General features: G+C 40.4%; 20 protein-coding genes, 1 long non-coding RNA gene and 1 pseudogene across 36 annotated transcripts; 4 read left to right on the forward strand and 18 right to left on the reverse strand.

Moving 5' to 3' along the window:
• Positions 1-915: 915 nt before the first annotated feature.
• On the reverse strand, positions 916-51393 carry LOC115379491 (FERM, ARHGEF and pleckstrin domain-containing protein 1). 2 transcript variants are annotated; one of them, XM_030080205.1, is made up of 27 exons: positions 51152-51393; positions 47825-48024; positions 23029-23133; positions 22897-22939; positions 22587-22665; positions 21162-21259; positions 20564-20678; positions 19110-19257; positions 18775-18870; positions 18508-18671; positions 18288-18356; positions 18127-18202; positions 17665-17881; positions 11855-12030; positions 11092-11181; positions 9113-9246; positions 8029-8110; positions 7680-7917; positions 7447-7577; positions 6697-6765; positions 5982-6071; positions 5610-5692; positions 4829-4941; positions 4344-4507; positions 2747-2854; positions 2280-2431; positions 916-2185 (listed from the first exon to the last, which is right to left on the reverse strand). In XM_030080205.1, the coding sequence occupies exons 2-27, from the start codon at positions 47996-47998 to the stop codon at positions 2104-2106; spliced, it is 3096 nt and encodes a 1031-aa protein (XP_029936065.1). In that variant the 5' UTR covers positions 47999-48024; positions 51152-51393; the 3' UTR covers positions 916-2103. The 2 variants fall into 2 exon arrangements, with proteins under 2 accessions (XP_029936065.1, XP_029936064.1); XM_030080204.1 differs by having other exon boundaries at positions 11843-12030.
• A 12978-nt stretch (positions 51394-64371) lies between these two features.
• rap2aa (RAP2A, member of RAS oncogene family a) lies at positions 64372-77148 on the reverse strand. The gene is made up of 2 exons (XM_030081139.1): positions 76188-77148; positions 64372-66185 (listed from the first exon to the last, which is right to left on the reverse strand). Exons 1-2 carry the CDS (start codon positions 76499-76501, stop codon positions 65948-65950), a joined length of 552 nt encoding a protein of 183 aa, XP_029936999.1. The 5' UTR covers positions 76502-77148; the 3' UTR covers positions 64372-65947.
• A 764-nt stretch (positions 77149-77912) lies between these two features.
• On the reverse strand, positions 77913-103341 carry LOC115380023 (muscleblind-like protein 2a). 8 transcript variants are annotated; one of them, XM_030081046.1, is made up of 10 exons: positions 103076-103341; positions 94904-95679; positions 87341-87505; positions 87003-87218; positions 86632-86886; positions 84881-84934; positions 84347-84503; positions 83527-83562; positions 82692-82744; positions 81522-81651 (listed from the first exon to the last, which is right to left on the reverse strand). In XM_030081046.1, the coding sequence occupies exons 2-10, from the start codon at positions 95075-95077 to the stop codon at positions 81637-81639; spliced, it is 1125 nt and encodes a 374-aa protein (XP_029936906.1). In that variant the 5' UTR covers positions 95078-95679; positions 103076-103341; the 3' UTR covers positions 81522-81636. The 8 variants fall into 8 exon arrangements, with proteins under 8 accessions (XP_029936901.1, XP_029936902.1, XP_029936905.1 ...); XM_030081043.1 differs by having other exon boundaries at positions 82692-82786; XM_030081041.1 differs by lacking the exon at positions 82692-82744 and having other exon boundaries at positions 77913-81651; positions 103076-103340.
• Positions 103342-111762: 8421 nt separating this feature from the next.
• hs6st3b (heparan sulfate 6-O-sulfotransferase 3b) lies at positions 111763-164755 on the reverse strand. 2 transcript variants are annotated; one of them, XM_030080971.1, is made up of 3 exons: positions 164181-164755; positions 111890-112528; positions 111763-111820 (listed from the first exon to the last, which is right to left on the reverse strand). In XM_030080971.1, exons 1-3 carry the CDS (start codon positions 164723-164725, stop codon positions 111763-111765), a joined length of 1242 nt encoding a protein of 413 aa, XP_029936831.1. In that variant the 5' UTR covers positions 164726-164755. The 2 variants fall into 2 exon arrangements, with proteins under 2 accessions (XP_029936831.1, XP_029936830.1); XM_030080970.1 differs by having other exon boundaries at positions 111763-112528.
• A 2323-nt stretch (positions 164756-167078) lies between these two features.
• uggt2 (UDP-glucose glycoprotein glucosyltransferase 2) lies at positions 167079-210058 on the forward strand. Of its 2 annotated transcripts, none has more exons than XM_030080969.1 (40): positions 167079-167203; positions 167687-167849; positions 168517-168599; positions 168714-168844; positions 171751-171863; positions 172087-172264; positions 173522-173618; positions 173700-173772; positions 173957-174057; positions 174561-174660; positions 175247-175307; positions 175630-175721; positions 175892-176042; positions 182680-182799; positions 183235-183320; positions 183456-183591; positions 183873-184004; positions 184115-184279; positions 184800-184923; positions 185017-185115; positions 186023-186117; positions 186979-187185; positions 188563-188694; positions 189509-189639; positions 191440-191535; positions 191755-191857; positions 194112-194191; positions 196298-196487; positions 196610-196768; positions 197059-197144; positions 199562-199646; positions 199825-199907; positions 204025-204129; positions 204258-204342; positions 205263-205445; positions 205632-205792; positions 207058-207172; positions 207308-207424; positions 208513-208678; positions 208861-210058. In XM_030080969.1, exons 2-40 carry the CDS (start codon positions 167722-167724, stop codon positions 208881-208883), a joined length of 4572 nt encoding a protein of 1523 aa, XP_029936829.1. In that variant the 5' UTR covers positions 167079-167203; positions 167687-167721; the 3' UTR covers positions 208884-210058. The 2 variants fall into 2 exon arrangements, with proteins under 2 accessions (XP_029936829.1, XP_029936828.1); XM_030080968.1 differs by lacking the exon at positions 167079-167203 and adding an exon at positions 167212-167267.
• A 595-nt stretch (positions 210059-210653) lies between these two features.
• On the reverse strand, positions 210654-220581 carry dnajc3a (DnaJ (Hsp40) homolog, subfamily C, member 3a). Its single transcript, XM_030081615.1, has 12 exons — positions 220500-220581; positions 219911-220021; positions 219691-219815; positions 219248-219322; positions 217226-217378; positions 216918-217099; positions 216359-216478; positions 215945-216050; positions 215724-215844; positions 212938-213070; positions 212038-212186; positions 210654-211238 (listed from the first exon to the last, which is right to left on the reverse strand). Exons 1-12 carry the CDS (start codon positions 220579-220581, stop codon positions 211084-211086), a joined length of 1512 nt encoding a protein of 503 aa, XP_029937475.1. The 3' UTR covers positions 210654-211083.
• Positions 220582-222413: 1832 nt separating this feature from the next.
• On the reverse strand, positions 222414-223954 carry LOC115380219 (claudin-10-like; annotated as a pseudogene).
• An 833-nt stretch (positions 223955-224787) lies between these two features.
• Positions 224788-230146, reverse strand: LOC115380327 (claudin-10-like). The gene is made up of 5 exons (XM_030081458.1): positions 229895-230146; positions 226528-226689; positions 226346-226433; positions 226022-226129; positions 224788-225933 (listed from the first exon to the last, which is right to left on the reverse strand). Exons 1-5 carry the CDS (start codon positions 230124-230126, stop codon positions 225666-225668), a joined length of 858 nt encoding a protein of 285 aa, XP_029937318.1. The 5' UTR covers positions 230127-230146; the 3' UTR covers positions 224788-225665.
• A 10227-nt stretch (positions 230147-240373) lies between these two features.
• Positions 240374-241966, reverse strand: LOC115380329 (claudin-10-like). Its single transcript, XM_030081460.1, has 5 exons — positions 241747-241966; positions 241099-241260; positions 240930-241011; positions 240730-240834; positions 240374-240530 (listed from the first exon to the last, which is right to left on the reverse strand). Exons 1-5 carry the CDS (start codon positions 241964-241966, stop codon positions 240374-240376), a joined length of 726 nt encoding a protein of 241 aa, XP_029937320.1.
• A 10705-nt stretch (positions 241967-252671) lies between these two features.
• On the reverse strand, positions 252672-254236 carry LOC115380331 (claudin-10-like). The gene is made up of 5 exons (XM_030081461.1): positions 253917-254236; positions 253630-253791; positions 253424-253505; positions 253224-253331; positions 252672-253104 (listed from the first exon to the last, which is right to left on the reverse strand). Exons 1-5 carry the CDS (start codon positions 254146-254148, stop codon positions 252912-252914), a joined length of 777 nt encoding a protein of 258 aa, XP_029937321.1. The 5' UTR covers positions 254149-254236; the 3' UTR covers positions 252672-252911.
• Positions 254237-255172: 936 nt separating this feature from the next.
• On the reverse strand, positions 255173-258333 carry LOC115380328 (claudin-10-like). Its single transcript, XM_030081459.1, has 5 exons — positions 258001-258333; positions 256583-256744; positions 256401-256488; positions 256091-256198; positions 255173-256003 (listed from the first exon to the last, which is right to left on the reverse strand). The coding sequence occupies exons 1-5, from the start codon at positions 258230-258232 to the stop codon at positions 255808-255810; spliced, it is 786 nt and encodes a 261-aa protein (XP_029937319.1). The 5' UTR covers positions 258233-258333; the 3' UTR covers positions 255173-255807.
• Positions 258334-259595: 1262 nt separating this feature from the next.
• Positions 259596-266071, reverse strand: LOC115379915 (claudin-10-like). The gene is made up of 6 exons (XM_030080883.1): positions 265907-266071; positions 262780-262999; positions 260230-260391; positions 260061-260142; positions 259861-259965; positions 259596-259752 (listed from the first exon to the last, which is right to left on the reverse strand). Exons 1-6 carry the CDS (start codon positions 266069-266071, stop codon positions 259596-259598), a joined length of 891 nt encoding a protein of 296 aa, XP_029936743.1.
• Positions 266072-268292: 2221 nt separating this feature from the next.
• Positions 268293-305183, forward strand: LOC115379575 (multidrug resistance-associated protein 4-like). Of its 4 annotated transcripts, XM_030080291.1 has the most exons (32): positions 268293-268333; positions 268428-268542; positions 269288-269398; positions 269612-269732; positions 269849-270073; positions 271107-271196; positions 271316-271479; positions 271597-271722; positions 272713-272962; positions 273490-273597; positions 273744-273833; positions 274620-274811; positions 274991-275085; positions 275165-275251; positions 275361-275457; positions 275951-276172; positions 276742-276873; positions 277040-277077; positions 277370-277464; positions 277888-278034; positions 283968-284047; positions 290724-290874; positions 291684-291803; positions 291983-292093; positions 292249-292349; positions 293795-293986; positions 295613-295768; positions 298730-298819; positions 299279-299451; positions 300497-300602; positions 302493-302627; positions 304042-305183. In XM_030080291.1, exons 2-32 carry the CDS (start codon positions 268469-268471, stop codon positions 304117-304119), a joined length of 3957 nt encoding a protein of 1318 aa, XP_029936151.1. In that variant the 5' UTR covers positions 268293-268333; positions 268428-268468; the 3' UTR covers positions 304120-305183. The 4 variants fall into 4 exon arrangements, 3 of the variants coding, with proteins under 3 accessions (XP_029936151.1, XP_029936152.1, XP_029936153.1); XM_030080292.1 differs by lacking the exons at positions 302493-302627; positions 304042-305183 and having other exon boundaries at positions 268293-268542; positions 299279-299498; positions 300497-300582; XM_030080293.1 differs by lacking the exons at positions 298730-298819; positions 299279-299451; positions 300497-300602; positions 302493-302627; positions 304042-305183 and having other exon boundaries at positions 268293-268542; positions 293795-294068; positions 295613-295685.
• A 22768-nt stretch (positions 305184-327951) lies between these two features.
• Positions 327952-332796, forward strand: sox21b (SRY-box transcription factor 21b). 2 transcript variants are annotated; one of them, XM_030081478.1, is made up of 3 exons: positions 327952-328101; positions 330700-330737; positions 330898-332796. In XM_030081478.1, exon 3 carries the CDS (start codon positions 330915-330917, stop codon positions 331656-331658), a length of 744 nt encoding a protein of 247 aa, XP_029937338.1. In that variant the 5' UTR covers positions 327952-328101; positions 330700-330737; positions 330898-330914; the 3' UTR covers positions 331659-332796. The 2 variants fall into 2 exon arrangements, with proteins under 2 accessions (XP_029937338.1, XP_029937337.1); XM_030081477.1 differs by having other exon boundaries at positions 327953-328101; positions 330618-330737.
• Positions 332797-352244: 19448 nt separating this feature from the next.
• On the forward strand, positions 352245-356941 carry dct (dopachrome tautomerase). The gene is made up of 8 exons (XM_030081562.1): positions 352245-352747; positions 352943-353242; positions 353880-353980; positions 354717-354883; positions 355020-355199; positions 355394-355529; positions 355631-355832; positions 356495-356941. The coding sequence occupies exons 1-8, from the start codon at positions 352462-352464 to the stop codon at positions 356668-356670; spliced, it is 1548 nt and encodes a 515-aa protein (XP_029937422.1). The 5' UTR covers positions 352245-352461; the 3' UTR covers positions 356671-356941.
• A 2632-nt stretch (positions 356942-359573) lies between these two features.
• On the reverse strand, positions 359574-445905 carry LOC115379852 (glypican-6-like). Its single transcript, XM_030080782.1, has 10 exons — positions 445402-445905; positions 424605-424763; positions 409951-410342; positions 403038-403203; positions 388437-388567; positions 385617-385760; positions 384528-384557; positions 364690-364826; positions 361588-361763; positions 359574-360617 (listed from the first exon to the last, which is right to left on the reverse strand). The coding sequence occupies exons 1-10, from the start codon at positions 445550-445552 to the stop codon at positions 360412-360414; spliced, it is 1692 nt and encodes a 563-aa protein (XP_029936642.1). The 5' UTR covers positions 445553-445905; the 3' UTR covers positions 359574-360411.
• Positions 445906-448744: 2839 nt separating this feature from the next.
• On the reverse strand, positions 448745-454015 carry LOC115380356 (uncharacterized). Of its 2 annotated transcripts, XM_030081499.1 has the most exons (3): positions 449284-454015; positions 448995-449063; positions 448745-448846 (listed from the first exon to the last, which is right to left on the reverse strand). In XM_030081499.1, the coding sequence occupies exon 1, from the start codon at positions 453966-453968 to the stop codon at positions 450120-450122; it is 3849 nt and encodes a 1282-aa protein (XP_029937359.1). In that variant the 5' UTR covers positions 453969-454015; the 3' UTR covers positions 448745-448846; positions 448995-449063; positions 449284-450119. The 2 variants fall into 2 exon arrangements, with proteins under 2 accessions (XP_029937359.1, XP_029937358.1); XM_030081498.1 differs by having other exon boundaries at positions 448745-449063.
• Positions 454016-454822: 807 nt separating this feature from the next.
• LOC115380357 (uncharacterized) lies at positions 454823-457678 on the reverse strand. Its single transcript, XM_030081500.1, has 3 exons — positions 457508-457678; positions 457219-457287; positions 454823-457071 (listed from the first exon to the last, which is right to left on the reverse strand). Exon 3 carries the CDS (start codon positions 456227-456229, stop codon positions 454832-454834), a length of 1398 nt encoding a protein of 465 aa, XP_029937360.1. The 5' UTR covers positions 456230-457071; positions 457219-457287; positions 457508-457678; the 3' UTR covers positions 454823-454831.
• A 31527-nt stretch (positions 457679-489205) lies between these two features.
• Positions 489206-492264, reverse strand: LOC115380013 (uncharacterized). The gene is made up of 2 exons (XR_003930288.1): positions 492078-492264; positions 489206-490405 (listed from the first exon to the last, which is right to left on the reverse strand). It is a non-coding gene; the product is annotated as an uncharacterized LOC115380013 (long non-coding RNA).
• A 21187-nt stretch (positions 492265-513451) lies between these two features.
• On the reverse strand, positions 513452-520692 carry slitrk5b (SLIT and NTRK-like family, member 5b). Its single transcript, XM_030081626.1, has 2 exons — positions 520520-520692; positions 513452-520028 (listed from the first exon to the last, which is right to left on the reverse strand). Exon 2 carries the CDS (start codon positions 519974-519976, stop codon positions 517382-517384), a length of 2595 nt encoding a protein of 864 aa, XP_029937486.1. The 5' UTR covers positions 519977-520028; positions 520520-520692; the 3' UTR covers positions 513452-517381.
• Positions 520693-540870: 20178 nt separating this feature from the next.
• On the reverse strand, positions 540871-551055 carry LOC115379900 (protocadherin-17-like). Its single transcript, XM_030080863.1, has 4 exons — positions 548449-551055; positions 547180-547238; positions 546864-547033; positions 540871-541921 (listed from the first exon to the last, which is right to left on the reverse strand). The coding sequence occupies exons 1-4, from the start codon at positions 550915-550917 to the stop codon at positions 541344-541346; spliced, it is 3276 nt and encodes a 1091-aa protein (XP_029936723.1). The 5' UTR covers positions 550918-551055; the 3' UTR covers positions 540871-541343.
• Positions 551056-565886: 14831 nt separating this feature from the next.
• Positions 565887-569525, reverse strand: LOC115379931 (protocadherin 8). The gene is made up of 4 exons (XM_030080903.1): positions 567162-569525; positions 566952-567022; positions 566544-566677; positions 565887-566384 (listed from the first exon to the last, which is right to left on the reverse strand). Exons 1-4 carry the CDS (start codon positions 569523-569525, stop codon positions 566035-566037), a joined length of 2919 nt encoding a protein of 972 aa, XP_029936763.1. The 3' UTR covers positions 565887-566034.
• Positions 569526-576716: the final 7191 nt, after the last annotated feature.

A 576716-nucleotide genomic window follows, 5' to 3' on the forward strand; every position in this document is an offset into this window, starting at 1 on the left:
CATCTGTAGGTCACTAGTTCACTTTAGTTACACAATATAATGTTGTAATGAGGATATTATTTTCATATCCAGTCAGTTCTTTGGTATTGGGGGATAAACAGCAGTCAAGAGGACACTTTTTTTCAAGAATATACTGAAAGAAACAATATTTACTTCCACCCACAGAGATCTGCCCACATAAAGGGAGCAGGCTAGTTTAGTCAGGGATATAATTCCTGAGATGTAATGTAAATCACTACAATTAAATTATTATGTATTATGTTTCACACATATTCTTTTAAAACTGCATCTTTTACCCTTGTTAATATCCTATGAAAATATTTTTTTTTTTCTCTCTAGTGCAGCGTAAATATGACTAAGTTTTTGTAGTAACAAGTGAGAAAAGCAAACAAAACCTATATGGAGGTACCCATGCAAAGTTGGGATGTTACAGCTGGTTTTGTTAACTATGATGCCCAGTTTGGGATCATCTCTAGAATCAGGTTGGATATCAATAGATTCATATTTTAATTTTATAGTACTGTTTTGGAAACCTCTAATTTGGACAGCTGACCCGTTTACTGTTTCCTGGCATTCCCTGATGGAATTTGCTCCAGTCTCCCCTTTTCCCTAAAGAGAAAAAAGCAGGTTAAAAAATGAATTAATGAAATGATTTTTTGTAGAGGACACACACTGTGCACTGAGACCAAGGCACTGTGTTTGCATTAAGTCTTATGTGAGGTTGAATCAAACTCCCTGAGCGATGATGCCACCTGTAGGTCACAACTGTGAATGTACACCAGTCAAAACGGAAGAGCGGCCATGTGTGTGTGTGTGTTGTGCGTTTTCACTGTGTGCTGAGGTGATGCTTGGCAGGTTGAACACATCAACATGCGCATGTGCCGCAGGAACTGCATCAAAACACAAACACAAAGCTAATTTAAAGTGAGTTTTTTATTGCTTTCATTTCCAAAGAGCTCTCTGTTGTTGGGAAAACACAGCGACTCCACAGAGAACTGAGCTTTTCCATCTCAAATGCTACACTGCAAAACCCTGTTATATGCATATTTCCATTCATGTAGACCCATAAAAGATCTGTCTATATAAGGGAGGCAGCCTAGTCCTGTTGAGGGCAACGGCGCTTGGAACTGAAAGTTTATATTTTGCTGCACACATAATCTTTAAAGCTTTCCAATACAATTTCCTTCATAATACATAGATTATGAACATGTCTCACATTTTCTCATACGACTGAAGATGAACTTCAGACTTAATTAAAAAAAACAAACAAACTGAGAAGTTTCGATACAACAAAGATCAGTAAATAGGACTATTCACTTTACTTGAAATGGCATTAGTGGTGATGGTAGTTATACCCTGGCCACATTGTGATTAATCCTAGAGTTATGTAAATAATACAACAAAATAGTTCATTTTCATCAATGTTTTTTTTTTTTTTTGACAAGAACACATTGTGCTGAGTCAAGTGTGGAAAAGAAAGCTTTAACCTTTTAAAGGGTGGCCTGTTTTACATGACTTAATCTCATGGTATGAGATTCTTCTTATCACCAATGTAATAAAATAGCATTAGAAAGTCCAGGGAATTGATAAAAATCAGTTTGGCACTGAAGTTAGAGGATATTTCAAAGCAGCCATTTCCCAGAAAATGAACAAGTAGACAAAAAACCTTATGACAATGCAATGATAGTTTAACCATTTAAGAAAGAACGCTGAATATCTGTTATCAACATGTTTCTGCTGTAAAAACAACCAATGACAAAATGTTAAACCAGAAAGATAGGAAGTGGTTCAGACCATTAGAAAACAGTATAAAATGACATCCTAAAAAAGAGGTTTCAGAGTTGAGTAAAAATGCCAAAAAATGCAGTCTCTGATGCAGTCTAAACCAGCGGACATGTCACCATTAAAGCATTAAAAAGCACCAAATGTGCATGGACACTGCTCAATGTACAAATGTCCCAGATATGTGTAAAAAAGGAAACCAAGAGTCCGGGGGACAGAAGTGAGTGGCAGTTGGGGTTTAGACACCACCCGTGGAGACAAAGCCAGATCCCTGGGACAGTATGGTTAGGACAGGGGGATGTGGAGACAACGTGAGCCAACTCAGTGAGGATGGGACTCTTTCCGGTTCAGGATACGGCTGCGACTGGAAGAGACCGTGGCACTACGAATGACTTCCATCCACCTACAAGTAGGAAAAGAGCTTCAGTCAGTCCCTCGGCACAGCACCACACAGCTGTGAAGAAAAGATGAAACACGCAGATGAATGTCTGCCGTACCTTTCAAAAGTGTATTCACTCTCAGATCGGAAGTAGTAGACGTGGGACTTGAAATGCAGTTTGAAGACGTAGTCCTTGTGGATGTTTTCAGACTCAGAGGGGATGGTGACTGAATAACCCAACAGAGGAAGGCTCGCCAGCGGATAATCATCCTGAAGGGAACGCAGTAGAACTTGGTTAGGGAAGTTAAACATTTAATTTGTTTTGACGATGGCTTCTGGACATTTTTCTGGTGCAAGGCCTTTAATGGATTCAGCGGTGCCAAAAGTGAGAAGATAAAACTGCATGGGAAAGTGCATAAACCTCTAACATGACACACAGATCTGACATTCTACATGGAGATGCGATGCTTTTAAGTGCAGAAGAGGGTAAACACTGTCACTGGCACTGAGTGTGGAGAAGAACAAACATAGCGGAGGCTCTGGCATCTTTACTGGATAAAAGGCTCGAGCTGAGGTGATCCTCACCTGGTGAGTCTTGTAGAAAAACAGGCTGAAATTGGTGAAGACGACCCAGAGCTTCTGCCAGCCGTTGCTATTCTTGAACTTTCTTAGTAAGTTTCCTGACAGCTGATTCTACAGAAGCAAGAAAATGTTGTGAATCTTCAACTATAGAAATTCAGTTTTTTACAGAAAACGTGCAAGAAGAGCTAATGAAATAAAACTTCTGAACATTTATAATGTCAAATGCAAGGTCAATCCAACATCACTGAGCCTGGTACCATTACATTAATGTTTTATCTTAGGCAAATACATCTATAGTGCTAATGTTTACTTTCAGGGAGTAAACTGAAGCAAAATTTGGCAACTTTGCTCTGTTTGTATATTATGTTTAATGGTCATGCTGTTCCTACAGTAAACAAATTTAGCTCAGCAAATTCAGCTGTAAATCAAAAGTTTTATATAAAATCAACCAGTGTTGTATTGCTGATCTATGATGCACTGGAGCTAATAAGATTCCATAAAATTTTGTCTGTAAAGAACTTTGCATATTTGCTACTTTCAAAAGGTGCTATTTAAATAACTTATTTCATACACAGGGCCTCTCCTGTCTCCCTGCTCTTTTACCTCTAGACTCCTGCAGGATTCACTAAAGGAGAGGCTCTGAACACGGTACCAGCAGATTAGAGACAGAGGCACAGGTCCCTGGCCACTGGCGGGCCCCGACACAGGGGCCACATGCTCACTGACTGGACTAGGGTCCTCTACCACGGAGAACGCACAGACGCATGGGGAAAAGAGAGAAAAGACAGAGAAGGAAAAAAAGAGACAGGGAGGGAGGGAGGGAGGGAAAGACAGAAAGACAGAGACTGAGTAGGTGTAACACAGGCATGCAGTGGCAGGGATAAACACGAGGGCCGATGGTGTGTCCTGGCAAGGCTGTGAAGAGGACGTTGTTACCGCTACAGAGGAAGAGCAGAACTAGATCAGGGTGCAGCTGGGTTGTAGAGAGGCTACATCCCAAACAGGATCCGTTCTGTTAGTATGAGATGAGGACGTCTAGCACATCTACATACTGCTCTCTCTCTCGCTATTTATAGACGATTGGAGATTTCAAGTGCCAGGGGAGGAAAAGGAGGACAGAACCACACAGGAAAGCCACAGTTAGAGTTAGATAAGGATGTCACGCTGGCTACTACTATTAGCCAAAGGAGGGAGAGGTGGGAACAGTGCCCTCACCGAGCAGCTGATCATGCCTGTGGTAATAGTTTGGGTTAAATATAGAGAGAATAAGCAGCTTCAGTATATAGTAAATTAAGATAAATAAAAAGCTAATTCTCTCATACAGTATCCATACAATATTCTAAAATTTATTAGTTCACAATAGCAAAAATATGGTGAAGCGTGAGAAAAAAATGTCCTCAGGCAAAGAGAAAAAAAAGAAAGTGCAGAGATATAGTCTTTATCTATAAGCGTGGCTTGGAGGATACTGTTCCCATGGAGAGATTATAACAGTGAATTAATACCAGATATACAGCACACATTCATATACAGACAGAGAGAGAAAGAGCGAGGCAGGAAGGGAGGGGCAGGTCTGAGGTTGAGGCTGAGGTTTGGCTGGTACCTCCACGGCTATGCTAAAGTCCACCATGGACACACTGGTGTTCCTGTGCCAGCACACGTGCACCGTGGTGTTACCACGGTGAGGGGTGGGCTTCTCCAGGGAGGTGTGCGACGCTGTCATGTCGTCCTCAGACTCCGCCTCCACCGAGGAGTCCTCAGGGCATTCTGGGAAAGTCAGGAGGCTGTTACTACTAGACAGTGTCTAAGATGACGGGGGAGAAGGGTGTTAAAACACAGACCGAGTGAGATCAAGTAGAGGTTAACCACAATCCTGTGTATCTGGAATTTCAGGTACTGAAGTTACAAACAATACTTACAATCAAGAGGAAGAGTGGATTAGTTTGTTTCACACTCGCCCAAGATGTTTAATTACTGCACGTCAGCAGTAAATTAGCTTGAGATTTCAGGTGAGAGTGGTTTTTGACAGTGGCTGAGGGGCGCTGTCACTGGCTACTGAATTACTGCATTACGTATGAGCCAACTTACTGTTGTCAGTCAGATTGCTGGCCAGCAGGTCAGATGAAGGCCCGTTGCTGGTTTCTGCCATGTCTATTGCCATTTTTATGTCCTCCATCCACTTCTCCATCTCCGACAGAGAACTAAAGGGAGACACACATAACAGGATACGGGTGGTCAGTTTTTCCCATGAGCAAAACAAGCGCGAGTCACGACATGGTGCCCATGTGGCTACAAAGACTGTCCTGTGACTGGAATGTGACGTGTTTAATCCTGGTGACGGGCAATGCATGTCCAAGTGTCTTGTCAACATGTCATTAAGCATGACATGAAACCTCCACCTACCATTCTGTTTCAAGTTACACCAGCAGAATGGCAAAAAAAGTAAACACAAGCTTAAAGGTGTGAAAAATAATCCTTTTTTACGGCATTTTTTCAAAATTAATTTGCCTGGCGTGAGGACATTTTGATGTGGTTATTTTACAACGGACGAGTGTTAATAGTGAATATGCCTTTCAATTCAGACTTAATTCATTTTCCAAAGTGAATTTGGGTGCAGCAACTGGAAAGACCAATAAAGAAATGCACAAGACACAAAACCAACCAAAACAAGAAGCTAGAAACCACTCCTCCATTCTCATAAAAAGCCAGTTAAATGTGAGCAAAATAACATTTATAGCTAATAAATAACATTTGTTATTTTACCAAGATGTTGGTGTTGGAGAATGTATACTATGTTTAATGTATGCATGGCCTAGCAAACCATTCCACAACATCATCCACATAACTGGCTGTCCTCTACTGCTCTTACCTCGCTGCCACCACCACCGACTGCCGCTGTCCAACCAGGGTGAAGGCGTGAGGCACACCCCACTCATCTTCACTCTCTCTGATCTGAAAGAGCACAGAGACACAGAAAACACATCAGAGAGCAGTTGTATCTAGGACAGCAAGGACTGAAATAGACAGAAATGGAGGGAGGGAGGATAAAAAGAGAAGAGGGAGAGATGGAGATGTACAGTTGTATCCAAAATGGATTGGGGCGGGGGCGGTGTTGGGGGCAGATGTGGGCAGACGAGCTACAGTGCAGCTGTTACAGCGCAGTTCATTTACAGAGAGTAATGACAAGCTGGTGGCAGATGGGTGCAGTGCGGTGTGTGCGACTGAGACGGGCACCACTTACTGTCATGCCATGGAGCGGCAGCTGCCCGTGCACTTTGAACTGATTGGTTGCTGTCATCCCCCGGCTCGTGTACAAAATGACGTCGTTGAACTGTCACCAGAGACAGAAGGAGGGAGAAAGTGAGAGAGAAAACAGGGAAAATCTAAACTGATTGTCTTTGCCAGTGACTCTGTAGTCTGTTGACAGCGGGGTAAAAGTACGGAATCCAGCTCTGTTTGGGATTTGCCAGCTTTAATCAGACGTAAATAACATTCAGATTTAACAGAGTGGAATGTCATTGCTTCTCTGAAGACACATCCGTCTTATCCACGTTAAATGCCAGGCCTGACGTGACGCCAACATAACAAGCCTTACCGGATTGATTTGTACAAAGACAAGGAAATTCATAACCTAGAATGAGGAATTTGCAAACTTTTATGACCCAGGAACTCCAAATGGAATGAATAGTCGATAGGAATGAATCTTCAAGCTAGGGCTCCACCACACATATTTTCCAATTCCTAATTTCAAATTTAGACTTTCAACAGTATCAAATGTGCATACTGGCAAATCACAAGATTGTCAAACTTCCAGGCAAAATGTGCTTCTGCCAACACCACTGCAGCAATGTATAGTTGGAGAGAAGAATGAGAACATGATTATTTTTCTACTGAGATCATTAGACTAAATAATTAGATTAGTGTGATATGACCTAAGGTCAGAAATTGGGCGTTACCAGGAAAAACATTCGTTGCTGTAGGCCTTTTCCAGACAGTTTGCTGAGGCAGCCTAACCTGATGAACTCCTGAAGAAGGCAAAAAACATGATTTATTAGAAAGATAAGGGGAGTCAGTCAATGATGAAATTTAATGGTACAGAAAATATATCTGGAAAAAATAAGACATATAATAAAAAAAGATGCTGCATCTCTTAAAGGAACAGTGCAAAATACAAAAAAATGAGATATTTCCTCACTTATCACTAGTGCATTCTATTCATCCAGATGGTTTCTGTGTGATTTGGTGGCGTTTCCAGTCTGCCACAATTTTCCCTGTCCCCTGACACCCCAGTACAATGGGAGTGGATGGATATTCTTTTGTGGTGTTTCTATCTGCCCTTAATGAGTAGAAATTAGGCAGATACAGATACAAATACAGTTTGCTGGTATTCTTCAGCAGGAAATAGTTCCCAACAAAACTCTTCACACCCAAGGGCTATGGATTATGCCAAATATTTGTGTCATTGTTTTTGGAGAGAGTTGCTGCTGTTGAATTTTCCATGTGTAAATTTTTGTCAGTTTGAGCTCCACAAGCAAATAATCAGTCCCATTTTATTTGGATGAAGGGAGACAGTGAAGATTGTGTCAGAATGGAAACTTTGCCAAATCAATCAGAAAGTATGGATGGATTTATTGCACTAAGGGTAAGTGAGAAACAATCTTTTCTGTATTTTGGGCAAGCTTTTCCTTTCAAGCTAATGAACTCACCCGTCCAGGAATGACAAGATTGTCAACGCCAATCAAATCCTTCTTTAGCTCCAGAAGCTTCTGGAAGTTCTCCATCTTGATCATGCTTCCTTGGAGCTGTTCCACCACCTCAGACACATCCGCCAGAGCAGCTGCAGACCAGCCAGGGCAGAGACCATTAGACACCATACCACATTGCAGGCTGTTATGATACACTTCTTTGAACACTGGCATACAGTGAGTGAGCGCAGTACCTCTGCAGTCCCTGAAGTCCACGTGAGTAGGTGGGTAGTGTTTGCACAGACGCTCCAGGATTTGCTTGTAGTGCATGAGGCGGTGCAGGGGCCGCAGAATGAAAACATTGAGGGGAATGTAGCAAACCTTTTGCAGTTCAAAGTCCCTGCAGAGACCCTCCAGCCTACGAGATGCCCTGCATGCCTTCTCCAGCTCCACCAGGGCCTCTGACTGCTTATGGAGGTTTGTTGTAAGTGGCTAAGGACAGAATAAAGACAGGGCTGGTTGGCATCTGGCACATCTGTGGCTGTCAATGCAGTGCCAAGTGTATTATGCAATTTTAAATACAGTGGTTGGAAAGTCTCTCACCTTCAAGCCTTGGAGGTTCTTTAACAAAACATCTCCAATGCGCTGGTAGTCTCCTTTGATGTGAGCATTGGAACGCCCTTCCCTAAAAAACACCAACATCAGCAGTTGTTTTTATCTCTTGAGTTTATGGAGCTATTGAGCACAGTTAAGTAATCTACTAAGGAATACAAAAGCACTTAAAGCTCATTGATTATTCAAGGGAGCCTCAGCACTAACGCAAGAAAAATTCCAATGAAGTTGGACAGGAGTCATTTAACCTCAATGAAAAGATCCACCAGCAGGTGTCTCCCTTGAGCATGACTTGCCCCATTCAGATGCAAGAGTAATGGGGCTGCCATCACAGGATTCATTTGGAATATTAATGAGTTCTGTACAGCTTTTTACCAGTAACTTAAAAATCCCCTCTGAGAATATTAAGTATGAAAAATGATCTATTCTCCTCTGCCACTGACAGCTGTCAAATCCTGGTCAGCGTGGTGAAAGTGAGTGTCTGTCAGAATATTTGAATATGCAAAGCAAAAAAGGAAATACATGTAAAGGTAAATACTCTGCATACTCATATGAACGCGGTCTTTATCAGCACCACTGGCTGACTGTAATGTCACTTGCAGCTCTAATTTTAGGGCTCTCAAATATGACTAGCTGAGATAGGCTATGAAATAAAAATATGTCTGCAGCCAATGGCCTTAAATACTGATGGTCTGCCAGACTTTCTGCTTCACTGTCTGTGTGTCTGCATGTCTGTGTGTGTATGATTCTGTGTGTGTTAGATAAAGCATAACATCATTAAGAAGATCAGACAGCAGAAACCCACAGGCAAGAAAAGGCCGGCCTTGATGCAGCACGACTGTTGCCATGGAGACCGCAGATCCTCAGGTCATATAGGGGGGGTTGTGCTGCCCTCACAGACCGAGTGCCATTAAGACTCATTAAACAAGGGCCAGAACTGAAGATAAATCGGCCAGAACCCAAACAACACATCGCAGAGCGTGTTCTTGACCCGCAGGGACACTGGATCAAGCCCGGCTGTGATGTTAACTTGGCTGAAAAAATGACTGAGCTTCTTGCAGTGCTGGTGTCTCACCATAGTGCCAGTCTCTGCTCTACCTCCCTGAGGAAACCCGTGTGAAATTTGTACAGGGGCTCAAAGTTGGAGAAGATGGTGTTCTTCAGAGTCTCTGGAGTAGCCTCATCTTGTCCTACGGCGCCCTGGAAAGACTGAGACGACAAACACACACGCAAACCTCAGTTTTAAACTATTCGAACATGCAGAAATGCAGATTTTCTAGTTGAAAGAGAGCCCTGCAGTTTGGGGGATGTTAAAAAAAACATCCAACCTAACACATACTTGTTTTACACCTATAATCCTGAGCATGTCTAGATTTGTGAAATGAATAATGCTCAACCACAGCTAGAAATAGGGCACAAACAGAGTACAAATACTTCAATCCATGATGGAGCAAAGCTGGGAAATACTGACTTAATCAAATAACAGCTCGTTATAACAGTCTAACATTCAGAGAGCAGCATCATTTTACTGTAATGCAGCCTTTTAAACACTTATCACAGGATTACAATATCCAAAATCTCAGACAATATCTAGTCTCTTATCACAATATCAATATAATATCATTATACTGCCCAGCCCTCGTCCAGAGCCTCTCCACTTTTAAGTAAAAAAAAAAAAAAAAAAAGACAGTGTGACACTACCATCACCAAGAGTGATAGCAGAGGGATTTTCCAGAGATCCAGAGATCATTTCCTGGTCCAGAACTGATAGTGTGGCCATATAATAAAGCTCACTTGGATACAAAAGGTCAGGAAAACACTGTAAAAGTGGACAAACTGACTGGTAGTGGAACAGCTACAGCTATATCTCTTGATGGCATCAGGCATCTGGAGTCAAGCTTGGTTAAGAGTTGGTCATCCTGACAAATATTGATTGAAATGTTAAAGATCATAGGAATGCCATAGATCAATACTTGTTAGTGTAGATTTTCAAAGGGTGCCTCCAAAAGAGCTTTATCTCTGTTGCTGAACAGTCATGCCTAAGCCTTGTGATTTCTCTTAAAATCCTTTAATTGTCAGGGGGTAACTGGAAGAATCAATAGCCCATCATTCTCAACACTACCTTTGGGGATTGTTTCATTAAGAAGTACACTGATTGGACTGAAACAAAACATTGCATGTCATGTGTTTGAGCTCAGCAGATAGAAACCAGCTTTGTTCCACTGACGTGAGGGGGAAGGAAAGTGAGTTTTAGGAAAACTAGTGTTGCTGGAAGGGCTTGGGAAGAAGACCAGAGGGCAACAGCTGTTCTTCAGATGATTTCACCCCAAACAGCAGCAGCACCAGCCAGTGTATAGAAGGAGAGGGAGGGAGGGAGAGAGAGAGGCATACATGCACACAGCAAGGCCGAAAAAGGATGAGGCGACCAGCCAACCCAAATATTTATGAGATGTGTGAAAGCCTTCTCTGAACTGAACATTAGAAGATGAGAAAAGCTGCAGCCTTTAAAAGCCAGTGAAAAGAGGGGTGATGCATTTTCTCCACATGTGCGAGCTGTCTCCGACAACCACAGGGCTTTCACATTGCCTCATAAGAACATTCTCCTTGTTTGTAGTGGAACCAGCGGCCCACCCATTTAATATCCTGTTTTCTGTTGCATTTCCCCTGAGATTACGCCAAATAAAAAGGTGTCCATATGTTTGTGTGTGTACACACAGCCAGCGAAAGCTAAAGGAGCACGTTGAAATAGGAAGTCAGATGTAGTGGGAGGACAGTCAACTCGAGCCATGTATCTCTTCAAACACACACAATTTATCATTCACAGCCTTGAGTGAGACAGATAAATGCATTTCAGAGCATAAGTCTGGTGAATCTGAAAAAAAAAAATGAAATCACATCTGCCAATAAACCCTGTGTCACTGTCTGTGTGTTTTGGCGGACGCTCTGCAATGGAGCAGCTAACCGTAATAATCAATGTTTTCTCCCCAAAGGACAGCGCAGGAGAAAACAAACAACAGAGCAGCGTGTTGGCAGAGTGGATTTGGCTTGTCTTACCACAGTCACCACCTCCAGGTCCTTCAGGTAGGTCCTTTCCGTGGTCAGCAGCTCCTTGGCGATGAAGTAGGCCCGATCTGTCGGGAACCTCTGCAAGCAGCATACCAGTGAAGAAGACACTGAGCAAGAACAACCTCAGTTTCTTACTGTAACTCAGCATGGCAAAAATCACTGTCCATCAGGTAATTTAGTTACAAATTCAGGCTAAAATCTTGTTTTCTTTAAAACAATTGAAAAAAAAAATCTGTCAGTGGGATGACATAATCCCACCTGTTTTCAATGCAGTGTCACTTGTTTCAGGGATTTTTCTGGCAACAGGTATATGTCACAAGGCAGGAAAAGATTTTCCGCCCACCGATATCACCAAAATGGCACCTGTTTCAAGCTAAAGCTCATTTGTTTTAAGAAAAAACAAGATTTCAACACTTGAAATCAAACTTAATCACTTGTTACAATGGAGATTTTATTGCAGTGAATCCTCTGTCTTTTCAAGTATATTCAACTAGTGCTTGATCCCATCAGTTGTATTGCCTGTCAACTAACCTATTTCTTCTAGCAGATTTAGTAGAAAGTACACAGCTTCAGTCCCGGTGGAGAATTATTTAGGACAGGTAATCTAGGTCCTGTGCTATTTTAAGTGTGTGACAGTGGCTTTGAAGTACACGCTTGAAAAAAAAAAACTGATATAACAAAGCATCTCATCAGTGCGCTTTTCTGTATTTTTAAGGGGGGGCCTCACTGAGCCACAAACCTTCCTCCGAACCTCGTCTTCATCATCGGTGCGGATGCTGCTGGCATCGTTGAGCAGGGGGCTGGTGAGGGGCGAGGGCTGTCGGCCGTCCGGACTGTGACTGCAAAGCTCCAGTGACTTCTGGCCGTTCACCATGCCTTGGGAGTGGCCAGAGGACGCGGAGAGGTGAGGGCTGTTGGACACCACTCCTGCAGTGGGACATGCAGGAACCGCAGTGAAGAGGGGGAAAAGGCAAAGTTAGAATGAAGCAATTAAAGTGATAACACAACAGACTACCAGACCTGGGCCAAACAATGTGAATAATCTTAGCACCTACTTGAAGTGCTGTGTAATTAGAAATGTCAGAAGAGTTTAGACAGAGTCTGGTAAACTATCAATCACATTAAGTATTATGAATTCAAAAATGTTCTGATGAGTGGTAATTAAACTTTGTGGCACTCATTTCACTGTCTTACATGACAAACCCCACCCATCAGGTAACGAAGTGGGCTAAAGTAAACCATTAAAAGCAAATTTGACCCAGGTTTAGCATTCTCTTAAGCCACGCAAAAAAAAACAAAAAAACAAAAAAACAAATGCTAATGAGGTCTAGCAGGGGGATTTGCCTGCAGCTACTGAGAGTCAGTCGTGACTCACTCGACTGTCCAGACAGCTCTGGCACTCTGCTCTTGGTGCCACGTCTAGGTTTCCATCATTATAGGAGCTAAGACTCATACTGCAGGATGATCAGGAGGAATAGCTCACTTGGTGTCATCTACAGTGTACTAATGTTAACTAAGCTTACTTACTATGTTATAGCTGCTACATGCCCACTATTCTCTGCTGTCCTTTGGCATGGTGACATAAAGGCAACAGTGGTTGCACACACACACACACATGTACGCCAATACTGTACACCTCATGGTTGCGATTTGTTTAATACACCAGCACAACTTTGGTTAGGATTTGCTCTAAACACTACAGAGGAAAGGAGGGGAAACCACAACACAGGCACACAAACACATCTACAAGATAGCTACAAGTGAGTGTATACAAAAAACTATATACAGACATTCAGCAAACCAACCAACACTGCATCTACAACACTACAGGGAGGCTGACAAGGAAAGGTCTAGAATCTACAGTGATCACCAGACAACAATGTTGGGATCTCAAAAAGAAGATTCAGAAATCTCACGTGATAGAGGTCATCTTTATTGACACTAGTTTCACACAACTGTATACAAAGTTAAATGAGAAGAAATCTCCAAGAGGAGGTGTCAAAGCTCTGTGCGTGTCAAAAGGGACATTGTGAGTGAGCGGAGAAGAGACTGAATGAAAGAGGGGGACAAGTGCATTAAGACAGGTCTCTGAGTTAATGAATTACTGAATAATCTTCTAGGCCTCGTCTAACATTGATTATCACAAAGATCGTATTGAAATGAGGATTTCATCAACAACCCTGTGACACTTGTGTTATGATTGTGTTATTACTTTTCCAAAGAAATCAGCTGGTAATGAGGGAACATAGACATCATCCAGGAACACAAATCAGTCCTCTATTCAATTCAGTGATACATTCAGTTTTACACATATAAAAATGCGCTTTTGAATCAAACCATAGTTTATGCTAGCCTATTTTTAATATATGCTCTAATATCAACTTTCTGCATCGGCCACATGAGATGATGAAATTACAGTGAACTGACTGAGAGTGCTAAAGTTATAAACGTATGTGTAGTAAGGAGCCCAGGCAGAAGAGCATGATTACGTCATGGTTCAGCCCTGGGTTAGCGCAGCATGCACAGGAAACAAACCCTGAATGATAACAGTGATTGCAAACACACACAAGCCTCGCCTTTAGTCCAGGGAATTTGAGCCAGTAGAGTGCAGGGCTCTGCCACAGTCACAGCTGGAAGTTGCAGCCCTGTTTGTTCTAAGCCGCACCCCCTTTTGCCAATGCTGTTTTTTATTGGACACGCCCCTCTCAGCTAATAAGCAGGGAAAGTTGGTCAGTGGTGCATTGGCCCATGACAAATCTCCCCACTGGGCTTTATGATGTTATGAGGATGCATTTAGAAGATCAGAGTCTTGTTTTGTGCTCAGATGAAGAAAACTGGTGCATGTGTCAATGGGCCATGTTAGCTCTGAAAGTGCAAAGGCCACATTTCATGTTAGAATGTATTTTTTTTTAAGTTGTTTATGATTCCAAAACTATCTGTACTTTGGTGAGTAACTTAACTATATTAAAGCACTGAAGTTCAAACAGTGAGAATTGGGTCAGCAGCATTTTACACTGTCCCTGGCAGGGTGTTAGTGTCACTAAGGCTACCAACAGGCTAGGCAAGGTCCTGGAAAACAGCAGCCTTGACACATGACCAACCTGCCCGCCAAGTTTCATGGTATCACATGGATGTGTTTAGAAACTATGACTCAGTTTGTGCTTCCTCGCTGGCCCATGACTAACCTTCCCATCAAGTTTTGTGCAAACTCATCCAGTACTTTTTGAGTTTTCCTGCTGACAGGCTGAAGGGCGGACAGACAGACGGACAGGCGGGCAAAAACAGAACTCCCTGCCAAAATATTTCGTCCTTGGCAAACGCAATGATTTAAATGGATCAGAAATGAATGATCAAATCAAGAACTTGATTTACTCTGATCTGCCCTAAAAATATTTTGGCTAGGGGCGGCAGATTTTCACTCCAGATCTATAGGAGAGCTTTGTGCACGGCAGAAGGCTCCCTCACACTGCAGAGATCCAGTAACTCCCACTCGTAAACAAATCCTCTCTATTTCACAGTGTTGTTACACGTCAGTTCATTCAATGCATGTGATGCCGCCTTGATAATGTGCTCGCTGTGTAAACCATGTTCAAACATCAAATAATTTAGAAAATCTAGATTATTGTATTGTATTGTTAATTAAAATATCTGATGAAAACTGAATATTGAAATACACACATCATGCCAAATTGCCAGTAAAACCACAAAATCTCACTATGAATATGTGGTATGACGTCAGCGCTAAAAATGTCTGGGAGAGCTGCAGAAGCGGTGGACAGTGATGGATGAGCTGTGAGACTTGGCGCTTTGAGGTGTTGCCCTTAAACTGCCTTTCACACGTATAGTACACATGCACACACACACATAAAGCACATGCAAAACCCAGCTCCTACTTTCCTTCCTATTCCCAAGCTCCTGTCATCCTTAACCTGACACACTATCTCCTCCAGTCTGCCCCGTGTCCTCTACCTGTATTTAACTGTTAGCTGGATCACTGCAGTGAAGGGAACCCATATTATGGTAATCTCGCATTTTCCTCCTTACATAGTGAGTGACAGAACAGGTACAGGTTTACATGCAGTCAAAGCTGGGAAAAAAGAGACATGATCAGACACTTTCATGCTGACAGACCAGTGCTCATATCAGACAAAGAAAAAGAAACAGAAAGAACAGAATTGTGACATGAATATCATCACTTTCTTCGTCAAATAACACAATGCAGAACAAATTAACATGAGGATAAAGATGTGAAAGAACGTCAAAGAGCCAGAAAACAGAAATGAAAGTGCAGTGCCATTTTGTTAAAAATACTGCAAGCTTTGGAAAAGGGCAAACCAGTGAATTTTGTGTACATGCTCACGTTTGGAGTGCTTGGCTCAGCTGAGTACAACACCAAATTAATGCCAGAGATATTCAAACATGGGTCAGTGCAGAGGAGGATGTCAACAGCCATAAACTGATTTGGAGTGGCTGAGCTTCCACTGCAACAAACATTTTACTAAAACTAAATGAAAATTATAGTTAACCTCAGCTTGACCAGGCCACTGCTGACCTGTTATTAGATAATATTCACCAAAACATTATGAGATAACACTAAGTACTGCTATTATTTTTCTTGCCTGTCCCTCTCAACTTTGTAAGCAAAAAGCATTAGATTACTAGTTTCGCTGGGAGCAGGCTTACTGTAAACATCAACAATATGGAATATCAATTGATATTTGTAACACAGATTAGATACCACTCCAGTCCCCAGCTGAAACTACCTGATGCTGACCCTACTACTTTCATAAAAGACACAAGCCAAATACTGTACAAACAGTATTAACAAAGCAGAGACTATTTGATTATTCCCATAAATGCCTACATATATTTAAAAATCAGTGCCACAAATATACATTGACTCCACATAATCACCAGTCCCTTACGAAGAAAACTATAGGAAGACATAATGAAGGCATCTGAGGCTGAGCAACTGAACTTCAACAGCACTACAACGCATTGCTGTAGACTGCTTTAAAGTGCAAATCCAGTCAACTCAGAATAAGAAAATGTGCAAATGCGGTAACAAATTCCCTATTTATCATCCTCGGGTTTAAAACTGATTCAAACAGAGCACTAGTTATATCTAGTCATAGTTTTCATTTGAGTAGCTATACAATGTTAAATTGTAACATGGCACTAGTATATTTCTGCAGAGATGTTAATATCGTTCCTTGTAATGGACAAGAAAACCCTCAACTGACCCCTTTCTTTATGCCATCTGGCAAAGGGCAGCACATCCCAGTGGAAGACAGACATTCGGTTCGGACAATGCCACTTAGTAAACCATGGTATAGACCTGGGTAATCCCCTGATCCAATAATCTATAACCAATCGGACAATACTTCCAACACAACTTCCATTACACAACATTACAACTGGCCCACCTGTACCCTGTGGAAGCCTCTGGAGGCTATTTCTCTGGAGAGGGTATGAGGCCCTTTGTGCACTAACAGCTGAATATCTGTCCCCCATCCTCATCATTAAAGGCATGACATCCATCCTCATCTGCCTCCTCATCTAACTGGAGGCTGCCAAAGGAGAATTTGTTCCTCGGTAAGGGAGAAGAGGATTTTGCCTCCATGGGGCTACCATACTTCACAGGACTGCTCGTGTTGCCCCTGGTGTTTTCCACCTCGGACTCACTGGACTCTGAACCACTGGTGTTGGTGGCATCGTTCATCTGAACTGCTCCCACATGTGTGACACCAGCCTGCCCTAGGCGTTTCTGGCCTGGACTGGACTTGGCCTTGCCAGGTACTGAGAGGCCATTGGCCATCATTCGCCGCTCTAGAGCAGCCATGCGCTCAGCTCGGGGCAGAACAGGGCGTGAATCATGCGCTGGTTTTGATGGTCCCTGGTTTGGGATACAGGCATCAGTGTCTGAGCGTTTATGCACATTGTGCAGCTTCTGTGAGTTAGGAGAGCGGCTTGGGACAGGGGAGTAGCTGCCACAGTGGGTGGGTCCCTCATCACTGCGGGAACCCTGGAATGTACTAATGCCCCGGTTTCTGTCATCCAAGTGAGAGGGAGCTGAGCTGAGGCCGTTCTGCTCAGCGTGGCTGAGGGAACTTGTTTGATGAATGTTGCTCATGACAATTGTGGCCACAGTGCTCTTAGACCCTATACCATGGTGGACCGTGAGGGGGCTGCTGCTATGCCGTTCCCTACTATGGACGTTAATGTCCACCATAGTACTACGGACAGGACTTTGGTGACCACTTTGGTAGGACTGCTTAGCTGATTCACCCAACTCACTGCTCATATTGACTGTGTGTTTAGAAGGGGAAGGGGACTCTCTGCACCTCTTCCTACCAAGAAAGTGCTCCTGCTGGGACAGAAAAGGCCCGTTTACACTCCCAGTGCCAGACCCACGGCGTGGCATGGCCTGCTCCCTGTAGTTTTGATTAGTCTGCCACCTGCTAACTTGGCCCCTGACCACGTCATATTCACTATCTATGTCACTGCAGTCAATGAAGGGGATGGAGGAGCTGCTGCCCTTAGCAATCCAAGATGCTGGACCTGTACTCAGTTGTTCTGGGTGGGCTTGTCTGGCTGAGCCTCTTGCCTCCTCTGCCACAGGCCTGGCCCCAGGCCCCGGTCTATCCTCACGGCCATTTCTCTGGCTGGAAGGGCTGGCTCGTTTCCGTGCAGCCAAGGGATCTTCAGCACTCACCAACACAGACTCCTTCCAGTGACGTCGAGAAGGAGAGTCAACTCTATCCCCAGGAGCACAACTCTAAGGAAAAGAGACAGAGGGAGAATGTGAAGTAACTTAAAATGTACACTATACCCATTATGTGTTGAATCAATTATGAATGCTAACCAAGTACTGGCATTTTGAATGAACTCTGATATAATTATGGCTTTCTTTGTAAAAAATGAAGACATATAATGGCCATAATGTGGATGCAGCTTCAGAAAAGGCTTGTTTAACTGTGTGTGGCTCATGGTCTAAGTCTATTGAAAGACTGAGATACTGACTTCTGTTGGCACTTCATGGTGGCGTGGGGAAGGCAACGGAGACAGACGACTGTTGTGTTGGACCCGACTGTGTTTCCTACCAGAGAGAATGGCAGAGGTCAGAGCTCTACACTCCAAGTATGCTCAGCTAGAAATATGTCAAAGCTGAACGAACCCCTTACCTTTCAAATGGGATTTTCTTAAATTCAGACTCCCTTACATAATCAATCACCTGCTTCTGTGTGCGGCCACTGTGGAGACAAGCACAAGTGAGGTAACAAAGTGACATTTGAGTAGAGCTGTAGTACACTGTGGTTGTCAAGTGAGATGCAGAGATGGTTATCTGTCTCCTGTCCTGGGACAGAGAGATGCTTTATTGTGTTCCCTTAAGACTCTCTCTACCTGAATCTGAAGGAGGAGCCTCGTGTAAAGAGCACAGGCTTGGGCTTGGGCTTGGGTTCCTCAAAGAGGCGGAAGAAGGCGTGATATTCAACACAGATCTTCCAGAAGACTTTACAGCAGTCCCTACTGGCCATCAGGAACTCCAGTGTGTCCTGATATGAACTCTGGTGCACAAAAAGACAGAACACACAATACCAACCGCTGAAGAGCTCTGAATTTAACGGCCTTATTAAAATCTACACGCAATGGTCAAACTGCATGACTTACATTTACATCTGGCCTCAGCTTGATGAGGAAGCGTTTCCTTTTGAAGCTCAGTTTGCGCACCTTCGACCAGTTGAAGCCATTGATCTTTGTGTGTCCCTGCAAATGAAGAATATATTTAACCTTTAAAACTTAGACTAAAATAAAATATAATAACCACACTTTTCTATTACGAACTGAGGAATTCTAGGAATAACCAGACTTAAATGTGATTTATTTATGTATTTATGCATGTATGTATATATTTATTTAATCAATCAATCCATGGAGTTTTTTTCCCATGCCATCCATTCACGTATGTTCTACCAAGTGCTGACCTACAATCCAGGGTCACTCACCTGAAAGACCAGGACGCCGGTATGTGCCACAGCCAGACTAAGCCTGGTGCCTTCACGATCCTTGGCAGGGTGAAGACGAATCCCATACATTTCCAGCCTGCGTGCCACCTCTAGCAACTGATAGTCTGATTCTGCTGGTGTCTGACCACTAGCAACACACAACACAACGGTAACAAGTGAATCTACAATGAACTTACAATCTAAAAAAAGATCTGTGGGTATTGCAAGACAAGCACAAGCAGGGTGAATTACGACACAGCAGAATCGAAGGGATAATTGTACTTCCAGGTTTTTAGTTCCCTGACTTACCCAGTGCATAGTGTAGCACTGATTATACTTTCAGCAATCTGCTACAAATGTCTTAAATCCTGGCAAATAATCCTAATGTGTATTTAATTAATTGAGGTGAAAAACTGAGCACAAGCGGATCTGGGTTTCCCGTGTTTATCTGACACTGTTAAGGTTTTGGAGGGATGGGGGTGGGGTAGGGTGGCAAAGCTGCACACTAACTAACTTTCCTAATTCTTATCAGTGGCAAAGCCTTCCTGTTTCCTGTGTGCGGTACTTAATTAGAGATTTAGCTCTCAGCGTGGCAGCCAGCCAGAAGAACTGTGGTTACAGTTATCAACTGAAAAGCCTTGAAAAAAAAAGGGTAAGTCAGAGAGGGCAGTCACATCTAACGCAGCTCCTTTTATGTAGTGGCCACCCTGCTGCGTCACCATCTCTGCTATGGCCCTGTATGTAATGTAATGCAGAGGTGACAAGGGTTGGCAACGCTTTGGCACCTATTCAAACCTAAGCACTGATGAGGACAATTTGGAGAAGAATGGTGGAAGGCAATCTGGAAGGTTTTCACTGATGTGGTCCTAGCAGCACATCACTCACAAGCTGGGGATGAGGAAAAACACTGGGGAGAAGAGATTCAAGTTCAAGAGCCTACTCAATTACATAAACCTACGCATGAGACACAAGAAAGTAGACTCAGAAAATCTGAAGTTTAACCTGCTAACCCCTCTGACAACAGCTGTGTGATTCATTTGGCTGAGTTGAAGGAAGATTCCAGTCCTTTTTTGGGGAGCAATGCAGCCTTTTGTTGATAAAGCAGTAGACAATCCCACATTCACCAATGGGTAGAAGCAGTAAAACAGTTTCTCTGTAGGCTGTTTTGGCCTATATGATAAAGAATTCCAACAAGCACTCGGAGAAAGAGCCTATTCATTCAGATGCAAGTTTCCTGAATGTGTCACCTGCATTACAAAACATCCTCTCGGGACATGCATGTGGTCTGAAACTACTTTTTCCTATGCGGGGTGTAGAGCATAATTTATGTGTTCAGCTATGGTTTCAGTGACCTCAGCTCAGTGTTACAAAAATACCACTGGATCCAAGGAGTGGCTTATTTTAAGATTTGACAAGTAATCTCAAACTAAAATCAGTCCAGTCTCACAACTCACATATTCTTTGAGTGAAACTCCATGATTTTATCAATCAGGGCCATTTGATCTGGGATGTAGTTGTTATTGAGGAGGTGTGACCGGCACTGGCTCTCCTCAAAGTCCCCAATCTCAGCTAAACAGGGAAAAAGAAAAGAGGGCAGACTTTGTGTTATTGTCATGAAAGCAGTCAAAGCAAGGTTTTACCTGTTACACCTTAGGCTGATAATGATTTCCCTTTTGCATATCTATATATAGACATAAGGTTTCACTGATTGTCATCAGAGCCAGCCTTGTCTTTGATCACCATTTTGACAGATCCCTGTGGTAATAGATCATGGCTCACCAATGTCAGGCTGTGCAAGGGCTCACAGTATTTCCTGGCAAGGCACTACTGCGTGTGGTTGTTCTGAGGCAGTTCTGCCAGATTATGTTCAGAAATCCGACTGAAAGGTATCCATAGCAACACATAGATTCTCAATTTGCAATGCTGCGCGCCATGCTGTATGACAATGTTTGAGGATAAGCTCTGCGTGAAAAACGGTTTCAAGACGGTTATCTGCTCTGTTGACTCCTCTGGTCTGCTGGACTGCGTGAGGAAATGTCATGAGGAACTTACACTGGATAATATGGGAGACCATCAGGGCAGCACTGCTGTCATTACAGGTCAGACGTCCACAGGCCAGGTCCTGTTTTATCTGGAGGGCAAACAGGTACCTGGATAGAGCAGATCACACAGTGGCTCTGACAGGATTCAGCAGGATAGATATGGTAGCAGTTTCCAACACTGGAGCAAGATCAAATGAACCTCTTGGATCAGCTTAAAAACAACATGCACTGTGTAATTCAAATCAAAATCAAAGAGAACTGTGGTATTTAAGGTTTGGCTGGTCACAATTATAACCTAGGCTATTTTTATGCGACAAAAGACCTAGTTTACATCAGAAAAGCTTTGCATTTTTTGGCTCAACACTAAATAATTAAAAAAAAAAAAAAAAAAAAAAAAAAATATATATATATATATATATATATATGTGTGTGTGTGTATACACACACACACACACATAGATAGATAGATAGATAGATAGATAGATAGATAGATAGATAGATAGATAGATATTGAAGAATTGGTTTATGCCCTGTGCATATCACTATTACTTCTCCTGGTTGCCAGCTAGCACAGTAACCAATATAGTCCAAAATGTGTAAGTGATCTGTTGCAGAGTCTGTGATATTGTTTATTATAATTATTACGCCATGTAAGAGTCAAACTATGTGTTTCTCATCAAAGCGTCAGCAGGTCCTTAATACCCATCATGACAGGTACAGATTATATTCTTATGCAAGAAGTGTCTCTGTATTTATCCCTGTTACCAATCTGTCACAAAGCTGAACTGATGAAGCTTTGATGTGAATTGCATATTTGGCCCTCTTTATTATACGGCACAATATTTATGACAAAATGAAGAGAATATCTCAAGGCATTTTTTGTGCACAACATATTTCACACACTTAAAATAATTTATTGATCCTAATATGTTCTAAACTATATTAAAGCTATGAATACAAACGGGGACAATCAATTAAAATACAACACATGTTTTTACATAAGGGGGCACAATTACTGATATCAAGATACTTTGGGAATACTGAATAGCATCAGGGTGTATTTGGGAGGGGCACATTATTTTCTGTATGCCTATTATTGTACATACACTATGAATGTGAAAGCATGCTAGTCATGAGTCATTTCCACGGTAAGAAAACAGAAACCAGAAAATCATTAGCTATGTGGTAATCTCCAGAGGGCTAAATGAGAAACATGGCAGCCATGAAATGTGAATTGCATAGCTGAGGAGGGAATAAATCTTCAGGGAGGCTTGGAGCAAGGGTTTCATTTCTGCATTTGCAATCACTTCCAGTCACATCAGAAGTCATTACCATTTACATATACAAACTCTTCGTACTACACATACAGACAGGCCTAAATGATGTAAAGATAAAGGGAAATAACCATGTAGGAGGTGACCACCATGGATCTTACCTGGTCAGCTCCTCCAGCAGCTGAGCATGGTCTGGGGGAAAGAACTTTACCACAAACCTCAGGGTTGTATGCTTTGGTCCTGTGGATGATAGATGAGTACCACAGCCATATTGTGAGAGTGTAATAAAAGATTGTTTGGAAAACAAATCCAAAATACATCTTTAAGGGGATTTCATTCTCTTTACTTGATGGTTACCTTCGCTTCCATATAACCCCCTGATAGAGAAGATTGAGGCAGATCAGGCAGATTTTTTTTCCCAAAACAATAAGTACAAAGTGAAAGATGTCTTTCAATGTTAGCGTCACTTACGTCTGAGCTGCTTGATAATGGGCTTGATGAGATCCAACCAAACCTGTGGAAACAACAAAAAGCACATCATGAAACAAGTGCTGGGATTTATATCCCAGGCTCCATTTGACGTTGCTTTCCAGTGTCACTCACCATCATCTTGTGATGATCCTGAAACTCCAAGCCAAAGTAGTCACCCTCGATGAGGTTCATGTGGGAACACACCAGGTCAAACAGCACCTTGCCGGAGGCTCTTTGCTGTGAGCAAGAAAAAAAGAAAAAAGAAAAGCATGACTAATTAATTCTGGGAAAACTAACACAAGGGAATACCTTTATGACCATGTAACTATTTGTATTTTTACTCTTCACATTTCCTCAGTGATTCACTCCTGTGAGACATTGTGACATTTTCCAGTCTATTAATCAAATAAAGGACCACCACACATCAAGACACCCCAATGACAGGCTCTGAGAAACTCTGACACAAAAGATCAGCCACAAACAAAAGGGACCACTGCTTTTCAATTCTGTGGAGTCCTGACAGACTGCGCGGTTGTTGGTGTCACAGAATAGCTGGCATCTCCAGCTGTCTAAATTCTACTGCCATCCTCCCTCTTTCCATCCCGTCCCCTCAAAGGCTCAGTTGACTGCTAAAAGCCTCCATCCTCCCCGTTGTAGCTGAGGGGGGTTGGGCCGAGACTTTGATCTGTGTTTTCAGTGTCACTGCTGAAAAACTGGTGATGGACTAGAAGCCTTTGAGGCTAATACAGTATCAGGATAGGGTAAATGCACCCCTCACCCCTCCGAAGACACACACACACACATACACAAACATAGCACTTTGAAGATTGACTTAACCACCCATTTTCTGCCAAATGCTTCCAACACGAAAACACCAAGGAAACCACATCTTTAGAGAGAGAAATGTCCTCATTTAGGGTCAAATAAATGTCAGGGATTGCCAGGGAAACCCAGCTGAGGATGTCCAAAGAAGACATAAAGCTCTGTAGGGCACACAACTGGAGTCTTTCTGCCTGGCTGCCTTCTCGTGACTAGTTTGCACCAGAGCACAGCGTATCACAGCTATGTGAGTGTTTACAGTATCAGTTCCCTCTGGCGCGGATAATGATTCAAGACTGTTTCTGGGCATTTGTGTTCCACAACCTATTCTCCATCGTGCTTCATGTTGAAATTTAACTCTCACAGCTGGTTGCTATGGCGCAAGCGACCACTACAATTCCCTAAAATCAACTTCATTGTGTAACATCCTCTTTTCATCTCACAATGAAGAGTTAGAGACCATGTATGATATAAAGGGGAGTAGTGACACAATAAAAAACGTAAGCTCTGACAGCTTAGTGAAAGGGTTTACACTTTCACAACCAAATCCATAATCTTCCGCGAAATAAACCCTGCCAACCACCCCTTCCTGCTGCACTGCTGTCTCTCTCCAGGCAGCCTCATGCAGTGCGAAGGGCATTTTACCACCAAGGACCAGCTGTTTCCATATGGTGAGGAGCTGATGAGGAAGACCACAGGGAGAATGGAGGAAAGAGGCCACCAGCCAAAACACACTCTTCTCACACACTGCTGCCCAACAGTCAGACTGGTGTTTGCAGGAGCCTAACAAACCCTCCCCCCATAGGAATTCTATGTGAATATTTTCTGCACATATTTGGACAAATGTACTTGTCAGAAGCTCCAGGAGTAACAGCAGCGGGGAGAATTGAGTCGAATGTCTGAATGAAGGCTAAAAAGCGTTTTTGACTTAGTGGAGCGCTCGCGTATGCAATCTTATAAATCTGCTGTCAGTACAAAATGACCATGAGCTGCGCAGAGGCGGGCCAGGCTGCAGCTGATTAGAGCTGGGCAGTGCATGATTAAAAGCAGCAGTTGCAGACTGGAGTAATAGTGCTGCCATTTGACATTGCTGCGGCCGACACAATGAGAACCCTGTCATTAATGAAGCACATGAGTCAGAGTGATTGACTGCCGCCGGGACAACAACTCATACACTCTGTGCTCTAACATCCCATTGAGATGTACTACAGGCCCTTGACATATTAAGACAATTTGTGTCCTGACAACTTCTTCAGTCTCAGTGGTATTGTTAAATAGTATTGATCTGCAAACTACTACAGTATTATTACTACAGTACAATGCAGTGTACACAGACACATGAATATTAACATGAGAATGTATAGAGGTAAGTGCAAGACTGTGGCAACGTTGGTTACCAGGTATCCAATGGTTAGATACTTTCAAATTTTTATTATTGCAATAACAGTGTTAGAAACTGGGTTTCTCTGCCACTTTTTTATACGGTCTCACACCAACCAGCTATGACAACACTTGAGAGCCCTTTAACCCTTAAATCTACAAAAGTGCTGAGGGGAAGTTAAGGGACACTATCTTGACAATACTGAAAATCATAATTATTTTGGTCCTGATTATCATGAATTTTTTTTCAGCGAATTTTCATATCGTCCCATGTCTAGAGGAGACTGTCTTTTCACCCAGGCAGTACAGAATCACGCCACATACACACAATATCCCCAGATACTGCAGAATGGATGGCGTGTTTTCCCTATCAAAAAGGTTACACTGCTTACAAGGAAGCATCACGCTCAGCCGCTGACATTTCTCTCATGATCTACAATGCCAAGAAAATGTCACCAATCTCTCCTCTATCTAAGAAAGCACTGCAGATGGTTTACACAGCAGCAGCTAATTGCAGTGTCAGTCAGCCGGGCCTGAGTCAGCGGTCCAAGCTCGGGCCAGACACTCAGGATGGATCTGTCCGGGTTCATCATGTTTGAACATAGGCTCGCAGGACGGTAGACATGCTATCTCCGCTATACTGACCTCTACATGCTCTGGCTGACAGGAGAAGGGTAAATAAAGATGACAGCAATGTCTGCACACATGTATGCTTGGATTTCCACTTAGGGCAAGACCAGACTCCCTCCACCCCACCCCCCTCCTCATCCTCCTCCTCATTCTCACCTCTTGTTAGTAAACTCTTGTCAGCACAAAAACCTTTGAGAGGTCAGGTGTAAAAGCTTTGCATTCGCCCCCCTCCCCCAGGTTTACCCCCATAGGAAATGTTGGTATGGTCCACTTCATCCAAAGCGAGCCAGCCCAGTGCACACCAAACTTCTCCAAGGGGGGGAGGAGGAGGAGGAGGAGGAGGAGGAGGAGGAGGAGGAGGAGGGTGCAGGGTGGATGGTATGGGTGGTGAACAGACTGCCAATGCCTTCAGGCTCAAAATGAGGAGGGAGAACAAAGGGAATCATGCCTGGTTAGATTTGAGAGTCATGCTTATGGTGCACTGGAGGAGCACATGATGGTTTTGGAGTGGGGTGGGGGTGGGGGTGGGGGGGGGGTCAGCCATTGTTGGGTGGGATATCAGCAGGGATGTAACGATTCGATTCTGTCATTCCATGCTTCTTGTTTTTCCCTTGACTGACATGGAGCGGTCATCTTACAGTTGGAATTTTTTCTGCTGTGACATTTAGAAACAACACAGCAAGCAAACAGTGAGATGAAAGAGACAGTGTGGTTAAGAGAAGAAAATAAGCAAATGTAATTGGGGAACTGGGGACCCGGGGAACAGTCGACTTTCAACTTTCGACTTTTTGCTGTGCTTGCCTGATAGGAGCGTAAGGCTTAGCTCAGTAAAAACTCTTGATTTTTCAAATGATACTTGAACACAATCCTGAATTTGTAGACGTGTAGCTGTGTGTGAAAAACCGTGAGAATAAATTTGGATAATTTGAAGTGGCTTTGCTGATAACGCTGCTTAGGGCTGGGCTGAGATTACAGAACTGCTTACAGTAGCAGGCAGATATATTCCCACACAGAATCCTCCCGGTACTGCTATTGAAAACATATGTGAAGAGCACAACCCACTGCCAGTCACCAGCTCTGTTATGTGCCACGGCAGGGTTACAGAGCAATAAAGTACCAATTCAAAATGCCTTTAAGCACGTATGCTTGCATGTATGAGTTGAGTACATGTGGTGTGCATGTGCATGCTTGCATGAGCAGGTACATGTACACTGTAAGGGAAGGATAGGACAGAGGGGTCAGAGGCAGTAATACTTCATTGAGATTCAGGTCATGTGTTGCAGGAGCGCCCAGGGTGACTCGACTGCAGCGGCACGCTGACAAAGAGAGAGGGATCGGGGGAGGCAGGCCCTACTGATAATCCTGTCAAGTTACCATCTCTTTTACATTACCTGCACACTCTCACAACATGTATGTGCAACAGTATGAGTGTGCTCAGAATTAGCACAAACAGCTTTATTCTCATTTATCAAACAGATACCTGAAAGATTTACAGTTCTGGTGTTAGCTGCAGTGAAACAACATCCAAATGGAGCGTTAATGTTATTTCAAATATAATGACAGAGCGAAACATTTGGGCATTAAGTGATGAAAACTCCCCATTTTCCCTCCTTTGTTCTTTGTCAAACCCCTGAGCTGCAGAGGAAAAACATCAACATAAAAACTGTGGGGAAAGTGGTTATTGGGCTGCCACAGCTGTCAGAGTCATTCTGTCACAGTGGGCTAGCCTCAAGGCCCAGAGAGGACAACCATGAAAAGAACGTCCCCTGGATTCAATAGGGGATGAGCCTGAGATGGAGGTAGCGAGTCGTGATACCCTATTCCTCTGCTCTCACAATTTTTCCCCCCACTTTGCCTGCCTGAAACTCCAAGGGAGTCTGTCTGGGCATAGAAACATATTGATTTTGCATAAAGCATAATTAAGTGTCCTGTTGTGACCGTTGTGGTGCTGCATAGTTAACGGTGCAGTGCAAGGACGTCCCACTGTTAGCCCGAATGCCACAAATCACTGCACTGATTTAATGGCTGTGGGTTCATACAATTAGTAGAGTCAGTAAACAAGCTGCAGAAGAGGCTCTACGAGAGGATCATATTGAAAGACACCAAAAGATTGGAGGGAATGTGTCTCGCTGCACTTGCAAATAAGAACACATGGCATTATGTAAAACACAGAATGCATGCAAGATATCACCAAGTTCTTTCATGCCTGATTTAGAGAATCATAAAAATAAACTGAGGGCGAGAAGGGTTTCTAAGGCAGCTGGAATTACCAAAAAGATTGGCCCTCTTTTCCCTTCCTCTCCCTCAATCCCTTTTCAGAGCGCTTCAGAAATTCTGGACCCATGCTGGTTCATCTCAACTCCAAGCCCCTTCCCAGAGCCAGGGATTACTGTCACTCAGGGGGAGGTGGGGGATACGTTTCTCCAGAGAAACTCCACATTTAGTTTAGCTGGATGAGGGCAGACAGAGGCACTGAATAATGAATGCTAAACTGCTATTACCATATTGTTGCTATAGCCTTCAGGTAACAGTGGTAGACGATATGCACTGAGATGTTGTTACTGCTGTTATTGTTCTGGCAGTGCTTATGGCCATTATGAGATATGAACCAAAACATCACTTAGAGGCGATAATGTCTCATCACCGTGATTATCTCCTCTTAAAAGTTAATATCAAGCATTTTTTTTTTTTTCATATTCGTTCTCAGCCCCTCGGAGCATGCGTATTAAAAATAGTTCACAGCAAAATCAAGCTACAAAACCTGCATCCTTACAGCAGCAAGTAAATGGAAATACAGTTCATGTGTTTTTTTTGTGTGTGTAAAGATAGCTATTGCTGCACATGCAGAATTGTGAAACAGGGTAGGTTCTTTCATACAGCTTTGAGTACAGCACTATAACTGTGCAAGCAAAGGCAATCAATAGGTTAATTAAAAGATTAATTGAGTGTAACTCTCAGAAACAACTCCCACAAGGTCAGGCCAACAAGGAGATGAGCTTTTCATACATAAACTGAATACAAAACATGTCAAAGAGTTAAGTCTTAATGATTTAGATGGATTAAACAATCATTTGACTCCAACTGTGCCTTCCTTCACCTTCAGTTCTTAGTGCCTTGTTACAGAATGCACCACTGAGCTCAGGAAAAGTGATAACACTATCAAGTGGACTATATAAATATGACAGTATGACACTTATGACAGTATACCAGGAGAAGCGTGGTGTAATCACAAACGGCACTGGCAGATGTTGAGCCACACTAGCAGTTTGCCAAAAGACCCATCAGCACCTACGGATACACGAGGAGAAAATTTGTGGGAATGCCAATATGATAAATCAAAAAGAGACAGAAAAATCAAGACCAGGGACACATAGCCAAATCAAGGAGAAAAACAGCAAGGCCTCCATAATGGCACTTTGCAATTCATGACATCCGGTCCTTATCAGTGCGCCGCATAAACCGCAGCAGCTTCTTGGAGTAGGCCTATAGTAAAAATGGAAAAAGTTATGTTTGAACCAGAGACGACATTTGAATGCAAAAGACAAGAGAGAAATACGAGAAAGAGTAAGGATCATCAAAGGATAAGTTTGCCAATTTAAAACTGGCTGTATTAAAATGTTGATATCCATCATTTATAACTGCATATAGCACAACCTCACTACAGCTAGGGGTGAAGTTGTGCTACATACAGCTATAAATCATGGGTATCAATGGTGTAATATGGCCTGGAATGAAAAATAACAAATATATCCTTTATACATGTGTGTTTTGTATCCCCACTCTCCCTTCTCTATCCCCTATTACAGAGAGTCTTGTGTCCCAGTCCTGGGAAACAGACTGGGACACTGCTCTTCACACGTATCTCAGATATGCACTATACCTCATCTGAAACCTCTCATATATTCAATATAAATGTAAATAGCTCAGTTGTGCAATATAAATTCACTCTCTAAATACATGTACAGCTGCTATCAATGGTCATAACAAATGCTTTTGTAAGGCTGTGACATACCGTGTTGTACATATATACCTCCTTCTATCATCCTATTTTTATTATCCCTATTTCTTAATTTCATTTTTTTTCTATTTATTACTTTGGGTGATATATTTAAGTACGAGAGTCACATTCCTTGTAGACTATGCATAAGCACACTTGGCTCATGCATAGTTGATTCTGTTTCTTTAAGGAAAAGGAAGAAGGTCACCTAAACCAAGTAAAACCACTATTTCAACATTTCACTGCATTAATAAAATCAAATGCAGTATGGTACGACTGGGGCTATAACACAACATCAGCACTCTCTAGTATGTTTAAAGGCAGAAGAACAGCTGTTGAATTAACAGCTTGGGCACTGGTTCAGACATAGATCAGAGGCTGGCCAGGTACACTTTAGCACGCTTAAAACCGAAACAAATCCATTAGATACGTAACAGATGGGACACATTCTTCTGGAAAAATTAATATCCAAGGTATGTTAATTAAGTACAAGTAAATGTGCCATCTTGTCTGCAAAAACAGCAGCTTGCTAATATTAGAACGGACACACTGATTTTTGGTGAGTACGAGATCAAGAGAGAGAGAGAAAGAGAGAGAAAGGGAGAGAGAGAAAGAGCGAGAGAGAGAGAGAGAGAGAGAGAGAATGAGAGTGTGAGGTGTGAGACATAGAGCAAAGTAATATGATGGCATGTTAATAAGATAATGATGCATAAGGACTATTAGGAATATTCAGCGTCATTAATATGTAGAGCCTGGCTCAGCGGATTCACAAAGCCAAAGACAATATTAATCCTCACACATGCATATGGAACAAGCTCCCCGGAGGAATTAAGAGAAGTAACAGGTCTGGAACCAAAAAATACAGAGTCCACCTGTAATTTGACATCTACTTCAGTGCAACTGCTGAATGTATAATTTGATACTACTATGTGTGGAGGGAGGAGTGTAGATTGCAAGTCTCCTGTTTCCTGAGAAAAGCCTCGCCTTGACTGACGACAACACCCTGCTCATGATTTAGCACTGTGGGAGCCAGCTTCTGCTGTGGGAATATTGTGTGGCATAAACTCAGACTGACTCAAAGGCTGGGAGAGCCAACCACAGGGGTGGTTGATTGCCTCACCACCCCACACCAGACCACCACAGGCTTGTGGGTGGGACACTCTGTGGACAAGGTGGACTATAGGGTGTAAAAAGACGCAAGCTTGGGCGTTGTTTGAGATTCTCTCAAGGTTCCTCGAGGAATATGCTGGTTCTCCGGTTACTGTCCTGTGGCACGTTCATTTACCCATAATCCCCCCTGTAATAAATAATGACAGCCACAGATGCTGCTTTACTGGCGAGGCCAATCAATTTGCCTCCTTGAGATTAGCCCTAAACTACTTAGCCCTCAGCACAACAAATCCAGAGGCTCTCCGCAGTGCTGTGATGTAGTGTGTGTGTACTGTACTGGTGATAGCAGCTGTGACATGACGTCCCTACTAGTGTTGCCTCACCAAATACTTCTTCTCATAACACCTTTTAATGTATTAATAACAATCTTCAGTAAGAGTATCGCCCAGCTTCATCCAACTCACCAACAAGCTGCTGTATCTAAACTCACACACCCTACCATAACAACAGAACAGTTTCTGCTCACTGTGGATGACCTAATCATCATGATCAGACCTTTATTGATATGAGGGAATCACTTAAGAAGACTCCTCATTTATAATGATGTCATGTTACAACAACAACACAATAAAATTGTATAGGTCCTTATACAAGACAGTCAGCTATATATAAATGTGAAGCTATATTAATTAAGACACTTACAAAAGAATTGTCACAAAAAACAAAATAACACATACAAAGTATTATCATTTAACAATGAAAGACAATTATTCAACTGCTGGGTAAAAATATAGCCTAGATATGCTTGGGGGCCTAAAATCCATAGGTCATAATGACCATGTCAGCATGTCAAAGTATTTACTATGTAGCTGCAATTATCACATGACTGGATCACACCAAGCCTGTCAATGTGGGGAGACTGCTGGGATTTTCCGAGTCAGTATGTGATTGATAATAGAGCAAGCAGATGTAGAGACACGGTCTGCATTTCCTGTGGACAGGGGTTAAGGTCAACAGCCAAGAAATCACTTCCTGTCTGATAAAAACATCAGTGATGTGGTTGCTATATCCACCATGCAGTAAGATGCCCAATGAATATTAAGTATGTGTTAACTAGACCTTAAGAAACATCCGCTTAGAGACTCTGGTCACTCTGAGTGGGAAAGCAACAGGTTTGTATTAAACAGTCACTCCTCTGGGCTCCACACACAGCCACCTATTGATTCCCACTGTGCAGGCCAGGTCTCAGTTGCTATGTCAACAGACCTGCACTTTTTGTAAGTGTTACAACACTCAATAAAACCTCAGCAACATCAGGTATTTAGGTCAGATCTAACACTGTTTTAGGATGAATATAACAGATGCTGCTGATAAAAAAAATAAATAAAAATAAATTAATAAATAACACACACACACACACACACACACACACACACACACACAAATCAGGTTCTCATAGTGCAAAGACGTTTTACTGGATGTGATGTTGCAGTGTTTTTGCCTGTTTGGACTGATTGAATTCTAAAATGAAAGTGCTCACGATAAGGGCCGCCCCCTGAAACTCGATCACTCGAATCATCAGTCATAGACCTCCGCAGTTGACTCAGAAGGTTGAGTCAAAGAGTTGTGTTTTTGTTTATTTTTTTAAGGATAGTTACAATATTTCAACATTTCAATAAAACAAGACACATTATCTTTACAATGCACTGGGAATACACTGCAATAAGGAATGGAAAAAATATTGACTTTTTTAATACCCTTTTAGAACTTGTAGAGACGCAATTAAGTGGACTAATTAACTGGAGAAATGCAGAGGGTTCTGCTAATAATCAACATAAAAACATGTCACATACAAGTACACAACATCAAGACATACCTTTAGTACTGAACAAAAGCTGAAGCTGTTTAGTGAGCTGGTGTGGGAAAAATGAGGAACACTAACCAATGCTGCTGAAAGCAGCCAATTATACCATGCACCATCCAAGTGGATGGAGCAGAGGGGTGAAGAGCTGATTCGTCGTACTGAAAGGCCGACTTTGAGCCGACTCTGGAAGTTGTGAGTCGAGTATAGCCCTGCTGACACTGAAGTGCAACTGAACAGCTGCTCTTCAAGAGAGCTGCTTTCTCCTAATCAAATCCAAGCCTGGCAGTATTACAGCAATGTCGGGGAAGACATGGGTTTGGGTTTCAGGAAAATTCTAACATGAGGCACTAACATGAACAGTATGGCTGCACATGTCAAGCCATTCTGACACATGACATGGACTGCAGCATTTACACTGGCATTTGCTTTTGGTTGGGAGATGATTTTAATGTGATGCAATTTAAAACTCCAGCTTTGTACGTGAACTGCCCTGTGGCAGCAGCTTCAGCAGCCGACTTCCACAGCGTGACAAATGTGGATGCTGTCCTGAGGTGAATTCTCACATTTAAGGCTGTCGCTGGAAAACACAGGCGCACAAGCAGGCCAAAAAACAGATGCAGTAACCTCAGCGAAGGCTGGTGTTGCTCTATGTCTGCAGGCCACCGGGTCCAGCAGGAATTTAGGGCTTTGTGACTACAGAATACCAATTCCTCTGCTTTGGAAGAGCGAGCCAGACTGGTAACCATGGCAACATAAAAAGAGAGTGTGATTCCTAATCTCTGAGAATTTTCTTTTTTTATATAATGGAATCATCTTGAGCTGGAGGAAAGCATGTGGTTTAGGCAAAAATAGCCTGTACACAAACAGCAGTGATTATCTTCACACAAAATTGTGCCATTTGAGTAGCTGTACAGTGAAATGTGTGCTCTACTTTAAGTGGCAAAGCATTTAGCTCTCTTTCACCGTGTTATAATGTTGTAATTACTGTGACCATAACCATGGTTTTGAGATCTAAAATAGCTGGGGCTTCAACACCGCACCCAGTTCATACGGCTGACTTCTAAAGCACACCCAAGGCCATTTCCATGTGTCTGGGGGTTAGTATGACTTCAGCTGACTAGCCAGGATGTGACAAGTATGTCCAAGGGTTAGGGTTACACACATACACACACACACACATACACATGCACACACACACACATACAACTGGCCCTGGAGATGGTATGGAAGGGCTGAAAATAAAGCTTCTCTAAGACTGAAACATCCTATTCTGGCTATTTTGATGCCTTTGCCACTAATAGAGTGTTATCAAACAAAAAGGGCTGGGATATAATATGATATGCATATCATGATAACATGAAATAGCACAAGTGTTTTCCTGTTTTTTTTTTTTTTATTATTATTATTATTTTTATTTTGTAATTTCTGCTTTATTTGACAGTCACAGTAGAGAGAGACAAGAAAGGGGATGACATGCAGCAAATGGCCTGAGGTCGGATTTGAACCCTGGATGCTGAGATCAGGACTCTACCGGTGCACCCCTCTTCTCTGCATTATAGAAAAGGAAAGCCATTTTCTGAACATATTCAACCATTCTAGCTGTTCCCTTATTTGCTTGGTCACCATATCCACATTACTAATATTTGTGCAAAAATCTTAGGAATGCGCCAATATCATCACAATATCGATATCGTGGTATTTGTTCAGACATATCATGATATTTGACTTTGTTCATATTATCCATGTGGGCCTGACTTTTACTGTTGTTGTCATGCCGCCTCTCTGTCCTGTAACTCCCCACTGTCCAGTAAAGCAGAAATGCTATGAATATAATCATCGAGAAAAAACAGAAAATTAATCAGTAAGAAAAAAGGAAGATAACAGGGTCACCAAAGTCACTCAGCACTCAAACTCAGCATGAGCACTCCCACTCTACAAGTAACATTATTCTCATTTAAACCACATGGTTTGGATTTGAGTTTGTAGTTTAATTACCGCACTTACATCAGTGCAAGTCATTCAAATGTAATTTTACTAACTAAATATGGTATTAGGCTAAGTGATTCCATGTTCTCTCTGACCCTGATGAAAGAGGATCAACAGAGCATCAGTATGGATGATCTCCCAAACATCATTAATAATATGCAATTGCTTTTAATATAATACAGCAAGTGAAATCACAAGACTTATCCGGGTTCTTTAAACACTAACCTACAAAACAGGATTAGATGATCAATTTATTTTAAATGCGAGCACATGCACAATAGTCCTGCACATTATGCATGAGCAAATATTACATAGGCTGAAATGCAGTGTCTGATCAGCACTGATCACTTTGTCCTCCAAAAGAAAAGAGAATCATCCCACAGGATGTGTCATTCACTTTACACGATTAACATTCTTATTCAGCTTCTGTGGCAAAAAGGACACAAAACAGAAAGGGGTGGCTGTGACTTCCACCACAGCCTGCCAGAGCTGGTTATTTTGCTATCCCTGCCAGTGACAGATAAACCAAAAGCGTCTATTTTCTGCCGTTGAGAGAATCCAGAGAGACTCCAATGCCCGCAGCAGACCAGCCCCGCTGCTTCTCTGAAAGGAGACGTCCCCAGAGACAAATGCTTTGATATCAATTAGGGGGCATTCCCACATTGTCCCCATTGACAGAGTTTTGATTCTTTCAGCGGTGGACTTCCGTCGCATCACTTACCAGTGGAGACAGCAAGAGAAAAGCTCAACAGCAGGGATGCCCAGTCTAAAGCTCAATGCAGCCCAAACATACCTACGGAGAGTTCGGAGCACAGGGGGAAACAAAAAGCCTACTGAGGGAACCTGAGCAAACCCATGTGAACTTGGCTGTGCTGCTGCCCCAGGACAGATCAAATCTGGTTTACTGTTCTCCTTGGTTGCTTATGTAATAATTCCCATTTTAATTGGGAAGGGAGGCACTCCTGTCATGTCAATATCTTCCCAGCAGGCATAAAATACAGCTGACTCCGGTGCTCACCCTCTCTTTATGTTGTTCTCTCTTTCTCACTGTCTCTCTCTCCCTCATACACACACACAGACACACACACACAAAGTACTATTCCCTCCGTCTCTCTTCCTCTTTCTGTCTCTTTCTCCCGCACATCTCACCTTCATCGCTTCATTCATTCTCACTCTCCCTCCCACACATCTCCTCTCTGTACCCAAGAGGCCCCAAATTCAATTACTGGCAGAGAGCAGTGGGAGGCAGACTCAGAGGCCCAGGTAGAGTGGCAAGGAATTCTGCTGTGAAACGTTACGAAAAATCAGTGCATCATGGGAGCGTCATCATCGTATAGCCCAAAGCTAAGAGCTCTTAATTGTGAGGACAAGGCCGAGGTGAAACGTGACAAGGTGCTGGATTTTAATTACCCATGTAGACGATTAAGCACGACAGAAGATACTAAGAGGAGAACAGAGCAGAGGAGTTAGTGGTGCAGAGACCGAGCCCACAGTGCCCTTGTTCGTCATTACTTTGCCCAGTTTTTATGTTTAAATCATCCCTTACTCCTGGGCAGGGGTATGATGAGGATATTTCAGGAGATGAGAGCAGGAGCCCACTATCAAGCCATTTGGGTAAAAATACAGCACCACAGGATCAGGATTATCCCAGGATATCAAGCTGCTACTCGGCTTTGACATATTAATTAGCCCTCTGAATCTCAATGAGAAATTCATAATTCATTGAACAGGGGCGATGCTGCTGTAAAGTTGCTGTGCAGCTGAGGCGTACATGTTCCCATGAGGGGTTCAACCTTTATTTGAGACCAAGAGGACATCACAGGGAGTGTAGGCTAGCCAGGAGCAGCGCCACCGCCACACCCATTGCGTACTGTGATGTCTGCCTCGACTGCAGAGTGGGACGCGGCTCCATAGTTCAATCAGAGACTAATGAACAGATCAGAATTCAACCATCAAAGGGCAATGTTCAGTGGAATAGTGTATGTACACACTGGATGCACGGGCATGAACAAACAGAGGAGCCACATTCATGCATCTGCCATGAAACCCAACAAAGAGATTCCAGGTTATGTTTGCTGAGGTCTCATCCTTCCTTTGTGACTTGACACAGGCATATGGTGAGACGGCAGAGTCGAATGGCATTTCAGCGCAGTCTGAGCCAAACAAACACAAGAAGGGTCCACGAAGGCAACCATCTCTGTTACCATAGGAACAAGAAAGACATATTATAAAAAGCATCGCTTTTCCCAAAGCACCTGTGCACTGTATGGAAACCAATGCAGCAACAGAACGCATCGAACCAGTTCACTGCTTGACAACTTAAGTATCGCTATTCATCGGTATCTCTGGACTGTATCAGTTCGCCCTTTCAAGGAGCAGTGTGACGGTAATGCATTGTAAATGGGCTGCCCCGTGTCATGGGTTAACAAGCTATACAGTTTACAGTTTATTCCACAACCACAGCCTATTTTATAAGCATGCTTGTCTTTATGTGGTCTAGAATTTGGAGAGTTAACGCCATCAGTTGTGTTTTAGTGCTATTTTCAGTCCCATTATGCGTCTTTATTTTAATGGAACATGTATACAGAGGTGGTGAAAATGCTGGTGCTGCAACTGCGGCTTGAAAAAAAAAATGAAAGAAAGAAAGAAAAAGCCCTCGAGGCACTGAATAAATCTACACTTCCAACCACTTCATTAATCCACACAGCATCACAAAACCGACATGATGAAAAAATTTACCATTCAAACAATGGTCGACAGAAAAACAGAAAATCCCCAACCCTCTGCTTCCCAATCAGTTTTCCATCAGGATATCTGACGGGAGTAATGTGTAACAACTGATTCTGACAGGGAATCACATGTTTCTGCTCTGCACATTCCAATCAGGCAGACTGCGGAAATCTAATTTACAAACACTGTTAGGAAGAATATCTTTGCAATCTGGGACACAAAGCTGTAGACAAGAATTCCAGTTCAGTACATAGTTTAATCAAGGTTATTAAAATGCTTTGGTGTTTTAGTCATAATTGTATCTGTTATTTGATAGAGAGAGCTGTAATTTTCTCATGAAAATCTGCAGTGTTTTATGTTGACATGACTTCACTGAAAAGCAGAGGTGGACATCCAGTAAATGAGCCTGTTTTTTTGTGTATACATGCATGTTCCCTTCAGCCGCGACCATCTTTAGTATTCTTAGCCGTCAGCCACCAGATAATTCCACTGTTGCTCCTCTCCTGTGGCTCTCATCCTCCAAGACCCAATTACATTTCAGGGCGGGAGGGAAGGAGATGGCTGTACGTGGGAAAACAATCCCTCCCGCATCCCGCTGTGGGATTTCAATTTCATGCCATGAGAAAGGCAACCAAGGGTTCAGAGTTCATCTGAGGAAAGGATGAGAGTATTTTCCGGGCTTAAGATATTCTGCGCAACAGTGATGCAAAGCACACGAATGCCACCTTCACAGCAGTGAGCGCTTTTAATATTTTCCAGCTCCAGTATGTTTCTGTTTCATTCACCGATGGCGGATTAGAAAAAAAAGGTCTTCATCCTTGTTTGTGTGACAGCGCCGCATGCTTGAATACGGTGGCACGGTATTGGCACACAAATCTTCCGTTTATGTTTTCATGGTGACACTGAACATACGCCCCCTCCCCCCATGCCCTTGCCACACTACACACAATGCCATCTTTCAGGGAAACTGGGTCAATCAACACTGAAACCAGGGAGGGCTAATAATCCCTGAAAACTTATTGTCAGTCATATTTTCAGTCAAAGGATTTGAATGAAAAACAAGACGCACACACACACACACACACACATTCAGAGTATAGAGAGAAGCGGCCGTGCCTCCTGAATATGTTAGTCATAATTGGTGTGCAGCAGCGTATCCACATGCTAGCACACTACACTAACATTAAAGCTCTGCATGAACACACACACGCACGCACACACACACAGACACACACGCACACATGCGCACACACCTCCCCTCTTTGGAGGAAATGGCAGCAGATATCAGTGGAAGACAGAACTCTGCAGCACGGCAGCCAGCCCAGGCTCACTGAGACACTCCCCATGCACCTCCATGTGTAGCCATGGCAACCCACACATAGGCGAGCATGGTTTTGTGTGGCATCCCACCGACAAGCCCGTATAGTGACAAAATGCATGGGCATGCACGGCGTACGCAGGGAGAACACAACCCAAACTGGCAAACTGACACCTTAAGGAGAATATCGAGCTCTGAGGACACCGTAGTCATGTCAGGCTCAGTCGGTGGGGTGCTTCCTACAATAGCGGAAGGGATGATAAATGACAAATTCCTTCCCATGGCAGCGGGCCACGTAAGGATAAAGCTGCAGTTTTATTTTCTAAGAGAATATGACAACAGATTAATGGGGGCTGAAGAATCGCTATTAAGACAGCTGTTCAACTGCAATCCAGTTGTCCTGAAGTACAATCTGTCCTGTATAAGAAATGTTCCCATTTTAAGGACTCCCAAAAGAGAACAAAATGAAATATGTATGCTAAACAGGGAGCAATGACAAACATCACATGCCCAGGGTGTGAGCAATTCCCATCCTCCCTGCTAAATCAAGGCTTCTCTCTGATTTTTCTGTTAAGTCAGGCTGTAAACACTTTCCCAGTCAACATGGGAGATAAAAATCAGAGAGGCTCTATTTATCTGCACACTGTCTTCAACAATCCCTTCATTCACAACTCTCTGTAAAGACAAGCCTACCCTGAGGGAAGGAGGTTGCCATGGTCACCATCTCCTAGCATCTCTCCACCAGTTGGCTCATATCTCTTTTTCCCTTTTCAAAATCTGATTTATCACAATGGATACACGCTGCAGAAACTTAAAATTAACTATACTGCACATAATCTGCATCTGGAGGGCAACAGTTACAGCACAGTCTATTTTAACATAGCCTATCTCAATGTTACTGGCGCATGAGTCATATTAGAAAATGGGGAGAGACAGTAATGGGATGAGAAAACTCATTGACACGGTATAAAAGGTAGATAATAGGATTCGTGGCTATGGGCTACTTAGGTTTTGCCCAATTCTCCTGAATGCTTGAATGCTGCAACGGCCAATCAAACCCCATTTATATTCATACTCGGCCAATGACAGCTCATCATAAAAAACTGGTGCCAAATCATACTCTATGTCCAAATCGTTCACCCACCACCCTCTCTTCAACCCCCCCCTCCAGCACTGTGAGGCTGGGGAAGCAGACTGTGTCACCACCACAGCTCAGAGTTAAACAGGATTTAGCACACTGCTTCCAGGCTAGACTGTCTCCCCCCTTCTGAGCTCTGCTGTCTCTAACCACAGTCAGCATGTCACATTTTGAAAATACACAACATGAAACACGAGATACTGGGAACCTTTGGTGGTCTGTAATATGCACCAATAATATGCGTTTTCTTGAATTTTCAATTACAGCGACCTGCCTCGCTGTGCAGGGGGAAGGATGCCAAAGACATCTAGGGGAATTCCTGAGACGAAGAATATCTTCACATGCACACGGGCTGGAAGACTACAGCAATTTTGCCATGCCATACTAGTAGCCACTGTTTATGCCTATTAGCATTATAAAGGCATTACTTCTTGGCAATGCACAGGTGGTGACAGCTGAGACAGCAAAATAATAATACTAACAATGATGACAGTAACACTTGAGCCTGGCAAATGTTGGCTGACAAGTGGGTGATCCCCCTAATCACTGCACCACCCTCCTGCCTGAGTAATAGGTGACATAGCTAAGCTTGTGACAGGCGGACAAAAGTGAAACAGAAGAAGAAGAGGAAGAAGATGATGATGAAGAAGAAGGAGAAGAAGAAGAAGAAGAAGAAGAAGAAGAAGAAGAAGAAGAAGAAGAAGAAGAAGACGATGTTGATGATGAGGGCGAAGAAGATGAGGGCAAAGAAGAGGAAGAAGTTGATGACAGTGAAGAAGAAGACACAGAAGATGAAGCAGAGCAAGAGGAAAAAGAATAAGAAGAAAAAGGATGAAAAAGACAAAGAGGAGGAGGCAGAGGATGCATAGGAAGAAGAAGACATTGTAAGATGGAGAGGACAAAGAAGAGGAAGCAGAAGAGGAAGGACGAGGATTACCCAAAATCTAAGATTATGAGATTTACATTGGCAAATATGAGCAAGGGTCAAGGAATGTACCCCTATAGGATGATTTTCTCACACGTCCAAGACTCTCTGTGTATATTTTATTCTTCAGTCCTTCTACCCATTGCAGCAGTGCCGAATCAGCATCCTAACTCTTCATCATCATTGCTGGTCAGTCGGCCACTGGGTAACCAGACTGAAGCTGCTGAAGATGGAGCTGAGAGAAGGCCTTCACCATATTTCTACTCATTAAGTTGGGACCTCATTATCATTCAACTGACAACAAGGCACACTGGAGCTGCCTACCGTCCTAATTGCTTTCCTTCGCAGTGAATGGCTGACATGGCTGGAACGAATGAATGGTGCGGTGATGGTGAGTTCTCAGGACTTGTGTGAGAGTCTTGGCCTAAAAAAGCAGGTCCTTGCTTTTGTGACATAGCTCCCTTCCGTTTGTGTGTCCACGCTGCCCTGGTTTCTCTGTGTGCAGTTTTGGGTTGTAAACATCCTCATGTTATGGGAATGGGCAGAAAAGAAAATAATGGGCATTATAAACAGTGGCGAATATGCTTGAGCGCGCCGGCTGGCTTTCTTAATGATGCAAAATAGGTTGCATATGACTAATCACAGGCAAAAGGTAGCTTTGATCTTCACGCTGGTGGCTAATTCTGGGCGATTTCATCTCACTTTGAATGCATGCATCATGATCTGCAAATTTTAGAAATGGTAGCAATAAAGCCACGGATGCCATGGAAATAATGCATTGCAAATCACAAGGAGTGGGTCAGCTTCTCAGTTTGGAGGCGAATTACACCCAGTCATATGAACCTCTGTAAGCATCATCACTGGGACTGAATGAGTTTTATAAATTATAACAATATCTTTGACTGAGTACCTCAATATCGACATGGTGATGATATTGCAGAGAAGACTACTGGCACTTTCATGAGATATTTACACAACAGAATTTTGATAAATGATTATTAGTAATGTGGTTATGATGACCAAGCAGGTGGATGCAAATAACAGAACAACTATAACAATCTAATGAGTTCCGAAAAATGCATCTGGGAAGACAACACTTACACCATCACCAGATTACGATGTGGTGATATCCAAATTACGACGGTCCTTCAGAGTGAGTTATTAGTTTAAGTTTTTTCAAGCACCTAATGCATGTATAACAGCATTTACTGGTATGATTCAGCTGTTCAGGGTTTTTTTTTATAATTAGATCAGAGTATTATAGAGGATGATGATGGATTATCAGAGGATAATATCAATTGAGCGCAGACAAAGCTAGGGGTGGTACATGCAAAAACAACATGTAGGAAATACAATAAATCCTAATCTTTACTCGATGAACTGTAATCTGAACTCAGCGATCGAGCCATTGTTGTGGAGGCAAAGCTACTGCTAAAGGGGAGGATTGGGCGGCTGTTGGCAGGATTAACCCCCAGCTACAGCACTGAGGCCGCCTCCTTTGTATGTGATCAGTATGTTCAGAAAATATGGCTGAGGATATTACACTGAGTATGTTCTGGTGCTGATAATGTGCAGTGGTTTGTGGATTCATAGAAAGTACGCGAGAGTGTGTTTTGCTTGTGCTTGTGTATTAACTGAAACCAATTTGCGCTTGACGTAATCTGTAATTGGGCAAGGAGAGTAATACATCGTAGCCTAATGGGTCCATGGCAGGGAAAAATATATAAATAAATAAAAAAGGTTGCGATGTCTCCTATGGAACGTGAACAAAAATGCAAGCGTGTGCGTCTGTAATTAAATTCAGGGTTTTTCTCTGCAAATTCGTCTCACAGCGGCTGTACAGTGGCTCTAATGGACGGAGCATTTTCTGGAAAGGGCAGAAAACAGTCCTTGGTGGCTCATTTACAGTTATGGAGAAAGAGCAAAAGTAGTGGTGGAGCATGAGAGAGAGACAGATGAGAAGGAGAGAGAGCGAGGGAGAGATTGTGTCTGGATTTGTAATAGTGTGTGCCTGCGTTTCTAATGTCAGTATTACAGGGCAAGTGGAACGCCACACAGTATATTGTATTAAACCCAATCCCACTAGTAAGGTTTGTTTGACTGGGACTAATGGAGCTGGACGGTGTCCTTCATTCAGACAAATGAGCGTAGATTCCTTCCCTCCCCTCCGTCCGCATCCCATCCCCCACTCCAAATCCTTAAATACAAGCTGCGCTCACACTCACCACAGCCAACTTCTGCCAGTGGAGCTTTCAACAGCCATCAGCAAACATAAGCATCAAAACTTCAGCATAGAGACCGTCAAGACATGTTAGGCCAAGGACTAAAAGACAGTCCAAGAGCTTGTCTGGCTTTCATGCTGCTACTCAAGAATTGTGCAGACAGTCAACGTACAACAGTAGCTTTCAATTTTTTTCATTTTTTTTTTCCTTTTTTTTGCAAAAACATATTTAAGGGTAAAACCAAAACGGTGCTGTGTGATCCAAGCTGGCCAGTCTGGTATTGCACATGTTTGTACAACTGAAGACCATTGGGATCTACAGACGCATGTTCACAGCCAGTGTGCTAAGTAGGCCACAGCATGGTATGTGACCCACAAGATAGCTAGATGGCCCCTTTTTGTTTCTCTACCATCTGATACCCTGCCTGGCGAGGTGGAAACTTACCCCCCTGAACCACAGGAACAGGAACTGTAGCCTTTAGGATCAGTTACAGGGTGAGGTTAGAGGTTGCTTTTTTTCCTTCTAAAGTGAAATATAAAACCACTCTTTCCTTGAGTCACAATAAGCATAAATAAATCTCATTTTAACTGTTGCTCCATGAACAAAATGTTCCTGGAGTGAAATAAAAGATTAGCTAAGTGTTTGACAGAAGTGATTTCTAAGCTACACAATCATCCTCCCTTCATTGCTGCAGAGGTAAGATCAATCTTCAGTGGAAGCAAGCCAAGTAAACCTATCAGTCGTATCTGTGTTTTCTGCCTGCGAAGAATGAGCGGAACTGAAAAACAGAGTCATTATGGGATGAGTGGGAAAAGCGGCAGGTAGTTACTGATAAAATTAAGTGCCTTGTACTGGCGGCATCCAGCATCCACACATCATTGTACTAGGCAAAAATTCTGCTGAGGTATCTATGCCTCTGGAAAAAGAACAGCCAGTCTTAGTCAGGAGGATGCTTTTGGGACATAACACATCAGTCAGGATGGAAGTGGGTAGGAGGGGCATTGAGGACATCTAGATTTCCACTGGAAGTACTGATGATTGCTGTAGCATTAAACTTTAAAATGGTCCACTGGCTTTAGAGGCTTAAAGCACAAGATGTTGAAGAAGCTATGGCTATATTGCTCAAAAAGCAGAACTGCTGCAACACTTAACTAAACAGGAGACAAACTGAGTGGATTACTATTTTTGTATTGTATTTGTTCAAAGAATAAAAGGCCTTTTCACCCAGACTGTGAACCAATAATTTAAGGAAGTGTCCTCCTGAAGATACCCTTAGGCACAACTGTACAGATACCACTGGGATTTTTTATCCCAAGTGCTGACTCAACTTAAAAGACAGAGTATGTGTTAAATTGAGCATTGAGAAAAGCTTTTTATTACCATGGCCTTCAGCCCTGCCTCCCTGCAGCAATAACAAAAGCCAGACACAGCTCACTATCACCAAAGCTCAACTACATCACCATGACACTGTTAGGACTACAGGAATGTCAGCGTAGTGCGGAGGAACCAAGGCTGAATGTACACATCACCCCCCCCCTCGACAATATGTGTTCCAACACACATTAAGAAGCTGAACATAGTTATGTGACAGTGTTAATGACAGTGTTACTTTTTGTATATCTCCATGTGTTTGAACCTGAAATAAACCTGAATTCAGGTGGTAATGCAGACCACAGAGTAACTTGTTAGCTTGAAGAGGATGAATATGTAATATCTTTGTGTTAAAGCTGTTATTACCTGATATTATGAGCAAACAATATGTACTATATAGGCACCTTGCAAAAGAGGGTTTTTGATATTTGGGCAATATCAAAAACCCTCTTTTGCAAGGTGCTGCCATAAAGCAAAAAAAACTTTTTCTCAATTTTATAAAAAAAAAATAAAAATTAGAACTAGAAAATTCATATAACTAAAAATTTATATAAAATCCATGTTTTACTGTTTAGTTGTGGGAAGGGGTCTTTCACTTTAAATTTTTACATTGCTTGATGGTATCACATGACGAGGAAATCCTATTTGCACTCCTTTTTCCATTGACTCCTGACACTGAGACGGTCATGATCTGGGGGGTCCAAAAGTTAGGACTAATTGTTCAATATTTAAATAAAATTCCTTCAAGAAAAAAAAATGAAATTCTATCTATCGTAATTTAACTTTTAATTTTTATCATTAATATCAGTTTGGATGCAACAGATTTTTTGTAAAATGGTCAAATACATTTGTTGCTCTTTGGCAACTACTGTATATGTGAATATAGAAGTGAGGCAGGGAGAGAGAGAGAGAGATGCCCAGGTGAGCGGCAGGCTGGAGGTCAGGCTTGGAGGTCCAGGACGGCTGGAGGCTGGAGGTCAGTGGGGGATTTGGGGTTAGACCACCTTAAAAGAGTCATAGTTACTCCTGCTGTGTGCCCGCACTCTGAGCACCAGAGAGATATTCAGGCAGTATTTTCCCTTCTGACAAAAGAGAGGCTTTTCTAGAGCGTAGTCGGCAAGAGTTCAACCATGAGAAGAAGGGAGAAAGCTAGAGCAGTGCGTGCATATTTTCCCCTCTCCCAGTACATTGTAAATAACAACTGAAATTATATTAACTGTGTAAATATTGGGCTTAACATTTCACTAAGCTGGATTTGTTTAGTCTTGTTTTCAATAAAAGGCTGCCTTTAGAGAAAAATTACATTTTATGGTACTTTCAGTTGCACATTGTTGGTGTATGGCAACAATTTACCAACTACCCTCCTTAAAAAAAAAAAAAAAAAAAAAAAAATATATATATATATATATATATATATATATATATATATATATATATATATATATATATATAACGACGATGACAAGAAGAAGAAGAACACATCAAAATGTGTTATCATGTTTAAGTAATAATCCATGCAATACAAGATTAATATTGCAATATTGCCCCATCAAAATATTATAATATTCAGTATTACTTGCCAAAATATCACATATGGCTGCAAATACTGCAATATTCAATACAGTCAGATGTCGACCCAAGCTTCATTTTCACTCCTGAAGTTGGCTGAGCAAAACTCTGTCCCCAACTGCAAACTGGCAGTGAGCAACACTGAATTATCCAATTTATTTACTGAAAAGTCAGTATCAGCCAACTGATATATCGGTCTGACCTAATTGAGACAAAGCCAAGGGCGGACAGAGGAAAGTTTGGGATTAGCCTGCAGCCTTAACGAAGGTGTTGACTTCAAAGTCCCAGAAAAAAGAGAGCTCTGACGGAGCAAAACAGCTACTCATTAGTCACAGTGTGTCAAAACAAAAAAACAATCATTTTTACAACTCAAAGGACACAAAATAGCTATCAGGCACAATCAAAGTTAAATGCTGATTTGGAATGCACACTGTTAATCAAATGGGATCTCACTGTGAGAATCTCAAAATAGTTTTAAATATTAAGTGCAACACATGACAACACCAGAAACACTGGTAGTCGTGCACGGGAAGCCTCGCAGCATGCTCTGGGAACAAGATTTACCCAGAACGCACTGGGAAACAGCCAGCCGCTAACATCCACATTGCACTGCCCACTCATTAACCATCACAGGGGTCACTTTCTGGCAGCTTACTACTGATTTCAGCCCCATTCATCAACATAAAAAAGTTTTCCATGTCTGCTGTATCTATTTCTCTCTATCACCACTGTTCTCCTCTTTTCTCTATCAACTCATCTTTTTTGCCTGTCCCGGGCAGGAAGGATTGTGGTCGGAGAATGGTTGGTTCTTCTATTCTGAGAAAAATAACAGTCTTCCCTTTACTCCACCCTGTGTTTGCACCACTAAATCAAGATCAGAGAATATACCTTAGTGAAATACCACAAGTTTGGAGGAATGCTGGGTGAAACAAGTGTGAGGAGTGTCTCATCTCATTCTGCATGCCTAAACATCACAGCACTACCAAAACATTAAAAGGTAAAACATGCAAATATTTGTTTAGCCCTCACTGTGTCATCCATTACCGCTGTGTAACTGATATCTGAAAAAATATTTTACAGCCCCACGTGCACTTTTTACAACTTTTATTTTGCATCTCTATTCACATTAAAAAGGGCATTATAAGCAAATAATGTCAAATTCAGAATGACTCCTTCACTTTATCTACACGTTTACGTAATATCTGCAAATGGCTTGGACCAGAAATGTCCAAATATAGATCTCTGCATGGCTTTGATGAAACATTTAATCCTCCCAATCCAGAAATCATGAATGGAATTCATATGCCAGCACTGCCCATTCAAGGACATTAAAACACACTCTTTATCGTTCTCTTGCCTTTTTTTACAACGCTATCTAAGACAGCAGCAGCGCATCTCACATCTCCTCTGTGCATCAAAATGGGAAAGAACTGTGAAATGGAAAGAGCTTGCCACAAGGCTGTCAAGTTTTAAGATGTCACAGCGGAAGAACAAAGTTGTTCTAATACATGACTACAGAAGAATACTTCACAGTTTCCAGTGGATTTATTAATAGTAACAAGAGATTTGAGGCCATTTGAGGAAATGATATATAGTTAAAAATCACCACACTAGATGCTGACATGTGCTGGCAGAACCCTAACATTACTAGGGAAGATCACTCCAGTTTCATTCATGCATTCAGCACCTTAATGTTATTCAGTTGCCATGCCAACCTGTTACCAGGTTAACAAAAGACTGGTGCTGCAGTGATGAAGATGGAAAACCTTCCTCGGCTACCGCATCAGTGGGCAATAATGAAGAATCACATTCTGGCATTAGTATTCACATCGGGAATCAAGCCTGAGTGGGAAGGAATTAACAACTCACCGAGATGTCAAACAGCTCTTCCGTGTCATCCAGCATACGGACCCTGATGGTGACGTGGCGTCCCGGGGGCATGGCGGGGGGTCTGTGCCCGGGGTCCAGGGTGCTGATGCCCAGTGTCTCGGGGGCCCCGAGACGCTGGCCTGCTGCAGAGGCCATAGGCTCTGGTTCCGCCATGGTGCGCTGCTCTGCTACTGCCCAGCCTGTGCAGGAGGTAAGACATGTCAGGCCAGCAGACAGACAACCACACATGTATACACAGTCATGCTGTATGCATGCACCATTCACACACATGTATCTGTCTGCCAAACAACACAACTGAGGAGAAGGCTGTTCAACATTTATCAAAAATCGAGCTTAGAAGAAGGAAATCCACCCTGCCCCCCAAGCTGAGCATTGTTGGTAAGGGACAAGTACAGAAAATTCACCAAGGCCCAGAGGACAGGCTTCAGAACTTTCTGTGTCACAGAAAGAGTGTAATTGCAAATGAAGTATTTGCACTCTCAGCTAATGGCTGGTAATTGTAGCCTTTGGGAGAGCCAATTAAAGTAAAAAGAGATCCAAGCACGTTCTTGATTTCAAAGCGCAAATAAGGCGGCCTGAGTTTGACAAACACATCACAGGGCTAAAGTGTAAAATCAAAGTCAATAAAATGACAATTGATGTAGGAAGTCATAAAAGCTCAGCAGTAGGACCATAGACACATGCACATAAGCTTGGTTAGGTTTTAATTACTCTCAAGGGCATTGCATCCGATGTGAATGTGGACATTGATGGAACAGTGACTGGACAGTGCTGTGAACTGACAGAAAAATCAAAGAGCAACAAGGAAAAGACAGCCAGCGGTAGGTGAAAGAGGCAGTATAAAGGTTTCATTTATATCCACTTCTGAATATGAAAGTGAGAACATGAGCAAAGAGCATGTTTTACTGCCCTGTTGCTATTAAAGATCCAGTGCCCAGACACGTTTTGAGTAACATAGTGTAGACCTGGAATGCATAGAATTGTTGGTACCACTCATTAACGACCATAGAAACAATGTTGTGTCCCATCTGATGTTAAAATTTAAGATGTGGTGCAGAATCTGTAATGACTGGCAGCATGACTCAGGGTATATCAGTTTAAAAAGGGACAATCCCAGGTGGAGGACTATGTTTGGACTAGTTGTGGAGTCATTTCTTGTAGGTTGACACATGAGCAGGCCACTAACCACCCCCACCCCTTCTGCCGAGGCAGATCCCCTGAGGCCCTGCTGTCCTGCTTAATTCTCTGTTCATCACACATTCCAGCCGGCTGATGTCATCTCAAGACCGCACCAAGTGGTTCATCAGAGTGTGGAGGCCAGTGGGCAGTTGTTCAGACGCCACAGAGGTGAATGACTGCTGCCAAGTTCAAGCTGAAAGCTGAATAAGGTATTTCAAAAGAGTGGATAATTTAATCCAGCACAGTGCTGGTGTAAAATAGGCCAAGGACAATGGATATACCAAACAGAGCTGAGTGTATCTCTTCAACTCTACTGTATCTGTTTGATACTAACAGCCTGCCTGTTGCCTTAGAGCTAACCAAATAAATGTTCCATTAAGAAACCAGTCCACCACTGCATGCACTGAACACATTGCAGCTGGAATTAACTTGATGAACAAACTGGGATGTTACACAGCCAACCATGTTCAGAAAAGGCTCATTTTTATCATTTGCACCTGTCCATGCACTGTAATCACAAGGCTGCAGGCGTGAGATGCGGTCTGTGGACAGTTGGACTGGGAGAGCAGACTTCCATTCCCTTGAGCTGATGGAAACCAGAGCTAATGCTGTCACAGGGGGCGTGGATGGAAACATGCATGTCGTTCAACCCAAGCCCAGTCATTTATGACACTTGATCCTTAGACCATCATCGCCGGTCCCTGGCTTGATTATTGGCAAGTGTTTCAAGTCAAGTCTGTAAATTCATGGCTTCTGTGACCCATGCATGCAGTAACCCAACACTCTTCAAACAAAGGACCAGTGAAACAGAGGGCAATGAAAGCGTAGACAGTGATTATTTCAGTCAACACCCTGCCCTGCCCCCAGGCTCATGAATCAACCAGTCATGAGCCTCAGTCTATATGCTCCTCTAAAAAAAAGTGACCTGGGCTCCAGTAAAACATGCAAAACAGTGACCATCAACTTGCACAAATGGCACCTTGTTCCTGTGGGGAGAACGTGACATAAGGCCAGCAGCATACTAGATCAGGATACAATGCCAGGGGGACATTTACAGACCCCTGAGCGTTTCTCAGAGTGAATTACCCTGCCTTTGAACTTGTTTGCTTGAAATTCCCCACAAGTGTGCAACATGGGGCTATGACTGCTGGCTGTGCCGGCTGGTGGAGCCTCAGTGGCTGTAACAGTGGTTCCTCTGTATGCAGGGGCAAACAGGGGCCCCTCAGTGCAGTCCAACACTGCACAGCTGGATTCCTTTACTGACAGCTGAATGGCTGCAGGACAGGCTGGTTCAGCTAACTGTCCACCTGAGGCAAGCCCAGAAATAAAAGGAGCTCAGTTTTCCTCTATGTTCAGCAACATTATTCTCCAGACATTGATACATGGGTGTGGCTCACGTTGCGTGAATCAGTATGCAAAAGTTCCCAATGAAATGTATAGCAGCATTGCACCTTTGCAGCAAGCCTAACAAAATGTTGTATGAATCAGTTAAAATGACTCGTGCCGTCACCGCAACTGCACAGCGATTTAAGCCTCGTCCCTACAGCTTATAATTATAATAATATTGATAATAAATTCATAAAATGCAAGGCTGCTGAGGTGATTCCTTCCACCTAGACTTTCTTCACACCGATGTGGTCATGTTTGTATCATTAATGCAATGTAGGTTAATAGAGCAGGCTGCTGTAATCCTCAGGAAGTTTAGTGGATGTGACATAAATGCACCGCCCGGACTCACCTGACCAGCTGCTGGCAACAAAGTAGCAGCTCTAAAACGCTACAGTGACACGCATTATACGACATTTGGAAATGTCATGCAAAGCAGAGACCACTGGAACTACACGAAACACCAGCGACTGCAATGTCTGCACACATCCATACAGCTAAGGTATGCCTGTGGCCAGCGACCCTTCTGCAATACAACCCACACTTGGAGACAGATGGGACATTTACTGACTGCAAATGAAGCTTTACGCATGGTGTGATAGTTATTTCCCCCCTCTAAGAAATCCACGAGATCACCAAAAACCAAGGCGGGCACACTCCCACGACTTAACCCTAATCTCCTCAAACAAGTTGATCACTTCCCTTAAAAGCACAAGAGCACTTGGGCTGCAGGATTCTTACCCCTTCTTTAGAAATGCGGGCTTATCCACGTATGTGTTTCCCAGTTGAATGAAGCTATTACATCCACCTACGGTCGTAGTAAAAACCTGGTTGACTTCAGATGCTGGCCGTACCGGTGCGCAGGCTTTTCGTGGTCGCCATGGCGGACGACTGAGTGAGTGAGTGAGCCGGAGGGAGACGGGATTACACTGAAACCAAGCGGCGGATCCACTCCCGGTGCTTTACTCAGACAATGAAGGAGGTGCAGCACCTTCAGCTTCTGCAGAGCCGGGCAACTGAATAGCAACAGCTCCATCTAGCGGTGGCACCTGCATCTGCAAAATGACATTGGAAAAAACTTCAATAGACATCTTGAATGGACAAAAATGCATGTACGATTCCTACGATGGCCCTATTGTGCTTCCTATGGTCTTATTCCTTTGTATGGTAATATTCCTATTGTGACTTATGAGATTTGATTTTGCGTTGTATCCATTAAATTTATTATAGGTCTTTTGGTGAAGATATCCTACTATGAGGCTGCACTGATTGACAGAGTGGCATCACACAAACTTGATTTCTTCTCTATCCCTCAGGTTTCTTGCTCTCTTTTCTACCAGTAGTTATCAACAAGAAGGCTGTTGTCAAATTTCAGTATTCAGGGACTGCATACTCTTCATACACATCAGCTCAAGTTAATTAGTCTAGAACTGTTAAGAGTGCCTGTAGTATGATGAGAGATGTGCAAGATTCAAATACTGCCTTTTTTTTCTCAGTCAGTGCCTGAGGGAGGAATCTAAATAATTATGACAAGTAAATGCATAGAGGGAATAGAGTCTTTCAGGCCAATATGTAGGCACTTGGAAATAAACAGAAACATACTTTCAAATACTTTCTGGATTTTCTTTCTTTTTTTTTTTTTTTGCAATGTTGCATGAAGATAATGGAATGGCACATCACATACTGATGCAGATGTTGCATGTCTTCTTTGTGCTGAGGAGGGGACAGGACACATGATGTTGGTGGGGGGTGAGAGGCCCATGCTGAAGAAATGGCATACTCTGATAGCCCCGCATATCAACCCACCACATCATCAACACACCATTCCGCTTGCTATTTTACTTTATTACCATATTAGTAGAGATATTCCACCTAGAAGAATGGTGAAAAGGTAATGTGCTTTAAAGGACTGGTAAATAATGCAATACTTTATTGATCTGCATAGGAAAACTGTTTTGCTTTCCCCCTTCACAGGAAGGTCAGAGGTCAGGGTCAGCTACAGAGCAGCAGCTGTGGAGCTGGTAAGGACGGTCTCTGCTGTATTTATTAATAAGATCCACTGACTTTGGCTTGTTTTACATCCACTGGTTCAGCGCTTTTCATTCAATATGTGTGATACGAGAGATGAAATGTAGTCAGGGTAGTCCAGTGACACATACTTGATGTAGTTTGGTACTGCACTTTGTCCAAGGTCCACTGGAGGGCACCTCGGTTCGCCATGGAGTATGAGTGACAACAGCATCAGAATAAGCCTACAAACTGAAACTTAAGTACTCCAACCTCAGGATTAAAACTAAAAAAACACATGGTGACATCAGTGATTTACATACTGTAATTAAAAGCCCCCAAACTTCATCTCATGTGGAACAATAGCACTGTCTAAACCTCCCACAGATGAATGGCACTTCCATTCAGTTTAAGCTGTAGTCTTGTCAACAGGCAAAGAAAGCCAGTGACATTTACCTGGCATGACCACACCACTTGCCCACAAGAAAAACACTCTATGTTGTGTTTTGTCCAAGGAGTGACTTTGTTCCACTCTGTAATGGCCAACAAGATCTGTGATGCTAATCAACTTGTGGATTCTTCCACAGCTGAATCACGGATCTTGGAAAAATTAATGGAAAAACCTTAGCTTTGGCCTTAATACTATTAAATGTTTGAAAACTGATACTTTGCACTATGTACCCGCAGGATCCCATTAGCAGGCTAATCAATCAATCTATAAATAGCCTCTTTTCTATAATGTATAAGGTTATGGCTATAGAGGATATTTCCTCCCTATTACAAGCCATGCAATGCTCCATTTTCCCTCGTGCTGTTTTGTTATTCAGGGGCTCTCTGCTCCTTTTCATGGAGAGTGGCCTGGGGCTTTGGCTGGGACCAGTGCCTCCACAATCGCCCACTCCTCCATGTAGCTGAGTCTAGGGACAGGGATAAAAGACACACAGTGTGGTGGAGGGCTGGAACTGGGCTTTATTTCATGTCTTTATTTCATGTCTGCTGTTCGCCCACCTTCTCACTGGCAGGAAGAGAAGTCTCCTACGCCTAGTGATGTGGGACTGAGATGTAGAAATCACACTCTGTGTCTTGGCAGCTTCAGAGGGCCTCTGGAGGCATTTACTTGGAACTAAGGCAAAGATGAACATTTCAGCAACAGCATGAAAAAGAGTGAGGAAGCTACAACAAGAAAGAGAAAATATCCAAGAGACAATGCTGTTGTGGATTAGTTATGTAAGCAATCATGATATTTTGCACGGCAGTCTTACCCCATAGTGATCTTTTATCCAGTTATGTAATTGTAAATGAAAACATCAGTAAACTCTGCACTCCCAGTCACTGATCACTGTAGCTTGACCGACCACCAACAGTTTTATAACAATATTAATTTGAAGTTCTTGAAACAACTCAATTTCCATGCAACTTTCTGTATATCGAACTCATACAGCTTATGTGCATATTACACAGGGCTGCAGCTAATGTTTATTTCACAGTCAATTCTATTATTATGATTATTATGATTATGATTGTTATTGTTGTTGTTGTTATCATTATCATTGTTATTGTTATTATTATTATTATTTGTCAATCATTTCATCTCATAAAGAGCAAAAAAATGATGACAAATGTTATTAAAGTTGTCAGAACCCAAAAGTGATGTCTTTACATAGTTTAATTTGTCTGAAATTATTAATCAGTTATCAGAATTTGAATCGATTCATTCTTGGTCAGATGACCAATCAATTGACTAATCATTTGAGCACTAATATATGTAATATTTACAATAAATGTTCTGCAATTGTATCATAAAGATTAATTTCAGCATCAAAACCTTAGTGTTTAAGTGAAAGAAAGGAAAAAAAAAAAGGTGTGTGGGTGGGTGTACCCTTTACACATGCCTGTGCTATTAGCCCTCTTGTGGTCATGTACAGTCTATGGGAAGTGGCACTAACATTAGTAACTAGCAGTGTTAGTAACACAGGGGTCACCCATGGTAAAATGTATGCAGCGCTGTGGATAAAAATGTCCAGCACATAGCATTGTGTAATCACATACCTCAGTGAACAGCTGTCCTGTCAAATGAAGGATCTGTATTCACCCGCACTCCCTTTGTTAAACCAATACACACTGTCACAACACATTAACTTCCTCTGTTAATATAACAATATACCTTAGGAATCATGTGGGTGATGCCATAAATATATATATCCATTATTTTACATAATCAGTTATTTTGCATAAATAAGCATCTGAATACACTCAGCACTATTACATTATTAACTTACACCACCTGCCTTCACCTATCCACTGTCATTAATTATATTCTTCACACATCTTCTACATCAGCAGGTGCTCTCTGATAGACTAATTCAGTGGATAATTATTATTTAATTACAACATATGGTCTCAAGTTGTGCATTCCAGTGAGGTTGCAATCATTTCTTATTGAAAGACATCCCACAACAAAACAAAGATTTGAAAGCACACAGACTTCAGAGATCAATCAGTTACAAAACCTTGATACACAAATGGAGATGTTCACTCTAACTTGGTTTGATGCAATGATAAATCGTGTAATGATTGTCGCATGTCAGCATGCTAGTGAAGGAATGGAAACTCCTCAGTAATTTAAGAAACAGGGTTAATCTGAGAAAAAGTACTTTTTAAAAAAAAAAAAAAAAAAAAAAATTGGACTTTATTGACATTTTCAGGATGTCATGTCATTCTGCCTAATTAATTCCAAGACCATTTGTATAAAGGCAATCCTGTGCTGTACAGCGAGCCCACGGGGTAGTCTGTTTGTTCAGCTGCTCCTGCCGCAGAAGCTGTATGACAACAGACTGGAGAACAAACAGGAAATCACACACAACAGGGATCTTCTATTAGAGGCTCCCAATTATGTCTGCAGATAGGATTTACTGTTTAAGCACTTGATTTTATGAGGCCATCTCGGCTCTTCAAATGCATGGATTTCTACACATCTCCAACCTGGTTGTGTGGTGCACCATTCAGGTGAAGACTGATGTTATCCAGTGACTATACATCATCTATGGATACATCAACATTTTTACAGAATGTCACAATAGTCTAGTCAACATGTGTACTTGACAGGCATCTGAAACACATCTTGAAAACCTTTCGCACAGTGCTAATCCCATAGAGTGTACTGAACGTTCACCTTAAAAATGAGTGTGAAAATGGAAATGAGATTCCATTTCTATTTTTGTCTTTGCAGCATGGGTTGCATCTCTTGCCCTGTCACCATTTCCCTCCATCTTTGAATAACAGGTCATTAGAGCTGGAGCTAGACTTTTGCATTGCTCCAGCCCCCGCTGTTCCAGTCACTCAGTCTGCAGTGAGTCTGGCCCCACACCTCCACACACAGTTGCTCGGCACACTAACTCCAGTCTAATTGCCTGTGTCGCTAGGTTTAGCTCACTAAAAATTATTCCGCCCATTCGGTTTGAATCCCATTTGCAAATCCTCCAGTTGCTCATATTTTATCATCAGTGCTGCTTTGATAAAGCCGGGGAGGGGGTGTGGGGGTGGGGAAGGGTCCCAGATCACTGGCTGTATGACAGTGTTTTTTAATTGATGTGCATTAAAGAGAGAATCGACCAAAATCAATAACTTTATGCAGCTTGTATATGTACTCATTTTTGTGTCTGTTGAATCACTGCCATGATTTTTACAGAAGTGCAGCACTGCCATTTGCATAGACGCTCAACTCTGATATGAGGGTGCACTCTTTGATCATTCCTACAGCTCCCATAAGGCATCATGCCAGCTCTTGATTGTTTCCAAAAGGAGGGAGGCAAAGTGAATCTTGGGATTTGAAGACCTTGAATGAACCTGAGACATCTACTGACTTGGCAGCCAAAAATACAACACACCAGTATGTTAGAAAATTAAGTGAATTCAGTTTTCTAAAATGTAACACCAAAGTAATTCACTTAAAACAAACAAACAAACAAACAAAAAAAAAAAAACACACATTTTAAGCCTATTAAGTTCATTATTTAGTTGGTTATTTGCGCATAAAAAAGACAAGGATAGATCATAAAAGTTAAAACATTGTGCAGGAGAGGCTAGAAGCCAACATTGGCTTGAAGGATACCTCCCTTACGTAGATATTAATAATACTACACTATGAAGGGAGGGGGAAGGGAAGAAAAACAAATATCAAACACATACTCCATGGCAGGGTAGAGAGATCAATTAAAACCACTTGTAACATAAAAAATTATACATCTCAACAATCATTAAGAGCCTTAATTTTTTGCTTATTAGTATAATTTTCATATGCCTCTTGAATGATGATAAGGTACATATTAGCTGTAGTGGTGAGGTTAACTTGTTCCAAAGACATGGTCCTCTATATTTCTGTGTCCACTGGTTGATATCTGGGAGGTGGAGGTCCTTATAATGTCTGATGGGATATCTGTGCATGTCTGAAGAAAACTTGAAAAATGTATGTATAAAAAAGAAGAAATCATGAGCTAAGTGTATATATTTATACATAAATAAAAAAGTCTGGCACGTATTGCCATCATAAACTGATAAAAAGGTTGTATTTACTTAGGAGACGAGCTGATGAGTCACATTTAATTGCAAAGCTAATCAATCTTAAGAATTCATTTTGAATTATGAAAATTTGGTATTTGGATTAATTATGAAGTTGCTATTAAAACATACTGTATAATTTAATGTTAAAAAAGCAACAATATGCATTAACATTTCACATATACATATACACACATATCAGTGAGGCAGGACAACACAATGGATGGACAGGAAGAGCCTGTAAATCACATTTATATGTTCATGATCTGTGTCTGACTTTCACATAATAGCTAATGGGATAAATACTAGAATCTGATTTTGGATTCCTGAGTAAATTCAACAGATGCGAGGATAATGTCTGTTGAGAGACAATTTATGTCTTGCAAGCATTCCAAAATAGATACTTGACGGTGTCTGGCAACACGACTAAGTCAAACATCCCTGGAATGCGCGAGTGGGGAGAGAGGTGGGGAATTGTTACAGCTGATCAAGCAGAGGGCGGGAATCTGTTTTGTAAAGGGAGGCCATTCAAAGCTCAGGAATGGGGAGGTTTTTTCCCCCGTAGAGCTGAACACTGTGGAGCTCCTGCCGAGCCCTCCACCTCCACAAGACGAGGGAATCAGCAGGGGGTCCCTCCTCACATGCTGCATTAAAAAAAAAAAAAGAAAGAAAAAGAAAAGAAAGAAAAGAAAACAAGTGTTGCCAAAGACAAGCTTCTCCTCCCACCACTGCTGTCGATGGATGACACTCATTTCATCATTACCCCATTTCTGTTTAAATGGGTTTGGTTGGAAATGTTGCCCTCCAGATACCATGGGGGATTTTGTCTGACTCCAATTTACCACCCATTCCTTTGTACGGTCTTTTACTGTCACATCATACACTAAAATGTGACGCCATGCTGTACTTATTAAGAATGATGCCCGGCCATAGTGGGAGCACTTTTGGAGGAAATTAGTCATAAAGTAACCTGGTTTGCAGAAACCTGCGAGGTTCAGTGCAGCTGGATTTGCCCTCTGCCTGGGACTTTTCCTTTATACTAGGGGGCCATGACTCAAATGTGGGCTGTGACACCCTACTGATCCATCATGAAATCATGTTAAGTTGTTTTAAAGATGCCCTTTTTATCAACTATATTTACACGCAAGTCAGATGAAAACAGGGTACAGTGGAAATCTTGAGTCAAAAAGTGCTGCCTTGCCTATTTCCTATTTTCACATTCCTACGAATATATGCAGTCAGAGTTTGTTGTGAATTTTGGAGACAACCAGTTTCAACTGTTATATAAATCCATGGCCTTGGTATTCCAGCTCATGATGTGAGAGGACAACATAATACAGACAAATGGTAGGGATATAGCTTAGGCCTTGGAGCCTGTGAGACAGATTTCATCAGTTTTGTTTTTTTGTTTTTTGTTTTCCAAGTACAAAACAGATACATGCAACTGCCTGCCTGTTATGGCTCCACCACTGAAAGGGATTCTTGTAAAATGTATTCTAAGCTATCAGAAGAGGAAAAATCTGTCCACTGGTTGACTGAGAAAAGCCTGTTTTGTGTTATAATATTCCTAGATTTCACAAAATGCAGGATAGATGCAGGAAGACAGCTGCCACTGTATCCTCGGCCCAGAATGATGATGCTGGGACTTAAATGTTCTCTTAGCTGATTTTTGTTTGAGGACTTAAATCAACAAGATCAATTTTGATTTAAATCTATGGTCCAAGTACTGAAGGAATGGCTCATTTCTAGTGCTCTGTATTACTAATGTGTATCACTGCACAATGTTCACGCAATCATGAAAAGAAGGAAATAAAGCACACTAAGAGCCACACAAAACTGTGGATAAGAAGCTCTGATTATTAGACAGATTTGCCACCAAACATTTCGAAAACATGCCATCTAGGTGTACACTTCCCTTGAAATTCCTTGAAATTGCTGTGCATAGATGGATCAGTTCTATTTTCAAGCCTCTGTGTGACCGGCTTGAAAATCCCCCACATTTTTTAATGTGTGTCTCTGATAATGGCAACATGGATTATGATAGGAACACATGTTTCAATGGAGGAATGTTTCCCTGTTGTTTGCCGAGATCATCCCTCACACACACACATACACACTCCACTGTTACAGCTGCAAATTAGACTGTGAAATTGACAACTCATGTGTCGCCATCTGGTTGCCATGACACCTAGTTATTAGGGCCTTGACAGTCCTGGTTTGGCCTGTGCGTGCTCTCTCTCCCCCCACACGTCAACATTGTTTCCAATATGAAAGGCGTGAAGCACCTCAGGGGGGGTTGGGAGTGTGGGCTGATCGAGGTGGGGGTGCTCAGCGGTGATGGCAGTGACTTCCACCTGAGGTACAGTGTAAGGAGTAACCTTTCTAATCTTTCACACATTCAAGCTGTGAACCTAATCCCAATGTTCAGTCACGAGAGTGGATCCACTGCAATTCAGAAAGCTGGGAGAACCCCTGTATTTTAACCCAGTTCCTGGATTACAGCTGGTGGTGGCTAAGCCCCCTTGGTGTTAGCCATGCACTCTTGAAATGGGAATATATTAAAGGAATAGTTCACCTCAAATAAAAAAAAAGAAGATATTTTCCCTCTTATTCCTAATGCAGTCAACCCATTTGTATAGTCTCTGTGTGATTTGGCAAGGTTTCCAGTCTCATGGACAGACATGGACCGACTCGCTTCACCCCAAATAACGGATGCATTTGTGGAACTCAAAAATGAATAATAACAACAACAACAACAACAACAATAATAATAATAATAATAATAATAATAATAATGATGATAATAATAATAATAAAAACTACACAAAACTCAACAGCAACAGTATTTTTTGAAAAAAAAAAAAAAAAAAAAGGAATCGGGAATGTTGGGAACTATTTCCTGCTGAAGAACACCAGCAAATGACATCTATTAGCCCTCAAAAAGAACAAATTCACAGTGGATGGATACAGTTCGCAAGGGTTCTTTGGCAGGAAATAAACACGTATACAGCTGCACTGTATTACGATGCCAGGAAACAGAATGGAAACTACACCAAATCACACAGAAACTATCTAGATGGACAGATTGCACAAAGGTTATGTGGTAAAATATCTTCTTTTTTCTTTTTCTTTTTATCTTTTTGGTGAACTGTTCCTTGAAACAATATGTGGTTCTTTGCTTAGGGCGCAACCTAAAAAGAACATTTTTCCAATAAATCTGCATCAACTTATCCTGTTAATGTCCACGGTTCCTCTGGGCTGGAAATCTGTTAGGTACAAAAGCCTCATTTTCAAACACATATTTCAGCCCTTGTCTGGGCTAAGACTTCAGGACCACATTGAGACTTTAATGCTCCACTGATCAGTGCAAGGATTAATTCAACTTAAAGGCTCCTTTGTGCGGTCTGTACATTGGAATCTCCTTCATCTCTCCAGCTCCTGGGAGGGCGGGGGGATGTTCCTCTTCTCCTTGGGATGACAGCCTCATGAACTTCGGCTTCCTGCTGAACAAGTCCACAGGAGAGACGTTGCCTTTATTTATTTTTTTTTTACAGGCTGCTGTTACCCCAGCGACGGGGCTGCTGACTGGTTGGGTTGGAGGGTGGAGAGCTGGGGGTGGGTGGCGTGACTCATGCAGTTCTCCTCTTCATCTTGACATTTGACATACTGATGTGGAGGATCTCAGCTGGAACAAACACGGCACACGGTGTCACAGCTGCGACGCTTGTGCCTCCCAGTCGCCAGCCTACGGCACTGAGAACAGGTAACCATGAGTCAGCTCCTATTTAATTCATACACCTACGCTCGCAAGCTCAGGGGGGGTTGTTTTCAAGCAGGTTTTTTTTTATTTTTTTGTTTCAAGCCTGTTCTCAACAGAGAATTTAACCTCTCGTCTAGCTACTTGGCATTCTTTGAAAGTCATTCTTGTGGTGAAAGGGCTTGTGGGAAGGGCAACTTCAGTGCACAGTGACCTTTCAAAACTTGCAAGGAGTGTACAGTATGAAAGGCTAATAGAGCTGTAATGAAATAATATGTATAATATTAAAGTCAAAACATTGCGATTAAAGGCAGAATTTTGAGAACAGATGTGATCTTTTAAAATTAAATTCAAAGTAACAGTTTGAAAGCATGTCCATTTTTTTTTTAAATCAAAGTCAACATAAATTTGACATTTCAAGATTAAACCTAAATGTTTGAAATGATAGCTCTATGGCTTCTATCACAGGCTTGATGAAGTTGTACTTTAGAGCTGGCTTCAATAACAAAGAAATTGTTTCTCTTTTAGCCCACAAGCACAGAATCATAACAAGTATGCACATTTTAAATTCAGTCTCAAAAATTTTGACATTGCCCTCGACAAACACTGCCTTTTTTTCCCATAGCACTGTCATGCACCAGTCGAAGAAGAAAGCTGCACGGAAACCACAAGGACAACCGCTGTAAAGCACTTGATAATCCATCCTCATTAGCCCTCGTGTACTTGCCAAACATACCGGCTATATGCTACCATAAACACAAATGGTGCGGCTGAATAGTGAGCGACGCCAGAGGGCTGTCTCCTAATGAACCCCACTGAGACCTCGGCATCAGGTTCATCAGGCCTCTACCCTGTCTCATCTGTCTGGATAAAGTACCTCGGCGAGCTCGACGGCACAAACAGACTGCACGGGGAAAGCACGGCCTGTCTTCACCGCCTCACAGACACAAGAGCAGTCACATCAGGTGGCTGAAGGTGGATGTTGACAAGTGTCTCAGAGGAGATGCTCGCCAACACCTCCCTCCATCCATTAGCCGGTGATTCCCCCCAGTAGAGCGCCTCCACTTCAACTCTGCATCAGTGATTCAAAAACAATCTCTAAAATTAGCCAGAAGGCAAACCAAGGAGAAATGAGGGCCAATACATAAGGGAGCCCGCCTTTTTTTTTATCATCTCTTCAAGGCGTTTCCATCTTCCTATTCAATTTTTGGTTCCTTACCCTCTCCGACATGAGGGATTAATTCTTAATCAAAGTTGCCCCAAACTGAGGGACTTATCAAACATGAATTATGTAGGAAATAATTTTAGCTTTTCATGGCACAAACCAGCAGCGTTCTTTGCATATTTCACCAACACACCCAAATAGCATGAGCATCCTTTCAATGCTGACTGCTGAATGTAAATCAAAGCTTGAAATCCATTAACCAACTTCAAACAAGAGGACCTCTATGCAATATTCCAGGTCACATTATCAGTATCCTTATTCATGATTCCATTATGTTAAATAAACAAAGTAATCGCCGTTAATTTGCTGAGGAAGCTTTCTATCACCTTTCTGCTTAACAAGAACATGAATGTCATTATCATGGCTGTCGCTGTAAACATTGTACAGATATTCATCATCAGGCCCATTACAACATACATTCAAAAGCATGGTGCACCATTAACCATGACTGTGTCAGACATTCTGAATGGGAATTATAACAAGCCTTCAGATATTAGATGACTAGGCTTTGATTTGTTTTTCACTGCATGCTATTCCCCTGACTTCCTCGTGTACAGTCTGATGAAGTGTGGAGATTTAAAAGACAACGTCGCATCTATTTTGACTTCTTATCAACAGTCATGATCATATATTTCCATCACAAATATCAGTGGCATATGTCTGTACAGAATATGCTTTTGTAGGTTAGAAGTCAAGGCTGTCTTACCTCAGTTCATTCCCATTTATGTTCAAAAAATGTGAAACACTGCTCCATGAAACGTAAAAGTTGCTACACACAGAGAATTCCATCTGAGGAAACTTTAGCAAACGAGTATAGCCGGTAAAATTTCTGTTTTATTCTTTTTCATTAATTTAAAATTTGAATATTAAAGGAGTACTCAAATGTTGTGGGCAAAATACCCTTTTAACCTTACAGCAACTCCAAAGCAGTCTTATTTACACACTGTATCGTGTGTTTGTGATTTTAAAAAAAATGAGTCACTTAAGGAGAAGTTAGATGGTGAAACGCCGACCACATTTATCCTTCCGTCTATCGCAGTGATCCTCACACCGCTGAAGGTACACGAAGACCCAGCACAAATTAACTTCTCCTAAAATGACTCATTGTTTTTTTTTTTTTTTTTTTTTTTTATTTCCAGGATTTCAAACATGATACTTTGTGTAAATAAGGGAGCTTCAGAATTGCTGTAAGGTTTATTTATTTCACTTTGACAGAGCCAGGCTAATGACTCCCATAGACTTCAAGTCTTTATGCTAAGTTAACACAAAATGTTACCAATGAGAATCAAACCACAGGACGTACAGAGGTGAAAATGGTATCCAACATCTTGTCTCAGTCTGAGAAAGTCAGAAAAAGGGTATTTTGCCCAAAACGTTGTAATATTCCTTTAATATCAAATGAGTTCCTGATTCAAAACTTAAAGAGGTTTTTGGTTCCATTTCCTTCATTTCTTCAATTACAAGCACTCCCTTTGTTTCTAAAGGTGTAATTTTCAGTCTGTCGTTGACCTGCTTGTCTTGTCTTCCAATGGACTTGCGGGAATTTGGGCAAAATGACATGCTGGCCAAGTATTCATAAAATGAAACTACTCATGCCTAACAACTTTCAAGTTTCTCTAAGCAGTTTTTCACATTTTTTTCAACAGATGAACATTTAGCCTTGACTTTTATGCTACCAAAGCATATTCTGTACACACTTAAAACAGATACTATCGGGAGTGCTGATGAGAAGTTAAAATAGGAGTGCTATGGTCCTTTAAGGCTCTGCAATCCAATCAATAGTCACACAACTGGGAATTTACACGCCCACTGGCAGCATCGAGTAGCTTCATTAGGCCAAATGAACCAGTGCCTCCATCACTAAAAAAGATATGGCGTGTTTAACTCCAATCAAGGAAAACTGTTGTCTTAAAAACTGACGAGACATTTTAGTGGAGTCTGTAGACACGGCCGCTCCTGATTTGTTTTGATCGAGACGTTGCCCTTCGAATAAACACACATTGATTATAAACAGCTGAAAATGCAGGCTGGAAAATAAGTCGAAAAGTGATGTTATTGTCTTGCATTAAGCCTGGCAACTGGTAAACAGATGTGCCCATAGTCAAGCAGTTTTGAAGCTCTCCTAATAGCTATTATTAAGAAACATCAACACAAATCCCAAGGCCAGCTTGCAACAACAATCATCAAACTGTGCACCATTCAGTTAGGGGCAATCAAGGAGTGATTCATATTCAAACAAAACAAAAGATTCATCTGTTATTTGGAATTACAAGTGGGGAAAAAAACGCTTTAGAAAAGACGCATTGTCCTCTTAAAATAACTCTCCCAGAGCAATTGTGAGGCGAGCCTGCCTTTGAGTGTGTCAGCCCATTCACTTCACAGAATAACGCTGTCATTTAAACTTGGTAGTCTCAGTCGAGTGTTAAACGCACTTTTATTGTTTAGGTGTCAAATGAAACAGTGTCACCATTGAGGGAGGGAATAAAGAGTCAATGGTCACATAAAAAAATATAAAATCAACAATGAAAATGGCAACACGGGGAAAGTCTGGTTCCCGTGGCAACATAGATGTACAGTTGAGACAGTGTCCAGATCCAGATGTGTATGTGTTTGGTTTGCACATTTCCACAGCCTATATTAATCTCAAACAATAAAAGTCCTTTTTTTTACTAGCCATGCATACAGTTGACAATTCCACATGTGTTGAGTCAGTGTCTTCATAGGAGCTGGCACTTTCAATACAAAATATTTACACTACCATTAATTATTCTTGTTATCATCGCCATCATCGTTACTATTTGTTACTATGAATTTGAATACTCTGAATACATAAAGAATGGGAATGGGATGTTGAAAATCTTAGCACCCCATTTCATTTCAATACCGGAGGAGAAAAGAAATGTAAAGTATAACAAATGTTTTGCGTCTTCACTTTAAATGTCACCCATTCCTGAAAAGAGGACAGTTTTGAGAGATCGTCTGTAGAGATATTCAAACACTGAGAGATGGACTCCATGTTCCATTAGGATGAAGCAGTTACTTATATTACTATACAGCAATCTGCTGTCGGAGCCTTTCAGAAAGGAAAACAAAACATCACACGATATGTGAAAGACTCTGCTACGCTTACTATTAGATCTCCAAAACGAGAAAATAGGAAAGAGATGACTGCACCAATGTTTCAAGAAAGACACTGACTTCTCCACCATTTTCTTTCAATTGCTCTAAACAACCGGGAAAGGAAAAAAAAAAGAAAGAAAGAAAGAAAGAAAGAAAATGGAGGTGCTTTCAAGTCACCTCTTTGGTTCTGCCTGTAATGAGTACAAAAACTTCCTGCTGACCACTAGACAAAAAACATAAGCTGAGAGAAACCTTGTACACAAATCAGTTACTCATCAACGTTTAACACAAGTGGATCCCGGGGATCTGCTTTTGGGTTTTGTGTACAGTAGCTATTTTCAACTCAGTCATGGTAACAGAAAATGCATCTAGATGTGCTGTGTGAAATGGAATAATACAAACAAAATGAAAAAAAAAAAAAATTACTAAAGCAGACAGTAGAACAACCTAAACAGTAAAAATCCTGTTCAGTAATTCTGTGCTGACGATGAGTCAAGATTTTTTTTTCCTTTTTCACACCCAAAAGATAAAACCAAACCAAAACGACAAAAACAAGAGTAACATAAGGCGAGTGCACGTTCCTTGTTGTTGTTTGTCAATTTCTCTTGCGGCAAATTCCTGGCATTCCTCATTCAAAATCTATTCATTATTGACATGTCATTATTATTAATTATTTCATGACTGATTTTATGCTCCAAAGAGTTAAAATCCAACACGTTCAACCATGAGTCTGTTAATCTTTCAATTAATTGTTGTGTGTATGTCTGAGTGCGTGTGCGTGTGTGTCTATGTGTATATTTCTCTGTTGCAAGTCGGAGTTAACTTCCTCTAAGTAGACTTCTTGTCTGGCCTGTTCCTGTAGGCCCTGGGGCTATTGTATATTGCAAGAGGAGCAGCAGGGGTCATCCTTGTCTGGCTGGGCAGCGTAGTCCATCTGCCGAACGATCTCAGCGAACAGTTCGTCTACCATGGTTTTGCTCTTGGCCGAGGTCTCCATGAAAGGGCAGCCCCACTCCTCGGCCAGGGCCTGTCCCTCGCTGGACGACACCTCCCTCTCGCTCTCCAGGTCGACCTTGTTCCCCACCAGGATCACTGGAACCTTCTCATACCTGAGATCAGACGCAAAGACACACACAGATATCAGCGACAGACACACGCATGGAACTCAGAGATACAAACTGCGTAGAGGATTGTCAATTACCTTTCCGGGATTTAGTGTTGATGCATGCTTAATGCTACAAGAGGTATCAACTGCACCGCAGTATAAAAGCTTATTTGTCATTTCACACCAAGATCCTATCATCACAACTTGCAAACTAGATGTGTCACGAGAAGAGTATTTTGGGACTTAACTCCAAAACCAATACCAACAAACAAATTGAAACTTAATGTTTGAAATATTTAAAGGCAGACCATGCAGTTTCAAAGGGGAGTGCACCCCGCTTTGTTATGATGTGGTTAACAATGATGAATGCCACTCAGTTCCCAAAAGAACAGAACTTAGAAATACTTCAGGACGACTCTTTTACCCTACCATAACCCAAAATATGAGCATTTTGCTTCACTGTGCATGTTTTGGTGTACACTTACCATTGAAACATAATTATCCAGACTGATACCTTCAGTAAAAGTGTTACATGAAGTCTGTGAATAATTAGTCTTGGCATGAGCCTGAGGGATTTTATCCTTCCTCAGCTTTATCCTTAACATTAGTAAACAAAGTGGTGCGCCCTCCCATTTTGAAACTGCATAGTCGGCCTTTACACATATAGGTTACACTGGAATAAGAGCACTGATTTACAAGTGTAGCATTGGCCTGCAGCCTTCAAGTAGAGAAAACAGCACCTCAACAAAATGCTAATTTAAAATTAGAGAAACTGTATGAAATGTATGAAACCTTTTCACCGGTTCAGTATTGTTTCCAAAGCCTATGACACTGTTCCTGGAGCTCAATCTTGGCCATGTTCGAGGGGTGACACTAAAATCTCAGAGCCAGGAACGTTAAGGAGGAGTGCTGTCGGTCAGGAACTGATGTGACCATAATTCTGTAAGCATTCGCTATCGTTCAATGGCTACAACACAACACAGCCGTTATATGCAGCCAGTTACAGAGTGAGGAATCAAGCACTTGTTGAAATGACTGAAAACACTAGTATCCAAATTGTTTTCAAATGAAGGTATTGACATGTTACCCAAGTACTGATTGTTGTAACATCTCCGGTAAAAAACATGAATTTAGTTCTGTACATTCTCTTCAGCGGGTTACACTGAAATACAGCCATCTGAAAAACCTGATGGACCTGTGATGGTGCAGCAGCCTGGAAACAACAGACCACCCTGGACATTTTACCAATCAGCTGCAGATTTAAAAGTGATAGTTCAGCTTGGCCTGTTAAATTGATAGTTGTGTTTGGTCTGCTAAATTGATAGTTCAGCTTGGTCTGATAAATCCGTCCCTGTCGCAAGAACCGGAGCTTCACCGGGAACAGGAAATACATAGGCGGGATTCTTAAGGATCACTTCAATAGATAGACAGACTACTACTCAGACTCTAATTCACCTCTAAGGACAACTGAGAGTCCAGTCTACCTGACCTGCACGTCGTTAGACTGTGGGAGGGAAACCAGAGCACTGAAAACCTACGAGAGAACATGAAAACTCCTTGCTGTGAGGCAACAGTGCCACTGAGCCACCATGGCCTCCTTCACCCCACATGTGCCGGGGTATATTCACACGACACAGTACCAAGTGTACTGCTTGACCCAGCAGTAAAGAGGAAATCAGCAATATAGCCCCAGCCCCCTGAGGGCAGGAAGTAGCCATAATCCTTTGAGCTTTGAACTTCCTGCCATGCTGTTTGAGCAATGAATGCCACTGTGGAACTGGACTCCTTACTGGAGAGCCAGAACAGGCGGGCAGTAACATTAAATAGGCTACTATACTTATTAAGAAGGTCGGGTCCTGCGCAGTTCCACCAGCACATCAGTGTCACACTTGGAAAATCGGTGTGCCTCCAAGGCATTTGGCGCCGATATTTTCAACACATCAAAAGAAATCACAAAGATCAAAAACATCACAGAAATATCTGATCTAATGTATTCACATCATTTGGTGAAAAGGCAGATTGCTGTTTCTTTCATCCTTATCTGCAGGTGAGGCTGGCATGAGAGCTCACCCTGTCTCTTGCACACATCGTTTGAACCAGTGACATCATCACCCTGAACCCTGGCCTGACATGTCTTTGCTCCTGCCACTGAGCAACATAGACAGATCACACAAAAGTCATGCTCTCAGACGCCCTTCAGTTTTATTAGTGTTCAAATGTTGCCCTCGCTCCATGAAATATTCATCCCCCTAAATTATTTATGTTTATTTGACGGGGGAAAAAAAAAAAAACACACCCTCATCCTTGATTGCTATGGTAACAGGTATACAAGGAAATGACTAATGCTGGAGAGATGGAGAGAATGCAGAATAAGCAACTGTAATACTTTCCTAAGTCGTGGAGCCTGAGCGTCTTTCAGAGGCCAGGGGCTGCAGGTTTCACCATTAAATAAGCTTAAACTTGCTGAGAATAAGGAGCTGACTTTGATCTACTCATGAATACATTATCCAGAGTGAACTTTATTCTCAGCTATCCTGTTCCCATGATCTGCTCACCAGCCGAGAAGAACTACTGGGATTTAAGGGACCATTTCAGAGGTCTGTGTGCGTGTGTGACTGCGAGTGTGACAGTGTTCTACTAGCTCAGAGGCAACTTGCGTGAGAAACTACAGCCTATGCTTCTCAACATTGACATTCAGAGTACAGTACCTAGATCTCATTCACTGCATTCCTAACTTCAAAAAAAAAAAAAAAAAAAAAAAAAAAAAAATTCAAGGCCATGATTTCAGTTCAGTATTTTGGACCACATCTCCGTGGCAGCAGCCAGTCTTTGCTTACAAGCTTATATTCCGTTCCCTTTCCTGCTTTAAATGAAAAACCCTAATCACAGTTGTGGATGTGCAGATTGAAAGGCAAAACTCCTCCTTTTGTGGCTGTGCCCATTTAGGAGAAGCCAGAGGGGGCACAGCGTTTAGGTGGGGTTATGGTGGTCAAGATCTGGGCGTCTCTTTTCCAAACAAGGCTGCGGCTGGGCTCAAATCTTCCAGTGAAAATCTCACATGGAGGCATGAGGCAGACTTACTATCTGCTGTATCACATGATACCTCATGCCAGTTCCCATTTCTGCCTCTCCTGCCCCAAATGTGACTTGGTTATAAAAAGGCATTTTCCAGAGAAACCACAATACACTAAGGCAAGTGCTTTAGCTCTATGAATATATTCTACATGGTATGCAAGCTCCAAAACTGAGAAAAAAAAAGCCAATTATTACTGTTCTGCCCAGAGTGTTGCTTTTCTGTAAGACCCAGAGGGAGCTTCAATGGAATTACATTTCTGATCCACTAATGACCATATAAACAGCCAATTATCATGTAGAGCTAGGCAATATATTGATATTATATCAATATCGTGTGATGAGGCTAGATATCATGTGGGATTTTGCATATCATAATATTTTATTAAGGCACAGGCATTGTCTTTTCTTGGTTTTATAGGCTGCACTGCAGTAAAGGAATTTAATTGTAGTCATTTTCTGAACTTACCAGACTGTTCTAGCTATTTTATTATTTGCCTCTACCTGCCTGGTCATCATACCCACATCACTAATGATCATTTATGTGTAAATAAGCCCTAACAATCATCCCTACCATATTGTCACAATATTAAGGTATTTATGTGGTCAAAGATATAACAATAGATGATTTTATCCACTCCCAGTCACAGCTACACGCATGTCATACCTCAGAAATCAAATCAAAAGAAACAGGCGATAATCATGATATATGTCTTTAAGAATGGGAAGGATTTGAAAGAGGCAGCCCAATAAAACCAGATCATACTCCCTTCTGTTTTTCTTTGTGCAGAAACGGTGGTTCTTGCATTAGCTGTGCTGCTAACTCACGCCTTATCGCAAGAGGAAGGCAGCTCAAGGAAAAAAGAACTTGTCATCTGGTAGCAAAGGAGAGGGTCTATAAATAGCCATAATAACAGAGGGGGGAAACCTGCAATCCCAGGAGGTGTGAGAGGGTGGCTGCCACGGATACCAAGGCTCCCAGGGCAGCAGCATGGGGGCCACTGACCACGCTACGACTGGGCCAGTGGATGATGCAAGGAGGCAAGGCTGTGCCATCACACAGAACTAATAGTGGGGTTGAGGGGGGCTACATCCATAATTATGGCCGGGCGATACAACAATATTATTTCAATACTGTGATATGAGACTATAGGAATTTAGGATATCATAAGGTGCTATGTGCATGAGTGTTGTCCTTTCCAGGTTTTAAAGGCTGCATCACAGTAAAAGAAGGCAATTTTCTGAAAAGATTCGGCTATTCTAACTGTTTTATCATTTGCCTCTACCTGCTTGGACGTCATATCCACATTACTAATTATTAGGCTATTTATCGAAAATCTCTTGTGCGCAAATATCTTATGGAACCACAAATAGTTTTCTCTAATATCATCACAATGTCGATATCGAGGTATTCGCACAAAGATATTATAGTGATACTTGATTTTTTTCCACATCGTCCAGCCCTGCCTATGATGTGGTTCAGGCACCCATGTTAACTGCATCACAAAGGATTTTAGGGAAAGTAAGCATCAACACTGAAGGCAGACCTAGTGCAAACAACATGGCATGTTTTAGCCTACAGCTCGTGAGTCTGACTATGCATGTACTAGGAGCACTCTGCCTGCAAACGCCCATTCCAGCTCTCCCAGACACACCTTATCTATAATGCATGATGCATCAACTGATATAGGCCTTGCTGACAGAGGGCGGGACCCGGTGGTCCAAGAGTTTCTGGATTCATCTTGCTCAAGCCTAAGTGGGGAAGGATGAGGCCAGGCCTGGTGCTCGGTCTCCTCCCCACGGCCCTTTTTGAGGAGGGTCTACAGCTGAGTCAGTGGAGAGAATCAGCTGAGTCAGAGAGGGGTAATAAGCTCCTCTACTACAGCACAGTGTCAGGCCAGGGCAGATTTCATCAAGGATGGATTTTCTGGAAAGCCTTTTGAAAACAGGCCACGGCAGCGAGCGTGGCTCCTGAGCGCAGAAAGGATGCGAAGCCCAACGGGATTGGGCCAAAGAGAATTCTGTTTTTCAGGAGAATGAGTAAGCGAGAAAGAAAAAAGAAAAAGACAACAGCTGGGATAATACTTGATGCTCCCTGAAAAGGTCTCTCTTGGATTCTCTCTATACTGTCAAGGTAGTGAAAATGAATTCTCTCCTTCACCTTTCCTTCAAAGTTCTCGATGCTATTTGCAGATGATGGAGATACTGTCCAAAAAATATCCGAGTAGAGAGGATACATGAGTAGTGTGCTTGACAGACAGTATAGGCTAGTCTCTCCCGGATCCAATGTGTTACAGCCATAATACAGTACACTAGTGGCTCCCTGGGGGTAATTATGCTTTCAGAGACAAATTCCTCATCTTACAAAGTACAAGACCAAAAATCTGAAATGCAAAGTGACACTGTATCTGAAATTAGATTACCATGGCAAAGAGGTAAAAGGAAAAGGAGAGGAATAAGTTTTTAGCCTAATTCATAAGTTTTGTAAACAGAACTAAATAGCCCAAGTGACACATTCAGGTTCATCCTGTCTCCCCTGAGCTCTGAAACATATTCACTGCACTGAGAATATTGTGTGATCACTACCACTATCAACACTACCGTTATGGAGAACATAACTCTCCATAGGGGGCTTAGGAATCACAAATATATGACATTTCACTTTATTATAAATATTCAATGGATGACAACCTAGTTTAGTTTATTTATTTATTTTTTTATTCATTTTATTAGATTTTTTTATGGGCCAATCAAACTTTTTCCTGGGCATACATGGAAACCCGTTCTTTCGGGGATTTTTATGAGCAGATTTTATACTCATTTATGACTTAGTAAACAACAAAAGAGCTATAAATGAGATGGACAGCTTGTTGCCTAGTGGTTTTCATAATTACTTGCTGTTTTTTCTCCCTCATTATTATCCATGGCAACAGCTTAAAAGTCTTCTTCAATTTGTGACGGGCTTTTCTACTAAGAGTTCAGTGGCATAATGTCACTATCTGGCTAGGACTATTTAACCACAATGCCCATTGTGCCATTATTATCCTTACACCTTCAATTCTCACTTGGAGCATCAGGACGGGCTTCATGACACAGAACCATGCATGATGATAATAATTAATAATAACCACTTCTTTCGCAGCATCAGTGGGACTCATAAAGGCCCAAAGCATCACTGAAACAACGATACGCAAGCATGAACTCTGTAAATTATGAATTGGCTATGCTTTTAAGTGTTTTTCCCCCTTGGATGCTCAATATACCACTTGATTTTCAAAGCCATGTCAACTAAATGAAGAAATCAGCTCTGAACTCTGGCCCTGTTCTTTATCCCAGCTTTCACAACAAATTAGAATATAGATGAAAAGGATCTTTTTGGAGGAACCAGGACACTGCTGCTTCTCCATTCAGCAGTCAGGATCCTTTTACCCAGTTGGCACATGAACAAGACCTGTAATGGTAACTGGTGACTGGTGAGCCTAAACAACAGACAGTCCAGTGGGGTTTGAAGGAAAGAGGGCTTCACCTGGTGGCCCATTTCTCTACCTGTTCTTTCTTGGCTGTCCTCGTCCTATGGCGAAGCTATTTGGATGCATTGTCACGTATCGGGCCACTGATCAGAATGCGTCTCTTGTGTACAGTTAACTGTTGCTGAAGTGAGGAGTGATGAGGTCCCCAGTGGGCAGGGGCAGGCCAGGGTGTAATCATCTGCACCCATGGCCTCTGTGCTAATGCCTGCCTGTGCCACTAGCAGCAGGCACTGATAGATGCTGACAGGGTTCAGAGTGAGAGCGACACACAGCAGCGTCTCTGACCTGAGCGGGTGGCGATGTGGCCAAGCCGGGGCACCGGTGTTTTGGCAGCGAGGAGCTGTGGAGAGGCTAAAGACGCTCTGACAACGGTATGACCTACAACACAGTCCTGGCTGCTTTTTTTGACTCATATATGACCGAAATCAGAGGCACTTTGTCTCTGCTGGAGAAACAGATACATTCCAAGTTCTGCAAGCGACTTAGCACTTGAGAAATAATGTGTTAAAATCCACCCTTGGATACTCCTATCCTATACTATCATCTTTTCTAATGCTCAGTACATTCCAGGATTTATTCTGTAATTTTCATTTTTCTTGCACCCATTTTTCCTCAATTTCTCGATTTCCTACATTTCCCAGAATGCCTTTCAACATCTCCTGGTGAACATGCCTGAACTTATTTCACTCCAGCTGTAGCTACGTTTTACATGCAGCTGGAGACCGCAACAGTGTACCGGAATAACAAGCATGCCTCTATTGATAACAGGCCATCCAAAATGCGTTTAGGAATATGTGTTTGAAAGTCAGCCAAGCCAGCTCCTTATGAAAAACAAGCAGCAACTGACAAAGGAAATGGATAAACAACTGTGGCATTTAGACTACTACTTCCATGGGTGTTTGCTTGTGGTTCTTTGTAAATGGTGGGGGCATGTGGGGACGTCACCATATCCATTTACTTCAACCTCTCAGCAACAACAACAACAAAAAGCCCAGTCACCTCATATGACTGCTGCCAACAGAAGCTTAGAATAACATAAAATTCTATTTGTAGCATTTTGACAACAATGCTGCAAGCATACAGCTGTAGTGTTTAGACCTAGGCTACTGTATGTGGGAGCATGCATATTGTGAGGCAAGGTTTTCCTGATCTTGAACATATTTTTTATACAGAATGGTCTTTGTTGCTAGGCTAGTGGCAAGTGAGGTCAACTGTGCTTTACACTAACGGATGCTCTGGTCTGTTGATACCAAGTCCTTTAATTCGTGTTTTTTCCTACAACCATTTACTGTAGCAAACATAAATTCTCTGTCTAACCCAAGAAAATAGGATTCTTGTACTGTACATTCAAAACAAACTCTGGAGAAGAATAGCTTATTGATCACAGCTATTATCAAAAATGAATAAGACTATGAATGCCATGCCTTATTAAAAGTAGCCTACTTCCATTATTATAAACACAAACATTTAGAGTATTATCTCTCTAAGAAGGCTATGTGAGTCCATGAAGCTCCAGAAGTTGATAGGGGACTCTGAGGTGAAGTATTGTAGGAGTCTGGTGTGTTCTGGGGAGATTTTTTGTTGTTTTTGTGCTCCAGAAAATAAACGTATCCTCTGTGACTATAGGGAATAACACCAGACTCTGTGTTAAGGGTGGAATCACACATAACAGCTTGCCCGCACCTGGTGTGTGGGTGCACATAAATACATGTACACACACACACACACACACACACACACACACACACACACACACAATAGTAGACTTGGATTCTCACATACATTTCCCCATCCTTACTCATGTGGGGGAAACACATGCTGACCTCATTCTTTCAGGCAGAGCCATAGATTTATGTGAATGTTTATAAAGCCCATTTGAACAATGCTAAAATCAATTACTGACAAACACTTTGGGTAACCAAGAAAAAAATAGCTAAATAAATAAATAAAGGCCTTTAAACTTCTTATATGAAGCGGTTTCATTTTCAGGTGAGCACATAATGGAAATTAGCCACAGCTGCTAACAGTAATAGGTTGATAACACTAGAATATTACAGGACTGTATTGCCTTTATGCTGAGCCATTATGCAGGTAATGTGCAATCTAAAATAATCAGCTACACTGATAACCAGCATAAGCCCTGTTTTTTGAAGTGATGCAGTTACTCTGCTGTAAATGTGCTTCTTCGCTGAGAGCTTTCTCAGAGGGGAGTCTCGTCTCTCTGGAACGCATTAGACTCCGTACATTCACTGTGGCACATTCACTGACACCTAGAATGAGTGATGAACCCACACTGTCACAGCCCAGTGCATGCTGCCTCTCCACTACACATCACGAATTCTCCAGGATCCCCCAAAACATAAGAGCCGGGCTGACGCACACAGTAGAGACAGTCACCCATAATTTAAGCATCAGCACTGTTGTCTATTTAGGCTGTCAGTCCAAAACGGTTGATTAACGTCATCATCACCTCATGTCATCTCTCCCTGTGTTTCTCTCATCAGTGTATGTGTGTGTAGGCTTGGGAATACCAATAACACGGCGGGACAATCAAGCAGCCTCAGTTAACCTCTACCATGTATCAATCAGCAGCCCCCAGTGGTGACCTCATATCTGGATCATCTCTCTAACAGCGCCCAGACATCACACACTGTCACACTTGACTCCTGCTCGGACCGTGCCGCTCTTCCCAAACAGCTTGTGCTTGTTAATTAAAAACATGGCTTCTCCTCTGCAGAAACCGGCCTCACGGCACTGTGCTTTTCCTCCCCACATATTTAGCAGCTCCAAACCCCTACACTGCTCTAGTTGTGTTTTTGAGGGCTGTCGCCGTGAAGCGGGCCTCTGCGGAGCCCCTGTTGCACTGTTTCTTGGGTATTCCCGGTTGTGTGTTTCACAGGGGTTGCAGCATCCAGCACAGTGGACAGTCCATGCAAGAGACAGAAGTATTGAAGATTACAGGCAACATATACTATCTCTACAGGAAAGACTGGTCCATGATAGACTGGCGTTATACACTTATGACACATTACTATTAGAAAATGGCAATACTAACTGCTTACATTAAAGTATACAGCAGAGGCACACTTAGAGATCAGCTACTGATAAACTTTAGAGGTGCTGGGACTGCAGTACCAGGGCATTTTTGGCTTACCCAGGAGTTCAAACAATATGGGTGAGCCCAGGTACACCAAAATAGAACAGACATGTGCTGTTGTACTGTAGTCTGTCCAGAAGGTGCACACACCATCTCCACTGAAGCAGTTTTTAGACTAGGCCTAGGCCCATCCTCAAACTACAGGGCCTGTAGGCCAGCCTATGTGAGATCTAACATAACATACATCCATACTGAGCCACTGAACAATGTGGGCATTATTCTTGTGCTTTTGCATCATCTTACCAACCTTTTCACTCTTATGATCTGGTCCCTCATCGGTTTTATGTCTTGGAAGCTTTGCTGGTTGACAAGGCTGTAGACCAGTATGAATCCTTGACCGTTTTTGATGTAAAGGTCCCGCATGGAAGCGAACTGCTCGGTACCGGCAGTGTCAAGGATCTCCAAAACCGAGGGTGAGGAGTCTACCTCGATCTCCTTGCGGTAAAAATCCTCTATGGTAGGGTCGTACTTCTCAATGAACGTCCCGGTGACAAACTGCACAGTGAGGGCGGATTTCCCGACCCCTCCGCTGCCCAGGACCACCACTTTATACTCGCGCATTGCTCCCTTGCTAGTGGATTAAATGAAGAGATTGCCGAAAGGTATCAATCTCCGCGCGTCATTGAAACGAACTAAAATATCTCCGCACGAATTACATTCACCATTCGTGTCCCATTTTGAACGGGTGTCAATAATACAATCTTGCTCGCCGCTGCTCAGCTATGGCAGAGCACAAAGACTCGGTGCCCTAAGATGGATTTCATTGTAGAAATTCCCCCACGCAGGCCAGACATTGATAACTATACGTGCATCCGAGGAGTGCGATTTTCCACAATGTGCACAAGGAGGAATAAAATATCGCCCGATGTGGTGGACCGTGCGGGTTTTCATCTGCTTAGCTCACCCTTCTATGCATCATAAAAAAACAAACTTGCTCCATCGAAGACATTGGAAAAAATGCTGGGCTAACCCTAGAATGGATTGCAGGCGCAAACGTGCAGTCTGGAGGCTGCCTAAGAAAAACAAAATAAACTACTACTATTGCGACACTTCAGAAAACAACTTGCGTCTCTTTGTTTCTTTTTCACCATCTCTGGCATGTCTTCGTTCCTTATTCGCTCACCAATACAATCCTAGCCGCCATACTCTCGGGTGGAGACCCACAGCCGCTGCGTAACCAGCCAGTCCCCACTCGGCTCCCGTACCAAGGAAAAAAGCCAGCGGATCCTCCCTCGCTGGAGAGATGTGCGAGCGGCCCAATGGCAGCCTCCGCTCGCCCTCAGCCTCACTGACGACTGTGTGAATGCCACACGGAGGGAGCCAGTGAAATTCAGTGGTTACATTTCCGTTCATGTGTTAAAATTCCCATCATTCGGTTGCCCCAGTGACATCCAAGAGGCGCTCATCCAATCACAGCGGCAGCTTGAGGATGTGTATCCAAGAGGAGGAAAGTGCGCCGGATGCTGTTGCTATGGCAACGCTGCAGCTAGTTGCTGCTGTCCAAATTTGTGAGTGCTGTACAAAAGCTGCTTAGACTTCCAAGCTTGAGACAGAGACATGCAGCATCATCTATTGATTTATACCGATATAGGCCGCAGCTGCTGGCCGTTTGACACACTGTTCAATTTCACTTTATGTCGTGAACACATGTGGTGAAAGTCCCCAGCAGGCTAATGACTGAAGAAATCTCATAAAATCAAACTTATGGTGCAGTTTTATAAATATTTTCTTGTATAAGCCAGAGGCAAATTCACTCAAGCCTACCAACCAAAATGACTGTAGCTGATGTTCATCAATAATTGCCATGCAAAACTGTCAACATGAACTAACTGTGAATGAGCTTGAATGAGTTAGATGTGTCCTTTGAACAGCAGAATATAAAAAGTCATACTTTTTCAAGTTTTATAGTGATCCCAGCATGAAAAATAATGTAAATGCGGTGCAGAATCAGACACAGAGCTCAAAACATGCGATTTGTTTGTCTTTTATTTTATTTTTTTTTCCAACATTAGATTTTACACAATTTTGGATTTACTGGAACAAAACTATTCACATAAAAGAACATATAATTATGCACAAATAAAATATTTTAAATCGTCACATAACAGATTTAAAGTGAATAAAATTTTATATTTAGGCCCAGTCTATGACGCTGCAGATGGAACCACATGGCACTGGCACAGCAGCTTCTGCAGAGCTTTTAGTAATAACCATTCATAATGGCACTCTAGCCAGTCCTGTCATTGTCAAGCTTTTCTCTGGAAAATGTTTGCGTTTGTTTTACAATCTATCATTTTTGGCCTCGAACTGAAAACTTTTGTAGTCATAATTTCACAGAGCAGTTCGGTGAAATCTATGTGACTTACCACACATATGAATTTAATAATTAATGAACACATACTAACTTAAGAACAATAGACCGAAGGTAAGGCAACGTTCACAAAAGAACTTGTCTGCTCAGTTTTCTAACTGCTCAGAAAGTGCTTAAGAATAATGTTTCCATCAGACAGTAGGAGCAAACATTCTGACTGTCCATACCTCTTTTGACTGGGCGACCTAAAATCTCAAATGACTTTCATGTGCAGACATATCCTGTATGACATTCAAGCATTTTGCCGAAAAAATAAAAAATGAAATCAACATTCAGATACAAAACCATTAGTTTCACTGTGAAATGTGCCTTTTGTTTGCAGTTTAAATAGATTTGGGCAAAATCGTCTGATACATATAAGACCTAGAATTTGAAAGGAATTATGTTCTGGGAACAAAGTGCAATTCTAAACAGCTACTGGACCGTCAAAACTTTTGGACTTCTTGACTTTTGTCTCTAAGAGTCCGGGGGTTCATGACAGCAGACGGGGGTCTCTAATGGTGGAATATATTTGTTGCTGTGAAATGTTAACATGCAGATGAAACCATGTATGAAACACAAAATTAATAGTCCAAAAAAGTCAAAAAAGTTTTTACGTATTGGAAAACCTACAGTATTTCACCATGGTATAAGTAAGTCAAACCTCTGGTGGTACAATCTAATCTTTTACGGTGAAGAGGGAAAATAATTACATCTACAAAAATACAGCTTTTATCATTGCAACTTCAGGTTGCCACAGCAACAAATCAAAACAGTTATACCACACTATCATGAAAAGTCTTTTTTTTTCTTCTTTTGTAAAATGTGACCTATACAATACACTTTTGTACATAAAAGCAATTCTACGGCCTTGCTCATATAAAGGTTTGCTGTCCTGTACAGGTGACAAGGCAGTGACAGGGATGAAACGTTTAAGCTTAACATTGCTCCAATGTTCAATCCCTGAACACAGACGGCTTTTCATAGGCTAATGCAACAGGTCAAGGCCCTTTTAGGAACCTCCAGCAGAGCTAAAGTCAGTTTAATAAATTACATTCATCTTAAAATAGAACAAAAAACATTTTTAAAAGTGTTCTTAGCTAATGTTAAACTAATAAAGTATGTGAGTATATTTCTTATATTCCATCCGACAAGGTGTAAAAAGTTTCACAATGAAAATACACAACACATGGTGAAGGGAAAAAAAAAAAACAAAACACAAAAAATGGATTTGAAAACAAGCACAAGGTATCTTGGTGGATTGTCTGAGTAAATCACACAGGCAAACTTTTTTTTTATACAATCTCATTTCAGTCACTTGAAAATACTGGAGACATTAAAAAGAAAGGTTTAGTATCTGAACATACTGTATCCAAAATAAAGAACTAAATGGTATACAAAAGATGACAAACAAAATAAAACAAATTTAAGTATTTTTCATATTAATTCCATTTAGATTTTACCAGACAAAATGTCCACTCTGTCCTGTGCTAGTTTCAAACAGCAGACTAGAGTGCCAACAGTTAAACATATTGACATATATGAAGGACTTTGAATTGCATAATGTGAATACAATCATACCACACCTAAACTTCACCAAAACATCTACTTTCTATCATTCTACTTGACAAGTTTCAAACAAAGCGTGTTTTACTGTGCATTATACATATTAAGAAACTCTTGAATAGAAGCAAGCATCCTTCCACTCCCCTTATTTCAGATCACTGTCCTGGAAATTACTTAATAATCGTAAAAGTGAAACAAAACAATATTGTATAATAAATCCTCCATTTAGTACATAAAAACTTGAGTGTTGATGAAAATTAATCTATTACAGGTGTACATAGAGTAGTAATCCACTGATTTAACACTGAGCAATGTGTTCATCTCTTTCCAGAGGTGACTGAACTAGAGAGTGGACTGAAGGAATTGCACTGTTGATAGTTGAGTAATTTCCACACAAAGTCTTTTAAAGATGGTTGGTGTCATTGTATGCACAATTCTTTAGGCACTTCTAACATTCAAACAAAATGGTATTGATACTTTGTTACTTTAAGACTAATAGTTCACAAACAACTCAAACCTTTTTAACTAGGATCACCAGAACTTTAGTATGAATATCGTCAGTAATTACATACACTTTCATTGAGTATACTTCTATGGCTGTGCAGGCTCTTCCCAAAAATGTCGTCTGTTTAGTCTCCAGAACAACACGTCGTAGGGCCACTGCCAGAGGTGTGGACTGCTTTAGGATGCAACAACAAGCCAATCACCACCCTGACCAATGATCCAACTGCTCATTGGATTGGATTTTCTCTCAGCAAAACAAATATGCAAAGCAAAGGCACACCAGGAGGTGGAGCACTGATTCCGTTCTCTGGGGATTACAGGCCCTGTTCTCAGTGACATTTTCAAGGAAGTTCTGTGAGCCTGACTGAACTGCTGGGTGAAAACTTGACAATGTGGAGTTAAGTGCTTTTTTTTACAAGTTGGTTCGAAACAAAATTAAATCTGGCACGAAATAAATAATTACTGTGAGAAATACATTTTTCGTTAGTTTACATGAAACATTCAAGAGGGGAAAACAATAAGTCCTTATGCGATATAGTGTTTAAATCTGAACTCCAATAAGTGCCCCTTTTACACCTGGTATTAACTTGCATCTTGTATCCAGACTGTATCTACATCTGGTGTACCTGCATAACATTTATGCCTGAAATTAAAATGTATCTAAGATGTAGACACTTAACATCCAATTTCTCTTTGTTTTGCCAAACTGAGATTGTCATGCATGTCACTTCCTCTTGTAATATTTAAGTCATATTAAGGTGTCTTGCTTGTTCCCCATCCACGAGTGTCTATACAATCCATTTTTGACAAAAATTTTATTATCTGAGTTGCCAGCTTCCTGTTTGGTTTGTGTGTGTGTTTACAAGTTGGATTTGTGCACTTAAGTTTAGTTCCATGTGCTCCTACATGTGGATCGGAGACACAATACAGTTACACTTTGCCATTAATGTGGTTTGGACGACTGGATCTTCACTTAGACTTTATGCATTTTTGTGCAATCCCATTCTAATCCGATCACCCAGGACACCAGGTGTAAACGGGGTCTTTGTGTATACTGTACATACAATAATCCTCTGTGACAAATATCTAACAGAAGCAATTCAGTTATATAATTTCTTATCACAGATCAAAGTTATGTCTACGACTTTTACTCAGTGATCTTCTTATCAGCATGCAGCTTGTTGTAGATTGTGTGTGGCGCTCATGTGGTATTTACAGAGTGGCTGTTTAGGGCCTTTAACAGCAGCAACATGGCACTGACTTCCTTTTCGGGTGGTTACTTGAGGATGATCTGTTTCAGAAGCAGAAGACATGTCACTCAGTGATTGCATACAATGGAAATATACCTTCTAGTACACTGTGGTCCAAATACACTTTTGTTTCTTTACAAAAGGTCACTGAGAGGTCATTGAGTACTCAGTGAGAATCATCATCATCATTACCATGAATATAAAGATATGAAATAGGTCAAATTAAATAAAACAAAGATTACTGAGGAGTTAAAACATCAAATCAGTATGGTCTGGAAAACAAATTATGTAAAAAGGCATTCATTAGTGTGAATATATGTATATAGAACAATAAACCTTTGAGTTAAGAAAAGAAAGATTTGACTTTATCAAGGATAAACTGATTAACATTCACTCCCCAACCTCCTCCACCCATCATCTCCATCAAATGACTGTCTGGTCAAGGCAGTTGAGATTATATTAAAAAAAAAAAAAAAAAAAAAAAAAATCCCACAAATCTGCACACTCTACAGTCATAGTCAGTTATATTCAAGCACAACACACACTGACATGGACATTTATACCCTGATAATATCACTACTCCTGGAATATTTCTCGCAATGAATTGTTATGCAGGAGGAATTAAATCACAATCAGGGCAAAGTAGTTACACAGGCAGTATTACTAATTTTACTAAGGCTGTTACTTCTACTGTCTACTACCCCATTTATGACAGGTGCTTAAGCTACTATTATGTTTTATCTTTTCCCTCCTCATTTAAGAGAGCATTTGGGCCTCCATGTTGATTTAAAGAAGATTATTTGACATTGACCAAAGCAAAAACATGCAAAAATGGAACTTATGCAACACAACTACTTGCAGATGAGAGATCTCTAAATAAGTGCTGCCTGTCATAAAAGTGAGATGGGTGAGATGCAGCCTATTAGTTCCAATAAAGGTCTAGAATAATGTAGATGAAGCTCAACGATAGACAGTACAAGTGGGGTAAAGATATGCTGACAAAGTGACATTGTCGATTAAATAAGAAGCACTTATTTAGAGTTCAAGGATTTATGAAAGAAAGCTTTAAAAAGGAGCAAACCTGATTGGCTGGTGCTGTTGCTGCGTAGGGGACACTTGTGGCGGGAGTAGTTGCTGCAGAGACAGTAGCAGGCGTAGCACTGTACATCATGGGGACTTTTTCAGGAAGGGAACCATGAAAGCAATGAAAAGGTAGGTGGAGCATTATGGTAACCATAGCAACATTTTTTCTGTCTCTCTCTTGCCGGGCAAATACAAAATGACATTAGCAGCAAGCCATCATTGGGTTAGACCAGCAGATGGCATGCGATCACACAGCAAAGCAAGACAGCAGGGGGAAACATAATAGAGGAGGGCTGATAAAAGACAGGCTTAGGAAATTTGCCCATGATTTGACATCCCGAAAGAGAAAGATTTGTTTAGTGATGTTATTAAAAACTCAAAGAAGAGAGAAAGGAAATCATTTAAATGTATCAGAAAGCATTGAATTAAATCTATGGGATGCTGATCAAATTTCCTAATCCATAATGCGTGGCAAAGAAGTGTGAACAAAATCCACTAAAAGGGCTCAAATGGGTGTACTGTGCTTTCTATCTGGACTGAGCTCTAAGAAAAGATATATAAATATATTACAAGTCATTGATAAAGTCACGAGTGGTTCAATGATGCAGAGAAAAGACCAAAAATATGAGATACAGAAAAACATTCTCTCAGGTCATGTTAATATAGTTGACTCTCATGTGTGTTTCTGAGTGGTGGATTCAGAATGGTGTTTATCCCATCTGTGCAGGAATAACAAAAATATCTTTTACATCAACAGTAAGAATGTTCCACCCATGTTCTCCATTTATTCCAAGACATACTGTGCTAGAAAAAAAAATAAGCAAGGGACCTACCAACGCTGGTAGCGGGAGTCATGCACAAGACTGACCCTGTGTGATTATGCAATGGAAAGTGGAAAATGTAAGTTAGGTTCAGAATGCTTTTTAAGCATGATTTACACATATCAACGTAGTTAATGCAGTGTGCACCCTGATAGAAAAACCACAGATCATTAGTTCAGTGAGTCATGAGCATCCACAGAATAAAAAGCCCCATAGTGTAAGACAGTGCAGTGATGTTTTCAGAGGGATATGTATTCTTAGTAAGTAGTACATAATCACTGACTGGAAAAGGGTAGAAGTGAGAGGCAGTGAGGCCGAGCACCATCTTACAGAATAAAAGACAGGATAAGTTTGTATGTTTGCAATTATTAATAAAAGCGACAGTAAGTGCTGAAAGAAAGAGTTAAGCTGGCAATTTAATGGATGACATCCATCTACAAGAAAAATATCAGCACCCTAACTGTCAAAAACTCTTCTCTTTATGATTAAAATTGTTCTGTTTGGGATCCAAGCAAATGTCCTTCAATATATTAGGCTTCTCTATAAGGCAGTGACATTCTGCTGATAATACAGACAGCTGCCAGACTATCAAGTTCTTAAATCAGGCAGACTGCATTTGCAGTGCATATCATTAATAATATCAACCCCACTAAATAAAACACTGTATCACCTCATATTTCTCTCTATATGTGGCTGTGAGTAATATGAAAAACATCTTATTGCCCACCAGAAAAAGAAGACAGATAAAAATGACTAAATAAACAAAATGGCAAGATAAACCATCATGAACAAGGTGTGTGAAATAGCAAATTCGGCTCTGAGGCTCCCTTACCTGTGGGAAAGAATGCCGCTGTGGGCTGCTGGAGCTGTGCATTGGCTAGAGCCTGCTGGTAGTGCAAAAAACTGGGGTTGAGGATAGAGCTGGCCCCATTGCTCTTCTCAAGAGCTTGTCTCTTTGGTAGGGGTTGCAGGACACTGTGGGGAAAGGCCTGAAAGTGATAAAAGGAGAAGTGAGACAATCAAAATCCCACAAAATTCTCCACTCTGTGTTCGGCTATGAGGTGCACACTCTTAAAAATGATTCAACTGTACAGACATGACTACACAATAAAGGTTACTGCTACCACAAGATGAAAAAAAAAGTCAAGGAAAGTTTTATGATAAAAATATGAATGCAATAATGCTTCAACCAAAGGCATTTTAAAATATCCCTAGGCATTTAAAACATAAAATAATGGTGCATGATTCTGTACACAGATACAGTACATATGAGACTTTAAGAGGTTGTAAACCAAAACTGACAAAAATCAACAAAAGTTATTATACTAAAATTAATGGCTACATGCAAAGCAAAAGGTGAAAATACCAGGTCTACAGTTGCCTCGAGGGGTCGCTTCATTGCTTTGGCAGTCGACTGAGTCTTTTAATAGCAGGCAGCGAGCACATGATGGCAGTGGGCCAATGGGATTCAAGCGTATTAACATACAGGTAACAGCAAGCAGAGGTGCGTCATGGGGGACAGCATTGCATTGTGGATAGGTGAGAAGGAAAAACAAAAAAATAATCTGAATGTAGTATACCACATAAAAAACAATATGCATGCACAGTAAACAAAATAATTGATTCAAGGACAAACAAATTAACTACAGTGTACCTCCTGTATTAGTAGGTCAACATATACAATTAATCACTAGCTTTGTCAAGTAAGATTTAGGGCAGTACAGTAAAATGTATGTCACTTTTGTTGTAGACGATCACTTAACACAACATTAGTTGATCAGTGGTTGTTAAGCATAATCAGAAAGTACCGAGATCAGTGCTACCAAAGACGCAATTAATTCAGTAAAATATAACCAGATAATATAGCTTTTGAGACGAGGATAACAGTGTAATGTACAGAAATCGCTGAAGAACTTTATCATTAACTTGAAGTTAAGTTAAAAATCTTTGAGTTTACATAATGACATGGTTTTATGACAGCTATAGCAAAAAATCTGACATAATATGAGCAGAGAGAATTTATTTATCTTCTATAAAGCAAAGAATGCGGAGCTCTCTTTACTGTAAGAGTAATTAATATGAAACCTATAACACCTTTTAGTGTAAACACCATCAGTATAATCAGGATGTTCCAACTCAAGGTATATTATAACATAATACATAAAGCTTTTTATGAGCCCAAAATACAACTTAAAAGACATGCAAAACAATAAGAAACATGTTATGTACATGAAGGGAGTCATCAACCACAAATGAAATACATGAACGGCAATGTAAACATAATCTATGGAGGGCATGCAAGGCATCCATAAACATTTTACTCATGGCTTCAGTATCTGATCAGAGCAATGTTAAAATAGTTCAAATTTACATTATATGGAAGGTGAGGGGCCTAAGTAAGAAATTATTTATGATTAATAACAAACATTCAGCTTGGAGGCAAGAGACCACAACAAGAAAATACCTTCCTTTATTTTGGAAAGGGCAATCTACATATATTTTAGAAAGAATGGGGAGCAGAGGAAGAAAGCCAAAGTAATTTTTTCAATAATCAAGGTGGACAGTATGTTATTTATTAATACGCTAACATTAGAAATTATCGCGCTTTACCAGGCAGGCAGTTATCAAATAGGTGAGGCTGGATAGCCAACACCACAGATTTTCATACTGTAGCAGGGCATAAAATTGCTTAACAAGCCACTTTTTAGATGATTGCATATAGTGCTAGTCTATTAAGTGTCTGGTATAACTTTAAGGACAGACCAAATTTACAAATGTCAATGTGCCTCTTAAACTTACAGCTATAAATGATTCAGCAAGGCTTACGCTTTTATGAGTTTATGAACTAAGTATAATCTAACTGCTAAAGTAAGATTTTATGTTTTATTATACATTAAGTACTTAAATTGGGGGCAGAGGCGATGCCGCTGCAGCGGATATTACTTTATAAATTATACTGTTATCTGAAATTCAACAAAGGAGTGCTCCAAATTCAATGATATCATGGCGAACACAGCACTTTGCTGAGTAATAAATCTGAAGGGGTAGCATAGGTAATGTGTTTTCTTACAAGCTGAAATAGTTTGCAGCAGTGTGAAGGGTATGGGGCTGTCTTACCATGGCTGCAGCTGCTGCCTGGGCTGCCACGGCTGTCTGGTTGACCTGCTGTTGACTGGCTTTGATTTTGGCCTGTAAGTGTGCAGGCGGGTGGAAATACTTGCACTTCTCCCTGGAGCAGCGGCTCTTGATGTAATCCATGCAAACAGTGACAGTGTTATCACTGGTATCAATCATTGGGCTGTCGCTTGGATGAGCAAAGCGGCAATCTGTCTCCCCTCTTGCACAGTTTCCCCGCTGAAACTCACGGCACACCTGGGAGGAAGGATTACAAGGACAGTGAGAGAAATACAGCTTTTAGGACATGGCCGGGAGATATACATTCTAATGTCATTTTTATGTCAAATGACTCCCTGTTGTGCTTGGAATACCTCCAGTTTGTCTGAGCGCTGCAGCTTCTGTGAAGGGGAAGAAGAAGAGGAGGAGGAGCTCTGGACCGTGACGGGTGGGCTTGCTGGGACGATGACTGGGGTGCTAGGGAGCATCTCTGTGGGAACGAGGCCCATTCCATGGCTCAAGGGTGTGATGTAAGGAGCATAACCAAGACCAGCATTTGTGCCAAGTCCCTGGGTTACAGGAAATGTTGGCTAGGAGGGGAGAGGTTATAGTCTGTGAGTCAAGCGAAGCCCCACAATTTCAAACAACAAAGAGAGGGATGGGATTCTGAATGTTGCGAGAAATTCCTCCCTCGTGACAATGAGCAACTTACCACAGGCTGCATACTGGGTCCAGGGATCATGAACTGCATCTGCTGGGCCAGCATTGCAGCTGCTGTCTTCTGCTGGATGAGATTGTTGCGCCCATTTATCTCTAACTGGGTTTTTAAGTGCGAAGGTGGATGAAGATACTTACAGTTTTCTCTTGAGCATCGGCCCTGCATTCAAAGACAAAGAAACCATAGAAACACTCAGGTTGTATGCTTGTGATTCTCATATTCATCCAAACCCCAACATCACCATGGAATTTCACAGCTTTTCTTCAACTTGAAATTGTGGAGAGACTTTTAAAAGACCTTACCACCTCCAACAATAATTAAGTCTTTAGGACATAATTATCAAGCAAGAATTTGCTTTATTTCCTCTAAGCTCCCATTCAGTATTGCAATCTTTTCATCAGAATTACTTGTCAATAATAGGATTGCGACACAGTCATCAGGGCAGTGCCATTTTATAAAATTTTGACAAAATAAAGGCTCAACATAGATGAGTCCGCCTCTGAAACACTGCTTACAAAGATTTTTTGTTCATGTATCAAAATCCCAGGAGATAGTCAGCATTTAAAAAGAAAGCACAAAAGCATATTCTGTTTAAGTTCGACCAAGTTCCACAAAATAGCTTCAAAGAACACCAATAAATTTTGATGGGCTGTTTCTAATTAGACACTTTAGACACTTAATGCTGAAAGCACTCCAGTCACCCAGATCTGACTTAAAACTGACATCACAACTCTCTTTGGTCACATCAGAGTTCATCACAAGGATAGTGGTGATACTCTCTGACATTATCAACTAAGCTATTCGTCAACTTTGGCCATCAAATTAGGGACACACTCTGGTGGTGACAAGATGAGCTATGCACTTTGAAAAGCTCCTTGAGATCTCATGAAAGTATTACATAAAATCCAACTGCCTGCTTATTGTTGACGACAGACATCCTGTAAGGTGGACAGACAGTGAGAAAAGACAGTGAGATGGTAAAACCATCACAGGACAAGAAGCAATGATGACATATGATGACATATGATGACACGTGGTTCATGTTTAGGAAGCCTGAGTGGTAAAAGATACTAGGGTCTCTACTTTGCTAACACTGGTTATTAGACATTATAATTTAAAAATGATAATAACCCACCAATGATGTGGTCTTATTTTGCTTTTTGCATTCACGCTGGCATCACTGGCCATACTGCTGATAACATGATAAGCAAATTGTGTCAGCTCAAATATACTGGTATATTTTTAGCACTGTCCCTTTGTTAAGTAGACAAAAATATTACTATGAATTACACAGAGGGAGTTTGATTGTTCAAGTGTGCTTGAATGTCTGGTTGTCTGGTTGTCAGGTCAATCAAAAGACTTGGAAAACATCAAATTGTAATCAACACTATTGCGAGCATGATGGGCTTATTGAGCAGCATGATGAAAGTCATGAAAGTCTGAGATGAAAGTCAGTTAGAAGTCTGTTCATAATGCAAGATATGACTTTAAAACAGCTGCGAGAGGTGTTCTGAAAAAGCTGACAAGTAAAAAAAAGTCCCTGAGCTTGCTGAAAAAGGGAATCTCTTGACACAAACAGCCCTTTTGTTAATGAATAGTCCATGCCTATTCATAACAATCCAGACATCTGTCTAGCACTAACTTTTTACATCACCTGAGATGGGCCAGATATTGGTGATCTGCTTGATATTTGAATTGTTTTGTTCTGATACATTAGTAACAAGTTCTTCAAAGTAACAGGCTATTATTGTCTGCTACCAGACTTTGAAATGAGCCTAATGCTGTCATTTCTGTCAATCAAGCAACTATATTAGCCTAATCAGAGATTAGTCTCCTCTGTCTTACATATTCAAATAAGTAAATCCTTCAATCAACTGAAGATAGAATTAGTTTCACCTCATTTGCATTTCCCCCTGGAGATTTATATAATTTTTTTTCATGCAATGCCCATGTGGGTTTAACTATCAACTATGTTTTTATTAAAGAATGACGCTATCTTTGAGATGCTATGAGGTATCAAATTTATAAACAGATTAATAAACAGATGTAAATAAATCTAAAACCTCAAAAATCCATAGGCTGATCACACTAAGCAGTTGATTTTGTATGGACTATAAATGCTGTTATATATTTATAATTGTTACTTCCCTTTTGGGCTGATTATCATAATTTTGATAGAGTCAGAACCCAGTTGTAAAATGAACCATTCCGGAATATTCAATCAGTGTTGTCTGACAGACTGCATGCAAGGGACGGATGGATGAACAAATGAAATCAACAAACTAAGAACTATCCATTTTCTGATTTCATCAAGAGATACAAACATAAGCACAGCCTGCCACAATCTTGCTACATGTGTGCCATGTGAAAATGCTTGCTACTCCAGCAATGGATGTCACAGTGTAGAACAAGTACAGAAAGTCTAGGTGATGAGGTAAACATTGGACTTCTGGGCCCACAGTGCAATCATCTGGCTTTGGAACACCTGAATTGTGCTGCAATATGATGTTTGGAGTAATTTCATGGTATTTTTTTAAGCAGTAAAAGCATTCTCCATTCACTCCTGTTGTTTTAGGAAAGGCTGCTACAGAGCTGCACCAGCTAACTCAGTGTCCATCATGCTCACAAATTTCACCACTGTTTCAAGTGACCTGAGTAGATAATTACCAAATTAGCAAAAACTGTCAGGCTATTCATATGAATCGTAATTTCAGCTCATATTCAGTAAGATGGAATAATAAAGGCTGATGAGACAATAAGTGCTGCATCTAGATTCCACTGGAAAAGTGTGATGCGCTACCTGCACACTTAATACAGAACTCAAAGGAACAATCAATTGTTTCTCATAGCACTTCCCCTCTATTGCTGATGTGTTTCTTTATCACATGCATTCAAGGATAAGAAAGCACTGTCTTCAGAAATATTTCAGCTCATGATCATAGGTTGAAATATTTATGCTGTCAAGGATCAATTTTAAACACATGGTGCATTACAAGAATCAGTCTTCATCTTACATTGTGAGAGTAAACAGCAATCTTTAACATTACTGCATGCTGATACTAAAATGGGATTTCCCCCTCCAGATACAAGCCTAAATGCTGGAGGTATACACAAACATACAGTATAACCTGATATAGTTCTACAGACGCCCCGGTCTGATATCACTGATTTATTCATAGCACTGTCCATAAATCTTACTGGATGGCATTTACAGTTTTACAGCAGAAACATTTGACAAACCCTGGTATAATAGCATGCTGTGGTGATCACCCCACCCACACACTGAATGTTAAACACCATTCCACAAAAAAAGGACAGCCCTAAAGCTGGGGAGCATCCAGAGCACAAAGTATTGTATTCATATTGCATTTACTCCTAATGCTATGTATGCAGGTTAAATGGATTAAAACTGTTTGAGGACAGTGCTGTTAATCTCTGCACCAAACAATACTGTAAGCCTTTTAGCTTATGCTCAGTGTTGATAATATTTTCTTTGCTCGTCACATTTCATTCAAGTGGCCGTTCTTGTGCGTGTTAACTTTGTCACTGAAAAATGAAACAGTCAAATGTAGTATGTGAGAATGACTGGTTTCTTACACAGAACTAGGGCTACAACTAATTATTATTTTCACTGTCAATTCATCTAATGATTGCAGTTTCAATGAATATATTATTCTTTTAGTCTGTGAAGTGTAAAAAATAACTCACACAATTGTTCATCGGAAGTTACCAAGGCCTGACATTCTGTTTTACAATCACTTCTTTTGTCTGACAAGCACAAGTGACTTAAAAAATGAATCAAAATTAAAAAGGATAAATTTTAATATGAAATAAAATTGAAAAAATAAGCTAATCTGAGTGACCTTAAAAACGTGGTATTCGTCAAATGTTTGTCTGTTACTTAGTAAATGACAACCAAATTATAATCAATTATTTTTTTGTCAATCAGATAATCATTTAATCAACTCATCATTTCAGCACTAAATAGAATACAAAGATGGGCACAGCTCTGAATATTGGTATTGGCCAAATAGAGACTTTATTACCCTAAAGGTGCTGCAGATGCTTTAGTCAAATTACACAAAGCAGTCAGTAGTAGACTCACATCAAGCTACTTCACACTTTGGAAATGGAGGAAATGAGCCACTCACTGTTTAATAAAGGGTACTTTCACTGAAGAGTACTTTAATGACTTCTCACATAGTGAGAAAGAACATACATATAATGGTGAATGAAAGCATATTTAATACGTTCTGATTAAATGACGACATATGGCCTAATCTAAATTACCAGTTGCGGTGGTTCGCAATACTTGAGAGCTACCTATACGTGCCAGTCTTCTCCTTCAGCCATGGTGGCATTCACTGGTCATGCCAATTAGTTAGTTTGTCTTCCATTTATTTTCCCAGATGCACTGGGAGTACAGTATCAGTGTGAACTGAAGGCAATTTCTGAAGGGAATCTAATAGTGTTTGGGATTTTGTCTTTATTTTTCAAAATTTGAAATAGCCCTCATAATATGTTGAGAGGGTTAACCATTTGCAGTTACTTCCTCTGTGGTAACTGCTTCTCTAAACTAGCAGTAATCAGATAGGAGACAGAAAGGGAGTGCAACAGTCATTACTTATTTGCAGTATTCAAATTAGCTGTTGCTCATTAGTTTAAGACTAGAATGAGAGGCTTTAATATCTGAGAAAATGACATACAAGGCCTGCCACCACTGAAGTTACCAGCAAATCTGTGGGAAACACTGAGCTGACTCGCTTGATTCTCTGTTGTTTCAGAGGCTTCATGTGACCCCCGTTAACCATGGGAAGCAGCTCCTGTCAGACGTATCTGCAACATGGTGTGATAAAGAGGGACAGGATCCACTTGTGTTGCCCGTCTTCACCAATTTGACAGAGGTCACGAGATACTGGCAACAATACCAAAGCATGTGCAAAAAATTAAGATGGCTTAAATATGTTAAGTGAGTAATTGGTGAATCAGCAGAGGACTACGACAGCCATTCTGGTGGTCTGTGCGAGCTGTTCACAAGCTTTAACATGGCAATTAAATGACATTGCTGCACTAAGCAGAATTGCCGGCTAGAAGACCTATGAAAACACTGACTTACTGCACTTGGTGTAATCTGAACAAGTGAAACTCAAGTGTGTTCTCATTTGAGCTTAAGAAAGAAAAAATTGGGAATCTAGGTCTATTTTGCTTACAAAAAATGAAACCTGAGGGTTAGTACCAGCACCAGTTGACGTTATGCCAGCAGCTATGTCGGTAAAGGACACCATTGAAAAACTCCTTAGACAACAAGCTATTCATGAGAAACAGTTGTGACATCATCACATGACTGCAACAATCACAAATTTGGCGACTGGCTTCTTCTATTCAGTCGTCACAACAGCCTAGAAATCTTGCTTCAAAATTCAAAATTAGAAAAACACATTCACTTTATGTTACAGAGCTAGTCTCGACAGAGAACCAGCAAATAAGTTGAATAATGCACCTCGATGTTAATTGGTGATATTCAGCTAATCAAAGCTCTATCCTTGGTGAGAATTCAGCCTGTGCCAAAGTGAAAACTGTGCTCTTCCATTACAAAGTTTGTTATTTACATGTCAAAATATGATTTTCAAACACTGATGATCTGCAATATTTTTGAAATTATGTGATTTTTTTAAAACTACTAAGTAGATACTTGAGTAGCACTCTGATCAATCTAAAGTAAAGTGAAGCTCAACTCTCCAGTCCAACTCTCCAGTGATACGCAGGCATCTTAACTCCCAACATCTGTAATGAAACTAGCTGTGGTTATACCCCCTGTAATGGATTACATGATGTTGTACAGCCACAGGAGAGAAGTGTCTGAAAGTAGTGTTGAGAGGGCAAACTCTAAATGCTCTACTAAATGGTAAATGCCCACATTCTGCAGCTTTGAGAGGTGCTGATTGTCCAGTGCAATAAACTCAACAATCCTCTCAGTTCGCTATCTTTAGGATAAATTATCTTATGCTAGTAGACATGGCTGCTATATGACCAGCTACTTTCAAACCATGTGGCATGGCTGCAAGAGGTGGATGCTTGTTGACAACAAATACTTCTTTCTGTTAATTTGCACAATTGGATTGGAGGGAGGAAATTCAATAAATAATTGGCTCTGAGACTGCTTAAACAACCTGCGGCTGATGCTAATTTATCAAACTTTGCCAGAATCAGGTCCATCTCTGATCCTGAATATCACAATAGTGTGTCCCTATTTTGAAATCTCAATAATGCATTTATCTGCAAGAAATTAAGAGTGTAATCAAACACTGCATTGCAGGTTTGATCAACTCACAGCTACAGTCTAAAAATTACAAGAGAAACTGTGACATAACAATCCTGACAATATTGAGTGAATTTTACCATGTGTGGGTGCGTTGAGCCTGTGAGCATTTTAATCCTGTTTGTTGAGGGCATTAGTGTTGCTAACCACAATATTTGAAAAACAGTCAGGAAAGGACTCTCATTGGAAAAATAATGAATAGCCTCTAATAGTTGCCATTTACAAAATCTTCATCCACTATTCCTTCAACACTTCACTAAAGAGAAATCTTAATATATTTACTCTGAAAACCCTATCTTGTTTTTAACTCCTCCCTGGGCATGCAGTCGCTTGGTGGGATGACTTCAGCCACACTGGACATAACAATATAATAAACATGGTAGATAGATCTAAACCCATCCGGGAGAGCCTATAGAGGAGGCCCTTAGCTGAAGCTCTTTCGCATGACACTTTTGAGGATTAATGACTGATGGGAGCAGCAATTCAGCCATTAGCCCACATTAATTGCTTTACATGTCCACTACAACCTATTGTACAGTAATAACAATGCATCAATAGATAAATTCAGACACAAATAGAAACTAAACACGTTTAAGGTTGAATAATGATGTAGGTGCAGATTAAATACTAAGGTAGTTCATTTGTGTCGATGCTTTTTATAGCCCAAGTTATAGAGGAGGCCCTTTGGCCAGGCAAGCAGAATCTAAATTGCCTAGTGAGGAAATAAGATGATGATTCAACATGAGAATAATCCAGGGGCAAGGCTGTATTGTGTGGTGATAGCGGTGAAAGCCTGAGTCTGGATTAACCCAGCCCTGGCCTCATACAGGACCAGAGAGCTATCATGAGAATAAATTGGATATAATCCAATTAGAAAACAAGCAGTTGTCTACTAGCCTACAATAGGTAAATGGGTGTAAAACCTAAGGGGGCTTTTCTCCTCGTTTTTTTTTTGTTTGTTTGTTTTGTTTTGCTTTGTTTTGTTTTTTGTTTTTTGTTTTTTTTGGCAAACAGCATTACCTTTTGATTCAATTACATGCAGAAACTGTAAAATAAAGGTTGCAAGTCTAAAATGTTAAAAGACTGAAAACCAATCAACAGTATTAGAAGAGATGGGTGGGAAATTAAGTTTAAATAAATCAAGTTCCTGTGTAATATAGACAAAATGCAATTTTTATGTACTGAGTCAAGGGTCATTAAGATGTTGATGAGAAATCAGTGTGCATAATATTCATTACCTTCAGTGAGTCGAAGCAGGCAATAACTCTCCCATTTTCAACCTGGCAGCTCTTTGGTGGATGGGCAAATTTGCATTCCTCATTACTACGCGAACAAGTTCCTCGCTGAAACTGTCGACAAACTTCCAGAGTTAGCCATTTTGTGTCTCTGATGGAGGAAATGTTCAAAGCCATCTCCAAAGGTTTAAATCTTTAGTTACAATTTAAAACCTCAAGTCAACTTGTTGACTAATGGCTTATATACCTAAAAAAGAAAAAGAAAAAAGAAAAAAAAAAGGTGATCAAAACTTTTGGCTGTGTGTCAAAAGTTCTCTGTTAAAACAACCTGACGAGTCCTCCATCAGCTGGAGCAAAGAGATTCGATGGCTGGATGATCACCTACAAATCGCCCCTTAATCAGGAACAACAGCTGACCCAGCAAACAGTGAGGCCTTTGATTTGTGACACATTCAAGGGTGTGCACCTCTCCTGACAGCACCCATAAATATCAGACCAATAGGGGAGTTTCATGAAGACCTGTTGCATCAGACATATTTTTTTTCTCAGACCATTATCATTTGGGCAGATCTTCTTTCTTCTGTGTGATCTTCTAGATCTCTGTTTTAGTATTATTTAGGTGCTGAAGTTGTGCAAAGTGAAATGGAGGCAGAAGACATGCAGCTGAGGTATCCAATGTCGGTGCTTGAGTCTGGCGTTCAGGGGAGTGTAGGCTAGCCATGAACACGGACCAGTTTCAAGTCGGGGATGTCTTCTCAAAGGCACTTTCTGTTGGTGATCTGAAAGACATATAAACATATTTATATTAGCTGCCTATCAGGCTTCTTGAAATTGGAGAATATACAACATCCTATTAAGGCATATCAATATTCAGTCAGGCAGTAGTCTTCACTAGGCATATTAGCAAGGCCATTATTGAAAAAAAAAATCTACTGAGGTTTCTTTGTGTATCATTTACTGGAAAGATGTTTCGTCGCAGAGGTGTAGCAACCCAAAGAGTCCAAATTCACAGTTAAACTCATTAACCCATTTCACGTGCTGGTACCCTCTACCACACATCGTGACTTTAATCTTGGGGCTGTATCTACGAGATGCAGTCTTGGATATGGCCTGACAGTTACCCTCCACTAATCACGATAATCACTATCCTCTAGTGGGATCTCATCTAATTTCTTCTACTCTCTAGAGGCTGTCAGTCATCTGTTCTTAAGCAGTTTATGGCAGGTATTAGACAAGGCTAGGCTACACCAAATGTCACCTTGTGTAATTAGTCAAACTATATTCAGTCATTTTCGGACTCTCACGGGATAAATTCAATCCCTACAGGAATACAAATACTAACCATAATAAAAGTTGTAATAGTTTATGAGAGCTGCCAGTGTGTCCTTCAAATTGTGAATGCTTCCAACACCAGTGGTTAGCTCGCATCAAATTAACTAGATAATAAGACTTGACAAGCAAAACTAGCCAAGCAAAGCTAAAGAGTTTGTGTCACGCATCCTGGTAGTTTGGTGGTTTAAGGTATGTATTGCACCACGTAAACATGTCCTGGATTTGAATATGGCTGTGGACTTCTGTTGCATGTCAACACTCTCCTTTCTGTCTCTCTAAACCTTGATATGTCCAATAAAGACAATGCTTTATCATAATTGTTTGTCAACAACACAATTAAAGCTGTGTTTAATTTTGCCGTAGTGCCACAACCTGTATTACAACAAAAACAAGGAAGTGTGTGACACAAAACAGACTCCAAGCCACTGCTGAAACACAAATACTGCGCTATTAGAGAATGGCAACTATTCAGGGCTTTTCCTGGATACACAACTCCAAGGCAACTTCCTGGAGTAGCCTAATGATCACTGTCCATGCCACTTTGACAAAAGTAGGCACAGTGCTGACCAAGTAAAAGTGAAAAAGAAAAAAGCAACACTATAGATGCAGCAAAGCAAGCCTTTCATGGAAGGAGACTATAAATTGATGAATCCATATAATTATGATGATGTCATTTATTTCAATATAGAGTTTCATGCAATCTACTGTAATGCTATAAAATTAATAGCTAAAGGGGAGGAATTTCAAACTCTGTATGTGATTAAGTAGACACACAAAATATTACATGCATTCAAATATGGATGGAAACATGGATGTTATTTGGATATTGTCCTTCCAACATATAATTCAATTAGACAGGATAAGCAGTCAATATGGTGAATCTGCTTCATTCATGGAAGAAAATTTAGCATAACCCAAACAACTATGAATGTTTAGTGTTTGAAACAAAGCAATATTAAAATAATGACTTTAGAAATGTACCTCCTGATAAAATAAGAGACGGGACTGGTCTTACAGAGATATGGTGCGGTGATTTTAATGCTCATAAGTATCAAAAGTAAATGGTAAATGATCTCCTGTGTGTTAAATGATGGAGGAGCTACAAGAGTAAATGCTGTCTGAAGCATGACCTTGTGCACAGACATCACACTGGTTAGTGCAAATGTAGCTAATTAATTGGCTGTGTTCACAATGGTTGTGTTGTGCTCCACCAGCATTGTATCACATAGGAATACATAAGTTTCTGCATACCATACACAAGAGTCAGTTCTGACTAAAGAGTAACACTGGAATAAGCCAGGCATCTTAACCAGGTTTCTTCTAATCACAGTTTGAGCGTACACCGGTTATTCTAACCAAGTCACGACGTTTTAAAGTGTTGACCCTAAATCAGGTTACTTAAGTAGAGACAGAACTGACCATATGGATAAATGTAGTTTGTGAAGTGTCAATAGAAGCTGCTAATTTACTGTCACAACAGGATGTTAACATGAAAATTAGTGGTAACCTTATTGGTACCCAAGGACATCAAGGCCCTGCTCACTATCTGGACAAAGGATGTCCATCGTCAAATCGATGGTGTTTGCCAAAATGAGGATGTTATGCGATATACAGTGAGAGAACTGGCAGTGGTGGGGATCCAACGCACAACAGGACAGGTCTGTGAAAAAGGCTGGAGGCAGATTCAATCGGTGAGTTCTTTAGCATTCATTTACTTTGCTAGCAAAACAGCAAAAGTACATCAACTGAATATATCTCAGCCTATTTGTGTTATGGATTGCTTGAAGATGTTAACCGTAATTCCAGTATGGCTATTTCAAGTTAATAGGGGTCTTACAAGTCTGGTTATGGTATCTGCAGTGTATTGTATGTTGTTATTGTTATAACATGGGTGGGATGTGTGATGTTTACAGCAAGGCGGCATGTGATGGGTGGGTTATAGCATAGGACTGTGGGGCTATCAGCATGACAGTGGAAACACAAATGGTTTTTGTTTGCATTTTGAGGCTTCGGGCCATTTGCAGTGGCATGACAGTAGAAAGCTGGCAAATTATCTACATTAAATAAAAATTTATAGGCTAATATCAAAGTGAAAGTATTTGTATATCTATATATAAGGAAACAGGAGAATGATAATTTAACAAATTACTATTAATTTAGACATTTTTTTCAGATATATTTACTGGTATTAACATGTAAATAGATCTGATACTGTATGTCAACAATAATTAATATAGGATAATGACACTGGAATGTACTATACTGCAGGTGTACTCAGTGCAGTGAAGTGAAATTTGCCACTTAATAAAGTGTTATGATCACTGAGGCTGATGTTCACAGACCTACAGGCAAACAGCTTTCGGGTATATCAGATCTTATGTACCAAACAGCCTTACATCAGTTCTTAACATCATCTCTGACTTGACAACGCAGCCAGCCAACACCACAGGACAAATCAGAATGACATAATCTGACTGATTAATGTCTCAACTGTTTCAGCCTATAGTTTATGAAAATGTTATTCCTATGTGCAACAGGGCTGGGTTATATTTATCTCCACACTTCCTTTCAGGCAGAGAGGTCCATTAACACAAAATCATAAACATTTGCAGGAGGTGGATCATAACAGCGAGGGATACTTTAATATGCCTAAACAGTGAACACGCAATAATGTGAGGGGCTCATATCTATTTTAGAGAGAGATAATAATGAGGCATCTATTTTAGGCTAAATATGAGATTAAACAGTAGCCTAGTTTAATCACTGAGCATTTAATGGCCTAGAATGGACAATCCAGGGCTCCACAGTAAGAGGAGGGGAGGAATATTTGAAGTATCTGTGTAAATAATTGCAAATGCCAAACTCTAGTACACAAAGTACACAAGTCTGCTGACATCTGTGTGTTACTAGTAGTAGCTGAAACATTTTTTTACAGCATACCTGCCTAAATGGACTTTGAGATAATAATAATAATCATAATTTTTTTAAAAAAGGATACATTAAGGTTAACAGTGCCACATACAGTAATTACAACATTTCTAGGTACAATGATGTGTTGTTAGTTCACTGACTCTGTGTGAGATCATGAGTTTCCTGAAAAAATTGTGTCTCAGAATTCCTCTGTATTGAAAGCTACTGTATGTGATTTACTATGAGTCACTATCAGGACAAAAAAATAACCTAGATATGAATATGTCTCCCCTGTCTGACCTGCAGCTTTCATGGTTGGCTCTTGATGAAATGAATTTGAATGCCAGTGATACAAGATCCCATTGCCGACCTGTAATGCTGTTTATATTTTTGGCTACGACCTAATAAGCAACTGGTTTGGACTAATCTTACAGTTCCATTCCAGCTCATCAAATAAAATGAAGACGCTTGAAATATCATATGTCAAAGTATAGACAATGACACATTTGCCTTGGTGAAAAACGGGTAGAGGAGAACATTTATTTTTATGGGCTTGAAACTTCTCAAACATTTTTTTCTCGACAATTATTATAGCATGACGTCTTTGAGAAAGCAGCTGGATTTCAAGTTGGACTTAATTCTGTCGGGTTTATTTTCTTGAGCATAAACACCATCTTTCAAAACTTGTTGACTGTAATGACTGCACTAGTTTATTGATGCCAAAGAAATCCCTGAGCATGCAGCAACCAAGTCATAAATTTACTGAGTAAGTCACAATGAGCATTTAATGTACTAATATTCTTAAATGGAAATGCAACCCTATAAGAACTGACAAACTGCATTCTAGACACTTCGATCAATATGCAGTACATGAAGCTCAAATCGATTAAACCATAATTACAGTAGGCCTATGTGATCTCACCAAGGTAAACTTTCTGGAATAATTGCATTAATAATGCATGGCAGGATGACTCAGAGTATTTTAGCTTTTACACCCAAATAACTTCCATTTCATGGTGGTAGTGTCTTAAACCCTCTTCTTGTTGCTTATGATGCTGTGCAAAACAGTAAGCAGCATTCTTCTATAGTAGCCTAAAGCATTTAAGTGGAAAACACTAATTTAAGCCTGGTTTTATCTGCTAACACTGAATGCATACAAATACCAGTTTAATGACATTTGTGGTATGCTGTATTTATAACTGCTTGTAATTTTGTTGGCTAATACCTACTAAAAAGTATACAAATATACTAACATAGTCTTATCAGCGGCATATCTTTCACTATAATCATTTGTGACTGTTGTTGCTTCTGTGGCCTATTTCCTGTAACAGTGTTTCTCTCTATTGGCTGTAATGAGATGAACACCTGGCACCTCAAAATGTTGCAATGAGCTATGTTGACTCCTGGCCCACCATAGAGAATAGAAGAAAAGCAATACAAAACATATGCAAACACAGTGGGGGTGGGGGTTGGATACAGGACACACAGACCCGTATACTTAGTGTCGAAATGTACAGGAAGTTGCTGAGCAGGCATACAGCAAAAGGAGGTTAACTCCCCAAGCTGAATACATTTACACGAGAGGTGAACACTTTATCAGCTGGAAGCAGTCAGCAGTGGCTACCAGTTTACAATGCTTCAGAGGAAATTAAATTTAGAATCACCTCTGCTGTTAACCCAATTCCACGACTGTAGCCCCCTCTCAGTCTTACCGCATGGTATTCCACAGCATAATGCAGCAAATTCCTTTAGGCGCAAATCAGGAAACAGAGCAAGAGAACTCACCTCTCACTTCATGCAGTGCTGGGGACCGTCTGTCTCTAACCTCAGCCTCTGAGTCTAGGTTAGTGGTACAACTTTTGAGCTGTAACCATCTGAAGTCACGAGAACTGCTACCATTGCCTTTTCTGTCCTGTGGACTCTGTGCCTATACAAAGACTTTCTTTCCACGACAGTGTAGGAAAAAGACTGTCTGCCTAACTCTCTAGCTGAAACATTTCCAGCCACCCCCTTCCTGCCTGTCTGCCCGCCTCCAGGAAGGCCCTCCCAGTCAGGAGCTGGCCAATAGCAAATCAGAAGCTGGTGTACTGTGTGAAATCTGGCTGCACAGCTTGGAGTAAGATGCTGCTGGCTGCTTGTAGATATGTCCAAATTGTACCTTCACCAAGTCTTATTTGTTTATTTATTTATTTATTTATTTATTTAGTGAATCAAAACAGTACTACTTGGACAACATAAATATTAAACGATGGTCTAATACTAGATCCTTCAGAATTAATTACTGCAATGATTTACAAGGATAAACCTAAGAATTTAGCTTCTACAACATTACAGAGACTTTCTCCTCTACTGTATGTCTGTATATACAGTAAGGTTTTCCATTGGGTTATGCTTTTTTTTCTCCCTGAGAGTTAGAGCGCAACTCTACTTCTTAAGGGCCCTTTTTTTCCTTTGTTAGTGCTTGAAAACTTCTTGAAAAAAATGTGTCCATATAGTTCTATGGTTTTTTGCAACAGGTTTTGGGCAAATGTACTTCCTTATTAAATCAAATTCTTTACTTTTAAATACTTTCAAGATCCACACACCTGCAGAATAACACTGAGCTATAATTTCACTTTGCCTTTATGCAGAGATTTTCCAAATTTTTCAAGAGAGACAGATTTATGCAGAGATGCATACAGCATTATCTCCCCTGCATGCTGCTTCTGATGTGCAACCTCTCATATCAAAAGGGATTTCATGGGCAATCAAGCCCAATAACTCCCAAGTTGGACCACATACAGGCACAAGGCAGATAAATAGGGTAATCATGTAAAATGGGAACAAGTTTATTTTAGCTAAGTCTATTTTATCTTTAAAATGTGCCCTTATGGCTATACATAGTGATTGGAGATTTAAGTGTTTGGTGTGAACAAAGTTAAATTCAACCCCTGCCAATGTAACATTGTCATTATTACTACTACAGGCCTATCTAAAATCATTATTTCAGAGTACGGAAGTCAGTAGTACAGTATAAATGCAATACTACTGAACCACCTTTCTAAATGCAACCCACTAAAACAGTCTAGCCTCATGAGTCTGTCTCTGATCAGTTTTTCTATATTATCAAGAAAGTGCAAATAAAAAAAGAGGCTACAGTGTAGGTCCTCATGTTACATTATTTGTTTCAACTGGAATCTATGCATAATGTATGTTATTACATTACTATTACGTGCTGTAGCATTCAGTGGACAATATAGGCGTCCACATATTCTCACTGGTGTAGATGCTAGGTTGCAATTCGGACAGGATAGAAACTGGCATATGGTTACAATTAATCTGTTTAAATTCTGCACACTCCCTGATTAAGGAGGCTTGTCGTTCAAATTTCGGGGGGAGAGGAAACAATGATTTCACCTGGTGACATAACGTAATGCACGTCTCGGCACAGCTCGTTGATACAGGAACGTATGCGCGTACGTACTAGCTCAACTAGCAACCACTGCACAAACAGTCACAAAACACTCTGGCTAACTGTGAATTAATTGCTACTCCACGAAACAATGCAGCTGTCCTATTGTGCATAGAGCTAAGTAAAAGTCAATGTTTAAACCAGGGTGGAGGAAACAAAATAGCCCGAGTGAGGTCGCCAGACAGATAACGTTAAGTGTTAGGGAAACTGTCAACACACCTAACACTATCATTAGCTTGATACGGTAACTAACTAGTCATCATTGCATCTCACATATTGCATAACTAGCTAGTTACTTCGATGGGTTTTCAATGGTTTACGCTGTAGTTATCACTCTTAACTGGGCTACTCTAGCTAGTTAGATCAAACTTATCCAGCTAAAGACAGTTAAACCGCTGTCATACTCTCTAACATTGCACGGAGGATGACATTAGCTAACGTTAGCCAGGTTGCTAGCAGTTTATAACACCTGCTTTGCTTACCTCATCATCACGGAGAGCCGCTCCCCAGAGCAGGCTACGGCTACAGCAGTCATGCACCAGCCAGGTCAGACTGCACGGCAGCACCATTGAACTAGGAAAACAAGATGTCAAATCTAGCCCAAATGATTGTCCAGCAGCCTGTTTAATTCATGTCTAGTCGTGCCCGCAATATCACTTCTTGTTATTTATCTCTCAGATGACACGTCAGCGTGCCCGGCCCAGTTCTTCATTACTTTGTAGCACTGCACAGATTTAAGCAACAAGCTTTTGACAGCTTACTGTACGACCGTAAGTCTAATATGATGAAGGGGTTCCCCCGCGGTGCGCTTGGAAAACAAGACAATAACAATGCTTAAATATATAATATTTAAACAATATACCATTAAATAATTTACAGCAACGAAGCAAAACCTGCATTAAATAGCACTGAAAGTTTCATTTTTGGGTAATGATGGCTTTTTATAACGCATATTCTCATACACCCCCCTACGAGCGCAAAGTGGTACGACCCACACGAATGCCAGGAGGCTCTGGAAGGGCAAGGGTTTGCTTGTTACCAAGGGAACAGCAGTGACACCATGAGCGCTTTTTCTGCGTTAGTTTAATGAGCAGCTGTTTGTTACACACACTAACATCTAAATTAAATTCATATGAAATTCAAAATTTACAAAGTTAGTAACAGCTCATTTTTGTTACATTGCATTACTAAATACAGATTATATTGCCTATTATAATTATTGCCTTTGTGAGGTAGAGTGGTATGTCAGGGCTTGCTAATTACACTTCTTTTTTGTCTGATTCCCTCCATTGTTCTGTGTTTTGTTGTCTTTGCTTTTTTTTGTACAGATTGTTTGCCTGCTGATGATCAAGATGCTGATGTGATAATAGGAGTCTATATTGCCTGTATGATGAGAATAAAAAATACATGTGCTCTCATGGGTCTTCTCAAGGTCATGTAAGATGGATGCTAAACCAGATAAGCTGAGAGAGGGTGAGAGAAAGAGAGAGAGAGAGAGAGAGAGAGAGAGAGAGAGAGAGAGAGAGAGAGAGAGAGAGAGAGATCAGGGGGTGAGATTTGCTAATATTGCACAGCAACTTCATTAAGCATATTTGAGGGTGATCACAAAAAAATACACATATATGTCAAGACTTATTAGTGTTCTAGCTCCTTTAGGTTGCAGACAGTGGCTCTAGGCTTCACCTCTCTATCAGTCTCACCGACAGTGACACTGTGCCTTTTCTGCATTGTGCCAAGACTTTACAAAGTGCACAATAGCCCTATGCCAATATGGAGCATGTGCAGCTAACTTCAAGGTTATATCCTTGTCATTTATCTGGTGCCAGATTTGGGATTAGGCCGGTATTTATGGAGACAACACATTGTTTCCAGTAGATTTAACACGGTATGTGTGGAATGGTGGAATGATGGAAGCGTACAGCCAAACACATCAGAAAAACAGATCAGCAGACTGGAATTTCAGACTGCTGGTTGGCAAGCCTGCCTGCTGGTCATGCTCCACCCAAGTGGCCACATCATGGCACAGCAGCGTCTATGTGCCGAAGGTGGTATGATGCAAGAGTGCAATTACTGCCAAATGCCTGTGCTGGACTGTTTGTCAGGGGACGGTATGAACATCACATGATATGGCAGTAACAACTAGGTTTTGTTAGTTACTTGTCATTCTGAATAGAAATCTAATCTAAACAATGCCCTATTTGGAAATATCAGTGACTTTATCCAAAAAATAATTTGACCTTGTGCAAAAAAATCATGAAATGAAACATTTTATCACTTTATTGTCTAGTTATTTCTTCCAGTGGTGTTTTGTTCACCACTAGTGTTGTAACTTGTATACTATTTGGTAGGTGCACACACATAGCCAACATAGATGTACATTTATATACATGTACACACACAAACAAACCAGTTATGATTAATTCATAAATCTTCCCCTTTGTGTGACTGCAGGCTTCCAGGTACAATGATGGCAAGGAGGATTTATCTGATCTGTCACACTGACAAGAGCATCAAGAGCCATGCTGAAAGGTCACCATATTGCTCTCTCTGAGGGAAATGTCACTGTCAAACTGAGTCACAGAAGAACAGACAGAATCCAGCAATCCATGACCTTACAGGAGAATACCTGTGTTTTCTACTTTTTCAATCTTTATGTCACTGTACCTCCACGAAGATGTATTCTAACACCAACCGTTGTCACATTTTGTGGCTTTGGCTGCTTTTAAATTCTGTTAATGAGAGGTCACACGGCCTTTAGGTACATGAACTGTGCTAATACTGTCCCACCTGTCCTAATCCCATATTGGTGCGCCATGCTTACGTCCTATACATTACATCCCCTTGCTGAAGTCTTTTGCTTTTTGTACTCGTGCATTCCACTTGCATACCCATAAAAACTGCCCTTTATCCTACACAGATTCCCTCAACAAAACATAAATCTAAAGTTAATCTGATTATTTTAAGGGCATCCATAACTGTGAACTTTGTCTGTTTTCAGTGAACACTAATCTCTGTGAAATTAACCTTTCTTCAGTCACTTGCTTTTCTCTTTTTCAATTTCTCAGCTTTAATTATCAGAAACATGCATGCAGCAGCTCTTACAAGAGTTGCTTATTTAATTCCACAGCCTTTCTTCTGTGGTTCATGTGCATTTGGAGTGACAGTAATTATAGAGAGCAGTGCTGGTTACCCCATCTAGTGGTGAAAATTTTAGATTGAAGTAAAGCAAATTTGATTTATGGTCATTTAGAGTAATGAGAAAACTTAATAAAGTTGGAGATACTGGCCAATTACTCTTTTAATTTTAGTTTCATATAAAGGTCATAAGGAAAATGATGGAAGTCTTATGTGCTTATGGGAATTAACAGCCGATGAGTTGAGGAAAGAAGTGGCAATTCTGTTTCAAGGCCTGTAGATGTCAGTGTCCTCTATATTTTCATGGCTTTCACAAAATCAGCTGCTCCACAAAAAGGGGAGAGAGTAATGATTCAGGAACCTCAAAGTGGGCTGTTTGTCTTATGCTGCAAGCTGTACTACATCCTGCGTTCACTGAGTGTGCACAATGGGTGAAATAGGTGCCCTGCATGCTAATTTGAGGATCTATATGCTTATATTCTCTGCTGAGCCCTTGTTGTGCTTTCTTTGATTCTTTGATCTGGTCCTCCACACACTGGCAACACCAGGCCCAACAGCAGAAGGACCACATGAAAGCCTGAGCTTCAATACAACCAACTGTGCTACAATATCATGCTGCGTGATTTCAAAAACACACCAAGGACTTTTATTTTGGTTGAAAATAACCTCTTTTTTATTGTCACATGCAGCCTACTTTTTTGCCTTGAGGCACTTTTGCCTTATCAGAGATATGCGCTCACAAGCACTGCTGACATTATCTGTGTGTTTTACTTGGTAGAGTTAATATTAAATTTATTCAAAGATACATCATTGAAGGCAAGGATTTTACTATCGTCAAACTGAGTTCACTTGTGAAATTGTTGTTGTTGTTGTTGTTGTTGTTGTAGAAGTAGTAGCAGCAGTATGGCTAAATTAAACAGATGGCTAGGATTGGTTTTATTTTTCCACATTTAAAATATGAAAATATGAGTGCAAAAAATTAACCTATTTATAATGACAATTGAGATAAAAATTTCAAGATCCATGTCTGTTCCCTCTACACTTTTTTTTTTTTCAGTTAAAAAAAAAAAAAAGAGCCTACCCATCAATCTTCACTGCTGGTGGCACTCAGAATCACTTGAAGTTTTCGAGCAACTTCTTTTCAAGCCAGGCTCTTAAGTATGACTTGGCATAAAAGGAAAAAAAAAAAATCTTTTTCAAGTTGTTGCACATGGTCGGCTGTTAAATGACTAGGGTTATCCATACTGTTGAAACTGATAATAATCACAGGCACGTGAATGGGGCATGTGTGGCATGAGTATACTGTACCAGTGAACTCCGTCCAGCTTCACTGAGGCACCTGAAGCAGACCGTGGGTTGACAGGGAATATTATTGTTTCACTAGTTCACAGTCAATCAGTGATCTTGGCGAACAATATGAGCGTGTGGGTGTCTTATGTTTCATTTTCTTTTCCGTGACTCACTCTGTGAAAAACCAAACTTTGTCTTATTGATATGAGTATATCACAACATGGATGTAATGTATCTCCAGATATTGTTTTTACCTGGTAAATATTATTCAGATCTAATATCTCATTCGTGTCTAAGGTAGCTCAGTGATATTATAATCAAGAGTGGTATTTCAGCTATATGATGAAAAAACGTTTGCTCATTGCACTTACTTGAGTTGAAGTCGGGATGAGAGATAAATTGAAATGTCATGACAATTTCCTAATGTAAACAGTGGGTCTGCTTGTCTTGGAAATGGCCACAGTGACATTATAAAAGTAGCAGGCACCTCTGTACCTTGTTACTTCTGAATACCGGTGAATGGGAAGAGACAAGTGATTACGCTGTCTGTGATTGTGTAGCCGGCTATTTCTGGGTCTGAACATTCTACATTATTCTTTCCTGACCTTTAGCAAGATGGAAAAGTGTCTGAAAAACATTCTCTCAATTTGTCCTCTATCCTTAGTCTGTGCTAGAGGACTGCTCTGCAATTTCTCCTTAGAAGAGTTAATGCTCACCAAAATATACTGACTGATGTATTTAGTAATTAAATCACTTTGTGCATGCATCACACATGGGCTAAAATTTGTAGGCACATATCAATCTGTCTATTGATCGAGTTCATCTTGTCAAGTATATTTTGTCATTAGAGCTAAAAACGGACTTTTTAAACACACATGTTCAAAGGCAAATATTTTTCTAAAGCATTTTCTAACATCCCTTGAGCAGCCAATGGCTTTGAAGTGATTTTGAAACATTTGTAGATGTTTGAATATGTTTTGTTTTGTTTTGTTTTGTTTTTAATAATTACCCTGGACAGAGTATGTCTTATAACCAATTATCAGTGGTTATGGAAAGAATATGTGGGATTTAAGGGAAAGGACTAGCTGCAGTTACTTTCCACTACCTTTTAAATTAAAAATGGTCCATTGAAAAAAATACCCAAACCATATCAAGATATTTTGATATGCGTAGGATGCAAAACCAGGCTGATAGGGTTGAGTTAATTGAGGACCATTCAGACTCAAGTGATCAAAAAAAGTGGAATAAACATGTAAGTGAGTCAGGCATTGTGACAAACATGTATACTCAACCATAAAATTACTTCTTCCATTTTAGCACCGCAGTTCTAAAAGTCCTGCCTGAGCAATAATCAACAACACACACCATGATATCATGGCCATTCAATGCATTTATTTCTGATATTTTAAGTAGAATTCACTCATTTTTGCAGATCTGACAAGAAAATGGCAGATTAAATATTACACGCCAAAAGGCTTTAAGACTGTTCATTTCATCACAATACTTTTGACAGGAACATACAAATTCTTACACTAAGAAAGCTCTCTTTCACCATCACGTGGATGCTGGCAATACTCTTATTTTCCATCAGGCAAAGCCATTCTTTTGCAACAATTAAAAATATAGAAATAAACAAACAAATACAGTTCAATCAGCTCCTCAGAGATGTGCACTTTTATTTAGTGGCAGTTCAAGTTTATTAAAATCATTCTTCCACAAAGTGGCATGTCACACATTTCTGGGGATGGCAGTACAATTTAGAGTGACGACTGCGTGTTGGCCTCTGTTTTCCTTACTCACTTTACACCACTGTCTGATAGTTTGCAGTTTTCTAACTTCAAAAGTTTGTGGAACTTGTTTTAGGATGTAGCAAATAATGACAAAGTCACAGGAATACTAAAACTCATTTTCTGCTGTATACTTTTTTATTTATCATTTTTCAGCACAGGCAGGTCAGCCCACTTGAGTATTTGCTCTATTCAGATAGGGAATGAGCAGAAAAGGCTGACATAGATGGATCATAGTACAGAAAGTGCCACTTTGAAATGAATGCTGGCCTCTGCAAGAGCCTCACACGAGTCTTAACAGTTGATCACATCACAAATTTAAAAATGAGCATTCTGTCTACAATGTTGATGATGCTGGGGCGATGAATCTTCATAAATGATTTGCAAAATTAATCAAAGTTGCAGGCAAGCTGTGCTAAATTTACAATGATAATAACACAGACATACACATGCGCACACACACACACACACACACACACACACACACACACACACACACACACACACACACACACACACACACAATTCCAGTTTATAACACATTCCTAACACTTGAAGGAGTGTTTCATTAAAACCATGAGGCTAATCTTTATGTCATGTGTCACTGAGGGTCCGTGTGATACTTATACATTTTGTGACACAGCAGTGAAGCAGTGTGTCAATTTATTTAATGAAATTTCTCAAGTAAAAGGCCCTCTGGCAATTTCCATTTTTAAGAGAAAATCAGCCTGGTGGTTAGCCAGAGAAATTAGAGTTGTGCTGGTAACTGACAGCTAATCAACCGATTGCTATGGTAGCAGTAGCCAACTGGTTGAACTTAATATTTGCACTGGAAACCAAAAGAAGCACACTGGATGGCAATTAATTAACAAGGGATGTGCACAGCATTGTCACAAGGGCTTGCACCAAGGCATGCTTTTGAGTCAAACTGGAAATTGCCAGAAAGGATTTTTATCAAAATTTGTCCTACATCAAATTTCCTCACTACAAATCAGCATGCCATTCCACATAAAGGGAGTGAGTGCTACATGAACACGTAAAATCACATACTGGTTGAATCAGGATTTAGTTATGTTGGTGGTAGCTGTTTTGAAACTCTTGATCAGGTGTTATAAATGAGTTTTAAACTTAAAACCTCCCTCCTATATACACATACATACACAACACATGTCTATACGTGCACCCATACAGTTACTAAAAGCTCAAACAATTGAGCCTGCAATAATAAAGCAACTGCATTTATCCTGTTGGATTAATCATTCAAGACAAAAACATGATTGACTGTATTTAACATAACAAAACAGTGCCATTAGAGGTATTTTATCAGTAACTGCAATCAGAGTACAAACATAAGAAATTATTGTTAGCGTAGCAGCAGCAGTATGACTTCAATGCTGACATTTACTGAGCATTTAATTTGATAAGCAGACATTTTGAATGAGCATGAGATAAGAGGCATAAGAGCATCATGGTCGTTGAGGTCTATTTGAAAAAAACAAAAAACAAAAAACAACCTGATTCGTTTTTTTCATGTATTGCCACACAGATTGGATTTAAGTGAACAGAAACGATCAGGCAAAAGAGATGATGGACGTGTTTTAGTTCGCGACTTTTTGCTTTGAGGCTGGTCTTTGTAGAGTGGCAGTCTGCTGGCATTAGAGCTCCCTCACTGCCCACAGTGCAGTTGCCGTGGGCTCTACAAACATGTAAAAGCAGCCAGTGTGATGGGGAGGGGCACGAGAGCCGAATGCTGATCACCTCATTCACAGTCAAACCACACTGACATTTCATCACCTGTAGTATTTACCAGCTTTTTATCTCTGCAGCCCACTACTTCAAAAATTAATCAGTCAAAAAGAAAAAATTTCTTTTTTTTCCATCATGGAGTACTTGAGTACTTCTTTCCATTTGTCATGTAAAACTTAATGTCTCACCAAAGGTTCAGGGCATGGACAGGAATGAAATATAGGTCATTTTTCTTCAGAAGGTAATCCCCTCTTTGTGACTTTATGATTGACTTTCTATACCAGGGTACACAGATAGCAGCTGAGGAGGAATTGTGGGATTTCAAAATGTACTGTAGGCTGAAGTCTGAACATTGTCTGGAGGATATTTTGTCTTTGGGAGGGAGAGGTGTTACATCCTGCAAAGTATTGCACTCAAGAAAATAATGTATTGCACTGTAAGCAAAATATCAGAATCAGAGATATACTGCATTTGATATGATTTTGTCAAAAAAGAACAGGTACTGCATTTCCACACAAAACATGGTCTTCAGAGAGGGTTTCATTGGCAAAAAAGGAGGAAAGAAATATTTCTTGTTTATTTACTTTGGCTTTTATCTTTTGTAAGTCACTCTCCATTCCCCAATTGTAAATATAATGTGGACATGTGACATGCAACAATAAGTTCTTTTATATATTTTCCAAGTGGAATCATTTTTCTGCCAGTTGCAACAAAAACAATGACTGACATTCACTGATTTGCAAGTGAACTTCAAAATAAATTTAAAAAAAGAAAAGAACATCGCTCAATAGACAGCTCCTTCTGATTGTTTCTCCTCTCAGCTTATTTTACTGTCTTTAAATAGTTATCACAATCAGCGTGAATATAAATAACCAAGGCAAAAGAGAGAACATAACATAAACAACCATTAGAAAAGAATCAGTAAAACCATCCATTTAAAGATTTAAGACACCAAAGGGCACTCCAAGGCAGAGCTGCTGTGAGACTCACAGACTTGGCAGTTTCATGACCATAAAGTAACTAGCAGAGCACTCGGATCACACTGAAGCTGAGAAACAGATAGATGCAGTAGATAGATTAATACAGTAGTGAGACAAAAAGAGAGAGAGATCTAATATGAGAGAGAGTCAAAGTGCATAATGAGATTGTTCTGCGAGGAATCCGCATTAGCTCCTCTCTCTCTTGCTCTCTCTCTTTGCAGGAGCATGGCCTCACCAACGGGCCACTTGGCTTGTGTAGTCCTCCGTGGTGGCGGGAAACTCACCGTCGCTCCCTTTCCCCAACCCTCCCCCCTTCCCACTTCTATTTCCATCCCCTCTGCGTTTGGGCAGCCAGGACCTGCCCTGCTCTCTTTGCTCCCGGAGCCAGCGCCTCTCCTCACGCCTCCTCAAGCGCACCTCCTGGTGCTCCTGCTGGCGGGTGAACTGGAAACGCTGGAGGAACAGGTCCTTCGCATATTCATACAGCTGCATATCCAGAAAATTGAGCTCCTCAATGCGTTTGCGCACGGGCTCGCTCAGGTCCACGTTGGCGGCGCGCGTGCTGTTGATCTGCGTGAAAGCGGAGATGAAGCGTAGGCTGAACGTCCGCTCAAACAGGTACTGCGTCTTTCGCTGGTATTCAGTCAGGCCGTAGAAGGCCATGTTCTTCAAGTTGCTCATGGCACTGCTCAGCAGGATGTGGTTGCGCTCGCTCTCGTTCATAGATGACAGGTTGTAGCAGCCCACCAGGCTGAGATCTGCTAGCATGCGGACTTGCCGGTTGTTGGCCAGGTTGGATGGGCAGTTCATGAAGTCAGTCAGGGTGACACCGGACCAGTCATCCCCAGTGTAGCAGGTGGGTAGCTCGTCCTGGGTGGGCGAGCGTCCATCACACATATGGAGGGAGGTCTTCCATGTGGCTCCACGCTGTACATGCTTCCACTCACTGAGGTAGCGGGAGACTGGGTCGCGCAGCATGGTGATGTAGTAGAAGTTCCTGCAGCCAAAACAAACACAGTCAGAGAGCTGTGAGCACATCAACATCACAGAGGGCTACCCTGCATTGTGCTGACAGATGGTGACTTCTCTGACTATGTATCAAACTTCAAGGTTGAATGCTAATTGGCAAACTGAAAGTTTCACTAATGAGATTATCAGAGTTTTCTCTCTATTGCCCTTGAATATTAAGTCCTTGCATCAGAGAGATATGTGATCAAAGGAAATGCAACTAAAAGTTGCACTTTGTATCATTTCATATTTTCCCATACCTGCCAGCACTGAAAATAACTGAGATTTATGACAGATTGATTAAACCATGGACAGAAATCTAGCAAAGTTGGCTCACCAAATGTGAAGCCTCTCAATGTTGAAGAAAAACGAGGTTTCAGTTTTGTGGCTTACTTTTTTGCAATTTGAACTGAGTACTCAGCCCATCATTTGTTTACCAATCACAGCATGACTTTTTAGAGGAGAAAATGTATTCCACTGGCATTTTGGTGGTGAGGAGCTGGTAAATGAGTGCTATCCTTTTTTATACACACCACTGCCTCTCCTCCAGAGAGTGACTATCTCCTCAATCCTTGTATGCCTAAGGACAGGCACTGAACATGGAAGACAAACGAGGAAGCTTTACTTCAATTCATCAGTTTTCTGCAGTGCCAACATAAGGACATTCAAAGGAGAGAGCACTGCCGAGGCTCATTGGTTGAGGAAGGAAAGCAGCCAGCTTCTGCCCCGAAACACACAGAAGTATTATTGATAATCAATGTGAAAACAGAACGCCTTTATGGAGGCCGAACTGACTATTCATAATTTATCAGTCATCAGAAACATCTACCTCACACTGACAAAGCATGTCAGCTTTACGTTGGTCAGATTGAGCCGTCAGTGTTTTGTTGACTGAGCTCGGGATTGACATTCGATTTACAAAGTGACATTTTGAAAGTTAGATCTGTCCTTCATGCCAAGGTTGAGGACCTCCAAGGAGATCTTTCATCCTGCTGAACCACAGGTATGTCAAAGCGTGCTTCAATGGAGAGCAGAGATGGGACAGGTGTTGGCTGGGCAAACCTCTCCTAAGATGATGTCCTTTGAGTGCCACGTGAATATTTAATGATACGACCCCAGAGAACAGTCTGGGCGGATAAAGTGGAGCGCGCCGCTGAGATTTCACACTGACTCCAAAGCTGCTCCACGCTTCAGTTCTCTCAACACAACAAACATCCACACAGTCTCACACCCAGGAATGGAAATAGGAAGGTTGCACATACAGTATGTGCACAAACAATCTTTCAGTCTCTAGTGCTTATTATTCAGTGTTTGCTAGTCCTTCAGGGTTGGATCCAAAAAGGACACTGAGCTGAAAAGTGTATGTTTTAAACTGTACATACGGAATATTCTGTATAAACTTCATTCTGGCTATTTTTTTTAGTCTGGGGAGATTACACTGCTCATTCTGTTCTTCATATTGTCCTTTTAACAACTATATGTTCCATTTTTGTCCTTTCCTGTCCCATTAAATCAGTCCTAAGTTCTTCAAAGATAAAAACAATGAGATTACATCATGGTCAGGGTCAGAGTGTGAGTCTGCTACAACTCACCACCCATGATGAGTCTGAAAATATTATTCAGTGGTTTTTGAACAGGACTGTCAGCTACAATATAGCTAGGAAATTACTTTTTTTTTATATATATATATATATTATTATTTTTTTGGCATTTCTGCTTTATTGATAGTGACAGTAGAATGAGACAGGAGAAGCAGGGGAGAGAGATGGGATGACAGTGAAGCAGTAAAGGGCCCAAGCTGTATTCAAACTCAGGTAACTACTCAGCTTTGATACATGATACATGTTCTACCAGGTGAGCCACCGGGGCAACCCTCAAAATTACTATCATTAGGATATAAATAAAAATTACATAATTGTGTTTTGGGAGTGCCAAGTCAGGTCATCTCAGACTCATGACTCACTGTCAAATTTCAAGAATCACATTTTCTCCCTGCCACAAGAACCACGCAAAGTAAATGTGATGCTGTGTGGAAACTGTAGATGGGATTAAATTGCAAAGAGTGGGCATGTTGTCGTCTCAAATGTGTGCCTCTAGTTACAAAACGCAATTCACTGTGATTTTGTATGATATTCTTCAAATCAAGTGGAATAGCAGATGAAGCTCATGAGAATCAAACAGTCAACACGATTTCAATCACACTGAAAGAGCACAGTGATAAAGAGGGGTGCAGAGGCTGGATTGGTGGATGGGTGTAAACACTTGCCTTAAACCTGAGGTTTACGCAGGTTAATTTCCCAAATCATGGAAACTGCTTGTTAGTTATGTTTTCTTTTGTTTCTGCCTAACCTTAGCCAAAACTGCGGTTGCCTAACCTAAGACAAACATCATCCCAACTTTAATCTTTTTTTTTTGTGCCTAACCTTAGCCATAACTGTAACCTTGACCTTGGCTGTCTTAGTCACCTAACCTTAACCATAACCTGGCGGCTAACTTCGGCTGTAACCTTAACCTGAGATGTTTTAGCGATATAATATACGACGGGCCATGTGTAGACATATGAACTGAATGCATTGGTGTAGTATCAATCAAGGATGTACAACTTTTTTGCGAGATATACAAATATACAGATCTATAAATACAGATCTGTTTCAGATTTGGGGGTTCAATTATGGAATGGGTTCAGTGATAAGTTGAAATTATGAAGGTCATTGATGGGGAAATTTGCTGTGTGTAATGGATCATTGTGAACAGGTATGATAATATTTTGTTGTATATTCACATTCAGTGTTAAGTGCCGTTCCATACAATGTATGACTGAAAATAAACTATTCATTCTTTCATTCATTCATATTTTGTTCTAAACTCAGACTTAAGAAAGCAGTCCAATCCAGTTAACGTACACGCAAAGAGCAGAAGAATAAAGGTCTTGAGTTTATTTGGGGATTATTTGTCCTTAAAATGACATAGGAATACCCCCTCTGACTATGAGTCAGACAAGAAGCTGTGATTAGAGCCCTAGTGGCAGCAGCTGCATCCTGGCACTTACTCCAGGAGTGGGCTGGCTGCAGACACATCCTCATTAGAGTGTCTCTGGGACATAAACACATGCAGCAAGTGTTGTCTGAGCGCACTCAACAGCCCAAAGGTCAGCTGTGTGCACCATCAGTGTCACAACGCATCAGCGTCAACGAGTCTGCAGAACTGTCTCAGAGAGCCCTTCCCTGAGTGATACAGATGGACTTCTAAAGGGGTGAGGGGGCCTAACAAGTTACCACTACCTCTAGTCTGCTTTATAATCAATATAATACCCCAAAATATATCACACTCAGCAAACATTATATTTATAACAGTTATTTTTTGTAAAGAAAACACATTTTGAAAATCAAAGCATTACTGTGGTAAGCAATTTAAATTTGAATTTAAATAAAAAATCATGTTAATAATGTAGATGCTTGAATAGCGACACTTTAACATCTTTTAGCCAAGTGTTACCAACCCAGTTTCAAGTGTTTAAGTCGAGAATCCTGCAGAACTCGAGTTGATCATGAATCAGTAATAATGGGAGGTATATTGCATCTCACTCAGCTCCAGAATACTCATCTCTAAAGCAGCAGCACCAGCAGCATGACTCCACTAGAGCATAGACTAAACAAGCCTCATTAAAAGGAGATGAAGAGGGACGGAAAAGTATGGATCAGAATGGAAACTAAAGCAAGGAATGGTAAGTGGACAGAGGAAACAACCAATGCTGACAGGCATACTGAAACTTGGCCAAGGTTGGAAGCTTCATTTTAACAGATGTTGTTGATGGATATGGAAAAAGATATATAAACACTTTTAAAATGCTGCATGCATTGGCATATGATTGATTGACATTTGTTAAAAAAGAAAAGTTGAACATGTATAGAAACAATCCAAGACTATGATACAATTTGATGCTCACATGTTATCAACCATTTGAATTGCAATTAAGCTGACAAGCACTACTGGTTAATGTAGGTGCGGCATATGTTTCATGGCGCTCATGTATTGCCTCATAATGACAACACTGCACACTGGCATTAGCAACCTCTCACTGTGAAATTTAGTTTTGCAACAATTTTAAACTCAGCGCTCTAATAGAACAATGACGGATCATGTCGACTATGAAGGACAAAAAAGGCCTGCTCCCCGTTAAGAGTGACAGTGGACCGGCCCCTAAACCCGTAATTTCCGCATACAGCAGGGACACAGCGGAGCAGACGGTACCGCTGTTCATCCTTGGCTAATGTCAGCACAACAGCCAACTGGCTTTTAATTGCCCATAATTAGCCTCAATGACATGATTTCAGCCCGCTGCCCTTCCGTGATTGCATGCTGCTAAAAAAAAGACATTGTACTTTAAGCCTCAGCACACGGCATTTGGAAGTGGAGGAACTGAATTCACTTGTCAAGACGCTGAAGTGTGGGAGGTGGATATCGTCGCAGGTGCTTGAGGGTGGGCAAGACAACAGGGAGAAGGAAAACAATAACTATCTCCCTGAGCTGAGTAGAACTTTGTTGAGAGCAAAGGGTAACACAGTAAATGGTAAATAACTAAAGACAGACCATGCCCCTGTATGGCAGTAAGACTGAGTGATGTTATTAGGATGTACGGTGCTGGCGATGGTGGCTGTGGGGAGAGGGCTGTCCCATTTGAAGCAAATACTTCAGATTTTTTTCCGAAGAGGAATCACTTCATCTGCTTGGTTACTGTCCAGCAAAGTCTCCCGAGAACTTCACTTGGGAAAAATAGCCTTGATCTCTCTGTTCCTTAGTTCACCACTGTCCAAAAGAATTAAGCAAAGAATAGTGGCGGTTGTTGTTTGAAGATGATTTTTTTTTTTTTTTTTAAGATTTTTGGACAGTCATAAGAGAGAGGAAGGATTGGGGGACGATATATATGATAATCTTAGACAACTGAGTCACCAGGACAATTGTAATTTTAATATTTTTTAATAATCATAATCTCTCTTGATATTCTGAATCTAATTAAAGCCACTCATCTATGACTTGCTGAATTCTCATATCCAGGGTCTAGAACGTGCTTTGAGACCATTCCGTCAAGGACTCAGAATTTCACTTTTCCCTGTACAGGAAGACCCATTGCAAGGGTCAGACATTTCATGTGTTAAAGAAAAAAAACTGTGAAAGAAACTTTGGGCAATTTATGTTACATTTCTAGGCCCATTTTACAAGTGGTGTATTTTTTTTTTTTTTTTTTTATTCTAGTGGATAACTGGCCGCATTGGACCAAAAATGATGCCAAGATATTTACAGCACATCTACAGTGGAGTTTGACAGCAGACCATTTTCAGCCATCTAAACCATCAATGGCAAACATCAAGTTTTGATGTGAGCCCCTCGAAAAGAGCTTCTTTCTATGCCGCCATTTTCTACTGAAGTTCAACAACTGCACAGAGAAAAAATTCCAAAATCCATAGACCATGTGGAGGCAACACCAATTTCTCCATAAGTCATGTGGCAATTTGAGTAAGAGGTGAATTTCACTTTTGATTGACTGGAAAAAATTGTCAGTCTCTTGCTGTTATCACTATTGCTATTGCTCTGTCCACCTAAAAGTAAGAACCCCCAGCTGAAAGCAACAAGTCCCTATCCATTCTCTGCACATCGTTGAAAGTTGTTTGGCGAAATGAAGGAAACCACTGATGTAGACGAGGCAGGATGAAGGATGATAAAGTGGCTAGACCAAAAAAAGGAAATTACTACATACAATCAGAAAATAACTACTGAAATACACTGAGAGAACATTCCTGATCCTTTAGAGAATAGCTGTGCACAGAATGTGAAGCCACAGTGGCCAAAACAAATTTGGATTCTCAGTGTTACTCAAATTAAAGATACTGGAACAGGACAGTGGGTGAAATCCATTTGTCTCTGATTGCCTTCGTTATTCATTAAGCACAATTGCCCATTGTCCTCTAATGATGCCAGCTACATAACTAAACTACAACACTCAATAATACCGCCCAAGAGGCAAATACAACAAACATAGTGTTGAATGTTTCTAACAACAGTCTTGTCATGCTATAGTGCAGAGGGGACGCAATGAAAAGTGTTATACCTGGGGAAAAGCTATTCCTGTAATTTCTGCACCTCACTTGACTCCTGCCCTTTTCGCCACTCTGCTTCTCTTCCATGTCCTACAGACATCAGTGTTCCCAGAGGATCCACAACCTTTTCTTAAAGGTTGTTGGATTAATCACGCTGCTGATTTCACTTGTCAATCCCCCTCTATATCTCTCATGTTTATGTCTATGTCGTGCGTTGCTCCTCTCCATTGCCCTACACTTAATGCATCACATAGAAACAACCACTGGTTCTCCCTCTTCTCCTACTGATGTAGGAGAAAGTTAGTAATAATAAAGGTTGATGAAAGAGAAATGTTGACTCAGGTTAACAGTTCAATTCTGTCAAGACAAAGAAATTTTGTCAAATACAGGACTTCTTCTTCAAGATCTGAAAGAGATAATGATAACCATTGCAAGCACCCCCAGAATAAATCAAGACAATATGCTGAACATCGGAGACAGTATATTATAAAGTAAAATTTGTGAGTACAGAGATGCAATTACGGTTTCTATTCTTTTAATGTATTAAATCATTGATCCAAACCAATGATATGGCTAAGGAATCCCAGCAGGCAGCATCTTGTTGTGCTCTCCCACAAGCCTCAGACATGATCTGAGCAGTGCATCTGAGCAGAGATCATGTCGAGCCTCAGCAGTCAACAGCAGGACATTATGGGGATATGGGTACGCCAGTGGTGCTGCCTTCGGCTAAACTACCTCAGCTCTCTGAGAGATGGCCTGAGTGCTCCTCCTTAACCCACAAACATCACTTCATTCACATTCCAAGCACTCGGTAGCAAGCGCCAAAACACACAGGTCACTGTTGGTGGATGCATAATACAACAGTGCATGGTGACGAGCATTGCTCATGCACCTGAATTGTAATAAATGATTGTAAATTTAATTACTGGAGTAATTAGGGATATTATGATGCCAGGATTTTGCAAGCTCATATCAATACTGGTGAAATTCCATGACACCATGGCAAAAACAGAAATCCTGTTCATCATACACTCTTTTCTTTAAAACATTTGCATAACCAATAACAAGTAAACAAAAACCTTAAGAGTTTCAAGAATTTATAGCCTACGTTGCCTATATTATATATTAGTTATATTTCAATAAGGGCACAAGTGTAAGCTGAAAACACCCCAGCAAAATCAAGTAATTATCCTCCACGATCAAAGACCCTGGATTTGGCTCCGTCCATGGCCTGTTATGGATGAAAATAGTTGGAGAGATTGATTTTGATGCTGGGATTTTGAATATAAGCCTAATTGTCCCTGAACACTACTGGGTCAAATCTGATGAACCTCTGGTGAATGATGTGTTTTTACATGTCCAAAAAAGAAGTGGGCCGAGTGGACCACAACAGCACCATCAACAGGCCAAAAGGTTCCTGACATTCTAGCATCAATGTCTCAGACCCCGCTGGCCAAATTTTGACACACCTTGGGGGAGATGATGTAACTTTATGTTGAGGTCTGCCTTCTACAAAATAAAACTGAATGCCCCATCATAGTGCCACCTACATGTCCACAGGGCAATAAGCTTCATGCATAATATCTTAGACACTGCTAGGTCAAATTTGCTGAACCTTTAGGGAATGATGTTGATAGTGAGTATCCACAAAATTAAACTGCTTGTCCCACCACGGCACCATCCACAGGCTAAGATGTCCCAAGGGTTCCAGCAGCAATACAAAATCACAAGTTAAGGCAAAAAAATGTAGTTTTTTTTTTTTTTTTTTTTTTTTTTTTATACAAAAATGAAGGATGGATTACTTGGATTATTTTGTCTCTGACGTCCAGTTTGAAAATGTAGTGAAGCTGCATACTTTCAGAGACAAGGTAAACAACTATCTTGAAAGAACTTTATCTGTCACTGCAGTGCCGATTGCAGTGGCAGAGACACTTGCGCCACAGAAATTTGAATACGTTTCTCTGCAGAATGTGACGTTTCAGCGATGCTTTAAGTGAAGCTGAAGAGAGGGGCAGATGAAATTGGAGGGGAAGAGCGCTGGTTTTATGCTATCGACGGAGGAGCTATATTTGGGGCCGGAATTTGATAACAAAGACAGAAAAGAGGTGAAATCAGCAAAATGGCCGGAACTAGCGACTTGGTATTGGTTGAAAAAGTTTCCATGAAGCACAGGTTAGTGTCAGGATTGTTAACAGGCTCTGAAATCACCCACTGCTGGTTTAAAATAAGAACACTGACCCGCAGACTGATATCTACTGTTGGTATCATCTTCAAAATTTTGATATTGACATATGGTACCTAAGTGTTGATTATTGTGGTAACACTGCAGTACACTGTTGTGTGAAGTTTGGCTATGAATAGGAGGGGGCTTTAAACTTGTAAAATATGGCGCAGAGGACAAATAGAGTCGCATTCACATCTCAATCTCATTAGCGGGTGAGATGAGTCCTGAGGGAGGAATCTGTTCGCCAGCATGTGTGACAGCGCAATGCCACAACTCGCAATATGAGTCCACCTGTATGACGGCATGACACAAAAACACACTAGTTATACTTTCTCTAAGCAAAGACTGAAAACTCTGCTACAGTGCCTCTTGCCCTGCCAGGATCATCTCCCCGAAGATTGTCTGGCAGGAATCCAAGGTATAATTTCACTATCAATGTGGCCCTGTAGCCTGGGGTGAAGCACTATAAATACTACTCTCCTGCTCCTATACCAGCGATGCAGTAGGACCCACTTCTAATAAATTATCCTCTACTCTGAATGCAGGAGGGACATTCCTTTCTGAAATACTAGGACATTATGCTCGAGAGTCAACATCACAGCTTGAAGTGGAGATGAATAATTGCACAGCACTTACATTTACATTCATCCAAATCTATGTTTCCATATTTTTAACTAGTTCTCATACAGTTAAATTAAATAACCCTAGAAAATGTATGCAAATGGTGTATGCCCACATTTGATCTTGTCTTTAAAGCTCTTATCAACACCCACTGGCACTGTGTCCTTCATCCCATGGGGGAGAGCAGCGAGCTGCAGGAATAGCCAGACCAAAGAAAACAATCACATCACAGCTTTTGGAAGAAGTTTCAATTTACAGTCTCCTGAGAAAGAAAGAAATAACCTTCGAAGAAATGTGTTGCCCACCAGAAACTGCAATCCTTTATTTTTTTTTTTTATCAGTTTAAGCCTACAGTATTGCCAAGGACAAATGTTGTCAGACTTTGCTGCCTGTTTTTTTTTTTTTTTTTTTTTTCTTTTTTTTAAGTGGGTGAATGTATAACAAATGCCACCACTAGGGGCTCACCTTTTGGAAACTTCACAGAGCAGACACTTGGCTCATGTCCTGTGATTGCCCAAATGCAGTTTGTTTTGTGCAACCTTTTACCTGAGATAAAACTGAAACTGGTGAAAATCTCGAATCCAGATCGTCATGAAGATCTAATCAACTCATTCTTGGGCCAAAGGCTATCTGTTCACCAGATTTTATCCAAGTAAATTTGTTATTATCTTGCTAAAAAAAAGAAAAGAGAGAGAAAAAAAACAGGAGTAAAAATATAACCTCCATTCAACTTTGTTGGCAGAGGCAGCAAGATACCAGATTGCCAGAAACAGCCACTAAGTGAGAAAGTTTTTAGATGGAAGGAATATGATTCATTTATAGCTTACAACTGTAGGAGTGGCCAAGTGCGATCAGACCAATGGTGTTTTCCGGTTTCAGTACTGATGAAACTGTTAAGACGTGCTCCAGAAGAGAGAGGTGATTTGGGGATATTTGCTCTTGGAAAATCTATTGCAAATATGTGTGAAGATTTTTAAAGACGATGTTTTCACATTTTACCCGCACCAAAGGAATCACAAGGTGTGTTTGACAGTGTGTTGAAGTGTTTCTTTATCAAAAGGGTAAAGCAGCATAAATGTTGGCACAGCTTGACAGCTTCCCTGCGGCACTGTTTTGTTTAAGGATCTCTGATAAGCATCATGTTTGTGACACGTATGTCACTGGTGCATAAATCTGCAAATCCTCTATTACATTTTCAATATTTTTCCAAGAGAGAATGCTGCTTGGCTCTGTCACATGGTCATCAGTGAGAATCCTAATGCTATAGCCCGTGGCCCACACTGTGCTAAGGAACATTTAGCTGTCTACTTGACATTCATAGTCTGCAAGGCTTTCATTTGCACAAAAATCACTGTGTATGAAGGCAATTTAGCTCTCTCATTAAAAAGACATAAATGCCCCAGAACTTAATGGCATCTCACAGTAAAAGAGTGAGCCTTCAGAGTTTTGAGATTACATCTTAAGATTGTCACACATATAAAACTCGAAGGGCTGTTATTGGCTCAGTGTTGCCTTTTCATCACAATTTAGAAGGAAATGGCCAACATTAAAAGTGTGCAGTTGTCCGACTATTCACCTGTGAAACTCTGCAACACCCAGGCAGGTGTCATATATTTGGCAAAAGCCCATATTTTGCAACAATTGCTTTTAATGGTTTCATGACTACATTGGCTATGCTTGTCACAGCATGCATATTATTTATGTGTTGTAGTCAAATGATCTCCACTCCTGTTGCCTCTGCCAAGATATGAAGGACAAACAACACCAGGCTAAGAGAGAGAACCACCAACAGTGGGTGTCAGCTTACTACCACACACCAGTATTTTGCCTTTTGTTATCTGTCTCACAGTGTGCAAGAGTCATTAACTAAATATGCCTCATATTATGTTTCATCTTGATTAGTTAACCATTTACCATTTCCTATGTTACAATCGTGTTATATGTTTAACCTTGTGAAAAAAGGTCTGACTGCACTGTACCATACACCATGTGCAAAGATGCTTAAAGAGAAATGACTTTTCTAAGTAATGACTTCCTCCATCCCTGCGGTCTTTAATTTCAGCAGCCATGAAAAGTGACATTGATATTACCAGCGGTAAGGTTATTGAGACTGATGAGAACTCTTTTATCAGTCCACTTTATGAACTGTAACATTATGTATCCGCCGTTCTCAAAACAAGGCAATAAAGACAATCACAATATGCTGTGATAAAAGGAGGACACAAATGTTGCATGCTTCCAACATCAATACTGTAAACTCATTGTCCATGGAGTTGTTCAGGAGCTTTAGAGTGGAATTTAGAGTGGAGCTCGAGGCTAAATCCTCTCTTCACCATCTCTCTGGTGGGGAGATGCCCTTGGTCTGTGAGAGTGAGGACGTTATTCAACATGCAAGGTCTCTGTGGTGCATCTGTATATCTCAGTGCTGTCCCTCTCCTCTCAGACAAGATGAGAATGAGACTGGAGACATGCATTATTTGTAACTGATATCGTTCCTTAATGGCGTCTGCGCTCCCCTTGGCAGCCCATAATGGACCGTTTTTGAGGTTCTCGGCATCTTGTTCGGCTTTTTGATGGTGACGGAATGGGGACAGTGGGTGTCACCTGGGAAGAAACAAGAAGAACGATGGGACCTTTCATTTACTTGTCAGGAAGCTGGCATTGCCAGCACTTGACATGGTGTGCATACAGAAAGTGCTTGTACTAGCAGTGGCAGATAACAAGGAGAAAAACTGCCCTTCAGAGGAGAGACATTTCATTCTTTCTTCCCAAGAAACAGGGGCTGAATGAAAAATGCCATGTGTCTAAAAGGGGAGGAATAAATATGTTGATGACAGTATAAAATAAGTGTGAGCGGTACTGACACCAGTGATTGTGTAAGATCCTTGAACATTTGTCCTTATTTAACCTCCTTTTCCTACTACTTTGGATCTCCATGAGGCAGGGATAACTAACCAGAAGCTCACAGAACAGCCTACCTGGGCTGGGACACAAGAAACCACTTAGCGGTTAGAGGCAATGGTAAGCAGAGCCATGTACTAGTTGAACACACTGAGTGTCTAGTGATGTCTCAGCCCGCTGTGTTTTTTAACAGAGTAAAATGTCTTTACAGTGAAATAAGCACATATTTTTCAGATATGAAATACACCTCGAGCCAAGTTACAGGCTTCTGTATCTTTATGCTCTGTGCGACACTCATGCCTCCTACAGCCTGACACAAAGGGGCCTGAATCACAGAAAATAACCTTGCAGCACTGAGCAGCAGCATATAAGAAGAGTAGGGGGAAAAATCTTTACCAGAGGCAATACCTAAATTACAAGCTTGTATGTTTAGGGAAGGATGTCTGCACCTCTAGAGGAATCAACTAAGGATGGGGCTTAGAATCCCCAACCAAATCTGAATGGTTGTGCATCTTTAATGAGGTCTGTTGTCTCATTCCAGCTCCTGGGACAACACCTGCTTGACCTCCTCTGTTTGTCAAGCAGAGGAGAACAAAGCTTTAAGTGGAAGCGAGGCACTGTTAACATTCGGGAACAGCAATTAAGATGTAATACCTTACTGCCAAATAAAATAATATCGAGTATACACATGCAACTCTTTATAAATAGGGATATCTAAGCTGGAAATTAAACGCAGTATAGTGTCTACAGAGGAAATTAATAGACAGATATAAATACCTTCAATTGGACAGACTAGGCAGAGATGAATAGTGTAGGTGGGACAGGAAATCTGGATGTCACTTTGCATTGGTAAGCAGCTCCCTGCTGCTCTGATTGATCTCCTGTAATTTGACACCAATTAAATATTCTAATGTGACAACACAACTTCAATTACCATGATAGTGAAAATCCTGCTGTCTAATTATGCTCTCCTTTTCATTTCTCCTTTTCAGAGGTCTCTCCAAGAGACAGGGGAGGAGGAGACAAGGCGTGCACTTGTGAGGTCTCTGAATTAATAATAATGCCAGAAGAGACGCAAGTACACAGGCAAGCAGGGGGAAACCACAGTGCATGTCACATCATATAAAGCAGAGCCGAGGACGCCAGGAACTTTACATGCTGCCACAGGAGCCTTACATCTCTGTGTAACTTTAAGTGACACAACTTCATCATTTCATCCTCCCCACTCGTAACCGTGCTCCTTCAGTGTCATCATTATAAATATGCAATTTCATCATCACCGTGTCCACCACCATCATCATCATCATTATGATCATCCTCAGGATTGCTGGTGTACAATGAATGCTCAGGTGGTAATCTCACTTGATGTGGTGAGTGAAGAAGGGAAGGACTAGGAAATTATTTATGATATCTGGAACCATATACTGGCACTGACTTGCAAATACTATCCTGCAAAGACATTACTGTTACTGTCTTCTGTTATATTGCTGTGGCTGACTAAAAAAATAATAAAAAAAAAACAACAACAAAAAAACAAATAATAATAATAAAAAAAATCTAGTGAAAACCAGTGATGCTGCAGACATCACTGGATTTGTATGTACATATTACAGCATTTTTGGACATTTCCCGCCCTTAAATTGATGGCCTGTGGTTTTAACACAAATGCAGACAGTATATGACAGTTTAACCGGCTGCTAAATGTTTGCTTTATTGAAAACATTTGCATTATTGTAAACAATGGATAAAACCCCGATTGTTGATATTTAAAATACAGAGAGGGAGTTATTAAACACAGCCTATGCCTACTTTATTCCCTAGATTAAGAAATATTGAACAGGCACTTGGAAGCATCGGATGAATCGACAGGCTGGTATGCTTCAGTCAAGGGTCTCCTTCCACCAAGATATAATCTCCCATAACCAACACTCAAATGACCTCTCAGACATCGCCCTGGGATAAAGGCAGAGCAGGGATCGAAGCCATTGTGGCCGTCTAAACATGAGCATTAACTGAAGTAGCTGACTGGGACTGCAGATAAAATTCACTTTGCCTCTGTATTTCTACATTAGTATTGTCTGTTTTATCTGATGATGACTTCCACAATCTAAAGCGCTCTGATTACTGCATGTGCCCATTAGACCATGCCAAGTTATAATGAATACATTTAATCAAGAGCAATGCTGCTGACATTGATCTTATGAACACTTGATTTCACAGTAAGAGCCTGGATGGTCCTGCAGCATTATACTGTATCTGATTTTCTCTGGCCATCACTTTTTGACCTTTGTAAGTGGGACACTGCAGCATAACTGATAATTTTTTTATTTTTTATGTAAGCCTCACTAATAATATAATGCACATTATCACGATCAACAAAACTTATTCTTTCAATAACTAGATCTATGTAGTTGTTACAAATTATACAGTGTGCGTAATTACAATGCATAAAACTTACAATTTCCTTTAATGCGCACTTCTAATGGACTGACTTCTCTTCCAGTTTAGCTGTGGGCAATGTGGAGCTCATTGAAGGAAAATTGATGTGGCACATTTCCCAGCGCTGAGAGGACCAACACTGACTTGGCTCTACTCTTGCTTGACTCCCCAGTGTTATCCCACAATGAACATTTGCATATCCTTGGAGTTATTAAATCGGGCCTTTATATAAATGCTGTCTTTCAGTGTTTGCACTTAGATGAGATGAGGTTTCCTCAGAAAGAAAGAAAAAATACAGCCGGGTAAGGGTTGAAGTTTTATAATGAAATGAGTGTCTCCTAAATTTTAGCTGGGGCTGAGAGAGAGCCATGTTCTGTATATGAGGACCAATTCTCTAACTTTCTGCAGCTCATTTTTAGTCTCTGGCTGGCACAGAAGATCAAGCCAGTACTGGAAGGGCTTTAACCATGGCTAATCCCTGCCCTGCTGAGAGTCTGCGGAAATGGAGGTGTGTGTGTGTGTGTGTGTGTGTGTGTGTGTGTTTATGCTAGCGCGAGAAAAGGGTGTGTGGGTGTTTATGCAAGAGTAGGAAAAAGACAGGGCCAGAGACAGGGGGATGGTGAGCGAATGAGGGAGAACAAAAAATAGATAATGAGGAGACGGAGGGCGCACATTTATAGTAACTACTGCAATACTGAAATACAGATTCTACCCGTCATTCAAAATACATAAAAATGCATATGCTTTGCCAAATTACTACATTTAAAAAGCTGTACAGCATAATTTGAAGTTATTATGAAATACTGCATCGATATATAGGCAGACAGACAGAGTACGAAGTGTAATGGAAGCGACACAATTAAAAAGAAAGGGCAAGGCTGGGTGAAGATGCACACAGACTGATTCTGTAACATCTTCCTCGCTTAAAGAAAGGAAACCTCAGAATGCAAACCACAAAAGATAAAAATGCTGTGTCTCACTGGCATTCTCTCTCTCTCTCCTTCTTGCAGTATTCACTGTCGTAGGCCACTAACTTCTCTGCAAGGGACAGACAGTGGCCGTGACAGTGTACAAGCCCTTATGTAAAGCCCTCACAGACTAAACAAACTCTGTGCTGTCCCTCTCTCTCGGCGGTACAGTAGCAAAATAAAAATAGCTTCTAATAAGATCACTCTCAGATTCAAACATTATTGTATTCTTTGGGATACAAAAATTGGCTGTGCTGTCTGTATCATAGCCTTTAGCCATGACTTCCTCTGGTTCTCCCTGTCTTGTTCTTTCTCCAGTCCTTTTCAGCTCGCTTCACTGTCAGAGCTAAGTGGAGCAAGAGACCCCTTTTTCGCGCTTCCTCTGCTCCACATCGATACGACCACTTATTAGGCTAATGAGCATTGACTTAAACGAGATAGTGGGGTTATTACAGCCACCACCTTCTCCGTCCTGCGCCCACCACCTAAAGTAAATCACCACTACATTTCTGCTATTCTAACACGGACTTTCAGGCTTTTTGCCTCATGCTTTTACCACTAATATGATAACTGCAGGGTAAATTATTCATGAGTGATCACTGCTCCCATGTTAAAGGAAATATAGCGGCAATCAAAGAATGTCTGTTTCTGCCAGACATCTTAGTACATGCCCACCTATGAGGAAAGATCAAAGCCCACTGATGTGAGTGCAGTCGCTGCATACAATATAAGTCACCATCTCAAAGCCTTGAATTTTCGAAACATAAAAACAGTGAAACAGTCACGAAGAGGGGTGTAGCAAGGAATTATGGGCCCTGTGCTTAGGCGGGGAGTCTGGGCCCCCCCTCCACTTTAATATAGTCCCCAGGCCACCTTTACTCCATCTATGATAAACATCTATGTCTACCCATCCACAACTCAAACGCACCTCCACACATTTTGCTTACTGCACAATCAATGGACACATGCCTATTAAAATCATGGTTTATAAGCACAACCCTGATAACACAAATTGTCCTAACCAGTAATTCAAAATCTGTCTAGGCAGGACAATTTTATTTCAGTCTGCACAGGACAAACCTAGCCATTTTTCATTATCAAATCCCAGAGGTTTCAAAAATAAGTTGAAATAGTATGGTAATATTAATTGGATAGTCCCAAAAAGAAATTAAAAAGTTTAGCTGAAAAAAAAAGCACAATGGTATTTCATAAGGCCTGGTTAGTAAGAAGGGCACCGTGCCCAGCTGCCCTCTGAGTTCTTCCTGGCATCGGGTGAGCTGGGTGTGCAAGCTGAGACTCCCATGCTGTGCCAAGAAGCAGCCTGAGGCTTGTATTTACAGGCAGAGAATTCCTCTTCAGCCCGTCAGATCAGTGGGTTAATCAAACAACAGACAGATATTTGGACCTGGAATACAGCGGGATGAATTATTCAGAACAGTGACAGACTTCCTGGTGAACAGTTGGCAGTGAAGAGGATCAAGGTGATGGCAGTGTGTGTGTCTGTGTGTGCGTGTTGCGTATATGCGTCTACATGTTTGTGGGTTTCATCTGAATGGGGATGGGAGGTGAAATATGCTCAATTTGATCCCTGTCTGCATTTTTTTAAGTGATTTTATCTTGATGCTCAATTTACTCAAGGAGCCCCTTGAGTTATCAGTAGATTGGATTCTAGTAGTTGCTGGTGTGATTGCCTGGAATAGATATGAGGAGCACTTGCAAAGGCAGGGAACATCTTGTGATCTTGGAATTATAAGGTTCTGTTTGGGTCTATTTGAGGACATTTCTGAAATATTGAACATCAAAGGTTTGAAATACTATGTGGAAAAAAGCTGTCATGTTGGCTGTGTTATTTTTTTAAAGGTGCAATTGGTAGAATTTGAAAGTAGTTGACTTTAGCAACCCCTTGAGTGCCTTTATGGTAGTGTCTCATGTCACTGTCTCCTCTGCAGAGAGAGGGGTCAAATATGAAATACAAAAAAAACAAAAAAAAAACAAAAACAGAAAAGGTTACTTACAAAATGATTGAAGTACCTGGAATTCACCCGAGTAAGGAGGCGAGGTTGTGTTTTTCCACACCACAAAATGTGAGCCAAATCAATCAAATGATGCTCCGTCACCTCACACTGACTGATGCTTGCACGCTCACTCTTACATCACTAAATCTTACAACTGTCACACATACTAAACTGACAAAACAACAAACATCTTGTTCATATTTGTTCGTTACAATTACATCAAGCCAACAAAGCAGCTTTGTGCAACAGATGTGGAATTTATTCAGCACAAATTCTCTGTCTCTCTCACTTTGCTTGCCAGGTGTTGTAATCTTGCAAACTGTCTTGTAAGCGAGCAACACAGGTTTAGTTGACAGGTGAAATTTCTTAATGTCTGGTCAATGCTAACAAGCGGGCTTGTCTGATACCAAGAACATCGAGCCAGCTGGCATAGCAATTTCGTAGAGTGGATCAATTTTTTTTTTTTTTACTAACATCTGAATCCCAATCAGAATCAGATCAGAAATACACGAGGAGAAACTGGGTGGATGATGTGGTTACCATGCTTATCCCAGGCCTGTCCTAACTTCAGCGACAGCAACAGTTGATGCTTCAGGCTTGAGTGCTATGGGATTGGACGGCATCTTTACATGTCTGTGTATTTGATCACTGAGCACAACTAGTGAGGCAGTCCTCTTGGTGTGCTTTTTGCTTTAAACAATCAGTGTGTAGGATTTAGCTGCATCTAATGGTTACAAGGCAACAAAACAGCAGTATCCCCCAACTCTCCCCTTTCTAAAACGCGTCCCATGAGTCTATGGAGCCTTACTGAGTCCCAGCTACAGTAAATCATGGCATCGCAATCTGAGGCGACACCGACAAGTGACTAGTTAGTTAGAACTTATACGATTTATAAGCTTTCATCACAAAGAACATTAGAGTTAGTTGTGGCAATACAATTCCCTTACATATCCCCATATGGATATAACGGTGGCAAATTGGTGTTTAAGCACCTACATGTTAAATTACGCTCTTTGTAGCTATTAGAGTTTTTTGAACATCAATATGGGATTTTCTTTTTTTTTTTTTTGTAGTGACAAATTCAAAATATCAAGAGTTTTTTTTTTTTTTTTTTTTTTATCAAAGAAACATCAACTTTTAATCTCAGTAAGGTCCCCGTGGTATTATTGTTACTAAGAGATAAAATGCAGTCATTGTAATATTTTGTGCTCCAATAAATAAAAATCATACACAGTAAGAGCAAAAAACAAAGAAGAATTACTGTGACTCGTTACCTGCCTGGGAGAAAACACACATTTTCTGAGTGTTGCTCAGAAACCTGTTGGCCACCATCAGTGATTTCCAAGGCTCAATTGTCTAATAATTGGATTCCACACTTTAAATTTTTTTATTGTTTCGGATGGGGGTCGCTGTTCTCATCCTCCTGTTAATAACTGTCAATCCTTTTCATGTCAAAATATCACTCCACATTCATTCTTTTCTTTGTTTTAGCAGCTGTCCTTTTTATCTAATGTCTTTACATATTTATTCAAATGTGAGAGGTTTAAGGACCAATGTGGAATGTAAGGCTATTTTTTTTCCCTATATTGCAGGCATTTTGATTTTTATTTTATCCAACATTTTCCTCAGTTGTGCCTCTGAAGATCACAGTGGGAACGTGATTTACAGTTGCCTCACACGTCAGAGTACTCTGGTGGTGTTTGTATTTTAAAGAGCCATTTCCATGGTAAAGTTTTATGCTCTGATTGTACAGAGAGGGCCATTATATATTTCTGGTCATCAAATATACAAACTCAAAATCTCTTATAGTGATTGTTTAGGGATATAAGAGAATAATGCTTATATACATAGGTCGGAGAAAAAGACTAATTCACTGGTTATCTAGATTTCCAGATTCTTAGGTAATTTTAGGCAGAGATTTTAATGTTGTGCTGAACAATCACATTAACTGATACATGGAAGGATACACTTTTTTTTGTTGCAAAAATCATGCAAATGAAAAGTCAGGCACCTACTGATTACTGTCTTATCTCCAAAGAAATGGAAAACGCTTGAACAGACCTTATACCATCACCTTTATCTGATCATAAATCTATCCATATTACTGTCTAATTATGCTCACTTCAGATCTGCATACTGGAAACTTAACAGTACCATACTTAAGCATAAGGCTGTTAAATCCAAAACTATAAAACTGACTGATTGTTACTGGCACAAAGCTCACTTTGAAAATTCCTATTATAATAATTGGGAAATATGAGTTCTTGAAATACCTTAGGAAATACAGCAGTGATTTCGCAAAAAAGAAAAAGAGCAGATGAAAACAATGTTATGTGCAAGATTTTGTTTTCAGCGTCTAAACCAGTAGATGCTCTTACAGGGAGAGAAAAGACAGAACTTACTGAGCAGCAGCAAAGGTTGGGTGACATTTATAAACACAAAGCTGAAACAGCCTCTGTTAGATCTTGCAGAAGATGCAGTGCTTGAAGAAGGAGAGCAGAACGACGCTTATTTCTTTAAACTAGAGAAACAATAGTTTAAACACAGTTAAAAACGACTAAGAGTTGATGGCTGTGTTACGAATGCCCAGAAGAAAATAGCAAAGTATTGTACAAGTTTTTACAGTGAGCTGTATTCCTCCCAGTTTTGCCAACAAGCAGCTCTTCACTTTTTATACTCCTAAAGTGTCAAACAGCTAAGTGAGACAGATTCTGCTCTTTGTGACAGCCCTGTTTCACTGAGGGATATTTCTGATGCTATAAATCAATTAAAAATTAAAAAGCACCTGGTACAGACAGCCTCACTGCTGAATTTTAAGGTTTTTTTTCCTGTTAATTTAATTTAATTTAATTTCTTTCTTGAAAGACGTATTCATGGAAAATATTGACAGAGGTTCACTTCAGGGGTTAATTACACTGATCCCAAAACCTAAAAAAAAAAAAGAAAATGATGTCCAACATCTCCATTAAATAATACATGAGTACATGATTTTTTGCTGTAGTTCTATCCAAAAAATTAAAATCTGTTCTAGATACAATTACTGATGAAAGCCAATCTGTTTTTATGCAGAATAATTATATTTCTAACAATGTAGGATTTGACTGTATATTAGAATACTCAGATTTGGTTCAAGATCTAGAAGAAAAAAAGCTGAGTTTATTGTGTTTTTCAAGGAAATGGAGCAATATACACATTAATGTATACTCATTATTTGATTTAGTATTTTTTATTTATTCATGTATTGCGGAGCGGTTGTATTACTCACTTTTTAATGCTGTATTATGGTGTATATTTGTACCTCTAATTATGTTGTTATGTTGCAATGCTATATGCTATATTGTGATGCTGATTCTCTGTTTGCAATACAGCAAAACAAAATACTCTTCTTCTTTTGGTATTCAAGCAATTCCATTAGTTTGCTACCAATCCCTGCATTAGCACCACCCACATCCATCAGACACTTGCAAAAGATGTACTCATTCCTCACAGAGTGTGCATTGGGTTGGTTTGTCCCGTCTGAGCCACTGTAGAAACATGGCGAAGCAAGATGGCAGGCCACCTGAAACCGGGGCCTGCACTTACGTATATTAAAATACTTATTCTAACTTGATGAAAACACTATGATTCTTCACTTGTTTTTTTTATACACTAATAAAAACCATGCTCACAAATATTATATCTCATTTCTGTCTTTGAGTCAATTAAACTCCTACACAGTGTTCCCTTAAGTCACTCGTGCACATTTTGTGTGAAACTGTACCGTGGGACTAGCCTGGGAACTGGACGAATCTGCGGGCTCGTGTCATTTGGTCTGGCCGCTCTCCCGCTCAGATTTCCAGCCGACCCGGGTGGCTGCAATCACAACCTAATATGGGGCGGGTTTGATAAAATGACTCACACTGAGGCTCAACAGATGCTCTGTGCTACATCACGTTTTGCTGCTCTGATTGGTTGCAGATCCATCCTATTGCATCCCTGTTAATGTAATATGGGGCAGGTTGGATGCAACGACTGATAGAGGAGCGTCATCGAGGCTCAACAGTCACTCAGTATTATGTCACACTTTGCTCTGATTGGTTGGATGTCTTTCCAATTGCGCCCAGAGGCATTTAAGTCTGCGACTGCTGATAATGATCAAATGATAGAGGTTCTAGACTAATTCATATATGCAAATTGGTCTTGCGATGCCAGGCTAAAATCCCACTGCCATGTGCGACTTTACGTTTCCTAGTACAGTGATTTCTATTTGACTTATATTCATTCTTTCCTTAATTTTAGCCATAGCCAACCTATGCCTTATCCTAACCTAAAACCAAACCTTAACCAAGTAAGCCAAAATGACCACCCAAAATGTACAAAAAAAAAAAAAAAAAAAAAAAAAAAAAGTCAATTTCTGTGATAGGAAATACAAATTAGCATCCGGGACAGTGTAAAGAGGTTTACTCAACATTTCAGCCCTGTGCTCTGAACCATGCAACACCCCTGGGTAATTATCAGCTTTGGCACCAATCAGCCCCTGTGCGCACCTGCTAATTTGTAACCCACCCAGGTGCAATGATACAGCACATGCTCAACATTTTAGGCAGGAGATCCTAGCTCCAGTGTAAATTTAACTTGTGCAAAATGATAAATCACCAATAAGCCACCATCGTTTGGATTGGACTCTGACTTAAGTTCATACTGTTACAACGAGAGGCTGCCAGGGCAGAGAGGAGGAGAAAACACTGTGTTTTAGTCTGGTTGGAAGATTGTGACACCAGTTAACCCAGAGATGAAACACACAGTGCAGTGTGAGACTTCTGCTATCACAGTATCACTTGTTTTTTTTAGTGGGTTGTCCAGGGTAAAAAATAAAACTGTGCAACACACCATGAATGTAAAGTCAATGTAAAGCAACATTCAATTTTGATAAATAGTCAAATAAAACCTTATAATTCCAAGCTTATGATTTCTTGAAGCCTGAATACCCCTCACAGCGTATTCTGTACGTGTCTTTGAAGTAATCAAACTGATCAAATTACTTTCATCATCATAAAAAACTGGATAAAAAAACAAAACAAAACAAAACAAACAAACAGAACAGCAAAATCCCACAGAGTGCAATCCTCGGTGTGATCGCAACACTCAAAGGCTACTGGATCACTGCAATATGCAAACAGCTGAATAAAAGGAAATGCCAAAAGGATCCCAAGTGGAAACAACTGTCAGTTATCTAATGAAATATTCAGTAGCTTTATTTCACAAATTGAGCGCAGTGAGGTCCAGGCCGAGTACAAGTTCCTCAATTCAATTGGCCTTTCGCTATTGGTGGAATAATCATCATGTCAGCATTATTCACCGAGCAAAACAACAACTTAACCGATGCAAAGAAAATTATTATACCGACCATGGGAGTATTCCTCTGGTAGAAATTTGTTAATTAAAAAGCAGTGCAAGTTAAGGCAGAGAACGGTGATGTTGTCTGGGAGACACCGGGTTTGTCAGTGTGGTTCTGCCACATTAGGCAATTATTTATACAGGCTTTGGTGCAATGTCAGACTGATGGCTGGGCAGACTCGCAGCTACCTTTTGCTCCACTGCCTCCATCAGCCTAAACCCACTCTGCTTCACTGGGCCATAACTCAGTCCACAGCCCACCTTACTGTCAATCCGCTACCACTGACAGGCAGACTGCTCCACTTATTAAGCCCTAATGCTCCACTTATTTTCCCTATTCACCTGGGCAACATGTAGTACAGAAATACTGTTTCTTTCTTAGGAATCAATGTATTCAAATAACTCTAAATAGCACTGATTAATGGAAGATATACATTTATGCATGCATCCCAACACTAGCACACACACACACACACACACACACACAGCTTCTATCACCTTGGCAGAGCAAAAAGTATATCAATATGCAAATATAAGGAGATAAGTATTTGTCATAAATGCTCTCTTGCTTGTTCTGGTAATTTCACAGTGGGTTTATAAATGCAGCACATCTCTTGTGGCTGTCTAAAATCTCAGTGAATGAGAAAAATAGTTAGACCTACAACATTTTTAATGGGAATAATCCACTTCAGTGCTGCTTGTTAGGTTATAGTTGGAAGAGTACATCATTAGAAATGAAAAAAAAAAAAAAAAGATTTTCAGACTGCACTCAAACATAACAGTATGAGCTACCCAGTAGCAGTGATTTGGGGAGATACACTGCCTTTGTGCTGCATGTTAATGTTTCCGCATTTGGATGGTTTGACTGTTTGTGCTATTATATATATATATATATATATATATATATATATATATATATATGAATAAACATGCTCAAAATGATCAATGTCACTAACTGCTATGCATTTCCGTTTAATGTCATAATGTAGAAATGTGTTTTGAATGTTAAGGAATATGACAGATAGAGAATTCTTGTGGGTAAACTCCAAGTATTCATTTTGCGGCTATCATAACCACTGTTATACTCCATTGTCTCTGCTGCGCAGGCTGACAACTCAAGATGATATTATCATGGTCAAATTAACCAAGCCACATCTCTCTGTTTTGTAAATGGAATTCTATCGATTTTCAGAAAATGTAGCAGGACCATAAATGACCCCTCTCAGTCTGATCTACACCTCATACGTTTTTCAAGACCATGCAATCGAGAAAAGAAGACCTTAAAATCAATACATGCCCAAGACAATTTTCATTCATTATCATCAAGATCCCAGGCGTTAATAAGAGTCAGTTCCAGGAAAATGCCTTCATCAGCAGATACAAGAGGAGCATCGTGTAGCCATGCTCGCCCAAATGCCCATAATTAACACATCTTAAACTCTTTTCAAATAAAAGAAATAAGAGTAGAAAAAAGTAATTATAGGCCTGGAGCAATTAAGCCCAGTCTGTGCTATAAATGTTGTCACAGATGCGGGATTCCAGCATCTTCGTGTCACTCCATAAGTCATAGATTTAAAATGCAAATATGTAATTTCTATTCCAATAGATTTATGTGAATGACAAACATAAGGGGAATGAATTAAAACTTTTACATTTGCATGATTAAATGCAGATGAAATGATGAGATCATGAGGTGTGTGCATATATGTATGTGTGTGTCCGTGTGTGTGTGTGTGTGTGTTTATATGTGTGTGCATGTATATAAAAGTGATACACAATCTAAAGCCTTCTGTTTAGAATTTGACAACCAAGACAGGTTTTAATGACCACCATTCATCTTGTGTCTACAGCCAGTCATTTTTAAGTAAGGGAGAAGTCCCATAAATTATTCCGCAATGCATCTCTTTTCTTTTTCTCCCTCTGTAGCTGTGCCGCTGAGTGCAGGAGTTACAGTAAGTGAGTGCTACATCTGCATTTGGAGCATAGTTACTTAATCAAGCTAATGATCAATACTGAGAGCACTTCATTGTGTAGAAAATGGATATGGATCGATCGACATGTATCTCCTCTTCTTTGGGTTGGCTCGCTGCTGTCACAACAACAAAAGCAAAGGCAAGGTCTTCTAAATGACCTCTGGGCCCTGCAGTTTTGTCAAGGCTGTCAGCACAGGTGGGATGCACGGGGGCACGGCCACAACATGGTCAAATGCCCTGGGAGCTGAATACATATCCAACTCCTCCGTCTTTGAGAATACCCACACGGTGGAACGGCGAGGCTGGGGCATGCTGTACTTTTGAACATGCGTCACAATGGGAGCACTAACAGAAGCTATTAATGGTATCGCAATACATATGAGACAGCCAAGAAAGGAGCTTTTCATGATATGGGTCCAATATAGACTGCTACTGTGTATTCGTTCTATGTCATGAATACAAAAAATGGGAAAAATGGGAAGCAAAATTGGGAGATTAGAGTTTTATTTGTGCAAACATTGATTCATTCAGGTGTGGCAGCGCTGCTCTATAGAGGCAGCAGTGATCTCAGTGGTCAAACAGAGTTAAACCTCAAGGACACAGACAAAGAATGGAGTACCATATGTTGCCAAGGTCATATAGTTCCTGAATGTATTTTTTTTTTTTTTTCCCAAAATGAAAACACCTTTTTGCTCGCCCAAACATAAACAGAATAATGCCCCAAATGTCCATGTCCTCTGGCATATGAAGAAAATTGCACATGGCATATTAACAAAAATGCAGTTCTAGTTCATGTCCAGAAAACAATTTCTGAAATGGTATTTGCTTACAATATATAACACATCTATGTTCATATAACAGAGCACCTTTGGAAGCAGCATGTCAATAAACACATCGAAAATATTAGAACATATTATGCCTTTTTTTTAAATGTAACAGAGGTATGGACATATTTTTCTTTTAACATTGAGTGAACATAGAAATGAAAGAATTTGGGTCTGATTTAAATTTGGAGAAAAAAATGAAGGAAACACAAAGAACCAGTTTTTCAGATAAAGCAACACTTATAACTAAAACTAGTTATACTAGATAACCTTACAAAGTAATGAATGCTGTGGTTATGAAGGAATATGAGTGGTCATTGTCCTTATATATTTATTATTTATTCATGTATTAATCTAGGTGTCGTCCAGAATTCATTTTTTTTCCAATCAAACTAACTTGTGAGTTGTTCTTCAGCTCCACCCACTGACATTCAACTCAACAAGATTACTTCCACTTCCATAACAGCTCTAACTCCAAGAAATGTTGTTGCACCTACAGGTCCAATCTGCAAGAAACAACATAAGGATCATGAGCTCCGTAGCATACATGTGTATGTGATGTCGAAATGTCATTAAACGCCTTTCAAGTGTGTCAGCTACATATTTTAAAGTTGCAGCAAAACTTAGAGACATATCTCCTTTTTTAACTTCCATCAATTCACCTCCAATGACTTGTCAGCACGTATGGCAAATGAGACTGCGACAGTGACCTTGGAAAGATGTCACAGGTAATGAGTCCAATAAGCCTTTAAAGACCTGTTTGTGGCTGCGTTATTGATGTTGCAGATATAACTGTGCTATGCCGTTGGTTAACAAGAGATGTGATTTATTTGTCTCAGCACATCTCCGTTACAGAGCTGAATTTAAAAGCAGGAAGCAGAAGCCTGAACCCAGATTGAGACAAATAACTACTGTTTCAATTATTTAGGCTCATCATGGCAGAATGAAGATCGTTCTCTCTTCCAAGTGCTTCACAATGAGACTGACAAGCCAGGGCGACCGACAGAATTCATATTTGATGGCTCTGTAAATAAAGTTTTCACTTCCAGCTTTACCTTAAATCACTCTCAAAGATATTCCCCCTGTGCTCTCGGCGATGGAATACATAATACCAGAACAAACAACCTCATTATAGGTGGATCCCTTTACCCAGCAGTTTGCTCTTCAGGATACTTCATGGAACTCCTTTTTCTCTTCTTAGGCATGCAGAAGCTAGTTAATTAACTCCCTCTAGGCTGGCTAGAGGCAGAGAGGCTGACCACTGACAGAGTTGCTGGTTTAATCCACAGCATCAACCAGAGGGACTCTTCCAGCTGTGAGTTTCTTGACTGGAAAGTGGCGAGAATTACATCCACAGAGGCTATAATACATGCCAGGTGCAGGTGCATTGCAATGTGGATGACCCTGTGCCGCGACCTCTCTGTTGAAATGTATATTTTTAGAGGGCTGGGTGTGACTGCATCAAAGAGGGGAATGCCAAAAAGACCCATTTTAGTTATGTTCTCTTGAGGCTAAAACTGTGGATTTTTAGTTTTTTAGTCAAAAAATATTAAAGAAACACAAGAACAATACGAGGCCTACAACTCAATGCACAATAAGAAATGTTATCATAAATGACAACCGATGTGATTTGTTTTTTTTGTACTCGAGGTCAGTCACAGCTGAGTTTGGGCCTATTATTCAGCTTTACAAATGAGAGGTTGACATATTCGGTGTGCCTCTTTGTACAAGTTGACTCCACAGCACTGGAGTTAAGGGAATGATGAGACCCCAGTAATAGCTTTGACTTATTACTGTGTTCATCTCTCTTTTCACCTCAGCCCACCCTGCCATCCAGCATCTGGGCTCCTCAGCCATTTATTACTGGTGCTGTGTACCACTGCAATCTCGGGGAGCACTTGAGGTCCCTGCCAGCCATGGCTCAGTGCTAGGATGACAAGGCTTCCTCGTGTACCTGAGCATCCAGCTAATCCATCTCCTTGTGCCTCATCTTCTCCTCAGCCTGCATGCAGCTCAAGAGCCAAATGTTCAGTCCTATTAGAGCAGTCCTCCGAGGACCTGATGCAAAGTGAGACAAATTCACATGAATCCTTGTCTAATCTATGTGCTGCACATTGTATCTCACCTTATGTTTCCTGGAGAGAGTAATTGTCGCAATATTCCTGCGAATGTGTGAAATTCTTTATTTTAACATTGTACCTCCCTCGGTTCTGTGTGTTTTTTCTTTTCAGCCTCAAAAGTCATTTCAGTGTGTGTTTTGAATCGCAGCTCGTAGAACGGGACCCAAAGAGGGCTGTAGTGAAGGATGAAATGATGTACAGTAATGTATCACTGATTTCCTCTGTGCAGCATTGTGCAGATGGAAACAGATCCAATATGGAATGATGTAGCGTTCAGATAAAAAGTCAAAAAATGAGCAGCCCCATTTCACAATGATGTTCCCCAGGCAATGTTCAGGAAGAGCAATGGAGGCTTTTGCAATGGCAGAGGAGAGAGAGAGCCAGTTGCACTGAGAGAGCTGTGTCCTTGAGTGAGGCAGGGTCACCGCCCTCCATCCCTAATTACCACAGTGAGGCCATGCTGCTCACTTTGGCACTTCTCTCTGGAAAACGCTGAGATCTCAACACGAACACTGACACATTCGCAAGGCAAAAAATACCACCACTATCAGAATAGACTAGGAAACAAATTACACAAACAGTAGGACTGTTTCCTCATACATTCTCTGCATATGATTCATTCATTAAATTTTAGCGGCATTGGATTTTGCATCCAGTTCTTCTATGTTAATTCAGCTACAATGTGCACTGTCTCCAATGGCCAGCTCTTGCCTCATCGCTCCATAATAAGGTAAGAAAGCACAAGCAAGTCTGTCCTACTAGAATAGCAGTATGTCAGAATGTAAAGCTACTTTGGTCGGACGTGCACCCAGCAGCTTTAAACGGACTACAGACAACAATGGGATGAGTGGCATCGCAGGCTGGATAGCTCTGATCCAGTCATTCCCTGTGTCTGTCCCTGCCCTGGCCAAGTTGAACAGCTTTCCCAAAGCTCCACTTTGCCACGTATTAGGCTTTAATGCGACTCCTGTGTCTATTGATTTGTCAGCCATGAATTTCCAGTCCTGCTTTGATGTCATTGTGGTGTCACTGTATGGAAGATTCCAGATAAAATTATAGAGGGTTTTAGCTTATAAGCTTGTTATTTCAGGGGATTATTCGGCCGCAGTTGAATTATCATTTTTATTCTTTTTTTGGCCATAAACTGGATTATGTGTCGCTGTTCTACAGCAGCGATATCAAATACCCATCGCTGATATGCTATTACGGCCATGAACCCCCTCCTCTGCTGAAGAAACCAGTGCTGATTGGGTCGGGGAGAGCTCTGTGTAGAGGATTTCACCGGCTTGGCCTACAAGCTCTGCAGCACAGTACACTAAAAACAGGGCCTCAGAGCCAGGGATCTGGGCAAAATAAAACAAAATCACCAAATGTAATACAAAGAGATCATTATGCATTATAGCTTTAGCCGGTGCTTTTTGCCCAAATAACTGTGGAATATTCTCTGTTGTCGAATTCTGCTGCTCTGTGTGTTCAGTGTCTCTGAGCTCTGGCACAGCTATTCTTTGCTTATTGTCCGAGGTAACCCACATGTCCTGTTGTTTTTGTTTCTCTGTTTATGATAGAGGAAAAAAAAAATGTTTCTCTTGACCCACAGGGACCCTATTATGGCTATCTAGGAGGCAGCATAACTCCACCTTGCCTGTGCTCGACAGACCTGGATACAGTCCACTGGTCCCTCTACTTGAGAGCCCAAAATGTTCTGCTGGGGAACAGAGTAAGCCATGGTGCAGAGCCCAAAAATACAGTACAAAGAAAAAAGCAGATTAATGACTAGGATAATCACAAAGTGGAGATATTCTCGCAACTGGAACGATCAAATACACAGAATTGCTTTGGACAGCACAAATAATTTCTGAATCAACAATACCTACCGAACTTTCAAAGAGAGTATGGCAGCTCAGATTCTGCTTTGAACCCTCCAAACCTCAGCCAGGGCTGCAAGCAGCATCTGGGCTTCAGCTATTCATCCCTGCCCTTATCTGATTTGGGAGCTGCAATTCACCTTGACATTAAAACTCCTCTGAGCTAGAAAAAATAAGATTAAACATCAGCCAAAGCCAAGTGAAAATTGCTGGATTATTTTTTGGCAACATACAACAGATTTCACATGCAAGATAGGCAGTGGTGTTAGAGGGAGCAAATCTTGCTCTTTACATTTAATAATTCTGATGCTACAGATTAGTTGTAATTGGTGATTAATATATAAAAAAATACATGGTCAGTTTTCACTATGCATTACAAAGGTTCTCAATGGACTCTTGCAGAAAATTTGGTTTCAATAGAGGATGTATAGAAGAAAGAGTTAAATGGGTGTTAGTGTTTTGGTGCTCAGCATTGCGTAAAAATGCTACAGTGAGTTGAATGAGTGCCTCATATGAGCTTGAATCCCCTGCAGGTGGTATGCAAGTCTGTTAAAGAACACTGGATTGAAATCACATTTTGAATGAATTCATATGTATATTGTTTTTTTTTCTGTACTTGTGCTTATGTAAATAAAACCAGTTCTACTGTAATTTGAATTAATTAAATCTTAGCAAGAAAGAAGAAGCAGAGGCAAAAAGAAATGTAATGGAGAAAGTCGACTGAAAACAGTGATGAAAAGAAAAAATAATTTCTTTGGGCCAGTGGTTGGTTAATTTCAAAAAACGTGTTCCTGCTGTCACCTACAAAAATACTTTTCAGAGTAATTTCATTTCATTTCACTTTGCACAATCATAGCATTATCAGCAAACTGAAAACTGTCTATAGGTAAGAGCTTTTGAAAGTCTACAAGCACGTAACAGTCTCACAGGTGTGCTTTCACATCATCTCTGGACAGGAAACTCTATTTAGATGTTCTTAACTCTACAGTTAAAAAAATGATATAATGGCTCTAATCATTCCAGTGCAGTTCTTCACAGAGTAAAAACCTTTCATACAAACAAAGTGCTATGGTGACAACAAAGGAGGATAAAATGTTTCCCGACTCATTCAGTCCTCTTTTTCAGTGCTGCACAATTTCTAAAGGCTGTACCAGAAACTAATTGTAATGAAATGGAGCCAACAGTGGCACATACTAGAAAAACTATGTTTTTCTATCGATCTCTTTTCCTGGAAAATAATAATGCAGCTTACAGTACATACAACATATACAACAATTTAAAGCAAGATACAGGTATTTACATGTTTAAATATTTTGTATATGCGTATATTCCATGCACATGTCTTTCAAATGTCACCTATCACATAAGTATAAGGACAGGACAGGTGAAACAGTGAAATATGAACCATATGAAAGGCAACTGTGCATATGAAGCAATATATTCTGCAAGGTGCAGCTAAATGGTGTGTGGCTGTGGAACTGGCAGCTACAGGGCACTGAGGAGTTGTCTGATCCAGCCTCCTCGCCTCGCCTCGCCTCTCCTCTCCTCTCCAATACACCCCCCACTTACGCATACTGTAGCACATAAATACATAATCTATATGAAAGGACATGCACAGTGACGTACACACAAGCATATATACAACCAGCACCACATAAAGCCGAGGATATTCGTCACATAACTGCATTTCGGGCATCTGCTGTCATGTTCCGTTCCATCTCCATCTGCGCACTTTCACATGTGAAGTTAAGTAAGACTAGTGGCTGTGTGACAGGTGCATGAACCCACTATTTCCCTGCTCATTTTGGTCTTTGTCACCTCATCACCCAAATATAACCAGCAGCACGACAGCCTGCGTTGGCTGACGCCGACAGTCACGACATCATCATGCCCCGCCCTAGCACTGACCTCAAATTTCATTACCCTTCGCCCTTGCTGTAACAAAATTTGGTCTCCATCTTGCGCTCCAGACTGTGTGAGGGGTATTCGGTGAAAATATGAGACTGTCGAAATGACCTTTCCCCGGGCCTCTTAGGAGCAGTTCTAATTGGCAGCTTTTATTGTTATCGACTGAGACAAACAAAAATGTTCTCATGTGCACTATTTCAGTAAAAAAAAAAAAAAAAAAAGAATCTGAAAACTTCCTGGTTAAAGATGAAATGTAATACTGTATGTTGCTTTTTATTGATCCAGGTAATGTCTCACAGATAAAAATCCTCATGTTGCTTTATTTTACTACTTTGCCTCAAAATGATACAAGATCAATACAAAAAGGGGGGAGGGGAGGCTGGGGGGCCGTGCTTCATAGACATAATGCATATTGCTATAATCGATCTCATCATGCAACACTATAAGAAAGGTCGTACCTCACAAACTGCTGGACTTCTCCTAAACCGTTCAATCAATAGTGACATTTCACCCAATGAAATAGAGTGGGGAGATGCTGGGCTGCTATGCTGTTGCTAATTAGCCAAGCATTTAGCCTTTGGCTGGACACCACAACAAAACACTCCTGCACCTGCCTACACACATAAACACACATGAAAACATACACTCTCACAAGGATGCACACCCTCCCACCCACACACAAATTCAAAGCACGCATAATCACAAACACAGACTTAGAGTTCCCTTCTGTTTTTCTGAGCTGCACACTCGGTTTACTTCAAAGAAAGACTGAGAGACCAACTATGTGCCAGAGAGTAGCTCTCTCTCTCTCTCGGCTAATACCTGAAACCATTTCTGTTCCAACCTCACACTTTCTGGTGAGATATTGTATTATATGCTTTGCTGCATCGTCTCATGTTAGGTCATGTTGCGTGCATAATCTTGATTATGGTTTGTGCATCCTCCACTAGACGGCTGCTGTTAACTCTGTTTTTCCTGCCCATCACACCAGATGGACCCACAGATGGACACAGCGACATTCTATTAGTCCATCGGCACAGTCGGCAGCCAGCACGTCATGCTGCAGTCTATCATATCTCCCGGTCCAAATCCCCAAATTAGACTTTTATTTGCCTGTAAATCACAGATTCATCGTCATCGCACATATGACAAACAATAAAAATGAAAGAGGCAGAGTGCGTCGCAGTGCTCAGCAGACGTCTGATACTTCCAGCACAGTGCACAACAGCAGCCCAATGCATCCTGCTGTTTTGAGGGCTATGCTTCAGATGCTTGTTAGTGTAGTGGAGCTGTGGAGGATGTCGGCAGCTCTGACAGGGTCAGGCGAATCTCTCGCACAGTTCTCGGCGTTTCGCGTGATGCCTGTGTCAGATCATCCCGCTGCCTCATGCTCTGCTGTGGACAGCGTGTGTCCACCGAGAACAGTGGGAGAGATAGCAGTCAGGTTCTCTGACCATCATTATCAGACAAATGTAGCCACAGCGCAGTCTTGCGTTGCGGAGCTTGAGCTGCGTTTGTCTGCTGCTCTTGAGCGTTTAGCGTTTATCGGGCCGGGGCATCTCTGAAGAGCAGGGCCGTGCAGCTTCCCTGATCCTCCGGGGAGGTTGAGTGAAGGAGCACTGCTGTGTCCCCGGATGTTCACCTGATAACATCCTTGATTCATCTGCTTCATGTTATCCTGCTGTATTATAGCCCATCTCCTGTAGCAGCCTGGTGGGAGACAGCAGCCAGGCCCAGAGCTGACAGGCCCACAGCTCCTTCGGCTTTAGTTGCAGCCGGATAAGCTCACATTACAGGATGAGCTTCACAGAGCATCTCAGACATGTAACCTAAACTACTCTACTGGCAAAAAGAAGATACCATGGATTGCCATGGGTTGATGCAGTTGCATGCCAATTCAGCCCTCCATCATGGTTCTGGTGCTATTGTTTGTGCAAGCAATAAAGACACTGCTGTATGTAAATCCTGGTTGTTTTCTGTTTGAGCTTTCTCTCGGTGTAACAAAAAAGATAGCAATAACTCCTCGTGGCCTATATGAGGTGTTAGTAAGCCAGAGTCAGATATCAAATATTTCAGAATGAATTCCCTCTGAATAGCTGAAAAGACAACTGCTGCTGCTGAAAATCCCCCACAGTCTTGCTATTATCAGAGGCCAGAGAGTAACAGCTCTGTCTGACAGATGAGTGGAGCTTTGACTGCTTTAGCTGGCTCACAGACACAAAGTTTCATTGACAATCTGAGAAGGAACGACTTGCTCAATGAACAAAGGGATCAGCAGCGCTGACAAGCTGATCACGGGGCCGCTGGGAGAAGAAATAAGAGAGCGGGAGACACAGGGAGAGAAGGAGAGAGAGAGTGACATGTCTATAAAGTGTCTATGGTGCTCACTTGTTTCTGCTCCTGTTGCTGTTGCTCTTCTGATGAGGATGCCAATGAAACTTCATCGGTATTCTCATAAGAAGAAATGTAGGACTTGCCTTCTTTGGAGTGACAGAGGAACACTGATATTCTGGTTTCATCCGTCTCCCATGAGGAAAGCCCTCCTCTCTGTCATACTGCTGTCTCAATAACGTTGCTCATGTCGCTGCCACAGAAGCCTCCTTTTGTTCACGAGAAGCACAAACTACTTGAGTATGAAGTATGTGGAGTCACAACAATTCAAGATTGCTGAATAAACAGTAAGACCGATTGATATAATACTGTGGAGGGAGCACATAATAATCTTTGTTGCTGGTCTCGTGGCACTGCGCAGTAGGAAATACAAGCTGGATATGGCTTTGTGGTTGTCCCTTCCAGACACCATAAGCCAGGATTGAAGGCCTACCACTCTAATCATCTTCCTCCTCCATATTCCTCCATTGTTCATCTCTCCTGTGACTGATGGAGCCAGGGTGTTTTTTTTTTTTTTTTTTTTTTTCTGAGGTTGTCTTAACCTCAGTTGCTAGCCCAAGTAAAGCTATGAAATACACTCACACTTCATTTACTCTACTGTGGCTGTGCTTTTATGGCTCCCAGGGGGTAGTGAAAAGTTGTTTTTTGCAGGTCAGCAGAAACTTCCCTGCTTTTCACTACTCTGTATGCCTTTAATCTATAGGTACCAGGGCTATATCAGCAATTGTCAAAGTACTATATTCACCACAGATCTGTCTGTAGCAAAGACTTTTTTTTAATCAAATCTTCTTGAGAATATTCAAAAACGCAATTGTAACTTTGGGCCTGTGACTCGAAAGTGATTATAAAGAAAAACTGAGGTAGTCAAATTGTCTGGCTCTTAGCGTTACAGAACCAATAAATGGACTGAGAGCTATACTAAAACTTTAAATGTGTGGAGCATACAGCTCCACTCCATAATAATTTCAGAGCTCACTATAAAAAAAACACTAAAGAGGTTTACACAGCCCAGCACAGCTGACACAAGCAGCTGTGTTTCCATGTACTGTATGTTCTCATTGTGAACTGTATAATAGTAAGACAAAGTGAACTAATGCAGTCAATGTCCTGCATCACTGTTGAAACACAGCTGGCTTGGATGCATACTGCAGCTATCAACCTATTCTAATCATGGGTATTTATATGCTAAACCAATCTGTGACAGAGAATGAAAAGAAAATGAAAGGCTGTAATATCTCTATAGTGATTCTGCAACAGCTCTGAGACCAGCTTGCAAGCTCTGCCAAAACACCCGAGCCATGCTGCAGGCGCAATATGCCACGAAGAAGCAGAGCCAAATTGTTTGTCTAAAGTGTTTTCAGTGAGAAAAATTGAGGTTAACAGTAAAAAGGCTGTTATATTTTGACCTCCATTCAATAGAAGACCAAGGTTTTGCCAATTAAGTGGCCTTGGCATATGAGGATTTGAAGACAATATCCTTACACTTTCCTCCCTCTGGCATTTCACACTAAACTAATGTTTCAAAACACATTGATCTGGCCTAACAGGGGAGGCTTTACAGTACCTGCTTCCCAATTACTCGCATAGGCTTATTCTCTGACACAGACTCACGGAAAACATACCGGATTGGCCGCTAGTCATGACAGAAAAGCTTAGTGGAGGTAAATTTGCGGGCAGGATGGGAGGGTTGCCAGCTCCCAGCCAACATAGCTGCACTGCACTCGGAGAAGCAGATTTACCGTCTGCTCTCTTCCACAGGCCTCTCTCTGTTTGTCTTGTCTCCAGTGGCTGACTGAAGACCTTGCTCGCCCAACAAAAACACTGTCAGAGATAGCTCAGCCAGGCATGAAATTGATTTTGTATTAACAAACAAGGGGATCTGTTTCTCCCATACTGTTAATCAAATCATTTCGAGGAATGAGGGGAAGATGAGAGTAAAATCATTAACTTCCAACGGTAAATCACGTTCACTGCCAACCTGTTGTCCCATTAACCCTGAAACCTGTTCAATAGCTAATTAAGGCAATTACTTCAGGCATGACACGCCAGTTAATCATGAATGACTGGCCCATTTATAGTGGTGGCTTCATTACCATTGGCAGCCCTCACTGATGGCCCCCCTCGTTTTCCACACACACACAGGGAAAATACTGAAGGTAAACTTGACTGTAGCTGCGCCTCCCATCCTCTCTCTCTCTTTACAGGGCTGTTACTGGAACGAATGTAGGCATCAAAGAAAAGTGCACACAGCAAGTGCATGGTAACGCTAATTGTAAGAAGCATGCCAGAAGTAAACTACTTTGGCATATGCCCTCGCAGAACAGATGACTCTTTTAATGGCAAGCATACAGAAATTACGCCCTTGCCAAAGTGAGGAAAAGACCTGCTATATACATTGACCCTGGTTTCACACTTCCATGCATTAAATGTGGCCATGTGTTAACACTGTGAGGAAAAGGGCAGACAATCTGGGGACCAGCGCTTTGCCTTGGTCCTCTCTCTCTTTGATGCTGTCCATGGTGCTGAACACGGCTCCAGTCTCTCCAACAGTGTGCTCAGTGTGCTCTGACACCTACCTTGTCAGCAGTTCCCGTGTCGTCCGACTTGAGGGACTGACTCTGACATACAGCGGTGCTGAGGGAGCCCCTTGTAGTGAACTGTCCTGAGTGAGAGTATTGATTTTCCTGTTTGTCTCTTCTGACTGCGGCAAGACGGCAGCTAGCAGAGATCGCTCCCTCAGCCCTGTGGCTTGTTCCTCTCAGCTCCCCCGTCTGTCCTCCCTGTTCCCATAATGGCCAGCTATAGCCTGCTTCTATATGTGCCAGGGCCTCTGATGTTCAGCACAGCTGCAGAGCACTCAAGCTGGGCAGAGGCCGCTCATCCTCACAGAGTTAAATGTCACTCTCTTCCCTCCACTGCACATCAATAACTGGCACTGGCGCTGCAGGACACCTCTCTCAGTCATTCCATTTCCATTTGCACCCATGAATACAAATGTCTGGATGACCTGCCACTCTGTCAAGATGAGGGGAATTTCATCCTGCCGCTGTCCCACTGAACTGAAGCCTGCAAATGTGGGGTGACATTAAAAAGCTGCAACGTATATTTCCCCACAGCTCGCTGACATCTACTGAAGGCTAAGGGGGGAAACAAAAAGCTCACCTCAATGCAGACTGCTGGGACAGCTTTGACTTTGATCTACTTTCATTAGACAACAGTGGCAGACAGGTTTATTGCTGTGATTGCAAGTGTTGTGCGTTAATTAAAAACAGCAGTGGTTACCCTCCCTTAGACGTTGTTTGTCTTCTTAACATGAAAAAGCGCAGCCATTCATCAAAGCTGTGTATAAACAGGCGTCTGTTTGTGTTAGCTTATCAAGCATCAGTGCAAAAGGTCCTGGGGGAGCCTGTTTCTGTGCCTGTGCTTTTAAACAATTAGACCAAATATGCAGAGCTATGTGCAGAGGGGAGGGGAATCAGGCATAGCACCTTACCGCTGTGCATTTTGCTGCAAATGTCAAACAGATTTACCCTGGGCTCGCATTCCCTATGGATAAAACATTTTTTGCTGCTGAGGCTGCTGAAGCAACAGGCCAGTCACACATGGCCATATAGTAGGTATCTTTGTTTAGGACAGACTGAAATCTTAAACAAAATGAAATGTAATGCAGTATAGCACATGTAACAATGGCACTAAATGCAGTAAAATTAGGTTTGGGGTGATAAACAACTATATTGACCAATATCAGCTTTAAAAAGCAATATTGGTATTTGAAGAGTGTTTAAACTGTCAATATTTGGCTGATTGTAATATTTGGCATTTTTGTGACCTTTTTTGTTGGAGTGCATCATTAATACAACTGTCAAATTAGCAAAAGAACAAAACTAACAAGATGACACTCAAATATTTTCGGACACACTTGTCTCGTATTCAGACATTATGGGTGATACAATACTGGATGTTGGTATCGGCCTCACAAAAAGATAAAACAACATATCCCTAAGTAAAATTCTTTTTGAAAAATAATAAGCCTGCTGTTTGGGGAAACTACAAAAGCAATTTAACAAATAGCTGGCGCCACAAATTAAAAGCAACAACAAAGAATGTGCCTTTTTATTGGTCCATCCAACAGGAACCAACAGCCCCACTACTGATATCATCACCTCCCTGCACAACCATCTGATTAGGGATGAAGCTGTAAATCAACATCAAACTCTTCACTCCTCAGAGAAAAAAAAAAAAAAAAAAAAAAAAAAAAAAACAGGATATTGTGCCGCTTGCTCCTGGAATTGGATCTGTTTGTCATACTGTTCAAGCTGTATTTGCTAAAATATACCATAAAGTTTTGTACGTTTATTGAGAACACGAGTAAACAACATCCAGCATACGATAAAATAAAACTTAATTGATCCCTGTGGAGAAATTGGGTGAGTACGAACATTTCTCACAATTAAAAGCTTAGCATCTCTCACATAACTAGCTGAGCAGCATTAAGCAGCCTTTAACTCAGCTTTCACTGCAGGACAAAGGAAGTGTCCTACTGCGTGGAGGCACATTATTTCGCAGCCTGAAAACATCACCCCCCACTGGGAAAACCATTACCATGGTTCATATCTGATGTTAGTGGGTGTGGAGTGCAGCCTGTACAGGAGGCTCCTGGGGGCCAATACTGATGAAGAATGTGATGTCGGACTAGGGGGACCATTTGAAAACCCCAGGTAGGAAAATGCATACAGCCTGGTATAATGACTCTTTGGTTAATTAATTCATACCTGTTAAAGAGCCATGAACATGAGTGAGCTAAAGACAGTGTAACTCATTCACTGTCATGAATTTCTTTTTGTCCCACAACCTTGCTAAATCGTCTGATCTACACACACACACACACACACACACACACACACACACACACACACACACACACAATTCAATACATCTCAACATTCATGAAATGTAATCTTGTTATCAATCTGGCTCTGTTATGGATATGAATTACAGTCCAGTAGGCCTGGGTGATATAGACAAAAACAAATATCACAATATTTTTGACCAAATACCTCAATAGTGATATTGTGATGGCATTGTTGGGATGACTACTGGTACTGGCAATATATTTGCAGCTAGATACAAATATTAGAACTGTGTGTTAAGTTCAGAAAGTTGCATCTCTTTATTACAATACAGCCTTTTAAAAGGCAACACTAATGCCATATTATTATATTCCAGTATCTAAAATTCCAGCTATTGCCCAGTGCTACAGTCCAGTACAATTTGGCATATGTAAAAACTAGTTTGAGTCATTAGGTGAGAATAAAACACCACTAGGATCTACCCCAAACCTCTCATCTCCTTTCTTGACTTCCTCTCACAGTTTTTCTTAGGAGCGTCCCCCTCTTATAGAATAAATGGATGTGGTAGGACTCAACAATGCTGCTTTTTGTGGACCTGGATGGATTGTATGTAAGCTGGGAGATTGGGTTCAGTGTTCCCTGTGGACTGAAGCCTTTGGTGTTCGGTGATAAATGCCTCCTGTGTGGTAATACAGCGTGATTAACGGACACAGCCCAAAGCCTGATCCCTCCTTTCCCTCCTCGCTGCACCTGAATCAATCATCTACATGGAAAGGCCACAGTCTAGTGCTGGAACAGCCGCTTACAGCTTAGCTCTCTCCTTCCTCAGTTTAGGAAAGCAGAGCTGGCTATAGGACTGACTTTGAAACACAGTAAATACAGTATAAGTAGATCACGCACCACACATCTGTTTGCTTTGGCTGGTGTATATTCTCTCACTCCTACAGCAGGCACACATGTAAAAACACAATGCCTGTAACCCACACAGTGACAAATACAAAACACATAGGTTGAGCTGGATGTTGCAGCTATTGTGCTGAGGTAAAGGACCGCTGGTGTCTAGTGGCATGAATTAAGTAACACAGCCAAATCTAATTTACACAGCAACTGGATAAGGCTTGTTAATTTCACTCCAGGCTGTGAGAGCCGAGGAAAAAAAGAAAAAAAAGAAACACAGAAGAAATTGAACAACCAATAATCAAGAGAAAAGGACACAACAATATCACACATCACTACAAGACATCCCAGTAGAGATCTAACCACTTGGAAAACTGCGTGCATATCTTTTCTTTGGTTTTACTTTTGTTTCTCTGTGTCTTGATATGCAGCATTTTGCAGAGCAAGGATTTTCTCATTAAGAATGGTAACTACAGAGAGGGCTCAGAGGGCTAAGAACCTAAAATTCAAATATTTTGTTCCCAGTATTATGCATATTGTGCATTTTGCATGCATATTTTGAGACTTGTACTTGAGTAATAAAAAATAGCCAAACAAACGCAGTTCTCCTTCACTACTCTTGCACCACAATTATTGGAACAAAGCCCTCCGCTTCCCAAACAAACAAATGATAGCATCACACTAAAATCCATACAGCATATGCACTCTTGCAATGCACAGGTATTTCAGTAAAGTCAAATTCAAAGGGGTAAGCTGCAGCATTGCTCCTCATTGGTCACCTTATATGATCAGATTAGATATTATAGTCATCAATAAAAGGCAGCAGCAGCAATTTTACAAATCATATCATTGGAGGGGAGATTATGGACGTGTAATAAGCAGTCAAATCAATCGCTGAGTATTTCGGTGCAAGTCGATAGTGGACCCAGGTGAGGCCCATTAGTCATGTTGGCACCCCACATTGAGCTCCCAGGCCTGAGACAACCCTCCCAACTTCCCTGCACATTGGTGCCGAAAGCCCTCCACACCCCTTTTTGGCTTTTTCACAATATACTGGGTTTTACATTTATGTGACCTTATACTGGTATTGTCCTGCTGTTTCTTGAGACCTGAATCAATGTGAATTAATGTCATATGGCAAACGCATAATCTGCGATTTGTTGGCACTGAGAGCTCCTCGGTGACAATTCATATGTATTACTAAAAGGAAGCACTCCAAGACACTTAATAACATTCCTCTGTTACTTATTATCATTCTGAGGTGTGTCTAGCATTACAAGTGAAGCAAATGAATCCACCATTAGGACAATTTCCTTTTTACCAGCCTTGAAGAGAAAGTAAACAAATCACGCCTGAAATCCCAAACATAAGAGGGGAAGGCAGCACAGAATGATGAATGAAGCAAAGTCCACGATCCGTTGCAGAACAGGGACTGATGAGAACTAACTGATCCCTGGATTTGTAAGTGGGATTTGAAGCTCTATTTGCAGCCCCTCGTCTGATGCCTCAGGAGGACTAGCTTACATTGAGGGACATTGGATTCCTATGATGAGGTTGATGTGCTGTATCACAACACGTGCTGGGACATAATGCTATTTGTTCCACACCACCACTCTGTGATGCCGCAAGATGTTACCCTACTCTCCAGTGCCATAGTGTTGTTAGGACAGATTTTCAATCCATACTTATTATACTGTGGACTGGGACCCAATTTATACTGCAATATAGGTGGGTGTGCACAGAAATTGATCTACAGGGGAGTATTCTTTCCCGCTGGGAAATAAAACAATGTCTGGTCAGTATAGCACGGGACATGCCACATTATATCAAACATATTCTGCTTTCCCATACATTCATCAACCATGCACTGGATGTTAAAGAGCTGCATGATAAAGTAGTTTCAAAGGAGGGATAGTCTGCTAGAAAGACAAGAATTCTTCAGTTCCAATTAGTTATTGTTATATTATGTTAAATGCTCTATTTTTTATGTTGTGTATTAATACAAATGTGCCTATCCTTTCATGCTGTGCTTACTGCTTATCACATATCTGAGAAGATCTTGCAAATGAAATCAGGAACAAGCACCTATTTATAAATGCAGGAGTTTAAGAAGCAATCTGGGCTGCAATCTGTTCAGTGAGATCATTCAAACCTCTATCACAGCAAGTCTTGTTGAGGCTGCAGCACTGGGGATTTGCTGGAGACACCAGCAATCGGGATTTAATTGATTGATCATGTTTTATTGATTACAATTTCGTGGCATGTGTAAATGCAAGGATTGATGTGAGTGAGCCTATCTTAGAAGCACACCTCAGAGCCCCCTCTCCAAGCGGTGGGCCAATATCCAGTGCAGAGCTCAATCTTTCCTCATCTCAGCGCAGCACAAGCCAGCATGACCCACAGCAACATCAAAAGGTTGAGAGCCCTCTCCTGGCAGAGGGAGCCAGGGTGGCACAGTCTTGTAGGGGAAGATTAGGCCGTGTGAAGGTGACTCTACCTGTGCTTACATTTTAAGTGTGCCAGGTGCTCAGTCAACCACTGAATCCAAATTGGAGAGCGGTGTGAGGCAGCCAGCCCCCGCTAGCCTCCCCATAGCATAACTTACCTGTCACCAGCGCGCCCCAGATAAGGACAGATGACCTTTCTCCAGGTTGTTATAATAAATCAACTCTTGCAGCGGATATTCCTGGCACAGACCTTTCGTCAGGCCTTGCAGGTATCAATTGAGAAATAACATAGCCAAGCATCTGCGCTGGCATTTTCCATGTCACTGCTTGATATGTCAATCTGTCAAGTAAGTAAGCAAGCAGGAGCAGCACAAACACACGCACACACACACACACACACACACACACAAGCACAAACATCCCAGTAAGATAATTACCCGGTGCAACAATAGGGAGGCTGACTCTGTCTGCCTTGTTTGGATAAGTAGTTTTTCTCTTTCCCGTCCCATCTACATATTTGGTCTTTATTAAAATTATGAGCAATGACAATACAAGATTACCATTCCCAGAGAGCTGTCAAATTATATAAACTGATTTTTGTAGCCTATATTTTAAACATTTCAACAAGCTTCATATTAAAAAGAAATGGGGTAGTGGGAAATGGCAGCTTTCTACATCTGTGCACCATTTATGCAAAGAGAGAACACAAAGTGAGCTATAATTAAAGAGTAATGCACAAATTTTAGTGGGTTACTGTATACTGAGTTTTGCCTTTGTAAATTTGGTGACACTTTAACTTTAACTGGGTAAAAGAGCTAAAGCCAAATACTTGGTTTTGCAAGACAGCAAAAAAGCCGGGCTTCAGCATCCCAGCTGTGTAAAGCCGACAAGCCAGGATCTTCAAAGCAATAATAGTGAACTTGCTGATCGGGCAACTCCTCATTAGCACACACTAAAGAATTTATGGTAAAAAATCTTCAAGTTTTACACAATCGCTTTTTTTATGGACCATTTATAGCACAGAAGTATAATGTTCTTTTCTCAATTAGAGGGAAAACAGTGCCAAAGTTAATTGCCCCTCTGATAATAGGAGTATTTGAGCAGCTCAGCCACCAAGCAGGCCTCTTGGGGACATTCAACACAGAATCTCTGACTCACTGCACTGGCTGACTCATTCCCATCACACTGATGACTACATTTAACTAGATCAGTATGAGCTGCTTTGTTCCCATTCCCTTTACTTGAGTCTAGGGAGTGATCTCATTCTGATCAAAAGCTGACTGGGATGTAGGAGTTCAGCTGCATGACAGCATGTCTGGGATCTAAGAGTTCACGATGGCATGCAGTTCAAAATTAGAACTAAGGGAAGCATCATATGTGATGACATATATCAAATTAAGCACAGAAAACACCCCTCTGCCTCTCGCCGGATGAATTTCAAAGGCAAAATCTTTGTAATGTCACTGCTTTCAGAAGGGGAAATAATTGTAAGGTTGCCTCTTATTGCACATAAAAATAGATCAAAATAAAACAATTAATGGGTGCTACATTCCTAAAACAAAGCCCTGTCTGATCATAGGAGGTTCCAAAAGTCTATCCAAGCCTTACAAAATTAGTTCCCAACAACTGTTAGTGAAGCATGAGGTCCTGGGCCAGCCGCTTGACCAAGAGCCACCCTTTAATCTTGCTATAAGAGCTGAATCAGGCGATTGGAGATTCATATTTGCCGGACCAGCAAGTATTTGACAGCAGTGTCAGAGGAGCCGCATGCCTGATCTGGCAGGCTGCACGGCTTTCATTACCTAGAGTGGTTTTTAGAGAAAGACTCTGCACTCCATACTGGATCTTAAAAGTATCTGAGCAAATAGGGCAATGTCAAATATGCAGAACAACTCATACACACGCAGAGATTTTCATTTTCCCCCAATGCTAATATTGTTACCCCCTACCAGTGTGCAGCTATTTATTTAATGTGCATCGAAAAATAATGTATGAGGTCACCTCAGGCCACACTATTTGGTGCACCATGTATCAAGCAGCAGATTTCCACATACAACTGGGACACTAATCCCCTCTCCAATAGAAAAGACATCACATGGCAAAAAATAATAATCTTCCTCAAAGTGAATAGATTAAAAACTTTTGAGAACTGGGTACACACTGGCAGATATTATACATCTTTACTAAGATAAGCACTACATGATAAAATAAGTATTATAAAAAAAAGATCCTAGTCAACAGGAAAAAATGCTTCACTTGAAGCATGTCTTAAATTTTGCTATCAGCAACACATGGGGTATATTGGTATGAAGTTAACGTTATGTCGTGTGACATTATCTAAATATAACGACTGTCATCTTTTTTTGTAGCTCTTCTCAAAGAGCATATTTTACTGCTTAGTCTCACTTCAATCACATTTAATCACCTCCTCGACTCTGTTTTATTTTATGTTTTATTTTCTTTGTGCTTGACTTCTGCTGTTGCACTCTCTGTCTAGGTAACACTTAATTATCAAACCAACTGGATTACTGCTCAGGCCTGCCAGCAATGACGACTTGAATTAATGACACATGAAAAGCAATCTCCACGCCCTGAAAGTCCAAGGCCTGCAAGGGCACGCTCAGCACCACACGTAATAAACATCCCATAATCGTGATGAGCACTTGCCTCCTACGCCTGCTGATGCGACCAGAACCGTAAATCTGTACAACTTTCCTCCTCCAGGTTCATCTGTGTCTGTAGGGCACCCATTACCCTGCCGTTTCACTGTGCTGGATTAGACTCAGTGTGGTGCTCCAGCAGTTTCTCTGCTTTGACAAAGCAGGGGGCTCTAAAATATACAATTCAATCCAACAGAACAATTAATCCATTAACTATTATTGGTGTATTTAAAAAAAGATTTCCAATTTGTGCACTTCTCTCACGCATTATTTCCCAATATTTTCACAGAGACCCCATGTAACAGTACACTGGAAACAACAATAATTTGAGGTTCATGAAAGCAATGTTAAATTGACAAAGTGCCCTGCTAATGAGGTGTTATGAAAGGCAGAATCTAGAGACATGGTAGAAAAATGTAAAATGCAACCGCTATCTGCATTCAAGTTCATTTGGGTCAGGTTAGTAATACCTACCTCCCACATGCCTATTCAGGGAGATACCTAACAATGGCATATAGATGTCAGGCACAGGTAGCAGATACAGCGAGACATGCATGGCTCAGTGATCGCAGCTGTAAGTGGTAACGGCCACACAGTTATTGCAGCCCTCTCTGCATCAGTTATAATGAATAAAATATGATGCGGGGTATTATTCAGCCAGGAGTAGGGCATGTTATCTGTGTGCCATGTAAGTAATAATGGGCTATTACTGCTGTTGCAGGTTTCCTGCTACCCTGATTGTTCTAGAAAATGAAGAGGATATGAAACTATTATTTCCAGAATAGTTAGGAAAAACAAAAAAACAGAAAAAATGAGGCAACAGTGCTGCAGTGCTGCAGAATCTGCAGAGATACACCCAGCATAACATGTTTATACAACTGGGTACTTTTCAGCCAAGCAATCCAACTGGTCAAATATGCATCACAGGCATTTATTTTTATTTTTTTATGTATCCTTTGGTTAGCCAGGAGGGTCCCATTGAAATATAGGAGTTCTTCTTCCAGGGAGTCCTGGCATTGTACTAAGTAATCCTAGCCATCCTTTATTATGAGTTGCTATTCCAACTCGGAGCTGGTCAGAGATCACTTTTGTTTTTCAGGTGTTTTTTTATTCGCCTGCATGTACACTATTTTAGGAAAACTTCTCAGACACTCCACCTGCCTTGGTAACCATTGTGTAAACGCCATAATACCCTTGAGGGCATTGTCAGCTAAGCCTAACACCTAGCTCTATCATGTTGTATCCATAATCACGGCAGAAAACACCCTCTCGAGTGTTATTGCTAATTGAGCACTACCTCTCCACGTCTGTGTGTTTCATCAAAGAGGAGCAAAGGAGAGCACCCATACGGTACTCCCGTTTTGGCTCTGGTCTCTTTGTACTTCTGAACTGCACATTCATTATGCATAAGTAACAAGAAAGCTGCTAATGAAGATTTTATAATTGATAAAAACTGCGACATCAGCATACTGCATGCATAACACGATCACATCAGGCCACAATTAAAAGGGGGGGGAGAACAGGTTTCCAGCTGATGAAAAAAATGCAGAGACTTCCAAAAATCTAACACTTTTAAGAACTGATTATTTCCCAAAAATCTAAGTGTAGCCTTTCTTTATTTATTTCACTGGATTTATTGTCTACATTTCAATTTGTTTGGGGTCGTGATACAAGAAAGGATTTCATGTAAGCGTAAATTATTTGTACCTGCAGACAGAACAGATTGAGGTTTCTGAACACACACACACACACACACACACACACACACACACACACACACACACAGTACAAGCACATGAATGGTTAACTCCGGGTATTAATAGCCCTGTGTTGGTAATGACATCACTCTTGTTTTCATTTTGAAAAACTCTTTAAATTTCTTACACCACATATGAGCTATAGCAAGGTGTGTTTTTGAACAGGGCCATAGGCACAGAAAGAGAGACGTTTGAAGCCTGTTTGCAGTTATTAACAGCAAGACTTTTAAGAAGGGAAAAAGTTTGAATGTCCGTAACGAATACAGATTCTTGAGGAATGGCAGCTGTGGCTGGCTGCAGACTATTCATGAACTCATCAAAGATATGCATAGTAAATGTTCTACCAAAGTGATATATTGCTCTAAGTAGAGATTAGTGTGAGGACGAAGACAGATATGGACAAAGGCCAAGTCAATTCTCTCCTAATTCCACTGCTGGCTGTTAAATGTCACCAAAAATACCACATGTAGAAGTTTTATAGGCAAGACAAATAATTGGTTCAGGCTGACAAATTTTAGCTTGTCAAGCCTCGATGGACACACAGAGATGCTGACGGTGTCAATAACCCGATCATATTATTCATCAAGCAGGATGACTATGATTAAGACAGCACGTATTTGTATATCAAAGAGATATCCAATTCCACCTTCATGTTCTCCTGTTTGACAGTCATCTGTGAAAACTAGGCTTTAATTTGTTGTTTCACCAAGTTTGCAGAAGAACCGTGAATAATTAAAATGATGCCAGTTGTAAGATGGAATAAATCAGAGGCTCAGGTAACTGGGAATCAGCGGTTACTTGTCTCTCTCTTCCCCTCCAGCTATTAACTTTAAATGCACTGCGCTCAAACACTCTGGGATCTTGGGGATGGCGTGTGAAAATCCTCACCCCTGTTGGAGAAGCAGTTTCTCACTCTGCTCTGTGATTGATAACATGCATACAAGGGTGTTTTTGTATCGGGGTTGAGTGAACTTGGAGGATACTGTTATGTGTGGCAGTGCTTCACTGGGGTTTGCCTTTTCCTGAAAAGTTTGCAAGATTATGGCTAAAATTGTAATTATGATAACTTCATGCACACACATACACATGAATTATAATAATTAGATGTGAGGATTTGAGGGACAAAATCTACATCTAATATCAACGTTGCACTATTTTCAACTGCAGTGGTCATTTAAAATGAAATTACACATTTACATGTTTCCTATAATATATGTATTGATGCAGTTTAGTATATGATGTAGTATGTATGATTTGTATATAATGCATTAAGATACTGTATATAGTTGATGGGGTACGGTATATATATATATATATATATATATATATATACACACACACACACACACACACTATGGTGGTTTGTAAAGCCCTTTGAGGCATGTTTATGAGAAGGGACTATTTGGCTATTTGAACTTGGGAGCACCACTGTCTCATTCACAAAGCGTACTATATGTTTACTATACGTACTATATGTTTCACTGTAAGAAATCCATGCTGTATGTTTGATAGCAACATCTCTTCAACTCAGACCTGCAGCCTTGGCAATAATGACAGAGTGAAGCAGAAAGTGCATTTTGTCTCTCAATGACAGAAGACCTGACTCCACCAGGATGAAATCAGATGATAAAACACAAAAGTGGAAAAACTTCAAAAACTCATTCTGATTTCTGTGGAAAGCTGCGTTAAAGATCTTTATGATAACGATTTAAGACCTTTTACAACATATGGAAAACACTTCAAAAGAAACAGCTTGGTATCAGCCATTGCCCTGTGCAGCAGGAGGGGGAAAAAATGAAATAGAAAAAAAACATAAATCACCTTCTTGTTCTGTGACCCAATGTCACACAGAATATAACTATAAGAGACACTCAAAAAGCTTCTGTGGAGCTAATGCTACATTCATACTCATGTACGGTAAAGAAAGCAGCATTTCTAGCACTATATAAGCCTCTGAAAGGAAGGCATTCCTCTCAATAAACCACACTCATTCAGAGATATAACAATACCAAACAGAAATAGAGATATGACTACAGACATAAATCAAGGCCCATTATCTCCTTGCGTGACTGAAGCTGGTATGTTGCTCTGAAAATTGCGCCTCTGCACTGGTAAATCATCCATCCTCTAACCACTCTCATATTAACATGCTGCTCTTCACACACCAACTTAAGAGGACAGCACTGAGAGGCATGTTTCTCCCCAAAGCCCCTGAAGACAGCAGGCCTGCCTGCTCCACTTCTCCCCTGACTGGCAGCCCACTCCAGAGGAGCCACGCCGCAGGACACACACACTGATCCAGTCTGACACGCCTGACCTTTCCTGGGCCGCACGGCTGGCTCAACCTGAAAAGGCCATGCAATGCCATGCGGGCGGTGCCACCGCCGCCCCATGTCAGCCCTCCTGCTGCCATCTAAAGAGCTGGCAGGGTGAATGGCCGGGACAGTGGACAGACAGCCACTCAGTCTTACAGGTTCTCAACCACAAAACAAGGGCATGCCATCGAAATTTGGCAGTGATATACTATCAGTATTCCCTTTTGCACCCTTTAGTGGGGCAAAAATTCACCAGTTGAATGCAGGATAACTTAATTTCATTTTTTTAATTGGTGAATTACTGCAGTGTGATGTTACATGTTTACATCAATTACCATGAATCCATTCCTTTATTACCTTTGTTATTTATTTATTTTAAAAAAGCTCACTACATACCATCTTACCCTCGAAGTGATTTTAGTTAAGGTACAGAGCACATATAAAATAATTCTCAAGGTGAAATTTGCATAATACAATACGTCATCCCATTTGCAAAATGTGCAGCGTGCAGTGGTGGCTGGTGACTGAAGAGGTCTAACATGATGTGTCTCCCTAACAGTCTTGGTAGAGGCGGTGGCAGAATAATCTTAAATAGATGCTGGGGCCACTTAAGAACAAGGGACGAGAGGACTGTAAGTGCAGAATAGATGCTGCAGCTGTGAAATGAAGAGCTGTCGCATCCAGTGAGCACTTTCCTGGGTAAAGGAAACACTTGGCACTGCAGAAATAAATCATGTGCTCATGTCCTTGTAGTTTAGTGTACAATTGTATTTTTCAAAGTGGAGAGGCAAATTTTCTCCCTTAAAATATCACAGTTAAAGAAATCCAGGGTGTGCTAAAACACTTCATTTAGTGCGTCTGCTAAATTGCTTTGCCCAGAAGATGTGTATGTGTGCCTTTTCAGGCTTATCTGAATATATGTCCGTATGACAAACATGAATAGGGTTGAATATGCCATTTTAATCAGCCACCTAAACCGTCATGACATCCTAAGAGCAAATTACTCCAGCGACACTGACTGCACCAAATAAAACACACAAGTCCATTCTGCTGAGAGAAAGCAAATACTAACGCTCATGCAGTTATTAAGTTCATTAGAATGGCCAACTTAAGGAGTTGTTCTGTTTCCCTGGTACATTATCAAGAGCACCTGCTTTTCTCCTGTATCGAGTTGAACACAAAAGGTGAAAGAAGTAATGCATTTCAAATTAACTGATATTGCTTACTTTTCCTCAGATGGCTTGTAACAACTAACAACATCTTGGGAATAATTTGACCCTATGAAGATGAAACGTCCTGGGATAAGATGACTTGAAATGCGACAAATTAGTGTAGATTGCACTGGGCACTAAGAACAGTCATAAGACTAGTCATATGACCAAGAATATTAGAGCAAGAATACGAATATGAATAAGAATTATCATAAAAATAAAAATAAGTTTAAGAAAAAAACAAGAATAAGAATTGAAATAAGAAGAATAGTTACTGTTCAAATATTTTTCGTCCCTGTAATTATAAGGGAAAACCGAAGATCAAGCTACTTGTACTGTTTATGCCATGATGAAAATGAGAACACCCTTTAAACTATGATGTCAATAATAAAGCACTGTATCTACTACTAATGACCACAGGGAGCTGCCACATCATACCAGTCATCCGCACCACTACACAAAGACCAGGTATGCATGGACATGTGTGCATGTGTGTGCGTGTGTGTGTGTGTGTGTGTGTGTGTGTGTGTGTGTGTGTGTGTGTGTGTGTGTGAGAGGGTGGCTTGAGCAGGATACAGCCCAACTTTGAATGTCTTAGTGGACAGAGATGGATGTCCTCATCCATAGGGATGAAAAGCCACTGAGGAAAATCAATCCCTGCTTCTAGCCATTTACCATATCCTTATGGATTTGAAAAGCATTTGTCTTGCGGTTTGATTAAATTCCCTTTCAGTTTTGAATATGAGCATTTGGAGCTTTTGTCCAGCGACGGTGAAATTACCACACAGTATCATAACATTTGGACAGTCGGGTCACATGCAACATTGTTTCTGCTGTGAAAAGGCAGTGCTGTAAATGGATCCAGAACAATTGGTTAAATGGCACGGGAAAATAACAGCAGTGGCACAGGCGGGCAGGTGCAGGTTCATTGTGAAGGGTTGGGCATGAAAACAAAACAATAAGAGGAGACAATTTAAACATCTGAAAGTTCAGCAAAGTGAAAGATATGAAAGGCAGATCCTGTTGATCGACAGAATATGAAAGGAGGGAAATTTTAATTTGTAATTGACTAGATTTTTGGTTATAATTGCTCATAATCAATTTGCCCAGATTTTTTTTCAATGCCATGTCATAGTAGGTTACAGCAATTAGCATGCAGTGCATACTACCCCAATCCCACCCCATCTCTCTCTCTATTTCTCTCTCTCTCTCTCTCACACACACACTCTCTCTCACACACACACACACACACACACACACACACACACATACAAACATACATACACAGACCTCCCACAATTCCTGGGTGACTGATTGCTGAGTGATTGATTGCCAGCAGTTGCCTTTTTACAATCAGCGTGTCTGTAGTTAGGTTTTTACACCTTGGACACCTTCTCTGACGGTCTAATCTTTGACTGCACAGGCAGTCATACTAATGAGCTGTGCAATACTTTATGTAGCAGCATTGCTTGTGTAACCCCCACCCCCAACCACCCACCCTCCATTGTGCATGCCCTGTGAAGCACCCATCAAGTAAAGTGTCCACCCCATGACAGAGGTGAGGCAACACAAAACGCTCACTGTTCAACTTCAAGATTACCTGAACTGTATGCAAATTTGTAGGAGAGGGCAAATTTACTGTTTGACTGTAAATATTAGCCACTGGGGACCTTGATGGTTGCCCTGTTGGTAAAACATGCTTACACACACACACACACACACACACACACACACACACACACACACACACACACACACAGGGTGAGAGAGACTGAGGCTTGTACCTTCTGTTCTTCTGCGCCTCTTTCTTGTCCATAATGACAGGGACACAGTTCGTTAGCTCGGTCCAGTCTGCATGCAGCCCGCAGCTCCAGCCGGTGGAGAAGCGGGAGAAGAGCCAGGACTCCTCTTTCCCCGGTCGGTGACATGTGCATTTCTTCTGCCCGGGCTTGCAGTCGCACGGCTGCTCCAAGCGAATATTCCTCACCAAGTGCCTCCCGAAAGTGGTTCCCCCAGTCTTCTGGATGTGCAAAAATACTATCACGTCGTCTCCCTTGATGTTGAACTCCACGTGCCTCTCAAGGTCTCTTTCGGTGAAGTTGAATTTTGACGGTAGTTTCGGAGGGCTGTCTTCCTCCAGGTCCTGATCTCTGTAAAAATCGTCGCTGTCCTGATACGGGGTGGAAAGTAGACTTACCCCCCTTAATTTCTCCCCAGTCTTAAAGTGGCATGAATTGCTGCCAGCGGGACATATGTACTGGTAACCTATCATAACAAAAAGAACAGCTAAAATAGGAACCAAGATGAGCTTGCTGGATCTATCATCCATTATATCAAAGCAGTGTCTTCATTCCATTACTGTGAATAACAATGGTGACCCACGGGTTCTGTAGGAGTCATTCCTTTAGGCTTCAGATGGGCTTAGGTGTCTGTGGATTTTCAAAGTGCCACATGTTGATCAAGATAATGTGAAGCTTTACCTTCTAAAGAGACACAGTCTGGACTAAACTGAGAGCCTACCTTTCGATCTGCAAACAATGCACGCCGTCTGCACTGTGCTGGAAGTCTTGTCCAAAATCAAGAGTCATGGCATACAGTATGCTGGCAGTCCAACTTCTGAGGCGGTTGCAGAGCTGCATCCGTACTGACGTCTCCCATGCTCGGATGTCAAGTTGAAATGAGGCAGTCGATTGTTCTGTTATTTATTTATTTTCTAAAATCTCCTTCTCTCCTCCTGATCCCGATCTAAAACGCGGTCTGTTTCATTTCGGTGGCATACTTGTTTCAGCAGAAATGTTGAAAAGTCGCCCGGCTCGGACTACGGGGCTGGATCCTGCTGAAGCATCCTACAACACCGCGGTTTGACACACTGACTGTGCTGAGCCAGTGTATTTGACAGGATACTGCATCCAAGCCGGCAAAGGCGTTTATGCTCTCTCGTCGTTGTTGGGCTGGCGAAGCTCTACATCCCATTTCCTCCATCCCATAATCTTGTTTCACATAGTGCACAGCCAGGAGCGCAGTAAACTGAGACAAGTGAACACATCTAATCACACATGAACACCAAATCCACTAGAACTTTGAAGTGCATTCCGAACATTACGGGCACACGCGCGCGTTCGTGCGCACGGTGCGGGAGCGCGTGTGTGTGACCTTTGATGAGTTAAGTGGTAGCACCAACCATCTGTTCATAGCCCACAGTTGTCAGCAAAGGCCACATAGTCTAATAGTCTTAATTGAAGCATAAGCCGGCAATGAAAGATGAGGAGAGCCCAATAAAAACAGCACATCTTCAGCTCCATGGTCCGATCCACGAGTCTCAGAGAGCCAGTGGTTAAACTCACATAGTCGACCCGTGGGCGTCGACTATTAAACCGTGAAATGCATAAAATATTTGGCGCAACGCCTGGCTGACATGCCAGAGGCTGGCTTGAAACTTACCTTTTGTGTGTTTGTGTGTATGTCCAAGTGTTTGTTATCTCGCTTTGAGTATGGAGAGGAAAAAAATATACATAGCCTACAGTAGGCCTGTGATGTTTAATCGTATAACTTATAATTAATTTTCTAATAATTGCATGCAAAACTAATTATTGTGGATTTGGTATTTTTACACGCTATTTTACATTTCTGTATCATTTTGTGGAAAACATGCGCTAAACATGACATATATTGGCCTAAAGGGGGCGCTGTAGTAAATGTAGGCTATTTGCGGTAAACCTGTGAACTAGGGGGTGGAATTTAAAAAAAAATCAGTGCTTCACCGTTCACATGATTATATAGCATTTTCAAGTAATTTGCATAATTTGCAAAAACCTAAATCTGCAAATTAGTTTCTGCATTCTTGTGATTACAAGCTGAACCTTGACAATAATGGTAATCATCATCATCATCATCATCATCACTCTGGTTTTCAGCTATATCTCATGAATGCTTTGTTCATCCAACTGCAAAATAAACAACAACAACAACAACAACAACAACAACAACAACAAAAATACTTTTTAGATACATGCATACATAGCACTTATTACATGTAAGTCTATGGCTCATGTAGTTTTAGTATGGAAGCATCCCATTCTAAAATGCGGCCTAAGGTTTAATGAATATGGAGATCTCAAACCCCCATACTCATACTATGTAAAGAAGTGCCTTTATTTATTTACTCACATACTTATTTATTTATTTGCTGTCTGAGTGTATTTGTTTGTCTGCTTTAGTTTCTCACACTACGGAATTGTAATGGGTGTATTTTCTATAGGCTTCACTTGTGCCGCACAATCAGTTGCCCTTCAGGGACAAATACCATTATTATTAACACCACCACCACCAATAATAATATTTTCATTAGTTGTCCCTTTAAGTGAGTGCATTTGTATGTGAATCCATATAAGAAGACTCTTCGGCTACAGCTGCACATTAGTTCATGCTAAATCATTTATTCATAAAGTATTCTATTCTATTCCAGACTAGTCTATTCAGACTAGCCGTGGTCCGACACAGCCTTTCCTCCACATCCTCCTGCCGTGTCTCACACTGCACGCTGCACTGTTTGGTGGGAAACTCTTTGAGCGTGCGGGCTCAGTCTCTTAGCTGTCTACCGCAGTGCCAGACAAAATTGCCATTTTAAGATCGCCTTTTATTTCTTTCTCGCCTCTTTCACCCTGTGTCCTGGGGATGTAATAGCATGTCGTGTACGTAAAAACAAACGACAAATGCAAAGCCCTATTTTCCATGTCGCTTTTCTCTCACAAACGAAGGAAGGTCCGCGTTAGCCACCACAATACACGGCAATTTGATAGCCGTACGGGTAGGTTAAGTTGTACAAAAAAAGATCTGAAGCCCTTTGTATGGAAGCGGTCAACATTACCGTGGTGAGGGAAATAGAGCCGGTAACAATGTAACCTGTGGCGGTGTAGTCCCGCTCTGCTTCGATACATGTGTTTAGCAGACTTGTCTTTGATGCTGCGTTGAGAAAGTCACGCTGCTGCACCGTTTTCATTCACAGCAGTGCAGCTGACTTTGGCTTAACTTCTGCCTGCTGTCTGCCTCAGCTGCTTGTTTGTAGTCATAATATGTTAGCTAACCCACTAAAACAAATACTACTACTACTACTTGACATACTTTTTGTAATACAACGTGAGCCGCAGCATAAGAGCCGCTCGGTTCTCTGTTTGTGCGGGATTCAGACTACAATATACAGTGTTGTGGGCTGGGGTGAACAACTACGTGGCACTAGCCCCTCTTAAAGTGTGTAGCTGTCACTGATGTCCTGCTGTTTGCTCCACGTCAGGTTTACGTTACGCTGTGGTTGTCTCGGCGCTGTAGATGATGAGGACCTTTGTGCTGCTCTTGCTCTTGCTGTTCAACATCCATCACGTCCTGTCCGCATCCAAAGGCGTCTCTGCAAGTCTAAAGGCCAAGTGGAGCATGACGCCTTTCCTCCTAGAGACAAGGTACCCTCACCCTCTCTGCTACCTCTGTCTGTACAACACACAGCCCAGTGCCAACATAATTGGCACCTAAACCACATAGCCACAGCTACATCACTCTGATTGTTTAGATCTTTTTTGTTTGTTTGTTTGTTTTGTTAGTCATCTGTCTCTCACACTGTGGAGGCTCTGGAAAAATGGAGAGGTAGAAAAGCAGGACATCCAGCTGTGCTGTCATTCAACACCATCAATTACAACACTGTTAATTATCTTTCCATAATATTTGCTATTTACTGTGTAATGTTATGTGGTGCTGCCTATATCTATGCCCAGTGCCTGCATTAAGATGTGCTCTATTATTGCTTACAAGCAGTCACATGTGCCATATGCAGTATACATGGACAAGTTTTTATTTTATATTTTTGTCCTGACAAATAAAATGTATCAAATTGAAAGATATTTTATTGTATGACACACATCATATAATACTAAGCACAGATGGAAACTGAAACTATGAAACCCAGATGGTTGTAAGCATAAATAAGACGAATATGTGGTCATAGCGCTCATCTCATCTGCTAAGTTAGAAAAGAGTTACCAGTTAATGACTAATTTGTGTAATGTGATTTTACAGCATTCTGTTGTTTCTATATTTTCCTTACTTTTTACAATTTCTATTTCTCCTGCGTAGTGAGTTTATTGGAGAAGATGGGAATGACAAGTTCTGGCAGTTTGTGGACACTGTGAAAGAGCTCACTGTATACAAGAGTGGAGGTATGTTTGTTTTCAGAGCCATTCACTTAGGTCATAGCTGACTCTAAATCACCTTGCACAACAAATTTTGCACTGCTAAAACACCATAATATTATCCTTGTTGATATCTCACAGAGTCTGTGCGTTCATACTACAACCTGATTCTGAAGAAGGCTGCGCAGTTCCTCTCAGATCTTCAGCTCAGTCTTCTCAAATTTGCACTGTCCTTGCGAGCCTACTCACCGGCTGTCTTTGCATCACAGCAGGTATGTATGGCGCCCCCTATTATACCACAGTCACTTCCAGTCTCTCATTTTGACAGGCTCAGAGGCATTCTGATGGGTGCCAGTGTCTCTCGGTAACGGCACTCTGGTCACATTTGTGTGCATGTATACGCTGCCTTGTTTACGTTTGATCCCTGATGCAAAACAACAGTTGACCACAGTAACACACACAGCAACAGTTCCCAAGGCTAAGAGTAGTAGCAATAAATTACATTGATTCAGTAAGTCGATAGCTTATGAAAAAAACAACCTTTTGATATAGCAGTTGAAAATGAATTTAAAATTGATGGCCAGCCTCCCACTTAAATGTAGCCCAAACAGACAGTTTATTGAAGTCACTGACGAGGATCTAGATGCTCTCTGTAGGGAGGGGAAAGAGGCTAATGCCTTAAAGCAGACGTCCAGGGTGGCAAAAACATTCACCAGCTGGGTAGTCAAATGAATGTATTGGTCTTAGAATAAAATGCTCCTCAGTATTTAATGCCTTTGCTCAAGGATAAAGCCTTTTTTCTTTTATTTGAAGACAGAGTGCCTTGGTATACCCTTGTCCTTGGTTGCTTCCACTTTTCATGTCTTTTACCACAAAGGCAAGACTTGGAAAAAAAAAAATGTTTTTCTAATTGTTCATCTACCTGCCCTAACAAAGAGAACCTGTCAGTGTATCAGAGCCAAGCAGTCTTATTGATTTTCAAAATGTATCAGTCTTACCACAAGCATCTTTTGTTTGATGCTGCTTATAACCTCTTCATGCACACAACCTTGGGAATGTTGTCAGTGTTCCTACTCTATCTAGAAAATTATGAGCAAGTATGGGAAATAATTTTGATCTTTTCCAGGTCTTCAGCATAAATCAGACATTGCAATATTAAGCCATACAAGTAGTTTAATTTAATTTTGTTGACATTTGGAGCAGACAGATGAATATGTTTTCCACTGTGTGTGTGTGTGTGTGCGTGTGTGTGTGTGTGTGTGTGTGTGTGTGTGTGTGCGCGTGTGTGCGCGTGTGTGCGCGTGTGTGTGCGTGTGTGTGCGTGTGTGTGTGTGTGCGTGCGTATGTGTGTGTTCGTGTGCGTGTGCGTGTGTGTGTGTGTGTGTGTGTGTATGTGTGTCTGTGTCTGTGTGTGTGTGGGTGGGGATGGGGGTGGGGGGGCGCAGAGTTGGTCAAACACCTGTCCATATCATGGCGCACAGGTCAACTGTGGTACTTACTGCTCATGGGTAAATGAAAGTTTTCTGAGAAATGGCTTAACTGTCCAAAATATAAAACATGGTTGGCGAAAGACTCAAAAACAGAGACAATAGCATGGTGCAAAGTGTGTATGAAATCATGTGACATCTGTAACATGGGTGAGGCAGCCATCACTGGTCATATGGAAGTATGGTTGATCTTGTGAACACATCGCCAGCACCCGGTGTCTCATCCTGTTTTGCCAAACCCACCAATGCGAGGACAACAAGTTGATGAAGCCACCACCAGTCTGACAAAAAAAAAAAAATCCACTGAGATGTCTGGAAGTGTAGGTCTGGAAATGTCTGGAGTCTTGAAATGGAAAATGTATTGGAACCTCTATTATGAAATTCAGATTCAGATCCACCGCCTATAGGAAGCTCTTCACACTGTTCTTTGTGTTCTGGGATGAATCTATTGTCATCTTACCAACATCATTTAAAGTACATGTGTTTACAATCTGTGTTCATTGCAGTGGATGCTGCAGACACAGAATGACGCCGGTTAAGAGCTGACTTTCACACACAGTGTTTCACACCTCTGAGGTGCAATGTATTGCATGGTCAAATCACTTGGGCGGAGCCCTCTCCAGTTCACTGTGAAAGTGAAGTGGTTTCAGTTTCACACACAAATTGTGTTGTTTCTCATAAACAGAGACAACACATTTTGAATATTGAGAAGAAATCAATCTGAAATTGGAGATTAGGTTCATTTAAAAGAGGCAAAATGGCATTTTGAGAGCTTCTTGCTTCCTTAATTTGATGTATTTGCTGTTGAAACATGAGGTTGGAGTGGGGCTTAACAAATGTGTAAACCTGTAGGTGATGAGTCAAGGAGGGAAAGCAGAGATTTTCAATTGGAAGGAGATGGGAGACTTGTGGATGTTAACATTGACAACAGTGTAACGGCCGGCTGGACTGCATGCACCCGTTTGGGCCAATCATATCAGTCCTTTATATGTATATCGAATTCCTCTGTGGGCAGCGAATTCAGACTCAGCTCTGCTCTCTCGCAAAAGAATGTCTTTTTTTCTAAACAGGCTCATCATGGCTCTCTGAAATGATCATGTAATGATGAACATGTTTTGCATGAGCGGTAACAAGGTAAATTTATTATGTCAAAAACCATTTTCTTAAAAAAAGCTGTTTGTTGAGCAGACGTCGTTACATATTTTCAGTCAGTGATTGTTGTCTCCCCTGGGGAAGTTCTCTGGAGAAAGGCAGTTTTATTTTATGTGAGGGATGTGATTCTTAAAAAATGTGATGCTTTTATTGGGTGAAATTTGCATCCATGCCCACTAGTTCCTCACAGTGTCACCATTGGTGATGCACTTTTACAGGAAGAAGGAGTAATGGGATTTTGATTTGAAAATACAAAAAAAAATTTAAATTTGGTATATTCTTTAGAAGAGGTGAATTTGCTAACAAGTTGAAAAGTCAACTTATCATTTCATTGTGACTTTAGGGCATAATATTGCTCTTTGCAATGATACCGTATACCATTTGTTGGAGCTTTTATTGAAATGGCTGCACATTGCTGTCATTGTGTACTTTTTAATCTGGGTAACCCTGGGAGAACAGAAACACCTGACCCTGTCTATGTTAGTGCAGTGCTCTGGCCAGTGCACTAAGAGCATTTCTCTCCTTGCTGCTCTTAACAGATTGCCAGTGATGAACCACCGCCTCAGGCTTGCCCTGCTTTTGTCTCTGTCCATGGTCAACATGGCTGCAGTACCAAGGACATCAAGAAACTCCTGAAGGCAGCTGCAGGCAGGTAACCCAAAATTGCACTGCAATCTCCTATGAAGCTAAACTGAATCAGTAAAACAAAACCAAATGAAAATTATAACAACTAATTCTGTTGCTGTTTCCATTTAATTAATTGACCATATTGGCAGTTCTTATAATTGCTTTTTGCTTCCGATGGACATATGATGTTGTTAAAGCAAACAGTTTTTTTTAAAAAAATATTTAACAACCTCTCTAAATCTTTTCAGGCCAAAACCCTATTTATACAAGAACGATCACAGATATCCAGGTCTGAATAAGACTGATGTACCAATTGTGATCCTCTATGCTGAGATTGGAACCAAAAAGTTCACCTCCTTTCATAAGGTGCTTTCTGAGAAAGCTGAAGAGGGCACACTTATATATGTACTGCGTCATTTTGTAGCGGTGAGTAGCAAAGCTTTACAGCCTCCTTAAAGTGAAGGTCCTCTGAACAAACACTCTTTTATGAATGACATGGTTTGGTCCACCTGTCAATAAATGAGGTCTCTCCTACTTCAGTTCTCCTGTGCTTAGGCCTTGTTTTTCATGTAGAAGCACACTATTTAGATTTAAGTAGCACTTGAGTCTCCTGCTTGTATACTGGTGCTGAACAAGGGACGCATTTTTTCTCAGTGCATTTCCGTTCCCGACCCTTAGCTCCCTTTGTGTCTTATGGTCTTTCCGTTTATCAGGGGTTTGTAAACAAGCTATCATAATAGAGCTAGTGTGTGCATATTTGGATATGGTAGTATAAATCATTACTTGAGTTTAAAGTTGAAAGAATTAAATGAAAAATGTGCACCATTGTATCACCTCATCTTCTTTTGGATGCTAGAAGTGTTATCTTTCTCAGCTGCAATGTTGGCAAAAGCAGAGGTCATCAGAATGGTGGACCAGAGGGATTGCATTAGCAGCCATTGTTCAAGAAAAGAAAAAAAAGATTCCTGAAGAGAATTCAGCATCTGACTGAGAAACAGATGCATTGACTCAGTTTGCAGAGCTAACAGGCTCTTTTCAGAGATGTTCCATGAAGAAAAGCAGAGCGTAGGTGTGAAAGGCTTCTGATCGTGTCTGTGAAACACCAAGGCAGTGCTTTGAATCCACGGGACATTAGTGTCAAGGTTGAATGTCAGCAAATATGCTGCCACTTGTTGCTATCCACATGCTTTTCCTCCCACTGGCATTACGTTTTGAAAGTTTTAATTTTTTTTTAGGCTTTGCTGACTGTTGATGTTAGTTACATTTAAGGTTATTTAATTTCCAGGATGTGATGATAATATTGTCTTACTGATATGAACTTGTTGCTGTGAAAATTTGTAGTGGAACATTGCGTTGTTACTAGAAACAAAACAACAAAACAAGCGCCTGTTAGATAGTAGCCATAACAATCTGTGAACTGCTTCACCTTTTCAGATGATACAATGTGGAAATTCTCAAGCATTATTTTTCACTAAATATGAAATATCCCTTCTGGTAAACAGATAACTTAAATATCACAAGGGGGCATAAAAATAATGAAAACATAGATTGACAGCATCTTCCATGGGATGGCTATAAAATGTAGTGTTTGTTATTATTGCAAATCATTTGGAAATGATGTAGCGGAAAAAAAAAATGCTCAAGTTACCTTTAAAATCACTGTTTTGTTAATTACTCCTGTAGAATCCAAAGCCTCAGAAGATGCTTTTATCTGGATACGGTGTTGAGCTGGCTATAAAAAGCACTGAATACAAAGCTGTGGATGACACCAAAGTGAAAGGTCAGTTGGTGGTTGATAGTCCATTCTGTACTGTATATCTGCTATGTGCAAGATATTAAAACACCACGCTTTACTCTGCAGATTCAAAGATTGCTGTGAATGCTGAGGATGATGATAATGATGAAGTCCAAGGATTCCTGTTCGGAACATTAAAGTAAGTTGCTAAACTGTAAAGTGTTTTTGTAAAGATTTTTTCTGCAACTTTTACCTTTTGTCATTACTGTTGTCACGGGAGGCTTACTGTGCTCTCTCTGCACTTTGTGTGACTTGATTAAAAACATGTCGGACTTGTCACTGCAAAGAGCTATATCTCCTCTTTTCCTTTTTCCTTTCTTGAGGAAATCTCACCCTGAACTCCAGGAGCAGCTTGGGGAACTCCGCAAACATCTGCTGGAGAGCACCAATGACTTGGCCCCTCTTAAAGTGTGGGAACTGCAAGGTACTGATCTCTAATTTAAGAGTGTGTCCTTTACTGGACAGAATTACTCTTTGTAATTTACAACAAAACTGTAAATCAATATTCAATCAATCAACACAGCACCTGGCTGTAAGAACAATGAGGAAAAAAACTCTCTGCCTTAGTGTGACCGAGTGACATAAAATCAAACAAAACCAAACTTTAGCATCACTGAATGAAATGCAAACCTGAATTTTGTTTTTGGTTTGAGCTCAGCAAAGCAGTAATGTAACCAAAGATAAAGATGCTTTGCTGTTATAATGCTTTAGATGCTGTCAGCCTTGTATGGCTACTTTGAATATGACGTGGAGTGCAAATGAATAGATTTAAGACCTCTACTAGCAATTAATCATGTAACAGCCGGTAATCACAAAGTCAAGTTCATGTTTTTGATTTTGATTTCCGTGTATGGATTTATTTTTGTCTAGACGCGTTGTCCATTTGTAGATCTATAAATGTTAATGATTTCATTACTTTCTCAACAGATCTTAGTTTCCAGGCCGCTGCGAGAATCATGAGCATGCCAAAGTATGATGGTCTGAAGCTCCTGCGAGACCTCAGTCAGAACTTTCCAAGCAAAGCCAGGTAAGCAAGTCAAGATACAAAGAATGAAAAAATCATTTGATTCTAAGTTTGTGTCTGACTGGCTACTACGTTTGGCCCTAAAAGCTTCAACTAGGCATACTAAAATGCATTAACCACTCAGATGCAAAGGAAGTATGAAACACCAAAAAATCAACCTTTCTGGAACATTGTTCATTCTGAGGTGAACAATAAGTCCAGGCACAATACCTGCTCCCATCCAAGCATACCTGAAAGGCACCATTTACAAACCCATTTGTCTGAGTGTACGTATTATATTTCTAGATCAAAATAAGTAATTTATTTTCCACCCATAAGGTGATGGCATTTATTTTTCTACTATTATTAGGTCCCGATAAATACATCCAATAGTTCATAGATTTAATCAGCTCTTTTTAATGTTTGCTTGTTTTGGGCCCAGACATCGTATAAGAACACCCAAACGTGCTGAGTAAGAGTTGGAGTGTTTACTGCACACATACCATCTTGAGGGCCCACAGATTTTTGGAGATTAAAACCTGGGTTTTACTGCTGGCTGGGGATGTGGAAAAAGCTGATGGTGACTGTACATGTTTTACTGTTCCCACAGATCACTGACAAGAGTGGCCGTAAAGCAGGAAATGAGAAAAGAAATTGAGGAGAACCAAAAGGTGTGATATCGTAAGCGGCATCCCATAAGATAGAGCAGGAAGTCGTCCACTTCTTGCACTGTTTGATAGCATCTCCAGCTATTGCATGAGTATCATTTAATAGAACATGTTTCTAATCTGTGTCTGAAATAAATTATAACATAACCACATCAATCATGACATTTTATTCTTGCTTTTCTGCTTTAGTGTCTGTATGCTGTATATCTTTTCTGCTTTCTGCTGCAGTCTCTTCATATCTTATTGTAAGATCAGAAACCAGGGATGGACTCAGTCTTGTGGGGGTTTTGGCATTGGACTAACTGCCCTGAGTTTGTTCTTTCAGCGACTCAGTGAGACCATAGGAGTTCACCCGGGAGACGGAGCGCTCTTCATCAACGGGCTGCACATTGATCTGGACATTCACAACCCTTTCAGGTAGGATCCCAGCAGGAGGGAACAGCAGTCTGCCTTCTCTCTCCATAAGAAGCCTCAGCGCTGGCCATGGCTCAATGATCCTCTTGAAACATGATCAGAGTTCCCAGCAGCACATAGCCACTGCCCCTGCTTGTGTGGATGAAAACTAACTTGTAATTTTGCTTTGACAGCATTTTGGACATTATCAGAGGAGAAGCCAGGGTCTTGGAGGGTCTTCACAACCTCGGCATAAAAGGAGAACATCAGGGCACGCTGCTGAGGCTGCCTGTGAACCATGTGGAAGACAGCTATGCTTTAGATATCAGAAATCCAGCTATAATGGTGAGAGACTGTGCCAAGTTCTGCCCAGCAGAATGGATGCTTTATTCTCCTGGCCCAGATCAGCATTGCAGGTGTTTTGTTTTGAGTACTCACACCGGGGTGTAGATTAGTGGATCAGTCATCAGGCTATTGCAACAGTCCTGAGTCTGCCAGAAACCTCAATTACAAACTGGGAAGTTAGCCAAGGAAAGCTATCAAATTAAAAACTTGCAAACTTTCATTTTGCACCCCCCCGGCCATTTTAATATTCAGGATACTCAGGGAAAAAAATGCCAAACAAATGAAAGCGATATATTAAGTCTGGAGTGTAATACACATTCAACAAAGTGTGCCAGCTGTCATTCAAACCTGTGTCCTCCCTTCTAGAGAGTGCGTGAATGTGAGAGAGAGAGAGAGAGAGAGAGAGAGAGAGAGAGAGAGAGAGAGAGAGAGAGAGAGAGAGGAGAGAGAGAGAGAGAGAGAGAGAGAGAGAGAGAGAGAGAGAGAGAGAGAGAGGAGAGAGAGAGAGAGAGAGAGAGAGAGAGAGAGAGAGAGGAGAGAGAGAGAGAGAGAGAGAGAGAGAGAGAGAGAATGATTAGTGTGCGAGAGATACACACTTTTATATCCGACGGAAGTTTGAGAGCTCCTGACAGAAAGGGCAGTGTTAGTGCCGTTTAGTCAGCAATGGATCATTTACTCTGACTTTGGCTCTATGTCTTTCAAAGCTGAATCTCACAGCTTTCTCTGATGTTAAAGAGCAGTGCTATATGGTGCTCATCATAACTAGGGTATACTAGGGTTTTTAAAACAATTATTTATTGGAGTGAGTATCCATATAACTAAGTCCAGATGACCTGATTCAATTTCCTTTAGTAGAATATGGTAGTCTCCTCTGTCTGATTCATTTATCCTTTATCTGACTGAGGTTTGTGCAAGTTAGAATCTATGGGCCCGACCATGGCTCTGAAATATCAGCAGCCTGTGGTGCTGAAGTAATAGACAGATTTGTATTTGCACCTTTTTCTCAGACCCACCTTTCTGTCAGTTTTTCTTGGATTTGTAATAATCTCTAAACTACACACTATAAATAGTCAGTTCTATGCTATATTGTAGCCTATATACACTGTAGAGTAGTGTTACCTTCATGATCAAAGTGACTATGTGTAGTCGCAGAAGAGCAAGAGGATCATAGAGACACACTGCTGCCTGTAGTATTCCTATAATAATAATTTAATATTTCTATGATCATTCAGTAGCATCTGTGTTGCTGAAAATACACCCCGGTCCAAGCCATCTCTATAACAAAATATTTTAGGGGAGATATGACTACAGATATAGGGTGCTGTCTTGCGTCAGAGTCCCTAAACCCGTTATTTGGGGATTTAGCATTGTGTAAGAGGCGTTCCCCCACAAAAGTTGCTATCTTGCACACCTGCCGTTATCCCTAAAACACTTGCGCTACCCGTTATATTATGCATAGGCGTGGTTTTGGCGTTACGCCAGTTAAACCAATCAGTGTCCCAGGTGCCATTGCCTTTCAAAGGCAGGCTGCACTATCCCAGATCTGCAAACCGAAACCCGTGATGGAGAGAGGGAAGTTGCGATTTAGTACTATCTCTTCCATTTTCTCAGGGGTTCAACTGAGGCTAAAGCAAGGTGGCTTTTTGTAGGCGAGTTAATTGGGGAGGTGGAGCCACATGTGCACGTCCACGTGTCCAAGTGGACGCGCATTGAAGCTGCGCCCAAATGGGAGAGCGGGTGGTTCTGCGGACCCGCTATCCGCTTTCCCTAACGTGTGTGGTCAAAATAGCAATTGTAGGGAAAGTGCATAAACACGCCCACGGGCACACCTCCAGGCGCAAATAACGGAGTCGGCATAATGTATAGCGGGTAGTGTGGGCGCAAGATACCGTTTAGGGATAGTGGAAGCTCCTAAATGCGTAATTTCATGGGTAGTGGGTAGTGGCAACGGGTAGTGCAGTGTGAAAGATACAGCCCATAGTTTTTACTAGATGTTTGGTGTAACCTGGGAGTGGCGCAGGTAATGTGACTCAGGGTATTAACCTGCACTGACCGCATTGTACTCGGCTGCTAGTTACTTAATTTCAGGTAAAGTTTACAGTTAAAATGGTGTGTGTATGGTATGTGTTTTGAAAAATAAGCATTATTAAAATGCTTAATGTTGACATGCAGTAGGAGAATAGGCCTTCGGAAATATGTATATTTAGTCCAATAGCAGCTCTATTGAGACGAAATTGTAATCGCAATTAAAATATCAAGAATTAGGCTGGGCCTGTATGATAATCCCGCAGTCCTAATATAAAGTAGCCATACAGAAGCAGGCTGTGGCTGATGCAGGTCTCACATGTAGAGGAGCACAACAGCAGACAGGGGAGAAGGAGAAACTGCGGCTGCAGCTCGAGGCATTTTCTGACCAATTTCTGAGGCCTGGTCAGAAATTAACAGAGCTTGGAGCAAAAGTGCCCTTGAAAGCTCATAAACTTTTTTTTCCCTCAACATTTATGGTTAATGTGTCCTGCAACAATGTCCTTTGGGACGTGTACATGGGTGTGTGTGTTGGTTGGTGGTGTGGGAGCATTAGATTCTCCCACTGGGCAACCCCCCACCCCCGCCCCCGCTGAAAAATAACAAATCACCAACTGATTGTTAGTTAACATCCATTCAAGGTCATTCAGAGAATCATTAATGTAGTCAAAGGATTTGATTTGTATAGATGAACCAAAAGAGTATACAATCAAAACATAAGTATTTATACCTAACTAAAACAAAGCACAATAAATGGAAGTAAAATGGGGAAAATCAGAATGGAAAACAAGAGGGGTAATTAAATAAAACTGGTAATAAATTGTGTAGAAATGAACAGTTTATACATATTCAGTAAGTCAGTAATCCCCATAGCTCCCTAGAACTTAAGCAACGCCATGAATTATACTCATTATTTTCCCATCGATACAATTGTTGAATACCCTTATTGCAGACTGTATCTGACATCTGCACATCCAATATTCCTTGTAACGAAAAGGGGCGGTGTGAGGTATTTATACATATAGTGTTGCCCTATTTAATTTATCAGAGGTGCAGTTCACTACTTCTGTTTAAGAGCAGAGGCTACATTTATCATCTCATATATTCAAGTTATGCCTATGAATTATGCACAGAAAAATATTCTGCATACAGTATAAATATTATATATTATGTTTTATATATAAAAATATTAAATATTATGTATGAGTTGATGGGCAGGATTTTTTCACTGATGAATATATGTTGCACCAAAATAAAGCCGAGTTCTATGTTATATTAAGATTAGATACATTTCTAACCAAGTGCCCTGTAACAGGAAGCAGTTTGTTATTTACGTGACGCTAATCTGTTATACAACAAAGAAACTATTCCTGCTGGGTTTGCAGATAACATTATGGAAATCAGTGGGTGAGAACGTGGATCAGAGTTCCACTCCTATAAGCGTTAAGAGTAGAGTGTAGGTGGAGCCAGAGGAACCAAGAGGAGACAGGTGAAAACAAGACATTTAAATTTTGAAAAGAGCATGGACCCTGTGCATTATGGATGTCAACCAGTACATTAATGCCTTGTTGTTTCCAAATGAGAAAAGTGCACCAAGCTATCCCCTAGTTTAAAAAAAAAAAAAAAATGTTGTACCAGATAGGTGCAACTTGAAAACTTTTTAGGAGAAACAGTTTTAGGAGAACTTAATAATAAATAATAGTATGCCATGCAGATAAGGAGTTGGCCAAAAGCTTTTATATTAATGCTGTGAATGGTCACTGAGAAGATTAGGTCTTGGATCCTAGGAATATAAATGCACTTACAAGTTTTGTCCAGAGAGTAACTGAGGACAACAGCTGCAACATCTGTATATCCTGATTGACCATAACTGAAAGGCCCAATTACAGAGCTCAAAGTAAGGTAAAAATATGTGTCCAAGGTTACTTGAGAATTTATGTGAATAATGTGAATACAGCAATATGTGGGTGTTTTATAGCACAGAGGAATTTAATACAAACTTTATCCATATAAAAAAAGAATGAGGAGAGAAGTAACATAAGTTCATTCAAGGCAGTAGATCAATTTTTATAACTGAAGCACAACCATGCAGGATATTATGTATTGGTAACTAGCTGGAAAGATCCCTTTGGATTTTGCTCAAGGATAAGTTATAATTCTCTCTGACAATCAATGAAAGACCTGCTCTTTAACCACTGAGCAAGAGACAGCATCATCCACGATGATTTAAGTATTTGGCAGGGAGTCGAGTTAGGATGAGTGGTTAGGAGGCATGATGATGGATTTAGACCAGTTTATCTTGCAGCCATAAAATAAGCCAAAGTTGTTAATTGTAGTCTGAATATAGGATAGAGAGGTAAAGATGTCAGACCTAAAAAGTAGGATGTTATCAGCATATAGAGAAATGAAATGGTCTGTTTCTTTTATAGTTATTTAGAAGCTTTTTGGATATTGTCCAGAAGCCTGCAATAAAGGTTTCAAAGAGAGGGCTTAGAGTCTGGGAGAGAGAAGACAGCCCTATCTGGGAGACTCTTGCAGTCCAAATTTTAGATTTATTGGATGACTGGTTTGCACCCATGTGGTGGGATCATTATACACAGTTTTCAGCATACAGCACTTACTAAGGAAGGGATGAAACAAAAACACTTGATCACTGCCCTCGCAGTACGATCAAATGCTTTTTCTGCATCTAGAGAGAAGACTACACCTGGCTGTGATTGAAATATAGGGATGGTATTTGTATGCAACAGTCAGCATTTTTTGCCATTTGCCAATTGGCCTTTTATGAAACCCACTTGTCATTCATATGATGCCAGATATGATTCAAGCCTCTTGTAAACTACTATAACAAAAGGTTTTACATCTCAGTACAGATTGAGACAAGATGATGACTAGAACATTTGTTTTTTTTATCCCCACAGAAGGTGTTAATTTTAACTGGATGATTCAGAGAATTTTACTAATCAGTCACATTTGTTCCCAAATAATCTGTATCAAATCCAGAGGAAACCTATCTAAATATGGAGATTTTTTTTTTTTATGTTGAGTCTGGTGCATCTTTTAGCCTTTTTAGTGTTATCAGTGCATTTAAACCATAAGCCTGACAAACGGATAAAAAAAGTCAGCAGCTGACTCATTTATTTAGGACCCTGACATGTAAAGTTTAGAATGAAAGGAGGTAAAAGTGCTGTTGATTTGGGATGTAAATGTGCATGCCTCACCTTGATCTTTTCTAATCAAATCTGTGAAAGAAAGCTGCTTGGACTGTTTTAGACTGAAAGCCAAAAGCCTTTTTTTATAATACCTCTGCTGTGTTTTCTGATGAAAAACTTCAGCTTTAGAGTTACCTTGTGTTGTCCAATTTTATTCTATTAAGGTCTCTAACTTTGTTTCAGAAAATTGAACAAGGATTCAAGGTTACTGATATCTTGCTCAAGAGATGCCAATTTGCATTTCCTCTCCCTTTTGAGAAAAGGGGAGATGAGAAAGATGTGAAAGTTGCCAGGGCATTTCTCTCAACCACACTGTTAACACCGATATGCAACAGTATATTGCATGCTGTATTCACATGCATGGAATGACTCAGCTGTTGGCTGTACTCTAGTCTTATTTGAAGTACATGCACATTTGATGCCCTTCAACTGAATATCCCAGTGTCCATGAATAAATCAATTACTAGCATAGTTCTTGTAGGTTACTTCTAATACCTAGGAAAGAAATGATAGCCCTGTTAATAACTGACCCTTACTGCTCTGTGCTATCTTCTTGGTGCTGCTGACAAATAACCTGATGTTACAGGCAATTATGCTTTTCACTGCAATGAATCACAGGTGTCAAGAACTCCAGGCTATAGTTGCTGCTGGAGATGCACTTACTCCGAGAAATTTACTAATGCCAGCACGGAACACCCAACAATTGTGGATGAAAGTGTGTAGTCAGGACTGTTGGAAGAGGTTGGTTTTACTTGAAGTCCTGGATTTATAATGAAGATGAAAACAAAAGCAAAATGACTAAGATGTCTACAGGTCCCAGAAACTGTTAAATGCTATGCTTAATCAGTGCCTCATAATTGGAGAGAACTTAATGGAGAATGGAAGTTAACAGTATTTATGGAACCCTTAAGTGTTTTTTTTTTTTTTTTTTTAATTTTCCATATGTTTTAACTATGCAATATATTCAAAATACAAGAATCAGCAATCTAGTGGTCTCACCACATAGAAGTTTGCTGGAGTGTAAGGACAGAATGTCAGAGCCATGTCCAAAGTATTGGTATTGTGAACTATATGCTGTATATTATGATTCTCAGTGAGAGGACCCTTAAGTCTACCTGAAATTGTTTTAATTGTGTCTTACACTAGGTTTGCTGATGGGTTTAGTGATTACGCAGACAGTCTTTCAACATGAGGACCTCGGTTCATGCCCCTGTGTCAGCAAGCATTCATGCCACTTGAAGTGACCTTGAGCAAGACACTGAATCCCACCTATTCTGTGGTTCTATTTCTAACCCTGTATGCTGACCTTACAGTGAGGAGAGCAAAGGAAAAGGACATTTTCTAATGAGGACAGAGGACTGCAATTTTCTCAAGGTCTCTTGTTGCCTTGTGTTTTCCAGTGGGTGAATGACATAGAGAATGACCTGCTGTACCGCAGCTGGCCAACAGGTGTACAGGAGCTTCTCAGAGCCACCTTTCCTGGGGTCATCCGGCAGATTCGACGCAATTTTTTCAACTTGGTAAGTCCTGGGATTGAGAGAAAAAGTGAGGAAAAGTTGTTTTAAAGAAAATTTGTTTTGGGGTGAAAGGGAGCCATTTTTGTCGGTCTTAAAGTTCATTTGACTGTAGTGAAATTATTTGACTTACTTTACTGAACCTTTCTAAACATTTTGGACACTTCTCACTCTGCCACCAGACTTTGGATTAAAAGTTTTTATGTGGTGTGCCTCATGAGGAAAATTCAGATAGTTTCAGGCAGTCAGGCACTCAGTTCACCCACAGAAAAGCATACTAATTTAACTTTTGGATGCTTAAGCATTTCCTGAGACTGTCTAAACTGTCTGGCACTCACTATATTGTTCTACCTGATAAACTCCACCTGGAACCTGTGTAGGATAGTAAGTATTTGTAAATGCTATTTGAGCCAGGTTCATTGGCTGCCTCTTTTTTGTTAGGTGCTGTTCCTAGACCCAGTACAAGAAGACAGCATTGAGCTGGTGAAACTTGCCGAGCTTTTCTACAAGCACAAGATTCCTCTGAGGTTGGTACTGCACTGGTCACTCAAACAGTTGTACACCTCTTTGTATGGCCCACCCCACGTAGTTATATTCTTTACAAGATAGTGATTCTCATTTTACCTGCAAATTGAATACTTGTGTTTTCCTTCCTCCTGTAGAATTGGATTTGTGTTTGTTGTCAACACTGAAGATGAGATTGATGGCTTCTCTGATGCCGGGGTGGCATTTTACCGCCTGTTGAATTACATTGCTGACGAGTACGATTTATCCCAGGCTCTGATGTCTATGGTCTCAGTAAGTATATCATGCATGTAAATCTGATTGTTTTAGAAAGCACTTCTCACAGAATAATTTCAGAATATCCTTGCCATCTCATACATGCTAGAAGTTCAGAAGTGATTTGTTTTATTGTGCCTTGTGTTGACGCACGTCGAAGACATTATTGGACTAGACGAGTGAGAAGGATTTTGCCTCGGGCATCAGCTCTTTAAAACAGGGGTGGAGGCTATCCACTGTGGCAGAGATCTAAAAGAGAATGATGGTCACATCTAATCTATCTTTTCAACCTCTTGCAGATGTACAACAAAGTAGACGTAGGGGAGACGCTGTCTGTTGATACGGTGTCTGCTTACCTGAAGAGAAAATTCCCTAAAGCCAGTGCTGAAAGGATTCTCGGAATAGATTCTGAGTATGATGACAAAAGAAAGGTAAGAAAATAAAGTAATTTTCTATTTTCCCTTTAGGAATATTTACTTCAAATGAATAGATTCACAGAAAGCAGGCAACCAGTGACCCAGTCTGTATTTGTTTGCTCCAGGCTGGTGCCCAGTTCTACAGGAAGACTGGCCTGGGTGCCCTTCCTCTGGCTTTGTTCAATGGAGTCCCTCTCAGCCCAGAAGAGATGGATCCTGATGAGCTAGAAACCATAATCCTGCAGCGCATCATGGACACCACCAACGTTTTTCAGAGAGCTGTTTTTATGGTACGATATGCCAGCTTCTGATCTGCGCTATGCAGTAAAAAATCTTCTTACGAGTGACATAGCTAGATAAACAGAGTAAAGAAACATGTTAAATACTGTTTCTCTAAAGATTCATCCAGGGCCATAGTGTACATAATTATCTATGGCTATACCACTGCTATACAGTACAGATTAGATTATAGTTCAGATGTCTGAGAAGGAGTAGAGAAACACACAGCAGCGACAATATTAGATTAGATGATCGGATAAAATTTTAATGATCATTATGGGGAAACTGGGCTATTGGAGCAGCAGGATATAGGGTATAGATGAGCACAGAGCAAAGACTAAAAGAGTACTGAGGATAATACTGCAAATAATTTAAACAAGATGCTGCATATTAATAAATTAATATGCAGCATCTTCTCAGCCAGAGTTACTGGTTAGCAGATATTTGCAGTTTCCAGATTTACAGCATACATGCAAGATTTGCAGGAATGTACATGAATACTCAGTGTGTTCACCCCTGTTTCACTCCTAGGGTCAGCTGACTGAGGGAACAGATGTTGTAGACTATTTAATGGACCAACCTAATGTGGTTCCCAGGATAAACCCTCTAATTCTAAGCACTGACCGAAAATACCTGGACTTCACTTCTTCTCCAGGTGACTCATGGCCCCTTGTCCTAAAATTTCCAATACTGATGTCTTAATGTGTGCTTTATTTTAAACTTTGTTTTTTGTATATATAATTTACAGTTGTAGATGACTGGGAGGACACAACTATGTTTTCCTACCTGGACTCCAGGGACAAGACTGCTGTGATGGCTAAGAGAATGAAGTACTTCACAAAAAACGGTTAGCGGTCGCTTATCATTTCATGCCTTGTTTTCCCAATTGAGGCCGTTGCAGATTGATTGCCACCCTCCTAATGTCAGCACTGCAGCGACTGTGGTTGAATGTGTTTGAACAAGAGTGTAAATAACTTGTTCCAGCATTTGTACCTCAGCTTAAGTAGAACAACCATGGTGTATTTGCTTGCGGAACATCCGTAAAGTGAGCACTATCTAAACATAAATGAATCCTATACTGCTTTGTTGAAGTGGATCTGTGAAGGTGTGAAATTGCGCTTCTGTAAGGGAGATGGGGTGTGCTTCCAGCAAGATAATTACTGGCTTTGCTGATTGGCTTTAGGCCAACAGTCTATGGTCATCAGAGCCAGCATTTCACTGCCCAAGCCTGGACTGTAGGGGTCTTAGTAAGACTGAGGAGGCTGACGGCCTTCCACCCAGCTGTATTGACTACCTGACTGACTACCTGACTGGCTTACTGACTAATTGGCGGAATAAAGCCATGACAGGTGGCACAATTTTTCACTAACATACTGAGTTTTACACCTGGACAGCTCTCTCTCTCTCTCTTTCTGTCTTTCTGTCTTTCCCTTCAAATACACACACACACACACACACACATTGTCTGAAACTATTGTCTGAAACACCTTCTCAGTGCCATCTCACTGTCAGTTTATGGTCAGGGTACAGACCCCTCTTGAGGATTAGCAACTCTGAAAGCAAGCTAAGCATCAGACTGAGATTGAGAGTGAAAATTGTTTAAAACCCCTTGGACCACCACCAGTGCTTTCATCAGTTATCAAGGCCTTGCATGACAATCAAACTCAATGTCATCACACTGATTAAAGTTGTAGCTTCAACTGATACACTGTGTACTACGTATTTGTTGTGCTATAATTGTTGCTTTACTTTAGATGAAGATGGGATGACTGCTGTGACCATATGGATAGTTGGAGATTTTGAGAAGGATTCAGGAAGAAGGCTGTTGCTTAGTGCTTTAAAACATTGGGTGAGTCACCGCCACTCTTTCTCTGCTCCAATTTTCATCCTTATCAACTGCATTATTGAACACACCTCAGATTTTGTAAGGGAAGAGTTTGCATGTCAGCATGTGCACATTCACATACATTCATTTGGGTTATTGTTTGTGTTATTATGTATAAGATGTGTAAGTTCCGATATCTGCTTAATTTACAACTTGTGGATTGACATTCAGTGTAAATGAAGCCTTTTATGTAGTCTATGCATTTCTTGCTGCTGGACTTTAATTATAGGTTGCCACAGCGAGTCTGAGAGGGAATAGAAATGTTGAATTCATCAGGGACGTATTTCACCTTGGCCTGTCTTTCCCACTAATGCTGCAGTTGTTATTCCCAGGGAAACAGCCATAAATAAAGTAGAGTTATATGTTGTGAATCTATGCCTCATATACCTGCAGATGAGACCACGAGAGTTGAGAGGGCTACAGATATTCAGGACATTTATGAGTAAATTCATCGACTCTCTGAATATGTCTTGTGTCCTGTCTGCTCTTACACAGAACATCTGTACATGTCACTAAAACTAAATATTCAGTGTTGACATGCTACAGATGAATTAGGAATAATAGAGCAGCAGGCTTTTTCTATTTGTCAGGAGGTAAGATTCCTCCCTGTTAGAGTAAATACAATAGAGGAAACTTTGACTGGTAACATTAGGGCAATTAACAGCCTCCTGTCCCAATTCTATTTCTCAGTGACACCTGCAGTCTGTGGAAGTACAAGATTGTGTCAATTATATCAGTGCTCTGTGTGTGTGTGTGTGTGTGTGTGTGTGTGTGTGTGTGTGTGTGTGTGTGTGTGTGTGTGTGTGTGTGCACGCGGACATGCAGAAAGCCAGCCCCGGAGTGCGTGTGGGGGTGATAGCTAACCCCACCGGTAAGCCCAGCGAGGATAACACTGTGCTGTACAGAGCCATCTGGGCTTCCCTCCTCACCCAGAAAAATAAGGCTGCGGCTGACTTTTTGCAAAAACTCCTGAAAGAGGAGAGCGTGCAGCTCCTCAAACAAGGAACCAAGATGAAGGACTTATTGTTGCAGGTAAGGGATGGAAAGACATTTTTTTTTATTCTGTAAGTTAAATGTGATTCCCCGAGTTATATTTGCATTTGTTCTGTATTTGAGACATAGTATAGCCTTTAGATTCTGTCATGCATTTCTTGAACATGCTATTAACCACTTGCAAAGGCTTGTCTGATTCTGTTTGCTTGATTTAAGTGCACAGACAGGGAAAGTAGTGATTGATGACATCTTCTCATTCCACTTTTGAAAATCACCTAGCAGAATACATTTACAGCATGCCTGATGCTCCACAGCCTGTGGATGCCAAGGCAAGCAGCCTACTCAACTGTCAGTTCCACTTGATCTGTCAGAGGGGCCAGCACAAGGTGGGCTCCACGTGCTGAATCTTTAAAATAAAAAAAATGTTGGTGGATACCTGGTCCCCAGGGAGGATCTGATGAATAGCCAAGCCCCTGCTCACTGTTCATGGTTGTGTGATTCACTTGTGTCCAGCGAAGCCTGACCATCACTCTCCTGCTCTCAGCAGACTACGGTCACTGGTATTCTCCTCTACACATGCTTGAATGTCCAAGCTGTAGTGTGTGGTAGCCATTCATACAGCAGTGTGTATGTATATTTAAAAAAAAAAAAAATCCCAGGGACTGATGAGCAAACAAGCTGTCAGGAGCGCCCAATCTCTCCCTTCATTAGTGACAGGAAATAGCCAATGATCCACCTGGCATCGGTGATATAACACAGGTTGTGTCTGGGACTAACCGCGACAAACCGGCCTTCAATTATTCCTCTCTTAAACAGTGGGGAGAAATTGGGCTGGAAATAGCAATGGAATGATTCGTAGGAGGTGGCTGTGTGAGTTGGGACACAGAGTCAAGGGATATGAGTTTATTATTGGCTGCCAGACAGACTTGCTGACTGAGTTGTGCTGACATTATTGGTATTTCACCTGTTCTCCTGAGGAGAGAAATGTTGGAGAAACTAATAACCTGACTACACAAACCCTCCCACTCCCTGGCCTGATTTGTTATAGACAAAACTGGCCAATGGTTAATTAAGAGTTTGTTAGATTAATTACAAATTGATTAATCTCATTTTCACACATATGCATTTTTGACAGCTTGGTCCTCTGGCTGAAATATTTTTGTCTGAGAACTGCAGTGATTGCTTTGATGCAGGGCTTCAATGATTTTATGAATAACCAAGTAATTTTTTGCCTCACATACATCATACTTTATGTCAATGCGTCGCTCACATTTTGTTCTGGACAGGCTGGAATGGGAGAGGTGTCCTTGAGCTTGTCTATTGGATCATATATCACACAGTCTTCAGACATGCCTGAGCCGACAGTACAGTCAATATATCCAACATCCTAAACAAACATTTGTTGTTCCGCTGCAGGGCATGGACGAAGACGCCTTTGAAAAGAAGTACAACACGCTAGAGGTGGATTTTATCCACAGTCAGCAGCTGTTCTGTCGAGATGTCCTGAAACTGAGTCGTGGACAGAGGGCAGTGGTCAGCAACGGCAGGGTGAGTGGACTTTAGCTCTCCTCTTATGTAGCAGCTCAGCCAACAGTCACTTCAACATAATCATCTGTGGATTATTGCATAAATAACTGGGAACAGACTGCATTATGGTGTCAAAGAGGTAAAGCAGTTGTTAAATGTTCTGGTATTGTTTGGTACAGTAGAGTAACACAATATATTCCTCTAAGCTTCTGCACTTATGAAGATTTTGCTTCTAGCATTTTCAGAGCGCTGCCTTAGAACTGTCAAGTCAGCATGACATCTATTTCTCAAAGGTGACAGGTGTCACAAATTACACTGTCTGCTTGCATGTGTGTGTGTGTGTGTGAGCATGCATGTGTGTTAATGTGATAACATCTCTTATGCATACTCTGTGTGTTTTGTGTGTGTGTGCACGCGTGTAGATGCGTGCATGTGCAGGAGTTTGTTAACCTTTTTTTTATACATGCTTTGGGCATATGTGTGTGTGAGCTGAGTGTGTGCACTGAGTGTGTGTGCATGCATATTAATGTGCAGAGCTGATGACTGATGTCTCAGCAGCAGTGATGCTGACAGCCACAGATGAAGAGGCCAGCCCCTGAGATGGCAGTAACAATTAATATCATTTTACATTCCTGTTCTGCAGTGGCAGGGAGTGCTCTGCTCCCAAAATAGAAGGGGGGAAAAGAGGTAGCATCGCTGAAAACTGTGACTTTAAGTGGATGATTGCACTACATTCACAATGGGTTTAACACCTTCTTCATATGTAGTAAATAATACATGTCGAGAAAATACTTGTAAACTTCTTATTCTGATGACATTATCTGCTCCATGTTAGATCCTTGGGCCATTTGAGGAGCAGGAAGAATTCATTGTGGAGGATTTCCATTTGTTGGAGAAGATTGCACTGAGCACCTCGGCAGAGAAAGTCAAAGCCAAAGTTAAACAGATGGGGATGAAGGCAAAGCAGTATGTTTTATTTTTCTTCTGCTTAGGTGCTGAAACAGATTGTCTGTCTCTTCTTGCTTCCTTTTGACGTCTCTGATGGACATTTGAGAGGTTCATCATTAGAGTGTAGTTACAATAGATGTTATTGTGTGAAATGCACACAACCTTTTAACTCTCTCATAAAATCCAGAGCCCCTCTAACATGACCTATACACAAACAGTATTGTTTTTCCTTCTCTCTCTCTCTCTCTCTCTCTCTCTCTCTCTCTCTCTCTCTCTCTCTCTATATATATATATATATATATATATATATATATATATATATATATATATACACACACTATATTACCAAAAGTATTCGCTCACCCATTCAAATGATCAGAATCAGGTGTCCTAATCACTTGGCCTGGCCACAGGTGTATAAAATCAAGCACTCAGGCATGCAGACTGTGAAACAAGACATTTGTGAAAGAATGGGCCGCTCTCAGGAGCTCGGTGAATTCCAGCGTGGAACTGTCATAGGATGCCACCTGTGCAACAAATCCAGTCGTGAAATTTCCTCGCTCCTAAATATTCCACAGTCAACTGTCAGCTCTATTATAACAAAATGGAAGCGTTTGGGAACAACAGCAACTCAGCCACGAAGTGGTAGGCCACGTAAAGTGACGGAGAGGGGTCAGCGGATGCTGAAGCGCATAGTGCAAAGAGGTCGCCGACTTTCTGCACAGTCAATTGCTACAGAGCTACAAACTTCATGTGACCTTCAGATTAGCCCAAGTACAGTACGCAGAGAGCTTCATGGAATGGGTTTCCGTGGCCGAGCAGCTGCAGCCAAGCCACACATCACCAAGTGCAATGCAAAGCGTCGGATGCAATGGTGTAAAGCACGCCGCCACTGGCCTCTAGAGCAGTGGAGACGCGTTCTCTGGAGTGATGAATCACGCTTTTCCATCTGGCAATCTGATGGACGAGTCTGGGTTTGGAGGTTGCCAGGAGAACGGTACATTTCAGACTGCATTGTGCCGACTGTGAAATTTGGTGGAGGAGGAATTATGGTGTGGGCTTGTTTTTCAGGAGCTGGGCTTGGCCCCTTAGTTCCAGTGAAAGGAACTTTGAATGCTTCAGGATACCAAAACATTTTGGACAATTCCATGCTCCCAACCTTGTGGGAACAGTTTGGAGCGGGCCCCTTCCTCTTCCAACATGACTGTGCACCAGTGCACAAAGCAAGGTCCATAAAGACATGGATGACAGAGTCTGGTGTGGATGAACTTGACTGGCCTGCACAGAGTCCTGACCTGAACCCGATAGAACACCTTTGGGATGAATTAGAGCGGAGACTGAGAGCCAGGCCTTCTCGACCAACATCAGTGTGTGACCTCACCAATGCGCTTTTGGAAGAATGGTCAAAAATTCCTATAAACACTCTCCTCAACCTTGTGGACAGTCTTCCCAGAAGAGTTGAAGCTGTAATAGCTGCAAAAGGTGGACCGACATCATATTGAACTCTATGGGTTAGGAATGGGATGGCACTTCAGTTCATAGTATGAGTAAAGGCAGGTGAGCGAATACTTTTGGTAATATAGTGTATCTCCTTCTCTCTACAAAAAAAACATCAATATAAATGCTATATCAAAACTGAGTGCTTGGTACTGAAGGAGATGACCATTTCCCCAGATTGAAGGTTGCTCTCTCACTGATTTATAAAGCCACCTCCTGCAACAGCTTGAGATCACATTGTGTGGGCTCTCTCTGACAACCCCCCTAACAAGTATCATTAATAAGTGATGGACTGACCCTGCTGCACCCCTTTGCCCCCAGAGCCAGTAACTTAGTCATGAAGGTTGATGCCCTCCTCACTGCAGCCCCCAAAGGAGAGGCCAGGAGGGATGTCCACTTTATCAAAGACAGCCACAGGTGGGCAATGGCGTTTCATTGTTTACTATCCTATTCACTCTGCAGTCTCACTGGGTAGTTTTCACTCTCCCTTTGTTGTAATGGATCTGAAAATTGCTATGTCCATCATCTGAAGCAGTGCGGAGAGCGAATCTTTTGATTTGCAGTTCTGCTGAATAAGGGCTGTATAACCCTGGGTTGCTGAAACTACTATGCTTGGTGTGCTGTTCTGCTCCTCAGCGTGCTCCATTTCTCCCCACGTGAAAACGAGGTGTTCTATGATGTGGTGGCCATAGTTGATCCCCTCACAAGGGAGGCGCAGAAGATGTCATCTCTGCTGATTGTAAGCCATGTTCTTTTCAACTCTGTTCTCCATTGATTTGTCAGTCCAGCAAGGACACTGTAAAATCGCTTTCGCTGAAAGGAAGGTTACACAAAGCACAAAGCCCAGGAAGGCAAAAGTTCAAATATAAGGTTTCTTTCTTTCATGTCCACACATTGATGTGGTGACCCAATGTCTCCTGTTCATGCTCATGTACATTTATTTGGAAAAGTACCTTCCTCACCTTGCTAGCTGTTTTAGATTAGTCTGTAAAATTGGCTGGAAAAAAAAAATAATTCTGCACTTTGATATGTGAGGAAAGGTTGTACAGTCTTTATGGGCTAAAATGAGGTATGTTATATGTATATTGATTGTTGGACTAGATAGGATTATTTAGAATCATTTTCCTGTCTTGAAGGATGGTGTTTCGCTGACAAGCCCGCTGGCTCTCTGAACAATTGCTGCAGCTTGCTGGAGGCTAGCTGTGCAGATGAAACTCTTATTTGACTGAAGTGAATACAAAAAGATGACTCACCTTTCTTCACAGACAACCAGTCAAATATCCATCTTCAGTTCCTATTTTTTGTAAATATTTTGTAGTAGAGTGCTGTAGGTCTGCACGATGTCGCTTCAGCATCGACATCACAATTTTTTTTGACACTTGATACAAAAGGAAAAACTCAGAAGGTTCTCATTTTGTTTGTAAACATGCACGAGACACGGCTACTGTTTAAGATAATGTCGCCCTGATGCGAGAGGCAGGCGTTCAATTACGTGAGGTGGCTTTTGGTTGTCTGTACTTGGGTTAGGGTTATTGCCAGGATGCAGTTTGTTGTTTGAAACAGGAGATCACATGTAAGTAACACAACTGTGACATATAAGTCCATTTGTAAAATTTGTTAAGAAACATAGGTTGTTTTTCCAAAATACCTCACCACCTGCTCATAAGTTGTGCACATAAAACTGGAAGAGGAGGAGTCCAAGCTTATTTATTGTTTTGTTAGAAGAGGATGGCCTTTTTAAGGACCCAAATGATAAAAATCCTAATTTTTAATTGTATACCTGTTCATGAATAACACACTTCACGGATCTGGTGAAAGAGAAAAAAGGATAATGCAACATCAGTTTTTTTCCCATATTATGCAGCCCTAGTGTACTGTAGTATGTAGTAGAGATCATAACATTGTTATATCCACATTAGCACTTGTTGTTGTAGCCTCTTAAGGCAGCTCCAAGTATAGACATTACCACCGATATTGGCTTTTTGTAGGGCCGTCCCCTGTAGGTCAGTGACTCAAATCATCCGTCGGACATCCCTCAGTTGACTTCAGATTCTTTAAGTCGAGAAGTCATTTTTTTCAATGTGCATCATCATAATAGGATAAAACAGATACAAGCTTGCAAAAATGTTCAGGAATAACATGCCACAACATGTTACAACATTCGCTGGTGGTTAACTGATGAGAGGCTGAAACCTGAGGTGGGGTGGTTGATAAACTAGGCTTAAATAATTTAATTTGATATATTTTTCCCTGTTTAGATTTATTTATTAGTTTTTATGTTCAAAGAGAGATAAAGAAGTAGGCCTATCATGCTGAAAAAGAGATGTCAGTTATTTCACACCGGGCAATGCTGTGAATTTATTTTAAACTGTTCATTTTGTTTATTCATTTTCATATTGTTTTTAATGTTTAAAGTGAAATTTAAAAATAGCCTATAAGAGCTTGGGCTAGCTTTAAACAGAAATGAACAGAAACGTGTGCTGCCTGTTTCATTAGTCCAACAAATCCATATGGTCACCTGACATTATATGTCGGCAATTCAAGTAGGCCGCAGTTCAAATCTTGCATCATATGCAGCTGTCTTTTATTGATATTTAAATGTCCAAAAATATGTTCCCTTAAATCTGTGTTAGTGTGGTTGAAGTTTTCACTGAAACTCGTGGCAGTGGATTTTCTGATTGCCAGATCAGAATCTGTATGAAAAAAAAAGAACAAATAGTTGAATCTTTGTATTGAACAGCCAAATCCAATTTGACTGACCAAATTCTGAGTCACGTGCAGCTCTAGCTTGTTGCTCTTTATTGACCACTACTCTGTGACATTGTGGTTATGTATAAACAAGTATAATTAGCCCTCTAAATTTCAGCACAGTTTAGGACAGTATAGTTCAGTGAAAGGCTCATGTAAATCCTGTACTGTAGCAGCCTCTCTGCAGGGCTGGCTCTATTTTGCATTTAACACTAACTGGATTTCTCCTCCTGTGCCTCCTGCAGGTGCTCAGTCAAGTGGTCAATCTGAAACTGCAGGTGTTTATGAATTGCAGGGCCAAGCTGTCCGAGATGCCCCTCAAGAGGTAAGCTCCAGCTCCAACAGTAATTAAACTTCGCGTTCAGCTTGTATGTGTGTCCTCTGACCACCTCAGACGTAACATCCCTCCCTCCCTTCCACCCTCTGTAAGATTATACCGCACAGATGCAATCTGCTTAATAACACCACCTTATTGCTTTGGGCCTCCCCTTGCATCTCTGGGCAAATTGCTTACAGTGTGCACTGTTAAGGTTCAAACCATGCAGTAAAAAATAAATAAGTAAATAAATAAATAACTACAAAAATAAAAGAGAGGTTTAAATCGTTCATTACCTTTTGGAAGGACCACTGGGTGAATTTTAGTCACTATGTAATTTGAGAACATTTTAGTTTTTTTCCACCTTTGTAATAGAAAAAGATTGTCCGTAATTAATTTTGTCCCACTGTGGATACACTCATCTGCACAGGTAGTATCCTGAAATGGTCCAGCTGTATTTTTTCCCAATGAAGGCCAAGTGGCAAACAATTTTCCACTATTACATCAAGGGCCAGCAAGTAATATATGACCTTTGTTAACCTTAATCAGCAATGATGAGATATATCACGAAACATTTTTATTTATTTATTTATTTGTAGCTCAGCAAAAGAGCCTTATTAGCTTTTGTAGATGAAATATCTTGCAACACTGGTTTCTCGCTTTTAGCACTGCACTCCATCACTGACCAACTGAACGTGTGAGCAGGTGGGGGGAGGAGACTGGGAGTCCTTTGAAATAACAGTGGATGAGAGTGGAAAATAAATATGTGTATATGTGTGTGTGTGTGTGTGTGTGTGTGTGTGTGTGTGGATATACATAGATATAGATACAGATGGTCATTTTGTGCTGCATGGCCTTAAAGATAATGTGTATTGCCCCTTTAAAATACATGAAGTGAAGGCACTACATTGTGGATTGGAAAAAAAAAAAAATGACCATAGAGGTTTGCCTGCATTTTTATGGATCTCAACTTTAAAAATTCTAATCATGAGATGATAAATCTGAGGGCCATCTAATTAAAAGCAGCAGATGAGTTGCGTTAACACATGTTCACTCCTCCCCAGCTTCTTCTCCCCTGTAGAGTCACGTGTTTGGCAAATCCCACGGCTCACACCTGGAGATGCGCTACTGCTGTCAGCGGGCGCAAATAAATCCTGCTCTCTGATTGGGATAATTTCATTTATTGGTATACTTCACAGAAGTTAGGAAAAGTGGTGCGATGTTAAGAGAGACCAGCCGACTGCTCATCTTCTCTTAGTTTTCTCTCTGTGGAGAATTGGTCACCCCACAAATTGGGACCAATCCAATAAAGAATGTGTTTCCTCTGGTGACTGGGTTGTGCCTCAGTAATTTAATCCTTTACCCCCCCCTCCCCTCAACTTTATATGCTGTGGTAGCAGCTCTCTTCTCACCCTGGAGTCAACAGCCCCTCTCTTAACTGCTCTGTTCTGCTCCACAGGAAGACAGGCTGCTGTGGCTGAAATTAACTTTTGAAAAATCTTCCTGTTTAAAAATGTGATGATGTACCTCTGAGGATAGGAAGATGGCATTCTAAGTAAAAGGAAATGGTGTTGGTAATGTTGATCATCTGGCACGTTATCCCCACTCATTATGGCTCCTCAATGTCAGAGGGCATACGGAAGAAAAGCAATTAGCATAAAGATTAGCCTGGAGCTAGCCACTGCGACAGCTCTGAGTAATAATGGGGAACGGGGAGCATTTCTGGTGCACAGGCTACTGCAGATATTTCTGTTATTGGCTGAGCAGAAACACTGGCAGTAATGGTATTAGATTCCTCACTTTGAAGAGATTGTATATCCCCAGCTGTCACAACAGAACCCATCTCTCCTGTCCTAGAAAGGAGACTATTGCACAGCGTGTCATCATTTTAGCACTTGCCGATGACTAGAGTGCTTTTGTTGGACGGAATTGCTGCCTCAGTAGGGTGGCATAAAGTCCTGAAAGATTCCAGCATTTGAGGACTATCTGTTCTCTAGCCTCTGCAAAATAAATCCTATAGTACTGCCTTAATCCATATTGTGCAGTATTATTTCATTTTGCAGTTAATGGACTATTTTATGAATGTACATTATCTCTCTCTGTCTCTCTGTGCAGCTTCTATCGCTTTGTCTTGGAGTCTGATGTGACTTTCCTGGCCAATGATTCGGTGTCTCTGGGGCCAATGGCTCGCTTTATGGAGCTCCCCGAGTCTCCCCTCCTTACACTGAACATGATCACCCCAGAGAGCTGGATGGTGGAGGCTGTGCGCAGCCCCTATGACTTGGATAACATCCACCTGCAGGAGGTATTGAAAACTACTGTTCAGTCATTACTACTTAGGATTCTTGCTATTCTTCCCTTACATAAGGTAGACTTGTTCTCGAGCAGTCTTCTCCCATTGCTTTGTGTCCTGTGGTTTCACTCCAGGTGAGCGGAGTGGTGACAGCGGAATACGAGCTGGAGCACCTGTTGTTGGAGGGCCACTGCTTTGACCTCTCGACCGGCCAGCCCCCCCGAGGCCTGCAGTTTACCTTGGGCATGAGTCAGGACCCCCTCATGCATGACACCATCGTCATGGCTAACCTGGTCAGCAGCCCTCTGTGCTCAATAGACTTTTCTTACAACGTGCTAGATAACTGACATCCATAACATGGTAAACGTGACATAACATGGTTAACGTGAGGGAATTCATTTTCTGAGTAGTGGCTGTTTGCTAGGATTTAGGAAACAAGGATTGTGTTCCTAAGCATTCAGTGTGTGTGTGTGTGTGTGTGTGTGTGTGTGTGTGTGTGTGTGTGTGTGTGTGTGTGTGTGTGTGTGTGTGTGTGTGTGTGTGTGTGTGTGTGTGTGTGTTTTTTTTTTTTTGACCGGAACAGGGTTACTTCCAGTTGAAGGCCAATCCTGGTGCCTGGATCCTGAAATTACGTAAAGGGAGGTCAGAAGATATCTATCAGATTCTTGCGTGAGTATTTTGCAATGTCTGATTTTTTCTAAATGCCCATTTTAGGATTGTTGTCTTTCCATGTTAATTAACTCATGTTTTTTTTCTCATCGTGTTCCTGAAATGTATGACTCAATTTGAGAAAAAAAAAAAAGTTAGGTAACAATGCTGATTAGGTAGCTCCGTCAGTAGCTCAGCATCAGGGTCGTTTCTGCTACCTCTCCATTTCATACTGGTAGGTATGAAACTCATCACTATGGTAACACGGAGAGCTGCTGACACTGTAGCAGCTCAAGGTTTTGATGAGTGCAGGGAGTTGTGCTCTGCACAGACCAGGAGAGAGACAGAGGTACAGAGACAGGGGTAGGAGGAAAAGGTGCTATTACAGAGAAGACAGAGTGGAAGGATGATTCAGCTGGTCACCTGCCATGCCATCCGCCCCAAACTGAGGGATATCAGTAGCACAATATCTGTGTTAGCTGGTAGGCTGGCTTAGGTGTCAAAGGCTGTATATACTAGTCAGGGTGCGTTGGCGTTCTCTAATTTTCCTGGACAAATGAAAACATTTTTCTGTAGTTTTCTCTATAGTTGGCTGCATGCATTTTCTGTAAAATGCAAATTTTCCTGCCTTGGATGGATACTGCCTGGATATTGTCTGTTTTTGTATGTTACTGAGCAGGGAACCTTCATTATAAAATAGCGATAATGGTTCAAATCTAAATTGTGTTTGTGAGCCTGTATAGGCAGCTACATTCAGTACAATGTTGTGGATGTCCCTCCAATCACAGATATTGGCCTCTCTGGCCATCCTCACACAAGATTTAGGACACATACAGCCTTGGGTTCCTCTGGAATCATATCAGACAACCAAGATTTATTCCCCAATCCTCCAGGTGAAGCTAAGAGGTGATGTCATTTTTCACCTTGGCAGTGTCATTATTCTTGCGGTTAGCGGCACTCTGCTCTGGTTAGGTGGCCGATCAGAGCCGAGTGGGAGTGTCTGTGCTCTCTGGTCCCACAGCCTGTGTTCCCCTCCTGCACCCTGGACTGCCAATGCGCCTTGCCCCTGACAACGATGAATGAGACGGCCAGTTCTCCTCTCCTCAGAGCAGGGATACAAATTGATCTCTGGTGCTTTCTAACCACAGCCCTAAAGGCTTATGCACACGGGTGATAGCAGAGGGGGCAAAACACAAGCAGCAACTGCGCATGGGGGGAAAATGCACTTTGTGCCCAATGAAGAGGGGCATTCATCATTGTGATAAGGTTAATTTTCTGCCTTTAGTAAGCACTGGGGTCATGATGGCTTGCTGTGCATGAATGCCTATTGCTCATCTCTGGCTAAAGTTTACTCTGTGGTGTGTCACCGTAAGACCCCAGGTATCCTGCGCGCCAACACTCATCCTTCACTGGGTAGATCAGGCCTAAAACAATTACAGCAAAAAGCCAGTGTGATGTAGTCGATACTGTACAGACTCTCTCATTAAATGTACCAGTAGATACAGCATGGCTGGGAAGTAGTAATGGATAAAATGATGGGAGGGTGATGCCCAGTAATGATGAAGGGTAATGAATATGGTCGGAGTGTGACCCTGGCAGCTATCCCAGAATCCACTTTTGAGTGCGTCCTGCTCCGTCTCTGTCAGTGGTCTTGCTGCTAGCTGCTGTTTTCTTTTTCATGAGGGCAACCCGCACTGTATCTCCTCTTCTTTACATACTGTCCCCATGACTAAATGGCATTTGAAATGGCAATTTTGGTCAGTGTCACAGAAAATAATTATTTCACTTACATGGTGGACTAAAGTGATTAAGTCAGATTAAAGTCAGCTTGATTTGTTGTAGTTAAGAAAATTTAACTATATATTGAGGAGGATTGTGGAAATAAAAAATGAACATGCACATTGTTTTTTGCTGGAATTACTGCATCAAGAAAAACCCATCCTTTTTTTATTTTTGCCTCCTACCCATTTTGTAGATGTCGTTTATATATAAATGAAATTGTGGCACATCCTCTTTTATGCAGTAACAAGAAAAGATGTGTTTGGTTCAGTAAAGTATTCAGAGGAATTCTTAAAGTGCTTTTTTACACTCGCTGCACAGACTTAGTTCTGAATAAGATACAATAAATTGTGTATAGTATAAAGTATATAAATATGGTCAAATTACTGTCTTGACTGGGAAACTGTAGATGCATGTAGTAGACTCAGTGTAGTCAAAGAAGTCAAACAATGAATAGCGTCAGGGTTTGGGGGTTGAATTGGAATTGTGTGTTTTAAGGCAATGAGACAGTGTTGACTTTTGATAAATTTAAGCTTTCAGGCTTTACAGTCTAAAAACGTGGCTTGACCCATCCTAGACTAACTGTGGATTCAATGTTCCCCTCTGTGAGAAAAATGATTTTTTTTTTTTTTTTTTGCCATTTTTATTCACTTTTTCAGGCATGATGGGACAGATTCTCCTGCAGACGCTGGTGATGTCGTAGTTGTGCTTAACAGTTTTCACAGTAAGATCATCAAAGTCAGAGTGAGTATTTTTTTAAAGATAAGTTTCTTCATTGTATAGATCTTGTTCACACTAAAATGTTTTGCACCTTCTTTCTTATGATAAGCGTGGGTCACAAATTGAGCAGGGTTTTTCATAGTTTGCCCAGTGTAAAATGAGTTGGAAAATCACTTTTTTTATGTCTCCTTTCTCATTATAGGTACAAAAAAAAGCAGACAAAATCAATGAAGATCTTTTAAGTGAAGCGACTGAAAGCAAAGGCCTGTGGGACTCCATAGCAAGGTGTGTATTCCATCTGTGCATACAGCTGAAAGTTGGTTCCTTTTACTTGCTCTGAGGCCCTCACTCAATCGATTGGCAGTAACCACTGTGAGCACATTGATTGGTGGGTGTGCTGATCTGCCTTCTATTGTCAATTATACATTGCGGTTTCAGGAGAGCTCATTCTTCCCCCGGATCCAGACTGCAATATTATGCTGTAAGATCTAGTCTTGCAAAAAATATGTGCTTCTGTAGGTATGTGTGTATGTGTGTGTGCATTTGTATGCATTTCCCCAGCACATCCTAACTGTGTGATCTGTCTCCTCACTTAACGCTTGCTGTGTGAAGTGTTTGGAGCACTTTTGAGAAAAGGTAGGCAGTGTTGTTGCAACCCATTTAACACCTAAAACTTCTTTATCATATTCATTAGCATGCAGTGTTTATTGGTTGCTGTTCTAATCTGGCCACTTTTATAAATCAACATGTTTTCCTTGATCTGATTATTTTATGACTCTGATATTTTTATACCGTCGAACCATGCAAAATATGTAATTTTGTTATTATTGCGATTTTACCCTTTTTTTCTCCATTTAAGTAGGAAAAATAATTAAAAAAAAACTAGATAACACCTAATATGCAATTAATATGTAGAAGTTTATATATACCCATATATCTGTATAAAGTACTGTACATATACATATACATGTGTGCATGAATTTGTATATACATACAGCTGATAGACATACTTAACATACATTCATGCATACATAGACATTTAAGTTGAAGCATACTCTTAAAAATGATTGGCTTTAAAGTAAAGATGTGTTTATATTCATTACTTAATTTGTAAACTCAGAAGTCATTATAAAGGACAAGGTTGAAGGCACTTATTGATTTAACACCTGCGAGGAATTAGCTGGGTAGATCCACGCCTCAGTAAGCATGAGCAAGTCAAATACCAAGCTCAGACAACATAAAATTGGCCCAACTTTTCTACATTTCTCCCATCGCAGACAGTTGTGCTGTGTTGGACATAAAAATGGAGTTTGTCAACAACTGACCGTTTTCACTCCATGTAGCGTGACATAGTGGAAGAGAGCAGATTTGACATAGGTGACGCTGTACAACGGCTGAATGTTAAAACCTAGCCGTGTCTGTCTGAATGTCTCCTCTCGTCTGTCTCAAGAGCTTTATCTCTACAGCACTAATGAGCATGAGCTAAGATGCTTTTTCTGTCTTTCTTTTTCTTTCTTTCTTTCTTACTCTCTTTCTCTGTTCTTCTATTTTTGCGCTTGCACCTTTGAGTTTCACACCGTGCCTTTTTGTAAACAAATGTGATTACTTTTGGCAAGAATTTTTCCTTTGACTCTTTACTGGCATGAAGCTGAAACACTTAGGTCACAGTCAAGTTATGTGTCAACTCATTTTGCATCATCTTTGCTTCCAAAATATCTATTTTCTTCTAGGATAGAACAATATTTTTTTTCTGAAATAGTCACTCTCAGATAGAAAAAAAAATAATAATAATTCTTTACATTTTTTTGACGTAAGCTATATTTTGTAAAGATTTTCCATTTTTTACCAAAATGTTAGTGGTTACTTCACTTCAGAGCTGCTAACTATCAATGGCTTGCATGCTTGGATATATAGATTTCCAATTTAGGGCTGTCGGGCCAATGGAAACTCAAATAATCAGCCACGACTATCCAACCTATGTCTTTTTATCATATTGACGCTGACTCTGTAATGCTATGTCTATATTGGATTTCCATTCATTTCCATATTCCAACTTTCATACTTTGCTTTCCACTCGTTTACATTGTAGCACACACAGATAGGCAGCTGCTGTCAGTTTCACCAGTTCCCCTATATAAATGTTTCCCCTACTGATCTGTTCTTATTTTGTTCTTGATGTCTCATTGTTCTCCCACGGCAGAAGGAAGTTATTATGAGGGGAAATGTGCTGATAAATGACAAGTAATCTAACGTGTAGCCTGAGAACTTCCTTGTAGAATCACTGGGCACTTGTGGTTTGAGATAATAAGATCACAGCTGTGTGATCTCCATTCATGATGAAGCAGCTTGGTCGGCTAGTTTCATTCCTTTCTAATCGTGAGAAATGTTTCTCTGCTAAAGCAATGTATGGGTTTTTGTAATGGGTTTCTCCTATTTACACGATTTTACTGACATGTCTCATCATAGAATGAGCAACCAGTATGTGTAAAATGACATGCTGCGGGTACTTTTAGGTTTGATGTTTTGTTTTGTTTTTTTTCCGTGAGTGTCCATTGGCCATATAGGAATGTTGTGAAGAGTGGCAAAATCAGGCAAGGAACATAATGACACAATTTTTGGTCGTAATTCATTGGTATGCCTGAACAAAATGTGAATTTAAGATCCGATTCAAAGTGACTGGAGTTCAGATCTGCGCAGACCCAAGACTCAAGGCAAAAGTCTCGATATGTTTCTCTTTGCATGATCCTCATACAGTAGCAAGAGGATGAAGCTGCTGAAGCCAGAGTGAGAGGAAAGGCAGAGTTTGGTCCAGCTCTGGAGATAGCGCTGGCTGCTGCTCAGGCTTCAGCCAGAGCTCTGTGGATCCTTCCAGAGGTCTGGATTATTTGGGACAAGTCAGCCAAAATGAGCTCTCACCTGACTTGCTAAAGCTGCTTATCTGGGGGTCCCGCTGTAGCACTGGAGGCCCTTCATAATGGCTGGCTTAGCCGTGGCAGGCAATAGGCATCTCCCTAGACCACAGCAGCACGTGGTGTCCTGAAAAGCCAGCTCAGTCAACCAGACAGAGCAGTGCTTTGGTTTGAGACAGAGATACCGTGGATTTCAGGGCGAGAGATGCACTACAGGTATTGAAAAGGACAGAGAACAAAGGACAAGAAAGGTAAAAAGTGTTGCTTCCTGGACAGGGATAGGGCATTGAGTTTATTTAGTATGGGAGAGACTAAGTGACCAGTTGTACTGTTGTGTGTGTGTGTGTGTGTGTGTGTGTGTGTGTGTGTGTGTGTGTGTGTGTGTGTGTGTGTGTGTGTGTGTGTGTGTGTGTGTGTGTGTGTGTGTGTCAAAGAGAGAGAGAGATGGAGCTAGGGATAGAGGACATGGAGAGGCAAACAGCGTGTTCCCTCCTCTCCCTGTGCACCTCCCTCTCACTCAGTAGTCTTTTCCTGGAGCCTCGGGGCCCAGGCTGCGGTCGTGATTGAGTGTGGAAGAGACACTCTCCCCTCATCAGCAGTCTGTTAAAGACAAGGACACACAGTTTGACTGCAGACAGCCCTGCCCTCCAGCACAAGTCCTGATTTCTGTCCACCAAATGTGCCTTGCATCATGATCCATTGCTTTTAACAGCAGTTAGGGTATGTTGGTGTGTTCGAAAGTTTGGGAAATGTCCTTCGGATTTTGCTGTTATCCGACTTTAAATCTATGTGGTATCTCAGCATAAATCCGTTTTATTGGAGGGATGGCACAAAGACATTGTTAACTTGCGTTGTGAAATGTCTTGATTCAAATAGTAAAATGTTGCACAAAATTGAATCAGCAAAGTAATGGACTGAACAGGATCTAGAAGTGTCTTTTCTCTTTGTATTTTACACAAGTTGCAATCAAATCCCTTGCCATAATGCTCTCATATTAAACTTGCCAATGCGTCTGATCTGTTAGCTATTTGATAAAAAAAAAAAAAAACGAATTCATCCCTTTAGATTCTTTTGCTTATATTGTCAGCTCTCTATTAGCTATGTGGTGAGGTAGGGATAAGACGCTTTTTGAATGTTGCAGCTGCCTTCGCTGTGTCTGCGCTCTAATGAGTTGATTACTTCAGCTCTCTGGAGGAAGGCCAGCAGGAGAACAGCACTTTCTGCTGTAAAATGCACAATCTTGGTCTGCCAGAGCATTGTCATTCTCTTTGTAATTCTTTCATTTTAAAAAGCACCTCATTTTCCTGCAAAAATAATGCATGGTTTGTTTGTTTGAAAATGTTTTCTGTGTCAGCTGTTAAATCCAGTGTTTTTGCTCCTGGCTCTGCAAAAGCATGGTAACTACTGGCTCCGTTGTGATTCGCTGTTGCTAAATGAAAAGTATGCATCAATCAGAAAGGCAGCAGGCTTATGTATTATGTGGTGCTTTACAGCATCACAGGTGGAGGCTCCAGGTCAGATGATGGAGAGAAGAAGAAAGAGGATGTTCTGAACATCTTTTCTGTGGCTTCGGGCCATCTATATGAGCGCTTTCTGAGGTGGGTCACTTTACACGCACACACACAAGCACACACTTATTTCCAGGCTCCACACACCACTTTCCTTTTTAGCCCTGTTCCTCTGAGACTCACCCTTCACTCTTTCTATCTCTGTCTCTCTGTTCCAGAATAATGATGCTGTCTGTCCTTCGGCATACCAAAACCCCTGTCAAGTTCTGGTTTCTCAAGAATTACCTCTCCCCCTCCTTCAAGGTAGCTTCCTTGCTTCATGACTCCATGCAAACTTTCTGCCTCCCTGCCTGGTTGCAGTAACTTTATCTCAGTTCCTCAGTGACCCCTGGGAGGCCCCGATTTGTTTGTACTGAGCAAAGAAAGGATCTGTGGGTTGGCTCCTCCTTTGTGATGGTCTGTGTTTCATCTCCTGGTTTTTCCTATAGGGATAAATCTATATGCAATGCCTTCTGTGACCCATCTTGAATCGCAAAAATAGCAATAACAGTCTGGGTTGCAGTTCAAATTTTTTGTATTCATGACATATACAGTATTAGGGGATACATATTTATTCATGCACTGTGTTCTTCAAATGATTCATGTATATTAAGTGGACGCTAGACACGTTTATGGAAGGTTTCCCCAATCAGTTTTGTAACTGTTGAATGAAAAGTTGTTGGGTCAAGCCAGGCTTTTGCAAAAAATTGAGACTGGGTTTATTTCACCTCTGGTGATGTTTTTTTTTTTTTTTTTTTATCCATTGTTAGGAGAATGTTCTTATAGAATCAAAAAGGAGTTTGTGTACACAAGTCCATCAGAGTGGTCTTTCATTCAAGTTTCTTCAATTACAGTACAGGGTACAAAGCACAAATGTTTCGGCCAAGCCTTCATCAGTGTGCAGTCTGTACTGATTGCACACTGATTGCACATTTTCAGCGTAAGCCTTTATCAGTGTGCAGTCATTGCAGCAGTGCAGATTGCACACTGATGAGAGCTTGGGCTGAAATGTTAGTGCTTTGTATCCTGTGCTGTACTTGAAGAAACCTGGTTTAAAATAACATTTTGATGGACTTGGGTGTGTGAACTCCTTTTTTTGATTCTGTGGGACTTTTAAGTTACGTGTATGCACTCCACCATTTTAGTATCTTTGGCTGACCACAATGATTTTTGTTTTTCTGCAGGAGACCATCCCTCGCATGGCAGAGGCCTATGGCTTCCAGTATGAACTGGTGCAGTACAAGTGGCCCCGCTGGCTCCACCAGCAGAGTGAGAAACAGCGCATTATCTGGGGCTACAAGATCCTCTTTCTGGATGTCCTCTTTCCCTTGGCTGTGGACAAGATCATTTTTGTAGATGCTGACCAGGTAATTGTTCACTTGAACTGCTGCAGGGGAGAGCTGTGTATGAGTGTGATGCTGAGGGGGAGAGAGACTTTTATATCAGTCCCAGTGCTGGAGTGCAGATTGGTTGATTTATCCTTGCCATCTCAGGTGAGTATTGAAGAGTGCTGAAGTGTTGGCACTTCAAAGTGTCCTTCGTCCCCTTCATAGATAGTACGGGCTGATCTGAAGGAGCTGAGGGATTTGAACCTGGAGGGCGCCCCTTATGGTTACACTCCATTTTGCGATAGTCGCAGAGAGATGGAGGGATACCGCTTCTGGAAGACCGGCTACTGGGCCTCACATCTGGGACACAGGAAGTACCACATCAGGTACACATCAATGCATAACTGTGAAATGGCTTATAGCAGCATAGACTGTTCTGTATGCCCAGCAAGGACTTCTGACATTTTACTTACACCAGCACAAATAGCTATTGTGCATCCAGGATTATTTTTTACATTTACAAATGTACAACAGTATAATCTTCTTCCCTCACCTCTCAATCCTACTGTAGTTATTTTTTCACAGAAAATGAAGGTTACCAGGTTTTTCTCTCAAGGTGCTTGGCAGAATAAATCCATATATTTCAAAATATTAACATTCGAAACATTCTGCTGCTGACAGCCAGTGATTTCTTTTAGGCTATTCACACTGTTTATTCAGCTGGAGACAGTCATGACTTATTCTCTGTACTTCACATAGTAGAATGAAAGGAGCTGTGAATAAAGAAAAGTCGAAAGAGACTACACTGCTTACGGGGTAGATACCCATTGGAAAAAAATCTTTTCATGTACCTCAGCAATTGTGAAAATAGATCTATACCTGTTTCCTGTTCATCATTACATGTTTCTGGCTTGGATCCAATGAATTATCTAGAGGAATTATTCATTATTCTACGTGGAACCTCTGTTTCAAGTTCTTCCCAATCCCATATACTGTACAACAGAGGAAGAAGAGAAACGCGGAGGCTTATTGTAGTGTCACCTAATTCTGTCGTTACACCTGATATCGCGTACAACCATGGTGCAAATTAAATTGGAAAAAGACTAAGTGTGAAACAAAAAGGGCAGGGACTTCTTGCTGAGTGTGTGGCTCTTTAGATGCGGCTTAATCAGCTGCCAGCCAGTAGCGCCGCTGAGCAGAGGAGGCTGCCCAGCTAGCAGAGCTTTCCTCCGGAGCAGTAGCTGAGCAGGAGGGGGAAAAGAAGTGCCATCAGGAAGCCACAATGATTTTATTGGAGGCCAGTGTGCAGCCTAGCTCCACAGGGCTGGAGAGAAGCAGCAAGGGTGAGAGATGATCCGCACCATTGAGCTCTGGGAAAACATGGCAGTGAATATCCTCTTGCATGGCTCAGACCTAATAAGTGATGTAAAGTTTCTATATATTGTACCTTTGGGTGTATTAATTTTCTACACTATACATGCTGTTTTGTTAGTGTGCCTGGGGCTTTTGTCTTGATTAAGCCATTCTAACAAGGGGATTCCTGTGGATTTCCCCCTTCAGGAAGTGGTTTCAGCATTTTCTCACACCTGCTTTCTCTTCTTGTGCCCCCCCCCCCCCTTCTCTCTCTTACTTGCCCCATATTTCAAACCAGTGCGCTGTATGTAGTCGATTTAAAGAAGTTCCGTAAGATTGCAGCGGGAGACAGATTACGTGGGCAATACCAAGCGTTGAGCCAAGACCCCAACAGTCTGTCTAACCTGGACCAGGTAACTCAAAGAAAACTTAATTGTGTGGTCTCATGTAGTTTGCTCAAAGTTTCTTAATTTCCTTTATCACCCATTTCTCACCTGCTATTGTATTGGGCTATGCCTGCATATCATTTTGTTCTGTGATCTTTGTAGGACCTTCCTAACAATATGATCCACCAAGTGGCCATCAAGTCTCTGCCTCAGGACTGGCTGTGGTGTGAGACGTGGTGTGACGACACCTCTAAAGCCACAGCAAAGACCATAGACCTGGTGAGACCCCCAGCATTTACATCTGACTCTGATACCAGTCTTTCCCCAAGCATGCAGGTTTTACAGGTTTTTATGTGCTAAAAATAAAGTGGGTGATGACGTTTACACCAGAAGCCCCTGTTTGCATATTTCACCCCCAGATTAACATGTCACAATCCTCCAACCTGACTGAAACGCAGTACGTCGAGAGTTGTAGCCCAGCGTTGTCACATCACAGTGACACTGAACGTAAATCCAATCCAAAAGCAATTTAGCAATCAAGGCAAGTTATTAGCGATTTATCATAGTACATAGGTTAAAGTTAGACTGAGGTTAGAGCTTTGCACCCTAAAATGTAGAGCATGTCCAGCATCATTGTGCCTATGCAGGTTGCAAATTAGCAGAAAACCTGTTAATACCTCCACTAATTGGAGGCAAAGCCAATAATTACCTGGTACTGTTTTTTTTGTTTTTTTTTCCCCAGGTCAATTCAAAAAGGGTAATAGTATTAAATAATAATTAGTAACTTGGGAAGCTACTGTAAATGATATCATGGCATACATGGAAATAGATTTTAAAAATATTTTTATATGTAACAGAAAATATTCCTCTGTTCCTTCATTCCTTCGCAGTCAAATACAGAAGTCCCATATATATTTTCACCTTGAATCCCTCGTTTGCTCAGGTTGAACCTTCATGCTGATAAGAGAAATCATTTTTGTAGAGGACAACTTCAAGTGCAGCTTTAGTGGTTTCTGTGAACTGTAGCTGCTGTAGCACTGAAAAAACCCTCAGCCACTGCTGTCCATGAGTCACTCAGAATTTGGGACAGAACAGGGGAGTGATCCTGCAGTGTCTTAAACTAATTTAGAGAATTATTGGACAGGCTCCACTGGACTGAGATAGGAACAATTTTCTCATAGTGGTATGGGACACCACTCGGCAATCCAGACACACGAGACACAGACTAATGTCGTTTTAACAGAATAGGAAATCAAATCAGGTTTAAATGTCTGCCACAGACAGTGCTGGGAGTGATGATGCAGCTTGTTGGGAGGAAGTCACACTGGTGGCTTGAGTGATGCGTTGCGTCTGCTTATCTGCTACAGTGCAATAACCCAAAGACCAAGGAGCCCAAGCTAACGGCAGCGGCAAGGATTGTGCCTGAATGGGTTGAGTACGACAACGAGATCAAACGGCTACTGGCACGAGTCCAGGAGCCGGAAAACACAGCAACGCAAAGACAGACTCCTGCTCCCTCACAGCAAAAACAAGGTTAACAAAAAATACTCGTGTCTCAAAAAAATGTTTTTCATATGGCAGAGAAGTCCAATTACTTGTCAGTGCAGTATGATTGACCTTTTTCTTGGCCAGATTTGTGCCTTGGACACTCTCTGACCACCCACTCATTGTCCAACTTAATTTCTTTCTAACGTTTCTTCTTGTTTGCACTCCAGACAACCAGCGGGATGAACTCTAGTATCTGACAGCATCATGCCGGAGAGCAAAGAGGCAGCCTTTTGCACCCCGTCCTCCTGTGAAGCTTGACGATGTACATTTCCAACAAAACTTAGCCATGGAGTGTTACATCTGCAATCTGGGAAAGATAGAAGGATAAAGAGAAATATTTTTCAGAAGCTGTCATGCTGTATCTTTTTCTATGGTTTCTATAAAATGTGTTTTACAAATCACTACATGACACAGCTGCTCACTGTTCAGTTATGGTATGCCATCAACACTATAGTCAGAACTTGGTTAGTATGTGGTTAATTGGATTATGAAGTAAATGCAGGGAAATTGCTGAATCTAGTATTAAGTATTAAGACAAATGGGACAGATTGCACTGATATTGTATGCAAAGAAGACACCTGCCAAAGAATTTTAATCATGCAGGTTTAAACTAATTTATAACCCCAATGCTTTGTACTATTATTATTTTTTAAAGCTAGAGGTCACATTTGCAAAAAAGCTTATAAATTAAGTATTAAGTCATTACTGTTGACGCCAAGGGTGCAACAGCATCTTCGACTGAAATGCCTGAACCAAAAAGTGATTTGGGGCTATTTACCTAAATTTAATGTCAGTTTTTGCTGCAGAGTTGTCGCATTGGAGCAGTATTTCTTACTGGACGTGATGTATAGACACAGTCAAGCCTGGAAAAGTGCTATACTAATTGACTAAATGCCTCCTTGCCAAGTCATGTGATGCTCTTTTAGACATAATGTTATGTTGGCTGATGACGCCAACCTTTATTATCGCCAAGTCGTGGATCAAAGAATCCTCATTTGCACACTAAAGGTCATGGTTATAGTTAGAACACAGGATTTTAAGTTATTACAGTATGTTTACATCTTCTGTGTACAGTGTCTATGTCAGTATGTGTTCAATTTTTAGCCAGAATTTTTCAATACCTAAATTACACAGTGAAACAATATTTTTTGTCTCAGGAACAAAATAGATGTTGCTGCTCGACTGAAACCAACAGTACTTTTGTTTCTGTCTTAACAGTCAGTAGGAAATGGGTGCAGGATTTCTGCTGTCATGGCACCTATCTTTCACTCCGGTGTGTCAAATGGAAATGTTTACATTACTGTAATTGTCATTGCAGGTGTGAAAAATTAAATCTATCTTTGTTACAAAACCCAGTCAGTATAAAAGCTGTTCCTGTATTTCTTCTGGATGTGTGATTTATGCTGTGAAAGGCACAAGTCATAAATTGACTTTTTTTTTTTTTTGTCATTTTCCCCTCATCATGAACAACGTGCCAAGTGTTTTCCTCCAAAGATACTGCTGCACACTGGCTTACAACAAAGACCATTTAGGTTTACAGAACATGGGAGAAATCACACTCATATGGAGTAATATTAACTGCTTACCACTTCTCACGAAAACAACTAACTCTTAAATTACCTAAACTATGCACTCTGGACAGACTTATCACTCAATTCAGAAAACATCACTTCGGATTTTTTTTTTTTTTTTTTTTTTTTTTTTGAAGGTATAGGAAAATAGGAGAAAATAGGGAGAGGTGAGAACGATGCAAAAGTAGTGAGTGTCATCTTTCAAACTTAGATGTCAGTCTTCATTTATAGTTTCATCATTTTAATACTTATTTTAGTCTTGAAGTTATTTTTAGCTTACGCAATTAGGTTTTGATATGCTTGAACTATATACTATAATTGTTCAAAAAAAGTGGAGGTACTCCATAATTTTCCATGTGTAGTAATACTCCAAAAGGCAAACTCCTCAGTTAAAATTAACAAGCATAAATAGTTATTTATTTACAGTTCAGAAAAACTCCATTCATATAAAAATAATGCCGTACTTATGTACACTTTAATCTTAGGAATGGATGTGAATTTCAGAGTCTACCTTACATCGGCAGGGCGTTAAGTGCCACTTAGGAATTAACCCTTTAGTCTCTTGATTGGAATCTCTACAGAAAAGAGCTGCTTCAAACATGGCAGATATTTGTTAGCATAGCAACAGACTTTTCCCAAACGGAATCCAAAGTTGTATCATTTAACAACAGGATGCATGTTGAGTTGGAGTAATGTCCTCCAACACACTGTCGTGAGTCTCTACAGGTATTTATTTGGCATCATTCAGGCCAGTGTTTTCCCTTTAAATAGGGAGGAAAATAGAAAACTCAGCTCCAGCTGTACTGGATACGAGCGTCCTCAGTTGAAACCGAATTTAAAATTGAAGCTTCCAGAGCCGAAGGGGTTGAATCCCTGGAAGCCGTGGAAGCCTCCATGGAAGGGATGGTGGTGACCTCCCTGCTGGCTCTCTGGGTCCAGGGGGTCTTCCCCGTGGTCAAACTTTGTTCTCATCTCTAGAAACACAAAAAAGGTCCACACGTTAGTATCTAACTACACAACAAAATCTATTACTTCTGTAAAGTATCAGAAATAGAAACATACAATTATAGGGCCAGAGGCAACATTATTAAAGTTGAAGCTCAAAAAAGGAAACCCTACAGATAACTGTACTAACCATTAGGCCCGAACAATATAGAAATAAAGAAATGAATCATATTGCAAATGCAATACAATTAATGATTTTAGAAGGAATGATATTTTTTGCATCATAAAACACAAAGAAAAACCTAAAATAATGAGCTGATTTTGCTGAGTTCTGTACCAAACAAACATCATGTTTTCTTACATCTGTAGAATACAATTTGTAGGCCACAGCATCTGTGTGGCACCACGATGATTGATCTACAGTGGTATTCTGTCACACATTTTACCTCTCCCAAAAAGTGCTTCTCCTGCAGTTTAGATTTTGCTCTTGCTGTTTGCTCTGATTTTGATAATATTTTCATAAATTGTTGAGCCCCACTTAACATGTAGAAGCCTATCAGCGTCAGAACAGTGATGTCAAGGTCAAATGTGTGTGAACAGAAAAATGCATATTAATTGAAGTTTCAATTAACATGGTGGTGGGAGAAAACTAACGTCCTATCTGAAATGTGTAATGAGAGCTCGGTGGCGTCCCGTTATGGATAATGGCTCAGTTTACTGTGGCTCGGACAAGGCTGGTGACTACTGAGCAGCTCAGAACAGCTCCTCAGAGGCCTGACATTCTCTGGGTGAGCGGCGGCGCTCTGACAAGACGACCGGGCTTTTTACCTGGGTCAGTGAGAACCTCTTTAGCCTGAGCAATGTCTATGAACTTCTTCTCAGCCTTTTTCTTCTCCTCTGGGTCCTTGAAGTTGTCCGGGTGCCACTGCTGTGCCAGTTTCCTGTAGGCCTTGATAATCTCCTTCTTCTGGGCAGTTCTGTTGCAGGGAGTAAATCATCAAGAGTACATCAGTGTATTTCTGGAAAATGTGAGAAAGACTTGTCATGACTAATGAGTGGTTCAGTTACTTAAAAAACATTCCTTCTTGGCTGAGAAAAGTTCAAAAGGCATAAACAGTCTGGTTTTCACTGCAGTTGGGCATTCCGTAGAAATGTGGCCCAGTGTGGTATGAAAACTGAAAACTGCTTAAATCCATCATCTAAAGCAAAGATGTTCTTTCATTGTGGTACATTCTTTAAAGAGCTCATATATTAAGAAAGGGCCAAATGTCATATGTTGAAAAACAACAACAACAACAACAACAACAACAACAACAACAACAACAACAATAACAAAGTAGCAGGAATAATTAGTAGGAATAATTTTTGCATCTTAATTTTCATTTTCACAGGGAGAAATTTATGAACATTTATGATAATGTGATTTTTGCTGGTGTCTACCAAACAAACCCAGGACATCTATGTATCACTACAATACTTCATTTATAATGCAATTTTTTTCATGTTACGTTCATGCCGAAAAACAAAAAACAAAAAACAAAAAAATAAATAAATAAATAAAAATCACAGCCACTATGATTTGGGTATTACACTGCAATATTATACTGCAATTGTGATCATCTTTCAGCTGATTGTTCAGACCCATTTACTAAATAGCATGACCTTCCCTGTCTGGATTATACTTAAAATAAAATTCCAAATGCCAAATGAAATGGGGTGGGCGCTCACCTCTTCACGCCCAGGATCTTGTAGTAGTCCCTTTTCTGCGACTGCTTGAGAAGCCGCTGAGCTCTCTCCAGGCCCTCTTTGATCTGACGGTCATTCTCACTGTGCTGACTGGCCGTCTCATAGTCCTTAATAGCTGAGGAAAAAAAAAGAAAGAATGGAGAACGTGATCAATATTGCTTTATATTTGCAGAAACATACGGTGCAGCAGTGTCGTGTAGTGAGGCAAAGAACAATTTTCCTTCAACTGCGAAATCCACATTCAAGCTCTCATTTCACCAAGCATCCAGCCAACTTACTGCAAGTGTCTTTGAGCAAGGCACTTAACCCCTACCAGCTACAGTGGTTCAGTTTGACGCTGCACTTCCCCTTTCATATGGAGAGGGGCAAGCAAAAAGAGGATCTCTGCATAGATATCAGTCAGGTTTGAGGTTATTAATACCAAAATCACTGGCGTTGTTCACTTTTTCACACCTCTGCCGCTTTAACAAACATTATGACCCAGAAACCCTTGCTTGACTAACAAGTGTTCTTTGCAGTGACAGGTGGTAATCGCTCACATCACATGAAATGACTGCATAATCTGTAGTGTAGTCATGTAGCAAACCACTTTATTCATTTAGTAAGCCCCATCACCTTCAGTTTGTGGTGCGGCAGCTCCAGGCTGCGTTTGTGTGTGTGTGTGTGTTTGTGGTGCTTTGAGGCTTGTTTACCCTGTGAGGTGTACTGAGGTGTGTATGTGTGTGTTTGCGTGTGATGAGTGTGTGTACTGAGTGCGAGGCCCATGGGTTCTGACAGTTTAAAAGCCCACGTGAGGGCTGACGCTCCCACCTGCCGGTGTGTTCATGCCTAAGCAGATAAAGTGTGTTAATGACAGTCTAAACCTCCTCTGCCCAGCCAACATGCCCTGTGGTTGCAGAGCTGATGGAGAGCATCTTGGTGTGGGGTTTTATTACACAGGGGCTGGCTCGCCTGGGGTAACCATGTGATGTTTTGTTTTTTCTTCATTTTTTCCTTTCATCTTCTCAACAACAGAAGCTAAAACCGTATCGTCTAAATCTTTTATATATTCATTTATTTATTCGCATTAGCAAACAGATTTATGTGTAAAATGGTACGCTACAGGCTAACAATATACACACACAATGATAACACCCTGACTGATCTAGTAATTAGACATGGAGCTTCAATATGGCTCCATTTTCCTTTTGTAATGGAAATTGCAGAAGTGTTTTAAGTTTTAATGCACTGAACAAACAGAGGGAAAATCAAATGTAAATAAATGAATGCTACAGGAGTAAATGACACAGTCTAGCTGTCCAGAGTTTTACACGGCTAGTGATGAGAGATTATCTATTTTTTCCCCTCTTTTTATAAGAACATCGTTATGACATTATGCTGGCACCCTGTGCATAAACACACTGATGAGGAATGGATGGCTTCCATTAAATTTCAACCAGGTTTGACAGATAAACATAAAGTGTAGGCAGGGATTTCAACCAAAATATCCATTGGTTGTTTGCACAAAACGGTGACAGAAAACCAGGTGACGGGCAAGCATGATGATGATGATGTAGGAAAGAGACCTTGGACTAAATGACAGATTTTAACAGTCTTGGAGATTTCACCATCTCCTATCACTGGACTTTCTGCGAACTGACAAGACAGGGGGGACCTTTGTTTAAAGCTAATCCCTCCTTTGCCAGCAAAGGCATTATAGAGATAGTGAAAGCTGTATGTGTGTGTGTGTGTGTGTGTGTGTGTGTGTGTGTGTGTGTGTGTGTGTGTGTGTCTTTTGGCACTGCCACCTAAGAATGGCTTTGGGCTTGATAAATGAGAAACAGTGCATAATTCCAGCCTGCGAAGCACAGCAGTTGTAGATCTCTGAGCTCACACTTAGGTCTAATGATAGCAGATCATGTAGGAGTGTTAACAGACATATATACATTTTACTGGTATCACATTTTCATGCAAAACACATGGGACACATGTGCAATAACCAAATTAGATATAGAGACCCTATCTATATAGGTGCATTTCTAATTTTTTAAACTAAATTTCAGTTCCATTGAAACAAAATCTGGTGAGGTACAAAAAGACTGTAAAATTAGATTTGGATTGATTAGATATGATCATGCCTCTTTCATATGCCTGCGTGTTTCCTACACTAAGAGCAGATGCTTTGATGCTGAAACAACACACTCTACATTCATCTCACTTCAAAACAACCAAAGCAACTGTTTGACTGCATCTCACATAAGCTGTAATCCATTTATTTTGCTGAAAACCATGTACAAAGTTTGACACAAGGATCCCATGGGCCACACTCTGCAATGACACGATTAAGCTAGGGGTCTCATTTGTATTAAAACATAAATATACGTTTTGCAAATGAAACACAATGACTTTGTTCTCCTACTTAATTTAACTTAACTAAAATAAAGTGGGAAAACACTGTTCTGAGACAGGCATGGAACTAACGTCAAACATGTTAATAAATTCATCCATCTGGAAGCAACGTTCAGGGTACAACTGTTAAATGAAACCCCAAAGAGCATTTGTTTTAATTTACACATACATAATAAACACATCAACTACAACACACTTCACACCTGTATTGTTAACACACCTACAACACAAAAGGTGCAGCACTAATGGATTTTCTTACATCAAATGAACAGGCTTCCCTTGGAGAATGGGACTCTGACACTAGAGGAGTGCATGAAGTTGAAAAGGAAACAATATAACAGATCTGAAGTGCATACAACGGCATCTGACAAGACTCTTACCTTCCTCGTACTGCTCTTCTTGGACATAGGCCTCGGCTCTGTCTTTCAGCGCATTGACATTCTCTGGGTCTGACTGGAGGACTTCACTACACACTGAGACAGCTCTGCTAGCCTGCTGGCTCTGTCATCACACACACATCAAACACCCTCAGTACCCTTGAATGAAATTAATAGAACCAGACCAGTCGACACAAACCCAGTAGTTGAAAACGTAGCCTTACCTGTGCCAGTGCATGGCAGATGCGCTCCTTGGCATGGAGGGAGTAATGGTGCACGTTGGGCTCAGTCTTCATCACCGCCTCATACTTGCTCACAGCGTCCTCATACCTAAGGAAAGCAAGAGACACATAACATTGTTTCAGCACTGCTGTGACACTGGGTATGCCACTCCTGCACCATCTCTGTTTAACACTTGTGAATATGATATGAAGTGATGTGTGCCAAAAGTTGTGATGCCTGCTTATAAACTCTGCAGGTGAGGGTGCCTGTGGGTAAATGGGCAGTCAAGACTAAGCAGCAGCTGATGCAATTTCTGGTGTTCAGTGTTCAGGGTATATTACAGGGATATACATTTGCACTGAATAAATACACACAGACACACACACACACACACACACACACACACACCCACACACCTCTTCTCTTGGATGAGCTCCTCGGCAGACTGGATCTGTTTGTTGAGCTTCTTCACCTGCTTGTAATGGCTGTAGCACTGCTTGTGATCAGGATCCAGCTTCAGGCACTCACGCACCTCACTGCACATCAGAGGTAAGGAGGAAAAAAAAAAAGATAAGGGTGATTAAAAACAGTCCCACGTTTTTCCCATGACATAAAACAGTGTACCATATATGACATGGTGCCCACACATACATCAGACATGAACAATTGCTATAAACATGAATGCATCAATATGACTTTTTCGCTGCTGGACACTCAAATGTGCAAATTTCATCCTTTACATTAACAACAACACAACTTCAAACCACAAAATACTGAAAGAGCTACTCTCTATGTCAGGGAAAAGTATAAAATGTGCTGTGTTTCTTGTCATGTTACACGAGATTCTAGGAAAATTATTTTAGGAACTGGAACATTTTCACATAGGGACACGCTATATTTGTCTGGCACTTAGCACATTGTCCACCACCATTATTAAGACATCTTTAAACACAGCAGCCTGCAAGCATGTCTTACTTTAGTGACATCTCATGGTCTCCCAGGTTATAGTAGATGGTGCTAAGTTTGTAGAAGGCCTTGGTGTTGTCACTCTTCAACTTGGAGGCAGCTTTAAGGTCGCTAATAGCTTTCCCCATCTCTCCCATCTGAATGAAACACTCTGCTCGCAGCTCCCGAGAGGCCACATCCCAAACACAAGTCTGGAACAGGAAGACATTTACTAATAGTCTCTGCATCCTTATTATGATATGCAGCAGAGATGGCATTTACAAAGTGGTCACCCTTGCCAGGAATACTAGGCAATATTGACGAAGTATGTTGCTTACTTCAATGATGGTGTCAAACTGGGCAGCAGCTGTCATGTAATCCTTGCTGCTGAAGCTGCTGTGTGCCTGAGCCAGCAGCCGCTGTATTTCATCTGACTTGGTGAGCTGACTCTGGGCCTCCTTCTGTTCTTTGTCGCTGGGGTTGGACTTGAGCTGAAACACAGTGAGGCCAGGCATTACATCAAGTACGTCCAGCGGTGATCAAAGCAGTTTTGCCACAAACTGAATTAAGTGGAGAAATATATCTATCAGGTGAGGAAAGGAGTGGAGTGGGGGGGTGAGAGCACGGAAGAAAGAGGAGGAGCTAGAGAAAAAGGGAACATGAAGGAATGCAGACGGTAGATCAGAGACACACAACTTGCAAAGGAATTTCAACTCTCATCACTACCAACTCCCACCCATATAGTCAAGCTCTTATATTTCAAAAGATACTTGTGCCAACTTTGACTCTTAAAAGCATTGCCAATCACAGCAGCGCTTACTTACCATTCCCTAAACCCATTACACTATAATCATCCTCATCATAGAGGTCATCATCTTCACGAGAGCAATCTCAGCTAATGGCATATCCTTTACAAATAGACCTGGCTATCCCGTAAGTGTTTCCTGCTAGCTCAGCCTTGGGAAGAGAGTAATGCATAAATGTGATGCATTACACCCTGCCAACGTTCTGGACTGCTGAAACAGCAGGATAGCATGCACCTCTAACCAGACCTATTGACATCATACCAGCAAAATATGGAACACATAAAACTGCACGAGTAAAGATGACTATTGGCCCCTACTGGAAATCTCAGTTCTTGCCCCCTTTCGAAGCAGGAGGCATGATAGTTGATTTCAGTTATAAAACTTTCTATAGCTTTGCTCTCAGAAATTGATTTTTTTTAAACATGTATTTAAAGAAAACTCACAAATAATACTGCTTAGTAGCCAGACATTTTTGTACTAGTTTAGCCACCTGAAGCTTTACATTGCAACACAATGGCTGTGCATCAATCTAGACATAATGATGTTATCAAAAGCTGGTGAGTTCTCTGTATATTCATTAAAAGACAATGAAAGGGCAAGGACAAACTGTCAAGACAGGTCTCAGAAGCTGCAGGCCTGCCATATGCTGTTTGCAGAATGTCACAATATCTGATGATCACATCCAATAATCATGCGCAAGAGTAATTACTGAGTCATTTTCCCCCACATGATAACCTCACCCAGAACAGAGCAGCTTTCAGTGGAATTTCAGAACTGAAAATAGATCTGCAACAAGGGCATTTATGTTATGACACCTTGGGGTAAATGGTATTTCTAATGGAAAACGTATTAGTGAGTTTTAACCTTTATCCTGAACGAGCAAATGGAAATGATCCCTTAAGGCCCAAATGAAAACTGGCTGCCAACTAAATTATCATCAACCATCTTGTAATTTGATTTAATAAATACACGCAGGGATTTTCCTGTGCTTTTTTTAAGCACTTATGTGGCGACTGAAGTGTTCTACTCACACTGCTGTTTACCTGTTAGTCAGTGCTCGATTTCAAAGATTTTTTTTTGTTTGAGTTTATTCAAGAACAAGTTCAAGTTCATGTGAGCTCTTCACTTTGATCTTCTCAATCAAACAAGACTCCTCCATGTTGTCTACTTCATCAACTAGGTAGGTCTGAAATCCTTTGCAGACCTACCCAGACTGACCTAATGCATCGATGTGCATTGTGAAAAAGCACACTTATCATTGTAAGACCTCTTCCAATTTATAAGATGATTCATAAATGCAAGGTTTATGACTGTCTGGGTTAACAGCCATATTGGTGAATTTTAGTCTGTTTCGAGAAGAAAACAGTAAAATAAAGTCCAGTTCTCCTGCATCACTGGAAACTGAAAAGCATTACATCTCACGACTATACCAGGTTATAGATCAACACTGACACCTTCTGGTGAAGTTCACCTCCACAATAAAGTGAGAATTACTTCTACTCAGTGATACTGCCATAAAGCCACAGAGTTCATCTTGGATACAACTATACTTACCACCTTCTTAAAGTCACTCTCTGCTTCATCCAGCTTCCCCTGCTTTAACAGGAGATTTCCTCTCTGAAGCCTTGCCTATTGAAAGAGGAAGTGAGAATTTGCTTTGTTGAAAGCTGTAAAAATAATTGAGACTTGGTCAACACAGCTGGCATAACTGACAAATTTCCCAATGTACAAAGTCATGTCTGTGCCTGGGCTATCTTCTGGCTTGAGCTGCAACAACTTGGGATATAAAATGCAAACATATCCTGCAGCAAGTTCTTCTCATTATGCATGCACACCAGTGTTTCTATCACTATAGCCCAGACCCGTATTGCATGTTTCTGGCAGGTTCCTACACAACAGAGTGCACAAATGATGCTGAAATGAAGGGTGAATTTCTCACATTTTGGCTCCAGGGCTGATAAGTTTTAACACCAAGTGATGTGCACAATAAAACTCACGGATGTGAAGTCTGGTTTGAGTTCGATGACTCTGCTCAGATCTGGCAGTGCAGACTTTGACTTCCCCATGGCTAGGTAAACAGTAGCTCTCCTGTAGTAGGCCATGTAGTTCTTTGGATCTCCATCTGGCCACCAACAAATAAAACCATTGCCACAAGCACTTTCAGATACACTGTCTGGGTTATGCGTTTTAAACAGCTGGTTTAATTCTGCAACTTACCCACAGCAGCATGGAAGTGAGAGAGGGCATCAGCTAGCTGGCCAGCAGCAAGGAGTTTCTTCCCCATTTCCAGGTGACTCTCCACACTGCCTTCCCTGCCACATTTTACTCCTGAGAGGAATCACAACACTGTCACACTTCACAGTAGGCAGTTCAAGTATTGCACATACATAAAATGTTAGCGAGCATGACAGACATGATACGAAACCAGGTGACATTTACATATTCAAAGCTGCAGCCTTCCCATCTCGCCATACTGCCCGACACTAAGTGGAACAGCTGTTTGACACTGAGCTATACATTTCTGTCAAAGTCACTGCACACACAGCAAAACAGGGCCAGCAACATATAAAGTTAGCTTGCTAATAAGCTACATTAGCTGGTTAGCAGCTAGCTGCTAAGCTGAGCACCGTCCCACAAACTTCTGCTTGAATTCAAAGCTAGCTAACCCTAACCTGTATGGTTTCCGCAGCCCTGCCCGAGTTAGAAATACTGTTACACTTAGTGTATCACGTCTGTCCGTCTACTGAAGGAATACCAAAGCTCAATATCAATGTTATCTTAACTGAAACAGAATAGTCAGTCTTACCTTCATATTTCAGGTCAAACAAAACAAGAACGAATGGCATGCAGGACAAGACTTTGCGTGCTACATGGCTGATGGAAACCATGGTTAGAGCAAAGTCTGGGTCAAATAACTTCTGAGGGTTTCTTCTTACAAACTCTGGACACTGTTATTGTAACTTCGCCTTAGTGTCTGACAGTCCCATGTGGTGACAGCTGCTCAGAGTAGGGATCACATCTCATTTTGTCCCAGTCAGAGCGCAGCGAGCCACTCAGCTCCGCCGGTCGTGGGTGGCTGTGATTGGCCAGACTGTAGGGAAACCCCGCCCACCTGGATTGGCTCAACAGAGAGGAGCCACGGCAGCACAAAGTCAGCATGTGTGTGTGTGTGTGTGTGTGTGTGTGTGTGTGTGTGTGTGTGTGTGTGTGTGTGTGTGTGTGTTGTTGGAAGACAGCAGGAAAGCTGTTCACTGAGCCTATTTAGTCATACTTTCTTTTTCTACACAAATTGTCTTGTCCTGCATAGGTTTTGTTTAACACCTTACATGTTCACTAAAAAGCAAGCCTGCCCACTGTTATGACAGGTATTAATGTACTGCTGTCACAAAATATTTATAGAAACACCCTCAACTTTACCGTATAATTTAAGTCCTATTCTCGTGTTGTATTTTATTCTGCAATGTACTTTTTCACCATTTTTTCCCCCAGCTGGCCTATTTATTATATCATTTCTAATGTTATTTGTGGGTAGCAGTGGTGTATTCTTTTCCTTTTAGTTACAGTACATGTTCCTTTTTATGTTCTATTCTCTGTAGCCTCTAAGTAAGCACTAATTAAGTCAGATTGTATTTATTTATTTAGGGGTGTTGGGGTTCCCATATCTTCTCATGAAAGAGCAGTGGCTTCCAAGCTGGGCTGCAGTGACCACCAAGGTTCCCTAAGGACTTTTATTTCACCTTTACTTCAGTATGTTCAGACTGTGCACTTTCAGAGAATCGTTGAATGAAACAAGTGAATGAACAAAACCCAAATATCTGCACTGCTCCCCAATGCCAGCATGTATAAGAATGTCTCTTTATAATCATATGCACAGAGACAGTTATATAAGTATGCACCAAGTTGTGCAACACAAATCTTCCCAGACATACCGTTCTATTAAAGGGCCATGTTATACAAAATTTTGGGAACCCTTACATCAGACCACATATCAACATTTATTTAAATTTGGTCCATGAAACCCCAGTGACAGTGTTTTTCTTGTGAGATATGACTGGTACTGCTGGTGGGAAGTATCTGTGGGTGCAGCGAAATATGTGACCAAAATAGAAATGCTTGTACATTCTCTCACTGTCCTAATTTCTAGGTAAATATCAGGGGAAATAAGCTGTTCTTCACTCTTACTCCTGGTGGCCACTACTGTAAAATGTACTGTTAATTTACAGCGATATCACCACAAAAAAACACTGTTTTGGCTGGCAAGCACAGATGATGAAGACACATGGCCTCCAGCAGTTTTGATGTCATTACTATGACTTGAGATTTGGATGTTGTACTGTGAAGATCATTTGGCAACACCTCAAACATTCAGCAATCCATAACATAATTTTGTTTTATTTCAAATGCTGAAAACACGCATTTATTCATAGAGTAAACAGAGTTAAATTTGAATTTTCATAGCTGAAATGCATCTTTCTGTTAGGATTTTGGACATATTCATCTACAGACATGTCTAATAGACACAATCAACAAAACATATTGGCAATATTATTAGCAATTCTGTGTTTTATTGTGAATGACGCATCTAACTGTACATGCAGTAAAAGAAAACTTATTCAGATGTACAGTTAATTAATTCCTTTAAAATTCTTTTGAAATATTGTATCCAAACGTATATAAATGTAACATGGTAATAAGTTATTTTCCAGCTCTGGAATGTTGGTCACACATAAATAGTAGATGTCTTGCTGCTCCTGCTGATGCCAGACACACTGCTGGCTCTGCTTTCACTGCTGCTCCAGGATTTTCTGCTCTCATCACTCTGTGTGCAAGCTGAAGACATGTTGAGCTCTTTGGCTGGAACAGCGGTGTAGGGATCAGGAAACTGGTAGCCAGGGAGCCCCTTTTTCTTTAAAAAAAAAATACATACGGTGTGTTTTTGCATCATTCTGTGGAAATATAGTAATAATAATAAAAACTGGGATAATCTTGCAGAATTGAAAAACGATCACAATATTACCTTGACTGACAGCCTTCCTTCCCTGCAAAGCTACTGCAAATAAGACCTCCAACAACAAGGTGGAGCCTCCCCAGCCAGTAAACACACCAACACCTATTTCAAACCTGGCAATATAGAAACAGTACAGACATTTGTTGTATTTTTATCAGAGAAGCACACTATAATGCACGCACTATCGGTGCGGTGTGGCTCAGGAGGTAGAGTGGTCATCTTGTAATCAGAGGGTTCCCAGTTTGATCCCCGGCTCCTCCAGAGTATGTCAAACTATCCTTGAGATACTGAACCCCTCACTGCTCCTGATGGACAGCTAGACACCTTGCATGGTAGCCTCTGCCACCAGTATGGGTGAATGTGAGGCAAACATTGTAAAGCGCTTTAAGTGATCAGTAGTCCATTTACCATTTCACTATCCATGATACTTCTTACGTACTTTTGAGCTTTGAAATTTGGGTCTTGAAATTCCGCTCTTATTTTGTTTCCATAATAGGAAAAGGCATTTATGGAGCACATCCCTAAAAAAATGGGTTAACATTTATCAAAGAATAAACTGAGTGAATATTTCAATGTGTGTGTGTGTGTGTGTGTGTGTGTGTGTGTGTGTGTGTGTGTGTGTCTGTGTGTCTGTGTGTGTGTATGTGTGTGTGTGTGTGTGTGTGTGTGTGTGTGTGTGTGTGTGTGTGTGTGTGCGCGTGTGTGTGTGTGTGTTCATAGTGAAAAGCTTCACCTGAGATAAGGTAATTCATACCTCCTGCAAAGGTACTCTTGCATTTGCGATCTCTGATCCTCCAATCTTAGTGCACTTCATTCCCACTAAGACAAGAATGGATCTGAAGAAGCCCAGAATAATGGAGGTGATGATGAGAGCACGGCACATGTGGATGTCCCCTGTCCAACAGCAACAAAACAAAACAATAACAAAAAGTTATCCACAATATGTAGACAAAAATACTTGTTTTGTAGACATATTTTGGCAGGTTGCTTTTGTTTCGCGATGATGTAGATTTTCACTTGCAATTCAATGCGAGCATTGATGGGATTCCCTTGCAGTCAGACACTCCTGTTGAATCAGATATGCAATCCTTCCACAGGTTGGAGAAGTAGTTTGAAGCGGTCAGAACTATGCTGTCTACCTCAGACCAGGTCCAGATCTCTGTGGGCATGGTGGAGCAGACCAGGATCCATCCACACACAGAGACCACAAAGCAGCCGATCTCCATGTACATCACCACAGTCCTGTAATTCATGTTTGTTCTGGATTGTTGAACCGCTGCACCAAAAAAAGGCCAAAACCAAGCAATGGCACAAGTGCCACCAATGCTTCCTTCTCAAGCCTTAACTGTGGAAACCTGTGAGAGAAAGATGGCATCCAGCGCTGTCCACCCACAGCCCAACCTCACACACTGCAGGACACACACCCAGATGAACTCAGACACGTGTTCACATAGGGCAACAGACACAATGTGGTTTTTGTACACCATCATGTCATTTTGCTTTGACTGTTTGTTCTTTGAAGATCACTCTCAATATGTTTGTTATTGGCATCATACCAAGGAGCCCACCAGCATGAGCTGAGTTTCATTTTACATTGAACTCTTGATTCGTCAGTGACGAGTCAGTGATGTGTTAAAACAAATGAGGTGTTAAAACACACAGAATAAAGCAACCAAAAGCTTGAGAAAACTAAGTGGAGTCTTGTCTTTATCATGAGTGGTAAAAGATTTATAACTAGTGGCACTTTTAATCTGTCACTAGCAACAACATTGCTTTTAATCCTTGGTGAGTGGTGACAGACTGAACAGTAGTAAACATGTAGTTTTATGGATTAAGCATAGATTAAAGAGGCATTATGTAAAATTGCTGATTGTTGAAATAAGTGAGGATGTTTAGACAGAACTGACAAAAAATGTGGAATTATTATTTAATTATGGTACAGACTCTAAATCAACAATGCAATTTTGCATAGTGCTTTTAATGCAAAAACGCTGATGATTAGAGTGTTGTCATAAAGTCATCATTTCCCTTATACATTATATGAAAGGAATTCAGTCATCACGACAGGCATTGTATATAAACGTATTATTTACTGTGTGTTTATTCACAGGTATCCCAGCCACAGTCTTTAAAGATGATACATGTTCATGATAAACCTTAATTACTGAGCAGACAAAGTCACCATGCTGTAAGTAAAGAGAGAGAGAGAGAGAGAGAGAGAGAGAGAGAGAGAGAGAGAGAGAGCTTAAAGCACCATATCAGTGATTTTGAATGTTTAGCCCATTTACCACAATTTACCTGCTTTTTACATCACAACAAACCATTTTGCAGATGGAGGGGTTGCTAAAGGTTTCACAGCATTTCATCAAAATCCCTTGGTTTTCACATGTAAATTTTTGGTTGTGAGACGCAACTTATAATGTTCTTTTTCCTGAGCTAACAAAGTTACCATTTATAAACCATGCAACTGATAATTCACTGTGTAGAGTATATGTTTCCCCATGAACTCAGCCCAATTTCAAGACATCCAAACAACAGTGCTGCTGCTTTTAGGAAGACTACCATGGATGACTTTATTACGGTGATGGCAGCGTCTCTGAAAGTTAATTTCCATATTGTAGTGAGATAAAGGGAAACCAATGTCTTGATAAAAGATAGGAAAATAATTTTAGAGTTATAAAATACAACTCTCCGCCCAATGAGCGCTGGGATAGGCTTCAGCAACCCCCCGCGACCCTTGTGAGGTTAAGCGGTTTAGAAGATGAATGAATGAATGAATGAATGAAAATACAACTCCTCTCTTTGCAAAAAGGCTAGCAGAAATGTGAAGTATATACAGTTTGTAGATATTATGCTAAAAATCACTGGTAAGGTCCTTTAAAGTATGGAAAAAGGTAATGGCCTCATTTACATCACACCCTCATCCCAGCTAAACTGACCATTGGTTATCCACATTTATAATCACTACACAAATGCATCTCTTTGTGACATTTTCTCTGGTGTCGTCTGCGAGAGCTTTGAGATTTTGGAGCTGCTGGATCGTCCTGAACCTTTGTAAGATCCGTACTGTCTGGATGGTCTGTAGTATCCTGTGTACTGGGTTCTGCCTCCGGAGCGAGGGACCATGTAAGATCCGTACTGTCTGGACGGTCTGTAGTATCCTGTGTACTGGGTTCTGCCTCCAGAGCGAGGGACCATGTATGTTCGTCCTCCATAAGTGTATATCACTATACTGTAAGATGAAAACATTGAAAGTTAATATTGCAATTTGACCTTCACAGCCCCCCCAAAGTCACCAGGTAAAGAGGGACTATTATGACCTTTCAGGGAAGATTACTTTGTAGACTGTCACAGCGTAAAGTACAGCTCCCAAAAGGATGAAAAAACTTCCCACCAGTCCAAGGAATATGGGGGTTCCAATGTCATACCTGAAATTATATCAGGATGAAGAAAAGTCAGCACAATTCAGTCCTGATTTATATATATATATATATATATATATATATATATATATATATATATATATATATATTCTTGATATAAGGTGCAGTATTAGCTCCATATTTATACAACTTTATTGAAAGAACTCTACAGTGGAGTAAAGCTATTTTGCCAAAATAGTACAGATAAGAAAAACATGGCACCATAAGGCTCCTGGTTGTAAACTGGCAGCAAAAGTTGTCCTGGCGATCCTGTTGATGTATAAGCAGTAGGCAGCAATATCTGACACACCTGTGGGAAGACATTTTGGGGATACGGTCACACACTGAGGACAAAACATTTCTTTCATTTGTAGAATCTTGTACTATATGTGTTGTACACTCACCACCAACAAAATGAAACACCGCTCCAGCAAGCAGTACTTTGTCCTTGGTTTTATCCGTTCCACCTATATAAGTGCATTCCATCCCAATAAAGCAAAGCACTGCAGCAAAGAATCCAAGAGTCAAGCCACACATCAGAAGGCCCCGCACTCCCTGGACATAAGCTGTAACGAACAGAAAAAAAGTAGACTTACTATCATGTTAACAAGGGATGGAATGATTACCAGTTTTACTATGAACTGTGATCAAAAGTCCATCAATTCAGGACACTGTTTCATGTTTTAATTATGACAGTAACTGTTTTTGATTAGCAGGTTTTTAAAAAGACACAGTTTTTGCAGTACACACTGTCTAGCATCATCCAAAGTCAGTTTTCCTGTTGTGTTGCACTTGGATGCACAATGCACACTTGATTTATTTAGATATGGTTGCCTCCGGTTGGGGAGGCAGTGGCATGTAGGGGACGTCTCCCTGCTACCCTCCGCAGCTGCATTTACTAGGCTGTTGACCCCCAACCACTATCTTTCCTCTGGAGTCACAGTATCTCATTTTCTTGGCCTCCTCTCCCAGCTCCTTCATGGCTTTACACAGGTTTGACCCCACCACTCCTGCACCGTGGGGCAGTTGGACTGCTGTTTTGCCACCAAAGACCCAGCATCCAACCTCCACAGGGTAAACCCAAGTTTTCCAGCCAGCCTCTTAGCACTCCGCTGCCAGTTTGGAGAACTTGAGGTGCTTCTTTTCATGGACTGCTGTCATGTGGTCTTCCCAGGGGATGGTAAGCTTGATGAGAAGGGCCCTTTTCTCCCCTGCAGACCACATGACAATGTCTGGCTGGAGAGTAGTTGTATCTTTTTTGGGAAGACTGTTTCCTAAGGCTTCCTAAGGTCTGCCAACATCTGCCACTCTTTGCCAGATGTGGATATGCTGTTCCTCTCCTGTACAGTACACTGAGGCGTGCTACCAGGCTTTATGAAATGCAGGCTTTGTTGCTGTCGGTGTATGGTTTTCCACTACCCTACAGCTCTTAAGGACCTTGTCCAGCTTAGCCAGGACATGATTATGGTGCCACCTCAAGTGTCCCTGGGTCAGTGCCACATTGCACGCTGATAGGATGTGCTGGAGGCTTGCCTTGATGTTGTCACACAGGGAACAGCTTACCTCGTCCCTGAACCACTGGGTTAGATTCTGGGGGCATGGGAGGATGTCTTAGGTCGCCCTTAATAGGTAGCTGAGGTTGGATTGTGGTGTTTTCCAGATGCCTGCCCAGGTGATGTGGCTGTTCACAATACTGTCCCATCACGTCTAGGCTCCTTGGCTGCCCTGGGATATTGCCTTTATGTGGAAGCGCTCCTGCTCCAGCCTGATGACTTCATCTACCATCATGGACCTCATGGCTGCTTCTTGGTGACTGACCCCATCATCTCTCATTGCAGCAGACTGGAGATGGCATGATCTACTTCAGCTCGCGCCTTCCATTTGTGGCCTGTGCAGATGAGTGTGATAGGGAGCTCCAGCATGTTCTGACCAAGGAGGCCTGTGTCCAAAAAGCAGCAGGGAAAACCCAGCCACTTTTGAATGTAGCTGTTGGGAGGTTATGATTTTCAAAACAAAAGACAGAGTTCTGATGTAAATGTGTATTAGGAATTATTTAATATCCCAGCACATTAGAATAATACTGTGATAATACTGAAATTATCATGATTTTGAATTTTTATATTGTCCTCTCTGTAATGCTGATATGTGGCAACAAATGACCGAGAAAGTATTACCGTAAATTGAACAAATTATGTTTCTAAATCAGTAGGTGAATTCACCACTTTAACACACACAAATAAGTATCCCTACACCACACTGCCTGTTCCATACACCTTTTTTTGACCACCTCATTTCTGTTTCATTTAGTCACCATGCACATACATACAGTAAAGAGATAAATGACAGGACACATAATATTTTTGTTCATACATGATACCTATAGCTTTATTAATATTCAACATTATACAGTTTCGTTAGCGCACACATTTTAGTTAGACTTGTAAATGTCAAAATGTTAAAACATTTGTTCTGTTTAGTTATTCTGTTGTCTTTTGAGTTACCTTTAAGTTGTTTGTGTGTGGTCCAGGCAGGAAAAGAGGAGCAGGTGTGTGCAGCTGCATTAAATCCTCCTGATGGAGTGATTAGGAGGCACCATCCAGGGGAGGGGAATCCCTTGTTTCTAGTTTGATTTGCATTTATTTCTTTAATATTAAGTTGATTTCCATTATATAGTATAATTTGTTACTAATTATTTTCTGTATTATTTTCATAAGAACCTGAACCTTTGTTTAATGTACTTTTGTTTAGTTAGTTTGTCTTTGTCTACCCTCCTTTGTGTTTAATGGTCTGATCAGCCAGTATTTAAGTTCCACTTGTGTATCTTTTGTGAGGTCAGTTTCTCTTTTGTTCAGTTCAGGTTAAGTTGCCATTCTGTTGAGTTCAGTTCAGTTCAGTTCAGTTCTGTTTAGTTGACCTCATTTTAGGGCCCAGAACGTTTTGTTAAGTATCTTTGCTTTTTTGTTTTATTAAATTAGTTATGGATTTTTCTGTTGCATTTGGCTAAATAATGCTTTTTCTTTTTTCTGAACTAACTTGCGAGTCCTTGTGCCTGCCTGTTTGGTCCCTAACAGCTAGTGTAATTGTGAATTCAGACATACGGTATTGGTGGTGGATACTTTGATTCAAATGTCTTTATGGTAAACATATGAACACACACTCAGAATGTTGCTCCAGTCTGAACTCGCCACCTAACCCTGGTTGCCCATCCCTCTTCTTACTGAGCTTCAGGACCACAGAACTTTCTATTGCATATCTATTAATAATAATAGCTTTGTTTGCATGGTGCTTATCTAAACAATGTTACAAAGTGTTTCACAAGATAGAAGTAAAATGGACAAAATAAAACACTTAAAATGAAACACAGCAGGAAACTATGAATGTTTAACAACCCAAGAACCACAAACTGAGTGCATAGAAAAATACAAAAAAACCCAAAAACCAAACAAAACAAACAAACAAACAAAAAAACAAACAAACAAACCAAACAAAGGAAAAGTACACATAAAATAATAACTGGAATGATGGGTTTTGGTTAGGTAAGGTAAAAAAGAAAGGTCTGACAAAAATGCAATTTGAAATAATAGAGGATAAATGAAACAAAGACACATGACATTTTATTTTATCCTTGATCACAAAGATAAAATAGAAGAAATATCTAGCAGTGGGGGGCTAAAACAGCATAAGGCAAAGGCCTCAGAATAAAAATGTTATGGAGAATATGAGTAACAGAGACATCATTCTTAAGGCATGTGTATGCTACAGAGCACTTACCAGTGACAGACCAGAGGACTGGGTAGTCTCTGCAGTTAGTCACTGCTGTGGAGTCGGTGAAGCAGTCCTTCCACAGGTTGGACCAGTACCAGGCCACCTTGATGATGAAGGAGCCTCCTTGCCCACCTATTTGGGTGATCCTCCAATAGTCCATGGCCATGGTGCACAGCACAAACAGCCATCCCAGCGTCGAGATCAAGAAGCCAAACACTTGGATCAGACGTTTCCTCATTTCTGAAAACAGTAAGCCAAGACAGAGGAGGGCTCCTAATGATGCTCCTGCTGAGTCATGGGGTAGACTAGGACAGCCTCACACTTTCCGTGCACCCAGTGGCAAGCAGAATGACAATGGCTCTTGTTTCATTTCAGTGGGTGATGAAAGGTCTTCAGGACAGGATGACATGGTGTGTTTGTGCCATGTGCCATTAGTGTTGATGTGGGCGGTGTGTGGCTGTAGAAGATGTTTACTGTAAACTCTCAGGAGTGTGGCTCGCACTTGATATATTCTAGACCACTTCTTGCTGCCTTTTGCTAGGAAAGGTTCACATCAGATTTACATCCATTGTACATGGGTACATGGTTTACTGTTGCCTTCTCCTCGACCTGCAAGAATACACTCTGTCCTTTCCCCACCCCCCTGAATATTAACAGGGAAATGATATCATCTGTGCAACAAATAATAACATAAAAAACAGAGTCTGCCAGAAACTAAAACTTGACAATTTATTTCTACTCACAAGCGGTGCAAGCATTTATAAAAGGCACTCAAGTCCCATAATTACTCATAATAATTTCCCACAGTACTTAGTGAGAAATAGACAATGGGCTAGTACACAGTGTAGCCCTGTTTGGCCCTCCTAGAGTTTGCATATTGCAAATCATAGTTAATGATTATAGTTAGGTCCATAAATATTAGGACAGTGACACAATATTTATAATTTTACTCTTGCACACCACAACAATGGATTTGAAATGGAGTAATCAAGATGTGATTGAAGTGCAGACTTTCAGCTTTAATTTAAGGGGTTGCACAAAAATATGGCATTAACCGTTAAGGAATTACAGCCAGTTTTGTCACCCCATTTTCAGAGGCTCAACAGTAATTGGACATTTGTTTAAAAAGCAGTTTCATGGCCAGGTGTGGCCTTTTCCCTCATTATTCCATGACAAATTGAAAAAAATAAAAAGTCTGGAGTTCATCCAAGTGTTTGCATTTGCATTTGGTAGTTGTTCATCGGAACCCTCAACATGCGATCCAAAGAGGTGTCTGTGCAGGTGAAGGAGACTATCATTAGACTCAAAAAGCAAATAAAAACTATTAGACAGATAGCAACAATTTTAGGAGTAGTCAAATCAACAGTTTGATAAATCCTGAAAACGAAGGAATGCACTGGTATGCTCAGCAACACCAAAAGGCCCATAAGACCATGGACATCTCAAGTGGATGACCGAAGAATTCTTTCCCTAGTGAAGAAAAATCCATTCACAAAATCTAGGGAAGTTAAAAACACTCTTGAGGAGGTAGGCACATCATATCCAAATCTACAGTTAAGAGATGTTTACAAGAAAATAAATACAGTGGGTATACAGCAAGGTGCAAACCACTGGTGTCACTCAAGAACAGGAAGGCCAGATTAGACTTTGCAAAAAAACATCTAAACAAGCCTGCCCAATTCTGGAATATGTTTCTTTGGACAGATGAAACAAAGATTAACTTGTACCAGAATGATGGGAAGAGAAAAGGATGGAGAATGAAAGGAGCAGCTCATGACCCAAAGCAGAGCACATCATCTGTCCAGCATGGTGGAGGCAGTGTTATGGCATGAATGGCTGCCAGTGGAACTAGGTCACAAGTGTTTATTGATGTTGTGACAGGTGGTGGAAGTAGCAGGATGAATTCTGGTGTTTATAGGGGTATAATATCTGCTCTGATTCAGTTGAATGCCACTATAGTGATAGGACAGAGCTACTGCAAAAGCAACCCAAGAGGTACTGAAAGCAAAGAAGTGGAATATTTTTCAATGGCCAAGTCAATCCCCAGACCTCAACCCAACTGAGCATACTTCTCACTTTCTGAAGACCAAACTGAAGGCAGAAAGACCCATAGACAAACAGCAACTGAAGGCAGCTGTAGTAAAGTTTCGACAGATCATTTAAGGGGAGGAAACTCACAATTTGGTGATGTTGTCCATGGGTTCCAGACTTCAGGCAGTCATAGACTGCAAAGGATTTTCCTCCTAATTTACAGTTTAACAGCATCAATAGGTGGCTTACAGATGAAGGAACAAAAATAAAACAAATGTCACACTTCATTACTGTACGTAACAACATAAATGTAGAAAATAATAATAAAAATAAATTGGAAAGATTGTGTAGCAAATTTATTAAACATTAATAAAGAACATTGTTGTTTGTCTATAACAATGACACTATCATTACATAATGTCCAATATACAGTAATATCTAGTACTGTGTAATATAAAGATGGAAGATGGCTGGCACATTTGGAAAAACATAATATCCCAAGATCAGACAGTGAGAATTTTTGGGTTTTCTTCTTCAGGGTGGGGTAAGGGTTATGATTACACTGCAACTGTATTTTCATTTTCATTGTAGTAACATTCCAATAAAAATAATTGTCAAAAAATGGGATACCTCTGATCATTTCCATCTCTATAGGGGCAATAGACAGGGATGCCTGGCTAGCCCCGCCCTTTTCATTCTCACCAATAGCGGCAACCCTAATATAGGTGGCTTCAAGGTTGGCAGAGACATGCACAAGATATCTCTTTTTGTTGATGACATTATCCTATATCTAACTAATCCTGAAAGCTCCCTTTCTCATCTCCATAATACAGTCATACAGATCTTTTTCTGGGTATAAGACAAAAGTGAATTCTACCACTGTCTATATTTGATTATAATAGTGTCAAACACAAATTTCCTTTTAAGTGGTCACCTTTGGGCTTCATATACTTGGGTATATTTGTTGATAACAACCTTAACATCTTTACAAACTCAATTTAGTTTATTGCAGAAAATGGGGGAGTATTTGAGAGAACGGATAGATATGCCATTCACCATACTGGATAGAATGAATGCCCTGTCTAGATTCTTGTATATGCTTCAGTCACTTCTTATCTATAATCCATCACTATTTCCCCCCCTGATTCCTCTCCCCTAAAATCCATCTATGGAGAAATAGATTGCTACCAATGATCTGTCAGAATAGTAACTTCACCTTATGGTCTTGGAAAGGCAATAGCCACCTAGAGCACTGCTGTGAGGAAGGAATCTTTATGTCCTTTGAACAGTTTAAACAGAAATACTTCTTGGCAAATAGAGATTTCTTCAGCTATCTGCAACTATGTGACTTTATTAGAATCAATCACCAAAGCTAGTGGAATTTGCCTACCATGACATCTATGGAACAATTGTGCCATGGATACCAACTACTATTTAAAACTATCTCTAGAGTGTATGAAGTGCTTTTGTCTAGTTTATTAATGCCTGATCTGGACAGGTCCAGACTTACATGGGAGAAAGCCCTGGGAAAAAATCTGGATGGGGAACTATGGAGTGACTTCTGCAGAGATGGTGTTACCTCTACTGTAAACTCTAGACATAGACTGATGCAATTAAGCTTCCTGTACCTGCTCTATATCACTCCATACAAACTGTACACATGTTTGGTTACATTATTTTGTTGTGGATGGTGTCTATTTGATTGTAATCTTGATTTGTTTATTGTTTGCTGCCTTGTTAACTTTGTACCATTATTTGTTGGTTATATCTTGTGTGTTATTGTGTTTGGTTTTGAAAAAAGCAAACTAAAATATTCAAACAAAAAATCTTAACCTTGGAATAAACATGTAAAATTGTTTGAAGTACAACTTTGACAAACATTATGGAGGACAAAAAAAGACAAAACAATAAATAAATAAATACACATATAAATATATACATGCATAAATAATTAAATTAATAAATATTTCTACATGTATTTATTTATTTATTTGTCTTTATTCGTGCATTTATTTGAGTCAATATCAGTATGGAGTGCCATTGAGACTTCCCAATGTCACACAAAAAAAGATGAGATTTTCCACTGAACTCCATATCCATTGTATAAAGTAGACCTTAAGCTGTTAGAAATGCATGTTGGTCAAGCTCCTGCACCTTTTATAAATTGACTGCAAGCATAGAAAGTACAAGCGAATTGCAAAATGTGTCCACCCTGTCATGGGACACTTTCTAAATAGAGTAAATATGTTCTAATCATATTGATTACAAAATGTACATTTTCAGAAAGGTATTTGGTCCCTTGTTCAGGAATATATTTTAGTTTCTGGAAAACATCTCTCAAAAATACAGAAATTATCGAAAAATATATTTGTATATGTAAAATCTGTGAAAGTTGTACTTTCTTTTCTGAATAAACTCTATAAATAAAGGTATCTGGTCAAACTTTGAAATAATACTGTTTGGCCCTAATCTCTTCAGAGCAAAATCACACAAAAGGTTTTGATAACTTGTGAAAATAATAATTTATTCACATAAAACATGAACATGACGGGGTGGACAATGACATGACGGGGTGGACCTTGGCATGACAGGGTGGACAATAGTGAAGTGCCTCATATATATTTAAAGGAAACAATGTTATGGTTTTGTCAACAAATGTTTTTTGTCAAAACATGACTTTTTTCACCTACTGTATTTTGAATTGTGCACAGGTAGGCTACATCTGGAAATGACTCTCAACAACAGCAAAAATAAATAAATAAAACCTTCAACTAGATGAAAAAACAAGATTGATATAAGCAAAACAAAAACCCTTGGTCCCTAAATGTAGGCCTACCACAAAAAGTATAAACATAGGTATCCTTTCAAATGGTTTCTTTCTCTGCATATGTTCTGTCCTCCACTTGACTTCTGGAACACTGAAAAACTTATAAAACTGTTATAAAACTAGACTTGATGACGGGGTGGACAATGACAGGGAGGACATTTCTGGCTGAAGTTTGCATTTAATGAGCACATGTTGGGCCATTAGCTAGCAACATGTATCAGTTAGGAAGGTGACTGTGTATACTTTAACAAACATATTTTGAATTTCTGAAAAGCATTTATATAGATTCATATTTTGCAATGACAGGGTGGACACATTAAGATTGAACACATTCAAGTTCAATCATAAAATGATGAAAATGTCAAAATATAAATGTTGATATGTACTCTCTCTGCAGGAGCTATTCTTCACTCCATTTGTAAAAGACAAAGCAGTGGTGGTGATGTCACTGATTACAGCAGGTGGTTTCTTATAGTGGCAGTAACCACCTAATGACGGGGTGGACAGCAAATCCAGGGACACATGCAAAACGTTTATTATTATTATGACATTACACCATAAATGATCCAATTGACTCATCTTATTCAAGTACTTGATGAGAGCAACAAGAGCATGTAAAAGGTTTGTACATTGTATATCATTTATCTACTTATTTCACTCAGTGAAGTTAGTAGAGAGAAGTTTGGGACATGGCAAAATCACATGCATCTAATCATAGAAAATTTTTTTAAATATGAAAAACACCCTTTTAAAGATGTATCTCTGTACCAATGTGTGTTTAAATGTTTAGCCATTTATAATAAACCCTCAGAGTTTTGTTATTTTGCAAATTTTTCATGAAAAGTGAGTGATTTCTGCCCGGGACACCAAATGGTACCCTATATTGATATTGACTCATTTATTTATTTGTGTATTTCTACATTTATTTATTTATATATATATTTATTTCTACGTTAATTAATTAATTAATTTATTTCTACATTTATTTATTTATTTATGTATTTATATATTTATTTTTACATTTATTTATTTAGATTTTTATTTATTTATACATTTATTCATTTATTTATTCCTTCATTTATTTCTACATTTATTTATTTATTCCTACATTTATTTCTGTATTTCTACATTTCCACATTTATTTATTTCTGTATTTCTGTGTTGTATGTTAATGAGGTGGGCGGTTCTTACATTACTCTTAAGCATGATTGGTCAACTGAGCGAATCAGACAGAAGCACGATTCATGCATGGAGGAACGCGAAACTGGAGGTAGTAGGTGGGTGCATGATTTACCACATCATTCGCCAGTGACCATATATCACTGACGATGGCTCTCAAAATGCTTTCCATTGCATATTACACAGTAGCTAGTAGGGCATTAACGTAAAGGTCAACCCGTCAAAAGTCAAAGAAACACACACACACACACACACACACACACACCCGGTCGGCGCTTCACTACAGCCTCTTCACCACCCGGTCGCCTGGCCGGCGCTCCACTACAGCCTCCACTACAGCCTCCTCTTTTCCGGAAGACCAGACACCTATACGCGTACTGCTGCCTCCGCGGCTGAGTGTCGCATTACATAAGAGAGTGGAATACGCCGAAACACGGGGGCATGCCAAGTGACATGTAACCGGATTATTCCAGTTGCTGCGGCACAGTTACCTTAACCGGAATATTGACCCGAACCAGAATATGGTGTGCATGTAAACGTAGTCATTGATTGAAAAGTCGACGTGAAAAAGTCTGGCGTCGTTAATGTCCTAGTAGCTAGCTAGTCCACTACTATCCACTACTACTGCCAGTCCAGGCAGTTGTAGTGGATAGGATCACACGCACAAACCAGTCGTGCTTAAGAGTAATGTAAGAACCGCTCACCTCATTAACATACGACACAGACATACAGAAATAAATAAATGTGGAAATGTAGAAATACAGAAATAAATGTAGGAATAAATAAATAAATGTAGAAATAAAAGAAGGAATAAATAAATGAGTAAATGTAGAAATAAATAAAAGTATAAATAAATAAATGTAAAAATAAATATATAAATACATAAATAAATAAATAAATATATAAATAAATAAATGTAGAAATACACAAATAAATAAATGCATGAATAAAAACAGAAATAAATAAATAAATACATGTCAATACATGTTTATTAATTTAATTATTTATGCATTTATATATTTATATGCATATTTATTTATTTATTTATTTATTGTTTTGTCATTTTTTGTCCTCCATAAAACATGTCTTCAGGAGTCATCATTATCTTTTGATAGAAAGTGTTTTCTGTCAGCATCCCTCACACATACATATTCTTATCAAAGTACAGCATTGTGGAGGAGCTGCTGTACTCTGAAGAAGGTCTCTGGTTTAGAGACTTTGCTTGGCCTCTTGGGTAGGAAGAGATATGAGAATGGGAGGTAGCACCCTTGTAGATATAGCCCGCCTGATCATGACTGCAAGGAAACACAATAAAAAAAATTATCTTCACAAATCAAGGGCCTACATGAATCCAGAAAACTGATACATACTTTTCAATGCTCTATACAAGTACTGAAGAATTCTTTCCCTAGTGAAGAAAAACCCATTCACAATGTCTTCTGGAATATGTTTCTTTGGACAGATGAAACAAAGATTAACTTGTACCAGAATGATGGGAAGAGAAAAGGATGGAGAATGAAAGGAGCAGCTCATGACCCAAAGCAGAGCACATCATCTGTCCAGCATGGTGGAGGCAGTGTTATGGCATGAATGGCTGCCAGTGGAACTAGGTCGCTAGTGTTTACTGATGTTGTGACAGGTGATGGAGGTAGCAGGATGAATTCTGGTGTTTATAGGGGTATAAAATCTGCTCTGATTCAGCTGAATGCCACTATAGTGATAGGACAGAGCTTCACAGTGCAGATGGACAATGACTTAAAACATACTGCAAAAGCAACCCAAGAGGTACTGAAAGCAAAGAAGTGGAATATTCTTCAATGGCCAAGTCAATCCCCAGACCTCAACTGAGCATACTTCTCACTTTCTGAAGACCAAACTGAAGGCAGAAAGACCCATAGACAAACAGCAACTGAAGGTAGCTGCATTAAAGTTTCGACAGATCATTTAAGGGGAGGAAACTCACAATTTGGTGATGTTGTCCATGGGTTCCAGACTTCAGGCAGTCATAGACTGCAAAGGATTTTCCTCCTAATTTACAGTTTAACAGCATCAGTAGGTGGCTTACAGATGAAGGAACAAAAATAAAACAAATGTCACACTTCATTACTGTACATAACAACATAAATGTAGAAAATAATAATAAAAATAAATTGGAAAGATTGTGTAGCAAATTTATTAAACATTAATAAAGAACATTGTTGTTTGTCTATAACAATGACACAATCATTACATAATGTCCAATATACAGTAATATCTAGTACTGTGTAATATAAAGATGGAAGACGACTGGCACATTTGTAAAAACATACCGTAATATCCCAAGATCAGACAGTAAACTGTATCATGCACCCCTTAAATCTTAACCTTGAGTACCAACTTAAGACTTTTACAGAGAATTAGTTGATCTAAAATTGAAATACTATGAATACATACTAAGCAGAGAGAGCAATTACAAGGTCAAAATGATATTACGAACTCAAAGAGAAAGCGCATTAAGTGTTGCAATGGCAAATTAAAGCTGAAGAAAGCAAGCGAACAATTATACTTAATCCTACCAAAATTAATGATACCTTTGAAAAATAGCATATAGACCTTTATACCAATCAACGGGGGATCTATGGGACCTCACCAAAATAACTTTTGATGTGGTTGAATGGCCATATCTATTTTGTGTTTTGGATAAATTTGGTTTTGGCGCTGTCCTTACTGATTTGATAAAATCACTTTATAAATCTCCCAAAACTAGGATTATTATTAATGGGATACCTCTAATCATTTCCATCTCTATAGGGGCAATAGACAGGGATGCCCGGCTAGCCCTGCCTTTTTCATTCTCACCATTGAACCAATAGCGGCAACCCTAATATAGGTGGCTTCAAGGTTGGCAGAGACATGCACAAGATATCTCTTTTTGTTGATGACATTATCCCATATTTAACTAATCCTGAAAGCTCCCTTTCTCATCTCCATAATATATTAAAGTCATACAGATCTTGGATCCTGGGTATAAGACAAAAGTGAATTCTACCACTGTCTATATTTGATTATAATAGTGTCAAACACAAATTTCCTTTTAAGTAGTCACCTTTGGGCTTCAAATACTTGGGCATTTTTGTTGATAACAACCTTAACATCTTTGCAAACTCAATTTAGTTTATTGCAGAAAATGGGGGAGGATTTGAGAGAATGGATAGATTTGCCATTCACCATACTGGATAGAATGAATGCCCTGTCTAGATTCTTGTATATGCTTCAGTCACTTCTTATCTATAATCCATCACTATTTCCCCCCCTGATTCCTCTCCCCTAAAATCCATCTATGGAGAAATAGATTGCTACCAATGATCTGTCAGAATAGTAACTTCACCTTATGGTCTTGGAAAGGCAATAGCCACCTAGAGCACTGCTGTGAGGAAGGAATCTTTATGTCCTTTGAACAGTTTAAACAGAAATACTTCTTGGCAAATAGAGATTTCTTCAGCTATCTGCAACTATGTGACTTTATTAGAATCAATCACCAAAGCCAGTGGAATTTGCCTACCATGACACCTATGGAACAATTGTGCCATGGATACCAACTACTACTTAAAACTATCTCTAGAGTGTATGAAGTGCTTTTGTCTAGTTTATTAATACCTGATCTGGACAGGTCCAGACTTACATGGGAGAAAGCCCTGGAAAAAAATCTGGATGGGGAACTATGGAGTGACTTATGCAGAGATGGTGTTACCTCTACTGTAAACTCTAGACATAGACTGATGCAAACTTCCTGTACCTGTTCTATATCACTCCATACAAACTGAACAAATGCAACTCAGTCACCCCTTTGTTTTAGATGTGGCTTAGATGAGGGAACACTCTACATTTCACTTGGCAATGCCTTAAAATTTCAGGGGCTTTGGCAAGGGCTTTGTCACCCTATCCAGTATTCATTGTGTTAACTTTTTATTGGAGCTTGAGATTTGTTTACTGAGTAATTTTCCTGACACCTATGTTAAAAAATAATGATGCTATAAAGCTTACAAAAAAAAATTTCTGGCCATTTCTAAAAAATGTATTGCTTTAAAATGGAAGTCAGATTCCCCCTGCCAATTGGAATGTGGTTCTCTGAAATCAATAACTGTATACCCCTTGAGAAAATGACCTACTCAAAAATAAAAGTAAAATATTTTGCAACATTTTTGAAATGTTGCCCTGTGTTGCTCAATGATTTGTTTGGTTACATTATTTTGTTGTGGATGGTGTCTATTTGATTGTAATCTTGATTTGTTTATTGCTGCCTTGTTAACTTTGTACCATTATTTGTCGGTTATATATATATTGTGTGTTATTGTGTTTGGTTTTGAAAAAAAAAAACCAAACAAACTAAAATATAGTACAGCTTTGACAAACATGTCTTCAGGAGTCATTGTTATCTTTTGATAGGAAGTGTTTTCTGTCAGCATCCCTCACACATACATATTCTTATCAAAGTACAGCACTGTGGAGGAGCTGCTGTACTCTGATGGAGGCCTCTGGTTTAGAGACTTTGCTTGCCCTCTTGGGTAGGAAGAGATATGAGAATGGGAGGTAGCACCCTTGTAGATATAGCCCGCCTGATCATGACTGCAAGGAAACACAATAAAAAAATAATCTTCACAAATCAAGGGCTTACATGAATCCAGAAAACTGATACATACTTTTCAATGCTCTATACAAGTACATGGTAGATCTACATGCCAGACAGAAATAGCATTGTGGCAACACAGATATTGCTTAACTATAGTTGCAGTAGGAGGTTTGCTTTGTGATGACTCATACAAACCTTTTGGTACAAGAACCAGCAATGGAGAAGCAGAACAAACCACCTCCAAGAATACAGAGGATTGATCCTCCCCAGCCGATAAACAGAGCAGCTCCCAGCTCATACCTGGAGACACAAAATGAGACAATGAAACATTACATAACCCGCTGAGTCATGTTAAGATATGCTGGCAGACTATGTAGGTCAAATATGTGTCTCACTTCTGTTCCACAAACATGGGGTCGAAAAACTCTGTCGTTATCCGGTGTGCATAGATGGAGCATGAAGAGAGTGAGCAGAGGCCTGAGTGGAATAAGAAAAAAGAACGTAACGTTAGAATGACAGAAAAATGCTGTTTCACTGATGATTCTAGCTCACCTTTGTACTTACCACTGAGAATGAAATTCACACCAGCAAAGCAGGCTATCCTGGCTTTGTTTACAACAGTTCCTCCAATTTTAGTGCATTTCATTCCTACAAGGGCAAATAAGGCACCAAAGAAACCCAAACATACAGCTGCAATCATCAATCCCCTGCAAGCCTGGATGTACCCTGCAAGAACAAAATATAGAGATCAACTTACTTACTTGATCAGTGATTTTGCACAGATTTTCTATGATTTTGCATTTCCTGTACTCTCCTATTTTTACATCCTAGTGACTTGTATAAGATCAGTGACAATGCAAGTGACAAATAAGTACAAATAAGTGCAAGTACACAAAAGTACAGTAATCTATCTATCTATCTATCTATATATATATACATACATACACACACATACACATCTATATGTATACTTTTATGATTTTTTGCATAATGCAAAAAATCATGACGCTTGCACGATGAGTAGCTGATTTGCACAATAGCCATGTGCTCTAGAATTATGACACACATAATAACATAATAACAGCCAAAAATCAGCATGGTTGAAAAAATGCTTACTTTCAGCCTGTTAGCAAAGCTAATAAAACATGGCAGATTAGATTTAGGTACACTGAAATGGTAGGAAAGCATTACTGAAAAGAAAAAAAAACTGACCATCCAGTGCCAGCATCGAGGGAAACTCTTTGCAGCTGGATAGTCCTGTTGAATCAGTGATACAGTCCTTCCACAAGTTGGACCATAACATGGCTGTGGTGAGGACTGTTCCATCGAGGGTCAACACCTTCCAGTAATCCAATGGTAAGGTGGAAGATTCTAGCATCCAACCCATAGTGGTCAAAGTGAAGGCAAAGATCTCTGTAACCATGCCATTCATTGTTATGTGCCAGGCAGGGCCGAAGTGCTTGTTGTGTGTTTTTCTTTCCCTCTTGCTTTTCTTTCTCTTCTCCCTTTTCCCCTCCAGGTGCCAAGGACATGATTGGTTTCCACCTGTGACGTCCTGTCATGTGGCTCACTGGCTCCCTTGACTTTGAACTGGCCAATCATCCTTCGAAGCCCTCAAGAAAAGGAGCATGTCTAAAAGTTTGGTCTTTTTGACCTGAGAAGGACAGGCAGGTGGCAGAGAACCCGAAGGATTTTGAGACATTTGGTGAATTCACAACAACTGTATCATGAATGTAGAAATCATGGTAGAAAACTTAGAATCTCCAACAAGGCCTCAAATAATAGGACTACAATTAATCTGTCAAGAAATAGCACAGAACAAAATAATGAATGGAAAGTAATCACGGAGCTGAACAAAGATGCTGGCATTAGATGGTCAATCCAATAAGAATCACAAAGGCAACTGAGAAAGAGATTGGGAAAGCTAAGTTAGTGAAGATAAGGTTGTTGAAACTAAAAGACTGGCCAGCAAGAAAGGGAAAACAGAGAGCCTCTCGATCTTACTCCATATTGAGAACATTGTTCTGAGGAAAGTCTTGTTGGGCATGTTCAGTTATCCAGTGAGAGAATATATTCTGCCACCACTTAGATGTTACAAGTCTCAGCAGATGGGCCATGTAGCAGGACAATGCAAAGTAAAAGAAAAGTGTGCACGGTGTGGAAGCAATCGTGCATACAGTAAATACAGAGGTAAATAAAGAAGGATTAAACAAGGAAGTAACAGAAAAAATGAAAGGTTATATGAGGCACACACAAGAGGAAAGAGAATCATCTGCAGTAAGGAGAATAAACACTGTGCAAGAGTCATGTTCTCATATGTGTAAAGTAAAGGAGGGGCCTTTACTTGTTGATCAAGTTAACTTTGTTATATTTTTCTGCAATAGCTTATATTGCTCTCTAACAAGAAGATAGAAGTGAAAGGATTGATACAATTGTTGGAGCAGCAAGAAACTATCAAGGCATCTCAAGCACAGAGGGAGAAACAATATATGAGATGTTCATCCACTAAACTGTAATGATATCCTTTAAAGTAGTGAGAAACATCATAACGGTAATCCACATTATTCAGTGGAATAATGTGGACTAACCCTAATCCTATCTTGCGTCACCCGCTACCCGTTGCCACTACCTGCTACCCGTGAATTGCGCATTTAGCAGCTTCCGCTATCCCTAAACGGTATCTTGTGCCCACACTACCCGCTATACATTATGCCAACTCCATTATTTGCGCCTGGAGGTGTGTCCATGGGCGTGTTTCATGCGCTTTCCCTACAGTTGCTATCTTGAGCACACACTTTAGGGAAATTGGATAGCGGGTCCTCAGGACCACCTGCTATCCCATTTGGGCATTTACAAGAGCGCACCCAGGCGGCTTCAATGGGCGTTCACTTGGACACATGTGGATGTGCACATGCAGCTCCACCTCCTGAATAAAAAGCCACCTTGCTTTAGCCTCAGTTGAACCCCTGAGAAAATGGCAGAGATAGTACTAAATTGCGACCTTCCTCTCTCCATCACGGGTTTCAGTTTGCGGATTTAGGATAGCACAGCCTCCTCTTAAAGGCAATGGCATGTGGCACACTGATTGGTTTAATTGGCGTAACGCCCAAACCACGCCTATGCATAATATAGGGGGTAGCGCAGGTGTTTTACGGATAACGGCAGGTGCGCAAGATAGCAACTTTTGCGGGGGAACACCTCTTACGCAATGCTAAATCCCATGGGTTAAGGAATACTGAGCAGAAGTAAGAGAGAATTTAAATACACAGGGTAATGTAGATGAATGCATCAATTCTAATAAGTAAAATAAATGGATAAGTGGTAAAAGAGAAGTTGTACCTTGGTGGAATGATGAATGTAGTAAGTCCATAAAAGCACGAAACCAGGCTTTTAAAATGGTACGAAAGAACTTAAATCAAGAAAATGACATTAATTATCAAAGAAAAAGAGTTAAAGTCAATAAAAGTGGCTAAATCAACAAAGAGAAATGCATGGAGGCAGTTTTGTTTAAGCAAAGGAAGGGAAATCCAGTTGAAAGCATAGCGGTATGTTAAAGAAAATGATTGGGAAAAGAACATCTGCATGTATTCCTGTCTACTTGGTGGTGAGTAAATAACGATAACTGATGAAGAAAAGGCTAATTTACTTGGCAAAATGTTTGCAAGTGTGCACAGTGGAAACCATCTTGAGGATGGACATAGATAGTGGAAAAAAGAGATATGAGAAAAGTACAAGAAAATCCTGACGTGAACAGGATCAGAGAAAGATTGATTTTTGTCTGGATTTACAATTTACAATTTCAGAGCTGAAAAGGGTACTGGCTTGTGTCAAGACTATCTCTCCACCCTACATATTTCATACCGTGGCTATGTAAGCACCACACATGCTTGGCCTCTCCAGTTCCTTGAGCTTTTATCATTTCACTGTTTTGTGCCTCCTCGTCACCAAGTTTTCATTAGCCAAATGCAAATAACCCTGGAAATTACATAAATGGGGAAAAAAAGATCAGTTACATACATAGATAGATAGATAGATAGATTTTTATTTAAGTGTCCTGCATACAATAATGCCCAGCCCCCATAGGCTTATAAGACACTCCCTGATACAAATGAGCCTGGTAGATAACACACCTCGGGCTCTAGTTTCGCAGACCAGGCGAGGCGGGGGCGTAGCGCAGATGCGCTTCGCCAACTGGGTGTGGCCAGGCGGATTTTCCAAGTTTGGCACGCCATGCTCGGTGGCGCAAGGACTCCACCGTCCCTCCTACCGGCGCAAGGGAGGAGAGAAGGCGTGGAGTGGGTTTGACACAGCCGATTCACATGTAACCAATCAAATGAGCCCCTGTCCTCGCCTTTAAAATGCGCTGCGCGAAGGCTTAATGAAAGTTTACACAACTGACGTGGAGGTCTATTGCCGCAGGCGGAGCGGAGCCCAGGAGACAGGCGCGGAGCGGAGACCGGCGAGCAGTGCGGACACGTCACCAAAACCTCACAGGCAGGCTTCCGGATTGTCAGGCACATTAACGATGCAATAAATACCAACAAAAACACTATTCAATGCTACGATCACAATCAGCACATACATATATCTCCATATCAACTGTCCCGTCACATGCTGATGTCAGATCAAAGGAGATTGGCACCGTTTGTGCTGATTGTGAGGTTTTGGTGATGTGCGCCAGCCAGCCAAACTTCCACTGCGCCAGCTCCGCTCCGCCTTGCGCGGAAAGTAGACGTGGTTTCAGATGGCGAGCTTTTGGCGCACCTCGGCGAAGCCTTTTGGCACGAAACTGTCACTGCGCCAAGTTGAATCTGTTGACACCTCCCCCCGCTGCGCCGCCACTCCCATCTCCGCGCAAGTCCGTCTGCGAAACTTGGACACTGTTCGCCTCTCCCGCTTCGCCGGTCGAAACTAGCTCTGCGCGGGGTTTGCCTCACTGCGCCACCCCGCGCTGCGCCGGGAAACTAGAGCCCCTCCTCTGTCCACTGCTGGGGGTTCCTTGTTAGAAGCTGAATATATGGATTGTGATTACTGCCATATATTCCCCTCAGTTCACAAATAGTGTGTGAGAAAATGTCAAGATCAGGGCTGCTAATTCAAATGAGTCAATATGGTATCAGAGAAAAGATGTATAGCTGGATATTAGATTTTCTATAGATTTTCTCTTGGGAATTTAGAATAGAAAATGGAATTCCTCAAGGAAGTGTAATTGGCCCTATCCTTTTCAATATTATGATAAATGATATATTTAGTGATATGAATACATATATTAGTGCTTCATTATATGCATATGATGGGGCAATATATAAAAGAGTGAGAAATTTTGTAAATTTTGTGATTAAAAATCTTTAGAGTGCTTTGAAAATTGGTCATAATTGGGGTTTTAAGATTTCAGTTGCTAAATCATGTCATATGTTGTATACATGAAAGAAAACACCAACTAACATCAGCCTATCTCTGTATGATCAGCCTTTAGAGAGAGTGCATGAATTGCAAGAAAAGGTCACAGCAAGGCTCTGGTACTGTTCTTCTCAATCTTTGGTCTGCCAAAACTGGTTCAAACTGATCAAGGCACCAATATCAAGGCAAAGCTGTTTGACCCAGGTACTTAAAACACTAGATATTTGTCATGTAACTTGTAGCTCCTACCATGCGGAAAGCCAGGGACCACTAGAAAGTTTTCATCAGACCATGAGGTTCATGTTATGCAAACACTGCCATGATTCACAGAAGAATTGGGATTACTGCATCCCACTTGTGTTCCATGGAGTGCCCCCCTCTTTGAATCTCCTAGATACAAAGTCTGATGGAAGCACAAGGTGTGCTGTACTGACTTTTGTTGAGTAGATGCTGGTACTGTCCCAAATTCACATCCATTACTCCTTGTTGATGACTGTATTTATGAAATTGGTCCTGCAAAATGTCAGTAAACTCAACATGTTTACTGACATTTTGGCGAACTCCAGTACACTGCCACCCCCTTTGGTATGTGTAATGGTCCCACTACTTTTCACAGGCTAGTAAATAAAGTATTGGGTGATGTTTCAAACTGTAAAGCCTATCTGGATGACATAGTTGTGTACCGTATTTCACCAATTAATCGCCCGGCCGCAAATAGCCGCCGGGTTCTTATAATCGCCTGGGGTCTGCACGCATTTTGCGTATTAAACGCCCACCCGAATAACCGCCGGGGCGATTATTTGCATTATATGTAGGTAACCCAAAATAAGGCTATTCACCTTATTTTTGCAGAAGTAAACAGTTAGCCGCACAATAACAGTGCGGCACTTCCGTTTTCTGTCAAAATAAGAGCGCTAGGGAGCGTTAGAACAAAAGGGTGTACCGTAATATTAAATCGACCGACTGAAAATATGTTGGACAGTAGCTGTCATCACGATAATGACCTGGTGCAAAAATAAATAAAGGCCTGCAGCGAATAGCCGCCTGGTTCTTTTAAACGCCCGGGGTCCAAGTCGATTTTGCATATTAAACGCCCGGGCGATTAATTGGTGAAATACGGTATTCTAATAACTGGGCTTGTGACATGTCTACACTGAGAGAAGTTTTTAAATGCCTGTTGGATGCATCCCTCACACTCAGTCTTGCCTAATGTAAATTTGGAAAAGAAACTGCTCTAGCTTGGTCAGCAGGTTGGGTGGGGACAGGTGTGACCTGCAGATGCAAGGATCAAGCCATTGCTGCATTTCCTATACCAGGTGCCTGGAGGGAACTGCGCCGTTTCCTTGGGATGGCTGGATACTATCACCAGTTCTGCAAAAAAAAAAAAAAAAAAAAAAATTATCTCTGTGGCAGAGCTGCTCTTCAATCCTGTCTGCCCCAGATTTCTCCAAGCCTTTTAAGCTTGAAGTTGATGCTAGTGCAGCTGAGGCTGGGGCTATTCTTCTGCAAGAAGACAACCAGGGCATCGATCAACCTGTGAGTTACTTTTTGTGCAAGTTTAACAAACATCAGCCTTAGGGATTCCACCATTTTACTTTAGATCAAGTGTTAAACCTATTAAGGTCTTAACTAATCATAATCCTTGTGTTCCTCTTCAGAACATCCAAAACCAGCGTCTAATGAATTGATCTCTGCTCGTTCAAGACTCCCTTGCCTTTGAACTGGCCAATCATCCTTTGGAGCCTTCAATGAAGGGAGCACGCCCCAGGAGTTCAGCCTTTTAAGTTTTCTCTGCTCTTAGCCTGCCTGAGCTACTGTGCAATGCGCAAACTCATAGTAAAAGAAAAAAGGTATGTGGTCAGAGGTTGGGGATGATAGGTGAGTTGGGGGTACCCTATACATTTTTACAATCACACAGTAAAACAATGTCTAGACACACTTGGATTAGTGGCTGGTGCCTCTCTGAATGTTTTGGAGAAGATCTTTTTTCAGATAAGCTAGTCAGGTCTTTGCTTTGTAATTTTGTTTTCAGAGTTAGTTTAGTCAGATCTGGTTTTCTTGCGTTGATTTCCTTTTATGTGGCACAATCATTCAGTTCCATCCTCTCCCACTTTGTGAGAACCTTTTGATTTATTTGCTAATAGAGCAACGAGCTGTAAATAAATTATTTTCATTTTCACTTTGACTCTTTTTAAGATTGTTGGTTGTTGTGTTATTTTCTCCATTTCCCTCCCTAAATTCAAAAGGGGACGTAATACTCATGTTGTACAGACAACTCCTCAACACTGCTGTTTAAGTTGGTGGAGAATTCAGGATTGATGTAAGGTTCCCATGCCCTGGAAAAGGCAGCCTGGCTCCACACTGGGGGAGTTAAATGGGCAAACAGGGATTAATAGTTAATGTGTTGTGGGCTGTTATAATCTGTGGGGAGGGGTTTGGCATCATACACATGTGATTCCAGACAACTCAGATGGGATGTTAGTTAAGGGAGTTAAGGGAACAAACGTCTTCATCACCGAGCACGTCACAAAACAAAACGCCGACACAGCCGGGAAACCACGCTACTTCAAGAAAGTACCTGGACTACAAACTGTAAAATATTCATCCCATATATGGAGGAACTGGACAAATATCAGTGACCGAAATAGATAAATAAACTAAAGACACCATTAGTTATTGCTTCAATTGCCATACTAAACCAACCAACCTACTTGAGTGTGAGAGGAATATTATATATATATTTTTTTCATACAAATTCCTCATAATTCATTTGTTTTCCTCTCAGGATGTAGTTATAAATCCAATCATGTAAATAGGATGCAGTGGAGTGCTTTGAGATTGTCAGCTCCATCTAATGGTGACATCACATCCCATCTGACTGTGTAAACAGATTTATGTCCCCACAACATTAGCAATACCAGGTACACACACACACACACACACACACACACACACACACACACACACACACACACACACACACACGTTTTTGATTAACCGAAAATAACTCAATACAGACAATTAACAGCATGTCACTGAAAACTGTATGCTGTCTCAGTGATGAGAAGGAACTAATTTTGTGCCACATGGATGAGAAAGGTATGAATACAAAATTGTTTTCATGATGTCACAGAATTTAAAAAAACAAAACAAACAAACAAACAAACAAACAAACAAACAAACAAACAAAAAAAAACATATAGAAAGCGCATCTGTGTTAGGGAACTCGTTAGAGTTAGAGCCCCATCTGGTGGTGTTACATAAGCATGACTAGTCATTGTCTTGATGTCACCCATAGACATAGAAAGAGGCCGTCGGACGTCAGCCTACTGGGATTCCACCGTGAGGCGTCCACTCTACCGAGTGTGAAACCTAAAGGAAAAATTTCGATACCAATACATAGACCCTGTTCCCACCTGGTGTTAAAATGCATCTCCAAATGAAAGCATCAAGCCACTGCACCCACCGCATCACCTCACCCAAAGACACAGCACACTGCAAAGTAAAAACAACCGCATTTTATCATCCATGATTTGAACACCTTTGCTAAATTACCTTGATGCGCCTCTTAAGTTAAACGTTTTTCGAGGATTGGAGATTTTGTCTGCTTGGGGATATTTGAGGGGGAAAAAACCTTAGTAACTATGATGAATTATTCAAATTGCAACATGCATCATGCTGGTGTGACATCTACAAGTGTGTTGTCACAATTGTATTGTTATTTATTTTATTTTGTGCATTTTCTTTGAGAGAGGCCAGATTTAAATTTGTTTTACAAAATGTATCAGTCAAAATGACAGTAAAGATAGATATTCAGTTACACCAGCAGATGGAGCACAACGCGCAGGTGAGCACTGGTATTACGTCTTGGTTATATGGACCGCGAGGCCTCCGTTCTTCATACAGACCACAGCCTGCATGACGAACAGACATAACGTCTCCTGTCTGTATTCTTCCTGTCCAAAACAGGTTAGTAACATGTGCTGAAGCATCACAATGTACTTTGAAGGACTCATAAGCCTTTCTCCTCTCAGTTTTGCTAAATACTGATACACGAAGTAACATTAATATAGTATTTTGTTTATGTTGAAAAGTCGAGTATAATGGAAAGTGACCGGTTTTCCAAAATGGCGGCCTCCTTTTTTTTTTTTTTTTTTTTTATTTCCGGTGAAAAATGGGATGTACCTTATATCTGTGCTTTTACATAAATGGTTGGCATAGGGTTGTGCACAATATAGTTAAGGTTTATTATTGAAGGAAAGTGAATATTATGTGTGTGTGTGTGTGTGTGTGTGTGTGTGTGAGCGACTAAGTTTAATGCTTAGCTGTATTTTTGTTAGCTGTTCAGATAAAATAGTATTTTCTTACTTGCACTAAAGCGTTCGATACGCAGTGAGACTGTGGAAACTTAATCAAAAAGGGATTGAATATTGTATTATTTGTGTAATTTTGAAGTGAATATAAGCTTGTAAAGCAGTATTCATAGACTTTATAGTGCTCTAGCAAGATACATATAGATGTATTTAAAAACTTTATTTTTGGAGAAATGTGGAAACAGACCAATGTAAACAGTAACAGTTGATCCTATATTTTATTGCAACAGTGGAATTTACTGATTTAAAAATTATTGTCATTATTGCAATTTTGTTTGAAATTAAGAAAAAGAATGAAAAGACAAAACGGAAATGATATGATTCTGTTTAATAAATATACAGACCACAGCCTGCATGACGAACAGACATAATGTCTCCTGTCTGTATTCTTCCTGTCCAAAACAGGACACATCTTCTGTTAACAGGTATCTCTTGCGAGGCCTGTAACACTGGCACTGAAGCTGACATTACAAAGGGAATGCTAAACTAAACTACACTACCACTAATCTCTCACCACAACCAGCACATTAATCACAGAAAATATGGCATTATTAAGCAGAGTGTATTTGCTGAGTTTCACAGCAGTGGTGTCACCAGTGTGCCCTGGTTGTGCTTCAGCATCCACTCTATTAAATTTCCATTCATCAAATGGTTCAGTTTTCATTTTTGCAGATGTAGGATTTTTTTTAGTTTATTGGATCAACATTTTAATTTTAATAGCTTTATTTCCTAGCAATTATAATTTTGATTTTGGCCATATGGCTACCATCTTGAAAGTGGTCATATTCAGTTGTGAGGCAGAAGGAAGCTTCTGGCCAATTCCAAAGTTCCACATTTGAATTCTGTGTCATAAAAAATGACAGATTTGACACCAAGATCACCCATATCAGACAGTCATTCAAGTGACGGCTGCCATCTTGAAAAATGGTGGCCATTTTGAATATTTAATGACAATTGTCAATTATCCAAAAGACATTTACCAAGTACTATGTTTGGTAAATAAGTCTGAAATATCCTATTATATCCATCACTCATAAGAAAACAGTCATTATTGGTGGCCATTTTGTAAAATGGCTGCCATGGGCGCCATGTTGAAAATTCATGATGCCTCCATATCTAATTATTTTTGGTATGCCTTTGGCTATATGTGTACCAAATTTCATGCTTTTATCACAAACTGAGCGATCATTTTGGTTATCCGCCGTACTATCATCCATATCTAACCAGTCTGAAAAAATGGTGGCCTTTTGAATTTACAATGAAAATGTTAAATTATCCAAAGAACACGTTACCAAGTGCATATTGTGAATTAATTCAACAAATCTTGTCTGCAATATCATATTATAACAATAACTCTTTAGAAAACAGTTGTTGCTGGCGGCCATTTTGAAAAATGGCTGCCATGGGCGCCATGTTGAAAATTCATGATGCCTCCATATCCAGATCTTTTGGGAATGCCTTTGGCTATAAGTGTACCAAATTTCACGCTTTTATCACAAACTGAACGATTCCTTCATATTATGGAGCTAAGCAGCTGCACTAAGAGGCTGGTCACAACTCCCCTCCCTGGCTGTCTGATGCCTCACACACCTGCTCTTTTTCATGAAAGAGCAGTGGCTTCCAAGCTGGGCTGCAGTGACCACCAGGGTTCCCGAAGGATTTTTATTTCACCTTTACTTCACGATGTTTATCTGTGTATGTGCACTTTCAGATAATTCACTATAATCATATGCACAGAGACAGTTATATAAGTATGCACCAAGTTGTGCAACACAAATCTTCCCAGACATACCATTCTATTAAAGGGCCATGGTACACAAAATTTTGGAAACCCTTACATCAGACCACATATCAACATTTGTTTAAATTTTGGTCCATGAAACCCCATGACAGTGTTTGTCTTGTTAGATACGACTGGTACTGCTGGTGGGAAGAATCTGTGGGTGCAGTGAAATATGTGACCAAAATAGAAATGCTTATACATTCTCTCGTTGTCCTAATTTCTAGGTAAATAACAGGGGAAATAAGATGTTCTTCACTCTTACTCCTGGTGGCCACTACTGTAAAATGTGCTGTTTACAAAGATATCACCATAAAAATCACTTTTTTTTTTTGGCTGATTCAAGCACAGATGATGAAGACACATGGTGTCCAGCAGTTTTGATGTCATTACTATGACTTGAGATTTGGATGTTGTACTATGAAAATCATTTCTCAATGCCTCAAACATTCAATCTCAGCAGTCCATAGCATAATTTTGTTTTATTTCAGATGCCGAAAACATGCATTCATTCATAGAGTAAACATAGAGTTAAATTTGTATTTGCATAGCTGAAATGCATCTTTGTGTTAGCATTTGGACATATTCATCTACAGAAAAATCTGATAGACACAGTGAACAACCAATATTGGCATTATTATCAGCAAGTTGGTGTTTTATTGTGAATGACTCATCTATCTGTACATTACGTATGTCTTAAAATAAAACTTATTCAGATGTACAATTACTTAATTCCTCAAAAATTCTTTAGAAATCTTGCCATCCAAACATATATAAATGACAGTAACATGGTAATAAGTTATTTTCCAGCTTTGGAATGTTGGTCACACATAAATAGTAGATGTCTTGCTGCTCCTGCTGATGCCAGACACACTGCTGGCTCTGCTTTCACTGCTGCTCCAGGATTTTCTGCTCTCATCACTCTGTGTGCGAGCTGAAGACATGTTGAGCTCTTTGGCTGGAACAGCGGTGTAGGGATCAGGGAACCGGTAGACAGGGAGCCCCTTTTTCTTTGAGCTGTGAGGTTTAATTCAAAAAATACATACGGCATGTTTTTGAATCATTCTGTGGCAATATAGTAATAATAATAAAAACTGGGATAATCTTGCAGAATCAAAAAACGATCACAACATTACCTTGACTGGCAGCCTTCCTTCCCTGCAAAGCTACTGCAAATAAGACCTCCAACAACAAGTAGGGTGGAGCCTCCCCAGCCAATAAACACACCAACACCTATTTCAAACCTGACAATATAGGAACAGTACAGACATTTGTTGTATTTTGACCACAGAAGCACACTATAAAGCATGCGCTATACATGACACTTCTAACGTACTTTTGAGCTTTGAAATTTGGGTCTTGAAATTCCGCTCTTATTTTGTTTCCATAATAGGAAAAGGCAATCATGGAGCACATCCCTAAAAAAAAAAAAAAAAAAAAGGGTTCACATTTATCAAAGAATAAACTGAGTGAGTATTTCAATGTGTGTGTGTGTGTGTGTGTGTGTGTGTGTGTGTGTGTGTTCATAGTGAAAAGCTTCACCTGAGATAAGGTAATTCATCCCTCCTGCAAAAGTTACTCTTGCATTTGCAATCTCTGATCCTCCAATCTTAGTGCACTTCATTCCCACTAAGACAAGAATGGATCCGAAGAAGCCCAGAATAATGGAGGTGATGATGAGAGCGCGACACATGTGGATGTCCCCTGTCCAACAGCAACAAAAACAAAACAATAAAAAGTTATCCATAATATGTAGACAGCAATACTTGTTTTGTAGACATATTTTGGCAGGTTGCTTTTGTTTCGCGATGATGTAGATTTTCACTTACAATTCAGTGCAAGCATTGATGGGATTCCCTTGCAGTCAGATACTCCTGTTGAATCAGATATGCAATCCTTCCACAGGTTGGAGAAGTAGTTTGAAGTGGTCAGAACTATGCTGTCTACCTCAGACCAGGTCCAGATCTCTGTGGGCATGGTGGAGCAGACCAGGATCCATCCACACACAGAGACCACAAAGCAGCCGATCTCCATGTACATCACCACAGTCCTGTAATTCATGTTTGCCTGATTGCTGAACCGCTGCACCGAAAAAAGGCTAAAACCAAGCAATGGCACAAGTGCCACCAATGCTTCCTTCTCGAGCCTTAACTGTGGAAACCTGTGAGAGAAAGATGGCATCCAGCGCTGTCCACCCACAGCCCAACCTCACACACTGCAGGACACACACCCAGATGAACTCAGACACGTGCACACATAGGGCAACAGACACAATGTGGTTTGTGTACACCATCATGCCATTTTGCTTTGGATTAACTGTTCGTTTGTTCTGTGAAGGTCACTTTCAACACGTTTGTTATTGGTATCATACCAAGGAGCCTACCACCATGAGGTGAGTTTCATTTTACATTTAACTCTTGATTTGTCAGTGACGAGTCAGTGATGTGTTAAAACAAATGAGGTGTTAAAACACAGAATTTATTTCACTGACCATAACATTGCTTTTAATACTTGATCAGTGGTGACAGATTGAAGAGTAGTAAGCATTTACTTTTAAGGATTAAGCATAGATTAAAAAGGCACTATGTAAAATTGCTGACTGTTGAAATAAGTGAGGATGTTTAGACTCAACTAAAAGAAAAAAAAAAAAAAGTGGAATTATCATTTAATTATGGTACAGACTGCATAGCTCTGATCATCAGCCAGACACACTGACAACTTATTTGACTATTCCACAGTGTTTATCAGCTGACTCTATATTCAATAATACAATTTTGCATAGTGCCTTTAATGCAGAAACGCTGATGATTAGAGTGTTGTCATGAAGTCATCATTACCACTCTACATTATATGAAAGGAATTCAGTCATCATGACAGGCATTGTATATAAAAGTATTATTTACTGTGTTTATTCACAGGTATTCCAGCCACAGTGTTTAAAAACAATACATGTTCATGATAAACCACAATTACTGAGCAGACAGTCACTATGCTGTAAGTAAACAAAATATATATGCAACAAATGACCCTCTAGGCAAGGCAAAAATGGAAAGAATATGGAAACATGAAATAATTTACAGTCATACATGAGGTGCGTTGAGGAGACAGCTTAAAGGGCCATAATGGTGATGCTGAATGTTTGGCCCATTTACCCCAATTTACCTGCATTCTACATCACAACAAACCATTTTAAAAATCATGGGGTTTCAAGAGGTTTCACAGCATATCATTAAAATCCCTTAATTTTCACATGTACATTTTTGGTTGAGACACCCAACTTATAAAGTTCTTTTTCCTTAGCTAATAAAGTCACCATTTATAAACCATGCAACTGATAATTCACTGTGTAAAATAAATCTTTCCACATGAACTTGGCCAATTTCAAGGCATCCAAACTCAACAGTACTGCTGCTTTTAGGAAAACTACCATGGATGACTTTATTATGGTGATGGCAGCGTCTCTGAAAGTTAATTTCCATATCGTAGTGAGATAAAGGGAAACCAATGTCTTGATAAAAGATAGGAAAATAATCTTGGAGTTCTAAAATACAACTCCTCTCTTTGCAAAAAGATTAGCAGAAACGTGAAGTATATACAGTTTGTAGATATTATGCTAAAAATCACTGGTAAGGTCCTTTATGAACAAAAGTAATATGGCCTCATTTAAATCAGACCCTCATCCCAGCTAGGCTGACCATTGGTTATCCACATTTATAATCACTACACAAATGCATCTCTTTGTGACATTTTCTCTGGTGTCGTCTGCGAGAGCTTTGAGATTTTGGAGCTGCTGGATCGTCCTGAGCCCATGTAATATCCGTACTGTCTGGACGGTCTGTAGTATCCTGTGTACTGGGTTCTGCCTCCGGAGCGAGGGACCATGTATGTTCGTCCTCCATAGGTGTATATCACTCTACTGTAAGACAAAAACAATGCAAGTTAATATTGTAGTTTGACCTCCACAGCCCCCCTAATGCAAAAGGTGAAGATAGATTATTATCACCTTTCAGGGAGGATTGCTTTGTAGACGGTTACAGCGTAAAGTACGGCTCCCAAAAGGATGAAAAAACATCCCACTAATCCAAGGAATATGGGGGTTCCTATGTCATACCTGAAATTAGATCAAGACAAAGAAAAGTCAATACAATTTAGTCCGGATGTATTCTACATAAAAGTAAGGTGCAGTTTTGGCTCTTTATACTATATTGATAGAACTTATACTTTATTGATAGAACTCTATAGTGAAGTAAAGTTCTGGTATTTTTCCATCGTAGTAATGCAGATTAGACATGACAAAAGGAAACATCCTGTACCGTAAGACTCCTGGTTGTAAACTGGCAGCAAAACTTGTCCTGGCGATCCTGTTGATGTATAAGCAGTAGGCAGCGATGTCTGACACACCTGTGGGAAGACGTTTCAGGGATACGGTCACACGCTGAGGACAAAACATTTCTTTCAGTTGCATAATCTTGTATTGCATGTGTTTTGTACTCACCACCAACAAAATGAAACACTGCTCCAGCAAACAGTACTTTGTCCTTGGTTTTATCCGCTCCACCTATATAAGTGCATTCCATCCCGATAAAGCAAAGCACTGCAGCAAAGAATCCAAGAGTCAAGCCACACATCAGCAGGCCTCGCACTCCCTGGACATAAGCTGTAAGAAACAGAAATAAAGTAGACTTACTATCATGTTAACAAGGGATGGAATGATGTTTACCAGTTTTACTATAAACTGTGATCAAAAATTCACTGATTCATGACACTGTTTCATATTTTAATTATGACAGTAACCGTTTTTGATTAGCAGGTTTTTAAAAAGACACAGTTTTTTCAGTACACACTGTCTAGCATTGTCCAAAGTCAATCTTCCTGTTGTGTTGCACTTATATGCACAATTCACACTTGATTTATTTATATATGGTTGTGTATTGTGTTGGTCTTTTGTGTGCAATGCACATCTAATAGGTTTATATATGATTGTTATTTTAAATCTGACCTAGGGAACTTATGCTTGCGTTTTGTGTTTCATACATTAATATATGGCATTGGTGTCTATTAGGAATTATTTAACATCTCACAACATTTAAATAATACTGTGATAATACTGAAAATAGTGATAAATCTGGTCATAATTATCATGATTTTTAATTTTTACATTGTCCTGTCTGTAATGTTAACTGAGCTGATATGTGGTAACAAGTGACCAAGAAAGGATTAAATTGTAGAAATTATGTTTTAAATCAGTAGGTGAATTTATCACCACTTTGACAGACATGCCAGTGTAATTGTGAATTCAGACATATGGTATTGGTGATGGACACTTTAATTCAGGTGTCTTTATGGTAAACATATGAACACAAACTGAGAGTGTTGCTCCAGTCTGAACTTGCCACCTAACCCTGGTGGCTCATCCCTCTTCTTACTCAGCTGCAGGACCACAGAACGTTCTATTGCATATCTATTAATAATAATAACTTTGTTTCACAAGATATAAGTAAAATGGACAAAATAAAACACTTAAAATGAAACACAGCAGGAAACTATGAATGTTTAACAACCCAAGAACCACAAACTGATTGCATAGAAAAATACAAAAAACAGACAAACCCAACAAAGGAAAAGTACACATAAAATAATACCTGGGATGATGGGTTGGGGTTTGGTAAGGTAAAATCAAATCAGGTCATAGAAAGGTCTGACAAAAATACAATATGAAATAATAGAGGATAAATCAAACAAAGACACATGACATTTTATTTTATCCTTGATGACAGGGATAAAATAGAAGAAATATCTAGCAGTGGGGGGCTAAAACAGCATGAGGCAAAGGCCTCAACATAAAAATGTTATGGAGAATATGAGTAACAGAGACATCATTCTTAAGGCATGTGTATGCTACAGAGCACTTACCAGTGACAGACCAGAGGACTGGGTAGTCTCTGCAGTTAGTCACCGCTGTGGAGTCGGTGAAGCAGTCCTTCCACAGGTTGGACCAGTACCAGGCCACCTTGATGATGAAGGAGCCTCCTTGCCCACCTATTTGGGTGATCCTCCAATAGTCCATGGCCATGGTGCACAGCACAAACAGCCATCCCAGCGTCGAGATCAAGAAGCCAAACACTTGGATCAGACGTTTCCTCATTTCTGAAAACAGTAAGCCAAGACAGAGGAGGCCTCCTAATGATGCTCCTGCTGAGTCATGGGGTAGACCAGAACAATCTCACACTTTCCGTGCACCCAGTGGCAAGCAGAATGACAACGGCTCTTGTTTCATTTCAGTGGGTGATGAAAGGTCTTCAGGACAGGATGACATGGTGTGTTTGTGCCATGTGCCATTAGTGTTGATGTGGGCGGTGTGTGGCTGTGAAAGATGTTTACTGTAAACTCTCAGGAGTGTGGCTCGCACTTGAGATATTCTACACCACTTCTTGCTGCCTTTTGCTAGGAAAGGTTCACATCAGATTTACATCCATGGTAAATGCATTTAATATACTGTATAATAAACCGCATTGCTTCAGTGACTTGAAATAATTTTCGACCCCTACATCATATCATATTACTGGGGTGAAATCCCTGAAAAGTTAAACGAGGCACACTGTGAATCACCACAAGAGAATACAAAACAACTGGAAACTGTTGCCTTCTCCTCGACCTGCAAGAATACACTCTGTCCTTTCCCCACCCCCATGAATATTAACAGGGAAATGACATCACCTGTACATCAAATAATGACGCACAAAGCAGAACCTGCTGCATATTGAAACTTGTCATTTTATTTCTATTCACAAACTGTGCAAGCATTTATAAAACACACCCAGGTCCCATAATTACACATAATAATTTCCCACAGTACTTAGTGAGAAATACACAATGAGATAGTACACAGTGTAGCCCCAGTTGGCCCTCCCAGAGTTTGCATATTACAAAATCATAGTTAATGATTATGTCATGGAAAACAAGCTCATCCGTGTTAGACATGGTTTTAAATGCTGACATTACAGATTAACAGCATCAGTGGGTGGCTTACAGATGAAGCCAGAAAGATAAAGTAAATGTCTTATTCAGTAGTACACACTTTTTTACGGTACACAACAACATAAATGTAGAAAATAATAATAGAAAAAAAATGAAAAGATTTTGTACCAAATTTATTGAACATTAATAAAGAACATTGTTGCTTGTCTGTAAGAATGACATAATCGTTACATAATGTTCAATATACAATAATATCTAGGACTGTGAAATATAAATATGGAAGACAGTTGTCACATTTGGAGAAATATAATATCCCAAGATCAGACAGTAAACTGTATCATGCGCCTTTCAAATGTTAACCTCGGAACAAACATGTAAAATTGTTTGAAGTGTTACTGCTGGTGAGCCTCCACAAGCCAACATCAGTAAATCCTATTGATGTTGTTCATTTCACACCGTACAACTTTGACAAACATGTCTTCAGGAGTCATCGTAATCTTTTGATAGAAAGTGTTTTCTGTCAGCATCCCTCACACATATACATTTTTATCAAAGTGCTGCATTCTGGAGGAGCTGCTGTACTCTGGAGGAGGCCTCTGGTTTACAGACTTTGCTTGCCCTCTTGGGTAGGAAGAGATATGAGAATGGGAGGTAGCACCCTTGTAGATATAGCCCGCCTGACTATGACTGCAAGGAAACACAATAAAAAAAATAATCTTCACAAAACAAGGACCTACATAAATCCAGAAAACTGATACACAAGGTGAGGTTTTCTTTGTGATCACTCATACAAACCTTTTGGTACAAGAACCAGCAATGGAGAAGCAGAACAAACCACCTCCAAGAATACAGAGGATTGATCCTCCCCAGCCGATAAACAGAGCAGCTCCCAGCTCATACCTGGAGTCACAGAATGAGACAATGAAACATTACATAGCCCACTGAGTCATTGTAAGGCCTACTGGCTGGCTCTATAGGTCAAATATGTGTCTCACTTCTGTGCGATAAACATGGGGTCGAAAAACTCTGTCGTTATCTGGTGAGCATAGAGGGAGCATGCAGAGAGTGAGCAGAGGCCTGAGTGGAATAAGAAAAAAGAATGTAATGTTAGAATGACAGAAAAATGCTGTTTCACTGATGATTCTAGCTCACCTTTGTACTTACCACTAAGAATGAAATTCACACCAGCAAAGCAGGCTATCCTGGCTTTGTTTACATCAGTTCCTCCAATTTTAGTGCATTTCATTCCTACAAGGGCAAATATGGCACCAAAGAAACCCAGACAGATGGCTGCAATCATCAATCCCCTGCAAGCCTGGATGTACCCTGCAAGAACAAAATATGGAGATCAACTTACAGTCAGGTAGACTTGTTATGTTCAGTGATTTTTGCACTGATTCTCTGTGATTTTGCATTTCCTGTACTCTCCCATTTTCACATCCTGGTGACTCATACAAGGTCAGTGACTATGCGGGTGACAAATTTACACCCAAATTCTGAAGGACAATTTGTCAGCAGTAACTATAATTGTTTTTAAGTTCCTTGTGGTATAGCGGTGACAGCACTGACGTGACACTGATGTGATTTAGAGGCAAATATTACCTTGGTGGTTAACTCCAGAAACTAGTCAACCATGGTAGAAACAGCCTGCGGCTCCCAGTAAATCTCATTTATAGCCACCATGTCCTGAGAACCACAGCTAAACATTGACATATTTGGAGGTAAATGAGTTGTTTCTGACTTGCATTTTGCCTCAGGCGTCAAGATATCTATTAGCTTTAGAAGGTACTGAGCACCAATGAGCATCAACCTGAATTCTTTGACAAAACTTGCATGCATACGTGGGGTCAAAAATGACCCTGGAGGTGTTTTTTTTTGCAATATCTTAGTCATTTTAAATTTTTATCATTTAATCTTCCATGTATTCCTTAAATAGGTTGTCTTTGACATGAGGCCATTTGGATTTGTATCTAACTGTTATATTTTTTAAGTAATTGCATTTTTTTTTATATCAATACCCCACTCTTCCATACGTGGGGTCAAAAATGACCCCAAGCATTTTCTATGGAATTTCAAGGGTTAACCCTAGGAACCTTTGATTTTTATCAACTGTGAATGTCAGGTATACATTTAGTGTTGATGCACACATCTAATGCCATCAGTCTCACCACCCTGAAGGTTATTTTTACACAGCAACATACATGTAAGTATTATCAGCATTTTTATACCTCAGAATATATATATGATGACTGGAAGGTAACCCACACCTACCAACCTACATCACTGAAGCTATGGGAAGGTGTAGAATGACAAAAGCTGCAATCCAGACACAGGAGAGAAGTAGACAGGGCCAGCAGAAGAGACAGAGGTGTAAGATGTGTCCAAGAAACAAAGATCGCAAAGCCAGCTATAGTGTTGGAAATGCAGTGACCGTATGTGCAGCGCTCATAGCCACAAGCAAGTAGTTTGTAACAGCTGCTCACAGTGAGAAGAGAGAATCCCAGTGGACGTGCATAGACAGACGGACACACAAACAATGAATGTTGACGTTTTGATAGCTGCATTGATAGCAATATTTTGATCAAATGGAAGAAGGTGATAAATCAGGGCTACTCAACTTAAGATGGCTCAGGGGCCACTCAGCAAAATTCAGCTCCAAGGGCCGCAAGCTAAAAACGTCTGTCCTGTTTTGGACGTTTAAAAAATAATTTTGTCACAGCCTACATGACTAGTCTAAAAATGAATGAAACATACAGAAAACAGCTACATTTCCATCCAAGGCCAAACCTCACTGAATAAAAGATTGTCATGCAATGATTAATGATGAAATGATCAGGTTACAACAAAATGAGGCTTTATTCACAAAATGATTAGATAGAATCATAATATTTTTATTATATGATAGTGGCGGGCCACATAAAAATGACGTACAGGCTGCATGTGGCCCCTGGGCCATGGGTTGAGTAGCCCTGTGATTAATGAACATGTAAAACATGAAATTATTCTTGTGTTGACCAAAATAGAATAAGAATCATTATTTTAAAACCAAAATGAAGAAATATTGCATTAAACACATTGTTTCTAATAGGGATAATTTTTGGATGTTTACTTTTTTTGACCTATTTAAAATATGTTTTTTGATAAAATGTTTATTAAAAGTGATAAATGGACATGTCAAACATGAAATAATTCTTTTGTTGACTAAAACACAATAAAAATCATCATCTTTAACCAAAATGAAAGACATTTCTGAAGTTTACAGTGTAAAACCCATTCATTTCAATTGGGGTAATTTTTGACCCCACTCATGGAAGAGTGTAGGGTTTGGTGAGCCATGCATCTAAGGGTTAAGGACGAGGGCATTGTGGATGAACCAGTATTAACTGTATTTTATGTCTTTTGGAGACTGGAGATGTAAATTAGCTATTATAACGTCTCTGAGTTTTATATATTTGTACATGATCAGCGATGATATACCGGTAAATGCAATAAAATTTGATATATGTTCAAATCACCAAGATAACCGTTGCATGATGAGTAGCTGATTTAGAGTTATGACACATTCAACATAAAAACAGCCAAAAATCAGCATGGTCAAACAAACGCTTACTCTCAGCCTGTTAGAACAGCTAATAAAACAAGGCAGACTAGATTTTGGGTACACTGAAATAGTACAACAGTTGCCAAGCATTATTGGAAAGAAAAAGAGCTGACCATCCAACGCCAGCATTGAGGGGAAGTCTTTGCAGTTGGATACTCCCGTTGAATCACTGGCACAGGCCTTCCATAAGTTGGACCATATCATGGTTGTGGTGATGACTGTTCCGTCGAGGGATGACACCTTCCAGTAATCCAGCGGCAAGATGCAAGATTCTAGCACCCAACCCATAGTGGTCAAAGTGAAAGCAAGGATCTCTGTAACCATGCTACTCATGTTGCACGGACAGCTCCTCAACCCTGCTCTTTAAGTTGGTGGAGAATTCAGAATTGATGAATGGTTCCCCCGGACAGAAAGCTTTGTGGAAAAGGCAGCCTGACTCCACACTGGGGGAGTTAAATGGGTAAACTGGGATTAATAGTTAATGTGTTGTGGGCTGTTATAATCTGTGGGGAGGGGTTTGGCCTCAAAAACAACACAGGGAATCAGTGGTCTATGTACTGTAGCTTCCTCCACACTTTCACCTCATACACGTCACTGAGACTCAGTATGATAGGTGGTGAGCAAGGCGCTGGGCAGGGGGGATCCAAAGGTCTGGAGGTAGATGTGTCACAGTGACGTCACTTATGACGTTTCATGTAATAAGAAGCAACTGCATGTACAATATGTGTGTATGTGTATGTGTAAGTGTCTGTGCTTGTTATTTTATTTGATTTTGTTAGTTTATTTGTCAGAGACAATGAAAAAAAATATTTTAACAAATTACAGTAACATGATGCAAATGTGTTGCCTACAGGTTTTCTAGCCTAGGCTAATTTGTGTCTCCTGTCTCTGGTTAGGCTTTTCTTTTCAAAAATGGTCATAACATCATCATTACCAAAATTACATGTTAAATTGAGCGCATAAAAAAATAGTGACATTCTAATACATGTGACATTATCATACAGAAATTACAGAAGTACATAAATGTATATATGTGTGTGTGTTTTTATACATGCATTTGTGCTCTGAGTTTTATGTGTGAAATCAGACAACTCAGATGGGAGGAAACACACACACACACACACACACACAAAGGGAGCATGTGTGTTTAGAAGAAGATAACTTCCTCCCAAAAAGTTGTCACCTATGATTAACACGTTCCAAGAGTGTGTATGCATGTGTGTGTGTGTGTGTGTGTGTGAGCGAACAACTTTTTGAGGAGCCTAAAATAGCTCAGTAGAGATAACTTATTAACAGCATGTCACTGAAAACTGTGCGATGTCTCAGTGATGAAGAGGAACTAATTTGTGCCACATGGCTGAGGAAGGTATGAATACAAAATCGTTTTCATGATGTCACAGAATTTAAAAAAAAGAAAAAAAAAAGAAGAAGAAAAAAAAAAAAACACATAGGAAACACACCCATGTTAGGAAATTCATTGAATCATTATAAACTGAGTTAGAGCCCCATCTGGTGGTGATACATAAACATGACTAGTCGTTGCCTTGACATCACCATTAGATGGAGCTGACAATCTCAAAGCACTCCATTGCATCCTATTTACAGAAAAGGATTCATAACAACAGCCTAAGTGGAAAACAAATTAATTAAGCAAGAGGAATTTATAGGAAAATATAATATTCCTGTCACACTCAATTAGGTTGGTTGATTTGGTGTGGTTGTTAAAGCAATAACTTATGGTATTATGTCTTAATCCCAAAGCAAGAACCTTGATAACAATGTTCTTGTTGTTTATGGTATCTCCACTCTGGATAAATAGTATCATAACTAATTTGTTAGAAATTATAACAGGGCAAATTGCTCCAGCAAACACACACATACCTTCTGGAACAGAAAAACAACAACAACAACAACAACAACAACAACAACAACAAAACCCGCAGCACAACATAAGATTGTTCACTGTCAATAAACCCCCCCTCTCCAACTATAAACATGTTTTTCAGTGAGTGTGTATTGGAAACTATAGAATATGTTTTTTTTTTTTTTTTTTTTTTAAGAATATATTAATGTAGCACTGGTTTGAACTGATGTGTAAAAAGGACCTATTTCATTATTTCGGCAATAATAATAAAAAATTCATTAAAATCTGTATATCTGATATGTTGCAGTATAAGCCATAATTAAAATATCACCACACTATGCAGATCCCAGTGGAACAGCTGACATACAGGTTGCATCAAGGGTTTAACAACATTTTCTTTTTTGATTTAACTGTGTAATAAATTGGATAAGATTTTCTCACTCTCTTATTATTGCACCCACCCTTTACAAATGTTAACTGGTGATGTTCTCCTTTATACATCTGTGACTCAGACACACTCAGTTTGATTATTTCCTTCTAAGGATTACACATTTGCCACAGCTAACACATACACCATCACCTCGAACACAAACCAATATCATCAAATGTTCAGACATTTCTTTCTAGGGTAATGCCGTATTTCCAGTTTCCACAGGTTTGAACAATATTGAATGATATTGTCAAATGATATTGTATGTTATCAAGCAATGCAGTCACTTTCATCTGTATTCATGCATAGATGATGCAAGAAAAAAAAACATGAATTCTTGACAAGTAATTATAAAACTCTTCTGTATCTGATAAAAATAAAGAAAGCCTGCGAGAGAACATCATAAAGTATTGTTAAGCAACACTGGTAAATAATCCAGTCCTGAACTAAATTTAAGTTATTTTCTACATCATGTCGTTGGTATAATCAATTATAACAGATATAAGATAATGATAGCTAAGTGATGATAACATGAAAGCAAGTCTAATTTGAAAGGTTTTGCTACTTGAAACACTCAAAATAAGAGACTGGAAAAGATAATAACAAATTAGGATTTTTTTTATTTAAAGGAAAGCAGATAACCTGTTGATATGCTGACAAAATGATAACACGCTGCCAGGCTGTGTGCTCTATGTTGTAGAGTTATTAATAATGAACATCAAATAAAGACTCTTTTTCAAAATACCCGTAGATATGTTCAGTTTTAAAATGAAATCCTAACATCCTGGTCGCTCAGGTTTTTACCCTGACCCTGAGCCTGGATGTAAACAAAGTTTCTGAGGGCCTACCACCAGTGTGTCAGCATGCCATGTTTGTCTCTGTTTCGTCTCGACTTACCTTCTAGCTTGAGGATGGTATGATGTGGCCTGCAGTGCAAGGCTCCAATAGCATTCCCAGCACAGTTGTTCCACAGACCCTGCAGCACCCATGTTGCTGTGATGACTGAAGATGCCCTGCTGGTGGCCCTCCACTCGTTGGACACCGTGGCACCGATGGTGGCACCGAGGCCGGCAAGGCCGCCGAGGAGAGCCACAATCTGCACGCCTGACATTTGGTGGTTCAAAATCTATATGTATACTGTCTTTCAGCTGATTCAAGAAAATGACAAAAAAATCAAGTCGCCTCAGGCAAGCAAATTACACTGCAGACATGTGTTTCACTGAGATGATTTACATAAAGGACATCTTGCCTTGTTCTCTTTAGTGGGAATGGGTGGACAGCGGGGGCTGAAAGTAAAATAGTAAAGGAAGCCTGCACTGACGGTTAGTCATTAAATTACAGGAAGCTCCTTTTGAAAGGGCCCCTTCAGCTTATTTTGTCTTTTTTGTGCTCCAGTTTTGGTCTGGGAGTAAGGTCAAGTATCACATTAACATGAAAAATAATAAAGGTGTAATCAGTAAACCTAAAAGACTATGAGCAATGTGGCAAAGTCCAGTTGCTGGTTTAACTATTTCTGCACACAATATTTAGCAAGTAGTAAAGCCAAATGTTGTTCATCATGGTCTTTGTTCTGTAGATGTAGCCATGTTTGAATTTATCAATTAAATAGTGCCAGTAATGATCAGAAATTTAACCTTTAAATTAAACCTTTTACATTAAATTAAACCTTTAAATTTACAGTTTAACTTAAAAAAAAAAAAAAAAAATCTGATGAAATTCACAATATGGCACAAAATATTTAATTTTAGATCTTGCTCATGAACCACTGTAAGAGGTAAATTGAATATGGAAGAGAATAGGGATTTGACTTCATACTTTATGTGATAAAGTATTAATTTGCCAAATGTGCAAATCTACATCTGCAATCCCACTGAAAAGCTGAATGTACTACTGATGAAAGATATTTGATAAAACTCCCGCATATATTTGAATAACCTTTAAAAAATCACATAAACTGAAGCAAGATGCTGTTCATAATTGGGCGGGCCAAAGGATAAGACTGTATCCCAAAGAGTCACATGTAAAAAGGTCAAGGACCCCACTAAATATGAGATGGTTCATCCCAAAGGGCCACCATTTAATATAATTTTGAAAGATTTGGAGATTATTTGGTACAGAACAAATGTTTCTGCGCTGTAAGGTATCACTCGAGAGGGCAAGACACCAGTCATTCCTAAACCACTGCCTCGTTGCCACTGTCCACTCTATCTTTGGGGGAACACCCTTCCAAGAACCCCACTTAGGAAACCACTGGCTTATAGTGCACGGCGCACTTGAACTTTTCACCAAATATTTGCCTTCATCTGCTCTGAAATCTGCCCTCTCTTCTTGTGTACATGGGCCTTTCAGAGTGTTCAAGGGGGTCGCCAGTAAATATGAATTAATTCAGTGTATAATGACAGAATGCATCAGGAAGGATGGCTATTTTGTTCACTGGATGTGATGTTACCTCACCTCCCCATATAAGAAAAAATTATTTATGTTCACTACTGTACTGGTGCCTTTCTGTGGTTTTCAATGTGGGGTCCTTGAGGGGCTTCCAGCAAAAAGAGGAATAATTTGAACTGAATTCACTAGAAACTGTAAACATTCCTGGTTCCTGGAGGTACCGAGGTCAAAATGGAAACTCAGAGGGGACAGAGCTTTTTCAATTGCCGCTCCGAAACTGTGGAACGAGCTACCCCTCCGCATCAGACAGGCCTCCACACTGTCCATTTTTGAAAAAAACCCATTTCTATTCCTTGGCTTTCAACCCCGCATGAGACTCCGCTTCTGTTTTAGTGTTTTGTTTTATTTATTGTTTTTATTTGTTTGTGTTTGTTTTAATTTACTTTTAATTGTTTTATTCTCTTTATTAAATTGTTTTATTGTTTTATATTGTTTTAAAAACAATAAAAACAATAAACAATTATTCTAATATTTATTTTCCTGTTATTGCCTATTTTTGTACAGCACTTTGTTCCAGCTGTGGTTGTTTTAAAGGGCTTTATAAATAAAGTTGAGTTGAGTTGAGTTGAGTTGAGTAATAAGTTTAACATGTTATTTTAGTCTTTCAGTATTGAAGTAGGCCTATGACACCTTAGACAATTTAATACTTAAACAAAATATATTTTCCTGGCAAACCTCTAGGACAATATGACTTCAGATAGGGATTAAGAAAGTCAAACTGATTGTCTGGAATTGGAATATGAAAAAGTTTGAGGACCCCCTGTCAGACAGATATGCCTGTGTGAGGGGTCGTTGAGATGAGGTTTGGGCAGTGATGGAGGGTCCTGCCAGCCAATCCGCAGGCTGAGGGCGGGACCACGCGGCACTCATCTGACAGCCGAGCCGGCTGCGGGCGCCCCATGTGGTAATCCTCTCGTGCATGTCGGTAGGTGTGATACTGACAGACTTGGTAGTTTACCGCAAATGTTCAGATAGCGTTGCCTTCTCTTAGTCTTTATCGATATCCCTGTGCCACATAGCCCGCAGAGGTCGTTTCCAGGTTGTTTTCAGTGTGAGGGGCATGGAAGGTCTGCGGAGGGAGGCGAGGGATAATCCGTCGGCTACAGCTAATCTCCTCTCCAAGATTTTCTTCTGGTAAGGAAAGCAGCCCGCAGTGACAGACAGCCGTGTTTGACATTAAATGAATGGAAAAGTTCTCCTGTGTGACAGTTAGTGGCCATTCATGACAGGATGCCTGAATGTGGTAGCAGGTAGCCGCTGAGCATCCTTGGAGAAATCCCACTGTCTTGACTCGGAGGAGAGAGCAAGACACAGCTAAGACCCCCTGGAGCAAACTGTTTTGATGTTGTTTCCATATATTTGCAAATTACACATATTTGCGAACAGGCTTAACGGTTTTTAATTGGACAATTTACAAGTTGCCTTGACAAAATATTAGACAATGTAGCCTGTCATTCTGTACACTTAAGACCTGCCATCTGGCTGTAATAAAAAATAACAAAACAAAACTCTATATCCTCCAGTCTGGGCTATAAACTGGATTATTTCATTTAATTTGAATAGCTGTGGCATCTCGTAATGCATGCAAAATAACCACTGAAAGCAAAGTGAACCATTGCTTTTCTGCTTCTCTATGAAATGAAGTAGGAGGCTAGGAGCCACACAGTGCTATCCTCAAACAGTGTCTCTGGTTCAAATTTCCCTCCTGAAGCTACATAGAAAGCTTGACGCCTTAGTCGCCTGTACATTATCTTTGTAAACCTTTGTAAATTACTCTTGAACTACAAACAGCAAGACCTAAATATCATGTCTTATTGTAATAATTTTCTTTACAGACCTAAACATCTAAACGACTGAAAACACTTTTCCTTATTTCTAGCTGGCTGAATCCCTTGTTCAGAATTGGCTACAAGAGGACGTTAGAGGAAGATGACATGTATAAAGTTTTGCCAGAGGATGGGTCTAAAAGGCTCGGGCAGGAACTACAGTGGTAGGAGAAATGAATGCTTAATGTCTTTCTTCATTAGCTGATTTTTCATCAGCATTTCAGTGACTTTATTTATTGCCTGCCTTTCCTGTCTCTTTTTAATGGTTTTGATGGTTTCTTGTGACTCACCATTATTTTATGATTGAGAGTGATATTGCTTACTGTAATTTAATGTAATACGCCCCCTTTCTTTTCACTTCTGCATCCTTTTCAAAGGTATTGGGACCGGGAGGTTCAGAGGGCAGCCAAAGATGTGCGCACACCCAAACTCACCAAAGCTCTTATTCAGTGCTACTGGAGGTCGTACTCACTCTTTGGAATATTCACTGTTATCGAGGTAAGGTGCAGTGTCACAAGTAAACCACACAGCTTCTAGAGAGCAAACCTGTATTCATCCTCCTGTTTTGTTTTAAAGCAGCACATCCACATGTGATTTGTCCCATTTTCCATCAGGAAACCATCAAAGTCATTCAGCCACTGCTGCTTGGGAAACTGATAGAGTTCTTTGAGAGTTATGACCCCAACAACAAGGCGGCAGTCTATGAGGCCTATGGCTATGCTGCAGGCATTTCTCTGTCCACCACCTTCCTGGCTGTGCTTCACCATCTCTATTTCTACCACGTCCAGAGAGCAGGCATGAAGATTCGAGTGGCCATGTGTCACATGATCTATCAGAAGGTCAGTCATCATGAGTTATTTTTATCTGTATAAAATCATCTGCTTTGCATTCTCACTTTCTTGTGTTACACAATTTTGCAAATGTGATGATTTACATGTGCGAGGTTAACATGATTTAAAGGAATAGTTCACAAAATAAAAATATCAGCAATCCCTCATGTCAGTCAAAACACTGTTTGTGTTCTGTGGGCATACAAACCAAAAGAACTAAAGTGACCTGATCCTTTTTCTTTAAAGTTACAAAAGGGTAAAAGTAACCTAAAAAAAAAAAAAACTGTTGTGCAGCACAATCAAGTGTTGTGAAACCAAATGAGTGTGCTTTGGGTCCAAAAGTCCGTGATTTACAGCATTAGCCTATTTCCTGGATTTTCTGCACATATGGAGCTCTGGTCGCCCACAGGCATGTGGTGGGAAAGGTTTGCTGATTTCATGTGCTACTTGTAAGCTCCTGCTTCTGAGTTGTACAGTCATAAATACAAGTTGTTATGTATTCAACTACTTTTCAGTCAGAAATAACATGACTGGTTAAAACGTAGCTTGCAGTGTTGACTGTATTCAAAACTGAGTGTTACGTTTGCACCCACAGTACACTTGCGTGACTTCAGAAAGCTTGCGTTATCGTACATAGACTGCTCAGTGACTCCAAACAGCTTTTATGGTCTTTTTTTTGTTGACATTTTTGGAACGCTATAGAACCAGGACCTGGCCACATCTTTCTGCTCCACTTTCCACAATGTCTGGCAATGGATCTATGAGCCTTCTAAGTCCGTCGGTTTTGGATGAAAAACCAAGACACTCATTTTTTTCTTTACAATCTATTTTACTACGATTGACACTTAGCTATGTTCTCAGGTTTGTCCATATAGACATTGTTTATTTGGTTTGCTATTCATCCATGCTAGTTGGCAGCTTTACTATGAAGTCCAGCAACTGGAATACCAAATAGTATTTTGACTGATATGAGTATTGGTAGATGATGACCAAATTTTAAATTCTGGATGAACTATTCCTTTAACATCTTTGCTCTGCAAAGGCTCTCTGTCTTAACAGCACAGCATTGGCCAAAACTACCACAGGACAAATTGTGAACCTCTTATCCAATGATGTCAACAGATTTGATGAGGTAATAACCAGAAAAGTAGCAATTTCTATTTTTAATGTATGTTTCATATGGGATTTGCTCATTACATGATACTGGTTGCACCTCAGCAACACACTGCACCTCTTATCACTTTCTTACAGGTAACCTTATATTTGCACTTTTTGTGGGTTGGTCCTCTACAAGCAGCAGCTGTGATATTATTGTTGCTGTATGTGATTGGCCCATCATGCCTTGCGGGCATGACTGTCCTTGTCATCCTGATGGCAGTCCAGACCATGTTTGGACGCTTGTTCTCCTCTCTCAGGTGTGTGGCCATACACCAAATTTATCAAACAGGGGTGAAAGCTGTTTTACTTTTATAAAATATCTGCGTCTCGTGTTGTATTGGTACTTTTATTATAAATTTTCTCCACCATTTTAGGGCCCAAACAGCAGCTTTAACAGACGACAGAATACGCACCATGAATGAAGTCATCTCTGGAATCCGCATTATAAAGATGTATGGATGGGAGAGGCCTTTCTCTGCAATGGTGGATGAGGTCAGAAGGTAGATCACGTTTCGTGTTGATTCAGCAATTCCTCTTCATATCTACTTAATAACAGCTCTGGTGAGTTTGTATAGCAATCATGATAATGGATTGTTCTTATCTAATTAAGTTGCAGTAATAGAACATGCTGTAACTGATGACAGCATTCATGTATATGACGTGAACACACTGCACGTTGCAACACACTGTCTATTCATTAATTCACAAAAATGACAATTTCTTATGTACATACAACTACTTTCTCTTGCATCATTACCTTAGTCCCTCACTTTGCAGGAAGTGCTGTGCAGGAAAAATGGTTGTGCATGGAGTCTGCAGTTTGTCTCTATCTACATTTACATTGCCCATTAAGTCTGGTCTGGAGACTTCATCGGTAAAATTTCACTTATGAATGGGCTCTGGCACTGTTAGCCGGCTTTTACTCCATATATTTGCAGGTACTATCAGTTGTAAAGCGTTACATTCAATTCAGCCTATGTTTCAATTCTAATCTGCTGTAAGCGAAAGGCCACACTCTGCATGGTAATGTCAAGAGAGTGGTGCTGTGTTTAACAAGTGTGTCATACAATAAATGAATGGGAAAGAATTCTGCAGGGAGTATGAAACTAACACAAGAAGTATGAAAACCTTAGGCATTATATTAAATTGATACCCTGTTAAATAGATATTCCTTTCATCTAGTTAATCATCACAAAAATGGTTACATTTTAATTAAGGTTAAATGATATCATGATCATTGACTTGCCTCAGTGTGATATACTTTTTCCACTTGAGAAAGTACTGCTGCTGTATTCTGTATTACAATTGCATTATAAATCACAAAACAAAAACTGTTTTTTTTTGTGTTGGCCTTCCACTGAACTGACACTGTATAAACCTGTTTATGTTATAATGGCAGTGGTAGCATAATTGATATTGAGGATCTGGCAAAATAGTATGTTTCCTACACACTCTGGTATTTTCTATCAACATATTCCATTATTGTGCAGGAAGGAGATTTCTAAAATCATGAAGAGCTCTTACCTGCGTGCGCTGAACATGGCATCATTCTTTGTGGCCAGCAAGATCATCATCTTCATCACCCTGTGCATCTACGCCCTGACAGGGAACAGGCTGTCGGTTAGCAGAGTGTTTGTGGCTGTCTCCCTCTATGGGGCAGTCAGACTCACCATCGCCCTCTTCTTTCCCTCTGCCATAGAGAAGGTCTCTGAGGCTCTCATCAGCATTCGCAGGATTAAAGTAAGCCAGCCTTGTAGGAAAAAATGTGTGAAGGAAAAAATGTGTCAGCCTTGTGTTCATTTCACAGACGCTGTCTATTGCTTTTGAGACAGTGTGATAGGACTAGCCCTACTTGATTATGACAAAAATCATGATTAGGATTATTTTGATCAGTACTGAGGTCACAGTTATTTAACATGATTACTCATTGATTGGAAACATCATGCATCTATTAAAGTTAAAAACAAAAACTTGTCTTTTTAACAGTGATTTTCTTTGAATTTTAAATATAAATGTGCCACAGCCTGGCTGAGAGTGAGTTTGAGCTTTTAGGGAGGAGTGAAAGTGCACCACTGCAAAGCAAAGAGGTGTGCTGAATTTACAACACAAGACAAAACAGGAGCACCATTGCAAAACTGAATGCAGCGTAATAATCATTTTATCTCGATTATGTTGTTTTCAAAATTGTCCAAAGTCAAAATTGTAATTGAAAATCAAATTGGATTCATTGTCTAGCCCTACAGTGTGACTGTGATTCTTCCTCTCAGAATTTTCTTCTTCTGGATGAAGTTGCGCCTCAACATCTGGGGCTTCCTGTGGCAGAAAAGAAGGAGTGTATGGTGAAGATTCAGGACTTAATTTGCTACTGGGATAAGGTGAGGATTATTATAGGCAGCATATACTTGCCCCTCCACTTTATCTTAAGTGTAGATGAAGGCCATTTCAACATGAATGAGCACTAAGTTTAATTTCTTTGTGAAAGTATGTTTACTTATTTACTCACTCTTTATTTTGCTTACAGATGCTAGATGCTCCTACTCTGCAGAACGTATCTTTCACAGTGAGGTCAGAGCAGCTCCTGGCAGTCATCGGACCTGTTGGAGCTGGGAAGGTCAGATGTAATGTCGATGGTACATTAAGAAACTCAATATATGACAGCAGGGCTTGGTGATATGGACTAAATCACATATAGCGATATCTTTGACTCAATATGTCAATATTGTGATGATACTGTAGGGATGACCATACTTTGCTTAGTTATTTGTTAGATTTGATTTGTGCTAAACAGTCATAAGTAATGTGAATATGATGACCAAGCAGGTGGGGGCAAATAACAAATTATCATCAACAATCTTATAATTTCACAAATTACATCACTTTACTGTAGCATGGCCTTTAAAACCAGGAAAAGTCAACACTTACACCCTATCATGATATTACAACATTCAAAATCTCATACAGTGCCCAGCCTGATATCACGATATTGATGTAAAATCGAGATATCACCCAGCCCTAGATTACAGTGATGGATAGTTAATATTGGCAGATTCTGTTAGACACAATATTTACCACATGTTATACTATGGTGTGACATGGATTCCATGCTGTCATTGTCCTGTAGGAATTTACCCCCTGATCAGTGCTTGTATGTTGCAAACTTGACCTCAAAAAGGTATTCAAGGGTCAACCCTCCCATTCTCTTCCCTTCCTTTAGTCTTTCAAGTCAGTCATGGTATAATTTCACATATGGCATGATAGCGTTGTTCTTGTTAGCAGGTAGCTGAGTCACTCTGAACTGAAATGCCAGTAAAGACAGTTTCCTTCATATGTTTGTGACAAACAACAACAGACTAAGTTGTTTCTTGAAGTTTAAATTTTTGTTATTTGTGTTGATCAGTCCTCTCTCCTGAGCACCATCCTCGGAGAGCTGAGCCAGGAAAAGGGTGTAGTCAAAGTCAAAGGAGAGCTGACCTACACCTCCCAGCAGCCCTGGATTTTACCTGGTACGATCCGAAGCAACATCCTTTTTGGCAAAGAGTTCAACCCACAGAAGTATGATAGAGTTCTGAGAGCCTGCGCCCTCAAGAGAGTGAGAATCACATCGAGTCATATGTTCTTAATTATTGCATGCCTTGCCACACTTATTTTAACTAGGTAGTCTAAGCAACGTTTTTGCATGTCCAGCTGGTAGCGTACATGAAGGTAGTGTTTGCTGTGTGAATGTGAATGACTCCCCGTGGTAAGTGTTGGCAGTGGGACCCTGTTTAGGACATGGACCTCCTGCCAGATGGCGACTTGGCGGTGATCGGGGACAGAGGCGCCAACCTCAGTGGAGGACAGAAGGCAAGGGTCAGCTTAGCCAGGTGTGCAGAATACCTGTACAGTAATGCATGTTTTCTTTGGTGCCAGTCACAGTCACCTCAGTGTGTTTGTGTTTTTTAGGGCAGTGTATCAGGACGCAGACATATACCTGTTGGATGACCCACTCAGTGCCGTGGACGCTGAGGTTGGCAGGCACCTTTTTGAAGAGTATGTTTTGTTACTTTAAATTAACACATCGCTATTACTTTTCTTTCTTGTTAACATTATGTGAACAACTTGCCATCTCTAGAAACTCAAATCAATGTCTATTCCTCAGGTGCATTTGTGGACTATTGAAGGAGAAACCTCGCATCCTGGTTACTCATCAGCTACAGTATCTGAAGGCTGCAGATCAAATTGTTGTCTTAAAGGAGGTATTTGTCTGCTTACTTGTGTGTTTGTGTGTGTGTTTTAAAGTGTCTTTTCCTGGTTTTAAAGGCTGTATTACAAAGAAGGTATGCAGATTTAGTTTTTCTATTATTTCCTTCGACCTGCTTGGTCATTATGTCCATATTACTAATGATTACTTATCAATGCATCAATGCTTGTGTTTAAATATCTATAAAACCACCGATAGTCATTCTTGTAATATCACAATATCAATATCAAGGTATTTGGTCGAAGGTATCGTGATATTTGATTTTGTCAGTGTCACTCAGCTTTAGTTAGTGGCAGTTGGCAATGGTGAGTTTTGGTTGCTTGACTATATTGTCAAGGAATGATGTTGAATAAACACTTAACTAAGATAATTTATGCACTTTGTCTGAAGAGATGGGAAGTTGACACATATAACTAAGGAATTTTGATGACGTGTGTGTGTGTGTGCATGTGTCTGTTCGTGTAGTTATGTCTCTCTCTCATCATCAGGGTCAGATGGTGGCGTTGGGAACCTACAGTGAGTTGCAGAGCTCGGGCGTGGACTTCACCTCCCTGCTGAAGGAGGAGGAGGAGCAGGAGGAGGAGAGGCCTGTCACAACTCCCCTCCCTGGCTGTCTGACTCTCTCCTCCCGTGCCTGCTCTGAGGGCTCCATGCGGTCCCTGTCCTCCTCTCGCTACTCTGTAATGGACGGAGCAAAGCAGCATCCTGTGGTAGGCATATTCCAAAAATTCAAGCAAACAAAATCTGCCCTGGTTAGATCCAACTTGCTCTTTTCTGTAGTGCACACCTTTGTATGAGATCCTTAGTTTCCTCGTCTCACACACTGAATAATCTTCATTACTAAAAAAAAAAAAAAAAAAAAAAAACAACACACGGTAAAAACCTGAAGTCAAAATCCCAGTGTGCAAAATACTATAGCAACTGAAAGAAATATTTTATTTGTATTTTTTGCTCTATTTTTGACTGATGTAATGCTGTTCCACAAAAACTAGTAACCGTTTTTTTGGGAGTGTATGGGGATCCGGGAAGCACTAATACTGAATAAATACATTTCTTTCAATAACATAAATATTCCTCAGTGGTTCCAAACTTTTGAATTGTAGTGTAAAGCTATCATCGTTTACTTACTTGATGGAAGTGTAATTGCAGGAAAGAGGCATGTTGTGCATTTAGCCAGTCACCAGAGGGCAGCAGGTACTCACATCTTCCCCGCTGCTCATCTGTAAACCATCTGAAGCCTTACTGGGCGGTTTGCATGGACTGTGGTGTATATCTGCAGGCAGAGCAGCCCATGGAGGAGGAAAGCCGCTCAGAGGGGAAGATTGGCCTGTGCCTGTATGTGCAATACTTCAGAGCAGGAGCTAACTTCCTGGTCCTCTTGATCCTCATACTCCTCAATATCATAGCTCATGTGAGTTCATTTTCTCCTCCACACCTTTATGCTGTATTTGGTCTAGACAAACCTGAAAAAAAAATGACCTGTCACTTTTAGAAGAAAAAAACAACAATGCACATTATCTTCTGTGACACGCTAACAATTAAAATGCTATAATACGTTCTCTTTGTTTTTTATTTAGATTGCATATGTTCTACAGGACTGGTGGCTTGCTTACTGGTGAGATTTTATTTTTACACACTGTGAAATTTAACATTTTTTTTGTAGGCTAAAACTAATTTTCCCAGAATGGACTTGATTGATAGTATTTATGGAAGAAGACTGAGAAGACTGAACCCAACTGATGATGTTTTTGTTGGCGCTATCTGTTGCTTGTTGAAACTGTCCTTGTGCCTCAGTTTAGGGACGATCACATTTTGTATTGCACCTCCATCTTGCAGCTTTCTTTATTTGATGGCTGTTGTGTTTATTTGTCCTTGTGGCTTTTGATTCCTTTGTGGCTGACTTGCAGGGCCTCTGAACAAGAGCACATCAATGCGACACAGCGCCTCAATGGCAGCTTCCCCCAGCAGCTGGACCTTGACCTGTACCTAGGTGTTTACGCAGGTGAAGCTCATTGAGTGCACACCGTTTTTTTTTGTGTAACGTTGAGACTCTGAATACGCCAGGCATTCACTGAACACATCCACAGTTCTTTGGCTGTATCCCAAGGCCTTCAAGGCCCAGTGTCTGTACGTGGGCCTCAGCTGTACAGGGAGATAGAGGTGCTTTTCTTGTTCTCTGCTGTTGGATTGCTCTGATTGTCTTCCCGTGACTCCTAACCTTTTCACTCTTCCAGCATCTGTATTCACAGTGATAGATCAATGTTAAAGAAAAATTAACCATTGAGTGAGCAATTGAAGTAGAATATATCTGTTCTTGTATTTCTTTTATATGTTTAACAATGGGACCTTAAGTGCACAGCTGACCTTCTTGGAACAGACGTACGGAAAGCATTGTGGGCTGCTGATGGATGTGTATCTTTGTCAGGTTTAACAGCCGCCTCGATAGTGTTTGGCTTCCTGCGCAGCTTGGTCTTCTTTAATGTCCTGGTGAGTTCAGCCCAGACGCTGCACAACAGCATGTTTAACGCCATCCTCCGGACGCCGGTGCGCTTCTTCGATATCAATCCTATCGGTAAGAGCCCCACCTCCACGTCCAGCTCTCATGGAAAAAGTTTATCCTTTATAAATCCGCAACTTATTTTCAAGCTGATGCCAGGAGTGATCACGCTATGAAATATTCAATTTCAAATATCTATTTTTTAGATTCAGTGGGAGTTGCCGGTGTAGGTACTGTTGTAACATCTCACCACTAGAGAGCAGACTGTTACTTACCTATGTCAGGTTTTGTCCCACTTCACATACATCATTACGCCTGTCCCTGAAACTCTACAGTTTTCCATTGTACTCCAAGAAGGTAGAATATAGTGAATACTTAAAAATGTTCAAAAGTTAATTTTTTTTTGGTAGCAAATTATTTTTCCAAATCAGAGATTTCATTGCAGTATTTAATAAGCATAATAAGACAACATGTTATTTTAAGTGTTTATTTTATTGTTCTGTAAATATAATTGTGATATAATCAATGTGAGCTAATTATTATGAGCTAATATATTTTAATGGCTGTAACTCTGAACCTTTTTATAAGGCGTGTGCTGTTTGTTTGCCACCACTACAGAGTTTATGGGTTGAAAAGCAGACTGTGTATGAACTGGCATGCTTCAAACCGCTCCTGGGAATTAGAGTCTGTGTACCCAAGAGGCCAATTCAGTCAAAAACCCATGAGAAATTACTTAATATTTAGCCTTAATGTCTTTGAAAATGAGTGAAGACAGCGCTATCTATTTACCGTCAGCCAGAACAAAAAAAGCAAACAGTGATATTGAATGAATACTGTTTGAATTAGATCTTGGACAGTGTTGTGTTTGGACTACAGAGCTGGGTAAATACAGGCATATTTGTCTTGTGAGCTGTATCAGAAATCTTTGATTATTTCATTAGCTTTGTAGGCCGTAGCTGTTGGGTCAATGGAGTGGGCAGATGGACATGATCTTAAAAGTGAGCAAACACTACAAATAAGTCTGCCTTCACTGAGGCAGAGCTGGCCGCTTATCTCCAGGAGTGTTTCACAATACTGTTTTCTTTTTTCTTTTTTTTTTTTTAAGACACCAGTTAAATACAGTACATATTTCAAAATCTATTTCAATTTGTTTTATTGTTTAGATAAAAAAAAATAAAAATATACCCCATATTCTTTTCTCTGTTATTCTGTGGTATAATTTTTTATTAGGTGAGTTGATGTCAGTGCCATCTGTCATTCATACCCAAAGTCAACTGTCAAGTGGCCCACTTTGAGAACTTTAATTTTTCTAGAGCATTGTTCACCTGTCAGCGGATAATTACTCAGCCTAATCTCTTCATAGTGACATGCATGTACAACACAATCAGCTCGGGTGGGAATTCTCAACAAGAAGGAAACTTGTTTCTGTATAATGAGTCATAATAAGCTGCTAACACAAGTCTAAATATGATTAGAGGGTGTTCAGTAGCTTGTGGTTTCTACTGGCATTAGAGGTGGGTGTACCGACAAAGCTTTCTTTTGCAAAGCTGTGTTTGGAGCAAACACCACAGGTCTTAATCTCCATGTTTTGTTTTTATCGCTGCTCTTGTGTTGCGTATTGGCCTACCTGATGGCTTATCTGGGTGTGCCGGCCTTGGTAATCTACACACAGGAGGAGAACAAACACTTTGAATAATGTAATAATCTGTTTAATAGCGCAGTAAAGGAGAGGCTTAACAGACACTGCTATCTGATTGCTGTTGTGCTGCTATCAGTAACCATTGTATGACCAGTCCAGTCATTACAGTTTGGCCTTAAGGCTGGCAAACAGTGCTGTGTGTCTGACTGGATTTATAGACAACTGTCTAAAAGACTGCGTCTTTGTGCTTTGTCCAGTCAACACTAGATTAAGTGTGAACATGACCTTTTTAAAAAAAAGAAGAAGGAAAAAAAGAAAGTAAAATATAGATAAAAAGTTCTGTCTTATTTTCATTGTTTTGAAAGGTTTTCACTTAGCTTCTCCCACTCTGTATTTTTCATCACTTGAATGAAACCTAACAGAATAGACCAGAACAAAGACAGCTGTTATCAGCACTGATGCTGTCAGTTCTGGTGTTTTCCATTATTCCTATATTGCTTTCTTTCTTATTGTTTTGCCTTGCTCTTCGAGATTTTTCTTTCACTGTACAATAAGTGCTATTTCTGTGAGTTGTTACCATAAGTATGAGTGATGCATTTGTAATTGTGCGTCTGTGTGTTGTAAAGGATTTGACAACTGTTTACAAGTGTAAGTGATAGGTGTGCTGCTGCTGAACAGGCCTTATGTTTGATAGCTGTTGGCTCCTGTCTTTCTCCAAGTTAAAGGTTACCATTTCAAGCGTCACTGCACAAAGGTCTTATTTGTTATTCTTTGAATGTGGTTTATAACAATGGAGCACCACAGTGGTGAATTATGATTGACGGTGAGGTATTGTAGCTCTCCTGTATCAGACTTTGAATGCCTTTGCGCAATTTGAAAGTAAAACTTGTGTCTGTGTTATCTTTTATACTGTGTAAAGGTAGTTGACTTCAGTTAGTGATTTTGGTGATTACAGACGTGCATTTTGGAATAATAGTTTTACGCTACCTAGATGATGTTGATAGCAACGTGGACTGTTTTTTCATCCTCCATCATATTAATTTATATAACTCATTATGTTCAAGTTGCTCAATTTCAGGAATATGAACGGTCTTATTACAACTGTTCATCCTAATGTGATCCAGTTAGAGCAGCACAGACAGCATTGGATGTGTTGAGCTGATGTTGATCCCTGTAATTTAGTGTCATTGAGTGGGCTAATCCCCTCAGAGACTGCAGGCCAGGGCTTCAGCTCATCAGCACAGTCAAGAAGTGGAGTCCCAGTCAACACACACACACACATGCATGCACAAATGCAGGCACACACACAGATGCAAATGCGCAAACACACATACACCTCTAACTTTGCTCTTTCACGCCAGCATAGTGGGCCATCTCAGTGCTGGGTGTCACTCAGGTGCTGTTGACGCAGGGAACATTAGATCGTCTGTAGTCAGTGATGTCAGATTCTAATTGTGTCTACAGAGGCAATGTTTTCAATGTCTATATTTCAGCTCTGGGATGCAAGAGTGTTAAGAGCGAAGTGGTGGAAGTAATGCAGAGAGGATGATGATATCGAAGTGTGTAAATTGAATGTGGAGATGGAGCCGTGTGTGTGTGTGCAGTATGGCTGATAGGGCTCCCCCTCGCTCTGCACTTCCACTATTTAATTGCATGAAAGGGAAGGAGAGGAGATTGCAGGAGCCTGGCGGTGTGAGCGGAGAGAATGGATTTAGAATGTATTAGTATTGGCAGCAAGGCGCCAGCGGTGGGAGGCTGCCCCAGGCCCCTGGGCCCTTCATGGAAGTGCAGGTGAGCTGTGCCACCTCCAGCCTTGGCAGCCCCCTCCCCAATATTCCTCCATTATCGCTCCTGCCTCACTGAAAGGCCCCACCAACTGTAGTAGGGCCCACACATGGAGTGGCTCAGAGTCGTCCCCTTATCTTGATGTTTACAGGGAACAGCGATTTGCCACACGCCCTGTTCCAGCCGGACCCCACTGTTCCACTTCTTTAACTGTGATTGGGGGCCCTGCTCACCTAATATCTCCACCTAAGGGGCCACCTTGGTTGGGAGGGCTTGATATTTCCTCAGCCTGAAAAAGTGGTGCAAATCACCCCTGGAGTCTTAAACCATGAGAAATTGTTTGATACTAATGCAGCTGATATCCTGAAACGTCTATACCCCTCTCTACACAATAGGTGATATTGTTGACAACCACCCGTAGTGATTGAAGCCATTGTCCCACGCCGATCTTACCTCATAGGCATTTCCATGCAGTGAATGTCTTTGTGTAACTGCATCACTGTAATGTATCCCCTCTATAGTCTGCAAAAGAAGGAGAAGGGTCTTTACTTCATCCCTGCTGAAACTCTGTTAACTGAGCTGCTTGTCAAACAGCTGATAGTTGACTGATGTTCTCTGTTCTAACACCCTCTAACCATGGTATGATGTAACCACGAGAAACCTAGCCTTTTCTTGTTGGCATTGTTTGCCAGATACGCATGAATTTGGGTCATCTATGGCTTAGACAGTAAAATTACATAAAATATTATTGGATCTTCCATAAACACAGTTTGACAAGTCCTCCCCCCTTCTGCCCCCCCACCCCCCGGTCTCCAGACTAAAGCAGGGAGATTCTAGTGACAATAACACCAGTATAGTAGCAGCACTACCCCCTTGCTTGAACCCTCCCCTCAGGATGTCTGCATGCTAAAGGGGCACTCACACTGTGAATAAGATTAGTCTGCCTCCAAGTGTACAACATGCTTACGCCACTTGACTTTGAATCAGTACTGATTTGGAGCATTGCTGGGTTGTTGCGGGGAATAATGCTCTGGCTGGGTTTATGCAATGGCTGTTATGGGGAACCCGGCCTCGTCTGCATGCATGTTTTTAGGCGGGAGCGGCATTTTGGATAAAGCTGTAAGCTGCTTACGGCCGTGGAGAGAGGTGATTACAGAGCCCACCTCCGTAGGACTCACTGGGAGCCGGGAAGGCAACTTTTAGGTCAGCGCTGCCCGACTCCACCACGCCTCCAGAGTACCATAGTGCCACTTTCTGCCAGCGTACCGCCCAGCCATTCCTTCTTGCAGTTCCTCTCCAAGGCCCATCCTGTTTCCTGGCCTATGCTGGGGGCCTAGATAAACTCATCTGCATGCTTGTACAGTCAGTTTCACTGCATCGGGGTTGAACCCTAAATGTGCGAGCGCTGCTTTGTTTTCATGCTCCTTAGACAGATAGAATTGTTTGCTTAGTGAAGTGTCACAATGAGAGATAGTGGGTTGTTTAAGTATGAAACATTAAGACACCACTACAGACGGCATTTAGATAGAAAGAACATAGCAGACTACACATCCACAGCTTGGGTCTTTTAACTTGAGCTCAGCTCTGGTAGCAGTGATGTTGGCACTGTTCTCTGATGGGTTTTTGTCTGTCGCTGAGAGTCTGAAGCCTTCCTTCAGGCCTAGAGATAGAGAAAGCTTTTCTGTCTTGCCTGCCTTAAGGTGCTGTGGTGTGAGGATTGGCTATCACTGACCCTGCAGTAAACAGTGTGTGAAAGCAGCTGGAGTGTAATCTTGTGTGCTGTGGGATCAGAATAGGGGAGCAAAGTTTCTAAAGGAGCAACAATAAAAGGCGGCTAGAGCACCTGCAGAGTCTCGGCCCAAATAATGAGCACCTGAGCAGATTGGAGGCAACTCAATTAACGTCACTGACACTGCCAGTCAGGATAGAAAGGCAGGTACGCGGCTTCTGTTGCCCCTTTGTTCACAAACAAAAGGTTCCCTCATGTATTCAGCCTAGAGTAGGGCAGTCTTTATGAAATGCAAGACAAATAATGATTCATTGTTTACTCTAGATAGGCCTCTCTGTTTTTCCATCTGATATCGCACTCAGCATATAGGCTTTGTGCTATTAATACAGAGGAGACATGGGTAACTGTTACTCAATAGTCCAGTGGGCCTCTACAGGGAAATAAAAATATCTTGTGTCATCTGGGGGCAGATTAGCTAATGGATAAACATATCTGACATATTGACTTAGTTTTATTCTTACAAACTCAAGTTAGGGCTATTTTAGGTGAGATTTGAGTGAAGATTTGCATGAATACAAATTATGAATTAGATGTGGCACAGTGTTTTTTCCTTTTTTCAATTATTTGCTTCTTTTACATGGAAAAAAAAAATACACCACATCACTACATTACACTGTTTTTCACTTTTTTCCCTATGTGGACAAATCTCTCACTTAATGACATTAAAACCAAAATAATAAAAAAAAAATAATCTGCTTCAGAGGTTGTGATCATTCCTCCATACACAGATCTAATGTAATCCAATCCAATCTAACCAGTTATCCTCAGTTTTCTCTCTGTTGTGTTGTTCCCTAGGAAGAATCCTCAACAGGTTTTCTAAGGACATTGGTCACCTGGACTCACTGCTCCCATGGACGTTTGTGGACTTTATCCAGGTGAGTCTCACCTCGGCAGGTTTGGTCGCTGCCGCTGCAGCATGGGGAGGCCATTTCATGCCTGGCTAAGCCTGCTTTGTGGTCCGGGTCCCCTAATCTGGAAACAATTACTGTAGGATTACCCGCCAGCGCGGCCCAGCGCCTGCACAGATTTAATAAAAGTGTCTGCACATAGGTTGAGGGCGTGGCTCCCACAGTGTGGCACAACAGAAGCGGCATCTCCAGAGAATGTGTACAGAGACTAAGCAAGTGATTGGGAGAGAGAAAGGTACCAAAGAGGAAATAATGGCCACAGGACGATGGGTCCGATGTAGAGGGAAGCAGTGGGGGAGCAGGAAGAGGATGACAAGGATGATCTGTTGAGTGGCAAAGAGAAGAAGTGTGAGCAGCAGGCATGCAATGCAGTGGAGAGAGGTGCTGTAAGCATGGTGGAGGGGGAAGGGGACAGGTCAGTTGAAACAGCTCCAGAGCGGGACTTGCCCCTTGCAGCACCATTCACCTAATACTCCAGCATATTAAAGGCCCGGTCGCCAAGGGCCACCCTGATGCACAGCCAGGTTAGGTTACCAAATGCCACCATGCCACTGCGATGGCCATATCCCACGAAAGCCTGCGGAGATGAGCCAGCTCATGCACCTAGCACCACAAAGAAGGGAATGTTCGCTGCACAATTCGAGGTAGAGGAGCAGGCGTGGCTCCTTGGTTTGGGCTAAAGAATAGAACAAAGGCGCGCTGAAAACGAATCCCCCCTCCACAATGCCTGAGTGATGTTTGTGGCAGATACCCATCTCACAGGAGACAAAAGCCATCTTAAATGCTGAAAGCACAAAAGATCATACCCACAAAAGCTTTTTGTCTGCTATAGTTCCCCACATTTTGATAATAAGGTGAATAATGGCCAGAGTAAAATAATAACGTTGTGGAAGGCCCGTAAGTCCAACTGAAAACCAGTGAAAGCAGACTAGGTCATGACAGAAAACAGGCTTGAGTCCTACATACATGATACTCAGTGCACTGTATACAAGGCCTGCCCATTCCACTATGTTTCAATTATTACCAGCTGTTGACTGATATAAAATAATGTTTTAAGTATATTAGCGGGTGTTGCTGTGTAACAGTGAAAAAGAACGTGCAGGTAACTAGAGCAGTTCTCCAACAAACTGTGCCAAAATAAGACTGGACGTATTATGTGCGCGTCAATTATGCTGGTCTTTTGCTGCAAAAGAATATGGAAGGTGATTGTGAGGGAGGACAAAGGTGGCATCATCTGGACAAAGTACTTTTGTTTGTGCTTCTTTCTGCTCTTGTTTGCAGGTGTCTTTCATGGAGCAGTCTTTAATGCTTTCAGGAAGGACGATTTTCACTCTTTTTATCAAAGTATTAGCTGGACAGAAAAGCTGCTGATCCTTACCATTGTTGCTCATTCGCGGAGGGACATTTCCCCATAGTCATTGTTTAAATGGTTGTCAGGGGGGAATAAAGTGAAACTTCATAAACAATGCCCTAACTGGTTTATCTCTCTCTGTGGGGAGAGGCCGCTTCTGTGTGGGGATTTGCATCAGAGCCAAGCCCTCTATGGTGGAGTAAGCACTTCACAGCTCCTCAGCACTCCCCCCCATGCCCGTCTAACAAGGGGATTCCCTCAAGCTGGGGGAACCTGGGTACATCGTAGAGCCCTACTTTTTCCACAGGTCTCATTTAGTAGTAATTTAGTATATTGAAAAAAAGTGCTCTTTCTCTTCCCTCTTTATGGTTGGGGGACAAAGACAGAAATGTCAATTAAAAACACCTCAGGCTTTGGGGACGGTCGGCTTTTGTGTGGACTTGACCTTTAAATCCTGGGTTGCCTCTATTTTCACAGAGGGGGCAGAGGAGGAGGGCAAGACAAAAAGGGGTGAGCGCTGAGGCCTTTCAGCAGAGGATTTCTTGTGAAAGCTCTTGACCAAGTCACACCACTAACTGTGGGGTCCGCAGCTACATTCATTGGTCTTCTTAACCATCCATTCAAATTGAGTTTGTCAGCATGATTATGCTCAGATACCAGCTACAGCTGTACAATGACTAGTATCTTAACATTTTAGTGATTGTATCAGGGTCTAGTTTGAGGACCCAAATTAATCTGACTGTGACTTTCATTTGAGTGGGACTTTTCCTGGTCTCACCAATGTTAGTGGCTTTTAGGTATCCACAAATGTTGGCTCTGTGTCATCATAAATTATAGCAGTAAACCCTACGGTTGTCTGGAGAGGGAGGAGAGGGTGTGTGTGCGCACGTCCATGTGTGTGTATGTGAATAATATTACTACTGCAGACACAAACCCAGCACAGAAGCACTGAAGACACGCACACAGAGCAAAGATGGCTATTGTTTAAAAACACTGGCGGGTGGATCGTTGTGTGAGTCTCTATATTGTGGCGCATTGTGTGTCAGGCCTCTTCTGTGGCTTTGTGGGATATGAGAACTGCTGACGTAACTGTGAGCGCTGTAGGATGGGATTTCACTGGCTTTCTCTGGTTCTTTACCAAGCTGGTGACAGAGGAATGGAAGAATGCACTGGCTCCAGGCATTACACATACCAGGTTAGCCCGAGAAACACAGGAGATGGAGCAGTATGGAAATATATATGCCATAAATCCCCACTGACCATTGTTATATGACAATGCCATTGTCTTTTTGCACAAGGTGGAAAAACACAAGTGACACAGAAAGATGAGAGGGTGAAAGACGAACTAGGTTTTATTTACCTGTTTGCCGTGGTTTGCCAAAACAGTGTCAAATTAATTTAAAAAAAAAAAAAAAAATCAATATACTAAAATAGCCAAAATACTCAGTGTGTGTTTAATGAGTGTGTCTTCATGGTCAGTGTGACTGGTAACTCTCAGCAGTACCGCACATGGTCATTTGATGGCGAGCATTGGCCAGCAAAAGCCTCCAGTGAATGTATGTGTGGTCTCCCATGATGCTGTGGTCTCACCTGACTCAGCCATACACACAGGCTCTTGGTTTCTTTCTTCCTGGGAAGTCACATAACATAACATGGCCTAACTCTAATCTAGAGTCCCCCAACATGGCAATAAGATGATGATAAAGGACTTTGTGCTTCATGTGGGTGACGTTTGTATTTGTGAGCTGTTGTTTTTTTTTTTTACCCACTGTATGAAAATGATTTGTGTTTATAAGAGACACAGAGAGAGAAAAAGCGGATGATTCATGCATCTATGTGAGGGCATGCAGAGTGTTAGGCAGTTGCAGTTTGCTGGACACAAGTGATTTATAGGAGAGGGAGAGAGACTGCATTTCAAAGCCTTTCTCTTATTTCCAAAATGGGGGTGGAAATCAGCAGCTTGACTGAGCCCAAATAAGTGACTTCTTTTACCTTTTCACAGCACACAAAGGCCTAATCCTGGGACTACTTGAGCCACCAATGTAGACAGCGACTGAGACCACCACAGTATGTGTCAGACCCTCCTCACCACACACAAAACACATTGACTGCAGCTTTATGAAGTGAAAATGGCCCAGAAAGGGAAAATGTGAAGGAGGTGTCCACAGTCATTTCTTCCAAAGAAAGGCCACAGCATCTGGGCATTTAATGCTAAAATAAAGCCGAAAAGCAGAGCAGAATGGATTGGGTCACTCCTATTGTTCCAAAGCCCAAGTGGAACGGCCCTGTTTTGTTTCAGTACCACTGACCCCTACAACTTATTGTGCTCCTCTGTCAGAGAAAGTGTGGAGTGAAAAAATTCCAGTGACGACAGAGGGCTCCTTTGGTGGAATTTTCTTTACCCTGTCCTCCCTTCATTTCCCGTTTTGTTTGCGCTTTTTTCCCAGTGGCAGCCTCTCTCAGAAATATTGCACACTGTCAGTAAATAAAGGGAGGATGAAAAAGGGGTTGTAAAGAAGCGTACTGATTCCTTGTGTCTGGAGGGATGTTTAATTAAAGGGAAGTGTTTATTTTCCGCTGTGGAACAACAGTTGCTATCTGCACTGAACACAAATATAGCAATTAACTTCAATTTTCTACATTTATTTGGACATCAAAGACCTGATAGAATCATTTGGAAAATAAAGCAATTAGGGTCAGCAGAGATCTGAATGGTCTTTGGACACAGCAGTGTGCCCAGTTTGCTTGAATGGCTGAATCGCATGCGTGCAGTAGCTTTCTTTTCTTGCTAAAGAGCAATTAGTGGTAATTCTTTATTTAAACTGTTTGTATACAAAAGCTTTTATCCACTTTTATGTGCAGTGGGCTGTGGCTTGGGGAGTTTTCTGTTCCTGTGTGGTTTCATATGAGATATGGATGTGGTCTGAGGGGTGGTGCAGGGGTGAGGTGTGGGGCTGCGCGGGGGGGATAGATCACTACTTATCAGAGTCATCTGTGTGTAGTGTGGGTGGGGGCCACGGTGTTCTCCGATGCTGACATGATAAGCGCCAGACCACGCAAATGGATCACATCAAACAGGGCTTTGGCGACACAGGGCCCTGGGGAGCAGGAGGAGGCACAACTCCTATCTAATGGTTCCTGTTCCTCCTCCATCCCCTCAGATGACCCCACTGTCAGATATGCCAGCCTGACCCGGCCCTCCGTATAACCCTGACTGAAAAATTCCCAATTGGGAACAAAATTAACCAATTAACATATGTCAAAGAGCAATGTCACTACATCACCATGTCACCAGTAAGCAACAGAGGATTGAAAGACGTGCAGTTTATATAAAAATACATTTGTTCAGTTAATATTTGAGCCCCACTAGGGAAGGTTGGATAGCACGTAGGAGTAATAGCCCCTGTGCCACCATCTCACTTTGCAGTCTGGTAGCCTTCCATCAAGGCTAAGATTGAAACTTATGTACTGTGAAATTCTTAGGATCAGTTGTGCTCAGTAGCTTCCACTCACTGCTTGATTGTGTGGGCTCCACTGCAGCGATGGTTAGACTAGTAATACCCTCTTATCTAAACTGTAAATGGAATTGAGTGGCTTTTCATCATAAAACTACATTGAAAGTGATCATGCTTAAATGTGCACTTAAGCGGCTGATAACATCCGTAATTAAGGTGCTAAATTAAATTTTCATCTCTCTGGGCTAGTCTGAGACCATTGAAGGTAACAGTATGATCCTAATCTCACCCTCTTAGGAGTCATCTCTTAGGTTGTCTCTAATTTCAGGGTGTGAGCTTTCAATTTTATCATCTATCAATCGAATATGAAATATGTAACACAGTATACCTTGCAGTTTAAAAAATGGTCTCGTACATACATATGTCTGTGTTATCAGATGGGCAGTTAAAAATACTAAACTAAATCAAGTGATTTTTGTTTCATATATAGCTGGACAACCACCCACTCATTCTCATATTGTTTTAATTACATCCCAGCAGATAATTACAATGGCATTTGATATTGTCTAGTGAAACATAACCACTTAAAATTTTGATTTATTCTATCAGTAATAATGTGATACTTTTTCAGATACCTTTGCACCCAGAGGAAAGCAATATCCTAAAAAAATCTCCTCATCGCATTTTCTTCTTGCAGACATAGATAGGAATTATTAAAATCCGTATGAGAGTTTGACCATGTTCTCATACTCTCAAAATTGCCAAAGGTCGATTTAAGTGACGACATTTTAGACTCAGCTGGCAAACAAAAAACATGTAATAAGCACGTCATTTAATGGTTGAGTCAACGTGGTTCTCATTGGCCTGGCTCACGGATCAATTTTGTGCTTTTTTTTTCATTTGAGTTTTCACTTAAATCGACCCTTGGCAAACACACAGCTGTAATTTTTCTCTCATTCCGTAATATCCACTCATTCTACTGTAAGTCTGTGTCGGGTCATTAAGGAGAAACTTCTTGGAAATCTGTGGTATGTACTTGATGTTCTTATGCTTTTCTGCCTTTAAGTTTGCATCTGTTTTGATTACTGTAAAAAACCTTGAATTGCACTCACTGTATGAAATGTGCTATACACTGTAAATGCTTGCTTTTTGCTAAGGGAAGGGTGCTTAAGGAGAAATATACCAATGCTAATCCTAAATGCTTTATTTCTCTAGAGATTAAGAGGAGGTTATGTTATACAACAGATCTTTCCTGTGAGTGTTTTGGTGCTGTCAGACTCACTGCTTCCAATCCTGTTTAGGCATCAGGTTGCATGTGGCCAGTGGTCTAGATGTGTCAGGTAGCCATTAACACGGGTGATGAGTCACTGTGTTGTTGAGGGCTGTGTGGTTTGCGTGCGATGTATCAGACACCCACAGTGTGGTTCCCAGAGCCCTCTGCCAGTCACTGTGACCATGCCTGTTGGCTGCCTGCTCTGCCAGGGAGGCTTATAGGCCAGAAGTGTTGAAGGGAAAGCCCATGGGAGCCAGGGATACGAGCCGCAGTGGCCAAGTGGTAAATTCTCACCTGCTACTAAGTGAGAATTAGCACTGTGATCGTTTTCCTTTCACACTGTGAGTCACACAACCTCTGTCCCACAACCTGCTGTTACCTTTCTGTATGGCAGTGATGATCTCGCGCAAATACAACTGAAAGAGTTTCTCATGTCCGGCTTTAAAAAATAGGTCTGACTGCCCCGCTGGTCGACCACACAGGAGCAGCGGGGCTTTTGACTCAGCTGCTCATTGGTTGATGTTGTCCTCGCATCGCTCCCTCTTTTTTGTCCTTGCGTCTCAGGTGTTCCTTCAAGTCGTTGGAGTGATTGCAGTATCAGCCGCTGTCATCCCCTGGATCCTTATTCCTGTTGTCCCTCTGCTTGTTGTGTTCCTGTTCCTACGATGCTATTTCCTGCAGACCTCCAGGGACATCAAGCGCCTAGAGTCTACAAGTAGGTTTTTTCAGGGACATGTCCATTTGTGGTAGGAGACAAAGGCAGACCACAGGAATGCTAATAGACCATTGAATAAAGCCATAGTCATTAGCATAAAGGCTAAAGGTGGTGGTGGCCCATGGCTTGGCCACACGCAGTTTCCTCAAGTGAAGGGAGTTCATGACATCACATACAATGGGAAAAATGCCAAGTGGGCATGACTAGGCCATTGCAGGCCTTAGTTCATCTATTTTATTCTGGGCTGAGAGCCCAAATGCACATTGTACAGCAGGCTCCATCATCTCAAGAACAAAAGTTCCATTAAATGGCTCCTAGGAAACATTCAGGTTTTGTCTTTGGTTTTGTAAACCGAACAAATCCAAAGAAAAGATTTCTCAATAGCAGCCCTTGCATTAATTGAAATTGTTTGGCATCAGGGGCATATTAAATGTTGATGTGTATGTGTACGTATGATGTGTCATTCATAGGAACTTGGCAATGTATCATCAGATCTCCAAATCACACCTTATGATGCATTAGACAGTAGGTGGAGCACCGTCTAACACCGCAAATGTGAGAAATAGAGGTTCTTTGAAACAGAGAATATTTAGTTGGTTGGAAATATCCTGGGATGAGTCATCATAAAAATAGGAAGCATGAAAGTGAACAGCTTTCCAAAACCCTGTGGGAAGTTTTATTTGTATATGGAATAATAATCAAATCACAAAGGAGAACTGAACTCTTTTGAGTTGAACACCTTGATCCAAATGTAAATTGTTGTTTGTATGAATCTACACAAATTGATCTGGCCTGTATGTTTTTTATAGCTCGGAGTCCTGTCTTCTCCCACCTTTCTTCCTCCCTCCAAGGCTTGTGGACCATCCGTGCCTTCAGAGTTCAGCAGAGGTTCCAACAAATATTTGATGCAAATCAAGATCTCCACACAGGTTAGAAGAATTTTGATTTGTGCCAAAAGTGTCAAAGATTCAGGGTCTTGACTTTGACAAGTCGATTCACAGGAGTGCTGCTTTGGATGTGTCTTTTTAGCAACTGCTGTGGCCGGGCTGTTGTCGCTGTCAAGGAAACATTCCTATCTAAGTTGTCTGGTTGTGTTGTTTGTCCACAGCGGCCTGGTTTTTATTCCTGACAACTTCTCGCTGGTTTGCTGTACGTCTTGATGGAATCTGCTCAGTATTTGTCACCATTATTGCCTTCGGCTGCCTTTACCTGAGGGATGGTACTGCATGGGCTTATGATACGCCACACTAATTCTACTCTACTATACTCTACACTTGTGCAATACATTATTGATCTATGACATCCATTCTTGAAGCTGTGAAAATAAACCAATTAATGTGTGAATGTATGTTTATTTGTTTCCTAATATCACAGGCCTGGAGTCGGGTGCGGTGGGTCTTGCTCTGTCTTATGCGATGACACTCACAGGCATGTTCCAGTGGGGTGTCAGACAGAGTGCAGAGGTGGAGAACATGGTGAGAGTGAACACATATTTCCATGGATTTATCAGACATATCAGTTAGTAATTTTTGTGGGTAATTATTGGTATTGCTGGAACTTAATATGCAGTTTAGATTTGGTTCGACATCACTTTCCCATTTCAGATTTCTTCTCTGAAAATGTCTCAAAGAGTGATTCAGGATTGAATTCCCTATTTTTGGCAAGCAAACTGTGAGTTCAGTTTGGCCATGTAATGCCAGGAGATATGATCAGACATGTGAAATGGGTAAAACATGCCAATGAATATGTATTGTATTCCCAGTTCAAGCACTATCACTCCCAGAGGGAATACACAACATCACCATGTCACATATTTCAAAGAGAACCTCTTTTCATACATATTTTTTGCTCAGGAGCTGTGCTTAATTTTAACATGAATGATTTGAGTTAAAAAATGAAGGAAATGAAATTTGTACTAAGGCTACTGCTGACCAATGTCTTGTCCAAAAACCTGGATGACTCCTTTTAATTTGACTAAACAACATATCTGAAACCACTGCATAGCCTCTTGATAAGAATGGGATCCTTAAAAGGGAAGTCTGGATTTTTTGTGATCTATTTTTATTCTCTCTTTTTTCACTGAAGTTGATGCTTTGCCTTGTACTGGACAGGCAGCCCCTGGGCCACACTTCAATCAGCTCCAAAAGGACTGTGTGATACATTTAAGGACACCATGGAATTTGGAAACCTGTTACCTCTGGACAAGAACAATTATTTGAACTGTCTTCAAATGGAAATAGGTCCATTTGAACACCCATTCAAATGAAATTCAAATGGATTGTCTTCCCTCGCTGTATGTCAACTATCCATGTCAAGAAACAAAAAAGGTTTCCCAATTCCCAATTTGTCTCATGCAGCAACTTCAGTAGAGAACATTGGTCCAGCAAACAGCACAGGATTTAGTGATATGACGTAGCAGCTCTGATTCACCGCTACACACTGCCGTGGCATCCTGTTGGCCTGAGGTAGTGCTTTTGGAGCTGAATGACGTTTGACCCTATTTGCATCCACACTGTGTAGTCTGCCTGCACAGTGTGAGGTAAAATACTGACTTTTGTCAAAATTTTATCCACTGATTGACAAAATCATAGGTGAGTCATCATTGGTGAGTATTAAATAAGAATAGATGTCAGAAATTCCAAACTATTCCTTTAAGTGTGAACCGGATACAGTGGTACTCTGCACCCCAATCTAACCTTAATCATATATAGAAAGGCCCAGGTAGCCTAGCTAGAGAGGATTTGGCATTCATTTATTCATTTTGGAAATATTGTAATAACATGAGTAGGGGTAACACTGCTTACATAGTAAGATACTCAAGTAAGGGTAAGAGAAAACAGGATATTTTAGGTATTTTTAAGATGTGTTGTATATTGCAACATTGTAGCATTTGTAGCATCTGTCATCTTAAATTTTGCAGATGACTTCAGTGGAGAGAGTGGTTGAGTACACCGAGCTGGACAGTGAAGCACCTTGGGAGACGGACAAAGAACCTCCGTGTGATTGGCCCAAACATGGTTCCATCACCTTTGACCGAGTCAGCTTCTCTTACAGCGCTGCTGGGCCTCTGGTCCTGACGAACCTGTCTGCTGTCTTCACATCCAGAGAGAAGGTTCTCCTCCTTATTCCCAGTTATCCATGCTTACTGGTGTGCACAGCCCATGACTTTGGTTGATATGCAGCTTGTGTAGAAGGTGTGAAGCTGTTCTTTCTTATGTGGCATTATTTCCAAATCAATTATTAAAGGGACACCATATTGTGCTGCTGAATCTCCAGGACTATACCATTTGTGATTCATGGAATACATATCATGTAATTAAGACTGTTCAAGTGGATCCATTTGTTCCCATTTGCATTTTGAGTTACCTGACGGTGACAACTGTTTATTCACTGTAAGAGAGAGGAGAAGCAGAGGGAGAGGTGAGAGGAAAGAGAGAGGCAGGCAGAGGGAGATGGATGAGGATGATTGAAATTGTGTTTAATGCAGGGGGTGTATTTTGCATGGCTACGGTTGGCCAGGGCGGCTGATTTCACAATGGATGGGTTGATAAGTGGAGAGGCCCCGGCTCTGACAGCCCATGGGAGGGTTCTCCGCTGCATGCCATGGGGGTGAAAGGCTTTGTGCATCCTGACAGTCCCCCTGAGACCCTTTTCACAGGGAGACCTGCACCTACCACTTGCAAGGTCGTTCTTACTCCATCCCTCATCACAATCACATCCATAATCATATAAAAACACACCCACCTCAGTACCACAGACCTACACTTAGCGCAGAGTGAGGTGTCTTGGTAGGAACGCATCACTTAACCCAAAGACTTTCCAAACCAAAATCAGCAATGCTCCCTGCTCGTGCTTTTAGATAAACAGCGATTGTACAATATGGTTTCCTAATCGAATATAGTTACTTCTTTGTATTTTTTGTCTGCATTGAGGGCATTTGATTAGTTTTAATGCAACAACTGCAGCTGTGCCAGAGAGGACAGTTGGGGGTCTCAGCTGGACTGGGAACTGTGTCCATTCATTGAAATGCACTTTTTATGATAACCCATTTCAGGGGATTTGATATACAAAGGTCGCAGTGTGTACACTAGAAAAAACTGGACAAAACATAGTGGGGAAACAGAAGGAAGGAAAGAATTAGCAGTGTTTGGGTCAGTCAATGACATCAGAGAGTAAAAATGAAAATAAAAAGTGGGTTAGCCTCTGTTTATGTATTTGAAATTTCACCTTGATTATAATTATTTATGTTGTGTTTCACAATGACATAATGTTTCCATAAAATATAGCAGAATTTAATTCCAAATTCTTAAGTCTTGAGTCATCAGCATGTCCAAAATTCCCAAACAAAATAATACACTTCAAATATGACCAGCATTGTATTAAGGCAGGTTCACCTGATGGAGCTTTTCTTGCTAAACATTTATGTCTGCGACCTCTGATGAAGTTTGAAACACATCAAATAAATGTTAAACAAATGCTGACCTTCTGTCAAGCATATTTTCCACTATAATTTCAAGTCTTGGGGCTGCGGCTGTGCAAAACTGGATACATTTTACATGCTTTAGAATAGATATTTAGTTGTAGAATCATATCCATCAATATCTATGTGTTTTATTTACATTCTGTGTTCTGGATAAAAGCTTTAAAGGGCATTTTTTAATTTTCTTTTTCATGATTGTGTCATAACTGGTGGAATTTGGTAAAGCACATAAAAATATATCTTGTCTCTTTACCATAGGTTGGCATTGTTGGACGCACTGGTGCTGGTAAAAGCTCCCTCATCTCTGCCTTGTTCCGGTTGGCAGAGCCTGAAGGACGAATAACCATTGATGGTTTTCTGACCTCGGAGATTGGTCTGCACACCCTGCGTCAGAAAATGTCTATCATTCCACAGGTATCCTTTTAGAATAACCATTTACGGCTTCTGTGTCTTAACATTAAAATGGTATGCAGTAACCAAAGGCTACAACTTGATGGAATGAGAAAAAAAAAAAAAAAAAAAAAAAAAAACTCCAAAAGTCTTAGATATTGAAGATGAGGTGTTACTGTAGACTTTCAGGATGATTGTATGCTATACTCTTAATACTGCGATGCACTACTTGTCTTTACAAAACTGGTTGACTTCTGCTTTGACATCTTCTGTAAGGTTCTGTATTTCTGCCATTCCCAATCATGCTGCACAGTCACCGTCAGATGAACGCTGGTAACAGAAACCTTCACGCTTTGGCCTTCTTTTTTATACGCCTGTCTTTTTAAAAGCTAAAACGAGTGAGGAGAATTACAGTCGTCACTCAGGGGATTTCTGAAAGTGAGACAAACGGATGCCTTGAGACAGTTTAACTTTATTTCCGCTTGTTGAAACTGATACGGCATTAAGAAAATGCCAGCCTGCGGGTGAGTGTCAGCAGAGTGGAGGGAGGGGAGAAGACTCCCACGGCCTGTACTGTGAAGAGAGCAGTTCCCCATCCCTGACAGAGGATTAGCCCTCTACCCCCCAAACATGGGAAAGCTGCTTAGGAGAAGTCTCCCCCATCCTCACAGTTAGAGTCCCCTTGTACACCGTCACTTAGCCCAAGACTCAAACATTTCGTTGGGTGCAGCCAAGATGCCCAAAAACAGTTTCATTAATGCTTTTCTATGGATTTGATAGGTTTCTGGCATTGCTACGACTTCAGATAAAGTTTTACTCTTATTCCAAACTAGTTTTGAGATGGGTGTGATGTATGTTTGATGTGATTTTGTTTACTCTTTCTGCTAGGGGGGGATAGCTACATGAAGTGGCAGGTTAGGAGTTAGTACAACTTCAACTGGAAAAGCATCTGTACACACTGGATTGTGTTTGGATGATATGAAGTATTACCAATATTATGAAGAGAAGATTTTTTTCCCCGTACTATGCTCTTAGTTTTAAAAACTTGTCGAAAGAGAGCGGTCTCTATTGAATTCACATTTATACATCCGGACGCCCTTTTTTATTCTCAGAGATACAGTGATATTTCAGCAAATGGGAAATATCTCAATATAAAATGCTTGTTGCCTTACCTTGTGATGTGGAATCTTCAGATTCTGATATGTATTCTGTACATTGCCAGTGAGGAGCTTGATTATTTTCCTCCCACAGATTTGATTATGATAAACTTTTATTAGTATGTGGCATTAAAAAAGGATCAATTTCAGATTCTATTGAATTCTCAGGAATGACTTAGTAAAAATGAATTCCGTGGCAAACAGAGGGCTTAGAATTGTTGGAGCACATAATCGGTCTATGGAAAGCTGTGCTTGAAAGCAGTTTTTCCAACCTAACATTGAATCCTCAATTAAAGTGTGTCACAAAACTAGTTTGAATTGGGACTTCAGCAGGCTTAATGACAAGGTGGTCTTCTGGTGACAGAGGGAAAAGCTCATTGGAAGTAAAGAGGTGGAAAATTTTCTAAGGCGCTGGAAACGGGGATGAAGTCTGAAAGCTTAATATTTTTCCTGTTAAAATCGGTTGGAAATTGAACAGTTAGTCCTGAGTTTTCGGACTTAAAGGTCTGTTGAGACATGATTTTGTGTTTGAGGTGTGTGTGTGTGCCCTCTGTATGTGTATATCCACATGATTGCACTCTATTGCTGCTGCTGCATATGCTCTGTCCTGCAGGAAAGCAGCAATCAAGGCATGGAGGTCTGTTCTTATAGATCAGTATTGCTTTAACATAAACACATAATGCCCAGCCTTTTACAACCATTGTGTACTTAACTCACACTCCTGGTCTAATCTTGCAGTTGCCAGGTGAACATTTCCTATCTTGATTTGAGGTCAGATTAATATCTTGAGTAAGCTTGATTTATCACAATGCCGTGTCTGTGCCGAGGATACAATTGATCCCTGACAGTTGCGGATGTGGACAGTTGCTTGCTGCTCTGCTTTATCTCCCTCTTCCCATTCACACTCATTAATGTTTTTTCAAATGGTCATCATGCCCATTTAAGTGTCATAAATTCAGTATTATGTTCCAGAAGAAAGCCCTGCTGTATTTGCTCACTGATAAAACAATGAGGAAATGATACTATGAAAACCGTATCTGCAGTTGTATTGTACCACGAGGGGTGAGACTGTCTGTTTATGACCACCTAGGAGAGTCCCAGTAAGCGTTCAGTAAATCACTTCAACATTGCAAGAGGATTTATGAATAAGTATCTGACCTGACACAAAGAGATGTAGCCCTGCTTCTGTTTATCAGGTTTACCGCAAACAGAGCGGCATGCTGGAACAGTGCCTGTGGACTGGCAGACAGTTCCCACTGCACTGTAATAAAGAGCTTTATTTACTCTCTTAAAGATGGCTGTGTGGCTGAACCTTGATACAGGTGTGTGGCTCACCATAAATACATATCTTGGGAATCTTAGCTGCCTGAGATCTGAGACTATCCTTTCATGAAAGAAGTCAACTGATGTGATAGCTGCTCTTCACAGATGCTTGTGTGTTTAAAGCTGTGACTTTTGGCTATTAAAACAAAGATTATTTTAATGCAAACACATATGTGCTTTGTGTGGTAACAATGGGCAGATGGCACTTTTTGTGTTGCATTATATATTCACATACCAAGTTCAGACAACCTCTGCTCAGTTATTCCCAACCAACACCGGAGCACAAGCTCTGGTTTTCCATGTAAAAAGATCAACTTATTGAAGCATAGTGGGCCAGGGCGTTGAATAGGGCTCCTGAGTGTAGCAAGCTCTTTGTGAACATCTTTCCCTCACACATAGCCTAGCGGCGCTCTATAAAGCCTGTCTTAACCCTTTCATACATATTCCCCCTTGTCATTATCTTAACTGGCCACGGCCTTCTCTTTCTATATCCATCTATCCCCAGGACCCAGTTCTCTTCACGGGCACCATGAGGAAGAATCTGGACCCTTTCAGCCAGCACACAGACGAGGACCTGTGGAATGCACTCCAAGAGGTACTCCAGCGTGGCTCTGAATGATTCCCCCTCGCCGGCCCAGGGGGGGATCCCTCTGTCCCCCTGCACAATGCTGCCATTCAGCCTCCCTGCTCGCCACAAGTCATGGGGGGAAATCCCATTAGGGCCGTGGGGCCCAGCTCAATGTGCGGCTTGTAACTGGGAACCATTGAAAGTGCTGGGGGAGATGTGTTTGGGCAGTCAGGCCAACCGGGATGAAGGCTCCCCCCACAGTGAAGGGCTCCAGCTCCTGGTCCTGTCTCTGAATGGGTTTGGTGGCCTGGATTAAAGCTAGAGGCTGGCCACAAGAGAGCACTGGCCAAGGTCATCAGTGGACCTGGCCCTGCATTGTGCCAGGCGGTTAATGGGTGTGTTTGGATGGCTCTTTAAAGACATCCCCATAGGAAGCCTTTATGCAGGAGTAATGAAGGGTTGGGGCTCTGCTCTCCCTCTCTGCAGGTGCAGCTGAAGGCCGTGGTGGAGGAGCTGCCCAATAAGTTGGAGACGGTGCTGGCTGAGTCGGGCTCTAACTTCAGTGTGGGCCAAAGGCAACTGGTGTGTCTAGCCAGGGCCATCCTCCGGAAAAACCGGATCCTTATCATCGATGAGGCCACAGCCAACGTGGACCCGAGGTCAGGGGACACTTTCATCCATTGATAATGTTCCATGTCCATGTTGGGTCAGTTCATTACATGTGTAACATGTTGCCTGTAAACCTGTTTAATCCAAATGGGATTGTTTGCTCTGATGCTAACCACTAATATTTCTGTATGAAAATCATTTCACATTGGTCTAATACTAATTAGGACAAAATTAAATATCACTTAATTAAATAAAATTAAATATCTTCAGCTGAATATTCTGGCAATATTGTAGGATGATTGTTACTGCTTTCATAAAATGTTTACCCTGGAGATTTTTAATAAACAATCATTAGATATGAATACCAAGCAGGTAGAGTCAAATAACAGAACAGCTAGAGCAGTGTAATAATTTCAGAAAATTGCATTCCTTTTCTGTGATGCAGCCTTTAAAAAAGGCTTTATTAAGATATCAGAAATCCAAAATCATCACTATAACAATGTAATACAGATACATAATCTAGTCCTAATATCGGTATTATGATGCACAATTGCTTTTCTGGGCAATGTAGTGCAGTTCAAACAGAAATTAATCTTTAATCAGACAAATCTGTGAAGAACAGAGCAAGCGTTGGTAACATTAGATGGAAGAATGTCACACCCGTCAGTCACAGGAAAATATAACGAGATGCAACACAGTACTTGATGGTAAATTTAAGATTATGTAAAAGGATTACATTTAGCTGTTGACTTATATGAGCATCCCTACTGTACTGTAAACAGCCACTAAGTTTCAAAAATGAATACACTTGCAGTAGGCATTTGAATAGTTTTTCAGAGTATTGACAAACACAACACCAGTTATAACAATCTGTAGAATCAAACCAGATAGGATGCACTACAAAAAAGTATAAAGTGAATGCATCTCTGTGAAGTAAAGGTCTCCTGGTACCTTCTGCTGTATAAATGTCTCTACAGCTGCACATACCTTGCTGAAGATTGGTCATTGTTTTGTGTCAAGTAAAATCCCTGCCCAAGGGTCTATAGGAAGAGAGTTTTGTTTCTGCTGAGGTGTTGTGTTCCCTCGCTCCCTTAGAACTGACAGCCTCATCCAGCACACGATCCGGGACAAGTTTAAAGAGTGCACAGTCCTCACCATTGCTCACAGGCTCAACACTATCATTGACTGTGACAGAATACTGGTAAGTAAGGGCACAGTGGATTTCCATTGTTTTTCAAGCACCCCAATCAGTAGCTTATTATGAATAAACTTTAAAGTAGACTCATACTTATAGAGAATAAGATCACAGAAAAGCAGAGGAGAGACCAGTGCAAAAACAAATAACCAGTTTCTGGAGCAATTCAGTCCTGGCAGCCATAACATGGTACATGGCCTAACACAGACCATGTAGCAGAAGACTGATTTCCCATCATCGATAATAAATTGATCTTTGACATTTTGTCCTAAACAGAGCCAAAGTAATATGTTGGCTGGCCTATATTATTGGCCAATATCAGCTTATCACATATGTAACAGTATCTGTTGGCCATTACATAAAAACAAGACAGTGCATAAGTGTCATCATTAATATTTTTATTTTTTATTTTTTTATTTTTAGTTTAGTTTCCAAATCTTTGTTTCCAAATCTTTGTATATAGTGTTGACAAAGCAGCAAATCATAACTGAGCAGATTGTGTTGAGAGGATAGGACAAGCTAAGATAGGACATTTAGTGTTGAGTTCTAAAATATCAAGCCTCCAGTGCATATGAGTACAACTTTTTGATTACCAAATTTGAGGATTCCATGCAGCAATTGTGTTGTTATGTATGTAAAAATGTATTGGCCAATATATCTCTATTGAAGTTTTTTTTTTAATGCCAAATATCGGTATTGGCCCATCAAATCAAGCCTGGCTCTAGTACTGAATACACGATACACTGTAAAATAGCCTGTGCAAGGTGCCTGTCTTGTATTCAGGCTACTGTATAACACTGAACATCTGAACCATACCTGTGGTTCAGAGCTGGCAAACGCATCTTTCATTGTGAAAGCCTGACTCCGCAACGTTTCTGGAGTTTTAATTCACTGCTCCTATTCTGCTGCAGCTGGGCTGATTCCTCCCTCACAGCGCTTCCTCTCGTTCTGTCTGTACCCCAGCCTGAGCCCCATGCCACTTGATCTTTGGCCTCTTCCTGCTACTGCCTGCAGAGGTGCCAATTAGTGCCATTTGTGGCAGCATTTGTTTGCCGTCTATGAGGACAGGGCATGACCTGGTGGTTGGGCGGTCACCGAGAGGACAGAGGAGAAAAGCCAAGTATCACACAGCAGGGACCGTTTCACACCTACACTTGTGTTAAATGCCCCCAGATTGTTACGCTGTCCAGGAGAACTGAGTCGGGACCCACCTGAATTGCCTCATCCAAATCTTGAGCTGTACCATATTTTGGCACTGAATGCTTTGAAACTGAATATCTGAATATCCTGCTACTAAACTGTCGATTATGACAGCAGCTGCAGAATTCTTCTGTTCAAGCTCACCACTCACCAAAATTGGGCTTAAGTTGTTACAAAGCACTCCTCACCATTGTAAGGAGATTTTTCTTGTTTAAATTTGTCTGTAATATAATTGTAGACTTTTCCGAAGTCCTTGAATTGGTACTTTGCTTTGTGTGGTTTACATGGAATGTGATGACAGAGAAATTATGGTAATTTTCTAGAGAGTGGAGAAGGTATGATTGTTGGATTTGACAGAGGGCCACCCTTGAGCCGCTCAAATGCCTGGATAAATGCACGGATAAATGACTGATCTTCAGTCTGTCAGTGTCAGCGCAGTAGACTTTCACACTCCACAACATGCTATGCTCATTGTCCATGGCACTGTCGAGCAGAAACAGTCACCCATGTTTGCTGTTGGCATGAGTCACATAAAATGGAGGGTTCAGAGGTGCAGAGAACTACTGTTTCCCCTTTCACCTTGCACTGTCTGCCTGCATCGCTCAGCAGTGAAACCGCTGAAATGTTAGTTTTCAAGAAGTAAAGTATACAGGTGGTGGCACACACACGCCCAGCTTTGAGTGTGTGTGATTGCAGGTTCTGGATGCTGGCAGGATCCAAGAGTATGATGAGCCATATGTGCTGCTCCAGAACCAGGATGGACTCTTCTACCAGATGGTCCAACAGACAGGCAGAGCTGAGGCCGCCTCCCTGCTCCACACAGCCAAACAGGTGACCACACCTTCCTTTGTCCCGGGACTGTGCTGTCACTGAATGTAGTCCAGCCTTGGCACACTAATCTCTGACTCTGCCTTTAACTATAGACCTTATTGCTCACCTCCAAAATATACAGTTGAGCAACATAAAATGTGCATAACCCTGACAATGCAAAGACGCTTGATTACCATTTTAATTTAAAGTGCCTACTTGGAGCATTGCGACACCATAACATTAATTTCAAGAGAGAAATTGCCCCTTTGTAGATTTACATCCTCTGATCTTATCAAAGAAGCTCTCCATATAATCTTTTTTTTCCAAAATGTAATTTTGAGATCATTTTAGAGATGATTCTAGAAAAGCAGCTTTCTTTGCACTATATCTATTTTGAAATATTGGGTTTAACTTCATCGTGATTTGGGATAAACTTTCTATGGGGATTACTGTAATAGAGAATGTCCATATTTTTTCCCTGTGAAATTCATTTGTGATGTATTTCCCCTTCAGACACTGAGCAGATAAGAGCCGGCTATTCATTGTTCAATTTCATTTTATGTGCATCTGTCTGGGACTACAGATACCGTATTGCAACTTCAAACAGGTCTTTGTGAAATAAGAAAAAGTAGGCATCATTTCATTTTCTCTCTGTCCCTCGCACAAATTTATCAGCAAAACTGTATCTTCTCAGCCAGAGAGTGAAATGAGTAAAATACTGATTTCAAAGACTCAGCACACTGTGGTATTATTTAGTATCGTCTTACCCTGCACACTGGCGGATTGGTAGTGACATTGTTCAAGCCCTTACGTTTCCTTTCTTTATTGTAGGGTGCTCTCCTTAGATCAGATTACTGCAACATCCATAACTGTCTTGCACCACTTATTAAATACAGAGATGGTCCACAGGCTGAGTGTGAAGTTTCTATAGTTGTCAGTCAAGGTTTAAATACATCAAATAATCTGATACCAACCTCCAGCTTCTTTGTCCTCGCTGAATGAAAAGCCCAGAGTAGGCAGTATATCTGATGTCGGGGCCAGACTGTTTTCACTTGTTTTCCTCCTCTTTCATGAACTTTGTGCTCTTGAAATTGTTGGTTTGTCATCGCCTCTTTGTATGAGGGAAAACAAGCATTCTATGGACATTTTGAACAAACATTGATATCTTCCGAGGCAATTTACAAATTGCTCAGGTTAGGAGCCAGTGTTAGAGAAAATGAAGCCTCTAGATAATTTTAGTGATTATCTCAGATACATTTTCCCCTGAATTTCACAGTTGTTTCAAGACTAAATAAGCCACTTTTGCATGCTCCAGCGGGTGACAAATCCTTCCACCCAGCTCGGGATCTGTCATAAATCAGACCTTAGCAGATCTTAGCTCAGATTAGACTGTGTGTTTGTATTCTGTGACACCGCTTCCCTGATACCCTTCCAGGTTTACATGAACAAAAGCCGAGTGGCAGACGTGCAGCGTGCCAAGGACAGCTGTGTCATCTTCGAAACGTCACTTTGACAGTGTGGAGAGCTGCTGTGACCCTTGTGCATGCCACCACTGACCAAATCCCTTACCATCAAAGGTGACCAAACACACTCGGTCTTTTATAGTAAAATGTCTTTTAGACTCCCAGTAGACACACTGTAGTAGTATGTGCTACCCTTGATTGGCACAGCCCTTTGGTTTGTAACAGAAAAGAGGCAAGTGTCTGAGGCAGGTTGTGCTTTTATTGGCAGCGTATTACTGTATGGCTGTTTATTGATTACACTCCGCTATGTTTATGTATGTGTGTTCTGGCCTCCTGGGTAGCTTTAATCCTGCACTGGCGCTGGAAAGAGTTGAGATATTGGATGTGTTTATCCTGGTGCAATAAATTATTGGTGACTTAAATTATTCCAGTCAAGACAAACATTACTTTGTAGCGCTGAGAATCTCTTTGAGGTATCTGGAGTATGCTTGAAGAAAACAAGAACCTGAGAGGCAACAACAATGTTTTCAATAATTATTGTGCCTTAATCAGAGTATCGATCCTTTATAAATGCACTGTAATAACTGATTGGTCTTCTTGCACTTTGACCACAATGTTTATATTGCTACCTCGGTTCTTAGTCAGGAAATGACATTAGCAAAGGTCAAATGTGAAGCGTCTTGCTCTTGCAGTTATATTAACACCAAAGAGCAAGTGGTAGACTCTGTCGATTTAATGTCGCTGAAGAGATTTTTTAATTTGGAAAAAAAATGAATGTATTATATCTTTTATTCTGTTATTCTGTTCATACAGAACAATTGGCTCCCATGCTTTTGAAACCCTATTACTTTTTTTTATTATGGCAACAAAAATAGGAAATTTACCACCGCCTTCATGCAGCAGAATGAAAATGTGTAGCTTTCTAATTTACACAGTCATTCAGTGTTTATTCTCTGTATCTTCAGTGTTTGGTTTTATCCCAGTGCTTGAGTTTATTAAAGCTGCAGTAGTGACTATTATCTAGTATTTCAGTGTTTCAGACTGTCTTTTAGTTATTAATGAGCCATGCAAACCATTTGAATGTAATTCCTCGAATAAAACGATATTACTTGAATATTTTACTGATGTCTTCATTTTGCTGATACAGCACTGTCTGCTCTTATTACTCTGAATCACTAACCACTTCCCTCTGCTGTTGCTCATATCCAGTTATTTAAATGCTGTGTTTTGCCTCAGGTCAGCGGTTACAACTGGTCCTAACCATGATACTACAAATTGGTAAGTGGTAAAGGGAAAAAAACCCAGTGACTACTATGTGGCGTCAAGTGATTTTTAAAATTCTGCTTCATGGCTTTTGGTATTTACTCTTCATTATTTTAATGTTTGAGAAGCACAATGTGAAAATTAAGTCCTAATTAAAATATAATGTTGTCATCACCAGCTCAATTAGAAGAAGAGCTGCTTAACTCCCCTTCACACCGACAACAATCAGAGCCAATGATCCCACATTCAGAGATGGCTGTCAGTAAACACTTAGCCTGGTATAAATGGCAGTATTTAACTAGAGCCCAGATTTGGGTCGTGAACTGGGGGCCATCAGTTGCTTTTAAAGCTGAGTGATTTACACAATTCATTAAAGCCAGTGAATCTTCAGCCAGCGTCATATTAAATGGTTACTTACTCTCAAATAGCCCCTTGGGAGTTGAATTGTTGGGTTGCGAATAGATTAAAGTTTACATTGAAAAGAGAAATTGAATTCAGAGGTAATCAATAGCATAATGGGCCAGTGAGAGGAGCCTGCTGCCTGAAATGAAATTACCATATTTTTAATCTTAATTTTCCACTCTGTTTATCTGACAGTGTGGATGTGCAATCCAAACAGATAATGAGAGAGTGGGATATTGACAGTGGGGTCCTCTGGAGTGCTTGTTTCAGTGATTAAACGCTGTGATCTGTGATTACTTTGTGTCGGGTGTCAGGCTGGCGGCCAGGGCCCGGGGAGACGCAGGCACATAGCAGCTGGAGCATCATGGGTCTCCGAGGTGCTAATACACCTGACACAGCATTGACAGCATTCTAAACCCTATCAGGGACTGCACCACACGGCAGCCGCCACAATAGCAATACTCAGAGCACTATCTACATCAGAGTCAGCATATATCCTCTCTGCTCTCCCCTCGATAACAGCCAACACAAGAATGGCAACAACAAAGTTTGCACAATAAGTATTATTAACCTGATACCTTCCTACGCCTCTCATAATAGGGCCATTTTAAAACATATCTGAATAGGTGTGCAAATAGCAATGCCGTCAACATAGTGCTGATGTAGCTTTAATAAATAGATGTCTGAGCGACAGAAAGAGAAACCTGGCCGGCCACACAATGAAGTTTAATCCCAAAGAAATAAAATACAAAATAAGAGTCAGCACAATGACGAGGCAATGAATGAAATGATGGATGAATTCAAACTGTGGCAGTTAGCCTGTCCACACTTTAAGAGACAAGTGATACGTCGGCTGATCTGAGGACGCGATACATTTTCTATTCAGTTAAAGGTGTATTATTGTCAGTTGAGAGAAGCATAATGTAACAAGTATCTCTAACAACTGAAAGTGCTGGAAATTGTTAAAAGTTGTTTTGTTATGTTGTAATAAAGAAGTAGTTCCATGGCCATTTTGGGCTGAAGAGACAATGCTGTTTTATTTTTTATTTTTTATTTCTTTTTTAAACTTTTGTCACACAAGCATTTTCTTTTGTGATGGATACCGCTGTTTGACAAATGGAAACAAATTGCATGGTGCAGGCATCTGAATGGCAGGGAGTTGGGGAGTGTCAGACTCGGTGCTGAAAGACGATGGAGCAAGAGCCTCAAGTTTTTGTGGGCAACTCAAACCTGACTGATCCCAGCATAAAGTACTTGTTGAAGAGAAGGAGAAAAGGAGAACAGGATTTCGACAGGCTGCAGTGAAATTAGGAGAATTGACTATGGCGGCTTTGTTCCTGGCTGGTGACATGGGGTGGGGGAGATGGGGAGGCTCGAGCGATTCCCCAGAGACGGTGCGCTCAGCCTTTCTAAAGTGACTGCAAACTGAATATCTGACAAGTTCTCAAGGCCTGACATGACTCTGTGTTGCGCTATGAAAAACAAGCAACAGATATCACCTTTTAAGATATATGTGGTGACACCGGTTGTAGTGTGATAGAAAATGGCTTTTTATCTTGTTAAAAATAGAGGTTTTTCCGCCTCAATTCGGAATATGTTGATGCTCTATTTTCTGGATTGTCGCAACAACCTAGTTAGACCTAGTTTCTCCTGTGACAGACTTTGTGCAAGTATAAAATGAGAACTACCAAATGTTGATTTCAAACTTCCCACAAGACTTAGAGGTATAAGTAGCAATCTCTCTGGATCTTGTATTTCTCATCTCAAACGAGCAGCAACACTGACTGCCAGTTGTTCCTCCCAGTGTAGACACGTGAGATTTTATTAGCCACACTGCGTCACGGTGCCTCAGCAGTTTAGTGACCACCCCAAACTGACCTGACAGACTGGACTGCTAATACTGCAAACAGTAATTACAGGTCACGGGTGTAATTGATGATTATGCCTCATAAGCTCTCGGGCTATGGCATGTTTTTAACTATGTGGAGTGTGAGTAATATTCCACCTTCAGTGTACAGTTTGCTCAAATTCATCAACAAAGCCTTGCAACTTAATTTCAGCTTTTGTATTTATTCATTTATTTATTTATTTTACAGGAAAAATGCACAAAGCAATGGCCAATCTATCTATATTTTTTTCATCAAAGTTATAAAGCATCCTATTTTCTTATTCAGTGACCAAAAAGAAGAAAATATAAAAGCACTATGGGAAAACAAATTGTCTTAGGGAAGCCTGGAGTTTTACCTGTCCCTGCAGCTTTGAACCGGCTAATGTGGCCCTTTGAAAGGCCACCAAAGGAAACCCCTTTGCATGGTTTAGCCCTAAATCCCGGGCATGCTCTGTCACCTTAGAAAAATGCAGTTTGATTCTTCAACTGCGAGAGAAAGAAGCAAAGTGGAGAGCTAGACAATAGCGAAGGGCTTATCTCATCAGTAAATAAGGCTTATTGCTTAAGGCTGTAAAAGGCAATGCTTATTGGTGATGTCATCCCTTTGTGGAAGATTGATGAAGCTTGAGGCAGGGGCCATAGTGTGTGTGAGTGTGTGTATGTGTGTGTGTGTGTGTGTGTGCATGAGGAGGGACTTGTGCAGCAAGCTCAAGAGTTTTTAACTTTTGCCTGTAGAGGTTGATATAATTTAAAATGTATGACATATATTTTAACAGTTGCTGCACTAAAATTGTAGTCTTTGGTGGTAAACTAACCCAAATGCACTTCAAAGTTCCATCTGGCCAGGGGGCTTTTATCCTTGGCTATGAGAGCGGTTGATGTTCTGTGCATGTAAACGTGAAGCTTTGGGTAAAGGTGGGGACAGCTTGTGTCCCCCATTATTGTCTGGTTGCATTTGCGTGAGTCCAAGGGCCCACTGTGTCTTTTAGGGTTACTTTCTCATCATTTTTCCTAATGTAGAGACCCACAGGGTTGGTGGCAAGCTCACAATGCGGCCGTTGTATGGTTACTGTCAGCTCTCTCAAATAAGGCTTCCTGTTCATTAGACTTCTTTTCACCTCCGCACAATGTGCCGGCTTTGCAGCAATAGTGAGTCGACGCCCATCTCTTCAATGCCATGTGAATAGTTCTAAATAGTGTTTATGCAAGCCATTGTTGCCTATTGTGTGCCCAGTCTTAATGCACAGTGATTTGCCTGCTTTTGTAGCCTGGGATACATTATTTTGCCTATGTGGCTTCAGATGCATGCCTGGCCTTTCAGCTAGTAAACAGTCTAAAAGTTAACTCCCCATGGACAATACTGGAGATGCCTGATAAAGTGGCACAGAGTATAACTAACTGGCCCATTTCATGTTGCTCTATAATTACTCAAATGGCTTCCTTTCCTCAGTATATGACTGTTTCAACCTTTGCAGCCACATTGTTTTATGCCTCTTTTCAGGGAAGAACTCTCGCTTGTCTCTTTTAACTTTGACAAAAGCAATCAAGTGTATTTTTTTTTTTTTTTTAGCCCAAAGGAAATGTAGTCACACGAATGGCAACCTTAATTAAAATAAAGTTAGGAGAAGAGAGAGTTAAACTAAACTTCAGAGTTGATTGGAAGTCATTTTCTGTGAAGATCATTGTAATTTTTTTCACTAAACATACAGTAAACTCTATGCTGTTGCTTTCAGGGATTAGATTGACACTATCTGTGGCACATCTGCTGAAGAATGTTTATTCCGTGGGAAGATGTATTTAAACCCTGTGTCTTTATTCTTCAAACCGTCAGTGTGAAAATGAAAGGGTAATACAGATAGACAGCCAGGTGGATAATCTGACGCACATCACCGTCAAAGAATAAAAACTTTTTAAATCTTTAAGATAATGTCAGAATGATCTGTCTTGTAATGGAAATTTTATGTCTCATGACTTCCATCAGTTTCCTTAATATGGATTTCTGTTTTTATACTCTATGCTTGTTGTCATAACTTCATTGAATAAGTTGATTAGTACAAAGATAAAAAGTAAAACTTTTGCATTTTCCGCTGTTCATATTAATCTTGCTTTGTGTTAGTATTACTTTTTCTGTTAGTGCTGCCCTGTTGTTGGTTGTTTGACACAATAAACTATAATATGTAGTTCCTGTTCTCAGCCAACTTTTGCTCAACTGTTCAGTTAACTAAAGGTTGTTGCCTTGACACTTTGGAGATATTATTTCTAAAGCTGAGTCAATTTTGATTTTAGCACTAGGCGTGTGCGTGTTCCTCTACAGAAAGTTGGCAGCAGTTGAAATGTTTTCAATAAAGAAAAAAAAAAGTTTGAAAAATGAGAGAGCAGGACTGGGCAGCATATCATAGTCTTTATCTGTTTGTAACATTGTTCCAGAGAGCATATACATCACCTTGAGAGTGTAACTGATAGGCCTAACCATTCACTCCTGGATAGATGCACAAAAGCAGAAGATATCTGCGGCACAGATTACATTATACTCAGTTCAAAAGCGTTCACAGTCAAGAATGCAGAACTCGACTATGCTAAAGAAAAAGATGCTTTTAATGCTGGCCAATGATTACAGGTGAGAGATGTAACTGATAGGCGTCCCATTATTGTTCGGAGATTTGGTGTGTTTGACCCCCTACAGCATTCTGCTGCCAAGGGAATTTACAACAAGCCTGGGACCCCGAGGAAAGGAATGTTGTGATTGCTCTCGCTGACACTGATACAACAATGTCATGTTACACAACTATATCGCCGGTTCCTAACTGAAGGTGTGCTGTCGGTGCAGCGGAGCAGCGTCTCACTGCAGGAGCACTTAGCAGAGCCTCAGCAGCAGGGATTTCATTAACCTGTCAGAGTGAGACTGGATGTTGTTTTGTTTTTGATTGCCACATCCCCTTATGCCCATGGTGTTGCTATTTCATTTGACCTCCATTAGCCCACCAGGTGTGTTTCAGATTTTATTTAATGAACTGTAGTCATATGGTAATTCATTGCCTGCAACAATACTCCTTGAAGCACAGGGTTTTTTTTTTTTTTTTTTTTTAACCAAAGTAGTGGTGTTGACTTGCATTGCTCCTGGCTGATATTTTCATTAAGGGTCTTCTTATCAAATAATGAAATAAAGAATCTGTTTCTTGCCCAATGCTATTACCTCCCACAAATCAAAAGGTTTCCACTGTAATGTCTTGCCTCCCATGCCAGTTAATTAGCTAGCATTGCACTACATACTAATGCTACTTTCATGAGAATAATCTGAGACAATGAACCTGTCTCTTTTGTGTCCTTCTGCAAACCCTCTTAATTAATATCAGCAAATATAAACCAAAGTTAATTGAAATTTGAACGTCACATCTTCATAGTTTACAATAATACAGTCACTAGTGTTTTGTTGCTGTTGCTGAATTGCTGTAATAGCTGGTATCATATCTCTATTTAGCATTTCATTGATCACGCTCAAGGATGCAGCAGAAATATAAAAGGAAGAAATGTCTTAACTATGAGTAAACAGAGGAGGCAATATATGCAACCCCAACATTGATTTGGGCCAAGGTATTAATATTCACACTCCTCCAGATAATCACAGCAAGGTTTACATGATTTGTTCTCATTGATTAAGTGACATTTCCCCAGCTTCTCACACCATGGTTATTAATATAGTTTGCATTGATATTATTTCTGCATTAACAACAATTTCACCAACTGAGAGAGATTACAGGACTGAGGCAAAAGAGCAGAGTCTCTGTGGCAGATAGTTTTAATCAGAGCCCCCTCTGATACAAAATCTTTACAACCTTAATCAATCTTTATGGACAAGCTTTTCAGCCCGTATGCAAGTTTGAATAGCATAGTTTTAAAGAGGCTGTGCCCTGCTGTCAGATATTTGATAAGAGTTGCAAATTGCAAATCAGCCCAGGAATATGAATTATGTTTCACATCTCGACTGGTCACACTGCTCATTTGATGTACAATCTAAGATTCGGTTGGTTTACGTGCATTCTGTGCATTTTGTACCTAGTATCGTCTAATGTAATAGGGCCAACAATTCCCAACTAAGCGTGGGACTGTAGTAAGACCCACAACAAAGCATCTTCTGGCGCACTAGTATTCCGGCAGGATTTTTTTGTTATCATACTTCTTTTGTCATATTGGCCCATGAACAGAAATAGCTAAACAAAATAAATAAATAGATAAACAGTGGGTTGTCTTTATAGCCTTTATGCAGTAATATTTCTGAGCCAAGAACATTTCTAAAGTTAACATTATTTATGTTCCGGTAGCGTTGGTCACAGTCTGTCATACATTATTTGCATCTGCATGTCCGATTAACAATTATGACATATTCCTAAGATCAGGCTCCTAGCACTCTAACCACCCACCATGGCAATTAACTGTCTACTAAGCTAACAAGCGTAACACACATGCCTGATGCAAGCCAGTAGAATATCAAGCTATTCTCCCGCATGTATCCCCATTTACCCTGTAGTGCCACTGTCAACACGGGATCTGTGATGAACTTGCTGCTCCGGACTCCTGATCTTCTTTCTTGCCACTTCCTGATGTGATTCACTCTCACAAGCACGCAGGTACGGGGTTTAACACAGTACAAGTGGCTTTTGAAACCCACAAGCGATAAAGAGAACAGCTCTCAATGTGGGGGACTGGTGAGATTTTGCTTGTCAGGAAGAAGAGTGGCTTCAGACGTAGTGAGTGGGACCACAGCCTTTCTTAGTGTCTTAAGCACTATTATTTGTGTAGTGAATTTCACAAGGTTATCAGCAGTGATAGCCTCCGCTTTGTAAATCTGACATGTTCATGAAATCGCAGTGACCTTCACTCTGCTCAGGCTTGTTATCACAGCCTAGGCAAGAATATGGCAGGGAAAAACAACTTGAAAATGCCTGAACACCTGCAACGACAGATCCACAGATACTGGCTAGGATAAAGCTACGCATAGAAATACTGTACATACATTCTCTCATTCTTAATGTGAGCCAGTGTTGAGGGCAACTGGATTTAATAGAGGACAAAGAGGCCACTGTTAGAGTTTACACTGTATTTCATCACAGTGGTTTTGTTACCCCTGAGCAGAGAGAGGATTAAATAATTCAAGTACAAATCCATATTATAGGATTGTTCAGGTAACAGGTGCCCTGCCATCTTTGACTTTGCTGGAAATATAGATCCATTGGAAATATGCCAAGTGAGATTTTGTTTGATTATTGCTATGGGTTAAAGGGGGGGTTTATCCAAAATGGCATCTAAAAGTCGAGGGGTTTTGTGGTAAATCCAGACAGTTTTTGCAGGACGATTGCCAACAAACTAAACTATCTGTTCTACTTATTTCTAAAAAAGCATTGATCATTGGGGCATAGCCAATATGGAGGTTAATCCATTCTAGTGTCTATACTATGGGCTGCTTATGGAAGCACATTTGCTTAGGGCAGTCATGCAAATTATTACTTACTGCCCTGTAAGCTGATAACACAATTAGATACCCATTAAAGTCGAACAATGTATATAGAATGAGAAAAGATTGCAAGTGATACCTGAAGGGATGCCTAAGTCGTATGGCACTAAAATATGCCTCATGCTTGCAAACTTCAAAAGTGGAGAGATGTTTATCCTTGGGATTGGAAGATGCATAATAGTAATCTCATATGCACAGAGGCAGCTGCCAGGTGGAGGATAGCACACTGCATGTTTATGAATAGAAATCATTACAGGGACTGGGGAGCATACCGGCATGGACCAGTGACACAGAACTTTTTTATCATCTACCCACTGCACACTACAGCACTTAAAAGTTCATGTACCTAAATGCTTAGTATGGCATAGTTTAGCGGTGGTCATTTTGCATGGTATGTGATTGGTAAATAGCACTTTTGTCTCAGCTCTGTTGAATAGACACAGGTGTTAAGAAGCATTTGTTAAAGTTCCTCTAACTTTAAGTCCTGACCTGAATGTGGACTGGAGGGGTGAACAATAAGTCTGTTAATACGATCCTGCCACCTGAGGGGCCTGTGAAATCAGTGCACTGAAAAACATGCCAGCTCTAACAGCAGCACCACAACTCCACTGGGCCTCTACCTGCACCAGTCTCCACTCCTATCAGATGAGCCACTTTAATTAACGTGCCAAACTCCTCTCTGAGGGGGGACGCAAATGTTCAGCAGCTTTTAAGAGGTGCTGTTTGTGGTGTGTTAGACAAGAGAGGAAGTGCTTCAGGCATGTTTGGGAACCCTGGCAAAATACTAACTTTGACTTGCCTGTTGTTGTCTTTGAGCCCCCTTTCCCTTTCTGCTCTGCTGGCTTGGTGATAGTTAGGGATTCATCTTAAAGCCTCGCCTTTGTCCGACAGACCGTGGAGTCAGCAGTTATTCTTCAACTGACGACTTACAATGCTTGGCGGTGAAAGTGATGAAGCTGAAACACAAAGGCAAATTAAGGCTACAAAAACACTCACCATTGTCCCATTGTTGAGGGTCACAAATCGTCAAGTAAAAGCAACACAGCGTGGTTGAAATGTATTCGCCTCCATCCCTTTCCCCCTCCCTCCCTGCCCCTCTCTTTATATTCATTAGATTCATTATAGGCCACAAAGGATTGCCAACAAAACAGCTTGTGATTTTAGTTGAATTCATCCCCCTCTGAGGCCTGCAGGGAAATTAAAGTAGGTGACTATCACTGGAGGGGGAGCAGGCTTGACACATCTGAAGCTTTCAGTGATGCTAATAGCCAAGCGTATCCAAAATACACAGGAGCTGACCCCAAACAGATTGTGGGGGTTTAAAATCATTAGTTTGCAAATGAAGCAAAAAGTACATTGGTTCTATGGTAGAGTCAGCCCACTCTGAACCTTTGATTAGTGTTTGTCAACTCCCCTTTCTCTTCATACTCCTCCGCCCACTTGCAATCCAGAAATTAATAAAGGAGACATAGCGGCACTTTGGAAGGAAACGCTTGCATCTCCAGCACCTGTTAAACAAATGCACTTAAGGCAGGAATCAAATTGCAGGCAGGTTTAAATTGGTGTAAAATCTTCATTTAGATGATGTCCCCAGGGCCTGCTTATTACTTGAGATTTATATAGCATTAGTTCTGCCTCGCAAATGTGGTGCACCATTCCACCTCAGTGAAATATGAAGAGGTTTGATAAAAAGCTACAACAGATTCTCTCATTAAAAAAACCTAAACCTTTTAAAGATTCATTAATTGAACTTGTGGCATGCAGCTCTGACATGCACAGAGTTCTGTGCTTGTGCCCTTGAGCGCTGTATGCTATACAGTGTGTAAGATGTTGCTGTGGCTCATCTGGATAGGTTACTGAGAAGAAGTGCGCTGACAACAAACTAGACTCTCTGCAATACTGAATACATCTTATGAGCAGCACATTTTCATTTCGCAGCAAGGGCTGCTCCGAGAATAGGCTGTGTGTATGCAACACTGTCAGGTTCTTTGCACCTGTTGTTTTTTAGTCAATTTTAAGTTGCTTAAGCCAGAATACTTCCAATAAAATGTCATGTTGCCAGGAGTGGCACAAATCAGGGTGCAGGCTGTAACACCACAGGAAAACACCACAAAGGCATTCCAGTTGTAGGAGTCCCCCTATTGAGTGTGTGTGTTTCAGTCACCAATCTGTTTTGTTCTCAATCCTTTTCAATTTGTTTACATTTGGCCCCTGCTGGAGAGGGACAGTCTATTGATTTATTGTCCCCGCTTCCTGAGAGTGGCGTTAAGAGCGCACAAGGCCCCCCGTCTTCAGGCCCTGCTCTCGCATTGTGTCGCCTGGTTGCCGGCCTCTGTTACAGAGATAGGCCAGGGAAAGGCCCTGCCCAAGCATCACAAGGACCTCACAAGAAAGAAGCCCGAGCCGCATGGAGGCCTGAGAGACAGCACCGCAGCACAATGTAGCCTCATCTGAATAGGAGACTCCATGGGACCTCTGCCTCCCACAGAATGCGTTTTCCTTGATGGCAGATTCATTTGTGCCTGTTACAATGTGAATGGAATCGGTCTGGATTATTTTTGGGATGCTAATTTTATTATGATAATTATAATAAAATAATATTATATCAAAAATGTGTTTTTATGCAATCACATAGTATCTCTATATTTGTTCTTAATTGTACACACACACACACATTTATAGATATATACACACACACAGACGCACACATGCACATGTGTATATCTATATATACACACACATAAAATGCTGTTAATGCTATTTTGTTTCCTCCGTCAGGGTGATTTGTATTCATGTTCGGTGACGTCTCCTTTAGCAGATTGATATTTCCTCTGAAAAGCATCTGTCTGAAATTCTAAAGAACAATTTATGTGAGTGAAAAGAATCATTTCAGATGAAAGTTAAAATGCTATTGTAAAATGGCCTTTTCACTCCTCTCGCTTGAAGATAAACAATTTCCCATGAATATATGGCTTGGCCCCCTATCTCTCACAAAAATCAGAATGTGTCCCATACTGAGCCTATTGTAGTCTATTAAAAGAAATCCTTCCCTGTGGCAACCATTTTGCAGGTTTCAAGTAGATAAATGCCTTCCAAGAGGGATAAGAATGCATTTCTACAAAACTGCATTAAAGAGTAATGTTTGTCAACTACTCTGATAAAAACTTCAGTCACAATTCTTTTTAGAGGCGGCAAATGCATTGGCAATGTGCAAAGCTGATTGGTCTGGGGAGGCTGCCTACAGGTTAGCAGGCCTCATTTCCAATCTCTGACAGCAATATGTGTCGCTGTGCGCTTCATCCCGATTGCTCATGTTGAACACAAACCATGGTCACTCTATATATGGAAATCTCTGTCTTCAGGGCGAAAAAAAATTAAAAAGGTGAGATTGGCACTTTAACCTCCATGCCCCCCTGAAAATATGTTTTAGTCTGATACATTATACTATTGCGAATTATTTATCAAGAAGATACAAGCTTGATATTTCAAAAAAATAATGAGATGTTGAGGTGGCAGCTGGAATGTTCTGGTCCAGCGAGCAGCATCTATGAATCGGGGGAAATGAAGTAAATATGGCGGGCTAAGACACACCATGCGTAGAATGCGAAAGAGTGGAGTGCACTGTTTAGGTGGCACTGGCCAAAAACTTTCCTTAGAATCAAATATCAAATATTTGTGGCCCTAGTTTAATCTGTTTCTGAGAATAATTGCACCAAATATGATTTTGTAATCCCACAACAATTCCCTATTATATTAATTCACCTAAAAGAAAGGTTTAAACATTGTCAGTGCGGCAGTATTTCATCATGCCTAAAGTGCATTTGTGCTTTTGAGCACAATGCGCTAAAATCATAAGTCACTAGAAATGAAATTTTATCGTTTCAGTTCTCAGACAAGCAGCCATGAAAAATGTAACTTATTTGTTTTAATCCAAACAACTCAAAACCATGATCAGAGTCCAACACAGAGGCTGGAGTCTTTCAGAGGAAAACAAAACTGTTGTGCTACCTTCAGCTGAAAGAGCCCACCTGTCAGCATGCTGCACACAAGGAACAAGTCATCCAGTTGTTGAAGTCATACAAAGCAAATGAAGAGAAGAAATCCATTCACACACTCTTTGAATTCAGCTGAAGTGTGTCTCTCCTCAGATGACTGTTATTTGAAAGAACAAAACCGAGAAAGGCTGTGTATTAATTCAGTTCAGACCCTGTCAGGTATTGCTTTCACTGCAGCACTGTTGCAAATGCTGCTTCATATTAGTCCCTCGTAATACCTTGATGAGCACATTGCAATCAAGGTAAACCATGACCATGTTTGATTTACGTGAGACAATATGTAACATGTTTTCATGGAAACCTCAACACCTACAGAATGTCATTTAAAACTAGGACATGTTTTTAGTGGGAGGATTATACTCTAAAATATCTTAGGAATGCTTCCATTCTTTCTGCTATGGGATATAAATAAAATGCACATGTTACGTATGTTGTTGCAAAAATGAAATGTCAAACTGTGTATATTTGTATTTGCATTTTGTGTAATAGTCCCATTCTTGGTGTAATAATAATAATAATAACAATATTAATAATGATAATAATAATAATAATAATAATAATGAACAAGTGTCCTTATAACCATATATCAAAAAACACCAGGCAAGTATCTGCGGTGTTTCAACTTGTTGACTTAAAAAAAAAATAAATAAATAAAAAATAAAAAATCAAATGACAAGGAAAGAAATTGGTTTATTTCAGAGCCTTTACCCTCCTGGTTCCAAACTGCTTTCTTTGTTTTGATTTATTTCATCCTCTCAGAACATCCCGTTGCTTTTCAGGGCCCCCTTTGTTCTTGGTGAAGGGGTCTTTTATTTGGGAGAAATCTCCCATCTCAGACCAGCGCTTTGCCTTGATGCAGATCTTCATTAATCTCCGGGGCCGCTGTGGGCTCTATGGCAGCCTGCCGTTTTGATGGGAATTGAATTTGATACCGTATTGTGGCTTGTATGGAAGCTAACAATGGCCCGTGTTCCTTCCTGTGTCTGTGCACAATCAGAGAGACCCAATTAAATAATTTGGTACAATAAAGGGGAACAAAAGGATACCCAGGCTTAAAGTGAGGGCTCCAACATTTGCATTCTACCTATTTCTGTATCATGTTAATTAATTCGCTTTGAAACCACTGGGGAAGGCACAATGGAAAACAGTGCAGCTCATTTCAAAGTATGTCAGAGGATGCTTTATATTCAGGTGACATGCTAAATCAACATTTTACAATAGATTATTCAATTTTTTTCTCTGGAGCACCAGAAACAGTTAAAAAGTGAATTTGCTTCATTCAAATACTGCTTCCTTTTTTTCCTAGTGAGTTTTCACATATGCAAAGTAAACTTTGTACAGGGAGGCCATTTTAGTCAAACCTAAGAAATATGAATTACAACAGTTATTTGATGCCAAATCATTTTTTCCAGTATGGTGATAATAATGAATAATGTGAAAGATTCATATCCGGTTGGAGTAAATAATCACATATTTGAATTGCATAAATTCACACACTGTTTCATTGCTATCTAAAGTGACTCATGATAACCTGACCTCCCTTAATTAACAAAATGTGAATTGTGTGATATACAACTGCTTTGTTGATGTTAATATGTCATATCCAATGAAGGGTAAATGAATTGTCCATGAGTGGCCCATGATAAGCGGTGATGGGACCCATATGGAGCTGTCAGTGGACCGCTGGTGGGCTCTCCTGGTCCAGCCGCTGTAATTGAAAGAAATGAGCCATGGAGCTGACACATTAGCAGTCTCCCTAGAGATGGAGTGTACAACACACACACATGCACACATGCGCACATCCTTACTTCTCTACGCATCATCTATGTGCCTAGTGTACAAGCTTTATCTCACTGAAACTATAACCCAGGCAGTGTCAGTCTGGCTGGCATTGGACAGCGCCCTACTGTAAGTGAGACAGGGTGTAAGATTGGGTAGGTCTCCGTCTGGGTTAAGGGGATAATGAGAAACTGCCCTGCAGTGAGTTAATCAGCTCATCGCTCTCCCCAGCACTGCCATTTATTTGCTGTTTATTCCCCAGCCTAGGGCCCCCAGGGGGAGGCCTGTCTGTGAGGCAGCACCTGCAGCTTCCCCGACGCTTGATTTAGTGCTGTAAATGCTGCTTGTGGGCCAGATTACACTGGACAGTGATCAAACCTTATTTGCACTCTGATTAGACAAACTGCTCCCTGCACTGACCAGGCTGAAGCAATTCTCCTTCAGTAATTTTATCCTGCTGCCCTGCTTAAAAATGATTAACATGGCCTGGATGAATGTGGCAGCCATTCCCTGCATAGCCCTGGTTCTGAAACCGATATCTGTGCTCCTGCTCAGTCTGGTGTGCTCAATTGTAACTGTTATGGTCATAACTATTGATAAATACATAATATACCTGCAAACTTTATGGGAGTTACTTCTTCTATATTTTAGCAAATAATACAAAATCATGCTATAGATTTGATATTCCTACAATAGACAGAAAAAACGACTCTGATCTAGAATTATCAGTTTGTTTCAGTGATGTTAAAGAGAGGCAGGGCTCTTACTGTGGATGTATGCTTGTGTTAGGGCACCCTGCTTGTGTGGCTTGCTGATTCAGCAAAACAGCTGCCCCTTTCACATGCCAAAAGCTGAGACCAACATTTGCAGTCTTTCATGGTTTGATCCTTTTTTTATTCTTATGTCACTCAGGCAGGTCTACTTTTTATAATAGCCTATTTTTAAATGTTTGATCAGCTACATATTTTTTCATTATTATTTGATCATATATTTAATTAAAGAAAAAAAACTGGAGTACTGGTGCATACAGTTGCAGAGAGGCTGCTATGTGCAGATTGTGTCAGTTTGCATTGCTATTATACATATGCACATTCATAAACATGCATATATATACAAATGTGCCACATACAAATGCATACACACATGTATACACACGCACACACACACACACATACACACACCCGTGTAAGGGCAAACAATATATACTGTAACCTTCATATGTATTGTGCTCAATGGAGGAAGGTTCCATGTTGCATTCAGAGCAGAAAGCACTCCAGCAACTTTATTGTACAGAAGATTTCAGCTACACAAAGCCTGCTCTTTCCACAAAACGATCAAGGTCAAGGTCAAGTCCAAATTTATTGATAGAGCGCTTTAAAATCTAGCCAGGTTTGTGCCCAAGTGCTTCACTACAAACAGAATTGAGCAAAAGATTATCACAAAACATAACTTCTGAAATATATTCATGTATAGTGCACATATACACTTATACACTTGTGTAAATACATCCATGCATATAAATATAGAATGCATATCATTTCATGAATCACTACAGGGGTAAGCAAGGGAGAAAAGTAGATCTTTAGGAAGCTCTTCCAGAGTCTTGGTGCTTCTACTGAGAAGGCTTTGTCTCCAAAAAGTTTTTGACGAGATCATGGGATGGTTAGCAGCCCTTGCCCTGTAGGTGTGAGGAGTCCAGCTGTAGTGTAAGGGGACAGACGTTCAACCAACAGCATAAGGAATTCAATACCATACGGGAAGCGTACGTTTGCATACGAGTCTGGCCGCAGCATTCTGTTCTAAACAGTAAATAAAGGCCTGCTTGATACCAAAACAGAGGGACTTGAAGTAATCGAGTCTTGAGGATATTGGAGCATGAATAACTATTTTAGGCCATCTTAAATATTTACACAATGCACCTGGGAGTGAATAGGTATATCGTGCACTGGCAAGGTCTATTTTCTTTCACCTGTCTCCATGCAGACAGTAGCGAATATTAACGAAGCCGTTTTCTGATCTGGTCCCTTTACCTTGATCCTTTCCCAGAATACCATTCTGCAGAGTCTTTCCATCATTTCTCTAGCATTTACTGTATTACCATAACCCTGATGCAAGGCCCATTTAGAATTGTGCCTGAAAGACCGGCAAGTGTATTAAATCAAAGGGGCATTATTGTGAGGAAAATGTATGAACAGTTGAAGAGAATGGAGGGCAATGCTCATAATGGAATCTGAAAGCTTTCATTTTTGTTCTCCTTGTCTCTCCTTCCTTCTCTAAACAACCTTCCCTTTTCCAGCTATCAGTGCAAAGTTCTTAGAGAGAAAATGAAGTGCATTCATGCTTCCTGAAAGGGGCTTTTAAGGTTGAGTACAGCTCAGACAAAAGGGAAGGTGGGCTAGCACTGGCCTGAGAATGACTCGATGTTTATAACCTCGCCATGCAGAATTGAAGAACGCTGAGGAATGGATGAATACAAATGAATGGAACCGGCTATAGAGCACATCCAAACCACAATGCTGGGAGACTTATTGGTATTCATCGACAGTTTTTGTGGTGGTTGCTAAAGTGATGTGATGTATTGCAGGTTTTGTGAAATGTTTTCAGATTATTAAATACACGCTTTCAACGATAGAAAATATTGCTGTTGAATTTCAGTTAGCAAACTGACACTGGCAAAACCGATGCTGATTTTTCCTTTTTTTGGATGAAATTGTTCTTTAGAATAGTATTATTGTATTTTTATTGATTCAGAGTGCTGAAAAGATATGCATCTATAAGATGAATGTACGTTTACGATAAGATACAAAGAGCATTTTTCTTAGCTGTCAGGCCCCCTCCCATTGCTCCCGGCCCCCTTCTCTCTTCATTTTGCTAACTGGTGCTCAAAGCTTCTCCGCTGACCAAGCATCAGCTTCCCCGCGCTGATAAATGGGCTTCTTTGAATTGATGGCAGGCTGGAGGAAAAAGAGATAATCCTAGATAATGTGGACACAGTTTTCATTTCTTGTCACCCAATTAAACTGCAATTATCCCAAGTGCAGGAGAGGAGAAAAGTGGAAAGAATGGCTAAAGAATGGGAGAGTGAGGCTCCCTGGGACACTCTCTACCAGACACATTAGCCCAGATTTGCTCCATTCTGATAAAAGAGACCCATTCCTTGCACTTGGCAGTGCACAGCAAGTGGCAGACCAGCTGCAACCTGGGGTTTAGAATAGAATGCCTGTACAATGTTTGTGCCATGCCTCAAAGTGGCTGGGAAGAAAAAGATCAAAATGTATACAGGTTGTCTGCCTACTAAAGCAGTGTGGCATTTGTATGGCACTCTGTGTGTCTTTAGAAGGACTGTGGACATCGAGGTTTTATCCCTTAACAGTCCCTATAGATTTTTTTTGTTTGTTTTATGATGCTAATGTCCAAGACACATTGTTGGGAGGAACAAAAGTGTGTATTTTGTGAAACCTTTGTCATCACTACGTACAAGTGACTGACCAATGTAAGAACCCTGGAGCAGGCTACACAGGGGTCCGAAAACCTTCAAACAATTTTTTTTTAGCATACTGAAATCTGCTTTGACCCAAAGCTTGTGTGCACCTACTGTTCCTTAAAAGAATTGACCATTGCTTTAAAAAGGGACGCTTCCTCCGTCAATTGTTAGGCTCTAGATGAATCTGGACTGTGTGAAACCCTCCGCTGGCACAAAATCTAAGCAGTAAATGAATGTCTTTTGTAATTACTGTTCCTTGTAGTAATTATCACAAGGGACAATTTATGCATTAACTTATTGATTTGACTTGACCCTTGGCAGAGCTTAATTTGGACAGAGAAGACACTTTTGCCTTGTGCTGTCAGATGCAAATAGCCCTTGGGGGTCTGCTGGGGCTCTGCACTCCAAGCGTGTCATGGCCGTCTTTAGCCAAGGACGTCCCATGGGATGATGATCTGACTCTCCGAGGGTCCTGGCCTTTGGTATAGCCAGCTATTTAGGGTGTAGCTCTGCACGGGTATCAACTTTTGCCGAACATAAAAGCTGTGCTGATGAAAACCAAGAGGAGCGTTCATAATAGTCCTTCGTTAATCTTGACGCACCCGATTAGCGCTTTGAAGTCTTTGATTTGTAAAAGCCCCTGTTCCTTGCTTTACTACCCCTCCCCTTGCAGGCTCTTTAGATAAACATAGGAAATAAACAGATTATTTAAATCATTAGGCAAACATTATCTTAACACACAAACACAGACTGCCTCCTTTGGAATGCTGATAAGTGTAACCCCTCTGCAGTGGCATCTAATGATGTTGTTGTGTGCGCTGTGTGCACAGTATCAGTGTCATGGCAGTAATGTATTGCTGATTATGGAGAGGGGAGAATACTTTGTCAAAATATGATCAATATTTGCCGTAAGTGCCTCAGGTGCTCTGCATGAGTAATGGGCTGATTAAGCAACATGAGAGAGGCTGGTGTGAATGCAGCCTCTCCTCTGCTGTGTCCATCAAATAATGAGATCACCTGAGACAGCCACTGTCACTGCCCCCCCCAAACAGGACGTGCTGACAGGACACTTGCCCTCCCATTGATCACATTGTCATTCAAGCCTATGCTTAGGATAACCTCTCACACACAGATGCACAATTGAAACACACATTCCCACACACAGAGAAACACACAGATACAAACTGTGAAATGGAGCCCAAGTATCACTTCGTCTTTTCCCATGTTATGTGTCTGGTATGATGAACTCTTAGTCCGGGTGCCAGAGTGGCCAAATGTTTTGTCCCTCAGGCATGTCAGACATCATTGCCATAAAGGGTTTACCTAGAGAGATGTGACATTCAGCTGCAACAATGAGCCATCTGCAAGAACTCTGTTATTTCACCCTTTTGAAAAGTGGGAGTTTTTTTTTTTCTCTCTCAATGACATGGTTATTATCTTGGTCACTTAATCTCCTCAAATAAGATTGATTTCCCCTTTCAAGCAGTGTTAGAGTGCTTCTGTCAGAAGGCATCCAGGCCATGGGAACCATAGAGTTCCAATGCATCCTCACAATTTTCCCATTTGATAGAGGTCACAGTCGCTCAGGCTGTTTCTTTGACATACTGATGAGTAGACGTACAAAAGCTCTTTCATTGTTACAAGTGACAGAGAAGAGCACGGGTGCAACCACAATACATGACAGGAGGAGATGTTGGGCTGTGCATGTGTGATATAAATGTAAACATGCACTTTAAATTGCCCAGTGAATGCTGCGTCTTGCTGGGCATGTGGATAGTAATAACCAAAGCGGCAAGACTCTGTGATGGCATTTTTCAGACCTCCAAGATTTATAAGAAGTCCCTCTGCGCACTTTTTCTTGCACTCTATTTATCCCTCTATATATTTTGATTTTAACTACAGCAATAAATAAGCAACTAACATAAGCAAGAGGCTAAAATGCATGTGAAAGCCTGTTCTTAAAGTGTTTATTAACATTTTATTTATTGTGTAAAAAAAAAAAAAAAAAATACTGAATCAAGCGACTGTGTGTTAAAGATTTTTAAGACTTTGATGACGTTTTCTTATGCTGGCAACTGTTTTGCCAGCATAAAAAACCACTACACTCAGCACTACAGACTTAATACAGTGATCGGCTTTGTGCTTTCTTTTTGTTCAATTTGGTCATTTGGTCCCTCACAAAATTCCTTCTGCTAGCCTGGAATGTTTACTGTACAGTGATTTTGAGAAGATAAACGGCGATTATTAATACCTGACTAATGAATGCTTTAATATTTAATTTTGAGCTGGTCACATTTGAGAGCTCGCTCACTGAAAAGGTTTTGAGTTTGAATAGAGGCTGTCACCTCTTACAGAATTTCACTTCTGCTCATTTGATCCGGATCAGCACAAATTCATTGGTTTAATTCATCATTTCCCACTGTTAGCATCAGGGGAACTTGTAATGAAAGTCAAAGGTTGCCAGCAAACGAGAAGCACTACACTGTCAACTTTTACACAAAGGTACAAGCGTTCTCTGGCACTGTCTTTGAACATCTATGAAATGTTAAAGATGAACAAGGCACCCACTGTTTTTTTCTTTTGCTTTCTTTCTTCTTCTCTGAAGGACGATGGCACACTATGAAGGCCCAAATAGGATGTCGCTGTGCTGCCACAGGTTCAAGGAGATTGGATCACTTTTTGTTTGCTGAGCGGCCTTAATTCAGCCTCCACATAAAGAGAGAGAGAGACTCGGAGAGGACTGAGAGAGAGCAGTCTTTGTGGGGTTGAAGGAAAGGGGTGGATAAAAATTGCCTGGGTGCATCAGTTTTCTCTGATCCCAACTGGAACCATAAATGTATCTGAGAGATGAGCTATCTGTGGCGGGCTGCGCCACAAGCAGGCCTTTTCTTCCCTCTGTCCGTATGATGAGTTAGCAGGACCTGCAGTGATAAAGCTGATAGAGGGGCTGCTATCAGGTGGCAGTCTGGGTAATTACAACTCTCTATTTGGGGCTTTGCAGTGATGCTGTGCCGATAAGGGGAATATAATGAGGAAAAAGGGCCAGCGATAATGTATCCGCTAAATGGTTGAAAATAGTCTATCATGGGAAAAGTCATCTCAGTGCCTGGAGGGAAACAAGTATCTTTGGATTTAAACCACCGGGCGCAGTGACAGAGAATATGTGGAAGGTTTAAGCTAAACATATGCCCCGCGGGTGGTGGCAGGAATCAGGGTTCAAAAATCTGACTTTTTGACAAAGGGTAGGGAAGGCCGTTTTTTTCTAATGATCTAGGAAGTTGGTCTGACTGCCGTTGTTATTTTGTTTGCCCCTCGAGGTGTGGTGATATTTCTCAGTGGGAGATTACATATAATACTTTGACAAGCCGTGGTTTAAAGACGAAGGTCTTATCAACCTTGCGGACTCCACATCCTTCTGTATAGCCATTCTCCTTCCATAATGTGCTTTCAAAGTTTGTTGTATCTGCCAATTCAGGTCCTCGAAGATTGAACTGACAATCACTCCCCTTTCCCCCCTCTCTGCCATCATGCACACATGCATGCATGCACGCACACACATTCAAAGATATCGTACACACACACACACACACACACACACACACACACACACACACACACACACTCCTCAGGGCCATTTGCTTGTTCCAGTCCCCAGTCTTTAATACACGCTGCAATGTGTTCTATCTTGTATGGCTGTTTTATTGTGAACCAGAGATTCCCTCACTAGGGATCATGACCACTATCAATAGTATTTTCACTAATGTGATTAAGTTAATACTGTGCTCTATGAGAGGATTATTTCTGAATTCCTCTTGATATGCGTAATATTTAGGTTGTGGTTGAGTAAATATTTTGGTTCTTCACCAAAATAATTCCCACTGAGACAAAGACACGAAAGTCTGCCCTAAGGAGCAATAAAGACTGTATAATTAGAATGATTAAAGAACTGCACAACTAATTTGGCACTTATTGAATATATTTTGAGAACACAACATTCAAAATAGGTCACATATTTAAACCACAACAAAATATTAACTTTATTCACATTAATTATGTATTTATTCAGACATTCTATGTGACTCATTTGAAGTGATGCTGAAGTCGGCATTGTTTATTTACCAATCCGATCATTATGTTGCTTTGCACTTAAGCATATTTTCTACGTATTGTAAAAACTATAAGGAAACATCATTAGACAAAATGACTTCTAATCTAAATGCAGCCTTCTTTAAATAGTAATCAATTGGATTCCTCACAACACTAAACTGTTTGTCATTAGCACTTTATCAAAGGCTCACTTAAGATAAGATTCTGTTGCTAATGGTGTGTGATAGTGACAAATTGAGTTTCAATACTGTCTGGCTCTCCAGATCATGCAGAGAACATTTGTCCCCATGGATATTTAATATATTTGATTTACTAATGAATGTATTTACAATTGTGAGATTTTGTGTCTTTGTATGAACAAAAAATGTTTTTTTTATCCTACTTTCTTTCTGATATCATAGGACACTTTTTTCTAATCTTAAACAATTGCAATTTATTTCAAGCAACGATTAAAAAAACTAGGCCACATGATCCAAACAGTTAACTGAAATCGAATTATGTTTCAAACAATGCTGGAAGCCAATTTATAGCTCTCCCTCCTCAGCTTCAGTATAATAATATCAATCATGCTCATAAATCGGTTTGATCAAAAATTAATGGATTATTGTGCAGATGTGCGCTGCTTATTTATAAGTCCTTAATCTGAAAATCAGCTGTAAAAAGTGGAGCAACTGGCATGGGCATATAAGGATTAATGAAAGTCACAAAAGCAGAGAGGAATATGAGATGAGTACCTTGACTGTGAGGTTTTTCACTGCCTCTATCTAGGCCCGGCCCTGGTGCGGCTCAGTTGAAAAGGGATGGGAAGCTCCACAAGGGGAGGAGGGCAGTGCTGTGATCAGACAAGCAGAAAGAACCACATCAGGTACACAATCAGGACCCCTCCCTCTCCTTTTCTTCAAACCTCCCAGATAATGAGCAAACTTTCATGTTGCAGTAAATACTCTCCACTCTGTAGGGTTTGAAGTGGCTGACAGAAGATGCTGTTGTTTACCCCACACTCACTTTTTTCCCTGTCAAAGAAAAGACATCTGATAGTGAGAGGTCAACTTGTGTTCTCTTGAAATCGGTGTCTTTTATGTACAAGATTTGATATTCCCTCCCAGTCCCAGTTGTGGAGAATGACAGTAAACATTGTAATTACCTTTGAAAGGAAAGAGGAGGTAAAGTACACAACCTACAATATTCTTTACAGATGAGGGCTTTTTAGGCGAACTGGGATTATCCAGGGATCCTCATCAACTGCCTCTTTGTAATTTGTTGTGCCTTCTCCTAGAGTTAGTGGAGTGTTGAGTAGAATAACCAGTTGGCGCTATCTTAAAGATTCTTGCACCTCCAGGGGCTTCCATTTCAGAGTGATGGCTTTAGCACTTTAGAGTGAACTGTGTGCGATCTCTCTGGGTAGGAAAATGTCCCCATGGGCTTGTTGTGCTGCTGTCTGCCTTCTATTTGCATGATATTTTTCTATTCAGTCTTATCATCAGTGTGCTGTGAGGTGGGAGTGCTGGCTCCGTCTCAGAGGCTGGACCCAGGCTTTATCGGCAGGTAATTCTCCCACTCTCACTAACTCATCTTGAATTATTTAAGTGTTATTTCTAGGACCTGGGGAGAGGTAAACAGATGAAAAGGGGAGAAAAAAACCACTGGTGTCATTGATGTTGATTTATCAGATCTTAATTTAATGACATGTGTTTTCTCAATCTGCAAAATATTCTGTTGTTTTCATTAAATAGATGCAATGAATTGCTGACATGCTGGTGATTTAAATAAAGCATGCATGGAGATGGTTACCTGTGCTCCCGCTAATAGTTGCTTAACTTGGCCTATATACTCATCACCTGGACACTTAAAATGCACGTCATAGCATCAGAGGTCATGCTTAACAGGACAGTGTGGAACAGTAATTCTCTGTAATGTCAGGCGAGCCTAAAACAAAGAATAGCAGGGAGAAATGGAAATTATGAAATCTCATGACAGGCCAGGGACGTGAAAAGCATGGCTGTGTGCGCTCAGTGGACTGAACAACTATACTATCAACTCCCGATAAGAACTTTCCTCTGTAACTTATTCATATAATTCATAGCAATTTTTCCCCGTTTGTGTCATGAGAGGCAGATGCTCCTGCAGAGTGAGTGGAGCGCTTCATTGCAGGAATGTTATCGAGGTGAATGACAAGCCGACAAAAGGGGCGCACAGTGTTGAGAGATGCGGCGACTCAGTTTAGGCAGCAGGTTGTCTCTCATCTGGTCCTTTTGGCACGGATCATCTCCACCTTGTCATCAGGTTTCCCGCTTGAGACAAAAGAGCGATCCTTCCAGTCATCTTTTCTTCTCTACAATAAGACAATATTAATCTGGCTCCTTTGCCATAATAACCGAAATTAAAAAAAAAAAAAAAAAAAAAAAAATCTCAGGCTGAAAACACAGCAATCAACAGAGCGCTGTCTCCTCTAAATTGCGCATCACCATTGGGATAGGTCAGCGTCATCACTGAACTTTTCCCCTCTCCACAATCTGTCAATACACGATTTATATGTTTCATTAGCAAAATTCATTAACACTCTTAATTTTAACGACCAAGAATAAATTTAATAATGATAATAATAATTATTATAATGGCGATGACAACAACGACAATAATAATAATAATAATAATAATAATAATAATAATAATAATAACAGTAATCCCAGGGAACTCATTTTAATCACTTTATATTATATACTGTGCAGAGGTATGGGCAACTAAATCGTGAAAAAAAGAAAGAACAAAAGTATAGTGTATTGAATTTGACATCCATTTATATCCCAATTTAAACGCTACAACTATAGGCTAATTCCTCACTGACAATATTGTTTGATACAGCCCTTTTCACCGTTTATTTTTTTCCCAATATATATATGTAATTATGTACAACGGGGAAGGTGCGGGAACAAACCACTTAAACATACAATTTACTCAACAAGTCCTTTAGATAACTGTAATTGCTTAGTTGAATATTCGACAACCTAATTTCAGTTGTCGATTCGCTGCCCTTGGGAAAGTCCTTTGAAGTGAAAGTGAAAAGGGGATTTCAGGAAAATAATTAATTTCTCCAAGCGCGATTAGAAACACTTCAGCCCTCCTCAACATTTAGGCGTATTTATGACAAATGCACAATATCAGAAAATTAAAGAAGACATTCTTTACCTTCCTGTCGTCTGCACTAGTTTGCAATGCCAGTGCCACCCATGGGGAAGGGAGGAGGCAGACAGAAGACACTGATGAAGATGAAAGATGTGTGGAGAAGGAGTGTGGAGTGGCGCTGACAGATCTAAGATGTTTTGATTGGCAATTAAGTAAATTAAAAATTGCTAAATATAGGGACGCGAAAGAGAGACAAAGAGAGAAAAGGATGATTAGTCATCTAATTATAAACGTTTTACGTAAGAGGGACCACGCGCTTTTCACGTCCAGCATATCTAATATACGGGCTCATATTGGTCTGTCTGTGTTAAATGCAAGTTTACACCCTGCTTTGACGATATGCACCTGTCGATTACACAAACTTTCACCAAAATTGTCATACTCAACCTGTTCCTCATAAACAGGCCCATGTGCTGCCATCCCCAGTTATTTGAGGTGCGACGGCAGTTAGAGACGTTAATGACTTCTGTTAGACAAAACCACTGTCTTTTTGTGCCATAGGCCTACTTAGTGATAATAACCAAGCTAATCATTATGAAAAAAAATATGATTCAGAGTGTGAAACTAATGAGTGTAGTCACTGAGACGACTGCTCAGAGTTAAACCACTCTAGTATCAGAGATGGAGATTTATTATATGGGATGCGGTTCCCCCTGGATCTCAGGGTGGGATTAAACGAGCGCTCGGTCGTCTGCGTGTCCAACCCCAATGCGCATGCGTCAGCGGCACTTTCACTACCTGCCACACAATCCTGTATTTCACATGGGGCAACCGGGAGTTGTCATCCACTTGCGTAAATGCTGTTGCTGAGTGGTGGTTAACAGTCTCAGGCGACAGGAGAAAAACAAGACCGCCTTTTTCTCTGCTCTTTGCTAAAGGCATATCACTGATGGATGCCATCATGAATCAGAAAACATAAGTTCTGCTCTCATAAGGACGCTGCCACTTGTATTTTTCCAGAAGATAATCAACGGTGGGATGAAGAATTGAAGTCTTAAGTAAGTAGCCTGATCCTTAAATCAAATTGTTGTGAATCTTTCATGATTGTGGTGTCACTGAGCTGAATAGTTAAACTTTATGTAAGAGTGTTGAATGCATTTCTACACTGATCCTGCAAGTTATTTATACCTCATTGGCTGTGCTATACATTTTTTTCAGCAAAACTTTGTGCCAACATGTCTAAACCAATGGATCACGTTAAACGTCCAATGAATGCTTTCATGGTTTGGTCCAGAGCCCAGCGAAGAAAAATGGCTCAGGAGAACCCGAAAATGCACAATTCCGAGATCAGCAAGAGATTGGGAGCGGAGTGGAAACTTCTCACCGAGTCAGAGAAAAGGCCATTCATCGACGAGGCTAAACGGCTGAGAGCAATGCACATGAAGGAACACCCAGACTATAAATACAGACCGAGGCGGAAGCCTAAGACTCTGATGAAAAAAGACAAGTTTTCTTTCCCTGTGCCCTACAATCTTGGGGAACACGACGCACTCAAAGTTAACGGGCTTTCCAGTGGAGCACTTTCCGAGTCCCTAATTGGGAACCCTGATAAGGCTGCAGCGGCTGCAGCGGCCGCAGCGGCGAGGGTATTCTTCAACCCGTCCATGTCCACGAACCCCTATTCATTTTTCGACCTGGGATCCAAGATGACAGAGCTTTCTCCACCTTCGTTTCCGTACGCGTCTCCACTGGGGTACCCAGGAGGCGCGACGGCTTTCTCCGGGACTGGCAGTGTCGGTGGTGGGACGCACACCCACACTCACTCACATCCCTCCCCGGGAAACCCAGGCTACATGATCCCTTGTAACTGTACGGCCTGGCCCTCAGCAGGACTTCAGCCACCCTTAGCCTACATCCTGCTCCCTGGGATGGGAAAGCCTCAACTTGAACCATACCCTGCATATGCTGCGGCATTATGATAGGCCCATTTTGGACTCCAGAGAAATTGAAATGTGAAAACAAACAAACAGAAAAAAAATATCCATGCAAGAGTTTTATTATGCATGCACAAACTTGTACATGTGATGAAGTGCTCGTCGTCTCAGATATCACATGTGTATGTATATTGATTAATGCCTTTATCTAAGGTAATGCTTATTTAGAGAACTCTCTAATCTATTATTATCCAGCCATCACCTCTCAGAACACTGAGGAAACGAACTGAAGGATGGCAGAAATGCACAAATTTGAGAGGAAAGGGTAGCCTATCAGACCATTTTGCCCTTGTCAATGTGAATACTCAGTTGCAAGGTACCCTATTTGATTTCTATCTTTTGCAAGTTGCACCTGCTCGACTAACCTGTTGGAATCAAGGGTAGCCTAGATAATAGTGTTCAGCAGTGAATAAATACAGCCATATCAGTCACAGGATCATAACCATGCATTTTCTCTCAGATAAGTTGTTGTAGGCTAATGGATCACTGGTTATAATTCATGGGTTGATCAAGGAGGATGTCATAGCCCATTACCCTCTTGAATGACTGTAAATGTGTACAGATAAATGACTCTAGTTAATTTGCCATTATAGGCTAGTGTTTGAGATAGGGCCTGGAACTTACGTATTTCTCTAGAAATCCGGTGTATATTTTGAGTTTTTAAACCGTTTTATAGATGTCTGTAATATTTATTGTTTAGTGGAATCATTATGGTGACCCGGACAATTTTAAGAGATGACAAACCTAGTTCTGTAATATTTGCACACAAAACGTATAGGCTGTAATTTATTTGAAGGTGATATTCAATTTCAGTGCATTGCAACTCTCGGTTTTGATTCACGAGTCGGTCCCCTCCACCCACCCACCCATCCCTCAAACAATAGCAAAGTTCCTACAGATACAGGTGGCCGAAGTTTATTATAGGAGTTTATTATAGGAGGCTTTCTTGACACCCCAACCCCCTTCCCCCCGTATCATGTGCAAGAGAAAAAGCGTTTTTAACTAACTCTTATGGAATTTGTATGTTTTGTGTTTTCTTTAACCACCGTTATGTACTTCAGACTATTGCTACTCTGTTCACTTGTTGAGCAAAAGGACTACAATAAAGCGAATGCGGATTAAACGGAAGGGAATCGCGCTGTAGTTCTTGATGAGATGAACAAGATTGTTATCTTTTCTTTTCCTGGTCGTGGTCAGTCCAGGTGAAGTGTAAGGTATCCTCCAAAGGCCGCTTTTGTCTGCGCTTTGAATGGCATTACCGGGGAAATCTAAATCAACCCATTGTAATCAAGAGCCAAAACCTTATTTATCACAATTTTAATCGTGAATAGGAAGGAAGATAAAACTGAGTGGGTCTCTTTCGAGCTTTCTTTTCCCATGAAAAAGAGCTGCTTTTAGGCTGCAGAACAAGCATGTCTTTGAGGCTTTAAAACATAACCTGAGCTGAGGAACCGTTTCCAAGTCCTGAGGAAAACAAATTACATTTAATATAAATTAAATTGGACACCCTCTTAAAGGCTTTAAAGAACATGCTGATCACCTGTCCTGGGGCGTGCGCGCCCGTGTGTGCGCGCGCGCGATGTGCGTTACGATGCACAGAATTTCCATTCATATTATAACGTGTAATAATGCATAGGATATGTTATTTAAGGAAACTGCCCCTCCTAGATTACATTAAGAGATTAATTCATAAGGATCAGAGCGATTATGCAAAACTAATTTGGACAGTCCAGGGATAATTATCTCCGTCACGGTTAATTAAACCCTTTCACTACTATGGATTCTCTATTGTAACACCCCGATCACTTCTCTCCACGGAACTCTCTGCTTTGCCCCGAAAATAACGCGCAAGTGACCTTGTGTTTTGTGCAGTGTGGAGGAAAAGGAAACATAACATTTACCTTGTCACAACTTGCCACGTTTGCACATGTGCGACACAGTCAAAGCTAAATTTCGTTTCGAAATATCTGACAGCAGAATGGTTTGGTTCTCTTTGGCTCTCAGGCCCACAGCGTTTGATTTTTCCTCCTTTTTTCTTTTATTTTTTAATTTATTTATTTATTTTGCTTTCTTCTTCTTTTTTTTATTTAGGGGTGCGTCATGAACTGAAAATGCACATTCACACGTGAAGGATTTTTAATTTAAAAAAAAAAAAAAGTCTAAATGTCCTGAGATTGATTTTTTTTTCCTTTTCTTTTTTTTATGATTTCAAGGTATCATGAAAGAGCAGCCAGTGCTTGTCTGATCGAAACACATGAAAGGTCGTCAAGTTGGTAAAAGAACTTGCATTACCAGTTCACTGGCCATTTCCCTCTCTTTCTTCGGCCTTTTATTATATTTTTACTTCAGGAAAAAGGGAAGAAAGCTGAAAGAACTTTTCTTCCTACTCTGGGAGCGTTTAGACGGTCGAGGAGGTTTTGTCTGGGAACAAAACGTGGGTTGGGAGGTTTTGTGAGAGTGTTGTTTGTTGAAGTGGAGCTCAGCAAAAGCGGCTGCTTTCCCTCATTGTGATGAAAGCAATCAGTGGTATTTGGAAAACTGTTAGCATTGTGCACTTCTTCTGTGTCCATTGTGGAGGATTTCTTTTCACAAGGTTTTTTTTCAGCCGATCCAGCTGGCCGGAGTGAATAGCACTGCAATGTGTACACGCTTTGTCCCTCCAAGCCCTTCAAGTAGCCCACATTGAATAGAGTGAGTTGACACTGCATGACAGTGAAACAACATAATAAAAAATACATGAGCGCATGAATAGAAGCAGGCGCATAAATAAATAAAATGGGTGGCCAAAACTGGATAAACTGAATGACAAAACGGTGAAAGGGGAACAAAAAGATATTTAACACGCTAGATTAGCATTAGAATGCAATCTACAAGCCAGAACAATTGATGAATAGGTTTACCGGCCAAGAAAGAAATGGACTAAATGCCTTTTGAATAGATAGCCTGTGTTTTTTTTCTATCTAAGGAGGGGAGTGAATGAAAAAGGTGGAGATGCAACTATGCAAATAACTGGGAGAAAACTTTTTCTCATAAAATGTTCCGTTAGTCTCAGATCGTCAGATAACCAAAAGCGAGAGAACCTGCCTCACAAAAAAATATTACCTAAGCTATTTTTTTTTTAAATAATAGGTGAACTATATTAAAAAATATATATTCTGTGTGACCAAGCGTAGAGTTAAAACCTACAAAAAGCATCCCTTTGGGTCCCATCAGGTGCTGTTTGGCTCTTGTGGTCTTCAGTGCTCTTAAGTGGTCTCATAGGCCCAACGGAAGTTTCATTATAATGGTCATTATATTGGGGAATGATATTTTGACATCACTTTGACATTTTGGCTTTGACATTGCTGCTCCAAGTAGACTCTCAACACATAATTATCTAATGAGAATAAGCGTTATGTGGCTGAATGAATGAACATGAATGGGCGCATGGTGATCAGGTGAAGCAAAACGATATAAGTACTAAAAAAAAAAAAAAAAAAAATCTTAATGGATCAGCTCAAGTAAATTAACAATAAATATAGGATACTAGAGGAAAAATCAGTACTTCATTTATTAAAATAAAATAAAATAAAATAGACATTAACTGGATATAGTAGTTATATCAATGTTTCACTTATAAAGCATCTCATAGGTGGAGTGGTGTATTATTTTGGGACTGTGATTGTCAGGGTGAATTATATGTGCATGCAGTCTGTTTAGTGGGATCTTTTACATGTAACGGCGTAAAAGGAGTGTTTGTCAGGCAGTTCCGCCCCGTCAGAGATAAGTCTGGTGCAAAAGGAGTTTGTTTATTAATTTTTGCTGGCAGACTTGGCTTTAAATTGTCATGTAGTCTATTTAATTCAGAACAAACAGTCTGTACACTTCCAAACTGATAACAATTTGAATTAAAGCTTTATTTATTTTGATAATGTAATACAAAATACAGAGAAGCCTTCAACATATGTATTAACGTATTTTAAATTGATTTGAATGCTACAAACACTTAATTTTCCCACACTCTTCAGAGAATCAGAAGGCTACTGCAGTGGTGTAGTGGCGAAGATAAAAACAAACAAAACACAATAGAAATTTAGCTTATATTTTAATTAATGTGACATATACATATACACTCAATCTGAGCGATGAAAATCAACCAACAATACATGCATTGCAGTGGTGTTGCACTTTAGCTGTGAAAACAGTCTCATATTGACAGATGATACAAAGGTTCCTCCATAAGATTTAGAGCCATGGCTGCATCATGTTTTCTTAAAGCCCCCTCCTGATGCCCTGATATCATTATGTCTTAGTGTTAAACCCTTTATGTGCCTGTAAGACATTTGTAGAAGTGAGATTAGGCAAATTAACATACATATGTAGCACCGGTTCAACCATGTTGACCTCAGAGGGATATACAATGGTTTTTTCATCCCTAATTCGCCTAGGGCTGCCCCACAAGGATGTGGATTATCACCCAGCTTCAATGGCTTGAGATGGATCACATTTAGCATTTTTTTCTGACATGAATAATATATCAATATCATTTCTTTGAGGGTATTTCCTTCATTTGTTTGCAAGAGTCCGCTTCTTGGGTGCTCACCTGGTTGTCATAGTATGTATGAGCGCTGTGCTATGCTGAGAGATATAGAGCCAGGCCTGGCTTCTCTGTTAGCAACCTCAAAGAGTCTGATCACTGACTTCTCCATCTCATTTTAGGCAAATCAAAGTGTGAAAAAGTCTCTCCTGAAGCAATATCTCCATCATCAGGTTGGGTCAAGAATGTTTATGAAGGCTATGTGCCATATTACCTGTAATCTCCAGAGTAGGACCTGATGTATTTCTTACTTCTCTATGCTCCCAGGAGGGAAAAAATGCCAAAATTATCTTGCATTGCACCTTTTCCGCAACACCTTAACGTGGCAAATCAAAGCCTCAAAACCATACATGTCGCTGTGCCCAAGGTCACCAAGAGAAATGAGAAATCACTATACTGTACAGTCCATCCCCATAAACATGCCACACAGCCTCTGAAGTCTGACTCTGCTTTTAAGATGGGCCAAGTTTGTCTAATAGTACATAATGCAATAAGTAGATGGACCCCTGTTGGAGTTCAGAGAGGGGATGCTTGAATTAGGTTGGGGGCCGAGCGGGGGGTCGGGTGTAGCTAAGGCTGGGGGCATCACTACTTACACAGGTGAGCCGGTGTGTGTAGTCAACAGTGCCCATCCATCCACTGTCTCCCAGACTGTCAGTATCCAAGAATGACACTGTAGCAACAATCTCACAGCTCTACCATTACATATCATAGCATGTTAATGTACGTTTTAAGGCATTTATCATATTTGTAAACTGTGCCTTCAATTTTTTTTTTTGCACTATTACCGTTGCACTTCTTCATTTATGAGTGGTGAAATCCTGAAGTGGACCTCGTTACTTCCATGTGTGAAAACACACTGAGGGCGTTGTTTGGCGTGAGAATACACAGTTTTGGACATGCTAAAGGTAGGACGGATTTCACTTTATTCATCAAGTTGTTCATCAAAAATCTGAAGTGAGGAAGCTGCACAATTAATACATTTAAAAGAGAAAGAAAATAAAACATGAATTTCGTTTGGAGTTGACTGAGATGTCAATGTGCAGTCTCAACAAATTAGTTAAAACAGTGTCAGCATTTGGTATAAAGACCTACTTGTGTGCTGTCCCCATGTTGTCAGTTTTACAGAGGGAGATGTGCAAAGTGAGAGATAGACTGCCCTGCTCTCAGCAGGCTGTCTGACTCTAAAGCTCCCACTGCTGTCTAAAACAACTTACTGCACTAATGAGACTGTGCATGTTAAAGTATTAGAAGAACAAACACAATTTTGCAAGTCAAGATCACACATGGCAGAATGACTGGTGTCAGAATATACAGTTTGAAATATAAATACTATCTTCAAGTGCAAATGTAATATAAACTTGCAGTAAGCTCAAAAGGGGAAACATATGTATAATGTTTGGGGTGACAAGCAACAATTTAAACATTTGACAAGATTAGATTTTCTCAACAGAAGATATAGCTGCTAGGTAGTCACTTAAATTATTAAGTTAATAATCCAAAAATATGAGGCACAGGATTATTTTATGAATCCATCAATAAATTAGAATAATGTCAGTGTGCTGCTTTAAAAAAAAAAAAAAAAAAAAAAAAATGTTCCGTAAACTGACATGACATTTTTTGTTCCATTTCCAAATGACCGCTGGCAGAGATTGCTGGCTCTCGTATTAAATTCTCAGGTTTTGAAGGAAAAATATATCTATCATAAGTAGAAATAATGAAGTTGAAGAGCTGATGCCCTGAGGAGCAGTCACAAAGAATTATATCTTTCTATAACACAGGACACAGGCAAAAGATAAGTACCTGTCACTTGGCATACTCTCTGCTACATGTGCCTATCAATAAAAGAGATTATTTTGCCTAGTTATTACAACGAAGATCTGGGGGGCTCAAAGATTGCACCTTTAATGAGAAGGAATGATTTCTTCCTGCACACTCACAACTACACTTGAAGTGAGTGAGATGTAATGCTATCAATTCTCTCTCTCTCTCTCTCTCTCTCTCTCAATTTTCCAAGAACTTATTAAAATGAGATATTGCCAACATTAATTCACTGGCATTATTTATTACATTTTAACAGGATTACGGTGTGCATAGCTTGATTTGGGATTCACACCCTGCATTGTGATATCATGGTTTTGCACTCAAATTCTGCAGACTTGTTGTAATTAACAACAGTGGCAAAATAGATCACTGCCAAACGATATGTTGTTCCATAACTAATCTCTATGTAGTGAAATGTTGGGATCCCGAAGAATGCTTTCAGTGGATGGAAACTTAAGGTTTTGGCTCTATCAGTGGATAGGGGCATGTCACCTTGGTTTTCATCACCTCTATCCAGGAGAGATGCAGTCAGAAACTCCAGTCCAAATAGGAAAAGGCAAATTAAATACATGATTATATTTTGAATCTTTAAGTGCCAGGTTTAGTGTCATAAATGTTAGATGCTTGTCTCATAGAGTTGACACTGATCTCATGTCTCTAGCTCTCAGAAATATTTTTTTTTTCGCCCAGTTTTGCAGCCATGGTGTAATGCAGTGTAACAACCATATAGATGCAGTAATAATGACTTTGTACAGAGAATCCAGCTGTACTGTACCTTGATGACAGCAAAGCAATAATTCCTAGGGGAACCTTATCATATTCAGCAGAAAATCCAACACTTGCAAAACACTTCTTTAATCTCGAAACATGCTTGGTTCGTGAAACATGTGCCATTTGTTATACTGATTAAGGAGCATGACTTCATACCTTAATTGGGAAGTAATGTCAAGGTCTTCAGAACAAATCTATTATGAATGGTCCTTCCAGACATCACATACAGGGGTCTTTCAGACATGCCATACTCTGTAGCCACATAATCACGCTGTGCCTACACAGTCATATTGTGTTGTGGTAATTTTCCATGTCCTTTGTCATCACAAAAGGGTTACATTGAAAAGTAATGACTCTTGAACATAGTGTTTGTGCTGGCTTTGTTTGCAAGTATGTGGGAAGAAAGAGATAGATATGTAAAAGAATGGGAAACACTGAAAGCAATCAAAAGTCTGGCCTTCACTGTTATTGTGTTGCTAACAAAAATGTTACAAGGCTAGGAATGATACGCTGAAGTACCTGCGGACATTCCTCTCTCTCTCTTTTGAGTCAGTGAGAGGCCCTCCATTTGAATACTTTTCCTTTTGTATTACATCTTATTCAGGCTGCTTTTCTGCCCTGCATATAGCAGTCCATAAGTTACCATTAGCAGCACAAAAGTCGGTGTATGGGACGTATAGAGAACAGAAGCCTGCTGCATCTACAGCACAGCCCCATATGACAGTGCCAAGGAAATATCTCAAACTGCCTGCACATTAATTCAAGCACATTGAGGCTGTTTGTCATTATATGAAATGGGTCAAGTGGAACACTGTCCTTTGAATTACCTTTTAAAATGGACTGAAAACTGGAAATTGCACCATGTTTTTTTTTTTTTTTCATCGAGATGGCATACTCTCCTACGTGACACAAATGAACTTGAATGTCTTAAAGCACATCTCGACACTTTGATATTAGGGCAGACAGGTGTAAAAATATACATGCTTGACACAGAGCAATAATGAGAGATAGATTTATGTATGTAGGGCACTAAAGAAATGCCGAGCCGATGCCTGGTGCTGTCAGGTTCATTTTCCTGTTGCGTCATTCACCATGCCAGGGCACAGTGGAGCCAAATATGGCAGAATCGTCTTTTTCTCAAACCACACACATCATGATGTCTTGTCAGGCAAACAGATATCTTGAGTATCATGAATTGTTGGATGTTTGTATGTGAGAAGCAAGTAAACAAGCTGAAATATTTTCTCCCTAATTTGATGCACAATGCATCCTGACGGCTAATTCAGTTCTTGCAGATTCAGGATTCAGTGTCAGATGTCAGGTCTTTTTAACTCAAATAAATAAGTTTGTTCAGTAGCTGACTGCTCATAATTCTGGCAACACAACCCCTCAACATAGAGAATCATTAACGTCTATTTGTCCTATAACATTTTCACCTCACTTTGACCCGATCTAACCTATTCCCTGTTCAGACAATGTGCTCAAAGGTGGTAAAAGGGACCAGGAGTGAATGGAGTGTGTGTAACATTGCAGCCAGCAGCGATTACAGAGGTAACATGAACACTTGGAAGAGATACTGAGACAGGGCTTTTTGTGTCTTTTAAATTGCTGGACAGCTCCAGGGCTGACATTTAAAACATAACATCACCAAACAAAAAACACATTAAAAGAGAAAAGCTGAGCAGGGGGCTTTAAGCAAAACCTGAAATTCAAGTTTTGGCGAAGGCAACTGACCCAAATTTCCTGCCCCTTCTTCTCCTTAACGTGCTTCTGCAAGCCTGGGCCCCGGGGTGACGTATCCCTTACACAGGGATTGCCAGTGCATTTACATAGCATGGTTAATGAGAGATCAACACCAGGAAAGCGCCTTGAATATAAAGCTTTCTTGTAAAAATAATGAGCGAGCGATTGATCCATACTCAAACAAGCCGGTTTGCTGAGTTAATACCAAAGGCAGATTATAGCCAGTGCCAAAAGTGCCCTGGCGTGCGACGCCTTTTGCTTAGAGGGTCCCCAAACTTGTCATCACATTAGCACATGGTCAAGGAGTACATCCTACCACTCTCATAATCTGCTTTCCTGCACAATTAGCCTTCTATAATAAGGCAGCTGCCTGACAGCCGGCAGGGAGAAAAGGGGAAAATCACTGAGTTTCACAGGGGATGGATGGATCGTTTACTGCCACTGAAATATAGACTCTGAGGTTATTCTCTCTCCAACTCATCACCTACTTCTGGTCCTCATATTAGGTCTGAATGTGACAACATGACATAACAACACGGAGACTTGCTCTTCTTTATTGTGCCAAACATCTACTGCACTTTGATGAAGCCAGACAAAGAGGGATAAGGGAGGGGGGAGAGCAAGAGAGAGAGACGGAGAGCAAGAGAGAGAGAGAGAGCGAGCGAGAGAGAGAGTGAGAGAGAGAGAGAGAGAGAGAGAGAGAGAGAGAGAGAGAGAGAGAGAGAGAGATAGGAGAAAGAGAGAGACATAGAGAGATAGGTGAAAGAGAGATAGGGGAGAAAGAGCACTCATGGCCAGGGAAGATGTGTTTTAGCTTAGAAAAATCAGATGTTGGAGAGGGTAGAATGGCAGGGGATGGCAAGTTTTCTGAATAAAATAATAGATAATTTCATCCCGACAAAGGCGAGGAAACTATGGGCAAGAGAAGAAAATAGCAGGAAGGGATGGAGAAGGGAAGGGGTTTGAAAAGAATAAGAAGAATTCAGTGCTGCTTCTTGCAAGGGAAAAGAAAAAAAAAACATTGATGACACCCGGTTCCATTCTTCCGCTCTCCCCTTTCTCTGCTCCTCGCCTCGCAGCACGGCGGGCTAAGCTGGGAGCTGTAATGTCATTAAATTGCAAATGCTTTTTTTTCATTTCCGACACACACTGTTTACTTATCTGGCAAAAACATATGTTGGAAGGAATCCGTTAAATTCTGCCCATTGCCTTGGGTGAAAGTGCAATAGAAACGGGCCCACTGAGCTCCTTCTGTCGTCTCCTTTTAGCACTTTGCCTTATCTACAAGGCTGCTTAGCAGCAAACTGGCGAGTTCAATGAAAAATGAAGATACAGTGCAAGATTAGGGAAGAACAGTGAGGGGAGAAATGCTTGGAGAGAGGGTCATCCCATTGCAAATGATTTCACTCCTCTCCATCTGCATAAATGACTATTTTTAAGGCATCTCCAGCGTCTGTATATTTTTCTCACTCTGCCACACATTTAATTTCACGCCCCGTGTTCTGAATATGCTTAAATGCATATCTCTGATGCACCTTTAAGCCAGAGGAAAGAGGATGGGGGGGAGTGGGGAGGGTACGAAAGCAAAATTAAAGATAAAATGGTGTGATTTGCACTACAAGTCTATTACTTTATGGCATTTACATATAGTTTACCTCTGCAATTCCAAGATTTTTTCTACCACCTTCCTATCAGTATTTGGGCTTGTATAAATATGTATAAATCTTTGTTGAGAAAAAATAGAATTCCTAGCTGCACTGGAAAGTTTGAAGGGTGCACTTTCTTCCTTCAACTTCTCCTCTTGCTCCCATGAGACTGTCAGCATATCTGCTGGGGGTTTTCTTTCCCAGCTTGCCCCGCAAAGGTGCAGGCTTCAACTCTTTGTGCCCCATGATCCCCCACCCCACACACACACACACACACACACACACACACACACACACACACACTCACTCCCTCCCCGCAGTGGAACAAGTAGGGAGAGGTGGCCCGGGTCAGCGCTCGGCTACAGCTTTACAGGAAGGGATTGACAGAGATTGGTAGTAGTGTGATGAGGTATCCTTGTCAAACCAGCAAGTGAACAGCCCTGCTGCACTAGTGCTACATCATTACATCGCCTTCAAGTTTGTCATGAATGTAGCCACAGACAAGATTGTTATAGTGCTGTAAAAGACGCAGGCCAATGCACTTACAGGTCTTTCAAAATAGTGCCGACATGTCTGCTATTGCCATACTATCAGGCAAATGTGTTGTTCTACAGTAGCGAGGAAGTTTGTGTTGAGAGTGGAAAGCCCGCCCCTAACAGCAGAGAAGAAGAAGGCCTTGGATTGGCCTGGGAATGAAAGGGAGAGAGAGGCTATTCAGAGCACGATTCCTTTCCCTCATTGTCTGCCCGCTTAGATTTGAATACGCTCACTCAGAGCAGATGAGAAAAATGCTTCAGCCACTCGCATTGTTGGCTTTCTCTCTCTTCTTTTCTATTTGCAATTAAATGCATTTCAAATGGAACAACTGTACAGAAAGCAATTCTGATAAGAAGGAATTCCATTGCCTTTAACCTCCTTTGTAATGGTTTTGCAATTTCTGAGCACTCTTATTATGTGAATTGCACAATCAAAACATATCTTTGAATAGAAAATGCCATACAACTTAAGTAGTGCTTCATTGAAAATTAAATTGCATTTAAAAATCATTTTTAGTTCTCTGTGTTCTTCTTTTTTCAAGCCAATCGCGGTGTTTCTGTTTTGGTGTTTTGTTTGTAACATTGTGCCTTGACAGGACCCTTGTGTCCTGAGCGGTATCATACACACTGGTCCTAAGCATGGGATGAGATCAGTCAATTAGAATTAATGTCATCTGGTCATTTACAGCTAAACACCCTCCATATCCATTGTGTTTGCTTTGTGTGCAAAGCATCAACTGCAAAACCAATCTCATCCTCCAGACATGAATTTTTGAAGGATTTGAACGCTGTAAATAACTCCAAACCCTCTCTTACGAGGTTTACCCCTGGAGCACTTTGTAACTTATCAGGGCTGCCTTGTGCCTCCTCTAATGCTTGCATTATGCTCAAATGTAAATCGGTAAGCTGCCAGAGAGGTGGGCGGGAATCACTGAAGAAAGAATCACTGAAGGGTCTAGCCAATATTCTGATTGGGGCATAGCAAAATAAACAGTATAGTTTTGTTTTCAGCAGCCACTTGAACAAAAATATATCACATTACCCTGTTATATTCTTAAACAATTGTTCTCCAGAGATCTTGGCTGGGCTAACACAAAGTGAAATCCCCATCTTTGAAATAATAGTACACGTTTGACCAAGTTTTAAGTGATGCAGGTTATTTTTCAAAATGCGAACATTCGTATCTACATAAAAGGAAACTCTAATATATTCTGAGTGAATGATGCCCAAGGGTCTGTTTTGTATTTCTAATTTCCATCTCTAATGGTACAAGGGACTGATTAGTAATTAGGACAGACCCATTTAAATGCATGTAATGAGCATTATAGGTTTCCCATATACTGTGCACTTCTTACTGATGAAAATGGATAGCATCTTTCTCAATTTGAACGCATGTTGACCTTTAATGGCAATTAATCCACAACACAGTTCTTCATGCTGCTTGTCCTTGAATTGGCTTTATAGCGTAATGAGTATATCGTTGGAATCTTCCAAATAATTGACCTGAAGCATGTTTCACAGCATAACTATTAATCTTATTTTCCAGTGAATAATTTGATCAGTTTGCTAGAGAAGTGGGTTATACAGAGTACAAACTAGTGCAGAGGGATATGTGGCCCCTAGATATTAATTTGAAGGTGGATAGGAGTCTTAAAGAGGATTAAAACTCTATACAGGCTACTCATTTTATATGACTGCATACCACCCAGTCCACTGTATATACTGTCAGTCATTGCTTGGCATGGTTGAGATTTGAAATGGTGACAGTTAAAGTACAAAGATGTCCAATCCTAGACTATTTCATGGCATATTTGGTAGAGCATCCTGAAGGAAATGCAGTGGGTTAGGGCCAGTCATTCCAGTGAACGAGGGCCACCGAAAACAGCAATACTGCCCCCCTCCTAATGCTTAGAGAAACTGCATCTTCTTCTCTGTCTCTCACTCAGACATGCTGTGAAACACAGGAGGGATGCTACAACAGGTGCCATTACTACCGTTTATGTAGTATTTTTTTTTTTTTTTTAAATGGCACTGGAGTTCTTCTACAGTGTACCATAGCAGTGAACAAAGTGAATCAAGGTTACTCTTAAATAAAACTCACTATATCATATCAGAAAAATCAGAGAGAGTATTGAGACATATTTTTTTTTCAGATATGAGGCTTTAGCAGGCCATGAATGCAATATTGTTTTTGATGCAAGTTTGTTTTTTACAGTTGCACAGTTTTTCAAAACTAGAATTTAGCACCTCATGTGAAGTTATACCAGATTTTTCTAACAGAAGAGATAAATCGACAACACTTCATTTGAAGATGCATTTCTAAAACCAACTCAACATTTTCATAACGTTGTCATAACTGTGACATAATGGCTATTGTGAGCATTAATGACTGCTGTCTTTTAGTGTCATTTACTGTCATTTTTGCAGAGTTGATTGTCTTTGCTATATGTCAAGTTGCTTTGACAGACAAATGTCAGTTTCACAGGAAAAGTGACTGAATTTGGCTCAAAGGAATCAGTCATAAATACTAATTAACATTCATTACAGCTATCATATAACCCTTATGCCAATTTTATGTCAGTATTATGGATATGACCTTGAATAAAATGTTTCCAAAGTATTTTATAGTAAGAGACATGAGAAATTTTTTTTTTTCATCGTTAGGCTTGCCAGATAGTTCTTTAATTAGACTGACTGTTGGCATTAAAGCAATGTGTTGAGCAGTTCTGGGTTATTATTTAAAATAAAAATCCTCTTAAATAATAATTAACAAATAAAAACAAAAGGCAGATGCATTTGTGGACTATATTATTGTAATAATAATTACTACTCCTACTCCTTTTAATTAACATTATTATATTAATTGATCTATTGTGTTTTGGAATGAAAGCCTTCATTTGCTGCCATCAGTTGTTTTGAATTTTCCTTCTCTTCATCAGTGAAGGAGGAGAGGCCAGACCACAGCAGTGTATAAAAGGAGCTGCTCTGAGATTCTCCCTTATGTCAGTTCAGTTTTACCAGTTTTTCGACCACTGAGCTCTGTTCCCACTGAATGTATCTGAAGTGCTCTCAATTAAAATTTGAAAAGGCCTTCTTTATTTCACCAACACGTATTGCAGAAAATGTGCGCAGAGAGGGTGCATCACGTTAAGAGGAATATTCATATAGCCATTAAGAAAATGGATGCATTTTGCCATCAGCATGGTTAGAAGTAAATCATTTCACAAATTAAGCATCACCTCTCTGTGTTTTCTCTTTGAAATTCTATTAAAGGAGATGTTATATTCGCCCCACTTCAAAGACAGAGCACTCTCGCTTCTCTCACAATTGTGGCCTTTCATTTGGAAGTTCCCAGTTTTAAAACAATGGCACTTCTACTGGTGATCCGATGGACACATCATTTGGGCAATATTCTTTAACAGTCGGTAGGAGCAACATTATGCATATTCCACGCTGGTACAGTTGTGCAACTGAAAAAAAACAGCACCCAATCATTGCCATATAAAACTCAACAAATTTATCAAAAGCTAATATCACATTCATTTCAGTTACAACAGGGAGAGTTTGCACAGGTGGAGTGGCCAGATGCATAATGCACTATTATTCAAATGCTTATATTTGAAAAATCCACATGAAAAGACAAATAAGAGTAGAGCAGATAGTCCAGAGACTCCTGTGTCTTTTACGTGACAGGTAAATTAAATCTATTCTGACCAGTTTTACTTTCTTTTGTATTAAAAATAGCTTTCCAACTGCAGGTCTGCAAAATATTCTCAGATAATGACTGCAATGCATGATTGTATAAATAACAGTCCCACACAAAGGGTACTATTATTCCAGTTACTAATAATGAGGCAGTCACATTCAAACTAATCAATAGAGGGCTCCAGATCTCTTTAAAACAATAACATAACTGTTTTTATGGTCACTAATGTTGTAAAATAGTTTGTAGGCTGTTGTGGAGGAAAACTACACCGTTGATTTAGAGAGAGAAAAATATAAAACCACACACAGTCCCGTTCTTACAGTTTCTCACCAGATTTCTCACCCTCAGTAATGCACCTATCTTCCCACTGCCGTTAAATAGTGTGGCTGATTTTTCCACGGCTCTCTGGCACCATCCTGTGTTTCAGTGGTGATAATGATTTTTTTCCCCACCACTATGAAACTATGAAAAGAAAATAGATTTTGGGTGGAGAACATTTCTTTTTGCTATTAGGTATAATAACCTTATTAAAATGTATATGATTTCAATTTTGGGTAGGATGGTAAATGTCCTTTGTGTATCTTGTGCACACAGAGGCATTTCGTCAGATCTCAGATCACAACACAGCCTCCCTTCAGTTCAGTGAGATGATCTGAGTGTGACTAGTCACAACACTTGAGGGATGAATGTACGTATTTTGAATAAAATGAATAGCTCTTTTGTTAGAGTTTTACTACTTTAAACCTGGGAACTGATTCGTGCACTCAGAAATCATGAATAGATTCTTTAATTTCACTACCATGACTTCAAACGCACAATTTTTTGACCTGCATTTTTACACAAAAGTTAGGCACTTTTTAGAACATTCACAATAAACAAGAGCAGAAAGAGGCAAAGAGGCAAAATACATACCCAGAAAAATAAATAAATCAATGGCTAGATAAACTCATTAATACAAATAAAAATAAATAAATACTGTTCTCTCTGAAAGGAAAAATAAGGAAAGATTTTGGCAGACCTTTCACAACCAGTTGTCCACATGGCATATAGTTAATTTTTACTATAGTCTGCTGTTGAAGAACAAAAATTATGTTAAGAGTAAAAGCTGAAAACCTCATTCAAAAAATGTTAAAAAAGATGAAGAAGAATGTTATAAGAACTGTTTGTTTGCTCTCCTGTGGCCCGGCTCCAGCTCCAGCTCCAGTTCACTTTTGTTCAGAGTGATATTTTTCAAATTAAGGCCTGTGAGCCAGTTTGGGTCATTCCTACTGGGTCCTGAGGCCTAATATGTTTCACTTAACCAGGGTCCAAGACAAACTACATTTATTTTGTTTTTTGGACTTAGAAAATGATAATAATTACACCAACAGCAAGAGCTGTGGGCTTTCATCCTGCTAATGTGTGGCCCACTTTGCAGCCTGATGAAGACGACCAGTGACCCAGACGAGGTCACTGGCTCTCGGTCCTGGCTGAACTTTCAGTGGCCTGAGCGAAGACCGATGTCCTTTTTGCATGAATTATTTATTGATTTTAAAATGTGTGCTCTCAGTTTTCACACCATGGTTAGACTCATGTATTGGTTTGATATTCTGCTTCTATTAAATATGTGGTGCTGGCCTGTCTGTGTTGCTCATATTTGGTATAATGGTGGTTGCTCTCTAATCACACCACACAACATTTTATTCTCGTGCATTTTATTCTTTTACTTAATTGTTAAATATAATTTATTACTCAATCAATAGAGTTTTCCAACACCAAACATGTATGAAAAGCTGATAAGTGTGAGACAGTTTCATTAGTTTGGGTTTCACTGGAGCGTTCTTAGTGTAGTGTTAATGCTGTTTCAGGGGGAAAAAATAGAGACGAATTGCATCCTTTTTATTGTATATAAAAGATAAAACAACATCAACATTAGTTTCAGTGTTACCCTATGACAATCAATACTGTTCTAATTCTGGTGCAAGCACATGCATGGTTGTGCATGTTGACAGTGCACAATGTGTGACAATGCACTGTGTATGATGGTTGTGGAAATAGTTGCCTATGCCTGTGTGCTTGTGTGCATCTGAACAGGAGACAGGACTCCCCAAAATCTGTGCTCCTCTCCAGCCTGTAGGGCTGCAGTGACTCATATGGTTCCTCTGTAATGGCACCGGCCAGAGAGGAGAGACGGGTGTGACGTCGGGAGCCGTGGAAACCTTGGACACAGCCAGCGAACAAACATCCATATGTGACCACCGCTCTATTCAGCTTCAGGGTTGTGACAAGGAACACAGCGGGTATATCCATAAAACCCTTCCACAGACATTTTTTATTTTATGTTATTTGAGTAAACTCATGGTGCTATAGGCTAACATAAATCCTTCTGTCCTAAATTCATGATACACATCCCATTAAGCAGCATCAAACTGGTGGAAACTCTGCAAGGGGAGGATTTTTTAACAACATCAAACAACAACAACAAAACCCACAAGCTGATTGCTTGTTGTTTACATTGGTGGATGTTTGCCTTATGGGCATCACTCACTTTTTGTTTACTCTACATCATCTTTCTCAAAGGAATGCTCTTCAAATGTAAGTTTGAAAAGTCAGATGGAGAGAGCTGGAAAAACAAACAAACAAACACACACACAAAAAACACATCAATAAAACCCTGTGCAACGACAGCAGGTCCACTCTTCCCCTGCATCACTCCATCCCCCCGCTCAGCTAATAAATCCCAAAGGTATTTCAATCAACATTTTTTATATTTATCCCTAAAACCTAGTCAGTTACCTGGTCATTCAGGTACACCCCCACCCCCAGCACCACACCCACACCCAAACACCCACCCACCCAACCACACACACACACACACACACACACACACACACACGCTATTTCTGTGATACTGTTCTGTAGTGACACCAGACTGGATGGAAAAAGGTTTTGCACCAATATGACTGAGATTTTCACTCCTCAAACTTGTACTAAGAATCTTTGATGAGATGTCTAACTTGTTTTTTTTTTTTTTTTTTTTTTTTTTTTTAATTATTATTTTAAAATGTAATTATTTTTTTTATTTTAAAATTTTGTATTTTTATGTTTTCTGAGTACTTTCATATTGATTGAAAACTAATTAAAAAGAGGCCGACAGCTAAAATAAAAGCTTTTCGGTCGATACGCGGGTATATCTAATCTGTGAATACTGATTCTGTAATCAATACAAACTTTATAACCACAGCACACATTCTTAAAACAATACAGGTACAATCACAGAATTGTTACTATTATCGTATTAATAGAAACACATGAAAATGAATGAACATTGCTATTATTTAGTATTATTGCAGACAAGAATTTGGCAAAGTGTTGCTCATGTGATAACTACAACAAAAGCAAAGCAGACATTCCAGTTTAACTTAATTTGTAGAACACTCTCAAAGATGCATACCATAATTTTGACTTTCTTTGCCTAATTTACTTTTGTCAAACATGTTATAAGCAGATATGTTTTTTTCATCTTTCATTTCATTTTCTGATTGTACTTGTGCTTTGACGTTGAGTATACTTTCTTTTTTACTCTGGTCTGTGATAATTGATTTGAATCAGTTTACTGGTTTTAAACAGATTTACACATTTTGTAATGAAAAAAAAAACATGTTTTCCTTCACATCTATAGATTTCAAAAATCAATTTGCTGAGAAACTCCTAAGAATTTCTCTCACTCTTATTAATTTTCCTCACACTTACACCTTCACACACTTGTTTACTGACAAATGTAATTTCTGTAAAGGCATTCCATTTGACTTCTTCCAGGAATTCTCCGGGCTAATCCTGTTGAGTGCAGTGAACCTCACAGAGTCGGTTGTGTAAAGACTCTGTGGTCACACAAGAGGCTTTTACAGGGAACCAGACTTACATCTGCTCTGTATCCCGGCTATCGTGTTTTTATGTCACTTTACAAGAGCCTGGCAAAAACCCATTTTTGATACACAAGTGAAATGATCAGAAGTCACCAGAACTGTTTTTTTGACACCCACATTCTCAAAACAATTGCAGTGATGGTTTTTTTTGTTTTGTTTTTTTGTTTTATTTGTTTTTATAACATTTCAATTTGGACCTCAGGAAATAATACTGACCAACCATTATATTGCCAGACATTTTCCAAGAAAGATGGGAGATTCCAGTCAGATCATGGGGCAAACGTTGACGTCAAAGAGGGATATTACCCATTTAATTATGGCTAGATTTATACATTATACATGATTTTAGTGAATCTATAGGATATAATATTAATGAGCAATAAAGGAATACATAAAATAGTGATTTTCTAGTATTAAAGTATATACAGTACCTTCATCTGTTATTAAACAGACCCAACAACAGGAGCAGAGTGATGTAGGTCGTGCAATTCTTTTGAGACTAAAGTTATGATGGGGGAAAAAAAATGCAGAAATTGCATTGATAAATCTCTTAATCTTTTAATTATTAGAATGAATTCCCCAAGTTCTTGTGAAATCCTAACTTCATAAAAATGTAGTGTACACACTGAGTAACACACTTAAGAAAAATCACACATCCACTCTCTTTGGAGTAGGGAATCCACATTCTTCTTCATGTACTAAAACTATCAGCAGTCACATGCCAGACCTTAAGAATGTATCAGGCGGATGGGGCAGGGGAAACAAGTCAAAGCATTGGGGGTCCCAGTCATCATATGCCTTTCCTGATGCGAGTGGAGCTCTGGCCTCTGAACAAAGACTGCTTGGTAGCTGAAGGAATATGAAAAAAAAAAAAAAAAATGAAATGACTAAACTACTGAAGGGCAGTGAGAAATCATAGCCATACAATACATTGATTTATAAACGAGGATGTTTAGGACCTAACACGCCCTCTGGCAATGACACAAAGCAAGTGATTTCCCCGTTACTGTCACAAGAGAGACCTAATGGATGCTTCAAGACAGATACAAACCTCTCAGTGTATTTTACATTTATTGTTTTACTGCGTCACATATCTTTGATTTTGAGAGATAAACCAAAAATGCTGGTTTTGTGTCACTGCTTGAACTACCGCCTTTCCTACTTGACATGCACACCAAATAAGCAAGGGGCCGCTGCTGAGACCTTAATTCACTCCTGTGAGGAAGGGAAGGGAGGGTTAAAAGTTTGATTAAGGCCACCAAAAGGCTATGAGCAGAAATGCTGCAATAACAACTTCCAAAAACTTGTGTAAACGAAAATCTGTCTGTGGATTAAAGTGATTAGTCACCAATCAAGATTTATACAACTGATTCAGGGCATGAGGAGGAAAACCGCTTTCTGCAGACAGCTTTCTATTACGATAACTGAGAATGCCTCAACAAAACTCACAGTGTGTTAAGGGAATATTTCTATTTCCATTTAGCGATGAAAATGATTTGTTGAACTGTGTTTGCTCAGAAGTGAACGTATGATTTGTTTTGCACTTTAACTAGATCTGGCATAATGTAATTTCAAAGAAGATAGCTCATGTTTTATCTTTGGTAAATCTGTTTTGTTTGCTTGCTTTGTTTTGTTTTCTATCAAGATTTAATTAGTAAATCACATTCTACGTCTATTAAGTCTGCACAAAATGGTTATACAACTGTATATGGTCGCCTCTGGCAGTTCACTGGTATTTGTCCTGGTCTTAGTCCAGAGCATAGTTGTGCTGTCAGGTGATTATCACGAGACCAATGGCTTAATCCTCTCTAGCTCTACTAAAGGGAAGCACAGAAATTGGAGGTTTTCTAAATGTGCATGTAACCAACTGGAACATCGTGTAGTTTTGCTCTGAGTGTTTTTTTTTTCTCCACAGACTTTAAACTTATCACTCTATCTAATTTGAAGATACACAGTGGGGGGACCATTGCAGAGTGAGATTCCTCGCCACTCTGTGGGAACTAATTGACTGTGTTATTGCAGCAATTTGGTGTACAAACTGATTTGCTGCCACTGATCGGAGGAGGCGAACAGGTGAAAACATGAAGGTGCTGGGTCTTGCCCTGCTTTGTTTATTGTGGTGGCCTGAACCCACAGAGGCTCAGTTTCCTCGAGTGTGTTGTACAGTGGAGGGGATTCTCTCCAAGCAGTGCTGTCCTGCTCTGGGCTCCAATCCTGCTAATATCTGTGGCACTCTATCAGGCAGAGGAAGCTGCTCCAATGTTCAAGTCGACAGCAAACCCTGGGGAGGACCGTATCGACTGAGAAATGTGGACGACAGAGAGAGATGGCCGACCAAATTCTTCAATCAGACTTGCAGGTGCACCGGTGGGTGATGTAGAGTTTTACTGAGATCATATATCAGCGAGCAGCTAAATGACACTAAACTCCACATGATTCTAGATTCAATTAGACTGTAAAACAGGTGGCTCTATTAAGAAGCCTCATAGTAAAGCTGGCTCACAAAATCTCATGAGTTTTCCTTTGATTTTACTCATGTATTTCCCCTCTCTATGCTCACAGGAAACTTTGCAGGCTTTGACTGTGGCCAGTGTAAATTTGGTTGGACTGGACCAAACTGTGACCAGAGGAAAGCCCCCGTGGTGAGGAAGAATATCCACTCGCTCACTCCTGCGGAGCTCCAGGAGTTCCTGGATGTGTTGGACCTGGCTAAGACCAACATACACCCAGACTATGTCATTGCCACTCAGCACTGGCTTGGACTCTTAGGACCAAATGGAACCGAGCCCCAATTTGCCAACATCTCCATCTATGACTTCTTCGTCTGGCAGCACTACTACTCTGTGCGAGACACTCTTCTTGGTAAGTACTCATGGTTATATTTCTTTTTTCCCCTTTAATTTAGATTATTTAGTGGGCATTTCTGCTTTATTAGACAATCACAGTGGAGAGAGACAGCAAAGACAGGGCAGAGAGACAGGATGACATGCAGCAAAAGGCCTGGGCCAGATTCGAACCCAGGCTGCTGCGGCTTTGCCTTTGTATTAACCATGGTGTGCACCATGGTGACATATTTTGACATTAAACCAAGGTGGTGTGGCTGGTTATGTAACATTAATACATAATCATCAATATATTATTATCAACCAAATTTACAAAATTATCATCTCATTGATACTGGTTCTCTTTTTTTGTAGCCCTTTTTAAAATCCTTAACCAGACCTTTCTGGACCCTCTGATATACACTGCATAAATATGATAATATAATTATTATACTACTAATATGGAGAGGGATTCATCAATATGTAATTATTCATACTATATCATTCTAATTGTTAACATTTTTGTGGGAACTTAAAAAGAATCTCATTTTTCATCAACTGCTTACAATGAGTACTGATGACCTGTTTCTGTTGCATACTGTGTGCAGTGTGCAGTGCTGCCTCACGGTCTTGATTTAAACACAGAGCAGCTAATCAGAGACTTGGTTTCCCTGCAGGTCCAGGTCGTCCATTCAAGGCCATTGATTTCTCACACAAAGGGCCAGCCTTCATCACCTGGCACAGGTATCACCTCCTCAGCTTGGAGAGAGAGTTACAGGTATTGTTGGAAAACAATGTACATCTAATTAAAAGCATACATCTTTTGGGGGGAAAAAAACAGCAGGACTGGATGAGTAACTCTACAACCCAGCACCATGAATAAACGTTTCTGAAGCAGTGTTTATTTTTGATTGAATAACATATTGTGAGCATAGGGAGATTTTCAAAATGTCAGCGAGCTAGGGAATTCAAATTTGTTTATACTTGGCGGTCTGGAGTGGATGTTTCTGTCATGTTATATTTATTCAGTTTATTGTTCAATAATATTTATATTATGAATCATTTTTAAATTTGAAGACTTCCTGTATCCCAGGGGTTTTCCTGCGATTGAATTGGTGAGGTGGTTCATACCTACATTAAAGAACTGCTTACCCACCTCAAAGAATTTCGAGTTTTTTAGTGTCACATACTGTTTCAGACCATTTTCCATTGTGCCAATAAATTTCTGAAGGAAACACAAGATAGCTGGCATGAACAAGGAGGTATTGGCATAAACATGAGAAATTTTAAAGATATGGAAGATACAAGCACAAACTACTGGCTAGCGGCAGCTCCTTTTGAAAAACATTCTTGAGCATTTTTGGGCTTATTTATAGTTGAGAGTACAGAGAGAGAAAGACAGAGGGGGTAACATGTGGCAAAGGTCCCAGGCCACCTTAGTCTAGTGTACTGGCTTGAAAAACCTACACTGGCTGACCCTAATATGTGTTACGTAACACACTCGTTCCCTGCAGAGACTGAGCGGCAATGAGAACTTTGCAGTACCGTACTGGAACTTTGCCACGGGACAGAGTGAGTGTGACGTGTGCACCGATGCTATGCTGGGGGGCCAAAACCCAGACGACCCGTCCCTCATCAGTAACCGGTCCAGATTCTCCAGATGGGGGGTGGTGTGTAACAGGTCTGTCGGATAAAATAATTAAGGGGGCGAAAAACATTAATCATTTGTTTGGACTGAAATGAAAAAACAAATACCACAGTGTGATGAAAATATATGGGAAAAATCATTATTTTATTCATGTTGTCCTCCCCTCCAGTTTGGATGACTACAATCGCCTGGTGACTCTTTGCAATGGCACCAATGAGGGCCTCATTCGCAGAGGTGTAATGGACAGATCTAACATGAGTCTGCCCACCATGAACGATGTCAGAAGCTGTCTCAATCTCAGGGACTTTGACAGCCCGCCATACTTCACCAACTCTACCTTCAGCTTTAGGTACTGCTCCTGTTTATGCACTCCACAGTTTCCAATCAATAATGCTTTAAAGACAAGCCAGTTCACTCAGACCGATGCATTAAATATTGCATTTTGCTGGCGTATTTTAACCGGCGTTGGTTTCAAAAGACTTTCTGAAACTATGTGTGTTTCATACACAGATTTATGCATATGTTATGTTTTGTAACTTGCAGAAATGCTCTTGAAGGGTATGACAAACCAGATGGAGAGCTGGACGAGTCAGTCAACAACCTGCACAACCTGGTCCACTTCTTCCTCAATGGAACCAGCGCTCTGTCTCACTCGGCAGCCAACGACCCCATCTTTCTGGTCAGAATCTGCTTCCAGTGGTCACTTGATATGAGACATTATTAGCTGATGGGGTTTTGTCTCTAAAGGCACTCAAAGGTTTGCGGTCATTTATATTATAGGTGCTCCACGCTTTCACGGATGCTGTTTTTGACGAGTGGTTGAGGAGGGTTGTTCCATCCAACGCTACCTTTCCTGATGAGATGGCCCCCATTGGTCACAACAGGGATTACAACATGGTCCCCTTCTTCCCACCGATCACTAATGAGGAGATCTATGTTCCTTCTGAGCAGCTGGGATATTCATACGCCATTGATCTGGAGGGTGAGCATGCTCTTAAATAAATGAGCGACAGCGAGTTTTCAAAGTTGATGACCTTCTTCTGTCTTCGAATGACCTTAAAGGGCCATTAAGTAAAGCTTTGGCCTTTTATCGGCCTCTATTAGCTTTGATGGAAGTTATCTCCTCCTACACAAGTCCACTCCTCTCCTCCTGTCCCCTTTAGTGACAGTGGCCTATAATTGACTTAATTGAGTATAGTCACATTTTCATAATACAGATGAACAAGAAAAAGATGTCCACTGGAGAGGTAACATCACTGCTCAAAATACTGTGATAATAATGTTGCTTTGTCATTTGCTTTTTATCTTGAGAATAAGGGTCATTAGCCTTTGTAGCTGAAATGTCTTGCAACACTGAGTGCTGGCTTTTAGCAGCACAGTTCATCATTTGCAGTTGCATATGCGAGTACGCGTGGGCGTTGGGGGTCACAGTGCCAGCCAAAATAATGTTGAGTCACTGATGCTGCTCAACGCCTCCATCAAAAGCCTATGTTATATGTTCATTTGTGCAACTGGATGGTGCAAATATTAGTTATTGCCTCTTTAAACATCATACTCCTAAAATGGTGCATGCTGTCAAGTTACGTGAGAAAGTGTCTGTTCTAACCTGTTTACATGAAAATCTCTGCTTCCAATTCCATGCAGATACAGACGGTGGAGCGAGTGTGTTTGTGCTGGGCTCCACTCTGGGTGGTGTTTTCATCGGCCTTCTGGTCCTTCTGCTTATCTTGGTGCTCTACCTGCGGCAAAGGAGAAATCGAGGCTTCGAACCTCTGATAAAGGCAGAGTTCACAAATAAAAAATACACAGAGGAAGCCTAGATTTCACACACTATTTGGAAATGCACACCAGTGCTCGTACTAAAAAATATGATGCAGAATAATCCTTAATGTACTGTAGACCTGAAAAAGGAAAATGTAAAGGCTGCAAATGAATAGCACAGCTTAGATAAATAATGCATCAAATTGCATATAAGAACAATGATGTGACTCATGCCGTGTCCATTAAAATTATTGCTGGAACTTACTACAGTACAAGTTTCTTGTGATACAAATGTCTGCACCAGACAAATAAACGTGTACTGTGACTTAATCCTTTGGTAACATGTTTTTTTCTTGGTGATTTTACAAACATTACAAACATTTTCCTCCAAAAATGTGTCATTTGTTTACAGTTTGGAAGTCATCACAAATACAAAGCTACAGGAATCTTTTAAATAAATATTTATTCTCAAGAGTAACAAAACACAAATGCAATCATCTTAATTGCACTGAAAAACAGTAAGGCATATTTGTTTATCTAGAACTTGACTCTTGCTAGTTTGAAGTTGTTTCCAAACCCCAAGCAACAGACTTCATAACGAACTGAATCCATACAGCAATGCATTAGTTGTAAAAAAAGCAAACAAACAAACAAACAAACAAACAAATAAACAAACAAACAAAAAAAAAAAACATGTAGACGAGTAATGCTTCTTGTCAATTCTGTTTTTTGAGATAACTTGTGTGATCCATAGACATCAATTTTCAATGTTTTATTGCAAAAATATTACCATTAAAAGTTCAATGATACAAAACCTAAAAAGGGCATCCTGTGAGACTGTTAGTCATAATAAAGATTTTCAAGGACACACTGACACCAAGACAGAAAATTCCCTCCATATATATATTTTTTTTATCCTCAATCTTCTTTCTATGTGAATGCAAACAGTGACTTAAAGGCAGCAACAAAAAGCTCAACAATTATTCATTGATATACTGCAAAGCCCAATGGATATGGGATATGATATAGTGTATAATAGTGGCTAATTCCCTTGATATGTAAGCTTAGCTGGCCTTTGTGGTTTATTGAGCTGACAGGCTCTCAGAGAACAGTGGACATACAGTGCTGCTTGAGGCTGGTTTGTTGGCTTGAGTTTGAGTACTGTACGCCCCCTCCAGCAATGCCAAGCCTCTCACATTCTCTGTAAGTACGCTCTACTGAGTAGCTTCACTGGAGCATTCAGCCCTGTCCAGTCTCCACAGATTCTCATTTCACAGGTGACTGTGGTCGGCTTGAAGCCTGTCTGTGGTGCAGACATAACCATTCAAGCTTTAGAGATAAATATAGGGACCCCTATTTTTTTTATTTTTTATTTTATTTATTTATTTATTTTGCATTTCCAGTCACCAATGTGTTTAGTCTGCTACTTGCTCTCTTGATAATTCCCTCTCCATTTACATTGTAGCGGTACTGAATTTTCAGTGATGGCGGATTAATGACTTACAAATTACATTATAAAAAACATTTGACTTTCTAAACATGACAATGCACATTTTTATGACGATTTCATCCAAAACATCTGTAACTGTAGTTACAGAATGAGCTCTTGCTGTTCATTAATACTTGTGTACATATCTTTGATAAAAAAAAAAAAATGTATTAACTCATATATATCTATGTTTTTTTCTGAAATTTCTTCATTTTTGATGGCACAATTTTCTGGAAAATAGTTGTATTGCCAGGATACAGGAGCAAACTATACGGCTTCTTGTTACTGTGTGGTCAGGAAAGGAAATACCACCAAAGAAATACCACTTCCTTCAGGAATGGTGGTTTTGCAATGGTTGGATGCATTTTTTTTTTTTTTTTTTTTGAGTGTGAAGTGCATTTTAATTTCCTTTTATCATAGAGAACAAGCTCAATCAATGCTAAAATGACTTTTACAGTAATTAGCTTGTGGGAGCTCCTTTATGGTAGCGACTGGAACTGTCTCAGACACATTTCAGAATCTATAAATGGTAGATGGGGATCATAACAATGTCTGGCTTTGCATGTGGGTGACATCGATTCTGCTCAGTGGTGAGACAGAATACCGCTGGGTAACCACTCGCTAATAGGGACATAAACCACTTTGGATTGAGAAAATGAAGTCAACATATATACCAGTGTGGATTACAATTTTCCTCGACTGCAGTGGGATAATTGAACTGACCCCATGCCAGGAAACACACCTCACAATACAGAACAGAAACACCATCACAATGCTAGCACTTTATATTGGTGGTTCCTTTAATTTGACCATTCTCTGCATGACAGCCACTGCTCGATAATAATATTGTCTCGGCTCTTTTTGGGAGGCAGTTGAGCGAATGTTCTGGCACAACTTCACCCACTGGCAAGGTGCATGGAAGGGGCAGGACAACTGGGAATCAAAGGATCCTAGTCACACTTGCAGTACTGAAAAGAGCAATATAAGTTTTTAAGAAAAAAAAATTGGAATCCTTTGATTTTGGAGACAGCTGTCCAGGTTGTCTACTCTTAAAGCCAGGCCTCTGTCAACCAACATAAAATGAAGACATTTTGCAGATGATTAATTCTTTGCAAGGCAAATGAGTATATAGAAATGTAGGCATGTGCAGTTAAAAAAGGCGGCATACTGTAACTGAAAACATTTTGATCCTGAGTTTCCAGGTATTTTTTCTTCTAATATTAAAAAAAAAAAAAAAATCATAAAAAATTAACACTTTTATCCATGTGATGTTTACAGCCTAGTTCACCTCATAATACTCCATCTGTTTTAATGAAATGGGGGTTTCAACATGTCAGCACACTCAGCTGTGAGGGGCATGACTGGTGTAAGTCCAGGCACACCGCCTCCAGGAGGAAGGAACTGACCAAGAGCAGACCCATGACCACCCCATGATACAGCTAGAAAACACTCCGAAAAGAGCCCGTTCATAACTTCACGGCCACAACGATAGCAAAACAGAATGTGAAATGGCATGATTCGGTCATTGATATTCCCTTTGCATCGGTTCTAAAAACAAATGAATGCAATTTTCAGCAAATGTGACAATTTTAATGATGGAATATCCAATCATTCCTGATGATCATTAGCTGTCATGTTTAACACAGTATATTATTCATGCATTCATATTAATAATTTTCTGTCAAATATCAGAATGTTAGACAAACAAATTACTGACAATGGGCCGAAGATAAAATGAACATTCAAATTGGAGGCCATATGTTCATGAATTTTTAGGTAATTTAGTTAATTATCTTTTGTACGCCTTTTAAAACATAGTGGTAAGCTTTTAGATTCCCCGGTAGCTGTAGTAAACTTATTCGGCTTCTTTTAGGTGCTTCTAATACCACATTTTCAACATGGTTTAACACACAACACCATTTTTGCATTAAAAAAATAAACCAAAACAATCAAAGTGCGTGGTTTTTTTTTTTTTTTTTTTTTTTTTTTTTCCACATGGAGACCTACATCAATATCCGCCATATGTGAAAGAAATACTTTTTTTTCAGCCTCTGGAGCAGAGTTTGTTGGGGCAGCATCAGCCGTAGATAGTGAGGTGATGCCGAATATATCAAGTCTAAGGATGGCACTGCACAATCTTTGGGAGAGCAGGAAATCGTGATGCATGACTGCTCTTTTTCAGAGCAGCACCCTCTAGCCTCAAGGCTGGCAGCCTGAATATCGTCTCGTTGACTGTAGCTCCAATCTGCCTGAATACAAAAACAGCAAAAAGAGAAACCCTGCTGTCCAAGTTTAGCCAGTTCCTCCAGCATTATCTCCATTGTCGGTGGAGTGCCAGGGCTGAGAGGGCCAGCATGGTTGGCAGGGCTACAGAGGGTGCAGGGAGTGTGGCTGAGTCACCAACAGGGCCGCTCCGGTCGGCTTCCACTATGGGGGCCTCGGTGGCGGTAAGGTCCATGTCTGTGGTGCAGGCTTCTGTGCAGCCACTGCCACTGCCTGAGCCACTGCCCTCATCACCTGTAACCGCGTAACAGCACACAAACCAGAGTGAGCATGCAGCTGAAAGCAGATTGCATGTTTGAAGTGAAACATGTTAACCCTTTGAGTTACACACGTTTCCCTTAAATTTCACCTTCTGTGGCTTCAAAGATATTTTTTTCTGTATTGTACATAAATGTCACACCCATCATGCTTGTATTGGGTGAAATATTCAAATACAATATGCAATATGCCATTGTTTTATCATTGCACCATTAGATCAAACAGAAAACATCTAGATTTCTTGTGCATCATTTGTACACATTTTCCTATAATTCAGCAGGATGTATTTGGTATCTTTGGAACTGGAAACCTTGGGATCTCCACTAGAATTTAAAATAAAGTTCAATGTCCAAAGCTACAATATCCAACTCCTTTCCCATTAAAATAACAAGAATTTAAAGGATACATTATCACTGGCTGTCTGTGATCCTGTGTGTACATGCCTAAATCCCCCTGCATGAAAGTGGCTTTTAAATTATGTCCGGCTCACAACAAATGTCTTGTGGGTGTGTGTCATATAGGAGTGGCCAGCAGTGAGCTAGGTTGTGGCTCTCGAGGTGAGGTTAACAGTGTGGAGAAGTCATAGCAACAACAACAACACCCGAAAGAAATAAGAAAACAGCAACGCTAAATATGTGGCAGACAAGGTCCCTTCAATAATACTGCTGAACATCAGCACTGCCTTTTTTTTTTTTTAATTGCAGATTGCTTGTGTTCGCCGTCTCCTTCATCAGTGCCTATGGTGGCTTTATGAATGCAGATTACCTCAGCCTCAGGTTAGATGACATTTCAAAGACAGCTCATCAAAATGAGTGACAAGTATCGGGGGTGAACTTAACTAACAGAGGGGAAAGAAAGCATGACTAACAATAAAATTCTTGCCTCGAGAAGAAAATATATTAAGAAAATGTATGTATTCCCACTGCAGCAGTGAAAAATAACTTACTTGAATCTTGAAAGTAGATATCATTGCCGTTGTAGGCATTTTTCAGCTTGTTGGTCATCACCCTCAGAGCCATTATCTGCTGACGGATGAAGGTATCTGGGCGGGTGATGTCCACACCCACCTCAGGGTTATTCACCTGGTTGGTCAATCCGTCCTTCTGGACCTCGGGGAAATACCTTTGAAATTAAAAACAAAAAAATTGAAACCAACTATTTAAATAAACACATTATTTTCTAAAACATTTTAGATGTACTTGTTAAAAGCTCCCCACTATTGCTGGGTCAAATAGTAAAAAAAATGTGTAACAAAAGAGTTGTGTGAACTCTGTGAATGAGTATCAGTGGATAATGACACTAGAAAACCATATAATAGACTGAACTGTCTGACATGCAGAGATTTCCATGGAATAGAAGCTGTGTAGGCGAGACAAGGGCAACCTATCACATTTTTCACTTTTTTTTATATATATCCTGGGATCAATGCATCATGCTAGAAATGGCATATCAAATGAAAATCTAATGCATGTATTTTGTATTCATTACATTTTCATATCTTACTTCAGTACAGAGTAGCAGGCAGTTATAGCAAGTGTGCATGTGACTAGTTGCCCCATCAACAGGTAAGTGTAGGCAAAAATGTCACACTGAATATTGCAACAAATAAAAACACAATCAATTCATTGTTAAGGTTTCTTTTTTTTTTTTTTTTTAACTTCAAAATCAAATGCAGCTTCATTAAAAAAGAGACTGACTCATTGTTTAATTGCCGGGTTAGCTCCTGCAAACCAGAGGGCTCGTCCTCTCGCCTCGGTTGGCTACAAACCAAAACAGATGTCTGCTGGTCTCAAACAATAGTGCTCAAGCTGCAGCTCCACGTCCAGGCTGAACACCTGCCACGGAGCAGTATAGCGATCCACTGTAGCTGGGATAACTGCCTGACTTTCCGTTCACCTGCGATGAACTTCCCACAGTGTTGAGCCAGCGTACAGCAGTTAATGTTATAATCCCTCGCTGCAGTCCTGATGGATTTCCTTAGCAACTTCACCTCCCTCGCTGCCCTTAACATCACGTCACGTGGTGTGCTGCTGTTTTCTATTTTAATTCTAACCATCTCTCCTCCCTTCTCTATTCCCTGCCGTCCTTTCTCTCTCCTCCCTTCTTCCTTTAAAAAAACACATTCACACTTTAAGTAGCACCACACAACAATTAGTCCAGATCAGCGCTCCCTCTTGTGAGACATTGCTTAATTTAATACCATTATCACTAAACTAGAAGCTGAATATACAAAAGCACAGTGTGTGTGTGTCTACGTATACTGGGGCAATTTGTCACCTGTGACAACTTGCCCAAAAATCACTGAGACAAGCTGCCCAAAGCTGCCATGTATGCCAATCTCTGCTAAATCTTAAGTATAACAAGACAACTTATTCTCTCCTCCACTAAATACAAATACAGTGGAAACTGTTTACAGTGATCACATTCATCCAGGCTGAATGGATGATTCTTTTCTTTATTTCTCTCACAGATGTCCATCAAATTGACATTTTTGATTCAAATGTCTGATGTAACTCGATAGCCATACCCAACCGGTAAAAGAGACTCAGCGTTTAACTGGGAGCTTTTAATCAATGTTTTAAGTGACGGCTATAGCCTGAAACAGTATGGTGCTGCTTGCAAAATAAGTAACATCAGTAGTTAGTTTGTCTTTTCCCCATATATTTTCATGTATAAGAACCAAAAACACGGTAAGCAGACTTGATTACAATAAGCAAATTATTTTAACAGCCTTTGTATAAAAATGATTCTGTCCTAAGCCATAGAAGCAGTTGATCGCTGTAGCCACGAGCACTACAAGCAGTTTCCACTGTATATCATTCAGAGAATTTTTCACTAGAAGAAAAAATATATGTAAAATGTAACATTTCAGTGTTTTACTTTAGGATGTGAAAAATAGTAAATCTGTGCTCACCTCAGCACATAGTGTGCCTGGATAGATGGGAAATGACATCATACCAAGCAGATGCACCAAACTGGTATTCAACTTTTAAGCAGCGCCCTCTGGTGTTTATTAATATACACAGTGTGGCATCTTACCCATGTGACAACTTACCCCGTTCTCCCCTACTCAGAAGTCTCATAAGAGAGGACAGAGAAAGGCTAACTTAATACACAATTATTTTGTTGCTTTCTGCTGTTGAGCTGTGGCTCTCATTCTCATGCAATCCTTTGGAAAAGCTCTCTGAGGAGAAACCTGTTCTGGGGAGATGAACATCTGACCTAATCATGTCAGGCAGTGTTTCGACACATGGAAGAGATATTACTCCTGGGAAAAACATGTCGGTTGCCTGATTTATTGTTTGCCAAATAACAAAGAGATGATCACATGAGGGATTACACTAAATTCTTCTGGCACAATAGCATTTATTCCTCATCATCACAGGTCACCAAGGACAATATACACCTTTGGAGCTGAAAAATAATAATAATAATACAGTAACACCGCTGATCCTACACCAAAATATTCAATGATTAGCTTCTCCACTATCAATGGTGTTAAAAGATTTTAAATATGAATTATGAGCACTTCGATGTTTATCTTAGGTATCATGAATTAGACTAGTACAAATGAATGATATTATGATCCAATCAAACTGAGACATCAGTAATCACAGAAATTGATTGAAACGATGGCTGTGTGGATTCAGGGTGGCGCAATAATTCAAAACGAATCAAATCTAATTCAAAAATATGGCACCAAATACACCAGATAAAACCTTGGGGATACCTTTAATGGCATTTTCCCTGAAAATACAAATAGATGAATGCACTGTGCTTGCTTCATAGTTTAGAAAACAACTAAACTACAATACCATAAAATGAAACCAGACACCAATAAAACAAGACAAAAAGTCCTCCAAGGAACAAATTAAAGCCATATAATTGCAGGCTCTCCAACAGCCGAGACTAGGTCAAATATAAGTATATAATCTGATTCTTAATTCAAGGATTAGCCTTATTAATGTATGGCTGGTTTAACAGACTTTGGACCGCTAAGCAGACTTTTGTATTAGGCTGCATTAGCATTATGCTCCGGCACCCTTACCTGCCCTTGGTGTGCCCGTTCCAGCATTGCTCATCGCTGGCGTCCCCGGCGGTCAGTCTGCCCTCCACACACATCTCATCAGGGAGGCTGGACCAAAACTTCTTGGAGAGCTTCAGTTTCTCCTTTATGTCAACCACCTACGCCGAGAAGAGATTCATTTCAAGGGAGGAGAAAGATATCAAATCAACACGAATCAAGCCAGTGTCAAAAATGTGACGATTACCGTTAAAAGTGAAAGTCAAACACTCTAACATTTAAACACATTTTTCAGTTTGTTTGTATGCCTTTTGAGTTTGAAAAAAAAAAAAACAAAAAAACAAAAAAACAAAAAACCCTACGCCCTTTAACTCTTACCATAGTTCTCAGAAAGTGCAAGAGTCCTCAACTGGTGACATGAATTTTCTTAGACAATAAGAACGGATCTGCAAGAGATATTTGCATTCATTCCTGCCCAGCAAATTTTCATTCATATCTCTTTTCTCTCATTCCTGAGGTGCTTCAATTTCCTCTCACTCCATAAACCAGATAGCACATGGTGTGGCAGGTTCTTTTTCATTATGAAGGTTAATAACAAAAATCCTCTACCCCCCTACACACACACACAAGTCCAAATTATGCTGTAGCCCTTGCGTCCGTGTACTCTTCACCACTTACGGCACTCTATTGCCTTGCTCATGCATCAACATGAAAATGCATACGCTTAAAGAGGCTGGACTTTGGTCTCCATTTGTGAAACAAGGTGAGTATAATCTAACATGTCTGATGGAGGAGTTTGATGGTTGAAAACGTGACGACATAGCCGGCAAACAGGAATGGTGCAATATACAGGCTCTCTAATTTTTTTTCTCCTATGAGTCAATACCAGAATCAGCCACCTGAGCCTTATCCTTTTTTTAAACACCCGTTGCTTGTTATGCATCTCATTTGGAGAATATGCCGTGCAGAGGTGCTCTCAGTATGCACAACTGATACAACTACCCCGCCGTCACATTAAACCACATCCCTCCAAAGGGAAAAGAGAGAAGTGGATCTTGGGAATTAACACTCAAGACAACTAAACTCCCTGTCTCGCACCTCCTCTGCTGCTTGGCGGAATTATTTTTCCCTCTGTACTGGCAATCTGTTGGTTGCTATCCAGGGGTGAAAGCAGAACCAAGTTCTTGCCGGTTCTACTACCCAAACCTTTATTGTTTCATATTGTTCTCCTCCTGCCTCTAGCTTCATGCATTATCCATAAACACAATCATCAATCTCCTAACTTTAACCACTACATTATCAATTTTGACCTCTCTCTCCTCCTAAACATTTAAATTAAAGTTCTTTGCATTTTGCTTCATCTATGTTTTAATCAAAAGGCATTCTTCAACAAAAGTCTGTTATTTCAACATTCCCCTCACTTTTTCTTTCTTTCTTTTTTTTTTTTTTCTGGAACAAGTTATGACAACCAATAACAAATACACTGGTAATGTGTCATTTATCATTCGTCCTTGCCCAGTGCAAATGACATCAATAAAGTGTGTGGTTTGGATGTGACAAAAGCGAAAGTATGGGATCAATAAATCTAGCACACCCTTCTAAGCACTATGTGTGTTCAGGAGGTAAAGCTGTGCACTCTTATGGCAGCATTACAGAAAAATCCACAGAAGTCGCATAGCTTGTTTGACCTAATGTCTGAGTTGTTGGAATAAAACTGAACATCATGAAACATCGTGACTTATTTTGTCTGTTTTACTTGAGAGATTTTTTACAAGATACCACTGCGTGCCAAAAACCCACAGCGCTCGATATCAGACAGTCAGCTGCAGTTTAGGAGAGGTAGTGGGGTTTCCTGCAGCACGGATTAAAACCCCACGGGTCTACGCTGGGCACAAACACATTAGAACAATTCATAAACAATTTATAAAAAAACTACTGTTTATGATTACTTAATGTTAGCAGATGTGTTTTCTTGTTGGAAATGCAATCATGATGGGTTATGTGGGGGGGTTTTAGCAGTTGCGTTCTGGCACTGAATCCTTTAACCAGCCGAACCGCACCAGCCTGCTTTCAGCCCTGCTCCCCATCCTGACTAGACAAGTCAGACTGCGTAGGCAAGCAGCAATATTTTTTACCTTGAATGTCAAATTTTAATTCTCTTTTGCATTTTTGGCCATGTGACACAGTCAGATATCGCTTCATGACTCAAGCCTGTTGAAGCCTAATCTTTCATCAAAAACACAGCATTTGACATATTTCACTGAAGTTGGAGGGAAAGCACGATAGCGGCAGGTTGCCCCCATTATCTTTTTTCCGTCTGACTTGCTGTTGGCTTACGTGAAATTGTAGTGAACCTGAGCAGAACATGAAAGGTGCTGTACTGACTGTGTGACGCCGCTGTAGGCCCTGACACTGCTTTTGATGTGTTAATCCTGTCACACTGATGCCAAAGCACTTCAGCAGCTCTGATATTACCCAGAGGGTTAGGACTCCACTCAGAGCAGGAGATTGACTGGCAATGTTTAACTAAACCTCACACATTTGCACCAAGTTCAACAACTGTGGGATTCACAGTTTTGCTAAGGATCTGGTAGCAATAAATAAATAAATAAATAAAATACTAGGTCCATGAAATAGCGTGAATTAATGTGGGGGAAGAAACATGCTCGTGTTTAAGTGACTTTTTTGGTGAGAATCTGCTAAAAAAAAAAAAAAAACATTATACTGTCATTTTTAATTACGCTTTAGATAGATAAACTATTGATTTTTTTTCCAAATGATTTCAACACATAACCACTGGACTGGGTGAATACAAATAAGGTTGTAACATTAAATAAAGTCATTTATCCTTCAGCACTACTGAACATGCTAACAAGGCCATTACTAGTACATAAATATATGCACAATCACTTCATATATGTATGTCACATTATCATATGTGAGTGAATATTGAAAAGAAATCATTTTCATCCTCTATGAATACATAATTACTGGTGGTTATATAAAACTGCCTATCTAGACAGAACACAAAAAAACATTCCCGCATGGAATATATGAAATATATGAAATAAACCTTATCTACCTCAAATGCCTAAACAGGCCAAAGAAGGGAAAGTGAAAAATCTAGGAGGGGAGAGAGTGAGCCTTTTCACAAAATAATAAAGATGCAGTTTGCTTCTGTGAAATGTGTGTGAATCCAAGTCTGTCTCCCACTTCACTGTGCATTGCCCATGAATAAATGATAAGACTGCAACAAGCGGTTGGGCACGCAATCGGCTGCAATGCACACTAGATGGCACTATGTCTTTGAGAAATCTGAAATTGAAGGGATGAGGGTGAGAAAGAGACAAAATGAAAGTGAGCGAAAATGCACTTGCCACATAGGCTCAAATGAAAATACATTTCATTTCAAAGTAAATCTATCTGAATATGATTCATTCATATTTCATGTAATGTGGGTTCTCTACATGGTCTATCATAGAACTGTGCTTGCCGTCCTGCTGATCATGCCATGCAGGCATAGCAAGGGAAGCTTGGAATGAAATAGCTGGGTACATGAGCACTCACTACTATTTCTGTGAGAAGTAGCAACACATTATTGAATATAACTGCATCAATATTTCTTAACAGAACAAAAATCTAACAATCCTCAGTACTAAAATTACAATCATGTTCAGATCTGATCTCTCCAATACAACAGAATTTCGGAAAAAGAGGGGGTAGAGGTGTGTGTGTGGAAGTGAGACCCTTATTATAAGCAGCTGTCAGACTTTAACAATGACCTGATAATCTCATTAAAATCACTGTGGAGATCACAGACAAAATAGCCTCCCAACCCCACAACAGGAAATTACATTGTATTTGTCTTTGGTGACATCCTAACAGATGATTATTATCCAAATTTTTTATAGTCACTATTCCAATGCCTGATGACACTGAGGGTGTCATTAGTGTATGGTAACTATGGCACCGCAATAAGGCAGAAAAGATAGTCAATGACAGCATTTACTCTCTGGATGTGCAAGTTATGATAACGTCCATTATGTCGTTTCTTGCAAAGTACTTTATTAACATTAAATCGGAACATTACCGAAATCTCAGTGAAATGCCAGTGAAAATGCATCTCAAGACATTAGCAGCGACAGTCATTGATAGGCCTATCTTCTAAATGTATTAATTGTGAGGAGAGAGTGAACACAAGCCATGCTTTTACTGAGAAAGCACAGAGTCTCACTCTTCCCTCAACACGGAGTAATGTTCAGCATGTAGCAGAGGGAGGGTGATCATTTTCTGCATTTCCAAGGTTCTCAGTGGGCAGGATTGTTCTATAAAATATCTGGCCTTGCTCTGTTTCTGTTTTATGCATCACATCATCTGCAATCTATTTCTCTTATAGGCAAGATGTGGCCCTGTTGGCTAATGTTTCTTGCAGTTCTGTTGAGGTGACTGCTTGGGAACATTTCTGAAAATATGGCAAAGTTAGCCTCACCTTTGCAGAAAAAAAAGAAGAATTGCAAGATTGACTTAAATAGGGATGACTAAAGTCTCAGATGGACAGCTGATGTATTTGTCTCGCATCATGTTTGTGTTGATGAGCGATACAAAATGCATACATTGCGCAAAACTTTCGACAAAGGTCATCTAAAAGTGCTTGGGTTTTGGCTTGAATAAGGAAAGAGATTATTCCTGATTAAGCATCAATTTAAACCCAGAGGATGAAAGGCTGCAGGAGCCTGTAGTTTTCCCTGCTCTCCCCTTTTCTCCTCAGCAATATTTTTTCTCTTTCCCCCTCCCTCTCTCTGGTTGCTGTCATGAACCATACATTACTTCATTGTGTTTCTCCCTCTTTCTCTCTGCTCCCTCTCTCTGACTCCACTCTCCTTTCTCTTTGGTCTTTCCCTCTACCCCCAAAGTCCTAAGTGAAAGTGAAGGTTGCGTGGCTACCTGACCAGTGATCTTAGACCAGAGCTCCTTCTCTGAGAAGCTTTTTGAAAGCCTCTGCAGTACAACAGGGTATTTTCCATCTTCTCTGTCCTCTGGAATGTGCATTTTCTTGCTGTTATCTCCCCTCTCGCCAGTCTCCCTACTCTTATATTCACAGTTTTTCTCTCCCCTTTTCCAAGCATCCATTTTTGTTTTCTCTATCTTGAACTTCTCGTTTGCCACAGAAAAAATGAGCTGTAAGGCATCATTGTGTTCTTAAATTTAATATATTAATTATACATGATTTATGTTCTGTCTATTTTTATTGAACATTAATTTGTCAGATAATTTTAATCAAATCAATCAGCTGTAAATTCTGTTTGTTCCTCTTTTCACGGTCTTTCTGCAGCTGTCTGGAGAGGAATGACAACAGGAAAACAGGGTGTTTACCCAACAGCACTAAACCACAACACAGAGGATTAATTCAGTAGTAAACATCATTAAAAGGTAGCCTGTTATGTGCTATTGCTCACACAGCATAACCTCTCACACACCAAGCACAATCTCACCTTTCAACTCATATTATTAAAAAAAAAAAAAAAAAAAAAAAAGCTTTACAGTGCAAAGCAGACCAGCCCAAACATATCACATATACAGTGTTTACTCATTGTGGAAAATAATTGGGTAGCTTGAATGGACAAATATGAGAAATATTTACAGACCATTATTATTTCCAAACAACAGTATGAGTCAATGAGATAATGATGTTAGCAGGCTTAAAGTCTGTGTTTACATACACTCAAAGCATTTCTTACAATATTTATCATTGGTCTTGGAATTTGTGTAATGAATTTTTATGATGAATGGGTGTTTGGGCGCATGCAGCTGTGTTTGCAAGTGTGCATAATGTGCATCCAAAAGTTTGTGCATACATTCGTGTGGCTCTGTATGTGTGTCAGCTGGGCAGGAGCTGCATGCCACCTTTCAGCTCAGCATGAGCTGTGAGTGAACTGCGGTTTGACCGATGGTGTTCGGATGCCCTTGCCTATTCACAGATCAAAAGCTGACGTGTCACTGGCTTTGAAGCTGCAGTCACACTCCTGGCAACTGCACAGTGTCAGGGACCCAACCTCTTATCTGGCTGAGAGATGATGCTCAACTGACGAGCTATCTGTCTTTCAAAAAACTGCTGCTAAACCATATCCCCGCTTCTTACTGTCCAAACATGCACAGTACACATCACATTCAGCACTGCCCTGCCCAGACTTGGTGTATTCACTATCTCCTATGGCCATTCTGTCTTCCTTTAATTCCTTCTCTCACTCTGTTTCTCTCTCCCCCTCTCTCTCCGAGACACACACACACACAACAAAAGAGCACACAAAAATGTGGCTTGTTGAGCATTCTGTTTCAGTTTGGGTATAAAACCACTATCTTGTTAAATTAACAATCAGTTTTTTGTTTTAAGCAACTATCGAGGGATGCCACGATTGCTTGACACTGAGCATACCCCCTCTGCTTCATGTCTGAGCTAAATTAGTGCATGTTCAATCTAATCATAGAGTGGGCAGCAGGTCTCGCCACTAAACCACAAGGGGCAGACAACTCCTCGATCAACTTATTTTCCCTGGCAACTGCTGCTCCTGTCTGCATTAAAATAGTTTTTCATTTGATACGAATGCTGTATTCTTCCTGCATCTCAATTACAGAGTTCAAGGAGTTTGGTTCTGCTCATACCAAACTGTTGCCATGCCATAAGTCTCCCTCTGACCAGTGACCACTTTGAGGACAGACTGAATGGTTTCTCACATGAAGGAAGCCCGCAGTAAGAATAACTCTGCCTCTTCATCACATTCTTCGTCAAGTTATATCCTGCTCATTGTAGTCTGCTAATTGAGCCACATCTATAGACTAATAGAATGTCCTCTAAGTGTGTGCACTATGTGTAGTGAACAACTTGTGCTGCCATAGTGTCGAGTATCAGTGTGGTGGGGCCCTGCGGGTGTATGTCCCTGGACACGGCTATTTAATCACTGGTGTCTAACACCTCATAAAGCCCTCCTCCTGGGCCCAGGTCTACCCATAAACAGCAGATTCTCTCAACCAAGACGTGCCATCTGGCTCTGAAGCAATTTTAGCATATTAAAAAATCTGTAGTGTATAAATAATATTGGTTAAACCAAAAGCATACTGAGTAAATGACCTCTGTGCTAATGTTTTGAATAGCATGTGTCTCCACTTTGTGTGCTCCGTTGCATTAGCCTTTTGTCCTTGTCTGCAAAGAGTAGCCTCAAAGGTGACTGACGCCGCTGCTAGAGCAGGTAGCTACCAGAATGCATATAGATGTGGGCTGTTTTCATCCAATCAATATCCATCAACAGAGGGCAAAAGCAAATATGTTTCCCCTCTGTGACTTCGCAATAGATGAGACTAGAGAGGCATCAACCAACTGTTAAGCCTGCAGTATTCACACAAATGGGAATGGCACGCTGAAGCAATTCTTCCTCCAGTCACTGGTCAGGAAATGACACAAAGGCTTTCAAACTAAAATGTGTTTTTATATTATAATACAATAGTGCATGCCATGCCCCACTGCCAGTCCTCGACCCGTGCAGACTTTGTTCGTGATGAACCTGTTTCTAGTCCATTTCTGAAGGCTTTTGCACTTTCTCCTAGTTAAAGCCGGAGCCGCCCTCCTTGTTTCTCATGATTACAACTGATTATGTCCCCACATAAATCTGTCAGCAAAGAATACTACAATATGATTTAGCACAGACATCTCAACAAAGCCACGGCATGGCCAGCACATATATCATTCTTAAACCCCTGAGTGATGGTACTGTCAGTGACAGTCTTGTGAGACAATTATTATGCTGCTTCCCAGGCATGGATGATACTTGACATAAAGTGAAATCCTATTGTTATTCAAATGTGGCTATTATTTTCTGTTTGTTTTGATTTTGCAGCCCAGCCTTCGAACAATAGCAGAAACTCTGCAAGATCCATCTCAATGCTGTATCTGCCAGAAACTGAAGGCAAGGTATGGATACTAGTGAGGAAATAAATAAAGGCAATGAATATTTATCAGTCCTCATGGAGTCATAAATACCTCACGATTTAAAAGCTAGTTTGAAGAAATACAGTGTATGCTGTTTTAACATAACATGAGGCATGGTTCAAACAGTAATGGTAAGACACAGCACTTAGGTTAGAAGTACTGCGATACTGTCAGACAAATGTTGTCACGTGCCGTTTTGATTCCATAGCTGAGTGGAGAGGAGTGTTGAATTCTGCACTGAATCATCAAGTTCTGCGACACCCTGGAGGTGTAACTTTATTCTGAAACTTTCAACGCATCTTCATAACTGCTGTGGGAGAAATAATTCATCATTTAATGTGACGGTGAATATCTCTGTACCTTGCTTAAAAAAATGTTCCATGGCTCCAAGAATAGCAGAAATGGTGTTGTTACAAGAGATGCATAATTACCTACTAATGGTTTGAGTCTCTCTGGGCTAATCTGAACAGGTTTCACACATGCACGCACACACACGCATGGACACACACACACACACAATTTAAAAAGCACCAAAGGAGTAACATTAATGATATCATGAAATGTGCAAGCATCCTTTGTGATTTTAAGGAAATTCGACAGGGCCACAAATCACTGTATATGTGTTACACACCAACCTCTAACTGACCACTTGATTCAATTTAAGTTATGCCCCATGTTTTATGTGCTATGTGCACAACATGGCGAGGTTTTCCTTGAGTAAGTGACTACTCCCACTATGTTGTTGTAGTTCATGTAATATTTACATATTGTCAATTGCCACTGCAGTATGACAGATTCGGAGAGGCCCATTTTACATAATATTGCCTCTAGCCCTGTGCTCAGTCCCTAGGCAACTACACAGTTAGGCAATATAGTTTATCATGGTGAGCACAATTTATCACACAACGATCCCATGGTGAGGGAAAATGACAGAATATTGATGAAATAGTGGTGAGTTTGTGCTTGTGATTTGCCCTAGGATACGACCAGAGAAGTTTTTGAAAAAGGGAGATGATTAAAGGGAAGCTTCGCACTGTGAAGAAGAACAGAGCAATCATTGGCAGGCCTGCTGTCTCCCTGCTTCCCCTGTTCCCCAGGGAGGCAGCCAGGCCAGAGTGTAATGGGGCCAATGTGTCTCATTAACGTATTGACAGATATGAAAAGTAGCAGTGCCTTCATGGCACTGCCATTAGTTACCATGAAAGAAGGAACCATGGATGGAGCTCAGTTAACAAGAGACCAAAAGGAAAAGGCGAGCTATCTTGACTGAAACAGTGACATAAAATCTCTTGATGATCCTGCTGCTTTCTAGAGGAATATCACACCATTGGCAACATTATATCTTATTCTCATAAATGCTGGCTGACTTGGCCTCCGTCCCTAAAAAGCCCAGGACTTACAATTAGCTTGACAACTTGAATCAATCATAGCTATGATGATGGTGTAGTAAAAAGGAACAAATATCAACAAATGTGCAAAATAATCTATTATTTTATTTATTTGAATATATGCTTTAAGTCATCTCTCTCTAGCCCCAACTCATTTTGTCCTTATATAATAAAACAAGATTACTATTAACACAAACAGCAACGGCCCTAACCAAAGGTAGGACAACTTATGAGTCACTACTTGCAAGCAAGCTAGGACACTGTGCTCTGTTGTAAGTAACTGTGGGCTAATTTGTTCTTTATTCTTCACCTTTGATTAAACAGTGTCAATTATAACGCTGCTGTACAGTCACACTTTTTCTTTTTCACAATTTTTCTCAAACTGCCTTGTCGCTATCTTGATTTTTTTGGTTAAGTCTGTTTGAATTACAGTCATAGTTCCTGAGCAAAGCATGACAACTACTCACTTGTATGTTGTCTGCACATCCTGACACTTAATAAGTGGCTTGAACATTAAAGCGATTCAACCTAGACTTGACTTGACAAGAGGATTACTTGCAACAACACTGTTCTAAAAGATGAGGTTGTCAAACTTTTCTAGTCTATGAGCAATCTGAACAGAAGACCTCATACACATTTATGCCTTAAAAGTGATATCATTTGGATTCCTTAAAACCATCAAATTCACATCTCCAGGGACTGCTAAAATTTTACTTTGAAACAAATTGGACTTGAAACGCTGAAAGGTGTATGAGCAATGATTTTGGAGCAATTCTCCTTCATCATGGCATGTAGGCACATGCACAGTGCTTGGAAATAATTTTGGATTCATCTGTGAGAGAATAAATTAATCTGGATAATTTTGATTATTACACTATACTTTCAAAACACTGCTACATTTAAAAAAAAAAACAAAAAACAGTGTGAGCTTTTCACCTTCTTTGTGTTTCATAACACACTGAAAATTCAGATGATAAGGATTCTATGGCTACTGTACTTCCCGTAAACCCCCATGTTCTGACTGTATGAGACAGATGATTCATTATGGGATATGTCTTTCCCAGCAGATTCTTCAAAAGCATTATTTCGTTATGCCCGGCAATGCTTGTTTGGCAGTTGTGATGACTGTGTAAGGAGGGAGGGCCCATACTTAATGGCTGGCAGTGTTAAGTCATTCAGTTGAACAACTGATCTCTCTATCCCTAACAAGAAAGGCAGTTCAATGAGATATTTCTCTCATGCTAACAAAGAAAGAGGGTTACAGCTGTAACTTCAAGTCGTCTTTCGAGCATTTGCTTCAATATTTCACAACGGGAAATGCTACCTTACACTGCCAGGCAAGCTTAGCTTGAAAACCAAGTGTGTGTGCCCAAATCATGGTGCTCCAAGGCCCTCCTAACCTAATTATGTGCCCACACTAAAAACTATGTGCACCAGACTTTGTGTGTCAACATTTAGTTTCTAAAACCAAGCCAAGGTGAAAGGCAATGTCCAATTTGTGCAAATCTCTTAGCTAGACACACACCCTTTATACTAGGCCCTGGAAGCAACTACTCTTCATGTGGAGTGAGCACCCAAATCTGTGGGAGGCTGCACTCCACTCTGGGTGTAGGCCAGACCAATCGCTTCTATGATCCAATGAGAGAGACATTTATGACAGACTTCCTTGTATGAGGTTTTGTGCAGAGCACAAATAATCAGTCACTGTTGCTATATGACTTATTTCTGTCCATGCATACTGTATGTGGAATGCACACAGTGGACATAAGAGAAGCTGTTGCTTCAACTGCTGTTGCTTCTGTGAGGAGAATAGTGGGAGGTATAAAGCTGTAAGCTTGCTGTGGGAGCACAGGTTCATCACCTTATGTAAAAATGCAGAGACTGTCTTTAAAACCACCCTCACAATTCCTATGACAAACTGCACGCAATCAAAGAGCACAGAAAGGGCAAGGATATTACTGACCCACTCTGCCAACACCATTGACAACAACATCTGCTCCAGAGGTTCAGTGGGTTGGACACTGCCTCCAATACCACTGCAACCTTCCATGCCAAGACAGTTTGCTTGGAAAGAAGGAGTAGTCTACTTTCTCCATACATGAATTGATAGGGCTTTGTATATTGCCCTGACATCTAGCCTTCAAACTCTACAAGAGAGGCTGACATAGTTGCTAGACATACCTTTGTCCTAGAGAAGCCTTTATCCTCACCTACTTATTCCTGGAAAATGACAATGACTACCACCAGATGCTGGAAAGAAATTTCCCGTGAGGTGGTACACAATTCCACAAATACTCACAATTCACATTCATACAGGTAGTAGTTCTCGTGACATTCTTCACCAGACCAGCAGAATTCTCATTAAGCCACTCATGCAAGGCAACCCCTCCAGGTGAGGATGAAAGATTTCCCTCTGTGCTTGTGACAGCAGATCCCTGCGTGGCGGACGCTATCATAGTTGGTTGCACACGATCTGTTTTATCTCTACCAACCAAGATTTTGCTGGCCAGAGAGGACCAATCGGTATTAATTATAAATCCCTCTGCCTTACTCTAGCCAGAGTTGGGGAAATTAAGACTAGTGATGGGAACATATAAAAGACCCTGCAAAGCCATTTGCATGCCTGTGACTCCACCCTGTAGTGCAAAAAGAACAGGGGACATTGATTTCTCTCTCACTGCAAACAAACCCACTTCTGCCTGAGCACACATTTCACTGCTTTTACGTGGGGTTTCAATTCAACATACAGCAGTTTTCCACAGACTCTGCACCCAAATTTTTGAGCTCCTGGAAGCTAAGCTGCCCTCAGTAATTTTAGATGTACAGTACTCCAGATAATCAGTCTATGCATCATGTATAATTGTTGGGACCCCAAACCACCTTGGTGATTTGAGACACTATTTGAGGTATTCTATGTCCTTACCAAAACATGCTGTCTATATGTTTGGTGGATTGATGTTTCAGGGCTAAATGACTTTGAAAAGAATCATGTTCCCTGCTTAAAATTGGACTACACACTCCCTCAGTGGACCTTAGATGAGGTCAGAATGACACTGAATCCAAATGAGCATTGGACTGGCATGAGTACACTAATCTGTTCACAATAAAACCCAGACTAGATAAATGTATCCTGCGAACCAGCTCATACCATTGAAGACACTGGTATGAACAACCAATGTGGCCATGTGCTTCCTGCTGGGATCGGGCACATTTAACCCAATCATCGAGCAATATTGCTAAGTGAATGTCTGTTCCCTTCATGGGACTAGGGCTGGCTATGGATCCCTGCATTTCAAAAACAATCTCAAATAATTCCTGTGTGGAGGATATTGATACCTGCAGGTGGAGGTGGAAATATGCATCATTAAGGCCAACTGACATGAATAAATCCCCAGAATGTAGCATACAAGCATATTGGAGACGTGTCAGCATCTTGAACTTGTACTTCCTGAGATACATGTATACAGATCCATAAAAGCACAGATAGCATGTTCCCTCTCCTTTGGAATGAGAAACTTGAGTAAATCCCCTATCTGCTCAGCTGGACAGCTAGACCAGGTTGCTTCAGTAAAGTAAGTATTCATCCTGTGCATGCAAACCCTGCACCTTATCTGCACTGAAGCAAGGGCAGTGAGAAAATTACCCTCAGGGGTGACTCACATGGCCAATATTTCCTTTTTCTCCAGGTTGGTCAGGTTGGGCCATTTTGCCATTTACTGGAATACCATCATGGCCATAGTTTTTCGTATGGCTTGAACAGCGCACCTCTAAACCAGCAGAGATCGGTGCTCACCATGATCACGATGGTGTCAGGCTTAGCCTATAAGTCCTTTAACAAAATCTCTTCAGATGTAGCATTGAGGTAAAGTTCAGAGATTTTGTAGACCCTTTCTGTCACTGCAGACTGAAAGCAGTTGACCTTTGAGGGCAGAGTGGGAGTCCTGGAGCAGTTTCTGACAACTTAGGGTGGAGGTGAGCTGCCACCAGGGGTTTCACACCTTCAAAATCCTGGGTTGATGGCTCTTAGATGTAAGTCTTACTGGAATACGGTCTGTTCAAGTGAGAAAGAGCTCTTCCAATAACTCCAGGAAGACAGAAGAGGGCTGTCTGTCTGAGCTTAGGGGAACGTCTTCCTTACATTGAGATCTGGTGATTTCTGCTACAACCATCTTCACATTACATTTACACATATCCTACATGTCTGCTCTGAAGCTAGAAGAAGCTGAAGCATCATCCTCCCTTTAAGTCAGAGTTGATGCGTTGGCAGCAGGGTAGCTTGGGATTGTTCATTAGTTTTTGGTAATGCTTTGTATTAACCATTCCAAATGAAGAGTGAATTGATCATAATTACCATAATTTACCATAATGATAGTTTACAAAGGTTTATTATTAACACTAAAGTGATAATTAATCTTTAATTAGTATTTCAAATTGTTAATGCTAAGGTGATAATTAATCATTAATAACAATTTAAAATTAACAGCTTCTCATATTATGTGTTAGGAAATAATAATAAAGGCTTTCTGACTACACTAGTTAGCCATTTACTAACAGTTTGTTATTATCTTGGGTAAACTAACTAACTAACTAACTAAATTAATACTATATAAAGAACTGTGATTTTTTTTTTAACTTACTTTTTTGAGGTTATTACTATTATTATAACTCCTCTGTAGAATACTTTATGAAAGGAAAATAATGTATTTATAAAAGGTCAGTACAGTTTTTGTTTGCTTTTATAAAATGGCATCTGATATTTTCTGTTGTTCGTAAATGGTTGTTAATGCTTGGAAATGCCAGGCTGCACAGTCGGCATCAAATACAGCGTACTGTAGAGTTAATAGTGTTGTAGAGAGAAGCAACCTGGAGAACATTCCTCAGCATGTAGAAGTAAGGCTTCCCATGTATTACAAGTAATGTTGCTTAATTTAAGAACTAAATTACACTCAGTATTGGTACTGGCACTCATTTCAGTGTAAATCATAAACAAACACTCAATTTGTTAATTTTATGGATCATAGAAGAAAAGAACTACCAGGAACAATTTCATTCTCATTAGGATTTATTTTTCAATGCACTGGAGAGAGAGGGAGAGAGGGAGAGAGAGAGAGAGAGAGGGAGAGAGAGAGAGAGAATACTAGGAAAAGCTTTATCCCTCAACCTACCATTAAATTTTAATTCTCATTGCACCATTTGGGAGAAAAACCAAACCAAACCAAACCAAAAAAAAAAAAAAAAAAAAAAAAAAAAAAATTCCAAGAATAACTTTATCTCTTAATCTCTCTTTAAACTTTATTTGTACTTATTGTGACTTGAACATTCATTCCATTTTTGCCAGGACTACTTGGGAAAAGAGACTTTTTTTTTTTTATCTTAATGGGGCAATTCCTGGTAAAACACAGGTTAAACAAATAAAATTAACTGACCAATTATGTTAATTAAATTGTTTTCAAAATCCATGTATGCATGGATTAAAACAAACGTAAACCAAAGACAGCAGGGAGGATGTGAATTTTAATTTAAAAAGCCAACTCATCAATGCAACACTTGAGGTTATTGTAATTTATTTACACAGTTTTCAAAATAAGTGTGCATGTGAGAGTTATTTGAAGAGGTGGGGTTACACGATTAAAAATAATCATCATTGAATCCCGTTCCCAAGTGTTGCAAAGGATTATCGATCATTGATATGGATGAGTGACATTCCCAAATCAATTTTAGTTTCACCTATTCACAAGGTGAACATTTTTCTTCATCAGAGGAACCAAAAGCTTTTCCCAGCTGCCAAGGGCTCTATCTGACCTTAACTCTAGTGGCTTTGTCTCATAAACACTCCATGCTAAACTGAGTATGGCACTCACAACAGTAAGTACAGTACACCCTGTGCTGAAATATGGACTAAAAAATAAAATAAAGCTTCAGAGCATTTCCCATTTTCACATCATCTGAGGAATACACAAGCAGAGGTATCCTAAAGTGAGACATCAATGTTGATGTGAGGGAAGAGAATATACTATCACTATTGTGTAGGGACCGGAAACAGGGCTGTGAACGCTTTTGGCTCTCTGCCTGTAGTGAAATGCATATCTAGGGTATTTGCATGTGGTACAATGCCACAGCTGTTCATATTTGCAAGCAGACCAGAGTGACATCCTTGGAAATAAAAGTTACTCTCTCTCTGAGCTCACCAGCAGTAAACACAGCTGTGTGATTGAGAAAATGGTGCCTTGACATCATCTCTGTGGTTCGGGAAGTATTTCATGTTTTCGTCTTTTGGGTTGAAAATACATGGCAGTGACCACTGATATGCCACTGTGACCGTGTAGAGCACAGGATAATACGGATTCATTTTATACATTCTTTAATATCAATGAACCAGTTCAATTTATGAACTATTGGGTTCTCCACATTTCTCTTCTAATGCATAAGCACGCTAAAGCAGTTAAACTGTTTCCAAAGCAGTCTTGGGTTAATGATTCATATTTGTGAATACATTTTTAACTTGTCAGGTTATCATTTTCAGCAGTCACATATTCATGCTTGAGTGCGGCACTTCATTTAGGACATTGTTAAATCTGCTGTCAAATAATAGGACTGTCCATTTCTGGACTGTTTATTTTCATGCGGTCTTAGAAAAAGTATCAATTATGTTAGAATCTGTGGAATCTATGTAATTGCATGGCTTGGGCTGGAGTGAGTAAATACAACAACTTTAAGAATGGCACTGTGGATAGGCCTACTTACTTCCATTAAGCCGTATCCAAAACAAGAATGTTTCAGTGGCTTGAAATATGCCTGGACTGCAGCAGGATTATGCCTGGGTCAAGGTTTTGGGAAAGGAAAGGATGAGTGTTTCCTGACAGTTGACTTCACAAACCACATACTTATGTTTCACTTGACTTTTCCCATTGTACATGGCGGGGAATGACAGAATAAGACTGTGTAGATATATATTCTGTCTTTTACTGGAGTAATATATCTTCTTACCTCTTCTTATAATTACATCATGACAGCGACAGTAGAAAAACAAGACGCTGCACTATTATGGTTATTACCAAACACCAAATATAGAAAAGATTTCATCTTGTCTGCAGCTTGGTACTCTGTCTATGGCAATGCTCTGGACTTATCTAATTTCCCACAGTGCACACGGGAGGTTACATCCATGCCGCGAGATCATTCAGTCAAATGCAAAAATTGAACAAAGAGCAATTCACAGTCCTCCACTGATCTGAAGCTAGAAAACATGGGACTTTCAAGTGTATGATCATGGACAATTCTGTGCAAACTAATTAACTGCATCAACACATCAGACTACTTATGCACCTCATACTGTACAACATCCCACATGTAGTTACTGCTGCCAAATTAGTGATTTAGAGAAGCATAGTCAGCTATGCTTGTTTTTTAAATCACACAAAATATCAAGACAAAAACACCACATTGCATCTTTCTCTCTTTTGTTGTCTACACCAGCTTATTCTTATTCAAGGTCACGGGAGGGCTGCAGCCGATCCCAGCATGCATTAGGCAGTAGAAAGGAAAATACCCTCGACAGGTTGCCAGTCCATCACAGGGCTAGACAGACAATAACAGTCTTATTCACACCTATGAGCAATTTAGCACGTCAATTCCACCTGACTTCCATGCCTCTGAACTGTAGGAAGAAATCCACACTAACATATGGAAAACAAGCACACTCCACTGAAAAAAAGGCCAAGACCACAAGTAAACTCAGAACATTCTTGCGGTGCGGGCATAGGGCTAACCACTGAGCCGCTGTGCTGCTCAGTTTTTGCATCTAGCTCTGATAAAATCTTTAAAATATCACATGATGATGAAATGCAACTGTTTTATTGTACACAAAGGCAAACAGAGCAACAAAACACAACAAAAAAGACTGAACTTCCACAAAACTTATAACAAATTTCAAATTAAACACTCCTCTTCCTCTCTAAAATGCACCTCTGAGCCTGACAATCTGCCGTGCCTTTATCCCCTCTTTGGACTTTCAAATCTCCATTTCTCTCAGAGCTTTGAGGGTGTGTGCTGTGACAGAATGTCAGGCAATTATACAGTCATGGCTCATTGAGCTGGAGGTGGGCCCGCTCCTCCAGGCTCCTCATAAGCAACAGAAGAAACGAACTCAGACACTCCCTGCCACCCATCGCACATTCTTTGACTGGAGAACTTAGTGGGGAATTCAGACACTAAATTCTAATCAAAGGACGCGTTAAACCTTTGTTAACCGTCATGAGCATGAGTAGTGGCTCTGTCACGGGTAATTATCATGTACAGAAATCTAAATGACAGCGGTGTATGGGACGACAAAGTTGAGCTGGAGAGCAACGCACCCACAGGAAACCCAGACATCCCTGAGGGTGAATAAACAGATAGATGCTGTGGCACAGATAACTGGCCGAGTTGCGCGAGGCTGCTGTTAGACGAGACTGACACCCGCTCCCTGTTTAATGGCTGGCAGCTGGAGGTAGGCTGCAGCACCGACTTCACAGCAGATGTGTGGAATCTGGGGCAGACGACCCCAACCACCAGCATTCAGCGCAGGCTCAACAACCCGCTGCTACCATGACTATAGTTCAAGGGTTTCATAACATGACTCATAACATGCCAGTGTTCTCATGAATATTATTTTTGCCATCCTTTGTGGAGAATAGTACTCTGTGATTTGAAATAATACTCTGTGACTGTGGCCATTTCAGTACATTTCACACAGAGTGTTCCACATACCTTCACAATATGCTCAGTATTAGACCTCACGCAATTAAGCAGTTTTAGGCTGCAGTTATAATAATGACACAATCATCAGTTTCTAAATCATTCTGATAGGAACATGTGTGATGCAATACTTTATTATTATTTCTTGAATATGTAACTTAAAATGCAGGAAACAGGCTGCAAGGTGGGGAATTTGGCAGATGTCACAGCTGTTAAAGATTTATGGTAAGAGATATATAAGATGGCAACAGGAATTCAAATTCTTCAATATGGACAAGATAAAGATATTTACTTAGGGATATGCATGCATCATCTTAAAAGAAATGTGACTTTTAACTGAAGTGAAGGATTTCAGAGAGTGATGGATCACTTATAATAACCAAGTACTTAAAGGTTACACTTGATAATCTAACAGTCAAATATGATAAAGTAGAAGTATTAATCAGTGAGGCCATCTCTTGTAACCAATACAGCTTAAAACCCATTTGTTATTATGGGAAGTTGGATGTCAACACTACATTTTAAAATGTTTTCCGAAGGCAGTAATGCCAAAGTTTACTTGAATGAAAATAACACCAAATTCTACGGAAAGTCTTGACCTGAAACGGGGATAAACAACATTTTTTAAACCCAGAATGGTAAACACTGATGAAAAAATGGAAGAGCATAAATCAATTAATCTTTTATGGCTGTCAGTACATGAATGTGGAGCTTTGCACAAAAAAAAACAAAAAAAACAGCTATTTTAGGATTTTTGGCTTGAAAGTGGATGGATGGACGGACGGCTGGATAGATGGATAGACTAGCTATGCTTTTTTCTCTGCACTAGCCAAACAACATTTATCCCTATTTTAGAACAATACGCCAACCGTCATGATTTGCCACTCCCTGTGGCCACTATGATCACCAAACTATGAAATGGGTTCCTGGAGCACATGGGTGTTGATAATAGATTCTTCTGCTCAGGTGTACTTGTCTAGCTATCACATGTCAAAAATAAGCTCCTGTCACTCAGCTCCATCTTGAGGGATTCTCCAGGCAGGCTAATTGCCCAGTTATTCATGAGCAGTCTGGAGCCCTCATTTCACTGTACCATTAGAGCAGATGCTGGCTGCAACAACCCCTCCCCAACTTTTCACAGCTCTCCTCTCTGCCAGCTCTGATGGAGCAGGTCACCTGCTGATTGGTTGGCTTCCTCCAGGAGTTGACTCTATTAGCTAAGGCAATGGGGGTCTTGGTCTCTGATGTGTCTAGAATAGATATAGTGGGTGAGGAAAAGTATGTGTTGGATCCCCAGAGAGGAGTTTTCACAAGCTGAGGACACTGCGGCATGTGCTCCACGATCCCTGTGGTGTTAGCAACTTCACTGTAAAATGCTATGTTTAACAGCCAATGCTTTGATTCAACAATACACCACAGATGTCATGATCAAGGTCTGCAGTGTTCCAAGATCGCAACCCTTTGAAAATCAAAGGAGCGATACTCCTTAATAGCAAATTCAAAAAGGGTCTTTTTTTTGATATTTTCTCCCGTGTGAGAGGGAAATTATATTCTGGTTGACACAGAGCACATTGGCGACTGCATACCATCAGGATTTAGATGCCACAGTGTTTGTTTATTCCATTAATGTTTTTACACAACCCTATGTATCCAAAACTGCACAACAACAACACTTCATTATTGATGTGTCTCAGTGATGATGCTTCAATTCAATAGGCTCTATAGAGCTGAAATGCATATGGAAATATGAAGCTTACACTGTGTTGCATCGCACTCCAGACAATCCTCTGGTTTGCAGCGTGAAGGCAGGGAAACAGAAAGATTTAATTAAGCATTCAGAGTAGGTGGAAAGACTCGTTAATGGACGTACACAGCTAGAGAGGCAGCTACAATATATCAGACATTAAAATACATACAGAAGGAATTTGCCTATGTTGTGCAAAAACATTGGTATTGAGTACAAATGATTTCTTTATTGTTCAATAATTCCAGCAGCCAGATGGCAGAAATTAATGTTTTTCCCCATTCATTTATTCATTAAGTAAGTAACCTATTATTAACCTTACAAAAAGCATTGAGACATTCTATCGAGCGTGTTTTGAACACCGTGGGTGAGTTTGACTAACCACCCACCCACACAGAATAAAATTAGTGTTCAATCAATTCTGTACTTTTGAAAGGGAATTGGTGCAAAGAAAAAAAAAAATAAATGCCAGCAGTTTAAGATTTTTAGCTTTTGAGAAAATAGCTCTACATAGCTGATAGACATTTTGAAAAGAGTCAATTTGAAAAGGGCTAGAGGGGAGAGAGGAAGGGCAGCGTGGCTGTAAAGGTAATCCATGATGAGAACTGTCTCTCAGCTGAATTGGACTGTCAGCTTCATGTTAACCTTTACCCTGATGCAGCATTTTAGGTTTCAAGGTTGTTTGAGATGGAAATCCATGTAACAAGATCCAATCTAACAAACATACAGCTAATCTGATAGAAAATAAAGGTTTGCTTTACAGCAAACAATTGATCTGGTCAGTCTCACAAAATCTATCACTCTCTTTTTTTTTTTTTTTTTTTTGCTATTTGCCAAGTACACAGAGACGAGAAGGGCACAGGATGCAGCGCAGCGCACCTTCCACTGCCCTCTTGGGGTAAAGCTGTTGATTCGTTAACAAACACAGATCGATAGAGGGGCCTGAATGGAGGACAAGTACAAAGAATTAATTTCCGGCTCCGGGGGCTTGCAATGGCAAATCACCAGTTTTAATCAACAGTGTCAAGTCAGAAAGACAAATGATGTTTACTCTGAAGCAATGTCTCGCCTGAAAACAGCAGCATCGGCTCTGTCTCCTTACCAGTCTGTCGAGGCTTGTGCCAGCTGCAGTGGTAGGCCGCTCCTCTGGACTGTATGGTCTGAAGCGGGCGTTGAACACATCCGAAACACCACGGGTAGACCTACTCATTCCTGAGGGCTTGGGCTGGCCACAGCCTTGAAAAACCTGCAATTAGAAAGAGATGGGCACCCAACCGTCAGACTGCTACAGCGGTTAGAATTACTTAGGATACGGAAAATAGGGAAAACACCATGTTATGTTAAGGCCTTGTGGATCATTCACCCCACATTACCAGCATGACAGCATTCTAAGTCACACTGAACCACGTTGATAGGTTATTCAACTCTAAGCCACGACCAGTGTTATTTAAGATGATAGAGTTAAGTTTTTACAGGCTTTGGGGAAATCACCACATATACTTAAACGATACACACAACTGCATCTGTTCCATGAGAAAGCCAACTGAGCATTTAGCCTTGAATGAGAACTGGCATCCAACATTGTGTAGGCAGAAAAATGTCTTCACAACCACCTACATTTTTTTCTTTCTCTGACTACAATTTTGTGGGCAAAGAAAAATGCAGTAAAACACAGGAAACACATTAACTACTGTTAGTTGAACTAAGATTATCTGACCAAAATGAAACATATAATTCAAATACAAAAACCTAAACTTGGACATAATTACAACGTGTTGTTCTACACACCTTAGACACAGCCCAGTTGTTCCTGAATGCGTATGTGACAGTGTGACTTTAATACGAAATTTTATTTATATAGCACCTTTCCAAAACAAGGTTTCCAAAGTGCTTTACAGAATAAAAAAGCAACAAACAACAAACTCATAGATGAGTCAGCAAGAAAGGAAATAAGATGATAGTACCATTAGTGTATAATAACACGAAGCTAGGAAGCTTCACTCTCAGCTGAGTTGGTTGCTCTTTACTCTTTCCTCTTTAACTCACATTTCACCTAGAACTCCTCAGGTTTCTACTTAAGGCTTTTAATACAGTGGTTAAATATTCTAAAAGCACTCTACCCTTATCAAAAATAACCAGTCCAACCCAAGAATGTTGCATCACTGATGCTGCCCTGAGCCGGATTTTTAGATGCCATCCTTGAGAAATGTGACAAATTTCTTTCCTTCTTTACTCAGAAGATCTCAACCATTAGAGGTTTTGAATTTTTTTTAAAGAAATTTAGAAATTAGAAATTCTCCCCTATTCTCCAATTACATTTTAGAAGCCCTGTGCATTTTGCGTCTGCTCTTTTAATCAAATTTAATCAAATCCATCTCCTCTGACTGACCTGGTAATGGAAGTGAAACCTTCAAGCTGTCCTTTAGATATTCCTCTTGTAAAATTTCTAAAAGATGCTTTTACCAGTCCCCCCTTAAACGTAACCAATCTTTGAACCTACTGCAAAGATCCCATTTTAGCTAAGGTTTTAGAAATGGTTGTAGCAGATCAACTGCTGGCTTTTATTCATGAAAACAGTATCTTCCAGTTCCAGTCCAACTTTAGAAAAAAACATGGCACTGAAATTGCTCTTCTCAAGGTAATAAATGACTTTGTGCTGTCAGCTGATGCTGAACATTAATCCATTCTTGTTCTCCTGAATCTAAGCACAGCATTTGATACCCCTGACCAGGATATCCTCTTAGACTGTCTTGAAACCCGGGCAGGCTTGAGTGGCACTGCAGTGGGTCGGGTCCTACATAAAAGACAGTCCATTTTGTGTCTGTATTGCTGAATCCAGGTCAGCTGCAACAGGTGTTCACTGTGGGGTGCTCCAAGGCTCAGTGCTAGGCCCGATCCTGTTTTCCACATACATCCCTCCCTCTTGGCCACCTTATATGCAAACATAATATCAGTTTCCATTTTTCTGTGGACAATACTCTGACCTATCTAAGATATAACCCTGTTAACATCTATCTATCTATCTATCTATCTATCTATCTATAAGACAGAGGTACTGATTATATGTCTATATAGTGCAAATGCTAAACTAACAAGCAGTCTTGGTTCTCTGTCCCATTCAATAACTCAGCATCAGATCAAAACCTCAGCTTAGACAAGCATGTTAATTCAATGTTTCAATCCCACTTTAATCATCTCAGAAACATTTCAAGGATTAGGCCATTTCTTCCTACTACAAATCTGGAAACTGTCATCCATTCCTTTATCACTCGTCGATTGGACTCCTGTAACTCTTTGAAAAATGATCACATTTCACCGACCCTGGCTGTCCTGCACTGGCTACCTGCTGCTTTTATAATTGTTTTGAGTTATTATTGATTACTGACAAAGCCCAAAGAAGCCAGGCCCCAAGATACCTATCTGATCTTCTATTGCCCTACGTCTCACCATGAGATCTTCGGCCCTGGTCCAGATTGGTAGACAAAGTTGACAGGGCTTTTGCAGTCTGGGCTCCTAGACTTGGGAAAGACGTGCCTGAGGACATCAGGGCTACAAATTTTGTCTCATCTTTTAAATCACTTTTAAAAACCCACTTTTTTAAAATTATTTTTTGGTGAATTCATTTCATCCTATGTCTTTTTAGTTCCCTTTACTCTCTTTGTGTTTTATACTGTGTTCAGTGTTTACTGCTTGAAGTTCTCTTTTGTGTTTTAATATGATACGTTTTTTATTATAAAGCACTTTGTAACTGTGTTTTGAGAGGTAATATATAAATAAAATATGTTATTATTATTATTATTATTATTATTATTATTGTTGTTGTTATTATTATTATTATTATTATTATTAGTTATGAATGGACTTCAGCTACTCATCAGACATGTTATTTCTGTTCTCTGGAGAATAAATTTAATTGACATACCCTGTAGGAGACCTGGGCACTGTTTTCTTGCATATTCATGATGGCCTCTGAAATCTTGACATCAATAGGCTCCATGACGGATTCAATGTTGAAAGGTCCTTCCAGCCTCTGTGCCACCAGCAGCATGGCATCTGTCACAATGGTTGAAAAAAAAAAGGGAAAAAAGGTGTTGGAGAGAGGGGACAGAGGTGCACAGAGAGACACATTCAGCTAAAGGAAGATTAAAAGGACTTTTCACAAAACGGCAGTGCCTCACGTCCAAAAAGTCACTTCTGTGAGCATCATGAAATATTTTAAATGTCATGTGTCAAAAACCGTGACAAATACAGAGAGTAAGCCAAGGGTTATCAGCATGGAGCTCCCTCTCTGCCGTCTTCTGTCTAAGGGCCCTATCTTGCGCCAGACTCCCTAAACCCGCTATTTGCGGATTTAGGATTTAGGAAGAGGCGTTCCCCCGTAAAATTGCTATCTTGTGCACCTCCCGCTATCCGCAAAACACCTCCGCTACCCGCTATATTATGTATAGGCGTGTTTTGGGCGTTACGCCAGTTAAACCAATCAGTGTGCCAGGTGCCATTGCCTTTAAGGGCAGGATGCGCTATCCTAAATCCTAAATCCTAAACCCGCGATGGAGAGAGGGAGGTAGATTTTCTCAGGGCTTCTACTGAGGCTAAAGCAAGGTGGCTTTATATACATATTATATATTATATTATAGGCGAGTTAATTCGGGAGATGGAGCCACATGTGTCCAAGTGGACGTGTCACAAGGTTGTACTGATTGAGTAAAATCCCCGGGCCACACCACACACAAGAGGCAGAGGGGGAACTATGTGTAAACTAATTTATTGACAAGGTAGATTGGGCAAATAAAATATTACAATAATAATAAAAATATAGCACAGCTGCTGGCTTATGATAAAACAATAAAACGTGCTGGCGTAAGTGTCCAATTAAAACAGTCTTTCCTCTAAACAGTCTATATGAGTAATATACTCAGTCCATTCCGGCGGCGTCCCGGTATCAGTCCGACCGTGTGTGTGGCGAGGCTCCGTCGGTGCGCGCATTGAAGCCGCCTGGGCGCGCTCTCGTAACAGCCCACACTTTAGGGAAAGCGGATAGCGGGTGGTCAGGACCACCCGGTATCCGCTATCCCTAAAGTGTGTGCGCAAGATAGCAACTTTAGGGATAGCGCATGAAACACGCCCACGACGCACCTCCAGGCGCAAATGATGCAGTCGGCATAACGGATAGCGGGTGGCGCAAGATACCGTTTAGGGATAGCGGAAGCTCCTAAATCCGCAATTTGCGGGTAGCGGGTAGTGGCAGCGGATAGCGGGTGGCACAAGATAGGGCCCTAAGTCTCTGCCTTATTTGCACACACAGGCCAGCTCCTTCATTTTTACCTACTACATCCATTTTGCCTTGGCAATCGGGGAAAAAATCATATTCAAAGTAAGGACAGAAGTAAGACATTGCAAGCAACCGCATTATTGTCATATTCCCCCTGCTTTCATTGCTTTTGCCAGCCACCAAGGCAGTCTCTCACTTGCCTTTCTCTTCTCCTGCCTTTGCACTGCCTGACAGACTCTGGGCACCTCATTATTTGACATAATTTTCCCTGGGAGGTAGACTGGACATCTAACAGTCTGATTCTAGTGACAGCCAGCGGGACAGTTTCTCAAAGGCCAGAACTCATACATAATATTTATCATATTTTTTGACATTTTACATTAACATGCCTTTCGTTAAAAATTGGACCTTTAAAGGTGCATTATGCAAAATTGCTGATTTAAGTGAGGACTCAGCAATAAGTTGTAAAGTTTATCAGTGAGTCAAGCTGATGATGAGAACTGGGTAGACTCAACAATAAAACAACATGCTTAGTCCATTTTTTTTTCAGCTGAGTTCTCACTTAAATCGACCTTTTAGTCAGAGCTCCATGCCTGACTTTGATCACACCAAGAAAAAAACGATAAAATGGTTTTGCTACATTTTACTATTGATCATAACATGTAAAGGTCAAACTTTTGAATACCAAACTGCTGTGTCTTACCTTGTGATTATTATACAGCCTTGTCAATTATTTCCTCTTTCTCATCACAGTACATCAACACACAATTATAGAGCATGAATGCTTCTGGGGGTAAATTCAATTTTTATGTAGATCAACTCAATCAACTCAACAAAATGTAGTTACGCAGCATACTATGAATAGCACTGATGAGTCACTGATTTAATACAACTTTTGAAAGCCAAGCACTTTGAGCTCTTATTTACATCCGCACCGGGCCACGAATGCTAGAAGGTCAATGGCTCATTAATATCTATGTATGGACACAAGCCATATAGCCTCGTCTGAGCACAAGAGGCGTTTGTCATTAGCATATTTACTGTACCCCATTGTTTCTGTCATTTTTGATTAACATTTCAAAAGGACAGTTCTGTTTTTTATTCATGTTTTAACCCATGTACTCTGCTCTGTGTATACTTTACATTGCTATCAACATTTTTTTCCAAAGCATACAGTACTTGTTTAAATTTCTGAATGCATTTTTTTTTCACTGTAGCTTTTAGGCAGCTATCAAAATTTATTCATTTCCGTCACTTGCCAATCATTTTGTTGTTCTATTCATTCAGTAATACAGTTATTATTCATTCAGTTGATTCAGTTATTTTTGTCCAAGTTATCTTATCATTGTGCACACTGAATATTAAAAGTCTGCAGGTCTGTTAGTGCAGTCATGTGCTGGTGGGAGGTATGGTATGCCTCAGAGAATCCTTATCCTCTGGATTATCCTTTAAGAATGCTTAAATTGATCATCCACTTATGGTTGAATCGAGATCAACTGGACTATCTGTAGATGTACTTCTCATCTAAGAAGCTTGGATGAGAAGTGAAACTACTGCATCTAGTAGTTTCAACAACCTGGATAACGTCCATATACAGGTTAAATACCTGCGACTCCTCACCAGCCTTTCAGACCTGAAGAAGTTTCTTGGATGAGAAGTGAAACGTCCTCAAGAATCTACAAACAGTCCAGCTGATCTCGATTCAACCCTAAGTGGATAACCATGACCTGGGTGACTGAGAACCTACTCCGACAGCTTAAATTGATTAAGAAAAAAATGGTGCAAGTAGTTACACCCACAGTGATGTAGATTTGTAAAGCTTCCTCAATTCAGTTAGGCAAGTAGATTTGCCCTTTAGAGGCTAAGTGAGTTAATTGATATTGGCATGAAACAGTGGTGATGTGCTCTCCACCCCAGAGGACTGTTCATATTAATGGGTTACTGTCTCTGTAATGGCAGTTCTGAGTTTGAATGGTGTGCCACAGGGGGGCTGGACGGCTCCACGATACCACTAACTCACTATTGAGCAAGTCTCAGGTCTGGAAAGAGTACTTCAGGCTGCCTGTCAGGAAGAGCTGCTCCATCCACAGACCTCCCAGGACAGGACCTCACCAGCAGGCTGTCATAATGACTCTACAATTACCTCCCGACTAAATAAGGTCATCCTGTCATTTAGAGGCTATGGAAACAGTGACTACTTACATAGTCATATTTTTCCATGGCTGTCCCAAAAGCATATTTAATCTTGTATCTTATAATATCTTATACAAGTATTTTGGCTTGCTGTTCCCACCACCCCACCCATCATAGGAGAAGTAAACTTTGGTTGTATGATTCACTGCCAAGCCACCAAATGACAGAAATATTCCAGAGTACAGCCCCCGACTTTAAGGTGAAATACTGTGAATGAACTATACATCCAGCAAAAATGAACCTTGAAGATTTTGGGGGAAAAAAACAAACAAAAAACGAAACAATATAAAAAACCTTTAAAGACTTTGGAAAAAAAAAAAAAAAAACATACCAGCATAGACTATAAAGGGAAAAGGGAAAGCACTGTATATTTTAAAAATTCCAAATTACATTTTACCTCTTTGATAGCAGAACTGTCCTGGGCTTAGGTCTTGTGGGACCTGAGATCACTAATGGTAGGGGAAAAGAGCTGAGAAACATTAGCTCAGCTCTGGCTCCATTTCCTTTCCAATTATGTCGAAGGCTGAGCCTTTGAAGAGCACTTGTGTTTGTTTACACTTTGGGTTGCAGATAGCCTGAGATGCTTGCTCAGATTTTCATAATGCAGACTACGAGATCTGGGGCCAAAAGGTTTAGGTTTTGTCCAGTAGCAGTCCACCCACATAACTGTGCTACAACATACTCCTTGTCAAAGATAACACATGAACCTGAGAAGGCAAAGCAAAATTAAAAGCGGCACTTCTAGTTCTAATTCAGCATGTGCAACCGATATGCCATAATGACGATTAATTGTTACAATACTGTGCAATATATACTGTATGTCTCTCGACACATAATGCAGTCAAGAGTCCAATGCTCTATTTTTAACAATGTATTTTTTGAGAATTCTCTAATTAATACTCCAGCTACCACTACTCTAACTAATTTGACATTGTCATACAGTTGTTTGATGTCATTATGATGTAAATACATGCAACAGCCTCAGGTAGGTCTTTATCACACACATGAACATTATCAGAAAACAAGCACGAGTTTCGAAACTGTCAAGTGCAAATACTGAAAATTCAGGTCGAGGAAGCCAACTGGGAACAACCCATATCTCATAATAAGAGAAAAGAAGACTGCCTCCAGCATCGGAGATGATGGAAATCTCTCCCAACAATAGTGACTTATCTTCAACTTATCAGATGAGCTCAACAAACAGAGCCAGGAACTTTGTCTTAGCAGCAGCTGAAAGAGAGAGGATGGGGAAAGACGGGGGAGAGAGGAAAATACCAAATAAACACACACACAGAGCACATGGAGAGATAGAGAGAGAGAGAGAGAGGGAGAGGGGGGGGGGGGGGGGGGGGGGGAGAAAACTGAAATAAAAGGGAAAAAGGAAGATGCCGATGCTGATTGGGTTGAGTTGGGCGGTCGGGCCAGGGCAGTGCTTTATCCCAGAGGAAGAGGAGCTCCTGTACTGCATGTGGAGAACTCTACCTACATGGAGAATTAATGACTCTCATTTATGAGGGGTGCGTGAAGTCCAGTCCACTGTGGCAGGGCTGCCACTGTGAGCCAAATTCTCCCTGCCTCACTTTTGTAGTGTTGAGATAGGCCGCTAGCCAACCAGAGGAAATCTTGTTATCAACACGACACAGCCATGCAAAATAGACCCATCTTGTCCTATTTTGAGATGAGGGCCTGAAAACAATGACTGGGAGGCAGCTCCACTTCACTGGATGTTGAATGCAAAAGTGAAGGACAATGAAACTACAGCACTGAAATATTATATAAAAAATATATTATTGTATATTACAGTTATAATATTGCAGTGTGTGGCGTGCAACCCCCTCATTTGCATTGTCTTGTGAATCAGCTGAAAAATCTACAGGCTAATATTACTCGGTGCCCTGGCATTTTATCGAGATTGATGTCCACTTAAATTCAGGCTATGTCAGCCAGCGGCAACCTCCAGCAGACAAGGACAAATAAGGAAAGTGAAAAGGCCCATCTATGGCTCTTTGCCTCTGAAGAGATCCACGGGATGAAAAATGGCTCTAGTGTAATTTGGATTCTGTAAAGCATAGCTCATCTGTGGTTCAGTCAACCAACTAATGGTGCTATATGAAACTGTGAAAAAACGGCAAGGGAAAAAGCATATTGTCCCTTGGTTATGGTTTGTCCTGATAAAAAAAGGTCCTTGAACATACACATACTATAAACACAGGTGCATACACACACACATGCAAACACAAAAGCGAGCTAAACTGAAAGACAACAATAAAGATGACAATAAAGACGACATCTCCAGACCAGAAAGAATCAAATTTCCCATCAAATATTCAAAGGCTTTGCTACAATGGTAAATTCTTGCTGTACAGAGGACGTCATGCAAGCTCACCATAGATTCTCCATGGCTACAGTAGATTAGCTAGAAATAATGTAGAAAATGCAGAACTACAATACCAGCCTCCTGAGACTTGTTAAGGACAGCTGCAGTGAAGGACAACATATAACATATTCCTTCAACATCCTAGGACTGATACTAGGATTACAAAGGACAGGCTGGGACTCCATAAATACATGTATAGCAAGTCAGATGAAAGGAATTTTCTAACTTGTTCAGTATAATAAATCCAGGAAATAGTATTAGACATCTGAAAACTTCCCTACTTAATGCAAGCTGGACCTGGAGAATGGCTTTTGACAAGAGTATGATGTGAGGTGGATGCTGTGGCAATAGTGTTGTCTTAAATGTAAATGTAAGACCCAAATTTATAGACTTGCACTGCTGTGCAATATGACAAAAATATGATGAGACTGTGATGTTGGCATATGATTTAAAATCGTGAAAGATGTGACCCACCTATCACCAGCCTGTATCCATTATCACGGTCTAAATTCAGAGTGGACTGATGAAGGTGCACTAGACAATATGTCTATGCCTTTCGACACACTGCAGGAGCCATATGCTGGGGCAGCACTGATACTGTAGCACACTGCTAATGAAACTAAGCAGCATAATCCAATAATGAGCCATTCACGAGCGGATCCCATTACTAATGGGGTTGGAGATGTCATGGAATTTCATTCCATGGGTGCTGACAGGGGTGTTTCAACTACTTTGCCCACAAATATGTTGAAGAAAATCCTTCCTCCAAGTCAACAATTTTTTTTTCTCTTTGTAAAAAGCCACGATTTGGAGCACATCACCACCACAAAACCCAGATGCGATCTGGACAGGCTCAACAAGCGAGCAGCTCAGAGCAAAGGCAATGATAAGCCTCGCTGCTCATACTGTAGATACAACTGAGAGAATAATTTCTCTCTCTTTGTAAAATTTGTGTCTTTCTGCACATTTGCAATTACACAGGTGGGTAGTGAATCTGTAATGAGATCCACTCAACCACATCTTTATGTAAGTATGAGTGATTAGGCTAGCAAAGGACTATAAAACAAAATGGGAATTAATGTTGTCACCACAAATGCAACTGCACATCAAAACAGAGCAAGAACCAAATGTTAATCCACTGCTGCCTGACTAGTAAGCGCAGTGTCCAGTATTATTACACATATGTTTCATATGTGTTGACAAATTAAGTAAAGTTGTATGTTACTGCCATGGGCCAACAGTCCATCACAAATTAAACTTTAATGTGTTTGGAATGCATTCCAGCAATACCAACCTCATTAAAACGGTCATTTCTTCTAACAGTCATGAGATTTCAGCCACAGTTTCCTTCACTGCTGGGAGCCTTAATGACTTCCTTTTAGTTCTATTAATGTTTGCCACCGGTCACATCACAAAGGATTTAAGATTACTTATTTGTGTTTTCTCAACCTTGTGTCCACGTGTGGTAAAACAGGCCACAAAGATTAGACAGTGCAAACAACCATTATAAATCCATTTAACTGAGGTTCCAGAGGTGTGGGTGAAATGGCTTTTAGACAGCACCGTGCTAAATCACCCCTGCTCAAAGACATCTATCCTCTGGAAGGAAATTCAGACCTCACTCACCCAGGAAGGACTACACTGGACTGTTTTCCATTAGACTAGACTAATGGATGACAGAGTGCAGCACACTGGAGGTGGTGTGATACTTCATTTCCTTGCTACATTACATCATATATTAGACCTCATATAATTTGCAGACAATAATGGCCAGTCATATGAGGCATATAAGGGAATCTACATAATCAATTAATTCTTCTGTTCCCCCAGGTGTGGGAGTTGTAGTAGCGTAGTGGCTGCAGAGGTCCCAGCTCAACATGCCGACTTGTGGCTGCTTGCCTGGATCCTGCTGCTATAGCTCAGGCTCAGGCTTTCTAATGCCCAATCTGGGTCTGACTGCACAATCACAGGTATAATTAGATGCCTCATCACACTGCAAGGATGTTTTCCTTGTTTCCTCGTTTTCCCTGTCCCCCTTCTTTGGAGGTCATCTAATACCTCTCTGATGATGGATGAGCAAAGCATAGAGGCTCCTGTAGGAAAGACCAAATAATCAAAGAAATCAGACATGACAGTTTCAGATACAGCACACCTGATCTTACATGACGCCTGCTAGATAGTGATCATTTTAAAGTAGCAATGAAGTCAAAGCAGCTCGCTCCATGTCCGTTTCAAGCAAACGACTTTGACACAGATACATCAAGACAGGCTACAGTATATGTGTTCGTGCTGGAAAACAGTTGCACTGCATGTTAAATAAGATGCTGTCTAATTTAAAGCAATTGTCTCAAGGCCACATGGCTGAGCAACACTGGAGATCAATCTATTTTCATGAAAGACAAAGACAGAAATAACTTAGCAGAATATCTGGTGCATTTACAGCAGCGCCTCCTGGGTGATGCCATTAACTGGCTTTGTGTTGAAGTCCAAGAATGTAAGATTAATCATATCAATGTTTAAACAAATGTAAAAGCGCAAAATTAGCGAACAAGGTCGCCATCCACCCCCCTCGGTGTCCTTGGAGAGGAGAAAATATTTTGGTCCAGTTGTATGGTCTAATTTTCAGCCATGGGCAGTCCCCTCATGGTGTATTAACATGGTTTTTTTTTCAGGCCATATTTTATTCATGAGGAATTTTTTCACAAAGTACAGGATATGTTGCTGGCTTGAATTTTCATAAACTGTGAGGTTGTGGCTGGCTCCAGTTACCAAGTGAAACAAATCACCTAATTAAAAAGAAATGAGCAGATAGAATCGATGCAGATCACTTCCAATGTGGTGACACGTCTCTCCAGAGAGAACAATAACAGTCTGTGCAACAGCAACGCAACATGAAGGCAAATCAAACTGCACCGCAGTCAACCAGTTCGCTTTAGGATGACTATAAGCCAAAAAAACTAGTCTCACTGTGAACACCACAGTGGTACAAGAAGGAAAATAGATTCTCATCACCGGTGTCAACTGCCTGTCAACACAAAAAATGATAATGACATGTGGGGTGTAAACTACAGAGGACAATATTCATCACAACTGCATGTGACTGATGTTCAAACGACCTAAGTGGATGGAGACATCAATTCACAGAGACAGCCTGATAAATAACATCATCAAAAATGTTTAAAAACAGCCTATTTCAGAAGGTTCTTCAACAAAAAGAATGTTTTTCCAACCAGAATAGTTTTAAACACCTGAAAGACAAGTAAACATAGTTTAAGCAACCAGCTCCGCACATCCATCCAGTGATTTATGTAGAAGCCGTAAAGCGGATGAATCCCTGAGGGCTTGCTGTGTGGGGCCTGATTATGTTTGGTGTAGAGAGCTCAGGTGTGGGTGAGCAGACTGACAGCTGTTCATCAGGAGCGCAATGCTTCAGCTAATTCATCTAATTAAATCTAATCCATCTCTTAATCTCATCTATCTCCACCTAAAATCACGGAATGCCTTTTTTCCCTTACATGTTTAAATGATAAGCAGAGCATACAACGTGGCACCTAATGAAAATTAATTCCTGCACGCAGTTCAGATATCTGCCGTGAATTTATTTCAAAAATACTGCTTGAAAAAAAAAAAAAAAACTTGGCACTTGTTTACATCATCTATGCAGTGTATAATTCTTGTTTTCATGAGCAGACTAGGTCAACAAGGATTTCTCCTCCGGTGGGAGTAAAAGGATTAGAGACTGGCTACTCAGTGGAGCTCATTTAATCTATGATTTATACTATGTTTTATTCTATAGATACCAGTAAAACAAAACAAAACAAAATAAATAAATAAATTAATTAATTAATTAATTAAAGAATCAATGTACAATAAACAGATACACATTATAGGCATGTGTATTTTTATGTTTCTAAAAACAATAGGCATTTGTGAAATGATAAAAGCACAAAACACTCGCGAGTCCCCACTAATCAATCTGGCATCTCCTACTTTGGTGTTCTCATTATCGACTGTTTAGTAATTCTAGCTAAGGCAGAGCTTTCTATAGTGAATGCCTTTTTCCATGCTAACATTAATAATGAGATGGCCCCCTGAAACTGAAGCGTTATCGATTCCAGGAATAACACCTTGCCTTTTGAATCTGCAGGAACAATATGAGACACACTTATTTAAGTCAGACATTGGACCTTGAAGCACGGGATCGCAGGTGTGATCCCCGGCGCTTATGATCACCTTTTGTTATAAGTTAAATATTTCGGTCACATTTAATTTGCGTGGCCGATTTGTTTCTTGCCAAGGGCAAAGGAAAGCAATGACTCGCTGGCCCTCACATCTGACGCAGAAATAAACCAAATTTTGTTCTTGGATATAAATTACAGCGAGCGAGCATCTCAAGGACATTTAATTTGAGACTGCTGGTGGTGGGTGCTTAAAAGGTCTCTTCAGTAATAACACCGACATCATGCATGTATCACATGTGCAAAAGTGGAGGAATGAACCTAATTCAAGATGACACATTTTTTCACAACTTACTATACATCTGCCAAGCTTAATACCCATTTAAATATAGAACAATTAATTCATTTCAAAGATAGACCGGCGCACCGAGACAAAACCTTATATAATGTGAACCTTACACTGTTTCTCTTCTCGCATCTTTGAGTGTGCAGTAACAGAAGCAGATAATTGGCAAATAAATATTCTGAAATGATGCTGGGAAACATTTTGTATTTCTAAGGAGTGTGCCGGTGCAGCTGATGCACACATCTGTTTTAGCTCGCCTTTGGCAGTGCCACAACAATCCCTCCCTTGCTCACACTCACATCACGGATAAATGAAGGTCAGGCGTTGGTTAATGCGAGCTGGTGAGTTTTTTGTTCAAGTTCTGCCACAAGTTCGAATTCATTAAACCAGGCAGTGCTATTTCCTGTGAGTGGAGTGGTGCAGTGAGGAGGTGCTGAAGGAAAAATCGTTGCTATCAGGGGCACAGCCTCCAGCTGTAAAGGATTTCTCGCTCATTGGTTGAATTAGTTTTCACCTCCCCAATATCTTGTCTTCTCTGGTCAGTGGAGCAAGCATATGATGTTGGTCTGAATGGATGCCACAGGAATCAAGATGAATATCTTAGCTTAAAGTCTGTGCCGGCTCTGTGTCAGACTCCCAGGCATTTGAGTCCAATTTTTCCCTGAGCGCTAAAGCCACTCGCTTCTCAATCCTGGTCAAAGCAACTGATATATCTTTTTGGATTTTTGGGTGGCCACTAAAACACTAAATGTGAATACGGGAAAGTCTGAGTAAAAATCATTTACTGTTTTATGTGAGAGCTACAAATTCAAAGTATGCATCTTACCAGCATACTAATTCTATATGGCAGTAGACATTACACTAATCTGCTGAACGTAAAAAGGGTTTTACTGACAATTTAACAGCCGAGACCGAAGTCAATATCTTTTTGTGGTTAGATCTTGAGCTAATTGAAAATCTTTCATTCTATAATGAGCATGAAATGTCAGAGACCCAACAGACACAGAAATGGCATTTAATCTACACCAAGGAACAGCAATGCAATTGATGAGAATTTTGATGAAGACGGAGTTAAGAGTTGCCCTTGGATTAATGCCAGAAATGCAAAGTTGTCAAATTCAAGGATTTTACAATTAATGAATATCCCAAAAGCTACAGCAGACACTCTGTCGGAAAACTGATCATGTAGTGATGGAGGTGCAAGGACCATTTTTCAAGTTTTTCATCATGTCTGAGGTTTTTACACCGCAGAAGGCAATGCATTGTACAGGGTGGAAAACCATTTACAGGCATCATGTGGACCATATTTTGCTTCCCCTGACTTTGGTGCAGTGTGTAATACATGGCTGGTTCAATGAATAACTCAGTGTCCAGGTCACGAGTGAGCAAAGCAGCCACACACCAGCATCTTCATTCAACTATCGGACATGCTGACACATTGACATTCTGTATTGCTAATTGGCTGGGCTAAGCTTCCAAGTGAATTAAATTGGAAAATTAGTCTAGCACCTAAGTATTGTTGAATAATCCATTATGAATCAATCTGAAGGATGGTGAGTGTAGCGCAATGGTGACGGGATGGTACCAATAATGTGGTCAAACATCGTACAGGAATGAACTTTTTTGTGCACCAGGGAAACGGGGAGCCAATTCTCGACTAAACCAGGTTTTAATCATAAAGTTCCTGCCTGTTTAGAAAGGTCATGTGCTCTTGTCATAACACATCACAAGCCTGGGAGGGGCTCGCATTATGACGCGTCACTTAATTAAAACACAACGGGCCTGTATAAATGTTCACACAATGATTCTACACCAAAGCTGAAGTGGTTGAGAGATTGTGAGCACGGCAGCGATGGCAGCTCTTACCTTTGAGACATGACATTTCAGACATTTAGGCATTAAAATGCACGGGGCCAAATGCACAAATGCAAATCAAATAGAATCAAATGCAAGAAGCGAGGAAGGTATGCGCAAAGGTGGAAACATGAATGAACCCTCTTTCTCGGGGAAGGAAAAAAAAATCCCTAAAAACTTAAATGTCATCTCATCTATTTAGCTTACATGAGAGGCAGGATTTTGAAGGCAGTAGGCCAGGCATGTATTTAGCCACTCTCATATTCAGTTTTATCTCATACTGACTGATTTTTTTTGAATTTTAAACAGACATTAAACATTAAATGATGTAGGTCAACACACAGAACACATCACAACTGTCCAACATAGCCCTGGGCGCTGGGAAACATCAAATATGACAGAGTAAATTGAGAACTTGATGAATAAGAAAGATAGCCATTTTACAAACTTTAATGAAACATGTTACTGCGATGTCGTCAGCCTTAACTAAGAATTGCCCAAAAAAAAAAGTAATCCATGTGAACCTCATTTTAATTGGTCACGTTTTGTGCTCTGTGTCACTCTACATTGCTTTACTGTTGTAATCCCATCATTTCTATTCGTTGTGCCAAGGACTGAGAGAATACATTATTCTGACCGGCTGGAGGGTTTCCTTTTTTGTGATTAACACCTGCAGCAAACCTGGTGGATCACTGTCTCCAATTTATCTACATGCAAGGTTTGGGCATTTCATTTCACCACACACTGGCTTGCGCTGATTTAAATAAATGGGTTCACAGGATGCCTTGAAAATACCCAAGCAAATGATCAAGCCTGATAAATGCAGCAGTCCTTGAAAATAAGACCAACTTTTGTCTTCACGTTGACACTGAGAAAATCCTCGCACACACCAGCTGCTCTGGCACTGAGACGACATATCTGGCTTTGAAAACATATATGGGAAGCTCTCGACAGAAGTAGCCAAATCTAGATAGATCAGTGTACCTCTTTTGCAGCAAGATAGGGACAGCAAAACATAGACTATCTGCATTTGTGAGTGCGATATTTGTTCAAAATGTCCAATTTGGCTCACTTACATGACCTCATCTGCAGCTTAGCAGGGTAAATCAGCAGGACAGGAAGTTGTTATAGTAGCTGTGAAAGGATTAAATAACTAGAAAAAATATCCAAATAGCACAGCCAGTCTTCGCCATGTGGCTACGGTATAAGCAGAATAACAAACACTGATTTCAGCGGAGGGAAGCTCCTGCTTTTTGTGTCAACATTGTTCATCATGAGCATTTAACTGACACCTCACCATGCCTTATCCCTCGCAAATGAAAGGTTTAATTGCAAAATGACATATAAATGATGATAACCTCAAAGGCATTGAATTTTTTTTTTTTTCAGGAAAAGTCTTGAGATGACTCAGAGTTGGTAACCGCCTCTGCCTTTATGGATTTTCATGAGTGGGTGTCACATTTTTTCACACGTACATCTTTGTTTAAATTGAAAACCCCTCCCCCCTCCTCTGTGATCCCTTACACCGTGCACTTCCACTGCATGCTGTAAATTTTCCCTGCGTAAATACATCATAGTGTCATATTTATGTTTATAGCTCCCAAATTCTGAAAAAAAAAACAGATGCATCATATTTTCTTTATACAGGCACAAACATTACATGTGGTGTCCATGTTATACGCTATATACTGAAATAGGCCAGCCACCAAAAGAACCAGCCTATCTAAATGAAAGCAAGAATAATCTCTATTAGACATTCAACTAAATAATAAATTAATACATAAATGTTAGATTAATTTTTGTAATCTTTCTCTCTGAGCTGAACAAGCTCCCGTTGAACTGCTCCTCACAGAGCTTGACACTCCCCGCAGTGCATTACTGCCCTATTCCAAGTCCCCATTTAGCACAGCAGGAGTGCAGAATCCCATGAATAAAGCCTTTTCATCCAGGAAATTGTCGACAGAAGAATGACAAATAAAGCACCTTCTTATCTCGGGGCCCAAAGTGTGTCAATGAAAGTGATGCTGTCAGAATATGAGACCGACTACAACACCAACCAAGACATCACCCAGCTACGACTTTCTAAAAATAGCACAACAAACTCGACAGTGTAATGCACTCATTTGTGCATCATCGCAGACTTGAAGCGCGGGCTCCATTCATTTTTGACCTGCACCCTATTTCCCAAGCTTTTTCCATCATACCAATCTTAGTCTGAATCACTCGGTATTGTGGAAAATGATGGAAAAATAGAGTCCAGGTGGAAAATGGCAGGAGTTACGCTTTTAAAGTCCTGGTCTTACCAATATACTGGTTCCACTCTGGATCCAGGTCAGCTTGATTGGCCAGGCAGCCCTTCATGACATTCAGGCAGTAGTTCTTACAGGGTTTAACTGCTGGCATGCCCTGGCAGAAGGGGCAGTATAGCATCTTGGTCAGCGCTCGGATACACGCCGGAGTGCTGCTTACCTGCAGGGAGCACAGGATGACAGAGCAGTTACTAGCACCTGGATAATATCTCTCTAAATCAATAAGTCTGGCAATGACTTCTCTGACATCTTATATTCTCCAGTAACCACACATATCCACTATAATTTAACATCATGTAAAATTGAGAGAGGGCCACATTCCAGTGTTTTTGTCAAATTTTCATAATAAGCCTTAAGTTATCCAGTGGGATATTTGTGATGTAGAAAATTCTCAGTCAACAGGAATAACAGCTGTTTGAGAAGGCAAACACCGTATTCAAAAAGAGGGGACTAAAATTACTATACTATAGCACTGTCTTTCTTGAGCACTACAGAATTGTAGTGGGATTATGCTCAATTTCAGAGTGTTGAAAAAAAGTTGTCTGAGTGCAAAAAGGGTACTACTTAAAAAACGGTGAATATATACTGCTGGAGAAAGCAGACAAGCACAAACAAAATTGTCAACACAGTTCCAGTCCTCTAGTCAAACCTTTTCAGCTGGTGAATAATTTGGTAGTATCAACATTTGGGCACAAAGACTACTCTGAAATACATGTTGTCTGGTGAAATCAGTCCTAATGGGCCTTGAATGTGTCATTTTGCTTTATCAGCTAGATAGATACAGAGGTAATGAAGCAGGTGCTGTATTTTATCCTCTTTACACTTGATTTTGGTTTGCTATTAGTCACAGCAGAAGTAGCAGAATTGAAACTGTCTTAAATCAGTCAACTTGTACTTCCATTATGCACTTCTACTTCTGTCTGCCTTATGACAGATATGCTGGGCAAAATCTCAGTAGTGTGATTGATGGGGGAACAAGGTAGGCAGTAAGCAAACTGTAAATTTAATTGGCTGTTTTCAGAGCTGTAAAGTAACAAAGTAAAAATACTTTATTACTGTATTTTGTTGGTATTTCGTACTTTATTTGAGCATTTATATTCCTGACAGCTTTCACTTTTATATCACTACATTTTCACAGTAAGTCCTTTCACTCCGATACATTTTCCCTGAACATCTTCGTTACTCGCTACAAACTAAAATCTTGAAAATGAGAGACGCATTGATGCATTTGGCCAACAGGCAGCACAGTAACCAGGCAGTTGTTTTGGCGACTGAAGGGTCCTGCCAGCGTCTCCAATATTACACAACAGTGCTGCTAAGTAGCTGTCAATAGCGATTGATCCGGGGTAGCAAGATGGCGGCCTTCCAGCAGCGATGCCGCCTCAGTCCCACCTGCTACAGATGGCGAGGACGATGAGCACCTGTGGCCATATAAAAAAAACATGTCTGCTTTTGCTGGAGTTGAAGATTCATCGAACCACATGAAATGTCTCTTATGTGTGCCAAAACATAAAGAGAAACTGGCAATTAGAAACTGGCTGTCCAACCTGAAGAAAAACAGTGTATATGATATACTGTATTAAATAAATGGCTTTTGAAGCTGACATTTGTTTATTTGTTAAATGATGCACAAAATATAGTTTAGGAATTCAGAACATCCTTAAACATTTTATGAGATAACTTGAGAAGCATAATTACATATGTTTTTTCTTTTTTATTTTGAAAGTGCATCCTGGCTCACTTATGCTACAATTTCCTGTTTCAAAAAGGTCACACATACGCATTAAAGCACAGTCAAATGTTTCTGGTCAGAAATAATAACAAACTGGATCATGTAACTAAAATGTTACATGGTTGTCCATGTTTTGATTAATGTACAAGCCAAAAGTTGCAATACGTTTATCCAACAATAACGTAATAAATCATTTTACCCATCAGTTGTTGACACGGCTTCCGTGGTCTTTGCCCCCCAAAAATGATATCTCAGCAATTCAGTTATCCCAGGAAATTCACATTTTTGCAGCTCCATTTATTGCACATACTGTAGTAATTAATTTATTTGCAACAGCTCTTAAGTGCAGCATTAGTTTAAGGTCATGCTTCTCTATAAATCCAATATCACCACAGGCTGATTATGACACTTTTTAAATATTTTATTTTATTATTTTTCAAATTTAAGTTGTGATTGGGTTAGATTTAGTGAGATAGATGAGTGAAACAGATTCTCATGACCCTGTGACAGGCTATTTTTTGACCTACATATGTGTGTATAGTTTTCTTTGTCTTTCCTGTCAGGCCATACTTGTATACATTCACAGAGAAACACCTTTGATTCAGTGATTGTGTGCTTTTAGGATGTGTAGTGTAAAACAACAGGCAACAACAACAGCAATTTTAACTCTTCTTGACTCTTCTTAGCAAATAGAGGGTTGAGTGCATGGCCTGGCCAAGCTGCTTTCATCAAACAGTTTCCAAAGCACTTGATTACCCACCGACAGAGAGCAGCAGGTTATAAGTGAAGGCAGACAAACAGCGGCTCTGAACATGACTCTAACAGCTGATGTTATCAAATGGACTCGCCTTAATCAGAAATCACTGACACTGTCATTCCGTAGTGGCTTCAGAAAACAGAAAACATCGATTTATTATTGTTCTTATTGTTTATATTTGTATTTATATTTGTATTATTCTAATCATTTTTTGGTGTTTTTTGGGTCATGTTGCAGCAACCACAGAAAACCCTCAGTGGTAGTATCTCTAAACAAAAAGGCTCGCAGAACCTGCCCACGTTTGTTGTGCTCTGAAGCCCTGTCAAGATGTCTGAGGCCAGAGCTCTTGGGTAAAGCTAATGGTTTTTTCTGTTCTCCCAGCACCGACACAGGCAGATAGTCTCAGCTTTTTTTTTTTTTTTTGTTACCATCTCTCCAGATCCTGCAGAGAAGCCATTCCTATAACTTTCTTTGCTTATGTAAATATGTTCAAGTGCGTCAGACCATTCTCTTGATAAATTAAAGATGCAAAATTTTCAAACCAACTGAGCCAGGCAGAGAATGAGTTGAGTAGACATTTAAAAATCTCAGGAAAATAATGGCACCTCCATTACGGCAAAGTGAGCAAACATAGACTTTTCAGTGTTCCAGTGGACGCCTATGGGCTTGATCACACACTGATCAGTGAGTGTGTTTGTTGCTAGGCAACCACAGAATAAGGTGATAATGAGCTGTCAATCACACAGCAAGATGTGTATTTAGTGCTAGCTTGAGTGCAAATAACACCACTTGGCTAAGTTTTATAAATATTCCAAGCAATAAAAATTCACAATAAAATTTTTACAGAAATTTCAAGCGCGGCACTAATTTGCCTGCGGGTTTTCTGGTTTCTGTTGATACTGTGGCAACTCCAGTTAGTTAAGATATAAAGCTCCGGGTCATCCTCCACATTTAATGAATATAAGAATCACTGCACAAGTCTTTCTGTATTGATCAAATTGGACAGCAGAGAAAAAATGCCAGTGACATAGCATGCCTCTCAGCTGTAAAGGGAACTTTTTTTCAATTTGGGGCATTGAAGGAAAAACACAAAGCACCCAGAAACACAAAAGCAGCCAGCAAAAAGCTTTACCCACATTGAAACCAACAAGAAAACACCACTTTTTGCAGCTAAAATGCATCCTGTGTGACTGGGCTGTAAGGTTGTAGGACAGAAAGAAGTAGAACTAGAAAGTTCAATAACTGAAAAATTTTCTGGATAAATAATTAGCTTTTCAAAGTTGGAGGGAAGTCTCTTACTTCAACTATGTAAAAAAAATCTGTGTGATAATATACAGCTAGCCCACATTAATAGCTGCAGCGCCATAATTTCAATTAAATTCAAATTTTGTCATATTCAAAACTCATTATGATGACACAAAGTGCGCTGCTGTTTTCATGACTACTTGCAGTGAATATTCTGGGTACTGTACATGATTTTCCTAGCACTGAGAAGTTGCCCCACTGCTGTCCGTAAAACTTTTAGAATATCTCCTTAGATTTAGTCATCATTATCAGCTGCAAAATAAGAAAGCGTATCCCCACTGCGACTTGAGAACAAATAGAGTGTGTCTTGTTAGGTGAGCCTCAGAACCAGCTTGTGAACTTCTTGCAAAATTCAACTGAGACGGAGATGAAAGACAGATAGGGAAAGCAAGTTGTCATGTTCAAGCCTAAACTATGAAAAGTACCCAGAGACTGTATAAGTAAGGACAGACGGAAGCTTAAGCTCTGCTGGAAGTTTCTGTTCTGAGTGGTTTCTGACTGTGTTAATGCTTGATGTGCCTGGACCCCCTGCCTCTTTCTCAGCCCACCAGTAAGTATCGTCAAGAGAGGAGAGGAGCCATCATCTACCCCCACTGAGACAGGTTACAAGATAGGATCAAATAGATCTCCCTCGACAAACAGACAATCCCTCCACATCAACTTGCAGACCACTGGCTTGACTTGTCATATGACTTGATACTGATTATTTATAAAATGCCACTGCCAACATCAATCAGGCCTGACAAAAGTGCGGGGCGGCATTACAGAATGGACAGGAATCTATTTGCAATACATTTTATATGGCATGGGGAGAAAAGCAATCAAAAAGGCCACAATTTATTTTCTGTGAAGTCATGGTCAAGAGAGAAATAATCTCTTATCTGAAATGACATGTCACATTTTTAAAAAATTCCGTCATTATCAAATGTACTTAGCTCCACTTTGGTCTTAAATGTCACTTAATAATTCATTTTTCTCTGTGCTCTGATTAAGGTTTATGGCAACTCTGTATGAATGCAGAATAGTGCCTCCACCTTTCTTCACACAGCCTGAGCTATGAATATACAATGGGTTTCAAAATAAGAACAGATGAAACCAATAGCACTTTACTACCCCAACTAATACCATCAGTGTCATTTCATGTGGCACACTGCATTCATTTTCTTGTATAAAAATAAAAATGGCAGCGTGTTTCATTCTACAGCAGAGACTGACTAGAGAAGATACCGACAATACAGAATATCAGTAAGGCTCTATGTTAATTTGTAATCAGCTAATTGGAAACATGTTATAGCCGTGCACATTTTAGTGCAATATCATATTAACTGCTTCATTTTCCAAGTCTCAGGTGGCATTCCCTAATGCAGTCCTTCCTTGATGAGCACTACTTCAATGGAAACAGAGCACTACCTTGGTGGAGCATCTGCAGCTGTGTTCCTGTCGAATACATTGCTGTCTTACTGCATTTAAACATTAACATTTTTCTTACAGAATGAGAACTCAGACAGGGTCCGAAGATAATCGGATAAACCTTTGTGAGCCTTCCATCACTTCAGCCAAAGGGAAGCAGAATCAGTGTTCGCTTAATGGTCTGGAATAAGCGCAGGCTTTGTTTGTGAGGAGATGGAGGCTCCAAACATGTGTCCGTGCTTCCTCAGAGCTCCTGGTGTTGTGTTGTGTCTCCTAAGCTGTGAAAAGACATGATGTACTACAGCGAGACTACTGTAATTCAATAAACACCCTGGCAGCAATAAGCATGGATGTCACATCTCACAGGGGCTCTGCCATAGACACCTCTCACCGGGTGTCTTATTCCATTATGCTTATACCCAATCCCCGATGATGAGTTTAAACCCTGGGGATCAAAGGGCTGCAGCCCCAGACACATGACCTGTGTCTCGGGTCCCTCTGAAATGTCAGAGGTGAGTCTAGGACATGCAGGATAACGTGGAGCCGAGAGTGTGACTTACTTAACGCGTACTAACAACACATCCTGGGCGGCTGCTCATAAACTAACCTCACCACCGCTACTGGAAATGGGGCACCTGATACACACAGAGAGTGCAGGGAACATGCTTAAAAAAGTTCAAAGAGTTCACAGTGGTAGGAAACCAGAGCTGGATGACCAGGAAATGGAGATGGCACTTATTATAGAGAATAACACTTCACAGTCATTTGGAGACTATTTTATTTTTTGATTATTGAGGATCCACTCTCTCTTTATAAGCTTCAGTTTATACACAATATAGCAGATCTATTTATAATAGTGATGATAGTCCCGTTTAACAGATATCTATACAGCGGGGAAGGGAAACCAGGGAGGCTAGGGAATTGCTGTTAAGGGTTTATCTAGATTCCTCGCAACCTTAGAAGAAGACATCGAGAAACAGCCCTGCTGTTGTTGAGTGTGACTAACTCCAAGCCTTAGACTGGTGCTTTTCCTTTAATCTTACTTTGTACATGATCAAAACTACACACACTCCCAGGGCACTATGATATAGTGCAGAAGCTGCATTAAGATTACATCACATCAAACAGAATACTAAGGCCACAGCATGATTATAAGGCCACAGCATGATTAATGGCTTCTGTATACTGGGTTAACAAATATTACGTGATAGAGATACAAACACTGATGGCAGATTTTTCTTTTTTTTTTCTATGTTTGTGTTTCCCCTTTCATTGTCTGGGTATTCCTCCTGGGCCATCCACATATCCGTCACGATTGTTTACTAGACAGCACCTACAGCATAAGACCAACCTCGAGCCCGATTGCCTGCAGACATGCACCAGGAGAAGAGAGAATATCAGGCAGGAACTTGTTTATGGTGAACAAGAATGTAAACCTACAGCAGAAAGACTAATCGAGATCCTGGGTTTGTTGAAAATAATTTTGGATATTATTTAGTTTCTCATCTGACTCGTGTGCTGAATATTTTCCAACAGTAGCTGCAAGTAAAATGACAGGGGTTTGTTTTGGGGTCTGTAATATTGGACAGAAACAAGGAACTAATATGTGGTGCCTCCTCAGTTCAGAATTTAATAATATTTGGTCCAATTAGACTCTATTAGCTGGTCAATTTGATTTTTAATGAACAGAAGAGCAATTTTACCTTAGACACTCTGTGAGCCACCTCCCGGCCAACAGAAAGCCCTTGGACAAACGTGCGTGCAGCGATGAATGCCCGGGTAACCTGAGCCTTGAGCTTCCTGGGCACATCTCCAAAAGGCTTGAGCTGGTCGGTGTACTTACTGATACACTCCAGATAGTCCTCAGTGATGATGTACTGGGAGTTGAGCAGCGTGAACATACGCTCCAGCAGCCGCGACCAAAAGTCATTGAGCATTTCCTCCAGGTTAACATTCCCTCCTGTGTAATAGCGCTTCAGCTCGGCAAAGAGGTTCTGAAAGACTTCCGAGTTCTGCATGTAAGGCTTGCCGTAAGTCCTGACAAACATCTCATTCAGGGACCTCTCCGTGTTCTCCAGCAACTCCAGGAAGAATTCTGCGTTATGGAAAGAAAAAAAATGAAACTTATTTTGTGTTTACTTGTTTTGTGCCTGTGTTAGTACAATATGAGCACTGTATCTGCAACTATGTCATGATAATCAGATAAAGTGGGAGCCTTATTAATGCCAACCTCAGCTTTCTGAACCAGGTGGTCTGCTAAATAGTTGTGATCAAACTAAGAATGTGGCGAGATTGCGTGAGCCTGATTGCTAAATGGAGCTATGTTTAAAAAGGAAGGCTCCTTGATTGCAGCACTAAAAGCAAATATGCTCACAAACAAAAAATACCAAAATAGCAGAACAATTAGAGCTGTGATGTTGATTTCATTTTGAAGAGACTTCTTGGCTTTGTTTGTTTTAGCTCCAGTAAACTACTTTTGAAATTGCAATGGGAACCCTCCTTATATATTCCTGGAAAGCAATAAGGCCTGTATTTGCCGTGCAGCAGTGTCTGTATTTGTCCAAACTTCACCTGCAAACTCAAAACACATTCATGTACTTTGATAGAAAAGACCGATATAGCACAAGTACTTCCTATATACAGATTCTGTGGAGTATTGCTCCATATGTAGGAAGCGTAAGGCTGTCAGTTAGAAAGCAATAAATTATTTTTACCATATATATCATACTATAATATATTATGTCTATGGGCTTTCATTCTGTCCGCCTGCTTTCTCCGTACTAGGCAGCACTTATTGTTTACTGCATAACCTCTATGGCTCACCAGAAATTGGTATGAGGTGATAATATTTTTCACCATCTGCTATCCAAGATGACAGTCTTGGCTTTCAAGGATTCAGAATGAATTTAAATAGGCCTCAAAACTCTGCACCATTAGCAGTACAGAGTGCAATAGTTCAAGACTAATCAGTGGAGACTTTCATGGATTCTGTGCTAAAAAATATGCTGGAGATGCATTAAGTCTATTTCTATACCTCAGTTTCTATCCTGCTTTTACTGAGCACCATGCGCAGTCCAAAAGATTGAGAGCATTTCCTGTGCTATTGACAGTAACTGTCGTGCTAGCCCACACACCCTGCTTTTATTGAATTAGCATCTCTGCAGTGGTTCATGGCAGGTGACATCACACACTCAGACCGCAGCAGCACAGCCACTACGAGACCCCTCCTGCTTCCGAGAGCTTTGCACATTTCAGTCACTCATCAGAGAGACCTTGATAAAACTGTAATGGATTTGAAGTGGTCATTAGAGCTCAGCAATGCAGGTGAAATTACAAATTGCACCATGCAAAAGAAAAAAAGGGTCTCTGCACAATGCCCTGCCAAATGATATCTGAACAGCTGTATCAAGGTCTGTGCTCACTACATTCCAACAGGACATTAATATGAATAATACGCCTAATCTGCAGTGTAGCACAAAACAGGAGATACTATTTAATATGCAATGACTTTACAATACATATAAAAACAAAGATACTATTTGTAATGACAGCGATTGAGGTTCCTCTATCATTTCTAACCACCATCAATTATCCTTCATCCAGCAGCATCTTGCTTGCCATTCATTAACATGCCTTCACAAATTCCATGATCGTGTTGATTATAAAGCTTATTCCTCTGGGTATCTTTGTAAATTAGCTTTGCATCCACAGTATACCTTGTTCACAGCTGACTTATGAGCGACATGACAGATGCAGCTAAAGCTACGGAGAAAGGATCACTGCTGATCAACATCATGCACACATTTGAGAACACCATCTGCAAATTAAAATTTAACGATTAGTACTAATTAATTTAATGTTAACCACACTGAATAACCTCAAAATCTCTCTCCCCTCCCCTCCTCCCCCCTCATCCACCCGCCCACGTACACAAGTTGGGATACAACTGGATATCTGTTTAAATCCCAGCTTCATTTAGTTATCTAGCTTTATTTTTGCTTTTCATAATGATGGTGCTGTTGTTGGATGCAACTGCCATGTTTGCCTCTTTGGGATATAAATGGAGTTAATTATCATGCCTTTTAATCCATCACCAATGGGATACTTTGAGAAATATTAATGGGAACGTGTATGCCTTTTTTTTCCCCCCATTTAGTACATTTGCAGTTCCATACCAAACAACTCTCAAGTTGGCAAAAGTATGGGTATTCTTCAGTACTCTGGAGACTATTCAAAGTAAATGTAAGACTACAGTGAGCAGTAATTTAATTATGCAAAGTTTCAAGCATGACTTGTCCTTCAACAACTTTACTTCATTAATGAACACAGTCTGTGGTGCCGAGTGATATGTGCACTGATTAATGACAGCTTTGAATTTAATTTCATTAAGAATGTGCATTTAAGGGAAAAAAAAAATCTCTGCACACAGTCAAGTCCTTTACCCTTTGTTTTCACTGGGATATTAATTGAACATAATCAACATAATTAAGGCAAAATTTACTGTTAATGCGGTCAGAATTCTTGATATAATTCTGAGCTCTGTTTCAGGGTGATTACGATGAATAATTAACACGCATTATGGATGACATCATTGTAATTCGGTGAATAAAACATTTAGTTAAAAAAAGACAACTTAATATAATTAGTGAAAATCCCTGAGTGGGATCATATTTTACAATGGCGTATTAGGGGGAAATGTCAGAAACTGCAAATTATTAGGAAAGCTCACATAAATCCTTGAACCATCTTAGTAATTAAGAGGTCTGTCCAAATGAATAGCTGCAAGAGCTGCAAACAGAGGATAATGATCCTGAAATGTTGGACAGGGGTGATTCTAATACTCCTAACTTGCAGAGAGTTCATTACATTTCACTGATAAAGCTCACTACGGCTCCCATTTCTCAGTGTGTGTACAGAGCTGAGCAGGGCTAAACGGAGCCATTCTGTCTTTGATAAAGGAAAAGCCTCTGCTTCTGGGAAGCACAGCTGCTTGCGCTCACAGAAACCTTCTGATGGTTGCTCTCCTAGATGTCAGACATGTCAGCTGTGTCTGTACTTCAGCAATCTTGAAACGGAGCAGTCGTATTTTAAAACTTTTTAGGCTGTGATGACAATAAACTAACAACAACAACAACAACAAAAAAAACTTTCTGCTTTTATTTACAAGCAAACCACAGGTTTTGGAGATAATAGAGGTGATGGAGTCAACTTGATTTGGCCCTCAGCACATAACCGACAGAGATAGCTGTGGATGGGATGACATCCACTGTGTGCCTTTATTAAAGGACCACAGTGGGAAGTGGCCTGCAGACAGTAGTTAATTACGCAAAGTCCCCTGAACTGTGACCAGGCGTGGCATACACTCTATATGGGTTCTGTAAAACGGTCCAACGTCCCAGTAATTGGAAGGAATACAGACTATGGTAAACATCAACATGACAGATGTTTAAAGGATATGACCAGCAAAACATTTTGCTCTGGTTTCAAGGGATGCTTCAAAGTGTCAGCTCCAATGATACAGACAATCCTGCAGCAAATCGCAATGTTACCGGGGACAGAAATTAAAAATAGAGCAAAGCCTCATTCATAGTAATGTGCAAGATAACAATTAAAATATTTAGGCCACATAAATCATGTAATATGCAGTGAAAATAGCGACACACTGACCTTTATGGGCCTCATTTATAACCCCTAAACAATGCAAACAATGCAGCAACCTCAATATTGCTCTAACACGGTTAACATTTGGCACTACGTCTGGAATAATGTTTGGGAATGGCAACAGTTTCCAAACAGCTCACTTTGAGTGCTTTTTTTTTTTTTTGTTATCTGGGGCACATACCACTGAAAAGGTATCACACGTGTCAAAAAGAAATGTGATATTTTGACCAATCGGTGTGAAATTTTCAAGGCATCATTTTCATGTGCACTCCAGGCAGAACGTTTATGGTCAAATTCAATGCCAGAAGCTTTCCCTAATAATTTGTAAAATCTTCCTTCATGCAACACAGAAAACCTATCTCCAAACTATCAGTAAAGTTACCTTGGGCAAACAGCAGAAATGACATGGTGTGTTGGCCCTCATGCAGGAGAGTAAACAGCCTGTTATCTCCAACACAGGCACTCAGGGCCTTCTCCTACAGGACTACAGCCAATCAGAGGGGAGGCCATCTCTCACCCCGTTTATTGGAACTGCATGATATAAGCCACACGGCTTGATGTCTATGCCTCCTCCTCCATCTTTCATGCTTCTGCATGAAACCAGCACTTTCCCTGCCAGTCGGAGAGTTTCCAATTCCACATGTCAATCATAAGGTAGGTCATTGATTGGTTTGACAGGGAGTGCCTGTCTGGAGAGGACTGTTCTGAGTGCTGTGCTACTGTAGACGACATGACAGACTGACCTTTTATTTCTTCACTGCCTTGTGATAATTCCTCTGGGTTGGCAATTGTGAGTCACACACTGGCAGTTAAAAGCAGAGGCAAAAGACGTCAATCAGCTGCTAAAATGAGGGAAGGCAAGTGACTCAGTTTCTTCATACCTAGAAAATTACCGTATCTAACTAACTATAATGAGGAAAACGAACAGTGTAATAGTGAGCTGGCTTATTAATTCATGAGGAGTGGGATGCAAAATACTGTCTTCTCACATACAAATAAAATATCCAGAAGGTATTAAAAAAAACATTAAAATCTCATCCCTGACTATCATACTGGAAATTATAAGTTTCTAAATAAAACAAATCAAAAGTGATTATGATATCGACAGTAACTTGTGGAAGTTACCCTGAGTGTATTTATTTATTTATTCATTGTGTGATGTGTGGTATCTGAGACAGTGCTATTTACAGCCAGCCTTGGGACGTTTTGGCTTGTTGGTGGTCCTGTGGTGAGCCGATCAGTTTAATTTTGTAGATACCGAATACAAATATAAAAATACATCACTCCCCAAATGTTCATTAAGTGTGGCCCTGCAGTGTCTGAGACAGAGTGTGAAACTTAGGGCTGGCTATGGCAATGTGGTGGGCAAATCAGTTTAATATTCAAAATGCCAGACTTCAGTGTCAAAATTCATCATTTCCCCAGGCTTCATCTACAACAAGCCAGCAGAGGCTCAGAAATCACACGGTGCAGACGGTCAAATCAGTCAAATCAACTATGTGATCACTGATCAAATGCCTTGTTGCTGTTACTAAGCTGGAGTATATGTACAGTTTATGTATATTTTGCATGAAAGTGTTTTATATGTGATGTGCTTTTTTGGTAAAGTTTGTTAATTGTTGTTTTCAGATATAAATGATCTACTTAGCTAACTTTGGCTCGACTACTGTGTTGTGCATAGTGCCTGCCAAATAAACCAATGAACTACACTAAACTAAACTAATGGACAGAGCCCAGTCCAAATTCACTTCCCTGATCTTGGGCATGGGGGACAAAAATACAAGATTTTAGACGGGTACATTAATATTACTGCATCCCTACCTGAATCTCACACACGCTGCCAGTCCTCATCTGGACTATCTCACAGTTTATCTGGCGAAAGGTTTTGCTGATCAAGCATGCCCTTTTCAGCGCCTCCCTACTTCACATTCATGTAGTCACACACATTCACACCTGGTAGCAAGCCAGCACAATGGCCATCTACTGTCGGCAGCTCCACTGGGGTAATTTGGGGTTAAAAGCCTTGCTCAAGGGCACCTTGACTGTGGTTGTTGAAACACGGCGAGACTGCTACTCATTCATTTCTTTTATGTAGATATTCCAAGCTGGTCTCAGGATACAAACTATCAACTGTCCCATCACAAACATGTTTCTGAAGCTGTTTTCAAAATGAAATGAATTTGATTTTTTTTCTTTCTTTCTTTTTTTTTTTTTTTTTTTGCATTTTAGATCAAGTTCCAAATCCTTTTCTTAACAGATTACTTGGGGACTTTTTCCACCAGAAATAGGCATGTGAGAGAGAATCACGAAGTCCATGTAAGATCAATTGTGGGAGGTGGACTACATTAATATTCTGTTTGGCTCCACAGCCCCGTGGTGTTGGTGGTCAGTGGAGGGGCCGACAATTGATTAGTAATTAAGACCCCTGACTTAAGTCTTTAATGAGGTAGGTAGGAGAGAATTCTCTGTGCCAGCTATTTGTCTTATTTCTTCGTGTAGAGATATCGCTTCCTGGGGATTTGGGATATGTGCTAGTGCAAAAACACTGGGAATATATCCTCTATGTATGCATAAATTAGCAAAGAGAAGAAAATTATAATAAATTGCAGCAAAGGTGGTTGCATTATCAGCATTGATTGTTCCGATGATGTTCTCTCTCTCTCTCTCTCTCTCACTCTCTCTCTCTCTCTCTCGCTCTCTCCCTCTCTCTCTCTCTCTCTCTCTCTCACTCTCTCTCTCTCTCTCTCTCTTAGCTTGGTGCAGCTGCTTGACTGTAGAGTCATGGGTTGTTGCGGGATATTTCTGTATTTCTGCTTGGATGGTGTTGGCATAGTGGAGCCTGTGCCCTCTCATTGTGACACATAGGCTGTGGTGTCAGGTATGCGTGGGCTGGCCTGTTACTGTCAGCTACAGTAAAGCTCATAGCAAACTCCGCATAAAGAGAAGAAAATACACAAACACTGACTCTGTGTGGGTGGGACTCTTATAACCAGGTGCTAAATACATGGTAAAGAACATCTAAATGAATTAATGTCATGGAAAATTGTTTTGATATTTAGCCATGTTTTCCGGGGTCAGTATACAGGCCAACATAATTACCTTATCGATGTATGTTCAACACCAGAAAATACTGCTTGTTTTAAGTTCACCTTAAACGATCATACCACACAATTTCCCCATATTTTGTTATGCAACTAAACATTTTGCATCATACTGAAGATACTCAAGTACTGAAGATGTATGACAGGGAATCAAAATTATTATTTTTGGTTGAAACACCTTATACTGTTCTGCCTCAGTGGCTAATAGGGATGGACAAGAATCTAATTTTCTAAGAGTTCAGCTTTAGATAATTCATCTTCTCAATCTGGGTTGAATCACACTTTAACCCCACACTAATATACTAATATATAACAACTTGCATAGCGGATGGAAACACACCAAAAGAATAGACAATAACAGTGAATGACAGAAATAATATAAAACCATGCTTAAACTTAATGACACAAAGACCACACGATAAATAACAAAAATACAAACTGGGTTCAGTAAATGTCTGTTGTCCAAAAGCATGCTGGGAAACTCCACTGACTGGAGTTCACTTAGAATTGGTCGCAGAAAGAGAGAAGGCCCCGACATTCTTTCACACCTAGATTTCTTTTCATAAGCAGAATGCATAGCAATTAGAGTGGGTCTCCTAAACCTATATAGTTTTAATAAAACTGAGTTAAGTCATTTAATATTTCTTTGTGGTTAAAAATCAAACGATTAAAACTACACCCATTTTTTTCCCCAAATCTGAATCAGTTTGCCCCCAATACAAATACAAATAGTGGTGCCTCTGCACATCCCTAGCAGCTATCAAAGTCATCATCATTCTTAAACCATTGAATTAATAATTTGCTGCTTATATTCATGTCCAAGTCAAGTCATCAAAACACAACATAGTGCTGCTGCTTGTAGGAGAACTAATGTAAAGGACTTTATCACCATGATGGAATACTGGTGTGAAGAAAGTTTGAAATCTCTGAAAGCTCATTTTTTATATCAAAGTGGAATGAATGGAAACCGATGGCAGGATAAAAGGTAAGAAAAATGACATCGAAGTTCTGAAATACAGCTGTTTGCTTTGGGAAATGATTGGCAGGAGCATGAAGTTTATATATTTTGTAGATATTGTGCTAAAAATGCAAAATTGCTGGTATGGTCCTTTAAATAAAATACATAGAGTTGTTGCATAGAGAAATGCTGAATAAATTATGGTCGAAACAATTTCTGCACAGGCTTTTCTTCTAATACCTGCTGGCAAATCTGCTGCTGTAAACTCATAACATTCTGATTGAATTTTGCATTAATTCAATTAAGATAAAGGTGAAATCCAAAACGAGCAAACAAGATCTCATATTTCCTGTGCTGGTGGTCAGTAGAGACCCTCTGCAGACACAAAGTCTCCTGACAGCACAAGGCTACCGAGCTGAAACCTGCATATGGCATCTGTTTTGACGCTGATGAAATTATGGAGAGTGGCAGCAAACCCCAGGAGGAAGAGGGGTGCCTAGAGTCATGCATCTAAGTGCTGCTGGTCAAACCCCATTTCCTCCCTCGCTGGAGTCCTCCTCATGACATTCACTGGCCTGACAGCAGCTGATCAAAATAACACTTATTTATTTATGCATGCTTCCAGGAATCACATGTGTGCTGAAGAAGAGTATATTCCTGGAAAAAAAGACAGACATCTCCCAGGCATCGTGACATTGAGTTTCTGGGCAATGTGCAATCGTTTGAGAGTTGCACGCTGTAACTCAATAGCATTTGTTTCATATAATATGTTGAACAGTTTGAAAAGAGAGGCCGTAGAAAGACATCGCATTGACTACTGAGCTTTAAATTACACCATTAATCACTCAAACATTATTTAGCTGTTACCATGTGATATGAAGAAAAGAGCCCACTGTGAAAATTGAAACGTCTGTCTCCTGCATTTGGATGAACAACCTCAAATTATTTTCCACACAGGATGCTCTGAAGTGAAGGCTCTCTATGCTGAGATCTAAGAAAAGGTGATATTTAGGAAGACACTGAAGATAAGCCGTAAAATAGTTTCTGTTATTGAAGTGTGCTTATGTTAACAGACCACAAAACAAGCTCTGCATTCTCAAAAGGGGAAAAGACTTCTGAAATAAAATACACACAGTGGGGACCAAAAATCCACTACCAAGAACTCTTCTGTTTCATCTTTTGCCACAAACTAATACACATTTTTGTCAAACGATATTTCTCAAGCAAGAACAAAAAAGTTTCTTAGTATTTACTGAAAGTCAGAATGTCTCATTATTTGGTAAGTCTACACTATTGCCTTAATCACAGCTTGCATCATATCTAGTGTCATTTCTTCTAGCTTTTGCATAACTTGAAAACCCGCATTATTCCAGCTCTCTTCAGGAGACCCCCATAGAGTGCTTCTTTTTTGCATTTTCCCTTTTCAAATCTTTCCAAAGATGCAGGAAAAGCCATGCAAGTCAGCACTCCTTGCGCTCCCTTGGACTGGTATAGCTGTGATGCATGATCAGGGTCACTGACCTGCTGGAAAATGAATCCTCTTCCACATAACCATAAGCCAGAGGGAATGACATGCCTTTGCTGAATAGACTGGCACTTCTCTTTGGTGAATCTGCAGTTGATGCTATGCAAGTCAACAACTCCGGAACAGGCGAAATATCCCCACATCTGAATATTTCTGCCGTGGTGTTTTATTGTAGGTTTTATGCGCTGCTGCATTAACGTCTCATAAGGCTGTCTCTTCACATGAGCTGTCCCATCCCAACTTTAAAATCCAAACTTTGATTCATCTGTAAACAAGACTTTCTTCCAGTCTCCAGCAGAGAAAATTTGGCATTGATTGGCCAACGCTAAACATTTAGACTTGTTATGTTGTCAAAGAAGTGGTTTGGAAACTGCAGCTCTCTCAATAAGGCCACAGCTTGCCCATCGCCATTTGTCTGTACTTGTAATAGCTGGAGAGGGGCACTCTTAGTTCACTTGCCTTTGTATCTTGGATGCACTGTTCTATCTTGTAAAGTCTTCAGATGGTTTGGTCACTTTTGAAGGTCTGCCTGATCCAATGCATTGCAGATATCAAATATTGGATGGCTACAATTTGTTTAGAACTACATGAGGACAAAACAGAGATTTTTTTTTTTTTTTAGTAGGGCCCAAGGCTTTGAGGCCAGATTCACTCTTTGTTAACTTCTCTGTGAGTGGGGAAAAAAAAAAAAAAAAAGTTGTTGATGGTCCCCATTCTGTAGCAGCTCAGATCAAGTGCAGTGGCCTTGTGCAGCCAAAATGGTAATTTCTTCCCACCTGTGCCTGCTCAGTAAATCTGTAGCTCGCCATGACATCACTGCCGCCAAAATGGGCAGAGAAGCACAAAAGAGGCGAGTAGTGTCAATACAAGCCGGGTGTCATGGAACAAGTTCAGTATCAAAAACATGCCTCTGCCTACTCATACTACACCTAAGCACAGACAATGGTGTTGTGTGCTATTTTTATTGCTTCACTGACAAAGGTGCACAGACAGAGACCTCTCCAAAATCACATAAGCCCTCACTATTTATGACAGGACAGAAAATGATGCCACTTCAAAATCCTGGAATATTTTGTATTACTGACATGCATGCTATGCCTACTGAAAAGCATCTGTACTTGTCTGTATTTCTTTGCCTATAATGCAATACTTCCATGTTCCTAACAAGTAGACAGAGGCATTCCTCTTGCTGGGTTGAGGCTCCTCCTTTGTGCAAGAGTGATGTATTGTGGTTGCTATTCTACAATAGGAGCTTTAAGCAGGCTAAAGTCTGTATGAACAGGTAATATTTTTTGGAAAACTTAATATAGTGAGATATGAACCTTGTCATTTCTTGTGATTACTTCTACACATTATTTGGCCAACAAAGATAACACGCTTGCCATAGTTTTTCTCCCCCTCTCTCTCTTTCTCTGTGTCTCTCAGACGAAATGTGGCACGCAGCCAACACTGACCAGACTTTTGATAAGTTAAAGATTTTCCTCACAAACTTGTTGGGTCGCCAAGCTCCTCCATTTTTCATGGGAAGATTGATTGTTGTTTTGCAATTTAAATCCCATAGATGACACGCAAGCTAATGGGTTTTAGGCTACAGCGAGACCAGAAAAAAAAAAAAGCCGGCAGAAGTGCAGTGGGGAGACACTTGATTTGCTAATGGTACTCAATGTTAATTATATCTTTTCTAATTAAAATCAGCTCTTAGTGATGCTGTTGATGTGTACGTGTTTACTGGATTCCTGCATGAATTGTGCACTTACAGTGTTTACATGACATGCTCATGGAAGCTTAAACTAGACAATAACCGTATAAAGCATGATCTTATCAGTGCTACAATGGGCTTTCAGGAATAAATTTTAATGATTATTTCTATCATGGGTATCAAGTTACAGCTTACGGAAATCTTTAACAAATCTATTCATTCTCAACTTCAACCGAATAAGACAGTAATCACAAAGATGTTTGCTGACATCACCAGCTGATACCATAGTTTCAGCAAAGTAAATAATGCATTGGATTGCTCTAACGGTTGTTACCCTAATGTTATTGCTACAAATTTCTGGTTATTCCTTTGGTATGTTTGCCAAGTGCATCACACAGCATGAAAAATGACTCTGCTAGCTGCAAATGTCTGCAGGATTTAACATATGCTGTGCTCTGCTCTGCACTGGATTAATATGTGGCCTCCTGAAAGAAAGGTTTTTCAGCCCCAATCCCAAAATACTGTAGAGGTATTCACTCCACTAGGTGTGTGTGTTTTCCCTCAAAGACATGATTCCGTGTTTCCACTTCAGGACCCAGTACAATTTAGCTGTGCAAAATCACATTTTGAATATTATTGCAATCTTTTATGCTTTGCTAAGTGCTGTTGAATTTTTTGTAAAGGACTACTAGGTAAAAGATGAGGAGGTGCACTGACTGAGCTAAAGTATGCTTGAGATAGAGAGAGAGAGGGAGGGAGAGAGAGAGAGAGAGAGAGAGAGAGAGAGAGAGAGAAACAAGCAAACAGAAACATAGAGATAGACGGGGGAGAGTGAGGCTTATTGTTCTACAAGAACATTGCTAATCTGAGTGCACCCAGTTCCTTGTGCATCGCTGAATCAAGGTCACTACTTGGCTCACTCAAAATTAAAAATCTCTCTGAATTCTGTTAGTTTACAGAGAGACGAGCGAAGCAAATCCATCCCCAAAATAAGGTCAGCACAGTGGCAAGGGAAAGTATATGAATCCTGAGCTAATCTTGAGTTATCTTTAAGCAGCATATGCAGGATGGTGGATAATATGACAGGACAAATAACATGAACTGGAACTGTAATTTTCTCAGCAATAAAGAACAGCGAATATGTTATTTAATTACATGAAAACCCATGTTAAACCCTTTGTTAAAGCTTTTTTTTTTTTTTTTAGACCAGCGGCCTTTCAAAATCACTGGCTGTACCATCGCAACCACTGCCCTACTGAATATGCCATGTTATATTACTGATGCATTTACATTTATTCAACAAAAACCTTTGTGCAGTGTCTTCACATAGTGACAACCACAGCCACAAACTAATTGGTTCCACTGGCATCACCGGCATCCATGTCATTTTTAAAGAAAAAACCTACTCTAATAAAGAGGAGTAAACTGCCTCACCACATGGCTCCTGTTAATGCTTTTACTTTCAAGAGTTTTATATTTTGAAACATAAATGTGGGTAAAACCTGCCATAAACATTAGTGGCATTAAGGTGCTAATTTAACCTTCCTCCCTGCCTCAGAGTGCTCACTTTCAGACTGCGGTGTATTACTAGAAATGTTGGACTTGCTGGTCTGCAGCAGCTTAGCCTTTCCCCTAATGAAATCACAGCACATTTATCAACAAAGCATCATCATATTACTGCAAAATAAAAAAAAAAAAAAAAAAAAACTGTATCTGTTTAGGATTTTGAAATGTACCAGCCCGACTGGCCACTTGAAAGATTAATCTACTGGTGTGGAGGTCTGGAAATATGCCTTCGGGCCAGCAGATAAATGGCAATTTCACTTCATGTACTCCAATATGAACTACGTAATACACGGCTGATTCAATGACTGGCCTGATGTCCAGGTCAGGAGCAAGAGCAGCAGCCCAAAGCCGTCGTCTTAACACTGTTCTTTATGCTGATAGTGGTCATCAGCGCTTGTTAATAGTTGAAATGAACAATTTCAGTGAAAAAAATTAAAATCTGGTGTTCATACACAGCCCTGGCTCTATAAACTGGAAGCAAACAAAGTGGCTTGGACCGGGCCAGACAACACGATTCCATCCAATTAGCAACAGGGGGCGTTGGTGCTCGTGCACAGGACAGGGGGAAGGGGAGGAGGAGGAGAGATGGGGAAAGAAGGCAGTGTGAGCTGGAGTGATGGTAAATCTGGCTGTTGCTTTCAAATATCAACAATCTTCCTCCAGAATTGCTGACTGCACCTTTAATTAGAAGCCTAATTTTCCACCAGATCAATGATAAAAAATTAACCTATTAAAGAGGCACTGATAAATTATACATTATTCCAAGCATGACTGCCATAGGGTGATGGTTATGGACGGTTCTGCTTTTTCCTATCATGACTAGATAGCACTGAACTAAACATGAATTAGCCACACCCTTCATGCTCTGCTGGAATCATGGGAAACAAAATGCGGCCCCGCTGTGGTTTTAAAAATTGGGGTTTGGTTTTAAGAATGTGAGCTGAGGGTTAGATGATGAATGAGTGGTGGAGTGACTTCTTGCTATTATTTTCACATCACTGTTGACTCCTCTGTATTAAGACATTCTTTTACTATAAAAAAAAGAGACAAAGAGACATATTAGGACATGTTCTCCTTTTCCATTGTAAGTTTTCCCATAACAGAAACATTTAGATAAAACCACTTGGGCGAGAAAGGCAGCTGAGATATTATACTGAGAGCATCTCTATGATAAGTCATTAAAATATTTTATACTGGATTCCTTTATACATCTGACAATGGTGACAGGTGGTTATAATGTTTGACATAATTTTCACCTCCACCATCATCTCCCTGCACCATTGTTCATGGTGATAAGCGGCGGCTTCCCACACAGCAGAGCCTACTGTTTGGAGCTTGAGGGATTATTATTGCTCATTAAACTGTAACTAGAAAGAGTCGACTCTGTGGAGTAGGATACCAAGAGGGAGACGTCGGGAGGTGGAGGGAGGTTTGGTTCAGTAATGAGTAGATCCCGTTTCATAAGCAGAAACCCAGTGGACGTGAGGCGGTCAAGAGAGTCACTGTGGGGCTAAGACAGGATCATACACAGCACAAGACCAGCAAACACCCTTAATAATGCAGACTGGTGCTCCCTGCTCCTGCTCACGCTGTCAATCTGCTGTGCAAGGAGCCATGTTTGCCTAATCCAACCAAGTGGGTTCTCCACTCCAAGGCATATTAATGGGATTTTCAAGTCCTGTTTCCTCTTAAGGGCGGAGAACTACAGAGTTACAAACAAAGGAACCGCCTCTAATTATCATTCAGTCTTCTTTGCAGGATGTTGTTCTCTAACGATTTGGTTGTGAAAAAAAAAAAAGTCCATAGTTAAATTAACTTGCACAGGTTATTTAGCAAAAATGACTTACCGTCAAACTTTTTATGTCTGGAGACAAAGGTGCTTCGCAATTCATGACTCGTTTCATCCACCAGATTCTCAAAGTCCTGTTTACTCTGCTGGCCGAAGCTGTCCTCCATCTCTTGGGTGCAACATGTGTTTCCCTGAGGGCATACACGAAGATGGTCACCTGCAAAAGAGAAAAAAAGGTTCTTGTTATTTTTTTTTATTTATTTATTTTTTTTATATATACACACCCTCAATATAAATAAATAAATTAATAAATTAATCATTACTGGTACATAAAATGTATAGAATATCTCTAGAGATTACAGATGCAGTCATAAAAAACTCATTATTTTCATTTTCATGCCTTGGTCCTGCTTATTCTAGCTGTGTGTGTGTGTGTGTGTGTGTGTGTGTGTGTGTTTGCATTAGTAATATTTGCAGAGTGGTGGTTAATGCTACTACATATTTACAGGAAATGACTGAACACCAAAAATCCAAAGCGCTCACCATTTCAAGAGGCTAGGTGCTAAAAATGACTGAATGACTTAACAGCTCTCATTCTGAGCTGCTACGCATGCCAAATTAAGTGTATTTATAGTGTTTGCAATTGAGTAACTCTCAATAACTACCGACTCAATATGTAAAGTTGTAAAAGGCAGGCATATATTATGTATACATTGATAAATCAGTGTACTGTTTTACTGCAGTGTAAATTATGTATGAGATATTGCATGTTTCAGTTTTCACTGAAACTTGAGATTTTTATTTGCAGTTTGAACCGTATACTGAAATAGCGTTAAACCAAACCGTTCCTAGGAGAGACACACACCGGTAGATGTAAAATGGTGCCAAATGAAAGCAAATAGCACGTTGACCTCGCCTTGCCAGTGTGATCACAGGTGTGCTATAAGTATTACTGCACGCCGGCACATAAAACTGATGACAAACAAAGTAGCTAGACCTGGATATACTGCAAGTCTGGAAATAGTGAACTTATGCATCAGTTTAGCGGAGAAACCTTCCTCTGGGTTGACAGAAACAGAAAAAAAGTGAGACAGAGAGAGAGGGAGAGAGATACACCAAGGAAAATGCTACTAACATAAGTTATTCATATTCCACACAATCCCTGGGTTCTCACAACTACCTGCCAGCTCCTTATGAATCTGTAACTCACAAAGCAACTGACATTTAACGTGCCAGCCGTCCAAGATGAAATCCATGTCTGGCACCATTTATCGCCGCATGAACATAGACATGCACTTTCACCGCTGTTTGCAGTAGTTTTCTCCTCACAGGGAATGTGTCACAGAATCGGCCATATTACAAAATAAAAAATGTGGCATGTATGGTTTCGATTCATGCCTTTGTGCGGGGGACACATTTGTGTCTCATATGTACCGTTTCTTAATCAGTTCTTGAATCAAACCACATCGATATTACCCTCCTAAATCTTGCCATTTTTGGTCTTGAGATGAAAGAGCTATCGTTGACTGTGGGTCATCGAAGTCAAATCAGAGGGGAGAACAGATAGGAATGTGTCTCTTTAAAATATCATTCTCATTCTCCCGCATTACATAATTGATGACATTGGGGAAATACTGAAGTGAATCAAAAGTTAATGATCTACATCATTCCATTTTCCCAAGCAGCCATTTATAAGAGCCACAGATAATGCTGACTCAGCCTAAAAGCATTCATCTCTTCATTTCACAGTCTAAAACACAATATAACTGTGAGTGGGTGAGCATAACAAATGAAACAGATATAGGATGCCATGATCAAATGATCAAAACCAGCCATTGATTCTTGACATAAGAAATAGGCTAATGCTCAAAACTGAGAGTGAGACTGAAGACATTCGCTGGATTTTAATCTTCTGCAACCAGCAGCTGAGGCCATATGACTTCCACTGGTCTCAAGATAGATCAAAACGTCATCTGTAACACTTTCAGTTGCCTCATAAGAAAAGGGGAGGGTTTTGTGCGGTGTGTGTGTGTGAGTGTGTGGGGACTGTAGTTGCAAGAAATTTCTGCAAGACGCCAAGGCTCCCTTTACACGTGGCATTAACATGCGTCTCGGATCTGGATTGTGTCCTGATATGACTTAGCTGGATGACATTTACACTTGACATTAACATGCATCTCCAGCATATACACTGAAAAGATTTCTGTTTCCACTGGCAAAACACACATTGCCATGCATGTCACCTCCTTCACCTAATTCATAATTAACAGTAAACACCTTGGCTGAGGTGTTTATTATGAATGTTTATTTCTGTTTACATAGCTGCTACATTTGACATTTACACTTTTTTCTTATTTTTGCCCTTCTTTTTTTTCTTGCCTTCTTTTTTTTTTTTCAAAATTAAACACATCTCTAAGCACCTCCAGAGACAGGGTTTGGATAAGGTCTACAATGTCTTCAGTGCAACTATACCACAGGTCTTAAAGGTTTCTGCTCTATCTGGAAAACAACTAATCACCCAGGATATATGCCAAAAATAAATGGGGAACTAATTCACTCAAAATAACCAACTAATCCAAATTTCCATGGGTTGAGCTGTTGAATTGTTGTTTCTTGAGAGGTAATGTGCAACAGAGACATAATTCAGTCAGATCAGCTCATATACTGGGATTGCAACTTTTGGTTGCAGTAGTGTAACAGATCTGCTTTTATGTACTTCCTTCACACTGTGCATCAGCTACCAAACAGAGTACAGAGGTCCCTCAGTATATAAAAGGAGACCTTAGCAGGTGTCAGGTGGGGTGGAGATGGGTCAGAAAAGCATGAAAATTCTGACAGCATGAAGCGTCAGACAGCATCCTGCACTAAACATCTTTGGTATGGCCCAGTTACAGCTAAGCAGGCATAGCAGCAGAACTTGCTCTGGCCCCAGGAAGTGCCATTCTCTCGATGGAGACACGATCATTGCCAGCAGCCTTTAAAAAAAAAAGCATTTTCATCATAAAATTTTCCTTTTGACCTTAGGGCTGGGTTCTGTTAACCGGTTCTGTTTTGGAACCGATTCCAAGTTAGCAAAATACTCGGATTTGTTAATCCCCAAGTTGAACAAATCCTCTTATCAAATCCCCCGTCCCCCCAATAATTTCACATGCTTGCGTTCCTAGTCCCCACTAGGGTTTGGGTTCAAAAGCTTTTTATTGAATCTGAATCCAGAATTGAATCTGCATATCAAATCTGAATCCTTTCAAATCCGTCATTGAAGCTTTTTATAAAAATTTTGTGAAGGAAAAACAGGCAAAGAAGGTATCTTACAAAGAAACCTCACTTCAACTGAACTGAAGTGAACCCCTGATAAAGCGAAGGTGTGAGTCATGCGATGTTTGGCCCTTGCATATGGAATAACAAGTGTTTAACTCTAAAAATATATTGAAGTGAAGTATGTTTTAGATGTAAGGTTTCTCTTTAAGATTTGGGGCTGTTTTTGAATTCTGCAGCAGCAATAAGTTCTTCACTGAGCTTCATATTCTTATTCACTGCATACCTCTGTGTTCTTTCTCAGGAATGCTCTGCTTTACATGCACAAATTAAATAAAATATTGAGCATGAATTTGAATATAACTTACCACCAAAAACTCAAGTGTTGGTGGGAGACTGAGCAGGAGGTACAATTGCCTAAGAGGCTGAAATGAATATAATATAGAGGTAATAAAACCACTAGTTTATTATTTAGTCACTTCAATAAAATAAATGTCTATACATAACATACTGTTAGAAATCAAAGCAAGCCAGCAGGGTCACTGGATCAAAATGTATTCAGCTCTTGAGCAAAAAGTGGTCAAGACAGGTCTGTGTTGAGTCAGCAACAAGATCCTATATTACCAAGAGACAACAGCAATTTCTGCTTTATACAATTTTTTGGTGAGTTATGAAGCTTCAGAATACATAAAGGCACTTTTGTCTAATTCAGTTCTTGGGACAGAGGGAAAAAAAATCCTAACTTCATTAAACAGTAGTTTCCACCATTTCTTAGAGGTATAAAAGTACAAACAGTGGCAGTATAAACCAGAGGCAGACCCCAAATGGCTTTATAGATAAAAATGTACCAGTGAATAAGTCTACAAGTGGGCACAGCAGGCCAGTCAACCAGAGCAGACAGGGTGCAATGAGGGAAAGCTTTACAGTCTGTAATAAACTTCAGTGCTCCATGATACACTGTACTTAAGGCATAGAGCCTTTGGGAAGAGGCATGTGAATGTAAATCATCACCATCATCAGGTGAATACATACAGGGGAAAAGCTTTTTTTTGTAGATGCAAAAAGAAAATTACTTTTTCTAAAATTAAGTTAGACTTTATTTTCTCAGCAAGTTGATAAATATGTAGGCTAACGAAAAAGAGGATCAATTCAGTTTAGACCAACAAAACGCTATCAGTGACTCCAGGTTGTGCAAAAGAAAAGAAAAAAAAACTATATGCTATAATATAATTTATATATACTGTGTGTGTGTGTGTGTGTGTGTGTGTGTGTGTGTGTGTGTGTGTGTGTGTGTGTGTGTAAAATCCAGCAAAAAGTGGTGGAAGATGTTCTTGACCTATTTTCCAACTTTTTCTAACATTAATTCTGTTTCCTCAGCACTGAGAACACATTTCATATAATACCGGGCAGTTTGTGAAAAGCATCCCTGAGTGTTTCAAAAGCTTCAGCGAGGTTAGCAGCTGTAAATGACTGCATCATCGGCATCTGGTTCAAGACTGGCATTTGACATATTTGACCTACATTAACAAACATTAAGTCCCGCAGCAGTCATAGGGGGGCCGATAACATGTTTGAAATGAAAAGTCTCGTGTTGTATATAAAAGCTTTTCATACCCTTCTATTTACAAGATTTTCTTTTCGTAGCTGATAATTGAGAAAATTTGAAACTCACTCAGCTGATAACCTGCACTCAAAGGTAAAAAACTACTCCGACTAATGGAGTCTCATCTTCTATCTTTTCTCATCAGAGTCCAGAGGCCCAGTGTTTAGATGAAGTGGAAAATCAGAGCAATGATTCATCAGCTAAAGAAACAACAGCCACTAACCCCAATCCGAGGCTTTGTCCTTCTTACAGAGTAGAAAAGCCTGTCCCCAATTACTGTAGAAAAAGAGGCTAATAAGACCCACCCACTGTCCTCTCATTGGTCTCTCTAGTTGTCCATCTAAATTCAAACAGGAAAACACTATTTGTTTAAGGTCCCAATAAACAAATTGAGCTCCATATTTTCCCGACCACTCATTATTTGCCGTTTCTCCTTGGGAAAACATATTCTGCAGGGCCAGTGGACACAGAAACAAAGACCTGTTTCATAAAAACAGAAGGCCAGGGACACGGGGCTGCTCCGCTGATGTTACTACCTACACAAAACAGTCTGTTCTTTACCATGGAGGCTGGAGCATACATTTCAAAAGCTGGATTTCAATTAGATTTTTTTGCTCTACACTGCACAAGGGTTGCACAAGGCCAACTGTGCAAAAAATGTAAATTACATCACCTGTAAAAAATATGACTGAGTATCACATATAGTTTAAAAAGCAATCTTTGTTTAAGAATACAACGATCAACAAATGCATTCATTTTACTTTATCTGCTTATTGCTGAATGTACACATTTGGTCAAACATTTACTCGAGACCTTTTACAGTTTGTTAAGAGCCAGTCTGACACAGATGCAGTGCACCTGTCAGCACCTAAGTCGATAAACTTTCACGTTTTTAGAATTGGTCCAGCTGGGATTCCTACAATCTTCACAGAGCTAAAAAAAAATATTCAACAATCATAGAATGTAATGAGAATTGTCTTCAGTCTTGATAGTTTGGATTTGGATGTTCAGGGAGCGCAGCAGTGTATTATATGTCCTGCGCAATTGTAACAGCGAGAGACAGTGACAGATTGCCTTGCTGATGTTGCTTAAAGAAACATCAGCTGCTATAAAATGATAAAGCGGTAACTTACAAATTCTCACTTCTTCCCTTAATTTGAATATGTAAACTTTTTTTTTTTTTGAGACTTATGGAAAAAAAGTGGTAAAAACAGGAAAAGGCAAGGGTCCATGTGTAGAAATATGCACGGTAAAGCAGAGGCTGAGACAGATGGAGGGCTAGGGGGCTCTTGATAATCTCTCTACATGTCATAAAATATGACATGTGGCATTTAAAAGATTTCACCGTCTTCACCACGGGTGCCTTTTTCCTTTCTGACACTAATGGACTTGTACTGATTCACCATGGACATCAGATTCTTCCCCTATAGACATAATGTCCAGCAAGAAATGGGTACTGCCGAATATGGAGGCACTACCACAGCTCGTAAGCTTGCTGAAAAAAAAAAAAATGGCTGAGCATAAGGCAAGGGACACTAAAGCAATTCTATCAAACTACAATTATATACAGTTTGAGTCACTCTTGTCATTTCCGACCAAAAATACTGATTCTCAATGACATGTCGACTAGTTGAAAATAATATTTAAAACAAAAGTTTCTTCAATAGGCATTGCAACCTAATCCTCCAAATCCAAAGCCCAAGTCATTGCATTTCAAAGTACATCCAGTGAGTGTAGACATTTTTATTGATAAGCAGATTTTCCTTCACTAGTAATTACAGATTTCAGATGATTGATCAAAGCTTTCATGCCCCAAAGTATTCCAAGTTCTGGCTGCACTTGGTATTGGCATCTCCAGCTTAAACACCACTTGTCAGACAACTTAGAGGCTAAGAAGAACCGCTCTAATTAACAAACCAGCAAACAGAGGATGATGAAAGCATAATAAGTGCAAACTGAGTTAGTGTCAACGATGGGAGTTACATAAAACATGTGTTTGTGTGTGTGTGTCTACATATAAGATCAACTATAAAAAAAACACCCCTTTCATGTTACAAATCCATGGCAAGCTTTTATACTGTCTGAATTAAAATCATCGCAGTAGATGATAAATAGAATTTCAGTACATTTGCTGTATTTCAAATGTTTCATTTGCGCAGATATTTTCCATCTCTGGAGGATTCTGATAAACACAACTGTGCTTGTGAAGTGTCTTGGAAATAAGAACAGAAACTGTAGATAATGTCAAAATAAGGAGACATTAATACCCAGGATTTCATGTTCCATGTGCCATAATCTAGGATATGTGCTTATGCCAAGAAATGTGCTTTGATCTTGAAGGAAAGGGGGACTCCAGAGCAGATATGTCATTGGGGTTATCAAGTGGGCACCTCCCATCACAGATGTTTTGTTGTATTAGGCCCATGACACCTCCAGGAAGATTAAAATAATATTCTAGCGGCACAGACCCACTCTCTCTATACCCAGGCTTTTTTCACTGATCGGAGCTAAACTCGCTTGCAGAGAGGCAGGTGCAAGTCGGTATGCTTTTCTGCTCCTTTATTAAAAAAGAAAAAAAAAAAATACACAAGCGAGCAATAATTTCGGAATTTCATTAACATCATGCATTATCTGAGAAAAGAACGGGTTAAGTGAAAAAAAAATCTAGTAGGACAAAGGTCACTAGGAAGTCCCTTTGGCTGCAGATTTTAAGAGCTGCCCCTCCATCAGATGTGTCACCGAGAGAAGAAGAAAAAATATCCGCACCGACACAACAGCCCCTCTGTGTGTTCAAGCAGTCTCAACAGAGCAAAACATCACTTAAAAGGACCCTGTCGCACATCAGCATATGGGAAGAGGCTTTCAGGGGACCTCACCACTCAGCCAAGGTGCCATGCCCTTCCTAGCCAAGGTTAAAACAGCACTGTGGCTGCAGAGCTCATCCATCTACTGGAGCAGAAGGACCACACTTGCAAAAGACAGGAGAGAGAATGAATCAGACAGTTCATTTTAAAAGAAGAGAGAAATATATCCATTACAAAAAAAAAAAAAAAAAAAAAAAAAAAAGAAAGCTTACAATAAATGAATAACTCTATTAAATCTTACCATTAGCCTTGGGCCAAAAATTAATAATATTGCATATCACAATATTTATGGTAATGTATTTCTTGCTATATAAATACATTACATTCTGACAGGACAATGTTGTATTACCCAAGTTTGGATATCACTCAAGCCTAATTAATATACCGAAATCTTTCAATGTACAATTCATCAAAAGCATGTGTACAAAACTATTATAGTCTAAATACTAGAATTATGAATCACACTGGCTATTACCAACAGCTAGGAAAAATTGTTTTAAATAGTTTTAAATATGATAGATCAGTATATGTTCATTACATGTGCAGCCCATGACTGTGCATATATATTTATGTTGTCCCACAGACAATGGCAAAAAAATCAGCTTCGTTATTTTAAACAAAGGAGCGTCCTACACACACAAAACATTAAAATAGGCATTAAGCAAACTGCAAATGTGGAGTGCAAATTAACACGTCAAATTCATCTGTTTATTCATTTTCCTGTCATACCATGACAAGGCTGGTCTTACCTTAAATAGGAAAAAGAAGCACAATTGTACGAGTGAGAATCACGCAAGTTGCACAGGGTTTTTGGGACCAACCATGCACGGAAAAAAAAGTGTTCTTCAAGAGACTGTAATACACTCTTAGCACTGCTTTGGGATACCCATCCTTGTCCTCCATTCCTTGGATCTGCTCTGAACCAAGCCTTATGCAGATGAGGTTTTTGTTTGCTTTTGGCTGGCATGTTAGGGAGTATGAGTTTCACCTGAAGCTGTCTGTGATCCTGAGCAAGCCATACTTTAGCGGCTGAGGGGGAATTATTTGCCGCTAATAGCCTTGTATCAAAGCTGGCCTCTGGCGAGCCATTCAGTATTAAGAGGGCTGTGAGGGTGGAATAAAGAGACTTGTCCCTGCATAACCTTGCTATACCAACCCAATCCCCGTCCTCTCTTTTGTCAGAACTGTCAGTGCCAACAGCAGGATGCATAACTTCCGTTTCAATCAAGCGATGGCAGAGCATATTTTTCACATGCATGCAAAGAAGCAGTACCTCCTCCTATGCCATTTTGGTTAATTTAATAATGTTACTGAATATAATTATCATGATTAGCACATTGGTGAAGCAGCAATGAGTATTTTTTCAAAAACAGCTGCCGTATACGTGATAAACTGGTTTGTTTCTTCTAAAAAGGAAAAATGTGTGGATACTTGTCATGGCACAGCATGGGGGAAAAAAATGTGCCAATGTGGAGTGGAGGTATAATGAGATAGGTTTATGCATGCATTCATTGTTTTATCAACACCTATATGAGCTGCCTTCATAAGTTGCAATTACCTCTTGTCACTCTAGCGTCTGCAATCAAGTAGAGTGCCAGTCAGATCAGCTACCTTATTATCACTGCTGATGAGGCTCTTCCATGAGCCTAATAGACAAAGCCATTTATATTCCACACACTTCCTCCCAAGATGTGCTTATATTTTACTTTGCAGTCTTGCCATTTAATAATAGGCTTTCTGTGTTTTCTCAGCCTTTCTTCATTTGTATGGGCCAGTGGCAGTTGTCTTTTAGACACAATGGACACCTCCATAGGTTCTTATTTCAAGTGACCCTTTTGTTAGCCCCACTTTATTGAGTTATAGCTGTTTGGTTTGGTGTTAATATCATATCTGCAAAGGTCTTTCTGCAGGCTTTCTCTGCAGAAGTATCTCTTTTCTCAGTGACATTACAATTAAATTAGCAATCAAGTAAGAAGACTACAGCTGCCAATCCAAAAATATGCTGTTTCTTTTGTCATCGCCCTCTCTAAATATCAGACTAGAATGGAGTTCCCCTGGAAGTATAATTACCCTCATCGTGCTATTCAATTTTGTCATATTTAGCTGTCTTATGCTTTTTCACTTGACGCTGACATGCGCCTGAGCTAGCCTAGCTTCAGTGAGCGCAACCTTGATTAAAACAAAGGCATGAAATTTAAGTTTCTCTGAGTGGAAGTATTCCCATTAATTTGATTCTACTGAGCAAGAGGATGACAAAAACATCGGGCATAATTTATTATCATGACTTCTGAAAGGAAGACAGCTTTTGAAGAGAGTGCAATCACCAATTCCAGGGGTGTAAAGGAAACGGAATATAATGAGTAGTTTGCTATATAGGAATGCCAGGGAGTAATAAGAAGCCAATTCTCTCTCTTTTTTTTAAAGTAATGGTCCAAGAAGTGTTTGTCAGCAGCATAAAAGTCTAACCTATCACACCCAGAACTGACACTGACAAGGGTTATTTCAGTCTAAATGAAGACATTATGGCCAACACTTCCATCACAATTCATTATGCCAGCACTCCATTTATGAGTCAGCTTTGAGGATAAAAAGTGCCCGAGTTCAACCGCATACCAGAAAAGGTAGGCCAACTCTCAGAAGTATTCATCAGTGTACCTGGCCAAAGAGACCCGCAGCATATGTGCTCTGCCATCTGCTGTGTCCCACGGTCCCCTCTGACAAACTTTTTATGGCCTCACACTTGAAGGCACACTCAATCCTAATGAGCTCAACCAGTACATGCCTGCTATCCGCGTGTGGATGCTTGTCATTCAGTGAGCCACATGACCAAACGGAGCTTAATCTGCAAAAAATACACTTTCAAAATATTTATACACATTTTTACAAGTGAAAAGGCTGTTCATACTGTGAAATAATGTCACTTGTTTCCCCTGCAAATCAACTCATTTCAAGAAATTCATTCAATCAAGTGGCAATATCTTAATAGTTGTGAATTTACCGGCCTTATTTCACTGTCATTTTCACTTGTTAAAACATTCTTTCAACCAAAACAAGATTTTGAGACATTATATAGGATTTGTTACAACTCTGTTTTTTCCAGTACTATTTTTGGCATGAAGGAATTATATGCATCAACGTGGCATACAGGGAGTCTATCTGTATGTCTAACCCTAAGCACCAATTGAATTAGTTCAGTCTTTTCACCTCCTTATTGAATTTCAAACCTTGCCCAGATGTTACATCACAAGCTCTATGAAACATTGATACTATTCAGTGAGGGACTCTTGCTCTCGGACATCCAAGGCAACGACAGTGATTGAAGGAAGTTGTAAGTGTTCACTTTTTAATTTTACCCCTCTCTCTGAGCCACACTGAAACATGCCCTCTGACTAATACTTTGCCGCCAAACTTCTTTAAGAAAACTATATTTATTAAGTGTTAAAATTAGATCACATCTTCCAGAACTGCATGGGAATGAATTCAAATGCATGTACGAACGTCAGCCCAGATCTAGACATATGTGTATTCCAGACAGTACCTCCTTCACACTTTTAATAATGTCTCTTGAGGATTTTGTGTACAGAATAGCCAAGTTTCTTGCTGAAGACAGAACTTGCATCAATCAAAACTGAATGACACTATTCCTATCACATATTGGGTCATGTCAGAAGTCATAATGAAAGACATGCCTGTGTTTTAAATAACTCGGGGATGCTGATACAGAGGAGTCTGTGTCCTTGTGTGAATGAGGACAGGTTCAAGAGAGAATGAATTCTCACTGACATAAAACAGTCTACAATAAAAGAAGCACAGTACAATGGTGTGATGGTATTCTACATCCTCGGGAGAGTCAGTGTGAAGGGAAAAAGGACAGGAATAAAGATGTTGAAGCAGTTTCATACTCCCAGCAAATATGTCATATTTTCTGAATACGTCAAGGCATTCCACGGCAACACACCATGTATAATGGAGCGTAAATTATAAAAGAGCCAAATGTTGACTCTAAAGTATGATTCATATTGAAAAATTTCTAAGAGTAGTTTTTAAAAGGAAAAAAAAACTGTTTGAGGGGAGAAAAAAAACAAATACCTTCTCTCTGTGAGTAGCTGCAGAGGATATATTTCACGACTTACGGGCATTTTCTCTCTTTTCTCTCGTTTAAAGGCTTTCGGGCGGAAAAAATGTGGAGAAATAGGTTTTGTGGACAGTTTAATTTGGTTTCAGAGTAAAACGGAACTAAACTATGACACTCAAGCATTCCACTGTCTCTGAAACTCATATTACCTGAGCAGAACATCAGGTCAGATCACTTGATTGTCCTTTGGTGTTACGTTAGGCTGAACGATAAATAGGTATTCTAGCATTGTGGAGAGCACCTTATGAATTAATTAGAGGTGATTGCAAGGTAGTGCACTACTTACTGAGCCACTACTCTCAATGTGACAAATTACAGAATTATCCCTGAGAAGAATCTTTGCCAGTAAGATATACACCCCCAAAAATGTTTGACCTGCAGGGTAATACACATGGAATATTCATGTGACATATCCTGCACGGTGCACCAATATCATTACAGCTGAGATTAATGTATGGATTTCCCTAACACCATGTGAGGCACATTTCGGAATGACAAGCACCGCATAATCAGCATGCATAGCACTATGTCTGGCTTTGATATTTATTGAGGAGCATGTAATAAAAAGCCTGGTGGAGGAATGAGAAGACCGCTGTGGATATTTGATATACATGGGCAGCAGGCCTGGAAGCCCCTGAGAACGACTGAGAGTGAGCTAGCAAGCAACTCTCCTCTGTGTCAACTTGCTAACTGGAGCATGGCAGAGGACTACACTACAGGTAGCAGCTGGTGGCTGTGTGGAGACTTGGAGGGCCCTGAGACCTGCACTGATCATTACCTTTCACTCAGCATTTACAGCTTAGTTTAGCGACACCGGCCATTATTAGCCCTGATACCTTGTTACAGTGCAGGTGTCCCCTGCCTGGCTCACTGCAGGGCTGAGAGGGAGCGGACACAACTCAGGGGCACAATAAACACCTCCCGATGGCCTCTTGCTACAACACAACCAGCTAAACCTTTCCCGAGAGCGGTGTAAAGGCAAACATCCTCTCCAGTTGCACATCACGTCGAGTCAGATGTTGTCAGCAAGACAGGAATGGCAGACGTGTGGCTAAAGATAGATGCAACAACAAGAATGAGGCAGTTGAGGGGGGCTTTGTTTCACGATGGCTCGGTTTTGACAGGGAGATCAGGCAGAGGGAAACATACCAGCTATGTCACCGCTGGAAAAAAAAAAGAAAAAAACAAGTTGGATTCTCGTGTCGGCAAGGAAACAAACATTGATCTTGAGCGCTGGAAGTCACTGATGATCGCTGGAGTTCTTGAAAAGATACCCTGCAATTTTGGCAACTACTTTATATAGAGAAACTAGAATCAATATTCTTTATTAAACCAGCCACAGTAACCTGATGTCAAATAGGAGATACATGTACAAAAAAACTTAATTCAATAGAGGTACTCATTTGATAATAATCTCAGAAAAATATTAGGGTATTATTAAGTTGTTTTTTTTTTTAATTTTTTTAATTTTATTATTATCATTTTGGTTGCAGGAACAAGAAGTTAAAATATATGACAATTTATCCAGGACATCACCTTTAAACTTCCTCTGTTATGTAGCTTTGATTTTAAGAATTGAATTAATACATGCTGAACCCCATCTCTCCTGTCTCCACTCTGCCTGTCTAATAAAGCAGAAATGCCCACAAAATAACCTTAAAAAAAAAAGAAAAAAAAAGAACTGGAAGAGTGTACTCAGAGTGCAGATCTCAACATGCGCATCTCCCATCCTCCAGTGCTCAGAGTCAGGCGAAAAGCCAGGCGGTAGTACTGAAGAGTTGGCACTCAGTTGCAGTATAAAACTGGTTTTTCAAAGGTTCTGAGTCACAGCAACCTCAAGAGGTCCTTTAGTTGTTGGAGTTGTTACTCAAAAAAAGAAAGTAATGCATTACAAACGGCTTGTTACTTGTTGAAAAGGCAATGCAGTACTTCCTGTAAAATACTAGTTACACTACTTTTTACATTACTTTTGCATTACTCTGCAACATAGCCTGAGATGAATAATGATATAACAGTTAACAATTGTACTTTAGGAATGGGCAACATTTCCTTTACAATGTGCTCATCACTGCTTTTGTTAACTGTGGAAAATCAAGCTTTGGCTGCTTGGTTGGGGTCGGCACACACTCAGCTGGAGCATCACACTGGGTCCGGGCATTTTTCACTACTACCTTTGTGTTAGCATGCTGCCTTTGCAGGTGCTTGGAGAGATTTGATATTGTGCTCACAGCAGACGATACTTGTTTCTGGCCTGAACACAGTTTGCACTTTGCCGAGACATTCTTGTCCTTCCGCGCAACAAATTGGAAGTAATGTGCATATCTCATCCAACTCTCGAAAGTTGCTCTGCTGTTTTTGTCCTATCTCCTGCACAAACTCTAGCCAAAGTCTCGAGGGGTCAGGTGATTGTTGCGCATGTGTGCATGAAAGACATGTCTGATGATTTTTTTTCTATCCTCAGCTTATGCATATAAGTAGAACTTATATATGTAATATGTAATAGAACTTATGTCATGCAAATAACAACATCATTGCTTAATTAGTAGCAGTAACGTGATTACTAAATTAAGGAACAGTAATGTGTTATATTACTGCGGCACAGATAAATGTAATGTGATTACACAAACTCAAGTGACACCTCAGCATCACACTTGTGAGACAATATTCACATGACACTAAAGCGTCAGGACAAAAAAATAAACGACATAAAAATTAAGATTATAATAACGACAAATCCTCAAATATAGAGCAAATTATAGTCATGAAGTTTAGAATAACAAATAATCTAGTGTACGTGATTTAAGTGAGTTGCCTTTCAGTGAAATGCTCTTAGTGAATTTAAGTTCCCCCTTGTAAGCAGTTATGCAGTGCATATGTCTAGGGCTTTTATTGTGAAAGGAAAATGAAAGTATTTGATCTGTAATGCGATGCCATGAACATTGTTGGATGAATAATTATAGGCACTGCCCACACACACACACAATATATGTATGTATATATATATGAAGCTGATAGGCCCAGTAGTATGTGAGATTAGCTGTGGACAGATGCAGAAACGGACACACATCCAAATGATCCCCTCCAGGCTACCAACTGGAAGAGATCAAGAGGAAAAAAAATATATAACCCCATTCCTGCTCCATAGCTAATAAACAAAACAAAAAAAAACAAAACAAAGTTAAACAAAAAACGATCAATTACTTATAGCGGTGTGTTTAAGCCAGCCTCTAAACTCTCTAAAAATAAAAAAGCACTTTCCATGTCTCCAGGTTAGAATTTAATTGGACAGTTGTCGACAGATGCTAATAGATCAAAATAACACCTATTCAGTCTCTTGTTGACAACAGGAACTCTTATTGTTTCACATTTCAAATGTTTCCTGAACCATTAAACAGCTATTGCCATGCCGTCTCAAGAGAATCACTTCAATCCATCTCCTCGTTTCTCACAGTAGATTTATCCTAGATGAGTTTGACAAACATTAATTCTTCATGGTTGCGTTCACAGCATCTATCCTTCAGTAACCCATGTGACAACAGCTGCTTATCAACTGTATGAACAAAGCATGCCAAGTTTGAAGTATTTGGCCAAGCCGGTCCTTATATAACCCTGCGTCAGTGTGTTTTTTCATTCTGAATGAAAGCAGAAATCAAATTTTGCAACCAAAAACTACAATAGCATCATTCCAACCTCTGACGGGACGCCAGACTTGTTGTTACTTGAGAAAAAACGAAACTTGAGACAATATCTGAGCACTGACTGACTAATTAAGACACACTGACATTACTGTAAATTAACGGAACAAACAATATTGTTAATCAGTGCCCACTGTTCCCCCAAAAACCCTTCTGGCTGGAAAATGTCTAGACAGTATTAAAATTTCAGTAACCTGAGTTATGAGCAGCAGGAAGTCAGACATAAACCCTGCTGAAGGCCACAAGTAGAGGGAATAAACTGAAAGCTTGGGTCACAGACAGGATTAGGGCTTTGAAATATTATCAAGAAAGTATTTTTAGTGTTAAAAAAAAAAAAAAAAAAAAAAAAAAAAACACTAACCTTAAAGGCATAAGTCTCCCTCCTTCCCCCACAACAAACCAAAATGACTTATGTGTGCAATTGATTTAGCATCAAAATTCACATCTGAGGATATCTTCCTTTTGGAACCTGAAACATAGTATTATAAGATCCACACTCCCAGATGGTAAAACAACGCGTACTCATATGACTTGCCAAAGCTAATTACATAGTTTTATAGGGGTGAAGAAAGGAGAAAACATCACTTTTTTTCTCTTCTTTCTTTTTTTTTTTTTTTTTTTACTTAAATCAGACAGGATTATAACCAGACATCAACAGACATCAATATATTAATCCGTAAAATCGGACATAAATATTTATGAATATCCCACAGAAGAATTTACTCATGTCTGTACTTGATGCAAAACTTGGGCTGACTTTGTACAGCAAAGCAAACGGAATCTTCCTGTCAATTTAATTTCTCTGGACCAGAATAAATAAATAAATAAATAAATAATTTGTCTCCCAGCTTGAGCTTTTGACAAGCTTTGAGGGAACACTGTTGTGCTGTTCTGTTTCCCTGAACCACTTGTTTGCAGGACACAATGTTTCCTACGGCTCGTAAGAGGGGACACCCGTCGAGAAAAGCCCATCATGAGGCCATTTTGCCATTCATGAGCATGATTGATGACACAGAAATGGAAGGAGTATTTGAGAAATTCCCTTTGCCACGGAAAAAACGATGATTGTTTGGATTCTGCCTCTGTGATGGTGCCCCTTCTGTGTCGCAGTAGGGCACATTCACATTACATTACATAGCAGAGTACAGCCTTGCTACCAGTGCTGCCATCCAGAACTCCTAACAATGACTGTCAGTCCCAACCGTCCAATTAAGTACACTCTTGCAAACATTGTCATGTTTGCACACTGAAATGGACATGCATACGCACACAATCAAGACATGCGATCCATCCCAGGATTTCGCTCCTAGATCCATCACCACACGTGTGTCTGACAGGAAGGTCATAATAATCTGACTATGCGTCCTAGCAATAGTGGCGTGTGCTGTGGGGGGCTAACATAGTCACCTGGCCATTCTCTCTGCAGGCACTCCCATTTAGCCCTTTTTAATCCCCTCCATCGCATTACATGACAGCAGAGGACCTGTGCACATTACACGCTTGAGCAGAGATCATTTGGCTGGTTGTGCAGGCAGCCAAGGATCACATAAAATATCAGCACCGTTATTTCTGTCCCATCTCCATCTCATGGCCGGGAATTAGCAGCCGGAGCTGGACGTCAAATGATAGGGTAGAACTGTGATATCCAAGGAAGCTCCAAAGAGTCTAGCAGTCTATGACTCACTTTCCAAATCTCCCCATCTTATCTCAGACATTGGCTAATTCACTGAGTGGAAACCGAGACAGCAGGGGTGAGACCGTGTGCAGGTCTGGTCTTTTACCAGGGCAGTGAAGGATTTAGATTTAGAAGGCTGAAATGTAATAAACTTGCTGATGTTGGTTTAAATACGTGCAACTAAGGCTGTTGTGAGAAGACTGAACGAAAGGCTCAAGCCATTTTTAGATGTGCAAACACTCCCAAAGACTTCGAGCAACCCACAAGTTCATGCTCCCGTGGCTTAGTGGGCCTATACAGTGTAGCTGCTGACAGCCTGAAGCCTGGCCTCTTCAGAGCACAGAAGCCAGAGACAGAGCTTGTGGAATTACTATACCAACTGAGCCCTTAGGCTTTGGATCATAGCAACAATTCTGTCAATAACCCTGACTCCATTGCTGCCATTCCATCTGACCTGGCTCATTTTGTCTGGCCTAACACACAGGCTAAAACCAGACCTTCTTAGCCTTCAACTTTTACAACTATAAAAAATAGTTGTGGTTGAGAACTGCAACTGGTGGTGTACAAAATTCTCCAGCAGTAATGTTCTGCAGTTAGTTCTCTATTAGATGTGCAATAGGCTGATAAAATATCTTACACGGGCATAAAAAAATGTAGCCATAATTAATAAGGCATAAATTAATTTTTATCAAGGTAAAAAAAATCCTATAAAATATGCTAAAGGGAAATCACTCTAATTGAGCCAAAACATCATTTGCATGGGTGCTAATAAGTGAAGGTATTGAAATGTAGTCTAGTGGGCGCAATAAAAAAAACAACTAAAAATACAGAGTTTGAGTCAGAATCAGTCTGTGGTATATATGTCATCTATTGATAAGAGAATCTCAGTGTGTTGAGTCTAATTTGATGTCTAATATGGCAAGTCTCAGAAGCAACATCAAAGGCAGTGTTAGGACACACTTCCTCTATCACTGCAATTTGATGTTGATGGCTCTCCTTATCACAATATGACAGACTTCAAGTGATAACACGGCACAGAGTAGTCACTGTAATATGTTTTTACACAAGGGTAGTGAAAGACTCATGTTTAGAGGTGCACCAGTAACAGACAGGTTAACAGTTCAAACCATGAACACTGTGAGTGAAGAGAATGGGCTGGCAGCTGGAAGGCTGACTCAAACAATAGGCTACATGGGGAAACTTCATCAAGTCTATGAAGTGAGTCAACATCTGCTCTGTGCTGTGTCCCAGAAGGACCAACTAATCTAGAAGTGCTGGAGTATTAACTGGAAACTAATGTCATCACTGAAGATGCTACACTTCTGGCATATTGAAGTGAGCACTTAGGCTCCATCAGCTCCAGTGACAAATCCTATACAGCTGATATTATGAGCCCACCTACATGCCATGCACATTTAGACAATATAAAGCATGTGCTGTAAATGTGCAGTATGGTAATCTGTCAGATCCCCAGTGGCTACTGCACTTTGCATTATTGATTTTTTTTGGATTCATCGACACTGCACATGCATGCAGTTGCTAAGATTAGTCTTGAATAGTGAACCTGAGTACACTTGAAGTATTCTTCCCTTGCTTACGTATTAGTCACTAAGTAAGTAAAGTAACTAGCTTACGACTTTTACTACCACATATTTCAATTTTCAGGCGGTAAATCCTTTTTTTCAGCGACTATTAACAACTGCATTTCAAAATAACAGTCTGGTTTTCCTGTGTGTGTGTGTGTGTGTGGGGTGGGGGGGGGGGGGGGACCAATTAAATGCATGCACTTCTATTTTGCTTTGATGAAAATTGTTTTGAAACCAAACTGTTATTTCATTCAACTTTGCAATTTTAAATCAGCGCCGTGAGGTCACTAAAAGCCTAACCAGACTAGTGAATACCTTCACATTTTACAAACAGACCTTTTCACTTCATTATACTGTTCAGAGTAAGACATAATAATTTTGACAGGTTATTTTATAAATTTATTTATTTTTTTAAACATGTATTCCTATGTTTATTTAAGCAGAGGACTGGCTTTCGGATCTGAGGGTTTTTTTTTTGCATGAGTGAGAGGCAATAACGTTAAGTCACAAGCATGAAGGACATGCTCATCATTGTGTAAATTTGCTGAGGTGTTGATAATGCATTGTCTCTCTGACAGGCATGTAAGGTTATGACTCATTCATAGAGGAGATCAAAAGACCTTTATGCAGGGCAACATCATTCAGAGATGAGAGAGATTGAATTTTTCACTCATTTCAGAGATTAGATGTGATGTCAGGGACATAGATCTAGAGGATTTAATCAGTTAGCTATTCAAGCCATCTATGAGCAAGTGTGCCTGTTATCAAATGTGCAGCCTTTTACAGATTTCCTGCCTTATCGGGTGGATCACAGGCCTTGGAGCATGACTATGACGACCTGAATAGACAAACTGTTCACCTGAGGTAATATGAAAGAGCAGCTCAGTCCCAAATCGCTTCTCTTGACTGACACTTCTGTTCATGCATATTCATACATATCAGTACATCTTGATGAAATCACAAACTTGAACTCAAGTTGGCAACACTTGAAACACTTGATAATTCAATTACTAGTGTACAAAATATTACTGCACGACTACACAGCCTATTGGTTTGACACTTTGACTCTGGAGCCATATGATATTTAGCCAGTGTATTATTATTTCTAGAACATATGCCTTTTGCTGTCTCAAGCTCCTGACACATAGATGAACCACTTATAATTTTATCACATTTAGTAGGTAGACTAGTTCAGATAATTGCTCCAGTGGGTGATTGCTCAAATGGTGTGGAATCAGTGGAATACTTATGGTTACAGATGGACTCCTGATGAACCTCTGCAAGCCTGCATTTCCCACCTCGAATTATCACTTAATTTTCACAGCACGGGAGTTAATCTGCTGAGTTGACTATTCATTATCCCTGGCGCAGGTTGGCAAACTCGGAGACCTCTGCTGGACACACACAAGCCCGGCAAAAGCTTGGACATACACCCCATCACATTCAAAATTGATAGGGACTTATTGGCTGTATGAGTATTTAATCGTTAATACCTTACATAAGCGGATAGGTCTGGCGTTACATTTCAGCGGTTTCCCTGTTATTCTGCAGGCCTGTCGCTTTGCTCTCCATTGATTTAAAGACGCAATGCCAGCTACTTCAGCGTTTGGGATCCATGCAGTGCTCCAGCTATTGCTTAAAATTCAGTCATGTCGATTATTCTGGGGGGATCCAGCGTGTGTGCTATAAAACTTGAAGCAATTGTTAGACTCACGCCAACTTTGTGGGTGACAGGTGGTTGGCGTGCTGCAGGTTAAACGGTTTAGCCTGATATGTTTCATCTGTAATCATCAGGAGACACCCGCAGCGCTCCAGCAGCAATTAAAATCGCCTTTACGCTTCACAGACCTGTGCGTTTTTCAAGTTGGAGAGGGGATATCACCACTGTCAACTTTTCCTTTCAGAACACACTGTCTTGCCTAAATATGTAGTCCAGGCATATTTATTGCACAGAAGCCCATGCTGGTCTCCTCTATAGGTTATTTATGGCGCTGGGTTTGACAGGTCGTGAGCAGACTAATTGACAGGGCGCACTAACTTACCTGGTATCTCCTGAAGGGGAACATGTGCAAACCTGAAGCCCTTCGCAATGCAAGCGTCTCTAACCTCGCTGCAATTCCGTGCCTTGAAATCTGCTCTTGCTGCAACAGAGAGCACAGAAAAAGTGCAAATGATGGTCTCTATTCTGAGCATTGTTCACTTCTTTGCAAATCCTTGTTTTTTTCTTTCTTTCTTTTTTTTTTTTTTTTTTTCTTAAAGGTCCTCTGCAGTATCCCGCTTGCTGGAAAAAACTCCCCTGCAGCAGATCCGCAGGTACTTAATGATCGGGCGTTTAGGGGCTGCCACTTCTCACAACTATCAATGTCTACAAGCACATTTCCTAAAGCGGAAAGGGTTTATACTGCAACGGAGAATGATTAAAAGTCCCCCGGCGCCGCGGAAAAGAGGAGTGAGAGAATGGAGGTGCCACATGAATCCAGAAAATCCGTTCCCCGACGTGTTGACTCAACTTCAGTCAGCAGACGACATCGCCTAACAGGATGAGCCTGGTCGCTGTGTTAAAGTAGAAATGCTGTGTTGAGGGGAGCGCTCTGAGCTCAGATCAGATGCGCTGGTAAGGCGAAGCGGTACACAAAATACGGAGTGGAATCCAGACTCATCCTGCTGCTGTGGGATGGCCACCTATCACTGATGTGCTGGGGACTCCAGATCTGGATGAACCATGACCACACCGTTTAGTGATCATCATAAAAAAGCACCAGAATGAGCAAAAGTAGCTGAATTTACTTCACATTTTTAGAGACACATAAATGCATGCATTTTTCCTTAAAGCCCCCTTTCCTCATAGAAGTTGCATCAGTGTAATGCAGCCTACTTTGCATTTCTGTCAAAAATTATATCAGCGTCAAAAGCTGGGTTAAATATTATGCTAAATCACTAAATCACCTGTGCTATAATTTGATGAAAAATAATTATCAGGAAAACAAATCACATTAAAAATGTATCCAATATAAATATTTTGGAATATTATGGTGATTCCATATCCATCCAGACCATCACTCACTGTGTTTAAAATCTCAAGCTTACTTAAATTTCTCTCCGGTACTGTTGTCATGACTTAAGGAGCATTTTTGATTTGGTGTAATTTCAAACTTTCATGGACATTATTTGGTTAGTTCCTCTTTAACTTCATGTATTGTGTGCTGTAGTCAACATCACTGTGAATTAACTCCTTTTAGGATTTTGTCTCAGCATTCATTCTGCTTGTTTTAGGGTAATATCTATGATAAGCGTTTGCATGTTTTGTACAGTCACTCTCCAAGGACTACAAGGACATCTAAGGACTGCATGGTGATATTGAATTCATAACGCGGAAATATTTAGCTGTTTATACCTGACACTCAAATGAAATACCAGCAGTAGCATAATATCAAATTGAATTAACTGGAGGATGTAAAGTATGCTATGGAGATGTGCCAGGCTTGTAGGGCTTTATTGATTTTGGAGCAGTTTGATCCCAGGGTAGATCAACAGTGGATTAACATGGCTGCCATCACAGTGCAAAGTATTCCTGTTGGTATGGCATGCAGCTTTTCGCTAGAACTTTAATAAGGTGCTTGATACTGACAGTGACTTAGTTTTTGAAGGGATGATGCCTTCTAAAATTTTGCCCAAACACACAATTTTTTCTCTAAGGTTGTTTTTTTCTTTCTTTTGATAGGGAAGAATAATTCCACTTTTATGAGCTGTCATATCTACTTAGTCTCAGCAAAGAGAACTCTAATTATTGTTTATTTGTCCAAACTGGGAGTAGGACCAATGGATTTGATGTGTGGAGGGTAGCTCATGACAACAGATCTATGTCCTCTTCAAAGACAAAAGTAAATTAACCTGACACCCCTGACCTGAGACTAGTGATGCATCAATCCAGTAGTGAGTGTCCGTATCAGAGCCCATCTGGGTGAATTCTGAGGTCTTTCCATCAACTAGGTTGTTCAATTAACATCTGATCCATTTATAAATGTATCTATTAATTGCCCCCTCCAGTCCATTAATGCAAATTGATAAAAAAAGACTACTTGCTGTTAACAAACCATTGTGACAGTCCAGTACACTGTTTGTCAGCAGCTGGGTAGTGGTCATGTCTGCAATCAGGAATTACTTTAAATGGAGAGCGAATCAGCAGCCGAGGTGATTACATTGCTATTAATGAAATGGGGTATTTGACGAAACCCCAAGGAAGGAAGAGTTCTCTTTAGGTGAGTGTGTCTTTGGCTTAACCGAGATCCAGTATGACTGACAACTCACTAGCTGGCAATTTGATTTAAAAACAGTGGTGCTTTTTTGTAACAATGCAATTAAATTCAGTTGGCTTTGGGTCAACAGTTTGATTCAGTCCTAGTAATCATGATTTTATATCCAATAAATAAGTTGGCGCAACAATTTAAGAGTACCCTTTTCTCTCTAAGAATTTCATATTATGAAAAGTGAAAATGAGCTTAAAACCACTTGTAAGATTGCCACTTTGGTTTCCATACTGACCGGTAAACTATGGCCAAGTCAAATTGTTTATTGCAGTGCACTATAAATGGCACGCTGCAGGAAGATGCACACAGTATTACATATGGAGGTCAAGGGTGGCCACCAGCATGACCTCAAACAGGAGTACAGCCTTGCAGGGTAGGCAAAATGGGCAAGCAAGAGTTATAGCTGAAGCTAGTGTGTGTATACCACAGATTTGGACTGTGTGCTATAGAGGGCTCAGAGGAGGCAAGTTTTCATCCTAGCTATACTGCACCAGGTGATTTCACTAAAACCTGCCCACACCTGGTCTTCCATGGCACATGGTTGAATTCCTCTGTCATAAACTGTAAAAATATACGTGGGAATTTGGCTGCTGCACATACAGTTCAGTTCAGAAAACTTAGATAAGAGAAGTACACAACATAAATAAGAGATATTGTTGAAAAGAGCTAAGAGGGAGACAACAGCTAGTAATAAGTGATCCTACTACAAAATCAATTTTGCCTTATGTCAGTGAAGTCTGGCACCCCTTATTAAAGTTCAACTACAAAGCCTGAGATAAACCCCCAACAGGAGAGCTGCATCCTGATTTCTGCAAGTTCGTAAGAAGTTGATCTGTGTGCAGGTGCTACAGTTTGTGCAGGCAGCTGAGCCAGGCCGCAGGTGGGATGATTGACAGTGATGATGAGACTGTTGTGCTCTTTCGCTTCTTTGCATTAGGAGGGTGAATGCAAACAAGTTTGAAAAAAAAAGGAACTTTTAAAGGACATGTCCAGAGAGAGCAACGTATGACTGCTGATATTTTCAAGCCCATTTCAATTCCAATGTTGTTTATTTAAAATGTATCAGAAATGGTGTAACCTTTGTTATTTTTGTTGTGACTCTGCGTTGTGTTGTGTTTCAGGGACAATGACGACAACCAGGGATGCTTTGTGTAACTTTACTGCTGTTGGCTTGTTGGACCTGTTGAACATAAATGGAGACCGATTGGTCGGGTAGTGTCACACAGCAGTCGGCACAGCTCACAGGCAGCATGGGCGCAATCCATATATTACTGGCCATTACATAAATTATCAAAGTAAACCAAAAATATATTTACAAAAATAGGTACCTGTTGAACATAAATGGAGACCGATTGGTCGGGTAGTGTCACACAGCAGTCGGCACAGCTCACAGGCAGCTACAGCAAAGCGGTAGCAAGAGTTAGCATAAACTAGCCTAGGCTAACTACCACGGCTAATGACAAATACTGACTAGATATAACAGTTAGGCACCGTTAAGATAGCGCAATAAGATCACACCCACCTATCATCTAATCCTGCATAATATAATACAGCTGTGTCATAGAATTTACATGTTTATTACAATTTTCTTATGCTGCCGTGTGCTGAGCAACCTACCATGGGCGCAATCCATATATTACTGGCACAGAGCGGAAGCAGGAAGCGGAGTCTATGTGCCACGGAAAGGCCCACTAACCAATCAGAATCCACCACATGTTTACAATGCAAATATGACTGGCAATAACTTACAAATATGACAGGACCTGCAAGTGGAATGAACCATTTAACTCCTGTTACACTCCCCCCTGCTGAATTCCACTTGCTCACAACCCATCCACAAAAAAAATACACACATGCGGACCAGCCAAAGCAAAGAAAGAAAATCCAGGTACCAAACAAGCAAATACTGTCCAGAACAATACCATCATCAACACCATATAAACAGACAAAACCAGGAAGAAGAAAGAAAAAGAAAAAAAATAAACAATAATAACAATAAAGTACAGAGGACACAGACACAGTGAAGTCACATGCCATCCAGTCAAGAGACTATTCTCAAAGAGAATTAGAAGAGAAAGAGGCTGGCCAAACCCCTTCAACTATCTCAGGTAAACATGCCTGTCACATGTCTAAAACACAATGCGACTCACACAAATCCTCCATCATAAATCAACATCCAGGGACCCAATCACTAGCAACCCGTCCCACTCAAGCACCACTTGTGCACAAGCTCCCTCACATAAAAGAGAAAAAAAAAATATAGATATTTAAATAAATAAAAAAACACAAAAATAACTAGTCTGTATCGTGTATATAATAACACATTCATTATCAATAAACAAAAGCACATTCCCCTGCCTACCATACACATTCCATACAAACAAGCAAAAACACATAAAATGAACGCTGAAAAACAATTTGCAGCATTAAGACACTTCACTTGAACTCATTCATCAGGTCATTTCTATCCATTGGTCCATCATTTCAATCAGCCTAGTCACAGGCCTCAACAACCTCCCTGCTCTGGACCGAACACATGGTGAAGGCACCACTGGTGGGAGAGGAGCATTACAATCCCGAAGTGTGGGAAAATGTTCATTTGACCCTGCAGCCGCAGCTACACAATTTAACTCTGGGGTCAATTGAGGAGGGTCCCGAGATAGGAAACCTCCAGAGACAGGTGAAAGGATTGGATCACCTTCATCATCAGGCAGATCAGAACCACAAGCCTGTGGCTCATCAAGGGGCAGCTGAGAATAAGGAGCTTCCTTAGCTTCCTCATGCTGACCGTCAACCTCCATACTCAAGTTATTTGATCCATCAGATGGTAACTGAGAAACCCAGACTCTGGTTCTATATTCTGCAGCATCCGTCGATTCAACGTCATCCATCACAGCTGCATCCAACTCCGTGTGCGGTTCCACTGAATCAGAGGAAGTGGACAATTCCCAACCATCCATAGAAGCATCCTTGGGGAGAGGAAGAAAGTTGACCGGCGTTATCAGGTTGCGGTGGACCGTTTTCACATCACCAGTGGCGCCATGCTGGATTTTGAAGGTGTGACTGTCAGCATTCACGCCAATGACCAGGTAAGTGCAATCTTCCCAACGGTCAGCGAGCTTGCGCTTGCCACGCTCCCCTTTGTTGGCCAACAACACTCGATCCCCAACTTCAACTGGAGCTCCCCGGACTTTCCGATCATACAGCTCAGCGTGCCTCTTTAACTGCTTGGACGCCGTTGCTTGTGCAATCTCCATTGCTTCCTTGAGACTCCTCCGTAGATGCTGAACATACTCATCGTAACAGATGACCTCGGGAGTATCCAGGACAGTGCTGAAAGCCATGTCAATGGGCAGTCTCGGTACTCTGCCAAACATCAGAAGAAACGGTGCATACCCCGTGGTCTCATGGATGGTGCAGTTATAGGCGAAGGTCAGGGATTTCAGTGCCTGAGGCCACCTGTGCTTCGCCCTTGGGGGTAGAGCCCGAATCATATTGCCCAGTGTCCGGTTCATCCTCTCACATGAACCATTGCCCATCGGGTGATATGGTGTCGTATGGGACTTCTCAATACCGGCGACACTGAACAATTCCGCAATCAGGGCACTTTCAAAATTGGCTCCTCTGTCCGAGTGAATACGCCTTGGAAATCCATAAAGACAGAAGTAGTTATGCCAGAGTTGGTGGGCCACGGCTTTGGCAGACTGGTTCGGACATAGAAAGGCACTCGCCATCTTTGTGAATAGGTCTGTGACAACAAGCACGTCCAGTGATCGGTTCTTAGAGTCCTCCGCGCACCAGAAGTCTATGCACACAACCTCCAAAGGCTCTGTTGTTATAATGTGCTCCAGTGGTGCTCTAGCCTCTGGTTCTGGGGTTTTACTCACGATACAGCGCCTGCAGCGTTTCACGTGCTCTCTCACATCCTTTTCCAGCCCTGCCCAATAAAACCGTTGCCGAACAAGGTACAGGGTCCTTTGCTGGCCCTGGTGACCAGCTTCATCATGGACACCTGTCAACACAACCGCCTTCAGGGAAGCGGGCACAATATACAGGAAAGACTTCTTCTTTGTAACAGGGTTCTTCGACACACGATAGAGCACACCTTCCCTCACAATCAGCTTGCCCCAACACTTCAGCAGACGGACAACATCAGCCGGTTCCAGAGCACGCTCTCTCCGTGAAGGTCGTCGCCCCCTTTCCACAAAGAAGAACACCCTGCTCAGCACTGTGTCGGTTCTCTGCTTCTCCATGAGCTGGTCATGAGACAGCACCTCGGTTCCAGCCTCTTCTACCGGCAAGATCGCTTGGGGCAACTGTGGCAGCAACAGCGCGTGAGGCGTCACTGCACGTTCCTGCAGCCCGTGTGAATGAAGAACAGCCTCCACTTCCTGTCTTGACAAAGTCCCAGGCCGAACAACCGCAGCGCACTGGCAGGTGACAGAAGACTCCACACCGGCTCTCTTCTCCAGTGGGTGAGTAGTCTGACGAAACGCGTCCTGAACCTCCTCTGTGTCCACAGCCTCAGCTTCAGCCAACAGCTTGTCGTATGCCACTCTCGTCAAGCGGTGAAGTGCACTTGGACGAACAAAGGGCTCTCTGCTAAGGGCATCTGCGACAATGTTTTTGGGGCCTGGGATGTATTTGACATCAAACTGGTAAGGAGCCAGCTTGGCGACCCATCTCTGTTCGCACGCATCCAGTTTGGCTTTGGACAAGATGTAGGTCAATGGATTGTTATCCGTCCAAACTGTAAATGGGTGCATCCTCAGCCAATGATGGAACTTGTCGCAGATGGCCCATTTCATGGCGAAAAACTCAAGTCTGTGTGCTGGGTATTTTGACTGTGCATAGGAAAGTGACTTACTGGCGAAAGCGATCGGTCTCGCTACTACACCCCCTTCTGGCACCTGAGACAAAACGGCTCCAAGGCCGTTATTGGAGGCATCCACTGAGAGGAGGAAGGGTTCACTGAAGTTCGGATGGGCCAACACAACCTCATCCAGCAAAGCCTGTTTCAGCCGTGAGAATGCCAGTCTACACTCCTCTGTCCAGTCAGCGGCTGTCAATGTCCGCGGAGTTGGGCGGCACCTCCTACCCTTCCGACAAGGTGCTTTGCGGCCAGACGTCAGCGCGAACAGCGGCTTGGCCATTGATGAACAACACTCAATGAACTGCTGGTAAAACACCACCATTCCCAGAAAAGATCGCAGTTTCTTTTGGGATGGGATATCCGTACCATCTTCCATAAGATCAGCCTCAGTGACATCAGTGATGGCCCGGATTTTCTCCGGGTCCGTGGCGATGCCCTCTGCACTGATTACATGCCCAAGGAACCTCACTGACCTCCGCAAGAAATGACATTTCTTTGGAGCCAATTTCAAGTTGTGGTTCTGCAGACGCTCAAAGACCATTGCCAGGCGCTCCAATGCCAGCTCCTCAGTAGGGGCGAACACCAAGACATCGTCCAGGTAGCAGAGGAGGCTAAGGAAATTTTGGTCACCGAAGATGTTAAGCATCATCCGCATGAAGGTCGCTGGGCTGTTGCACAGGCCTTGAGGCAAGCGGTTGTACTCATACAACCCAAATGGCGATGTGAAGGCCGTGTACTTTCGGTCGTCCTCATGGACCTCCACATTGTAGTAGCCTGATGTGAGGTCCATTGTCGAGAAAAAGGCATTGCCGCCCAAGGCTGCCAGTGCATCAGCCTGATGTGGTAGCGGGTGAGCGTCCTTGATGGTGCGGGCATTGATCCAACGGAAGTCGGTACAGAGTCGAAGGTCCCCTGACTTTTTCCAAACGAGAACCAAGGGTGACGCAAAGTCACTGCTGGACTTCTGTATGATCTCTCGTTCCTCCATCTCATCCAGCACTTGCCTGAGTTTCTCATACTGATTTGGTGCGACACGTCGGTACGGCAACCGGAAAGGTCTGTCGTCGCTGAGTCGTATCCGGTGAACAAAGCCTGTAGCTTTTCCACAATCCAACTTGTGCCTGGAAAAGATGGACTGGTACTGAGCTATCAATTTGACAAGTTTCTCTTTGCAAGCTGGCGACACGTCACAGGCGCCAAGGTCAATGTCAGCCAGCCCCAGGTCATGCAAAATTGAGTTTGGACTGCCTTGATGCCCATTGCATCCTCTCTCTCTATCCCGAACATCTGGGAAACTTGTGTCATCAGATGTAACGTGGGACTCGCCCCCATTGTCAGAGACAGCATCACTCGACTTCTGCACCTGCTGATGAAGAAGAGCCTCGGTGTCATCGCATACATCAGAACACTCCAAGTCTTCCAACTCCATGCAGGGATAGACATCTGCGAGCTTTGCGTTGCGTTTCAGTGTCACAGGTTTAACAGAGGGGTTGATCACTTTAAGTGGTAGCCAACCATCACCACGAAGCAATGCCACGGTCCTCCCAACTAAAACTGACTTGGGGCGTGACCTAGCAGTGGTTGGCTCCATAATAACAGCGCTGCCCACCGAGATTTCACCAACACTCTGCAGTCGTCCCCACACCAGGTGCTCACTCAGGGGATCAAGAGTCACTGCTTTCTTCAGTCTCACTGTCCCCACCTTGTCAGGAACATCACTGCCTTCCCATACCTCCACATTAGCCAACAAGCTCAGCAGTTTATTTTGTACAGTCTCACTGCTCTCAGACGCAGGCTTGTGACACAAAACCTTTCTTGAAATTTTCAACCATTTAATCAGGTACTTCAGAAGGTTACTTCCAACAATGAGCTCGTCGCTCTGTTTAGCAACCACCAGCGTTGGGACTACCACTGAGCAGCCAAACAACTCCATCTTCAGATCACATACACCCAAGGGTTTAGTCTTCAATCCACCACAACCAACCAACACTACATCCGTAGGGGTAAGGTGAGTGCTTTCCATCACACCTTCCTGCAGCAGCTGCTGCAGAACGTCAGAACTCAAACTGCATGCCATTGAGCCACTATCCAGCATTGAATTCAGCTCCACTTTGTCATTGATCACCACCTTAGCATGAAACAGTCCATCATAAGGAGCAATTCTCTGTGTGTTTTGAAATATAACTTTACCCTCAGACTGCAGTTCCTCACACACACTCCTATAGACAGATTCCAGATCGTCATTATCTGTTGCACTTGGGGGATCAACCTTCGGCCCAACACTTACCCCCCCTAAATGTTGGCCTGTTCGTTTCCCTTATGCTGAGTGGCTGGGTCATTGAAGGCAGCAGCACCCTTCGGGTTTGACATGGCAGACTTTGGACAATCGGCACTTCTGTGGCCGGAGGCATAACAGAGATAGCACAGGTGGTTGGCCCTGCAATGGAAGCGAGTATTGTGCTCCCTGTCACCACACACTTCACATGGCAGCGAGGCACGCACTCTGTTCCTATGCCCTCCTGGTGACTGATGCTCTGGCCTGCAATAGTGTTGATCCTGCTGGGGTCCCTGCTCCAGAAGACGTTCCAACATACCGATAATACGGTCTAACGACTCAGCAGACCCCTGTGATGGTTGGCACAAAGCTGGGCTTGGGGTAGAATGAGTGGTTTTCTCACCAGATGGTACAGGAGATGGGTTGGCAGGACGGACTTCTTGTTGCAACATAGTGACAGCAGCAGCACTCCTAGGCTGAGATGACTGTCTCTTTTCACGTCCGTGTTCCACCAGTTTCTCATGCACATCAGCGGCGGTCCACTGCTGCAGAGGTTTGCACTTGAAAATCAGGGAGAGTTCGGAGTCAGGGCAATGTCTGATAAACATGGTAGTGAGTTCACGTGACGGGTCATCAACTGTCTTATTCTGTCTCTTTAGGCAGTCCTCAGTCACTTCCATAGCCCTGTTCAGTCTGAGCCAGTACTCAAAAGGATCCTCATCAGAAAACGGCAAAGTAGTATAAAAGTCAGCCATGGGCATAACAGATGAGACGGTGTCACTAAAATGCTGTTTTAAAATATGAAAGATGGGACCCGGGCCATCAGACAGAACAAGGGATGGATTGCTACGTATGCCAACTTTAACAACCTCCCTAGCTTTCCCCATGAGTCTGCTCATGACTTCCTCAGCCTGTTCATTCACTGGTATGGCTCGTTTTCTGAGATACATCATGACCACTGTTTCCCATTCATGTATTGTGTAGGCATCCAAGCCGTCTCCTTTGAAGAACACTGGCTCTTTAACTTTAGCTCTTGCAACCAGGTTCACTAGGGAAGTATCTACTCCGTCAGATCTGTTAGTGTCAGCTGTAGAATTTGAATTGGCCCCACTACCAAGCTTAGCATCGATGCTAGCGGCAATACTCTCCCCAATAGACATCCCAATTTCTTTGGCAATGCCTGCGATTATATGTACAGGAACATTTCCCTTATCTGTACTGGGTGAGCCAAGTCCAACACAGCTAATTTGTGGCTGAGTAGAACATTCATCATTATCATCAGCTGGGTTATTGTCAAGAATGGGCATAGGGGTCGATGTGACAGGTCCAGTCATCAACAGTGCCCTGCCCCTACCAACAGGTGTCTTGGGAGGATACACAAATGTTCCTCTCCCCCTCCCAAAACTATACTCCATTGCAGTTTTATCAATCAATAAACAGCAGTAGGGAAAGAAAAATACCCAGTTATACACTAATATCACAGTCAAGAGTAAAGCAATCAAGGGCAGCAATAACAGGGACACAATCACTGGAAATATTAACCCAGGCTCACAAAGACTCAACCCAAAATAAAATATCAGCGTAGAAAGAAATATTAATCACTATCACATATACATTACCCACATCCCCAAAAACAAGGAATGACAAATAATTTCAGCTACCTCACAACACATTTTCCCTCACCTATTCCACTTTTCATTTATTTATTTAGTCTTTTTTTATTATTTTTATTATCCTTTCTTGGTATAAAATCATTTATTTATATACCTCATTAATGACATTATTCTTGTCACTAATACCCCTCAAAAGAAAATCTAGTTGTCAATACCCTGCTGGGGTCACCACTACAACAGATGAAAAACAAACAAAACAACAATATATATATATATATATAGGCAAACAAGCCACACACTTCTTTCAAATGTAGCAAAGATATCTATTCAGTAGGCAACATGGAAAGCATTGACCAGGCTTATCCAATTTATTTTGACATTTACTAGAGCAACCACGTAGCGCTCCTGCCACCCGGTGGCGAAAATAGGAACTGCTCCGAAGCGCACCAACCGCTGAGCAAACCACGGTTCTTCTCCATAGGTAAAGACGAGGCACCTCCCGTCTGAAGAATCCCGGAGTACGGTCACGGCACCATTGTAACCTTTGTTATTTTTGTTGTGACTCTGCGTTGTGTTGTGTTTCAGGGACAATGACGACAACCAGGGATGCTTTGTGTAACTTTACTGCTGTTGGCTTGTTGGACCTGTTGAACATAAATGGAGACCGATTGGTCGGGTAGTGTCACACAGCAGTCGGCACAGCTCACAGGCAGCATGGGCGCAATCCATATATTACTGGCCATTACATAAATTATCAAAGTAAACCAAAATATATTTACAAAAATAGGTACCTGTTGAACATAAATGGAGACCGATTGGTCGGGTAGTGTCACACAGCAGTCGGCACAGCTCACAGGCAGCTACAGCAAAGCGGTAGCAAGAGTTAGCATAAACTAGCCTAGGCTAACTACCACGGCTAATGACAAATACTGACTAGATATAACAGTTAGGCACCGTTAAGATAGCGCAATAAGATCACACCCACCTATCATCTAATCCTGCATAATATAATACAGCTGTGTCATAGAATTTACATGTTTATTACAATTTTCTTATGCTGCCGTGTGCTGAGCAACCTACCATGGGCGCAATCCATATATTACTGGCACAGAGCGGAAGCAGGAAGCGGAGTCTATGTGCCACGGAAAGGCCCACTAACCAATCAGAATCCACCACATGTTTACAATGCAAATATGACTGGCAATAACTTACAAATATGACAGGACCTGCAAGTGGAATGAACCATTTAACTCCTGTTACAATGGCATCCATAGAACATGGCTCACTCATCAAAATGGAATATGGAGCCATCTGTAGGTTGGTTGGCAGCTATGTTTACATCTTTACAACCACTGACAGCTGAGATTTGCATGTGAACAAGAACATAGTATGCAGGCATTGTAATCGGATATTCTGATTGTCAGTAAATAAACCAATATTGTTACTCAGTACAACAGGCTTACTATACACTGAAGGCGGACACTAAAGGTTTTTTTTTTTTTTTTTTTTTTTTAAAGAAAATCTCAGGTCAATACGACCAATTCTAATTAGAGCTACCAAGTCATGCTTAGCCCTGCCTTTGGCTTATCTCCCTGCAGAGAGCCTATGATGGCCAGCTGAGACGAAGAAAAAAAAAATAGCCTCTTCACAGCCTTAGCTGCTAGAGTTAAAATAACCGAACAGACAATGAAATAAAATAAAATAAAAATGAAATAAATGTGTTCAGAGTGGGATGCTTTGCAAGTGGGCTCAAGTATTTCACTGCTTTTCATTTTTTCTGGGCTCCGATTAGTAAATTGACAGCCACTTTGCTTTGCTTGCTGAAAAAAGGGATAAAAAAAAATAGTGTACTCGAAACTTGAGTGAGACTAATTCCTTCCCCTCTCAACCAGCCAAGAACACTAAGCCCTGTGCTACAATCCAAATCAAGACTCGTCCATTGACAGCCAATTGTAATCTATGCTGGCCACCACTGATGGACAGCATTCCATGACAGCCAAGCATGGGAGGGGACACTTTGTCCCAAAAAAGGCACTGCATTCCTGGTCAATGAGCATCCACTGAGGTGCACTCCATTCTAAGACATAGGACTATATTTAATTTACAGCACAGGATGAGCAACCCTTCGTAATGATGGAAATGTGGGATGTGGCCATTTTATGGAGCACTCAGAGTGACTCAGACCCTGCACGTAGATTGTTTGAAAGAGCTCCATTAATTTCAGTGCAGTCATTTGGAGTTTTGATGTCTGTCACATGTCACTGCTGAGTTTGACTGCATACCAGATTGACTTGAGCTTCACTTTACAGTGTGTGGAGTTGAAACATAAACATTTCAACTGATTACAAATTTTCTGGATCACTACAGGGTGTTTTCAGATACCCAAAATCCAATAACCTGGATCAGGGACAAGGCAACTGGATCTGAGCATACCAAGAAGACATGCACTGTAGGAAGGTAGCTGCTTGACCCCATAGCTGAATATCAACTTGATGAGGATTAACTTGGAGGTGCTGCATTACACTCAGCTGCAAATCACACTAGGGAACAGATCACAGCATGATGAAGGTAAAAAAAAACAACATCATCTGCAAACAACAGATATGCCTCACTAATTTAGTTGAATCCAGTACTTTCCAGACTTTGGCTTCATTTTGACATCCTGTCTATGAATATTACAAATAGGAGAAGGGGCGAGGCACATCCATGCTAGAGCCTGATGCCTACCTTGAACAAGGTTAATAATACCAAGAATGCGAGCACAGTCCTCACTCCAAGGATACAGGGACGAAATGGCTTGCAGCAGCAACCCTGACACCTCATAAATCCTGCTAAACCTACCACCAGATACCTTGGGAAACAACTTTGTTTTCCAAATCCACAAACTACATGTAGGCAGGGTTAGCAAATTCCTATGACCCCTTGATTATCTGTGACAGGGTAAAAAGCTGCTCCACTTCTCTGCAACCAGGACGGAATCCACAAATGCAAGGTTCAACCAGATTAGCCAAGTTTCCTTTGCATCCCCATGGCATTCACACTGAGGCTGAGCAGTGTGACTCCTCCATAGTTTTTGAAAAATGGTAGACCACCACCCTTCCCTGCAATCCAATGCAATCTAATCCAGGTACTGTCCTTGAAATCACTGCAACACTGAAGATGCATGAAACCACTACAACCCAAAAACATCCATAGCCGGTTCAGATAAGGGAGGGGATTCCTCCCAAACACACCACTCAAGGTGTTCCATTTATTGTAAATGCTCTGTGCTACTTGCATAATGGTTCTGGCAGCACTGGATATAAAACTATGTTTTAGTTTTAGTTTTATTAAATGCTGCCACTGTGCAGTTACTGTAAACTCTATGTGCTTCACATGCAATTGCTTTGTTACATGCCTGTGGTTGGTAAGATAAGTTTTTTTTAGAATTTGCCGCAATGCAGTGTGTACATTCTGTGTGCTTTATAGGTAGTAATTAGAAGAAGAAGAAGAAGAAGAAGAAGAAGAAGAAGAAGGAGAAGAAGGAGAAGAAGAAGAAGAATTTTAAATTTAATAATGGCTGGATTACTGCTGTAATCGAAGCTGAATACATCATAGAATAATTCTTGTGTTCTTTGTTTTTTATTTGTCCTGGTGGCTCATAGCAGGACTTTTAATTCATTTGGGGCATATTTGGAGTCAGAGAAAGCTGTGTCCTTTGTGGTTCTCCCATGTTTAGGTTTGTCTCTTGGTGGACTCTTGGTGTGACATTTTGGCATTTGTATCATTTGTGCTATATTGAAAGTGTGTAATGGCATTTGTGATTTCAGCAGCAGTAACTTTATTTAATATCCCATTTGACATGCCTACATTCCTGGGTGCAGTGGTACTTGCTTATGTATGAGGTTCTCTTGATTTCATTGGCAAGTTTCGCCAAGTTTGATTGATTGAATGTCTAACAACAGGTGTTACTTACTCATACTCTCCTTTAGCCCTGACCACGACCATCATGCTACACATCACGATTTGTAGTAAGATGTTTTTTTGTTGTTGTTGTTGTTTTTTTGTTTTGTTTTGTTTTTTTTTTGGTGTGAAATGAAGTTCAAGTTGAGGCTTTAAATGGATGTGCAGCATATATAGAAAACAATACCCAAATGTTGTATAATAACAATATGACAATATTTTAGTTAAATAAAAATCACATACATGCACACACATCTTGGCAGCAGTCAGTGCTCTAAACACCTTCTCTCTGTAATCAAAGTAATAGACCTAATAGGCTTGCTGGCACACATACAGATGAAAAATGTAATAGGTGATCATTGTACACCTTCACACCTTTCAAACACACATGTCAAACTGTTTTCGTTGAAAATTTTTGGTGTAACAATTATTTGCTGCGTGCAATACACTTGCAATTTAACATACATTAACGACTTTCTATAGCACACCTTCCTAAATCTGTCGCATGTTGCTGTGAAATTGAAACTTGCATTGAACTACAACCCTACAGGGGGTGGGGAATGAAGTTGAGATCCTGAATTTCACATCAGCAGGTGAAGGAGAGACTAAATGCCCTTGCTAGGTCTCCACACTCACTATGTGTTGCAGTCTAAGGATACAGGAGGGCTGAGCACCAAAGCAGCTGGTGGTCCTGGAAGGCGGCAGTATAACATTAGGGCTTAGCCAGCAGCCAGGCAGCTGCCGCTGGGGCTGCCGGACTACCAGCCAGGTGGCAACAGGCTGAAGAACGTTAAGCAGTCTCCTGTCCATTTTTTTCAGTAGGTTTATGTGGGTTGTTTTTGTTGGCCTGTTGCTAACCAAAATTAGTATCCGAATGCCAATTAAGACACCTTGCACGTCAACAGCATTAGGCATACAGCATTGATGCTGATCCATGGCACCACCATTTAATGTATTAAGAAAGTCGTGGTCATTTCAGGTATTTCTGTGCAATAAAGTTGCCTTGGTAGACTGCGGGGGAAAAAAGCTAGAAACTGCTTTTTTAAAATCTTTTAGAAGCAATATTAACATTAATCAATAACAAATTAAAATAAATGTGATCTTGTAATTAGACTAAGGTTACATCAAAAATAACTAACTTTGACAACTATTAGCTAGCTAGACTCATGCAGAGTAAAGTGATTGCATGACTTAGATTTTGTTCACATGTATCATTTTTTAATTTAAGGAAAACTGACCAGAGTTTTTGGATGAAACAACCCATAAAATATTCAGACGACTAACTGCCCTGCTGCAATAATGAGAGCTATTTTACTTGTGCCATCTATTGGACTAACATATTAATTTCCATTCAGGCTTTCCTGTCAGCGCTTGCTTTAAGCATGAGACACTATCGTGAGACACAGCACTTTTAAAGTCACATGGGATTATTACTCCTCCAGTTTATCTTCAAGGGGAAAAGGATTAAAGGATTCTCAGCTGTTGGTAACTGTAATGACAGGTATCTTTATTAAGGTACATTAACAGGAGAAAGGCATGTGATGTGCTGTGACAGTAATAAATGATACATTATTCAGTTCAGTTCTTGCTCAAAGCTGGCTGATATCAGTGTAAACAGGATTCTTGGAAGGGAATATCAGTTTTGCTTTCAACAGACTTGTAAAATTGGAAAACTAAACACCTTGTCGGTATTAGTGTGCACAGCCTTTTCTAATTGGGGATTGTAATTGTGCTTAGAATGAAGTAATCACATTCCAAACCATGCACAAAGCTAATTTGCCTTCACCTGAAGTAAAGGGTTTCTAATTAAATCATTTTTATTTCCCTCAAGGTATCTGTGTTTACTGTATGTTGCTGTGCAGATGGGTAATAAGGCACTGACATTATGTGCTAACATGATCTGAGATCTTATGGTTGAAAACTTGAGATTAGGAGTGATATGGAATTTTTTAAAAACCTAAATTACACCATGAAACAAAATGAAAATGACCACTAGTAAGTGGAGGAAATATGACAGCACCAGTTTTTATACATATTTGATTTTACTTGGTAAAGCACACTGTGACGCTGTGTGGAAGAAATGCACTGTACAAATAAACTGTGATGTGACTGGCTTGATTAAAGCAGCGGCACTACTGTACTGTCGAGTGTGGCCAGTCCATACATATATCAACCGTTCTGTGTATGCTCCACATTTCTGGGCTGTGAGGTAAAGTGGCAGACAGAAGCCACTTTTCATTCAGTTCCATCCTGATTATGCAAGAAGACACAGTCAGTCTCCTAAAATGATGTGGGGAAAATGTGTTTTATTCTGATAAAACCAAGGTAGAACTTTTGTTCTTAATTCCAAGAGATATATTTGGCAGAGAGCCAGCGCTGCCCATCACCCAAAGAGCCGGCTAAGCATGGTGGCAGCAGCATCAGAAGCACCATGCTGCATGTTGCTTTACTTTTCCATAATTAGTGCATTTTCAAAAATGCATACCTTTTTGTCTTAGGTGAAATGAAACATGCATACCATCTTAATTTTAAGTTTACTGACATTACTGTATTTTCATCTTTGACCTCTTCTAGTGCTAAAAAGAGATATCTGACATCTAAGTTCAATGAACTCTGTAAATCAGTAATAATATTAATACTGCAGTAATGCAGCTCAGTTAGATCTCTGTACTCCCCAAGACCTTGTACTTTTATGTTTATATTTATGCATATTGTGGATGCATAAAACTTTAAAAATAAATAAATTACAAACCTGACTGTAGGGCATGAAGACTTAATACAATCTGTTAAGAGAATGTTACTGCTGAAGTGTAAACAGGTAGATAAATGAATGCAATACCAATTGTTTTGACTTGTTACGATACCTTCAACCTAACAGCAATACAGTACATTTAAATAAGTGTCAAATTCAAGGTTTGTGTGATTTGTTATTTTCTTTCTTTGACAACTTCAGCTGTTCTTTCCTGCAGTGGTTCTCCAATAAAGCAGCTGAAAAAGGATGGTCAGAAAGGTCCTACACATTCTACACAAGCCCGAGGCAAGGGAAGACTCTGAATATATTTTCATTGCTCAGTCCTCATCACTTCAGCAATTGTTCATTGTATTAGAAACAAACATGTCTGTGGGGTATTTCTTAGGCTGACTATGAGAAATGAATCCATTACATAATGAGAAATGATCAAGAGTTACAGTATGCAAATACAGCAAGCAACAAAACTAATTTTCTCCTTGACAAACTCTGTCTGTGCTTTATTCTGTTTGACTACAGCACAATTCTATTCAGAAGGTGGTAGCATGACAACGAAGATGTAGTTTTCTATGATCACAAAAGGGAAGAGGAAACGTTTGGAATTGAGATCTTTTACAACTTTCAAGGCTTTAAATTGTTATCCTGCCTGATCTTGCACAAAGCAAAGCCCAAGCTCTTTCCTCCCTGGGGCCTGCCGACTTAGAGACCTAATTAGCATTCTCTTTACATTAGATTGCAGACTAATCTGAATGTGGACCACCCTGAGCAAGGAATCCTACCTGACAGAGCCCGCGAACACTCGCAAACAGCCAGGGTAAAGCAATAAAACTGGGTAGATGAGCACATAAAGATAAGTGTGCTGTCATTAGACCTGACCATTTCGATGATTTATTGCTTCTCTGTTGGCCTTGGCTACCCCAGTCTAGTCAGTTATGGCAGTGGCATTTAAAGACTACAGTTTGTTTCAAGTGCAAAGTCTTAGCTGGCCATTATTATAAGCTTTCCATAATATTGCTGCTGATTTTGCTTATATCAAAACAGTGAGGTCTAAGAATGTGCTTTTTCTTGCTTTCTGTGCTCTTTTTCGGTCTTTATTCATTCTGTTGCAGTGACAAAAGAAATCAATTTAATTCAAGGCTTCATCTATAGAATTGAGTGACTCTATTATGTGAATGTAATTTTAATTCAACTTAATGACGAGTAAATATATCAGTTTCCTGTAATTATTATTACAGGCAAAACTCTGAGTCAGTAGTTTGCGGGTGCATCTATGCAAGTGTTACGTTGGCATTGCTGCAGTGTTTCAAAACACCTTATGAATCATCCAGACACTGCAGAGGGTCATGTGCAGGTGCTGGTGGAAGACATCGGAGGCAACGCAACAACAACACGACAGCATCAAAAACATCCATTCATACTGTGAGCGACATTACACTGACCTGCTTTCTCACCTCCCGGTTCCATGCCTGTAATTTGCCCTACCTTCCATCTCCCAGCTTTGCATATAAGTTAAGAGGCATCAGCTTTCAACCACCGACTTGTTATTTTTTATCTGTGTTTAGATCTTCATAGGATTTTTTCATTCTACTGATGTTCAGCAAGACAGATTTAATATGCTGCGCAATCCTTCAAGCTTTGCCCCTTCCCTCCTCCCAGGGCATCTAACGCAGCATAATGAATCAGTGGCAGATAGTCTTAGCTGAAGCCTGCGTGCCTGTGTCAATGGTATGGATGATATGAAACTTTCATAAATGATCCTCCACATGCCATGCATTTGTATACCGCTGAAGCACTTGTTCTAAATGTCAGCTGAATTTACAAAGACGTGCACTGAGCTGACTAATTGCATAATGTCAATTGCTCAGAGCAACTAAAATAAATGCCACACAGCATTTCTAAAAATGATGGTGGTGTAATGCTATAATCATACACAAATGTCAGTATAATAAACATAGCATTTTGTAAAATCAATAGGCTTTAGGGCAAGATTAGCTTTATCCTTCTTTTCTCCTTCACACTCATCCTTCATCTATTTGTATTGGTTTCTACAGTAAGTATTTTACATTCTGAAGAGCATATTCAAAATGGTGTAATTTACTCTCACAAAGAGATAAGCTTAACCCCTCCACCCCCGCCTGTGTGTTAAAGGAGAAATCCACTCAAACAAAACTAAATAGCCTAGTTATATGACTGCCTATTTTGTTTTTTGTTTTTGTTTTTTTTTTATTGAGGCATAAATGCGATTCCATATTGCTGTGTGGCACTGTAGCATCCTCAATGCTGAATGAGTTAAAGTAAAACAACAGAAAGGCTGAGTTATGATGTGGGCGTGTTAGTATAAATTATTTAGTATTGACAAATGGTCCATTCCTTGACCCTGCCAAGACTTCCCACAGTCGAGTTCATTCCCTCATTTAAATACCTTGCATGAGGACAACACACTGGCTGATGATCATTATAAAATGTAGTGAGTTTAACCTATTTGACTGTTTGCTTAGTTATGATCAGGAAATATTTTAATGCACAGTTAAAGTGCCACCTCAGTAAAATAAAGTTTGCTTAGCTGCAGAGGCTCATGGACACATTTTATGAGAACAATTAAACATTTCATTGTATTTTGTGTCACTGAAATAGTGTAATGACATTTACTACTTTCCAGTACTACAGTGAAACAACTAATGGTAAACTGAACAAAATATATAAAAATATACAGACCAACCATACATATCTTATTTAAGTATCTTTAAGTAGACTTTTTTTTTTTTTACTTGAATCAAAACCACAAAGTTATACATTGTGTAATAAGCAGTAAAACATGATGCACTCACTCTCTCTCTCTCTTTTTGTTTTGAAATATCTTGTAATTTCCTCTGGGTGGCATCTTTAGTTTTATCACTCACTAGTAATAGAAAAACTTTGAGGTAAACATTGTGGTGATGCATCTATTTTTTTTCATCATGGTGTTAGGAGGGAATCAGCAAAATGATATTGGACCCAGGATTGATTTAAAACCTGCTGCCCGCAACCGTCATCCAAAAGTTTCAGAGTTGACTGATTATGATGGCTTTCTTCTGATGGCTTGCTTAAGTTTTCATACTTTCTGAAACGCGCCGGACCTGGCTCCACACATTACCGGGACACCCTACTTGAGCTCAAGGCAACATTCATCTGGCTCCTCCAGTTTTTCATTCAGACCAGCAGACTGACATTCATCATGACTGCTCAGTCATGAGCCGCAGCAGGATGGATCAATACAACCCAATTAGAACCACAGTATCACTCAAATCAAAGGCCTACTCTCATCCTAAGAATCTGACTAGAAGACAATACGTTAATATAGCACCCAGTTGTTCTACTGACAGCGGTATCCCATCGTGTGACACCCTTCCCCTCTGTTGCCAGAATACCAACAGCTTTTCATTGTTATAGCCCTTATGCAATCAATTCCAATCTAAGGCTAGTGGTCAATCACTCTCCAATGGTGGACACACAGAGTGTGCTGATGAGTGTGAGGGGAGATAGGCTTCACAAAGCCCCTGGTGTCCAACTCTTCTCTGCTGTCTGCTCTCTGTTGTGCTGGGCTGAGCAGACTGGCACTGGGGGTTGTAAACAACACAGCTGGGACAAACAAACCAAATCCTGACACTCCTTGGCTCCTCTCTGGCTTAATCCTTCGCTAGCTCTGTATCTGCCAGACACCATAATGACTTGGACTATTCTGGGAGCCTGGAAGATGTTCTGAAAATATATTGCAAGTCAAATTACCAGAGGGAATCTGTAAGACACCACACACCTGATGGCTTATGAACACTGATAAGGCAAGATGGATGGTACAGAGAAAGACTGCTGAGATCCAAACAGCACTGTTTCCAAAATGTCCAAGTTAGTAACACATTGATAGCTTGTGTTTCTTTTGTATTTTTGTGAGCACACCATGTTTTTTTTTTCTTTCTTTCTTTTTTTTTTTGTTGGCAAATGTGCAAAATGGATTGAGCATAGAAATGCTGGCATGTGAACATGTTAATATTTGTGTGTGTGTGTGTGTGTGTGTGTGTGTGTGCGTGCACGCGTGTGTGTGCCATTCCAAAGCAGAAATCACTTCAACACACATATTGGCAAGTGCACACTCCACACTAGAACACCGACAATCAAGGTTCGCCTATGGAGTGGTACAGTTTTTAGTCCTAAAACCCACAAGTGAGCTGGCATTTTTGAACAATGGATTCCCCAGCCAGATTTCCAATGATTTTTTTTTTTTTTCCCCACAGTTTTTGTGCAGAAAATAAGGTCCGTGCTTATCTTAAGACAGTTTGACATTTTGCGCCACAACATAAATTACACCCATTTATATCTCAACCGGAAACTTTTAAGTTGTTATGTGCTTTAAAAAAATAAGCTGCCAACAAGTCACTATAGTGAGACCACAACAGCTGTCAACAATTACTCATCATTACGTCAAGCAGGTTAACTCATTCTAGCTGTGCTCCATGCGCTCTGTTCTATAGCTCGTGTCTGTTGGCGCTTCTGTCAGACTTTCCCACTGTATGTACATGAATTCCAAGTATTTACCAGCTAGCGAGGTAATTGAGCGCAAAAGGAGTGTGGTGGGGGCTGGTGGCTGTGAGCATCAGTCAGTTTCCTTTGACTAATGCTACCTTCAATTATAATGCACAACTCAGGAACCCCAACCCTCCACTATACTTTGGATGTCCAATCAATACATAGTCAGTTTTCAGTGCCCGTACTACCCTATCTCATGGGAGTTTGTGCTAGAGTCAAGAGATTCAAGCTACAGGTTTGTGTCCATGGACATGAGCTGTCCATTTATTTGTCCATATGGACTCAAATTAAATTTTGTCCTTGAGCACAAATTTTCCTAACTGGAAGGGGCTAAATTTCAGTCGCTTTAGGCAGCAAAAAATGTATATCCGGCTGTGAAAAATTAGGCTTATGCACCAAACCCAGAAACTGGACACAGTCATGAAAACGAACAGTGATCTCGCCTCGGACTCGACTCTGCATCATCTCAGTGAAAGTCGCGTTGACAGACACATCCACTGCCCCGCCTTCCGTCTTTATACTACCTCATGATACATGGCACAGGCCCAAAATACACTTCCAATTGAAATATATTACTTGTAAAGTCAAGCTGTCACGAAAAAAAGGACAATTTGTGCACATGGACATGTATAATCTATTTTTCTGTTTTTTAATATTTTTTTTTAATCTATTTTCTCTTTTTTTTTTTTTTTACTTGAGCCAATTGAAGGTGACCTGGCGACAAACTGCATAACACATCACAGTTGCAACTCAGCAGGTGCACTCACTGTGTCCAAAATGCTCACAAATTTTTAATCCATGATTCAGAAGTACATCACAAAAACACCGATGTTTCAACCCTGCGGGTCTTCATCGGAATGCACATACTGAGGTGCATCACAAAAACATCGATAAAATCATCTACCACGGGTCTTCATTAGGATGTGTTTTTAAATTATAGAGTAAAATTTTGGGAACATTTTGGATGCGCTGTGCATGTTGTGTTTAAATTATTCATGGCAACTCAATTAGTGCCTTTTCAGCCAGTAAACCAGATCTTTTTCCAGCAATGTTGGGACACAATGATGCTTGATTTGGTGTTAAATTTGTATGAAAACAAAAACGATCTCACAATTTCTTATGTTAATAATGCCATCATTTCCAGTGAGATAACAGCATGATATATGGTATTAAATTAAAATTCAGTTCCGAGGATATATTTACATTTTCAGAGCCTTCTCGCAGGAGGTATTCTCACAGTATTGTCTCAGATGACAGCTTCTCCCTTTCCTTTGCACAAAATGCCAGAAAAATATCACTGTCTACCTTTCTGTGCGTCAACAAAGGCCTCCACTGAAAACTTGAGTGCATATTTCACAGACGCATCAACAAGAGAATTTTGTATGTGCTGCTGTGCCCCAGGTACTGCACCCCACTGTACTGCTCTACCTCTCAAAGCTAACGCCATCAAAATGTCTCTTTCAAAGCAGAAGCCATCCAATGACAAAGTTCTGAGGAACACCTTGGATTTATTTAAATTTCTGAGAGTTTTGTTGTTCCCACTATATTAGCCGAAAAAAAAAAAAAAAAAAAAAGTTGTTGTAGCTGTATCAGTTGCAACCATTTCCCAGCGCAGCATGCAAATGCTGAGCACACACACTCAGCAATGGTACTCTTGCTGGCATTGTAATTACCCCCAGCAGAAAAATCCACTTTACTTTTGTGTACCAGCTATAAAGTAACAAAGGTACATGGGTGCACAGTGGGTTATTATAGTTTGGGATTTTTACTACTTTCAGGTTTTTATTTCAGTTTCATTTTCTTGGTTGTCTTTCAGTGTGGATTGATAGTGTCAATTCCTCATTATTTTCATTGTTATAATCATTATTATTATTAATTAGCAGTAGTAGTAGTAATAGTAGTGGTAGTAGTAGTAGTGGTAGTAGTATTTATTAATGTTTACATTTATTCTAGTTTTTATTAGTTTCAGTCTGCTTTTTAGTATTGCTGGTATGGTTGGTATTTTTAGTATACTGATAAAAATTCAGCACTTTGCAATACAAGCAATAAAACATTAAATTCTGCTGAAAGCATATTTGAAGCCGTCTTTCAATACATCCTCATCTGACTTAGAGTTGGAACAACTTGGTTTCATGCGGCATAAATGACTCAGCAGCACTCTGAATTCAGAGCATTCAGCTCAAATTAAACCCAGACAGGACTCTGGCAACTCTGGCACTGGCTCTGAGAGCAGAAGGTGCTCATGAGGGTCTGACAGGTCAGTCAACACGATATCACCATCCAGTTGCATAGTTAGTGTTTAATAAAATTGGCAAAAAAAAAAAAAAAAAAAATCCGAGGCAAAATGTATTCTCTATTTCCCCCCTGTGCATAAGTAGTAACACGCACAAAAAAAAAACTAAAAACATTGTAGTATGTTATGTGTATTTGAATTTTATGTTTGTTTGTTTTGTAAATAGCCATGTTATGTAGATACATTTTTAAGGAGCAACCACCAAAAATTTTGCACTTACTTTTACATCCATGTATACTTTAAAGTGACCAGTAAACATGATTTTATAGTTTAGTTCAGCTTTATTATTTTGAAAGTTTAGTTTTAACTTTTATTTCACAGTTTTTTTCACCCTTTTTTTAAATCTAGGATTGTATTTTGGTGAATCAAGGTGACGGCGGAGGCGCTAGCTCATGGTACAAACCCGCTTGAGCGTGACCAAGAGATTTTTGGTAATTTCGCACCCTGAAGCGAAGGTGCAGCAGATTTTTGGACACTGAAATTGCACTGCGCCTGTAGATTTATATCCTCTGCTATGCTCCGGGCCCATTTCGGTGCAATATGTCCTGGAGAGGTACGGCATTACCAAACCGGTGCGGGCAGAATTTTGCCCACCCACACCAAATGAAATTACCACTTCACCTGCGCTCAGCTACTGTGCTTGAGCTGCACCAGCACCAAAACAGAGACCCGAGTTTTCACCTGAGTTTTAGTTTAATAACTTTAATCAATACTCACACTCCTACATATGTATATTCACCATTTGCATTAACAAAGGTTATTTCTATTTCACCCCTGAACCCGTGGCATGTTGGCGATATGTTTTCCCGAAGATATCCTGGAAAAACACAAGACACACAGCTTTTTTTGCATCTGTCTTTGCATTCCCCTGCGCTCACCTGTACCACATTCCTAACTCAACAGTGTCACTGGGTTTAACTGATCAGTTTAAATATTTGTAAGTGTCACTCTTAAAACTGCACCACTTGGTGCACCCCCAAAAACAAATCAAAAGGATGTGAACAAGTGCAAGGGGCCTATGTATCTTCCTCTGATTAAAGTGAATTCCCATCAAGGAAGTGACACGCTCTAAGAATGCTATGCCGCTAGTATGCAAGGGTCCAGGCACCTCAGGGACCCCAAGTCTAATTTGCCTCAAACCTAAAGGCAGATAATAGTGCTGATTTGACAGCCAGCCAATTCCCAGCTTCCCTCATCAAGAACACATTCAATTTCAAACATCAGACTGCTTGCAACATAAATGAAAAACCCTTTGAATGAAAGAAAGTCGGATATGGGGGGAAAACCTCAAGGAATCCTTGATTCACTTTGACAAGTTTGAGACACTATCTGCCCCCGTGTTCTGAGCTTATGTATGGCCCAACATTTTAATTGGATGAAAAACCTAGACCATATTTCTTTATGTCTGTCGAAAATGAATAAAATAGTATAATGTTTTATTCAAAAATCAGAAACTTATTCAGGCCTGGACAACAAAGTAATACGCAAATAATCAGATTTATACATATTTATTCAAACATGGAACTGAGATCAAAGTCTTACTGTTTTTATGTGCCCTGGTACTTTGGAACAGATTTCTCTGTCTTTGGCTAAACCCCCTTAAATCTTATTGTTATTTGTTTATCCAATCCAAATGTTCAAGTGCAAATTTAAGCTTGTCTATCTTGAAAAATATACATTCATTTAAGTGTTTTGTATTTTCAGCATATCTCTGACTAAACAAAAATTGTAACAGTTCCTTTTAACAAGTTTGTCCCCAAATAGAGTCTGATCATCACAAGTTCTAACGCTACGGAAGAGAACTTTTATCTGAACACAAACAAATATTTGGATGCTTCTCCTCTTAGCTATTCCTCTCATTATTTTTCAATAGAAATACAGCTAATTATGAGGCATCAGTGTTTTTTGTGTAGAATACTGAACACAGACTTGACTATAGTGCCATACAAAGGTGAAATCATTGTTTGTTTGTGCACTTAAATAAATAAAATGTTGCAGCTCAAGGGAAAGAAGATGAAAGAAACAGTCATGTTCTGTCGGTGGAAAACAGCACGGTATCTCCCCGAAATGACCCGGAATTGGCTTGATAGGGGCACTAGAGGAAAGGTCATGTGGTCATGAAAAGTCAAGCCAAGTGTAGCTTTATCGCCATCCCAACAGTGTACAGTACAGCAGAGAAGAAATGCCATTCTCCTAGGACCATATGGTACAACACAGGCAACAGCATAACAAACAACAGCACATTCAGTCATACGGTGTGAATGGGGTGAATAGGAGGGCAAATATACAGTATACACTATGTTGAAGTAGAGGACTGTGTTAAAAACACTGAAAAACACTATGCTAAAAAGGGCTATGCAGGGAAACATTGGGAGGGCACAGTGCAATGAATATAAATATCAATATGAGCTATGCATATAGATATAAATGTAATATAAATAACATAGCATGTTTTATGTATGTATGTATGTGTATGTGTATGTGTGTGAGTGTGTGTGTGTGTATGTATATTAGAGAGAGAGAGAGAGAGAGAGATACAGTTAAGATATAGTGTGATGATATAGAGCTAGTGTAAACACTGTAGACAGTATGTAAACAATAATGATAGGCAAAAAGTGTCTGAGATTCGCTTTTAATTGTCCAAATTGTCCAATAAAGTGGCTGTGCATGTGGGGAGGTGTGTGGGAATTGGTCCAGGAGGGCGTCAGCATAAATCCAGAACGGGAGGTTAGAAGGGGGTTGGCATGAAAGATGTCCATGGTGGTGGTGCTCAGAGATTGATAGATTGTGTGGGCGTGTGTGTGTGTGTGTGTGTGTGTATGTGTGTCTGACTTAGCTATACTTTTGGGGACACATTTCAGACTGAAAAACAGCTAAATGGTGATAGCTTGTTCACCTGGGGACAGAAGTCATGTCCCCAGTTGGGAAAAAGCTGATTTTTGAGTCAGTGGTTGAGGTTAAGATTAGGTTAAGGTTAGGGTTAAATTAAGGTAAGGCATGTAGTCATGATAATTAAGGTTAGGGTAAGTCTCCAGGAAGTGAATAGAAGTCTATGTAAAGTTCCCAAAAGTGACCTAAGTCAACGTGTGTGTGTGTGTGTGTATGTGTGTGTGTGTGTGTGTGTGTGTGTGTAAATGGACTGCATTTCTAGTCTACTGACCACTCAAAGCGCTTTACAATGTCTGCCTCATATTCACCCATTCACACAAAGTGCCAAGCTGCCCATCAGGAGCAGTTAGGGGGCTCAGTGTCTTGCTCAAGGACACTTAAACACACTCTTTGGAGGAGCTGGGGATGGACTAAGGGACCTTCTGATTACCGATCATGTGTGTGTGTGTGTGTGTGTGTGTGCATGTATGTTGTATGTGTATGTTGTGTGTGCCTTTGGGGGAGGGGGGTCAAAACAGGGTTTACAAAAGAAAGTCCAGGGAGGATGGTGTTCAGGAGCGAGACTGCCTAGGAGAAGAAGCTATTGCACAATCTGGCAGACCTGCTAATAGTCAGATTTTTTGAGTAAGCAATCTAATTAGAGCAGATATTTATCAGAAACATCTAGTGAAGAAGATTCATGATGCAAGTATTCATATATATTTTTTATTATTTTTATTTGACCTTTATTTAACCTGTAGAGTCCTACTGAGATTAAGAACCTCTTTTTCAAGGGAGACCTGGCCAAGACAGGCAGTGGCATAAATAAAAACACATAGTTAGAAATAGAAATCACACAAGGAGACAAACACAAAAACTACACAGGGAACTCACTTGTGTAAAATTATTATGATAGCTAGCTAAAAATACAATATAATAAGATGCTCGGTCATTTGCTTTTCTGGCTTGAGAACAAAATGACTTTGCTCGCTCAAAGAACTGTCCTCCATCATAGGACATGAAATAGGTGTGTGTGCTTCTCCTCTAAAATTGACACTATGAGCCATCTAATACTTTGGGACATGAAAAATCTTTCTTATTGCATCCTTAATGGATTTGTACAATCCATATCAGACACTGTGGTGGAGGTTTGGAAGAGCGATACGACTGGCACAAAATAAATCCGTTACCAGGTATACTAAATTACTGCAGAGACTCGGATATGACTGTTATTTTGTGGCTTAAAACTGTTGGTTGGGTGATGCGTACTTTATCAGTCCATGCTTCATTTCCAGGATGATGGAGCTATGGAGGCCACACCACATTAATTCAGTGCCTGTATTAGTGGTGCTGTGATAATAGAGGTTAAGTCAGAGGCCTCTCATTTACAGAACAACAAATGGGCCTCCTCGGGAGGTTAAGAGATACACCCTTGAGGTAGGTTCTGTATTTGTGTGAGATTACTCTGATAAGCATCTAAATGTACAGTATAGAACATGGAATGTCTTTCTCACTCAGAAAATGAATTTGTTTGTTTAGCAACAAACAATTAAATATGCAGTTAGGTAGCCTATGATATAAAATACAGTCCACCTACTAACACATCAATAACAGCCTCAAGCTCCCTGTTTTGATATAATCCTACATATTTCTGACAGGCTGTATGTATGCTTAAAGTGTAGCAGTGAGTGTTTTTTTTTTTTTTTTTTTTTTTGCATGATTTCCTCATGTGGGAACCCTAGAGTAAATATAGCAGTATATTCTGGTATGTGGTGCAAATAAAGGACGGTGAGAGGAGCTTTGTCCCGGCACAGGAGCGGGGCGTTATGAACTTCACAGCAGCCTTCACAGTGTCTGGCCCAATGCACTGTGATGGCTGCCTCTCTGGTAGACCAGTCACTTAAGTCCTTTCAGAATTCAACCTGACAGCATTGCCAAGTTCCTTGTCAAAACTGTCTAAGAACAGTAGGTCTGGCCTCACACCCTTTGAGCACTTTTTGGATTACATGAGCAGAAACGCCATCTCTCGCATTGCTTTGCATTTATCTCATCTGTGACAAAGCGCATGCAAAAGTCACAGCTGCGTGATGTATTGCATAAAGCCTTTTCCGTCTAGCATAACATCACTGTCGGGTAAAAACCTTGCAACTCCAATTTTAGATTTGAATTGGATTTTTTTCCCTATGTTTTCCCTTCAGCTGACAGATTATTTGGCGCTGTGTGGGCTGAGAAAAATTTTACTACCTCTCTGGCTTATGGAAGCCTTATGAAACCCATGGTATCAACTCGAAAATGCATTGTCATCGAGCTAAAAACAAAGATGTTTTTCTTTGTTCCTGAAAAGCTGACATCTTGGAGACAGCAAGGATAAATTCAACATTGTCTTGCAGCAATTATGAATGTACTGGAATAGAGAGCTGTCGCTGGAAGGAAATATTAGTTTATTTCTGTCAAATGCTACATCTGTAACAGTAGTCAGTGATGTGTGTCTGGTAGGGTTAGCCCCAGCTGTCTTGTTTGACATTGCCTGCAGGAGTACCCGTGTCAGTGTGTTCTTCAGACATTTAGGGTCAAACCGTCAAATCCCTTGACTCAAGATGGTGACAGATAATTGCTTGCAGCTTTACTTGGTAAACTTTCAGAGGCTGGGGCCGAAGTTTGATATGCTAATTCAGGCCATGTAATTAGGAGACATTGTATTCTATGTAATAGTATCTCAGAGGGGAATCACTCTCTGATGGCAAATTATATGATTCATTCGCTACAGAGCAACTGTAAATGTATCATCTGACTGGGAGTGAGGTAGGATGAATATTACCACTGTTTCCACATGTTCTATTCTAGCAATGCGCCACTGGCATGAATATCTTAGCCATTTATGGATCACAGTCACAGTTTGTTGGTTAGTTGATTCCAACAAGTTATATGGGGCAAAATGATTGTTACTAGCTGGGATCATGCCCTTTAGATTTAGCGGCAAAACGCAGAAGCCTGCAGGATACTGAAATTTTACTGGACCATTAATGTGACTAAATTAAATCACTATACTAAAGGGTAAAAATGGCCTGAGCACTGCCCCGAAGTCTCAGTGTTGCTTTATAATTAGTAATGCTCACTGTAGGCAAAACGCAAGTGATAAGAATTGCCCACTTGTCTTATATAAATCACTGAACTGTGGACACCAGTTCTGCTTCTCGCCCACAGTGCCTTCTATAGTCAGTACATCAGACATAGTGTTGCAATACCACTTCCTCACCCCCTTGAGACAATTTATTAATTAATGAGAAGCTGCTAAGAGGGCTATGTCTTTCTTCCTCTCAGTGGGTTTCCTAGCAGAAAATCAATTTGTGTCATTTCAGCTGTCAATAAACTCTCTCACCACAAGGTTTTATTTCCCAGAGTCCTCTGTGTCAGACCTTTCATACAATGTGCAGAGAGACAGAGCGGATGAAACTGTCAGGAGATTAGACAATGCTTCTTGCCACTGCTCGATGTTTACATCCCTAAAGGTGAGATGGTTTTAGATCAGTGAACATGTGTCAATAAAAGGCACTGCCACCGCTGCTTACACTCCTTAATGGATGTACTGTCACTGTAACACTGGCACAAATAGACTGTTGCCTGCCATTAGAGAACTGCGAGGATTCACTGAATGAGTTTTTTGTCAAGAAGACCTATATGTTGGGAGAGACAAAGGCCCTACATATTCGAGGAGGGGATGATTTATGCTCAGAACGGGAGAAAAGAAAGCTTTGCCTCCCTTTGATTGAACATAACTGTAGTGGTGAAACGCCTTACGTGAGATAAGGCTAAGCCAATGTTTCATGTCACTATTATATAAAATAAGAATGGACTGAAACGACTTAGCTACAATCTTTTCTATTCTATTTCTGTGGGAAAACAAAAACACACTTTAGCAAAAATTGTCTTTTATATATCTCGGTACACATCTCTTTGCCATTTGTCGAACAATTCAGTGCATATTTTGATGCTGGCCTTGACTGGTAGCATAACTGAGGATAGAGAGTAAAGATTCTGTGAGTGATGGCAAAACAATGTGTTAACCTATATGCTATTTCTGCAAGAGTGTGAATATGGTCTCAGTCAGCTTCCATTATGTATAAATAAAGGGTGGTAGACTGAGGTAGGAGGGTGTTAGTAATACTCATATATACAGCCTAGGGGCTTGATATTGTGCTGTGTTGGGGTGGGGGTGGGGGTGGGGGTGGGGGGGGGGGGCATCAGTCCATCACCAGGGGTTCTCAAAATAAACCTGTATGGCAATGGTGCTCAGGTGCTGTAAACATTTGAATAAACAAAAGCATGAAGTCTGTTCAGATTCAGAAACATTTTCCACAACCCTGCCTGGAAATTATGACCTTTAATTAGAAGTTGAGGACCCGTCTGTGCAAATATTAAGCATAGTTTCCAATTATGGGCTGCTCAATGTATTACAAAATCAGATCCAATTCACAAATGTTGAAGAGATGACGCAATGTAAAATATTGGATTTTTTAAAGCAGTATTTTAATAATTGAACTGCATTTCATTTCATGTTCTTGTTTAAAGTGCAGCATTTGTAGATATCAGATATCAGCGTATCATTGCTAAATTAATTGTGATAACATAGTATAATGTGAATGTGAGCTCTCTGTTTGTCTCTCTGTCTGTGTCGTGCCCTGTGATGGACTGGCAACCTGCCTAGGGTGTTTCCCTGCCTGCTGCCCAACACATGTTTTTGCCCAGCCAGGGATACACATCAGAAAGAAATGAACCAATGAATGAAGCTTTTTGTTATTATCAAACAAAACCATGTCAAGATGAATTATAGCCCCTATCTTTGCATTCCTCAAATCACATCTCCAAGAAACCCTATTGTTTCTAGTCTGAACAAGTATCTTTGCTTCTTGAGTTTTCTCTCTCACTTTACTAAGGAGGATAAACATGTTGGATGTGATTTTCCCAGAGACCTTTCCACCATCTGTCACTGTGAGAAACTCTGAAAGCTTTAGCTCTGTTTGCTCAGGAAGAACAGCAGCTCTCTTCCTGTTTTGTGCTGGAAAGCAATGTGACATATTTCCCCCACAAAACCCAAGCTGTTGGCATCCTAAAATCTATAGTGTAAAACGCTGTGTGTTGGTAGGAGAGGTAACAACCATTACCTACATAAAAGGTATGGCAAAATAGTGAATTTAGTTATTCTCTCAAGGCTCTTACACTGAGTGGTGAGGTGTTAGTTGAATTTCACAGTAATGGCTGTGCCCTCTGGCTGTTGATGCACCAGCTGTGCTGTCCTCTGGCTCTGTCGGCTGCTCGGTCGCTCTGAATGAACAATGAAACTGAGGAACCTTACAAACTTCACTATTGGTTAAATTCAACCAACATGAAAAATATCGGAAGATATGGATTTTTGCCTCATTTGTAACTTGTAACTAATGCAAATACATTCTACTTTTTCATATACATTGTGGTTCAGTTATTAGCGGAGACGGAGTGGTAGTCCGAGTTAAAGATGCAGCAGTGTTGCTGAGCTCAAATGAATTTCAAAAATGTTGCCCTAACAAATAAGCCTCATGTATTTTTATTGGTAAAAGACAAGAAAATGTTCAACTCAGTTCCGCACTGAGGTTTGCTTTTTTCAGAATTGTTGATGGAGGTGGCAAGTAAAGGCTCTGAGTAAACATTTTGGTGCAAAGCTGTCTTCTGTGTCGCATATGAAAGGGATTGGGATTCCCAATAACAATGCACAATGTGTTAAAAAAAACAATGCCTGTTATTGAATTTATATAAAGTAACAGAGTAATACCCAGAGTAGGACAGCTAACATTAGTTTTGTACATGAGGTCTGTTATGGCCTGCAGCTACCTAATTTGTTGAAGACATTGCTTCTCATTCATTTTGACTTGAATTATACCTCTCCCTTTCCCATGAATCCTCTTTGCCCTGATAGGTCAGGCCAACCTGACTTGAGACATATTGAATAAGCGATATGTTATTCCCTGACCAGGCAAAGGCCGAGGTCATTATTTTCGATGTAAGACCATCTCATAGTGGATTATCCCACTTATTACATGCCTTTAAATACAAAAAAATGGATACCTATGTCATTTTTAGATATAAATTATCAATTATACTGGGAAGTTAACATCTGTAACATCTTTTTAACACTAGGGACTTCTTTCTGTTCATGTAGCTTGCTAACATTAGGCAACAGCACACAGCGAGGCTTCACGAAGCTCATTAATTGGGAGCGAAACAGGTACGATGATGAGGCAGACAGCCTGAAAACAATTTTGATAAACAATCTTTGACTCAGAAATAACCGACCACAGAATGCCTTAGCTGGCCAATCAGAATCAAATATTCACCATAGCCGTGTAATAAAAATGGTTAATGTACATGAGAAAAATTGCAGTGTGGAAAGAGCACAACATATTCTCCCTGGTGTCACTGTCCACAAGTACGAGTAAAATCCCAGATGGTACACTCTGGATAACTCACACCCTATAATACTGATGGAATACTCACAGATGTTTGACCATTATATGCACTGTGCGGCCTCTCACAGCCCAACCCCAAGAGAAAGTAGCCAATTTCATTGCCTAGCATCTCTAAATCCATTAAGAGAAAAGACATAATGTTCCTCCATGCTGCATTTTGGACAAAGAACCCTCAAAGGAGACATCTGCTATATTAGATCCTGACTAGTGTGATTTGATACGGTTGACAAAACACTGTTTAAGAAGTACATTACAAATCACACACGCAGAAAACAGAATCATTTTGCAGACTAGATACCACTTTCATTTTAGCAGCTAGACACCACTATCATTTCAGCGACTGTCAAGAGCCTCAAAGCCGAGTAGCAGTTGGTGCATCAACATCTGCAGAGCTGGAACCGCTGCCAGTACCATGTTACTGGCTGGCCTACTGGAAATTAGTTGAGCAGATGAAAAAAAGATGAGGAGGGTTTTCAAGCCAAAGGGAACTTGGACTCCCCAAGGACAGGAAATGAGAGACAGGTGACAGGAGGGGTTACCGCGAAAATAGGACACAGACCAGTATCCGTGAAGTAGTGTGGTTAAAGACATTTTATGTGATTTAGTAGCACAGTCTATAACCACAGCAGTGCTCCTGCCTGCACACAGAGCATTTAGGAGCCTGTTTGAGTCTGAGTCTGTCTACCTACCTACCTATATAAGTACATTCACCTATATATATCTATATAGGTGTCTATATCTATATCTCTATATCTATGTCTATCTATGTCTATATATCTAGATCTAGATATATAGATATATATAGTCCATTTATTAATAATACACAACCAAGCTTGGACAAAACTAATCAGTTCATAGGCTTGTAATGTATTATTCTGGACACTGGACTTATCAGATATTAATGCAAATCCAGATGTCCAGATTGAAAATACTGTAAGATGGGTAAACAGGTAGGTTTGTAGAAAATGATATTAGTAGGAAGAAGAAGATGAAGAAAACAAACAAACAAACAAAAAAAAATTAATTAAATATTGGTAGAATCATAGGCTATGCCAAAATTCATCTGCCTGATTTCTAAGTTTACAAAAATACAAAAATATCATGAATACATGTAGAGTGAGGTCATGTAACCCGGAATAAAGCATGAAAGAAATGTCGGTGTTTCAGTACAAAAATGTAATGGGTTCAAGTAATGCTGCTGGTTGACCTAAAGCTTAGATGACTGCATGTTTCATTTGAAAGAGGAGTAAATTAGACTGACTGTTCACATTATTACTAACTTACCATTACTGTGACTATTAACAGATCATGAGGCTGCACCTCAGCATAGTAACAGATCAATCATTTCTGTATTAAGCAGGCACGAGATTGTTTGCTAATCTTGGACAGACAGCCTTTTGAATTCCCTCCATGTCTCGCCTCATAAGCCACATAGTCAGCAAGTGTTCTGGCACAAAGGAGTGTGATTAGGCTCCTTGTGAAAACTCCTCATCAACCTGCTCAGAAAATTAATTGTTTTTCATGGCTAATTCAAAAGTGCATTAGCATAAATTGACAGCTGGGGTGTGCCATATGCATACGTAAAATTAGAGTTCAGTCACCGGTCGTGCATGATCCTGGAAGATGGAGCCGTAGTTAACTCACAGAGGTCAGCTGAAGGAACAGACCTCCGTCAGTGCGAACGCCAGCGGTGAACTGCAGCCTCAGCAGCACGGCTGACACGGGCCTTTTTTGTGTCTGTTAGCAGAATTACACAATCCCCAGAGACATAACATCAACACAGACAAGGTCCCTTCTGAATATTCAAGCAGACCCGTGAAAAGTAAGAAGAGCTAACCGCGTCTCCCTAAAATCAATCCCACTCTGATGACCATGAGGGTACTTTGGTTATACAGCACTCTCTAACCGTTGTTGGACTTCTTGAAATTTAAAAAAAAAAAAAAAAAAAAAATCAATACTTGTTAAATTGTGACTGCCGTGAGTGGCAGCTGATACTAGTCTTAAGCAGACACAGTTGGAGTTGGGTAATTACTATCAGGACAAGAGCCTGTGTCTAGGACTTCTGTTGATTAAGTGTTCGTGACTGCCTGTAGAGAATTGTGGGCTATTAAACCTTGATGAACCAACAACTGCTGAGCCCCAGTGTAAAATGACTCATGTTCAGATTCATACATCCTCTTTTTTGGGGGGACCTGAACGTATTCGAAACAATAACTGAACCAGCACCGAATCCATTTAGATGTTCTCAAATAGTCGACAATCAATTTGACAGTGTGTGTTGTGTATTGATTTTTTTTTTTTTTCCCATGTTTGAGTTTGGTTGTTATTCAGAGGGAAGGGGATCTCACTGAAGCCAAACAATGAGGGAAACGGTCTAGTCAGTTTGGCTGCTGTCTACCGTATCTCCCATCATCTCCATTAATACATGTTCACATTCCACACTGCAAGGAAAAATAAAGTTAATATTAACATCTAAGTTTTGCAAAAGCATGGACCGAAAAATAGCAGTCATGGGCTCGCTGGCTGGTGAAATTTCAATGCCTGGATGACACTAGGGAGAGAGAGAGAGAGAGAGAGAGAGAGAAGGAGAGCCTGGACTCTACTGAATACAGATGAAGGAGGAAAGGTCTGCGAGATGAACAACACAATCAAGTGCAGAGCAGAAAGCCAAACACCTCTATTGGAGAGCACTTTTCAGCCGGGAGAAGGTTGTCTTAATTAGACTATGCCTTTGAATGACTTGAGAGGGCCGGCATCTGCAAAAGAGACAGGCGTTCATTTCCCGTAGCTACAGCTGATAGTCCACGAGCACATCTTCTTTAATCACCATCTCATAGCAAATACGATGACATGTCCCCCAACAATGTATCGTTGGACTATTTAATAATCTAAGCATGGCAGGAGATGTTTTCATCTATTCAGCACAATCCTGTTATCCTTGGCGGAGTAATCGCTACAGATATATAGTCTAATATAGCTGACAGAGGCAATCAAGTGTACCTTTTCACCATTCAATCCATTGAAGTGTGGCTTACAATTCAAAACAGACCGATGTAGTGGTATGACCTACTGTAATAGTGTGCTTCTTGATGGCTGACAAGTCTTTGCACTGTTGTAGAAACAAGCTGCAGATTGGGTTAAGTTTGTCGATCATAGGCATTCCTCAGTGTTGCATATAAACATATTTCAGGCTGGGAAAAACAACAAAAAAAAAAAAAATCAAAAACAATATTAGCTGATCTCTGACACCCACCTTAGAGCATGGACCCATTAGCACAACAACTTGCACACACAAGATGCTGCCTACTTGACAGCCCACAATCACGCAGCATTGTATTTCTAATAGAGGCATAAGATTTTTTGGACATCAAAGTAAATAGAGGTTGCCAGAGCAATCGGCACAGGCTGACAAGCAGAAATGCATCTTTGAGTTCATGTCCTTTCTGGATGCTTCCCATTTATCTTGACTGTCAAGTAAAGAGGACAGGATAATGAAAGGTGAGCACTTCAGTAAATGGCTCTTTCTGCCAACCTACAATACAATGCCAAATAATGAAATCTCTGCTCATTGGACAGGGTTTGTGTGTGTGTGTGTGTGTGTGTGTGTGTGTGTGTGTGTGTGTGTGTGTGTGTGTGTGTGTGTGTTGTACCTGTTATTACAAAAAAAAAAAAAAAAAAAAAGTGCAATATTTTGAGTTGCCACAGCAAGGATATATCAGACATGTAATAAAACATATGGTCCATGTTTGGTGATATTCAGTATTTCTTGTTGCCTGTAAGGATGACTCCATAAAAATGCTCCTAAACAAGAAATGTATAAAAAGTGACTTTCACAAGACATGGAAAAAATGCCATACAAACTGGTGTCCCAGTTTGAAAATTTCTGTTAAATTAGCATGCAACTTCCCTCACTTTGTGTAATATTTTATTCACTGCATGAGCCACATGACCTTAAAACAGAAGGGGAAGCTTTAAGTATACATTTACTTCCCTCTGCTGGAGGAAGGAATAACTGCATTCTGCAAACTGCACAGAGGCATATTTCATACAGCAGCTTGCTAAATGATAAAACATGCCCTTCCCCTTACTCAGATTCTTCTTATTTATTTATTTAGAGATATTAAAAGGCTAGATATATTGTATTTCTCAGCCCAGTTTTTTTGTTTGCATTTACTTTGGCTCAATTTTCACAGTAATGTTTGAAGATGTTTGAGAGCTTATTTGTACTCGTGCAGATCACTCAATCGATTCAATATTCATTTTCATAGCTACCTTGTATATTTTTACAAATTAAGTGAATTAAGCAACATTTATTTCCAATCACTTACAACAGCATTGCCTTGGGCGTTAGTTTCACAACTGCTAATCACCTCACGACTACATGCAAGGCTGTATGGCTGCCTCTAGACCAGTGAACGTGCACACTTTGAATCATGTGTTACAGCACTACAGCGTGCGGGACATAACCTTTTGTGTTTTGGACACATGCTGACTTCTTGTGTGTTTGATGCAAAAATCTGACTCTCTCTGTTACCTCTCCATCTATGGTATTTCAAAACCTGACAGCAATTAAGGTTAAAAATCTTAGATTACTGTGTTAATGAGAATTATTTTGTTTCAGGGTTTGATTTGATTATGACCACTGTATTGTCTAATGGAGCAATGACTACAGGTCAATATGGAATAAAGTTAATACCCTGATGCTGAGATAAACTTTAGCATGATTCCTTCTTTAGTTAAGTTCTTCTACTTGCACAATATGTGGAGTTTTAAATCTCAATTTAGTATAACACTGACCTAAAATTAGAATCAAATTATAACATTTTTAGGGTTAGGGTATTTGAATGTTGATATTAGTGTTTACACTATGTGTGATCAAAGGTGTAAATATAACAAACTTGTGTTTTTAGGTTAGATTAGATTAGATTAGACTGGATTAGAGTAGATTACATTAGATAGATTTTGTTGTCCTGTAGGGAAATTGTTGGAGACACAAAGGTGTTTGCTGTACAGAGAGTACAGGTAACATTACCCAACTTTCACTCGGTGGATATCATGCACCTAACGTAAACATGAACACAATAAAGAGACATATACGATAGAAACGCCATTCAGCAGACTTGCTCTAACTCTGGTCTTACCTCCTAGCCGGCTATTCAAAGCTCTCGTGGACAGGAGGACAAAGCACTGCTTCTATCTGTTGCATTCCCGTGATTTTCATGGCTGTCTGGCTGAGTCTATTGATCTGGCCCTTCAGCCCGACAGAAAGGTTACCAATCCAAGCTGAGATGCAGGCATCGCTCTCGACTACAGTGTTGTCGAAGAGCAGCAACACTTTGGGACTCACACAAAACATCCTCAACCCACAACATACCCTCAACTCCTTTCACAATTACAGTTTTTCTCAATTGCTTTAACATGTTGTCTGAAAGTATTTTTAAATCGGCTGGTACAAAACCCCACAGCAGCTGCCTGGCCATTTCACCTGGAAAACTCCCTAACCTGGTCACAATGTTTAGCTCCTGTTTCAAAAGTAATGGAAAAATGAAAGCTGGCTTTTTGATTGCTTAAACCAAGACAGGGAAAAATCCTAACTATTAGCATCAATATGACACAGTGTACCCCGAAAGTGTTTTCCTTTACCTAATACCATACGAGACTGACACTGTAGCCTACTGTCAAATACTGTACTAAATACAAAATACTGTTAAATTAAGTCTTTTCTCCCCTTCTCTGTAGCCAACTGCTTTATTTTCCTAATTTATTCACAGGTTTCCCATTATGCACCTTTAGGCTTGCACAGAATGTTTAATGTCAGTTTATTGTATATTACACTATCAGATCACCGTAATGTATGGCCTGTGCATCAGTGTATTGACTAGTGGTTGTACTGATTTGCATGTAGGATTTGCACAACGAATGTGTGTCTAGTGACATGTGAGGGTGATAAACAATGTAATCCGTTTTGTTCATCAAGACTTACTGAAGTAAATATTAGACCAGCTGCCGACGGTGATGTTTACAGGTTAGGATGTGCTTCACATTTGCATTAAATGTGTAAGCAATGAGAAATGACTTACTGCTGTGAGCAAATGAGAGCTGGAAATGGGAATTTCACACTGTTTTGAGAGCACACATAATCATTTGAGGATTGCGTTTAAGCTAGGAAGAAAAGCTACAACTGTGTAACTTTTTAAAAAATAACCTACGCAGTCCAGTTTGTATTGGAAAACAATGAATTTCATGAACTGTCTCAATGCCATTCAGTGAAATAAGGACATGACAAAGAAAAGGAGGAATGAAGAGGAAGAGAAGACTTATACGACCTTCTAATCATTTGCAGGGCTTTTGGAATTAAATATCAAATATCAAAACAGAAGTTGTATTTTTAAGTCTGCACATTTGGAGCCGAAGTCTGCCATTACCTTGCTTATGAAAGACACCAGGACAGTGCAGAGGTCAGTCCTTTGTCAGGCATACACTTGTGTCAGTCCACTCGGTGATGCTAACAGGGTGGTCACTTCATGTCTGCGTCGTTTCACCGTCAAGAGACGCTGAGACATAAATGCAAATAGTGCAGATGTTCAATTTGCACAGCTGCTCTTCACTAAGGAACATTCATGTAAATGGAGGAACATATGTGCCGATATTGCTACCATAGAACAAGGCAGACATGGGAAAATATTGAACAGATATAATAAAAATACAACTACAATAAAAATATTTTATACAGGGAAGGCTCTAATATAACAATGTATGTCCTATCAACACTACAACTGTTCAGGAAATCTTTCTATTTAAAAAAAAATATTATTAGACTGAACCTTTTAAGGACTTTTTTTCTGAAATCTAACAATTTAGTGACTTTGTGCAAAATAATATAATTTTTTATATAACAACAAAATGTTCTATGGTCATTTAACTTATTTAAAAAGATCTAATTTTTATTTATGTACAGGCAGATGGCAAATTATGAATTTACAAGGAAAGGTATGTGCTGTGCATGCTTTAATTATGGAAAAATGGCATCAAAGTGTCTTTTGGGTTAATGTTATTAGTATTGATCTATAGCATTTTTGTTTTGTGAAGGTTTAAAACCATTTAAGGTGCCAAGACTGGAAATACTGTCTCATTAAAGTCTACATTTCCTTCCTACTACAAAATTATCTTTCCAGCACATCTGCAAGGTAATCATTATTAATTATAACCTTTAATTATATTTATCACATTTCACAATAAAATCTTACAACACTTCACAACTGAGAAAAACAAAAGTTAGCAAATGCAGAGATCGAGAGTTTGAGGTATAAAATATTAAAAATCCTTATGGAGAAAAGGAAAAAGAAGAAATTACAGACAAAGCAAAGATCACAGACCGGCATTTCAATAAAAGTTTTAACAAACCGTTTAAAAGATGATACTGACTCCAGCAGCCTGGGCTCCTCAGGCAAGACACTCCAGAGCCTGAAAAGCCCGGTCACCTTTAGTCTTTAGCCCGGATGCTGAACAGTCAAAAGGGCCCTCGCCGCCTCAGGATCTCAGCCTGTGCGAAAACTCATAAAGATTCACAAGTTCACCCAGATATACCGAACATGGCCTTAAAAACATCTGATTAAACTTTAAAACTCTAAAATAGACAGGCAAGCAGTGAAGAAACACTAAAATGCGAGAGATGTGGTCCTGTCTTGTAGTTCTGGTTAAAGTCTTACTGCAGCTTTTTCACAAACCAGAGCTGTTCTGTCTTTAAGGGAGATTAACAGGATACTGCAGTGGTCTAATCAAGTCAAAATAAAAAATATATATATAAACACTGCAAATTGAATACTCTGTATGCTCTCCCAACTTCTATTTCTACTATTTAGGCCCAGTAGATCTCAACATGTGAATTAATGTTGGGCAGTTTAAGTTATTCATATCAATCTATGACCTATATAGTAACAGCATTATGATTTGAGGCTGGTTTACCAACTAAGATCTACTGTGGTTGGACAAATAATAGAAATACTAGTGAACCACATACCAGCTTGCAGTAAATTAACTACACAGCTGAGCCATACTAAGCTGACTGCCAATTGGCAGTACACAGGAGCTGTACAAGTCTGACAATCATCAATTTTATATGGGAGTTATATGTGAGCAGCATGAGGCCGCAAATAGTATGCCTGAATTATGCCTTAAATTATTTTGAGAGGCAAAGGCAGCAGGCATAAACGAACTGCATTGGCAAAGAGGAGCAGTAGTCACAACTCAGAGCTCATTTTAACAGGGAAAGACACTTAGAAAAAAACACCAGAGAATTACATCAACATAGGACACATTCTCAACAACAGAGCAAAACAAAAAAGAAATAAAAGATAGATTATTTTATGTGCTTCTCAGAGCTGGTATTAAAAGCAGGGGTGCTAATTACAGTCATTTGTATCCGATGTGAACCGACAAACATGCTGTCAGAGCACAGAAACTGGACCCGAGTGAGAGAAACACCGTGCCCTGATGAGTTGTCTTTTGCTGTATATCATACCTCTGGATGGGTTTATATTTAGAAAAAAGCAAAAAACGCTTTCATTACACATCATCTGTTGCCAGCTGTTAAACACGGTGATGAGTGTGTAACAGTAACATGTCTAATGAATGCTCTGCAGTCTTCTCACAGACAAGGTATATGAGGACATGACCTGTTGCACTCTGTACTCCAGTCACAACATTCCCATCTTCTGAGGCAGTAATTCTCCTGCACACACTCTGTAATAACTGGTTTCAGACCAGGATAAAGTCAATCATCACATCTGAACATCATTTGAACATTTGTGGTATGTTCCTGAGTAAATTTGATTTCCACCTCCTTTATCCCTCAAACAACTGAGGTTTTCCTTCATGAAGAGCACTCTAGAGATGAGCGTGGTCGCAAATTTTCATCCAATACCAAGTAATACCAAAAGACAGGGTGACTGATAGACATCAATAGTTTCTGTCAACACAAATTCATATTGTAGCACAAAATGGGGGGATTTTTTTATTATTATTTTTTCATTACTGATGATTACTCAGTTTTGAGCTCAGTCTGGAAAACTGCACCACAATCCACTGTTTTATGAAATATTAAAAATTCAAAAACATGGCAGCTTTACAATTTTTTTTTTTTTTTTTTTTCAGTCAGTTTAAGGAGGTAGCAAAGTCAACAATACATGTTATATACAAATGTGTTCATTCAAAAAGAAATAAAACTTTATGGTACTCAATAGAAGATAGTAGTGTAAACACTTTGGGGATCAATGTTCATATCCTTCAAATGGTTCAACAGCCGACTGAACAGTTCAGGACTAGTCAAAGGGTGCAGGTACTTGATATGCATAGTCAGGTGTTTGTCTTTTTTTTTTTTTTTTTTTTAAAGAATCAACCAGCCAACCATGGCTTCCACAAAAGATCACTGTCCAAATAAGGAAGACAAAACTGAATTCTCATGCAAGGAAAATGCAATGTGGTTGGAAAAAGAATAGATGATAATTGTGTTTAAACAAAAATGGTTAGGCTGTCCAGATAGTTTGAGCATCATGAAAAAGAGGGATAAATGAACATGTGGGATAATTTTTAAACTGCTCTTCAGATAGATCTCAAAGCAGACTAAAATTAAACCTTATATTCTACACTTCACAGTAACAGCAGAAACAAAGCTGTACCAGCAATATAATTTACCCTTGATCAAAAGGGTGGAGGAAATACTTCATACAAATTCCTGTTTTGTTTCCATAATGCAGCAAATTGTTAAAAAAAAAAAAAATTGCTCAGATTTCACCCAGGTACTGAACACGGAACCTGCTCCCAAAGAAATATATCTGGTAGAAAAGCAGCAACAACTACCAATGTGAGGCTGTGTAAACATTTTATTTTCAAAAATGAGCATACATATAAAACTTAAAACTTAGCAGTGAATGTCATCAGATTTTATACTAAATCAATGCTGACATATTAAGATCTAAAGCATAATGATGTCAACAATAGTCCAAAGAACTCATTTTGAAAGTGACTGTGTGAGGAGGGGGGGGGTACTTGAACATGGCAATTCAATCATTTGAGCTCTTAAGCATATTAGGAAAGATAAAGCAGTGAATATGTCCATATTATCATCAACTTTGAATGTATCCCAGGTATGAATACGAGCCATTTCGCAGGAGATATTACAGCAGAACTATTCCCCACATCCTCAACAGGCCGGGACAAGTGCAATACCAGACAAGCACAGAGCATTGCTACCTCTCCCAACCTGCACAGAAAGGGAATGCTTTGGTCAGATTTATTTCAGTTCTATGATCAGTTTTGCATGGATTTGCACAGCGGTACAGTGATAAGCTGAAAGCAAACCAGCAAAACTAACCAGAGACCCATGTACACATACCATCTCTGCTGCTGTCCATGATGATGCACGCATCTAGAAGTACTTCAAGTGCTCACACTGCAGTAGAAATTCTTAAAACTACCTGCACTATAAGCACTTTAATACTGCTGAAACCTGTCTGCACAAAATTAACAGAGCGGTGGGGGCAACCTAAATGTCAGTCCTTGAGTATGGACTAATATTCACAAAAATAAACTTCAGATGGAGACACAGGCCACCGTCAGTTTTGCATAGATTTGCACAACGTAATTTTTCTTGCAGCGCAACTATGCAAAACTAGCAGAGAACTGCGAGAAAGAACAAAGAACACAAAAACTCAAATAAAACACATTGCTACAGAGCAGATGAATGTCCCAGCCCCTTATGCCAGAAGGAGCACTTAGGGCAGTAGGTGCTAGTCTACTTCACTATCTGCACTAGATGCACCTTAGCATAAGCACTAGTAGCAAAAACCTGCAAAATCAGTGTACAATGAAGCCAGTTACATTGTCAGAATAGTGCTGAAAGTGCCTTCACTGCAGTAGATATAACACTACCTGCACTGTAAGCACTTTGACACTACAGTGACTTTACACAGTCCTGGAGGAAGTTCATTCACAGAGAATGGATCAGGATACCCTTGAGTCCGTAACGAATAAAGCTCCAGATGAAGGTAGGCCTATGCACAGGGGGTCTGCAAAGAGAGAGAGAAAAAAGAAATAACATTGAGTAGTTTGCCAGCACCTTCACATAACAAGGCACTTAGCAGTGTAGGCAACACAGAAGTGGAAAGAAAAAAAAAAAAACATTTAATAACAGGACTGACTTCTTTTTTGCAACAAGTATGTACTCAGTCAGGGTGAGGGGGGCCCCTTGCTAAATAAATAACTGTTTCACATGGTTTGTTGTGCACTAGGCGAACATGATTAAGTACAATTCTGAATACTTTTGAATGCTACTCAATTTAACCATCCATTTGTTTAAAGCGGTGCGCAGGATTTAACACGAAGTCATGACAGTGTCTTTAACAACACCGAGTGGGAAATGTGAGTCTGGCTCAGGACACAAGGTAGTGGCTGCTTGGGGAGAGCAACACTTGCGCTCAAGTCACATCGTTATACCCCTCCCCCACGCACTAACATGGCGCCCAAGAGTCCGCATTTTAGGAATCCACTTACTGTGAGTGGACAAATTGACAACTTAAGTTCTCCGTGTGTAAATACCAGCGCACCTTACACGGGAAATCAGGTGTATATTTGAAACATGCACTGTGGCTGACTGAGCGCACCAAGCGTACGATACGAGCTACTGCAAACTTCACTCAATAATCCACCGCACAACAAGCTAGTAGCACCAGAGGCTCCATAAAAACACCCCGATACAGGCATGTGCTAGCCTAGCGGGCTAGCCGCGTACATGACCAGGCTTTAGTCGCAAGGTAGCCAGCTAAATGAGGTCGCTGCGGACTAAACCAGCATGTCACTAACACCACAAACCACACACACACGTTAACACACAGCACCGGCCAAATGGCTGAAAACACACTGAATGTTAGCTAGCCTGTTAGCCGCTACCCCCTTGCACTGACTTTACCGGAGCCATGTCTCTTAGCTGCCTGGAGAAAGCTATTCACTAAAGAAATAGTGTGATTTTTTTTCTTTTTTTTTTTTTAAACGAATGCCTGCAAACGCAAGGCCACGTTTAAAACCAGACAGCCGCCCAGACGTTGTGACAACAGCAAACTGAGTATCACCACCAAAGCGACTGACAGTGTTGTTCATTAGCAAGTGATGGCTACTCAACGACTTAGCTAGCGTTAGCCAGCTAGCAGCTCGCGGGGTAGCAAAGGCGCGCGGCCTGCTTCAACCCCCCATGTGCTGCTGCTTTGTTCTGGAGGCACTTTTAAGCACTCACGCGCCACTGCGCACAAAATGAGCCACAAACTTCAAATCGTCTCACAGATTGCCGCTGACATGTACAAATGTGAGTGTGACTTGCAAGTAACACTTAAGTCTATAATGCGTAATTTTCCAAGAGTAAGGATGACTTCCCCAAGCTACCGACTTGAGGTGTAGCAGCAACACACGCTTTTCAAATCTCCCTCATTCTCCAACTATGGAGGAGAGGGTGCCATGCGCCTCTTACAACATTGTTTTCAAATGCGGAAACTGGCGATTAAAATATCTTCTGAGACCGTGATTGCAAAACTATGGCTACGCTGTCGGTTTCGCTCCTAACAGTTCACTTTCCAAAACGTTTGCTGCATCTCCCGAAAAGGCTAACAACAGGTTTCTTGTCAATAACATGCGCGTAGTAAGACACTAGCCTCTAAAATCCACCATCTTCACTCACTTGTACAGACTTACCGTTTACTCTCACTGTTTCAGGGATATCTGCAAAAACTACAAAAATACACTTCGGAAATTGTATTACAGCTAGGACATATAATCCAAAAAAACATAACCATGTGCTATTATTTTGATTTGGTAGGAGTTTGGGAATCGTAGTAAGATTGCGAAAGTGGCGCGAGTAGAGCCTGGGTTTAACCATGTGGTGAATGAAGGGCGGCTCCCGAGCAGCGTCGCTAAACCCCAACTCCTTCATTAGCATAAATACACTACTTCCGATTTCTTTAAGTGCGGCTCGCAAGTTTCACCACATGCTTCGTTTTGACAAAATAGCTCAATCTCGATCGCCGGGCGTGAAAATATATAGGCTATGTAATTCTCAAGTAAATCAGGGGCGTCAAATATTAAGAGAGTGTTTACAGGCAACGCAAAACAAACAATCTAAGTAAAGTTAAAGAGGGAAAAAAGTTAGTAATAAAATTAACAAATAATTTCTCATAGGCTGATTCTGCTGATCGGTCGTTGACTGATTTTAAGGTTATATTTATGATCACGATAACCTCTCTGAGAAAAATGCTTCATCTATCCTAACGAAAAAAAACCCACTAATTTATCTGTTTTATTCTTTGAGTGTGAATGCAGTGCTCTAGTGTGTTTACAGTGATCTTCAGGTCTGATTTTTTTTTTTTTTTAAGTGCTTTTAATCTCTCACATATTACTACAGGATTGGGTCTAGGTAATTGTAACTGGGTAACTGTAGTTGCATCATAATAAAGGTGTTGTTTGTATAATATGTGAAAAATAACTCTTAATTATAAGATTACTATCTACAATTTTATGAGGATATTATATTTCCAAGGGGGGTGTTGCAGAGGCTGATGCCAGATGTAATGAGGGAAATTAAATAACTAAATAAATAAACTTAACAACTTAACATAATTGTTTTGATGACTAGGTGTACCAGCAAATAATTAACAGGAGCATTTAGATCATCTAAGAAAACTGCCACATGAAGCATTTAATTTTGGTTTAATGTTGCAGACTAACTTTTCTCAAGTCTTTACACATCATCTGAGTATAATTAAATGCCTCACATTTTTGAAAATTAATTTCTTTTATATAATTTATTTATATAGTTTATTTATTGAGTTCACATATTCTGATCTTCACTTAAACACTTTATTGAGGTGTTTTGAAGGTCTTAGTAATCATAAGAATAATCACTTTTAGAACTTTTCTGTCTGTTTTTGTTTGCATCTCAATATATACAATTAACTGTTCAAATGCAGTGCGTCCTTAGGAAACACTTTAAGGGCCTAAATTGTAACAATAACTACAGTTATAAACATTATATTTCCTGAAAGACATTTAGCAATAATTGCTGGTAAGTGATATGTAAATTTGCTTTTTGTTTTAGTTATGGTAATACTCAGCATAGACATCTTCTTAAAACAGTTTTATTGATTTATTTCCCCAACATTACATAGCACAAAACTTCATGTGGGACATTGCATTGTGCACATACATATTTCTTAGCTATAGCAGAAATTAGTGTGTAGCACTGTGGTAGGCAATAGTTTACACCAAAAGCCACTTGATGTAAGTCAGAATATGAACTTAAAAAGGTGTAATTTGTTTGTTTGTTATTATCAGGCTTCATCTCATTTTGAAGGCAGTACTCCCCATTTTTAGATCTTTTAGGTCTCACCATTGAACTCAATGGAAGGGAGTGTAGTCAGCAGAGAATTGAATAAAATGGATTTAACTATTTCCAACAGTTAAAAAAAAAAAAAAAAAAAAAAAAAAAAAAGCCATAAGCCTGTTTGTGAGGCTCCTCCCTCTCGGGGGCCACAGTAGTGCTCCTCCCCATAGAAGAAATGCTGGGAATTGTCTTGCTTGTGACCTTAGGTCGGGCCAGTTCACCTCTCACCTCTCGATCCATTCAAGTGTAAAATCTCACAATGGAAGCTCAAAACTGAAGTTGCTTTCTCTCACACAGATGTAACATGTAAGCCTGTTGAAAAAACTCTTCAAGTTGAACAACAAGAACAACAACAAAACAGAAAATAGGCATTGACCTAAATATTAGAAATAAATATGTCTCAAACAAATCAACTAGTCAGGGAACTGTTATATTATTATTGTTGTTGTTGTTGTTGTTGTTGTTGTTGTTGTTGTTGTTGTTGTTGTTGTTGTTGTTTTAACTTTACTGCTCGGTTTACCAAAGACACAGTCTGACTTCTGTGTCACCAGTGGCATAAGTAAACAAACAACTAGTGAAAGCTCAGTGTTAGAACTGAACTGGTATTTATGAATGTGACTGAAATTAACGAGTGATAATAATTAATATATCTTCCTTCTTAGGCCTATGTAAATATATGTTTAATAAATGAGCATACCAACTTGTCAATTTGACTGCCGTTGCTTGAGCAAGAGATGACACTGATTTGAAGAGATGGTTGATTGTTGGGGCAGGTTCAGCCGAAGCCTCAGTGACAGAGGCTGCTCATCCTGCTGATGTTTCATGGTGTGAAGTCTGACAGAAAGACATGGTCAAGCATAAGAGCAACAGCAGATGGAAGTGCATCCCTCTCTGCAATGATGTTTTCAGACGTAAAAAGACGAGACGGCCGAGCAGCTCTGGATCGGTAGAGTGCAAATGTCACTATGTGGTGTGAGTGGGCAATTTAATCAAAAGCACTCTGTTGGTCAGATTTCTTGAACAGCCACTTACACCCAAAAATATATCTTTGTGAAGTGGCAGAACTGACCAGTGAAGAAGAAGTATATACATCCTCGGGCCATCGTTCACCATGTTTTCAACAAGAGGCTTAGCACATATGTAGCACATATCATAAGAAGCATATAGGCCTGAATGCTTATTTTCCACAGTGAAGGGTTTGTGTGCGGTGCATTTCTCTGGCATGGTTTGGCTCCACTGATCCCTGAACTTAACTTAGAAAGCAAACTTAAATGGACACTCCTCTCTGTGTGATCACATTCATCCTGGTACAGCTTTTGTAGTTGTCAAATCTTCCAGGATGACAAAGCCCCCATCGTCAGCGCTCACTGAAGGGTTTGATGAGCATGAAAATCACGTAAACCATATATTATGGCTTCCTCCATGCAGTTTCCTGATCTCCACTGCATTGTGCACTGAGGGGAGTTTCTGAACTGGTGTTGTCCACCATTATCATCAAAAGACCAAATGATGAAATTTCTTGTGGAAGAATTATGTTGCATTCCTCTCAAAAGGGCTCCAGACATGTATATGCACTGCAGCTGTTTTCATGGCCCACTGACCCATTTGTTTGCCTTTCCTTTATTCAGGTGTTTTGAATATGTTTCTCTTTTAATCCATGAACTATAAAAATGGGTCACTACAGTGGCAAAGGAACACAACTTCAGCATCTGCCTCAGTAGCTTTTGTTGGTTCTGAATCAAAATACTTGATTATCATATAATTTTTTGGTGATGGTAAGATAATATATGATGTGATATAAAAAGTATAAAATCTTTTTTTCATTGACTACTCAACAAAAATGGTTGAGGATTTCGAAGTCCATTTAGAAAATGTCTGAGAATCCTTTGTTAAGTTAATTAATCCATCTCTTATAATTTCTGGGAGGAATTCTGGATCATAATAACTGTAAGCATTCATTCATGTGCACCTCACATCGCTTTCTTTAATGAATGTAATTTTATTTTCATTTAGTTTTCCTTGAACCTGAGCAAAAAAAGAATACCAAGCTATGACCTTTTTGACACCATACTTAGAGCTGAAATTGAGCAATTAGCCAATGTCAGTTTTCTGTCTAGGGGCAGAGCGTTTCCAGGGCATCCTGGTGCCAAAGTGGTTAAAGCACAAGCCACGTGACTGCAGAGCTCTGGGTTCAACTCTGGGCTGAAACTTTGTTGCGTGTCATCTCTCTTCTTACCCTTCTTTTCTGTGTCCCTTCAATGTCAGGGGTTAGTGAGCATGCACCCCTGGAAGACATTTTTGAAAATCTACTTTCAATTAAAAAATAATCTTTAGTGAGTTTTCTATTGGGCAATTTCTTTCCCAGGATTAAGGAGAAAATAAAATATGTGTGCACTGAGTTTAAAATGTAATCAAATATATATATAAAAAAATACAGATATAACATTAAATTCAATATGAAATTAAATAACTTTGATGTATCAAATAGGACCTAACCAAAGTAGTTTTTTTGTCAAGGAAAACATTTTCTATTTCCATCTTAATATTTCTATACAAATACAATAAAAGCGCTCAGACGAGCACTAAATCAGCAATAATGCTTTTGGATTATGGTACTTGATTTATACAAAATAGAAGACCTTAGTGAAGTGATTTAAATTTGACCTTTCATCCACAAATGCATAGTCAATGTAAAACTCTTTTTGAGGTCTGCAGGCCTGTAAGCATTTCTGGTGAAACTGCACGAGGATGCTGACAGTGAAGAGGCATTTTCAAAGTCACCGTATAGTGACAATGCATGCTGTTTAAAAATATGGCCTATACTTAGATGAAAGCTTCTCATGCAGTTAAACATATGAACATGAGATGTGTGAAGTAGATGCAGATCTACAGTAGGTGTTTTTTTGTTTTTACAGGCCTTAATAACTGCTTCTAAATGCAGTTTGGCATCTCTCACGTTTTTTTTGGCAGTTTTTTCTTTTTTTTTTCCCATCCAAAGGAGCCTGACATTTTACCTTCACACATTGGGGAAAAGAGGAGGAAGTGTCTTATGATTTTATGGAGAAGATGAAAACACGCATTCATAACTGCTTACTGCCAGTGCAAATGAGAGCAAATGGGTTACATACAACACTCAGTAGATACCATATTAAAAATAATATGCATGCTGATGAAGATGTGATGCCTTGACCCGGCACTATGACATTGTATTATAGTAGAGGTATTCTGTTTTAAGTTTTTCTTGAACTGAATAGTCCAAATACTCATAACACTCAATACGATAACTAGGGAAAACATCATTTCTGAGTGATAATGTAAGCAGAGGAGTAAAAAGATGATAGCTGCTAGGTTTGCAAAAGTCATGGATACTAAGTAAATCAATTAACCAGATAAGTATACAACTCTCCACGGAGCGCTGGCAACCTGAACCGGGCTGCAGCTAAAATCCTTGACTTGCACAGTGAAGAAGTGTTGAAGTGGTCGGGAATTAATCTCAGACATGGTGATAAACTGAGCAGCTCTTGATGATTTTTCTAGAAAGACATGTTGCTTTTTACATTTCTAGCAGACATTCATCAATAGAACAGTATTTTCTTTTATATCACAAAGCCAATGCAGCAGGTCAACAATTGGCTTCACATATTGTATATATCTTTGCTGTCCCGTGTGTACACTTGAATTGTTTTCACCAAAGGACCTTGAAAATATATGAATACTTTTTTTTTTTTTTTTTTTTTTTTTTTTTGGTAAAATATCTCTTTAAAAGCAACTCCTATAATACTCCCTCTGTTGATGCTATTTTCTGAGCAGACCAACCAAGAGACAGGTAACACCCCCCACTGACCCTGTGAAATGACTCCTCTCACACTGGGAGGGAATTTATGTTCTCAGACTCAGCCATGTATGACTGCTCCAAGCTTTTATATGATGACTTTGCTCTGGAGGCGATCTGTCCTTTTCAAACCTCATTCCTCCCCTGGCTGGGCGGCAGCAGGATATCCTTGTCACTCCCTGAAGAGAAAAGCATTTTGGCTATTACCGGAATTCATTTATTTGATCCATTAGCCAGCGCAGAAAGACAAATTGAAGGTTAATTGGCAAGTTTAATGACTTTGAAAAATATACTTTTCAAGGATGCTGTCATGAGGGCCTGTCTTTGGAGGCACACCGGGCACAGCCAACTGGGAGGAGACCCCAGGGCTGACCCTGTGCACAGCACAGGGACTGTGTCTCCCAGCCAACCTGGCAGCACCTGTGGATCCCTCAGGAGGAGCACGAGGAAGTTGCTGGGGAAAAGGACGTCTGGACAGCTCGGCCTGCCCTGTTGCTGCTACATCCTGTCTCATAGGCAGAGAAAATGGATGGGCAGAGGGATGTGTGGCCGAGGTGCTATGTTTAATATTTGCCAGCAGAGGACACTCTTTACACATGAAACTTTTTTTCTGACAGCTAATAGTGAAATATTCCAAAAAAGTCACCTTGATGTTTTGTGTGTAATGCTTTCATATAGATTACAGTGTTATGAATAATGCCATGACAGTATGCCTGCTGGCAGGTTAAACCATCACTGCATTCAGATAAGGAGTGGAACAGCACCTACAGAGGCAGGGTGAGAATAACTAAATAGCAAGGAAAAATTCATTTCACATTTGCTCAGTATTACCTAGCATATTCAATAAGTTTAAATAACTAACAAAAAGGCAAATGAATGTCCAAAAATATCTACAGACAAAGAAACACATTCAAGGACGATAAGTACATTTTAATACAGTGGAAAAATATAAATATGTAACAATAACGTACCTCTGCTATTCTTAACAAATCTGAAAAACGATCAAAGAAAATTTCACATTTGGACACTTTCAAGTCAGTGTCACCCCTGCAGCTACAGATTTCACAGTGCTGGGGTGTGCAGGAAGCACACTTTTGAAGTCAAGATGATTCAGTTTCTCATTAAGCGCCATTTTCTTTGGACTTAAATGCAACTCATGGGACAGCCAAACAAATCCCTTAACCATGGATGGAGAAAACATCCCCTCTGTCATTGATGTTGTGTCAACTCTATTAGCTATTTGAAGTTGAGGCTAATAAGGGCAAACATGTTAAGGGAATAGGGACTTCTTGCCAAAGTGCATCTTGTTTACTAGAGTGTTTATAGCAATGCAATGATTACTGGCTTAGATTGGATCATTATGTTGGCGTAATTTTGTAGTGTTATTAATCTCTACAAGGCAAGGTGCTAAGATTTTTCCCATTTGTTTATGTCTCATTGATAACATGAAATGTACACAGTTATTTAACTACTAGTATCAACAGAAATGAATATAAAATTGGGAATAATCATTAGGCTTAGGCAGATAAAGCAGTATTTTGCATCTGGCCAGTATTTCACCAGTTAATGGAGGAGGCTCTGGTAGAGTGAATGCTCTCTCAGTAATCCTCTTCTTATTTGCATTTCAATTCTTTAGCTTTTCTCAGCCTGGAAGCTAATCCAGTGGCAGTCTGAATGTGGCCTAAGCTTGCATCAACATTTCTTAAGGTATCTTAACATAGATATACCACTGTCTGTCTGGTATAATTCTTTAATTTGGCTTTTTGTATGAAACAAGAAAATCATAATCTCACACATTCTTTATGCACTTCGACATCTCCCTATTACTTCACAGAAAGTTCATCACAGAAAAGGCAACTTCATAAACTTCATCATCTTGGGTGCTGTGATGAGTACAGGTGAGGGAAATGGATTAACAAGACATATGCAAATGGTTTTGCCTGGAGAGTGATGGCAAATGATCGCCGTCATAATCTTGCAGCATAATGGCATCAGCCACCGCTGTCAATGTCCTGCATGTTTTCACAGCCCCCCCTCTGAGCCGCTTCCTTCCTGACCCCTTAGGTGGCACTCAGTAATGTGTCTGGATCCTTGCCTTTAACATTCCACACACACACTCCGCTAAACCAACTGCTGCAGGGACACTACAATGATGGAGAGTGTTTGCATTCTGCACTTGTTCCAGCCGCCAATGATAGACCTTTATTAACTTGCCTGGGTTCAAGATGTTCTGCTTAACAGAGGTCTTACATCTCCTCATTTGAATGGTGATCAACCTTTTCACCTCGAGAACACAGATGATGGTTGGAGTTGGATTACAACAGTTTTGTCTGTGGCCGGCATAAAGGCAATAAAGAAGCTGTCGGGAAAGTGTGTCAGGCGCTAACACTCAAACTGGAGTCACTCATGGACAAGAGACATGATCCTGATGATGTGACTAACCTAACCGAGGGCACTAGCATTGCATTACAGTTTATAACATATGATATTATGGGACTGTAACAGCGGAGTGCTACTGGCACAAAGGTCTGCCAATTTGTCTGGAAATTATGCATATATAAAGCCCCCAGTGTATGAATTTACTTTATGCTTCTCTGATTAATCAAGTTATTTCACTTTAGCCATGAAAATATTACTAAGTGGCCCATATAAAACAAATCCATCATTGCCAGGAGGCTCACTAAAAGCTATTGCAATAAAGATAATAATATTTAACACAGCTACTGGGTTTATCAGGAGAAATAAAACCTAGTAAATATTTAAATAAACAAGTAAAGGTATAGGAAAACAGCTCAGTGCTTGCAACCTAATTAGCATCATGGATTCTGTGTGTGAGTAAAGTTCAAGATGACACTCGTGCAAGCAGCACTGGGTTGCATAACCACATCGCTGCCCATCTACACTCATCATTTGGTCATACAGATCATTACAGCTCAAAGCAGGATTGATGTCGGCTCACCAGATACACTGCACAGCACAGTCACTGTTAAAGGAGAGCGCGCTGAAACACTGTGGCTCATGCAAACCACTCACATTGATGCAGTTATGGAAATATGTGGCCACCTTGGTTCTTGCTGACATATAAAAGGAGGTTTCAAGGTTATTCACTGCTTGGCAATGCTAGAATATGCCTCATCCTATGATAAACCAAATAAAAAAGTGACTGGGCTGAAGTGACAGCTGGGAATGTCATCACTCTAAAATTATTATTATCAATTACATTGTAAAGAATACAAACAAAGAAAAACAGACAACATACACACACCATCAAAATATTCTACTGTGTAGTTTTGAAAGGTCATTGGGCAATTTCAAGAAAGACATGACAGCATTTATTACATCAACTGCACTTACTGGGAACTTCTGTATTTCTGTTAAGATTTTACTGTTTCTGTAAAAGCTAAGTCAGTGTATTGTAGATCAAATATAACAGGATACATGCTGGAGTATAGGTGTGCAGGATGAGAGAAAAAAGAAAAATTGTTTAAAAACAACACTGTATTTGTGGCATCTGCATCAAAAACATTCTCGTCTTGTCTGCAATTAAAAGCGCAGGCTGGCAGATTTAGCAACTTTTGAGGAATTTCAACGCGCCAGACTCAGTTAAACAGATATACAGAACACTTGCAGGGATTTCTTTAATATGTCAGTATATTAAGGAGTGCTGGGTAATTTACCTAAAAGATATCAGTGGACTGGTGGTCCTTGAAACATGTTCAAAACATTAATTTGTCAGGACTCTGTGTGAAGTTTTATCCCATTCATATCACAGCCAATATTTGCTACCCAGCTTGGCACGTCGCTTTGAAGAAGAAACTGATGGAAGATCAAGATACGTGCCAAAAGCAAGTTCCAAGCTTAACTGTCCAGCAGATTACCCCTTTTATTATCTCCAAAAAAAAAAAAGAGAGAGAGAGAGAGAGAGAGAGAGAGAGAGAGAAGTTAGCATAACAGAAGCTGCAAAGTATGAGAGTTGGTTGTTTTCAGAAGTCTTCACACTCAAAGGGACTCCTCTGATAAGGACTTTAGATAGTGAACCCCAGCCGAGGAGATGACTGGGTTTAAGCAGGACATTGATGTAGTCTGGTAATTTCTTGTAATAAGTACATTTAGTAATCAACAGAGTGAGGCTCTGTGCAAACCACAGCACCTGTTTTTACATGTTGAAACACATTAGATTTGCTCATATTTCTGTAGCCTATTAAAGAATTCAAATTGTGAACACAGTGGTAATCAGTGTGTTCATGTGTCTATATGAAATGAACATGACCATGAAATCAGTTTGGCCACAGATATGCAGAAAATTAACAAATGCTTCTGAGGAGCAAAGACCGAAACACCATACAGTTGAATGTTTAATTACTATAAGAGACTTTCTCCCCACAGATTATAAGTAGGACCCACAAAAGTAAAAGGGAACACTGAAAGTACGTTAATCCTGCCAAGGTTATTTTTTCTTCCACCCAAAAGACAGATATTTAGGTGCTGGGTAAGCTCCTTGTGTTTGCCTCTTCTAATAAGTCGAACACTGACCTTATTTAAAGTTGACAGCTGAAATTTGATTTTTATGGGGGCAAGTGGAGCTCCTGCATGAAAAATATGGACACATTTAATGAAGAAATAGTATAATTACAGTGTACATTTTGCATTATTGGTATAATAATTAGTGCTATTACAAGTAGAGGCGATGCAGCAGCTGCAGCACCAGAAATTCAAATCCATTATAATTCCAAGCATCAACTTCAGCAGTTACATATATAGTGACGATGTGATGGGTATTCTGCCCAGAAAGTCAATTTGATTTAAACCTGCATGTTCCTGATGTAAAACCAACTTCTTTTTCTGTCACGCCACACAATCAGTCTCCACAGATAAGCTTTTGGCCTTGAATTTTTATTCAAGATGGATTTTCCAAGTATTGAGATAGCGTAATTCCTTAAGATTTTATCAGTGTGTCAGTGAGTGGCACACAGCCAACGCATGAACGCAAGTTAATCCTCTCAAGGCCCCTCGCATTTAAACACACAGTGGTCATCTACTCGTTAGTGGGAATTCATATCTCACTCTTTAATTAGACCCTAGAAGACGAATCTAAAGCGACGTGTAATGATTGCGTAATGATTAATTACATTATCTACATTAAACACCCAGCAAGACACTCAGGGATCAGATATTGAGCAGAGTAGGAGAATACATTTTTGGGGTATTTAGACTGATAAAAGCGCACAAGCACACAGGCGCACACACACGCGCGCACACACACATACACAGGCACACACACACACACACACACGCACACCCACAAACACATACACACATAAGTCAGTGAACACTCTGCTGTTGGCAAATTTATTCTGTCCTTCCTACATTATATCCACAAGAGGCATGCTGTAATGGGGGTGAGGGGCATGTGTATGTGTGTGTGTGTGTGTGTGTGGTGGTGGGGGGCAGTTGATGAAAGAGCCGGAGAAATGTAAAATCTTTCCAATGTTCCAACTTCTTTTCATAAATAATAGATGACTTTTACAGTACACTGACATTGCCTTGACATTGGAAAAAAACAGGCGCACCATTGCACATTATTGTAGAACATAGCATTTCATGACTGCTCTGATGAGGAAAAAAACCCTGATGGGAATAATGATGGTGCATTGTAGCAATCCTGGCATTCATTTACTGAGTAGACACACTAAAAGCATACAGGACTCCTGCCTGGCTGAGTCATATATCTACCCTGAAAGACGGTGACAGATTGATAAATAGTAATAATTGCTTTTGACAGTAGTTGGCAAGAAGGAGTTTCTTTTTTTTTGTTTGTTCTAGATGCCCAAGTGCCCCTATCAGTGAGAAACATTTAAAAGTGGTATTCAGCTATCAAAAGGTCGGCACAAACAAACAGGACAACAAAACGAAGGGGATAGTAAATAACCCGAAGGCAACTCTGCCTTATTTTTGCCTTAAGTGAGAAAGAAAATGACCTTTCTTGCAACAGAGAATAAGCAAATGAGCACAGTAAAGAATCTTCAAGTACAACATGGAAATGGAACTTTAGGAGTCATTATCAAGGTGGCAGGAAAAAAAAATCATCTCACTGTCAAAAGTAATCTGAAAACTTAAAGCTTTTAAGAAAGTGCTATTCCAAAGGGAGCAAGCCTCCAATCCTCTCATGCATTCCGTGGAAATTTTCTGTTACATTCCCTAAAACAACAAAATCAAAACCAGTGACATTCAGAATGAAGTACATTTTTTTGTTTTTTTGCCCTTCTGCTTTACACCCCACTGCATACTACAGGTTTAAGCCAATACAGGTTTCTACAGCTGTCATTATGACACATTTAATGGATTTGACTGGAAACCCAAGGAGATTGACCTCATTCTTGCCGACTGATGCATTGTGGGTTTTTCTTGTCTTCATGGCTTAATGCTTATCAACTCATCCTTCTGTTGATTAGGCTCCATCCCTGCTTTAATCCAGACTACTTAATTATACAGGAAATCTTTTACTTCTAAGGACGCTCACATTCCAAGTATGCTGGTGAATATTTGATGCTGTCATCCTCCTGTGTCATAGCAATGCACGAGCATTAAGCCTCCAGGGAGGGACATAGGGACATATATGTACAGTTAATGTGATTTATGCATGCATGCAAAACCTCAAGCTCAAACACTGATGCTGCTGATTTGAACCATCTGTAGATACTAATGAAATATATGTTTCCCTATTTGCAAAGCAAACTGTCATATAGATAAAGTGCAGCATACTTTCAGATCAAAATGTCTGTTTGCAAGTATTTGTTGATAAGATAGAATATATAAAAATAAAATCAAAACATGCTGCTGGCTGCTGGAATCACAGCAGGTGCTATTGCCTGTAATAGGAGAAATGTGCATTGATCAATGAGGCTAATATCTACCTATCCGGGTAATAAAATTGTTGTGTTAGATCATACAAGAAGTGGTATAAGTTGCTATAGCAACCAACCTTTCCCTTCTTGACTGTTTTCCTGCATATGAGTGGATGTTGCTTTGATCTAGTAGCCAGTGGCTAGGTGAAGAGTTTAACTTCGTTATAACCAGTGGGGGAGTTCTCCCTGTGGGAGAAAACAGCCCATCAAGATTGCCATCAACAGTCAGATTAAAGGCTGAGATATTTGTTATAATCTGTAGATATGCTTCACATCATCTTCTAGGATTCAATTCCCTCTTCAAAAGGTCTGGAGTGTTTAATTGCACATCTTAATATTGAAAAGGATCAGTTCACAGCTTATTTACGTGACACAATTTAAAAGATATATTTTCACAGGAAGACTGTGTGATAAATTAGAAATTCTTGAATTAAAAGATAGCAGAAATATTTATGAAACCCTCACAAACTCAGGTACTTTCAAATATGCAGGATATATGATGAATTATTTACAGACATTGTGAAATCTAAAATAGTATCTTTGAATAATTCATTCCACATTCTTATGAATTTCATCTTGTAAACCAGTGTGGAGATTGATTCCTTAATCCCTCATTGTATAAAAAGATGCAGACTGATTCTGTTACAACTTGATCACTTTCCAACAACATAATTATGCATCAATACTGGAGTTAACACTAAAATCAGCTAAGCAGAAGTTATCTGGTTAGGTTATTTACATGGCAAGCTCAATCCTACTTTGTTATTTTTTATTTTAAAGGCAAAGGTAAGACAGGTATGCGAGCCCCTCCACCTGTGTTTGTTGCTGAGAAAATGTAGTTTCAAGGTTCCTTGTTGAAGTACACATGACTGAAATACTCCCGGTGGTAAGCTTATTGTATTTGCCATTTTAAAACAAACAAATGGGAAATAAAATATAAATCTGCAACTTTATGTTATGTTTACAAGAAAATCTGACATGTTTTCCCTGGATAAGTATATATATATATATGTACACACACACACTTAGGCACAACTTTGTTCTCCATGGATATCAACTAGAAAAGCTCATATTCACAGTTCATTCAGTCATAAAAAATCAGATCATTTAATCATAACAACAGCATTCATTCAATCATTCAGTTAGTTTCAAGCATAATGTTTCAATTATGCAATAACAAGTGCTTTTTTTTTTTTTTTTGGTCTCATTTACAGCTCCCACCGCTGAACATTGTATTGTGTTAAATGATGTGTGTGAATTGTGTTGTGTCCCTGTCAGGCTGACAGTCAGCTGATTGTATTAGTGATGCTGCAGTAGAGGAGATACAGCTGTGGACAGTTTCTTCAGTGTTTGGCAATAGCGTGCTCTGAACAGCTCTGTGGGGCCAACCTCAATGTATGATAAGTATTACGTCAGCTGCAGGACTGTGGGTGGCTATGGGTATTTTATGTCCTTAAAAAGCTATGCTGTTTTTCATACCAACTCTGATATTTGATTTTATATGTCATATTTTCTTGCTTTGGTGTTGGAAGGATTAGTTTGTCCATATATTATTGAAATACGGGGTAAGAACATGTAACTTAATTGGTCATGTAATTTGAATCCTTGCAATTTCCTCTTGTTATGTAGTCAATCTGAGTGTAGATTAATATTCACATTATGTATAAAAATTGCAATGAGGTTCACCAGCATTTCCAGAACTACACAGGCCTTTAGAGCTCCTGCAGCTGTTCCTCTCAGTCTTTGGGCTCGTTAAGAGTTAAATAACTGCACATTATTCTTAATACAAGGGAGAACTTGAAAGAACTTTTATGATGCACTTGCCATGAGCTATGGTACACAGCCTTCAGCAAATAATGCTACCCAGTGTGGTTAATGAGGAAAGATATGACTGGTCAAATGTATTCAACGCTGAGGCATCGGGTTGCCACTCTTTGAAGTAGTGCATTTTGAATATTAATCACATTCCTGACCTATTTGCTACTGCACTTTATGGAAATTCTCGATGGCCTTGTTGCCCTGATGCATTCGTAGAGGATATGAAGATGCTGTTGGCACGACAACAATATAATTAATATGGGAGTGGTACGCATAAACTTTTAAACAAGAATCAAAGGTTTGGGCGCATTAGTGAACGCACAATTCTCAGAGATGTTTGAAAGCAATTCCTTAAATGAATGTCAGAGACGGGATCTCGTTACGTTATGAGCAAATGAAACACTGAGAGAAGACATCGTCTGACGGCTTGTGTACAGCACCGCTCCCTGGGGTTGAGAAGACGGTTACCCAACACCCCCACCTTACCATCTGTCTACATCCATTGTAGCTTATTGTGAATCCCCCGAGAATAGACACAGGGAGGAAAGACAGAAACATGAAAATGTGCTTTTAGGAACCACAGTACACCCTCAGCCTGTCATGAGAGCTGAGTATGACATGAGACTAAGAGTGTTGCTACACCTTGAACTGCACACTGTTCAAAAAGTTGTCTGTAACCGAAAATATAACGGTATCTGAGCTGTCTCCAACTGAAGAGAGAGGAGAGGCTTTTTTGCTGGTGTTTACAGACAATGTGGGGAGCACCCAAACATTTCTTACTGAGATTTGGAGACACAATATTGGTTCACTGCAACATGTGAGGTTACACCAGTACATTTAGCAAAAACTGTGAAATGGCTTATCTAGTGATACAGCATTTTTATATATAAGGTAGTGCAAAACAATGAGATTTCCACTAATATAGGATAGAGTCTTCCCTATTGGTAGAGTGTCTCTTCCTGAACTATGGTGCTGACCGAGCACCTTTACTCCCCTGCCACTGCCACGTGTAGTAACACAGGATTACATTACTAGAAAAATCTTCAGGGTACTTTTCCAAGATGCTGTGTTGAATATGAGCTCTGACTTATACAGTGCTTAAAATGTTAAGCTGAATCAACTCCTTACATATTGTATAATCCTCCACATAGTATCACCAGATGGGAGCTGAGCTGAGTGAGTTAATAGTAGCCTAGAAGCAGGCTAAATTTAGCCTTGCTATTAATGATGGTAATTATTGTTGGTTTACTATAAACACTAGCGTACAACCATTCCAGTGTTAAGAAGATGAGGGAAGGCTGGCAATTTCCAGGCAAGACAAATGTTGTGTTTTTCTTTGATTCCAAAGAAATTGCTTGTTGCAAGTTGCCATGGCAGTGATGCACTGAGATGTGACATGATATTGCAACAATATTATTCAAATTCCTCCATTGTTAAACATTATAATGCTTGTGCTTTGGTTTGTCCCTTTCAGCTGCAGAAAAACTAAGCCTCTTTACCCCTTAGACAATGCAATATTAGTGAGAATGGGCTGACTGGGAATGAACCCACAAATTCTTGGCATTCAGCTAAGCTTCATTTTGAGACTTGAAATCAAGGTCTAACTGCAAGCCTTACATCAAGAGGTGCACCTTTAATGGCAGAGTGGCTTCGTGGTTAGAGAGGGTGTCATCTGACCAGAAGGACCCAGACGGCATCCCCTCTGACCCCAAGTGTCCATTCTGCTGAAGTGTCCTCGATCAAGATACTGAATCCCTACCAGCCCATAGGGAGTGTTCTGAGTATGCACCCCCGCATTGAAGCGGAAAGATCGCAGTCACCTCAGGGATACATAACACAAAAAAGAAGCTTGAACTTTATGTTCAAGCTCGAGCTTTAGCTAAGAACTGACATGGATTAAATGCAGTTTGTAGTATAGTTACGGGTTACACATGTTAATTACAAGGTAGAGACACTTTGTATTAAGCATCATTTATAACTGCTGCATTAATCAGTGCTTAATGTGTATCAAGTATGATTTTAATGGCAAAGTAATCACTGATTAGTTCGACTGTTTGCTCATTAATAATCAAAGTCTACATTTTTAAGCATTATGTAATCAGATGTTATTGAATAAAATGGTTTATGTATTATCTCAACCACTGAAACCTTGAATATTTCAATCTTGCATCAGATGTGCTTAGTAAAGGTTATACTGAAAGTAAAGGTTACATTTTTTTTCTTTAACATACATAGACATCATGACTGACCTTTTTTTTTTCTCTCTGATAACCTGACTCTGAATACCAAAAGGCTATGGATTGAGAAAACAAGGAATAGATATATCAGTGGAAAAACAACAAACAAATGTGCAATATTCCGTCATAATAACAGAAAAAAAGATGACTGGTTGCTCTGTATGATCGGACAAAGATCAAAAATCATCCCTAGGAAATGATGATAACAGAGTACTTCAAAAAAGAGGGCGATCCAGGCACTGCAAATATCAGAGAATATAACAATGAGGAGGGATTATTAAACAACCTTTACCGTGGTGGCTAAATTATTAAAAACCCAACATTTTCAACCACTCTTGGTGAAACATGTAAATATTAATTGTGTAAAAAGGGTCTGTTTACTAAGCATTCAGCCAAAACATCATACTATAAATATTGACTGCAAGCCTACTGGTTGTGGGTTATTTGTTAATCATTTACAAATGATTTATTATGTATTATTATTACAGCATGTGTTAAATATTCAAACTTCATTTACTTGTTTTACTATCAGCTTGTCAGCAGTGTGAGTAAAATAATTATCTAATCAGCTGCACAACCATTAAAATGATAATTGTTACCAACCCATTAAAATAACATATTCACATTAATACATCAAATACACATAACATTATGTTTTATCATTCTAAAATGTTACCCAAATATATTGTTGTTTCATTGTAATTAAAGTTTGATAATGAAAGCCAATGATCAAAAAGATAACATAAATTTGAATTAATCTGACAGCAAATGTGCGGCACAGTCCATAATCCATTTTCAACTTTGTACACACATCCACAGTTGTGGTATCATTAAGTCAGCACAAAGGCAAGATAAAGGGCTGTGGCAACTGTTAGTATCTGCTCTGGTGCACTGTACTGTGCTAAGCTTCATTTTGTTGAGTTTTGAGGGTTGAGATCTAGGTTTTGAGACACGCATGAGTAAATATTTTCCCACAGACACAAAGCTCTGCAGATCAAGTCGTTGTCAGTCTTTGCACAGTGGCTTCAGGGATATGAATACCCCTCATGCAAGTGCTGTGGAAATGAAGAGCATAAGGTGAAAATCCTCAAAATTGTTACACTGACAGGAATTTTGAAGTACATGATTCAGAAGGATTCATATTAAAACCATTCCCTTGTTTTGGATTAATTAAAATCCTGGACTAATGTGCTTCTATGCTCTTTGGCCCCTGGCTCATTGATGTAGCCTGTTCTCCTCCACAGATACTGACCGTCGGCATTAGTTTGAGTTAAATCTGCCTGCTTATAAGGCTTTACTTATATACACATTTAGCCATGGATTAGCACAGTAATATCACTGAATATCAGACTGAAAAGAGGGCTACTTAAAGGAATATCTGGATAAAAGCAGGTGAAAAAAATCTAGGACCAAATTATTTCTGTGAATTTCTGTTCCCTAAAGAAATAGTTAATATCTGCATATTTGTAGCATTATAACATGATAGGTCTCTGAGACTAACTGCTACTGGTTACACCAAACAGTCTGTTGGAGGGTTTCTCCTGCGGGCGAGTGGGGAGGCAGGACACAGTTTGGTTTGGTTTTCAGATAGTGCATTTAAGATGGCCAGGGAGGAGAGGAAGATGTGCAACAGCACAGCAGTAGCTACATTTAAATTCAGGCTGGCACAGTACATGGTCAATTTCCCAGAGAACTGTACTAGTCCACTCACGCATCATAGCACTTGATTCAGCAGCTTCACAGCCAAGTCATATTTATCTTGGTGTGAAGTCATGACTCTTTCATAATATGGGTGTATAAATTTAGCACAACTTACCATTGTATAAAATGTTTTAGTAATAAAATATAGATCAATTTAAGGCAAAAAATCTGACTGTATGGAAGATTAATAGATTTGCAATCTTAAATTTATAAACTTGTGCTTTGATTTTGTCAGTTCCTTGCTTTGGGAATACCCATCACACCATTGCTGTGCAGTTAGTCTGGACTGCTGATTTATTCTCAGTCTCATATCTCGCCAAATGAATGAGAAAGCACAACAAGGTAATTTCAGATTTTTTTTTTTTTTTTTTTTATCTGTCAGGAACATTCATAATTATAGTGTACAGCAGTGGTTGTCCATATTTATTATAGTTAATCCACCAAGATAAAAATAGGTTTGGATTGTAAATTAAACCACATATTTTACAATCTACTGTAGCAACTTTTCAGAATTAGTCTCTTCCACAGGAAGATGCCAACATTATGTTCCAAGTGTTTTATAGGTGCCAGTCTGCACATATTTTATAATTTTCTGATATGCCTACAGCAATAATAATCTACAATAATTTCCGCTGTGTTATCTTCTACAGCTAGGCGTGATTGTTGTCACTCTAAATTACAGATCAACAAACACGCCAGTCTATGATCGCAGCTGAGAGTAAGGGGTAGTCACAAACACTTCGGGCCAAGATATGGAGAAGGACATGCCCTTGATGTGGTGAAGAGCCGTGAGGAAAAGGGACTGATAAAAAGGGGATGGATGCAGCTTATGGACAGAGGTTAAAGCAACATGAGCAACTCTTCAGGGCAATATTAAACCCGCACAGTATGCTAGTCAATGAAAATGGGAAAATACAGTGGATAAATTGGAGTTGGATTTTTTTTTTTTTTTTTTTTTAATTTGTCTTGAAACTGGCCATAATCTCAGTGAATGATATTATGCAGACAACAGGGAACGTCACAGCCACCAGTTTGACATTTTAATGAATGGAAAACACTCAGGAGACACAAAAGCCTCTTATAAATATCAATTCTCAGTGTTCACAACACAACATTATATTTTGGCTTGTGCCAAAGCTTTTCTTTCTTCTTGACATGAAAATTTAGTTTATATGTTAAGTTTGAGCACCATAAATGAGAGAGGATAAGGAGGGATTTTGTCACTTTTCTCAGGTTGGCAGCCATAAGCCAGGATGAGCTCCTATAAATATTAGTGTGTCTCACACATGCTGTTTCCAGCTGTGGCAAATATACTGGCGAGGCGCGTGCTGACACCTTGAATCTCAATCCACTTCGCCAAGTAAGTAATTACCGCTCTACCCCACCAGCATATAATGCTGCTTTAAATCAATGTACAAAGACACACAGTACCCACACACACACACACACACAAACACACACACACACACACAAACATGCACATTCGATGCAGATAAAAATAGTATGTTTAATAATTAATCCATAAATTATTACTGAAGAACTGTACCTTGTCAGTGAATCGTGTAAAGGTTTTTGAAACAAAAATGTTAGGAGTATGAGAGAGGATAGAGGTATTGCCACGTTGACTCAAGTACTTGAAGCATGCATGAATACACTCTGAGTCAATAATTTATGCACCCAGACACACACACATACACACACACACACACACACACACACACACTCACACACACAGTGAGAGTGTGAGTGAGTGAGTGAGGGGGAGAGAAGAAGAGCTCAGAGCATTACAGTGCTGCAGGAAAACAGGACCGAAAAAGCTTTAGGGACAGGAACCTAGTCTGAGACAGACACCTGGAAGCCATACACATGTTACCAGAAGTGAGTTTCTATTCTGCCCTGCTGAGTGAGTGAAATACAGACTTACTGGGGAGATTTGATTCAGTGGTCACTATTTACACTGTGTTTACTTGATTCGAATAAGCAGATCGTCGAGGTTTCTCCTCCAGTGAACACTTGCAGTCATATGCTGTCTTCTCGCTGCCTGACACATCTCCTCAAGCTTCAAGCTTACATAATGCAGATCTGCCCTAATTTCTCCCTCCCCAGAAAAAAACTGGGATCTTCAAGCAACTAACCAACGTAACACCAGCAGTCTGCCAAACAGATGAGTCAAAGGCACAGCAGCTCGCAGTGTTATTAAAATGAACACTGTTCACCTCTTCACCTCACTGATTTTTGACAGCAGTTTGGAAGATTTGCAGTCTTGTATTCTTAACACGAGTCAGCCTTAAAATCAAAGCATGGAAATAAGTTTCATTCAAGCCAAATATAACCTTTTTGTAATCAGCGCTGAGTACACATCGTCTTGAGAAGCATCACATACAGCTATCACTTTATCCATTTGTCAAAAAAGCTGAATTACAAATTAGCCCACACTCTGCCCCAATACCGTACCTCTTGTTCTATGACAAGAATTGTTTTTCTGTGTCAGGTAATTGGATGTTTCCATGGATACTAGGCCTCGGGAAAGCCATGTCTGCTAAGAATAGAGTTTATTTGCAAGTGTCTGTCAGCATCTACGCATGCAAATTTGGCTCTTGTTCATATTATACAGTTACGGATGGATCAGATCCCATTATTCCAGCTATATGAACATCACCTCTGAGACAACAAATGCATTGTTTGTTCCAATGAAGGGGTTCATCTCAACCATTTTGAATTCAAAAAGTACCAAATAAATAAATAAATAAATAATCTAAATTGGTATAAATACATTTTGTAATTCAGCCCTGGGTGTATTCTGCAGCTGACATTTACACAACTGTTTGAGCACTTGGGGCATTAGCACCAAATAATAATTTCATTTAAGTTCTTGAAGGCAGATGAAACTGTTATCACTCATACTTACTCAAAATGTCTTTGGGTGATTCTGAGAAAAACTGAAGTACTAAACTAGTCCATCTTTATTTCCGATTATGTACCAAATCTCTGTTTGTAATTTCACATTTGCATAAGTGAAATTATGACAGCGGCTAAGACTGAATATTTGAACTGCATTCTGTAATCTTTGTAATGTTCTGAAAAGATGCCAGTGGGCTTTTATGCAACATTTTCTATTCTATCTTGCCTGTGCACTTTGACATTTACTTCATGCAGCAGTTTGGAGGTTGAAGGCAAAACAGAAAGGATGTACCAAATGAATGCACATATTTTATTCATTAGCTAACAACTGAAGAAACAGCACATTTCAGATACATTTACCTCACATCCTCCTAGTTGCACTGTGTTGTTGCAATAAAGAGTCCAGGTTTTTGCACTCAAGAGCTGCAGCACATTGGCATGAAAATGCTGATGAAGCGTTCTATTTACAAAGCTGGGGTTGACATTAAAAATCACCGTTTCATATGAAAACCAAACAAAGCAGCAATTGTAATGACAATAATAATAATAATTATAATAACTGTAATAATAATAACACTGACTGAATCTCTGCTTTGCAAAGTAAACATCTGCACAGAATACAAAAGACAGTCACATTGCATCTCAACATGTTTTTGGGTTCCCAGTATTCATACCCTTGAATGTGAAAACATGTGCATTTGGTAAAATTTGATTAAGAAAAGCTGAGAGAAAAACAACATATTACAAATGTGTGATATATACAGTAAATATTGTGTATCCATGACACAGTTGCCTTTGAGCGGTAACCATGGTTGTTGCGATGCTTACAAATCAGTTTATGACAAATTCAAAGTTTATGGCAATTCATAAAAAAGTTAAAGGTGATCTGAGTAGAATTTCATCTGAATATAATATCATCAAATTAATTGTGATTAAAAAAAAAAAAAAAGGTGTTATATTGTATACCGAGTGTGCAGGGATTGTGAGCTGTTTTGTATTGGTAAATATCATGGTTGATGATGTGTTTCTTTTTTACTCTCTCTGCTGCATGTGATGAAAATTGTATCCATCTGGTCATGTGGGTCATATAATTAAGTGTACAAAGCATTTTCTCCCATCATATTACAGATAATCAAGTTAAGAACTCATACAGTTAACCAAATTATAGACACTGTAGTGTGCATGAGTGTCCATATGTATGATCTTTTATCTTTCCAGTGCTGTCACAGCTTCACAGCAATATATCAATGACAAAATCCTACTTGTAGCATCTTCAGTGTAGACACCAGGTTTACATCATGCTTCACGTTATAGACTTGTTCTTATGTATTTCCAGCTTGTAAGTAACAAGACAGATCAAGAAACATAAAACGCTAAAGTGTTTCTAAACCTGTCACAGTCAGAAGAACAGAAACCAAACAGTTTCACCCTTGAAAACAACATGAATAATGCTATGGTGTAATACATGGTGACATGCAGACAAGGTCCAGATACACCATGTCCTCTAATTAGCTGAGTTAAGATGACAGAGTCAGTGCATAATACTGCATATGTTGTGATTTTACTTTATGTATTAACACTGAGGGAAAGTCACTTCTTTGCCTACACTATTGACCCCGAAATGGCTTAGACTGCATTATTTTTGGATGATAAGCTTAGGTTTCTTTAGCACACAGAACATCCTCAAACATTTTTATGCATAAAGACAACTCTACCCAGGCATTCAAAAATTGCATTCGTTTGTTGTGCTTCTCAGACGACTAACTTGGGCTTTGCAGACTTGTACACATTTGTTTCGCTACCCTTCATTCCCTCCATAAAAAGATGCATGGAAAAACAGGCTGGTTAATTACAGTCAAATTGCAGGCATTCACGTAGTTGTGCACCAAACAGATGAGACAATGTCAAATAAATGAGACCGTGCTTTTCACTGCAATCCCACCTGTAAAAAATGGACTGAGTGAAAACGTGTCGTTAAAAATATATGAACTTTTAGAAAAATGAATGCTCAAAAATGCTTCTCCTCTGAATATTCATGTGTGTTAAATGCAGAGTAAGGGTTGAGTTGATGTGTCTCATATATGATAATTACAAATCTCTAATTTCTGAGAATCTGGGAGTGAACTGTGGTGTTGATGGATGAGGGACTGAGGGGTAGGACATTATGTACAGATTGTCAAAGTATACTCTGAACCACATATCTGGCTATATCTATGCATAGTGCAACAATGTTTTAAAACTTTTACATTTTTAGATGTGGTACTTTTATGTATACAATTATCAAACCTATGGCTATATGCACATTGGTTAACACACTGTACAATTAAGAAAGTGACATCATATTTTTGACCTGTAATAGTCAATAGTGCATTTTGTGTGCAAATAAACAAAATAAACAAAAAAGAATGACAACTGCCAGAAATTAGTGTTCATAATTTGTTTGTATAAAAATAAGCATTTAAAGTATGTATTATATGGGCCTGAGGCCACCAGATTTTTTCAATTCAAAGGTTTTTAGCTAAATTTCCCATTTCTGTATATTGAGCTTAATATTACTCAGTATTGCCATTGCACTAAGAAGAATTGTAACCAAAAGAAATGATTGAAACTATATATTCTTATATATCTCAACTAAAATAAAGCAAGTTGCTAAGTGTGCATCATAAATCAAAAATGCATGTCACAATGTGAGTTTCAAGTATTTACAGGTGCATGAAGTTTGCAGACATACATGAGAATTCTAGTTGTAAGGAGTAATTTGACTGTGAATGCTAAAAACATACCGGGCTTTAACTTTAAACTTGTGATTACAACTATATGTGATTGCATGCAAATTAGCCTTAATATCCCACGGTGTTTTCTACACTCAAACTTCATTCAGTTCCATTCTATTCCTAAATCGCAACAAAATCTACCAGTGATACACAAGCTTTGCAGAGGCATGACCGCACATGGCTATAAATCAACTTGTGAGACCTCACAAGGTTATGATGACTTCTCTAAATCACCAATTGTTGGGTGCACGCTGTGGTTTAACCTTTCATGAAACCATCCTTGCTCAGACAGTGTGACATCATATAAAACCCTGTGCAAAGCGGGTTTCCCATCCTTTCCCAGAATGCATACATAATCCTTCTGATGGCCACAGTCAGCACACCACAATTACTCAAAAGCACAAAAACGTGTTATACTGAATGAAAATAATAAATAAATAAATACTCGCGGACATTAGCTTAGGGTGACGAGATGTCCCTGTTTTCCGGAGACAGTCCCCAGATTTGGCGCTGTCCACAGAAATGTCCCCAGATTTGCCCCTTTTCAGACAGTATTAGTATTCCCAGGGGAGGTCTGGTAATTGGTCACTTTTATTTCAGGACCTGGGGAATTTTATCCCATCAAGAGGGAACATAGCCTTATTCAGACAGGATTATTATTGCAGGACAACTTTGCTTATATAATTTAGTATAGCGCATGTTGGTGATTTTAACAAATTATATGAACGGCATATAACGTATTACGTCGTTATCATCAAAATTGCTGAGAGAACACATAAATTCCATCAGATTCAAGAGTACTTCTACACCAGCCAGAGTGCTTGTAATTTCTGAATCACATACATTGATTCAAATGGTAGTAGCATTGACAGAGGACGTGTGAGCTGTCTGCAAAACAGTATAGGTTGCTTAGTAACTATGACTCCTGTGGGGACGAGAGCTCTGTGATTATCACAAATAGTTTCTCAAGAAAGGGATCAAACTCACTGAATTGGAAACCAACACAACTACCTAAATCACAGCATAATGCTTGGCATGGGGTTTATAGAGTTCTGAATGTCAAAGTTTGGTGTATTTGCATTCATTATGAGTAGACCTGAATTACTTTTCTTTGGTTCTCACAATCAAGTGACTTATTGGATAGTACTCTCAAGTATGGGCGCAAGTTGTAAGGTCTTATAAATACCAAAACTTTGTGACATGCATTTGGGACTCATGATGCACACTTTGTGATAAATCCTTAAACTAAACAGTATTCCACATTAATATTCAATCCTGTAAAGCAAAATACCAAGGAAAGCATAGCTTACAATGGACTGTGCTCAGAAAAGGTGATAAAGAGTTTTACCTATTGTTTAAAACATGGACTGATTCCTGATTGATTTCTAGTCATTTTCAATACAGGTGCGTTGTGCCACCGCATCCACGCTGACCTTCTGGAGGTCAAGTTACTCAAAACTGTGTAAATGTTGTACGCTTCTCGAGAACTTCAAGGTAATCTGGATCAATATGTAGTTTGGCCTTGAGTTCCCAGTATTCGCTCCTGTTGGGCTCAACGTAAACAGTACTTGGTGCTGTACAATAGAGTATTGTCTGTTGTATTCTCTCTGGGTGCACGTATTGATGTCTCATATCAAAGTCTGAGGTATACTGACTAGATGAATGGGCTTGATGCCTGCATGGTAAGGTATTGCTGTAGCGCGTGTGTTTGTCTGGATCTAACACATCTCTGTAGTAATACTGATCATCTTGATAAGGGGAGGAGGACTTGTTGGGGGGCTCTGAAGTAGTTACACTATATTCAGAGCTAATTACATTACTGGCTGCTTCTTCATCTGAGTTGCCCAGGAAAGCCCCGTTCAGCTCATCAAAATCTCTATATCCATCTGTTGATTTCTCTGTTGGGCCAGTCGTTCTGCATGCAGGTTCTGTGGGAGGTGGGATGTACTCATATACATGCCCAGCAGACGTTCTGACTTTGGGAATGGACCCCTTCTTGTAAAGACCATATTCCATGTTCAGAGAGCTGATGCAAGCATTCATGGAGTTATTCTGCTCATTTTGAGCCTTTTGACGTCTCTTTTTCATAGCCACGAACAATCCCGCGGCCACAAACACTGACACAATGAACATCAGCAGGAGGGCTAGAATCAACACAGATAGAGGAACAGCACTATATTGTGTGTCAGAATCCAAGGATGTTTCTATGGTGATAGTGCTGCCAGGGAATGATTCTTCCGAGGGTGGGACCACGGAGGCAAGTATATCAGAGTTATTAGGGCAGAAATTAGCTGTCTTAATGTATCTCATATCTTCCCCAGCCAGCCTCTTAGGCGAGCCACAGATGACATTGTTTACAACTGTGCCTGTGCTAAGCTGCTCCAGCCACATCTTCAAGTCCAGGATGGTACAGGAGCAATCCCAGGGATTCTCGAACAAATCTACTTGCACCAGTGTCGTAAGCTGATCTAACACACCTCTGATGGGCAGATATCGGAGATGATTATTACGAAGATTTAGTCTGGCCAACGTCAGGCCAATAAATATTCCCTCTGGTAAAGTTTTTAAGAGGTTATTGTTCAGGAAAAGAAGCTGAAGGTTGGGTACATGGTGGAAGGTGTCAGGGGCTATTTCTTTGATGACGTTGTATTCTAAATATAGGAACTGTAGGCTCTCCAATCCATAAAATATATCTATTGTAAGACGGTCTATCAAATTCCCATTCAGGTATAGTCTTCGTAAATGTGTCAAGTCACCAAAAGCTCTTTCATGTATGTGAGCTATACGATTGTTACCAAGATGAAGCAAATCTAATCCAGTTGCGTCAATAAAATCTGATCTTCGCACCACAGGGATATAATTCCCTGTGAGATACATCTTTTTGGGATTGTAAGGTTTGGGATTTAAGTCAGAGATGCGCTCAATCTTCCGCTCTTGGCAATTGACATTCAGGCCAAGGTCTGAAATTTGAAGATTGCATGTGCAGGCAGTTGGGCAATCCAAAGGCACAGGGGATTTGGTCTGATATGAAATAATTTGACCATAATTTTGTGGTTTATTAGAAGGGATACGAGCAGTGGGTCTTGACTTTAATTTGCCTGACTGGCGAGGTCCCTTGGTGGGCCTTGATGAGGACCGTGCAATCCCAGATGAGGTGAAGGAAGATGTGACTAGAGCTGGTGTGGTCCTATAGTATGCATCGGTGCTCAAATGTGGCAGGGGTGGCATCTCATATTCAGCGATGGCTCTCCTAGGGCACAGCTCTTGTTTTGAAACCTCATCAAGATCTCTCCCATGGAGCCGAAAAGGGAACTCACAAACAACATCACCAACTAGAGCTGTGTAAGATATGCTCTCGAGCCAGGTTTTCAGAGCAATCAGCTCACATGAGCAGTTCCACGGATTCTCCTCTAGTTGTAACTCCACCACGCTGCCCATGTGCTCCAACAGACCTGAATAGGGAAGCACCTTAAGCTGATTCCCCCGTAAGTCCAAGTGAGTCAATGGGACATTCTGGAAAATGTTCACAGGCAGAGCGGATATTAAGTTGTCATTTAGAATCAGGACCTCCAGATGACGAAGCTTGCTGAAGGCATTTGGCGCCACGTGAGTGATGTAATTATAATCAATCTGTAGATATTCCAGACTTTCAAGGCCAAAGAAAAACTCTTCCTTCAAGGCATCGATTTTGTTATTGTTGAGATGTAATCGTTTTAATCCCTGGAGTCCATTAAATGCTCCTGATTCAACGTCAGATATGTCATTATTGCCCAGATGTAATATTGTAAGTCCATTGTACTCGGCAAAATCATTGGCAGATAGCTTTTTCAAAAGATTCCCTGTGAGCAGTAGATGATATTGTGGGTAATACACTGGGTTTATGTCAGAGAGACTTACAATTCCTCTGTTTTCACAACTCACTGTGAGTATTCCCTCTCTTTCCTCACAGGCACACAGTCTCTGACATATTTCTCCATAGCTGTCAAACATCTCAACAGTGCACACAGAGGTTGCACTTAACAAAATGTATGAAATCCAGAGTAGCATTTTCTTGTACTGCTGGCCAAGCTCACTGTCCTGCTAAGGTATCCAATGTCATCTAGAAACAGAAGACATACAGGTAAAAAAAAAAGGCAGACTGTATTGAGAGCAACTTATGTGCAGGATGACCTCTTAAACAAACTGTAGCCTAAGTCAAAGCTACATTTGCTATTACCCAGAGGAAACTTCTGTCTGTCTGCTCAAAAAAAGCAGGATAAAAAAACAAACAAACCAAAAAAAACAACAACAACAACAACAACAACCCAAACAACTCCTTCAAGCTATGTAAAAAGCACGGCTGTGTGATGAACAAAAAGCAAGGTCAAACCAAGACATAAGCACAAAACAATGGCTAAAATCCAATGTGAAGGCAAACCATATCGCATTTACTGCTATAACATCAAATTTGCAATTTCATCATGGTTTGCATTTCCAGCTACACAAATTACTTCAGAGCACCTTTGATGAATTTTTGCATAACATAACACGCCTTGTCAGACATAAGCTACTGCATGATTTTTTTTTTTCTCTCCTGGGAAAAATACATACCTCATGCACACTGATGAAGATGCATGCTCGTTAAGTATCTCAACGTAGCTTTCATTTTAATCCGTCAAACGTATGAAATATCTATTCAGTGCAAGCAAGTTCGCCGTTTCTAATGCACCAAAGAGGATGAAAGAAATGCTGATCGACCATATCTGCCAAATGCTTCTCTTTTACCACGCTGTGCCGGAGGAGACACAGCTATGCCTGGTAACAAAGTTGCTTATTCGGTCTCTCTCTCTCTCTCTCTCTCTCTCTCTCTCTCTCTCTCTCTCTCTCTCTCTCTCTCGCTCTCGCTCTCTCTCGGTGACGTGCACACGCTCACATACACACGCAACCAGTCTGCGTGCACGTGGACGCGCACAGACGCACAAACACACACGCACACAAGTCGGGAGAATGTCAAGTCATTTCATGCACAAAGAATTAGCTTATTGGAGCGTCATACCCACATCCCGAAAAGATTTTGGCCTACCTAAGGAAACATACCTCCAGAAAAAAAAAAAAAAAAATCTGTCATGCATGCATGCGACTGAACTCGATTCTCGATCCGTCATGTGCTCCAATAGGTAGTTGAACGGTTTATCATGTTAATCAGTGTGAATATAAAATCTGCATAGGAGTGATGAAGTCACAGCGTCAGCGTTTCATAATGCAAACAGGCTGGGGAAGGGATGCAAGCTGCAGTATGTAAGCAATGTCAAAATTGTTAGAATGGCTTGTAATAAGCCTTTCAACGCCACAAAAGGGACGACTGGCAGTGCAGTGTATTCACATCCCATCTGCTATTTTTGGACATCTCACCTCAAATAAGAGTTGACCCAAGTGACAGTGTTTATCGGCTGCCCTGCAAGAGCTTGGCCATTCAGACTGTTGACTTCCAGTCTATATCAAATCTGCCACTCACAAGCAGTTGCTTTCGGTTTGTTATTGTGTTATTGTTCAGGCATTATATTTTGTCAACATCCTGGAGACAGCAAACCCTTGAATGAACTGTCACATGGCCTATTTCCCCTCATCAAATTGCATCACTTTGTACCTAGTATGCTCTGTGCAGATCTGCCTTAATGATGTCACTCTTCCATTCATAGTAATGAGAGAAACCAGTTTTCTGCAAGTAAAATTTAAAAAATGGGCCATTTTGATAGTCGGCCTGTACCAACGCCTACAACGCCTACCCATTATGCATATCACGTATTTCAAATCAATTCCCCCGTGGCAGCACAATGTTTAAACATTTAAACATTTAACTATAATACACTGTTGCAATGAAATGGTGCAATATTTGCCTGTTTGTTTATTCATATTAATAAGGTTGTCTATGAGTCATGCAGAGTGTGACTCTTCATGACTCAGTCCTCTTATTCAGTGTGTTTCCACCTGGTCTTAATGAAAACCAAACAGCAGGTCAGGCAGTTGCATAATTAGCATCTATTATTAAATTCACTCATTTTTATTCATAGACCTACCATTTGAAGACTTAGCACATGTTGCATTAACCCACACTATTGTGTCACGTGCAGTTTTGTTTCACAGAGCAAAAGGTGAAGGGAAGACCTGCCCTAACCTCAACCTGACATGCTGTCACTCATGTGGAAACATGTCAAGTATCATTGTGTATCACTGTGTCCTCATGTAGCTGTATCCATCATCCTCTCTGCTTGTTTCTTGCTCACATGAGAGGAGAGCAGGCACATCAGGGACACAGCCTGTGGCACATATTAAAGAGTATGAAGTCTGTATTCAGCTTGAACGCATTTCATTTGTGCCTCTATTTCCCTTGCCCTCAGAGATTTACACTGCAAACTGGGCGGGGCCCTCGGCTTCAGCCAAACCCTATCATTACACCACTATTTGTGCATAAATTAGCATTAATGTGTGTTGAAACATGATAAGCAAACGATACAGCTGGCTTAGACTGTATCTTGTTACTGGAGAAATAGCTGTAACTGCAAAGGTCTGAATGACAGCAGTTGGCTCTATTGTTTGAATATCAGTTAAATATTCATTCAAGTTTGGCTATGTGTGTGCTGTGTATTTGTGTCAATGCGTGCACATGCACATCTTCACACATATATCAGTGTGTCTCATGCAATTTGATATTTCATGTATACCCATGGTCATGAAGTACAGAAAGAACATGAGAAACATACAGACCAAGGCGCAGTTTGAGCCCCCATTTGATATCTTTTCAAGTCTTCCATGACACTGAACATAATGTTTACCAACTGGGAGCAGGAGAGTATACTCCCTCGCCATACACGGACACATGCACACATGCACATGCACACAGAATCAGCATAACAAATGACTGGAAGAAAATGATGATGACTCACAATTATGGCCTCCGAGGTCAGAAATACACAAATGGATTTGGAGCTGTGCCACACTGGATGATGGGTAGGGCTTTTGATATATGTTCCTTACAGATGGTACGTCGCACTTTGTCATCTGGATCCAGCTGGAGCACACAAGAACGCTATGCATCCAAGTGAACTGTTTGCCATTGTCTGGCAGGATTTATTATAAGATTACTGTCATAGTAAATAGGATTTTCAAAGCCCTTTGTTTCAACAGAAGTGATGGTGCACATCAAACTATGAAGCTACATACATACATTTTGTCAGTATATCAAAAGGATTGAGCCAGCATTTTTATTGAGAAAGCTAATATTATCTGAGTTTTAGTCCACATATAAAATCCTCTAAAGCTTGTGTCCCAGACTGTTCTACTTATCCCAGTAAATATAATCCCTCCAATATTAGCACAAATGGTCTCGCATAAATTCATGTAATCTGATAAAAATGATCCCTTAAAGCACAGTCTCCACTTCTTATACATTGCTTGAGAGTTAAAACTGTATTTCATTGCGGCCATGATTTGACATACCAGAGCTTTGGAATACCCAGGCTATTTTATTTATTTATCCATTTATTTTTTCATGTCAAGGGCCCCTGAATGCATGCACATTGTATGACAGACCCATAATTGAAGATTTTGTCCTCAGGCATAGCATCTGAAAGGCCTTTTTTTTTTTTTTTTTTTTGTTAGGTATAAAATTAAACCCTAACTGTTTTTGCTGTACTGGGAACACTGTCTATGCTGTGAGTCATTCATTCTCTCATTGTGCTAACTTTTTAGTGAGTGAAATAAAAGTGGAATTAACCTGTAGGCCTGACACATAACCCCTAGAGGACCCCTGACGGTCCCTGCACCCTATTTTGGGAACCACTGCTCCAGATAACAAGAAAAGAAACACAAACAGATGTTCTGCTAGCTGCTATGGTGCCACCTTTTGGTGGATTTCAAAAATACAATCGGTTATGCCTGGTGACAAGCACTACAAGACCAGGGAGATTAAAAGACAAAATAAAGGCCAATTAAATGAGTTCACAGAGGCAAAATGGTTGTAACTGACTTTAAATGGTGCGAGAAAGGCTGTGACTAATTAATTCTTCTGTGTGTGTTATGGCAAATAAAGCTGGTAGGTGCATTCCTTTTTGTGCGGGGAAATGTGTGCTTACTTCCACCTGCACAACACGCACTGCAAATAGGAGAGGCTTTTGACATTTAGGGGAAAGATATGTAGGACAAAGGAGAATGATTATCAATGGTGATCTCAAGGAGCAAAATTGCAAAGCATGTCTTCATGTGAGTGATATTAGTGATATCTGCTCTAGCAGTTTACATCACAGATGAAACATGTGACATTTTGTATTGAATGAATCAGGCTACTGAGCCTTTGCAGACTGCCTGTTGGGAGAGAGCTGGTGCAATTTCTTGGTATGCTGGGTAGGGTAGAGAGAATAATTTACCGTTACTAGTTGAAAGTAAATTTTTCATAGATGGGACTGAATCCAATTACCCTTTACATGTTTGGAGGATTACAAGTTTAGACAATAATTTATTTACTGTAGAAACATGAGTGATAAGTACAGCAAGGCATGATTCCTTTGAACTGTAATTGTTTCTAACAACCGTTACAGTTCAGGTGTGACTTCAGACATGAGAGAACTGCCTATTTGAGAGCCCAGTAAACCGCTCAGGCCAAACACAGCTAGAACACAGCGTTTTCCAACAATGATAGCTGAAAATGAAAAACTATTGGTATCTTTGATTATAGCTATTACACTGCCATGACATAAGTGGCAAGTGGAATTGCCTGCAGTTAGTTCAAAATGCTTCTGTAAGACCTCTGACCAGAACCAAGAGAAGAGAGCACTTCACTCCAACAGCTCCTGGTTTATACTGGCGCACAGTAAAAGTGTGAATTTTATTTAAGGTTTTGTTGGTAATGCGCTGCACGTCTCCAGCACCTCTTCTTTTTTTCTGTCCTTTTTTGCTGTCTTCTTCCTTTTCCTCTTGTTAATTCCACTTTTATTCTCATTCTCATTCTTATTCTTACTTTTATTCGCATACTTATTCGTATCATTTTATTCATACAGACACTTTGAGTAAACATATTTGAGATAACTAACATAACAGGCAAATCAACCAATTTAGAAAAACACTTGTGGTTTCACCTGCAGCCTCAGGGTGTCACTGCTGACTTAGAAAACCTTGCTGTCAACTTACCTCCAGTGCTTGAGCCTTTCAGGCTGTCTCATAGCAGCACAGCTTGGGGAAATTCTCTCTTAATTTAATGATCACTTGCTTGTGCTTTACCTCATCTTGTCTCACATTATTTTTTTAAGCAAAAACACATTAAAATGGTAATCAGGCTACATTGTAAAAACAAATGAATCAAGCTCATTAATTAGTGTTTTTTGTAATTTAGAGACATTATGAGAAGCTCCATGGGAGTGTATTGCTTCATCTGGTCACAAATACTATATATCTAAAGGACATTACATAAGCCGCCACTTAGAAATGATGCAAGCTCTGGCTGTGAAAATAGAAAGTCTCATTGCGAGGACAGCTATTCGCTGCCTTCACAAGTCTTCCTTGTTGCTGATGGGAGAGAGATAAAGTCATGACATGTTCACTGAGGTCAATTGCTGTGTGGTGTCTGTATGTACCTAGATAGCAGGAGGGCTTCCTACCCTCTTAATTAAATACTACATTCACCTTATCTCTGTTCCTTGTGCTGACAAGGCTCTCCTGCAAACTGAAGACATCTTTTCTCTGGCTGACCGATCAAATGCTAATTAATAAACAAACAAACAAAAAATTGCCATGCAGGTCTTGAATGAATGGATGTGCCACGGTTCTCAGAGGACTACAAAAACCCCACTGCTAATCTGATGCAGTAAGATCTTTCCAAGCTTTATCTTTGACTGAGATGACTCAGGAGCCGAGGTAATTACCTTGGTTAGAGGGGTCATTGTGGAACATAATGGAAAAAGTAGCAGGGTGAGGAGTTGGACTTAGTTAGATTTAACCAAGCATGAGCAAGGACACCAAATGGAATTTCAAGAGAACAAGAATATGTCTGCTGTGTGAACTTATTTAATCAGCCGGTGGAGGAGGGAAAACAGATGCAGCAACATTTCACTGTGCCATTACAGTGACATGCATGTTGACAATCAAAATTTGACAGTTTTGGCATTTTGTACTCAGAATATTTCCGTTTTGAAATTAATTTTTTGGCTAACACACAGAACTACTTTGATTGTCAAGTGTTGATACCTTACTTACTTTTTTCCCAAAGAAACAGGTTGTTAGAGAATTCCCCACAGAGAAGAGACAAACAGTGGATTGAAAAAGTGTGGCAGCAGGGTACTTTGAGCTTTATTTAGCTATGTGCCTTTAATTCCTAGGGGGACTGGGTGCGTCAGCTATTGCTCACAACAGGTCCCTGATTACAACTGCAGCATTAAAAACGCAGGTCTGTATGATGTTGCCACGGTAACACACATTGTGTCTTTTATGACAGCTTCTGCTCACATCTCCTGGTTGATCGTAGGATACACCCATAATAGCACCCATCTTGAATTGTATTAATTTCCTGTATTAGACGAGTTACGGTGTTGCATACCAGTTTCTATTGATATATTTTGCTCTCACAGCTTTGCTTTCAGTGTGCACATGTACTCTTTCATTTATTTGTTTACATAGTGCGTTATAATTTGTTTACACTAGGTGCTTGTGCATATGTGTGTGTACTCAGCGTGCGTGCGAGTGTGATTGTGTGTGCATGCCTGCCTGCATGCGTCAACATGTGTTGGTGTTGCTTGGTGTTATGTCCCTGTTCCGCACCAGTGGTGATCATTCAACTGACCATCTCCCTCACCTCTCTCTCCCCCTGCTCCCGTGTGGATTTAGTTATAAAGCAGGGAAGAGCACCGGCTGAGACGACATAAACAGCATAAGTATTTTTATCACGTTTATCAGACCATCCACCATCCAAACAGTTATGGAGTTGCTTTCATTTTCAGCTCATATTTGTATAGCCCCAGGCAGTAACCTAGAGTAATACCTGGTGGCAGACAGGACTCAGACAGTTGTACATCACTGATGCATTAATGTCTCTACTCAATTACTTTGGAGAGTCTATGTTTTTGAAATGTTATTTAACCCGTCTAATAGCACAGTTTCTCACTGTCAACCCCAATCAATATTTCATCTGAATATGCATGGGGATAGAAGTATAGTCTGTATATTCATTTTGCCTGGGTTCTCTGTATGGCTGCTACCCAGATGAGAAGTCAGCCTGTACTGCATACTTAATTGCAAATTCAAAGGGTAAAGGGATAATTACTTGCCATCAGTGTGCATGAGAGAGAGAGGGACTTTGAGTGTGAGCATGCAAGAGCAGATACAATGTGGGGTCTGCCTAAAATAGAGCCAGATTTTCACATTAACACATGATCACACTGTTAAGTCATTCAAAAATGTGTGTTGAACAGTGTCCTGAAATCTCTGACTGTTCATCTGAGCGTTGCACCCCGTAGACCTTATTTCTGGTTGTGTCGTGTTTGTGCGTGCAGAGCTGGTATCTCATGAGCCGGCTCCGTTGAGTATTGTTTGTGTTGTTATGAGGATTCAATAAGCACACATTGGTATCAGTTGAAAGATAATCTTCCCAACTTTCATTCCAGCCTCATTACACCTTTGTTCAATGAACAGATTTGTGTGTCATTTGAGCTTTTGGAAAGGTCCCATTCCCCCTTTTGCCTTCACAGTTTCTTGCTGAAAACAATGTACTTTTTTTGGGGTTTATTTCGACCTGTAGGAATTTCAAAGACAGAATATTCCAGCTGTGGGCTACCTCCAAGGACCCTGACACTTAAAAGGACCATGCGTTCACATATTTGGGGGTTGTTTTGGGGCCTTGAATTCTATGAAGACTTCAAAGAATAATGGGATAATTATTGTACTTACCACCAGAGGGAAAGAGAAAAAGAGGGAGAGAGAGAGAGAGCGAGAGAGTGAGAGAGAGAGATTGAGAGAGTGCAAGAGAGACAGAGAGAGGGAGGGATGAGGAGAAAGAAAAGAGAAAAAAGAAAGAGATAAGGGAATAATGGGTGCTCAAAATAGACAATAAATCTAATAGGGTGCAAATTGAATGGAAATATGCTTTCACAGGAACATCAAATCTAGGATTATCATTATCAACTTTCAGGCTGTGCTCTCATCTTGCCTTCCTTTTCGTTTATTTAGTGGGGGATTTCATGTTGTTAGAGTTTGATAATGCTGAATATCTTTTTCCAGTATGGACTTCTTTCTCCCATAAAATCAGCTGGTGTAAGCATTGCTGATAGCACCGTTCTCCCGCTGATTAAATTGCAATCGATTTCTGCCAAATGTCAGGAAACACAAGAGTCTAGCGCCATTTAATGTGTGTCAGATGAGTGTTGAAGGTAAGGGTCTGCGTTATCACTCAAGTGTCACACAAGCTACAGAATGACAGGGCGGTGCCAGGGGTTTAATTGGCGTTAACACTTGTGGTGTGGGACTAAGGCTCAAGTCTCCTAGGCAATGCCCAGTCACATGTGAGTGAAGAGAGGCATTCAGCAGGGGTTGCAGGGAAGCAGCTATATTTATGTACTAAATTGAATTTAAAGGGGGATTTTTGTTATAGCCATACAACAGTATGGAGATCGATGGTGTGCATGACTACTTCAGAAATAATGAAAAACAATGACATGGGGAAAAAAAATAAATAAATAAAAAATTAACCAACAATGATGCTGACTCATGGGTTTTAAATGATAACAGTCTATTTGATCATTGTGTCTGCAAATTAATTTTGTTGCATAAGACTCCTCCCACATGTGAATACATTCATGCAAAATATCCTTAAATTTACTTTTAAGGGTCAGTTCATACCTGTGGTTACTATTGCAGTGGCAGAGCTGTGCTCAGAAAATAATTCATGCCACATTAAAAAAAAAAAAAAAAAAAAAAAAAAGGAAAAAGCCGCTTGACAAGACAATTGACTCAAAGCTAAGATTATAAACACCAATTAGTCAAGTAATGGACTAGGAGGGGGCAGTCAGCCCTGGTCAACACGCTCAGTTTAGGGTTTCAAAGACCTGAGATGATTATTCTTTTGGATTACCTAAATGACTTTGCAGAGAAAAGGCCATTAATCAAAGGCACCCTCTGGTCAGGAAATGGCTCCATACAAAATATCTACAACCTTCTCATTTCAGCATGGAGATTTCTGGCAAAGCTATAAAGCACGGTGTCATGAATGACTGGCCCTTCTCCAAACCCATTAATGATGTGATGATTGAACTCTCATTCACAGAATAACCCAAGACACTTAAAATGTCATATCAGGTTTGTCAGCATAGATTGTTCTGACAGCCCAAGGTCACATGGACATGGACTTGATGTCTCTTGTTACCATTTTACTTCTGCAGCACTTACCATACTCTATACTATAGAATAGTTTTTCCCCAATGAAAGAAAGCTATTACACACCTGACATAGACTTCAAATTTAAAAAAAAAAAAAAAAAAAAAAATGAAATGTATAAGTGGTGCATTGACTCAATATGATGTGGTAGCCACCCACAAAAACTTATCATGAACTTGTGTATAAAATTGGAGACACGGATCCTATTTCGCTTAGTGTAGCTTTGATGCCTGAATTTGTGGCATAGTCAGTTGTATTGAAATTTCCTGATGATGTTTCTTGCACTGTCAACAAGGGTGAATTCTATTCCACTTTCACGAAAGTAAGCCATTCACCGTTACTGTGCAGCGGTAAGTGGTCAAAGGAGGGAACAAGGCCGATGGATATGAAACAACCCTTTCAGCCATGGATGGCCATGGACACATCAACTGCCTTTGTCAACGTAACTAAATGGGCATTTTGAGCACATAAGCACTGTGACACTGATGATCAAATCAGGACAGTGTTAAGATTTATATTTATATGTACATGTATATGTATACACACATATCTGACCATAAAATGCAGCCTTAAAATGTTTGAAATACCAATTGCCTGTATTTTCAGAAGTGGCCTGCTTTATGCATTATATTATGATTCTTTTTTAGAAAATTGTTTTATTTTATTATTATTATTTTTTTGCTTCAGGCAATATGTTGGTAGGTTGGTTTGTTTTGATCATCGAGATGTTTTTTTTTTTTTTTTTTTTTTTTTGAGTTATTTGTTTTTATCAGTGAGGAGGCATATGGAGGTGTTGGATTGTGGGATAAACTTCATGCCGGAAGGTTACATTTCATATCCCTCGCTCAGGGGAGAGAAAAAAAAAAATAAGGGATCAAGGGAATGTAAATGCTCCCTCACCTCATCTAAGTTAGAATGAAACTCCACTTTGGCAGCCATTTTCATCCACATATTTGGAGGTTCCAACTTGAACACAGGGAAAGGAATACTGAAAAGAACACATTTGCCTTCAGAAATTGAATGAAATCTTGCCAGGGATTTGGTGATAAGAGTTTATGGCTTGAAGAGATCCATATTTTGTCAAATCACAGACGAGTGCTTGGCTGAGCTGTTGATGAATGACATTGATAAATATTTGTCAGCAGTAAAAGTGACATTGGAAAGGCGAATTAGTTAAGTTACCGTAGGACTATTTAGGACTATTAGAGTTCTGGCACTATTTTCTGGGTTAGATGCTTCTTCTGTGTTGGAGATAGGCAGCTTTGAGGGCTGAAATGAGAGTGGGGTGGGTAGGGAGTATAGAATCACAGACTAAAGCAGAGGAATGTGTGAATATTTGCAGAGGAAAAGTTGGTGCCACTTAATGCAAACTGGGATGAGCTGGGGATTCAGCTCATTTTTTGTTGAATTGCCTACAGCAGTGCAGATGTGTTTGGCTTTGTCTGGACTTTAAGTAAGCAGTAAACAGACATCATAAAATGAATTTGGAAATATGACCTCGCAGTCATTTCACGAAGACATATTTGCAAATCCAAATGGAATAACTAAAGATTTGACTGTGGCAAACTCTCAGAGAGAGAGAGGAGATGGTGGCTGTGTGGACAAACCGCCCACTGATCCAAGCAGTACTTATCCAGGGATTCACTCCTGGTCATGATAGTTATTGCCTGAAAAGACAAAGTGGGGCCTTTCCCAGCAGAAGGTAGATAATGCTAAATTCCTAGTGATTGATGGCATTGCATTTGACAAGGATAACTGTCAACTGGTTGTTTGAAGGCATTTCATCTCTTTCACTCGGTATCCCTGCCGACACCAAAAATAAGATAAAGCTCAATTTTGGGACTTTTATTAACCTCTAATCAGTATAAATGTAGCACTGCAGAAAATCGGAGGTTTCTGACTTTCATTATGCCGTATTATCATCACAGAGGTCCCTGATGCTTTTCTAATTGACCCTCACTATCCGTTTTTGTCTTGTTACACTCAACTTAACTAAATGTTCTTTCTTGCAGTAGCATTAAGGGAGAAATATGTATCAGCTTGTCCGAAGCCTAGTGCAATGTAGCTCTCAAGTCCACATCTCACATTAGTTTGTATGCATTGAACAACAGCCCGGTTGGGAAGACATTATAAAGATGAGCAAAAACCCTCGATGAAAGGACAGTTATGGCCCATTAACTGCTACATACAAGGCCATGCAGCTTTTTTTTTTTAGAGAAGACTCAAGCACTTTCATCATTGGTTTGGTTTTCAGATGGTATAGTGAACATGGACAGGATAGAGAGGAGAGATATAACAGCTTAGCATGCTATTAGATTCCATCCCATGCATGGGCTGAAAATGAATGATTTCCCAGGAGGGTACACTAATCCACTCATGTACCATGGCACCTTGTCATGCACCTCTACAACCAAATCATATTTTTATCCTGGTGTGAGGTCTTGCTACTTACATGCAGTTCGGTCGCCAGCAAAATTATTTAAGTTTCAGAACTCGTTCTTGTAACGTTATGGAGCGTTCTTGGTAACAATTTACATCGGCCATGAGCATTCAGAATTGATTTATTACACATTTATAAATAGACTGTGAGACAGCTGCATCCAAATGCATTCATGTCAGATCTGTAATAACTCTATGAACATTGCATTTTGGCTGATCTATGCACTCAGTATGACTCCATCAGTGACCTATCAACTAGAGTGATCATACCACAACACTCACAGATGTTTGCAGATAATTTCAAGCTGACATTGGTCGTGACTGGATATGCCTACACTTAATCAGTGGTAGAAAGAGTACTAGAAGGTGCTACTCAAGTAGGAGTATTGCTACTTTGCTGATACAACAATGGAAACAGTAACTTTGTCAGATGCAATGGTTTCCATGCAATTCCAAAAAGACCAGGCTACAAAGCTGAAATCATATTCTTTTAATTGGAATTTTGGAAATTAATAAAGTGCATCAACAAAGTAAACCCAAATTAATCCTCTCATCTGTGCTGACTGATCGTTCAAGCCTTGACAATTAGTCAGTTTGTGGTGGTCCACTTTCTGATGCTTACAGAGAGCCTACAATTGTATTCTTTGATGGATATGATCATAATGTAGCTAACTGTAATTCTTCAGTAAAAATCCACTTGAGTAAAAGTAATTATCGCAAAAAAGGACAATTACACACAAGGTTACTCGTTTGTAGTAACATGAATAAATGCAAATAGATGTATTTAATCGAAACACAGGCTTATGTGACCCACTGAAAGTCACTTTGTGATCTGTTGGCAACCCTTGTGTTCAGTCATTGTTTCAACTTGTTTGTCCTTATGCGGTGCTGCAGCCCATACACTGGACAGAAGGAAAGGAAACACTCTGGACAGGTCAGCAGGACATTGCAGGGCTAACACAGATGGACAGACGTGCTCACACTCACACCTGTGAACAACTGAGACTCTCTACTCCATGCCTTTGAAATGCACAGAAACTGCAGCACATTTATCATAAAACAGAGAGCGCATGTATAAACTCCATGCAAAAAGGACCGTACTGCCTTCACTCAGTGAATTCTGATAATGATATATGACTATATTTACATGTAGAGAGAATTAGGTTATTAACCCAGTTATTCAAGTAACCCAGTTTTTGGTCAGCATATGTAAACATTATCACTCAGAATAACCTGGGTATACTCACACTCCAATTATGAAGCCTGGTTTGCCATCATATTTAACCGGTTACTGCTGCATATAAACATATCACTTTGTTTGACGACATAACAGATTCACTGCTGACTTACACAGCATTACAGGTGCAGCTTGATGTCAACACAAATCATGCTGGTGAGTATTACTTACTATTAGCCTGCTATTACTGTTGGGATCATCATTTCTTTCCCCTGTATTAGATGTAACCTACTTTTGCTCAGTCACAGAGGGAGGGGGTGGCTGGCAGTTGCTTTTCATACTTTTTTTGCTGGCAAACCATTTTATCTGTGGGAAGGGGACCACAGGTGGACAGAAATATTCTGTTAATTGGTTTATTCATGTCAACAGGAATACTCATTCGCAGGGTGTCAAAGTTGCATGCAAACAGTTTGACCTGAATGAGACCTTAAACAGACTATGGCCAATAGCTTGGCTTCTTGTGTATTTAAAGTCACTGGTGCATGGGAGAGAATCTCCCTCTACTAAATATTCTTGGAATTTGCCAGTCTACAAGGAAGGATCCTCTTTTTGAACAACCCAGCGGCTGCAGCCAGTGCACCTTTGGAAAACATTGCCTTAAGACTTCTTTGCTGATTTGAAACCAACAGTTGACCCAGAAAAACTCCCATTTATTCACCACGAGACAAGGTTAATATGCTGTTGACTGAACAACCTGTAAAGTCTATGATAAATTGTGGTTTAGTCTTCCCTTGGTCCAGAAATAAACATTAATGCTTCAAGCTTTACCTTTTTAAAATAAAAAGGAAAGCTACGGCCACATAGAGGGCACTGAAAAACTGTAAAGTAACAATAAGAAATAGACATACATATAAAACATATTTTAACAAACAGATAATAAACAAAACTTACAGAGCAAAAATCACCACTCTGCTACAATAGTAAAACAGACTGTGCCCTCACATGATGGTCACACTTTACAATTAAGTTCCCTAACTAAGAGGTAACTCTCGTAGATTAATTTGATGACCTGAAGTGCCAACATTTTGCCTATATAATAATGACTGACATGTGTATGATTAATAATTGGTTAATGTAGGAACAATTAGGGTATTTCCAATTGGAAATACCCTAATTATTAAAGTGCATGTAAAGCTACTAATACTACCCCAATGTTGTTTAAGCCTGTGATATCACAATCCTGCTTCCAGTGTAGGACTTCCAGATGGGATAATCAACTGACTCCAGTTTGAATCCAACAGTTTCATTCTCCTCAACATGCAGAACCTAAACACTTGCAGAAACCCAATTAATGTCAATAGTCAGATTTTTTCAGCCTAAATCTAGCTGGAAAGACCAGGTTCTGCTGATCCCTGAACCTGATGATGGAAACTGTATACACTGGATTTCGGAGATTATGTTACTGCCATCCATTGGAATGCACAATATAGAATAGTATAGTACGGTACAGTATAATATGGAATAATATAGTACTGTATAGTAACTCTATAGAGTGCTGCACCACTTTACTCGAGAAGGCACAGAAACTAGTAACTAATGGTAAGTTACTAAGTGCAGTCCGCTTCCCCTGTTCATTACTAAGTAACTGTATGGATTAGTGCTCCACTTTACTTGAGGAGGCACAAACACTAATGGTAAGTTAAGAGCAGTCATCTGTTCATTACTTAATAGTGAATGATGTGTAAGTAGGTCATGTTTGATTCGCATTGCACTTAAAATAGCAGAACAGTTCACACTAGTTGAAGAGACAATATATATATATATATATATATATATATATATATATATATATATATATATATATAATAGAATCAACCAGACATTGTGGTGGTCAGCAAACAGCGGAAGAAGACAGTAGTGATAGATGTATAATTTCTGAACAACAGCAACATCAGGAAGAAGGAACACGAGAACCTTGACAAATAACAGGGGCTGACAGAGGAACTAGAGAAGATGTGGGGAGTGGAGGCAACAGTGGTGCTGGTGGTAACTGGAGCTCTTGGGGCTGTGACTCCCAAACTGGGAGAGTGGCTCCAGCAGATTCCCGGAAAACCCTCTGAGATCTCTGTCCAGAAGAGTGCCATCCTCTGAATGGCTAAGATACTGCAGGACCCTCAGGCTCCCGGGCCTCTGGTAGAGGACCCAAGCTTGAAGGAGACACAAGATCAGCCAATGGGGTAAGTGGGAGACAAAAAAATGCACACACACACACAGAGAATGTGAGTACTGGATTAATGAGTAGTAAGCGCAGGTGAGAATTCCATCTGGAAGTCCTACACTGGGAACAGGATGCCTGTGATATAGGATACTGAAGGCTACCGTAACATTGAGCCAGTAACATTGCAGTTATAAAGCATCAATTTATCAAATGGGTTTACATTTACTTTAGTAATATGGGTGTTTCCCATGGACGGCAGCTACGTAATTTCTGAAGTGCAATGTATACAGTTTCCATCATCAAGTTAAGGGATTAACAGAACCCAAACCTGACTACTGGCAGTAATTGGGTTTCTGCAGCTGGACCACATAAGCTCTTATGTTAATGACAAGTGTCCTGCATTAGCCTGTCAGAGTAGTAGCAGCAGCTATAAAGTTGAATCAATAGGTACAATTGTAGTGTGGAGTGTGTCCCATTGAGTATTAAGGGCTTCTAGGGAAAACAGATCTGCAAGAGGTCGAGAAATAAGTTGGTTTGAAATTATGACTGGAATGACATAATTAATTTAATTGAGTAAATCAAATTAAAACACACACACACACACACACACACACACACACACACACACACACACACACACCTATCTATCTATCTATCTATCTATCTATCTATCTATCGATAGATAGATAGATAGACAGATAGATAGATAGATAGATAGATATCACTGCAGAATCTTCACAAGAAAGTGTAACTTTTTTTTTTATTATTATTTTCCTCTTATGCATGCAAGTCAGTTTAAGAGGCACTATATGTAACCTTTGATCAAGGTGGATATGCTAATGACATAAAAACATAATTTAATGATAAAACATATCCTTTAACAACATAAATATATAAATTAAACAGAACTGAAGCCTAAAGCCTGTGCCAAAGCATTCTCACATGCTTGCCATCAAAGGGAGACTGACAATTGAATAGGAAGTAGCCTGCTGTGTCTGAAGTGCCAGTTTTCTCACAAGGCTGGTACACTTACATCTGTAAAAGACACATAATCGGGTCATCCTATTCAACATGTACCATTCTACTCAGAAAGACAAGCTTTGCAGCACACCAAACTGTGTATATTGATTAAATAAACTGTCTATTGATTCTAAAAGGCCAGTCATGTTTCTATTCTCTCTGTGTCTCTGGCTGTCTGGTGCTTGCTCTCTTCCCTGTCTCTGGCTCACCTTAAATTTTCCATCTTATTTGTGGTGGCAGACAAAGCACTTAAAGGGTGAAGCTTTTTAGATTCAGGACTTTTGAGCATATGACAGAGCGCATTAGCCCTTTCACTTTATGCAGATATTGGCCCACTTTGTCGCTAAAAAGGCGTGTATAGAACTATTTTTGCCAAATTCAAAGTGAGGGAAGTGTGTCATGACCCAGTAACACATGGTGAAACCTGTGTGAAGTCCCCCTGAATCTTCCCTTATACTATACCCTTTCTTGGTGTTAAACATTAAGCGTGATTGACAGCTTGGAGTGCATTTGAACTCCTCCCAGAGGAGAATGCCATAAGTAACACCTTTTTAACAAGCGCTCAAAATGAAATGGTTGTGCAGTCTGGTATTTTCTCCCAGACAGGGTCAATAAAAGCGGTCTTAATTCCCACGGGCCTGAATTGAAACTAAATGCAGTCAACAGTGTCATACTCCTCTAAAAGCAGGACCAGAACAACAATATTTTACGGACAGTGTTTTGCAAAGCCTTCCAGACTGCCCTGTCAGGTCTGTCTACAGTCACAAAGGCAAAATAAAATGTGAAAGTGCAGTTTCTTTCCCACATGCATATCATTACAGTGTTTCTTTGATTCCAAATTAAGGAAATCATGAGTGAATAGTGGAAGTTGGCATTTACATTTATTTCCATGTCACTCTGCTTGCAAATTTAACAAAACATTAATCACAGTGGTTAAGCATTAGATTGTTCTTTTTTTCATAATGATTTCATAAGGATTTCATAATCATTTCTCTCTAACAATTTGCATTTAGCCTTGTCTATACGCCAATCGGTCTTAACATCATGCCCACCTGTACAATCTAATGCAGTTCAGAGAAACAGCTCCACCATAAATTCTACCTTTTGAGAAAGTTTATGATGTTCAGTTTTTGTTGACATTGTGGAGAATGTGTAAATTTAATTCTATGTTTATTATTGAGGTTGTAGTTTGCAGAGGTCTTGTACTGGACAGCATTATATTGAGAGGTGTTTCTAGTTTTTTGTCCTCCCTATTTATATACATGGGGGGGACAGAATAGTAGAAACACCTCTCAATAAAATGCAGTCCAGTACAACAGTACCACTAACTGTGAGCTCAGTGCCAAACATAGAATTGAATTAACACCTCTGTTACTGTGACAAAAAGAAAACCTGAGCATCATAGGCATCATAAAAGTGAACTTTATGGCACAATAGTTGTATTGGATTGCATTAAATTGTACAGGTGGTCATAATGTTATGGCTGAACGGTGTATGCCAGCTTTGTTTTCTTTGTTTTTTTCTAGGCTGTTGTAACCCATGCTGACATAATAGCATAGCACCAGTGAACAGACAAATGCATTTTTGATCGTGAGTAAAATGACACTCAGTAATTTCTCACTACACTATTATTTTAGCATTTAAGAAGTCATTCACATTCACATTTACATTTAAACAGAAGGTGGTGCACAAACCTGAAGCATTGTAGTTCAAGATTTTTTTTTTCATACCTGAATTGTAAAACACTACTATTGCACTGCCTGAATAGGGCAAGCTGAATGATAAAAAGTAGCACATCAGAAATAAGAAAAGAGAGAGACTTCACCTTATTGGATTGATTTTGTAAGATCTAAAAAAAAAAAAGTGACTATTTCTGTGTTGACAAAAAGTGACTTCACATCATACATCTATTATAATATGCCTTTTCATAAAACTGTTTGGGGGACAATGCAACTAATGTAAACGATGAGTAATCATCTTTCACCAACTACCCATGAATGTAATGTTTAGGATTTGTGTGCAAGGTCGTTTTGAGGGAGGCTTTCATGTGGTTTGTCAAATCCGATGAAATGCCATTATAACCAAGGTTCACGACACAAAAGCATGCAAACTTTATTCAGTGATGTCTCTAAATTGAAATGAAATCTACACTCTCAATATTGTTTATGTGTTGTGTTCAGTGTTTTTCCCCACCAACAGTTCCCAGCCAAGTGGAACCATCTCCCATAGCATTTGGTGGAGGTGGAAGACAAGCTCTTAATCGGCTGTGTTATTGAATTATTGAATTAAAAGCTTAAGTACTCAGGGTGAGCATGTCAATTTTTCACAACTGAATGGTACACTGCTCATTCCATTTTCATCTGAATAGATCATTTGTGTATGTAAAATGTGGAAGAATGGGGGTATTACACAGATCAGTTTCATTGTCTGTAATTCCCATTCATTGTGACTGTAATCATTCTGAGAGACAAGTCATATTCATCCGACAGTGCATGCTAGTCCCTAATCTGCATTCAGCTCCCCTCAACAACATAGCACTTTTTGTCAAGCAGCTGTACTGTAGCACGGTGTTAATTAAGAAAGGGTTTGCTTCAAAGCAAACATTTTGCATAATTATAGCTGAAGTAGGAGTTTAACCTGTTTCACATCCTTAAGAGATATGGTGTTAAGAAACAGAGGACTGAGTCTTGCACGCAACGGTTCAACCCTGTTCCGCTTGACATTCTGCTCACCTGTCTTCATCCCCAGTGTTCTGCAACTCTGGGACTGATACAGAGAAAATGATGTGATGTACTGTCTGTATTTCAATAGGATGAGTTGCTGTGACCCACGCAATTTCCCTCTCAAAGAGTATTTCAACTTATGTAGATGAGCTCATCAGAGCTGCCTGCTGAGATGAGACATCTAGGTCTGGAATTGTGTCAATACCAGCACCAAAACAAATGCAAATCAAAATCCAAATTAATGTGTTTTCCCCGAGGAGAAACTGAGTCGTACTTATAGTCAGCTCTCAGAAGATGACAGGATTCTGTTATCCAGAGCTCACGCAAAACAAGGCGCTCTCAAACTGCTCACCGTGAGCTTGGGTACAAAAGTCAGTGTCTCCAGGTGGAGGAGCGCAAACTGAAAAGGAACAGGTAGATTTTTGTGTGATTTTTTTTTTCTTTACGGTTGAAAAATACAAGCCATTTATATATTTCTTGGGCTCTTGTGTTTTCTTGATGATCTATCTCAGTAAACATACATCCGAGATTAGCCTTAATCGCTCTGTACAGGTTATGTCAAGCAGATGCACTGGATTTGGTCCAGTTGCTCTGAGTGGCACTGCTCTTGTCACAGCCTCGTTTATGTTCCATGCTGCTGTTGGAGTGAATAACTGCCAGTCACTGGCAAATAACAGGTTATGTTTGGGCAGGAATTAACCACTAGATGGATTGCACTGGTTTAGGCTGCTCTAATACCTCTGTTGTCTATGGCCTTTCTGCATTGTGTCGACCGCTTCTGAGTTTGATGCTAGCATTCAATGCACATGCATGTCAACAACCAGCGATTCACATTTGCACATCTGCTTTGTAAATCTAATGAGGTAGAGGGCCAACAATGTGCATTTTGCATGCCCTATGTATCCGCTGTAAATTATAGATGTATAAACTGCACACATCTGGTACCCTGTAAAACTGCCAGCGAAGATGCAGTGTTTTATTTGTTGTTTTACTCTCAATATGTTATTTTGTTGTATTTACTTGCTATAATACCTTCAGTACACTATTTGTTCTATGTCCTATTCTTTGCTGCTGCAACGGCTCAATTTCCCCTCAGGGATCATTAAAGTTTCATCTAATCTAAAAATTCATTGCAAAAGGCAAATGCTTGATTATAGCTGCTAGTTGTTGTTCAGAGAAAACTTTTTGTTTGATGGTCAGTGCAGCATGCCAGACACATCTTAATTAGTATTTTCATAAACCTACAATGTTCAAAAGTATATTTCATCTGACAGCACCCTGTCGACTTTGAATTTTGGTGCAAAGGCTTGTGCAAGATTTCCATTTTATACTATTCATAGCAAAGTACCATCGATTGGAGGAGGTTAGAGCATCTTCTGTTAGGTGCACTAATTCATAAGTGCAATAATTCATATAAATTGTTGTGTAAGGTGTTGATTGTGATTTGTGATATTTTCTTCTGAAGCTGTTTTGATAAGGACCCTTACTACAGTTTGATATACCGGTATACCTAAGGGCAGTGTGTTTGCTGAGGTGATGGTGCTATTTGTCAGCAGATTTACTTACTTTACTTACTTGGGCCTTTGTATTCCTTGCGGAGCACAGGCCATTGATGAATTGCTTTCACCCCCTTTTATCGGTAGATTAAGCAAGATAAATCTTGTCATGCTTTAAGCTATACCTTGGAGACAGAAATGCAATTCTCTGACATAAAAAAACATGATAGCTCTAGAACTGCGACTTGTCAAAAATAATTACATTCCATGCACACGGACGGACATGTGTATACAAATTTAATAAAATACACAACAAGTACAGTGGCCCACATTCACGTGTAAGCTCAGCTTATTTGCACATAAACTGCAGAGAGGACAACAACAAAATTACAAATACATTCTTAAAAAATTGTTTTCAGGAACCTCAAATGGTTTTATGAAAAGGGACATTCCCTGTTGCACCACCATTAATAGTTCATAAGACACTTCACTTTTGTATTTAACGTCACTGATATGTATTTCAGTTGCCTGCGATATCCGAAGAGATGTTTCTTATACACAAAATGGAGACAAAAAGCATCACTGTACAAAAGCAGACAGGACTCAATAGCTTAACAGTAGCAATTCGTTCAACAGCCTCACAAAATTGGAGCTTGAAATGTGTAAAATACAGACATCTAAACTGACAGGTACAGTACACCATGAAAACACTTGAAGAGTCAGATAAGCGATGATTTTCTCCCCATACCTTCACAGCAGTCAAGGACACATATTTCACCTTAACACAACAAGTCACAAACTCAAAAAAACATACAAAGCAGATGGTTTTTGGTTATACAATGCGTGTCGGGAACCTCTGTGGGTCAAAATGAATCACCTCTTGGTCATTTATCTGTGATATCATCATCACACCCCTGGCAGGTGAGAGCAAGTGGGAGCATCTGACCTGTCAGTTCCCAGAGTCCCGTGGGTCAAGAGCACACTCTGACCCCCCACACTCCTGGCTGATGACAGAGCTGTGAATGAGACTGCTTGACAGGGACTTGGGCCTGAGCTCGCAGGTCAGGTAGGGGGGCTCCTCTAATTCTGTGTGTGGTGGTGAACACTGGCCATCTGGTGGGCCATAGGCACTGCTGTCTGAACCGCCCTCCCGCTCTTCTTTGGACTCTTGGTCGGGCAAGTCCTGGGGCATACTATTCTTGGTGGGGCTACTGGACACAGATGGACTCTCCTGCAGTGGTGGGCTTAGTGCACGCTGGGATTTTAAGTAGGGTTTGACATTGGCCACTAGGATTGTACTGTCCCGCTGCTCCTTTCCAAACGTGCTGAGGGTTTTTCTGCTGCTGCAGCTGATGGTGCCATAAATCTCTGTCTCTACCATGGCCTCCATTCCCACAGGGATGAAAAGGTTGGTGCGATTATCGGCACTGTCTGCTTGGCTTCCTACCCGTAACTTTGGCATCCAGCATCTGTCAGAATGTCCCAGTGCACGGCATTCATCAGTGCAGTGGACTGATTTGTCTTGCCCTGCAAAAACAGTTAGGAATTTGTTAGTGTGCCATCCTGGGGTAAGAAAATCACTTTAAAAAACACCTTAAACAACAGTTTTTTTTCCGGGTTTTGGCATGGGTGTTGCAGTCTGGGATGTTATTTAAACAATATTAAAAAGCAGTGATGCTGCACCTTCCTATTTAATGAGGTTTTTCTGTGTAATGTCACCAGAAAAATAAGTGTATCAGAATTGGCACAATCTGCCTTGTCATAACAGAGTCTCATCAAAAATCAACCAATCATTTAGAGCCTTAAATTCACATCAGTCTGCCAATGGTTTTGCAGCACTGTGGGCTGCCGGCCCACAGGGCTGTTAATGCCAAGGGCTGGGCCACCAATACTGCCCGCCAATCACCAGCCAGTGACTTGTTAATAATGAATGAATATTGCCAAACTGGCTTGTTAGATTGAAGGTGCAAGAGGAAACCTGGAAAATAAGTTACCCAAATGTATTTCCCACAATTTGCTTTCAGTTTAAATGTAACAGTTATAAGCATGCAACAGGCTATCATGTAAAATTACAAAAAATTATGAAAATGTGCTCCCCAAACGCCCCCTCATGTGAAATTCGCATTGTCTTCAAGTCAGAACAACATTAAAGACACACATTCAAATCTCCCTTCTACTACAGAAATCCAAGTATTAACTTTCTACATGAGAACTCTGGTGATGCATAATGAATAACTTCTGTGGATAAAATAAGAACTAGAAGCCTGTTGCACCAGCTGTGTGTATGTTCAAATATAGCCGCGTTCAAAGTTGTCCTGATTTACTAAAATATAAGCTGTTGCATCGCACAAATTCACAAGGTAACCTTAAAGTGATAATCCACAATATTTCATGTCCATTTTTGCTGCTCTGTATTACTGATTAATATAACAATGCAGTGGTTCAATAGACTTATATCTTATTCTGTAGATTTGCTGTTCTGAACACACTGTGCTGGGTTGCTCTTTTCTAGGAAGAGATGAATTTCATATTTCTGGCAGCACCAGCACAGGTTTGTGAGGAGTGAACCGAGGAAGAATCGGGCATTTAGCATGAGCAGTGATGGCCACCATAGATGAACTGAGAAACGAGCGCCCCCTATAGAGACTTCTACATCATTAACAGAAAGTCCTAGATAAAAGACAGCGCACTGGCTCACATTGTTTCATTGCCAAGTAATTTCTGGAAAATGCAGTGTGAAAAAAAAAAAAAAGAAAAAAACTCAGCAATGACCACTTCACTAAAGATGCTGCCAAAAATAAAAGAACCACTGTGCTTTTGTAAGTGATAATAATTACAAGAATTCCACTCAATCAGAAAGGCATGAGCTTTCCCACATGCAATATAACCATTTTATTATTTCAGTCATTTTCTGAACATAAAAAATTAGTAGCAAGTTTATTTGTCATAGCAGAATTTTAATAGCAAATCTAAAAGTGTAATGGCATGTTTGCTAATTAACCAGAGGAGCATAGTAATCATAATTATATGACTGCCTTTTTGACCGATTGCTTTCTAATGTTAGTACTCACTTAGTAATGCAATTACATAATGTGCAACATCTGGTTCACAGTTCATGGTTTGGTTTGACATACAGTAATGGTACACAATGCTAATCTGTTATGATATTATAAATGACTTAAAAAAAAAAAAAAAAAAAAAGTTAAGGCCAGGTGCCTTGTTTGTACCACAAGATGAGGACTTAAATGCATAAGGAAGGCGGTAAGTGCAATATTGCTTTATCGTTTTTCGCTATACATCTGTTCCTCATTTTCTTAGATAATGCATACAGTTCAAGGCACAACACTGTTTTCATTTCCACACTGCAACTCTTTTGTATCACATTGTATATTACGTGACACTACACTGTTACATGCTTCGCACAAACCATTCCATTTCTATCTCTGTTGGGACTAAGATCAAGAGAAAATGTGCTTTTGAGTTCAAAATGCATTTTACATCAAAAGGGAGAACTAAACGATGACTTTGATTTGTCAAAACTGCAACACAGATCCCACATATTACAAGTGGTATGCTTTGAAGCATCTCCACCGCAGATTACAGTTCTGTGGCCTGTGCATTTGTGTTTGTCGGTCTTTCTTCTAGTGTCATAGAAAGTGGTATTTTTGTAGGGTGCAGCTACATGAGGCCAGAACAATAAGCACAAGCGGGAAAGAGGGAAGTGTTGAATTCATTTCCGTGGTACCTATCACCGTGGCAGAGCAGCTAGCAGATGACGCTGATGCAAAGAGATGTATATGCTTAGAAGGTTTAGCATAAACACAGTGGGGTATTTTTGTCAATGTGTTATTCTGTCTGCCTATACAAGCAAAAATAACAGAAGGAATGTGTTTCTATGCCGACTAAGGAAGCATAATATGTTATTCTTTATGATTACAGAAGAAAAAAAAATCTATGTTTATTTCACTTGAATGCCTTTCAGTCAACTTGGTCTAAAGGTGGAACATCCATTGTACCCTTACAAAAACATATGCCGACATAGAGGCTCAAACCTTTAAGGCAATAAACTTCCAATTTTCCTGTGACACATGAAGCTATTTATTAGCAGCAGAGCTCTAAAATTTCCTCCTTATGCAATTACTAGGTATATGATTTATATTATTAAAAGTAGCCTACCTTAAAAATGATTTTTAGCAAGAAGTAAGGGTGCTTTCATCCATTCTGCCATTGCATCGTCACTTACTCCGTTCTTGAGTTTCAAAACTACTCATGTCTAACAGGTGTAAAATTGCAGCTTATGCCATGTCTTTATATAGTTCCGTGCATGTGCAGAGCCACATGAAGGCACAGCCGTCACTAAGTGATAAAAAAGCTGTGATCTTATAGGCAAGTTTGACTGGAACAATGACACGCGCTCAAAAATAAAGAACCCGCCTGGCCATTATAATAGAATCAGAGAAAGCCGAGCAACATACCCACTGTGCATCTGGTGTCTCTGAGAGTGAATAAATATTCAGAGAGGATGATAGTGTGAGCTGCACAGGTGCATATATTACCTGTATCAAAGCAGCGAGGAGACTGGGGGCTGGTAAAGGTAAAGACATAAAAAGCAATGGTACTTAACCCACAAGCTTTTGTGCTGCTGTATTTGGGACTATGATTCTGGAGTGACTCAATTTTGGATAATTTCTTGTCAAAAAACTGCAACATAGTGACTTTGTTGTTCAATAAATGCACCAGTGCGTATGTGAGTGTGTTTATTATGTGTGTGTGAGAGAGCAGGAGAGAGACAGAATGTAAGAGTGTGTGGGTTGGAGGGTGGTGTTATTGTGTGATCAAGTCTACAGCATAATGCATAATGCAGATCCTCCAGCTTGTAGTCAGCAGACAGTGACACCCTTTAATGTTCAACTGACCAACCTCAGGAGAATGCCATTTAATCTAACCATTAGTTTTGCTTTTTAACAGCATTTCTCACATGCAATGAGAGAACATTGGGAAAGGCATTAGACCAACCTATTAATATTAAATGCAATGCCCCAGTTCTTTGCATTTCTCTTATCTTACAAATGCAGGCCTATAAATTAACTGACATTCCAGTCAAGGAAGCATCAGCGCTGTGTGTAAATTCTGCCTTGCATATAAGAAACATCTCTTTCAATATCTCTCCGTTTGATTGGCCTTTGAACTTGGGCTGAATCAGATTCAGTATTGCTGCAAAAAAAATTGTGATTGAATTTACACCTCCCACAGAGCAAGTTTCGTCTGCCATGATTCCCCGGTAACACACGCACACACACAAAGTGAGAGAGAGAGAGAGAGACAGACAGAGAAAGAGAGAGAGCGAGAGAGAGAGATTCACACTTCCTTCTGGCAGCCGCATGAATGTTTCCATCTCTGCCCTCCTGTGCATGCCACAAACAAACAGTTCATAGCAATGTAAATGGTGTGGAAAGCACTGCATAAGGACCTGATGACCAGAGCCTGTCTGTTCCAAGATGCCTCTCTCACACTGGGAAATGAGAGACAGCATCACTTTACTTAAGTCCCTTATTATCTTTCATCTTACCTTGAAGATTTTTCTCTTTCTTCCACATTTTTAGTGTTAGACACAAAATAGCTAAATATATCAGCCCCTACCAGGTCAGGGTTAAAAGAGCTGTGACTGGTTGTAACAAGTTCACCATCATCTATGATTACGCCACAGGCAATGTGGATCATTTAAAAATGTTTGAAATAAGATTTAACATTGCTATTTTTTGCTTCCCATAATAAAGCAGCATTGCTCTCAAAACCTTCGAATGGGAGCAAAGCAAAGCCTTTATTAACTGAGAAAATCTTTCCAAGGAAGAGGTGGAAACACTCTGTCATGTTTCACCAAAAATACCTGTCGTTTTGCACTGAAAGTGTCTGTCTGTCATACTTTCTTGTCTCTCTGCCGTGTTATTCGAGACATGGATGCGGTGAGTTCATGTTCAAATAATGACATGATCAAAAGAGACAGTGACGGAGGTATGCTTTGCCATGCATATGAGTTTGTTTGATGGCTAGAGCAGACAGAGGATGTTTGAACTCTCTTCCTTCAGCCAATGGACTCTTTTATCCTCTTAAACTATCATCTACTTTCCACCGTGGCACCTTCATGTCATCTTTGCAACACAGCTCAGGATTTCTGCAATAGCGCAGAGCAGTACAAGTTACAATACCTGCTGCAGCTACCTTAGAGAGCTAAGATTTGATTACTGTGGCACGCTTTGCACCACAAAAATCTTGTTTGAGCATTGTGGTATGGACAACCTCTTTTAAGTGTGGTTTGGCATTACCCGGTGGGAGGCGAGCATCCACTCAGAAATATCAGTTAGCTGCACGCACATTCTTGGTGGTTTAATGGGGTTAAGTATAAACAAGGTCTGATACAAGAGTCAGTTAGGCATCTTCAAGATGTCAGGCAAAGAGAGCGTCCACTCACCCTGCTCAAGAGGCTGGCCATTAACTGCTGTTGCTTTCATCTTGAGGGCCTCCCTGGCAGACGTGTCGCAGTGTGAGCCTTTATTAGTATCCTGGTCACTATCAGCCTGGTCACTATCACCATGGCCACTGTCTCGGAGGCTTGCTCGTTCTGCATCCTTAAATGTTGAGCTGCAGCAGAAAGAAAGGAGGGAAAATAAACATAACTCACTGTTGCTTCCCTGTGAGTGCTCCTATTTGACAAGCATAGTCAGCTTGCTTGATATAGAGATGAATGTAAATGCATTGGTCAGGAAGCTTTTGGTTAGAGCCCTTACCTTTGAACAAATGGCTGCCTGCTGCCAACATAATTGGGCTCTGAGGGAAAATTATCCGTCTGAAAACGAAAGGAAAAAATTATTGTGTATTGGCCATCTCAAAATGTCCTTGCTTTTTTTTCCCCCCCACAAAAGTCTGCGTAACATGATATGCAGACTGAGAAAGCAATGCTCTGGGCTGCATTTCAGATTTTTACATTTTAATCGCAACACATGAAACATGTTAATAAAATATATTTTAGTCAAAGAGCACCTGCCAACAGCGGCAGCATGATAAGAACAAATCTCCATCATGACCATATGTGCTTCCTTGGCAAGGAAAAGCAGTAATGCATTAACCACTGTCATCAGCATCCCTTTTTCCTATCTTGAGAATAATGTGTTTGTGTTGATCACACCCACATGCCCTAGCGACTGGTGACAGTGCCAGGCCTTGTCATCTGTGTTATCATCTCCAAATGAGACTGTGTCTGAGACTGTCCTAGATATTTACATCATTTACAACAGATAATTCTGCTGTGCTAAATACCACTACAAGCCCTTGTTGTCAATTTTCTATGCTAAGGGCTTGTATAAATAACCCTGCCATCCCCACAAGGAAGGGCTGGACCCTATTAATGGCCTTATCTTGCCAACTTTGGCTGTGGTTGGGTGGATCTGGCCCATATTTGCGGAGGGCGAAAAATGCGATTGTAAGGTTATGCTGTGTGCATCTAGCTGTCTGGCACACATTGGTTCAGTAATGTGATCGGACAAGCTGCTCAAACACCTGTCCAATCCCACGTTTCAGGCAGGGTTTTGTTTTCATTCTATAGCAGTGGATCTGGCAGGGGCACAGCAGCCTTGTTCAAGACTCACACTGTTTGCATGCGTAACTGAGAAGACTTTCTGATTATGCAGACCACCTGTACCGTTTTGCAGGAAGAAACATACAATGGACCAATTTCAGAAATGGTTTGATTGTACAAATGCAGATAAAAACCCTTCTTACTCAGAGGCAACTGACAATGTCATTTACAATACATTACCACCCTTTAAGGTTCCACCATATCATGCTGTATCTGCTAAGTATATTTTATAGTGCCATAACAGGGGGAGTAAAAGTAATAATGAGGATGTCTCTCTCGTTGCAGGGTGACATGAAGTTTTTTTTTTTTTTTTTTTTTTTTTTTGCTTTTCTTTTGTCAGATTTGTATAGGGAAGAAGCAGAGGGTGCAGATAAGAGAGAATAAAGGGCAGATAAAGAATACAGAGGAGCATGCTCCTTACCTGTATCACTGACATCCTATTTGCTGGAGTGTCTGAGCTAAGCCCGGCAAAGCTGGAGTGGCAAGCTGCCCTGGGGACTGTCAGGCTGTTGGGGGTGGTTTTCAGGTACATGACCTCCGACCTGGGCAGGGTGAGGGGCAGAGGGCTCTGGTAGTCGAAACAGATTGGCGAGGTGATGAGAGAGGGGCTGCTCACCACATTCATCCGGCTTGCTGAATCTCTTTCCTCCATCTCACTCTGCACCAGCATGATGTCACTCTTGTTGATCCTTTTCTTTTTGCCCTTCCCCACTGGAGGATTGGAGTACTCAGCCATGCGGCAGTTATAATTCCCAGTCTCCTTATCTTGATGCTTGGACTTGACAGCAATGGCAGTCATGACTGCTAAGAGCATGACAGAGATAATGCAGAGGGTAACTATGAGGGGCAGGGATACATCCCAGTGCTGCTGTTCCCCACTTGCACTGGAGCCCCCTCCTGTTGCAGTTTCTGTGTTAGCCTTAATGATCAGCTTAGCAACAGCAGACAAGGGGGGCTTGCCATGATCTGTTACCTTCACCACCAGCTCAACCACTGAGGCTACCTCCTCCCAAAGAGCGTGGGCAGTTCTGACCTCGCCTGCCACCGGGTCCATCTCAAACAGGTGATCATCATTTCCCTCTGAGATCTCATAGGTCAAATGGCCACTTTCTCCGTGGTCATGGTCCACCGCTTTCACAGTGGCCACAATGTATCCTATGCCTACATTTCTAGGCACTGGGATTTCAGCAGTATCATTCTGTAGCAGTGGTAGAATAATAACTGGAAGATTGTCGTTGACATCAAGGACACTGACCCTGACTGTAGAGGTGCTCTCCATATGAGGAGATCCTGCGTCTTTAGCTTGAACTTTGAACTCAAAAAATTTAGTCTGCTCATAATTAAAAGACCGTGAGGCATATATGGCTCCGTTGGTGGGATTAACAGACACATAGGTGTATACTGACACATCTCCGATGTGTGATGGCAGAATGGAGTACGACACTGTTCCGTTTCGACCAATATCTGGATCGTGGGCCAGAACAGAGCCTAAATATTCCCCTGGGATGTTGTTCTCAGGCACCTGAAGCACATACACTGACTTGGTAAAACGTGGCGCATTGTCATTTTCATCCAAGATCTTCACAGTAAATGACTTAGTATAGTTCAAGGAAGGGATCCCATTGTCTCTGGCTACAATTGTTACATTGTATTCATCTTTCAGTTCCCTGTCCAAAGGTCTGTCTGTAAGCAGGGTGTAGAAATTATCATTGTTTTCCTGCAGTCTGAAGGGAACATTTCCCAGCACTCTGCACTGAAGTTGACCATTTCTGCCAGAATCTTTATCTGTTACTCTGACTAGTGCAATAACAGATTCTGGAGGTGCTGCCTCACTGATGGCTCCCTGCCGCACAGACACAAAACTTATTATAGGCCAGTTGTCATTTTTATCAAGCACTTTGACAGTAATTTTGCAATGGCCTGGTATTGGGTTGGGCCCCAGGTCCTTAGCCTGCACATCAAACTCTATGATGGGATTCTCTTCATAGTCAATTTCTCCCTGAATCTTGATGACGCCGGTGTTTGGGTCAATGGAAAACAGATCTTGCATTCTTTCTGATGCATACCCAGTAAAGGAATAGACCACCTGCCCATTGCTCCCTTCATCTTGGTCAGTGGCATTCAAATCTATGAGCACTTTTCCTGGTGGTGAATTTTCTGGAATCTCTATCACATAAGAAGATTTTTCAAAAACTGGGCTGTTGTCATTTGAATCAGTCACTCTAACATTGATTTGCATAGAGCCTGATCTTGGATATTCCCCACCGTCAATTGCTGTTAAGAGGAGGGTGTGATGGCTCTGATCCTCCCTATCCAGAGGTCTCTGAACGACCAGCTCTGGATATATAGTCCCATCACCCCTCACTTTTAAATCCAAAGAAAATGTATTGTAATCATCTCTTGTGACCTGATAGGTCTTTATTCCATTTTCCCCAGAATCTGAGTCGTGTGCAATTGTCAGAGGGAAACGTGTCCCAGCAGCTGCATTTTCTGAAATATCAATATTAATGTGATCTGAAGGAAAACTAGGCGAGTTGTCGTTTATGTCCTGTATATCAATCTTGATCATGCATATTTCCTTGTCGTTGGCAAACACCTCCATAGAGAGCTGGCACTTTGGGTTGCGTCTGCATAACGTTTCCCTGTCAATCCTTTGTTTGGTGAAGATAAGTCCACTCTCTGGGTCAACATCCACCAGATGTGGTGCAGAATTCTCCAGCACTCTGAAGTTAGATTTTTTCCCTCTCTCTATGGTCCCATATCCGGCATCTTTTGCTATATTTCCGATAACAGTGCCAGGTCCTTGCTCCTCCGGGACAGAATAACTGAGATTTTTCAATGTCAGGGCTTTAACCCATAAGAAAAGGAAAATGGGTACAGAGAGACGCATCCCTTCAACTAGATATGCGGTACCGGCAGAAAGAAAAAAAAATCCTTTGACTTTCAACCTGTTGATTACAGCAAACCTAGAGGACTAAACCCGAACCAGGCATGTGGTTTGTCCCCGATCTCACACGAATTGACTGTAAAATCGATTTATAAGCCGTTCTCCCCTGTTAGGCGGTATTTTAACCTCTTTCACATGCCGTTCAGCTATGATGAACTCTTTCTGTAAACAAAGATGACCGCCCGACGACACCTAATGCGTGAATGTAAGATAAAATTCAACATGGTGTGAGCCAGGGATGCTCTGTTTGCCTTACTGAGGATTAAAAGAATACCCGGTGATAAATAAGTATTCCTATTGCATCAAGGTTAAAGCGTTTGAATCTCAATAGTGAAGGTTAGGCTGTACAAAAGCGCATTGCCCTCATGCGACATCTACACCTAGACTACAGCAAATACTGACATGCCCGTTCAAAATGCAGCATTGCCCAATATTACCATTCACAATGCATTTACTTTTTTTCTTCCCGTGCGGCACACTGTTGCATATGGGTTCTGCTCATGTAGCATAAAGCCTGTCCATGGCACAAAGTAGACTAAAGGAAAGGATGAAGGTTTTTTCTCCAGGACAACCTTTTGTATTCCCGTCATTCAAGAGCATCTATAGCGCGACTGCGACTTTTGCCCGATGATTGTCCTATAATCAGTCCAGTAATCCCATATAATCCAGTCTAGTTGGACCCAGTCCTCTCGCATCCTTCACCCGGACAATGCCCATCTGCACTGCTCCTCAGAACGTCGCGAAAATGCAAGAAGAGCGATGTTGCAAGATTTCAGATCAAATCAAAATTAATCTCTTCCCTTTTTTCTCCCTTCCTGCGCTCAATTCTCCACGTCAACTGTTGAAACCTGCTCTCTTCGCAGTGAGATCTGACTGGAATCCTCTCGACGCCTTACAGCAGACTCCAGTGTATTTCTTGGTGCATTTAACATAGTTTCTGATCGTCTTCCAGCAAATGAGTGAAACAGTGACAGATCTTGCCTTGGGGGGTTTCTCCAATAGGTCTGGCAAGATCGCATGAAGAAGGGCTGTTCTAGTGCTACGTGATTCACTTACTGATGTGCGCGCCTAGAGCAGCAGCATCAGATGAAAAACGTGCTTGTGGATGTTGTTCCTAATACATGTGGATGTGAACTAGGGATTACGGCTAGATCAATGAAACGTGTTAGGAGAGGATATAGTCGAACCAGTAAGGACTTGCCAAGTGGTCATTCCAGCGTGGACCGGATCAGGTGGTTAATCTCGTTGAGTTTGAGGAATGTAAAATAAGAAAATGACAAAAAAAAAAAAAAAAAAAAGAAAAAAAAATCTGAAAAAAAGAACAAGAAAGGAATGCGTATTTGACCCTGAAAAGACTGCCCTAAGTAACACCATTTGGATTTTCATAACTATAGATTTTTATCAAGGGAAAACAATGCCCCCTAACTCCTGTCCTCCTAAGGTGCTCCCTTTATAGTTTTCAGAAGATTCAGCCAGAAGATAATAGAAGGAAGACAGGCTAAGGGTGCTTCAGGATAATCTCACAAAAGGATGCTTAGGCATCTGAAAAAGGACTCCTTATTTCACAGCTCAAATATCACAGCTGTTGGTATAACCTCTCTTCTGCAGCTATCACACTTGCCTTCAATATCCACATGAATCTCATATCGCGTATTGAAAAGATGGATTGACATTTAGTTCACTCAGCATTTCCACAATATGACATTTGCATTTTTATTCTCACTTGACCAGCTATGAGTGATGTAAGGCTCCTTGGTGATGCAGGTGCATGGGCGTATTCTGGGGGGGAGCTGTGTCAACATTAGGGCAAGATCCGTGTGGCTTGGCTCTTCATTTAATTTCATGTTGCCCTGGATCTAAATCAACCTTGAGTTGTCCCTGAGTTCATTTCCATTGTCTGAAACATGGCTGCTTTCCTCCTCTGGGGAGCATCAACTTTGCCTGGCCAGGGTGCAGCCTGCATAAATTGGCCATTTCTGCAGGTAAGAGATAAGGGCAACAAAGGGAAACTCTAATTATCATTCAGTCTCTGTTAAAACCTGAGGAAAGGACCGCTATTGACAATTGTGTTTGCATTGTCACACTCCTACCATTTAATATGATCTGAACTCTGAATGAGAGGAGGGTTCATATCTATAAAACTTAGGCCACATGCTAATGTGCGGCTCCTGCTGCCTTGTAGCTTTGTGGAGGTTGAGGGCTTTGCTGTGGAGAGCGTTCTCTAATGAGGAGACTGCTCCTCACTCTGGAATTAATCACTATCTCTATCTTGCTCGCACTAAAAAAGACATGGATGTATCAGGTGTTTCATAACGAATTGATTTTAAGTTGAAAGCACATTATTCTGTCGGTGTAAAATCATACTTGTTGTAATTCCACAGAGGTTGAAATGACAAACAGCAGCCATGCTTATTTGAGCATAAGTGCAATATCTTGGCATCTCTTTCATGTGATTCACTTACCACCCTGCACAAGCATGATTAGAGGTGAGATTGAAGTGTTTATTATTCTGTTTTTGTGCACATTGCTGGTTGTACCACACCTCAGCCAACACACTAGAATACTGATGGCAATAAAACAAGAGATTGAATTGTACCTTATAGAAAAGGCAGAAAAGAAAGTAATTGGCAAAAAGACCGAGAGAAATAGTTCTGTTTCATTCCTGGATCAAATTGCTACGTGAGACATACCTCCCACTTTTACAACGAGATGCTAAAAGGGCTGTACAGCAGAGTAAGAGGCCTGCCTTATTGATCATGTGCCAGAGTTTAAAGGGAAAATTTTAAGATTATATTCATGAAATTCAATGCCAAAGAAACATTTACACATCGTTGCAAGCTGTCAGAGTAAACACAGATAAAAGTGAGCTAAAACTTTGTGTGAGTATGCATGATATATAATTTATATATATACAGATTTTTTTTTTTTTTGGGTGGGGGGGGGTGGAAGGATAGAACAAAACAAAATAAAACAAAAAACAAACATTGCCTTTTTCAGTCAGTGCTTCCATGCTACAGTCAGGATTTTCATACAACCCACTTTTATGTCCATACTTTGTAAGAACGGTCCCACAACCCACTTCTGAGTCATGCTGCAGCAGATGCACACTGCAAAATATATCAGTTGTGAGACTTTGGAACTCTTATTTTTATTAAACCAACATTTCCAATTCAAATCAGCTTGTTTTCAAGATTTTTTTTTCAAATTCAGTGTTCTTGGTACCAGTGGATTGCCTTAGACTGCCATGCTTCAAAATTCAGATGCTTTTCTCTTGATGTTACTGATGGACTGGAAACCAATCCAGGGTGTTTCCCTTCCTAAATGCCTTCTGCCCAATGCATGCTGGGATAAGCTGCAGCCCTGAGTGACCCTGGACAGGAATAATGGGGTTTGAAAATGGATGTATATGGATGGGTATGAGATAAAATGATTTGTTAAAACGGACTTTTTTTCTTTTCTTTTTTTCATTTGAACAGGGTGTGACCTGAACATGGCCATTACTGGTCTTGACTCCAGGATTTCTGCAGCTCACTCTGACTGTGACTCCTGTGAAGTGAGTCCTCCACACCGACTCATAAGCAGATGTTGACTGATGTATGAGAAAAAACCTTACACTTCTCACAAGGCTTTTTTTTTTTTAATATTTTGATTTTACAGCTGCAGCAAAACATTTTTGTTAGATCAGCCATGGATTGGCACGGAAATACAAAATCTCTATGGGTCAATGAGTCAAATCTCCAACATTTTGACTCTGAATGAAAAATCAAGAGAAAAGCCTAACTCTACAAAATGGAGGGTTTAAAGAGTTGATTTGTTTGCACTGGATTTTGAGTGAAATTATCATGGGCTCCAACAATGTAGAGCTGACATAACCTGCTGCCAAATTCTCTCAAATAAAAACACTGACTTGAGAACATTTTTGTGTCTTAGTTGACGGTCAGTAAAAATACTGAGCCGGTATATATGTGGAGGGCAAGGAGTGGGGTGGCTCAGTTGACAAGGTGTCTTCACAGAGTGGATTCAGTTATGCACCTAAAGCCTCGCAAATTACAGTATGTACTCATCAATCAGTCTGGAAAACAAGCGTACATTACACATCTTTGATCCAGCCACGAAACACAAAGAGAATGCTAAACAGAAGACACGCTCCGGAATAGGATTCACATCTATCATCTAGATAATTGTTAATGGTTAAGTTTGGACTTGTGCGTATGATCATGTCCCTCCCGGTGTAAAAAACAAGAGAACAAAGACCATAATTTGCAATGCATTAACAGACAAAGCCTTGAGCAGCTCCACTGACGATGAACAATGAATGAAAGTCAGACTCTGCAGATACAGTGATGCTGAGGCTTGAATCTGGGCACATGAAGAGATTTCCTGGTGTTATCCTAATGGCATTTCAGTGAACGTAAAGCTCAGTGCGTCTAGAAGGTTAAACAAACATTCAATTAGACCACAAGTTAACTTTCCACTTTATTGCCTATGTCATGGTCGCTGGTTTTGTTTCCCTAATCCACAGCACAAATTATAGTTTTGGTTCTTAGGTACATACTAATGTCCTGATTTACACAATACTTAAATACAAACAGATACACCACAGATTTGGTAGAGTGTAAACCGAAGTACCAATCAAATATTAACGCCAAGCCTTTAGGCAGAGATAAGGCAGTTGTAAATGGGAGAACATCAATATTTGCAGGTGCAAATAGCAAAACATGAATGTGACCCAACAACGAAAGCAAGTCCATGCAATTTTCTGTTTATTAAAGTAGCTTCACTGAAAAATCTGAGATCTGAATCATAAATTAGCCAGCTATTATTTGAACCGGCCAGCTGGAAAGCTTAAACTGTGTTAACCATAAAGGCAGAATAGATTGGCTATTAATTTTTATTTCTATAAGTAAATAACTTGAGGTAAGTTATAACTCCTGAGTCTCCAGTAATGACCTGATGGCTCTAAGTTAGGGACCAGCGTACAGTGCAAATACAGTAGCTGATAGAAACCAATTAAATCTAATTGTGGTCGAATTTTTATGCTCATGAACACTGGAGTTTTCAATCGTCACAGCCATATCACATGAGCACTTCTGTTTAAGGCATCTGGACACAAAACTTTATCATGCAGCACTAATTTTAGATTTGTCAATATGCTAGAGTCATGTGACATACACAAATTTTTGAGTCTTCATTATGTAAAATCCAAAATCGTATGATCCAGCTGTATGAAACATTTATCCTATTGTAATGCACAATTTGAATTTTGGAGTAGCTCAGATCTTGCATCTCAATGGGATCCTGCTGGCTAAAAATAGGCTAAACAAACAAACAAACAAACAAGCGAACAAACAAATTATCTCAGCTTCTTTTGCAGCACTGAGAACAAACAAAGTAAAACATGTCTTCACAAAAGACGCTGAAATGCACCAACAGAATAAGAGAAAATGGAAATAACAAGCAACGTATTTGCTAACACATAGTTATGTTAAGCCACACAGAAACTGATGAAGGGCATGCGCTTGAACAACTTGGTGTTCGTGCTCAATATTTGTTCTCAGTAGTGAAAGCGTTCCTGGAATTTTCTCTTTCCCAGCAGTGCGACTGACCTGAACTGAACCACTCTGTCAGTGGGAGAAGCTGTGCCAGATTACTTTTTCAACCAAAACTTTAGAGTAAACCAGTTCAGAATTAAATTAAAAACAAAGTCAAATGCATGTTTAAATCTGTTTTTATCTTGGAAATGTAAAAAAAAAAAAAAAAAAATGTCCTGAAACGCCATGCTATGTGTTTGAACTGTATCGAAGAGGGAATTTAATTTGTGCCAAAAGATCCATGTGTTATCAACATAAATATAACACGTGTGCCACTTTATTTCTGGGCCTGGGTCTATATTTTACTGAGCAGAAACTAGCACACTGATGCACAGTCTCAGGAAGGTTGTGCCAGATGCCTTGTCTCACTCTTAGCTCAAGTGTCCCACATACAGTGGAGGAGAATTGCTGGATACAGTACTCTCAAGACTGGCACAGAAGCAGCAGGTTAAAAAAAAAAAAAAAAGGACCTCCCTGGAGAAATGATTCGAGGTATTCGAGAGCCTGAGAGGCAAATACAGTGAATGCAATTTCAAAGGGGAAATAATGGAGGTCATGGTGTGTGATGTTCCTGTGCTGCCCATGAAAATAACTTGGTTGATTACGGAATCAATAACACCTTTGTGGCACTGAATGTTAACAAAGCAGTGTTTATTTTTCTGCATTTTTAATAAGACTGTTAAAATCTAAGATAATCGTGTACTGCTCCAGACTGAATGCAATGCAGTTATCTGCAACTGTGCCTAGTGATATCAGCTGTCTGAAGGCAATAATACTTGAAACGTGATGGATGGCTGTTTTTTGTACCGTTCTCTTCTTGTGTTTTTGTTGTGATGAGTGAACACAAGGTCAAAATGGAGTTTATCCTCTGATATCACCTGCCAGTCCAGTCAAGAGGAATGCTCACTCAAGGTGACATTACTTTGGTGTCTGTACTCTGCATGCCACTATATCTTTCAGTTCCCATAAGCTCACATTTACAACTTATCCTCCGACAGGGGTAGAAAACATCTCTAATATGACCCAGTCTGTGATCTTCCCCGGTAAACAAAAAGAAAAACTGCCTCAGCTACGACTGTGTGTGACAATCACAGGCAAAACAACAAACAGTACTATTTTTTAATATTTTAAGAGCTAGACCTGGGTCAAAAGCCTTTGAAGACTTGCTTGCAAATTGCAAGTAATTGAGGAACCAGTGGAACATAGTGTACTGTAAATTCAATATAAAATTTGTTTTACTCCCCATGATCTTGTATGTGGGATTACTATAAAGTCCCAACTCTTGCACATATATTGCTTACAGCAATTAGGTGAAAACGGCGACTATACATAGCAAGAAGAGCACTGAGCGCTCACACTTCTTTATTCTGTCTGTAGCAGCACTTATCTCAATGTGGAGTCTGAAAGTTCTTTAGTATGCAATGTGGATCGATCACCATTGTCAAAAAGTCATTTAAATTAACTTCTTGGGCAGATATCTATTCAGCAAACTACTTGTGTGGGAAGGGCCTATCAGAAAATTAAAAGGGAAATAACGTTTCTCTGTTAAATTGAAATGGAACAAAACTCAAGGAAACTAATGGCTATGCAAACATCCCAAGATGTTCCCTATCAGATCTTTTTTGTTTTGTTGTGTTTTTGGATGTTGATCTTTTCACAAATTCAAATAGAAAAGAGCTGCCTTTTTTCCCTCTCATATAGCTCCATTCATCTGCACAAGGCATTCCAGCTCATCACACTGCTTCTGACAACACATTCAGCCTTTCAAATGACAACTCGACCATCACCGGTGATTGTGTGCTTGCATGCAACTGATATAGTAGTCGCCTAAACCATGACAGTCAGATTGATTTTTTAGAAACACACTGCCCATCTCTTCCAGTCCTCATAAGAAGTCTAGGTAAACCCCCTTTACTGAGAGTTCCAGTGGAAAGTGAAATGTTTGATTCTCACTGCAACACGTCAGCGCCCATGCAGTGCATGTCTAATTGCAGATGAAGCATCAAATTAAAATGCCAGGCACTGGTTGAAGAAGGGGCGGATAGAACGCTTCACTGTTGTCTCAAGTTTTCAATAAGATTACGCCATTTTCAAGGACAGTGTTGTGTAATTTGTGTAACAATATTACCACAGCAAAACCAATTTATTAGCTCCAAAAATTTTCAGTGATGCTAATGTCATAACTACAAGGAAGACACCCTGCCGCTGAGCGTGGTGTGAAGAACGCATATATCTCAGCACCAATTAGTATTAGGCTGTACTGTAAAGTGACAGGAAACTAATTCACAAATACTGTAGCAACATGAAAGAGGAGGGAAGTCACCCGCCGAGAAAAATAAACTGTCAGTCCCATACAGATAGAGGAACATCAAGTGTTGTCTCTAAGGCATTCCAATTACTTCAAGGCTAACTGTGAACCACTAATAACTTCAGGGAACCTGAGAAACAAAACATTGTTAGCTAATTACACAAGCAAGTCATTTAGACTGATTGATGGAACATATTATCGCGTGCTCTCTGTTTTTCCCACTCTCTTTTCCTCTCTGTGTCTCCCTCCCTCTCGCCCTCTTTCTCTCTAATTTTCCCTTCCATATAGAGGAGAACAGAATAGCATCTAGACTGCATTTCCTTTGGCAGCTGTCTCCGTGACGGCCCACACTGACATAATGAGACACTCTCCCTGCTCAGCAGTAAAGCACAATCAACTGGTGAACAACTGGCACAGATTTATCATCATCAGCTCAGGACCAAAGCTCTATGTGAGAGCTGACATAGTCTACAGAAACAGCATCGCAGGCTCTGGCATGTGCTGTGCGAGACAGAGGTCGACCAGTCTATTTGCAAGGGTGAGAAAGTAGCAATCACTGCCTCTGTTTACATTTATAGATTAAGTTATACATTAATTTTCCCGTGTTAGCCAGCTCACTCAAGTATTCAGCTTTTGAACCGGTGCATGTAAACACCATATCCACCGACTATAACACGAAAAAGCTCATATGGTGATTATGAGAAATGTGAATATGATCACTATCATGTGCAGCTATTAGCTCAGGCACTGAGGCATGTTCATAGTCGCTCTTCTTTATTGTTTTTTGTTGCCTGCTCTGTTATGGTAATGTTTAAAATATTCTGTTTAGTCATGCATACAGGGGTATTTATGATTTATGATTTATGATGATGCAAATAAACCGCTTATCCTCAATATGAGTTTTAAGCAGGATTTGAACTGCTGCTGTACAATATTGTACATGTGCTCAGTAAGTATAAGGATATAAATAAGATATCACCAATATGTCTATGAGTATGAATACCATCTGTATTATGTGCAATATACAACATATTACCTATAAACAGATAATATCTAGATAATCCCTTTATTTAAATAGATATGGACTATCTGCCTTTTTGTCAGTTACTTTTTTTTAGTCTTTGTTGTGCTTTTTTTTTTTCTTTTTCTTTTTTTTTAAATAAAAGAAGAAAACCTGGGATTCATGGGATTGATGTGCTTGTTGACCTGATTTGAATTGAAAATGAGAGCTGGAAAGGTGTGACTGCACAAGCCTTTCAAAGTGCATTTGCCGTTTGATTGTTCCCCAGATTTGAACACACCAAACTGTTATTGGAGCCCCACACCATTCAGACAAGGCCACCCTGGACTGAGACATTTGATTCTTTAGTAGCCCTTTATAAAAGACTTGCATAGAAGAGGAGCACAGCATTCACTGGTTAACTTGTCTCTGCAAGCACTAGCCACACAATGATCACATCTTGAATGGCAATGAGACAGTGAATGGTACTGGTGTGTTATTGCTGCAGTGCTTGATATCATTGAATTCATGTTGATCACAGGTTTCCTCTAATACTTATTCAGCAGCACTCCATTAAAAGGTGCAATATTGTAATAAGGTTGGAAGAATTCATGAAAATTCAGCCATTAACACCCTCAGAGAGAGACTTTCTATCAGGATAGGGTTTTTTAGGCCCCAGAAACTTTGAGTGTCTCCTGGACTAATTGTCATATGAATTAAATATGTTGTTTAGTTTGTTAAATCACATTGTGCAAATCACATTTTCGCCAGGATCACTTCCTCATTATTCTGCACAAATGTGAGGGATGCTTTAGTTCCTGGGTTCCACAGCATGATGTTTCCCCCTAGTGGTATAAGAATTAATTTGATAGACAGACATTTGGTGAATATTGTTTAGTGCTTCCATGGTCTGCATATCCACCGATGGTTCAGGAAGTAATTTATTCTTAAGTGACCTTTAAGGTCAGTGCAAGCCTCCTTTATTTGTGCAAAACTTTCCTCCCAGGCTTAGAGTGAGTGGAATATTTTGCACAGAAGTAAAGCATGAAACAAATGATGGGTGTTTTCACAGAGACAGATGTAATTGCACATTTCATTAGTCATTATTTGTGTGAATCTTAATTAGAATTGGCATGTTTAAAATGACTCCAGTAATGATGAGCTCATTCTGGTGATGAGTTATCTGGGGGGAGGGAACCAGATCTAGCTGGTGGACTAACTACGTGTGGTGAAAGGACAAATTTTTTTAATTGAGAAATAAAAAGTGGAAATCCAAGGAAACTTTTGAACTATTGAGAGTTGCTGGAACATCATTTGGCAACTAGAATGGCACTAGCGGCACAAGTGTTCTATTTATTGATCTATCCAATGTGGGCCAGATAGACAGTAGAGACAGATAGATCTACAGCTGTCAATAGGTCATCGAGTGACCCATGACTTACTGAACTGTAACTGAATCCTGTTACCACAAGCACCGCCGGCTTTCCTTTGAATCATCTGCAGAATGAAGTCATAAATGAACACTTGCCGTATTTTCTTGTCTTGGCACTTCTTGTCATGTTTTCTTCTTCCTGCTTTGAAATTGCTTCCTGGAAACTTTAGAAACTCCGCAATCAATAATGCTTGACAAGGTGGCTGAATAGGGTATCGCTGCATGGTATCATTTGCCAATGCTTCCTTTGAAATGGGTTGTACTATCTCTGATCTAACTCTCACTCCTTTCTGCGCTCTCTATTATTATCTGTATCATTAGACACGGTGAAGACAGGAAAGAAATGTAACTTCATCGCAGCAAATAAATAGATTCCAGCCCGTGCAAGCAAGGGATTGTACACAGATGTCCAGGGAATTCCAAATCAGCCACCACACTGTGCGACTTTCTCCTCTATTTCCAAATCATGTAGTTTCCAAAAAGAGAGCGATGCAGAAATGAAAATCCATTTCCTAATTGCAAATTATTTTAGAGTTTTGATTTTGTATTAAGGTCTACCAAAAACCCTTACATGGGATTTCAAATATGTATCTTGCAGTTGCTCATGTTTTCAGATTTATTTGGACTTTTCTGAAAACTATACTACAAATCGCATTTGGCAGGTGGCCATAACTGCAACGTGGTGTACATTCAATTTTCCTGCAAACAACACTTCCAAGATTGGTTGTGTTTTCTCGGTTCAAAACATTATCACGGTTGTTAAAATCCCTCTCTTCTAATAGCGTCCCTGTAGAGGCTGACCTTGATAAGAAAGACATTCTGTAATTTAGGTCGCAACTTGGAATCAGACATGTCCACAGTCAGAGTAGGTGTCCTGGTTGTCAATAGCAACTCTCTCCAAATTTCCATAAAAACCATTACAGTTTTGGAGAAAAAAAAATTTTCATATTAAAGATAAAATTGGCAATTTATTTGACTGTCCATATTTTGGGGATATTTGCTAATGTTTCTGTATGAGCCTGACTAACAGAAGTTTTGGGGAATTTTCCAAAGCCTCAAAATATAGGTTTATTTTACTGTGGTGTTCATAGACACTACAAATGTAAACACCCCTTTATACAGCCTCAGAATACATGCATAACAGCTGCCCCATAAGTAATATCCTTGTAAAAAAAAAAAAAAAAAAAAAAAAGGTAAAACAATGCAGTTACAATGATTATAAACAGTGCCTTCTGGAAACAAAACCTTAAATAACATTTTTAAAAAATGATTATGTAAAGAAAGCTATTTTGGAGGCACATTATTTCAACAAATTCACTGTAATTTGGAGCTGAGCAGCCTTGTGGTTGTGATCCAAAACAATGAGCAGAGACTCTGATTTGAACAGCTTTTTATCCCACAAGGACACATGAATATGGCATCATCTGGAACACAGGGAAACCTATATTCAGCCAACAACAGCACTGTTGATTCAGACATTTTTGAAATACATGATATGGACGAGGAATGAAAACGGAAACATGTCTATCTTTGGTGAGGTCTGGATTAAAGAAAGCAGCTGGCACATTTTGCGCTGGCTTTAAGGATGATGAAATATGGTAGTCTATCAGCATAGCAGTGATCAAATCCACCCCAAAATGTAAGCCTGTGTTAATAAATTTGCCTCAGTGTATTCAGACATGTACTGTAATGTAATGATCAAAGCCAAGAAAGTGCAAATACAGACACATGACAGTGGGCATCCGCTGCTAACAGCAAATGCTTGGGTAGTAATTACAGAGAGGTAAAAATGCACCACTGATAATATCCCCTAATTTAGTAAATGGTGTAATATTTTGCCTTCCCTGTGTCTGATGTGCCTGCTACCTTTCTTCTTCCACAGAGCAAAGCATCAGACAGTGATGCTGGAGTGAATACAGATTTAATATATCCCTTATTGAAAATGATGCAGACCAAATTTCAGTGTTAAATGAATGTAGCTGCAACTTCTACCTCTAAGACAAACGGTCGAGTGGAAAATAAATGGAGGCGTTTTTTTGTTGTTGTTGTTTTTCACACCAGCCCCACAATTCCCAGCATTCAAAAGTTAATATGAACGCCTGGCAGTTCAGACAGAGATGAAGATAAGGTGGAAGTAGTATGAAGCACTGCATTGTGGGATGGGGCTGAAGCACCAAGTGACATCAATCGATTGGAGAATTATACCTTGAAACCATGACGCCAACACACCATTACGACACAACCACAATCACACAGTTAACCATTTTTTCTAAAATAAACATACCACCAGCGGGTGCTGAGGCCAGCAATGACACATGCCGATCTGATTCATTTGTCAGTGGACTACTGATGAGCAGAAAACTGGTTTTATAACACCTCATTTCCCGTTGCCCGGGGAGGCAACCTGGGTGAAGTCAGTTGCAATGGGAATTCAAATATATAAGGGGTGTGAGAACTGCTGCAGGTCATTAAAATAAAGCTCATTTGGTTATGAATGAACACAGTGACCTGCCTGCAATGTGGTTTGCTAACAGACCCACATTCTGCAGATGAATATACCTTGTGGCACAAATTATTGGGCAAACGGGAAACTATTTGACCTACAAGGAAAATATAAAGCAATGATGAAGGAAGCCACATTGTATTGATTGATAAATGCATTTTCCCTCTGTGTGCAATTGGCTATCTGTCAGACCACTACACATCACTGGGAGCACAAATATGACCTTCCTTCTTAATGGCTGCCTATTGTGCTGCATGGCCTTGAAACCTCCCTGGGCTCTATGTCTAAAATAAAGTTAGTGACTTTGCAGTTTACAGACTGTAGCCCCATCGCAGAATACAAGCCCGAGATAATCAAAGGTGGTCATGACCATTTAATAAGAGAGAGGATTTGGTTAACTGTTCCGCAACACAGCATCTCCTCGAGAGATGGTGTGTGGTGGTAAGCTCTAACAGATGTTTGTGAATCCTGCCCAGTGCTTTGCAGTTAAGAAAAAAGGCATCTAATCCACTCTCTTCCAGCTTTTATCATTATTATCAGAAGCCAACATTTAGGTATTTATGTTGATGCAAATGAGTGCTGCTCTTAGCTGCCTTTTCCTGCAACTGAATAGAAAAGAAATAATGGCATGAATTTGATTATGACGCTCAGTCCACCATTAGTTATCGCTGATGGTGCTTCCTTGGCAGCTTTCCTTGGAATCTATTTGTTTTCTCTTCAGTGTTTGGCCCTTATTTGGCTATTAAGTAATTTGTAACAATCTTTGCTCTTGTCTGTTTTGTTTTCACACATTGCAGATTAATTTGGCGCTGACCTTAAGAATAGCGAGGAAAGGGGACTGTGGAAAAACCTGCACGAAAATGAAAATCAGAGGCGATTCAATTTTATGTTCGAATTTAGCATATTTTTAGTTGATGAAAGTGTTGATGAAAAGCAATATTAAAGCAGGTCTGTACATTTGAAGTTGTTGAAAGCCCACACACTTCCCAGTGGGCATGTTCCCTCGACTCGGAGATGCATTTACTTGATATTATCTTGCATATCTTACATGCAGAATTTGTGGTCCTCTCTTTACCTTCATGCAATCCTGTTGCTGTTCTGTGCTGAGAGATTTTAGTGGCAAAACACTGTTTATAGATTGTGAATAATAACAGGTTGCATGATAAACAAACAGCTTCATAATACACAATGTTCAGGTCTTTTTTGCTAGAGTTTTCTCTTTCTTTTTCTTTTTTTTTTAATCCATCAGTGTCTCATCAATAAATCACCCAGGGCCAGAAACAGCTCTCATTTGCCCTACATATTCATGGTTGAATTAAACTTTGTAATAGTGATGAGCACTGATAAGGACAATGAAGTTAGGCAAGAGCCTTGCCTGCTACTACATTCTGACAATAAATTGTATGAAACTTCACCTTTTGTGTATTTTCTTGTACAACTTATATAAGAATATCTCTGGATTTCACCTTTTGTATATTTTATCGCTGTCTCCCAGCTAGGACAGCTCAGTTTGCACACTACACATCACTTTTACTACGTACTGTCCACCACAGCTGCAACTGAGACCGTGGAATTTGTCCGGCAAACCAGTGTTGTGTACAAAGGTGCGTACTATGTTGTGAATTATTTACAAGAGCTGGGGAAGGTGTCTGTGACAGCACTGTGCTTGATTTTCTATGGATAATGATACATGTGCTTTCCAGTTGAGTACCAACACCACTCCCTCATTTGCATGCAAAACCTCAACCAACCAACCTATGAGTCTTCAAAGCCGGTCTCCCAGGTAATGAAGCAGCTCCACACTTTACATCCTCACATCACTGATGGAGTCTTGATCATACTAGCTTTGGAAGACTTGCTAAGGAATAACATCTAAATAACTGCCAATATAAGTTATATTTCCCTCAAGAGTAAATCATTATGTTCACTCAGTATATAATTCATATCAATGTATATGAGAGGCAGAATATAAAAAATGACATCCAAATAAAGAACAGTCTTCTTTGTTTTAATTACATATTTATTAGAAAAGAGAAACTAACATGCAAAGATATACACAAGCTCAAATTACAGGACATAAATAAGTTCATTAAATAATTAATTTAATCACAGAGAAAATATATATACCTGTTGACTGTGTGGCAACAACCAATTTTCTACAATATTTACATCTTTGCCTTTCAGCATTTTGTCTAGATCTCTCAGTGAACTTAGGAATAAAATGTATTAAAAAATAGTTGCAACCTCTAATGCATTTGCCACTGTTACAAAATCTGGACTTGGCTTGTAGATTTCACCCCCTCCAACAGCGGCATCTCGCTGTTGTTTAGGGAAGTAGGAAGGGAGGGTCCCAGTTCTAGAGAAGGTGTGCATGTTGCTCCTACTTTTGGGAAGATTTGTGCCGTACCCTGAGTCTTTCCAAGGGTGGGGATAGGCATGAGGATTGTTGAAGATGGGCGCTGGGGAGAAGCCTATTGTGTATGCGTTGTCTCTGGTGGCTCTGAAGCTCTGGGCTGGTATCATGCAGTATGTGCCTTGCCAGTCCCCAGATAAGTTGTTACCAGCATTGGATGAGCCTGAAATAGAAAGGAAACAAATATTTAATCACATGGAGAAGACAGGCTAGATTAGATCAATACAGATGTTATGTTACAGTCATTTATAATTAACATCATTATGGTGATTTTTCTTTATTTGATTATGAATAATCGATAAGCTCAAGGTGGAAAACGTACTCTTTGGCCCCGGCTGGAAGGTACTGAAGTTCTTCTTGCCTCCATTGCTGCTGATATCAGAGTCACTGTCATTGAAGTCACTGTCCCCTTTGCCACTGTCCTTCACGCTCAACTGGTCGGTGATCCCGATGCCACTGCAAATACGATCAATATATATGAGCCACCATTGCTCTGCCACCGGTGCAGTTTGATTATCGATGTTGTCTTTTTTTCAGTTATGAGGCTTGTCTGTTGCTAGCCATCCACGGCCACTCCACAGGGATGCCACAATTAAATGTATGCACAGTGCATGTCAAGTACTCTCTGTGCAGTGTTGACTGTAAATAAAGCACATCCTATTTGTGGGGGGGAATATATATATATATATATATATATATATATATATAATACACTCAGATGTGTTCTTACCTCACTTGCAAGCAGTATTTGTCACCTTGCCACACAGATGTTGGTTGGAAATGCTTGGAGGGCAGGAACATCTAAGAGAACAAACAAAATGACAGCAGGGAGCTTAGTTTCCATTTCTGGCACAAAGATCAAGGCAGCACTTGGGAACATCACATGCATATTAAAAAAAAAAAAAAAAAAAAAAAAAAAATACTGCAGTGGTTGACTCACCTTTGTCTCTGAGTCCCCACTCCTCTCCTCGTACAGGCACGAATCATCAAGAGACGAAGCCGTCCTCTCATGGAAGAAGCCTTGTTGGCGTTTATATATGTTTGCTTCTGTTGAGCCGAGCATGGGAATGGGCCTATTGTCAAACAAGCCACGAGACACTTCTGTCTTGGAGCCATGGCTTGTCTCCTCGCGGTTGAGCTTACATGTGACAACAACAATCACTATTGCAATCAGCAACAATGCACAACCCCCACTGAGCATAATGATGACTATTAGTGAGACATCCAAGCCGGAGTTTTCTTCATCACTTGATCGCAACACAATGACAACTTGGTCTTCAGAGGGCTGTTTGTCTGAGACGACAAACCTAATAGTTGCACCACTAGAAAGAGGGGACCTGCCATTGTCGCTAACCGCAATTTTTATTTCTAACATGTCTCCAATTTCAGCTGTCAACCATTGTTTTAAAGCAATCTCTCCTGTGTCTTTGTTCATTGTAAAAAGATTTGGGTCACCTTGCACAATTCGGTAGGAGAGCTCACCATTGACCCCCTCATCCTCATCTTCAGCCTGGACACGAAGGGCGAGATAGCCTGCAGGTGCATTATAAGGCAGGGGGATTTCAGCAGTGTCATTGTGAAGGGCAGGGAAAGTGAAGTATGGGTAATTGTCATTTTGATCAACAACTCTGATTCTGATTGTTGATGTGCTGGACAGTGGAGGGGAGCCTGTGTCCTCTGCTTGGATGGTCAGTTCAATCTGCTGGAGAGTCTCATAATCAAAAGATCTCAAACTATACAGTGATCCTGAAAGTGAGTCTATAGAAACATAAGTAGATACTGGAGCTCCTCCTGATACTTCTGCATCTATGAGTTTGTAAGACACTTTGGCATTCCTTCCCATGTCAGGATCACGGGCGACAAGTGTACTTACATATGAACCTGGAATATTATTCTCCATGACTGAAACCTCATAAACCGGCTTACTGAACAGAGGGGGGTTGTCATTCTCGTCTGTCACACGGATAGTATACTGTCTGACAGTCTTGAAGGGTGGATTTCCAAGGTCTTCTGCAATCACAGTTAAGTTGTACTCCGGGATCCTCTCCCTGTCTAAGGTAGTCGTGGTTACAATCATGAAGGTGTCGCCATAGGCCTCCTGGAGTTTGAAATGTGCGTGTCCCTGTAAGCTGCTGCGCACGTAGCCATTGGAGCCGCTGTCTCTGTCCGAGGTGCTAATTAGAGCCACGAAGCTCTCCGCAGCCGCAGCCTCTGTGATATAGGCAACCCCGTCACTGCTGGAAGTCATCGGTTTGATGTTGATTTCAGGCGCGTTATCATTAACGTCGACGATTTCTACCAGGACTTTGCAGGTAGACGGGACGGGATTTGCGCCCAGGTCGGAGGCTTGGATAATGAGCTCGTATGACCTCTTCTGCTCAAAGTCAACCAAAGCCTTCAAGGTCACGTCACCGGAGTAAGGGTCAATGTTGAAAATGCGTGATGCTTTAGATGATGGCCCCTCAACAAACGCATACACCACCTCACCATTCACGCCGGCATCGGGGTCGAAAGCGTGCACTTTGAAAACACGGTGACCCACTGGAGAGTCCTCATTAAGCTCCACTTTCAGGGAGTTGTGCTCAAACGTGGGGCTGTTGTCATTGAAGTCCATCACTTTGATATTTACAGTCACTGAACCAGACTTTGGTGGCACTCCCCCGTCAGCTGCGGTGACTTCAACTGTGTAGGAGTCCTCCGCCTCCCTGTCCAGCTCTTTCACCAGCACCAGCTCTGCAAACTTCACCCCATCCTCTCTGTCGCGCACCTCAAGCACAAAATGACTGGAGGGAGACATGTTGTAGCTCTGTATGTAGTTTTTACCCACATCCTGGTCAAGCGCAATTTCCACTGGGAATCGTGAGCCCAGCGGGACATTTTCTACAATCTCCAGGTGCGTCTCATTGCGCGGAAACACCGGCGAATGGTCGTTGATGTCTTTCACCTCGATCTCGACGTGGATGAGCTGAAACTTTTCTTTGGAGAAGGCCACAATGTCGAAGGTGATGAAGCAACGCGGGGACCTGGGGCAGAGCTGCTCCCGGTCAATTGTCTCTCCAACAGTCAAAAGTCCATCATTCTCCCTCATTTGAATCACAGACGCGTTTGGTTCTTGCATGAAGCGGAAGGATGTGTCTGGGTCATCAGCTGGATCGATCTTTAGATCTTGGGACAAGTTTCCTATCTCTGTCCCGGGCGCATCCTCTTCATAGGTGAAATATTTTGTAGTTGTGCAGTGGACAGTGCATATCAAAAATATAAGCACTGCACACACTCCAACTCCCCTAATCTTACAAAAGCCCATTTTGAGGGGGCTATAACATAAAGCCAATAAATAAATAATAATAATAATACTAAAAAGAAAAATGATGGTGCAGACAGCAGCGACTTGTGCAGGTTGAGCCACAGCTGATTTGAGCATCGACTTTGCTGCTGGACTATAAGCCCCGTTATATGCAAATAAGCTGCCCTGTCGACCAATGGCCTTCCAATGGGCCACCAAACGGGACACGTTTGGCTTTGCAGCAAATTGTTGTCACCCCTGAGTTGGGTGCAAATGGCTCTTCGGATAAAATGAGTGAGGAGCTTTAATCAGGAAAGTAATTGTGTTAACTAAAGAAATCTCTGCATTAGCAATCAATTAACGTAGACTACACATAGAGATGTGTATTTGCATGGGACCACATCACGTCAGAGGTGCTGGGAGCCTACCTGTTGAAAAGGCTCAGATATGCAAAGCTGGTTAGTCTGTCACCAAAATAACTAGGCTGCAGTCTAGTAGCTTAACAAATCATGCAATGATAAGATACAGGGTACTGTGATATTGCTGTGATAAAATAAATAAATGAATAAATAAATAAACAAATAATAGAACTACAGAGAGAAAGACAGAAGCTCTACACAATTTTATCTTAAGCATACAGCACTTTATTAGCACAACCATCAACAGCAGCAACCATCGTGTGTGTACTACTTTTTTGTTTTTGTATATTATACTTTTACATTTTTGTTCTCAGTGAAATTTGAAATAGAAGTGGCAAAATAGTACAAAATGCAAATTACAAATGATCACAGTGTAGGAGCTCACAGAAAAACACATCTAGTATCATACAAAATAGGAAATTGGGGAACAGAGGTGATGAGGTGATGGAGTGCATCCAATAGCCTGATACTGTGTATGACATTCATAAACACATAGTGTATAGCAGTACATTACCACCACGAAATTTTATTTAAGTCTGCTTTTGACATATGGGCTGAAAGAAACTCAGAGCATGAATTCATAAATTCAGAATCCAGATTTTTCAAACATTTTTTTTTTCTCAAAGTAATCCATATTTGCTGAATATTGTATACATAGCATACATGATAAGCATAGTGAGGGGAAAGTGGAAATCCTACTATCTGTTGTACAGCAGTATACTGTTTGATGCTTTCAAATAACAAAGAAGAAATGAAAATACAGTTAAAGCCAGTCATTTATTTATGGCTGTGTTTTTGGCTACCAATAACTTTGATAACTAATATCGCTGTAGCTTAATGATCCTGAGAAAAACATGGCCTTTATAACAGAGGTCATAGCCTGAGCTGCAGTTATAATACTGAATGGTACTTGATTTGTCCCTCTCAACAGTACAGTTATAAACCACAAGCCTTGGAAACTGGCATTGATCGGAGAGCAGTAAACTAGTTTTTAGCCCCCCATCCCCACCCCTCCCACGTACACACACACATACACACACACACATACACATCTCCATAACAACACCACCAACACGAGCTCACAGCAGGATAACAAAACACCACAAGTCCCATCAAAAAGACTTCTGTCAACCATTTAGGTGATTGGCTCTTGATGATTATTTCCTTCAAGGAGCTCTTGAGACCCTCAGCTAAATCTGAAATGTGAAACAGAGGCAGTGTAGCAGTAGAAAATGTAAAGCGGTTTAAATTGCAAATGATCACAGTGTGGAATCACATAGGAAAACACATACAGCATACATTATATGCTATCATACAAAATAGAAAATTGGGCAATAGGAGTGATGACGTCGGCTCCTGTAGCTTAATCTGTGACACCGTGCATGACTCATTCTGCACTTCATAGCATTATCATCACATTTTTTTTAAAGTCCTGTTTTGACATGAAGGCTTTAAGAAACCTCAAGTATGAATCCAGAAATATTTTTGTAACATTATTTTGTCTCTCAATATGCAGGACAATGTGTAAATAACATATAAGATTAGCATAATGAGGGGAAAGTGGAAATCTTCCTTTCTGTTCTACAACAATAGACAATGTTTGTTCCTTTCAAATAACAAAGGAGGAATTTACATGAAAGTATAAGCTAGTTATGTAAAGAAAACAAACACACCCATCCATGTGCCATTTGATTTCAGTTGTGTTTTGATAACTAGTGTGTTTATAGTTTCGGATGATAGAAAAAATGATCTTTTCAACTAAGGCCATAGCTTGTACCGCAGTTATAATACTGAATGGTACTTAATTCAGCCTTTTCAACAATTTTGTTTTGAGCTAGAAGCCTTGGAAAGTGGTGCTGATCTGAGAGTAAATGCTCTCCCCACCTCAGCCCGCCCACCCACATTCACACACAAACACACACACACACACACACGCACGCACACACGCACACACACACACACGCACGCACGCACGCACGCACGCACGCACGCACGCACGCACGCACGCACGCACGCACGCACGCACACACGCACACACACACACACACACACACACAACAACACCACTGCCAGACACCAGCTCACAGCAGGATAGCAGAATTTCATGAGTCCTATCAACCAAACTTTTGTCAACCATATGGGTGATTAGCTTTTGTTGATTAAAAGGTGGCTATTTCCTTCAAAGAGCTCTTGACACCTAGCACAAGCCTGCCTAAATTTGTCTGAGCACCCAGGAGGGCCCATACAGGAAGGTGTTAAAAACCACACACCCTAAAAGAGTCACCGTGACTGTGGCGCTGGAATGTGTCAGTCAGCTAGAGGTGATAAAGCTTTGCGATGCTCTATTTAAAGTGTTATACAAACCCAAGTTTACCATTATCGTTATTCTAAAATGCAGAGAAAGTGAAAATTGATTTTTTTTTTTTTTTTCCTTTCTGGATGAGGTGCTCTGCTATTGTTGGAGAGAACAATAATGAACCACTGAGACAACTCACAGTTGAGAAGTCCTGTGTTTTATGTATCCCACAAAACCATTTGCATATTTGACTTGGAACCCACTTCAGTTTGATTACATCACATCAAAGGTGGGTGTTTAGAGTTTGGGCTTGTTTTTAGAGTCTGTTGTTGGTTTTCCCTTAATCGCAAAGCTATTGTTTTACCAATCAGCAAGAAATACAATTAACCATACTCCGAGCTAAGGCTGATCAATAAAAAGCCTAACTTAAATGATTAGCCTGGGAAAAGGTACCACAGGACTATTACAGCATCACTTGAGCTGCCCTCCTTGGCCATGTACACACAACGCCTGGTAAATTTGAAAACACATCTTTTTTTGTCTCTTGTTTGGCCTTCGGTCCACACCGAGTCAGTGTTTTCCACCTCGGCATGTCCACTTGGACTTTCTGAAAACAATGCAGCGATTGGTATCTCCGACAAGTGAAATTCAGTTGTGAATGCATATAAATGTCTGTATTTATTCATTTACAACTAACCACTAGTGTAAAGTATCTGCAACCTAACAGCTAATGGTAATTTTTGTTAGAAGAAACCACAGGAACTCCTTCTCCTCTCTGTGGTCTCTTGCTTGCCTTCAACAATCCAGCAGTCCATAACAAATATGAAAGGGCCTTTTTGAAAATGGGAAACTCACAGCAAAGTCAAATCCAACACTGCTGGAAACTGTGCCTTCTAACAAGTTTTGCTTAGCATTTACTCTGACAGGCTACATCTAGCTTTGTTTACTTCCACCGAGGCAATAGGCTGCTGCTTTCACTGACCTTTCACAGGAGTCTAACCTTAAAAAAATCTGTCTTATAAATTTCCAACCTGTGATATCATGTGGCTCATGGTGTAAACTCCAAAGAAATTAATCCGCTCGTGAGGAAATCACCCCAAATTTTCCTTTACAGGGTATTTCAAGGTGGAGAGTGTCCATCCAGAGTTGACAGCATAAATGAACACAACATAATTTAAGCCTATATATATATGAATATACATACATGTACATACACACACATATATATTTCTTTTCTTTTCTTTTTTGCACATAACAAAATGCATTCCCTTAAGTAATACTCAGTTGAAGTTATTTGGCAGAGGTATTATATTGTGAAACAAGAATTTGCCAAAAGCATGACCAAGGTTTTACTTACTTTTTTTAAACTCAGGATAAACTGATGAAGCTGAAGTAGAAGAGGAAGAGAGAGAAGGTGTGAAAATGCAAAACAGTGTTTTTGGATTTACCCAGCTTAGTGTGGACATGGCCCTATTTACAGAAAGAGGAGTGAGGAGTATCTCAAATGAAGAGCGCAGAGATGTTGCACAAAAACTATGAAACAGTCAGCTCCCTTCTCAATTCTTGTTTAAGTATTTGCATTTCTGTCATACTGTATACTGTAAACAAGCTCACTCTGAGAACAAGAACGCCGAGCTAACATTAGGAAAGGATTAAAATATTCTGAAGACGTTTTCCTACTATTAACCAGACTCACAACGCCTCCAACACAGTGGCCCCATGCTGGCTGGGTGTTGAAATCCAGGATTTTATGGCTATGAGGAGTCAGAAGGTAATACAGAATTATTAGCAAAATTAGTTGTTTGCCACTAAGAGGATTAAGCTTTAATCTTATCCAGTGTCTCATGCGTTTACCACTTTGTGTTGCCTCTGTTTTCAAGGTTAGCACCAGACAACTGCAGATGGATATATTTCAATGCAAATCTAAAATGAAAGCGCAGAACACAACAATTAAAGCAGCTGCACAGGTGGCATGTTGATTTGTTCCTTTGCTGTTTTCCTCAGGCCTGTTTTAAGTGGGAGCTAATTGCCATAATATAAAAACCTAATCTACCCTTGTCTAAGGTACTTTTCTAATCAATATATCACTACAAGGTCATGAAAGGTCTCAGTATAAACAAAGATTGGATTGATACTTGTTTGTGACTTACAGCAGGTGATTAATGCAGATCACGGCTTGATTAGGACGAGTGTGGTGACAGTAAGAGCATTATGGCAGATTAATGGATTTGGCCATCTGTTCTCTTTCTAAGGTTCTCTTAATTAATGGTAAGAATATTGTTAATCTTGTCTTGGCGGTTAACATCACAGTAATCACAGTGATGGTCAAAAATCTTGTCAGTTATCTGCAGCTCAAGTGGTGCACAAACGCTGCCATTTGAGGCCAGTTTGAGCAGTTTGGGCAGCAAGGAATTGCAGCTCTACCTCGCATGCAACCAGGTAGGAGCCAGAGGAAGCTTTTGGTGACACTGGGAGCCTTAATCCCGGCATATGCCACTGGGAACAAATGTCTCAAAAGACCACCTTTTGGATAACGGTAACTGTGTCACCCACTGTTCAAAATCTGCCAGCCGTTTTTCGTTGCTCTCCTTTCCCAGATCCAAGGTATCTCAGGAAAACACTTTCATATGAAGCGCTCCCGGGAAAACCATATTAATATGTTTATTATTCGCTGGTTGCTAGATTTACAGCCTGATTTTGTCAACACTGGAAAAAAATAGTTCCATCTAAACAAGTCAGTCAGTGTCTTTTTTGTTTTTTGTTTTTTTGTTTGTTTGTTTGTTTTTAAACAAGTGAAAAAAATCTGCCAGTGGGATGAAATAATCACACTTCTTTCCAGTGCATCTTCGGCTGTTTAATGATTTGTTTCTTCGCCGGGAACAAGTATAAATATGTTGAAACAAGGCAGATCAACCCAGTAGGATCAGGAAAATGACTCTTAATTCAATAAAATTCTGTAAACAAGATCAAAAGCTTTGGAAACAAGCTATCTATCTATCTATCTATCTATCTATCTATCTATCTATCTATCTATCTATCTATCTGTCTATGTTTTTACTTTGACTAACACTTTGGCTACTTGTTATCCTAGTTAGGCAAGATAATTAGTTAAAGGGATCAACCCTTGAGTAAATTAAATTGTTTTTATTTATGTGTTTAGAGTGCAATGGATACTCCCACCATGAAGAGATGTCACTATAGCAGAAAGGACTCACTTGGATGGCTGAAAAACCATCAAGACATTCTCAGGCCATCCCCTTATCAGTTTCCTCATCTCACTTTAACCTTAGGTGCTCTAATAAACTGGGGGGTATACATGTCACTACCCTGTGCATGGGGTCGTGGGAGTTTAATCTGGGCTGTCTGAAAGGCAGATAAAACAAGATTATCCTGTGCTTGGTTCTGGCCCTCGGTGAGACAAGAGGGTGGAAGCATGTGAGCAACAGCTGTGGAGGTGCCAGATACTCAGACTGGCTAGTGGTCCCTGTTGCTTTTGGCACCTCCCATGGCGTTACAAGCACCAGATAACCCCCCAGCTCATCAGCTCATCCTCACAGCTCTCCAACCGATTACAACTGGCCAAATGTTTAGCATACTGCCCCGAATCACGCATTGCTTTGTGTCATAATTTGCTCCTAAATAGCTTTAAGAGCCATATAACTCACAAGGGTGCCTGTAGCCTTGATGTTATTAGGTCTGCTTGTTATTTCTTCTTCCTCTTTGCCTCAGCTCACTTTGTAAATATACTGAGATCATTTCAGGAAGGATGTAGTCTCCTGAAGCTCCTGAATTTAGAACATGTGAAGGAAAACTTAAAAAGATATTTGTAAAACAAAGATCAATTATGGTAATCAGATGCATAACATAAGAAAATCATGAAATTGTCTTACTATTTTATGATAAATTAATTAGTCTATTAAGACCAAGCATGAATAATGCAGGGTTTTCTCTGTAATTAGATCTCGGTGGACTCTACATGTTTCAAATAAATCCAGAACATTAATATGGATGCAGTGTAAACATGTTTCTAGGATTTCTTCATGTTGGCCACAAAAGGCTGAGTCTATTAAGAAATTTGGAAAGACAGATTTTGTTGTATAAATCTCCTGAAAGCCGAGGCAGATCAAAAGAGGTATTAGTATTCTGAGACAAATCATGTTTGGCTGAGGTTCCTGTACCCCCACTCGACTCCAACCATTCCCCACTGTGGAACTAACACTCGCTGCCTCAGAATGATTTCAGCAACAACAGTTGCTAGCTGCACTCCATTATGCATAAGCATTTTGAATCAGCTTTGACCATATGCACAAAAAGGTATGCTAAACACATGCATATCAACAACACTGCTCCACACGAGCCCCTTTCTCATTATAATGTGTGCACTGAGTGAATAAATGCCTCTTGCCATCTTGATGCATTTATAACAAAATACCTGTTTAACAATCATAATGACAAAAAGCAAAACAAATCCTGGAATGTGGGTATATTATTTTAACA

This window comes from Myripristis murdjan, chromosome 21, assembly GCF_902150065.1.
Source record: "Myripristis murdjan chromosome 21, fMyrMur1.1, whole genome shotgun sequence".
NCBI classification, from domain to species: Eukaryota; Metazoa; Chordata; class Actinopteri; order Holocentriformes; family Holocentridae; genus Myripristis; species Myripristis murdjan.

Bases quoted from the DNA above. Each gene is read 5' to 3' on its own strand.
- LOC115380328 (XM_030081459.1), bottom strand. From the start codon at position 258,232: ATGAGGAAACGTCTGATCCAAGTGTTTGGCTTCTTGATCTCGACGCTG. The intron at 256,745-258,000 runs GTAAGTGCTCTG...TGTTTCTTACAG, and splicing joins AGTCCTCTGGTCTGTCACTG to CTTATGTCCAGGGAGTGCGA. The intron at 256,004-256,090 runs GTGATAATAATC...TTTGTCTTACAG, and splicing joins AAAGCAATCCTCCCTGAAAG to TAGAGTGATATACACCTATG.
- dnajc3a (XM_030081615.1), bottom strand. From the start codon at position 220,581: ATGGTTTCCATCAGCCATGTAGCACGCAAAGTCTTGTCCTGCATGCCA. The intron at 220,022-220,499 runs GTAAGACTGACT...GATTCCTCTCAG, and splicing joins GTTTGACCTGAAATATGAAG to GAGTAAAATGTGGCAGGGAA. The intron at 219,323-219,690 runs GTGAGTTTTATT...CTCTTTCAATAG, and splicing joins TCAAACCAGACTTCACATCC to GCAAGGCTTCAGAGAGGAAA.
- uggt2 (XM_030080969.1), top strand. From the start codon at position 167,722: ATGATGAGGACCTTTGTGCTGCTCTTGCTCTTGCTGTTCAACATCCAT. The intron at 171,864-172,086 runs GTAACCCAAAAT...AAATCTTTTCAG, and splicing joins CTGAAGGCAGCTGCAGGCAG to GCCAAAACCCTATTTATACA. The intron at 188,695-189,508 runs GTGAGTGGACTT...GCTCCATGTTAG, and splicing joins CAGTGGTCAGCAACGGCAGG to ATCCTTGGGCCATTTGAGGA.
- LOC115380327 (XM_030081458.1), bottom strand. From the start codon at position 230,126: ATGAGGAAACGTCTGATCCAAGTGTTTGGCTTCTTGATCTCGACGCTG. The intron at 226,434-226,527 runs GTGAGTGTACAA...GTCTTCCCACAG, and splicing joins GGTGTTTCATTTTGTTGGTG to GTGTGTCAGATATTGCTGCC. The intron at 226,130-226,345 runs GTGCCATGTTTT...ATATAATTTCAG, and splicing joins TTACAACCAGGAGCCTTATG to GTATGACATTGGAACCCCCA.
- LOC115380023 (XM_030081041.1), bottom strand. From the start codon at position 95,077: ATGGCTTTGAACATTTCCTCCATCAGAGACACAAAATGGCTAACTCTG. The intron at 87,219-87,340 runs GTAAGTTGCTCA...CTCCCCTCCTAG, and splicing joins GACCCAGTATGCAGCCTGTG to CCAACATTTCCTGTAACCCA. The intron at 84,935-86,631 runs GTAAGACAGCCC...TGCTATTAAAAG, and splicing joins AGGCAGCAGCTGCAGCCATG to ACTCAGTCGACTGCCAAAGC.
- rap2aa (XM_030081139.1), bottom strand. From the start codon at position 76,501: ATGCGCGAGTATAAAGTGGTGGTCCTGGGCAGCGGAGGGGTCGGGAAA. The intron at 66,186-76,187 runs GTTGGTAAGATG...GTCTGATCTCAG, and splicing joins CAGATCATAAGAGTGAAAAG to GTATGAGAAGGTTCCAGTGA.
- LOC115379491 (XM_030080204.1), bottom strand. From the start codon at position 47,998: ATGGCGGAACCAGAGCCTATGGCCTCTGCAGCAGGCCAGCGTCTCGGG. The intron at 12,031-17,664 runs GTCCAGCATCTT...GTCCCACTGCAG, and splicing joins CCCAGAACAACTGAGTACAG to GAGTGGTGTCCAACAGCCCT. The intron at 4,942-5,609 runs GTAAGAGCAGTA...GTCTCCCTTTAG, and splicing joins TCGGTGGTGGTGGCAGCGAG to TTCTCTGTCGGAGATGGAGA.
- LOC115379900 (XM_030080863.1), bottom strand. From the start codon at position 550,917: ATGCGTCTCTCTGTACCCATTTTCCTTTTCTTATGGGTTAAAGCCCTG. The intron at 547,239-548,448 runs GTAAGGAGCATG...TTTCGTTTTCAG, and splicing joins ATAGGATGTCAGTGATACAG to ACGGATAATTTTCCCTCAGA. The intron at 541,922-546,863 runs GTGAGTGGACGC...CTGTTTTTGCAG, and splicing joins TGGCCAGCCTCTTGAGCAGG to GGCAAGACAAATCAGTCCAC.
- LOC115380356 (XM_030081499.1), bottom strand. From the start codon at position 453,968: ATGGAGTTGGAAGACTTGGAGTGTTCTGATGTATGCGATGACACCGAG.
- LOC115379575 (XM_030080291.1), top strand. From the start codon at position 268,469: ATGGAAGGTCTGCGGAGGGAGGCGAGGGATAATCCGTCGGCTACAGCT. The intron at 271,723-272,712 runs GTAGATCACGTT...ATTATTGTGCAG, and splicing joins ATGGTGGATGAGGTCAGAAG to GAAGGAGATTTCTAAAATCA. The intron at 272,963-273,489 runs GTAAGCCAGCCT...TCTTCCTCTCAG, and splicing joins TCAGCATTCGCAGGATTAAA to AATTTTCTTCTTCTGGATGA.
- hs6st3b (XM_030080970.1), bottom strand. From the start codon at position 164,725: ATGGATGATAGATCCAGCAAGCTCATCTTGGTTCCTATTTTAGCTGTT. The intron at 112,529-164,180 runs GTACAAGCCTCA...TTTTGGCTGCAG, and splicing joins GAGGCGCAGAAGAACAGAAG to GAACTTCTACTACATCACCA.
- LOC115379931 (XM_030080903.1), bottom strand. From the start codon at position 569,525: ATGGGCTTTTGTAAGATTAGGGGAGTTGGAGTGTGTGCAGTGCTTATA. The intron at 567,023-567,161 runs GTGAGTCAACCA...TTGTTCTCTTAG, and splicing joins GTGGGGACTCAGAGACAAAG to ATGTTCCTGCCCTCCAAGCA. The intron at 566,385-566,543 runs GTACGTTTTCCA...TTTCTATTTCAG, and splicing joins CTTCCAGCCGGGGCCAAAGA to GCTCATCCAATGCTGGTAAC.
- dct (XM_030081562.1), top strand. From the start codon at position 352,462: ATGAAGGTGCTGGGTCTTGCCCTGCTTTGTTTATTGTGGTGGCCTGAA. The intron at 353,981-354,716 runs GTATTGTTGGAA...CGTTCCCTGCAG, and splicing joins GCTTGGAGAGAGAGTTACAG to AGACTGAGCGGCAATGAGAA. The intron at 354,884-355,019 runs GTCTGTCGGATA...CCTCCCCTCCAG, and splicing joins TGGGGGGTGGTGTGTAACAG to TTTGGATGACTACAATCGCC.
- slitrk5b (XM_030081626.1), bottom strand. From the start codon at position 519,976: ATGCTACTCTGGATTTCATACATTTTGTTAAGTGCAACCTCTGTGTGC.
- LOC115379915 (XM_030080883.1), bottom strand. From the start codon at position 266,071: ATGTCAGGCGTGCAGATTGTGGCTCTCCTCGGCGGCCTTGCCGGCCTC. The intron at 263,000-265,906 runs ATTGGAGCCTTG...TGTCCGTGCAAC, and splicing joins ACAACTGTGCTGGGAATGCT to ATGAGTAGCATGGTTACAGA. The intron at 259,966-260,060 runs GTGAGACACATA...CTGTGACTCCAG, and splicing joins CCCATGTTTATCGCACAGAA to GTATGAGCTGGGAGCTGCTC.
- sox21b (XM_030081478.1), top strand. From the start codon at position 330,915: ATGTCTAAACCAATGGATCACGTTAAACGTCCAATGAATGCTTTCATG.
- LOC115380331 (XM_030081461.1), bottom strand. From the start codon at position 254,148: ATGAATTACAGGACTGTGGTGATGTACATGGAGATCGGCTGCTTTGTG. The intron at 253,792-253,916 runs GTAAGTGAAAAT...GCTGTTGGACAG, and splicing joins ATCAATGCTTGCACTGAATT to GGGACATCCACATGTGTCGC. The intron at 253,105-253,223 runs GTAATGTTGTGA...TAAACCTCACAG, and splicing joins AAGGAAGGCTGCCAGTCAAG to CTCAAAGAAAAAGGGGCTCC.
- LOC115380329 (XM_030081460.1), bottom strand. From the start codon at position 241,966: ATGAATGGCATGGTTACAGAGATCTTTGCCTTCACTTTGACCACTATG. The intron at 241,261-241,746 runs GTCAGTTTTTTT...TTGTTCTTGCAG, and splicing joins CTCGATGCTGGCACTGGATG to GGTACATCCAGGCTTGCAGG. The intron at 240,531-240,729 runs GTTTGTATGAGT...GTTTCCTTGCAG, and splicing joins GCTGGTTCTTGTACCAAAAG to TCATGATCAGGCGGGCTATA.
- LOC115380357 (XM_030081500.1), bottom strand. From the start codon at position 456,229: ATGGAGTATAGTTTTGGGAGGGGGAGAGGAACATTTGTGTATCCTCCC.
- LOC115379852 (XM_030080782.1), bottom strand. From the start codon at position 445,552: ATGCTCAGAATAGAGACCATCATTTGCACTTTTTCTGTGCTCTCTGTT. The intron at 410,343-424,604 runs GTAAGTCATTTT...TCCATAACGCAG, and splicing joins CAGACATAAAAAGTTTGACG to AATTCTTCCTGGAGTTGCTG. The intron at 388,568-403,037 runs GTAAGACCAGGA...CCATTGTGACAG, and splicing joins AGAGTGGAACCAGTATATTG to ATGCCATGCTGCTGGTGGCA.